The sequence below is a fragment of the Tiliqua scincoides genome, chromosome 4 (assembly GCF_035046505.1).
Source record: "Tiliqua scincoides isolate rTilSci1 chromosome 4, rTilSci1.hap2, whole genome shotgun sequence".
Classification (NCBI taxonomy): Eukaryota; Metazoa; Chordata; class Lepidosauria; order Squamata; family Scincidae; genus Tiliqua; species Tiliqua scincoides.
In genome coordinates this window covers 153,569,279-154,107,475 of record NC_089824.1, presented here as the reverse complement: position 1 = coordinate 154,107,475, position 538,197 = coordinate 153,569,279, and the positions used below count along the sequence as shown (strand labels likewise).

The window sequence follows — 538,197 nt, the reverse complement described above, 5'->3', positions numbered from 1 at the left end:
TTTAAAGTGCCTAAGCAGTTTACTGCTTTACACACACTTTTAAAAGTGCCTAAGCAGGTGAACCCCCCTTCCCCTCTTGGGTTCTTTACTTAGACAGGGACAGGAATGTATAACCCACACACATAACTACAACTGGGAGATCCACCCAGTGTTATCATAGGGAGAATTTTTCTATAATACTGTGTTTGTCTGCAGACAGATGCTGCTCCTGTAGTTATATTTGGGAGCACATTTGCTGGGGCTTTCTAGTGTATTCTTGCTACCCCTACCACCACACAAAGATTATACACTTGATTGTAATATTTGCACATGTCTTATGTCTAGCTTGTAAGATCTGACCAAATACTATCTTTTAACAATTGTGTAGAACTTGACAACACATATAAGAAAGATGGACTGTAACAGACAATTTCCTGTCTGGGCTGTCAGGAGCAGGGCATTATGACAACAGAAGAGTCTTCTGCTATCTTTTATTGGCTGCTGACTGAGGGCCCTATCCTATCCAATTTTCCATTGGCAGCTGTGCCAATGAAGCATGCACTGCATCTTGTGGTGGGGCAGCAGTCACAGAGGCTTCCTTAAAGTATGGGAACATTTGTTCCTTTACCTTGGGGCTGCATTGCGACTGCACTGGTACTGGAAAATTGGATAGGATTGGGCCCAGAGTGCGCAGTGCTCCATCAGTGGCCATTTTGGGAGCTCGGTTGCAAGAGGTGGCAGCATTTCTTGGCCATTGTTGAACCTTGCTATGCCTGCTGGAGAAGGTAAGGAGCTCCACTGCAGAGCAGGAAAATACAGAGAGGTAAGGGGAAATAATTCCTCTTTCCACTCTGAAGCCTTCCAATCCACTGGTGAGAATGCATGAGGTGGGATGGGATTTTGTATAACCTGTGAATGTTAATCCTGTTCCAACTGGGAGATTAGATACAGGCTCAGGAGGGGTCACCTGAGCTACTTGAATTTTCCACTTCTGAGATTCAGGTGGCTTTGCAACCCAATGCACTGGCTCAAAACCAGGTCTTTTTTTTTTTTAATGTCAGTGAGGAAGAAGAAGATTCTCAGACAATAAACAACAGCAAAAGAACAATGATGCATCTGGATGCTGAGGCATCACAAGGGCCTCTGAGGAGTTAGAAAGGTCCAAAATAGATGAAAAAAATTGGTAGAAACCAGGGAAAACCTGAGATTCTCACCACGGTGCACCATGATGATGACATTGCATAATAGGCTTAGGGCGCAAGCCTAACCAGGTCTACTCAGAAGTAAGTCCTATTTTGCTCAATGGGGCTTACTCTTAGGAAAGTGTGGCTAGGGTTGCAGCCTTAGATAGTCATAATTTTAAATGTAAAGTATTTGTGTTGATATATTCAGAATCTAGGGGATAATGCTCACTTTACATTAGACTTGCAGTTTCTTGATGCTGAATTTAAGGTCATATTCCTCATGATGGAACCAGAACATTGTGGGCAAATTATGTTTCTTTTTCAGGGGAAACTCATTTTCCTGCCACCAAACTTGGATATGGGGCATTAACCAGTGTTTCCAACCTGAATGTGTGATATGAATGACAGAAATCTCAGGAAAGCAAGTGATATTAACATATCCTGCACCCAGGGAATTGATTCTCAAAAAATATCAAAAAGTGTTTAGAAAAAAAAGTGGTGATATAGGAAAACTCAAAAATTAATGTATTAAAAAAATAACAAGCAATAGGAGTGATTGCTATTGGACCAAATTTACAGGTGATGTTCTAGATTTGTAGGTTGGTATGCGGGGGGGGGGGGGGGGAAACCACCTAGGTGAGACTACCTTCCAAGCTCTGGCTTTCATGACAGGATAAGAATGCATGTTTACAAGGCCAGTTGAAGCATCTTGGCTTTTGCATGGTGAAACATTCATGCGCAACAGTTCACCAAGAAGACTGGACAGGTTTCTCCATATTGCTACAGATTTTGGAGAGGGGAGCATCTTCTGTGATGATTCCCGTCCCTGCGCTGTGAGCTGCTACACACAAATGGCAAGCAATGTGCTGACAATTGCCACGTGGAGCAATTTCATCCTCAATGTGGCTGGAATGTGTAAACCAGCCCCAAGTCAACATTCCTTCTGCACTCTGACCCCTGGTGCAAGATTGTCTTTTAAAATGCCATCCCTTTCCTCTTTACCAGCAGTGAGCCTGAGAAGGGACAGCTATCATCTTTCATCATACCACCGGTGCTTTCTGTTATAAATCTTCCCATACAAATAGCTCTCCGAAAGCATAAATACAAAGTAAGATATGGAAACAGACATTTCCCTAGAGCAAGAGAGCTTTGCTTTTATTGCAAGGTAGCAGAGATCCATATTTTTTTTCCTCCCAAATAGTATTTCAAAAAGTGTTCGTGTAGGTTGAATGTCAGTGATGGATATGGAAGATCCAGTCATGTTCTCAAATATCTACGATGCTCACTGGGTGCAAATCACCTTCAACTTTCTCTCTCTATCACATACCCCCCCCCCGCCCCTTTTATCATCCTAAGGGTAAACAAGTTAAGAATTATAAAGCACTTGTGTGTTGAAAAGTGCTTTAGAAATGATGGTCTTAATCTACTCACCCCAGCTATAGTGAGCTGTTTTTCAGAACCCAATGAACCCACCACTTTCCTTGGACAGGGCTGATATTATCGACAAAAATCTCTTCCCAACTAATAGTTTAGAACCAATGGACTGTGAATCATGCATTTCTGAGAATTGATTTTTACTAATCCTTGGCACAATCCCACTTGTGCTAAGGAAAGATGGGCAGAACCCATGCATTCCAGCATCACTCAAGCTATACAAATTCTTCATTATCAGAATTGCCACCGGGTTATTAAACAGCAAAATCCACCAAAGCAATTCTGGTTGTTGTTTTTTAAATTGGTCATCTGGTTACTCAGGACTGATACAGATACAATACAGAACCAGAACAATTTAGTTTTGAAATCTGCTTCCTTTTAAAAAGGAAGCTATTTTTAATTGCTATTATTTCAGTGCAGCAATTACATACAGGTGGCATAAATATACTTGATATCATTTGACTATGTTTGATAAGGAGAAAATGTGCAGGTGAGAGGAGAGCCACTGCACTTGCAACAGGGAGTTTTGTGGAAAAAGAACAAAACATGACCACTTTTGCTATGCCTGGCCTAGGCTCAGATTGTTCAAATCATGAGTTTATGACCTGTAGCCATTTCTGTTAACCTATGAAAATAGCATCTGACTTGTCTGTAGTCAGTGCATCGCTAGGAAGGTGCAGGTGGTGTGGGCTGCACTGAGTGATGCACACTGGGGGGGGGGGGGTGATGTGCACTGGGGGTGACGTGCTCTAGGGTGGGTGACACAATAAAATTGCGGTGGTTAAGAGTAATACCGTCAAGTTATATAGTACCATTGAATGCAGAATTTCCAGCTGAATGCAATTCAAAATAACCAGAGTGAAACATCTCCTTTCAATCAAAAGTTATGGCCAAAAAACTGGAGAACAAAAAATGCATGGAGCCCTATGCAAAGTGAAACTGAGCTGTATCGCGCATTTACTCATGAGTAGGTGACCTTGCCTTAGTCCGTCAGAAAGAGCAGGACAAGAGGAATCCAACGATACCAGAACGGTCCTGATGTAATGAATGCAACTGCCAAAAACACCTGAGAAAGATGTTCCTCCCTCCAAGCAGATGAATGTATTGAGCCCTATGGAAAGCGAAACTAAATCTCACGTCGCGTTTACTCGCGAGTAAGTAAACGTGCCTTGGCTGGTGGTCAGGCCAGGCAAAGGGGAATCTGAAGCCACCAGAATGGTCCTGATCTGATGGAACTGGAGCTCAACAAATGCTCCAGAAGGCAGCTTTGCCCCCCCCCCACTAAAAAGGATCAAAACAGGGGCTTCAGCTAAGGCGAACCTTTTTGAGACTTGCAAAGCCAGGTGGATCCTGACAGTGATCTCGTTTAAGCAGAAGTTCTTAAATTAAACTAGGCACTGGGTAGGGCTGAAAACCTTACTGATTTTGGGAAGGGGGGTGTTATTGCAGGCAGGCTACTGAGGAAATTGACTTGGTGGATCAGGGCTGGCTTCTGCTTATTTATTTGTTTTACTTTATTTATACTTATTTATTTTAATTTCCCTCATAATGTCACTTCCACCATGACATCACTTCTGGAGGGTCTTGGATAGATTGTCATTCTTAAAAGTGGGTCCCAGTGCTAAAAGTTTGAGAACTGCTGCAGTAAGGTGTTAGTAAGTTGACACCCTGGGAGGGGGTGTGACACCACTAGTGACCAAAATCACTAAAATCACAATTTGGAATCAATGTGTAATTTCATGCAGAATGTGTTCTATCTTTGTTCTATCAAAAGGTACAGCCAAAAAACCAGTGGGGATGGAGTGATGGTACTTCACCACACCTACCAGCTGGGGTGTTGCCCCACCCACTGCATGGGGGGTCATGCACTGGCATCCTGCACCGGGTGACATGAACCCTAGAGACGCCACTGTCTGTAGTTTTGCTATTTCAGATGTGCAAAAATACAGGTTGCAGATCCAGAGATGGCATATTGCTACCTTTGTATTATGTGCAGGCAGAGTAACACCATCAAATAATTCCCACACTTTCAGAAATTCTACATCTGCAGCCTACAAGTAAACCCAATTATCTGCTGCTTCTGCCTTTGTCCTTGGTTTTAATACTGTTCTGGTAGTTGTTTTATTGTTTTAATTGATAGTGTGTTTCATAAACTGCCCTGAGCATTTTGAATAGGTGCACATTTAAAACTAAAATAAACTAAATTCAGGGTTGTCAATTGAGTGCTATTTGCTAAAAACACTGGTCACCCCCAACATGGGAGGTGGAGCAAGAGTCATTGTGTCCACAGTTCAAGAGATGACTTATAATTTGACATGAAAAGGGTATTGCACTTTGCTTTTATTATCTTCAGCACAACGTAGCACATTTTGCAAGACATATTTATGCATATTCTTTGGGTCACTGGAGTAAACATAGCAACCTCTGGTGTTAAATAATTATACGCATCAGCATCAGATAAGCAATCGTTCCTTGTTTGGGAGAAATGTATGTTGATTAGGGAATGAATGTTCATGCCAAACCAGTTTCGGAACTTGCCAAGTTGACACAAACTACAACCACGTTTTGAAATGAGCTTCTGTGTATGTGCAGTTCCTGACCCTACTGCCAGGTTCTTTCTGCATCATTCAGAGAATAGCATATTAACAGTGAGGAGGAATAAACCTATGACAGAGGCAGTCAATGACTGACAGCCCAATCCTGAGTTCCCAGGGTGCACGGCTGTGGCGGCACCAAAAACGGCTGCCATTGCATCGTGCGCACACATGGCAGCCACAGGTGGTACCTCGGAAGAAGGGGACTTTTGTGTCCTTCCCCCAGGTAAAGGGAGTAGCCTCGCAATGGGTCACCGAAGGTCGGCAGTGAGGTAAAAGCCTTTGAGTCAGGAGCCAAGCCTGACGCGAAGACTCAGGATCCAGTGGAGCGTCATTCCACCAGTCCCGCCTCCCTCCCTCCCCACTCCTGCCCCCCTGGCATACCTCTCCCTGCCTCCTGCCTCCCAGTCACGCCTCCTTCCCACCCTCGGTCCACCTCCCCCCACCCTGGAATAGTGCCCGCCCGGCGCTACAGCTCACAAACATGCCTTATGGCACATTTGCTACAGTGCACACCAGCGGTAAAACGGTGTGTCAAGCTCAGGATTGGGCTCTAGGGCCCCGATCCTATCCCCTACCACCAACACTGATGCAGCCATGCCAAAAAAGGTGTGCGCTGCATTCAGGAGTGTGGGGGAGGGGAGAGAGCAACCCAAGAGCAATGGGAGATAAGTAAAAATGATTTTTACTTACCTCCACATAAGCCTTGGGGCCGCCTATGGGTCTTCTCTGACATTCACCACCTCTTTTGGTGGCTTATGCCCAAGAAAAGAAAAGGGGCTGGATGGTTTAAAACAGAGGGTATAAGATCTGAGGTGCCCCATTGCCACTGGATCCATCCCCTCTTGCCTGCTCCACCCCCTCAATTGCTCCCCCTCCCTGCCCTCACCCCATCCCCACCACTGCCAGGAGCTCCAGGTGGGCTGCTGTCACACAGCTGGTACCCCTTGCTATTTTCAGCAGCGGCCCAGTTGTGCTCTTCATGGCTTTTCATTTTGCCACTCCCTAGGTCAGGCTGTGCTGATGGAACATTAGGTCCAGCAGTATTGGGCTGTCAGATCCCCTTAACAAGTGGGAATTCGGATTTGTCTTCTTTGAACAGCAGATTCCTGTGCCATACCGCAAACTGCTTTGGAGGGTCAATCTATGCGTTATGTTAATTCTGGGTGACATCAGAGGTCAGCCAGACAGAGCACCGGAGGAGGACCTATACCAATCTGAGAATGAATCAGCTTGACCACTGAAGCCCCAGTATCTAGTAACAGTGGTGGCCATGGGAATGGGGCAAGTCCAGGGTTGGGCTTTGCCCTAGAGCCCACAGCCAACATCGATGTTACCAAAGCCCTTCATCAAGATGTGGCTTAACAGTGGAGGTGGATCAGAAGTACCCTTTTTAAAAAAAAGAAGGGGGCATTTTGGCTCCAGATTGCAGTTTGTGGGGAAAAGGGGGGGGGGAGAAGAGTAAGCTTTCCTTGTGCTGTTTCCCAATCAAAATTCCTGCTATGTGACCCTGAATTGCCTGTTGATGATGATTTTTTTTTTTTTTAGATTGTGAGCCCTTTTGGGACAGGGAGCCATTTAGTTATTTGATTTTTCTCTGTATATCCGCTTTGTGAACTTTTAGTTGAAAAGCGGTATATAAATACTGTTAATAATAATAATAATAATAATAAATATTTATATGCTACTTTTCAACAAACAGTAGTTCTCTGTGCTGCAGATAGCTGCTTTGGTAACAAAAAGCAGCTAAGGGAAGAGGAGAATATAGTGTGACTGTTTTGCAGTGTTGTATCAATGTGCACACACACTGCTAAATTACGATGAACAGGCAAAATTGAAAGCAGTGGCAAACTGCACCCACAAAATACTTTTTAAAATAACATTTGGAAATTTAGAATTGGGCTAACAGCATAATCCTATTCATGTTTACGCAGGAGTCCCACTGTGTCCCAGAAAAGACTGGAAAGGTAGCTCTTGATTAACACACGTCCTAATTGCAGGTTTTTGAAATAGCATGATTTGCAAATTAATAGCAGAAGTCTAAAAATTTTCAGATTAACGTGGTCAATTTGCTACTATTACTTGCTAATGAGAAAACTCCCTTAGACTCTGGAAAGACATTTATAGTGCAAATGAGCATTCTGGACAATGTTTACACTCTCATTACAAAGTTGGTTGAAGGGAGAGCCATTTTTTGGTTTTTCCTGTGAAAATATTGCAGCTGGATGCTTTTTACTTGGAAGAAAGTTCCAGAGACCTCAGCAGGACTCACTTTCCAAGAGCACACAAGATTGTAGCCTTGGGGCACAATCCAGAAGAGCACTTGGACCAGCCCAGGAGTGTTGCAAGCATGCTGTAAAGCATGTTTATGCCTCCATGAACTGGCTGAGCCAGTGCATAGACATAGAGGCCAAATTCAAGTCCCGAGTCACCCAGACCTGGTAAGTTTACACTGGCCAAAGGTGGCCGACATGTGTGTGGGGGGGGAGGCTTGAGAAGCTGGTGGGGGTGTGGAACGGGGCATTTTCGGGTGGGAGGAAGGCAGGAGGAGGGCAGACCAGGCCCAAGAAGGAGGTGGGGCCAGCCTGGGCAACTTAGTCAAGATCATAACCCCCCTCCTGGCCAACCAAGTGTTTTTGCTGGTTGATCAGAGTAGCCCCATGGGGTAAGGAGTAGCCCCATGGGGTAAGGAGACAGTTATCTCTTTACTCCAAGTTGCATGGCTGCCACCTCCTAACCTGCACTGGATATGGTCTATTCCAGTGCAGGTTAGGATTGGGCTGCCTGTCCCTGATGTCTCCAACAGCTACTGCTTGCAGCTTAATCAGCTTTTCATAAAGCATCTGTCTAGGTTTGATATGGCTTGTCATTATTGAATTGCTGTTTTTGAAATGAGATAGACATGCAAAGAGGGGGTTTGTGGCAATTGTCCACTAGAGGGCAAGCTAAGCTAGCTTTATCTGCATCAGGCTCTTTTGACATATTTCCCCAGCTTTTGGGGAGGAAAAAAGGTGTTTGCAGCATTTATTGATCCTTAAGTTAAACACAGACAAGGTGGATAATGACACCTCTTACTGGATCAACTTATAAATTATTTGCCAGGCCAATAAAATGTATTGCACATCTATTATGTTTTCCCCTCAGTAATTTTTAAGGGAGCTCTTACCAAACAGGACAATGAAAAATTTGAATGGAAAAGGGCTCACTAGGCTGTCACTTGCTTCAGGTTTGTCCTCTCCCTGACCAAATGCTTTTAATATACTACCTGCTACATCTATCTGTCTGTGGATTGGGATGCCTTTGACCATGTTTAAACGATTTGACCATGTTTAGCTGGGACAATTGCACTTGGCTTGTGCCATCCCACAACCCAGGAAGGTAGTAGGAGTGATACTTGTGGTGTCTGCTGTCTATATACTGTTGTGCAGAGTATGAGAAACTACAGGTGGAAGGATTCAGGTAGCAGTTTAGCTTGGACTGCCTCTGAAAGAATGTGTACAGCTGCATAGAAATCCAATAAGCTGAGTTTGGAAGTCTGGGAGAAAGTGTACATGTAAGAACCAAAGAAGAGAGGACAAAAGCCCCAATTCTACTGGGGCCTTGCGCTTCTGGAATTAGCGTTCCCTTACAGTGGCACAAAAGCCCAACCATGTCATCTTGGAATTCTGAGTACTGAGGAAAAATAAAACTAAGGATAATCCAATGTGCACCTTGGATTTAAGGAAAGCTGATTTCCTGAATCAGCTTTCAGGAAAGTTGGCTCACAGACAAATTTAATTGTATCCCATGCCTAGTACTTCTAAAAGAGAAACCAGTCCAAGCAGGGGTGGATTCAAATTTGCAGATGACACAAAATTGGAGAGAGACGGGGATGACAGAATCAGGGTTCAAAATGATCTTGACAGGCTTGAAATTGGGCCATAGCACCAACAAAATGAAGTTCAACAGAGACAGAGGCAAAGTCCTGTACACAGGTACAAAAAAATCAGACACACACATAGATGGTAGGGAGACCTGGTTTGGAAGCAGCACATGTGAAAAGGATTTAGGTGCCTTAGGCCCAAATCCTAATCAACTTTCCAGCACTGACACAGCTGTGCCAATGAGACGTGTGCTGCATCCTGCAGTTGGGGGGCTCTTACTGACACCTCCTCAAAGTCAGGGAATGTTTGTTTCCTTACCTAGGAGCTGCATTGCCTTTATGTCAGGGCTGGAAAGTAGATTAGGATTGTGCCCTTAAACTGCAATTCTATACCCATCTACCTAGGAGTATATCCCACTGAACTCAGTGAAACTTATTTCTGAATAGACGTGCATAGGATTAGAGACTATCAAGCTGAACATGAACCAGCAGTGTGATGTACTTGCCAAAAAGCCATTGCAATCAGCTGCATTAATAGAGCCAAAGAGTCCAGATCATGAAAGGCAAGAGTTCCACTCTATTCTGCACCAATCAGACTTCACCTGAAATTGTACATCCAGATTTGGACACTTTACCTCTGCTCCCCCCATTCTCTGGACTGGAGGATGGAGCAGAAGAGAAAGTGTGGAAAAGAGTGGTGGAATATACCATCAGAGGCACTCCACTCTCTATCTCTACCTTATTTCCTTCTGCTCTACCTCCTCTTTCCTTTGCACTGCAAAGGAATGGGTGAAGTAGCACTTCTGGTTTAGCGGAAGTGGAGCACAATTGCTCCACTTTCACTTCTAAAGCATCGGGGAGCCCTGCAGATGCTCGTGCAGAGCTCCTCACACCACCGGAAAGCTTCAGGAGGCTCTGGTAAGTGCACCCAAGCCCCTGCAGCACCCTGAGCAACGCAATCCTGGGGATCGTGCCGCTGCCTCCTCCCTGCCTCCTCGCTACCCCTGCCCCTTAAGGGGGCAGAGGCCAGGGCCCACAGGCTGGGGTGTCATGATGCCCCAGTTTGAAAAGCCCTGGCCTATATAGATTCCCAAGCTGGTTCACTGGGTATGCTGGCTTTTCTGTGTGTACACAAAAAGTGCACACATGCAAGTGTATGCATGCAGACACATGGTTGTGTGTTTCATATTGCTTATTCTTCCCCTTTCCTCATCGTTGTCCCTTCCCCTGGTGTTTCTCTGTGTCTCTTTTTATATGGTTGTCAGCTCCTTGGAATGGGGAACTGTCTTGTTCTTTTGTAATGCGAAACACTTTGAGAGATATTTGGTTGAAAGTGGTATATAAATGTATAAATGATTACATTCATGGGGCCCCATGGATTTTTAATACCTGCTCTCACTGAAATCATTTGCTTTCAATGGACAGTGCCCCTTATTCACTGTCCCAATACTGCAGTCAGGGGCTTGCCACATTTGTTTGTTTTTAACTGAGCATCATTAGCATCTACCACTGAATCCACATCTGCTTCTTTGATTGAACCTATTCATAGGATTCATTCCAATATTGGCCTGGTTTTACAATATGTCATTTCATGTGGTGTTCTCTGGCCTTTCCCAGATTGTCTTTCTTTCTCTTTTGTACTTGATGTGGTCTCCACTGCTGCCAAACCTGTCCCCCTCCTAGACCCACCTGCCCACCCCTCACACCATTACCCCCATTCTGCCCTTCCCACACTTGTCCCGACTTTCCCCATCAACCTGCCTGTCTCAGTCAGTCCAGGAGGATCTGCCAGTGCATGTGGTAAGGCTCTGTGCAGTGCAGGACTGTTCTTTACAACTACAGTAAGGCAGTCAGTGTTGGTGGAATGCTTGTTCTGCCACTGGAGCAATCCAGCAGGAGTGGGCTATAACTGCATTAGACATGAAACTATAACTTTCTGCTATCATTTTCAACATGTAAAATTTTGCATCAAGGGACTTGTGTAATTTTCTCTGCTGCTTGAATCCCTCTAGCCTTCTCCTATCTGTCGCACCAAAATGACCCACCCATCTCTCTGAAATTGGAGATGTGCTTGATTGCACAAGATCCTATGCAGCCTCATTGTGTGAGGAAGATCCACAAATAACTTTAATCATAGATGGTATGACTCCAATGCTGCTATCAGGGGGCTGAAAATAGATATAATGCTCTAATATTACCTGCAAATGTGGAGAAAGCAGGCATTTGTCTGGGCAAAGCGGTCATTTGTATTAGAGGTTGGTCAGACTTTGGACTTGAGTTATCCTTGATGGCTGGTTTCACGCAGCATACAGAATTAAAAGAAAATTTCATATTTTAACTTGCCTCTTTCTCCTCTCAAATTGCATTGGAAAACAAAGATTTAGATCCTGGTGATGTAGTGACTGAGTAGGCAAACATGACAGCCGTTATGAGCTAAGCAATAACTCACTGTGCCTTCAGTGCCGGAAACTATTTTATTGAGACAGGCAGTGGGGAAAAATGAATTGCCATTTCCTTTAGGGCCCAGTACTGTGTACATTTTGTTATTCCTAAGTGAATTCATCAGTAAGATTCAGTGCGCCATTTTGCAAAGCTTTTCCATGTCACAATCCCTGAATTGCTACCTCTGTTGTCACTATGAGTGATTTTGCATAGGCCAAACTGGGCCCAGTTTCATTTTGTGTCAGCTCCTGCAATTGCACTTCATATGTTTGTGGTGTGTGATTACCCATACCCAACTTCAACCAACTGGCATGTAAACATGTTTTAGGTTTAATTTGACACACTCCATTGTGGCTCAATCCTGGAACCTATTTTGATTGTCACAGTTCAATCCTGGAATATTGCAAATAATAAGTAATAATAAACAGATGACCTCTGGCGATTGAATTATTACAATGCACTTCCAATTCCTCTGAGGTTAAACTGGGCAGGGTGTCTACTTTAGATGGCATACTTTCAGTGTGGTGGAGCCCAGGCATCTTTCTTTCTAGAAATTAACCATTGGATACCCTACTGATACTGGATAGTGACTTCCATTGTAATAGCAGTCAGTTGTTTATCAAGTGACAACTTCACAGTGTTCCTGTAACTCCTTGGTGAACTACTACCTGTGTTATTCTATCATGTGCAGAGGCATTATACCATGCATCAGAGCCCAGGCATCTTTCTTTCTAGAAATTAACCATTGGATACCCTACTGATACTGGATAGTGACTTCCATTGTAATAGCAGTCAGTTGTTTATCAAGTGACAACTTCACAGTGTTCCTGTAACTCCTTGGTGAACTACTACCTGTGTTATTCTATCATGTGCAGAGGCATTATACCATGCATCAGATGTAGATGAATGACAAAATTCTCATCTTTCTCCATCCTGCTTAGGGCCAAATAAGTTGTGTGAAAGTACCTCTTGCCTTTGCACAACACCAAACTAGGCAGCAACCTAAACTGGAACTTGGCTTCCCAACCATTAAAAAATACAGAATCAAGTGGTGACCTGTAGTAATTTTTCTCAACAGGTGTCTTCAAGGTTGTCTACACTGCAGTAGACATTGATTGTGTCCAAAGGTACTTCTGACTTTAGGGGAAGCAGTGCTGATGAAGACTCTGGTAGATTTTATGGATAAGGATAATAGATTCCAAGGGCCCAATTGTAGTCAAATATCTAGTGCTGGTGCAGTCATACCAATGGGGTGTGTGCTGCATTCTAGGTGGTGGGCAATCCTGGAGGCCTGCTCAAGGTAAGGGAACATTTATCCCCTGGAGGTGGGGAAGTAGGAGGCAGGACTGGGATCTGTTGTGTCACAGCTCCTCCCCACTGGGTATCATGCCCGCTTTAGGCTGGTTAGTTTCCCTTTGTTAACTCACCAGGGCAGTAAGCACACGTCAGAGTCAGGTCCCAATCCAATAAATGCAGATTGCCAAATCACAGTCCAAAGTCAATATGCCAGGTCACAGTCCAAAGTCAAAGTCCAGGTAAGCCAGTAGTCAATGCAAGGTGCCAAATCAGAGTCCAGAAACAATATGCCAGGTCACAGTCCAAGGTCAGCTGCCAGTTAGTTAGGTCTGGTCCAAACATTCACTCCTCCTACAACCCACCCCACTAGTTCTTCCAGGTGCTGTTTATATGCTCCCAGGTTCACTTTAGCCTCTAGTGGCTGCAGCTGTGCAGTACACCTCCAGCTACCACCTGGGCTTTAATCCTGCATTTACTTAGAGCAAGGGGCACTGTGGACACCACACCCTATCTCCTCGGTAATATCTTCTGCGATGTTACTACAGGATCCAGCAGTTATGCTGGATTCCAACCCTCGTTCCCAGGGAGAACGGAGCAGCTTCAAGCTGCTCCACTCTCCTCGGACTTGCGCCACCTCAAGAGGTGGTGCAAGTCTGAGGAGACCCATAGGGGCCAGCAGCCCTTACCCAGAGGTAAGGAGAAAATTTTCCCCTTACCTCTGGCTGAGCTGTTTTTGGCCACTATCCTGCTCTGGATTCAGCGCAAGTCTTCTGGCTTGCCTGTTCCAGCACAGGATAGGATTGTGCCCTGAATGTCATAATACTCCCCAAACATACGTATACGTATAACATACGTATAACATACGTAATACTCCCCAAACATACGTATATATGCATATGTACACACACACATTTGGTGGGCCGATGTGAGATACAGGAAGCTGGACTAGATGGGCCTATGGCCTGATCCAGTGGGGCTGTTCTTATGTTCTCTAAACAACTTTCTAGACGACTCAAAGTGGTTACCAGTAGTTAAATATGTCCCATATCTCTGGAAATGTCCCACCTCTTAACACTAGAAAAAGAAGCAAAATAATGAGTTTGCATTTGTTGTTTCAGGATATGGAAGACAGTGATATTGCTTGGCTTTTCTTTGAATAATTCTCTGTTTAGCCGTTTGGTAACTCAACACATACACAGTAACAAGCCGCAATAGGTGTTAACAAAATATGTCTGAGTTTTTGGCATTTACTGTCATTTCTTTACCACAGAAGTTGATACTATGTAATCGGTGTTTTATTCATTCAGTTGTGTCCTATTACTATGTAATAGGTAGTACATACGATGGTTTTAGGTTTGTTTGTTTCAATGAGGAGTTGTTTTCTGAAAGGAAAAAAAAACGCTTGAAGCCGAATAACATCTACTCGGAGTTTCCATTCTGTTCCATTGATAACATTTGGTTGAATTTAGCATGGAAAAAATAACTTGTTTAAAGATGTCCCTTCGCCCAATACTTGGGAAACTATTTCCCAAAAAGTGGCAACCTTTGGATCACAGTCCTGGACTTTTGTCAATGATTCACAGTACAGTGGAGCATTCCAGGCCCAATATACTTTCTCTGCCCATGAGTCATTCCCCAAAACAAGTACCAGAAAGTTTCCAAACCTAAAGAGGAAATCATTTGTTTTCTTCAAAAGAAAATGTGGTTGCATCCGAGTAAGATTTTCTCTCCTATGATTCTCTTGATAGCTTATCTACTATCATGTCAGGATACAGCTGCAGCACGCAGTAAGCTAACAGGATTGCCTTCCCAGAGGTAAGTCTATCTCCATGTAATTTACAATACTGCCTTACATATAGAAATTGCTGTCTGTCTGGTCAGTGCATCAATTCAGACGGAGAACGAGGCATGTGGGTACTATTACCTTTAAGCAGCTAGCAGAAAACAATTTATACAATAGCCCCATCGCAATATAGTGATAGGGCCGCAGCACAAACCATTTTTGCAGCTTTATAATTATTTCTTTTCAAGATATTTCCTGCTGCAACACAATTTTTTTTCTTCTATTTTGATTCTTCAATTCTCATTTTTCATGTATTATAATTTGATATTTTAGCTTCAACCATGGTGTTTAAAAAGACAATAAGCCAATATTTCATTTTATTTCTGTGATCATGAAATCATTTTAGACAAAAACAAAAATGTTAAGGCATTGTTTCTATTTCTTTGTGCAGTTTTGATTTTCAATATCATACTGGCAAAAAGAACATGGATAATAAATAAGATTTTAAAAAGAATACATTTTAAAATGAAAGCATTGGGCTTCTCTCCAACTGCTAATTATACACTTATTCCAAAGGAATAGAATGTAGAAAGATCAAAAAGTGGTATCAGTAATAATTGGAATACGGAGACAGAGAGCAGGCAGAGAGGAGAAAAGATACATTTAATTATGGAGGCTTCTTCTAGTAATCCTTACTGAAACCAAATAAAGAACAGATTTTTGATGTTTGACGAAGTTATCAAACAAAGCAGGATAATGAAGAGGCAAATTTAAGATGTCGGTGAAGGTGAATGCCTTGAATACTTTACAAAAAGTTGAAGGATAGTGGTGCCACATCTTTCTGTCACTGAGAAGAACAAAAAAGATTTTTTGGGGACCTCTTTTTGACTGCTGGACTCTGATGTTTGTCCACAGAGACCATGTTGTTTGATCTAGCACATACTGGTATGTATCCACAGGCTCATCTCCTGAGCATTTGCTGCTTTCCTTTAGACTTCTTTCTTCTACAGCTTCTGATGAATCCATCCCTCATCTAATTATCAGTGATGGATTTTTCCCCTATGTCTCTCCCATCTCTTAAGAAAAACAAAATGCTTGTCAACTGACAAAATGGTTGCCTATGAAAACTCATTGCCACAATAAATGTGATGGTCTTTAAAGTGACACAGGAGTCTTTGTTATATTACGCTTGAAAGTCAATAATTAATAGATAACCGATAATGATGAGACGCCTGTTAAGAAATGTATGCAACAGAAAAAAGGATTTCTGAGGCTGCCTCCTCCCCTTTGCCACCAACGAATAATCAAATGAGACTAGCCTTATTATGAAATATGTAGGTCACAACTCCTCTCACAGTGGGAAAATACATATTTTATTACATTCCTCTTATGTTCCTTTTAGAAAATTATGCAGCAGACACTCCAAAGGAATACATCCTCACCCTCATGCTGCTTGTGGGAACTTGCTAGTCACTAAAAAATTTCACCTCAGAAAACACAAAGGCCGCGGCCCAGATAACTACTTCAGGTGTGCCTAGCGAGACCCTGGCAATCTTTTCATTCGTGAAGCAACAAGCTGCTATATGATAAAGTGGTTTTGAAGTTTTGCTGAGGTACAAACATCATTTCCCATGGAACCCTAGAGAAGGCTGTTATTCTAGCTTAAGGAATACAAGGTCAGACTCCTCCAGGGCACAGAAGTTCTAGTTGCATTGTTTGTTAACTATTGTCTATTTTTACAGTAGTCTATTTTTAATAGTCCAATTGTCTATTTTTACAGTAGTAAAGATGTTCTTTTTTTCTTTTCTTTTTTCAACCTGCTGAAATAGATAGGCAACCATCCTCAGTCTGGGCTATCTCATAGTTACAGATTTTCAAATATTTGCGAGAGCACCTCACTGTGAAAACGCTGAATAGATTTTCGAGGTTTGAACAAGATCTGACAAAGCCATTGAATCCTGTTTGTGCGCAGCTGTAGAAGCTGAAGCAACCATTACAAAATTATCCATTGGCTCCAAATGCTAACTGAGAAATGAGCAGTAGGCTTAGAATGTCAACAAACAGCAACTTATGTAGTTTATTGGATATCGGCTCCATGAGGTTTGCTTGCCATTAGTACAGTTTCCTGAGTGAGAAACAATGACTTGTCTCAGAACATTCACAGGCCATGGCATTCTGGCAAATTCTCAAGTGCAGGAGCTTTTAATGAGATCACCCACACTATAGCCATGTCCCATTAGAAGACTATGTATTAAAACAAACAAACAAAAACAAAATATCAACTTTAAATTTCTTCATTAGAGTGTTTTCTTCTCCTGCCACATTTTCTACTATAAAACTTTGTATACTTCATTTAAAGATCTAGCTCATTTCATACCAAACTCTTGGAGTGAATTGCAAGAGTACCTTTAAAACAAAGGTACAAACCTTGAAAAATTGGTTTAAAAATATTCTACGTCAACATAAAAGTGCAATCCTATGCCTGTTTTCTCATCAGCAACTACTGTTGCGTTTAATGGGGCTTACAACCCAATCCTATATCCTATGCTGCCAGGTCTGAGGAGAGGGGAGGTAGGGGGCAAAATCCCAGGCTTCCAGGGGGTCTGGACCATTACAAAGCAAATGCATTACAAAATAAATAAACATTTGGGCAGGGAATCAGGCATCTTGCCCCATTGTACAATAGCCCATCAGGCTATCATATTGCAGTGCTCATGCACTTGAAATATCTTTCTCTTGGCAGTTTAAGGTTGAGGTGCTACAAGAGAAACGAACAAAGAAAAAGCTCCTTGGTTTAATGGCAACCTGCTGGTATTTGGCAACTGGTTTTTTGACAACAGGCCCAATGCCAGCTTTCAGTGGCCCTGCCCACGGTTGCAGCCACTACCAGCACCCCCCCAAAAAAAATTGGGTTTGATGCATCCAGCAGGGGGTGAGCCAGGAGGTTTCGAAGGTGAAAGAGAATTTAAATGCCCTTACATCTCTGTAAGCCTCTCACCCTGCAATGGGTCTCCTTGGACCTGCACTAGCAATTGTGCTAGTACAAATCTGAGGAGAGAAATGAAGCAGGGAGGCAGCAGAAAAGGGGAATAGGATCCAGTACACACCATCACCATCAGATCTGCCCTTCCCGCAGCCTCCCTCCCCCCCTTTACACCGACCATCTCCTATAGCAGCCAGCATGCCCCCTCTGTCTCCTTGGAGTTATGCCAGCAAAATAGCTGGCGCAGGACTGAGGAGACCCTCCCAAGCCTTCCAATTGCCCCCCCACCCAGAATGCAGTGCAGCCTGTTTTGATGCAGCTGCATACTAAGGCAGGGAATAGTATAGAACTGGGCCCAAAGACATTCATGCATGCAGCACTTTACATGCAAACAAATGTAGCAGCATCTCATGCGCAAACACATGCAGGTACACACCGAACCACATCACATGCAAACAAGCCATGCAGAAGTCACAGCCCAGTAGCACACACAGATGCAATAACTGCTATTTCCTCATTTACTGGTTTCCAAAGCTCTGGCTTGCTTACATAAGTAAAGGCCATTTTCCCTTTGAAAAGCAGACTCCATCTGGAAGGGTCAGTCTGGCAAGGAACATGTGCTGAATAACATCCCTTTAGTTAAATGACTGATTCAAGTGTGACTTTGAAATCTCATAGCTTTAGAAACACAGAACGGATTTTCACTGAACCGCCAAAACGGAGACCCCTGCAATATCTGTGAACATATTTGATGTAATGGAAACTGCTAAAAAGAGAGAATCCAGTTACTTTTTTGGTGACCTTTGATGGCCCAATCCAATCCAATTTTCCAGTCCCAGTGCAACTGTGCCAATGGCACATGCACTGCATTCTGTGGTGGAAGGACAATCACAGAAGACTCCTCAAGATGTGGGAACATTTGTTCCCTCACCTCGGGGCTGCATTGCGGCTGTGCCAGTGCTGGAAAGTTGGATAGGATTGGGCCCTGAGTGGACAAATAACAGCAGGAAATATGGGGTACCTTGGCCTGAAAATAAAACATTGGAACTGCACTCATTGTTCAGCAGAATTTATGCACCTCATAATATAGATTTTCCATGCATATTTTCAGATCAACAGAATTAATCACAATCATACTTTTTTAAAAATCATGAATAGAAAGTTCAGGCTTTCTAATGCTAGGTTGCTGAAATGGCCAGCTGTCTTAAGGACAGAGCTGTTCCTGTAGCTGCAGAATCTCACCTCTCCAAAATGAACCAAAGTAGTGATGACCCTTACTTTAGAACAGAGGTATCTAAACTTTTAGGCCAGAGGGCCACATCAAATAACTGGCATGGTGTCGAGGGCTGGGAAAAAATAAATTTTAAATATAAAATTTAAATAAATCTATTAGAAAGCCTCAGAAAGCCTAAGGCCTTTAGATGACTCAAAAATGTCACTTCTGGTTTTTCAGGAAAACCAGGAAGTGATGTTTTTAGGCCTTTAGAAGGCATTCTGAGGGGAGGCACACGGCCTCCCCGGCCCTCAGAACACCCTCCAGACATAACTGGAGCACAGCTCTGGTCACATTCGGTTGAGCAGGCCAGAGGCTTGCAGGGGGCCAGGGGCTTGTCGCGGGCTGGATAGAGGCTTGTCTCAGGTTGCATCTGGCTCCCAGGCTAGGGTTTGGAGACCCCTGCTTGAGACTACAAGAACATAACAAGTAACCAGCTGCACATGGTGCAAACACTGATTCCAAAAGAGAAAGCTAAAGGTGGCCTCATGGTGAACAGTCTTACAAATAACATCTCATGCAAGACCCCCCCCCCCAGCATTTGCCCAGTTACACTGATGGAGAATGCAATGGAGCTGCATAGGAACTCCAGCTGCATTCAGGCGAGAGAAAAGGCAGTCTGTCACTGCGATAGTTAAAATATAAAATGGGTTCAGATGGTTGATTTCACCTACATGGCCTGAAGCATTTTCCCAATCAAAATTAATGCAGCCTAATTCTATTTGGCTATTGTAATGCAGTGCTCATGCACTTGAAATGTCTTTATCTTGGCAATTTAAGGTTGAGGTGCTACAAGAGAAACAAACAAAAAAGAAAGAAACTCCTTGGTTTGATTGTAACCTGCTGGTCTTTGGCAACTTACCATAGCTTCAGGTCGTTTTCCTGGTCTTTCCATCATGCCATATTGAGTCTTTTTGTCCTCTTATCCTGTGCTGCCTTCACAGTAACATCACAATTTCTTAAGGAACTTAGTAGGGCCTCAAAATGCTGAAGGGCAGCTTGCAAGCAGGAACATGTTTGTGCTTGGGGATCTATGTTGCTGAATTTGCAAGTGGCTACACTTGCAGAGCTGGGTTATCCTGCACCCTAAAGCTCATTGCTGCAACTCGGTGGTACAGTATAGGATGTCCTAAGTTCGTTCATTCGCTGGTGTTCCTGATTTCAGGTTTCTAGGAAAACAGAAAGCTCCACCCTTTACTTTCCACCCCCATTCCCATTATAACAGAACCATAATCAAAATGATATTTATTACAAAGAGTTTCCTTTCCCTGAGAAAGCCTCTGCTACTTTTTCACTAAGGCGACACTCCTGTATAAATGCACCTCATCCTGTATAAATGTTCCTGGGAGTAAGCCCCACTGAATACAATGGAACTGACTTCTGAGCAGTGACTTCACTAGTGTGTGTGTGTGTGTGTGTGTGGGCCACACTGAGTGACGTGCACGGGGGGAGGGAAGGGTGTGTGACACCACTACTGGCCAAAATTTTTAAAATCTTGGTATTTACAAATAAGACCATCATGTTATATATCATTCAATGTGTATTTTCATGCCAAATGCAATGGAACAAACCCTGCTGACATATTTCTGTTCTATCGAAAGTTATGACCAAAAAACCAGCAGGGGTGTGCGATGGTGCATCAACATGCCCACCACTCAGGGCATTGCCCTGCCTGCTGCATAGGAGACAGTCCATCATGAAAGTGATGCATTGGTCTCCCGTACCTGGTGGTGCAAATCCAAGTGATGCCACTGCTTCTGAGTAGTCTTGCATAGGCTGGTGCTCTAATTTTATCGGAACACACAGCTTGAATATCAGACATATTTCTTACTCCAGTCACAGCCCCCACTCTTTCAGCAGCATTTGGATATACTGTATGTTATTATCAAGAAGCTTTTCCCGACCTACCGTATTTTTAGCTCCATAAGACGCACTTTTTCCCCCCCAAATACTGCAAAAAAGAGTGCACGTTGGGGACCTTAATGAAGGGGGGATCTTCATGCCAGTTTATGATCCCATTCACCCTAATAAAGGGAGGGATCTTCATGCCAGTTTATGATCCCATTCACCCTAATAAAGGGAGGGATCTTCATGCCAGTTTATGATCCCATTCACCCTAATAAAGGGAGGGATCTTCATGCCAGTTTATGATCCCATTCACCCTAAGAAGGGGGGATGGTTCAAATGTTATTCTGTTATAGTTTATTAAATATTTTATTACACTATTTGGTTCAGAATTTTTTTTTCCTGTTTTCCCCCTCTAAAAAATAGGTGCGTCTTATGGTCAGGTGCGTCTTATGGTGCGAAAAATATGGTATTTAACACATTCCCACTGAAAGGTATATGGACTGGCATTACAGCTAAAACAGCTGTAATGCCTGACTTTGGGCTCCCTTTTTTCCTTTTTGATAATGTCAGATATGGTGGGGTTGATTTCCATCATGCTTCATACATCAGGATTCCAGCGCTAGATTTTGATGCTGTCTAGTGAAATGCAGCTCATCACATGCTAGGAAACCCATGGAATCCAGTGGAACCAAGAACTGCAAAGCTACATTTTAATCTTATATCAGACATGTGAAAGCAAGTCACAAAGGGAAGAAGGAAGTCGAACTAAGGGGCACACCTCCTACAGGTATTCTAGAGAGCAGGCAAAGAGTCTTAGGTGCCTGGGCACTACACTGTCCCCTCCCCCATGTCCTGGAGATAGCATTACACCCAAATTTCAACAGTAGGCTGCTGGCAGATGTGGGTATTCTGGTGAAACGTTTACTGCAGGGAACATGTTGCAAGGGATCTTTCAGCATCTAGCCACTCACTTTTGCTCTCTTTGAAAGATCAAGAAGACAAACTGGCACACCTGCTCCAGTCGACTGTCGCTTAGGCCCATGGTCAGGGTGGACTGAGTGTTTTTCTTGTGAAGGAAAAAAGGTAAGGCTTCACTTTAATATATTCAAGTATTCTTGATATCTGTCTTCAGTGAAAGTGAGCACACAACTCAGTACAGCACCGATCATTGTATCCTCAATCCAAAACAGAGCAAGTTTCATCAACTTGGTGTACATAGTTCTGAGCAATACTGCAGCCTGTACAGTTCCAGCTCCATGCCTTGAGGCAAATTCCATCAGCAGGCAATGGGCAATGGTGGTAGCAGGTGGGGGACCCTTCCACCCTCCACATCGGTTAAAGGGGGGAACCTGAAATGGTTGGCCAGAACTGCAGAGTTCTTAGGGGATCAGCCTGGCCAGGATCTCTTGCTCCTGATGGGTATGGCTCCTTGACCACCTCCGAACCCTTGCGATGCAAGCTAAGAAAATAAGAAAAACTTGCTGGATATGAACATTAGAATAATGTTCTTGCTAGATTGGAAGCAGCTTTGGACATGCAATGCAATGCACACACAGCACTGTCCCATCGGTGCAGTGAGCAGGGAAAACCCTGGCACACATAAGTGGTCTGTATGCTGGGCCTCCCAGTTATGTAAAATTCCCCTGGACAGGATTGATGCTCATTCACCAAATACATTTACCCTCCCTTTTAATACATGGGAATGATTTGAATGACTTGAAACATTTCCATGCCCTTGCCTCCTGTGAAATCAGACTTTTGGCCCATTCTATCCAAATCCCCATGTGGTGATACAGTGGCGCTGGGGCAGTTTCCACTGCATCCTGTGGGAGAGGGGGAATTTTGGTTGCTGGAGAACTCCGCAAGGTAAGAGAACATTTGTCTCCTTGTCCTGGGATAAATCCCAGACACTACAATTGGTCAATTTGGACCTGTGTCAGCTGAATTGCTGGCACAAGTCTGAGTTGATTTGTGCAAGCAGATCAGGCCTGGGAAGGGGGTCAGGATTTGGCATGCGTTGTTGCAGCCAGTCCCACCCCCCAACTAGGCCTGATCTACCCTGCTCCGTGCCCCTGACACGTCCCCATTCTGCCCATCCCCTTCCCTGCTCCACCACCCCTGGCCCATTCAGCCCCCTCCCCACCTCCATCCAACCCCCTGCATGGGAGTACCTGCCCTGGAGGGTCTCCATAGATCCGCCAACATGCGCAGGGAGGCTCTGGTTTTCCTGCTGGTGCTCTGGCAGCATTTGCTGCTGGAGTGCACTTTACAGCAGCCAGCTCCAGTACCGCACACTGCCAGAGTGCATTTTATGGCTGCTTTACATCAGCTGGCCCTGGCAGAATGCATGTTCTGCTGGCATAGCAGCCTGATAGGATTGGGCTGTTTGCCACTGCTGGTGAAGATGTTGTCAAATGTCAGCACTCTGCACGTCAAGCTGTACTTTTAAGTAATTTTTACTTTTGGCAGGAGTAGCTGTGCTGATAAAGTCTTAATTTGTTTTACATTTTTAAATGCCTAAATAATTGATGCTTCCTCTTACTAGGTTAAACTATTGTATAGATCTGTTTTTATTGCCTTTTAATGTTTAATTGAAACTGTATCATTTTGGATATATAATTCATGAGAGGTAGAAAGCAATTTTTTTTCTTTTTTTTTAAATTTTTTGAATATTCCATAGCACAGATACAGAACTTTGCTACAGCCAGCCAAGTTCGGTGGGAATATATGCATTGGCCATCTTTGGGATGAATCAGCCTGCCAGCCAACAGGAACATGTGCTGTGAGCCAAAACTGTGGAGCTGATTTCCGATGTGAGGAGACTGGTGAGTACAATTCATTCCCAGACATTTATCCCAATATAGCAATCCAATTCCACAAACCCTCAACCCCTTTCAGGAACCTGTGGAAAATGTTCAGAACTACCGTACTGCTTTCCATGCCTTAAACCTCAAATGGGACAAGACAGGATGCAGGCAGTGAAGGTGTCCCTTGCAAATGTAGTGCTGGAGGCAAAAGAGGAACACATGTAGAAATAGGCAGAGTGTGGATACGGAGTCTGACATCCTAAGGTGATTTGCACCTTTTTCCCATTTCACAACTGTCGTCATATCCAAAGCCACACTTTGGTGATGGAGGTCACATGCACCTCTATCAGATGCACTCTACAGATGCACTCCACACCACTGAGGTTTCAGCCCCCAGTGGTATCTGATTGTCCTTAAAACTAAAATGGTCCTCATGAATTGTATATCCACATAGTGAATACCACATACACTTCTCAGGACTGATGTACCAGTCTTTTTCAAGAATACTTTCTGCACCATTAACCAAAGCACCAATCTGAGAAGGCTGGAAGTCTTTAAGTGTTCATTCCTTAGAAATAATTATTGCAACAAATTTCTCAAACACCTTCTGGAACTTCACTGTGCAAAAATGTTCACTAACCTGACAGAGTTCATTTTCTGAAAGTAGCAGTGGAAACTTTTAGGCGTGTAGCTGCTTTTAAAGGCCATAAGCAGGGATCACAGACTCATTTTGGGGAGCTTTGACAAAGTGAACCTGACACAAAGATGTGCACAGTGGATTCATAATCCATTATTTAAAGCTGAAAAGGTGCCTCGTGAAAGCTTTCTTCTCAGCTAAAAGGAAAAGTTTCCAAATTCTTGCAACTAGCTGTGTGAACTTTCATTCATTTGTGGGAAGGGAGATCTCTAATGTCTGGAAAATGTAAAAGGGAACTATAAAACACCAGGAGTTTCAAACTGGGGACTTTGGCAATGAGATCCTTTCTGGCCCAATCTCCCAGTTCACACAAAGCAGCTGATGTTTATGCTACAGGTAGGGGGCTGCACACATGCACTCTCATCCCTCCCAAGGGGACATTCAATCTGGGTCCCCAAGCTCTGTCCAGTGGGGACAGACAGTGACTGGAGAATCTGGTCTTGAAGAGGCCTGAGAATCATCTGATTTTCCAGCTGCCAGAGAACAGGAAAAGGAAGAGGCAGTAGAGTAGGGGTGTTCTTGGTGCCCCCATAATATCCTTTCTTCCAGATATCTGGAAAATCAGAGAATTCTTGGGTCTCTTTCATCTCCTGAACTGTATGATGTGTGAGCTGCTGCCACCAGCTCTTGCCATTGTGTCCCCAAGATGCCTGTGCAGGAACAGATGGTGGGTAGAGAATAGGGCTTTTTGGCTTTTCAAGCCAAAAGAGGCTCATGAGCCAGGAAATTCTAGCCATGACTGCCCTTGCATGGGCCCCCAGCACCTGGGCACTGAGTTGGAACAGGCACCAGCAATCACTCTCGGTTGTCTGACTCTCAGATGAACTGTGAATGACTGTTTCCTGAACTGACAGCCATCACCCTCAGAATAAAGCAGGTGAGTAGTGTTACAGACACCCTCTTTCCAGATGACAGGCAGATGAAATGAGCCCACAGAGCATCCCTTCCAAGCCCACCACCTCTTTCCAGCCTGAAAATTGAAGGGACCCCCCACCCCAATTCATTGATGGGCCAGCCCCATGACCAAGATCCTTACTCCTTCTGTCACAATGGAAACAAAGGGAACCATTGGTCTGATGTGCAGATGGTCAGAGTGTGGTACTACACCCCAGGAATCAGGTGATACAATGAGCCAATAGGATCCCACCAGAACCTAGAAAGCCTCTGTGCTGTGGTCTTAACCCTCAGTTTCAACAGTTTCTTGCTCAAGTACATATTATCAATCAGCTCAATATGCTGAACCATCCCCTAGTCCCTGAGCCACTAACCCTGACAGGAACTAGAAACTTGCTGCAAAACAAGGTATGTTACATTCAGTTTCTTATTTCTAGTTGCTTTTCACTGCAAAGAGAAGTTTGAGTAAAAATAGAAACGGTACATTCCTTTGAATGTGTACATCTTTTCATTGGGGGTAACTCTACATAGCAAGAGAGCCCCTCCATCCCATCACAGCCTCCCTTCTGTCTCCTCAGAATATTCTTTGCAAACTCCTCCACCACAGTTTAAAGATTATAACCTGAGCAAAGACATGCAAGAACTGTTCCAAATAATCTTTATCGATTTGTGTCAGTGACTATTAAATCCAGCCTTATCTTGTTACGCCAAACATGGATTCTGGTAATGGATAGCAGAAAAAAATAATAAATAAAAATCCATATCTGCACTGCAGGCCGCTGCATTCAACGCCACCTCGTATGCAATGGAGAGCCAGACTGCAGAGACCAATCTGATGAGGCCAACTGTGAGGATGTCGAACGTTACTGCGATGATCTAGATCCAGTTCCAGGGATTGAAAAAGCAGCACAGGGGTGAGCTGTGATTCTTTACATTGTAGTTCTTTCTTGCCTGCTGAAGAATCGGAAACATTGTTCACTTGGAGCTGAAAATGTGAACGTGCCTGAAGATTGTACTTTTCTGCGCTGTGCAATGCAGGTAAAAGCTGGGCGTCCATAAATGCTACAGGAGTAGATTTAGGGCTCTTGCCTTCATCCTCACAATACAAATGAGCATATAAACTGCTTTGTGTGGCATAAGGTCTAAGATCTAGAAGGCAACGCTTAGAGATTGAGAAACGGACCAAACTTCTATGGGTGTATACAAATGGATCAAGTATAACATTCACAGTGCATTTCAAATGACCGAGACTTCTTTTCTGGTCCTAATTCTTTTCTTCTTTTCACATCATAATTTGTTAAGACCACTTGAGATAACAGAACAGTACGCAAATATTCCAAAGGTCAGAGGCAGTTCTGAAGAAATGCTGGAGTTAATTTTTTTCAACAAAAGAACAGGCATTGCTTCTTCACCCTCAGTGCTTCGCTTGGTGCAGCCTGAGACCTTTTGCACTTGGCACCCAAACAAATTGCAACAATTGGAAGTTTAATCCAACCAGGTGGAGCTCCTCTTGGTTAGTAGGAGAACTGAACTTAGAGAAGAAGTTAAATCTATTCTTGATGGGGTAGTACTCCCTTTGAAAGAGGAGTTGTAAAACTTGGTAGTACTCCTGGATCCAGCTGTGCTTCTGGAGGGATAAGATGTGGAATTAACCAGGAGCATTTTCCCCACCTTCATCAGGTGTCCGATTGATTGAGAATTTTTTATCCCACCTTTTCCGTGCCAAAACAAATGCCCAAGTTTGCTTACAAAACTCCATAGTAGAGTACAAATGAGTTTTTACAATAACTGTTCTATGGACAGCTCTTAGAACCCTTCTCTTCCAGATCGAATCTGTCATGGCGTGGACATCACATTTGGCATCTAGGTATGCCTTCCAAGCTTCTAGCAGGAGCAGGTTCAGGTTGGCCAAGCTATAAACAGTGACTCCTCCTAGCTCTGTTGTCTCAACTCAGCTTTATCAGCTTTCAGTCTCCCATTCAAAATTCAACCAGGACCACTCCTGTTTAGCATTCTTTGGACAGCCTTCTACTCAACCACCAGACCACGTCTGCTGCCACCGGTCCTGAAGAAAGAAGATTGGATCACAACAATCCATGCCTTGGCCATTCAGACTATTGCAACATGCCCTACTTGAGTGTGCCCCAAAAGAGTATCAAGAAACTACAAGTGGTGCATATTGCTATGGACAGATTGGCAAAAGGAGGCAAGTGGGTGGATGGAATGGTGGCAGGAGCAGGGAGAATAACTCATCAGTTCCTGGAGGGCGTTGGGATTGGTGGCAGTGGTGCACACCATATCCCAAGCCCCTTCCTAGGCCTGATCTATCTTTATGGAACAACATGGACTTGCATAAGCAATTGAGCTGGATTAGGTCTGAGAGTTGTCCCATTGCAGCTGCTTGTGCTTACTGCAGTGCAAAAGGATGAATCCTAACTTAATCCCTTCACAACACTGCAGTGATGCTGGTGTGGCTTCCGCTGCATTCCACAGGGGATTTTTGGTTGCTGAAGGTCTCCTTGGTGTAAGGGCAGCTGGTTTGGAACAACTTGTAGCTGCACCAGCTAAACTGCATTGCTCCATCATATTGCTCCATGCAGGTGGATCAAGCCCAGGAAGGGGACTCAGAAATCAGCACCCATTAATTCCACAGTCTCCTCCAACACTGCTTTCTCTAGAACTATGTAGAATTGTTGTCTTCTGTCTCTCGCATCTGACATCTGCTTGCAGAAAAGAGTTTCAGTCAATCTGAAAAGCTAAATGTGATGTTATTCTTTTGAACAGAACAAGTACTGTTAACTGTACTTACACATTTGCTTATGCCTGTCTCTGACAGATACAATATCCTCACACGAGAAGGAGCACAGATAGTGTATGATCCTACCTACTATGGAGGCCAGTGTGAATCCGTTTACAATGGGGAATGGCGAGAACTGAAGTACGATGCTGCGTGTGAACGTTTGTACTATGGGGATGATGAGAAATATTACCGAAAGCCTTACAATGTCCACTTCTATCAGTTTCTTGTAAGTATTTGTAGAACATAATTAAATTTAAAAACCTTACTGCAGTGTTATGTGACCATTACTCTGTATAGAGAATGTTCCAGATCTGTTTTGGGATCTGGTTTCCTTTAACATCCTACACAGTAAAGAGAACTTCCTGGTCACTCTTCTCTTCTTGCCCCACTCACTAGATCAGGGGTCTCCAAACTTCGGCATGACAGCTGCATAATATATCTGACATGGTGTCGAGGGCTGGAAAATCAATTAATAATTAATAATAAATACATTGAAAACTGACGTGCTGAGTGTTTGATAGAATACAGTAAGTGGGCGGGGTAGAAGAAGGAGGAGAGCAGACAGCAAAAATGACTTGCACAGGAAGAGGGGAGAATGGATTTTGAAAAAGCAACTTATGTTGCAAATCATAAATGTGTTTTGTCTTAGTTTCTGCTTGATATAAGTTTAACATAGGCATTAACTTTATTTTTATATTCCAGGTCTCCAAGCATATCATTCAGCCATATCATTCAGCCACTAGAGGTGCTAAATGTAATTCAATGTAATGAATTTCTTTACATTCAGCCACTCTAGTGGCTAAATGCAGTATATACCTAGAAGTGCATCTTTGGAGCTATTTTTAGCCCAGTGAGGCTAAAATCATCCAGATGCCCGAATGTGACTTGCAGTTTGGGGTATGGAAACCCCTACACTAGATAATCAGTAGGAGGGATGATGTAGAAGGGACCTCTACACTTTCTTCCTCCTCCAAACTGGATGAAAGACACCATAGCTCCATATATATGGCAGGGTTATGTGCTGCACTCTCTAGCTTGGGCATAGGCAGGGCCTAGGAGAGGGGGGTTAAGGGGGTAATTTGTACCTGGGCCCAGGGTCAAAAAGGGAGCCCCGGAGCCAAAGGAGGGAGCCCAGAATGTTCCTGGGATCTGACATTTTCCTATCTACTCAGACTTGTCCACGCAGGATGCTGGAGACACTACCACAAGCGCTGCAGCTACTGGCAAGCCATATATGCTGGGCCAAGGAATTCATACATGACACTTCTTAACACAGTGTCAAATCTGGGAGGAAACTGGCCTGCTACAGTAGCTCTTTGGCTTGTGGATCTCCTTGGCATGAAGGAGTGTTTAGGAACTCAGGGACACAGCTATGGGGCTACAGTTGCTACAGAAACAAGTTTCGGTATGCACAGGAAACTTTGAATTCTTGTGTGAGCCTAAATATGATGATGCTAATTTTCTGCATGTTTTTCTATATTTAAAAGATTTTCGAGAGAGGAGTGGTTTTCTGCATTTCTGTATCTAGTTGCCAATGCCACATGGGTGGGTAGACCAAGGCTCCAAAGACTTTTCCAGCTGTCCCTCCCTTCCCCTCCACCCTGTTTTGCCCTTCCCTTCCCCCATTCTGCTCACCTGTCACTGCTCAGCTGTCCCTCTCCTCCACCGCTCTTTCACCCCTCCCCCCTTTACAAAGGAGCCCAAAAGAAATTTTGTACCCCCTGATAAAATTCCTCTCAGGGGCCCTGGGCATAGCAGTGTGTTGGAGGTAGGATGTGGGAATCTTCACCACCACACAGTATTTTGTTGCACTCATGGAGGGGTTACTGTGCATGCGTTACTGCTTGCAAAATCCCATGCATGTGGGGATCTCTTTGCAGAGATAATGTCATATTTAATGAGTTCATTTACTTAAATGGCATTTAAGTGAATTTTAAGAAAGCATACATCCACTGGCTGGCAGCCCAGGGGAGGTCTTCTATATGCAAATGACACCAACACATCAATCTGGTAATATAAAAACCATACAAAATGCAAGGACAAAATACAACAGCACTTACAGATTAGCAGTGTTTCTGAAAAATGCCCTGGCTTGGGTTTTTGTTGGAGTCTCCAGGGGAAAGGAGAATCAGGCCACATTAAGCATCTATGGTAATCTAAAATATCTCCATCTAACTCATACACTTCCTCTTTTATTTCAGGCTCATGCTGATTCTGGCCTTTCTTCAGAATATTATGATAATTCCAAGGACTTATTGAATGCCCTCAAAAAAGATTCCTCCTGGGGCAGGGGCTTTACATTTGGTATAGGTCCGGCGGCATATCCACTGCCGGTGACAGTGGATATCGGCTTCCACTTATCAAAGGGCAAGGGGACTCTGAAGAATTTTACTCAGTATGAAGACAAGGTAACTTATACTCTTGCTTTCTCATCCCTATTTTGCTGCCCTGTCCAATTGCTGTGTATCTGATGTTTATTTCCTTCTCCAAAATTTTTCCCCCTCAAAACACTAATTTGTTCATTTGTAATTGCATGTATGTGATCATTAGCCATTCTGTTTGCTTCCCGCTTTACATGGAAGCAAACAGAAGCATTCCAATGGAAATTAAATTGAATTGCAAAGTCAAACAACACATGTCATCTCACCCCACATCTTGTTTCATGGTGACTTTAAATATATAAATGAGAAAGTGCTTCACATGGTGGGGAACATAAAGATTGGTCCATTAGCAACAGTTGTCTTTGGCAGCACAAGTGCCAGTCAAAAACCTGCCTTACTTAAAGGATAGCAGTGCAGGGGTCCATTTATTGTATGGTCTAAAAAAATCTCAGAAACCCAGAAATGTAGCACATGCCTGATCTTGTCTGATCTTGGAAGCTAAGCAGGGTCAGGCCTGGTTAGTACTTGGATGGGATACTGCCTTGGAATACTGGGTACTGTATGCTTATGCCATAGTCTTTCGAGACTGAAGGTTGCCAACCAAGCACTTGTGATTTTTTTAAAACTTTTTGTGTGCAAACCTGCATAACAGATGACTATTCATCGCGACCTGTAAAAAAATGGCCTGATGTGGAAGAAAGACAAACTGAATTGTGGGGTGAGGAGGACTGTATTTTAAATCTTTACCACCCCTTGCAGTTCTTTTGGTGGAGAAGGAGAAAGCCCTCTGGGATGGTAAAAGCTCTCTGGGGAAGCAGATCTCTGTATGAGGAGTCTTTCAGGGCGAGTTCAGCTGAGAGGTGGATTGAGGCAAATACTTCACCCAGTGGCTTTGCCTCATACTCAGCTTCTCCTCTTGCTTGTTGAGAGTGAGTGAGAGGAGGCTTGGGGCAAGAAACTTGTTCTCTTCCTCCAGTGCTGCTGCCACAAGCAATTGCCACAAGCAATCGAAGTGGCAGCAGGGGAGAAAAAAGAAGAAGGCTGCATGGTGATCCTGTTCTGATCACTCTCCTTTCATGACAGTGATCAAAACAGGATCACTCCACCTCCTTCTTGCCACCTGACTGCAGCCAAGTGGGCAAGAAGGAGATTAGGAATACTTCTCCCAAATCCCTTACCTCTTCATTCCCACTTGGCTGTCTTTTGAAACAAACAGACCAGACAGAACATTTTGAGAATTCTGCTCCCAGAAGAGAATTCTGCTCCCAGAATACTCTACCCAGCAGGTTCATTTGAATGTGGTGGGCTGAGAACAAGTGGGAGGAAGCAGGGGTAAAAGTGAGGAGGCAGCAGTGGCAGTAGGGCTGCTTTGGGATCAGTGGTCTGGGATCAAAGCTGTGTCTTTAAACAACTGGGTGGGTCAGGAGGAAGATGCAATGATGGCAGCAGCAGGGCCCAAAATAGCAAGGGATGAAAATTAGGACACTGAAACCAGTTGGTTTGGGGGAGGTGCATGCTGGTTGATCCATGCTGTTTCAGGTGGTTTCTTCACTTGGAGACTTGAAGGATCTGACTGGGGAGCAGGGAAGAATTTATACTTTAGCTTTCTTTAAGGCTCAGCCAACAACTTTGGCTGCTGCAAAGGGATACTGATCTGTTGGAAGAACTTGAAAAGTAGTGGTGGTGATGGTGGTGGTGGGGTGGGATGGTGGTGATACACACTGCTGTAACAAGTCAGACTTCTGGCCCTTCTAGCTCAGTGTTGTTTACACCAAATAACAGCACGTCACCAGGGGATCCTTCTCATTCCTACCTGGAGATGCTAGGGATTGAATCTGGAACCTTCTGCAGGCAAAGCAAGTGGTCTTCTACTGAGCTATGACTTCTCCCCATCTAAGAAAATGCCCACACTCCATTGCTATAGTAAGAGATTGATACAGATGATCATACCTTTGTACAGGTTCCTTGAGCTGCGCCTGCATTCTATCCACTGGCTTTTCAAGGCATCCAGTCTCTGGGTTGACCTTGAAAATGAATCCAGGTACTGGCATTCACAAAGAAATATGTATCTATAATAGACTGCTGTGGCTACGTACAGGCATTCTGTACCAAAGTGCAGTAGAATACGTGAACAGTCCTAAAGTCCAGCTAGAGAAAGGAAAGTATCACATTTAGCAACTGGGAACTGAAGCCACCTATCTGCTATTTCTAAACCCACTGAAATGACACCAAACTTGCCAACCAACATTGCATCATGTATAGTTTGCTGAAATGAACCTGGATTGTATGGGAACACAGCTGGCTGCTTTGACCCATGATGAGCTGCTTGCTTTGTACTACAGCAGCACACATTTCAGGCAGAGCATATAACTTCTTCCAGAAGTAAGAAAATCTCTTGTGCCATGTTTTATCTACAGAATGTAGGATTTATCCGAGCTGTGACCAAAATACAAACAGCCCGTTTCAAGATGAGAAGAAATGATATTGTCCTGCATGAAGACATGCTCCAGTCTCTGATGGAACTTGGTGATCAGTACAACTATGGGTTGTACGCCCGGTTTATTAATGAGTATGGCACCCATTTTGTGACATCTGGGACCATGGGTGGCATCTTTGAATACATCCTTGTGGTTAACAAAGATGAAATGAGGAAAAGAGGTGAGCAGATTTCATTTTTTCTACCTATTCTGTGTACAGCAGGCTGGTCCAAATTAAACTCTTTTTTACACATAAAGCACATGGGCCAGCAGGAGGTTACAATCTGTTGCACTGACCCAATAACTCTAGGGCATTTGTTCAACACATCATTTTTTGTACTCAACAGGGTAATGAGCTTTAATTCCCAGTCATGCCTCTTGAAGTTAATACATGCATTTTCTTACAGGTATAGCAATAATACCAACAGTGATAACCCCAGGAATTTCTTCTCTGCTAGATAAAGCTGTAGCCTTGAAACTTGCCAGAGTTCAAAGCACACCAGACGGCATCCTACCGACAGACTTAGATAAATGCAAAGCCGTTTATTTACTTAGAATATCTAAGCAAAGTGTTCTATACATGGTGTTGCATCTGCCATACTCAGGATGGCTTTTAAACTGCAGACTGGCAGGGTTCTGCTGGTGTCGGTTTTCAGAAAATAAAATCACACAGGATGGCACAGTTCTGTCTGCAAATCATGTTACCTGTAAGGTATCCTCTGGGTTGCTTGCATGCACTATAGGATCTGGATGGTTGAAGCATAAAGCCTTCAAATCATGAATGGGGCATTTAGTACTATACAACCCTCTGATACACTAATCAGATTGTTTGCTTTTGGAAAGCCATCTATGGTGTTATAAATACAAAAAACCCTGTGCCTTCTCTAGTAACTAGTCATTCACACCACCTTCCAAAATCTCTGGTGTGCTAACTCCATGGTATGCATAACGCTGGTATGCTTCTCCACTTGACACTGTGATATTCATAACATCAGGTGCAACCTTCAGGCTCAGCTGGATATCTCTAACTTTAGGGGGGCTGTTTAGGCATTTCTGGTGTCCACAGTACAGACATGCAGAGCACTGCAATTCACATCATTCTGTATGGCTGCCAGGGACTGCTGCGTAGTATGTTTATATGTCATTGACTTCTTGAGCTTCCGGAGGGAATATTCAATTTCTATTCAGATTACTTCCTTGATGCTGTGAAGGTCACTTCAACATAATCAAAGCGAGCGAATCGCTCTTACATCTCACACTTGGGACTTTACCTGGGGGCTTAGCTTTGGTCAGACCAGTGCTTCTCAAACTGTGGGTCGGGACCCACTAAGTAGGTTGTAAGCCAATTTCAGGTGGTTCCCCATTCATTTCAACGTGTATTTTATTTTTAATATGTTAGACTTGATGCTACCATGATACGTGATTGCATTTGGAGAAATGTTACAGATTTGTACTTTGGAAAGGCTTTGAAAATGTACGTGCTTTTAACAATGATAGTCAATGGGGCTTACTCCCGGGTAAGTGTGGACAGGATTGCAGCCTTTGGAATGTGGGGGAATTTTTTTAAAAACAGATCAGCAGTTACTTGAGAGGTTTAGGAGGGTTCTTTATTTTAAATAAATTTTTAAACTTATACTTACTGTAAACTTTTAATTGACTTACTTAATTAGATTTGATTTGGCAGGTGTTCAAAATTTTCCTTCTAGATGATATCACTTCTGGTCATGACATCACTTCCAGGTTAATGACATCACTTCTGGTGGATCCCAACAGATTATCATTCTAAAAAGTGGGTCCCAGTGCTAAAAGGTTTGGAAACCACTAGGTTAGACTATGCCCATGGTTTCTGTTAAAAGAGTGAATTTAGGGCCCAATTCAGAAGAAAGTGCTCTGGCTCACTGCCGGTGTGCACTATCACAAACATGCCATAAGGCATGTTGGCAGCAGTTAGCGCTGGCCCAGCTCTGGCCCAGCAGTTAGTGCAGGCTCAGCACTGTGTGGGGTTGGGGAAGGGCGGGGAGAAGATGTGGGGTGAAGGAGATGGGGTGGGAGGGGTACAGGACAGGCAGAGCTCAGCTCTGCTGAATCCAAAGCCTCGCGTCTGGCCTCTCAGCCCAATGCAGGGCTGCTTTACTCTGTGCCATTTAAATAGCCAGCATAGTGTCAAGTAGTCCCATTGCAAGGCTGCTTCATTAGGGGAAGGGGACAAATGTCCCCTTCCCCCAAGGAGGCATCGGAAGCCACCTGTGGCTGCCCAAGTGCCCATAGAATGCAGCAGCTGTCATTTTGCTACTGCTGCAGACTTGCACACCAGGCAGCTCAGGATTGGGCTGTTATACACTTCCAGGAAAAACTAGTATGGATGAACATATGAAACTGCCTTCTGCACACACACACATGCATACTCAGAAGCTGGCATGCAAAATGTGCACTCCTTTTAAATAAGGTGCATAAAACAATACAAGTACTCTGCTTCAGGTTAGCATTTTACTACGCATAACATTTGCCTATGAGCATTTATTTCACAAACACAGGTTGGCCAAAGGTTTTGCACCTCCAACTATGTCTAATATGTTCAAGATGCACCAGGACATTTGCAGTGGTCGTTTGTTGATTCATCAGTGGAATATCCTGGGTGTTTTACTGGTCTGACATCACAAGTCGTGCAATTCTAACAGTTCAAGCATCCTCTGTACCTGCACATTTCCCTCTTTTGCCTTGCTGTGGAGACCATAGGATCAAGCCATTAATGCATTTGTCCTAGCTTACTCTTGCGAAAATGCCTTTCCTGGACTCAAAGACTGAGCAATAAAGAGGGAACTATGAACTTGCCAAGCATGGCTTCAAGGAGCAGGCTGCCAAATAAAGAGGCAGAATGAATTAGCGGCATATTCGAGACAGAGCCATTATTCTATTTTATATTTTGCTTACTGTATCTCAGGAAGGCTGTGATTTATCACAGCAAGGTGGCCCTTCTGTAAGGACGAGAATAGTTGAAGTTCTAAAAATGTGTCCCCGAAGTAACATAATTCTCACTTTTATGTAGGATACTTGTATAATTTTCATCTGTAGTGCATACCATAAAAAAGAGGTCACATTTATCAAGCTACTACTATCGTTAAGTATTATGTTGACTAAGTAGAAGGGAAACGGTGGTTCAGTGAATGTCAGCCCCTGGGTTCAGCTGTACCAGTGTCTGAAAGCAACTGCTCTCTCTAGAATTATAGGTTTGTTTCTCTCCTATAAAAAAGCTTGAGTTGGGTGCAGCTGGTACCCAACACGGATGGCCTGATGAAATGCGGCCGAAAAGGCAATCTCAGGGTCTTGGTGGCTGAGGTTTGCCTTCACAGTCAGAGTCTGGTTGCCACATTAGGAGTCAGGAGGGAGTCTTTTACCTCAGGTCAACTTGCCTAGTGCTTAAACAACTATAATTGCAGTCAGAGATGGGGAAGCACTAAGTACATTTTTTGTATTGTACAACATTGAGCTGGCCACGAGAGCTTCCACATCACAGTCTGGAAAACTTCCCAGCCCCTTTAACCACAGGTGAAGGAAGATGCACCTGCTTCTTCTCCTATTCCGTTTCTTCCTTGGTCTTTCAGGCAAGGATGGAAGGCTAGCGACAGGACTGTGGTGGATGCTTCAGCATCAAAGCTAATGGTCTGGAGGAAAGCAAGCAGATGGGGTGGGCAGTACCAGCCAGTTGCCCAGACTAAAACACCACAGCAGAGTCAGTAACTTCAAAGCATGGGTGCACCCATCCTGGCTCTTTGTGCCATCTCACCCCAGGTGATTTGTTAGGTGCATTTTTCATTGAAATTTTTTTCAAATGAAAGCTGATATTCTCAAGTTTCAGAATCCTGTGCCCGTAACAAATTCTGCTCTTAAGCTGGACTAATGCAGAATGGCGAACTGCATATTATCCTGACTTTTGAGTCAGGATAGTGATTACTTTTGTGATCACTAATCATTTTGTAATCACTAATTACTTTTGTCGACATGAATCCTGCAAAATGTTGCCACTAAAAAGAATGAAAGTAATTGCCCTATACTGTGACAAAGAAGAGAGTTTGTCAGTCTGCAACTCTGCAATGCAATGCCAAGTTTAAATGAATAAAGATATCATAATCCATGTGAGCAACACCAATGTTAACTTGTACTCCTTCTCGCAAATCATTTTTGCTTTATGACTTCTCTGAAAAATAATGCAATTTATTTGTGATTTATAATTACACCAAAGGAGACTTTTACACGTTGTGATTAATTCAAAAATTAAAAGCACAAATTAATCTAATGCTTGGACCGTAGTTAGCTGCTTGAAATTATATTGGATTAGAAGCAATCTTGTTTTGCTTCTTTCTTCAATTGCCAATATTGTGTATGAATGATTATCATTTTGCTGCTTCCACCACTTTCCATTGATCAAGGTTGGAGCTACCCCCTTGTGGCAAACAATAACAAATTGTATTGACAGACCCGTGCTGAAAATAATTGCTCAACAGGAGCAATAATATATCAATTAATCAGAGTGTAATTCAACTTTAATTTTATGGCACTTGAACAGTGAGGGAAAAGTAATGGTTCCTGTTGCTTACAGCAAATAAATTTCACCCCATTGCGTTGTTAACAGTTGTGGAATAGTTAAGTACAAGAAATTGAATACTATGGATTTATTAATGCATGGTCCAGCGAATGAATATAAATTCATTCCGCAACTGGTAGAGTTCATTCTCTTCTATTAGTGGTGGAAAAGTTTAGAATAGACCACATTATAACAGCCTGTTCACTGTGGAACTAGAGTCTCTCACATCTGCAAGGTACACAGATTATATGTCTGTGTAGTGGCAGACATGGTGTCTCCAGATTTTTTGTTTATCTGTTTTTTAAGATTATGAGCCGCTTGGGCAGCGGTTTTCAAACTCTCTGGGAGAGTTTGCACAGATGTCAGTCCTTGTGGGGGCAGGGAGGAGGCAGTGGGGCGGGGGAGACGGCAGCTACGCAATCCCCAGGATCACGCCGCTCAGGAGGGCTGCAGGGACTGGGTTGCACTCAGCAGTCCCTGCAGCAGTCTGTCGGAGGTGTGGGGAGCCTTGCGCGATCGTCTGCAGGGCTCCCCAGCTGGTTAGAAGTGAAAGTGGAGCGATCGCGCTCCACTTCCAGTTTTGCAGAAGTGGAGTACCATCGCTCCACTTTCACTTCTGATGACCTGGGAAGCCCTACAGATGCTTGCGCAAGGCTCCCCACACCTCCAACAGGCTGCTGCAGGGGCTGATGAGTGCAACCCAGTCCCTGCAGCCCTCCTGAGTGGTGCATTCCAGGGGATCACGTCACTACCTCCTCCCTGCCTCCCCCCTGCCCCCACCCCTTAAGGGGAAAGAGGCCAGGGCCCTCACGCTGGGGCCTTGCGACGCCCCAGTCTGAAAGCCACTTTGGGGATAGGGAATCAGAGATGGACCGTGACTCGGATGACTTGGGCTCAAGTCATGAAAATATGCATTTTTCGTGATTCAAATCACACGTGTCAGAAACTTGGGAACTGGCTTGCGACTTGGGGACTTAAACCTAAAATGAAATATTCGAATAGACTCTTCGAGATTTTGTGTGTGCTTGTGACTCTGTTTTGTGTGTATGCTTGCTTGCTTGTTTTTCCCACCATTTCTACAGCTTGACCTGCTTTTCAAAAAGACTTGGACTTGAGTCAACTCAAAAAATGCCTCTAGACGAGTAGTGGCAGCCACCGTTATGACTAGTGAGTGACTCGTGTCAAGAGCGCAGAGACTTGGCTCCAGCATATCCCTGTAGAGAGAAGGAGAAGAAGAAGAAATTCAAACCCTATGAATTTGACATGCAATCCCATTCAATCACTCAGTTTGCAAAGCCACTGATACGTACATCAGTGCATGTGCGTATATATCACATATATATTCTTACACATTTCTTTTCAAAGATTTCTGGCCTCTTTGGCTTTACAGAGCGGTAACTGTTGAATAAGATTTAGATTGTTTTCAGAAAGCAGAATTGTGCTTACTGCTTTATTGATGATAGCTTTCAAAGCTCAACATATTGACTTTTTTTCTTTCATTCTTGGGCAGTGACTAATGAAAAGTCTCCTAAATGAACCTGTACATTTTCTAGTTCATGTCTGCATACCTGTATTGAATGATGCCTTAGCACATGATTACCCATGGTATTTTTAGCCATAAAACTGATATTGACATTCTTTTTTCCTCCCTCCCCCCTCCAGATGTTACAAGCGAAACGCTAAGCAAGTGTTTTGGTGCATCAATAGGCCTCAGCTATAGTCATCCAGAGGCAGATGTAACAATAGGTGGCCAGGCATCCTACGAGAAATGCTCAAAGACTGGAGACCAAGCTACAGGTAGGAATCAAATGCACATTTTCAAAGTACTTCTTCCTTTGAATATTGGCAATGGATAGGTTCATCCTCCTATTTACAGAGCAAAACTGACAAAAAGCATTATAAAATACATTTTCTTATATTTTCAAGAACAATGTACATGACACCACAGGAGGTTAAATCCCTCCTCCAGAAGGTTTCGACCAACAAAGACAAATAATGGCATTTTTCATTTTGGTTTGGAACCTGTTCTACATGCAAGGGTCAGATCAGAAAACAGCATATCCTAACAACTTAAAGGTACAGGTAGATTATCCCTTATCCGAACATCCAAAATCCAGACTATTCCAAAATCCAGGCATTTTTGTCCAATTTTTTTTCTTTCTTTCTATAGACTGAACATTAGAAGGTCCCGTATTCATTCCCACATTCAGTGCAGGTACAGGCTGTAAGTTCTATTCACTGCTATATGGTGTATACTTCTACAGACGTTATTGAAAAATGTCAGAGGCCAGCAGACACCCATATAAGTAACAGTGAAAAGAGCAAAAGGAAGCATTTCTCATTATACTGTTGCAATTATTGCAAAATCCAGACAAATCCGTAATCATGACACCTTCCTGTTCCAAGCAGTCAGGATAAGAGATACTCCAACTGTATCAAATTTAAAAATAAAAACAATTGCAAATTAGATAGTCAAGGCTAAGCAGTTTAGGCACTATCTTATGCTATATGAACGAATGGCGCTGAGATGTTCTCTTGTACATCCTCCACTGAAATGAAAGGAGGATGTGGAAGAGGATCATTGTGCTTTTGTGCTGCTTAGATTCCTTCCAATCCATGGAGCCCACTACCATGTTGTGCGTTTTGGGGTATTTAATCATGACCACACTTCACATTTATATGTATTGATTTATTTGATTATTCAGTCATTCAGCACATAAGTGCTCTCAGCAATCAAACTACCAAGCAATAAAAGGAGCCTTAAGGGCTAAAGAGCAACAGTATAAACAGAATTGAAGAGGAGGGTTGCTTAAAAGCACAGCGGAGAAAACCAGATCTGGGAGAAATAAACAAGTCCACTTAGCACTGTGATGACATTAGAGAAGGTGCCAGGCCAGGCTCTCTGGGGAGAGTATTCCATAGATGGGACATCCAAACCAGGCAAAACCCCTCTACCCAATCACCACTTGCTTTGCCTCAAAAGGGAGAGGGCACCCAGAAGAAATTCTCCAACTCTGACCACAGTGTGCAAGGATGCTGACTGGGGGGAGGAATGTCCATCAGGCACTCTGTCCTGGGCCATGCAGTGCTTTGAATTTTGCTTAGAAAAGGACCGCGAGCCAATGGAGTGGTTTCAAAATGCTTCATATACCTAATCGCCCCAATCCAGATAAAAATTATACATATTCAGAAGCTGATTTCCACCAAAAATTTCCCGTGTGATGAACTACATGTGCACACATCTGCTACTGAAGCAGTGTGCATGTAGCCTGATTAGAAATTTGGCAATACAGTCGCTCTAATCAACAATACAGAAGGGGCTGAGTGACCGGACTTAAGTCTCTCCTTGTACACATATCCAGTGACTGATTGTGACCGTTTGCCAGGGCTGACAGGAAGCTGCACACAGCCCTAGCTGCTCTGTGCATTCTCATGTACATTGTAATCCTTACAACAACTCTGTAAGGTAGATATTATTCCCATATTGCAAATAGGAATAATGTCCCATCTATTTTTTTTTTTTAAAGAAAACGTCTGATACAGATAATTTAATAAAGACACTTTATTTTATAAAACACTTTAGCACCTAGAGCTGAAAAGTGCTGTGCATGTGATGGCATTAATAATATCATTATAACCCTCATCTTCCTATGTGGACTCAAGAACACAACGTGGTAGTAAAGCTCTCTTTCCTGTCTTTCATCTTTTTAGTCTCCAAGGTTATAGCCATGGAATAGCTAGTTGCTAGCAAATGTCCTCTATAGAGTCACCTTGATGAACCAATTTTATCAGTACTTGTGCATACATAGACATGAACATTAAATATATTCTCCTGCCCATCTTTCCAGTGAGTGGCATGCACAAGTCATTCATAGAGGATATTATTCCCCGGGTTCAAGGTGGAGACACAGCATCAGTTGCCAGGTTCATGGAAAACTGGGATGCCGTTGCAAGCCGCTACTGGGGGAGGTCATTAAAACTTAATCCCACCGTTATTGATTTGGAGGTAAGCCTTTTCTTTCAGTTGCAGAAGCTCCACATCTCTAAAGGATTGAAAGTGTACTAGACCAGATCATTTCATATTTTTATTGTGATTCTCATCTTAGAACAGGATTAAATGTAATGGGCCACTGATCTGCTGACCTTCTCCCTATTTCACAATGAGAGGATGCATTATTTTTTTCTTTTAAGCAGTGCCTTCTAAAGGTGAGAGAGATAAGAAGCAAAGCCGGACTCTGGTAGTCAAGTTTGAGTTCATCAGACATCATGGTCCCAGCTAACTAACTCGTCAAGGAAAAGCTTGAAATGGATACATTGATCCACACTGCATTTTTCTTTTCTTTCTTTTGGAAAGGTGTTCTATAATTTTCTTTTAAAAAGTGCAGCTATAAAAAGTTTCTTCACGAGGATTCGTAGACATGAACAGGAGCTGTGGAAGTGAAGCAGGAGGTGTGTGAATGACATGCCTGTATAATAAGTACTATTGTGAGTGTGTCCTTAACCATGATCTTTTGGTGGAAAGCAGATATGCAAAGAGTTGGGTACAGAGATCTTTGGTCCCACACATCCTTCTTCCATGCTCTTCCAGTTCAGATAGACATTTGGGTGAGGGGGAAAGAGGGGGTAGAAACCATAACAGGCTCTGTACAGGTCTCTCCTCCAGGATGATGGGTCACTGGACAGATAGTAAAGTATCAAAGTAGCTGGACACCTTACATAGTATTGGCAGAAAATAAAAAAATAGGTATGAATGTACCAGTATGCTCACAAAGAAACCAACACAAACCAAAGCATTAGATATTGATTAAAGGGTGGGATCATTATTTGCAAACTTGTCACTTTTTAAAGCACAAAAATAGCACAAAATATTTTTACTTATCTTGCCACAGGCTACCTGGCTGTCATGCTAGCTATTTTGCTGGTGTAAGTCCAAGGAGAGGCGGGTATGTTAGGCTGGAAAATGGGGATAGGATCCAGATGTGCACTGCTGCTGCTGAGATTCACCCCTCCCCTCCCCTCTCTGCTCCTTCTGCAAACTGCCTTCCATGGCCACCTTACCTCCACTGATACATCGTCTGGGAGCTGCTGCTGAGTGCATGGGGTCTCTGATCATTTGTGCTGGTGGCCCCTCAGTGCACCATTTACAGTGCTGTAAGGGAGCTTATGGTAGTGGATCAGGAGACCCGCCATTGTATGCCCTCCATAAGATTGGGCTGCCCATTACATTATCCTGAGGTAGGGAATAAGAATACACCAAGATTCCCAAACACAGCCTACGCAACAGCAGTCATTTATATTGTGGTCTAGGGATTTGTATAATTCATACCCTATGTCAAGAATTCTAATTCCTTATTTTGCACTAGTTTTTAAAGTGCCAGAATCCACAGCTATCCCAGTCCAGATTTTAGTTATTTTTCAGTCTCTCCAGAGCCTGGTGGACCAAGTTGTGACTCTGCCTTTGTAGCAACATTGTTTAGAGTAAAACAAGTCTGTTGGCAGCGCACTGAAAACATGTCTTGTTTACACTTTCCTGTGCCCTTGCAGTAACCTACAAGTATCATTTTTCACTGATAGCAGTTCTTATGGTAGAGCCAACAGATATCACCAGCATCAGCTCACTTAATGTGGGCCAGACATTGACTGTTATAGACCACTGAGCTGCTCTCAGTGCAGTTCTGATCTATAGGCTTAGGAAAAATAGGCCCAACAAAATTAAACCTTTGCAACTGAATAGCAAAGATCCTGTGCTATTATTAAGCAAATCAGTTGATGTCAATTAAGCTGTGTTGTACACCTGCTCAGGGGCATGTCTGGATGATTGCTTGCTTGTTTGAAAATACTGGATTTCACAAAGTTACAATGCAATGGGCTGGTATTAAGCAATCTTTTCTTCCCTCTAGGGCAGGGGTGCCCAAACCCCGGCCCAGGGGCCATTTGCGGCCCTCGGGGGCTCTCAATCCGGCCCACGGGGAGCCCCCAGTCTTTAATGAGCCTCTGGCCCTCCAGAGACTTGCTGGAGCCCATGCTGGCCCAACACAACTGCTCCCAGCATGAGGATGACTGTTCGACCTCTCACCTGAGCTGTGGGATGAGGGCTCCCACCACTACTTGCTCTTTCATATCTGTGATGCAGCAGTGGCAGCGAAGAAAAGGCTGGCCTTGCTTTGTACAAGGCCTTTTATAGGCCTTGAACTATTGCAAGACCTTCATTCATTCATATAAGTTCCATCTCTAATACATTCATTTATGTAAATTTATTCAAATTTGAAATGTAAATTAATTCTTTTTTCCCCCGGCCCCCAACACAGTGTGAGAGAGATGATGTGATCCTCCTGCCAAAAACCTTGGACACCCCCTGCTCTAGGGCAGCAGTTCCCAAACTTACTGTGGCCACAGTAACTTTCTTTCGCAGTGGCATCTTCCCAGCTCTCCTGGGCAGGGCCTCTGAGAGAATTTGTTAGGGGGTACAAAGTCACTTTTGGATGCCTTCCTAACCAGGGCAGGGAGAATAGGGCAGGGGGATGATGGTGGAGCCCAACTGTACTGGGCTTCCCCATGCAGAGCCCAGGTCTACCCATTCATGTAGCATCAGCAACTAGATACAGAAAACCAAACACACCCCTAAGTCTCTCTTTCAAATATCGAAAATCATTGCCAAAAATTAGCATCGTATTTAGGCTCACTAGAATGGAAGGTGTCCTGTGTGGACCAAAACAGCTGTAGCCCCTGTAGTTTCTGAGATCCTATACATTAAGCTTCATGGTAAGCTGATCCACAAGCCAAAGAGCTACTGCAGCAGCTCTTTGTACTGTAGTTTCCTCCCAGATTTCGCACTATATTAAGGAGTGTCATGTATGCATTCCTGGGCCTGGCGCTTATGGCTTGTGGCAGTAGCCACTGCCGCATGCCCCCAGCATCCCATGTGGGCAGCGAGTCCAGTGAGATAGGAAAATGTAACATCCCAGGAAATTTTTTAGTCCCCTTCTTAGGTTTCTGGGCCCCCTTTTTAACTCTGGGCCCTGGCACAAATTACCCCCTTTACTCTCTCTCATGGGCCCTGCTCCTGGGAACTGCCATCTTGGATCACACAAGATCTCATGTAATCCAAAATGGCGGCACCTGGGAGAGCGGGGAAGGCCACTGGGGACATCCCACAGCACCCCTCTGAATTCATTGCTGCGTACTCAGGTGCCATGGTGCACAGTTTGGGAACCACTGATCTAGGGTTTTATCTACTATTACATAAATATGTTAAATTAGTACCTCTTATTCACAGACACTATCACACTATCTAAAGCTCTGGATAGCAGCTACTTTTTCAGGAGCACCCCTTTGAAGAACACACAAGTGATGAACAAAGGTTCCTCACACTGCCTAAAGCAGACTGCCAATAACGTCTGTTGTCATTCCTACAACTCCCTCCAGGTCCCACCTTTGCCATTTGATTTAACCAGTGGACTAGCTGATGGTACGTAAGGACACATAGGGCTTCCAGTCACTGATCCCTAAACAAAGGGGATAATTCAGTATCCCTTTTGGGATACTGGCTTTTTCAGCCACACTAGATGCTGTTCCAGACCCACCATTCAGAGCGCGATACCATAGTCTTTCGAGACTGAAGGTTGCCTACATAATTCAGTATCCTATCCCCTTATTTCAGACCCTTCCACTGTCATCTCTGAGCAAACACTGTATTGCCACAGTCCCCCTTTCCAGCTTGAAGGTACAGCGCTTCTAGGTACCAGTTAAAAAACTTCAACTAGAACCCCTCAAACTCAGTGCAATAAAATAGAGCTTTGTTCCTTTCTTTCTGATCAATAAAGTTCCCAAATTGGAAAAAAAGGAGTAGAAAAGCAAGGGATTGAGGAGGACAGACTAATTCCCAGAGGTCATACTTTGGTGCTTTTATGCCATGCCACAATGCATTGCTGCCTTTTACAAAAGATTGTTTTGGGGACATATCGACACCAGTCTGCTTGCTTCAATAGAAGGGGAGGGAGTGGAAGAGGAGGTATTTCTGTCTGAAGGTCAAGGTTGAATTTTTTTTTAAAAAAAGTGCGATGGTCATCCACAAGGTCTTGCAATTGCCAACTTTGCTAGCACTGCACCTATGCAAGGAAATGAAGCTCTTCCTAGTGATTTTGAAAGTTGATGGGCATACTATTTCATCTGCCTTCTCTCTCATATAACAAAAACGTTGTCAGCTTCTTAACTGCAACTGCAGAAGGTAAGGAAATATCAGTTGGAAGCAACTATTATCTATGTGATTAGCAGATGGAGGACAAGCAGAAGTTTGTTTAGGGATATATCTGTGACCTTTTTTTTTTTTAAACGAAGAAAAAGTTCTAATGGGAAAATATTCTCAGTCGTTCCTAGGATCTCTAGCAATAACTCTGGATGAAGCTTACTACTGTCTGCCTGTAGCCATCTCTGTAACCTTTAAATGGCTGCTTCAGGAACTCTGCCAATGTGTATGGTTTTGGAGTGGATTCAAGCACCCAATAATTACTTATGTCCACTTGAATGTCCTCTTATCTGTGACTCATGGTTGTTTGCTAAAGTGTCTTGTACAAATATTGTTTCAAAGCATCATTTTTCAAGGCTGTGTAGGAACTCTGGTAAGGCAATACCCCTCACCTTAGTGAACCGCAGGAAGCAAAACCTCTGCAAACAGTCTGCCTTGTGTAGTGTGAGTTTGGTTATGATAGCTTAATGCACTGTTCATGTGTTTCTCATCTCAGGGCTCACTGTCGCCCTTTTTGCTCCCAGACTAGACAAGACTGGTGGTAGCAATGTTAATGATTTGACTGGTGGCCATATTTGGAATTGAGAGAAAAATTTTCCCCCAGATCAGATTGGCAGTAACTCTCTCTCTCTGCCCCTCCCCTGCATGTTTTGCTGTTTTCTTCTACATTGTTCCCAGATCACTGCAAGGGGCCCATTTGAAGGCAGCCAACATAAAACCCATGAGTGATATTTGGTCTCCCAAGGCTTTTCTCAGACCCCATGCAGCATGATGCTGCCATCATAAGATATAGGTCAGGTAGTCTATAGAAAAACTGTTTCTTGAGGGATAAGCCCTGTAAGGTCAGGAGCAGCTTTATACACTATTTAATGTATTCCTGTCTAGGTAACCTACCCAAATGTTTTTTTTCCAAGCCTTTGTTTAAGATTAGTTGCTCTGTTCTTTCTGGGCTAATTACTACACTTTGCCATTACTCTGTCCTCTAAAGACCACTTCTAAGAAGCCAACATACCATTTCTTCTTCTGTGTGCAGTTACAGCCCATAGATGAACTGCTGCGTAGGACCACGCTTGCCAATATTGAAACAAAAAGGAAGAATCTGAAAAGGGCTTTGGATGAATATTTGATGGAGTTCAATACTTGCCGTTGTGGTCCATGCCAGAACAATGGCGAACCGGTGCTGATAGGTTCCTCTTGTGTTTGTAAGTGCCAGACAGGTTCGAAGGGTACAGCGTGTGAGAACACTAGGCGAACAGGTAAGATGAACTGACTGGAGAAAAACAACTACAGGATATATCACTCTGACCCATGCTAATTGATACCACTCTCGAAGCCTGGCCATCCATCAGCACCTCCCTCCAATGCTTTTGATCACCCTGCATGCCAGGCAGCCTAAGGGGTCTTACAAAGGAATAAAATTAACAGCTCTACTGATTATTATAAGTAAGTCGGGTTAAGCAAAGAAGGTTTTAGAAGGAGTAAACGTGCAGTGCTATAAATCATGCCAGAGCCGAATCAAAGAACGTCACCGACTGAATATTAATGTTCAAGACTTGCATCCCAATTCTGTGTAGAATTAAGTATGCCTAAACCTATTTATTTCCATGTGCTTAAACACACGCAACCCTGCTAGGGATCAGGCTGTTGTCTGGCCCTGTTGGTCAATCTCCATGTTGATTTTCTAGATACCTTGTGCTCTTCTAGATACATTGTGCTCTTGTAACAGTTAATGTCATTCCTTGCAAAATCAGTGCAGATTGTGCACTCCAAAGGCCACCTTAAAATATGGAGTGGAGCCCAAATAAACAATATGTGTCCCCTGCTAAAACAGATGTGGTACCAATCAGTGTAGATTGAGCAAACAAGCATGCAGCAGCTGTTCTTCATCCTCCTCCTCCTCATCACTGAGCCTGATCACTCACTCTCTCACTCACTATCCCAGGGTGAGGGCAGGGACAACTGACTTCATGGTGGAGGATGCTGTTCTATTTCCTTGCTGTTGCTTGCTCAGTCTCTGCCTTGATGAGGGAAAGGATGGACAGGCAAGCTAGCAGGTGATGGTGGTGGTGGTGGTGAGGAGAAGCAGCAGCAGCTACCAAATCTGCTGTCATGAGGAAGAGAACAGATGAACAAGTGGGCAGTAGTGAAGAGGGGCAGTAGCAGGATCTTGTTCATGGTGGGTTCCAGCAGGTGCCCAGCAATGCCAGTCTTGAGCAAAGTTCCTATCCTTAGAATGAGCAAAATATATACGGAGGAAACAAGTGCACGTCCCAATATTGCCTTGAAGATTTGTGCCTCTTTGTGTGCTCTCATGACTGTGCAGAGGAGCTCAGTGAAGTCCCTGCAGGATTCTCAGTAGAGAGAAGGTTATGACCCCCCACGGCAACATTGTCCCCAAGTGCAACAGTTAAGTTTCCTGTTGAGGAATGCAGAGCGACTGTTCACTTACGTAGTAGAAAGAAAATTCACAAATAAAATTTTGTCTGAAGGTTTCTAATTGAAAAGCACTGTGTCACAGGTCATCCGATAGAAGGGGTTTGGAGTTGCTGGACGCCGTGGACTTTGTGTCAATCTGGAACAAGGAGGCGTTCAAGACAATGTGACAACCCAGCACCTCAAAATGGTGGAGCAGCATGTGCAGGCAGGAGCGTTCACACGGAAACATGCTAACAGCTGGCAAGACAGGGTGACTGGGTCGTGCTGCCGAACAAGAAATGTATGACTGGGTTCCAGTTCAGTACTGGGCTAGAAATACCAACAATGACATCACCGGAGGCATCTAAAACTATCGTTCTGGATGACTAGCCGTGTAAGGATGTGACATGCCAGCCTCAGATATAGGGCTGGGTTTGGACTATACCACCCAAATGGCCCTTCCAATCCCTTATGTTTCATGCTTGCTCAAAATGCAAACACATCTCCTTGTGCAGCTTTTCCAAGATGATTAGAACCTTTTTAGGTCTTCAGACATCAGAAAGTAGCAGTTGTTTTGGAACAATACTTTTGATGGAACCCATGGAGTCACGCAACCCAAGGACCAAAATTAAACATGATTAGTTTGGCAGTCAACTCAAAGCACAACTGTTAAGATTCAGATTCGGTCCAGAAATTTTGGCAGCAGAGATACCTTAAGAAAACATTTGACTTGTAACAAAATAAAGTTTTTTTAAAAAACAGCATTGACTGTGCCAGAATGGATCATATTTTATTCAAAAGGTAGATAAGACAGTAGCATTTATGCTACAATGGCGGGTGTATCATATGTACGGGACACAAATCATGCTTCCTGCAAGTCTTGCTCTTTGTGATCTTTATGATCGTAGCCCTTTCCCCATCTTGCCTCAAAAACCATTTTGGTTTTTTGAATGTTCCCTTGGAATTAAAAAAAAAAAAAATACTTGAGGAGTATTTTGAACTTTGAAAAGGAAGAGTTGAAAAATCCAAGTCACTTTTAATAATAATAATAATAATAATAATAATAATAATAATAATAATAAAACTTTATTTTTATCCCACCCTTCTCCCTAACGGGACCCAGGGCGGCTAACAACATATTAAAAAAACAAATTTTAAAAACATTAATACAAGCAGATAAAAACATTTAAAAACACACTACAGAGGCCATAAAAACAGTAGTCAGATTAAAAGAGTAAAAGAGCAGATCACCGAGGAATCAAGCCTGTAAAACTAAAAGATGTATAAAAAAGTTAAGAAGGCCAGAAATCAGAAGGCTTGTTTAAACAACCATGTTTTCAGGCCTCGCCGAAAACTCTCAAGAGAGGGAGCCATTCTCAAGTCAAGGGGAAGGGAGTTCCATAATGTTGGTGCCACTACCGAGAAGGCCTATTCCTTGCAGCCGCCCCCCCGGACCTCCTTGGGTGGCGGCACTTGCAAAAAGGCCTTCTCTGATGACCTGAGAGGACGAGCCGGATTGTACGGGAGTAGGCGGTCTCTAAGATATCCTGGCCCAGAGCAGTATAGGGCTTTATAGTCAAAACCAGCACCTTGAATTGGGCCCGGAAACGAATGGGCAGCCAATGTAGCCCCCAGAGAAGCGGGCTGACAGAGTCAAACCGCCTGGCTCCGGTGACCACACGGGCCGCCGCATTCTGTACTAATTGTAGTTTCCGAACCGTCTTCAGGGGCAGCCCCACATAGAGCGCGTTACAGTAATCTAACCTCGATGTCACCGTGGCATGGATCACCGTGGCCAGGTCTGCACGATCCAAGTATGGTCGCAGCTGGCGCACCAGCCGAAGCTGAGCAAAGGCCCCCCTAGCCACAGCTGCCACCTGGGAATCCAGGAGCAGCTGCGAGTCCAGGAGGACCCCCAAGCTGCGAACCTGCTCCTTCAGAGGGAGTGCAACCCCATTCAGAGCAAGTCGATAATCCAGCACCTGCATCGAGGATTTCCGAACCAGGACAGCCTCTGTCTTATCCGGGTTTAATTTCAGCTTGTTAGCCCCCATCCAGATCCTCACTGCTTCCAGACAGCGCTCCAGGCCCTCAACCGCCACCCTGGAGTCTGGAGGAAAGGAGAGATAGAGCTGGGTGTCATCAGCATATTGATGACACCTCACTCCAAACTCCCGGATGACCTCTCCCAGCGGTTCCATGTAGATATTAAATAGCAGGGGGACAGAATTGAACCCTGCGGCACCTCAAGGGCCAGGGTGTCGAACAGGCATCCTCCAGCACCACCATCTGGGACTGACCCTCCAAGTAGGAGCGGAACCACCGCAAAACAGTGCCTCCAACTCCCAACTCAGCCAATCGGCCCAGAAGGATACCATGGTCAATGGTATCGAAAGCCGCCGAGAGGTCCAGCAGGACCAACAGGGACGCACTCTCCCTGTCCAGTCCCCGGCGTAGATCATCCACCAAGGCGACCAAGGCAGTTTCTGTCCCAAAGCCCGGCCTGAAACCAGATTGAAAAGGATCCAGATAATCCGCTTCATCCAAGACCCTCTGGAGTTGGGCCGCCACCACCCGCTCAATTACCTTGCCCAGAAACGGGATGTTGGAGACTGGCCGATAGTTATTCAACACAGTGGAATCCAGGGAGGGCTTCTTCAGGAAGGGGCGAACCACCACCCGCTTCAAGGCGAGCGGCAACGTCCCCTCCATCAAAGAAGAGTTGGCCACCCTCCCCGTCCACTCAGCCAGTCCCCCCCCCCCGGGCCGCTCTAATCAGCCAAGCTGGGCAAGGGTCAAACAGGCAGGCAGACGGCCTCACACTCCAAAGGAGTCTGTCCACATCCTCAGGCTGCACAAGCTGAAAAGAATCCCACAATACTGGACAAGCAGTTGCCAAGGGGACATCATCAGACATTGTCAATGTGGCATCCAAGTCGCGACGAATACGATCGATTTTATCTTTCTTTTGCACACTGTGCACTTATCTTTCTGTGCACTTTTGCACAGCCTACCCATTCCATTAAGTGTGCATAGGGCTTGGGCACTATACACACTATGAGGATTCCCTGTCATAGATTTCCTGGCAGCTTGGTTACTTGTGCATGCAGGTGAAAAAAGATCCTGGCCACTATTGAATAAATTTATTCAAAAGGATCATTTGCAAATTACATAGATTCTTTTTTAAAGTGCTTCTGATCCACCTAGCCTGGGCTGGATTCGAGGAAGCCTAATGACATTTAGGGCGCAATCCTTTCCAGCAATGACATAAGGGCAATGCAGCTCTGAGGTAAGGAACAAACATTCCCTTACCTTGAGGAGGCCTCCGTGAATGACATCCAACTGCAGGATGCAGCACATGTAACATTGGCTAGAAAGCACTGACATAAGGGGTTAGGATTGGGCCCTTAGATATTGTTTCAAGTGGATACAGTGTCAAGCTCAAACATTCTAAAATGTGAAATAAAAAATAAATAAATTCAACCATTACATATTTTTTTAATATAAACTGATGGTGAATAAAATCATAGCCACACGCAGCCCTTGCACTGAGGACACTGCTGCACAAATGAGGCTATTTTCTCTTTAACTCTGGCCATGAATCATCTATTAGAACACCAGCATTTTATCCCCAAGGTTACTAGAGCTGGAGATGTTCACAGTTTGGTTGATTTAAGAGCCCCTGTTCAATGCAAGACATAAATCTTACTGCAGTAATATGCACCACATTGAACTGAGTCCAAAGCCTGTGGTAAGAATCCACAGCAACATGCTTCTGAAGAACGATGGCAAGAAACAAGTACAGACAAACAGATGCACACAGAGAATGTCAATGGAATCGCAGTTGATGGTGGCCGTGCATTTATTTATTTATTTATTTATTTTATTACAAAGGGAAAGAACCACAACAACAGTGAATTGGATGCCAATAAAGGAATAAAGGACTTAATGGCAAAAAATCAAGTAGTACAGAATCACCATCATCTTCTAATGCAATCCATGCATAGAACCAGGCTTTTGGCATAGCTCTCTTCTCTTTTCCCCTCAAACAAGCAATTTGCTCTATCACATTTGACAGCACGATCAGCTTGACAGGCAGTACCAACAGGCTGCAATCCTATGCATGTTTACCTGGAAGTAATCTCACTTAATACAATGGGACTAACTTCTAAATAAACATACATAATAATAATAATAACAGGTATTTATATACCGCCTTTCTTGGTCTTTATTCAAGACTTTATTCAAGGCGGTTTACATAGGCAGGCTTTATTTAAATCCCTTATTAAATAGGGATTTTTACAATTTGAAAGAAGGTTCTTTCTTTCAAGAACCACTACATTCAGGTGTTTCATTCCGATCTGGCTTCACATTCTGGCCTCCATCCTCCCACGCTCAGAGCAGATGGAATAGATCGGCTTCAGCTTGTCAGCTGCTTCAAGGTCGCACGGTGCTGGTGGCCTCGAACTGGCGACCTTGTGGATGTTATCTTCAGGCAGACAGAAGCTCTACCCTCTAGACCAGACATAGGATTGCACTGCAAGTGAACCTGCCGTAGCCTGGAAGGGTGATGTAGAAAGATTGCTCAGTAATGAAACAGTTACTTGAGGCAGTGGTTAATTTCTATAGAAGTGTCAGAACATCACTCTGTTTCAAAGGCACATCCTATGGCTTGGAAGTATAACTCCTAAAACCTGATGCATGGGAGATAGCCAGGGCCAACTTAGACCGATTGCACCAATTCAGCACAATGGGCTCCATTCATGGGGGGGCCCTGCACTGCAGCAGAGAGCAGGTTGCCTGCATTCACAGCCAGCATGCATGGAAATAAGTCTCTGTGCAGAGTTTAGAGTGCTGAGCAGAGCTCTCATGCAGCCTGCCTGCTTCTGAGTCTGATTAATCAAAATCAGCCCTCCAGAAGCAGTTGGCAGTGATGTCATCACATCACTGTCATCTACTGCTAGATGCCACACTTTGCATGGCGTGCGCTATTGCCGATTGTCGTGGTGAGTGGAAGGACATGGGGGTGGTACTCCTGCAAAAAATGTTCAGCATTGGGCCCCACAGCTCCTAATGCAGGCCCTGGAACTGGCTGAGGTTGCTTGCTGCAGATAGGAATGGCACATGACCAGCCAGCCCCCCCCCTTTCACTACTGTAGCTCTGAACCCAATGAATGAACTTTTCCATAGAAGAAGCACTACATACTTTCAGTGCAGAATGGAAGAGATACTTTTTCCTTACTTATATGGAGTACCTGTTCTTTTTGGCATTTGAAGGAAGTTGGATGGGCCTTCCTGTTTCAGCTTATTCAGGGAATTGCCCACAGACAGACAGACAGAGGGAAGAGGTTGTCCTATCCCAATTTTCCCTATCCTGCTGACTATGCCAATTTGTCCTAACCCAATTTTCCCTATCCTGCTGACTATGCCAATTTGTCCCATCCAAATATTCCAACTCCCTTCTAATGCCCACTTTTTGGCTAATTAACACCGTCCTTTTCCAAGAACAACAGCTGTGGTGTGCAAAGAAATGACCAGAACTCCTTATCATCGAGCAATTAACAAGAATTTATTGCTACAAACACAGACACTCCCTGCAAGTTCTCTTGTCCAGAGGCTTTCCCTCCCCAAAACTCCACTTAACTCAGTGGGTAAAGGTCCAAAGCCTCCAGTCCAAGTCCAATCCAATCTCCAAAGCACAGTCCAGTCTTCTGAAGCAGAGTCCCTCCTCTCCAGCAGGGTCCTGGCAGTCCCCTTCTCCTGTAAGTATGGGTCAGGTAGCATCTCCCTCTGGGTCACAGTACCTCTGTCTCGGTAGCTTTGCTCCTTCTGAAGCTGCCCTTTATCCTTGTATGTCCCATTAAGTGCAAATGCAGCTCAGCTGTGAGCTACTTCCTTAGCTCCTTGTTCAGTCCAAATTAGGCTCAGGTGAGCCATCTCTTCAGTCCATGTCAATTCAAGGTCCCATCAAAGTCAAATGAAGCTCAGATGTCCATCAGTCTCCACTGGCCTTGATTGATTACAGCTGTGGAGCCAGCTCTTCCCTTCCCAGAGCTGTCAAACAGCCGTCAAAACATGAGCTCACTGTCAACACCACATCATCCACCTGATGATCTTCTGATCTTCCATTACAGAGGTATGGGCAATTTTCACAATGGAGAGAGGTGAAAAGTGGTGTGCCCCAAGGATCTGTCCTGGGACCGGTGCTTTTCAACCTCTTCATAAATGACCTGGAGACAGGGTTGAGCAGTGAAGCGGCTAAGTTTGCAGACGACACCGAACTTTTCAGAGTGGTGAAGACCAGAAGTGATTGTGAGGAGCTCCAGAAGGATCAGGACACATAGACGAACAGGCCTTGCTGAGGGAGAGTCAGCATGGCTTCTGTAAGGGTAAGTCTTGCCTCACAAACCTTATAGAATTCTTTGAAAAGGTCAACAGGCATGTGGATGCGGGAGAACCTGTGGACATTATATATCTGGACTTTCAGAAGGCGTTTGACACGGTCCCTCACCAAAGGCTACTGAAAAAACTCCACAATCAGGGAATTAGAGGACAGGTCCTCTCCTGGATTGAGAACTGGTTGGAGGCCAGGAAGCAGAGAGTGGGTGTCAATGGGCAATTTTCACAATGGAGAGAGGTCAAAAGCGGTGTGCCCCAAGGATCTGTCCTGGGACCAGTGCTTTTCAACCTCTTCATAAATGACCTGAAGACAGGGTTGAGCAGTGAAGCGGCTAAGTTTGCAGACGACACCAAACTTTTCCGAGTGGTAAAGACCAGAAGTGATTGTGAGGAGCTCCAGAAGGATCTCTCCAGACTGGCAGAATGGGCAGCAAAATGGCAGATGCGCTTCAATGTCAGTAAGTGTAAAGTCATGCACATTGGGGCAAAAAATCAAAACTTTAGATATAGGCTGATGGGTTCTGAGCTGTCTGTGACAGATCAGGAGAGAGATCTTGGGGTGGTGGTGGACAGGTCGATGAAAGTGTCGACCCAATGTGCGGCGGCAGTGAAGAAGGCCAATTCTATGCTTGGGATCATTAGGAAGGGTATTGGGAACAAAACGGCTAGTATTATAATGCAGTTGTACAAATCTATGGTAAGGCCACACCTGGAGTATTGTGTCCAGTTCTGGTCGCCGCATCTCAAAAAAGACATAGTGGAAATGGAAAAGGTGCAAAAGAGAGCGACTAAGATGATTACGGGGCTGGGGCACCTTCCTTATGAGGAAAGGCTACTGCATTTGGGCCTCTTCAGCCTAGAAAAGAGACGCTTGAGGGGGGACATGATTGAGACATACAAAATTATGCAGCGGATGGACAGAGTGGATAGGGAGATGCTCTTTACACTCTCACATAATACCAGAACCAGGGGACATCCACTAAAATTGAGTGTTGGGTGGGTTAGGACAGACAAAAGAAAATATTTCTTTACTCAGCGTGTGGTCGGTCTGTGGAACTCCTTGCCACAGGATGTGGTGCTGGCGTCTAGCCTAGATGCCTTTAAAAGGGGATTGGACAAGTTTCTGGAGGAAAAATCCATTATGGGGTACAAGCCATGATGTGTATGCGCAACCTCCTGATTTTAGAAATGGGTTAAGTCAGAATGCCAGATGTAGGGGAGGGCACCAGGATGAGGTCTCTTGTTATCTGGTGTGCTCCCTGGGGCATTTGGTGGGCCGCTGTGAGATACAGGAAGCTGGACTAGATGGGCCTATGGCCTGATCCAGTGGGGCTATTCTTATGTTCTTATGATCTCTCCAAACTGGCAGAATGGGCAGCAAACTGGCAGATGCGTTTCAATGTAAGTAAGTGTAAAGCCATGCACATTGGGGCAAAAAATCAAAACTTCACATATAGGCTAATGGGTTCTGAGCTGTCTGTGACAGATCAGATCTTGGGGTGGTGGTGGACAGGTCGATGAAAGTGTTGACCCAATGTGCGGCAGCAGTAAAGAAGGCCAATTCTATGCTTGGGATCATTAGGAAGGGTATTGGGAACAAAACGGCTAGTATTATAATGCCGTTGTACAAATCGATGGTAAGGCCACACCTGAAGTATTGTGTCCAGTTCTGGTCGCCACATCTCAAAAAGGATATAATGGAAATAGAAAAGGTGCAAAAGAGACCAACTAAGATGATTACTGGGCTGGGGCACCTTCCTTATGAGGAAAGACTATAGCGTTTGGGCCTCTTCAGCCTAGAAAAGAGACACATGAGGGGCACATGATTGAGACATACAAAATTATGCAGGGGAAGGATAGAGAGATGCTCTGGTATTATGTACTCTCACATAACACCAGAACCAGGGGACATCCACTAAAATTGAGTGTTGGGAGGGTTAGGACAGACAAAAGAAAATATTTCTTTACTCAGCGTGTGGTCAGTCTGTGGAACTCCTTGCCGCAGGATGTGGTGATGGCATCTGGCCTGGATGCCTTTAAAAGGGGATTGGACAAGTTTCTGGAGGAAAAATCCATTATGGGTTACAAGCCATGATGTGTATGTGCAACCTCCTGATTTTAGAAATGGGCTATGTCAGATGCAAGGGAAGGCACCAGGATGCAGGTCTCTTGTTATCAGGTGTGCTCCCTGGGGCATTTGGTGGAGCTGCTGTGAGATATGGGAAGCTGAACTAGATGGGCCTATGGCCTGATCCAGTGGGACCGTTCTTATTTTCTTCAGGGGTATTATTTTCCATGTCTTGGTGATCCTGCACCTGAGTCTGGCACAGTTCAGGCTGCTTGGCTATTCAGAGCGCACAAGCTCTCACTTTCTATTGTTTTATTATTACCACATGGACATGAAAAGCACTTTCCAAGTTGGGATACATTTAGAAGGAACAAATGAAGAGTTCACAGAGGTGCTCTTGAAAAATTACATCCACCTGGATACCACAATTTGGACAGAAAGATTCATCTCGTTCTAGCAGCAAAGCCAAGGAATACAAGAAGCAAAACAGCTTTCCACACTTAAGCGAGGTGGAATGATTGAATGAAGAGTCAGAGGCGTCTCATCCATGAGGATGACAGAGGTTGTTGCCTCTGGGAATGAGCAGGCAGGGGGAGGGTGCCTGCTCCCACCTGCCCACTTCCTCTGCTTCTCTCCTTCTTGCCCCCGGATTCAAAAAGGAAGCAGGAAATAGAGCAGAAGAGGAAGTGTGATGGAGAATTGTGGCCATAGAGTGTTTAAGAGATACTATCCTCCCCAAAACATTTTCTCTTCCCTGTCCCTGTCTTTCTTTTGAATACAGACCATGGAAGGAGGAGCTGTATCTGGTGCGTTAGCAGGGAGGGAGGTATTTGGTGCACTGCCTCCAATGTTGGGAGGTCTTAGGCCAGCTCTGGGCTTATTCCTCTGCTCAGCAAAATAGAGCCACCTTTTAATAACAGCAGTGGTCTTAAGATGCATGTTTTCCAACCCTACAATGATGGGCATTTAGAGTTTATTGATGCATCACTAACTTGACTGCTTTACACCCGGGAGGATCAAGCCAATGCTTCATGTGACCTTTCCAGAAGGTAAAAATATTTTGCTCTCTTTCTCTTTTTAATGTTGTGTTTGTTGCTCTTGTAAAAATGAAAGCAATTTTCTTTTGTTAGAAGGGCTTGACCATGCTGTTTCAAACACCAAGATTTTATTTTTTTTTCTGGGGAAACAGAAAACTGGCTGTGTAATACTTGCAAATGGATAATAAATCATGGTTCTGAACTGATGGCAAAATACTACCATATCTTTATAGCAAAAGAATCTCTATTTTCAGAGAGATTGGAAACCACATACATTAACTCCAGTAACGCTTTAAGATTTTGATCTCACTCTAGGCATAAAGAAATAGCCCCCATTGGTGTTTTACTTCTGTGGAGCGTCGCTCAGCCAAGTCTGTGCAAAGGAAACTGGCTATCTGATCATTTATAACAAATGTGCAGTATTGTTAGATTGAAAATGGAGAGACTAGAGCCTGGTTCAGTCATTATGCAATGGTGGAAGGAATGTTTGTGAAGCGGGGGGGGGGGGGAGAAGAGCACATCAGCACACCCCATTCCTATTCCTACACATTTGTCTGCCACAACAAATGGGACCGTTTCACAGTGTGATTACCATCATGGAACACACCAGAAAAAAAAAACCCTTGTAGTGTGAATGTACTGGTTTGGGAATTGTCTTAATTCTCTATTATTAAGAATATTTATGCAATGCTTTTAAATAACAACAACAAAAGGTTCACAAAGTGGTTTGGTTGGCAACCTTCAGTCTCGAAAGACTATGGTATAAACCTACAGCACCCGGTATTCCCAGGCGGTCTCCCATCCAAGTACTAACCAGGCCTGACCCTGCTTAGCTTCCAAGATCAGACAAGATTGGGCATGTGCAGAGATGTTCCTTTAACTTGAAGCCCAGGAAAGCTACCTGTATGTATTTTGTGCCACAGTTTGACTGCCTAACTAGAGATTATGAGCCATTTATACTTTGGAATTTGGTGTGCGGGCTGCAAAAGGTAGAAAATATGTGCACCAAATAAAACCCTACCTAGGGCTCTGTGGATTTTGCAAGGCTGCAATCACAGAAAAGCTTGCAGAAATTTTTTTTAAAATGTGTATTACGGTTATAACATACATTTTTAAAAATGTATATTATCGTTCCCAAAGATTGGTTCCCAAAGTGAATTATGTTTAAAATGGTCAGTTAAAATTCTGAAGGATGATGTATATGGAGCAAAGTCTCCTGGTCCCTGGCAGTTGGTGATACAGTCAACCCAGGCTTTTGTCTCCAAAGAAAGCAGCAAAAAGAACTGCAAATGGATTTGGGAGTGAAGATTCCAGCCCACAGAAGTAGCTCCTTAGTTGCTCTGTCCTGCAAACTTAAACCATTTTGTCACTGAAATGTTAAAAATTGCAGAATTATTTATATTTTTATTTATGTATTGGATTTTCAGCTTTGAACCTTTGAAACAAAGTCCTCTTACCTCCTGAAAAGGGGCAGCTGCCCAGTGCTCACTACTTTCAGGGACCCACCTGGCTTGGAAAAGGCTATAGGCTATTGAAAGTGATGGCCTGGCTGCCTGGAAATGCCTCCTGCGTGTGCATTTGCCTCCTAGCCTAGTAGGCTGTGAATTGGACAGGTAATTCCTTGTGGTGAGAAGGTCTCACAAGCAGACGCTTCACAGGTGGTGTGCTCACTGGTAAAATGGTGGCTTCAGTCCATTGTTTTTAATTGCCTTTAGCTATTTGGAAGGGTTCACATAGTGAACTTCTCTGCCCCATGTGTTTGGCCCTTGGGAGGCTTTCAGTGTTTGGTTGTTAGAAAATGAGATCACAGGCATCTCTGATTATTTGACAGGTTAGCCATTTCCAACCACTGTGCCGTGGCACGAATGGTTCCCAGGTGTGCCATGGCAATTTGGGAGAGGGTCATTTATCAATAGGACCATTGGGGGATGTGAGCCCCCATTGACAGCGCAGTGTGCCTTGTCAATTGTCAAAAAGCTGACGGTGTGCCTTGACCATTTTAGTGCCTTGCCGGTGTGCCACAAGATGAAAAAGGTTGAAAATCACTGGGTTTGTGAGTAAAGCAGTGACCAAAACCAGATATTGTTGAAATGTGAAACCCATTCTTTTTTTACCTTGTAAATGCATTTTGGATGCCAAAAAACACAAATAATGCTCTTTATGTCATTTGCAAATGTGTGCAAAAGCTAAATTGTACAAATATGAGACACAGTGTGCACAATTTCTAAGAGATACACTATTAATAACTTCTATACAGGGTACACAGACTGAACAAAAAAGATGAAATGGAGTTGATTGAGAGAACAAGCACCGTGTGGGTGCAGAAGGTCATGAATGGTCATGGAAATATGACAAAACAGGTCAAAAGAGCTGACTACGCATCAAATGTATGGGTTCTGGTTGTAATTGAAATGAGTTGAAAGAGCGATTTGTCTAAAAGCAGACCATCAAAAAGCAAGGGATGCCTGTACTTGGTTATTATAGGATGGGCCTTTTCTTATGCCTGTGCTTGGAATTACAGCCATTTTTTTCCTATCTTAAACAAATACCCACCTGGTAGGAAAACCCCACTTGGAGGACATTGACTCTGTATTTGTTGGGCCTCACTGGCTCTCAGATAATTTTAATACTGCTGTGACATTTTAGATGAGGTGCTTAATTTAATAATGCCTAACAAATTTGCAAGAATGCAGAAGGAGGTGCCAAGAGACATACATTTGGGGAAAGGGAGAAGAACTGAATGGGAAGGAGGGAGGAATAATGAAAATCAACTGGAATGGAAAATGAAGGAAGAGGAATGAAATTAATTTGGCTAGGGAAGAAGGGAATGAATTCAAGCCGCCCTGGGTCCCTTTGGGGAGAAGGGCGGGATAGAAATAAAGTTTTATTATTTTATTATTATTATTATTCAAGGAAACAAACAGAAACCAATTACTGTACAGCAGGAAGTGAGGAAAAGAATAAACGGAAAGAGAAAGTGTGTGGAATAGTAGGTAACGCTGATATGATCCGAGAACATATGATTTCACAGACAGTAGCAGCAGAGAAGAAGCCTGTAAGCTACAAGTTTACTAAGAAGTTCTCTTCAGTTTGCATGAGCTGCACTGTTGGAGCTTCCCCTCAGCTAAGGTCCTCAGGTGAGCCAAAGCTGAATTCTGGTAGGTAAAAAGTTGGGTCCTTATTGGTCACAGAGATGTGCCAGAGTTACTTGTTTGAGTCTCAAGTCAAGACCCGGGTCTCCACCCCCCGTGACTTGAGTTGCCCACGAGTCATAACGGCAACTATCACGACTTGTCCAAAGCCATTTTCAAGTCAGTTTGACTTGAATCAAGTCTTTTTCAAAAAACAAGTCAAGCAAGCAAGGAAGCACACACACAAAACAGAGTTGTGAGCACACACAAAAGTGAGTCTTGAGTCTATTCAAGACTTCATTTTTAGGGTAAAACCACCAAGTCTCGAGTCAGTGCCAAGTTTTTGACAAGCGATACTCAAGTCCATAGGAGTCACAAAAAAGTGTGTTTTTGTGACTCGAGGCCTAGTCATCCGAGTCACAGGTATGACCATCCCTGATGGGTCATCCCATAGATTTGTAATAACTAAACTCACAGATCCTTCCCAGCTTCTTTGTAAGTCTTTTTTTCTTCCCTGGGAACATTCCTATTATTTTGCTTCTTCTTTGGTGTAGTAGAACTGCCTGCAGAATACAGTTTAGAAATCCAGAATTTGGACACAGGCTATGACTGGTCAGCTTGTTCTCTCTCTCTCTCTCCCCTTCCCATGGCAGTAGCAAGACAGAAGGTCATGCTCTTTACAATGGAGGTCTTGTTTAATTTTTTAATGATATTTTTTTTTTGTTTCATTATTAAACATTTAAAAGTGCAACATGCCTGCATGCAGATCAGTGGAGCACCAGGCTACAGTTAATTCCAAAAATCTTACTCCAGCTGCCTTCCAGACTAGGAAAGTCTTTGCAAGCCGTTCATTGGAAAGAAACAAGAAACAAGGCGGCCCAATGGGCTTCCTGGAAAAACAGACTTCAAAAACTGGGTGCAATGGCTAAAAAGTCCCTGTCACTACTTACTTATCCTCCTTGCCTCAGATTGTGAGGAATTGCAGGGTGATCTCAACTGAAAGAAAAAACTGCATGCCAGATTGACCTGTTCATTAAGCTGGCGGCCACCACCCCAAGATCTCTCTCCTGCTCCATCACAGACAGCTCAGAATCCATTAGTGTATATCTGAACTCTGGATTTCTTGCTCCAATATACATTACTTTACACTTACTTCCATTGAAGCACACCTGCCATTTTGCTGCCTATTCTCCCAGTTTGGAGAAATCCTTCTGGATCTCTTCATAAGCCCTTCTAGTCTTCACCACCTGGAAAAGTTTAGTGTTATCTGCAAACTTGGCCAACTCACTTCTTATACAGGTAATTTATGAACAAGTTGAAAAGCATCAGTCCCAAAACAGATACTTGGGGGACACCATTTTTCACCTCTCTCCATTGTGAAAATTGTCCACTGACACGTACTCACTGTTGCCTTGTCTTCAACCAATTCCCAATACATGAGTGCTTTGTATGAGTGAGTGTGTGTGAATCTAATTGTGTTAATGCAATGGTTCTCAAACTTTTGACTCAGGGCCCACCTTTTAGAATGACAGTCTGTTGGGATGCATCTGAAGTGATGTCATTAACCTGGAAGTGATGTCATGGCCAGAAGTGACATGATCAAGCAGTTTAATTTTTTTTCATAATCCTAGGCTGCAATCCTATCCATGCTTACCCAGGAGGAAGCCCAACTGACTATCATTGTTAAAAGAATAGTACATTATAGCTTGTTAAAAGTACAGATCTCCCCAAATGCAGTCACATACCATGTTGATATCAAGTCAAATATACTAAAAATAAAATATCGAAATGAATGGGGACCCACCTGAAATTGTCTCGCATCCCACCTGGTAGATCCTGACCCACAGTTTGAGAAACAGTGCCTCAGTGGAACTGGAAAAGGTGCAGAAGAGAGCAACCAAAATGAGTGACCAAACTGGGCTGGGGCACCTCCCTTATGGGGAAAGGCTACAGTGTTTGGGCTTCTTCAGTCTAAGAAAGGCACCTAAGGGGAGACATGATTGAGACATATACAATTATGCAGGGGATGATTAGTTAAAATGAATAGAGGGATGTTCTTTTCCCTCACACGAGAGGGAAATACTAGAACCAGGGGATGTCCATTAAAACTGATTGTCAGGAGAGTTAGAACAGACAAAAGAAAATATTTTGTTACACTGTGAGTAATTAAACTGAGGAACTCCTTGCCACAGGATGTGATAATGGCATCTGGCCTAAATGCCTTTAAAAGGGGATTGGACAGCTTTCTGGAAGAAAAGTTCAGTACAGGTTACAAGCCATGATGGGTGTGTACAGCCTCTGGGTTTTAAAAGTAGGCTACCTCAGAATGCCAGGTGCAGTAGAGTGGCAACAGGTTGTCTTGTTGTGCTATGTGCTCCCTGAGGCATCTGGTGGGTCACTGTGTGATATAGGAAACTGGACTAGATGGGCCTTTGGCCTGATCCAGCAGGACTCTACTTATGTTCTCTTTGGATTTCCCCTCCTTCTTAATGTTAAATTATCCCAACAATAGAAGTTTGTTGCACCTTTCATCTTTGCCTCCTTCTTCATTCCCTGCAGAACCATTGAGCTGAGCCATTGGCCCCTACTCCGGATTCCAGCACACGAGAGAGAGTTTTCCCCTGTGTGTTCATGTCAATGCATGCTTAGCAGCACACTCTGTTACAACGAGTCTCCAGGGAGAGGGGCTACAGAGGGAACGCAGTGGATGCACAGAGGTCTCCATTCAAACACCCTCCACTATACTTCTTTAATTGCTTCTAAAAGAAGAACCACCAAACAATGAAATGCATAGTTGGCCAACAGCAACAACTCTCTGGCTGCAGTGCTTAATTCAGTCAACAGACTCGAACCCCAGTTTCCTTTATCCTCTGTGAAGAGCAGAATATGTTTGAGCACCAGCATTAAGACAAGGAATTGTACGGACAAGCCTGTGCACTGCTAGCCACATAACAAATGGCTGCTTTTGAGGCTCTCTTCAAATGTCAAAGAGAAATCTCGTCAAGCCCCAGGCTTCCCTACTTCATCCGAAGCTCACAAATCCTCAACAATGAAAAAAAATGGAGTTTTGTGCAATGAAGCTGAAGTGCAGAGAAAAGGATAACCTGCCTGCCAGGCCTGTAAAAGATTATGAGCAATTACACATTTACAGTGCTAGTCAAAGAAACTAATATAAGCGGTGCTGAAGGGCCCAGCATGTGAGCTATACCAGATGAGATAAGGCCGAGCCATTTTCTGGCCTAAATTAAAAGCTCATAATGGAAGTTTAAAAAATACGACGGTTGCTCTCTGCTTGTAATGAAGGAATTCGCTCCCTATACACACTGACAAACATCTGAGGCAGCTGTTCGCGCGACATATTTTGCAATAGCGTCTCCAAGGAGACCTTCTCTCTGCGTCTTCTGCTTGCCTGATGGATGGGGGGCTCTTTGGAGGATTGGAATCAGATCCTTTTGTGGATATGAACAAACAGGTCTAGTAACAAGAGGAAGCATTTGAGTTCTACAGCCTAAAATAATAAATGAAGGGTGACAAAGCACATTAGCTTTCTTAAGATAGGGAGTCAAAATGTCTGGGAAACCAGGGTGCTGTAAAAACGGAGAAAGGAGGCTTCTCTCTATCTTGAAGTCAGTGTTCCATCCTGCTTCTGACTGACTTTCTAATCTCCTGAAAGGCAAGAATTTACTTTTACCACAGTCAAAAAATTCAAAAGCCTTTACTGGAAAATGTGGCCCACTCTGCCTGGGGCATTCACAGCATATCAGACAATATAGCTGGAGAGAGTAAGGTCTTTGTGGTTGTCTTCTTGTTTTATGGTCCACATGCCCAGTTGAGCATCCAATTTTCCATTTCCAGATGCTGCCTGACCCCAGGCTCTTCTGGAGCACAAACCACATTTCCACAACACAGGCTGGAAAATGGGGTCCTGACAAGCAAACCTCAGGTTCTGTAGACTTCTCAGATTGGAACTTTGCAAGTCTTTTTCCCTTGAAAAATCAGCATCAGGGGAGCCCAATCCTGATCAGGGCCGTGGGGCAGGCTTAACCCTTTGCAAAAAATCAAAACAGGTATAACTCAAGAACACAGAGATGAAAAAGAACAGGTGCTGGGACTGGTATGCCTCTTTTAATGATGTTCTCAGTGTATTTCAAATACCCCCCTCCCACCCTAGAATATTAAGGCTGCCTAAACACACTTACCAGAATGAACTCCCCATTGAACACAGTGGGACTGCTGATAGCATTGCACTGTAAAATTAATTATAGACCAGTTAAGTGGCAAACCTCTAACAAATTGATTAAAGGCGCAATCATAGCTAATTTTCTAGCAGTGATGCAGCTGTGCCAATGGGGCATATGCTGCAGTGGAGGGGGGGACAGTCACAGAGGGCCCCTTACCCTGTTTATTCCCTTACCCTGGGGCTGCAGTTGGCACTAGAAAGTTGGATAGGATTTGGTCCCAACTTGACATCATCCCCATCCCCATATCAGAGCTGGATAGGGGCATTTTTAGCCAACAGGTCACAGGTGGGTATGAGTGACTTCCTGATCTCTCCCCCTCAACAATACATACACCACTTTAGTGTGCTTTGACACATCATGGGCTTATTTTATTCATGTAAAAATACACAAAAATCAAAATGTTGCAGGTGGGGGAAAAGAAAATACTTTGATTCAGATCAACTGGAGGGTTTAAATAAAATTGGGTAATTTTATTTTTAACTTTGGGTAAAATTGCCTTTCTTCCCCCCACCCCACCCCACCCCTCTGCTGTCACGAGTCCTGATTTATTTTAACTCAGCAAGGCATTCAGCATTATGATGCAGAGTGTGTTTGTAACAGCAGATGCAAGTGATAGATGCAGAGTGAATGTTCAGCCTCTCAGCAGCATTGGTTTGCATTTATGATCCAGGGAGATGGTGAAATTTACATAAGAGAATTTACTCCTGTCCAGCAAAAAGCTCAGTCAAATTCAATTCTTTTGCTGGTTTGAAAAATGAGAATTTCTAAAATAAGATCAAGTTGGTAGGAGAGTGTGGGCAGAAACAGTGTGAAAATAATTCAAAACGAGAAAATCCAAGGCTGTTCCTACAATGAAAGGAGGCAAAGCAGACGTTTGAGGCACCAGATACCAGAGAGGGTGCCATTTTTGCTACCTCTTTCTTATGCCTCTTTGTGCCTCGGGCTGTATGCACTCTGCTTCAGGTGTAAATATTGCTAAAGGTAACACCAGCTGAAATGGGAAACACTGTTTGTCTTTTGTTTTGACGGACGCCGTCAACATTCACCAAATCTGTCTTGGACATAAATTGGGGAACCCTGAATGCCACCATTTCTGAGACGCTGTCTGCCCATAATGGAATTCTGGACATACAAGCTTTTCCTTGGCTGGTGCATCCATAGATTATTTATGTAAAGGATTTTTATGCTGCTTTTCCATGGCTCAAAGCCTCATACCAGATAATAAAACACAATTTAAAATACTAAAAGCTATATAAAATGCAATCCATAACAATAATAATAGCACATATTAAATGCTCCAAGCACTTTTGTTTTGCTATATAATAATAATAATAATAATAATACAGGTATTTATATACCGCCTTTCTTGGTCGTCAGATTTCTCCTCAGACTTTATTCAAGGCGGTTTACATAGGCAGGCTGATTAAATCCCCGTAGGGATTTTTACAATTGAAAGAAGGTTCTATCTTTCAAGAACCACAACAATTCAGATGTTTCACTCTGATCTGGTCACACATTCTGGCCTCCATCCTCCCACGCTCAGAGCAGATGGAATAGCTCAGCTCAGCTTGTCAGCTGCTTCAAGGTCACACGGTGCCGGTGGCCTTGAACTGGCGACCTGTGGATGTTATCTTCAGGCAAATAGAGGCTCTACCCTCTAGACCAGACCTCCTGCCTCCATAACATACTATATGTGCAGTATGTTATGTGATGTATATGCGCAGTATTGTATGGCCTGGTACTTCAAGATTGTTTTGGAGGTCAAGCAAATGATGTGACACACACACATGTTTATTTACAGGGAGAAGGTTTTATAAGGTAACTTACATCGCCCAAGTTCACCAATAAAGTGGAACGGATATACAGCTCTCCCCAAGTCCCACACAATTAAACAAAGTTACACACTTGTATACTTTAAAGTTGTTTACTACCAAAGCTGCATCTGGGTTTCATTATGAAGCACTAATATTAATTAATTAGCATGAAAACAGGTGAGAACTACACTAACAATGTGTTCTCATCATTCAGACTTGAGCACAACTGGGTCATCTTACTGATCAGAATAAGGTTGATTTATGTACTTTACAGAAGTTATCTCTATATTAGCTGGAATGTGGACTCATTCATTCATAAGCAAAAACAATCAAATTGCACATGGCTTTTGGCCCATTTTACTTTTAGTGAGGCAAGTTCCTGCTCAAAGACACATAGGCCAGGGAAAAGATAGAGGAACCCTCACACCTGGGGCAGTTCAAGTATATTGCACAGTCACCATCAGCTACTTCCACAATTCCTGCAAGAAACTCTAGTTCTTCAGCTGTGGACTTGACAGATGGAGACACTGTGAAGCAGCACTTACGACACTGTTCCTCAAGCTCTTTGGACCAATAGACTATGGTTAATCTTTTGTCTTACTCACTGTCCTGTGGTTCTGAAAGTGTGGCATAGTGTCCATGGGAGGGGAGGAAGGGCGTAAAGAGCCAGTCAGGCCTAGCTCCAGGTTTGAGAGGATCTGTGGCAAAGTGGACTCCCTCCCATGTGGATAAATGTCCCTAACGTGTGAGGGTGCTTACCATGTTGGCTGCAGTAACCAAATCAGCATTTATGCTGATGGTCACCACTTTTTTTTTTACCCATAATGCCCTTGACGCAGCACCCATTTGCACAGAGACAGAAGCACTGTTGGTGAAAAAGACAAAGGAAGCATTGTCATCAAAAAGAGTGCCACTAATTTCACTTAAGCCCTTCGTGACTTTTCCATTGTTAGGATTGAGTTGCCTACAAACCCAAAACGATGACAGTCATCTATTTTCTGCTCACTTCCACAATGAAAACAAACACAAAGGACAGAAGTGAAAGATGGAGGCTGCCAATTTGAATCAGCCTGAGAATGTAAATGCTGAGCAGGGTCTGCTTAGCATTCATTATACAAGGTTAACATCAGATGATGCAGACAATTCTTATGTTGCTGGATGGATTTGATAGCACAATTCCCCAGGCTGATTTGTTGGCATTATGGAAAATCAGTGGTCTTCTTTATTTGTGTCAGAAGCACCTACAGAAATGAAATTCTATACATATAAAATAGCAATATACATAAAAAGGTTAAAACTAGATATCGTTTGCCTAATACCGAGCCACTTGCCAACATAAGATCTTCCTCCATATATATTGAAGGGTACCATATATACTGTCACATATGTAAAGTGGTTTGTTCTTCTCCACATTCACACAGAGTGTCTTCTAAGGGGAAACCCCATTTCCTCAAATTATCCTTTGATCTTCCTGCCCCAGCATGTGTTTTGCAGATTCTTGTTCCAAGGTTCACTTAGATAACTTAGGCCCACTTTAGTTCCCCTTCGTTCCCCAGCAATGGCCTGCATTCTGCACTGCAGCACTGCTGAACCCCATCAGCAGGGTAGCTCGCCTGTTCAACCTGCAGAGGTCCTCCTTCTTCTCCTCTCCTGCCAGCAGCTTCTCCAGCCATCACAGCAACACCTTGGTCCTCAGCAGGTCTTGGGCATGGCAGCCACACACTAATCTCCAGTGTCTCCTGCAGAAGTCCATTCATTAATTGGTCCATTAGTCAGTTAGTCCATCAGCAGGTCCTGCAGTCCATCAGCCATTAGTTCCTCAGTCCATTAATCCATCCATCTATCAGTCCTACTACCCACCCCACTCTCCCTTCAACAGGTGCTGCTTTTATCCCTTAATGACCTGGTTGCCTCTAGTGACTGAAGCTGTGCAGCACACGCACTGCAATCTAAGGCCCTAGTGCTTGCCTGCCAGAGCAAGGGGCCACTGTTGACACCACACCCTATCTCCTTGAGGGATCCGGTGCATTCCGTTACAGCACACAATCTGTAAAGATTTCCATATAGGCCAAGGTTGTTCTTGGCCAGATGGTGGGCAGCCATATGTTTGTGCCCATTCACTTGGCAGTTCCTTACTTGCTTTCCATAATTCCATAACAGTCTGTGGTAGCTGGTTGTTGGGAGGGGGGGGCTGCAGTCCGAAGGAAACTATTCCTCCATCTCAATCTTGACCATGGAAGTTGATGGCCATATACAGGATGTGTTTCTAAGGATGTCACTTTAACCAGTCTTTCTGTGCCACACTTTCCCTACGAAAAGCAGGGGGAAAGCCTGCTAGATAATACACTTTTTGTATTTTGGTAGGATATCCCATAATCAATCTTGCTGTTTCATTTAAAGTCATCAGTGGTGTAAGGAATTTAGTTTTGGCCCACAGAAGCTCAGAAGCACTGCTGTGTTGCAAATCAGAGCACTCTGAAAAGAAAGGCATTGGATGACACTTGTTATAACCCACTGTTAGATCAGGTTGTCCTTATATTAGCAACAGATTTTCCTGTTCTTAGGGCTGTCACAAAGAACTAGTCAGTAACTAAGAACTAAAACCAAATGCATGTTCCATTGTTTAAATGTCAGTGAGCATGAGTACCCTTTAAAAAAACCCGACAAGCGTTATGTAATGATGACTGAATGGATTAGAAAGAGCCTACTGAGGATCTCTGCTGACCATCTTGATCACTGAAAAGCCCTGTACAGCTAACAATTTCTTGTCCTCTTAAACATTAAAAACTCACAAGTTCTAAGGGCTGGTTCACACATTAGCCTCTTTCCAGCATTTATACACATGAGCAATTTCTACATGTTCTCCGCGGAACACTAGGAAGAGGCTTTACAGTAGATTCCCATATCTAGCCACTGTTTAGGTTGGTTGCTTGTGGCTAATAAACTATAAACCTACCCTTCCACAAGTATTTTATTGTAGCTTCATGAAAAGTTCCAAGAATCCCAGCTTTTAACAAAAAACAGGCAACCCAACCTTATCAAAGGATTATGGCAGTAGGTCTTACAATCTACCACCGTAAGTCCTCTTACAGTGTTGTGCTGTTGCGCACTATAGGACCACCAGCACAAATGGCCAGAGCAGCACCCGGACATGGTGCTGGAGCAGGTAAGATTGGTGGTTCGTGGATGGGTGTTGGGGGTTCATGGACTGGAGGGGGAGAATTGAAGGAGGAACAGGGCAGGGAGTGAGGTGAACAGAGTGCATTTCAACGGTGAGAGGTGGTGGATCTCAGTGGCACTAGCACATGCTAGATCCTATCCCCATTTTCGCTGCTCAACATGCCCATTGACTGGAAAGCAAATGTTCATGACACAAAAAGAACAGATGCAGATATCCAATACTGGGATGCGTTTGATCGGGACACAGTTGTCTAGGATGCAGTGGTCCCAACACTGATTTTTTTTCCTTACCACTCCTTGGCCTTCTGCTTTTCCTATTCCACCATAGCATGCCACTTACGCTCTGGCAGTGTGGCTGCATCATGTAGGGTGGCGGGGGATAGAATAGGGGCATGAATCTCACAATGATGCATAATTAATGGCAATTATTTTTGATATTGCTTGTAGTTCTGAATAAAATGCTTGTAGTTCTGAATTATGTTGGAGGAAGAACTACAGCTAACATGTAAATACCCCAGTGACCTCTTAGGACAGCAACTAGAGGGAAAATGTAAGTAACATAATCCTGGATCTCCAATGCATATAAAAAGTGCACATGACCCTATGTTATTTTGTGTGTCAGGAAATACATCATGAATGCAATGGAAAATTCCTGCGCACAACTTAAACTTTTGTAGGCATCATTTAAGGAAATAGGTATGTGCTTGAGCAGAGTCCAAATCACAAACCTGTGAAACTTGGTGAAGTTCCATGAAAAATCTGGACCTGCAAGTATGCCCTCTTTTATTCAAAGTTCATAATAGAAACCACATTCTCCATGGCAGCTTCTCATCCTGAAACATTGCCTGTTTTCCATGTACGACCATTGCACTCCACCTCACAGATAATTGCTCAAGAACTATAGGAATTAAATTTATTTTATTTCATTTTTTATATTAAGTTTCAAGATGCTTGAGAGTGCATTTCTTTGACAGAGTAATATGCAGGGGAAAATCATCCAATGAATAAGCATATCATTATTACACAGCTTTGAAATTGCTGGATGTCACGAGCATATTCTTGAATTGAAATTCTTCCCAATTCAGATTTCCCCCTTCAAGGCAAGATCCAATTGGTTAAACCATTTTTGTTCAATGCAATAAATGGGAACCTGGGCATACCACCACATTGGTTTTGAGTTTCATATTTTATGAAGCTGTTCTGACTGAGATTTAAGGTTTCATTTGTCCCATGCATCTCAGCAGGGTGAGGCACCCTCCAGTGTCTATTAGAAAAAGTACAGTTTCAGACATTCACAGAAAACAGCACATTAACATTCAGCAACTTCACAGAACAGCCCAATAATAAACTGGATTTTGCTTTAACTGTCTTGAAAAAGTAGACATTTCCTAACATTAGAGTGGCAGAGGAGCACCTTTAATATCACACGTGCGTCTGTAAGTATGCCGAATAGTATCAGTGACAGATATTTAAATTTATATTTGTTATACTGAATTTATATACTACCTGTGTCATACTTTCTATTAAATCTGCATTCTTATCCAAAGGGTAGTGTTCAGTCAGATGCACCCATAGTGTTCTTGCATAGAGTAGTGGTTCCCAAACTGGTGGGGCGCAACCCACCAGGGGAACCAGAAGCAGGGCATTCCCCTTTAGGGTGAGTGGCCCTGCTCCAATGGGAGGCAGGGAGCAATGGAGCTGCAGAGATAGCAGCACTGCGGCGAACAAGGGACTTATTTCTTACCTAGGGAGCAGAGCTGACCTCCTGTAGGGTCCTGCAAGCTTGCAGCCTCCTCCGATGTCCTCTCAGGTTAGCTGCTGATTGGAGACAAGGTTTGTTTACAGAAGCCTCAGAGGACATCCGAGGAGGCTGCAAACCACCAGGACCCTGCAGGAGGTCAGCCCAAGGTTAAAAAAAAAAAAAAAAAAAAAAGCCCCTTGGCAGCAGCAGCACTGTAATCACTGTGGCGCTTTTGCTCCCCACTTCCCTCCCTGACCACACAAATACTTACGTAGTTCCCAACTCCCCTGTAGGAGTTTGGGAGCCACTGGCATAGAGGGAAGAGCAGCAGCAACATTCATGCAAAGTGATGCAAGAGGGAACTTAATCCCTTCCATCCATTTGAACAGAACAGGAAAAGTGGAAGAGCTCCATACTTATATCACAGCCTCCATGCCTGAGACAGGTTTCTGGATCAGATCATAGCAATGGATAATCATCTCAACAGCTTTGGGAAATTGGTTTAAGAATTAGTGAGCAAAATTCTACGACTGGTAAAATATAATTCTGAAAACGTCCATATACAGTACCTCTTGCAAAAAGTTTTTCAAAATGTTTTGCTAAACGGTTTCAGTATTTAGCCCTAAACATGGCTGGCCACCGTTTTGGGGACTGGGATTGTTACATTCCCGCCTTCTTGTCTGTTGTCCTCCAGAATGAGCAGACCAGCTGGTCCAGCAACTCCACTTCCCATCTATGGCAACATCTAGAATTATGAGAAATAAAACCAAGATTACCAGAAATAATACGAATGAACCTTAACAGATTATCAGTGGCCCAATAATGACCCGAATGGCCCGAATTCTAGTCGATATGACCTCCATTAGTTCTCCTGTACCTCTTTCCTCATTCTTACATGAGTTCCACCCAAGTGACCTTCATAACTGAATGTGTGCCAAACATTGAAGGTTGATAACTAAACCAGAGTCTAAAAGGCATTTCATTAACATGGCAAATAGGGCAGATTCCCTCAACTTTTTGAAGGTCTTAAAACTTGTTTCAGGATGGGGCAACTGAGAGGCTACTGTGTAAAAGTGCCTTCTCAAAGTCATTCCATCACATGAAAGTGGACTATAGAAATTACACAAGACTAAGAAATTGCAGGCCTGTGTAATTCAAAATTTATGGTGGTTTTATATGAATTTGGGGTGCTGATTCAAAAAAAAGCATCCGTTTTGCCCTATCATGTCTAGTTTTAGAGATATGGCATATCCTCATTACTGAATCATTCTAGCAGCTTCTTCCTCATAAGGAAACTGCTTGAACTATTCACTATGCTGTATCTCTGAAACTAGATGTAATAGAGCAAAACTGATGCCTTTTTTTGAATCAGCACCCAGGAATAGGTCTCACTTGCAAAATGTGTGTTAGCCTGGGTTATGTCATGGTGATTTCAGTTCACTTCAAAAAATGATTCTGTGAATAGAGCCTTAATAAATCAGGTCCAAAAAAAAGGACTTAATTTGATTTAGAAGTGCCTCTGGACTTAACTATAACCTTCATTTTCAAGACTGTCACCTTTGTTTCTGTAACATGGTGTTCCACAATGCTTTAAGCAATGTATTTTGATCTCAACAGATCTGCCTCTCTTTTCACTTTTTCACTATTTCACTGTAGGATACAATCAACACCAAAAAAAAACCCACCAGCCCCTCCCCCCCAACACAAGTGCATGTTGTAGAATTTGCTTTGACAGAGCTTTTGAGATGTAGAACAGAGGAAGATTGGATTAACTGCAGGCTTTCTGAGGTCATTTTCTCTGGGTTGTGTTTCCTTTTTTAAAATAAAGTATTTTTCTAATCACTCTCACCTGTTCTTAGGGTGATCTCACAGGCAGTGCCCCGATGTCCAAGGGGACATAAACATTCACAGCGAGTCCCTGGAAAGCACAGGGGGTGGTAGAGTCAGCAGTAGCTCTGAACCCATTTTAAACATGTACAAACCATAAGACATAGCTGAATATATATTTCAGGATTCTTGAAGAAAGCAGAATGCCCTCCTGTCGTGGGACAGAAAGCAATTCCAGCTCTATAAATGCTGTCCACAGCTCAAAAAGGACGTTGGGCAGCAGAGCTGGGAAAGGATCTCTATCTGAGACCTTGAGTTGCTGCTGATACCAACAGTAAATAATAATACCAAGCGTGGCAAACTAACGGCCTGAGCATGTCAATGGCATCATCCTATGCTCGAACTACACATTTGAGTGCATTTACAGATTATTTTTTTTTCCTATTCATGGGCCTTGAAAATGAGAGCAGCCCAAAAGGGGAACAGGAGAACGTGTCCAATGCAGAATCTCTGGTGATGATAATGATAACAATCTTTAGCAGCTGCAGATGGTATTTCATCTTCCAAGAGCTGGGAGAAACACTAATTAATGGCCAGAGAGCTAGTCTGCTCACTAAGCCCGGCAAAGCTATTTCCGAAAGAGATTTTAAGCAGATTGCAACTTTGTGTTTTATGCATAATTGAGTTGGGAAAGCCTTCTTAAATGTAAATGATTAAGATTACATTCTGCTTGCCAAAGTGGTGTAGTCCCTTATCTTGCCGCACTGCCCACGAAACAATAGTGACATTTAAATGAAGATATCATCTTGCTATTTTCTTTTTCTTCATAATTTAATACAAATAATAGGAAAAACTAATGAAGAAAATTAGGGTAAAATTCACAGTCTCCTGATCACAGATGCAATGCAAGATTATTATTATTATATAATACTTAAACACAACCTCCTCTTCCTCTTCTTATTTATCTCACCCTTCCTCCAAATTGCTCAGAGTGAATTGTGGATCATCACATTCTTGTGGGGTGAGAAAGTGATTGGCTCAAGGCAAGGGCATTTAGGGCTCAATCCTAACTTGAACTGGAGTAGGAAGGCCAACTGACCTCCATTGAATCTAGCCAATTTCGTGAGTGCAAATCGAGAGACCCATGAAATGCTGCTCAGGCTGGAGATGGTGGTTAGGATCTGGCCTGCGCTGCTGTGGACAGTCCTACCTCCTCCCAGTTCCAATCCACCTCCTGGGTCTCCCTCCCCCTGCCCTAAACCCTCCTTCCCGCCTCTGAACCATCCTCCCACCATCCTCTCCAGCCCCCTGTGCAAAAACTTACCCTCTCTCAGTGCAGGCCCAGCTCTGCTAAGCCAGTGCACATCCTTGCATTGGCCTAGTCTTCTCCTGAGTAGCCATGAACATGCTTTACAGCATGCTCGTGACTTGGGAAACAGCGCAATGGACTTGCGTCAGCTTGGGGGTGGTGATGGATTGCTCTGCCCATGGTGAGAGACTGACTGGTCCAAGGCAAGGGCATTTAATAACCTTCAAGGCTAAGTAAGGATGGTCTCCCTGGTCCTAGATCAACACTGGAACCACCGTACCACACTGGCTCTGATCAGATCTTACCCTTCAAAAAGGGAGTTCCATTGCCCTGGCACGGGGCACAATGGCAAGTACTTGTTTCCCCTTGAAATTCTTCCAAGGCACGCCTCATGTTCTCTTTCAATGTATTTGCATTTGCAAAGGTGGTTGTAGTCACTAATTCATAAAGGGGCTCTACCTACAGCAGGAAGGAAAAGAGAATACTGTGTAACCTACAGTACTCCATACAAAACTACACCAATATCTCTCAGTCAGGACTGGTCAGACCATATGCTTGTGGTTAGTATTTATGTTTTGGAGCAAGGGGCATTGTCTTCATAGGTTTCCATGCTTCCTACTTCAGAATTTCATCACAAATCTGGAAATGTAGGAAGCATCTCCACCCCAAAGAATGGTGACGGAAATGATATTATGGTAGATTGGTGGGAAGCAGAAGCTTTCTCTAGGCAACAGTGATGGAAATAACATAATTTTGATGGGTGGTAGATGGAGAGTTGGTTTCTATGATAAGGTCAGTGGAAATAGAATAATTATTCATACAAACAAGCTATATTGGAACAGCACACATTGTCTCATCTTCTCTTTCCTACACAACCCTGACACAAAAAAAACTAGCAAAAAAGAAAAAAAAATGGCATGTCAGTCACCATATTGGATATGACTCTCAATATCTGGTGAAGCCATGACCTTGATGATTTCCTTTTGTGTATGGCGTCTGTTTATGTACAGAGTATCCATAGCAAAGTGGTGAGAGTGCAACTCATTCCCTCCTTGAATCTGAAACATTGGATGAATCAGGAAAGTCAAGCTACATTTTCATTACTTGATTTCTTGGGTGTGGATAGATACTTTTTCAAGGTGACTTTATGATCTCAGTTGTTTGTCTCATGAGAGACAAAACCTGTGAAGCCCTTTGGTTTCCTTGTTCTCTTCTTCTAAGAGGCTAAGTTGTGTTGCCAAGCAGTTAGAGTTGGGACAGCTGTTTCTGCCTAGGCAAAAGAACTCTTGCTAGACACTGACTATTGAGTGACATGATTCCTTGGGAACTGCATTACTTTCTAAAAGTCTTCCCCACTTTGCCCCAACTAGGAATATTCCCATATTGGGAAGATGCAAATATCCACAATTGCCTCTGCCTACGTTCTCCAATTGCACAAACATGGAGCAAATTAAGTCGCATGGCCTTCGTGGCCTCCCCATGGAATGTTGTAACATCCTTGGGATGCAGCATACTGACAAAACATAAATAATTTGATGGAAAGCTAGTTTATAATGGTCATGTTTCAAATGCCATCAAATATATTTCTAGCATCATGGATGGGTTAAGTGCTTTGAGTTTCACATAATGAAAATTTGAATAATGTGAATTACCGATGGTACAACCCACTTACACATAGAGTTCTGCTAAATAAAAATGATCTAAAATTGCTTCCTTAAAAAGAAAAGGAAAAAAAGTTCATTCCTTTTTATTTGTTAATAGGCACCAATGAAAACTGTACTGTTCAACCATGACATTTAATGCAATCATCAAAAGGTGCATTCATTTGAAATGCACCTGGTGACCTGGCTTATTTCAACAAATTTTAAAGTGAGGTTTATAATGATATTCAAGGCAGGAGGTTCACCTTCATAAATGGGGGCTAATTTGGGGCTAATCCTTGAAGAACTAATGTTGAAACAACTGGTGACAGATTTAACATATTGTATCTTCTGGATTTCATTCAGTAATCAAGGAACTATTCTTTCATCTTGATTTCATCAAAGTTTTATATCCAAATCTAATCTAAAAATTTTGAAATCCATTTTCAGAAATGTATGCAATTCACCAGCTTTATGTACAAAACTACAATTGCATTGCACTGATACAACTTTGTACAAAGTCGTCACTTTATACAACCTTCATTCGGATGATTTCAGGGTTGTACTGAACAGCATCTCCCCACTCTTGCATCAGTTCCGCAGTTGGCAGATCTTTGTAAGCAAGGGTTGTAATATGTTCACTTGCACCTCCACGAACCATGGCTACAAAGTCCTCCACAAATTTCTTGTTAGATGTGGTATCTATGAAGAGATTACCAAGACATCAATTTAGACTTTCTATGTCTTTGTTCAGGTTCACATTTACCCTTTGATGATGTAAAACAATGACTTGCATGAATGGATGGACCCCCACAGTCCAAACACAACCGACCAACAGAACCAACGTTCATATAATCTCAAATGCAATGTTTTTCAGACTGGGAGTGAGTCCCATAGAAAACAATGAGACTTACTACTCAGAATTCTGTACATGTCTACTCTTCTGAGTAGACATGCATAGGATTGCACCCTCCATGAAGTCAGTTTATGTATTCAGCTGCACGTCTTGGAGGAATAATTCAAAAACCCTGTGCAGCAGTTATTGTTGTATGTGTGAGGAAATCATAAATGGCCTGACCCCATCAGCACAGTCAGTTGCCATGTACTAGATGTCATACTTGCAAATGAGCCTATGCACATTGACCCCATTGTGCAAAGGCTCAGAACATGCAATTTGTAGAATGAGTAATTGGAATATATAGCTTGTGTAATTTGAGCCTAAACATGTAAAGCCCCTATAGAAATATAATGTTCAATACACAGCTTTTAAGTGCGCTCAGGTGGTGGTGTATTCCCAACCACTACGTTAATCATTGTATCCTCAGACACATACACAGAATTGTAGTAACTGCCCAGGGACACGAATGGATATGGATCCCTTGATTTGCTATGTTTAATTACTGTACAAGGGATGACTGGCAGAATGTGTAAACTGACTCCAATGAAAAGCATTGTATTTGAGTGCTGGGAAGCAATATTAACATTTCTCTGTGGTGTTATATCATAATGTGTGATAGCCAAGGTATGCTTGCAGGTTCTCAATTGATTCTGCAGTTATCAAATGAGCCCATATGTGTATGAACCCATTGTTAGTGAATCAGTAACAAATTCCAAAGTGGTAGCAATGGCTGCATTATTTTCTCTTAAGTCATGGTTGTATTGATTGATTTTAACAAATCTTATTTGCCTTGAAAGATGTCCAATGCAAAGGCATGATATACCGGTAAGAGTTTTCGTAATAAATATTAGTACTCTTATAGCCCAATTCTATGCATGTCTACTCAGAAGTCTTATTACAGTCAATAGTCCCAGGTAAGTGCAGACAGAATTGTAGCCTTAATGTTACTACTTTTAGTATATGCTTATTTAATACTGAGGTTGCAATCCTAACCCCTTATGTCAGTGCTTTCCAGCACTGGCATAGCAGTGCCAATGGGCTGTGTGCTGCATCCTGCAGTTGGGTGTCACTCACGGAGGCCTTCTCAAAGTAAGGGAATGTTTGTTCCCTTCCCTCATAGCTGCATTGCCCTTATGCCAGTGCTGGAAAACACTGACATAAGGGGTTAGGATTGTGTCCTGAGGTGCTGTAAAGAACAGAGAAGGTCCCACTTGCCCAGCAAAAAGGAGGAACCTTTTGACTGTGTTATTTTTAGAATCACTTCATAAAGGAAGATCTACCCCCCCCACCGTCACTTACAGAATAATGAAATAATAGATCCCTTCTCAGTGAACCTTGTCATTACTCTGATTGTGTGAAACCAGAGACATATGACAAGATAATTGTTAATAGATCCCTTCTAAAAATTATAAGATTCAGAAAACATAAAACTGTGTAGAACCACAAAAATCTGTGCAGTGCTTCTTGATATGCATTGAGCAGCACTGGAAAAGAGTTAACTTCCTGCAGGTTTCCCTGCATATCAACATCAACAAAAATGACAACAATGATGATGACCATCGGTGCAATTCCAAAACACTTTGAAGAGTGTCTGAACAGCATAGGGGCCACAGAAATCAATCAACTACAAGAAAGGAGTTTTACTGGGAACAGCTTACATCTTGTGATGATATTCATAACAGTAAAACAGGATAAAATCAGGCATGCCACGTCCTCAATGTCTGGATAAAACAAACCAGTTGATAACACCTGTCTGATTGTGCGAAATATCATTATCATTTGATATATTTCCTGCTTTTCTCTCAAATGGGCACCCAAAGAGACTTACAAAATATGAAAACGAAGGTTAAATTGGTGTCGTTCAAAATCACATTACATTGCCCACAACTACAATCTCCAAAGTCAATATTTTATTGACAATTTACTTTCTCTAATGTTTAAATCAACTTTAGTGAAGGTTCCAAACTGGTGTTTTGTCTATGTATGAAACAAATCCATGCGTGAGTATTGTATGCCTACCTCCAATTTCTTTTAAGATGGCATCGCAATCTGAAGTTGTCATTCCTGCCTTCAGATAAACAAAATAAATATTTGCACCAACTTTAACTCCTTTATCTGTACAGGATCTCACATCTTCTAAGGAGTAACCTTTAAAAAGAAAACAAAATATTTATTAAAGGAGAATATAGACTTGGATTCAAGTTTCCACTGGTTGAGCAGAAGGCACGACTACTTGTATGGCGGATGCCGATTTTCCTACCTGTAGTTTCCCCCACCCCTCACCAAGACTGTTCTGGAGTGTCGCATGATCCTATAGAGCCAGTTTGTGATGGCTGCAAGTCAGAAAGAAAATCAGCAACTCTCCTGAATTGACAGAAGCAGGGTGACCAGGTACAATGGAGGACAAAGAGCCTATACTTTTAATCAATGTATAGAAGAGGGGGTTTTGGCAGGCGTAGCTTTTTAAACCCTTCCATGTTGAACTGCACCTGCCAAAATGTCCTCTTCTCAACAGTGGTTAAAGGTATAGGCACTCTGTTCTCCATTGTATCTGGTCGCGCTGGACAGAAGAGTTTTCTGTTCAAGTAGAACCTCTTCTGATTCATGCCCTGATGTTCAAGTCATTTACAGCCCAATCCTATGGTGACCTTATGCTGACAGCTCTCACAATCTGTCAGAATAAGGCCTTGACCACCTTCATGCAAGCTGCTCCAACAGCAAGTGGCTTGCTAATGATGGTGTGTGGGAAGCCTTGTGGAAGCAGTGGCAGGCTGATGAACCCATGCCCTGGCCCACACTAATTATGCCAAATGCAGAAAAACCCAAGTGCACTCTGGGGTGGGTGAAAAAAAACTGCCTGTTAAGGGCCAATAAACCAGAAAGCAAAAAGAACTATCCAGCTCTGAAGGCAACCAGCTTGTTCCAGACTGTGCAAAGGAGGAAAACATGGAGTCAAAAGCCTTGCAGTCCACAAAACCAACTCTCATTCTGCCAGGCTCCACACCTAAAATAGCAGGCACTAACCAAATGCCTTGAACTCAGCAGGAGGTCTGCTCAAATGCCTTGAACTGGGCAGTTCAAATGCCTTGAACTGGGCAGGAGGTCTGGTCTAGAGGGTAGAGCCTCCATTTGCCTGAAGATTAACATCCACAAGGTCGCCAGTTCGAGGCCACCGGCACCGTGCGACCTTGAAGCAGCTGGCAAGCTGCAGCTGAGCTGTTCCATCTGCTCGGAGCGTGGGAGGATGGAGGCCAGAATGTTAAACCAGATCGGAGTGTAACATCTTGAATGTGGTGGTTCTTGAAAGAGAGAACCTTCTTTCAATTTGTAAAAATCCCTGCGTGGATTTAATAAGCCTGCCTGTGTAAACCGCCTTGAATAAAGTCTTGAATAAAGACCAAGAAAGGCGGTATATAAATACTGTATATTATTATTATTATTATAACTCGGGCCCAAATCTTGCAAGATGGCAAGGACTGGGCAAGATCGACCCACATGTGACTAGAGACACGCAGATAGGGATACACATTAAGTTGCAACATGACTGTTTTTCACTTTGAGCAAGTATAATCATTTATTCCTAGAGTGCAGGTCGAGCCTCATAATTTGCGAGGGTTCTGTTCCCAGAACTCACGTGGATGGCAAAAAAACACACTAAAGCAAATCAATTTAGAAAACAAAGTCCCTTTGCTCTGGTGATTTAAAAACAGCCTTGCTGACCTTTTGAAATGCATACAGAGGCAATCAGTCTCTCTCCAAGTGGTTAGACTTCACTAGGAGGCAGCAATCCCTCCCTTCACCATGAGCTGTAGTGAGGGGAAAAGAATGGAAGAGGTGATAATCACTACCATTTAGCCTTCTTTCACATGATCAGGGGGAAGGGAGGAGTGAAGCTTGGAAAGAGAATGATTGATGGATTGTCAGCTGGCTGCCCTCTCTTCTTTAACAAGATTATTGTTAAATGACTGTTTTCCTTTAATTTAAAAGGTATTTCTCATCGAGATAGAAAAATCTATGGATTTTTCCCCTGGGTGAAAAATCCGTGGATAATTAGGTTATACCTGTAATCACTTGCATGACTGTATCTCTACAACAGGAAAAAGCAGTTTTTTAAATTTAAAGGGATGGATTTTTCCCCCTTCTCCAGGGATCAGCACATTCCTCCTCATTTGTCGTGGCCATTCATGTTGAGTCAAATCCATGTATAAAAAATCCATGCATAACAAGGTTGGACCTGAATATAGCAATACTGTAGCAATCATGTGGAGTACATGATAGCATGCATATCCAATCGAGCTGTGATCCTTTACTGAGCTTCTGCTGTTTGCCTAATTAGTGAACACATATGTGGCAAATAGCAGCTTGGGATCCCACATTCATTTAAGCAAAATTGTGCTGGGTGAAAGGATTATACTCTTGGTCCAATACCCTCCCCCATGCAAGTTTACTTCTACAAGAAATTAAAATGTACAGGAAATTAGTAATTGGATCTCCAATAGCTTGCCTAGTTTGGCCCTAATTTGTGTTGACTACATGTTCTTTGATAGGAGGATAATCACTTCAGCTATGTATCCACAACCATATTTGTGAACTTTAATAACACTTCAGTATTGCTCCTAAATCAGTGGCAAAGCTAAAGGGATTCAGGGGATAGCAATTGCACCAGGCAACAAGCTTTATGGGGCAATCAGCTGAGCTTGACACTAGTTGACACTGGCCAAAATTGTGAAAACTTTGGTATTTTTGAATAATACTATCATATGCCATTCAATTCAATGTAGAATATAATGTAACAAAACATACAGCAACAAAATATCTCTAGTCTATCAAAAGTTATAGCCAAATAACCAGAAAATAAAAAACAACTGCATTGTGTAACAAAAATGGGATTTTCTTCCTCAAAACTGAACAATGAGACTGATCGTTCCAAAAGACAGTTAGGTGTTATTATGATACAGCAGGGAACCAATAAAGTATTAATATACTTTAATATATAGGGCAGGAGGTCTGGTCTAGAGGGTAGAGCCTCCATTTGCCTGAAGATAACATCTACAAGGTCGCCAGTTCGAGGCCACCGGCACCGTGCAACCTTGAAGCAGCTGACAAGCTGAGCCGAGCTATTCCATCTGCTCTGAGCGTGGGAGGATGGAGGCCAGGATGTGAAACCAGATCAGAAAGAAACACCTGAATGTTGTGGTTCTTGAAAGATAGAACCTTCTTTCAATTGTAAAAATCCCTATGGGGATTTAAATAGCCTGCCTATGTAAACCGCCTTGAATAAAGTCTTGAATAAAGACCAAGAAAGGCGGTATAGAAATACCTTGATGATGATGATGATGATGATGATTATTATTATTATTATTATGGGGGGAGCCTGGGGGAGGTGGTAGAGCAAGTGGATGGTGAGCTGCTGGGGGGAAGAGACGGACTTTTCCTCATTTTCACTTTTTTAAAAGCCCAGGTGTGACATCACTTCTGGGGCAACATTTTGAACTCAGTGCCGAGCTATACAATCATTAACTACGCCACTGTCCTAAATAGGACAACTGGGCATGGTCTGCCAAAGTTAATTCCTTTGAAAATTCCTTTGGTTTCAACTGGAGAGATATACTTAACGCACACATTGAAATAAAGTTGACTGACGGCCCAATCCTATGGGTCTGACATGAAAGTGGATCTTCTGATCCACTGTTGTAAAAGGTCTAGCAATAGTACAAACATTATGTGCAATGGAGCTGCTGGAGGAAACAGGCAGTGGTTTGCTGAGTGTGCCAAAATTGGCAGGATGCTGCAATGGAGCAGGTAGGTCAGTAGTGTGGATAGTTCACGGGCAGTTTGGAGGAGGTTCGGGGTGGGGAGGATCCCAGTAGCAGCAACCTGCATGGGATATGATCTCTTTTCCTCCCTGACATGCCAGTTTCCTCTCCTCAGACTTAGGCCAGCTATGTAGGTTGTGTGGATCCAAGGAGACCCATTGAAGGCCAGGCAGCCTACTGAGAAGTAAGTAAAAAAGTTTTTCACTTACCTCTCTTGGGCCGTCTGGTCCCGTCCCCCTAATAGCATGCAGCATGTACACCATTGGCTCAGCTGTATGCTATGTAGTGGTGGAGAATAGGATTGGGCTGTTAGGTTGGAATTCTATACATACTTTCCTGGAAATAAATCCCATTGAACACAATGGGACTCATATCTGACATGCCTAGGATTGCTCTGTTAAAAGTGATACATTTTGGTTGGATCATCTTCATCTTTATTATTTCTAAAATATTTTCAAAACAAAGCACAGAACAAAAATATTATACATTCCTTATACCCGTTAATTATAGCTGTTGCAAGGATATACTGCATGACTTATGAAACTACACTTGGATTTAATTCTATGCATTGCGTCATCCCAGAAAATAGCTAGAAGCATCCTTTTTCTTTCTCAGAGAAAGACTTTAGGAATACCAGTATTGTTTTTCTAATGGAATAATAATGTCTCACTAATACTGGTAATGTAATTTATATGAACACTAGAACAAATGAGCAATTAATATGGGTAGAATACTATCCATAGTTATTTACCCACTCCTCTCTAAGGATTCAAAAGACGCTATTCTGTCTTGGCTTACAAAAATGAATACAGATTGAGGTGAGATGAAATGATTTCTCAAACATTCCTGAATGATAGTTTAAAAATCCAGAATTTAAAATGTTTTCCTTAAACTTCTAAACAAACATGCCTTATCTTCATGGTCTAAATCAGGGGTCTCCAAACCCCGGCCCAGAGGCCAGATGTGGCCCACAGCAAGCCTGTTTCCGGCCTGCGGCCAGTCTCTTGTCTCCTGAAAGCCTCTGGCACATTCTACTGAACATGACCAGAACTGTGCTCTGATTGTGTCTGGAGGGTCTTCTGATGGCCAGAGAGGTTGAATAAATGAGCCCATTCATTCATTTATTCACTCATCTATGTTCCATCTCTTATTTATTTATTTAAATTTTATATTTAAAAATTTTTTCTGGCCCTCCACACCACTCCAGATATTAGATGTGGCCCTCTGGCCAAAATGTTTCGAGACCCCTGGTCTAAATGAACAAGAAACCAAATACTGTGCATTGTGTTCTGTGCATATACAGAAGCTTTTCAGCTCCCTACCAAACATCAGCTCCCGTACACTCTGAAAAATCTTGACAAAGGTTGGGGACCCTCCAAAGCAAAACCTCATGACAAAAAATAAATAAATTCAGTCACCCCATAATGGAGCACAGTTGGAATCACTTTGTACATGAGAGCTCAGAAGCATCTCCCTCTGTGTGTTGAACAGAGGAGTCCAGTAAGAACTTCTGCAGACAGTTGCCAATGGGTAAACAAGAGACTGAATCTATTGATTAACAGCCCAGAGCTCTCTTTGTTTTACACAACAAACACCCGCCTTTGTGAAAGCACCATCCATCAAACCATAAGAGCAATGTCACATAGGGGAGTCACCCCAGTAAATTATTTACCGCTGCTTAGAGTCCTGAATGCTTACAAAAAGGAAATGGATGCAGTGCTAGAACCCACAGGAGAACCCACAGTTGGCTTCAGAGTTTCTCAACTAATTTAACCACTTAGGGTGCAATCCTAACCCCTTATGTCAGTGCTTTCCAGCAATGGCATAGCAGTGCCAATGGAACGTGTGCTGCATCCTGCAGTTGGGTGTCACTTACGGAGGCCTCCTCAAAGTCAGGGAATGTTTGTCCCCTTACCTCAGAGCTGCATTGCCCTTATGTCAGTGCTGGAAAGCACTGACATAATGGGTTAGGAATGCGCCCTTAATTGTTCAAGGGAAGTACTTATAAGTTATTTTACATCATTGTAAAATACTCTAAATCAGGGGTGTCAAACTCATTTCATACAGAGGGCCGAAGTTAGCATTCATGGTGCCTGCTGAGGGCTGAAAGTGACATCATTAAGAAGGAAGTGATGTCATTAAGCAGATGATGGCCAGAAATAAGCACTTTGTTCTCACATAGAAACTCATTAGCTGCAAATGACAGAAAAGGAAATGCAAATCATATTTTTAAGATATGAGAGAGCTCAATTATTATGCTGAGAGGGTCCAATTATAGGGGCCAGATAAATAGCTTCCAGGAACCGGATTTGGCCCCTCTGGCCTTATATTTGACACCCCTGCTCTAAAAGGTCATAATCTTCAGAGATGCACACAAGCATTATGTATCACACATAACCAATAAATAAAAAAGAACAAATATTCCATATGATGCATTAAGCAAACAAATGACGTGGTACCATGATATAATCCTATATCACACTGAATTTCTCCACAACCAAATTTGAATGTATTTGTTATTACAAATGACTTACATTTATATATGCCGAGTTTTTTTAACTGTTCCCCAAAGTGTCTTACATTAGTCTAAATAAAACAATAAACCAATAATCATACAATAAATTGTATAAAAGTAACAGTTGGAGGAGATATATCAGCCAGAGATAAAAAATAATTCAAAGTCCTTCCAAAACAAATTGTTTTCTTTGACCCCTTTAAAAGGCCTGAAGGCTAAATCTGACAGGTCTCTCTTGAGAGAAATTCCATGAGAGAAATCTGGGGCCATTCACCAAGAGACCACTTATAGGTGACAATCCGAGTTGCTACTCTTGAAACTAAGATTCATAACAAGTCCTCATTACCTGCTCTCAAGTCACAAGCTTGCATGGCAGAAGATTCCCTCAAGAACACTTTCTTTGCCCCTTATGGTATTAATGATTAATGAGATTGGTGGAATTTAGCCCACTTGATCCCCAATAATTAAATCCTAGCCTATCGCTTCCATGCAAGTTGATACAGTATTGAGATGTACAAGCCAAATTATTAGGCTAGGTGTTACAGAATCAGGTGTTACTAAATCTAATTAATAATAGTCCACTTACTTATCCTTCCCCTCCTCTGGTGCACTGTATGCAACAGGGGGCGGGCAAATTGGGACGTTTCAGCAGGGAAAGGAGATTTAAATCCCCTTATCCCTGCACAAGCCTCCTGCTCCGCAATGGCTTGCCTTGAAAAGGGGAATAGGATCCTGTGCGTGCCATTACTACCCAATCCACCCCCTCCTAGAGCCTCCCCACTCCCATTACTCTCTCCTCACATAGTTTTGCCCCCCCCCCCGCCTCTGTTCTGCCCTCCCTTCACTCCCTCCAGCCTTCCCCACCAGCTTACCTTCTGTGGCAGGCCTATGCTGGCCCGGTGATGTATCTGAGAAGGCCCAGACCAGAGCCCCAGCCACATGCTACTCAGGGCACTGCTGGAAGGTGCTTTATAACCATTTTTGGGCAACAAGCCCCTGACAGAACACGTATTCCACCGGTGCTCACAGGGCATAGGACTGGGCTGTTACACTGGTTGTCCCTCTTGCACTTTTTTCAAAATAACTTTTCTGTTAAGTTAAAGAAATCAAAGGCTACAAGCATCAATGTACAATAGTAATGGGAATGCTCTGACTACACCACTTGTTAAAGTCTTGGAAATAACAAAACACGAACAAAACTAAGTATGATCAATTGGCACAAATATTGTATGATGCTATGTACTTCTACAGACAAGACCTAAGAGAAAACATTGGCCACCTCTACATAAAATTGCCTGGTCCATCTGCAGCCACATGTGTCCACATACCTGCCTTCTGCAGCTCTACACTATTCATGATCAAAGTATATTCATAAGTGCCCCCAAGGGTTGCTTCTGTGACATAATGTGTTCCGTAATCTCGGTACAGCTCTCGATACTCTCCATAGCTGTACTCTGAAGGCAAATGAAGAAGTCTCTGGAAGAACTCATAGTGAAGCATCAAATTTCGAGCCTTTAGTCTGTACTGAGCCACTTCCAACTCTGCACGTGCATGGATAAACTTGCTAGACTGCAAGAAAAACAAAGCTATTAAATGAGACGTCTTTGAAAATGCTCTACCATAGCACTGCACATCTTATGCATGCACATGTACGTATCTACAGATTTGAGCTACTGCTTCAGTGAAATATATTCTGAAAACACACTAGAAATGTGTATGTAAAATATATCATAAGACACCTTATTGAAAGTGAATTAAACCTACAGGAGAGGGGTCTTGTAAGTATTTCTAGTAAATAAATAAAAACCCAAAGGGCATTACTAGAGAAATACAACATTTTATATCTGTACATGCTGATGAATCATAAGAGCAAAACCATTCCTCAAGGCAAAGGCCTATAGACCTTGCTCTGGAGATATTCACTCATGTTCATTTCTGCTAAAAAGGATAAGAAAATCGAACTGCCGAGATACCTTCATAAAGCTCAGCTAGGTCAATATATAAATTAGACTGGGAACAAATGGGTACAGGCAGATACATGAATTCACTTGATTCATTCATAGAAGTTAATTTTTGGGTTTGATTCAGAAATTTGAAAAGCTGTATTCATTTCGGCTCAGAAGCAAAATTGAACTACTTATTGCCCTTGGGGAAAACATTAATTGTGTTGCCTACCTATTCAAACCTTATTATGATGATGGTCTCTTTTTTTAACTTTAATTTTCTTTGACAGTGATTGTAAAATATGTGCAGTTCATTTTGATCATATAATTTGGGAGCTAAGGCATCTGAAGATGTTTAATGTAGCAATCTAATCCCAGTTTTCAAGTACTAAATGGACTGAGTGGAAAAAATGCTACATTTATATACACCCACCTATATGAGCAGCCCTACTGCAGCAGTACTACAGTACTTGTGTTTTGTGCAGTGTACACCCTCTCCTGAACTAAAGAATTCCGAAGATGCTTCAACTCTCCCAAGGTGAAATGGTTTGCTTCAGACTATAATTAAACTATGGAAGGCCTGCAAGCTGTTTTCATTATGTATTACTGTCATGACTGCCCTGCAGTGGAATAGCTTGGTTTCTTCGCTTCTATTGCCATTTTCTGAACTGACAGCACCTGTCTTGTTTCACCAGTCTAACATTAGCATGGCCTTTTATGCGCAAGCTGACATCTTCCTGGAAATTCCAAGGACAGGAAGGCAGATATTGAAGATAATTCTTTTGGAAAAGCAAATTGCAAAGGAACAGCAGATGATGGAATACAGAAGCTTTATTTATTTGTCACAGTATTTATATCCCACCTTTCTCACAGACTCAAGGCGATTTACACAGGCAGACTGAACGTAAACCCCATTTTTCAATGAGGTTTTTTCCAGATATGATTCTTTGAGAAAATCTCACAGAACCCTCCATTTCTCCAGATGTTTCCCTTCATAGAGCAGTCATCATCCTGGCTACCGCCTCTTGAGCCCTCCAAGCTCTTGCCAGGCAGCTGCAAATCAAGCTTCATGTCACTTCTCAAGATGTTATCCTTTTTTTTTTTTTTTTGCCAGCTGATTCCTCCACACTCCTCTGCTGAGATCTGCCAGTGGCTTCTCACAGTCTCTCATACAGTCTCTTGGCCACCCTTCCGAGAAGCTGATCCTAGTTAGCTTTTTCAGACAAGGCAACAGCTCAGCCTACAGACCACACCACCTGCCCTGCTGCTTCAAGCCCAGTTTTTGTGCAAATTTCTGCCACATAACCTGTGTGTATCCTCAAATCCCTTCAAGGGTCAACTCTCCCACAAAGTGTGGCTGTTGCTTCAAGTGGTGGATTATCAGGATGACAAAATACGCCACTGTGCCACTCTGCCTGCCTCCTGAAGGGCCGTGGCAGAACTGATCAGCAGCCTGAAAACTGCCACCCCACCCCACCTCCATTCTCCACTGCAGAGCCAACCTGCAGAAAAACTCTGCTGGCAGCAGACTGAACATACGTGGTACTTCTTGGCAGCCGCATGCAGCGGGCAAAGGTGAATCTAAATTATCTCTGCTGCTAGTGACTCTGCGCACTGCTGCTCCTGCTCTTCATCTCTCTTGGTCTCTCTGCCCCTCCCCAGATCCTGCTCACAGCATGCACAATTTTTCCCATCCAACATCCATCTAATTCTGTGGGGGAGCAGCTCTCCTTGATCATGTTCATGTGGCTCATTCATTTCCTTTTGACATCAATCCACTGCACTAACTAGTCCCTCAGCCTCTCTGTTGCTTCCCCTTTCCCTCCCCCATGTTTGTCTGTTCTGGGCATGGCTCTCTTCCTGTCCATCTCCCTCTTGCCTGTCCAACAAGCTACCACACAATCCTATGAATGTCAACTCAGAGGGAGGTCCCACTAATTTCATCAGGTTGGGACGGCAGCCTTAATCTTTCTCCCTCTCCCTCCGTTTCCAAACTGTGCCTGGCAGTACCGGCCATTAGCTAAAGGTACTGTCCTGCCAAGGCACTTGGTGATACTGCAAAATCTGTTCAAGCATCGAGTTCAGGCTTCAGCTCATCAGTTGAGCAACAGACCCAGAGCCAGAGCAACAGCATTGCCCTACTTCCTACCCTTGTCATGAGCAAAGGTTTTGTTTTTTTCCTGTGGCTGAAGCCAGTCAGAATCAAAATGCTGTGTACACTTTGTACAATTTCCCTTCAGCAAATTATTTAAGTTTTTTAAAAAGTGGGAAGGGTGGTGTGGCTTGAAATTCCTTCCCAAATGGTTAACAGGAAAGAGAAAGAGTTGGGCAGGGAATCTACAGACAACCCCTGGCCTGTTTCAACTGGTCTGGGATTGCAGAGTCTAGAGATGAAGAGGTGGGAACTGGAATGGTCAGGGAGGTGAGTTGTGAAGTTGATACTACATGCGGCGGCCACATTTGTGAATGTTGGTCTTCTTACACGTGCAGGCTTTTCTAGAAAGCCACCTGTTTTTCTAGTTTCAAAGCCATTTTCTTGTCTCTAGTCTGCCTTTATCCTCAATTTCCTTTTTACTCTTCAAGATAATTTTATCTTTTATCTAGCCGCCTTTTATCCACTGCCTCTCTGTTCTTTCGTCCTCCTTCATATGTTATGTTCATATAATTATATAATAAATAATTCATATATTATTATATGTTATAATAAACATGAGGGGCAAAATAGCAGGCAGTCAACTGTTGTCTATTGGAGCAGAGCTGAGACAACCATTAGCTGCCGTCCTAAGGCTTTTTCCTTAGTCTGGCTCTGGTTTTTGGGTCCAATCCAGAGCACTTTGTGCTGGCTCACTGCCAGCGTGCACTGTCACAAATGTGCTGTAAGGCACATCTGTGACTGTTACCGTTGGCTTAGTGCCAGAGCTGGCCCAGCACAAGTGCATGCTGGGCCAGCAACGGTCGGAGGCCAGTGCTCCATTACCGGGTGTTTGCCTGGAGCTCTGGGCATTGGAGAGGTAGTGGTGGGGCGTTCTGGGGTGGAGGGAGGGTGGGGAGACAGTGTGGCGAGGGAGGGAGCAGGACAGGAGGGAGGCGGGACCAGCAGAGCTCCGCCAGATCCAGAGCCCAGTGTCGAGTCTCGCAGCCCAACATGAGGCATCTCAGCGTGTGGTCGGTCTGTGGAACTCCTTGCCACAGGATGTGGTGCTGGCGTCTAACCTAGACGCCTTTAAAAGGGGATTGGACAAGTTTCTGTAGGAAAAATCCATTACAGGTTACAAGCCATGATGTGAATGTGCAACCTCCTGATTTTAGAAATGGGCTATGTCAGAATGCCAGATGCAGGGGAGGGCACCAGGATGCAGGTCTCTTGTTATCTGGTGTGCTCCCTGGGGCATTTGGTGGGCCGCTGTGAGATACAGGAAGCTAAACTAGATGGGCCTATGGCCTGATCCAGCAGGGCTGTTCTTATGTTCTTATGTTCTTATCTTGCCTCTGAGATGGCTTTATTCTTTTTGATCACTTTGACAGGTTTCATGCAGGCCAGGCAGGCAGGGTTAGGGATTTCAACCTGCACTCTGAGGTAAACATAACTTGGTACCGTTCCTCAGAGGCTTCCTGGATTGCAGACACTGTCTGGTGAGTCCTCTGGCTTTCTGGCTTAGCCCTTCAACAGAACAAACCCCCGACATCATTTTTACTTCAACACTGCAGGGTGTTCAACAAACTAATTCAAATGTGATCATCTCAAAATGTGTACACATCGCATTTTCAGTCTAAAATGATTGTGGATCTGAGCAGAAGAATATTTACCGTTGATGAAAACCTTTTCGTCCTCTGCACAAATTTCTTGTACCTGTTGTCGTTCTGACTGTAACCAAATTCAAATATGCTTGGTATTTTTATTCCAATGCTGAAGCTTTTTTGTTTCGATACTGCCTTGGAGACAGTCTGCTCAAAGTCTGAGTATGATTCATATTCACTCAATGCAAATTCATATTTGCCTTTGGTCTAAAAAAAGCAAGAAAAAAAATTTCATGTTTCGTATCCTAATTTCACACCTGGAGTTTAGGAGGGAACAGGCATGAGTTTGAATCCTGTTTACACTTTGAAGATGAAAAGTACAGTGTAATTGGCTAAATGCTGTTATTATTACCAAAGTACTATGCATCAAAGAGAAGTAAACAATTTTTAAAAGGAACACGATTCCCGTTCTCAAAAGCATATTTAGGCATGGGTGAAACGTGCTGAAATTCTACTTCCAGGTTGACTTTGGAATGGATTCTTGTGGCATGCCAGTTTATTCAAGATCAGCCATTCCTCTCTTTAGGTAAAGGCCTCCAATGTTTTTATATGCCTGTGAGGGTCATTGACAGATACACTGCATCATGGATTTTGTAGTTCTATGACTGCATAAATAATTGTTCTCATGTATTCATAGTTCACTCAGGCCTCAAGTTTTCACAAGTTACTTAGACTAGATCAGTGTAAAATGTCTTTTTGTTTTGTTTACATTCATATTTTGCAAGGTTCCAAAAGTCTGAAAATCTTTTCTTACAAAGAAACACTAAAATGTCAAATTTTGTCTGTGAACAGGTCTTTTAGGTTATCGCTAAAATTTACATGGAGTAATTAAGAATTCCATACTTATTTGGAATTCATATAAGAGTGCCTAGCCACAATTCTCACATTCAGAAGGGATATGATGTACCAAGAATGCCATGAAGTTAATCAGCTCAACCAAATGTTTATTCTTACCTGTGGCAAATAGCTTTCTACATTGTATGGTTTTCGAAATCTGGTATCCATGATATATTGTGGAGAACATGCTCCAGCATAATATTTATGGTCAAGAACCAATCCTTCCAGATCATTTGTGAAAATATTCAATCTGGGGAGAAGGGACATAGATAAAATCAAGTGTACATGACAGTCACTAACGTCACATAAAACAAGTTATACTTTTTTGTTACAAATGTATTCGATTTGCGTTCTGCTATCAGGGAATTCTATCTACGACATACAAAGAGGAGGATCAGAATTTTAGTTTCCTCAAGGCTATTGCTCCACACAGTTTTACGGAGCAGGTTTGCGAGGAAAGGCAAATGTTTAATTTCCTGTGAAAATGATTCCTTCAAAACACATGGCAACACAAATTCTTGCACCTGTATTTTATATGTGCAATTCTATCCTCTACCCTAGCTAACAAAACAGTGTCTGGATAAAACAATGGATTGGGAAGTTATGCTTTGATAAATACTATAGTAACAGAAAACTGCAATACAGTGAATATTAAACCTTTCCAAATAGTGTCTGTCATCATTCCTTTCTTCCCATCACCCAATACTGAGAAGGGATAGAAAACTCATTATTGATTGCTTGACCACAGATTTGTAAAGTTTGTCAAATGTACTTATAGGCCAAACTCATGGATTGCATCAGAAGGGTTGGGACAGATCTCTCTGATGCCAGAATACAGAGAATTGGGCAGGTGGAATGCAACCTTCATAGCCATAATGCTTCCCTAGACTTTTACTCCGTGACTAGTTCTCTTCCCATCCAATAAAAACAACAGTAAAGTATGCGAAGCACAAAGCTCATGGTTGGCAGTCAGACAAGACGGTATGAGTATCTCCATCAAAGGTCAGAAGGCCCTAGTGCTCGGGTGGATGAGACGTGGGCCTGTCTGGGTAAGTCTGGCTTTCTTAGGCCCCAGATGACTTGAGCCTGTGAACCCCAATGAGTTCACCCTGAAGGTGAGCCTGGCAATTGTGCTGTGAGATTCTGAGTCCACATCCTTGCTTAAGCTGATAGGAAGAAAAGTACTGTGTGGTAAGAGACAAATCTCTAACTGTGACTAAGGGCCCAATCCTATCCAATGTTCCAGTGCCAATGCAGCTTCAGTGCAGCCCTGAGCTAAGGGAATAACATTCCTTTACACTGAGGAGGCTTCCCTTACTGTCCCCCACCACAGAATGAAGCATGGGGTGGGGTAGAATTCCCTAAGGAGCAGCTCTGTTTATTGGGCTTCTTCCTGCCCCCCCCCCCATCAGACTGCAAACTCTTTGGATTCTAAGAATGTCAGTGTTTACTTTCAAAGTTACATTTAAATTCCTCAAATAAAAATCATTTTTATGCCTTTTGCCTTATTATGAACAAACAGAACCCTCTGTCACTACTGATATGACATTGGGTGAGATGGGGGGGGGGCGAGAGAATAAACTTTTCAGATTGACCTGCAGTCAATCTGTAGTCATATTCTGATCACTTAACAGAAACAGAATGGATCCACCTGGCCACTCTGCCTGTGGATATAGGAAGGTGTCCATTAACTATGCACCATGCTGGAGGACAGGTGGGTCCCTATTCTTGCCAGTGACTAGACAGGGATTGAGGACATATTTGAAAGAGAGTTTACATTAGTTCATGCAGATCCTAGTATTGTACGGCAAAAAGGAAGGAAGGATTATTTGTTTATTCCTCCCTTGACTGCAGTGCTGAGGGGAAAGTTTGAAATGGTTAGTTATGTGCTATTCACTGCATAGTTTTCCTCTGACCAAACTTATGACAATGTGTTTTAAATCCAAATTGGGGCATTAGTTAATAACCTTTGATCCCAGGGCCAGCCCAACCATGAGGCCAACTGAAGTGGTTCCCTCCAGCATCAGGCTGCTGGTGTGTGTGTGTGTGTGTGCATTTGGCATGGCTCCTCAATTGTCAGGAGATCTTGGGCCAGCCCTGTTTGATCTAACACAACTACAGTTGTGCTTGAAATTCTGCTTGAGAAAAGGATGGAGGTGCTTACCCACTTGCTAGCATTTGGATTCCCCAGAAATCTTCTGTCTTCTGGTTGCATTTTTTGTACACTTTTTTACAGTTTCTTTCATCTGACTGATCCCCACAGTCATCATCTCCATTGCAAAGCAGCCTCCGATTAATGCACCTTCCTACAGCACAGAAAGGGATCCGCCTAATTAGTCGTCAATCTGGTATAACCTTTTATTTTAATAAAGGCCATGTTGAGCCCCTCCCCCCAACTTTGCAAACAGTATTATTAATTTCAACTTTCACCTGAGAGCTCTTTCTTACCTGTTCTTCTCTTTAATCATGTTTAATAACTAAACACGGTTAAATGCTTTGGGTAAGTCTGCTGAGGCTCACGTATTTGCAATACTCTTTCAAACCTGAATCAGATTTACAATAAGAATTCAACTATCCCACATTGCTTAGAAAAGGTCAAGAGAATATTGTATGACTCCAATGGCCGCATGAGGCAAACATCTCACCATCTAGTTGGAATCTAGAAGTCAATTCTGAATATTGAAGATCATGGCCATTATTTTACAAGGATGTTTCAAAATCTTGGGATTGAGCTGGAATACTTGAAAACATGTTTAGGCTGCCTGCAAAGACTGAGAAACCCAAAGAGTCTGATGTGCTTTTAGTGCTCAGGGAGAGCACTTTTGTTCTCCCTATCATACCAGATGGTCCTTCAAATGAATCTTGAACCTAGATAATTGGAAACTCCATCTCAGCACAATGGAACAGCTTATCTAATGACCTTTGGTTTATCTCTCTGTTCTTTGGTTGTTAAAACCAGAATAGTATGGTTGACTTACTAGTGGTTGTTCTGGACATAAAAATGGCAAGGACTCCTTGTCTATGCAGCCGTTCTAAGTTCCAGCAAGATGCTAGTGTGCATCCTCTTGGTATCTTTCACACAGCGTTTTTCAAAACTTACTTTCTACCTGCCTTTAAGATCCAAGAAATGTGACATGATGGACATACACAGCTATGTCTGTTGAATCCATTTTTGTTATAGATTTTATGAATATTTTTTTAAAAAAGAAATGTCGCCATGCAAATAATATAAGATGGAAAAGATTCAGTTTTGACAAACCAAACTATGTGGCCTTCTACACTATAGTTTGAAAGCCTAACATTTTTGCATTCACTCTATTTAGGTCAGCTCCACTGGATGTGAGTTTGTTCGAACTTAGGAAAGCCACCTGTAAGTCACAAACCTGTGTCACATACAAAGCCTTCACATCTAACAGTATTCCTGCAAGGTCTGTTTATAACGCAGTCTTCAGTTTCTTTGTCAGAGTAATCACATGGGTCACCGCTGAACTGAGAAGGCCGTTCCACCCGGGCAAATCTGTACTGTAACAGAATAGATATTAGAAAGTTCAGGACTACTAAATTTTTTTTAAAAATATCTCTGTTGGTAACAGCTTCCAATAACGTGCATAGCTTATTCCGCCTAGTTTTTATGCTTATTCCGCCTAGTTTTTAAGAATATATAATTCTTGAAAACTATATTTCTATATCAGCTATATTGCTGATAGTGTTCACCATGTTCAGCACAAAATATTTTTATTATGGCTTATTCTAGGTCAGAATACAATTCTTACCAGCATTGAGTTAGCAAAAAGGTACAGTACTGAGTAAACCTCTAACTAATAGCAATACTGCTGCATACTTACCTGCCTATGTGATCTTGTACTGGATTGGAATGTGCCTGGTTGTAAGCCAGTTGACCTGCCAACTCCAGAGTAAAGGACAACTTGTATGTGTGGGGTGGGGGTGGGAGACGTGTGCATCAAGTGGGCTGACAAGCCATAGAAACTCTTTGGCAGATAGGGCAAGTTGTTTCAGGCAAGGAGAGAACGGGGACATACCTGGGCCCAGGGATAGGAACTGGCGTGCATGACTGCTGCTGAGATCCTCTCCTTCCTGCCCCCGAACTACCCTCCAGTTTGCCCCACTCCCTTCCCTAGATAGCCCACAAACTGCCCCCTGCACCACCATACCTGAACTGGTGGAGCATTTGGGAGGTTCTGGCATGTGTGCAGAGCCTTTGGCCATTTCCACCTGCGGCTCAGTCACTCATGATGGTGGTGCTACGTTAGCACCATTGCTGGGTCACTTTTGACAGTGGATCACAAGATCTGCTGTTGGGCTAATAACCTCCCACATCACAAACAAGGCTATTGAAGGCACCCCACACAAATGGACCCCACATCAGAAGCATTCTAACACAACTAGTAATGAACAATGGCTCCCCAGTCATTTTTCAGAGGAGAAAAGGTGATGCAGAAGTTGCTTCTGCATTTCTTAGCCAAAGGATGGTTCCTTTGAAATCAGCAGCAGTTAATTGTACTGTGGGATTGAAGTTCAAAGAGGTCCATCAGAGGCTCAAATATTTGCCTTCCACTGCTGAGGGGCATATAAGTCCCTAGAGACAAGTGTAGTTTTGTGGGAAAGGCTCAAACTGGAACGAGATCTTGAGAGATATGGAAGCTAATGAGAAATTTAAAAAATACTAAAGGTCAGGTTGTGGAAGGCAAAAGACTGAGAAAGAGAAACTTGAAGATGGAAGGGGTGTTGGCTTGAAGGATAGGGCAGAGGAGACAGAGAATTCAGGTAAGAAGTCAAGGGACTTGAAGATGTCTCATGCTACTTAAAGTTAGTGGAGCCTTGCATGCTTTGGTGTATGAAGTGTGGGTGCACATGAAAATGTATGCGTGCATGCATACAAACAGTGATAAGAGTGCAAGTACAAGTGTCAACAGAACTCTGCCCAAGGGCCAGCTCTGAAATCTCAGTACCAGCGGCAATACAGAAAGGAAGCCAGGAGGGCACCGTGGGTAGTCCAATGCAGGGGTTTTCCCCACGTGCAAGTCAGCACTGAGTGAGAGGCAGACTGGCCAAGAGTTAGGATGGAGGACAATGTAGACAGAAATCTGAACATGGACCCAGGGGACAGAACTTTGCCTTATCCTGTACAGAAGTCTTCACATGGGAAAGTCCCTACTCCGTCCTCCTCACAGCAATCTCTTGCAGACCTCCCCCACCCACTCCTGATGTACACAGAACCAGTGTGGAGCAATATTGGATGCTGCTGAGGAAGGTGAAAATCCCCCTCCCCCATGCAAATGCCTTCCATATATGCAGATCAAGGTTGCGGATATCAATCTTAGACATGCCTAATAAACTCACCCTTTTCTTCTGGCAAGGTTCACAAGTGGTCCATGATGACCAGCTGGAAAGGATGCAGTCTATGGGAAGTGGCGAGTTGTTTGGAGATCGGCGCCACCTGGCTTTGGACATGTTGACATCAACTCCATTTAGGTGAAGGGAAAGTTCCTTTTCTCCACTGTATGTTAATAGGGGGAAAAAAGTTCTTCTCCATCAAGGCAACTGGCATTCTATTTCTTATCAACACCACTGATTTGAACACTATTTAGAGCACTTCCCTTTTACAGAGATATACATAAGGTGGCAAAACACATAACAATTTGGCTACTCTGCTTGCAAATGAGGTTGATGTTGGACCAACATCCTCAACATGGCAGCCATCAACAACCACATACTGAAACACTTCTGCAACTACCAATCATACATGCAAATCTCTGCCTGGACTGGCTTTCTAGCTACCACTGGGAGAATTGGGCTTCCACTTGCAGAATTGGGCTGAAAATTGATCTGTAGAGAGAGCAAACTGCTCTCTACAACAGTCACACAATCCCCTCAACAGTGTACAGTGGTTGCCATGCCAAAGGTGGTGAAGCGTCACACATTGACAGAAAGTCACTGAAAGGAGAGGAGAAAATCTGGAATAAATTTAGGGTGGGGTGTTAATCTGAAAGCTCTTCCTGGCCATTGGATTTGCTGCTGTGATGTCACAGAAGCTTGAAGCTCTGGCAGGATTGTGTGTGTGACTCCCAAGCATACTCATGTGATGCAAAATTATGACCAGCCATATCCCTAAATCACCATCTTTAGAAGAGTAAGAATACAGATTAGGATTAGGATTAGGACAGACAGACAGACAGATAGGGCCTCTTCCTTGGAGGAGGAACCTCACTAGTTTTAGTTGTCACTTCTGCTCTTTTAACATACAACAAACCTTTATTAGGCATATATTCTGCTCTTTTACTTATTTTAACTATAAATGAATCCACTTGTTGTTTTAAACTTGTATACCACGTTAGTTAAGAAAGAAAAAACTGAGACATTTCTGAACAAATAACTATCAGATTTAAAAAAAACAAAGTAAACTTTGAGAGTGTCCAAGTGAGAAAAGAAGGCATGCTGACACAGTAAGGAGGCACAAACTGTTTTGGTCAGAACCAAGTGATACAGAAAGCCTGAAGAAAGCCTGGGAGGGACGTGAGGAGGATGGAAAGTCCTCAAGGCCATTCTTCATGGTAAGAACGTTCTGCATAATCCATCACTGTGCATGGATTAAGGGTGACTGGAAGAAGCAGGAAGTCTGCCTGGTAATTGTATGTCAGAAGAGCCCAGCTGGGGATTTTGTTTGCTTGTTTTCATAACTGACGGTATTCCAATAATTTTTCTTGCGTAGCTAGATACATTCATAAACAACGGAACCAGTTCATCTGTTCTTCTCTCCCTCACCATCAGTTTTTAAATCCATCAGCACAAGACTGTATCCGATCAGTATAATTCATTCTTATTGTATTGCTGAAAAAATATCCATCATGATGATGGGTTTGTATTTTGCAAGGATCAGTGTCAAAGGGAAAAGGGCTTCTCCCCACAACATTGTTCCCCAGTGTAAAGCCGTTAGCTTTCCCCCACAAGAAGGGGCTTTTTATATGGGATAGAGTAAAAGGGTGTCATCAGACTAAACCTCCTCCTTCTCCCTGTTGATCCTAGTGACTGACAGCCCAATCCTAACTAGCACCGGAGCAGCATGGCCACTTGGGTCACACTGTATCCAGCTCTCGGAAGGAGCAGGCTGGAGATCTCCTCAAGGTGAGGAGACATTTGTCCCTTACTCTGGGCAAACCCACAGCCTGCACAATCTGTGCCTGCCAAATGGCTGGCACAAGTCCGAGAAGCCTTATGTCAGGCTTTCAAGCAGGGGAGTGGGAATAGGATATGGCATATGCTGTCGCCACCAATAGCACCCCTCTTCCGGGTCTGATCCACCCCCTTTCTGCCTTCCCCCACCAGTTATACCCCTCCCTCCCGGCAGTTCTGCTCTCCTGCCCCACCCAATGGGAGTTCACCTGCTTTGTTGGGTGCTCTGTTTGGATCCAGCACCTGTGGAGCAGCACAGGCCTTCCCTCCAGCACTCTTATAGGGTGCCGCAAAGTGCTTTACAGCACTTTTGCAGCACCCTAGGCCAGTGAAGCAGGTGCAGCACTGGTGTAAGTGCTGGTAAGGATTGCGCCGCCAGAATCAAACCTGCTTCAACCTGCATAGTTCCATCCTGGTTTCTGATTGGGACAGGATGTGGAAATAGGGGTGTGTGAGTGGGTCTGTGGAACAATGTTGTTTGTGAGTCTAAGGGCATAATCTTAAGCAGGTCTACTCAGAAGTAAGTCCTATTGTGTTCAATGGGACTCACTCCCAGGAAAGTGAGGTTAGGATTGCAGCCTCAGTCTTGACTGCCAAAGGAAAAGAAGAGGGGATAGTCAAGGAGAGACCACCCTTGAACTCTCTCCCCCATGAAACACCAGTGTGACTCTTCTATGTTTGGGAGAGGGTTGTGAGATTTGGCAGGTTTCCGCCTGCATGTACTAATGAGTGGTGTTAAACAGTATCAAAGAAACCCATTCATTTTCCTCCACTAATATGATGTCTGATACCAATCTCTTTCAGGTGTTATACCTGTCTCTTAATGGTTTCCCCCAGCATAGAAAGAGCCCATAATTTTTCAGGCTGACATTTTGAAGATCAGTATGTCGCCTTCATGTAAAACATCACTAGTCAAATGTATAGCTCTCTTTTTCTCAGGCAAGGCTATTAATAAAATGTTGATGGTTGAGTGTGTGGCGGGGGGGGGGATAATTCTATAATTGCATATATTTCAATAATACCAGAAGGGCTTCCAGTGCATTAGTAGGAAGAAATCTATGTCCTGTGCATTTCCCGAGGCAGGTGCAAAGAGTGTTCTGGAAAAAAGATGCTACATTTTAACGCAGATCTATATAACTTGCAGTCCACCAAACCAAATACAATCTGTCTTGGTAAGTCAGTTTTATTGTTGTCTGCTAACAACTGGGGGGAGAAAAGCACATGGTAGAAGGACACAGCAATCGGCTGTAGGTTGTGTGTGCCCGGCTTGGGGCCCACAAATTGTGTAGGTCTATTTTAATGAGATCCCACAGGACTGAAGTAGGACGATGTGCCAATTTTAAAGGAGCCTTCAAGTAAACCTTCTTGTACTTATTTATGAATACAAAAGATATATATATATCTTTTCACCAGCAGTTAATAAACATTTCATCTACTTGGACAATGGTTAGAAGACACACACTACACAGGGAGTAGACACACTACTCTGCCACTGACTGTCTCAATTCTCTTACCAACTCCAGATCTCTGAGATGTAAGTGGAATCAGGCCCATAAGAAGTAGATTTCCATTACAATGAAATATACAGGGAAGTTTACCTTTTCTGTTCCTACTAAAGATATCAACTTCCTGCCTAGCTGTGAAGATAATGATTTATGTTTTTCTTTCCTGTACTGCTTGTAACTCAATCAGACCTTGAAGGGTCTGGTATGAAATGATTTTAGATACACCTACCTGTGATCTGCCTGTTTGTTGTTGGCAGAACAGTTTAATAGTTATTTAATTCCTATAAAATATATCGGGAGGTGGGAGAGGAAATGTTGCCATTTTCTTTCCCTTGCTCCTGACTCCTTCACCTGTTGCTATCTAGCAGTAAAGAGCTCAGGGTCAAGGCTGGAAGAGTGTTTGATGTCTATATAGCAGGGGAAGTGGAGAAAGGAAAAACATTTCCTTTTTCCTTTCCTTCCTTCTGAAACACCTCTATATATTGCAGGACATTTTTCACTGCATCTCATTCCATGCCTCTTACCCTTCCCCCTGCAGGACAACTTATTAAACATTGTTAGGGGCTTTACTGACTCCCTTCCCCCTCCTGATTTTCTTTTTTCATTTTCAATTAACACCCTAATACTTAATGGTTCAATTGCTCTCAGTATTTCTTAGTTGCTTGAAGTTCAGTGGTCCTTATCAGGCCACTTGTCTTAATGTATTTATTGCATTTTGACTTTAAAAACCCACATATAACAAAGTATTCTATAATATTTTTGTATAGAGTTATAAAAAATTACTTAATTGCATAGAACTATATCATATAAAGTGGGGTTTTTAAAGCCTAAGGTCTTAAAATTAAAGAAAAGGCTACAGCACAGCAGGGTTGATCAGTTATTGGACATAGAGCTGCTTATTATCTATCCATGAGAAACCATTTGTTTTCCAAACGAATACGTTTCTACCTACCCAGGATGTCTTAATTCTGGGCAGCCCTGTGCAATTCAGAGCTGAAGGTTCAGATTCAGCTGGGCTGGTGGCCAGCTCTGAGCCTGAGTGCTTGATTGTTACATAGTGTGTGTGTGTGTGGGGGGGGGGGGTTTGAGGGGGGAGAATGTGGAACATGGAGAGGAGAGTGTTTTTACTTCACAGCTTGTATTCCCTCAACTCTAATGCTCATCTTCAGGATACTAAAAGCTGTTAGGGGCTCAAGCAGCCCAATTACCTCTCTCTCGCTTTCTGCTGTTGTTTTCAAACTGGCACCTTCAACAAGCCATGGCTCAGCGGCTGTCAACCATGGATTTAATGACTAGACTTGTACCGTCTGCCTGACACTCAGTTCTCCTCTTTTCTGCACTTCCTAGGATGCTCATCAAAAAGAGGCTCATAGAAACTGGGTCCTGGACGTTCACAGGGCCATGTGGGGGGATTAAAAAAAATTATTAAAAACAAAATAATAAAAACAAATGTTTCTAGTTCTGCACACTTAGGGTTTCTTCCAGGAGGTGGAAACCACTGCCTCATTTTGGAGTGGTTCCATTTCACTTGCAAACTCAAAGGCCCTCAACCACCTAGGAAGCTAGTGTTTGTATCTGCTATATTCTTCCCTCCATACATACAGTCATACTGTTAAAATACTGCTATTGGCTGAGATGATACCAAAAGATTGCATGCACATTGCTGGCTTATCCTTCACCCACGAGGTTCTGCTGGCAGTGATTGTGAGCCCTCCATAAAGCGAATAACTTATTGAATAGTGAAGCATGTTTAACTATGAAGAGTCCATTATAGAATGATTTGATTGTAAAGTGAATCCATTGTAAAGTGGGGGGGGGGTCCACTGTACATATGAGGGGTTTGCATCAAAATGTTACTGTGTCTCCTCAGCCCCTAAAAGGCCTGTGTCCATTCAGAGTTCCAGCAAAGAGGTTGGAACTGGAGCCTCATGTTGATGATCAGGCTTTAGGAATAAGGGAAAGTGTCCTTTATCCCCTTTTTATTCCTTTGTGTGTGTCACCTGTTGTGCCATACAGTCCTAAAGAGTCAGTTTGTGAAGTGGCTACCTGCCTTGAACCTCAGCTTTTTATTGCTTTGTAGTAGTTCTGGAGAATTGGAAAAGGTATGCTTTTTCCTTGACTTTCCTCTTTTACATACAGATATAACCTGTATCCACAGATTTTTTACCTGCGGTTTTATCTTAAAGCTATGAGAAGGACCCTTGAAATTAAGTTTAACAATAGCCTCATTAATATGGGAGAAGGCAGCCAGCAGACAATCCATCAATCAATCTCTCTCCAAGAGCTTAGAACAGTTTCACTGCAAGCGACCCCTCCCTTCCCCGAGCACATGAAAGAATGCTAAGTGGAAGTGATTATCACCTCCTCCATTCTTTCCCCATGCTGTGGCTCCTGGTGAAGGAAGGGGTCGCTGCCTGGGAGTTTGTTTAACCTCATGGCATGCAGTGTTCCCTCTATTATGCTTACTATATCGTGTTAAAAATGTGAGGGCAATCACCTGTTTTCCCCACCCTGTGCCGTATTAACCCATGGTTGGGCCACTAGGCTTTCAGGTATTTTGGGTCCCCTCTGAAACGTCAATCTTTCACCCTACTATAGCTGACAGTATATATGACAGGACAGCCATGCATCACGTAACAACCTTCCATTTAACGATGGACCGCATATATGTCGAAGCACAACAAAGAGGCTCTTAATGAGGCAGTCAGGACTCCTATAGCCTGCAGTAGAGTGTCTGTTTACACAACAAAGACACTAGATTGGCTGAATGTTCGCTTAACAACCTAATCATATAACAACAGGGATAAGAGAATGTATGATATATACAGATAAATATATATGTAAATGTATTGCTATATATGTAAATGTATTGCTATAGCAGAAAGTGCTTTTAACCATTGGAACCCAAGGCGCAGGTAACAGTGGCTTAGCAAAACAAAAAATGATGGGCCCTTAGTCCCTGAGAATGATGGGCCCTAGCCTTCAGCCTCGTCAGCCTTATGAATAATACGGCCCTGCCCCAACTTCCCTTTATGCAGTAACATTTACAGGATGCTTTGGTACTGAAAATCTGAATTGAGTAGCTCCTATTATATGTTGGAGCACATCCATCTTTAAAAACAGAGTATAGAAAACTGTATACATTATTTATTTATATTTCCCTTTTTCATGCCTAATTTGAACTAATCTTCGCAAGATCACCAGGACGAAATTTAACAGAATATGAACCAAACACTATTTCACATACTTTGGGATCTCCAGGTTATCAGACTTATTAAAATGCATTCAGTGCAACATGTACATTTCAACAAGGTACTCTTCTTACCAATCCAGAAATAGTTCCAAAAAGCATCTTTCATCTACCGGACAATTTTTTGTTTAAAGGTTACCATTAAACATCATTTTTTATCATGTCACAACACTGGTATTTGTTTTAAAACATCCACTTACCTGGAGCAATGCAAATTGAGGATGCTTAGGATTGCACAAAGAAGGAAGGCTCTGGCTGAGCAAACAAGAAATGACACAGATGCTGCACTCATGGTTTTAAAGGACTACTGGCAATCTCTAGTCGCATTCTCGTACAGTTTGCTGCTGTGTTTGAAAGCAGGCGAGAAGGCACCTGTAGATCTTGGGCTCACTTTTTCACCAAGCAAACAGAAGATAAACTATGACAAACTTAACAAACACATTTTGCTGGTAGCACAGAGCCTTCTACTGGGCTGCCAGGAAAACTGCTGGAGGAAGTCAGATAAATGATGGACAGAGCAGAAACGGTTGTTACTTGTCTTAGATGGGTTTGGATTCACAAATGGAAGACTGAAATCCAACAGTTGGCAGCAAGTGCAAGCACCTAAGGTTACAAGCCTATTCACAATTATCTGGGGGGGGGGGCGGGGGAATACTACTGAATTCACGGGGGTGTACGTGAATTCAGGAAAGCTGCACAGGATCAAGCTTTTGGTCCTACTTATTTCCATACCTAGCTAGTCAAGCACCACAGGCCAAAAGTTTTCATGAGCGAAGTGTTTAAAAACTTAAACCAGAAAGCATTTAAACTGGAAGTTCTCTATGCTGTAGGAGTCCAGTTACTTCCTTTATTCTTACAGTTCTGAAAAAAAAATTCAATACAATTAGTTAAAACACAACAATAATTTCGTGGAAATACAAGAAAAACTAGATTGATAATAGGATGGAAGATCCTGCACATAGGTAAATATGTGCATCCTCAGAACTGGGCATTTATTTTACTTTTCAACCCTTTTCATCTCAAGTCACACTGACAAGGCACTAAAATTGTCAAGGCTCACCATCAGTTTTTTGACAATTGACAAGGCACACCGCACTGCCAGCTGGGGGCTCACATCCCCCATTGTAATAAATGACCCTCTCACAATGGCTCACATGGCCATCATAATAAATGACTCTCTCCCAAACTCCTATGGAACATCTGCAGACCATTTGCGGCAAACCAATGGTTGAAAATCACTGAGTTAGAGGATGCTAAATGCAGGTCAAACATATGGAATCCAGAGGAAGTTAGGCTTGGTGAGCTCCACAGAAATCAGTCAGCGCTCTTTTTGTATTATTGATAATATACCAGTGTTCATCATCATCATCATCATCATCAATAACCCAATCTGCAAATCAATTCACAAAACGAAAGGAATAGGAAGATGGTTCTATGTCCGAAACAGGCTCACAATCTAAAAAGAAGCACAAGGAAGACATGAGCAACAGCCACTGGGAGGGATGTGATATTAACATGAGTAGGGGCAGTTGCTCTCCCCTTGATAATACAAGAGACTCACTATTCTAAAATGCACCTCTCTTCCCTTTTAGCACTGGGCTACCAGGCAGTCTAACCTTCTCTGGACTGTGGTTATCAGGATGCCAAGTTGTAAAGCAGACGTTGATAAATTAATGGTGTTTAAAATATATAAAAAGCATTCCAGGGGAGTAAAATACATATAAAGCATTCATTTGCCCACCCGACTCACTTGCTGGGCCAGGATTGTTCAAAAGCTTTCCTGCCATGATATAAGGCTAAAATCATCCTAAACAGAAAGTGACTTTTCAGAATGTGAGCTCACTTGGAATTCTAGAAAACTGGTTCTCTTTGGAGTTTTCCATGTACTGTATAAATGTTCTGTTCTCCCAATTGTTCATTCCAGTTCTATGTTCTTTTGGGAGACTGGGGAAGAAAATCATGTTGGTGTCCATAGTCATGCTAACATATGCTAACATGCCAACAATAATAAGAGCAATAGGAAAATAAATACCACTGTAAATTGAATAGTATATAAATGACAGCTGTCTTGTGCCAAAAACAGTATGGATTCATATGCAAATATATGGCTGGAAGGAAAACTAGAGTATGGGGAGGTGAGAGCCAAATTGCTGGAATATGTTCCTTAGGGTTATTCTATTCCACAGCACTCAGCCTAAATCGTCCCATTCAGCTGCAAAATAAGTCAGTACCTATGGCTCCCTTGCAACAGCAAGCAACTTAGCACCACTGACAATTTAGCAGCGAGAACATGTGCCATGTCAGCCAACTCATTATGGGAAGAGCTCAGGAGGAATTCCCGAGTTCTGCCAACCAGCTTCTCAGCTGATGGCCCCGCCGATAACCTTTTCTCTTCAGCTCTATTCAAGGAAGACTAACAATTAAAAAAGATGGCTTAGGCTGTCCAAAGGTTTTATCTGTTTCGAGTCCCATTGGTCCCATGTCTAACAGAGATGTTTCTGTCTGCGGCTTGACCTTTGATGTGATCGATTTTGCTGTTAATCATTAGTGCCCAGATGAACGTCACTTACAGGAAACTATGTGACTCACTGTTTGCACACAGGAAAGAAAGAGCAGCCAAGTTTATAGATACAGAAAAAATGTGGTATATTTTGATGGTAAAACAGACAAGCATAGAGTTTGATGACTTAGCATGTGTAGATTGGGGGGGGGGGAATCCCATTCTGTTGCTAATCAGGAAAGCATTTACAAATTTCTGTATCCCCAAAATATTTTATTTGTATTGAGTTGCATTGTCAAACAGGCTGACATCACAATTTGGAAAAAAACTGTTGTTGTGCTGGCTTCATCCTGAAACCAACATGCTGCAAGACACTTTGGATGCCACTGATGTAAATATTTAGCTATGTACAGCTAAATAGATTATTACGGATTATACTTTTTTGATTTTTCACAGAGGTGCCCAGAATTGAAGACGAAAAGGTTGCACTTGGAGCACATTGCAATAGTATTGCTGTAGCTTTCTAAAGTCCTCTGGTCATAAATCACTGTGCCCTTCTTTATTGAAAGGCAAAATATAAATAAAACAAAGGGTTTGTTGCTCCAAGAACTGATGGCCCAAGCCTATACTTACCAGCCAACCTACCATTGCCTCTTCTGCCAGCACTGATTGCCATAAAGCAATCAGAGCCAGTTGTAAAAGTCAGCGCAGGAGGTGGGATGGAGATGTGGAGTGGAAGGAATAGGGGCAGAGATGGGGCAGGAAGGATCAAGGTTGGAAAAGAGTTGGTATCAACAGCAGTGGTGTCACCAATATCCCATCACCCTTCCCAGCCTCAGTCTGCTTTCCCAAGTTCAGTCAGAATATCACCAGTTATATAGACTTAGTGAGACAGTGAAGGCTTTCCCCAGGACAAGGGGACACATATTCTCCTACGCTGAGGAGGCCTTTGCAGCCTGAAACTCTCCTGTTGGCACTGCTACGTCGCCGTGTGGGAAGTTACGTTGAATTGGGCTGTTTACTAATACGCTGGTCCAAGACCACCCAGCACATCCACAATTGATGTAGGACTTGCAGAAATTAATCTGTTACTGTATAATACTTAATTGCTATGGTTTGTATCTTAACTCTCTGCCATGAACAGAACACAAGGAATAGGGACACACACACAAATTAATTGCTGCTCGCCTTGTAGCCCTTCTGATGTTATCAACCTAGAGAGGCAGGGATAGCTCCTTCTGTATGCACCCTTCCCTACATGCCCCTTAGAATACAACCCTATGGAGATAACAAATTAGGTAGGAACATTGCTCTTCCTCTGTGGTCTTTTTTTTTTTGGTCTTTTTAACCAAACTTTTTAACTTTTTAACTTTTTTTGGTTTTTTTAACTGATGACTTAATATTCAGCTTTCGAAACACAAATGCAATGACATGCCGTGTGGCCTAAGAGACCGATGAAATGGGACTATAAAGATAACAACTAATGGGAGCTGTGTTTTTGGTTGTTGCTTTAAACACACACACATACCCTCTTCCCTGCCAAATGCCTCAATCAGACATTGCTTTTGATTCTAGCATCACTTTTTTTTGTGCTTGATAGATGGGCTGAAAGACAAATATTTCCACTGAGATGCGGCTATTTGGAACTGAAAAAAAGGTTCATAGCTGGATTGTCGATTTCATTAGTGAACCTGATGTCTCTGTCCTCCAGTAGGATAATTTTCAAAGGAGATAGGTAATGTTTCTGCTGATCAGGAAATGGCAAAATAATGTTTTGCATTATTTCTCACTTCCTCACATCTATCCAAGATGAGATGGAGAAGTCATATGATAGAAATCAGTTTCTACAAAATTCTGTTCACAACCAAGGAGGAGCAAATTGTTTCTTACCAAATATATTTTCCTTATTATTATTATTATTATTATTATTATTATTAACAGTATTTATATACCGCTTTTCAACTAAAAGTTCACAAAGCGGTTTACAGAGAAAAATCAAATAACTAAATGGCTAACTTACTTAAACTAAGGGCCAAATTCCATGCTTCCCTAGCACCCAGTGGTGCAGTGACACCAAAATGGCCACCACTGTATCCTATGGGGCCAGGGAAGCAGCCAGAAGTCTCCTCAGGGTAAGGAAACTTTGGCTCCCTTACCTTGTATAAAGCACCAGTGGCCCCTATGGGTCTACTATTTAGCGTGTGTGCAGAACTCAGGAGACCCGTGTCGGTCTCCGCTGTTTGGGAGGGGCATAGGACTTGGCGGCAGAGTCTGCTGCCATCCCTGCCCCCCCAAGCCCAATTCTCGCCTCCCCTGCCCAGTTCCACCCTCCCAAATAGCTTCACTGCTGGCTGGAGGCCAAACTTGCTGCCAGAGCTCCCACAGCATGTCTTCCTAGTGCAGAGGCCCAGTGCCGACTGGCGCGAGCCTCTTCACCGACACTGCAGACATGATAACATGTCTGCCTGACGCCTTATTTGCAACAGCCATTGCTAGAGTAGTGCGCTGGCTGCAGGCACTGCCCCAGCTTAGAACTGGGTTTTACGTTCCACGGAGACAAGACACTCAGAATTACCTAATAATTGATCTTAACTTTTGAAGCATTGAGAAGCAATTATTAAAATAATACTTGTCACTGAGTCCAAATCATGCCCCCTGTATTGCTTGCATTGTATTGTAGATACTCCTTATTTAGTTTCTATCTACATCTGGCACCAGTGTTTTACTGTGGACCTAGGGCAGTAGTAAACATTTACTTAAATTTTTTTGAAATCTTTAGAAAAGATACTATGAAAACAATGTAACTTGTGTGAACAGTATATTGTCAGTTCTATAGGCCAGTGGTTTTCAAACTATCCAGGAGAGTTCAAGCCGCTGTAAGTTCTTGCGGGGGTGGGGGAAGGCAGAGGGGGTGGGTGGAAGGCAGCAGCGCAATCCCCAGGATCAGCAGTGAATGTAAAAGTGGAGCGACTGCACCCCGCCTCCGCTAAAGCGGAAGTGGAGCGCGATCGCTCCACTTTCACTGCTGCGGGAAGCCCTAACAAAGGTTCGCACCGGGCTCCCTGCACTCTGGGGAGACTGAAGGAGGCTTGGGTAAGTGCTCCCAAGCCCATGCAGCCCCCTGAGCAGCTGCCTCCTCCCTGCATCCAGGCTGCCCCCGCCCCTTAAGGGACAGAGGCCAGGGCCCACAGGCTGGGGCATTGCGATGCCCCAGTTTGAAAAGCCCTGCTATAGGCAGTCATTCCCGACTTTTCATGGAATGTTCTACTAACATAATACTTGCACATTCAACTGCTTCCCCCCCAAACAAAAAAAATTCTAGGTGGCAGGATGCTGTACTTGCCCACAAGCTCCAGATGCTGCCATGTTGCGTTACTGCAATATAGTTAAGGATGTAGGTACTTTTGCAGTCCTATGCACAAGAATGACATAATACCTATGATTTTAAATGATTTTATTTGTAACAGTATTACATGGTGTCTTACAGAAATTAATGGAAAATTTCTAAAAATTTGTTGTTTTTTCTGCTGAATGTCTTATACATAAAGTTTAAAAAAAAAAGATGTTCAACAGATGTTAACACATGGATTTCCTCTGAGGTAAAGTTAAAGTAGATCTAGAAATGTACTGCAAAACAGTCCTTTTTATCTTTCTTTTTATTTATTAAAAAAATATGTGTCAGAATGCAGAAATCATAATGAATCAAAGTAAACATCTTTGTAAAGAAGGTGCCCAGTACATTATTCAATCATAGGTTTCATCAGACAATTGGATGACTACGATCTATCAAAATATTTTTATGACATGAGAGGGATCAAGAAACTACTAGAGACAGTACAGGATGGTGGGTGGGATTCCCTGGTTTAAAATTTAAAGTGACAAATTTAGTGCTAGTGAAGAATGGGGTGGGAAAGGTTTGATGGCTCCCCTGAACCTATTACTTCTCTATAATAATGGTACAGTGTAGGCTTCTGTATTCTGTTGCTCCTACATTATGGCAAAACGAACACTCTAATAGTGGGGGATGGTAGCTGCGAAGTATCTTTAAAAAAGAGCCAATGTTTACATGGAGCAAACTGTGAATTATGATTTTGAAATCCCAACTTTATTCCTTTTTATAGCTATAAGGTAGTACTGTTACATTGGCCTGTTCTCATCCTGGGCAAGTCCATCAGAGTTCAAGAAGCACAGACATTTTAAATGACCCTATTCAACTATGATGTAAATAGAAAAGCTAGTGATTACATAAGACCCCCAACGTTTATGAATGAAGAACTGAAATTCTGTGTTCTTATTGTCCAAAACAAGAGTTTTGCTAAGGAAGAACATATCATCTCTCTTTAAAAATTAACATTTGAGAAATACTTTAAAAAGCAATGCTCTATGGAACGTTTACATTTTAAAGACAAATTGTACAATTCCCCAAATTTAAATCCTATGGGGAAGATATTTGCATCTTTTGCTATGAGTTTGCCCTCGAGATTGTGACAAAGTATTGGAAGGGTTCATTATATCTCGTGTCTGCATTGTTATTAGAAACTATTCATATCTAGGATAGCATTCACACAGTTTTAAACACACATTTTTCTCTATTCCCTAATTCAGAATAACTGGCTGGAATTATGAAATTTGGTTGTAAAAATTCACCAAATCATCATCTCATTACAGCTATCAGCTACTTCTGAAATTGCTGTCATCTCAACCATTCAAACATACAGAAGTATACAACTCCAGGCCTACATAAATCAATCGAAAATACACAGAAGTCTTGGTATTTCAATTTTAAAACAAAATCTGCATAACTCTAAAAACAATTTGCCATTTGAGTTCATTTACCTTTTAATTTTTATTTTTAGTGCTAAACCACTCAAATTCAATAAATTGTAATCTGCATAGGAAAACCAGGAAAACACATTTGACCTGTATATCAGTTCTCTGTAGGGCAAAAATATATTGATTCTTTATGCAAATCATGTGCTAAAGAGAAGAACCAAACACTGTACTTTTCTTACATAAATGTAAAAAAAAAGGACAAAGTTTGTAAAAAGTTGTTTCTGTATTGTGTGTAAACAGTTTAGTTGGTTTTTCAGTTATGAAATGGCTATGAAATGTGATAGTTTTCTGTAAAAAAAATGGAGCGCATGTATATTTTTGTGGGAAAAGAAAGATCATAAAATCATGTGTTTCCATCTATTTTTCCAGCTGCTGACAAGCTCACTGCTGCTGGCAAATGCACTGAGGCCTTTGCATGTAACCGTATGCATGTGAAAAAACATGCTGATGCAGGAACAACAAGTGGAGTTTCCACGCTTCCAAAGTACCGCCGTCTGCTACCTTCTCTACAGTGTCATGGCATTATTAAAAGAATTCTCGTAACATTTATATTTACAAAAAAACCCTGGCAAATTTCATTCAAACTCCTTAAAGCCATTTCCCTTAAACATTTAAAGAGTTTAACGGTAAGATTTTTTTTTTTTTTAATTTCAAGTTATAAAATAAAAATCCCATTTGACTTTTTTCCTGATGTACAAAAAGTGATAAAGATGAACAATTTGATCACAGAATCAGTTCATTATTTCAAAATTCATGCCATCTTCATCCGGTTAAGAAAGTCCGTTCCAATCAGATCCAGAAATATACTGGAAGCATTTTGCAAATGGTTTTTTTTTTCCTTGTCAAAAAATGGCACACAGAAAAAAACACTTGTCTGCATAGCATTTCAGCAGCAAGATATCAAAGAAATAAAAAATATTCCTTTACTGGTCTTTGTTTTAAGAGTTCCCTAGGAAATAACACACTGTTTGTCCTTTTTTTCATCAAAAGGTTTGATGTCCTTTTCTACCCACAGCAGGAGTATTCAAAACAGAAAAGCAGCATTTCATCTCTTTGATGTACTGGTGTTTAAAAGGTCCATTTGGCAACATTTTTCAGTCAAGATAAATGATCAGCAGAATGGCATTCCATGGTTTCAAGTTAAAAATTGTTTTCATTGGAGGTGTTTTGCTGCTAGAGTCTATCACCAGTTTTTTTAAAAAAAGAAAGAAAAAAAAACACTCAAGTACTATCCCCCCTTTCGAATATGCTATTATGGAATGGTAGAAGAGGAAAAAAATAGGGCAGGAGAAGTCTGGTATGTCGATAAAAAAGTCACCCAATCAAAACATGCGCAGCGCATAGCTCACTAGCTGTTGACTTCATGACTTGTTTGCTTTCTGTGTATTCTCTATAATGTTAAACAATTACTTGTATTTAACAGATTGAAATGGCCTACTTGCACCATGTGGTGCTCTAGAGAGAGCAAAAATTGACCAGGAGAAAAATAATTTTTTTGGATTGCTGAAACTAGCATGGATGGTGGTAGATCATTTTGTTTGGAAATTGGGAATTTTTAAAAAAGTAGTGTTCTGCCATAGAGATTCGCCACAGGTTACAAAAAAGAAAAAATCTTGCTGAACTAATCCATTCAGTGAAGTGATGATTTTCCTTGATTGGGTGGGATCAACTGAAAGAAAACATGGGAGCCAAAGGCCTGTCTCTTTCGAGTCTTGAAGCACCACGAGCGTGGGTCAACGCTATTTCTTAGGTCTGTTGATCTGCGCATAGAGAGGTTCTCTTTCCTGGGGGCAATGGAAAAAAAAAATGAATTTGCATGCTCCAGCCATTTGTACACCTGGTTGAGAACAGCAGTAAAACTAGTTGTCACTAAAGAAATACCACTTATATTCTTCCTGTTTGGAATTATTACAGTTTCCCAGATGACAATTTTAAGAAAAGCAATTCAGTAATTCAATGTGCATTACAGATGTTTGTTAAAAACACATATGCTAATCTTACTTGAAATGGTAAAAATGAAATAATAGAGAATTCATTGTATCTCAAACCACAAGCCAAAGAGGAAGAAGATCTCACGTTTGCAGTTGTTGATTTAAATTGGTGGAGCACCTTTAGCTAAGAAAAAACATAGTCTGAATGGACAGAAATACTGCAATGCAAAATTGTTTATCTGCAATAAAGACAGTATTTCCCCTATGCTGTACACTTTTCTGCTGACATCCTCTACCTTCAAGAGGGAGCAACACTCCATTCAATCTGAATTATGTCTAAAAGAGCCAAAGATGACTGGCAAGCCATCACAAAGACCATTCCATGGCAAGATACAAATTCAAATCCAAGTAAACAAGCATGCCAAACTTATCTTCTGAACCCCTGTGGAATAAACATATTACGAGTACTGGCAAATTCAATCATACAAATGCCAAGCAATGTGAGAAATTGAAGATAGCACCTTCTAAATTATATAAACATTTATCAAAATTGTTCCAGAAGACTGAAATTAGGATCTTCTGGCACTACAAAATATTTGGATAAGATATCGGCTTTGAATGGATGGTGTCCTCGCCACCAAAATCAGGTAATTTATCACAAAAATATAGCACTTGCAGAAATTATGTTCTCTTTACCTATTCTCCTTCCTTTTCTGTTTACCTGCTCTCCTCCTTTTTCTTCTGGAAATCTCTACTAATGGCAATGCAAGATTTCTTATGGTCCAGTCCTATCCCTTTCTGCACCGGCGGAGCGTGCACTCCACTGGCACAAGCTGTCACAAACATGCTACAAAGCATACTGTGACAGCACAGGAGTTAGTAGCGCCAATGGGAAGGCCTGTGCTGTCCTGCCGACCCCAGTGCAGGTCTTGATGTGAACCAGAGCAGGAAAGCAGGGCAGTGGATGGTATGGGTAGCCTTGGGGAGGGGTGTAACAGGGCAGAGGGAAGGTAAGAAGCAGTGCAGAGTTTGGGTGAATCAGATCTGTGAGGGGATGGGTTGGTGGTAGTGGTGCTTGCTGTATCCGGTCCCTCTTCCCAGGCCTGATATGCTGACACAAGGCAACAGACTTGTATCAGTGATTTAGCAGGCACAGTCCCATTGCAATAAATGGGTTTTACCCCAGGACAAGGGGTCAAATGTCCCCTGACCTAAAGGAGCCCGCCAACATTGCAACTTCCCCCTTGGTTGCAGCAGAGCCCACACTGGCACCATTGTCATCAGTGAGGGGAAGGTTGGTCAAAATTGGGCTGTCAATCTTGAGTGGACTATAAAGTCATAGCTAGAATGACTTTCAGTATTATGATGTTTTGCCTTCTGGGTTAGGTCCCAGTAGTTACTAATGCCTGTAAGAACATGATGCTTTACTTTCCATTTCATCATGTATACATATCTTGAAGGAGAAGAAAAGATAATCATCTCACTGTGTAAAAAAATTCAATTTTGATTTGTCTGAATATTTTGATGATTATTTAAATTAAATAAACACAAAATTTAAGATAACTAAACATGTTTGAGGATACAAAAAACTAAGATTACACTTGGAATCAGCACCTCTGAGTTGTATAAGAAACACAATATAAGTATCATATAAGTATAATTGTATAAAAAAATTCAATATAAACAATTTTTGCGTTACACAGTATAAGCTTCTCATAGCCAATCTCTATAAATTTAGTCATTTAGGAAGAGGGAAATGGAATCTCAGCATCTCAAAACTCACTGCATAGCACAGTGGAGTGAATGTTATGTGTGTCAGACAGTGACTCCCATGATGGACACAGGAATTCAAACTCTACTGCATGTGGGGACACTTTGAAGTCCCCCCTTCAGGTCCTTCTGCACAGATCATAGGTGGTCTCAATTTTAGCTAATTTACAAATCATTAAAAAGACTAAGGGCACAATCCTATCCTGTGCTGGAACAGGCAAGCCAAGACGCTTGCGCTGAATCCAGTGCAGGATAGGTGCCCGAAGCGCACCTCTTGAGGTGGCGCAAGTCCGAGGAGAGCAGAGCGGCTTGAAACTGCTATGAACTCCCTGGAAAGGGTGTTGGGATTCGGCATAACTGCCAGATTCCAGCCCCACCTCCCATTCCCCACCTGCCCACCCCGCGGCCACCCACTGCCTCTCCACCCTGGAACGCCTCCCTCCCACTTCCTTCCCACCCATGTCAGAGTCTTGCGCCAGCCAAGCTCGGCTGATGCAAGACTTGGGGGCTCTGCCGGCGTGGAGGCTTATGCCAGCCTAGCAAACTCATGAGGAGGCACATGAGCAAACTCATGAGGCCAATGCAAGTCCCTCAGAATTGCACTGGACATAGATTTAAAAGGAAGAGGACTCACAGCCCAATCCTAAAATCCTGAACCACTGCAAGGAACAGTGATGCTGAAATGGCTGCTGCTGTATCCTGCAGGGCCCAGACCAGCTGCAGGAGTCTTCTTGGGGGAAGGAAACAAATGCTCCTTTACCTGGGTAATGCCACTGCAGCCCCAATAGGTCACCTTGGAGGTGCACCAGGTATTTTGCTGGCACAGTACCAAGGAGGCCTGTGTAAGGCTCTGTGGCCTGGTGGGGGGGGGGGGTTAGGATTTGACAGCAGTCTCCAGCGTCATCCTTGCCCCCCTCCCAGGCCCAATCCTTCCTCTGGCCTGCCCGTCCCTGCCCAGTTCCCTCCCCTCTCTCCCCACTCTCTCCCTGCCCCGAAAAGCTGCTCTGCCGGCTTGTAGAGAAACTCACTGCCAGTTACTCCTGGTAGATGTCTTCTGGTGCTGAGGTTCAGCACCGACTGATGCTGGCCTCATCGCAGGTGCTGCGAGTTTAGCACTGGAGGTACGAGCATACTGCTATGAGCATACTACTGGTGCTAGAGCCCTTAGGATTGTGCTTTCTGTCTTTAAACTTCATTAATCTTGAGGTGATGCTCTGCTCTGGGTTAGCATTAATTTTATCTTTAACTTGCTCCATGCAAACATCATATCTTTACAAACAACTAGAAGAGCAGCAGGGTGGGGGCAGAATGCAATGAAATAAACCACATTGAAATATCTATCCAAAGCAGATGCAGGGCTATCCAGTGTTCTGCATCGAGTGCCACATGTATGATTATATGCCTCTGGGGCATAAGTCATGGGTGTGTCCTCAGTGCAAGGAGCTCCAGGCTCTCAGGGAACGCGTCCGCTCCCTTGAAGCCTTGGTGGCCGACCTGGAGAAGCGCAGGCAGGCAGAGGAGGACCGTGGGGAGACTTCTGGAGACGATCAGGCTTCGTCCCAACCTCAGGCGTGCAGCTCCTCGGCTGCCCGGGTGGGAAGTCTCGGGACTGGAGGACGTCATCCTGGAGAGGAGGGAAACAATCCCCTAGGGGGGACCCCTTCTCCAGGGGATGGGCCCGTATCCGAACGCACTCGGGATACTCCTCGGCGGGAGGGGGGTCGGGGGCTTCTTGTAGTGGGGGATTCGATTATTAGAAACATAGAGAGGGGGGTTTGCGACGGATGTGAGGACCGCATGGTGACTTGCCTGCCTGGTGCGAAGGTTGCGGACATCACTTCTCGTCTAAACAGGCTAGTAGACAGTGCTGGGGGAGAGGTAGCGGCTGTGGTGCATGTCGGCACCAACGACGTGGGCAAGTGTAGCTGGGAGGTCCTGGAGGCCAAATTTAGGCTTTTAGGCAGGAAGCTGAAAGCCAGGACCTCAAAGGTAGCATTCTCTGAAGTGCTACCTGTTCCACGCGCAGGGCCAGCTAGGCAGGCGGAGATCAGGGGTCTCAATGCGTGGATGAGACGGTGGTGTAGGGAGGAGGGGTTTAGATTCGTTAGGCACTGGGGAACTTTTTGGGACAAGCGGGGCCTGTACAAGAGGGATGGGCTCCACTTGAACCAGAATGGAACCAGACTGCTGGCGCATAACATTAAAAAGGTGGCAGAGCAGCTTTTAAACTGATCCCTGGGGGAAGGCCGACAGGAGCCGAGGGGCATCCGGTTCGGGACTCCTCATCCCTATGGGATGAGGATGGGGAGGTTAAAGAACAACAAGACAAAGGCAGAGTAGGAGAAGAAATTGGGAAAGGTAGCGTGATGGCATGTGATAGACGGTTTGGCACAATGAGAGGATGTGGGGACAAAGGAGCAAATAAGCAGCGCATCCTGGGGCATTCCGTGTACAAATGCTTTTATGCGAATGCCCGAAGTCTACGAGCAAAGGTGGGAGAACTGGAATGTCTGGTGACAAGGGAAAATATTGACATAGTGGGCATAACGGAAACCTGGTGGAATGTGGAGAATCAGTGGGATACCGCAATCCCGGGCTATAAACTCTACAGGAGGGACAGGCAGGGGCGTGTTGGAGGTGGGGTGGCTGTTTATGTTAAGGAAGGGATAGAATCCAGCAAAGTAGAGATTGAAGGTGGGTCCAACTCCACCGTAGAATCTCTGTGGGTTAAATTACCAGGCTTGTGCAGCGATGTAATACTGGGGGCGTGCTATCGTCCTCCAGACCAGAAATCGGATGGGGACCTTGAAATGAGGAAACAGATCAGGGAGGTGTCAAGGAGGGACAGGGTTGTAATCATGGGGGACTTCAATTATCCTCATATTGACTGGGTCAATTTGTGTTCTGGTCACGATAAGGAAACCGGATTTCTTGACGTGCTAAATGACTGTGGCTTAGATCAGCTAGTCATGGAGCCCACCAGAGGACAGGTGACTCTGGATTTAATATTATGCGGTACGCAGGACCTGGTTAGAGATGTAAACGTTACTGAGCCATTGGGGAACAGTGATCATGCTGTGATCCATTTTGACGTGCACGTTGGGGGAAGAATACCAGGCAAATCTCTAACAAAAACCCTTGACTTCCGACGGGCGGACTTCCCTCAAATGAGGAGGCTGGTTAGAAGGAGGTTGAAAGGGAGGGTAAAAAGAGTCCAATCTCTCCAGAGTGCATGGAGGCTGCTTAAAACAACAGTAATAGAGGCCCAGCAGAGGTGTATACCGCAAAGAAAGAAGGTTCCACTAAATCCAGGAGGGTGCCCGCATGGCTAACCAGCCAAGTTAGAGAGGCTGTGAAGGGCAAGGAAGCTTCCTTCCGTAAATGGAAGTCTTGCCCTACTGAGGAGAATAAAAAGGAACATAAACTGTGGCAAAAGAAATGTAAGAAGGTGATACGGGAGGCCAAGCGAGACTATGAGGAACGCATGGCCAGCAACATTAAGGGGAATAATAAAAGCTTCTTCAAATATGTTAGAAGCAGGAAACCCGCCAGAGAAGCGGTTGGCCCTCTGGATGGTGAGGGAGGGAAAGGGGAGATAAAAGGAGACTTAGAGATGGCAGAGAAATTAAATGAGTTCTTTGCATCTGTCTTCACGGCAGAAGACCTCGGGCAGATACCGCTGCCCAAACGGCCCCTCCTGACCGAGGAGTTAAGTCAGATAGAGGTTAAAAGAGAAGATGTTTCAGACCTCATTGATAAATTAAAGATCAATAAGTCACCGGGCCCTGATGGCATCCACCCTAGAGTTATTAAGGAATTGAAGAATGAAGTTGCAGATCTCTTGACTAAGGTATGCAACTTGTCCCTCAAAACGGCCACGGTGCCAGAAGATTGGAGGATAGCAAATGTCACGCCTATTTTTAAAAAGGGAAAGAGGGGGGACCCTGGAAACTATAGGCCGGTCAGCCTAACATCCATACCGGGTAAGATGGTGGAATGCCTCATCAAAGATAGGATCTCACAACACATAGACAAACAGGCCTTGCTGAGGGAGAGTCAGCATGGCTTCTGTAAGGGTAAGTCTTGCCTCACAAACCTTATAGAATTCTTTGAAAAGGTCAACAGGCATGTGGATGCGGGAGAATCCGTGGACATTATATATCTGGACTTTCAGAAGGCGTTTGACACGGTCCCTCACCGAAGGCTACTGAAAAAACTCCACAATCAGGGAATTAGAGGACAGGTCCTCTCGTGGATTGAGAACTGGTTGGAGGCCAGGAAGCAGAGAGTGGGTGTCAATGGGCAATTTTCACAATGGAGAGAGGTGAAAAGCGGTATGTCCCAAGGATCTGTCCTGGGACCGGTGCTTTTCAACCTCTTCATAAATGACCTGGAGACAGGGTTGAGCAGTGAAGTGGCTAAGTTTGCAGACGACACCAAACTTTTCCGAGTGGTAAAGACCAGAAGTGATTGTGAGGAGCTCCAGAAGGATCTCCCCAGACTGGCAGAATGGGCAGCAAAATGGCAGATGCACTTCAATGTCAGTAAGTGTAAAGTATGCACATTGGGGCAAAAAATCAAAACTTTAGATATAGGCTGATGGGTTCTGAGCTGTCTGTGACAGATCAGGAGAGAGATCTTGGGGTGGTGGTAGACAGGTCGATGAAAGTGTCAACCCAATGTGCGGCAGCAGTGAAGAAGGCCAATTCTATGCTTGGGATCATTAGGAAGGGTATTGGGAACAAAACGGCTAGTATTATAATGCCGTTGTACAAATCGATGGTAAGGCCACACCTGGAGTATTGTGTCCAGTTCTGGTCGCCGCATCTCAAAAAAGACATAGTGGAAATGGAAAAGGTGCAAAAGAGAGTGACTAAGATGATTACGGGGCTGGGGCACCTTCCTTATGAGGAAAGGCTACAGCGTTTGGGCCTCTTCAGCCTAGAAAAGAGAAGCCTGAGGGGGGACATGATTGAGACATACAAAATTATGCAGGGGATGGACAGAGTGGATAGGGAGATGCTCTTTACACTCTCACATAATATCAGAAGCAGAGGACATCCACTAAAATTGAGTGTTGGGCGGGTTAGGACAGACAAAAGAAAATATTTCTTTACTCAGCGTGTGGTTGGTCTGTGGAACTCCTTGCCACAGGATGTGGTGCTGGCGTCTAGCCTAGACGCCTTTAAAAGGGGATTGGACAAGTTTCTGGAGGAAAAATCCATTACGGGGTACAAGCCATGATGTGCATGTACAACCTCCTGATGTTAGAAATGGGTTATGTCAGAATGCCAGATGCAAGGGAGGGCACCAGGATGATGTCTCTTGTTATCTGGTGTGCTCCCTGGGGCAATTGGTGGGCTGCTGTGAGATACAGGAAGCTGGACTAGATGGGCCTATGGCCTGATCCAGCAGGGCTGTTCTTATGTTCTTATGATATGCTCCAAACTGCTGTTCATGGCAGAAGAAAGGAAATGAAAAAAGCTTGTTATCACCTGAGGATAGAGTAAATCAGTGCCTAGAAGAAGATGCAAATAATATCAGCAAAGAGGACCCTTTCCTGGATCAACTGTCATGAAGTCTAAACCAAAAGAGTATTAGGTTAACTTACGGAAAGAAAATCAAGAACAACATTGCAGCTTTTAGCACTAAATGTGGTTACCCTATGTATGAAAATAAATAATGAAAGAAAGGATTCAGTCTTTTTTCAATAATGATAGTTATTTTAAAAATCCATAAGAAGTAAAGGCCATTCAAATATTGACCAATTCGGCTGCATGTCACAATAAATGGACACTGAGTAAGTAACTGGAGAGAAAATCTTAGAAAATGTATTGACCCTTCTGAGCTACTTCACAGGATGAACTAGATCTTGTGTGTACATTAAATAATACTGTACTCACGATAGCCACTGCAAGAAATGCACTTCCTAACCAGTTCTCTCCATCTTGCATCACCATCATTGCATCTAGCAATGGCTATTTTCAGCATACACACAAAAGCATCTCACAAAACTTTTCCTGATCTCCAAAAACTGTTCCTAGGGCAGCAGTGTACTAATGATCATAGAATAGTATTTTTCCGGCTTGCAATGAGATTGTTTGCTGCCATTGTTGTTATTTAAGAGAAATTAAATAATTTGCACTACTCCTCAACCAAATGTATGATCAGTCATATGACATTCATTGTTCTTGTACCAGCATCTTCCATTAACTTAAAAGAGATGAATTCCCATCTGTTACAGAATCTGTACAGGCAAGACTGGGCTGAATTCTTCTAACTGATGCATCCAAGGCTAGCATAAAAGATGCATTATGATCTTAAAGTTGCAATTCTCCCAAGGCTTTTTTGACCTCTTTGCTCTTATGCAGATTTTTAGCAGAGTGTTCGCCTTCTGGTTGGCTGAACAGAAAGCAGAATTTCAGCTGATACCTTTCAGAAAATAAGTCTTCTGCTTTCTGATTATTCAGCCATTAGGAAAGTCCTGGACTGAGACTCCTCGGCAGAGAAAGAAGGTCAAGGAAACCCAAGGGAACAGCTCAGTCAATCTGGATTGTAATGTATCTTTTTTACTGAAAGCCATGCTTCTGTAAAGAATCTGATTCAATAAAGCAGGGGCTGAGAGGGTTGATAGTACTTTTTTGAACCCTCGTGGCAAAGCAATTTTGTTCACACTCTCATCACTGAAGTTTTATGGGTTTGTTTCTAGAGAGCTCCTTTACACTGGACTTAATGCTGAATGGCAAATACCTGATACTGCCCTGCTTAGATATTCCTCTTCCACAATTACCTTGTCCATATCCACCAAATATTGTAGAGTATGGTAAAGTATTCCCAAACGATAAGCGGTTTTCTACATGGCCTATTTAGATTATGGTTACTTACATGTAGTAAAACCAACATGACTCTTGTAGCTACATATGCAGAAAACTTCAAATATTGGATGGTCTTGGTAGCCAGGCAAACACTGTGCTAACCATTCGTCCTGACCTTCCCCTGAGGTGCAAGATCCAGCTTGGGACATCACATGGGAGTTTCAGAGTGACAAGAGTAGCATGAATACCTTGGCAATTCCTTTTCCACAGCTCTGAGATGACTTAAGGCAGTCCCCTCTAAATGCCAGCCTGAGGATCTGGGGTTTGGGCAAATTCTTCCCCCTTGTGACTGGTGCTTAACATTCCAGTGTGTTGCAGAACTTCATGTCCACAGATTGGGACGACATGACGCTCCAGACAGTCACGTCTGCCTAGAAATCTGGGCACAATGCCTGCTGGGGCACTGCACCATAGATGGGATTGGCCAGAGTGTTATGTTGTCCCAATCTGGAGACATGAAGTCCTGTGGCACGCTGGAATGGTAAGTACTGGTGGGCTGGGGAAGGCATTCCCAGCATGCAGCAGTCTCCGATTTGGATACCGCTGGCTTAAGGGAATGGGTTTTGTTTCTGTCGCCTGAATCTTGGAGAGATTCCGCATGAGTTAGGAAGATTCTTACCCTTCACCCATTTGAAAAGAAGCAGTGGGACCTCCCAGAATTTGTACTGATTTTGGGATGGTTTGGAATGCTCTAACATACTTCGGTGCTTTCTGACCTGAGATCCTCTTCCCTCTTCCAGGCCCAAGAGAAGGGGAAGGCATATTGTCAGAGCAACAGCAAAAACAAAACAAAACACAACCTGGCATTTTTATGTATTATTGTTGTTGTTGTTTTAAATTGTGCTAACCACTCTAAGAGGCTGTGTCCTGATAGAGCTGGGTATAAATCTTTAATGTACGTAAATAAAATACATTTATGTGCCCCTGTGCATTCTTGGCATTTAGATTAGGCCATATGAATTTATGACCCTCTCAACAACATGCAGCCCTCCACCCACATAATAATTTATAACAATATAATAATATATAATAATTTATATAGCAATAATTTAAGTTGAGCTCTGCTTTTTCTCTTGATCTTTCATAGCAACTATATGGGTGAAGTCATTTTTCCAGTTAATCTTTTTCTGTTCATTCTCACAACTCTACAGAAATATGTGGCTTTTACTCCAGTTTAGTCAATTTATCCCAGCATCGAATGCAGAGAAGAATCAACATGCCACAGTGTCAATGTGCTTTGTAAGAATGGTTTGTTTTTATTTTATTTTTTAAAATCAAGATGCGTTACTCTGGGGCTTTGAGATGATGAAACACATCATATGTGCGCTGGCAGGAGGCCTTCTCATTAGTGCTGGTGGACCTGCAAACTCCTGCTGGAGCAGGTAAGCCTGCCTAGGGGGTGGAATGGGGTGGAGGGGGGGAGAGGAATAGAGGAGGAAACGGGTGGGATCGGTTGGTGATAGGGCAGGGAGGAGGGTGGATCAGGCCTGGGAGAGGGTAGGTTTAGCAGTGGCACATTCCAAATCCTGACCCACTTCCCAGGCTTGATCAGCCTTCACAGATCAACTTGGGTTTGCACTGGTTATTCAACAAGGGAACCCTAGGGCAAGGGAATAAATGTCCCCTTACCCCGAGGAGAACTCTTGAAGCCAACACCCTCCCATGGGATATGTGGAGACTGTACTGCTGCTGCAGCATCACTGCAAAGGGAGTTAGGATTGGATTGAAAGTGCTCTCACCTGCTGGCATAATTTCTGGCCTCTGATATCATGTAGGGTTTGTGTTTTGCTTCTGTGATTCATCATACTGAGACATTTAGAAATGGACTTCACCAGGACAGCAAAGTCTGTTCAGGTTGTTGTATAATATCTATGCCGTGTTCATAGTTCTATGTCTTGTGAAAACAAACCATTGTCTACAGGAAAATTGGTAGCTCTTCGAAGAGGTTCAAGTACTGGTACAAGTAGATGAAGAGCCCAACCCTTTCCTTTCCTCCACCATAGCATGCAGATGTGCTAAAATGTTCAACACTGTATGCTGTGATGGAGGAAGGTAGATCAGAAGACTTGGGAAAGGAAATGGAAGATATTTTTCCTTACCGCCTATGAGTTTCCTGATTGTCAATGAGTTTCCTTGGACTGCACCAGCTCTTTAGCTGGCACAAGTTCGAAGAAACCAAGGGGGCATGTTGTAAGGTTAGAAAGGGGACAGCATTACACACAAGTCAGATGTGCTGGGTGACACCTTGTCCTGCCTCCAACATGCCTTCCACCAACCCTTTTCCACCATCACCACCCTCCCTGCTACCTGAACTGGTGGCCTTCCTTGCTTCACCACCATGCACATGGCTGCTGCAGCCTCTCTGGTGGCATTCCAGAAGTGTGTGGTTTCACACACTGCCAAAGTACTATTTGTGACAGCTGGCATAGGTCCAAGGAGAACCACCGGCAGCCTGTTGGCTTTCAAGGAGGTAAGTAAAAATGATTACTACTTACCTCTCCTGGGCCGTCAGATCCCCCCCCCCAATATAGCATGCAGCTTATGACAGCACCATTGCATCACACAGGCTGGTGGGGGATAGGCTGTAAGGCTCCAAACCTACCCATACTTTTCTGAGAGTACACCTTATTAAACACAATGGAACTTACGTCTGAGTACACATGCATAGGATTGTGCTGTAAGGATATTAGACAGGAGAGTATACATGATTATGCAGAGAGAGCATAAATTGGAGCATAATATTTGCTTGTTATTGGATATGAAAAGAACAAGGAGCAGGTAGCTGTCAAAGCCATTACTGTGTACTTCAGAATGCTTTGTTCATTCCCTCCTTGCTTCTCATGGTCTCTCTATACTGGGAAACTCTACCACAGGTTTTTTTTTTCTTTTTTCTTTTCACTAAAAGATATTTTTCATCAATGAAACTAAATACCCTGGGCCTTGAGAAATGCAGTTTTAACTGCTGATCTGAGACTTGCTTGATAACTTGGATCGTTTTCACAAGAAATAATGCTGCAGTATTAAGGAATAAGAAGAGATATATCCCAAACATCATTTGGATACATCTGAACATCATTTCATCATACTTTCACATCATTTCATTATACTGCTTTCCTTCAACTAGAGACATTTATGAATTCTGATCAGATCCCAATCTGATCAATCAGCTCAGGGTAGATTCACTCGTGGAACAATAATACGATAGAACAGGAGACATCTGCTCATCCCTATCTTTAACTTGTCCTAATGCCCAAATAACATAGGAAATTATGAAAAGATTCAAGAGCAAGGGACAACACGATTAGTAGGGCTCAAAATAATGGGAAAAGTGAGGGTACAAGGCAGTTCAAAGGAGAGGCAAATTAGTAATCCAAGTCCCTGCTGAGATTCACAACAAAACAAAGACAAAACAAAACCTTCAACATTATTATTTATAATGCCCCTCCCCCTCCCAAATCTAGTCCCAGGATTAGAGATGGGGAAGGGACATTTCACATGTGGTATTTTCTTTTGGAGTGCTGAGGACCTAATAATGATGACTGGGTAGGATAAGGAGATATCTGGAGGTACACATTCTCACAGATTTCAGTACACTAGTGGACAGACAATTTAGGGACATTAGCTTTGGGATGATGGAGAGAAAGGGCAGTGGGCTTACTAAGAACGTGTACTTGAACTATTTCAGTTTGGGGGTCTACCTAAAGGGCGAAGGGAGGTGACTGGCTGATGGCTTCCGTACTGGCTGGGCAGAAGATGCATAGGTTTTAGGGATTTCAACTAGCTACAGTAATGTTTAGAGTCTTATGGGAACCAGAGTTATGAGAAGGGGAGAGGTGGCAGACACATCCGCGACATGTGGGTTGATGGGCTGCTCAGAATTATTTACCAAAGGGTGCACAATCTTCAAATCTGGACACCCATGGTAGTGTGTGTTAGGTACTAAAAATAAATTCACTTCTTATTAATGTGCCTCAGATGTTTCGTGTACAGAGAGAGGAGCAATAAATCACATAATATTCAAACTATTTCCAATCACAACACAGTGTAACAAAGGAAACATTTTTCATGTGGCAGCATTAGAATACACTGAGATGGAATGGCAAATGTAGAACGTTCACAAGCACTGTAGCATCACGTCCCTTCTGACAAAACACATATGCCAGCACAAAAATAGCCACAGTCACCTACATGAAGCATCTATCAACACCCACAACATGCACATGCATCGTTAACGATTAAAGCAATTGTGTTGCCTTAAATTCTGGTAATGGAAAAATATATATATTTTAAATGGTAGGAGTATGTTTGCTGTTTGAATTAACAATTCATACATAGGGCAGTTTAACATGGAGGTGAAAGGTACTCATTGATATGAATGATGACGGCAGGCAATGGTGACAGTGAATAGCTCAAATGCGTGAGAGAGAAAAGGACAGATACCTACCCCAACCTGCGCTATCTAGCTATCGCCCTGTGGATTTACAGTATCACCAATGGACTCGCCAAATGGATCACTGTTGGAGGAGGCCTGAGATCCATCAGGCTAGAATACAAGAACACAACACCTTTTTGTTCTCAACAACAGAAAGCAAAACAAAGTCAGAGGTTATTTTCATGCTATGGATCACTGTATTATGAATGCCCTTTGTGGATGATGATAATAATAATAAAAAAGAGGCAAATACGATTGCTGGTGGTTTTTAGCACTATCACTAGTGGGCCAAAAATCTTAGTGGTCCAACACATTGTGGAAAGGCTAATTGGTAGTCCCAGAGACAGTCACCTGAGGCATATTGCCAAAACTGGTCATTCTTTTAGGCTTGGGTGTAAGGCAGATGAACCATTGCCTTTAAGCTTCATCTAGTGTCGAGCCATTCATGTGATGCAGTTGCCATGGGCAGTTCTAACGATTTGCTCTATGGCACAGACCATCTAAAGGTGAGTTTGCAGCAATGTGTGAAGCAGTCTGGATCTGTGTAGTATACTATGAATGGCTTGCCACAAGTTCGAAGCTACAGTACAAGGGCATGTAGAGTGGCCATCAGAAATCCAGGGTTCATGTGCATTAGGTACAGCGGTTCCTTCTCTCACATTACCAAATTCTGGGTTACAAATCTCACTTTATCATCACTTTTTTTGTTTTACTTTGTCCCATCAAGTCTTTTGGAATTGCCACAGAACCTAACAGAAAAGTGAAAAAATGCTTCTTGTAGACACCTTTTCCCTGCTCTTTCAAGCCAAGAGACAATTGCTATAGGGGATCCACACTGGATTTGAGCTGCTGTTGTGATACCTCCAAACATCAGGATACCGCGATCATTTGTGAGGTCATGCTGCTGTTCTCCTCTGGCAAGTGAGGCAGGCATAGAGTCATGCTCGGCTATGTGTTCACCTCTTGTGCCATTCAATTGAAGCCAAGCCATATGATCAGGCTGACCTGTCCAACTCAGTTTCTACCATTTCCCCCAGTGAAACCACTATTCAATGGTTGTTATTTTTGCCATTATCCTGCAGTTAGATTCATTTTCAAATGTCACTGATTTCACCTGAATTGTATTTGTTTGTCAGTATTATGCTCTGTAAAATTGCCTATAAAAATGTGCAAGATCCTTCATCCCTGGGTCACCCAGAAACCATTTTGGTTTTCAAAGTATTGCTGTAGATTGCCTGCAAAATCTCAAAGGCTTTGTCAAGCAAAGATGTTCATAAAGTCCTAACAAGTGAAGAACTGCACTCCCCTTTCCCTGTCAGCCCCTCTCTCTGTCTTTCCCTCACTGTGGAGAGTGCAGTAAAAAAAATATTAGGTAGTGATGCATGATTAGGTAGGCATGACAGTTCTTCTCCCTGCTTGTTAGAATCTTCTCCTTTGCCAAGGTAAGTCTCTTTTTTGCTTGGAGAAGAAGTAAGGGGGCTGGCAGGCTAGCAGGCATTGCTGTAGAGGCAGTGTGCAACTCTTATTTCAGGTCAAGTCCACCTTGAAGGGGACTTAAAACTGCATCAAATATTTTGAAGAGGAGGCGTTTGCTTTTCACCTCACCCCTGTTAACACCATATTTGATGGTCTCTAATATTCTGTTTTTCTTTCAGGTAGAGCTACAATTTTAAAATAACTACTATGGTTTCATCATGGGATCCTTCCATTTCAACTATTCCTGGTTTTTGCAATCTACTCACTTCACAGCTGCTCTCTTGATTCCAGCCTCTTGTATGAGGTGGAAGCTAGAGGTACAGAGAGCCATAATAGACAAAGGCGGAGCAATTAAGCAGAAATGTATGATAAGCAGACACACTCAAATAGAAGCTATGTGTGGATCGCAATGTTGAGCTAATGTGTAAAGTCTGCCATTATACTCTTGTTCCTGTAGCATACAAATAATTTGAAACTAGGTGTTTCAAATATCAACACACTTTAGTGTTGCTTGGAAAACTGTGGGGTGGCAGCAGTAGAGTTAATAAACATCTTATCTAAAAGTCATAGTAGTTATGTGTAGCCAGGAGAAACCAATAGGGCTTAGGGGATGGGAAAGAGTGGTAGGTAATTTAGTCCACCTTCCATTCTGTGGAAACCACACTCCTGCACTGCGATGGCTATAGAAGTTTGATGGAGAAAAGTGAGGAGAGAAATGAGTTTGAAACCTGAATCATATATGCACCGGGACAACCAGCGATGCGAGAAAGACTTCATTTTTCCCCAAACCAAATGTAAGCGGCTATATGATGGCTAAGGAAGTCTTTCCTTCTACATCTCTTGACAGCTTGACCCTGCTGATTAGTACTTCTAAACTGTACTTCAGAAAATATTCTAGTAATTGTTGCATAGGCATTAACATTTCTTTTGAAAAGCCTGGTAGGAATATTGCGAAAAGTGACTGGGAATATTGGAAGTTGTACAACGTACCGCTTCTTGTTCTTCGCTTTTGCTGGGACTTTCAAAGCCCTCTTCAAAGAGGTCATCAGCAGCCGGGTCACTGGTATGGGATGCTGAGGATTTGGATGGAGAGCTTTGTCTAGGAGCAGGAGTGGGAGCTAAACGGAAACGACAGCAAGTTTTGCATTAAGTGAATGATACTGAGTCCTAAATATTCCAGAGCCACATGTGAGCCACGGTGGAAGCACTCTCGATAGATTCTGAGGCTGGTGCTGTTGCGTTATGAAGGGTTTGCAAGATTAATGGCATGTCGGTCTGGCAAGTAGGTATCAAACAAAAGCAAAACTCCCCCTTGCAAATCATTTGAGGGCCGCTGAGTGAGATAGCACATTCAAAATCAGATCATCCCTTTCCTGTCGTTTTGTTTGCCCTTTCCACAATCCACCACCCCACCATCTTTTTGTGAACATCGACAAAACATGTGCCAGGTTTTCTTAAAATTTTCATTGCAGGGCCAATGCATTTATCTTTATACCTTTAATATAAGGTGAATATTAACGTCATCTTGACAGGTTTCTGCAGTTCTTCTAGATAGAAATAAAGTCTGAAGTTGAAGTTATTGACACCCACAGAGATAGTGACACCCTCATCGACAAAAGTTACTGACACCTTCTGAGATATTTCTATTAATAACACCGTGAATCTATGAACAAAGGAACTCCCAAGTTAGTAACAGTACACTGAAAGGCTCTTGTATGGCAACTGCTGTACTACCGTCTGAAAAACACATTAAAGTTGAATTTTATCAGTGCACCGATGACCCAGCACTAATTATAGTATCTGATTAAATACAGCCCCTTCCCCCAAAAGAAAATGCCATTCTCTTACAAAAAAATTCTTTCTTCAGAGGTTCTTAATTTGGGGCTGATTCACACAAAATGTTTTTGCAACCATGTAATCAGGAGCAAGGCTGATAACTATGAATCCAAAATCAGTAAGCCACCATAGCATCAAGTATAGCTTCCTGGGGGGGTGGGGGGTAGGGAACCTCACTGTATTTTTGAGTTCCTCTAGGACACTGGGTTAATGAGTAGTTCTCCAACTTTGTAGAAAACCTACAAAGCAAATTGTGCATGTCAGTATTCTTGCTTTAACAAAGATGTGACACTGCCTTCCAAAATTAAATTCCGTAACCACATATTTCCAAGGATTCTGATGTGGTTATCCATAATTTCATGTTCCCCCAATGTCAAAGTCACCCAGTTTATTTACTTGTTAAAGGTGAGGATAACTCAGGCTCTGCCTTTGCATGAATTGGCTCTAACTTGCAACAGGGAGACATTTTTGCGGAAGGTTGCAAGAGAAAAACGGGGGGTACTCACGTGAGTTCGTCGATGGTGTTGTAGAAGTCACAGGAGTCAAATTTAACTGAGAGATGTCAAAGTCATCACAATCATCTGGTTCCTGTGCCATCCCAACTTTGTTAAAGAAACTGGAGAAGGCCTCTGAGGTACAACTGAGGGAAGGCTGATCTGGTTTTCGTGATGGCACTGGTGGAGGCTGAGCCATCTGGAAATCTTTAAACATTTCTTTTCCTGCTTGTTGCCTAGGCCTATCTGTCTGTGGACTTGATCTGGTGGAATCGCTTGTAGGTGGAACGGTAGCAATGGGAGCAACGGTACCTTGAAACATGGCTGCTTGTAAAGGCAAAACAGTTTGTGTTGGCATGAAGGCAGCAGGCTGAAATTGACCAGCTACAGATGGCCATGGTTGCTGGGTGGGAGAAAACATCCCAGGCTGTCCCCATGCAATTGACTGTCCTCCCTGCATCACCTGAGCAACTGGAGGCTGAGCACCCATGGCCAGTTGTTGTTGAACAAGTGGTTGTTGTCCCCAGAAGGAGGGCAGGACAGCTCCCATTGCAACATAACCTTCGGGGGAAAGAGAGCGGGGATAAATTTCAGAACAGGAATAGGGAAAAAAAAAAACACCAAAAAAATAAAAACAAAAACAGGGCGGCCGAGGAAGAAAAAGATGATCAGATATACAAATAAAAGAATCACAGGGCTTTTTAGTGACAACCTGTACTTCAGCTTCCCTGATGGTATGCACTACCAGATCCATGAGAGGCATAATTGGACTGATGGCAAAAATTACAAAGCCACAGGGCAGGTTTAGACATTAGGATTATTGAACCACATGCAGACTATGTCTACCTTAATGGGCTGTATTCTCTGGTCAATAATACTAAAGTGAGATGGTTCCCAGAACCTGAATTCTTTTGTTTGGAGTGTTTGATAAGTGAACAGCCCAATTCGAACTAAATTCCCATGTGGTGATGCAGTGGCATTGGTGTGGGCTACGCTATATCCCATGGGGAAATTTTGGCTCCTGGAGGTCTCCTCAGGATACCAGAACATTTGTCCCCTTGCTCCTAGTTAAGCTCCACCAGCAGCTATGGGTCAACACAGATCTGTGTCAGTGATATCACAAGTCCAAGTTGATTCTTGCCTGTGAATCAGGTCAGGAAGGGGAATAGCATAAGGCACGTGCTGGCACCGCCAATCCCGCCCCCTCTGACATCATCATTTCCTACGATGCAGGCTCCAATTTTTCTCTGTCCTCTTCTAGTCAAACAGGCGTTAGAGATTTTAAAGCATTATATAACTTGTAAAATCTGCTTGATTCAAGAAGAAAGCAAGGCAGGAAAATGAGTGCATGTCTCATACAAAATAATGGTCCACGTTCAGCTTTTTGAGAAAAAAACAACCGCCTTGCCTGTGTCTACCCTCAGTGAAGCACACAGGTGTAATTGGCAGCATGAACCCAAATTAAAAGCAAACAGCAGCCAGGTGTGCTCAATCTTCAGAATTAAACTTGAATTTGGCACCAATGCCAACATTGTGAATGATTGTGGTGAAGGCAACATTCCCAAGGAAACATCGTTTTTCTTAGAAGTTTTCTTAAAACAGCCAAAAGATCCATTAGCTTGCAAAAACATTTTGTATGAAGCCCTAGTTTCAATGTTATATAAACATTTCTTTTCAACTTCTGTCCTTCAGCCTTTCTTTTTGATCATCCAGTACACCTTAAGATGGAGATTTTGTCAAGTTTACAAGTAGCAAATTTTTTTCCTAAAAATTATGCCAAGCTGTAAAAGTATATTTAAGTAGCATCAATATTTTAAAATGTTTTCCCTCTTTTTTGTTTAGTGGGTATCTATAGATTTTGATGTGTTTTTGTTTTGTTTTTTTGCTACCCAAAGATCAGATTGGACTATAGTTCTACACACTTCTCTGGGACTAAGCTCCATTGAATACAATGGGATTTTACTTCTGAGTTAACATGACCAGGACTGCGCTGTGAGTTAAACAGGTTTCACTGATATCATGAGGTATATACAAAACAACAAAGTTCATAACTATATATTATAGAAACATTTCTTTGGCTGTGGAAAGATACCATTTTCTTGCCTCATTTTATTAAGGCAGTTTCAATATTTCTATAGGTCTGAACTCCTAAAGCCCGGGAGGTGCCAGAGTGATTCAGAATTCGTCTATTAGAGTCTCCTTTTACTTACTAGGTGGTTCTGTTTTCATTGCTGAGCAAATTTGTAAAAGCATGTGTAAGGTAACAGAATAAAGACAAAACACAATTGGTCTCAGACTGATATAGCTAAAATAGCATGCACAAAAAGAAATAGGATTCTGCAATTCCTTAAGATTTTGACTACATCCATAACCTGATAGTTATGAGAAAGTCTGAGAAAAGGGTTGGTTGTATTACTCTGTCTGTAGATTCCAATGGTGAAGAATACAGAATGCTTCTAGCAGCTTCAATCTAACCCTTATTTTTACACAAATAAACTTGCAAACATGTAAGTAGTGCCTCCTAAAATCTCAAAAACCAACCAGAAGTACAGACATCTTAATAGTTAGTGGATATGCTTCAGACCTCTGCAACCTCCCAATTCCTTTGCCATTCCTAGCAGAATCAAATGCTACATGCATCTTTTAGATATGTACTTATTTTACATTACTTAGTCAAATCACAAAATTGAATTTACCTGGAAACAGAATTTGAAATGTTTTGGGAAACACACTGTTCTGAATAAAACACACATGCTTAATACTGTAGTGGAACTCTAATAATCTTTTTTAAAGGTTGTATATTGAGATATTTCTTCCATACAGAAAAGTGACATTAGGAAGAGAGTCTGAATATGCTACTGAACTATTCAGAAGCAATGGGGAACAAATAAAATGGAGTATTCCAAGCTTTTAAAGGGAGACAAAGCAACTGTTAAATGGCTTAATATTTAATAGCGTGATGTAAATAACTAACCTGAGGGTACAGCAGCAGTGCTGTAAGGTACAGAGCTAAACACGTCTGCACCAGCAGGAAGTGACTGGGATGAAGATGGGATAAAGGCATCACCTGGAGTTGCAGGGGTCTGCAAAATAAGGCAACTTTAGAATGCACTGGTAACCACAGATGGGTGACAGTACCGCTTTTTCCTTCAAGAACTAGCTTCACATTCCTCTTTCCTTATTATGAGAACAAGGGATGCAAAAGCACAGCAGGTAGAAACAGGACAAGTAAACCTCATACAAGTCCTAATGTACTGAATAAATTGAAAGAGTTCTTTCCACACTGCTAAGACGCATGCGAATTCCTATAGCACCTGTTCCTTCATATTAAAAAAGAAGAAGAAAGATCTAAGGTTGTATGATTTTAATAGCTTCACAGGGGATCAGTATAAGCAATTAGTGCTGGAAAAGCAGGAAGGTAATGAGCAATTTCACAGAGGAAAAAATTCAAACTGGGTAAAATGATTGCAAACCTTTTTGAAAGCTTTTCAATTTCAGTATGGGGCATTGTTTCTCATGAATACCTAAATGTGTTATACCACAACAATAAACCCAGAGAAAGTGGCATGTGAGCAAGAGACAAGACATTTCACACCAGTACTTACAGGGGGAGAGGTTATATCAGGCGGAGTGGACATGTCCCCAAACAGCTCTAGTTGGGTAACAGCCTGCAAAGAATGTCAAAAATTAAGAGTCAGGTGTATCTTGTCTCTTATCCTTTGAGCAACAGAGAAGATGGTCTTGTAGTGAAAAGCAAATGTCACAACTTCAAACGCAGGGAAATATCCTGCAGACTATAAAATAACAATACATGAAAACGTACATAGCACTCTCAAATATTGAAAGAACTTCACATAAATTGTCTTAGCAACAATCCTTTAGGTAGGGCTTTACTTTAGTGCTGAGGTGTGGAATGAATTTGGCTTGCCAAAGGACATCTAGTAAATTCATGATAGAGGTGAGATTTGACCTGGAGAAGTCTAGATTCACAGCTCAGCTCCTTGGCCACTAGACTATATGAATTCAGCAGATAACATCACGCGGCCCTTGTAACAGAGACCAATCTGCAATATTTTATCAGACAAAATCCAACTTGAAGGATTGCAAGTATTTGAGAAAATGAAGCTGTTCTGATTCTATGAGCTGAATACAGCTCCGCAGTCGTCAATCTATCAACAGACTTACCTTTAAAATCATTTAGGATGCACTGCCTTCTTATCTTATTCTTGGACCTCTCTGCCCTTTATAAGTCCATACATTCAAATAAACATTCAAAAAAACAACAATAAAGCTTTAAAAATTTGGAACTCGGATTCTTTCTGGGTTGAGTCCAGGGAAAGTTTCTTAATTACTTGTGCATAAAGTAACTTCAACAGGAGGCCCACAAAGCTAAAAATGAATGAGGTCCTTTTCATTTAAAGAAAAGAAAGAAACTCAACACCTGCACTGTCTTAATTTGTAGGGGAAATGACTAGTTATTACACTTGTAAATGTCAGATAAGAACAGCAAGAAAGATTTTCAGATGTTTGTTTTGAAAGATAGCATTAGGTCCTACCGAATTCTTCGTGTAATGAAATGTCACCTGTTTTAAAGGTTGCATCCCTCATATCACAAAGAGGTGTAACAAATTCACTTTATAAAAGGACATGACAAAGAAGACGTTTCTTTCCTGATTATCATGGGAAGAGACTAATTGTCAGCCTCTAAAAGCCAAGGATGCTCTGATGAAGCTGTATTTCTTGTTAATTTTTTATTCTTGGAAGGCTCAGCAGCTAGAAAATGATTCCCTCTGTCTCTTTCTCACACACACAGCTCTTACAATCACCTCGGTGTTCATAACAATAATAACCTCAATGTTACTAGATACAGAGTACAGCAGGACTGCAGCATATATACAGTATTCACCTGAAAATCGTTACAAAAACAGCCAGCAATAATTTTGAAAGCGAAGTAAATATGGAGAAGTGAAGTTTCTTGTGTATCTTTCTGATTTATTGATGCCATGCTATAGTCTCTAGTGTCCTAGCAAATTCAGCTTTCAACTGGATTACAAATGTGGTACACCTAGACAAATTGTAATTGCAACTGCATAATAACTTATTGGACATTTATGGTATGTTGTGGAAAAACATGATGAGATGATGAACTGATGAGCAATTTGAAGAGCTGCATTAGCATGCACATAATGACATTGATCAAAATTAAATTGACTAATATAAATAAATGGTCTTTTTTGAAGCTAATATTTTCTTTCCAAGAGCATATTTCTTTTGGAGTAAATGTTCATTAAAATATTGCCTGCTTCTCTTTAATGGAAAATATTAACAACTGTCTAATGAGAAATGTAAAATAAATCTCATTCTACCATTGTTAGTACAGGAAGGTGTCATTTAAAGTGAAATGATGTTATAGGCCATCCCCTTTAATGGAAGAGCCTGTCCATCTTTCCCATAGTATCGTGCTCTGGGTGCAGTTGTGAGAGCCCTTACATAACATAACATAACATAACATAACATAACATAACATAAGGGGGCAACATAAAGGGGCAAAAATACAGTGTGAGCTCAGTCAGGAGACCTGGGTCTCCAAGGTTTCTGGAGTTTCTGTAGATAGGAATGTCAGGGCCACAGACAACTCCAAGGGGGCAATGCAGAACAGACTGGGCCAAACACAGGATTCAAGGCTGTGATGTTGTGCAGATGTTGTTCCAGCAAAGATGTGAGATTGACTGAGGGTTTATGTAATTGCTGAAAGGCAGCCAGCTCTGCATTTTTTTCTCAGAAACCTACCATAGCTGAAAGGAAAGGGCTGCTTGATTTCTCAAATGTTGCCTCCTATGACACAGGAAACTGAGGCTCCCTTGCAGCTTCCTCGAAGAATTCCTCAGTATCTGCAGAGATGGGCAGGCACTTTTCCCTTGAACCTGTATGGCTGCGCAGCTCAAAGCCCTGGTAAGCTGAGCTCCACACATCTGTGCCCTTGTCATTCCCGGAAGTCTGATGATGATGTATAATGCCTGGAAATGCCACAGGGCTCTGACTCAGCAGCCAAAGGGGCAGTGTGGACCCCTTAGAGGGATTATTGGGGATAGGGCTGTAACCACCTGGAAGTGTGAAGAGCTGCTGACAAATCAAGGACCCCATGGAAGCAAGTTTGCATGAATTTGTGAATCTAGGTGGGGAGCATCCTGAAATGTGGGAGTGCAGCATTTTGTAAAAGTGCTACTGCAAATGGGAAATGGACAGCAATGGATAAATTAGCCATGTTAGAAGCATGGCTTCATATACATGGAAGAATATTACTTATGATCTTAGGGGTAGGATGTTTCTGTATAAGAAAAACTCCTAACTGTACTCCAGTTGGGGAATAAGAGTTCAAATGCAATTCATGTAAATATTTCCCTTCTTTTGGTGAGTTTCCCATTTTGACTCTGAATTCATCAAAGCAAAGTGTGACTGTTTACATCCTGGCTGTACAATCTAAACATGTGCATTAACAATGGTTGAGATATCAGATTCTAGCAGCCCAATCCTAACCAACTTTCCAGTTCCAATGCAGTAGTGACAATGGGGTGTGCACTGCATTCTGTGGTGGGTGGGGGAGTCATGGTGGCCTCTTCAAGGTAAGGGAATGCTTTTTCCCTTACTTTGGGACGGCACTGTGGCTGCGTCATAGCTGGACAGTTGGTTAGGAATGGGCTGAAAGTCTCCTTAAACTGCACTAACTTCTGTTACCCCAAACCACTTATCCCAAATTTTAACTCTGAATCTTTCTGAATGTAATTCATGCAGGACAATTAGTTTATATCCTATATCTTATAAATTTAAATATTTAATATATACAAGACACCATTGAGAAAGGTCTGGGGCTGGCAAGAATTTATGGGGCATTTCACTAATCCTGTCAGCCTAGCTTTTGATGGTTTCAGCGCACCTTTGATTTTTGATTGTGATGCACATGTTTCCCCATTTATGTTAGGAAATGTGCTGTCACTAATCATGATGTATTCTCGAACTACAGGCTAGAAGCCAGCAGCTTCTGGGTTTCTTAACTATCCACCTGTAATTCCTTGTGAAAAGTAGTTTAAGTGGTGAGTACTTTACGACTACATATAATCTGGACTATAACCAGAGTTCATCTCCATTTAGCTAGTTTACAGATTTAACTACTTTGGTGATTTCATTTTGACAGAGAATTTTCTTACCTGAGTCACTTTATCAAGATTTTCATCTATGTCCAACAACAGGTTTCCATTCTCCAGCTGCAATGCATGATTGATGAAAATGAAAGTGAATGATTTATGAAAATGGCATGTACTGCTGAGCACAACAATGATGACGTCACCAATTATTGATTTCACTTCTGAAACAAGAGCTATTCTGTATTCTCTTAGTTAGATGCTTTTGCTTAGCTCAGTGATAATTTATCACATGGGAACATGTGGGCTTGCTTGTCCTGTAGCTCATTAATGTATATATAATCAGTTTCCAGGGTTCTGAGATACCAACAAATATAAATGAAGGTGGGAAGATGAAAGCCAGGGGTCTCTCAGAGAGGGAACTGCACTGTTTGCAGTGTCTTCCATTGAACTAGCAGAGCAGGGCAAATAAACTACAACCTTGAACACATTTGAGAGGAGGAGAACTTGACAATCACCCCAAATACTGTGCACAATAGAGGGAAGTTTAGCTCTAACTCTGAACATATTCCCAAGTGTGCCTCATATCTTTTCCCCATTTATGTTAGTCAAGGTATGATATGAATCACTCATACAAGATCAATAAATCACCTCAGCTTGGGACCTCACTGTGGTGGAAGATCCCACTCACCACTCAGACAGTAGACAGTCAGGTTTCCACTAAAATTGAACCTATAGGGGTACGTTTCTGTGGAGCTCAGAGGAATACATTCCACAGTCCAGTTATTTATGCTATGTATAATTTATGCTACGCATTTATGCTCCCTCCATACATTTCGCTTCTCTCAATGATCAGCATTTCATTGGCATTTAATAAAGAATGTCACTCTGAGTCTTGATCAGTGGTGTCACTAGGGTCCATGTCACCCAGTGTGGGAGGCCAGTGCATCATGCCCATGCAGTGGGTGGGGCAACGCCCCTGGTAGTGGATGTGGTGATGTACAATTGCCCCGCCTCCCAATGGTTTTTTGGCTATACCTTTTGATAGAACAAAGATATTTCCACACAGTTTGTTGCATTGCATTCTGCATAAAATTACACGTTGATTGATATATAAGAAGATGGTATTATTCCTATAAACTCTGATTTTTGTGATTTTGGTCACTAGTAGTGTCACACCCCCCCCCCCCCAGGTGTCAACTTATTTAACACCGGATCCACTTTTTAGAATAAGAATCTGTCCAGGACAACCAGAAGTGATGTCATGGCCAGAAGTGACATCATCAAGCAAATTAAAATAAATAATTATAAATAATTAAAGTAAACCAAATAATTAAATAAGGGGAAACCAGCCCTGTTCCACCAAGTGAATTTTCTCTGTAGCCTGCCTGCAATACCCCCCCACCCCCAAAAAATATTAGTAAGTTTTTCAGCCCTACCCAGTGCCCAGTTCAATTTAACTTCTTCTGTTTAAACCATATTACTGTCAGGATTCACCTGGCTGTGCAAGTCTAAAAAATAAAAAAGTTCACCTTATTAGCTGAAGCCACTGTTTTTATTCTTTTTAGTGGAATGGAGGCTGTCTTCTGAAGCATTTGTTGAGCTCCACGCTTATCAGATCAGGACCATTCTGGTGACTTTGCTTTCCCCTTTGCCTGACCTGACCACAAGCCAAGGCATGTTTGCTTGCTCATAAGTAAACACGACTGTGTAGCTTAGTTTTGCTTTTCATAGGGCTCAATACATTTGCCAGCTTGGAGGAACGGACCTCCTTCTTGGATGTTTTTTTGGGACTGTGTTCATTGGATCAGGAACATTCTGGTGTCGTTGGATTCCTCTCAGCCTGTCCTTTCCGAAGGACTAAGGCAAGTTTACCTACTTGCAGGTAAATGTGCGAGAAGGCTCAGTTTCACTTTCCACAGGGATCCATGCACTTTTATGGAAAATGGAGATATTTCACTCCGGTTTTTTTCATTGCATTCTGCTGTAAATTCCGCATCGACATGATGTTATTATTCCTAACCACCGCAATTTTCGTGTGTCACCCCCCCATTGTGGATCACCCAGTGTGGCCTGCAACCCCCGCACCTCCCTAGTGATGCCACTGGTCTTGACACAGTTGGCCAAGTAAACATTGTTTCATATTACTCATAATATTTGATCACAAATACTATTGACTGTTTAGTGTGGTGGGCTTCATTACTTGGTCTGTTACGGTAAACACAACCTCTGCTCCACTCTACTTTGCATATTTTATCCGTCTTTCTTGCAGGTCATCTATTTAAAGATGTCACAGATTTACCTTGTCCAGTCTCCTTCAAACAGGACAAGGTTGCAACACGCAAAATTTCCCTAATTGTTCACAATGCTGTAGTAACTCATAAAAATTAAATTTGTTTCCAAAACGCAAGAATTTCAAAGACAGTATTTTTAATTATTACTTCAGCAGTAAAGGAACAAAAAACAATACCTGTAAGAACTCACTGGATATATTGGAAGACTTTCTCAAAGCAAACAACTTCTGCCTTTCCAACAAAGAGACATTATAATTCAGTGTGATCAATGTGCTTCTTCTCTAGTGGCCCGCCAAGTGCATACATGTCAGCATATGGGCAAATCTTTTTCTCCTTGTGCTACCCTGTTCTCACCAGCCACGATAACAACATTGGTTACTGATAACCAATCATTTCTCCATACTCACTATGTGAAAATCATTTTTGCCCTGCTCCATTGGTAATAACAAAGCATAACCATTAAAATAAAAGCAAGAAGCAGAATATGTTTTAAAGCAGGGCTATCTAAGGGATGAAAGAGTTCCTATTTTGGAGAAGTGTGAGACTAGTCAGACACTGATAAATTACTTTGCTGCAAGTTGTGAACATTTTCAACATACAAAATCAGGAATTATTCATATATATTGTCTATATTATTTTGAACATCAATCCAGCTGGTCTATCAATTCTTCATCACTGTCATGCTGAGTCACAGTCTGCCCCCAGCTGTCTTGCTGAAACAACACTGATAGCTCTTAGGAAGCTTTCTAGAGGAACAGCAATAGTACAACATGGGAGAAACATGCGTGCAGCATTCAACAGAAGATTAGCAATAACCTGACTGTGCTATGGCAGGACCCCCCGGAAAATGGTTGCCTGGCATGTCACTGCATGTCCCAAGTGTCCAATTATCATGTAGCACTTGGACTGTATCCTCCATCACTTCTTGTTCTGCATCACTTGCTGCTGAGAAGATGCTTCCTAAGGGTAAGCCATTAGTGTCTATTAGACCGTGGAAAAGCCTTCAGTAGAGACTTCACAGGGCTACACTACTCTAACTGGGGGCAAATATTTGGCCCTGCATGTCTGTCCTTGCTTAGCCATTTCAGTACAAAAGGTTTCTCCAATTAGAGCAAACAATCCTTTTCCCTCCCCCTTCCTTCTCCCTTGTGTGCTGACTGAAACAACTGCAAGTTTGGGAAGATATGAGGTTACTTGGTTCTACTGTGGAACAGCAAATTTATTTGTGTGGAATCAAACTGGCTGCTTTTAATTACATGAAAACCTGTCTCATCTTAGATCAAAATATCCCCCACCTTTCTCAGCCTAGTCAGTGGCAAATACACAAGTTAGTAGCAATTACTGTCTGGAGGGAGAAGTAGGAGAAGGGATATTACCCTTTCCATCAGTAAGGTGTAAAGTCTTGAAATAAACATTATTTCTCCCCATGTCAGCAGACAAGAGATAGCTGACAAACCTTTAACAAAGCAGAATACTTAAACCCAGCAATATTTGAATAAAAGTGAACCATGCAGCTTTCTTAAGCCTTTCCCTTCCCATGGCATTTCTCTCTTGGTAGGACCTGCTATGCATTCAGTATTTGTCTGCAAGGGGCGTAGCTGAACTTACTTAGGTTTGCGACACATCGGAGCCCTGACTGGCCAGCTCTGCCTGTGGCAGTCATAGAGGCACAGTCACTAACAGCGCAATCCTATGCTGGTCTTTGCCAGTGAAATAAGCATGCATATTGTCTCAAATGTGCCTAAGCGCAGATGATTGTGGGGTTGATAGAAAGGTCTGTCCTGGCCTGATGGCGCCAGTCAGAGGCCCATGCCTGCTACAGGCCACTGGGGGAAGGGTGAAACTGGGACAGAGAAGGGCTGTAATGGGGAAGGCGGAGGGCGAGGAGGGGGCAAGTCAAGCCTAGGAGGAGGACAGGAATGGCAGCAGTGGCTACTGCTGTATCCTATCCTTCTGATTTCTTGACACGAGGCTGCTCAGACTTTCGCCAACACTGTTACTAGTACAAGCCCGAGTAGCCCCACAGTGGTGGCTGAGGCTTACTGCAGAGCAAAGGGGAGGGATGTCCCCTTACATCAGGGGGACCTCAAGCTGCCTCTCTTTCTGTTCCTGGATACAGTGGAGGCTGTTTTGGCATCGTTGCATCACAACACAGAAAATTAGTTGCGATTAGGCTGTAGTATGTGCATGTGTGGGGGAATATGATCCCATTCCACTCTCATACATTCACTGAACATGGGGCAGAGAGGAAAGGCAGGAAACGCATATTTTTTTGAGAAACAAAAGAAAATAAATGTTGTCTGAGCAGGGCTTTAAAAAAAACAACACAATCCAGGAATCTATTATTTGAGCCTTTGAAGTTTAAATATCTTCCATGCAATGCTCTGAATATCCTTCATGCTACTACAATTAATATTAACAATCACTCTGTGTGAGGCCTCCAAGCCTTAGAATGGTTTATTAAGCAATTAATGAAGTTTTTTAATTCTTAAAGCCTTTGCAGCAGGAAACATTTGAAGAAATCATAAAAATATCAATGCCTTGACCTAATGGATAGAGACACAGCTTCAAAAATCTAATAAAGTAGTTAATTGCTTTGTCTCAACTCAATAATGCATTATTAAAAAGCCTTTTCAAAACTGACACATCTCAAAAATGCAAACTCTGGAAGTCGAGATGAAGGTTGTCTAGTCTCTATTAAAATCCTTTCAAAGCTTCATAAGCTTTTAGGAACCTCATATTGGGGTTTGAGTTTGATCCAAAATGCTGCCCTCTCTCGACAATGGAATAGTTGCTCTAATGTTCTAATATGTATGACAACCTTGGAGAATGGTAGGTCTTACATTATTATTGTTATTATTAGGGATATTACTGCAATGTTGTAGAAAGATACAATTCAATCATTTATGAATGGGCTGAATTCTCTTGTTTTATTAATTTCCTTCCCTGTCCCTCAGAATTTTATCATTCATCACTTCCAGAGGAATGTTCAGGTCAGATCACTTAACTATTGGCAATGATTTCTGAATGGTGGCTAAATGTATTTGTGAACAACAATTCTTTTATGTGGAACACAAGCTTTTCAGGGAAGTATTAAACATTCTAGCATACTTGTTGATTGGCTTCAAAAGGCGTTCCTCAGAAAATCAAAATGTGTATTGATCCATTTAGGTTTATTCCACTAAACATGATTTGTAGGCAGGTTAATTTTAAGCTTCCCCAATGCTGTGGCTGCACACTTTTAAACAGGAATTGCATTAACAAGTGTCAACTTGGATATGGCTGTAGACAACATAGCAGACAGTTCAGGAAATCATTATAAAGAAAACCACCCCTCATCTGAAATGTTAATGCCTCCTTATTCTTTTCAGGTGCTTTGGCTAATTAAGAGCCCAATCCTATTCTCCCCTTCCTACCGCTAATGTACTGTTGTATTCTGCACGGGGTGCAGTTGCAGATGTTTCTTCTGGGTAAAGAATCATTCCCTCACCTGATGGTAAGCCTCTGCGATATGGGTGGTTGTTTCTACTCAGATGTGTGCTAGATAAATAGCTAGCAAAGGTCTGCATGGACCTAGGCTGTGGGATTGGGTTCAGGAAAGGGGGTTAGGATTGAGCAGTTGGCACCAACCTTCCCCCAATTCGCCTATCCCTTGCCTATTTCACCACTCTGTTCCACCCTTCCCTACCCAGTCACCACGTTGTTTCGCCATCCTCCACCCCCATTCTGCCTTTCCCATCCCTCCCACCACCCCACCTTGGTGGCTCTAAGTCTGCTGGTGCTGGGTGGAAAGCTCTGGCCTTTCTGCCAGTGCTCCCAGCAGACCACTACTGAGCGGACTGCCAGAGTGCCTTTTATGACTGGCACTGACTCTTTTACAGCAGTCAGTGCCAGGGGAAGAGGCGCACTGACATCAACTGGCCCAGACAGGATTGGGTTGTAAGATGTTTAGGTGCCTCTGATTAGAAGCCAGGCAGTCACGTCTGCCCAGACATCCTGTTGCATGGCCTTCTGGATGCTGGACAATAGACGTGACTGCTCAGAGCGTCCCTGTATCAGGATCTGTTTGAAAGAAACGCTGAACGGTAAGCTCTGCTCAGGAGGAGGGTGTTTTTTTATGAGTTTGGAGACAGCTGCTCTAAGGGATACTCCAATCAGCTGTAAGGAGGGTGGAAGGAACTGCTATAATGCTGCAGATACACTGGCAGTACGATTAGGAGGCATGGCAGTCCAAAGCACCCAGTGTAGGGTTCTGCCCCAAGGCCTTCAGCAAAGCAGTGCCAACACCGATAAACACAAATGCAAGTTCATAGAATCATAAAGGTGGAAGAGACCTAAAAGGTCATCTAGTCCAACCTCCTGCTGTAGCAGAAAATCCTCCTAGAGTATCTCCAGCAGGTGCTTGTCAAACTTCTTCTTGAAGATCCACCACCTTCTTCAGCTGTCCACAGTTTGACAGCTTGTTCCACTGTCAAACTGCGCTTACTGTGAGGAATTTTGTCCTGATCTCCAATCGGAATCTCGTCTCTTGCGGTTTCTACCCATTGGATCTCAGATGCAGTTGAGAACAAATTTGCCCCTTCTTCCATTTGACAGCCCTTCAGGTATTTGAAGGACGCTATCATATCCCCTCTCAGTCTTCTCCTCTCCAGGCTGAACATACCAAGTTCCCTCAACCTTCCTTTGCAGGGCTTGTACTGCAGCCCTCTGACCATCATCCTTGCTCTCCTCTGAATCCACTGCAGTTTGGCTGCATCTCGGTGCCCAGATGCAGGTGCCTAGAACTGGACACAGTACTCCAGGTAAGGTCTAACCAATGCAGAGTAAAGCAGAACCACAACTTCTTATACTTGGAAACTAGGGTTCTTCTAATGCAGGCTAAATTGCATTCATCTTCCTTGCAGCCACATCACACTGCTGACTCATGTTCATCTTGTGATCCACTGCAACTCCAAGATCCCTCGCACATGTTGTGCTGCCAAGCCAGGTATCTCCCATTTTATACCTGCATTTTGGGTTATTTTTGCCTTTGTGAGGAACCTTGCATTTGTCCCTGCTGAACTTCATCTCATTCGTTTCAGCCCAGTATTCCATTTTGTCTAAGTTTTCCTGAAGACTTCTACTGTTTTCTATTGTGTTTGCAACTCCTCCCAGCTTGGCGTCACCTACAAATTTGATGAGACCCCATTGTATCCCTTCATCCAAGTCACTGATGAAGATGTTAAAGGGAACCTGTCCCAAGACAGAGCCCTGGGGCACCCCACTCAAAACTGTCTTGCAGATTGATGCCAAGCCATTGTCTTGTCACAGCTCCTCCCCACTGAGCCTTGTGCCCGCTTAAGGCTGATTAGTTTTCCTTGGTTGACTCACCAGTACAGCACGCAAAAGTCAGAGTCCAGAGTCAGTAAGCCAAGTAACAGTCCAAGGTCAGTTTGTCTGTCAGTCAGTCAGTCCAATCAGTCAAAGGTGCCAAGTCAGAGTCCAAAGTCAGTAAGCCAAGTCAGTCAGTCCAAGGTCAGTTTGTCAGTCAGTCAGTCCAATCAGTTAGTTAGCCTCTCCTCTCCACATTCACTCCTCCTACAACCCACAATCCTTTCTATCTCAGGTGCTCCTTATATCCTGAGGGATCTCCTTTAGCCTCTAGTGGCTGCAGCTGTGCAGCACACCTCCAGCTACCACCTGGGCCTTAATCCTGCATTCACTTAGAGCAAGGGGCACTGTGGACACCACACCCTATCTCCTCGGTAATATCTTCCGCGATGTCACTACAGCCATTGAGAAATACCCTTGGTGTATGGTTGTTCAACCAGTTGTGAATCCATCTAACAACTGTATCATCTAGCCCATATTTTACCAACTTGCTGATCAGGATGTCATGTGGAACCTTGTCAAATGCTTTTCTGAAGTCAAGATAGATTACATCCACAGCCCTCTTCCGGTCTAGCAGCACCTCCACCATCCTCCAGGATTTCTTAAAGAGAATTGACAGAGGCTCTGCAAGTACATCTGTAAGTTCTGTTAGTACTCTGGGATGCAGTTCATTGGCTCCAAATGACTTGCATTCATTTAGGCCAGTTAAGTGGTTTCTAACTAGTTCCTTGTCAATCAGAATCTGTAGTCCTAGGTTTTCATTACCTCTTGAGGATGTAAGCACATCCCCCCCCCATTAGCCAAGGATCCATTTGCACAATCCTCCATCTGATTGATGATGGACGCAAAGTAGGAATTGAGCAGCTCTGCCTTTTCTTTGTCTCTAGACACCAAATGACCATCCTTATCCAGGAGCAATCCCACCCTCTCATTTCTTTTCCTATTCTTTTGGGCATAACTAAAAAAGCCCTGTTTGTTGCTCTTCACAACCCTGGCCAGCCTCAGCTCATACTTTTAGCATTCCTGACCCTCACCCTACAAGACCGGGCTACATCTGGTGATCAGTCCCATCTTCTGAAACAGAAGTTATTTCCATTAAGAATATTTCCATAAAGAATATTTCTTTCCATTAAGAATTATACTGCTTTACAACAAAAAGTTCTCAAAGTGATTCACATAGCAAAGGAAACTGAAAACAGTTCCTTGTTCCAGAAGGACAGACGATCTAGAAACTGGAGTAACTTGGTTCAACTATTTTTGTACATCAGTGCTATCTATCTTCATCTGTGCTGTTTCCAGAACTGCAAGGGCTGATGAATTATTTTTTTTAAGTGCATCAAAACAAATGGAAGACTTTTCACGCTAACAAAGTCACAGATGCTAAAAAAGATGCTCTAGTTATTATGAAGGGTATCAGATCAAGCATAGAAGTGCTTGTATACCTTCTTTTGTGACCTGCTGTCATTGAGCAGGGACAAGGGAAGGAAAGAGATAGTGGGAATTTTGGTCTTGCTCAGGCTTGACGGGGGAGGGTTCAACTTGATGTGCAATGGGATTTCTTTTTAACCTTTCCATTTAAAACAATGAAGCATAAACACATAAATATGTGGAGACTGACTTACAAAACAGACTGAAAACCCTTTACACCCCTTTTGTTTAGTGCCAGGTGGTGCACTGATGCACACACATACTTGTGGTTCCTGCTTCAGAGCAGCAGATTGGGGGCCCCCTTTCAATAATATATTTCTGCGCAACTCTTTACAATGCGCATTATACAAAAATGATTAATTCAAATCCCAAACTAAATTACACTTCTTGCTGTGAATTTTCACAGTTATGTGCTATTTTTAATTTTCTATTTAGAGCTCTCAACTACAGAGGCTTGTTTCTTCCTCCTGGAAACAGTTCACTGGTTAATGAGAATGAGTGGTCACACTGCAAATACATACATATACATTTGCAAGCGCCTGCATGTCTTTTATAAAGCTGAGCCACATTACTCATGCCCGTGAGACCCAGCACAGCCTGCTTGCCAATGTAATTTATATTTAATATGCACTAATAGACCCTGAGATGTATGCTACAAAGAAATGAGTACATTCTCTCTCTTTAAGGATTGTACCAACAATACCATTAAACTTGCCCTTCTCTGGCAATGCTGCTGGGAAACATTGCAGGCTCTTTCTGCATGTGAGCAGATACCAGGGAGAAAGGAGAGGAGACAGTTAAGAAGGCAGAGGGAACCCTGCACCAGGTTAGGTGTTGTGAGGGGCAAAATGTGTGCTATGGCACCTGGCCTAGATGCCTTTAAAAGATGATGGGACAAATTTATGAGGTGAAGTCCATCACAGGTTACAAGCCACGATGACTGGGTTTTAGAGATAGTCTCTCTGAATGACAGATGCAAGGGAAGGGCAACGGGTTGCAGGCATCTCTCTGAGGCATCTGGTGGGCCACTGTGAAATACAGGAACTACATGGGCCTTTGACCTGATCCAGTAGGTGTCTTCTTATGTTCTTATATTGATGTATAAGCAAGAAGAATTTATAATGTGACAGCTGTCCTCCTTCCACGGACTTTGTTGAAGTGAAATGGCTTATGGTGCTGCTGTGAAAGAAGATGGTGGAGATATAGGAGAATATACAAGTAATGATGGGGGAACTGGCTTAAGTGTGGAATTGGCATTGGCAAGTTGTGTTATATTCCCCCAAACCAGAAAACGTATCATGTTTTCCAAGCCGAATTCTGAACATTGGACTCTGTCATGTCTTTGGCAGCATGACTTGATCTGAATGCTTTCTCTCTCCAACCGGATTGTAAGCCTCTTAATTCTAGACTTCCATCCCCCCTCCCCATTTATCTTACCCCAGTGGCAGTAGCAGGAAACCCTCACTGCGGGATTCTTGGCAGGATCTCCCAACCTGGTAGGTTGAAAACCGCAAGGGCAGCATCCAAGGCACCAGGGAGAAATATGATTTTCCAAGGGTATGATCCTCGACACCTACGATGTGGCAGTTGCAGTGTTCAAAAGAGATAAGTGCATGTGCTTGCTTTTCCATCTGAGCTGGAGAAATTTTTTTTGCACTGCGGGAGGGGGGGCAGGTGTGCCACTTGCTTCATATTGTAGCTCAGCCCAATAAGCAAAACATTTCATATTTCAAGACAAGGAATTACAAACTACAGTGACATCACTAATGCTTAGATAGTCCCCCCCTCCCCACATAAATGTTCTTTAAAAATAGAAAATACTGAGGTAAGGAAAAAAAAATTCTGCATTAATAATCTGATAACAATGCTTCACAAGCAGACTCGCTGCCCTGCCTGCTTTTTGTATTGTGTTTTGCACCCAATTGTCTGAGGGCACAATCCTAACCAGGTTTACTCAGAAGTAAGTCCTATTTTGCTCAATGGGGCTTACTCTCAGGAAAGTGTGGTTAGGATTGCAGCCTGAGTCAGCTTGATTGCCCATTTACTTCTGTGAGCAAGGAGCAAGGACTCAAGGATGCTTCTAGCCATAACTAAAGAAATTTAAATATTGAACATAATTATAGCATTAGTAATATTAATACCTTCAACTGTTTCTGTGCTCCTGATATTTATGGCACAATTCATAGAAAAAGTCAATATTTTGAACTCTTAGGAACAAGAAGGCAACTGGGATAGGGTCTACAAGTGGGGGATCTGCCAAAATTTGGCATACATACCTTGCATAAGCAGAGTTCTCACTAGGTCAAGGTGCCTTTGCCCAATTTCACATCCCATTCCCTATCATTATTATTATATGTTACTACATAAACATAAGAACATAAGAACAGCCCCACTGGATCAGGCCATAGGCCCATCTAGTCCAGCTTCCTGTATCTCACGGCGGCCCACCAAATGCCCCAGGGAGCACACCAGATAACAAGAGACCTCATCCTGGTGCTCTCCCCTACATCTGGCATTCTGACTTAACCCATTTCTAAAATCAGGAGGTTGCGCATACACATCATGGCTTGTACCCCATAATGGATTTTTCCTCCAGAAACTTGTCCAATCCCCTTTTAAAGGCGTCTAGGCTAGACACCAGCATCACATCCTGTGGCAAGGAGTTCCACAGACCGACCACACGCTGAGTAAAGAAATATTTTCTTTTGTCTGTCCTAACCCGCCCAACACTCAATTTTAGTGGATGTCCCCTGGTTCTGGTATTATGTGAGAGTGTAAAGAGCATCTCCCTATCCACTCTGTCCATCCCCTGCATAATTTTGTATGTCTCAATCATGTCCCCCTTCAGGCTTCTCTTTTCTAGGCTGAAGAGGCCCAAACGCCATAGCCTTTCCTCATAAGGAAGGTGCCCCAGCCCCGTAATCATCTTAGTCGCTCTCTTTTGAACCTTTTCCATTTCCACTATGTCTTTTTTGAGATGCGGCGACCAGAACTGGACACAATACTCCAGGTGTGGCCTTACCATAGATTTGTACAACGGCATTATAATACTAGCCGTTTTGTTCTCAATACCCTTCCTAATGATCCCAAGCATAGAATTGGCCTTCTTCACTGCCGCCGCACATTGGGTCGACACTTTCATCAACCTGTCCACCACCACCCCAAGATCTCTCTCCTGATCTGTCACAGACAGCTCAGAACCCATCAGCCTATATCTAAAGTTTTGATTTTTTGCCCCAATGTGCATGACTTTACACTTACTGACATTGAAGTGCATCTGCCATTTTGCTGCCCATTCTGCCAGTCTGGAGAGATCCTTCTGGAGCTCCTCACACTCACTTCTGGTCTTTACCACTTGGAAAAGTTTGGTGTCGTCTGCAAACTTAGCCACTTCACTGCTCAACCCTGTCTCCAGGTCATTTATGAAGAGGTTGAAAAGCACCGGTCCCAGGACAGATCCTTGGGGCACACCGCTTTTCACCTCTCTCCATTGTGAAAATTGCCCATTGACACCCACTCTCTGCTTCCTGGCCTCCAACCAGTTCTCAATCCACGAGAGGACCTGTCCTCTAATTTCCTGATTGTGGAGTTTTTTCAGTAGCCTTTGGTGAGGGTCCGTGTCAAACGCCTTCTGAAAGTCCAGATATATAATGTCCACGGGTTCTCCCGCATCCACATGCCTGTTGACCTTTTCAAAGAATTCCATAAGGTTCGTGAGGCAAGACTTACCCTTACAGAAGCCATGCTGACTCTCCCTCAGCAAGGCCTGTTCGTCTATGTGTTTTGAGATCCTATCTTTGATGAGGCATTCCACCATCTTACCTGGTATGGATGTTAGGCTGACCGGCCTATAGTTTCCCGGGTCCCCCCTCTTTCCCTTTTTAAAAATAGGCGTGACATTTGCTATCCTCCAATCTTCTGGCACCGTGGCCATTTTGAGGGACAAGTTGCATACCTTAGTCAAGAGATCTGCAACTTCATTCTTCAATTCCTTAATAACCCTTGGGTGGATGCCATCAGGGCCCGGTGACTTATTGATCTTTAATTTATCAATGAGGTCTGAAACATCTTCTCTTTTAACCTCTATCTGACTTAACTCCTCGGTTAGGAGGGACCGTTCAGGCAGCGGTATCTGCCCGAGGTCTTCTGCCGTGAAGACAGATGCAAAGAACTCATTTAATTTCTCTGCCATCTCTAAGTCTCCTTTTACCTCCCCTTTCCCTCCCTCACCATCCAGAGGGCCAACCGCTTCTCTGGCAGGTTTCCTGCTTCTATTTGAAGAAGCTTTTATTATTCCCCTTAATGTTGCTGGCCATGCGTTCCTCATAGTCTCTCTTGGCCTCCCATATCACCTTCTTACATTTCTTTTGCCACAGTTTATGTTCCTTTTTATTCTCCTCATTAGGACAAGACTTCCATTTACGGAAGGAAGCTTCCTTGCCCTTCACAGCCTCTCTAACTTGGCTGGTTAGCCATGCGGGCACCCTCCTGGATTTAGTGGAACCCTTCTTTCTTTGCGGTATACACCTCTGCTGGGCCTCTATTACTGTTGTTTTAAGCAGCCTCCATGCACTCTGGAGAGATTGGACTCTTTTTACCCTCCCTTTCAACCTCCTTCTAACCAGCCTCCTCATTTGAGGGAAGTCCGCCCGTCGGAAGTCAAGGGTTTTTGTTAGAGATTTGCCTGGTATTCTTCCCCCAACGTGCACGTCAAAACGGATCGCAGCATGATCACTGTTCCCCAATGGCTCAGTAACGTTTACATCTCTAACCAGGTCCTGCGTACCGCACAATATTAAATCCAGAGTCACCTGTCCTCTGGTGGGCTCCGTGACTAGCTGCTCTAAGCCACAGTCATTTAGCACGTCAAGAAATCCGGTTTCCTTATCGTGACCAGAACACAAATTGACCCAGTCAATATGAGGATAATTGAAGTCCCCCATGATTACAACCCTGTCCCTCCTTGACACCTCCCTGATCTGTTTCCTCATTTCAAGGTCCCCATCCAATTTCTGGTCTGGAGGACGACAGCACGCCCCCAGTATTACATCGCTGCACAAGCCTGGTAGTTTAACCCACAGAGATTCTACGGTGGAGTCGGACCCACCTTCAATCTCTACTTTGCTGGATTCTATCCCTTCCTTAACATAAATGGCCACCCCACCTCCAACATGCCCCTGCCTGTCCCTCCTGTAGAGTTTATAGCCCGGGATTGCGGTATCCCACTGATTCTCCGCATTCCACCAGGTTTCCGTTATGCCCACTATGTCAATATTTTCCCTTGTCACCAGACATTCCAGTTCTCCCACCTTTGCTCGTAGACTTCGGGCATTCGCATAAAAGCATTTATACACGGAATGCCCCAGGATGGGCTGCTTATTTGCTCCTTTGTCCCCGCATCCTCTCATTGTGCCAAACCATCTATCACATCCCATCACGCTACCTTTCCCAATTTCTTCTCTTACCCTGCCTTTGTCTTGTTGTTCTCTAACCTCCCCATCCTCATCCCATAGGGATGAAGAGTTCCGAACCGGATGCCCCTCGGCTCCTGTCGGCCTTCCCCCAGGGATCAGTTTAAAAGCTGCTCTGCCACCTTTTTAATGTTATGTGCCAGCAGTCTGGTTCCATTCTGGTTCAAGTGGAGCCCGTCCCTCTTGTACAGGCCCCGCTTGTCCCAAAAAGTTCCCCAGTGCCTAACGAATCTAAACCCCTCCTCCCTACACCACCGTCTCATCCACGCATTGAGACCTCTGATCTCCGCCTGCCTAGCTGGCCCTGCGCGTGGAACAGGTAGCACTTCAGAGAACGCTACCTTTGAGGTCCTGGCTTTCAGCTTCCTGCCTAAAAGCCTAAATTTGGCCTCCAGGACCTCCCAGCTACACTTGCCCACGTCGTTGGTGCCGACATGCACCACAGCTGCTACCTCTCCCCAGCACTGTCTACTAGCCTGTCTAGACGAGAAGTGATGTCCGCAACTTTCGCACCAGGCAGGCAAGTCACCATGCGGTCCTCACATCCGTCGCAAACCCCCCTCTCTATGTTTCTAATAATCGAATGCCCCACTACAAGAAGCCCCTGACCCCCCTCCCGCCGAGGAGTATCCCGAGTGCGCTTGGATACGGGCCCATCCCCTGGAGAAGGGGTCCCCCCTAGGGGATTGTTTCCCTCCTCTCCAGGATGATGTCCTCCAGTCCCGAGACTTCCCACCCGGGCAGCCGAGGAGCTGCACGCCTGAGGTTGGGACGAAGCCTGATCGTCCCCTGAAGTCTCCCCACGGTCCTCCTCTGTCTGCCTGCACTTCTCCAGGTCGGCCACCAAGGCTTCAAGGGAGCGGACGCGTTCCCTGAGACCCTGGAGCTCCTTGCACCGAGGGCACACCCATGACTTATGCCCCAGAGGCATATAATCATACATGTGGCACTCGATGCAGAACACTGGATAGCCCCCACCCTGCTGCTGGCTGCCTGACTGCATAGCTTTTTTGTTGTTGTTGTTGTTGTTTTATTTAGGGGTCCTTTTAAAAACCGTACACTAGTTAGCAGCCCTCTTCTCAAGGGAAGAGGAAGGGCAGTTTCTGGGGCCCTTGCCTCCTCGCCCTGCTGCTGAACTCGCCCAGATGCTAAAGTCTCGTCCCTTACCTGGCACTTAGTTCCTGAGGCACTTGGTTCCCAGAGGCCACACGCGTATGCAGAGAGCTTCACGCGATGGCCCGCCTAGCTTTATACTCCTGGCTGGCTCCTCCTCCCTCCTCCCTTCCTGATTGAAAGGGGGCTGGCCTTCCCAGGTGAGTTTACAAAAGCTCAGGAAGGCAGATGGCTGCTGATGGGCGTGACCTACTCTGCAGGCTCCTGAATGAACTGCTTGGATTAGCCTAATGGGGCTCTTAATGGGTTGGGAATTGGCCCTTCCTAGGTTCTAGGAATTCATGTTATCTGTTAATTAGCTGTCTAAGGTCTTATTCATATAGCCATGTCTCTATTGTGATAATTCTAATTTACCATAGGTACAGTCCATTGGGAACTTCTCCTGCTCAAGTTCCAGTGAACAGGAGCTGTTCAAGACCATGACAATTGCTCTCATTTCAAGAGAGTTTGCTCAGGAGAGATTCCTAGTGGACTATCAGCCCAATCCTGGGCTGCCGCAGCACCAAATATGGCTACTGGGGCATCCAGTGCACTCTGCCGCCTCCTTGGGAGAAGGGAACTTTTGTCCCCTTCCCTTGAGTAAAATAAGTAACTGTGCAATAGGGCTACTCGTTTCTACAGCAGCTCTGGAGCTGCCACAGTACCAAGGAGTTCTGTGTCGGGTCACATGGCCCAACATGGAGCTCAGGATCTGATCTCAGGAACACTCCTGTTTCTACAATAAAGCCTTCCTCCGCCCCGCTCCCCCCCGGAATGCCTCCTCCCCACTCTCCCTCCACCCCAGAATGCCTCCTCCCCACCTCTCCATGCCCTCACATACCTCTCCGCTGCCTGGCAGTCTGACTGACCGTGGAATGGTGGAGCACCAGCTTTCCACCAGTGCTAGCCCAGCACTGACTAGCACTGGGCTAGCTCCAGTGCTGGGCCAGCGCTAAGCCTCGCAAACCTTCCTTACGACACACTTGTGACAGTGCACACAGGTGGTAAGCTGGTGTACAGAACTCAGGATTCGGCTCTATACTCAGGAACACTCCTGTTTCTACACTAAAGCCCAATGATAGGACATACAATACAACTGTTATTCTGCTGCATTCATATATATTCATATCTAACACTCTAATTTATTTTTTAGAAGGCTATTAAAAATTTCATGTGTAGCAAATTAGCATTATGTATGCATAAACTAGGAGCTTGTAGGTTTTTTCCCTCTCATTTGTAGAAAAAGAGAACTTCTAAGAAGCTGGAGTCAATGCAAGTGAAATACCATTTTATGGTTTCGAAATGTGCCATATTCAAATTGAGAGGATGTATAGCATTTTACAAAATCTTGACATTATAATTTTCTCACATTTAAGATTTTGCCAACCCTTATTATCTTATTCCTGTCAAGATAAAATGAAAAGGAACTATGTATTCAATTCCTTAGATTTTTCTTAATGAGTATGCTTTTCACCGTATATTTACAGTCCAATTCTAATGGGTAGCCAAACTGGTGGGATGTGTATTCTGTCAGCACCATCAGCTGCAAAGCAAAGCACGCTGCTGCAGTAGCACTGGTGGGAAGGCTGGAAGCTTCCTGATGGCACCAGCAGATACAAAATAACCCCCAAAGCAGGTAATCCCACAGAGGGGGTGGAATGCATGGTGAGGCCGTGAAATGGGCAGGGTGGTGATGGGGTGGGGAGGAGGGTGGTATCAGCAGGGGCAGTAACAACAGCAGCAAGCATGAACTTGCGCCAGCAATTGAGCTGCTCCATATATGCACCATATGGTACAGCTCAATTGCTGGCGCAAGTCCACATTGACTCAGGAAGGTGGCCCAGACCCAGGAAGGGGGGTCAGGACTCAGCTTGCTGATACCGCCCCCTCCTTGGCAAAAACCACCCTCTTCCCCACCCCATCACTGCCCCATTCTGCCCACCCCTACCCCGTTCCACAGTCTCCCCATGGGATGCAGCAGAAACAGCACTGATGGTGCTGCATCACCGTGCAGGGAGTTAAGGTAGGATTGGGCTGTAAGCCAATTGTTTTCAAGGTGGCAGAAAGGACAAAACTCCTGTAATGTCAATATCTAAACTCCATTTAAAATGTTTGAAATGACAATACGAGAAAGGGGCACTGTTTTCTCTTGACAGAGCTGAAGATATAAAATCACTGAGTGGACACATTTGGTAACTAAGGGAGAGTCATAAGAATTAGAACCGAATCTATTCATTCAAGATTAAGCACAAGTTCTTCCACAAAATATAACACTAACAGCCCAATCCTAACTTGTGCTGGAAACAGAAAGGCTGGTGTGCCTGCGCTGTATCCAGTGGAAGTTTGGGGTCAAAAGCAGCACAGTTCAAGGAAAGGGGAATAACTTCCCCTTACCCCATGTCGCTCTGCAGCGGCCCCAATGCGTCTACTCAGATCCGCGCCACCTCAACAGGTGGGCGCAGATCTGAGCAGAACAAAGCAGCCAGAGGCTGTTCTGCACCACCTGGAAACAGGGTAAGGATCCGGTATAACTGCGGAGGTCCTGACCCCGCCTCCCACTCCCTGCCTGCTTGCCCACCCTGGGAATGCCTGCCATCTACCCTCGCCCCGCCCTGGAATGCCTCCCTCTGACCTCCTTCCCACTCTCCCCACACCCTCCCAGATACCTGCGCTGGCTGAATTTGGCCTGCACAACTCACCCATGCTCCGGGGCCCACAGTGGTGCAGCGTGGCCAGTGCACATCTGTATGCCAGCCTAACTCCTTTCAGAGTGGCGCAAAAGTGCTTCATGGCACTTTTGTGACACTCTTGGGCTGGAGCCAGGGACTCTCACTGGCCCAACTCCCCTTTGGATTGCGCTCTTTTTTGACAGTACACCTGTGAGCTGGAAAATACAAAAGATACAAAAGTAAATTCCGCTTGTGCAGTACTGGCATGGTAAATGCACTGTTTTGTGAAATCCTTCACAGAAGGAGCATCCTCTGTCTGCCAGTGATTTTTCAAGCTGCAGAAAAACGGGGCAAAAAAATGTTTGCCTAATTTTGTTCAAGGAGGTGATGGGATCTGCTTTGCAATGGCCAAGGCAGGCAAGCAGATTGTTCTGTCAACTGCCTTCTACAAAACACTTCCAAGGGGGTGATGTACACCACAGTCCCTCCTTCTCTTTGCAAAGTGAGAGGGAGGGATCATGCTGTGCTCTGTTAGACATGAAAAGGGTTTGGAATTAAAAATAAAACCTCACAAAAATCCACTGTAGCACTAATGTCTGTATCAGGGATCAAATGCAAAAGGAGTATTACACTTTGTTTAAATTTTGTTTACTGAGCTGTTTTTGGAGATTCAAGTCAAAACCCAACTCAGTCTTAATTAATCTAATGGGGGTTTTACTGTTGACTTCAGGATGACAGCTGTATCACGCTAAGCGCCTGTCTTCATCTATCACAAGCTTTAAGGTCATCAAACACATGCTCTTGAATATGCCTTCTCTGTGTCAATCCTGTATTATGGGAGAAGTATTTGGGATCATTATTCTAAATTGTGGAACTTCTTTCTCTTCATGCAACAAAGAACATGAAGTGAAGAATATTGAACTTCTTTCAGAATCATTGCAAGTCATTGATATTTTGACAAGTTTTTATCAACCAGGATTAACAAGTATCGAATTGATTTTTAAGGTTTTAAAGATCGTGTTTCAATTGTTAAGGGTTTTAGGGTATATGCTGCCATGGCATGAGCCATACGTATAAGGGGGGGGGGGAGATCCTCTTAATACATTCAGGGCAATATACCACCTATCTTTGCCTCTCTACTCATGCTACTTAAGTGGCCCAGGGCACAATACAAATGCACCCTTGAGCCAACACAATCCCTTGCGCTGGCCCAGGAGGGTTGCAAACATGCATAAGGCATGTTTGCACCTCCTTGAGAGGAAGCCAGGCCGGCACTCCGAGAAGCGCCAGCCTGCGGAGGCTGACATAAGCCTCTGCGCTGGCTTCCTCCTCAACACTTGCATTGGCCTGGCTGGGCCAAAGCAAGGACAAAAGGTAGGTGGGAAGGAGGGAGGGCAGTGGGCGGCCCCAGGGGCGAGCGGGTGGGGAGCGGGAGGCAGGGCTGGGATCCTGCAGTTATGGAGGTGGCACAAGTTCGAGGAGACACTCAGGAGGTGGTGCAAGTCCAAGGAGACCCATAGGGGCCAGCAGCCTTTACCCAGGGGTAAGGGGAAACTTTTCCCCTTGCCTATAGCTGAGTTGCTTATGGCCACAATCCTGCGCTGGATACAGCACAAGCCTCTTGGCTTGTCTGTTCCAGCGCAGGATAGAATTGTACCCCCAGTCTTTTCTGATGACAAATGTTCTTCAGTTTGGACATGGGCAGAGACTGGTACCAAGTTGTGCTAGGGCACTGAATGTCTTTGAGCCAAGAGTGTGAACTCATAGGGATTTCGCATGGCTTCCCCATTCATCCTCTTCTTCCTCTCTACAACTTCCCACTTCTCTCCCTTTCCCCAAGAGACTCTCTGCTTTTCTCCCTGCCACCCATGCAGCTTCACCAGTCCTTCCCCATTCTCTGTTGCACAGTTCCCACCCCTGCCTTCCTGCTTACCAGGTCAGTATCAGTAGTATGAAAGAGGAGGACTGCACCTTTCACTGGCTCCCTCACTAGTTACCAGGGATGCTCTGCTCACACAGCATTCCCAGAAGGAAGTTGAACAGCAGGGGTAATGAAGAGGAAAAAGTGCCCATGTGAGACTCACATGATTTGCACATAGAGTTAAGTAAATCTAGAGTTACCACATGGCTCTAGGTTTTTTTGGATTGATTGTTCCTGCCACAGGGCCAAATCCTATCCAATTTTCCAGTGCCGGTGCAGCCACGCCAATGGGGCGTGCACTGCATCCTGTAGTGGAGAGCCAGTCACAGAGGCCTCCTAAAAGTCAGGGAATGCCTTACCCCAGGGCTGCATTGCAGCTGCACCGGTGCAGGAAAGTTGGATAGGATTGCATCCACAGTCCCCTAATGCTGTGATCCCTTCTAATGTGCCAGGAAGGTCTGCCCCTCCAATGCTACCACTGACATGGGCATCCACAGAACACATAACAGAATTATATATGTTGAAGCAGGAAAGGAAGAAGTGCAAGATGCTCAATACAATGTATGTAACCTTTATGGTTACAATGTGTATCCCTCATACTTTCTCATTGACTTGAGAACTATACAAGAATCACATAACATGAAAGAGGAGAACAGAATGCTTCCAAAAGGACCTTTCCAAAAGTTGCAACTTTTCCTCATTTCACTTTGCCTTTGGAAAAAAACCATTATATGAGAGATGTTTATATTCAATACAAGGCACAAGGCCACTTACTCTATCAGTTAAAAGCACGATAGGCAATTTGGGAACAACATGAAGTTTTTAGAAGCTTATGCTACAGGAACAGCTATAAATTTCAGAAAATGACAGCAAGTGTCTTGATGACGGAGTGTGCTTATTTAAACTTGCACCTTGAATTCTGATGACGGACAAAGTGGGCCCTACGCATGCTGCTAATATCATATGTGAGATGAGAGCCCCTGTGTGATCACAAAAATTGAGACAGCCCCAAATCACTTAATATTTACCCTTAATTTAGTTTATCTACAAAACACTTACAAATATATATTTAAAACTATCTATTATTTTTCATTTACCAGATTTGCTTTGACTCCTTCAATCATCCTTGAATGAAATGAGGGAATTACCTTGCAGTATTGGTGATAGTTGCTTAAAGAAAAGAAAAACCACAGAGTATGTATTTTTGCCTGTCAATCCGACAAGATCTCTTCCTGCATAGATCCTGCACTATGGTCCCAGATCAGGAAAATTAAATCGTTGGTGGTTCCACAGTCAGCTTCCCTATGGAAGCTTTAGCAAGTTAAAGATAGCAGCATAACTGGGAAATATGCCAGATCATAACAGGGGATTGATCTGAGATGGACGAAGGATTTATTGCACAAGGGCAGAGGTGTGATGAGAGCTATTATTGCTGTACTTGTACAAAAGGGGCATTTGAGGTTGGATGATAATACTGATAGTAGAAACAAATCCCTCTTTTTTTCCTTGTAAAAGAAGTCTGGGACATGTCAAAGAGTGACCTGGTGCTGTAGCCTTTTGAAGCTGAGGCACAGAAGTATTTAAAGACTTGGTGCCTGGAAACCAAAGGCTGATTTGCTGTTTCTAGGAAAAATAATGAGACAAAGTCCATTTCCTAGTTTCCTTTGAGCAGATAACAGCAAGAAAGAAGGAATTCTTCTAAAGCAGGCAGTAGCCACTGTACTTATTGGGGGTAAAGTTATGCAGAAGGATAGGAGAGGTAAATGTACAGGTCCAAACTACACATGATATTACATTAATGACACAATTGGCTCTGGTGTGTTCAATTCTTCTCCTGTAAAACGTTGGGGGCATGATCTGGATCAGGACCATGATATGAAGCAATTGACTTTAACCATTGCTCCTGTCCTGATTCAGACTGTTTGTTTGCCCTGTCATGGAAGCTCTCACTGGTGCTAAGGTGGGACTGATCTGGATGGGAATTAAGGTTGGTATACTGCTAAGGGTTAAACACACATATGGACATGGTGTAAGGGCATGGAGTAAGCATTGCCTTTAAAAGAATCAAACTGTAAGGCACAAATTAATTTTTGGGTCCTTGAAATCAACTGGAAGAATGAACACATGTTTTAAAAATATTAGTGTTTTCTGTGTCATTTACATAATTGGAAAGGGTGTCATTCACAAAGACATCTGCATTTCACAATAGCCATCCAGCAACCGCTGTATATACTCCGAGGAAATATAGTGCCTTACTAATGGAATGATAAAACATCCAGGTGGAACACGGAATAGGTTTCCTGCTTTGCTTAAGCAAGCTGTAGACATTGCTGGAGGGTAATGCACACAGATGCTTCCCAGAATGCCATCTGGATGCTACTTTTGGATCCAAGGTACAAAAAAACAAACCAAGGTAGACAAAAGATGAGAGAGGGCCATGTGATTTACCAAATGCAAGTGACATAAAGCAAGATTGTACATTGTTAGAGATCACTCAGCAGCATTCCATGCAAACCTATACAGCATGATACAAGGCTGGAAGCAGTGCTCAGAATACTGACGGCTTATAAATATTCCAGTTACAATGGTGCTGTTTTAATAATAGTCTTTTGCTACACTCTGAACAGAACCATTTTAGCCAAGTGACAAGTCACTCTCACCTTTCCTGCAGCTTTGCCATTAAAATCATGAGGGATTCCCTAACAAACCCCATTGTGTTACCCATTCTGTGATACCGGTCACACAAAGGCATCAGTGTAACAAGATCTTTTCAGTATGTTTTTCCTGGGGGAATCACCTGCCCACTACACCAATTTTCTTTAAAAACAAAAATTAAAGTCAAAAAAGAGTGACTCCTTTTTATTTTGTTCAACCAGGTTCACTCATGAAAGCACAGACATTATTCTAGCTACAACCTGATTAGCATACAAGTTATGTTCTTGATGTGGGCATGCCCACTTTTCCCCACAAAATGTTGGCATTTAATTGCAGACATGGTGTGCATGCTCAAGTCTGCCTTTCATTTGAAAATGTGGACCTTGCAGTTAAACACTTAGCTGACACAAATGTCTTGAACAGGACAGTACTGAATAGGTGTTCTCAGGATTGTGCTGTGAATCTAAACTGGACTGACTGAGCCTGTTTACACTTATGTTTGAAAACTCTACAGCTGAAAGCTTTCTTGGGAAGCCCCACTGATTCAGGGCTCAATCCTAACCAGTGTGTGCCAGCTCACCACTGGTGCACATTGTTGCAAATGTGCCATAAGGCACATTTGCGGGCCCTAGCCTAGCACTGGTCAGCACTGGGCTAGTGCCGGTGCTTGACTGCAGCTCTGCTGCTCGGTGGTCGCATGGACTGCTGGACACCTGACTGGCAGGTGGGGAAATGGGGGGGAAGGAGGGATGAGGCGTTCTGGGGTGAGGGAAGGCCAAGGGAGGGTGGGGAGAGTGCAGGGAGGAGGCATTCCGGGGGGAGGGAGTAGGGTGGGAGGGAGGCGGGACTGGTGGAGCTTTGCTCTACTGGATCCTGAGTCTCTGTGTTGGGCTGTCTGCCTGACACAGAGGCTCTGAATTCTACACCAACCCTCGGATTTTCATAGAATCGAGTAGCCCCGTTGTGGGGGTTACTTCTTTATCCAGGGAAGGGGATGAAAGTCCCCTTCTCCTGAGGAGGCGGTGGTGACTGCCTGAGGTGTGCTGGATGTAGCAGCAGCCAGTTTTGGCACCACTGCAACCCCACATGCTGGGCAGCTCAGGATTGGGCTGTCATTCATTTATATGGGTTTATGCAGGGAAGCTTTCTGTTGGATTTTGCCCTAAACTCAAGACGCATTGTTAATACTTATTTCATCTATTACAAAGCGAATGCAAGGTTAAATGGAATATGTTTTGAATGCCTATGGAAAGAAGATGCAATCCTGAATAAATCCTTTGTAAATGATCTCATATTTAAGACTAAAATGTCAGGTGCACAACATTTAAGCATGACACCTGTCATTCTCTGTTTCTACAGAGCACCGAATATTATAAGTACTATGATTCTGTATGCTTTTCCTGGGTACCAGAAACAACATTGCCCAATACTCTAAAAATAGTGCTTTCCAAACTCCTACAAGGGAGTTGGAAGCATCGTAAGTGTGTGCGTGGGAGTGGCTATGGCAATAACGCCATCCCCAGGTTCATGCTGCTGCTGGGGGAAAGGGGGTTTTTAAACTTACCTAAGGAAACATCTGGGATGGGGGTGCACAGAGCCCCACAGATGCCTCTGCAGGGTTCCCCAAACCTCCAAAACAGTAAAAAAAAAAAAAGCAATTGAAAATCACTTCCTGTTTTTGATCGAAAACCAGAAGCAGGTTTTGATCATTATTAATACAGTTTTAGAGGCTGGAGAACTCTGCGGAGGTGCCTGCAGGGCTTCCCACACCCCCTGGAAGCTAGCACTTTCTTAGGTAGGTTTAAATCCCCCTACTCCCCAGCAGTAGCACTATTCTGGGGGTCGTGTTGCTGCCTTCCCCCCTTCCCTTCCCTTGAAGGGGCAGGAACAAGTGCTTCCTTGGCTGGTGAGTTACAACCCACCAGTTTGGGAACCACTGCTCTCATAGCCCAATCCTAACTAAATTTCCACAGGGTGATGCATCCGCTTCTGGTACAGCTCCTGCTGCATCCTGCAGAGGAATTTCAGCTGCAGGAGATCTCGTTGGGGTAAGCGGACATTTGTCCCCATGGCCTTATTAGGACCTAGCAGCTGCAACGGATCAACTGGGACCTGTGCCAGTGAAGATCGCAGATGCTAGACTGATTTGTCCTGGTGGATCAGGCCTGGGAAGGGGGATAGGATACAGTGCAAACTAATGCTGCTGATCCCACTCCCCTCCTGGGCTCAATCTGCCCAGGACCTTGTCCCATCGCTACCATTCCCCGCATTGAACTTACTGGTCTGACAGGTCTCCAGACATCCACTGGCACCAGTGGGAAGGCTCTGGCCTTCCTGCTGGCACTGCTAGGAGTAGCACAAAAAACTTTATAGTGCTTTTGCAACAGCATGCGCTGGGAGAACATGCACTCCCCTGATGCTCCTATTCAACAGGATTAAGCCATCATATTCACAAGTTCTCATCTGATTCCCACGAACTACGTGATTGAATTGCTGACTTGCTGAGTATAGTGGCTTTGCCTCCATGATCCTGAGTATCCAAACTGGGTTTGTTATGTATATCCCTATAGCCTTAGCAGTTGAATTACTAGGGCCCAAATCCTAACCCACTTTCAAGCACTGACATAGTTGTGCCAATGGGCTGTGTGCTGCATCCTGCACTTGGGTGTCAGTCACAGATGCCTCCTCAAAGTATGGGAATGCTTGTTTCCTTACCTAGGAGCTGCATTGCCCTTATGTCAGTGCTGGAAAGTGGGTTAGGATTGCGGCCTAGGTCATTTTTGTGACTTCCAGCTCTACATTCTTGTAACCCCATATCCATATAAATATGCTTTGCATATGCTAAATAAATGCATAATATGCTTTGCATATGCTAAATAAATGCATAATATTAATTACTATTATTAATGAAGTATAAGAACTATAGGGAGCCACCTTAGCTGGCATAAAATTTTCAGAGAACCAATACCTATTCAAATCACAATCGGTTTGGATGGAGTCCTAATATACTGATTTGCAAACAGATGACACTTACTCTGCCCAGGGATACATGACTAATCAATTGCAGGCAGTGGGGAATTGTTGGGGGAAGGGGAGGGATACATCTTTATATAGCAGTGTGATAAGTTGTTTGAAAGCCTTCATAAAATTGTAAACAGATACTTTGGACACGATGATGGGAAGATTAGGTTTTATTGTGACTTGAGTGACAGGCTTAGTGAAGGGTATTTACGGTTTGCCTCCTGTTGCTAAAAAACACTATGACAAGCAGAACCTGACATGTGTGTATAATAGAAAGGCTTCTGGAGAAAAAAAAATAACAAAAACAGCTCATTAAGAAGCCTGCATTTAGACAAGGTTTAATTTCACATAGTGAGCAAACTGCAATATTTAAGAGGCACACCAGACACTTAAGATGCACCATTAGGACAAAGCCTGCTTTGTTTATGAGTTCACTCACGTATTCCAAATAGACCTGTAGCTAGCAGTTTCATTTGGAATCGGTGGTCAAAGGGCCAGGGAGGGCTGGTCATCACCACCATAGGAAGGATGTGGAAAAGGCATAATATCAAGATTTAGTATAGATTCCAAATTAATTTTGTAGAAGACACATGTTTGTGGTTGGTGTACACAATTTATTTTCACTCCCCAATTCTTATACTATCTAGAAGATTAAATAGGACATCCATATACTGCAGCAGGACAGGAAAATAGCTTTGCCAATGCTGACCTCCCCAAAATGATAATGAGTGCTGTTTTAAATCAGCTGCAGGTTCGGTACAGTGAATCGAAAAGAGAGGCGAATGCTTCTCTGTTGTTTAAGCCATTTAGACAAAGTCATTTAGACATTCAAGTGAGCGAGGTCTACTATTAATAAAGTGTCCTTGGATATCTAAATCAGATAGAGGAAACTGGGTAATTTGGCCACAAATTGAATTTTAGACAGTTATCTAATAGAGAAAGCAATAAATTGGACAAAATGAAGGGAAGTGTGTAGGAGACAAAGAGACCTGGGTGTAAGGAAAAAGAGTAATAAAACCAAAAGAGGAATCTAATATTCTATAGACTTTAATATGTGCCTCATTTCCATATTTTTAATTTTGTAGAAAAACAGCAAACCAGTTTGACTGTATGATTCATATTTAGAACTTACATTGTCCAAGGTTTAATTACCTTTGATTTAGAGACAATGTATTTCTCTCTCCCAGTTTAAATAGAAGAATGTATAGTAAATATGTATAGTTGGATAACTAGCACTCACCGGTGACTGAAATCAAGTCTGCATTCTGAGATATAGCTCATTTCTCAGATTTTTATCCCAACAGTTAGGATATGGACCATAATGTCCAAAAAGCACAGCCTGGCTGGCACCAGAAGTACCAAGTGACCTGGTTGACCCAACAGTGGACCACAGAGACCCACTGCCTCAGGTAAGGAGGTGCAGGGGGCAGGAAGGAGGAAAGGAGATGGTGGGGGTGAGTGGAATAGAATGATGATGGGGAGCAGGGAGGAGGGTAGATCAGGCCCAGAAAGGGGGTGGGTTCAGCTGCAGTGGTGCCCACCAAATCCTGATCCCTTTCCTAGGCCTGATCAGCCTTTGTGGGTCACCACAGACTTGCACTAGTGATACAGCAGGTGCAAGTCCAAGTAGTCCTGTCAGGCTGTCATGAGCCTTCTCTGGGGCAAGGGAACAAATGTTCCCTTACCCCAAGAAATTCTCAACATGCCAAAACTCCTCTGCAGGATACAGAGGTCACAATGCTGGTGCCACTGCATCTCTGCGCAGGGAGTTATGGTAGGTTGGACTGTTAATAAATTATCATGAATTACCTATGAAGTAGTCAGGAAAGATAGTGAATGATTGTGTGCATGCAAAAATAAATAGTATCTGCATTTTGTTTTTCTCACTAGTGTACATGCCAAAGCAAGGAAGCAATCTGGATATGTTCAAAAAAATCTCCTATGTTTAATTACTAATATGCAAAACTATGTTAATCAAACCTGTGGGTTGAAGAACTCATGGAAACGTCTTACCCCTGCTACTTATCCTATATACTTACACTTACAGGTTGACTTTTTGGCACATCATAAACACCTTCCTTCTTTTGGCTAGTAGGGACCTGTGGAGGCAAATAAAAAAATGTAATTAGAATTCAGGTGAAACAACAGGAAAAAAAGGAGTTGTATTGGGCAGTCTGAGGGGCTATTCACCTATCAAAGGGCTTGTGCAAAAGCTACGCCCTTTTGGAGCAAATGCCCCCTTACTGAAAGAAGCAGCATTCAGGTCCCAGGTACACATTTCTGGCCCACTCCACCACATTTCAGAGGTGGCAGCTCTGAATTCTCCCTGCAGGGCCAGCTGTTCGCTTAGATTCCAGTCTTTCCAACTGACATTCCTGCAAATTCCCCTTTGAAATTAATCAAACAAATAAAAAGTCTTTCTCACAAATAAGCCATAACTTTTCCATGCAGGTGATATGAACTAGCAAGATGATTATTCAACTTTTTGAACATTTTAGTGGTTTACATATCCACTTCAGCCTGCCTGACACAGAGGCTTTTAATTCTACGCCTACCCTCAGGTCGCTGTAGAATTGAGCAGCCCCACTGCAGAGCTACTCGCTTTACCCGGGAGAAGGGGACAAAAGTTCTCTTCTCTGGAGGAGGCGGCAGCAGCTACCTGGGGTGCACTGGATGCTGCAGCAGGCCATTTTTGGCGCCACTGCAGCCCCGCATGCCAGGCAGGATTGTGACTTGCCTACCAGTCAGTCTCATATCAACACCACTTTTCTTAAGAACATAAGAACATAAGAACAGCCCCACTGGATCAGGCCATAGGCCCATCTAGTCCAGCTTCCTGTATCTCACAGCGGCCCACCAAATGCCCCAGGGAGCACACCAGATAACAAGAGACCTCATCCTGGTGCCCTCCCCTACATCTGGCATTCTGACTTAACCCATTTCTAAAATCAGGAGGTTGCGCATACACATCATGGCTTGTACCCCGTAATGGAGTTTTCCTCCAGAAACTTGTCCAATCCCCTTTTAAAGGCGTCTAGGCTAGACACCAGCATCACATCCTGTGGCAAGGAGTTCCACAGACCGACCACACGCTGAGTAAAGAAATATTTTCTTTTGTCTGTCCTAACCCGCCCAACACTCAATTTTAGTGGATGTCCCCTGGTTCTGGTATTATGTGAGAGTGTAAAGAGCATCTCCCTATCCACTCTGTCCATCCCCTGCATAATTTTGTATGTCTCAATCATGTCCCCCCTCAAGCGTCTCTTTTCTAGGCTGAAGAGGCCCAAACGCCGTAGCCTTTCCTCATAAGGAAGGTGCCCCAGCCCCGTAATCAGCTTAGTCGCTCTCTTTTGCACCTTTTCCATTTCCACTATGTCTTTTTTGAGATGCGGCGACCAGAACTGGACACAATACTCCAGGTGTGGCCTTACCATCGATTTGTACAACGGCATTATAATATTAGCCGTTTTGTTCTCAATACCCTTCCTAATGATCCCAAGCATAGAATTGGCCTTCTTCACTGCCGCCGCACATTGGGTCGACACTTTCATCGACCTGTCCACCACCACCCCAAGATCTCTCTCCTGATCTGTCACAGACAGCTCAGAACCCATCAGCCTATATCTAAAGTTTTGATTTTTTGCCCCAATGTGCATGACTTTACACTTACTGACATTGAAGCGCATCTGCCATTTTGCTGCCCATTCTGCCAGTCTGGAGAGATCCTTCTGGAGCTCCTCACAATCACTTCTGGTCTTTACCACTCGGAAAAGTTTGGTGTCGTCTGCAAACTTAGCCACTTCACTGCTCAACCCTGTCTCCAGGTCATTTATGAAGAGGTTGAAAAGCACCGGTCCCAGGACAGATCCTTGGGGCACACCGCTTTTCACCTCTCTCCATTGTGAAAATTGCCCATTGACACCCACTCTCTGCTTCCTGGCCTCCAACCAGTTCTCAATCCACGAGAGGACCTGTCCTCTAATTCCCTGACTGTGGAGTTTTTTCAGTAGCCTTTGGTGAGGGACCGTGTCAAATGCCTTCTGAAAGTCCAGATATATAATGTCCACGGGTTCTCCCGCATCCACATGCCTGTTGACCTTTTCAAAGAATTCTATAAGGTTCGTGAGGCAAGACTTACCCTTACAGAAGCCATGCTGACTCTCCCTCAGCAAGGCCTGTTCGTCTATGTGTTTTGAGATCCTATCTTTGATGAGGCATTCCACCATCTTACCCGGTATGGATGTTAGGCTGACCGGCCTATAGTTTCCCGGGTCCCCCCTCTTTCCCTTTTTAAAAATAGGCGTGACATTTGCTATCCTCCAATCTTCTGGTACCGTGGCTGTTTTGAGGGACAAGTTGCATACCTTAGTCAAGAGATCTGCAACTTCATTCTTCAATTCCTTAATAACCCTTGGGTGTATGCCATCAGGGCCCGGTGACTTATTGATCTTTAATTTATCAATGAGGTCTGAAACATCTTCTCTTTTAACCTCTATCTGACTTAACTCCTCGGTTAGGAGGGGCCGTTCGGGCAGCGGTATCTGCCCGAGGTCTTCTGCCGTGAAGACAGATGCAAAGAACTCATTTAATTTCTCTGCCATCTCTAAGTCTCCTTTTATCTCCCCTTTCCCTCCCTCACCATCCAGAGGGCCAACCGCTTCTCTGGCGGGTTTCCTGCTTCTAACATATTTGAAGAAGCTTTTATTATTCCCCTTAATGTTGCTGGCCATGCGTTCCTCATAGTCTCGCTTGGCCTCCCCTATCACCTTCTTACATTTCTTTTGCCACAGTTTATGTTCCTTTTTATTCTCTTCATTAGGGCAAGACTTCCATTTATGGAAGGAAGCTTCCTTGCCCTTCACAGCCTCTCTAACTTGGCTGGTTAGCCATGCGGGCACTCTCCTGGATTTAGTGGAACCCTTCTTTCTTTGCGGTATACACCTCTGCTGGGCCTCTATTACTGTTGTTTTAAGCAGCCTCCATGCACTCTGGAGAGACTGGACTCTTTTTACCCTCCCTTTCAACCTCCTTCTAACCAGCCTCCTCATTTGAGGGAAGTCCGCCCATCGGAAGTCAAGGGTTTTTGTTAGAGATTTGCTTGATATTCTTCCCCCAACGTGCACATCAAAACGGATCGCAGCATGATCACTGTTCCCCAATGGCTCAGTAACGTTTACATCTCTAACCAGGTCCTGCGTACCGCACAAAATTAAATCCAGAGTCACCTGTCCTCTGGTGGGCTCCTTGACTAGCTGATCTAAGCCACAGTCATTCAGCACGTCAAGAAATCCGGTTTCCTTATCGTGACCAGAACACAAATTGACCCAGTCAATATGAGGATAATTGAAGTCCCCCATGATTACAACCCTGTCCTTCCTTGTCACCTCCCTGATCTGTTTCCTCATTTCAAGGTCCCCATCAGATTTCTGGTCTGGAGGACGATAGCACACCCCCAGTATTACATTGCTGCACAAGCCTGGTAATTTAACCCACAGAGATTCTACGGTGGAGTCGGACCCACCTTCAATCTCTACTTTGCTGGATTCTATCCCTTCCTTAACATAAAGGGCCACCCCACCTCCAACACGCCCCTGCCTGTCCCTCCTGTAGAGTTTATAGCCCGGGATTGCGGTATCCCACTGATTCTCCGCATTCCACCAGGTTTCCGTTATGCCCACTATGTCAATATTTTCCCTTGTCACCAGACATTCCAGTTCTCCCACCTTTGCTCGTAGACTTCGGGCATTCGCATAAAAGCATTTATACACGGAATGCCCCAGGATGGGCTGCTTATTCGCTCCTTTGTCCCCGCATCCTCTCATTGTGCCAAACCGTCTATCACATCCCATCACCCTACCTTTCCCAATTTCTTCTCCTATCCTGCCTTTGTCTTGTTGTTCTCTAACCTCCCCATCCTCATCCCATAGGGATGAGGAGTCCCGAACCGGATGCCCCTCGGCTCCTGTCGGCCTTCCCCCAGGGATCAGTTTAAAAGCTGCTCTGCCACCTTTTTAATGTTATGCGCCAGCAGTCTGGTTCCATTCTGGTTCAAATGGAGCCCGTCCCTCTTGTACAGGCCCCGCTTGTCCCAAAACATTCCCCAGTGCCTAACGAATTTAAACCCCTCCTCCCTACACCACCGTCTCATCCACGCATTGAGACCCCTGATCTCCGCCTGCCTAGCTGGCCCTGCGCGTGGAACAGGTAGCACTTCAGAGAACGCTACCTTTGAGGTCCTGGCTTTCAGCTTCCTGCCTAAAAGCCTAAATTTGGCCTCCAGGACCTCCCAGCTACACTTGCCCACGTCGTTGGTGCCGACATGCACCACAGCCGCTACCTCTCCCCCAGCACTGTCTACTAGCCTGTCTAGACGAGAAGTGATGTCCGCAACCTTCGCACCAGGCAGGCAAGTCACCATGCGGTCCTCACATCCGTCGCAAACCCCCCTCTCTATGTTTCTAATAATCGAATCCCCCACTGCAAGAAGCCCCCGACCCCCCTCCCGCCGAGGAGTATCTCGAGTGCGCTCGGATACGGGCCCATCCCCTGGAGAAGGGATCCCCCCTAGGGGATTGTTTCCCTCCTCTCCAGGATGACGTCCTCCAGTCCCGAGACTTCCCACCCGGGCAGCCGAGGAGCTGCACGCCTGAGGTTGGGACGAAGCCTGATCGTCCCCGGAAGTCTCCCCACGGTCCTCCTCTGGCTGCCTGCGCTTCTCCAGGTCGGCCACCAAGGCTTCAAGGGAGCGGACGCGTTCCCTGAGAGCCTGGAGCTCCTTGCACCGAGGACACACCCATGACTTATGCCCCAGAGGCATATAATCATACATGTGGCACTCGATGCAGAACACTGGATAGCCCCCACCCTGCTGCTGGTTGTCTGACTGCATAGCTTTTTTGTTGTTGTTGTTGTTGTTTTATTTATGGGTCCTTTTAAAAACCGTACACTGGATAGCAGCCCTCTTCTCAAGGGAAGAGGAAGGGCAGTGTATGGGGCCCTGGCCTCCTCGCCCTGCTGCTGAACTCGCCCAGATGCTAAACTCTTGTGCCTTACCTGGCACTTAGTTCCCAGAGGCACTGGGTTCCCAGAGGCCACACGCGTCTGCAGAGGGTTCCCAGAGGCCACACGCGTCTGATTTCTTGCTTATCTTCCATTTGCTTACTCCAGCTTCTTCCTTCATTTGTAGAAATGGTCCTTTCCTTACTAACCCACTGTCAAAGCTCCCTGTTATTTCTTTGTCCTTTTTATAATTATGACCTTCCTTTCTGATTTCCATTCAGCACATTCAGTTATCTTCCAAGGCACTTGCAAGTGACATCATTGCCAGGTGCCATGGAGGAACTGGGAGTGGAAGGCAGCCAAAGCAGTTGAATTGAAGGGAGTGGACCTGGTAGAGGTGGTTCTTTAAAAACTGCTGGAATAGGAATGGAGGGGCAGAAAATGGAAGGCCAGGAGGAGACAAAGGAGGTGAGTGGTAGTGAAATGAACAAGGAGCAGAAGAGAAGGAGATCAGGGAGAGAGGTAACAGCAGGAGAAGAGGGGGAAAGGGAAACCAGAGGGACTGAAGATGCAGAAGGCTGGGGTGGGGGCTGGAGAAAAGGAAAGTTTAAGACTGAAGAAAGGGCAGGAAAAGGAGCTGGATGCCAAAAAGACAGGACAAGGGCAGGCAAAGCCCCATGTAATAGGGTCCCTCCTGGGGTTCAAGAGCAAAGGATCCAGCCCAGGATGCAAAAATGATCAATAGCCTAAGTCTGGGGGTGGGTGGGTGGGTGGGTGGGTGTGTGTGTGTCAAAACAGCATTCATAGTACCTGCTGAGCTCCAGAAGTGACACCATTAAGCAGGAATTTACATCACTAATAGTGATAATGGTCACTTTGTTTTCATGCAGAAACTCATTAATTGCAAACAACAGAAGGGAATATATGCATATTTTGAAACTATTTTCAAGGTATGGAAGAGCCCGATTATCAGATGGGTTACTCTTTTAGTAGCACCACTTCTGCCGAGGAGTCACTTTGTGGGTTAGGAGATGAGAGGTGCTCTGTGAAGTGAAAACTTGGCAGAAGTAATGCCACTGAAATGGTGACCCACTTCCCAGCGCCTATGCAGTGTCTCCCTCTTTTAGCCTTGTTGGTTTGCATCTTCCCCATAGCATTCCTTGTCTTCTGAAGCCTCCTTTCTCATAGAACCTCAACACAAGCGGCTGTGCTAAAAGGCAGTGCTGTGAGAGCCAATTATCACACGGGCTAGATCAGGGGTCTCCAAACACCGGCCTGGGGCCAGATGCGGCCTGCGGCAAGCCTCTATCTGGCCCGCAGCCAGCCTCTGATGCCCTGAGAGCCTCTGGCCCAGTTGACCAAACACAACCAGAGTTGTGACTGTGGGACAGGCATCTATTTAAGTGTGTGCTTTATTTCTTGGACTTGCTTGGAGAAGTCCTAGACATTTAAGCCCATTCATTTATTCATTCATCTAAGTTCCATCTCTAATGGATTTATTTAAATTTTAGATTTAATTTTTTTTCTGGCACTCTGAAAACTCAGAACACTGTGCCAGATATTTGATGGGGCCCTTCGGCTGAAAAGTTTAGAGACCCCTGGACTAGATAAAAAGCTTCCATTGGCCAGATTTGGCCTGCATGTCTTATGTTTGGCATCCCTGCTTTAGGTTCTCTAGTCAAAAAGCTTATTATACACAGTGACTTGGACTTTGTATTTTTTTTAAACAGATATCCCCATTCTTAGTATCCATAATAATTATATAAAAGTTGTTTACACACATTGCTAAATTGGATGTTGAACTACTGAACTTTATAAAATACCAGAAATAAGCACTAAAACACATGGTTTTTCTTACTGGCCTGATCTGAGTTTCCATTTTCCTGAATATGCTATTTTACACTACTCAGAAATACCATCTTCTCCAACAGGAAGGAATATCAGTTAAATTGAAAAGCATGCAAAAGATCGCATGGCCAGTTGTCAATAATGTTCCCAATGAAAATTAAATTAAGCGCTCTATGTATGTTATATGCACTAGTATTTAGAATCTATCCAAGTTAAATAATCAATACTGATCAATTCAAACAGGGCTAAATAAGGAACATACTGATAGGGAAATGATACTGTGCAAAATATACTGGTAACTTGAATGAGTATGAAATGGATGGCATGTCTTTTAAATAAATGAAAATGCATAAAAGGAACATTTTTCTATGGAATGGGCTTGACGGACGGCTGGGGGCAATGAGAACACAGATGTAGCAATTATATACCTGATAAATGTTTTCTTCTGTTTCAGGCTCACGGATAGGCTCGTGTCCAGCCTCAAACACAATGTACTATTACATCATCAGCCAAAGAGGAAAGGTCAGAGATGAAACAGAAAGGAGAAAAAGGCAATTTGGAACTTCAGAAGAAATAACCAGAGACAAGCAGTAAAGAAACAGGTTCAAAGTACAAGTTGGCAAAGAAGCAATTGGCTTTAGCCGAAAGGCATGTAAAGTGACTTCCTTGTATGAAAGAGAAATAAAGGACTTTGTTTTGTCACTGGTCGAGTTTCCTGCTGATTTCTCAACAGAGGTACAACCAAAGTTCAATGGTGTTCCCACTGAAGCTACTGGGAATTTTTACTTTTACTTTAATTTTATGGGATGATCAAGAAGCCTCGAGGCTTCATGTGGTACTCTTAACCTGTTTGAAAAGAAGCCGGGAGATGGGCAGATGAAATAAGTTAGCTTTCAGTTTACAGTTTATAATAAGGGCCTCCTTTCATGTTATTTTTGAAAATGTATCATACGCAACCATTTTTGAGGAACTCGCATACAGTTAAACTCTGGAAATGGGGACAAAGGTTGCACATCTTTGAAGGGTGTGTGTCCTGACTTTTCAAAATGACATTTTCAAGCACATCTCTCTTCTTCTTTCATGGAGTTCCTACGAGTCTCTCACTTTTGAAAATGTGGCATAATTGTAATGGATTTGAATTTTGTTAGTCAAAAATAAAATCTTGCAGCCTTGAAGCTTTGGATAGAACTGGTGCAAACGTCATGCAGCTGCTTTCTTAACCATGGCTAAGAAACAGTTAATAGGCTAAAGCAACAATTTTCAACCTTTTTCATCTCATGGCATACTGACAAGGCACTAAAATTGTCAAGGCGCATAAACAATTTTTGGACAATGGACAAGGCACACCGCACTGCTGGTGGTGGGGCTCATACTCCTCAGTGGCCCTACTAATAAAAGACCCTCCCCCAAACTCTCACAGCCCACCTGCAGACAATTTGCAGCACACCAATGTGCCATGGCACACTAGCTGAAAAATACTGGATAAAGGGCTACCACACTTCCACTTCCTTCCTCCTCCTAGTTTTCTCCCTTTTTTCCTGTCCTTTGGTTTACTTTTAAATGTGTATTGATACGAGCCACAGTTAACGCTAACCAGTTCTCTTAACCAAGGTTTGCAAGCTGGTTTGCATTTTAAATCATGATAGGAATTCTAGTTATCTTTAGTGCCAGTGTATACATAGTGGTAAATCACAATAAGGCTAGGAAGTTAAGGGAATTCAGGTAGGTCAGGAGAAGAGGATGAGGCATACAAGCCTATGACCTGTTCCCTAGCTCTGGTTAAGATTGTTACCAATGTTATATCTGCCCCAGGTTTCAGTGTTTTTAAGTTAGATCTGGGAGCCTATAACAGGTTCAGCTTTACCATCTTTCAACTTATCCATCCTATCAAATACATTGGCATTATACATTGGCAAAATTTCTAAAATGTCAGAAAGTGCTTGATTTGATTTTGCAAACCATTGCCTGTCTCTTAAAACACAGTTCACACAATATCACAGGGTTATATCTTCAATGAAATATGGTGTTAGAATATGTAGTTGTAGTATTTCATGCCTTTTAAATAACTGTTAAAAACAGCTATTGCACGTACGTAATAGAATATTTCTAAATTTTTCCTCCTTTGTCTCAAGGTGAAAGATTTCTTAGCCTGCTGGATAGCTACAACTCTCAAACTAATTTCCAAAATCAGTGAAATGGATTCAGAGTAAGCGTTTATCTTTAAAGATAGTGCTAGTCTGCAATAAAGTTGATTATAGTTCTCAGCTCTCTGTATGGAAATGAGTAGTCACAAATCTAAAAAATATAAATATCTTCGCAGAAAATCTTTTTTCAGTCTTCTATTATTCAAGACATGCTTAATATACTACTTTTAGAGTTATGTTTAGTATTAAGAATACTGCTCAGAAATCAATGTTCTGCAGATATTTTACTTTTTTTCACAGCTGCCTTGTTTGGTACCTACATAAACTATTTTATCACTGCAGAGCAACTGAACAGCCAAATAAAATATTCGTTTCTATTTCTGAAACTCTGTTTTTGCTCAGCTTCAGAAATTACCTGATAAACAGGATCTTCTACATCTTCTTCCAAAATTGTCTACCACAAAGGAAGTAGAGAACAAGAGAGAAAAGGGAAAGAAAATAAGCAGCAGATGTACAAGAATTGTATTTTTGTATTAAAGGGAAACAATGAAAATGCACATTGTCATAGACTTTGAGTAGAGATAGTTGCATGATTGCATAAGTTTTCTACACATACCTGTACTGTTTGAGGGCATAAGTTCAGACGCAACACACACCTGTTCTGAAAATCTCCCTGTCTTAATTCTCATAAACTGTACATTTAAACGAACAAAGGAAATGTAACCACTTCAAATGGCTAATGTTCTCATCTTAGCCAATGTTGCTGTTTTTTAACCACTGCCAAATCCTATCAGGGCAACAGTAATAGCAGTCATCTTCACACACAGAAACTCATCTTATAAACTGATTATCTTTCTACCCCATTTAAGCCATTAAGTGTTATCGATGCTTTGCATTTTAAAATTCATTCATTTTATCAATATTACAGGTTTTAGACACCACTTTGCATAACTTAAACTGCTTGCTTTTTGGAACCGGGAGTAGCCACTATGCTTTCTTTCTTGACTGTTTTACATAAGAACAGCTCTGCTGGATCAGGCCATAGGCCCATCTAGTCCAGCTTCTTGTATCTCACAGCGGCCCACCAAATGCCCCAGGGAACACACCAGATAACAAGAGACCTGTATCCTGGTGCCCTCCCCACTGTTTTAATACAGTGCGCCCCCCATTCTTATTTTGCTGTGTATATACCATTGTATAGTTCTGCCACTTTTAGGTACCTGATATACTGCTTGTTCACACTGCTTATCTTTTTGTGCCTTTTTCTCCAGCTCTTCCCTTTGTTTCAATTCATAAATGAGCTGAAAGAGGTCTCGCAAATCCAGAATTACAGGTTCCGCCTACATGAAAAACAAGAGAAATGAGTAATGTGGGAAATTATAATGTGGGAAAGAAGACCTAGATAACAGAATATATTCTTTCCTAATGAGACAGAAGGTCTATACAGCAATAATCAAATCACTTATTTGACAACAGGTGCACTGAAATCATTAAACTTATTTACTAATGTGTAATGTTTTGCTTTATTATGAATTTGGTACCATTTCTCTTAGAAGTTCTTCTCCAGTTTGAATGACATTCTGTGCATGTGCAGTTGAGGTCAGCAGACCACTCCAAAAGACCAGATGATTTGTAGACATGTGCACTGAAATTTGTTAATGTTAGTCTTTATTCTCAGCGAAGCCTTTGTTGACTGATGTGAAAGTACATCTCCTACAAACCCAGCTGCTTTGCAGGCACATGCCTGGAAGTTCTCTAATTATCATCCTTTACTTTGTGAAAGTTTATTTATTTATTTATTTAAAAAATTTTTATCCCACCTTTCCTCTGTCAGAGTAGATGCCCAAGACGGCTTAAAATTTATAGAAAAAAAAGAAAATTAAAAATTAAATAAATACAATTTATAAAAATAATTTAAATTTTATACTGAGAATTGCTGTGCCTTCAAACTGCAAGTAAAAACTGAGGACGGACTGCACAATGGCACTTTATATATTACCTGAGCCTGTAATCAATGTGACTAAATCCACACCTGTACAAGTACTCTAGCTTAACACAGCTTGTAAATGGGGTTCTTAGGACTGGCAGCCTGAGGCATCTTAAAAAGACAAAAAAAACCAAAAGCCTTTCACACTGAACTAATTTGTATCTTGTTTATATTGGTCTAGCTGCAGATTTTAACTAGGCGAAGGTTCATTTCTATATAAGCTAATTATATTTGCAGATTAATGGTAATTATAATTATGAGCATAAAAGGCATTGCTTATATTTATTAGTGGTTTCTAATACAATGAAATGAGAGTAGACTATGCAAAGTAGCTATTTGTTTTCCATCATTTTCTATCTAAATGAGTCTAGGAGCCTAAGTAAACTTATTTGTATTCACCTAGTGTATCCAGTTTAATTAGAAAGGAAAATAATTACTAATTAGAAGGAATACTTGGAGAAAGAAATGGAGAAGGGTGAATAGTATTCCTTTCTTTCCAAGACTGGTATTGCTAAACTGCCATCTCGGAACATTTATGCAGGCACTTCTGACAATATTATATACTGCATAAGCAATGCTTGCAGGCTGGCCTTTCAAAACAGCAGTGTTCTAGACAGAGCTATCAAATTGAGTTAAACTACAGAAAATGACAATAATCTTGATACTTACTGCCTGGGCTGTTTTTATTGCCACAAATCTATGATTCCCTTCTTTCCCGCACACATAACCAAAGGCCCGATGATCTGTGATATCCTTTGCGATGTATGAAATTTCATGAACTGCATGATGGTGCTGTAACAGCTGTTCAAAAACAAAAAGCACAAGAAGCACAGAGCACTTTTAATCAAATTCCACACTTCGATTGAAGCACATAGCTTTACCTCTATGAGGGCACACCTGAATGGCAATTGGGCAGGGGTGGGGTGGTTCGTTACAATGAAGATCAATGTTTCCAGTGCAGTCTTCAAATGCCTAATCCTAATGGGCATTTATGGCAGCATACCTTGCAATCCATTGCCATAAGTGCTGCTATGGCATCACAAAAGTTGCAACACCACTTTTCAGGGTCATAAAACTTTTCAGGTTTGTGCTTCAGGGTCACTGGCACAAACACCTGTGCATGTGCCAGTGGCTCCCAGATGCTGCACAGGTGCAGATGAGTTTGTAATGCAAGGTGGTTTGAGAGTGGGAGGGGAGGATTGGGGTGGGCAGAAGCATTTCAAGGGTGAGAGGAGTGGATCTCAGCATACTAATTACGCTGGATGTTATTCCCATTTTCTTAGCCCAACACTTCCTCTTCCTGTCCTTGGACTTAAATCGGCAAAAGAGCTGGTGTAGGTCTGAAGAGACCCACTGATGTCCAGGCAGTTACTTACCTCCACAGAGGTAAGTAACAAAAAATTTCTTATTCTCACAGACCACTTGGTCGTGCCCCCCATCCCCACCATTGGATGCAGCGCCTGGAGGATAGGATTGGGCCAAAAGACTATTTCCAATTCTACGGTTTCCGTACAGAGTCTTCACCTACCAAATGTTTATGCCTAATAAAGGTTGACTTGACTTGACTTGACTATTTCCAATTTATTTCACCACATAAATTGTTTTTATGTTCTCAGCATTTCATCTGGTACTTTATTTTCATTTGGACAGCGTGCAGCACAATCCTATCTCAAGCTGTTGCTCTTGGGGTGTGAGCCGGCAGCCTCCTTCATCTGTTACCAAAAGCTCCCTGAGTACTTCACATTTGGAGCCTCTGAGTGATGGCTTGATTTTTCTTGCATGTCAAGAAAATATCTGGGTATCTTGGAAGGGCTACCTGTGAAATAATAGATCTGCCAGCATTCTTTACCTCCTTATAGAATTTCAACTGGGGTACAATAAATGTACGTGGAAGGAGGAACAGAATCATGGCAGCTGGCTCCACCTCCACCCTTTGCATCTTTTTCTGAACTTTGGAAAAGAGAAAACACTGTAAAAAGTATGTGATATACACAAACAGGCTCTATTTAAATGTCTGTAATGTGGCTATCAGTCAGGGATGCTATGGTTGCCTGAACTGAACAGGAGGTTGAACTAGATGTCCACTAAAGTCCCTTCCAACTCTTCTTTTCCATGTTTCTATGAGCATGCCTGTGTCAGGGGAGAACCTGCTATTGTGATGACACGCCTCTCTCCACATGTTCACTGTACCAATGCAAAAAGCCCACATGGAAAAAACCCACACAAGAACTGCCCAGAAAAAAACAAAAATGGCCTAACCCTTACCCTAACCCATGTGGGCCATGTTTCTATGGGCTTTTTTCCAAGTGGGCTTTTTTCCAGTTATCCCAGCTGAATATCTGTAAGGTGTATTTGAGGGACTCCAGAGCTGAAGAACTGTGGCAGAATTACCACTTCAAAATAGTTGAGGTTTCACATCATAATAGTAACATCTGCTGTACAAAAAAAAACTATATTTATGATTTATTTATTCTTTTTACATGTGTACCTCATGGTTTCCCCTCCCACTGGGAGGTGGTTAAGACAACTTTCAGCAGAAAAAATAAAATACAGTAAAATAATTAAATCTTATCAAATCAAAAAGTGATACAAAATCAATTACAATAACGGAACAAGAGTGTGGCACCAGAACAAAACCAATTTCAGCTAATCCAGCAGTGCATCATAACTGAAAAATCAAGTGACACAAAGAAGTATTTTGTCAGCATCAAAACAGTAACATGGATGGCATCGATCTTATCTCCTGGTGGAGGGTGCCACCACAGAACATTAATTGTTGTTTAATTAGCATCATTTAATTAGCATCTGATTAGCATTTTGGGATCACAATTTCTTTCAACTTTTTTTTGCAGGTATTATACATTATCTATTTGCACGCGAAAAGACGAAAATGCTTCGCTTTCACAACTGGCATGAGCATCAGGTATTTGAACATAATGTTGTAAACATTTCATGAAGCTCTACAGCATGAAGTAAAAATATCCCAGCAACAAACAGCATCCTTAGAAAATCCTCCTGCATCATTAATGGCCTAAGGCCTGCGCCGGCAGAATGCATGTTCTGCAAATGCAGGCTGCTGCAAAAGTGCCGTAAAGCGCTTTGCGGCAGTCAGCATGCCAGCGGGAAGGCCGGAGCTTTCCTGCGCATGCTTGTGAAGCGATGGAGGCCGACTGTTGCATGTAAGCAGGGGCAGAATGAAGTGGCAGAGAGTGGGAAGCAGATTGAACGGGCCGAATGGAGGGTAGAACGGGAAGAAGATGGGGTGGGCGATGGGGACATTGGGCCTGGGAGGGGACAGGTTCGGTGGCAGTGGCGTGCACTGAATCCAAACCAATTTCTGAGTCTGAAGAGCTGGCATGAAACTACCTGCACTTGTGCCAGCGATATAGCTGGTGCAGGTCTGAGTTGCCCCATTGTGGCTGCTGGGGCATAAATGGAGCAAGGGCATAAATTTTCTCTTACTTTGAGGAGACCTCCAGCAGCCAAAAATGCCCCACAAGATGCAATGTAGCCCATAGCTGCACCACTATATGGTCATGAGGAAATTAAGTTAGGATTGAGTTGTAAATTGTGTACCCTAACATAAAACTCAACTGATAGAACTTCAGCTCCCATCCAATGCAGTCTTAGGGCGATTCAGACAAAAATGCAAACAAAACGTCATCTTCCATCAGTCTTAATCCCATCACCTTTTTACTTAAAAAAGCAGAATGAAATTTAAAAGCCAAAACTTCAGCAGACATTAAGGCAATGCAGTAAACAATCTACCTGATGTTAAGACTGTTTTTAAATAAAGGATTACAGTTTTGGCAGTACGCTGCATGCTCCTTTGAAACTAAGGAAAATGTATGAAGTGGCTTGCTCAAAATGTTGGAGATATAATCAGCTGATGCAGACTTTGAACATATTTCATGATCCTATAGTTATACATAAGGTTGTTTTGGAATACTACCACTCTGACAGTTATGGATATTATAGATTAGGAATTGCCTCAGGATCCTAAAATAGAGCTGCCAGGGTATCTTAGCTGAACTGTAAAGAAAGATTATTAGTCAGTGAATAATCCATTGACTGCAGCACACATGTAGGTTGTTCAACACTGGAAAAAATGAACCTTTCCAACAAAAGAAGGTGGTGTAGGGAAGGTTTGGCAAAATTTAATAATAAATGAATACACTATAAGAGATGTTGGGATAATAAGTATTCAAAAATGGTGGAATAATGGAATTCATTTCTTAGTTATGGGAACAGAATCAAGATGAAAATACTAAGTATACTTTTTTACTCTGAGCTTTCTCTGGCAAATACAGTGAGTCCTCCTTATTTATTGGTTCAGCATCCGCAGATTTCAATCTCCATGGATGCTGAGCCCGCAACTGGAGGGCCTCGGAGGACCTCCTGTATGTGACCGGAAGTGGCTTCCAGTTGCATTTGGGAGATGTTCTGCAGCATGGGGAGGCTGCGCGCAGCCTCCTGCACCTCAGAAGGCCTCCTCGATGCAACTGGAAGGCACTTCCAGTTTGCCCGTCCAGGCCCAGCCACAGATTTCATTATCTGTGGAAATCTGCATCCCTGGGTGTAAATGACTAGAATGGATCTCCTGCAGATAACAAGGGCCCACTATTTTTTTCCTTTTATAGATTTCAGTTGTTTATATTGTCAAGTGTGTTTGTGTGCACACGCATGTGCATGTATAGCTGTGATTGTTTCTCTAAGCCAGTGGTTCTCACTTGGTGGGTCACGATCCGATTTCTGGTGGATTGTGAGAAGATGGTGGCAGCCATCTTGGAAGATGGCAAAAGACCTAGGCGGCGCCATTTTGGAAGTGGGCAAAGCCTGGGCATCCCAGCATGGAGATGTAACTAAGAGCGGCTTGTACATGTGCAAAGAAAGCAGCGTGCTGCTTTTCCCCAGAAAGCGTGCTGCAGCCTTCCAGCTGAACCTCCCTTTGCACTTGCAGGCTTCCCTCAAGGGGGCCAATTGCGGAGTGCAGGCTTGGATTGCAGGCAAAGAAGGACCGGGAGAGACGCAGACGAGCCAGCCAGGCTTCTCCCCACCAACCTTTGTCAGCTTGGCTGCCTTGATGGGATGGGCTGTCTCTCTCCTGTTTGCACTGCTTCTGATACATACTGATACATACTGTGCTTCTGCTTGCCCTGGCCAGAACAGAAGCCTTGCCCACATTGCTCCTATTCAATCTGCTGGAATCTGTAACTATACTTGTTTGCTGAAATTTCAAGCTCTAGCTGTATCACCAAACACAGAGCAGTGGCTTAAGGAGACAGAAGTGAATAAAAGTGATGGTGGCAGACACACCTCCACCACCATATTTATTTGGGAGAGGAAGGAGAAACAAGATGAGAGTTGGGAAAGGGAGAAAGGAGCTGGAAGAGAAAGGAAAGGGAAAGAAAGGGAAAGAAAGCAGCAGGAGCGTATGTGTATCTGTGTGTGTGAATAAGACAGCGTGAGGGAGGCAGATGGTGTGGTAAAAATGTGCATGGGATGCTTTGCATGCAGGGAACAGCAGGTAGCTTGGGCTGCCTGGTCCTTTGAGTACTTCTTTACAATAAAATCTTATGTTACCATCAGCCCAGTTTTAAACAAAGCCCTATTTCAAAAGACTAAGAAATGCAAACTAATGAATGAACAACCATCACCCTCAGCTCAATCTGGAATTGGGTTTGGCAAATTTATTTTCCATAATAGTTTTTTCCAAATTTTGTTTTTTCCCTATGCCCAATTCAGGCTTTGTTGTATTACTAATGAGGGAGGAAGCAGGATGGGATCCAAATGACTCTCATCAAACCCCACCTGCAACCATCCAACCCCTACCATGAACTTTACTCACCTACAAGTAGTAGTGAAGTGTTACTGGAGGTCTCTATGTGACATCTCCCTTCCTTTGTCACCTCTGGCATGCCAGATCCCCTCTGGCAGGAGCTTCCCCACCCCCTTTCTCTTCTTGAACTTGCACCAGTGAGTCCCCCGCCCCACTAGATTCAGTGCATGCCTCTTCAGTGCAGCTGTACCAGTGGAGAGGGGGGAAGGATAGGGCTGTTAGTCCATAAAGAGCTGTAGGACTTGCTGGAAATGCGCATTCAATAGGAAGGGAAATGAAGGCACTCTAACTCAGATTCACGATAAACTGGAGAATTCCGAGAGTAGGGTTTGCTCACTACATAATTTGACGATGAATTGAAAAAGCATTGTCAAGTTTTTCTGTATTAAGCTTGCCTTACAAAATAGCTAATTTCCATCTTGTGCAGCGTCAGTAGGCTGTGGTAGAGGAATAAGTAGTAGTAAGAAGTACCACAGTAAGATGTGGTAGAGGAGTCACTTCACTGTCTCCAAATGCTATTTATCCTTAACATACTAAATCAAAGGATTTGAGATACAAACAACTTCTATCAGTCTGATTTCTGAAATTGCTGGAGAAACACTCTTTTCACAGTTTCTGGCATATATTACAAGCCACAAACTTTCTCATCTCTTCAAACCCAACAGGGGAATCATAGCATGTACAGTTGTACAATATGTGCATAAGTACTGTTCCAGAATAGTACGTATTTTAGTTGAATATGAGTAGGTGGGGACAATATAGACAGTCCCAATCCCTCTTCCACGTGCATTCATTGCAAACTGATTACAAGTCTGAAAACGACCGTTTGCATAAAATTGAGACTGCATGTGTATTCATGCATGCACACTGGGAAGCCTCTCTAATAATAAATTAGAAACTATAGTACAAAGAGACTGTGCAGTGCATAGTCTTTTTGAGTCCTTCTGGCATGTTCTCCAAGAATTCATTTATAATGCATAACAGACAAGACAGTGAAACAGCCATTATAAATATTCCTGTAGAATGCCTAAAAGGCAAAATATGATAGACAGCAACTGCATAATTGTTGTTCTAGGTTGCTTGCTAAGAACTAAGCAGTAAGAACATAAACATATCAATATGAATTGTATATGAGCCACTGAGATCACAAAAAAATCTCCTTTATGTGAGCCTCTATGCTAAACCTACACACTTCCTGATCCCATTACTGTAAACAACTATTACCAAAACTTCTGACTGGGACTGAAGTACTGTTCTTGCAAGAAATCTGAAGGTATTGAAGGTCCAAAATTTGTCTTCTCATTCTATAGTTTGTAATCCAATGCATAATTGGATCCTAAATCCACAGTAGTTCTGTTCCAGAACCCATAAAGGATAGCTGAACCCATGGATATAAGGGATTCTACCTCTAGAGCAGCCATTTTCAACCACTGTGCCGTGGCACACTGGTGTGCCGCGAGTGGCCCACAGGTATGCCACTGGAATTTGGAGGAAGGTCATTTATTAGTAGGGCCAATGGGGATGTGAGCCCCCCACTGGCAGCATGGTGTGCCTTGTCAATTGTAAAAAAATCTAATGGTGTGCCTTGACAATTTTAGCGGCCTTGTCAGTGTGCCATGAGATGAAAAGGGTTGAAAATTGCTGCTCTAGAGAGTGTTCTGAGCCCAGCAGAAGCCATGCATAATTGCCCTTTGACTCTGTGGGTCTTAGAATGACTCTTGGAGTGAAAAAACATGATGCAGTAGCTTCCCCAGGCCTCCGAATTCCTTATAAGGCATTAAACATGTCACTTCTGCTTTTTCATAAAACTAAAAGTCGCTTTCTTCACTCTAAGAGTCATTCTGAGGCCTGCAGAGGCCACGGGTGGATGTGCACGGCCTCTGCAGGGCTCAGAACACCCTCATGAAGGTGAGGGGAACAGAGCCAATCTCACCCATGGGGGGCGCAAGGGGGCATGCGCAGACCTGATCTGCAGAGAAGTGAAACCACAGATATGGGTTCCATGGATATGACCCCCCCATATCACATTACCCATAGAACCACACTTGTATCCATCTACTTGCGTGTGTGTGTCTGTGTCTCTGTGTGTTATGTCATATTGCCAATAGCCTCGGTTAGAGTAAGTTAATTTTAGAGTGTGGGATAACCATTCATCAGGAGAACTGCATGTCTGCCAGTGAATTAATGATGTGATCTTATTTACATAATATAATTGTATTGATTTATTAGATTTCTTTCCCCTGTATTTGAGTCACATGCTTTCCTTCTAATCGTGAAATTAAATATCCTCCTTCCCCAACTGTGCATGATGAAAAACGTGCATGATGAGTCCTACTAAATCAAAGCTCTTTGACATTATTTTATTGATTGCCAAGCAATGTTTGCACAGAAATTAAACTATGATCAGACTCCTTACTTGTGGAATTAGACATAAAGATTATTCTGCCATGGAAAAATATCACCTACAATGCAAGGCAGCAGATGGAAACATTTTAATCTATTTGGGAACCCTCATTAACTGTTAGAAAATCATTACATCTCTAATGTCTGATGATGCCAAAGTATTACCTTGCAAACTGTACCAGGCTATTAAGAAGTAAGCTAAGCATGCCTACAGTCATAGACGTGTCTGTGTTTAATTGTACAGCATGTTTAGAGAGAGTTTGAGCGAGAAGAATTTATGCAATGTTGTAATTTTTGTCTTGGTGCATTAGGTACGAAATGTGATATTGCATGCAGTGAATGTCTTAGAATGCGGATTCGAATCATCGCACTGTAAAACATCAATTAGTCTGGAGGATAATCTTTGCCAATGTACATATTCAAGTTAAGCAATGACAAATACAGAACATGTACCTTTCTTTATATGCTCTTAAATCTGTAGTTATTCCACTTCAGTTAAAAGTTTCTAAAAAGAACTGGAAAGCTGAACTGACTCTAATTTCATATAAGAAAAATTCACTAACAAGGCTCACTAAATTCACTAATTTCACGAGGCTGGTTAGACAGAAGTAAATTAGCTTTGCAGTACTGAATAATGGTGGAGGTAGGAGAAGGAACCAAAGGCTGAACTCTGGTGTAGTTGTGTAGATCTCATTATTGAGATCTCAGGTGATAGTGTTTTATGTACAATGAATTTCTTTCTCGCCAACTTCCATTGTTTAAGGCCTGCTGTGCCAGTATTAAGAAGATGTAGCCTAGGAGGCCTCCAACATATCCTAACCTTCCGGGGCCTGGCAGCTCTACATGAATTTGCACTACTGATTTAGCTGGTGCGGATCGGAGTAGCTCCACTGGGCAGACTGAAGCATTACATGGGGTAAAGGGGAAAAGATTCACTTACCTGGAGGAGATTTCCAGTCTGCTCTTAACCTGTGCTGGATACAGCGTAGGCCAATTGGACCAGCTATGCCAGAACAGGGTAAGATTGGGCTGCCTGTGAGGCAAATCTTACCATGTCTTCTTTGCTAATCAGAAACATGAAGTTCATGAAGAATGATTAAAATTTGCCTCAGTCAGTGTACTGTATAGCAGCACTAACCTTTGTTTGTAATAGCCACCAGAGTGCAGTAACTCATTTAATGATACAAAGGAAAGCATGGTTGGTCTCTGCTTTCAGAATAAGTGATGCTGAATTCTGTGTGTGTGTGTGTGTGTGTGTGTGTGTGTGTGTGTGTTCCAATTATTAGTGCAGTTTAGTGTAAACTGGCTTGAGGACTCTTTAGTTGAAATAGAGTATATATCCTCTAAAAACACAAACCACCAATATCCGATCTGATTCATGAAGATTTATATAATATGCAGTGCCTCAAGTATTGTACACCCCACTCACATACATTGTATTCTGCAGCAACCAAAACTTTACAATGCATTTTCTGAAAGTCATAAATATGCCTATGTTTATGACTACAAAATGGTTCATTAATTTCAACGCTTTCATTATACAACCAACCTTATAACTTCCTTGTACTTGGCATTTAAAAGGCTACCATGAAATTCCAAACTGGTTAAAAAGAAAACGATTCCCTTTGCTTACCTTGAAACACAATTTGAAGGTCCAATCCTATCCAACTTTCCAGTGCTGGTGCAGCTCCAGCGAATATTGCCAACTGCAACTCCGAGGTAAGGGAACAAACATTCCTTTACCTTGCGGAGGTTTCTAAGACTGCCCACCACCATCACAGGACGCTGCACACACTCTGTTGGCATGGCTGCATTGGGGCTGGAAAGGTAGACAGGACTAAGCCCTGAGGGTCAGTCATTGAGCTCAAATAGTCATTTACAGGGCTATTATTCTATTTTAGTAAATGAACAAAGACTTGAATCTCGTCCTACTAATGCATGACTGCAAGGGATCCTCTGCCATTTCTTTCACACTGCACCCTCTCTAAGCACCCTTACAAACCACTACTGCCGGTAAGGAACAGTATGCGATGTAGTGTGGAGGGCTGCAAGGGTAGGGCAATTCCCAGAAACTGGATGCAAGTACCTCCCTTACCTAACCAGGTCTACTCAGACATAAGTCCTATTTTGTTCAATGGGGCTTACTCTCATGAAAGTGTGGTTAGGATTGCAGCCATAATCAAGGAACGGAAAACAAATCAAAGAGCAATCAACTAAATAAAAAATACCTTTTAAAAAACAAAAAACCAACTAAAACCATAAAATGAAAACTGTGCAAAGTACAAAGTCAGAGATGGGAGACACACCATCACCCAAGATCAAACACGTGGCAAAACCAAAAAATCTTTATCATTCATCAACAGTTTGATAGGGAGAGGATCAAATGGGTCTAACAACAGGAAACTGCCCATGCGATGTGACATTCTGCGATGCGAGTGCTGAAGCTGAAAGGTCCCTGTCTTGTGTCCCTACCAGCTAGGCTTCCAACAGCAAGGGATCACAGAGCAGGGCCTCTGCTGGTTAAAAATTGGGGAAGCCAATTCATGAGGGGAAAGGCAGTTCCCCAAGTAATCTGGTCTCGACGCGTTTTAGCAACTACTTATTATTTAAAGTATTTTTTATCCAGTGTTTCCATTTCATACAAGAAGTGTCCAAGGTAGTTTACAGTCAATTTAAATAAAGTAACATAAAATACACAAAACATTCAGACAATAATACAAAAACATTTTCTCCAGTTTTACAAAGATACAATGGTTGTATAGTGAACACATAACTGAGAGTCCCAAAAAATATTAAAAAAAAAACCCAAGCCCTCCTCACCAGAATTAAGCAAACTCAAAAATGAATTTGAGTTCATTGAGTCCCAAAAGGTGGATTTTTGACTGCCCTTGGAAAGATGGGAGAGAGGGAGCCATTTTGATCACTACTGTTAGAGCATTCCACTGGTGAGGCAGAGAGAACACCCTCTCACCAACACCATCACGGAGAACAGCCTCTCCCTTGCCACCGTGAGCCAAATTACAACCAGTAGTAAAACGTGAAGAAAAACTTCTCCAGAAGACTTCAAGGCAAGGGCAGTTTCCTATGTGAGGAGGCAGTCCTTTCTGTACCTTGGTAATGTATGTAGGGCATCAAAGATAATGATTTCTTATGACCCAGCGAACAAACTGCAACTCTAAATCCTTCAGGGAGTTTATAGGCTTTTACTAGAATATAAACATAAAAAAGTGTTCAAATGGAAGCCTGTGTTCCATCTAAGGAGCCATTGAGACAGCAAAGAATGATGAAAAAAAACAAATTATGAATACTAGTGCACATAATGTTGCAGTAGAGCTTGGAAATTCTCAGTTATAAATGAACTTTCTTTTTTCTCATTCAATCTGAAATTATTTCCTTGCATTACTACTCTCCACCGTCCCCAGAGTCTTGACTCAGCCGACACAAGGCTATCAGTCAAGGTCGGCATGGAGGCTGCATTTAGCCTCTGCAGGCCGGCGTGCGCTGGCCCAATTGACTCCTGAGGAGGCAACAATGTGCTTCATGACATGTTTGCGACAATCCTGGGCCAGTGCAAGGGATATGCACCAGCCCAAGGGCGCCTTAGGATTGCGCCCTTTCTTACTGACTTACGACCCCATCCTATTCAATTTTCCATTGCAATGCAGACGCAATGCAGTCCCGAGGTAAGGAAACAAATGTTCTTATACCTTGAGGAGGCCTCTTTGACTGTCTCCCCAACACAGGAAGTAGTGCATATCTCATTGGCACAGCAGCACCGGCACTGGAATATTGGATAGGATTGGGCCCTTACTTACTTTTCACATTTTTATACCACCCTTCCTCTAAGGAGCTCAGGGTGGTGTACATGGTTTCTTCCCTCTTTTTGTCCTCACAACAACCCTGTGAGGTAGGTTAGGCTGAGAGATAGAGACTGGCCTACTTTCTTTAACAATGGATCCACCATGGCCTTAATCAGGGCACCTGGAGCTACATTTTTTCTCAAGGAAGCACTGAAAATATCCAGCGGCAGACCTAGCACAGGGCAAATGGGGCAAATGCCCTGGTCACTGAGCCCGCGCGACTCCAGGACTGCGCGGGAAGCCTTACCGATGCTACCAATGCAATGGGAAACAGTACTTCTAGTTTTCTGGAAGTACTGTTTAAGATCACAGGGAAGCCTCAGAGCGCTTCTACAGTCAATCCTAGAGTCGCACAAAACTCCGTTTCATTGGTTCATTCATTCATTCATTCATTCATTCATTTCAACCCCTGCTAACTGGGTAAGAGGCACTTTTTAATTGGGTGCTCTTTTATTTAGCAAGGTGAAAGTAACTGGCCCTTCTCACCCAGCACTGTCTTTTCTAGTGGCTGTCTGCTGGTGTTCTTTTGCATCCTTTTAGATTGTGAACCCTTTTAGGACCGGGAGCCATTAGTTGTTTGTTTGATTTTCTCTGTAAACCGCTTAGTAAACTTTCTGTTGAAAAGCGGTATGTAAATACTGTTAACAACAACAACAACAATAATAATAATATACCAATTTCCATCTAGAGATCCATTTAGCCCTTAATTATGTTTCCAGCATCCACCCACAGCTGTCCTGCAGAGAAAACTGAATGGACTTAACTAGTTTCAAAGATTTCTTGATTTTCTCTTTTCTTTCAAACTACTAGGAGTCTGTCATAAAGTCATTCTTGCCTAATCCTCACTCTCTTTTTTTTTGGCCTCCGGTCCAAGTGAAATCAATCAAATCGATCAATTAAGCACTTAGAAGGGCAGCAATCACTCCAATAATAGGGTTAGCTTCTGTGACAAAGTCACAGCAATACCACTGCTACCCTATTCTTAATGGAAGAATTAATTTATTGAAGGCTAGAGCACAGTATTACAGTTGCACAGTATTTTGGTCACAGTGAGGGTGAAAAGAAACCTACTGAAACAGCCAAACTCTTCTTAAAATGATGCAAATGCTGCCATAACAAAATCAAAGAGAACACATACAGTAACTGCTTAGGTAGAAGAAGAATCTACAGGGAATCAAGATGCAGAAAGCTTTATGTTAATTTACCTTCAGCACTTGACATTAGTCAAGTATTTTTTTGCTCAGATTTATGAATCATTGTTACTACTTTCTTTCTCTCAGTACTTTAAAACTGACATACTATCTAATCGGCAACACTGAGGCTTACAGTCTGATCCTACCCTGAACAAGTGCCAGTCTCCTGTGTGCTGCCCAGGAGATGGCCATTGCAAAAGTGCTGTAAGGCACTTTGCGGTGGCCAGAACAATAGAGGTGCCAGCAGGAAGACCAGCGCGGCCTACGCAACAGTCTTCGGAGCCCAGGGCGCCATCAGCAATAAGTATCCCGCCAAGCAGTGGGGAGATGTTCTAGGGTGGAGGAGGGTGAAGGGAAGACGGCAAGGGTGGGGTGGGGGGTTTTGGCCCGAGAGGTCAGGACAGCAAAGGAGGCTGTCACCAGGTTGTATCTCCCCTCCTTCTCCTGGAAGCCCTACATGGGTCTACTTGGACCTGAACCAGTGATTGAGCTGGTCTAGATTCAACTAGATCCATAGTGGCTGCCAGGGCTCGACATGGGGCTCTAAATGGATTGTTAATGTTTAAATCAGGGTGTCAAACTCGTTTTTATATAGTGGGCCAAACAGCATTCATGGCACCTGCTGAGGGCCGGAAGTGACATCACTCAGCAGGAAGTGATGTGCTTAAGCAGATGATGGCCAGAAATAAGCACTTTGTTCTCACATAGAAACTCATTAGCTGCAAATGCTAATGTGCAAATCTGACCATATTTTCAAGATATGAGAGAGCCCAATTATCATGCCACCCGCTCTTTCAGCAGCTACTGCTACTGCTGCAGCATCTCTTCATAGCTCTGCAGCTGAGAGGTGATCAGCAAAGCAATACCTTGAAAGCAGCACTGCTGAAAAAGAACATTTAAACCAGATTTGTCAAACATAAGGCCCGTGGACTAGATGCGGCCCCTGGAAGCTCTTTACCAGGCCACCGTTATAGCTGGGCTCTCCCGGAGCTTCCCTTTCAGCGGCACTGCTTCTGCCAAGGCTCTGGGAGTGAGAGTCAGAAGAAGGTCTCAGAGGCAAGGAATGCTGGGGGGACGGACCAAGAGGAGTGAGATGCTGTAGAGGTGCTGGGAGAGCCCAGTTATCATACAGGCCACCATTTCTATCAACATTGTCTTCTGCCTGCAACATCTTGGGATGAAAGGGGATCTATCTAGCAATATGGCACAACTGTCCTTTGGTTATAGCAAAAGTTAAATAGAGTAGCTTGGAGACCAACGAGCCGTGATGGGAAGATAGACCTGCCCCGGCTCCCTTTTCCTCAGTTCTTCACAAGCTCATACGAGACTGGTTTCAAACCAGGCTCATCACTGCCAGTCACCTGTGACTTACCTTCTGTTCCTTATGTATGCTCTGGCCCTTCAGCAAGCTAAGTAGGTTCGGCATCCATAGAGCAAGGGCACCCTGTAGTACTGAACTGAGATAATGGGGCTTGGATGGGGTCAACGGACCCCCTGGCCCAGTGATGACACATCAGGCCATATAAAAACCTTGCTTCCAAGCCAGCACAGCAGTCTCAACAATTCATCTTGCCTCATATAGTCCTGTCATGCCTCTTTTTTCCTTCCTCCTGTACCCAGCCACAAGCATGGTTCTGACAGCATTGTTTGTCCCTGACCCTGTTTCACCTGGCTTACCTCCTACTTGTCCCATTCCCAATCACATGTCCTTCCTCTGGCCCTTCACTCCAGCCTCTGCTCTTGGATGCCTTGATCTCGTAGCCAGTCTTAGCCTGTTCATTGCATTGTCTCTGACCCTCAGCTCCTCATTCGTCTGTACCCACACAGGACCACTCCAATGAGGCCTGTCTCAGTGCTCAGCCAAGCCGTGGTGCCCTGTCACCTCTCTTTATGTGCATCCCTGTGACACTTGTGAAAGAGGTGAGGCTGCTGGAAAGACATTTGTCTAACTCTTCACCCTTCAGTGAAGCTGTAGCCATCCCTCAGAAGAGAAGAAAGAGGAAAGCAGACAAGGCTGCTCCTGTATGTTATGTGCTCACAAACATGCATGCACAGACAGTCCTTGCCATGCAAATCACCATTTAAATCACTTCTTATAATCTTTGAAACTATTGCTTTGCTCATCCTTACAAAAAATAAATAAATGTGATAGCTCATTGTTCTCACATTGCAAGTGACCAACTGAAGGTAGTAATACATTTCCAAATAAATTCAGCTGGCCAAGTATTAGAATCCAGAGCTTCACAGCCACTTTCAAAAGAGTTGCCCAACTAACACTGAAGATCAGCATAATGAGAGCCAAGACATAAATATTTTCAATAAATAAATATCATTATGAAGCCAGTGGGGCATTTTACCCTTTAAACACATGGTTGCATGTACACACACACACACACACACACAAAACATCCCCCCTTCAAATCAACATGAAAGCCATTTCTGAATCGTGGAGAGGTTTCAAAAGAAATTACGATTAGTGTGTTGAGGGATCCAAAGTGAAATGAGTGAATACAAACGTTCAATGAAATGAGGGATACGAAGTGAAATGAGGGATACGAACGTTCAAAGGAGTGAACGTTCAAAGTCAAAAGTCCTGCTGGGCATGTCCAAGCCCCAGGGTACACTCTTAAAAGACTTGTCCGGATACAGCTGAGGTTTATGCCCGAAATTCTTGCCATTGTATGACACTGATAATTGCATATGTGCCCCAAAGAAAAGCCTGTGCATTTGTGGTAGAAGTCAGACAATGTTTAAAAAAAAAATCCAGGAAGAAAAATGTAATGTCAAACCAGTCCTCAGGCATACCTACAGGCACCATCTAGCCATTTCAATGTCACTGTATGCAAGATATTGTCAAACGAACTTTAGCTGTTAGAGACTCAGAAACAAATGCCCCCTGGCTTTCAGAGTCATTGAAATAGCTTATATAGCACTTTTAATATATTTTTCTGCCTATGACTGTGATCCCGCTTGTGCATGCAGATAGTGCTCTTATGTTGTGGGTTGCAGCAGGGAGAACACGTTGAGCAAGGCCAAGCAGCTTTTTCTTCCGCAGCGCTAGCAACAGGAACCCCAATAGATGTGGGGCTGTAATTTGGCCTTTCTCTTCCTGCACATCCTTACCATATACTGTAGGTTCCATCTATATGGTAGATAGAATCTTTCATCTTTATGGTAGATTTCATTTTACAAGAAGGAAACTGAGGATAAGACACTTGCCCGAGGTGACTTTCCTAAGTTAAATAAATAAAATTGATAAATGAAGTAAATAAGCTATGGTTAAACAAGAAGCAGCTTAACTTTTATAAGGTGGGGAGGGTTCACAGTTTAATACCGTGCTATTAAATAAGTAAATAAATAAATACTATATTAAACTTTATGGCATATGAGTCACTGTGGAACATCGTGTTAATATAGCATGGGAAAAACAATTTTAAAGTATATTTTCCACTCAAGCCCATGTGGTTACTATAGGGACAATGTGCTATTGCATGGGATTGCTCTTCTGAACAACCTTAGGGAATGAAATGAAAGAGTCGGAGAAGTCGGAGAGTCGGAAAAGTCCTGCCAGTTCTTTAGCTAGAGAAGAGGCTTTGATACTGATTCATGCTGCTATGGCATAGAGAAATCATTCCCTACTTCCATGCCCTTAACAGCCAAGACAAATCGTAACCTCCTAGATTTTCAAGACTTAAATAGAGCAGCAGCAGTTGGGATCATCCTGTTTTTGAAGCAAAAATTGCTTCAACTGTAGATTTCAAATACCAAAGATACCCCTAAGACTGCAGGTTCAAAACCAAGATAGGTCAAATAACATCCTTCAAAAGCAATGAAATTTCAGCCCATGAAGTTTACTTCAAAAGAGGCAATTGTCTTATCTGTCCAGTGTAGACATGATAGATATCATACCCTGAGGTTTACGTGATCTCCTAAAAGGTATTACACGGACATACAGTATCTCCAGGTAATTTATTTTATTGGAATAACTTTTTCCCAGTTTCTCTTTATACCACTCCCTACAGCAACACACTTCTACTATCATATGAACATTATGTTACACCGAGTCAGATCATTGGTTCATCCAAATCAGGATTGTCTACACCAGCGGTTTTCAAACTCTCCAGAAGTTTGAGGGGGCAGGGGAGGAAGCAGCAGGGGAAAGGAAGCAGTGCGATCACCAGGATTGCACCACTCAGGGGGCAGCAGGGGCTTGAGTGCACTTACCTGAGCCTCCTGCAGCCCCCCAGGGTGTGGGGAGCCCTGCGTGACCCTCTGCAGGGCTCCCCGCAGCTTTGAAAGTTAAAGTGGAGTGATCGTGCCTCCTCCCTGCCTCCTGGCTGCCCACGCCCCTTAAGGAGGCAGAGACCAGGGCCCACAAGCTGAGTCGTCGCAACGCCCCTGTCTGAAAAGCCCTGTTTTACACTGAGTAGCAGTGCCTCCATAGTCCCTACCACCAAATGATACTGGCCCAGCAGATCCCACACTGTTCCTATAACGCATGAATTAGGAAACAGATTTTCTTCTGAATCTTGGTCAAAATAAAATTTCGGATTGTTTATATGTTACAAAAGAAGTGAGTATGAAGGGAAAGGAACACAGAAAGCTGCCTTATACTGAATTAGACTGCAGTTGAAGGTGTGTCTACTCAGAAGTAAGTCCCACTGTGTTCAGTGGGGCTTCCTCCCATGAAAGTGTGTATAGAATTGTAGCCTTAGATTGGGGTTGCCAAACCGTGCGTCACAATGCCCTGGGACATCACAAGGCACTCTGCCAGGGTGTCGCAGGCCACAAGCTGGCCAGCAGCAACATGCATGACAGAGCTTCAAATGGTGGGAAGAGGCTTAGCTCAGTGAGCTGAGTTATAGCACATGGTTTTCACATACTTTGAAAAGCCTACCTGCCCGCCCTGAGCCTCTTACTGCTGTTTGAAGTTCTATTGTGCGTCTCTAAACCTGGAAGTAACAGGTGATAACAACATCGCTGGTCACTTCTGGGAGCTGCACACTGCATTTGCAGCATAGAGAACATCACAGGCCAAAGAAGATTGGGAAGCGTTGCTTTATACCCTTGCTCCTTCCAGCACAGTATTGCCCATATGGATTGGAAGGCACTTTAGGTAGAGGTCTTTGTCCAGCTGTTCTTGGAGACAATGGAGATTGAACCTGGGACTTTCTGCTAGCAAAATATGCATTCTGCCTTCAGTTCATGACCAATTGAATAGGGGTGAAGTCAAGATTGCAAAATATCCTGCAAAATACTAGTATCCTACACAGTCCTTCTCCCAACTTAACAAATCAGGTCAGATCAAAAAGCTCACCTATGAGGGCACACAGGAAGCTAATGCGCACAATATTATACATTACATGATGCTTGCTTATCTGCTACAGAAATTTTCATTAATCATTAATTTTTTTCCCTTGTTTAGAGTCTATGAATTTAGAGGGGTCACAGAGTAGTTTCCAACCATATAATGCTCCATATTTAAAAGATGAATAATAATGGGAAAGCTATAGTAAAAAAAAATGTCTAAATATACATTGGTCCTATAAGAAATGGATGTCTTAACAGAAAACTTCTATTTTCAAAATGCATAAAAGTCCAAACTCATACAGGCTGCTAGACAGAACCAATACAGTAAAATGCTGTAAATAACTCAGGTCCAAATCCTAACCAACTTTCCAGAACTGGCATAGAGGTGCCAGTGGGGCATGTGTTACATCCTGCAGTTGGGTAACACTCATGGAGGTCTCTTCAAAGTAAGGGAATATTTGTTCCCTTACCTCAGAGCTGCATTGCCCTTATGTCAGTGCTGGAAACTGGGTTAGGATTGTGCCCTCAGTCTGGTTCCTCAGAAAGAAAATGTTTTGGGTTTTGTTGTTGTTTGAGGTATTTTTTTTTGTTGTTGTTGTTTTTTGCATGGGGAGGTATTACAATACAGACCATACTAAAAATACGTGCAGAGGAAATATCAGATTTAGTTCATCTTTTCCTAATGCCACATCTACCAGTTAAGCCCCTAGCATCTGTCTCACCAACAGAAAAGAGCCATCTGGTCTATCTGAGAGTATTTTGCTGGCCTAACAGCTATTACCAAAATGTGCAGGAAAATACAAAATTCTCAAAGGATGAGTTATGTGAGCAAGAGGAGGCTTCACTGGACATTTTAAACCAGTTTTGAAAACATGTCCAGAAAACCTACTAGCCTACAGGCATCTTTACTAGCCAGCTAGCATACAAATACTATTTGTTATATTTTATTATCAAAAGTAACAACAACAACAAACCTCTCTCCTCTTTTCCCTTGGTGATCTTTTTATTTGCCACAAGTAATGTGACCATAAACAGGTCAGTGTTTTAAACCATTTTCTTGACATATATTTCCTCTTATCCCTGAATTGTCAAGACAGACTGAACTCTGGTGAAAATATCATTTCTGTCTTCTCAGAATTCAGAACAAGTTCTCTCTTTCCAATTCTTAAATAAAAGGCTGTAATGAATTTTTGCATTTACAAAATGTGAAAACACGTTTTTGCTGCTTGCATTTGAAAACACATGTGCAAGACAACTGAGCCAGGTCTCAGGACGCTGAAACGGGAATGGTTTAATCCAAACTTCCTGTGCTAAGGCAAAATCCTATAAAGGAGTGATTATGAAAGGTTCTACTTTGAAGAAACACGTTGCACATCCTCTCCTGACAAATCCTTCAGAAAACCCCAGCTCTGAACCAACAGTTCTCCTTGGAGAATTTTTGATTCAAAAAAGGGATGGGGTGGGAGGCATCCAAACTGGTGTAACTCACCTTTTTAAACTTCCAAAACCAGTTTTCACAATGGTGCTTATCCTGCTGTAGGCAATCATCATTTTTTTTTGCCCTAGAGGTTATCTTGGAACAGTGCTCCATGACGTGGCAGCATCACTTGCAGGGAATTTCTGGTTAAAAATGTGCTTTTCTCAACAGCAGGGCTGGCCCTAGAAGCTGCGGAGCCCAATACAGAACATGTCTGTGGGAAGCCCAACCCCCATGTTACTCACTCACCAGAACAAGCTGCAGCAGGGAGCCCAGGGCTGATGCCGCCCTGTGCAAAACACGTACCTGAAAGTACATGGTGACGTGATGCCATCACCACCAACTGCTTCCAGGGGGGCCAATTTCGAGCCAATTGGACTCAGGGGCAGGCAGGAGGGCCATCCACCAGCAACTCTCCACTTGCTTTGCTCTCCTTGCAATGCCTTGGTATGAAAGATGCCATGATGGAACAGCAGCTACTCAGTTGGCTGTAAATATGGGCGCTCTGCTTGTTGTTCCAGTGTGGGGCCCTTTCAGGCGCAGGGCCCAATTTAGCTAAACTGGTCAAATCACCCTAAGGCCAGCCTTGGCTCTGGGGCCAGGCAAGACACATGTGCTTTGCAAACTTTGCACGTGTTCTCTCGATCCAGGCAACATCTCATCTGCTGGCTTGGAGCAGCACCACCTGGAAGTGATTCCTCAGTTGCAGGCAAGTGCCATGATCTGCTGGCTTAGCATAGGGTTCCCTTTGGAGCTGGACCCAATTTGGCCAAATTGGTCAAATTGGCCTGAAGTTGGCCCTGGACAACAGCCAGACAGAAGAGAGATGTCATTTCTGGTACAGTCCCTATATGGAGGAAGAAGAACGCCAGAGAACGCCATCGGAACTGGCAGATAAGAGCCCACCTGCTAAAAACAAAACAAGACAGCTTTGTTTGGCTGAGCCCCCGGACTGGGCAAACAGTGAGTCAACTACTGAGGAAATCTTTGGGCTTTCTATTAATTATAACAGCCTTAATACAAACTGTGCCCAAGATAGTAACTCTTTAGTTACTTGTCGCATGACGGCATATGATAGATATGATAGAGATATGATAGAGAACTCACCATATTCTGCCAAATATTTGAAGGTTCTGGCAGAACACTGCATTCTGACCGGATGGTCCTTATTGGCAATATTCCAAGAACGTCAAAGCATTGTTTATTTTGTGGAGAAGGAGCAAGAAGGGCAATGCAGGCCTCCAGCAGCTGTTTCAAATCATCAAAACACTGACCGTTCAGCAACAATATCCCAGGCAGTCTCCCCAGTAGCTTCTGGTACCTTCAATAAGATGCAGACCAAGGGCGGCACTAGACAGTGTTTACAGAATGATCAGATTATAATAACAGTACAGGGTCAGCTGCCGAATCGGGGCCATTGGTACAACAAATTTAGAGCCCGGAGATCACTGGCGGAGCTCCTGAGAATTGATCTGGGGCAGGTGGATCTCTTATCTCTAGACAGATTGCCATGCCAGCAGTTTGAAGTGAGAGTCCATCTGAAGTTCAATAGCTGTGTAATTCCTATGATGCTTTTCAGAATGCAAAGGTTGCTGGGCAGTTTTTGTATAACAGCCAAGAGAGTCTTTGCTGATATAGATATCAACCCTTTGTCTCTGGCAAGTAAATCCCCTCCTCCGCCCCTGCGACCGGTCTACGTTGCAAGGTCACGGCAGTCAGGCATGCCACCAACAGATAGAACAGCTACTGCTGGTCCAGACCAGAATGTCTCTGGCAGTCTGGATGGGATGCAACCCTGTCTAAAGGCAAATTTGAATGGTGCCCAGATGGGCAAGGTCCTTGAGGACCTTTTTGGATTGTGAGCCCTTTTGGGACAGGGAGCCATTTAGTTATTTGATTTTTCTTTGTAAATCGCTTTGTGAACTTTTAGTTGAAAAGCGGTATATAAATACTGTTAATAATAATTAATAATAAATAGCAGACAGAACTCATTTTCTTCAGAAAATATTGCAAGAGCGCAACAAGGGAGGCCCAGAGCTGACTGAAAGTCGTGATTTAACTCCTATGGAATTGGAAGTTACTGCTGAGCCTGGGGATGAATATGCTCAACCTTCATGTGATCTGCAGCAGGTAGTGTCTCCGTCTGTTAGACTATGTCATTCTCTACAGTCCCAGCAACCGATAGGAGACCTCTCAAGGCAAGACTCTTCCTTTTCAACCAAAGAAGCAATACTGTCTCAAGTTCTGAATAGCATTATAGAGGCTCCCTGGGAAAAAGCATTGGGAAAAGATGCAACTGTGATTCAGGAAGCTAATATCAACAGGACTCATGATTATCCTGAGATGACACATCTACCACAGTCGAAAACCTCCGTCACTAGAATGTTAACAAAAGCGGTAACGCTCCCAGGCTTGCCAACAGCTGCGGATCTGGCTGATTGTGACCCACTGCTTCAGCTTGATATTCTAGATCAAGATCTTGTGCAAGAGGCACTGATGGCATTCAAAGATTTGCCTAATCAAGACCAGAATATCACCGGCAACTTAGATGCAGTCCAAAAGTAATTATTACAAGCTATTGAAGAAGATCGCATACGGGTTTGTCCTGCTTCCCAATGTGGTTTGCCTAACACTGTCTGTGTAGAAGCACTTGTGCACTGCTAAGATGTGACTGCAATCCAACAAACAGCCAGCAGTGATGTTATAGATCTCACGACTTCCGGCATTGGGCTGAAAGGCGGACTGATGGACAAGGAGAGGAGAGGGAGGGAAGCGATCAGGACGCAAGTAGAATCTCAGTGGCTCCCCAATGACATGTAAGCAACTAGCATAAAAATAAAATTGAACTTATAACATGGAATGTGCATGGCTGGTGTGGCCTTCATTGGGACCCCACTTTAAGGAAATTCCAAAATAGTGACGACATAATAATGGTACAAGAGACTTGGACATCTGGAAATTTACAGTTAAATGGATATCAGGAATACTCTATGGAAGCAAGCTTGGGGAGTGGAAAGTGGTCATCGGAAAGGTGGTTTGCGTGTGTTGATTGCCACCTCAATGTGCGTTGATGCACGTCTGCTTACATTATTTAAACAACATGCAATATCAGTCTTGGTTCAACTTCCCCAGTTTGAGTTACTATTAATCAATGCTTATTTACCCCCCCCCCATCAAGGAAGTCGCAAACTAAGGAGTTATGGGTGGCCTTTGAGGAGTATGTAGGGACACTGCTCAGCCACCATCCTAGGGCCCATGTGGTGCTTGCTGGAGACCTTAATGCGAGGCTGGCTCGAGATGATGAGACTCTTTGTGTGCAACAAGGATTCTACCTGCCCTCGTCTGAAGGACCTGGCCGACTATACAAACACTGTTCTAAGGATCAAAAGTCAAACTATGCAGGTCTCCTTCTGAAACAACTTACTTTAAGACTCAATTTGCATATTTTGAGTGGGGCCTTTGGAAAAGACCATCCAGCTGACGATACCTATTTTGCAGGGCCTAAAATGAGTCAAAATGATTATTTCATTATCTCTCCTAACTTGTTTCCTGTTTTAGATGAGCTGGAGGTAATACCTAAGTTTGATAGTGACCATTTCCTGGTGGCTTTGACCCTAAAATTCCCTAACCAACAATTGAGAAGTGTGAGCCATTACAAATTTACGCTATCTGCAGAAGGAGGAATATATCGCCGCCGAAGATGGAGCCATGTATTGATCAGGAGATAAAAGTATTGCTTGCTTCTGAGCCCCTGAAACACATCCAGGTGTTAAGTAATAGTGATAGCACTACTAAGGTTGTGGACACTTACCATGAACTAGTGCATAAGTTGAAACAGGTGCTCTCTGGTAGGACATCTGACCTGCCTCACTGTTATCAGAGTGACCGTCCCCTCTAAATAGTGGTTTGACAAGGAATGTATAACTGCCAAAAAGGCGTTATACAACGTGTACCAAACTTTCAAATCTGAGGGGGGATTGGGTGCTGCTCAGAAGCTTCTGTGGCTTAAAAAGTAATATAAAAGGCTGGTGACCTACAAAAAGAAAGTAGCTGTGAGAAAAGTAGGAATTTCTTACCTGAGAATTCCAGTTCTGGGAAAGGTAGGATGGCATTCCGCCCGCCGCTTCTCTAGCTCGGGGGGTTTACTGCTACCTCAGGCCTCCCCACGGGGGGCAGAAAACCCTAGCGGGATTTCTTTGTGCGGTTGTTGGGGTTTTTGGTTGTTGTTTGTTTGTAGGTACTCATACAATTGGCTAGATATCGCTGTACTCAACCCTTGCGGTGGACACACCACAAATCAAGGGCTAGGCCACTACTGAGGAGCAAGGGGGCATCAGGTTTTTTCCTGCTTGTCGAGTTCGAACTGGGGAACACCATGGGACGCCCCCAACGTGGGAGGAGCATCCGTTCAGTGAGGTTCCAATCCTACCTTCCAGCAGGAGGGGCATCCCAGCAGTAGAAATGCCAGCCCTTCCTTCCCAGATAACGAGTGAGCAGGATTGATACAGGCCGCCAGAGCAAAGGATTTGGGTCGGTTTTGGAGATTGATAAAGAACTTACCTAATTATGGGCCAACTTTATCTGATTGCTGTATACAGCCAGGCATCTGGGAGAAGCACTTCCATGAATTATATAATGATGCAGACTTTGTCCCTAGTGAGACTCCAAGTGATCCGAAGGAGACTGCTCCTTGGCCTCCAGTCGCTGTATCAGAGATACATGCACATACCCGATCTCGTCTGATCTCGGAAGCTAAACAGGGTCAGGCCTGATTAGTACTTGGATGGGAGACCGCCTGGGAATACCGGGTGCTGTAAGCTGATACCATAGTCTTTCAAGACTGAAGGTTGCCAACCAGTTTGGTCACTCAGTTGAAGGATGGAAAGGCTCCCGGAGAAGACCTTACTCCCCCGGAGTTAATTAAAAACAATCTAGACTGGTGGGCACCAGTACTAGCTTCGCTATTTTCTTATATTGATAAAACTTATATTGATAAAAACATACCAACAGACTGGGGGATGGCAATTATTGTCCCTATTTTCAGAAAGGGGAAGAAAAATGACCCCTCCAATTTCAGGCCAATAGGTTTACTCAATATTATCAGCAAACTGTATGCAAAGCATTTGCAGGAGAAGTTCAAGGCCTGGTTAAATAAGAGAACATAATAGCAGAGGAGCAGGCAGGTTTCAGGGAGGGTCAATCCACAACAGACCAGTGTATGGTACTTCAACATTTAGTAGAGAAATATATGTCCTCTAGAACTATCTCCCTCTATGCGCCTTTATAGATCTAAAGGCTGCCTTCGACTCCATCTCAAGAACTAAACTATGAGAGAAGTTGAAGGCTACTAATATTGATCAGTGCTTGCTTTTTCTTATACAGTCCTTGTAAAGAGATACTGCACTAAAAGTGAAATGCAGTCTGCAAGGTCATCTCACTAAAGTGGTACCAACTCAAAAGGGGCTGAAGCAGGGCTGTATTCTGGTCCCACTTCTTTTCAATTTCTATATTAATTCGATGGTTGGCCATCTACAAAATCCTAACTTCCAACCCCCTAAATTAGCTGGGAGGCCTACTGCCATCTTACTTTATGCAGACGATGCAGTTGTTCTTTCTAGAATACCTACTGGCCTTAAAAGAGCTCTGAACTCTCTGAATGTGTAGTGCAAGGAAAATCAACTGGTGATAAATTATAGTAAAACTAAGATCTTGGCCTTCTCCAGGAAACTAAAAATTCGGTGCTAGAAGATCGATGGCCATAAAATAGAGCAGGTGTCCCACTTTAAATATTTGGGGGTGGTATTCCATATAAATGGTTCTAGGAAAGCGCATGGAGAATATGTAGTGTTAAGTGGTCAGCAAACTTCTTCTGCTATTCTCCAATTTATGCAAAGTAAAGAAGCCCAGTATCTGCCAGCAGCACTTAAATTGTTTAAGGCAAAGGTGATGGCCCAATTAGTGTATGGAGCGCAGTTGGGATCTTTTCCCAACATCACGATAATGGAGCGTGTCCAGTCTAAGTTTATTAGGGCCGCCTTTAGTGTATCCAGTTCTGTCTCGAACACTTTTTTACATCTGAAATCAGGCTTGATTAGGATAGAGGCCCGTGTCTGGATAGCCATTTGCTCTTACTGGTTAGGACTGCACCTATACCCATTAGGGATTGCTCCCCTAGTCCTCCAAGTAGAGTATAAATCCAGGTGAATTAAAGGGCTGGAACAAAAACTGTCCTCTCTGGAATTTTCCATACCATTTTTGTTTGACATGGGACTGGCTCAGGTGGGGGTTAGGATTAAACAAAGGATCTTTGACATAGAGCACCAGGAAGACCTTAACAATGTCAGAAAATTTTATATCAAGGAGGAACTCCGATATATAGCCGCCCCAGCTCCCTACCTTTTCCAGCTGGAAATCCCAAGCCACAGAAGGGCGTTTACATTGGTGCGGTGTGATAGTTTGCCCTCAGCTGTAGTGGAAGGATGCTATCGGAAGGTCCCATTTTTGGAGTGACTGCGTCCTTGTGGGGCAAACCAACCAGAAACCACCAGTCATGTTTTGCTGGATTGTGTTTTTTATAGGGATATTTTATACGGTTATATTTTATACAGTTATCCCTTATCTCCCCACTGTTAGAAGAGCTCACCAAATGCCCAGGTCAAGATCATAGTCATTCTCTTCTATCAGATGCAAATCCAGAGGTTACACAAAGGGTGGCTAAATTCTTAGCCGCTGCAGTTAGCATCAGGAGGAAGAGAGTGGATTGTGGCCTTTTAGGCTGCTCATAGAGGAGTATTTATATTCTGAATAAGTTTTTAATTCAATATGGACTAGAAGACTTTCAGAAGCACCTTCCTCAGTTACTGTACTCAATTTAATCCATAATAACTAGACCAAACTTAGTCTTACCTAGACTTAGATCTATTAATCATTAGTATTTTATGTTGTCAAGAGCCTATGTTCGGATGCTGTGATGGGTCGTATGCATGTTCAGTTGTATACTATGAATGTATTGTTATTTTTATGCTGGTCGGTGACCGTAATAAAACTGAACTGATAGTCCCTATATTTTGCTCCTCTTTGTGTCCCCCAATTGCTGAAATTGGAACCCCGGTTTTACTCCTTGTAAATGGAGGGGGACACAGGAGGGTGTCAGCCCTAAAAGATAATGGCCAAAACTGTTGAGTCTCACTATTGCCCTCCTGACCTGAGAGTGCAACTTAGATTACACCCAAAACTCCCTGGCGGATTCAGATTTCAGTGAAAATTTGTTGGTGGTGAGGGTAAAGCGTCTTTTGGAACAACCTGTCCACTATTACTGATTTTCCCATTCAGGAATTCCTGTTAAGCTTCCAAGGAATCCCAGGTCTTCCCAGAACACAATCTAAAAACTTTTGCTCTGAAGTCAAACATTTATAGTAAAACAGCTCCAGTAACCTACATGCACAGCATTTTATAGTACATATTATTATGTAAGGAAAATGGGAGGGAACACCGGTGGACTATGCCAGATAACTATAGCATAATGTATAGTTTGTAATAAGAATAAAGCTAGGTTTCTCAACTACATGTTTTTTGGTGTTGCCCACAGGTCATATGAATCTGTTGACATGTACTGGAATAATTTCAGAACATCTAAAGCTGATTAAAACACCCCAGCTAATTACATCTCAGCAGTTTTTTCTATGTCTATGAAATAAAACAAAGGATGATATTTATTCAGAATATTAATGGCAGCCCCCTCTGGCGTGAAAGAGGCAAAGCCTGCAGAAAGAACGCAGATCAACAAAACATAATGTCAGGGATACGGAATAGATCCCAGCTCAAAACAGAGAGCAGTACTAATCCTACCTTGAAGAGTAGAAACTGTGACACTAAAGAAAATAATCCAAAATAAACTAGCTGTACATCACAGTGTGCTATCTAGGAATATGTAGTTTTATCTAGTTAGATACTCACAGCATATAATTCTCAAAAGCGTCAACCACCTAAATTTACAAAACGCACTTTTAACATATCAGGTACAAAAAGGTACAATACGCCTGCTTATTAAACCCAATATTCATGCCATTTATATATATTGGCAACCTTCAGTCTCGAAAGACTATGGTATCGCGCTCTGAAAGGTGGTTCTGGCACAGCGTCTAGTGTGGCTGAAAAGGCCAATCCGGGAGTGACAATCCCTTCCACACCGGGAGCAAGTGCAGTCTGTCCCTGGTCTGTCTCCCTGGCTATGGGCCTTCCTTCTTTGCCTCTTTGCCTCAGACTGTTGGCCAAGTGTCTCTTCAAACTGGGAAAGGCCATGCTGCACAGCCTGCCTCCAAGCAGGCCGCTCAGAGGCCAGGGTTTCCCACTTGTTGAGGTCCATTCCTAAGGCCTTCAGATCCCTCTTGCAGATGTCCTTGTATCGCAGCTGTGGTCTACCTGTAGGGTGCTTTCCTTGCACGAGTTCTCCATAGAGGACATCCTTTGGGATCCGCCCATCATCCATTCTCACGACATGACCGAGCCAACGCAGGTATTCAACATATTCATGCCATACATACATAGGAATGGATGATGACACAGGTATTGGGCAGCCCAATCCTGAGCTGCTCAGTGCCCAGAAGAGCAGCGGCGCCAAAATGGTTGTATCCATTTGTTTGCAAGGGGGCTACTTACGTCTGCTGCTATTTAGCCAGCACAGAGTATAGCAGCCCTGTGTTGGACCGGGAGGCCTGATGTGGAATTCTGGATCTGGTGGAGCAGAGCATGTATGTGTGTGTGTTTATGTGAATTTTTCTGCAGAGGGGATCCATAGCTTTCATTCGATTCTCAAAGCGGTTTGTGACCCAAAGACCCACTGCTCTACATGCCTAGCCCTTGTGATCTGTGCGGTAAAATTTACCAGTAACATAAGAGTAACAGTGAGGAACCTGCACTATTTCCAAGGTGTTTACAGAGCAAAAAGTAATTGAAACATAGATAAAATAAGCAACTCATACCATGGAGGTAGTTTTTTTTTTTTTTTTCCTGCTTAAGACTTGGGAAGAAATGTTGCACTTTGTGCAACAATAAAACAATTTCCCTTGACCCAAATGATAGGTCTTATTGAGGCTTAAACACTGTATCTGCATAACATTCCTGTTGCTAACCACAAAACACAATGTTTTATCACATCACCAGTTATAGAAGTTTGCAATATACATGGTGGTGAAATATCATTGAACACCCATGCAATGCGTAAAAAAGAAAGTCTGAAGCCCCTTGATTCTGAAGAAAATAACTGGCTTGAATCAATGGCTAAATGTGCTGTTGTACATGTTCTATTAATTCTTTGACTTACTATACTTGTCTCGGATACTGAAAACTATTTGATTTTAATCTCAGATTAATGGCGTACAATCTATTGACACCAGTGTGAATTCTATTGGCATTTCTGTATACTTTTTAAAGTGATTAAACATATCAAACACAAATACCTAACTGCTATCTAAAATATATGTAGTTAAAATGCTTCTATACTTCTGTAATGCTCATCGTTATCTTGACTATCATCTTGACCAGGGGTCTCCAAACTTTTTGGCCAGAGGACCACATCAAATATCTGGCGTGGTGTGGAGGGCCGGGAAAAATTTTTAAATATAAAATTTAAATAAATAAATTAGAGATGGAACTTAGATGAGTGAATAAATGAATGAATGGGCTCATTCATTCCACCTCTCTGGCCCTCAGAACACCCTCCAGGCACCATCAGCGCACAGTTCTGGTCATGCTCAGTTGAGTGGGCCAGAGGCTTTCAGGGGACAAGAGGTTGGCCGCGGGCCGAAAAGAGGCTTGCTGCGGGTCGCATCTGGCACCCGGGCCGGGGTTTGAAGACCCCTGATCTTGACTATAGGCAGGAACAATACTATACACACACACACACACACACACACACACACACACACACAGAGTGTATATACACTGTATGTGTGTGTGTGTGTGTGTGTGTATATATATATATATATATATATATATATATATATATATATATATATATATATATATAGGCTATTAGTCAATATAGGCTATAAACAATTGACTATAGGCAGGAACAAATGCAAATGTCTTTTGAAACATTGGTAGATCTTTCAAAAGAGGTGTTGCTGTAATGCAGCCTTAAGAGGAAAAGACCCTGTAGTTTAAAAGTGAAAAGCAATGCTACCTTGGAGCTTCTTTCATGCCAAGGAATGCAGCAGTTTATTATTTTAGACACAGACTCTGACTGAGACTACACAACGGCAAGGCTCATGAGCAAATAAAAGAGAACAAATTGAACCTGATAACATGGAGAGAGAAAGAAAAGTGAACAAAGAGCAGGATGCCAATTTGTGGTTTGATGGAGGAATGGGAGCACAAAATGGGCCGGGAAGCAGGACTTCTGAGTGCGAACATGATTGAACTCTTCCCTGAGAAAGGGCTGTTTATTCTCCTGAATATTAGCAAAGCACTATGCGGCTGAAAATGAATGGTCAACCATTGAAACTGCGTGACCTGGAGCCATTCATTCTGTTGTTGCTCACAACAGGCAGCAGAAATTCTCACTCCTGGCAGACAAGTCCAGAAGAGAAAAGAAGTTGTAACCTTGGAGTATTCTCCAAATATGAATAGGTTTCTCTTCAGATGACTGGCTTTTTAAACATGGCTTAACGATAAATGGAAAATAAATCTTTAATCCCTTTGCATCTTCCATCACGACTGACTCTACTGACAATAACCCAAGGAAATGTTTTTTGTGAGACCTTCCACAAGGAAATTTGCTAGATCATTTTCTTAAGCCCAGGAACATACTGAAAGTGACACAGCCACAAATTACATGCAAATTAAGTGATTTGTTTACATTCCATAAATAACCACATAAATTGATTTGACATCCTCATAGTTAAAAGTCAAAGACGACAATTCTGTACACACTTACCTAGGAAGAAGTCTCATTGAACTCTCTGGGACTTACTTCAGAGAAGATATGCATAGGATTGTGCTGTAAATGTGTTCTCTAGAAATTAACAAGGATGTTTAAAGTAAAGTGTTGTGTACTTTTGACATCTTATACATGTAGAAATGTAGTTTTTAAACTCAAGGGTAAGCATTTCTTATTGCACATATTCTCAGTTTTTTAGACATAAAAAACATTATTGCATACTTAAAGGAGAATGGGATTTGTATTAATCTAGTGCAGCGGTTCCAAAACTGGTGGGTCATGACTCACCAGTCAGGGAAGCACTTACCCCTGTCCTTTTAAGGAGTGGGAAAGGGGAGAAGGCAACAATGAGATCCTCTAGGATCGCACTGCTGCCAGGGATGGGAGGGTTGTTTTTTTTTCTTACCTCCAGCCAGCGCTGGAGTCCTGGGAGGTCTGAGGGATCTGGGGAGCCCTCTGCAATGCTTCTCAAGCCTCTGTAATTGTGAAAAAACAGGCACTTCCAGTTTCATGATGAAAACGCAGCAGTCGGGAGGAAAGAGGGCAGGAAGGGTGTAATGTGGGGGGAGGGTAGTGAGGGGGTGGATTAGGCCCAGAAGGGGGAGGGATTGGTGGCAGTGGCATGCACCGTATTCTATCCCCCTTCCCAGATCAGATACACCACTCAGACTTGCACAGGTGAATTAGCAGGTGCAGGTCTGACTAGACCTGTTGCCATGGCAGGGTCTTTCCCTGGGGCAAGGGGAATATAATAATAATAACTTTATTTTTACCCCGCCTTTCTCCCCAAAGGGACTCAAGGCCCCCCTAACCACAGCTGCCACCTGGGAATCCAGCAGCAGCTGCAAGTCCAGGTGGACCCCCAAGCTACGGACCTGCTCCTCATTCAGTGCAACCTCATTCAGCGCAAGCCAGTAGTCCAGCACCTGCATCGAAGATTTCCAAACCAGGAGAGCCTCTGTCCTGTCCGGATTTAATTTCAGCTTGTTAGCCCCCATCCAGATCCTCACTGCCTGCAGAGAGCGCTGCAGGCCCTCAACCGCCAGCCTGGAGGAAAGGAGAGATAGAGCTGGGTGTCATCGGCATATTGATGGCACCCCACTCCAAACTGCCAGATGACCTCTCCCAGCGGTTTCATGTAGATGTTAAATAGCATGGAGGACAGAATTGAACCCTGTGGCACCCTGCACCTCAAGGGCTAGGGTGTCGAACAGGCATCCCCCAGCACCACCATCTGGGACCGATCCTCCAAGTAGGAGCGGAACCACCGCAAAACAGTGCCTCCAACTCCCAACTCAGCCAATCAGCCCAGAAGGATACCATGGTCGATGGTATCGAAAGCCGCTGAGAGGTCCAGCAGGACCAACAGGGATGCACTCCCCCTGTCCAGTCCCCGGCGTAGGTCATCCACCAAGGCAACCAAGGTGGTTTCCGTCCCCTTACCTAAGGACTGCTCAATTCCACTGCAGGATACAGCGCATGATGTGCCGGCATTGATGCATTGGTGCAGGGGAATTTCCATAGGACTGGGCTGTCCGTGACAAAAATAGAACAAATATATTCTAACATTCATTCATTCAGTTCAGGAGTTTCTCACCTGCTCCAAACCAGGGAAGGGTATTCAAATGCAGAAACAGGCTTGCTGGAACAGGGGCCACACATGCACATTGGATGTGCTAATCAATGTGTATCCTCACGGCATTCCTTTCAATTGCAGTGGGGTTGTAGCTCAGTAGAAGAATCATAAACTATTTATGCATAACTACATGTGATTAGAGCTGGATCAGGTGTGTGTTATAAATGAAAATAGCCACTATGGAGGGGATCGAGAATGTGGCAAGGCGGAGGATTTTTTTAACCCACATACAGAAGGTGACTCCAGGAGTCCCTCCACCACACCCCATCCACTGCTATGAATGCCCTGATCTTCAGTAGATGGGGGGGGGGGGCTGGGATACAGGTGCTGCTGTAGGATGAGACAAGAGAGTTCCATTGTTGGAAATTCCTTCCTGTATAAGAGACATCGGATCCAACGTTGTATTTGTAATTTTGGCTTCATAAGACTTCAGATAGTCCTGCACCTTTCCCCAGAGCCCGTTGTGGTTTCTTTCCTGGCTAAGCCCACAAAGTCTCATCAAAATGCATCTGCATGACAAAATAATGTGATGAGTTTGTGTGGGCTTTGCTTCCATTCTGGAATTAAAGAAAAACACGTATTTGAAAGGACACCTCAGAGAGGCTGTGAGAGAGAATAAAGAGCTTGGATATGCCTTTTAAAAGTCATTTCAATATTATCCAGAGGTGGCCATTTCCACAGAATCACACACTGGGAGCTTGTCACATTGGGTTATAGTAACTCTTTATTTCAATTAAAGCATGATGGCACATTGGAAACCTCTGCTGGGGCAGCAGTCTCATGGCATACAGATCCAAGGACTGCATGGGCAGAACTTAACGCAAGCGCTGGTTTTGGCTCCGTCTGGTTTTCATCTAGGTTTAACATGCAGTTTCATTCCTTTTCCTCTAATCTGAATCTCAAAGCCAAAATTAAAATTAAATACTCAGTACACCAACTTAGTTCAAAACAAGCAGAACTCGTTTGAGTTGCTTTCACATCCCTTTCTTTGACTTTCCGCTGAAAAAGCAGTGGGTAAACCTTTGAACATCTCTCTAGCGGTGCGCTTCCCTCACCTTGTAGTTAAATACAAGCAGAGGCTCTTTCATGGCTTTTAGGTACCACTGCTTGCTTCCTGGGTTTATTTATATGGTGAGGGCGATACACTATTTTGTTCCATTTTACAAATTCTGTGCACAGCATGCTTTCCTTTTTTTTTTGTTCTCTTAATCGAAACCTGTATTTAATTCATTCAGTTGCTGCACGGTTCTCTTGATAACTGTGCTATATTCTTTGGACTTTTTAGTGCTTTCAGAACATTGGCTGTAGACAAGAGTGACAGCACAGTCCTATAGCAGTAGTTCCTAAACTTACTTTTGCCACAGCACACTTCTTCCATGGCCACTCTCATGGCCACGGTGCACGACACTCTCCCGAGATCTTGCAAGAATAGAGCGATCTTGGCCTGTTCAAGGTGGCAATGCCTGGGGGATCCAGGAACAAGTGGACACAAGGGACATCTGTGATGTCCCAGGACACCGCAGTGCATAGTTTGTTAACTACTGCTATACAGGTTTACTCATAAATAAGCCCCATTGTGTTAAATTAGATTTACTCTCAGGAAAGTGTGCATAGGATTGCTGCCTGAGTGTGGGTCACACAAAGAATATCCAAATTATACAGCACAGAAACCCAATCTATCTGATCAGAATAAATTCTTACAGGCATGCCCTGTTCTGGAACACCTCTTCACCCCCCCCCAACGGGGATGTCCCTCAGCTCCAGAAGCTTTTTTTGAGCCTCACAGAGGCAGCATGCATCTTCTCACGGCCCGAACGAGGTTCAGAATGGCTGTTTTGGTCTAAAACTGCAACTTCCTGTTTCCATAGGGAAACCGGAAGTGACATTTCTATGCCTTATAAGGCATTCTGAGGCCCAGGATATGCCTTATATGAAACAATCCACAGAAACAATCTGTGGATATGATTTGCTGTTAAGTGAAACTGTGCATACAGGATCCACAGATACAAGCTCTCCCCGTATATCAAAACGTTGAGTAGAAAGAAACTGCAGAGCATGCTGGAAGAGGACAGAATGAATGACCATGAATATGGTCCATGAACCAAAGGGCCTAAAATAAATTGATGCTCAGAAATTATTGATATCTTAGCAGTACCATCCCAGCCACTGCAGCTATGTTTTATCTGGAGGCAAAATGTACACAAATGAGCAACACAAATAGTGCTATCTCTTTGCAGACAGTTTCTGTTTTATTAAATAACATGCTGCCCCTGCAACTATTGCTATTAAAAACAAAACCTGGGTTCAAACTCACTTATTTTGAGCATGGTCCTCCCCTGTCAAGAAAACAAATAGCCACCTTCTTACCTGCATGTACTTAGGACAAAATAAAGACAGATGATCTGTGGTCTTGGTAAGTCATTTTGTACTCCTCCTTTTGGCTCAATGTGGGTAGGAAATTAACCTGCCTAACCTGGCAACTGTTTACACCTCCTCAAGGAGGTGCACCTTACAGCTTGAAAAGCACCTGGCAATATAAACTATAAACAGCAACTGAGGTCTTGTAATAAAGAGTGAAAGGGAAGAGAGAGGAGAAGTCATAAAATTCCCCCACTTCCCATGTGGTGGGCACTAGGAAGGACTGCTTTCTGCCTCACTCCTTACCATATTTCCAAGGACAGTCTCTCTGAATTTCTCTCCTCCTCTCTTGTGATATATGCAGAAGGAAGCCCCCACAATGGCTTTGCTTCTGAAGATATCCATCCCAGAACAGTGTGGGGAGGGGCTTGGCTTAGGCTTGTAGGAAGGATATGGCATGGTAAGTCAAATTCTTATTCTCAGCCACACTAACTAGAGCTGTCTGTCCTTCCCTGAAGCAACAACGGCTGTAAGTTCAGGTTCAGAGAAATGGCATGGCAAAAAAACAGCACAATTAATTCTAGATAATTATTCAAAAAAAAAGCAGCCAACTGCACCAGATTCTGCTTTCCAAAGCAACCCACCTCTTTCTGACCTCTCTGTGATTTGCAGCTATAGCCGAAGGCAAAGTTAAACTTGCTGATATTATGGTGGCGTTTCTTACATTTCTATTAATATATGCAAAAATTTGGAGGGTGTGTGTAATTGGTTCAAAGTGCACTGTAGATCATATGATTTGACATACTTGCTTACAACGCAAACTGCTGCTGTTAGAAAAGCTGATTAAAGCTACCAATTTAAAATGTTTCAACAAAATAGCAAATAGTACAGCTTTGAGACGAACAGATAAAGTCGCATCAACATATAACGTCAGTTTTTTTTTTATCTTTTTACCTTATCTTTCAAATATTCCAAATTTGTTTCATGACCAAGTTTGGGTCTTTGTGTATGAAATAAAGCAAATGTGTCTGAACTGCTTCAGCTTTTAAAAGCAGAATGTACAATTCTATAGTATAGCTATTGAAGAACTACAGCTACCACATTCTCAGGCATCATTCCACAATAAGCACAGGAGGCAGGTATTGGATTTAAAACTGAGCCACAGTTGTTGCATCAAAAGCCAATTCCAGACAGAACGCAAACTCTGCAGTGCGTCCTATCTTTCATCACTCCTCTCCCCATTGGTGTGGGCACCTGCCTTGGAGGAGACAGCACGCTACTGTCTATGCCTCCTCGAGTATTCCCACCCTGACTCAGAGCTGCACTGTCTGCAGGCAATCTACTCTTCCCTATGCCAACCCCAATGGGGTTCTGATTCCCCCTCTTGCTTGCACTTGTTGCATACCAATTCCCATTCCCCGTTCTACACTACACCTGCCTGATGTGACCAATCTGACCAAGACAAAAACGGCCATGCCTATAGCAGTCTGGAATAGGCAAAAAAAAAAAAAAAAAAACCCACAGCCAACCAGGTGCAAAGCAAAAATACTACCTGCCCCTAATGCTAGCCTCAGACAGGCTACTGGACAGGTAGTCAGGGCTGCCAGCCAACTGAGATGCTGGGAGCAAGGCAAGGCAAATGGCTGCCCCAGGTTCTACACCCAAGCATTCTACATCCAATACAGTGTTTAATCAATGCACGGGACTTGTGCCGAGGGTGGGGCAAGGCAAAGATGCCTCTCTAACCATGTAGTAGTGGGGCAGTAGTCTTTCAATCACATCACCTAGTGTCAGAGACTACTGGGGACTTTTCTTCATTTTGTAAAAAAAGAGAAAGAAATGGGTGTTTTTTTGCATCTGACAAGCCAGCACAACATACTAGGCACACCTGTCTTACTGGACTACATCAGAAGCGCTGCTATCAACACAGCAAACAGAAAAACACAAAGTAGTCTCTAGTATATAATATACCAAGAGGAAAATTTCAGGTAGATGCAGGAGTAGCTTTGCAAACATGAAGAAGATTTCACAACGACATCGACGCAAGGCTTCAGACAGGTGCATCACTCTTTGCTGTGGCATTTCCCACACTTGGGAAAAAATGTTTGGCTCTGAGTCAGACTTCTTTATTATTATGTCAACAGTCCTGTTGTCAGTATCCTTCTCTCAGCAGACAGGAACACAGCTGTCAACATTCTATTGATGCTAGAACAGGTTTGCCTGTATATGAATGCCCAATCTGACCTGAACGGGACAATTAGCTTCTCTCTACAACCCTCTCTCCTCCGTATCACCCACCTTTGCTCTGCCCATTCTACTTCTAAGGAGTTCCTCTTTCCTCATTTAACCATGTTCCCCTGTGCTCCATTGTGCATGAATGTTAACCTTTTGGTTTTTGTGCACCACAGTAAATTCGATCACTTATTCACCACTTTGTGAACTTTTTGTTGAAAAGCGGTATATAAATACTGGTTGTTGTTGGTTGTTGTTGTTATTCACCAACATCTCCATTCTCCTTTCCTTACCAAATTATACAGCTTTATCACTGGCCACTACAAAGGATTCCTGCATCTATATGTGAAGGTTACATGTGTTTTAAAAAGCACTACCAGCAATATGCTGCAGAAACCAGCAAAGGGGGTTTGGGGGCATAGTTGGTGGACAAATTTAGGCCCAGATTGCTCTGAAAATGTCATGGCGATGCATAGGTTTAATCCAAGAGATGCAAAAAGCAGGGTCCCTGATAGTATGCACATACAGAGTCTCCGTGTGTATATTATTATTATTATTATTATTATTATTATTATTATTATTATTATTATTATTATTATTATTATTTTAATTTATACCCCGCCTTTTTGCCCAGCGGGCACACAAGGCGGCTTACAAACACCTTAAAAATACATTAAAAAACAATTTACAATAATTAAAAAAATACTAAAAACAAACAAACCCTGTGGATTTTCATATAAAAAGCAAGAACGCCAGCCAGCCTGTCAACAACTAAAAGCTTTTTGAAATAAAAAGGTCTTCAGTCCATGCCGAAACGTTAGCAACGAGGGAGCAGTTCTCAGTTCTATGGGGAGGGTATTCCACAGTTTGGGGGGCCACCACCGAGAAGGCCCTCTTCCTGGCTGCCGCCCCTCTCTTAGTGGTGGCACAGTCAAAAGGGCCCCCCCAGATGATCTAAGAGCACAGGCAGGATTGTAGGGAAGGAGGCGGTCCCTCAAATACCCCGGACCCGAGCCGTAAAGGGCTTTAAAAGTCAGAACTAGCACCTTGAATTGGGCCCGGAACAGAACCAGCAACCAGTGTAGCCGCCGGAGCAACGGCTCGACAGAGTCAAACCAACGTGCCCCAGCAACCACGTATATACGAGAATGTATATGTTATACATTCTTAGGATCTTAGGATACATTCTAGGATCTTAGGATCTTAGGAGACGAGCATATACGAGAATGTATATGCTATACATTCTTAGGATCTTTTCAGGAGTCATGCTACACGTGTACAAGTTGGCACAAACCCACTCTTTCCAAACACATGTGCAGCACAATACTATCTTGCACTGGAACAGGCAGGCCAGGAGGCCTGCACTGTATCCAGCACAAGATAGGGCTTCAAACTGGCTCAGCAGAATTTAAGAGTAAACTCTTCCCCTTACCCCAGGTAAGCCACTGCAGCCCCATGGGTCTCCTCGGACTTGTGCCACCTCTTTGCTTGAAGTCGTTCTGCTCTGCTCAGGAACGGGGGGTTGGGATCTGACATAACTGCTGGGTTCTAGCCCCGCCTCCCATTCTCCGCCAGCCTGCCCCGAGTACCATCCTCCACCTGCTTCCCCCCCGCCCTGGAATGCCTGCCACCTCCTCCCCGCCCTCCTGTCTCCTCCCCGCCCACTTCAGAGCCTTGCGTTGGCCGAGCTCAGCCGAAGCAACGTTCCCTTCCCATGTCAGCGCAGAGACTGGATTCAGTGTCCATGTGCCAGCACAGCCAACTCTCAAGCGCTGGCCCAGGATGCTGTTAGGATTGCGCCTTTAGGCTGCAATCCTATGCACACTTTCCTGGGAGTAAGCCCCACTGAACACAATGGAACTTACTATTGAATTGACATGCATAGGATTGTCTTCCCCACTGTATATCTGCATAGCTCTTAGGAAAAAATCAACATAAGGAGGCCTTTATAATTAGAGTACCTGTTCTCTACCTGTAGGTCAATGTGGCTTTCTGTGCAGAGAAAGCCCAGGTAAAGCTTTCCCTTTTCTGTGTTTCGGCTCAGGTAAAGCTAAGGTTAGCTATGACGAAGCCCCAACAAAATCAATGGAACATGTTAGCTGTGACTAAATGATATTTAAACACAACCAATTTTGACTGGATTGGGCAACAGATCTCCAGTTACTCCGTTTATGCTGAATGTAGATTTTCTTAAATCACTTATATTAATCAACTGTCTAAGAAAGGAATTTGAAACTAAAAATTGAAGTCTATTCTGAGCAGTTTCTGTCCATGAAGAGAATTTTAAAGCCCTTATTAAATTTAAAATAGCCATATATTACTGTGTGAATGTTAGAATTCCATGTAAGATATTATGGTTGTGTGCATAATATCATGCTGGTATAGTCTGAAGTTGTTTAATCTAAAAGCAAGACTCTAATTCTGATTGAAAGGCTCACCTTGAATTAACAGCAGTGACCATGATATAACAGCATCTAGTAGTTAAGACCACTACTGGACAGGAAAAGCAAAATTTGATTGCTATGATTGGAGGTATATCCATACAATGTTATAGTAACCCAAGATGAGGTTTGAACCTCAGCATCTCTATACTCCAAGTTAAACCCGTTAAACGTGTCCTGAAACATTCTTGATTCATCTATGTATCTCTTAACTGGTAATATTTTCTTCTTGCTGAAGCCTGTTTCCTGAGGGCATTTTATTACATTATACTTTAGATTTTTCATATTTGTTGGAAAAAAGGTTCCTTTAAAAATCATCTACTCTGAGTTTGCAGTAAGATACAATCAGCAATATTTTAGTTTGACAACCGTAAAAATACAAATTATTCCCATTCCTCCCTCGTTCTGTTGACCTTCCATTCCAAATGCACTAGAGAGGAAAAGGGAAGATAGCTTCATGCCTTAAATAACATTTTCAGAAATCACACATCCAAAATCTACAAGCTTCTGTAGATTATATTAAGTTGCCAAAGAATAAATGACTCCTCAGAGAGTCTTTTAAAAAATGGCTGTTCATATTTCTCCCTGCACATGTATTCCCCAGTCCACACCTATCTGTCAGCAGCATTCCACAGGGCTTTTTTGTCCAAAGCAATCCCACTACTTCTCAATTGCCAGAATAACCTGAGGTCTGCCCAGTGTAGGCCTTTATTAGCACCAGATGAATCCACCACCAGCCTGCTAAATTGGCAAGCGTAACTGCCCCATGGAGTCGGTATACACTCCAATTCGAGAGCTAGGTGAATCTATGCCACCAGAACTTCCACATCAAAAAAATGCATACTTATCACCACTTTCATTTTCCTTGCCATTAAAATGAAAGAGAAACTCATGTGGCCTTCAGTAATAGAGAACTGAGAAGAAATCATTGTAATCCACAACATTAATTTCATAATTCCCAATTTATTCCATGAAAACCCTGCTGTAACAGGAATGACTTCCTATCAGCCATGTTGACTTTTAAAATGGTTCAAAATTAAGATACACTCTATGATTTTGCACAACTGAAAAGTCCTAATAGTGTGTTAGTGACTTTGTGTGTCACTTTTATTTTCAAGGATGTATCTACTGTCTTATGATATTTTCATCATTAGCAAAAGTTGTAAATAAAATTAAAGACATGTTTACCCACTACTGAAGATACAGGATTTCAAAATGCACCCCAAACTCTGTTATTCACAATGGGTAGGAGATGGCATACACAAAGCTGCAACTACCAAAAGCTTGTTGGTTTCCTTTGTTTTCAGGAATAGGGGTATTGGAATTTCCACCTTCAAGCTACCTGTGCTTTTTAAGACAAACTAGCAAAGTGTCCATCACCGTAATGGGAAATTGAAAGGCTTCTACACTGCAAACACCCTGGGGTGTGTCTATAGTGCACCACTGCATGCTTTGCAAACACAGACTGCAAGCCCAATAATATTGTTTCCCACTCCTTGTCAATGCAGAATCGCCAAAATAGTTACCACTGCATCCTGCAGAAGGGCAGTTGTGGAGGTATCCTCTGGATAAGGGAACAATCATTCCCATACCTATAAGCCTCCACAGCAGGGGTGGGGGGAGGTTCTACTCAGACCTATGTTAGATAAATACATTCAGTTCTCTTTATATGTGAATTTGCTATCCGCGAATTTGCTTATCTGCAAGGGGCAGAATTGCCAGCTGCTTTCTTATCTGTGACTCTGTTCTCATTATTTGCTAATACTGTCTAGAACCGATCAATTTTCTGGATCAAATGGGCATTGGTATTGGCCTGTGGAGAATTATCAAACCCAAATGCATCAGCTTCCAGAGTTGCCCCATCATCCTGGAGACTCCAGCTGAACCTTCACAACTCTGAGGTCTCCGGAAGGCTACCTGAGGGCTGCTCTAGGGTTGGGGCAAACCAAAGGAAGGAAAAAAGAGACATGTGGAGAAGGAGGACAGGTGAAGCAGCAGCCCTATACAATGTATAGGATTGTAGCCCTAATACAGAGCTGTGGTCAATGGCCCATTAGGTCACAGGACCAACCAGTCAAAAAAGTTTGGGAACCACTGGTGTAACCCTATCCTGCAGTTCTGTTTTCTTTGTTATGTTAAAATGTGATTGAATGCTGGGATGTGGCATAGAATGAGGGCACAATCCTATCCAACTTTTCAGCTCCAGTGTAGCCACAATGCAGCCCCATGTTAAGGGAACATGTGTTCCCATACCTTAAAAGGGGCCCAGTCACTGTCTCTCCACCACAGGATGCAGTGCATACCCCACTGGCACAACTGCACCAGCACTGGAGAACTGGATAGGATTGAACCCTGAGTAATTTTTGAAGCTCTTGTAGTATGCTGCGATTAGTGAGAGAGGCCTTGCAACATCTTTCCACTTAATGAGAAGTGAAGAGTGGGGAATGTGACCATGCCTTCTTTATAGCAGCACCCAGACTCTTAGATAGTGAATGAAAATTGTGCTTGTTGCTGGTCTTTGGTTGACAACGATTTCATTTTTAGTGTTGATGCTGTTCTATTGCTTAAACATTTATCTATGTACTTATAATATTTATATTTTGCTGTTCATCATTCAAAAGAGCCATTGAAGGTGGTGTACAGTTGAAACAACAGGAATTACAAAAATGTAAGAAGAATAATCAAATAATTGAAAGCAAGCCACAGACCAGTCAAAAAACTAACAAGACTGACACAGCAGAAGGAAGATCAAACAAGACCACAGAAAGCAAAGAGAAAAAGAAAGGTTTTCAAGTGCTACCAGAACACACGTACAGAGAGGGCCAACCTGATCTCTATGGGGAAAGAATTCCTTTCCCAGGCTGCTGCCAAATGAACTTCTGAAAGTGGAAGCTGACCTATGAGGGCAGACCTATGGGGTGGGAGACAGGCGTCCTACATGGTCCCAAGTCATGTAGGGCTTTAAAATTAAATCACCAGCACCTGGAATTGCATTTAGAAACAGTCCAGTGGCCTGTGAAGCAGGTAAAAAAAAGTGGCATCATAACATAACATTGAGAATGTTCTTTGTAGAGTATTTTATTCATCCTGATTGTTGTAAGCCACTCTGGCTGTCCTACTGGAGGCAGGAATAAATTAATGTAGAAAGTCTGCTATTATTTCAATACAGCAAATATCTGCATATATCCCACTCTCCTTCCATCACAACACACAAAGTGATGATGACAATAATAGTCTAATTATGAACTGTGTCAAAGAAAGTGGGTTGGGTTATGTGGGCTTTATTAGGTCTTGACTCAGTATAGTAACTATTGTGTTCATGTGTGACAGTTTGTATCCAGTGTTTTGAACAGATACATACCAGAGTGGTTGGTGTATCCCCAATACATACTCCTAATACATATCCCAATAGTTTAACGGGGTCCAGATTTTTCCTGGATTTTTAAAAAATGTATCCATGTTTTATGTGATAAATCCACTTAATCAGGAAGTCAATTCACGGAGTTTGGAGTCTCGGTGTAATTCTGAAAATGCTATAAATCTATAGGCTGTCCCCGAGTTATAAATTCTACATGTTGATCTCAGCAATATCATTTTGAGGAGACTCAGGGGGGCTAATTATGCCAGGAAGTGAGTGAATAGAATAAATAGTACTTGGCGTATTTGCCTGAGATATATGTGGTTTAGATGTCAGAATAAAAAGGAAAAAAGAAAATCCTCCCCTGGTTGGTCAAATGTTGCTCTGCTTTGAGGGATTCTCACATACACATTGCACACAAGTTTTTGGCCCACATCTGGGAGGTTGCTGGAATCCAAATATGGAAGTGATTTTGGCACATTTGTAAGTACTGCAAACTAGTTAATGAACTTGCTTAGTCCATTATGATGAAATTCATTCATTAGCTATAATGACACATCTTGAGCCATGGTTACAACTATTCTGAATGGCTACAACTAATCAGAGTATTATCTTGAGCATTCAGTCTTTCCTCTACAGTTTGCCGTAGCTGGACTATGTGGTAGAGAAAGCTGATGTAATATATTGGCAGAGTGTGAGTTTTGAGCTGGGTTTGAGCAGTTCAAATTTTACCTGAGCAATAAAGGAAAGTGGCAAGACAATTTAGGGTATGGAATACAATTCAGTTTTTTCCTTTAGCAACAACAAAACAATTATTTATACATTTCCACAAATATTGCATTTGGAACACACAGCCTACCATAAAAGCTAAGTGGAAAGTCACAAGCAAGGTATCTGAAAGTAACCCAAATGCATTCTTCTCATTTCTAATTATGGGGCAGTTTCTCTAAATTCATCTATATAAAGTCAGTTCTGCCAATTCCAATTTTTAGAGATTTTGCTTGTTCGGGGCTACAAATTGATTATTTTTTATTGTGATAAATTAAAATCCAATATCAGTCGACAAGAAACAAAGCACAAAAATGTCAACATTTGTTTCTTTTAAATTAGGTCAGTTGTATGGTGAGTAAGAAAGAAGAACAAATAAAAAAATACTAGACACGAACAACTGGAGATATAAGTAATATTTTGATCCATGAACAAACTAGCCTTTCTTCTGTTATTGACTAGAGTGGGATGACAAAGAACAATGGAGAGGTGCCTCACTGCTGAAAAGGTGTGGTGGGGGACAAATTAACATTTGAAAAGGTGTGGGGGGCATTTAACAATTCTTGCTCGATAGGGGGTATACTGTGCCATAAGTAGTTTGCAGGTAGGGATCCCAGCTGTGGAATTGGTGATAACAAAGAGTGATGGAGAGCTGTGAGAATACTGTGGGTGCTGTTTAATTTTAGGAGCAACCAAAGCTAATTTATCTACATTCTGCAGCACAACTGGAATGATGGGAAAGGGCATCGGAAAATAAGAAGGAACAACCAAGGCCCATAGGAATCACAGTCATCAAGCTGTCACCGGTCTTATTGACCCTACCGTTGATGTTCTCTTGCACTAGTCATCACCTGGGAATGGTAATGCTTGTCTTCTACCAAATACCAGTCACCTGTTACCATACAAACTATTGTGTTTGGGGTCTAGTAATGAGACTTGTGATGATCTTTCAGGTACGTTGACTGGGGCAGTCAGTTTAAAAGTTGTCTTTACCAGACTGCAAGGTCCTTTATGAATATCATCTATTTCCTCCAGTGACTCATAATGAAATCTGTACCTCCCTGGAAGTTATGGGGACTCGCATTCCAAACAATCTTTGCCTTTAATATCTTCTATGGGTCTGCTGGATAAGGACATGTTTGGTTAACAGGGTGACCCAACCATACAACTCTTGTTCAGCATCACTTGTAAATCTTACACATGACTTCCTGTTCTTGCAGGAAACAGAACAAAACACTTACAAAAGGTTTCAGACTCATATCATACTTTCAACATATATCATGCACAATGCTAAGTCTAATAACTCTTTATAATTGGCACTACATTATTTACTTGTAAGTTTAATGATAGTGGTTAACCAATAACACAATATTAATTAGCAAAGCTAATTCTATCTGCTTATCAGTCTGGCTTTATTTCTGGCATCATGCTAAATTGCTAATTTATATAAAAATTTAATTGAGACCATTTTAAAATTCAAGAGAGGACATAAGCCACTGTGGAGATAATTATGGTAAAGATTAAAGCTGTTTGCCAGTGTGTTCTGGTTTTATTTACTATTTGCCTTAGGTCCCTGCTAACATAAAGTGAAAATAACTTAATGTGATGGAAATATTATGACTTGGCTATGAGATACTTATGAACAATTCCTTAGCCTCTGCTCTGTGAGATCTCCAAAGAATCTTTGTAAATTAAACTGAACAACAATGACCCTTTTGATACATAGTTCCATTACAGTCTATATAAAAACAACACTCTTCTGTTCACAATCACATTCAGCTGTTTTCCTTATCAAATATGATTATTTATGCTATTAACGAAGCTAATCCTCATTGCAGCCATATTCAACAGAAAACAGCCCTTAAACGGAAAACATTTTTAGCAATTTAATAGGAATTAGCTCATTTTACAAATGCAAATGTTTATCACTGGAGTCCTAGGAACTTCCAGAAGCCTTGGTAGCCAGCCAACAGTTGTACTTAACACAGACTTTGCCTGTTACCTAGACTGAGAAGGAAAAGCTCTCATTGCTGATGGATTTTACACCGACCTCTGCTGGAAAGCGGCAAGACTTCTGGTTGTCTTTCAGGCAGAGAGTGACAGTGCGGACAACATCCACACTTCCATCACACTAAAAGAATGGCAGGAGTCTGTGCTGACTGCATGGGGTGTTTCAGAACCATTTTTCACTGACAGTTTTGTACTATCCAAAGGAATGGTGCATCTGATTTTAAAACTTCAATACTTTTGTTCTAATTTTATTCTCTCCTTTGTTTCTGCTGTTATTTATTGTTACAGAGAACCAAAAAAAATTAAGAAACTACTGATGATGTATTGAGATTGCAGTTAATCCAGACTGGTTGCTCCATTTTATAATTTTAGAAGAGAGTTTTAACTAAGTATAGACTTGATAGTACACTATAATCAAGTAGTTCATCATAGTTATGGCAAAAAATAGAAGTAACAGCAGCTGATTATGTAGGACCCAAGCTTAATGTATGGCTGATTGGGAAAGTAACAGGCTTGTGTGTGTGTGTGTTTGTCTGTCTGTCTGTCTGTCACTGGTACTACCTTGTGAGAAACCACAGGATGAAAACTTACAGTTTCTCTATGCTAGATGCTAAGTGAAATATAAAATTTGTTTCTTGCTTTCCTTGTTAATGAACTGGTGGCTTAGGGTTTCCAAGAAGAAACCAAAGTGATAATTTCTACAAAGCAAAGTATGGCTTTTATAATGTATGAAAATGTTCTCAGCATGGCTTCATTAGCCACAGGTTCGAACTTCTCATATTAATCAATAGGTGAAGAAAAGAGTTCCTTCATAGGAGCTTGAGTAACTACAACCAGTCATGACATGTCAAAAATCATGGATTCCAAATCAGAGAGACTAACTACCAAGGAAGACTAAGCTATGGCACCTCCAGTTTTACGTTAGTACCAGTTCAGAGGTTCACTCTCATCAATTCTTCAAACAATATGAAGACTTTAATATCTTACATGAGTTGGCTTCTCCACTCATTGCCTCCACTCATTTGCCAACTTGAATAATATCACACTAGTTCTAAAATTATTCAGAAATTGCTCACACTGTATTAAATCAAAAGCAAGTACAGTACATTATACCTTAGTCAGCTGAAGCCTTTGCTTTGATAACATTAGTAGTTTATGGCACTTGTAATCTCTATCAGTTACGGCACTTGTTATCTCTATGTCAGTCAAATGCAACTGCCCATCCAGGATAATTTTAGGGATACATTCACCATGAGGTTCAATTCTGCTGTGTCATACATTAATTTACTTACTCCTGTCTTTTCATCAAAAATTTTGATTCCTCCAAATGAGACAGTTAGAAATATTTTCTGCTTGTGTTCCCCTTTTGAACGAGCTGCAGCAACAATTCCCTGTTGGAGAAAAAACAAGAATGGTTCAGATTCAAAGTCATTTGGTTTTTGGTTTCTTTCATATTCCTTACACATTGGTGAGCATTGTTCTCAAAAGGAGGGCTTTCTGTAAAATACACTACAGTACTGCACAATTTAAGGATTGCAAGCCTCTCTACACTTATTTGGAAGTACCACCCCCTGAACGTAGTGGGATACTTCCAAAAACACATGCAGAGGATTGTGCTGCATAACATTGGCTTCCATATGCAAACCAATTTTAAACATCAATTTTGGAAAAGGTTCTCCTGCTCTGAGTGATGTGATTTGAGTTTCAGCTTGAAACCATGTAGTTTTGCAGCAATCAAAACACATTGCAGGGATGGCCTGACAATTTGCAGCAAAACCCTCTTTCTGCTACTGATGCACTTTCTGCCCTGAAACACAGCAGGAACAAAGTTTCAATGCCAGGTAGGTGTGAAATGGGTGAAATTTCCACCTGTTCGAGGAGGCAGCAAATCGACAAGCACCATATTGTCAGTTTCTCTCTTCTGAGGTTTTTCCTAGTACATGCTTAGTTACAGGGGAGTGACTGAGACAGTCTCCTTAGGTAGCAAACTGGGAGAGGGCACCCATTTCCGTCCACATTCTCGGACCTTTGGTTGCTCCTCTCACTTCCTGAATGGGAAAAGGAAGGTGTCCATTGCTCTAGCCCACCACTGCCCTCTCCTCCACAGTTCCTGTTCTGCTCCATCCCCCTCTTACAATCCAGAGAGCGAGAAGAGCAGAGACCAGCACATCACCACTTCAGGCACCAGGAGGTCTTTAGCTAAACAAGCTGCTGTCAGTGCAAAAATGGCAATCTGGTGTGGTCTGAGTAGACATGCAGAGAACTGCAATGCAACGAAACGAACTAGCCCAGTTTCCTCTCTGGCACAAAACTAGTGACAAAGTCTTGCACTGAGACCACTAGACCAGGCTATCTCTAACAGATGTATATTAATATTAAAGAGAAATAACATCCTTATAGAAAATGGTAAAAGATCCTGCAGAGCAGGATCATACAACAGCATGAATTTGTGACACCACCTGTTTCTGGTCACTTCCAAATAGCACACAGGCAAGTCTTTCAATTATGATGACAGGCATCAAACATCTTGGAGGAGTTATGAAAATTGAGGCCCTCTGGGAGAAAGGGAGCCAGGCTAGCCTTGTTAACAGTCAGTCTCCCAAACTACTTGTAGGCAGATGGAACAAAGGAATGAATGAAAAAAGAGACTATATGCAGACCAATCTTATAGCTCTCATGGCATGTGCTACTAGAGATATTAAGATACTGCCTTTTAAAAGGAAGATTCTTCTTTCATCACTAAATACTTTTCAAAATATTTTCAGGGCAAGAAAAAAATACTGCTGAAGCACAATATGTGTGTATTCCACTGTGTTGCACATTTAGGTTGCAGCCCAATAAATCTATCACTCACATAGAAAATTAGGTCAGGGATATCAAGATAATACATGGAATACACCTAAACTTATCACAGGGATTATGACTGAACATTGTTTTAAAACAAAATATGTGCCTACAAATGGACACAGAAGTTTCAATCCAAATTCCAAAAGCTACTCATTACTCTGCCTTTTTGCCCAAGATATTGTTTGCAGTCTGGCCTCAATACCTAAAGTATGTTATGCTTGTGACAAAAAAGTGAACATCAATGACCAGGTAACATCTGAACTAGCAGAGTCTCTGCCTGTAGCCATGTTGATAGGCCTAAGTGTAAGGCTCCAGCTGTAACCAACTCCAATTAGTGCATACCAGGCCTGGGAGAACTGTGGAGGAGGCCGCTTCACAAGGCCCTCAGATATCGTACCAAGCTACTATGTGAGCTTCAAGGACAACATGATTAACAGCAGGGTTCAGCTGTGAACTTCTCAGGTTGGGAGGGGGGATTCCACCATGAGTAAGAAGGCTTGTGGCACGTCAACCCCTAGAATGTTTGGTTAGAACAGAGTTCTGATTGGTGGACGGAGCAGGGGACCTATAAAGGTGAGGGAGAAGAGTGTCCTTTGTTCTCATTTTGTCTCTGGCTGAGGGGCCTGAGATCCTGGACCATCCTGGCAAGAGTGACCCAACGTGACTGCAGCAATATGGGTTAGATTGGACTTTGAAAAGCTAAGACTTTGGTGAGTGATAGTTAGACCTAGGAGTTAGTCGTTATTGTTTTATTAGTGCTGGGTGTTGTATTGTATTGGTGTGCTCTTCTCTAAATTCCTAAACTTTGACTGATGCAGTGCTGTCTGTATAACTATGCTTTAAACATTTATTCAATAAATCCTACTTATTACAACTGACTGGATTATTGGGATTGGAGAACTCACAAGGACTGGTTGTGGGAGACAATCCAGTGTGTCTGGGGTAGACCCTGGAGACCCCGTAACGGGAGCCTACTCCTCTTTTCAAGCTGAGCCCAAGGGGGTGTAAGCTGGAGTACGACTCAAGGGGAGGGTACCCCTAATTTATCCTGGTTACCAGGAGTGGAAGCTCTGTGGTTTAAGAGCTATTTGGCAACCGGTCTTGGAGAGACCTGCAGCTGCCAAGTGACCATAGGGATTTATGGCCACTTGATCACCCTGAGAGCAATCAAAAGATTACCTGTCCATTAAGGAGGGTGGTCTGGTTTTCCTTCACAATGCTGAGCCCTCTATATAAACAAGGCATCTTATACAAAGATCCTTCTCATTACTAGTCAGCTTCTAGAGGAATAAAAATATTTCCCACATGAGAATATCCTCCCTCCTTCTTCTTGACAAATTTCCCCGACTCCACCATCTTCTGCTTTTAGAGAAATTATTGTCCAAGTTTTAATTTCCCAGTTCAACTGGCCTGTTTCCAAAGGGAGAAATGGGTGCTTATGTTGCCAGAGTTTCCTTAAAGTTCTTCTCCCTCAACCCAATACACTCAGCGTCAGTTCACACGTAACACCAAAGCATGAATGAACCCTGTGTTTGTGTGCTCCATTCTTCCCCCCTTCTCCCCTCTCATGCTCCAATTTAATAAGTTACAGTACTTCTGCTTTTGAAAAAAAATTATAGCTTGCCATTACCTCTGAACCAGTTAACTCTTATTTGCATGAGCCCTTCAAAACTGGATTGCAAACCAAGATTGAACCATTATAGTGCCACACAGTTCAAAAGTAATGGCAAACTATGTGCATGAGCACAGGATTTGTTCATGTAATGCTGTGGCATTGCATGTCACTTGATCATTAGACATCTCCCATCAACTGATAAGGTTATTACAAAAGCAGAAATCACCAGGGAAAGGTGGGGGGAAGCATTGGTCATTTCATATAGGACTCAAAACAGCTTGTAAGAACCAACACAGGCGCAACATGAATAAGAATGTGGGAAAGGAAATCATTAAATTTAACAATTCTCTGAGATAACCAATTTTGCATGGTGCATTGTTCAGTTATTTTTCAACTCCGCTTGCAAACATTTTAATTGGCTCTGCTCTTTTAATAGCAATCTGACATACAGACACTCAACAGGTGAACTTTTCCCATTATTTTATCTCCATGCCAGGACACGCTTCACCTGCCAAATTTTGGCATGTCAGGTTGCTGTGAAAGCAGATGAGGCAGGCTGCTAAAAACATTTTTTTAAAAAAAGTTTGCAATTCTATTGCAAGTACAGAATGCAAGACACAATGGCAGCAATCCTATCATATATATGTGGGGTCCATCAGGCGCACATACAGTTCTCTGTATGTATGTATGTATGTATGTCATGACCAAGTTGGGTGTGCAGCAAAATTCCAGTTTTCCCCAGCCTCCTCATTGTAATATCTAATAGATACGTATTTCCACATAGGCTACACATTTGGAGTATAATAAGGCTCAGAGCTTAAAGGCCTGGGCATCTCAATGAACCACTGGGAAAAATGGAAGGGTTTTATCAGGGAAAATCATTGATTTTCTTCTTTTCTATTTCAGAAGGAGGCTGAACACCACCCTCCACCCCACGAATACACATTTTGGCCAGTTTTCCCTTATGAGCCTTTTTACAGTCCTGAGCAGTTCCAACGTCAGTGCCCCCATTTCAATCACCCTTCTTCCTAATAATACTGACATAATGTGACTGCTCAGATTGCAAAAGAAACTATTTTAGGACAATTCCTATTCAGAAAGTATTGCGCTCACTCTGAATTAGTTTCTTTCGACCCCCCATGGTGTAGCAACTGACTACAACACCACTCTTCCTAGAAAGAATTGTGATTTTGACAGCAGTCAATTTTGGGCTACAAACACCAGTGAAGAAGTGTGAAAAATGGATGCTGAGGGGTTAGGTAACTTTTTAGTCGTCCTTCAATTTCCGTTTTAATGTTTGCTACATGAAAGTTTGCAATTCAGTTCAGACTGAATAAATAATAATCTGATCCAATGTCATTTAAAAAAAAAATTGAAGTCCTTTCTCTTTAGCTCCAGTAACCTTTAAATTTAAAAATTTCACAGCACCTTTAATTTCATCATGGAATCTTGGCATAACTTGTCGCCTCGTGCTGCAGAAACCTCATCTATCCCAATCAGTTTTGCTTTGTACCGGACACCGTCGCCTTTAAACCTTTTTATTAAAGTGGCTTCGCTGCGATCCTGACCTGTAAAGACAAAGGTAGAAATTTGAAATTCACACAGTTGTGCAAAAGTATCAAAAAGCTGAATGCTTATGGTCAAGTTTAACATCAACTGTATAATGGTGCTCTGCTTTTATTTTAAATAAAAATTCACGTTCGATTTATTAGGGACTTCAGAGTACAGCAGAAAACAATCTTTTTTTTTTTTTTACAGTTTAACTAGAATTTCAGCAGAATCCTAATGCATGTCTACCTAGAAGGCCATGGCATTTAATGATACACAGGGTTGTAGCTACAATCATTTACATTTCATTAAGTTCAGTCTCAGTGAATATTCATCAATCAATAAAATAATTTTATAATCCATGTTGTGGATGCTTTCATCCCAAGAAGTCTTCAATCAGAGAGAAAATTGTGCAGACACATCCCTCTTGGAGTGCTCTAGTAACAGTTCCAAGATAGTGGCTTGGTGGTAGAGTGGGCTGAGTTTGGTGCTGGTCGCATTATGGAGTTCCAATGAGCAGAAGAGAGATGCAGCCCCTTCACTACTTATTCAGTGGACTGCATAAAGAAAAACAATATACCTTCCATGATCTCAACATTTTTGGAGTATCACTACACTTGACAACCTCCAACAACACAAAAGGTTTATATTTTACTATATTAGTAAAATGGCAAAGCCTGGTTTCTCATTATGCTTCCACCATGTCTTGCAATCAACATAAACTAAAAGGTATGCACCCAACAGCTCTAGAGGACTCTGGGGCTTCACTTGGGTGGGTAGGGGGAGGTTTCCATCCTAGAAAGTAGTAAGCTGTAATTTTCAAAGCATATTCTTGGATGAATTGCTTCATTATAAGGCATATGAAGAAACTTTGCTCCTGAAGATCTTTGGTCAAAATGAGTTGGGTGAACTTCACATAATAAATAACTACTTTTTAAGCACTACCTTGGAGCTTGCATCTTCCTTTGTACTTCTGGCTTTTTGGTGCTGCCGTTCTATTGTCTCTGTCTATACTAAAAACAGCACAAGAGCTACCTTAACTAGCACCCTAAGCAAGCAGAGCTGTAGATGGATATTGGAAGCTGACATGATTTTGGCTCCAGCTGCTCAGTATATCTTTGGTCATAACCTTGAGAAGTTAAACCATGCACCATAGCCACAGTTTAAGACTTATGGAAAGCTCTGTGTGACTGGCTAGTAAATGTTTGATATTCTCGTCCCACATGCATCAGACACCCTGAAGTCAAACTAAGAACACAATCATTGTTCCATAGTTTTGACTTCTGAAATCTGTGAATATACCATGGAACCATCATTCAACTTCTAAAAGGAAAGGATTCTGTCCTCCCCCTCCCTCACCACCTTGTCACCACACACTGTTGTGAAAATACAAAAAACACCAAGATCTCCATTACCTTTTCCTTCTCAGAAACATAAGCATATGTAAAAAATATCTATGGTTAACTTATAAGCAACCTGAAATGTAAAGAATCTCTACCAACAAGCCCTAAGTTTGCCACTCACTCCATCTCTATACTACATTGGGTTCTCCCCTGAATTCCCAACAGGATTTATCAAATGGTTGAGTCCTCATACTTTTAAACAACATTTTGTAAAAAGACTAATGGCACATGGACGATGAGTCAGAAAGTGTAAGTAATATTTAAATTATGCTGGAGGGAAATGGTGAGGCAGATGTTACTACTGAGCACTGAGAGCAAAGGAGTAACATGTGCAACATTAAAGCTCGGAGGAAAAAAAATCACATCTGGATGCGTAACCATGTTTAACTTTATCATCAGGCTATTCCACATTTTGTTCATCTGTGTAAACATTCATGTCTCAATTATGTTTATTTTGCAAACTCTTCATGTTGACAGTTTCCAATTTTCCATTTTGATTATTTCTGACAACAAGATAGGCACTACCAAAATGTGTTCTTACGTGTGCTTTTGTAATGCCACAATGGCTGCTTCTCACTTGGGATTGGGATATTGACATTCAAGTCAGTCTCTGATCATCTAGTCACAGCCTAGCCTGTTTACCAGCTTCAGTGGCCATGTAGCATTTTATGGAAGTGGGGGGGGGGGAGATATAATGGAGAACACAGTGCTTTGATACTAAATTGTGGAGCTGGTACACACAGAAATACGTAACTATAGCACAAATGAACACTAAAAACAACTGGATTAAAGAAGCCCTGGAAAACATGAATAAGAGCATTAAAGTGTTGCCATCTCTTTAGTTAATAATTTGCCTTGGTTTTAATCCATTAATCAACTGAGGGCACAATCCTAACCATCTTTCCAGCACTGACCTAGCCGCAATGCAGCCCCAAGGTAAGGTAACAAGCATGCCCTTACCTTGAGGAGGCCCCCTTGACTGCCTCTCCACTGCCAGATGCAGTGCACACACTATGCATTGGCTATGTCAGTGCTGGAAAGTTGGTTAGGATTGCACCCTGATTGAAAAAAGCATCACCATGTCTCAATTTAAGTATAATTGTAATTATGTATCTCTTCGCATTGGACCAGTTCCATTGGTTTACCAGTTCCACATTTGGTCACTGGACTTTTTCAGGGTGGGGATGTTGCACCTGCAAAGCATTCTAATTCAGTATCCGAAGGGTTGCTTGAGTGGTCTTTCAAAGCTGCACCAGCAGATACAAATACTAAATATATGTGTAGTGCTTTCTGTAGTGCTTCACATAAGTCATCCTATTGTGATCCCTACAACTCTGTAAGATAAGTACTATAGATCAAATATTATGTAGAAAGGCCACAGGAAATGGGGGGAGAGGAAATACAGAGGACATTTGTAATGGAAGGTACTAGAGACCGAAACAGACAGGCTTGCACTGCTTGTTCAGTTTGTTTGGCTCTGTTGCAGCACATACCTCTGTGTGCAGGACAATAAAGTAGAATATGGTTGAGATGCCCATCCACTCAGTGGCATCACTAGGGGGTCTCAGGGGGAGCGGACCGCACTGGGTGAGGTGCACAGGGGGGTGACACGCACTGGAGACCAAAATCACTAAAATTGCAGTTTTTAGGAATAATACCATCATGTCATATGCCATTCGGTGTGAAATTTACAGACACGCACTGGAGACCAAAATCACTAAAATTGCAGTTTTTAGGAATAATACCATCATGTCATATGCCATTCGGTGTGAAATTTACAGAAGAATGAAATGAAAAAAATCTGAGTGAAATATCTCCATTCCAAAACACCAGAAAACAAAAATGCATGGAGCCTTACGAAACTGAGCCATATTGCACACTTACTCGCAAGTAGGTGAACTTGCCTTAGTCCATCTGAAAGGGAAGGCTGAGAGGAATCCAATGACACCAGAATGGTCCCAATCTGATGAACACAGCTCCCAAAAAACACCCATGAAGGAAGTCCCTCCCTCCAAGCTGATGAATGCACTGAGTCCTATGGAAAGCAAAACAAAGCCACACGGTCACGTTTACTGGCGAGTAAGCAAACGTGCCTTGGCTCATAGTCAGATAAGGCAAAAGGGAATGCGAGGCTACTAGAATGATCCCGATCTGATGAACGTGGATCTCAACAAATGCTCCAGAAGACAGCCCCACCTCATAAAAAGAATAAAACAGGTTTCAGCTGGTAAGGTGAATTTTTTCTTTTTTAGATTTGCAAAGCCAGGTGGATCCTGACAGTGATCTGGTTTAAACATAAGAATTTAAATTGAACTGGGTAGGGCTGAAAATCTCACTGATTTTTGGGGAGAGTACTGCAGGCAGGCTACAGAAAGAATTCACTTTGGAGGAGGGCTGGTTTCCCCTTATTGAATTATTTGTTTTACTTTAATTTAATTATTTATAATTATTTATTTTAATTTGCTTGATGATGTCACTTCTGGTCATGACATCACTTCCAGTGGGTCCTGGACAGATTGTCATTCTAAATAGTGGGTCCCAGTGCTAAAAGTTTGAGAACTGCTGCAATAAGTTGTTAGTAAGGTGACACTCTTGGGGAGGTTGATACCACTAGTGACCAAAATCACTAGAGTTCAGAAATGGGAAAACCCAACGTGACTTGACTCGAGTCGAGTCACCAAGTCACCACCCTCCAGGACTTGACTCGAAAAAGAGTCATAACAAGGACACTTTCCGAGTCACCCTTTAGTGACTCTAACGGACTCAAGTCAAGTCGTCCCCTCTTTAAAAAGTGGAAAAACTGGGGCTGCTGCTGAGAGAGAGAGAGAGAGAGAGAGAGAGTCGGAACTCTCTTTTTGAACACTCTCCTGCTGTCACTGCCCATCTGTAAAGGGCAGGAGGGGTGGGAGGGACTGAGTGAGAGCCGGAACAAATGTGGCAAGAGGGAGGAGGGTTATGAGCAGCAGCTGCGAGGCTTACCAGATCCTTGCACCTCTGTTCAGTAGCCCCTCTACAGCCGCACATTCAATGAGGATCCCCCTCCCAAGTAACAACAGAGTCATGCCTGCAAAGCATGATTGCTCCCCTGCCTTCTTTCTCTCCCTGGGCTGAGTTGCCCCCTTTAAAAAGCCAGACGTGGGAAAAACAGGGCTGCTGCCATGTCTGTCTGTCTGGGAGTTCTCTTTACTCAGTCCCCTGCTGCCCCCTTCCATTTGGAACGGGGTGGGAGGGACTGAGTGAGAGCTGCGACAGAAGCAGCAAAAGGGAGCAGAGTCACAAGCACCAGCTGGCAGGCTTACCAGGATGACCTGATCCTTGGCAGTCCTACTCACAAGTACTCCCATTTGCGCTGGCCATTCAATGAGGGTTGCCCCTCCTCTGCTCCTCCTCCTGCCCTCCATCAGCCAATAGAAATATGAGAATGCTCATCCTTTGTCCAATCCGTTCCTTCCTTCCTTCCAATCAGAGACGGTAAAAGAGAGCCCAGTCCTACCTCTCCCTCTTGCTTGCATTAACCCTTTCCTTCCTCCCTGCTGGAACTCCCTACTGCTTGCCCAATTGGAAAGTTGGTCCCGTGAGGTTTTCCACATGGTGAAAACAGTAAGCAGGCACCCCCAGACACAGGCAGACTGGAGTCAGCATGCACGGGGAAGAGTGCTGAGTCGGGGGGGGCTTGACTTTAGTCTTTTTCAGTCTTCCACACGTGCAACTCACGAGTTGCCAAGTCACCCAAAATCACACATATTCTCTCGAGTCGAGAGACTCGACTTGCAACTCGAGTCCAAGTCACTGACTTGAGTTCCCAATACTGGTATAGAACCAGAACTATAACAAGGGATCTTAGAGAAGCTCTACATTTTAATTGGAAAAAAAATCCCTGCATATTTAAGGGCAGCCACTGTAAGTGCAACTCTTTACAAGTACAGAAACTTGCAAATGCCATCAGAGAACAGTTTTTGTGTAAGAGACATGAAAACTTTGAGACTAACATTTAATTTGCAGAAGTGTTCTATTTCACAACATACTTGTGCCATATGGAACAATTTCTCTGCTGTCACTGGAAATGATGTAGCTTGCTGTTGAATTAGAACATCACACCTGGATGTCTTTACCCTTTGCAGTCACCCAGTAAATCATCAGAGCTCTTCAACAGTATCTGCATTTTTGAACTTGCAACTCAAGAGAAGGCAGCCCTGTTATCATTGACTGCTTTACGTAGCTCCAAAAAACCAACAATGATGTAACAGTGAAAGAACAATGATAATTACACAAATACAGTCAATTCAGCATTCAATGTACTGACTGTGTAGGCGAAATCTAAAACATTTCGAGGCTACTCAGCTTATGAACTTTCCATACTTGTGTTATCATTCTACCATCTAAGAATGGAGCAAAAATCTAAGATAACTTGCAGTTTACAGTGATGTGAACTGAATGCTTAAGCCAGGGGCAGCCCAGCGATTTTCAGAACTAAAATTGTATCAGGTTTCAACAGGACTCATCCTTGGAAACTGTCTTCAGTGCCAGGGCTGAGTTCTGGAATATGCAAAGGAATTATTCAAAGCTAAATTAAAACATATTAGAACATTCACAGCACGCTTTGCCCTCTGGAGGAACAAAAATGTACAAAACACTTCCGGTTTTGCGGAGGCGGAGCACGATCGCTCTGCTTTCACTTTCTAAGCTTTGGGGAGCCCTGTGAACAGTTGTGCAGGGCTCCCCGCACCCCTGGGAGGCTGCAGAAGGCTCTGGTAAGTCCAGCCAAACACGTGCACCCCTCCAAAACCACACAATCCTGGCAATCGTGTTGCTGCCTCCCCCCTCCCCCTGCAAGGACTTACTGCAGAACACCAACTCCTTTGGAGTTTGAGAACCGCTGACATTCATGATTAAGAAACCAGGCTTTTAAGAAATGATGTAAACATTTATGCTGTGAGTTACTCTCTTGACACTGTCCTGTAAGGTATTATTATACTCATATTGCAGTTAGGGAACTGCGGCTGAGAGGAAGTGGCTTGCTTAAGAACATGGTGAAAATTCATGGTAAAGGCAACACCAAACAAGGTCTGATTCCCAGTTCAGCTACTATACTATATCAGTTGTCTGCCATGGTGCTAAAGGCAGGGTGGATCAAGAAGGAGAGACTGAGTCAAAATTCAATGACAAGAGCAACTGCAGATTTATAAGCAGTGGAATTTAGAGTCTAGGGATCCTGTGGACCGTGGAGCCATTCAGGCCCAAGGCTGCCAGATTCAGGAAAGGATTCTGTAAACTGCAAAATTAATGTTAAGAAATATCACATTACTATTTATGACGGACTTTGAATAATATGATGTAAAGCTAAATCATTTACGTTCTCTTTGGACATTGTAGGACTTAGCTTAAAATCTGCTGGAAAGCCATACTACCAAACCAGGTAGAGAGCCAGGGTGGTGTAGTGGTTTGGGAGGTGGACTTAGACCTGGAAGATCCAGGTTCAAATCCCCCCTTAGCCACAAAGCTTCCTGGGTGACCTTGGGCCAGTCACTTTCTCTCAGCCTCACCTACCTCACAGGGTTGTTGTGAGGACAAAAGGAGGGGAGCAGCTGTGTACACCGCCCCGAGCTCTTTGGAGAAAGGGCGGTATAAAAATGTGAAAAACAAATAAATATAAATAAATAAATAAACGTCGTGTACAGTTTCCTTGACACTGAAAAGATATATGGCTAGGAGCATAATTCTGAGTGCAATTATGAGTCTGACCCCTTTCCATCTTATTTAAAGGTATTCACATTCACATTAAAAAAGGACATTTACCACTGATATGAAAAACCCAGACAACACGCAACAAAGATGTTTCTTTAAAAGATAAGGCACAAAATTTCCGACCACCTGGAAAAGTGATCCTATAAATTACAATATTCTTTCATCTAAATCAGTGGTCTCCAAACCCCTGCCTGGGGGCCAGATGCGGCCTGCAGCAAGCCTCTTTCTGCCCCGCGGCCAACCTCTTGTCCCCTGAAAGCCTCTGGCCCACTCAACTGAACATGACCAGAACCATTATCTGATTGTGTGTTCTGAGGGCCAGAGAAGTTGAATGAATGAGCCCATTCATTCATTTATTCACTCATCTATGTTCCATCTCTAATTTATTTAAATTTTATATTTAAATAATTTTTTTTTTTTTACCGGCCCTCCACACCACGCCAGATATTTGATGTGGCCCTCTGGCCAAAACGTTTGGAGATCCCTGATCTAAATGAGTGTCCCTCAGGGCACAGTGTGAATTGCCCAATTGGAAAGCTGTTAAATGTATAATGATATCAGCAAAGTCAATAATATCTCTGAAGTAGCCAGGGCTCTACAATATGACACAACCCTGATTTTTATACTCAAACTGCCCAAGTGCCTTCTATCATACATTCAAAGTAAAAATTTGTGATGATTTGTTTTTTTCAGACCTCAAAGGGATGTGATCCATATATAGTCAAGCTGTAAATAATCTGCATTTTCATACTGTATGCTTAATCTACATAAGCATAGTGTAAAATCTATTCCATATTCACTATGTATGTAGTAGTGCAGTGATGTACCTAGAGAACAGAACCTAAGTGGTGGGCTATAGCATCTCTCCTCTACCCTTCCTCTTCCACTACTTCATCATCTTCCTTGTACAATCCAGGAAGTGGGAGGATAGAACATCATGAGGGAAGGGGGGGGGTGAAGCATACAGTATGCTGCCTCAGGTGCCAGGACATCTTGGGCCAGTTCTGACTGCATTTAACATGTTCAGTCTTAAAGTCAATAACATATTACAACACTTTTGTATGCACCACAGGATACAATCTACTGCTAGAGATTTATCCAGCATAACTGTTGCTCTCTAAAGAAAGATATGCTTTTAGATGAACAATTTTAATATAAATTCTGCAAGAGAAGGGTAATTCCTACCAACTGGAAAGAACTAATTAAAATGCAATGAAGTGTAATCTAGGTCCCCAAAGATGGAAATAAGAAGTTCTGAAGAAAAGAAATCTATAATAGGAGTAATAAATAACAATATTAATTAAAACTAAGTTTTCTCCCTCTTCACCTCCCCCTTCCTCTCCAAACTGCAAAAATGAGAACAATCTGGACCCACTTTTTACACACCATGGATGATTATACACCCTGCTAATGGTCCACTGAGCCCAAATGCCATTTGTAAATGTCACCTGAATCTGCTGCATGACTATTCAGAAGTAAGACCCACAGGGGTCAGTGGGACCTGCTCTCATGGAAACATGTAGAGGATTTGAACCCAAGGAATGAGAAACCAAATGGTAGAACTGATAGGGAAATGCATGCAAATAGCTATACAATCTGCGAGTCAAACAGAACATTACCGTCAAGTTCACATTTCCTAAAAGAGTTGTTCAGGAGAAAATATTTAGGACAGGACTTAAGAATTCAGTCCTTGGTCTTATCAGAAATGTGTGTAGTTGGACAATACTCCTGCTTTCCTCCCCACCATGACCACCACCACCACTCCAGATAATTTATCAAGTGCTATAGAAAGCACATGCTGTAGTGTCAAAAGTCACTTGGTTAATTAACAGATCTTTCATTATCTTAGGCAGTGGAGAGATTTTCACATCTAGTTAAAGTCCCTTGGCCGTCATAACTGACTTCTTCAAAGCCCTCGAGCTTGTCCAGCAATGTAGCCTCTCTGCTTGTTTCAGAAGCTGCTTGACACCTGCTTCAGATTGCAGGTGAACTCTAAGCAGCCCTTCCTGTCTTCACATGTCAACAGCAATCAACTTGATACTCCCAGCAGAATTCTTCTAACACCTGCTTACCAGAACAGTTGGAAATTCCTTTCTACCGAGGTGTGTATATTTTTTTTGTTTTGAAAGAAGACATCACAGTGGACTTCATTCCCATATACAAAAAAATGCCAGACTCCCACTGACTGCAAGAAGATAAGGCTTTGTACCCAAAAATACTATTTTCTAAAATTATTGAAAAGCTTAGCTGAGTTTCCATTAAGGATGCATTTGAAGAAAAAAATAATAATTTGAAGTGTGAATACAATGATACCTTAACTGTAGCATCAATGTGTTTAGATTATGATCTCAGCAGTGGTTTCATTTTGTTTAGCATTGTCATTCATGGTCAACTCCAGTTGAGAGCTTTTTAAAGGACTTTGCATGATTAACACTTGAACAGCAGTAGTATATTCAAATGCACCTGTACATCTCAAGTCCTAGCGTCAAGGGTATAATAAAGTAGTATTTCCTGTGTTTATTTGCAATCTGCCATTTTATTACAAGCCTCCCACAATACCAGACATGACTCTCAAAAAGAAGCCATTTGCATATATCAGCGTAGATATATTTGCTGGGTGTGTTTTAATTCTTTTCTTCTTCTAAAGCAAATATCAGTACAAATTCAAGTTGTACTCTTCATCATTCTTGTGAGTTAGACTAATGGATAATTAAATTATTTCTTAATAGCGCAAAGGAGAATTTGTGATTAAGACAAGAGGGCAAAATTACTGGGATGACCTCTGTATAAATTATATTTGATTAAACTTTTAGATAAATCTCAATGAGAGAATGTTTAGTAGAAGGCTACTGGAGGAGACACTGACCGAGTACATGTTTTCCACAGTAATGAAAGCAAAGAAACATGATAAATTTCACACTCTAGCTTTAAAGAGCTGACTGATCAATTTTAATTTGAAGATAGGACTTCAAGATGAAGGAATAATACAGTTATTCCAAAAACACCGAACAGCCAGAAGCAATTATATTTCAATTCTGTTTCTTCTACAATGTTTGTTAATTTTAGACTCAGGAAATCATCAGTCCGTCTGTAGCACAGATGGGCACTTGTAGTACAGAAACAAACCTAGTTTCAGAAACTATCTATGTGAAAAACCACGGCAAATGGAGCTTGATTCAATGGTCGGAAATAAATCCTACCCTGTTCAGTGGGGCTTAGCCCTATATAAGTGGGCACAGGATTGCTATCATGCAGCCTGATCCTACCCATCAATTTAGTTAGAAGCAGAGTCCCACAGAGTTCAACAGGACTGACTCCCAACTAAGTGTGTATAAGGTTGTATATAGTGAATGTTTGCACAATGCAGTGCAGCTCATGAAGCCATAAGAGGGGATTAAGAAGGGAACACAATAGTTGTCAAGTAAACATGAAGGAGATCAAATACCACTGAAAGAACAGAATGAGGAAATCAATTCATGTTGTTGTTGGCAGAATGCTGTGGTTAAATTCTAAAATGAAAGCTCTAAGAGCAGTTTGACCTGTAAGCCCTACCTCCAAATACCAGATAGCTTGGACAGACAGTGGCTTATCAGTGGAGAAGAACATAAGACCTACACATTATTAGGACTGACTGTTCTTTACTGTAACTCCACATGTCTGAGAACTCAGTGTTGAAAAACAGGTTCAGTGGCTAAGTCCAGGAGAGCCTTGGCAAAACTTAGGGGAAAATAATAATTACTGAGAGTTCCATGTCTCTTTCTTCTGACCTTTTTAATTTTTTTTCTTTTGAGAAAAAAGAAACTGAAGGCTGCAATCACGAATAAAACAGTGGTAAAGGGGGTACTTAACCCTTTTCCTTCTTGTCACTTTTACAGTCAAAATTGCACCCACTCATGAAGTGAACATCAGCTTGGGATCAATGATTTTTGAGCTGCAAATGATCAGAGTAGGAAGGGTTAAGACATGTCTTCCTGCCCTTCTTTTCTTTCCATCATTCTGAAAACCTGACCAGCCCTGCTTTCAATTTAAACAAAAACAAATACCCAAGGCAAATGGAACTTCAGTATGTATAACACCTAATTTGACAATAAAGTCTGGTTGAACACCAGGATGCAGGGGAAACTGAAGTTGTAAAAGCAGATAAACAATGGAACAAGTTAATTGTTCCTAAAACAGAATCTTCTGTGAGTTGTCCCGTCCCCATCCCCCCCCCGTTGCATAAACACCTTTGCAAAAAGAGTTTATCACACTGGTCTTTTAATGGAATTTTGTTGTTCTTGGCTTTTCATTTGGAAGCAGAAAGAGCCTATACAAATGCAGGTGTGCAGGAGTCTGCTTCAGGGATCCCCTGAGCCTGCCTAAGAGAATCAGCATTGCAAGGGAAATACAGGAGTCTCAAACTCATATTTCCTTCAACAACTATGCAAAGGAAACTTACAAAGGAGGATTAGCAGAGATGGGTGGGGCTCTTAATCTCTCTCCTAAATGCCCATTTTCATCTGAAAATGTTCCCTTTCCTCTCACAGCTTTTATTCTGCTTCCCAGGCTGGGCCTTGAAGACATAAGTCTAGCACAGTGGCTCCCCAAACTGTGGGTCATGATCTAATGTTTGGTGAGTCACACAGCACTGAGCAGAGTCTCCAATGCAAATACAGATGATGGCAAGATCAGTTGACTAATAGCCTCAATCCTTTAAATATCAGATAGCTGCTAATTGCCCTGCAAAGAGTCAGTTCCCTAATATAGTAATAAAAAAAAATATAATGAAATGTAAATAAATAAAAATATTATTTCTTTCTAGATCTCCTTTTTTAATGTCTCGTAAACCTAGGTGGGTTCTGATAGTGTGTTGTTTTAAAAAGTGGGTCCCAGTGCGAAAAGGTTTGGGAACCACTGATCTAGCAAGCATAGCAAGACAGCGTAGGGGAGTTTCTGATGGGAGGAGGTATGTACAGATTCTCCCTTCCACATGCACTTGCACCATCTTTCTCCCCTTCCAATCCACAGCTCCCATAGTTCCATTTCCTAAGCAAACAGAAAGGTATGCATCTGCGGAAACATCCAGTTCTATCTACTCTGAAACGTGGAGAGCCACTGTAGTCAATGTAGACAATTGGTACAGTGTAGATGTACCAATGGCCAAAGGCAGCTTCACATGCTAAACATGTTACAGAGCTGTTCTGGCTGCATGTGCAGCTCCTGATATCACCACATCAGGTACAGTTTGCCACTTATGTGCTCATCTGGGTATAATTGTTTCTTGCCCCAGGCAAGCAGCAAATTGCAAGTTTGTATTATACCAAAGTGAACTGAATGTTTATAACCTATCAATGTGTAATAATATCTAGATAGCCTCAAGTGATAAAATTTAGTTCCCCCGTCTGCCCCCAGCAACCAGGTACGAATAGTACTAATAAAAAACAATTTGTGCAATCACAGATAGTAAGGAACTAGGAGTATTTAGAAGAAAAATGAATTGGGTTAATAAACCGATCCTCAAGCAAAGGCTAAAAGCCTTTTATTTGCCAATGGGAAAGCAGAGAAGTCCGAGTACTTGTCCCTGTGGCAAGCAAAAATCACTGCTTTCCTTTGCAATCCAATGTTCAAATGAGAAATTATTTTCATGTTGGCCTCCCACTGCTTCCTCAACATCACAGAATGTCTTTCCCTGCTGGAGAAGCCATAGGAGGCCAAGAGGAAAGCTGCATTTTCCCTGCAACTTTGGGCTAAAAAAATGCTGTCAATTTCAAAATTACAACAGTGGCAAAGTGCTTCTTTGAATTGGTTGCTTTCATTTTTGCTCCCTACTGTCATTCCTATTGTCAAAGTGGCAGCAGGAGACAGTTAAACAAAAAAAGAAAAGGGGAGGAGAAGGACTGTCACCACTCACCCTAGGACAGAACAAGGAAAGAAAAACCCCAGTATGTTATACTGCATTCCCAAGGTTGAAAGAGGGGTGCTATGCAATGCTGTAATGCTACAATCCTATGCGCATTTTCCTGGCAGTAAGCCCTACTGAACACAATGGAACTTACTTCTGAGTAGATATGCCTAGGACGGTGCTGTAAGTATGAATTACTTACTGATACTTTTGTTTTAAATGTTTATAACAGTGCCTTATGTATGGCACATTCAGGGAGCAAAAGATCCACTAAAATAAAATGAACAGAATCAAAATTAAAGGTTTCTACAAACAGTAGGTCTTCTTGTAAGATAGGATTTGAAAACGAAGTCTTCTTAGTTTCTCACAAAGAATTATTCAATAACAGAATTACTCCGTTGTTGTCTACAGAGATGCAGAAACTGGGTGCATTATTAGATAAACGGACTAGGTGGATGTCATGGGATTAAATTTAGAAATCAAGGACTAAACAATGTATGGGAACAACTGATTATTTAAGCCACAAGTTGATCAAATAGTGTTCATGCTAGCAACTCTCAAATATAGGTTCAAAAGAAGAAACTTAATTTGGGACTTTGGGAATTATCATTATCAACCACATCGGATATTAGAATTTGAGCATTATTTATTATTGCTACAGAGCCAAATACAGTTCTAGGCACTTTACAAAAGCAAAATAAATCAATGTCTCTGCTTAAAGTGCTTATAATATGAACAAACAAACAAACAAACAAAAAGCAAAATGAACAGAAGGGCGAGCATCGGGAAGAAAAGACACTTCATTATAAAACAATATTATATTCACATTTAAAATGATATGTTAAAAACTGTCCACAGTTTGCAGTCCTAATTGGGTGTAAATTCCTGCCTGCTGAGAATCTAGAATGGGCAGCACAATCCTAACTTGCTCTGGAACAGGCAGGCCTGAGCTGTATCCAGTGCAAGTTTGGGGCTGCCTCTGGCTCAGCCAGGGGCAAGGGGAAACTTTTCCCCTTACCTTGGGGAGAGCCACAGTGGCCCCAATGGGTCTACTCAGATCTGTGCCACCTTACGAGGTGGCACAAAGCCAAGTAGAATGGAGCTATCTGGAGCCGCTCTGTGCTGCCCCGGGAGCAGGGTTAGGATCCGGCATAACTGCCATGTCCTGGTCCAACCTCTTGCTCCCCACCGCCACTTGGAATAACCACCTCCTGCTCCTGCCCTGAAACATCTCCCTCCCACCTCCTCCCCGCCCCCCCCAACCCCTGCTTTAGCCGAGCTCAGCCGACGCATAATCACCCACTGCTGCCACCGTGGGGGTTGAATCTGGTCTCTGTGGGCCAGTGCACCTCCATGCACTGGTGCAGCTTACTCGCACAGAGGCACAAACATGCTTTATGGCATGTTTGTGACCCTCCTGGGCTGGCACAAGAGATTTGCACCGGCCCAGGGCACAATTAGGATTGCGCCCTAACGGAATGAATGGAAGTGTAGGAAACGATGAGGGAGCATTCCTATTCAAGCCTTGCCACAAAGTGCCAATCATGTTTGGGCATTCTATCTGTGCCGATCTGCAGAGTAGATTTGTAAATGAATAGGATGAGCATTCAAGATAAGACTGGTAAAAGTCAAGGCCAAAGGTGGATGGGCATCACTGAGCTGCGATGATCCCTGATGCTGATCCCCAAGACTGATCCCTGAGACTACTCCTGTGCCAATAACCTTTGTGAGGTGATGGCAGTGTGACTTTCTCCAGTCAGGTAGGCCTCCTGAAACCTGCAGCCAGTCCTGCTATGAGCATTTGAGATACAGAAATTCAAAAGGATGTCCCTCCCTCTTGAATAGTGTTTCCAATTTGACACTTTAAAGTGTCAGATTTGTGCCCCATTTTGTGGTGCTGGCTGTAAACCTTATTGCCCACCTTCCCAAAGACCATTGTGACAGGGGAAGGAGCAACAGGGAAGGGGAAGTGGTTACTGCAGCATTCCTTCTCACTCCTGAAAAGCCCCTGAAGATTGTTCAGGTGGAACACTCAAGCAGCCCAATTAATTTGGGACACACACACACACACACACATCAGAGGATCTTTTACATAGGTGTGCCTTTTATGCAGCTATAACTTTATTTGTTATGGCTGCCATACGAAAACAATCATGAAGTATCTCTTTAGTGGCCTTGTGCAATTCACATGATGTGCAGCGATCCTTAGACATTCACCAAAGCTTAAGCATCTTTTAGAAGCTCAGAGCTAAGGTAGTAACAAGTTAGTGTATCTTTGTATGAGATTTAATTCATAGTTCATCTTTTGCATTTTACACGACTCAGAGTCTTAGAATGGAACAGAATTAGACATGTTCATAAATAAATAAAATGAACTCAGACTGGAACAAAAGAAGCAAAAAGGCACTGAATGGTACTGTAGTGCACCTAAATCCCAAGGTTACTGCCCATGTTAACAATTTCTATTCATGTAGTACTCCTGCAACAGATTTCTGTGAGCCAAAATCACAACCTGGGATAAATTTATACAGATGTTTGACTACCTAGCTATGCGCTGGGTGTACAATGGGACTGCCTTGCACTTGGTATCACTTGGGCACATGAATTGGCCAAGAATTGGCAGCCAAGATGAATGCTCAGTATTTCAGCTGAAAAGAAGTCAGCTGCACACTCCTGCAGAGTACATGAATACAGTCAAGGTTCCAGCATTATGTGTATGGGTGCAATCAGGCATAGCCCAAGCCAAAGGGCTGCTCGAGGAAGATCGCAAATGTCACCCCTCTGCCACAAGCCACCCTGCTTCCTCACTGATCCTTCCCTCAAACAAAGTGAGAGAAAAAAAGGGAAGTTTCTTTCCCTTCCTCTTAGGACAGTGGCAGCCCTCTTCCTCCTCCAGTGATACTGGAAGAAGAAAGAGAAGAAGGTGCCTCAGGTGTTGCTGTGACCACCTCCATGCTCTACTTGCCCAGTGTAATGGAAGATCAGAAGACCATCAGGTAGATGATGTGGTGTTGACAGCGATTCCATGTTTTGACAGCTGTTTGACAGCTCTGGGAAGGGCAGGGCTGGCTCCACAGCTGTAATCAATCAAGGCCAATGGAGACTGATGGACACCTGAGCTTCATCTGACCTTGATGGGACTTTGGACATGGACTGAAGAGATGGCTCACCTGAGCCTAATTTGGACTTAACAAGGGACTAACTAGGTAGCTCACAGCTGACCTGCATTTTGGATAATAGGACATCCAAGGATAAAAGGCAGCTTGAGAAGGAGCCCAGAGCTGCCTGACCCAGACCTACGGCACCGACACCTACGGGACACCCCAGACCTACAGGATGGACACACCGGGAGAAGGGGACTGCCAGGACCCTGCTGGAGGACTCTGACACAGAGGAAGGGACTCTGCTGCAGTGGACTGCTATGGGAAGGATTGGACTGCAGAGGACTGGACTGGACTGTGCTTTGAAGACTGGATTGGACTGGAGGCTTTGAACCTTTACCCACTGAGTTAAGTGGAGTTTTGGGGAGGGAAAGCCTCAGGACAAGAGGGATTGCAGGGAACAATAAATAATAAATAGCAATAAATTTGGCTAATTGCTGTAGATAAGGAGTTCTGTGTTCATTCTTTTGCACACCACAGCTGTTGTTTCTAGAGATAAGAGGGGGTGTTAATTAGCCAAAAAGTGGGCACTGGGAGACAGAATAATTTTTGGGACAGGACACCCAGTCCGGCACAGCTGCAAGGAGAAGTAAGAAAAGATTATTCTGCACTTTAACTCCTCTCCTGTGGCATAATAATACTAATACTAATAATACAGGTATTTCTATACCGCCTTTCTTGGTCCTCAGATTTCTCCTTAGACTTTATTCAAGGCGGTTTACATAGGCAGGCAAATTAAATCCCTGTAGGGATTTTTACAATTTGAAAGAAGGTTTCTATCTTTCAAGAACCACAACATTCAGATGTTTCTTTCTGATCTGGTTTCACATTCTGGCCTCCATCCTCCCACACTCAGAGCAGATGGAATAGCTCAGCTCAGCTTGACAGCTGTTTCAAGGTCGCACGGTGCCAGTGGCCTCGAACTGGCGACCTTCGGTTGTTATCTTCAGGCAAATGGAGGCTCAACCCTCTAGCCCAGACCTCCTGCCCATCTCCTGTCTCGTCACTGCTCGTCATTTTTACGAAATGAGCAGGACTGGAGCATGCTGGGTTTTTCCTGTTCATTTTAAAGAAGACCTGTGTGGAAGATGAGCAAAGAGATGGCACAGAAGGGAACTTAAGGGGCAGAATCGCTATGTCCCACTTCTCCCGGCCCACTGAGCCACAGCCAAATGGGCAAAGAGTGTGAGGAGGCAGTGACAGCAGCAGCAGGACCACTTTACTTTTCCCCCCTCTCCTTCCACGTCACACCTCTTCTCAGTGAGAACCTACCAGAGGGACTCCATTGGTGGCATGCTGGAGGATGGTGGTGATGGTAGGGAGCTTCATCAATTTATCAACTCCCCCCCCCCCCAAGGAAGTACTTGATGCACCACATTCATGTTAGCCACATTAGCCAGCCCTTGGTATAATCCTCTCCCTTTTGTATCTAGTGCCAAATAGTGCATGTCTGCAGAATGGTTCTGGAGTGGGGTTCTTGCTTTTGCCTGCAATTTGAGATCTTTATAGGATGCATCATTCTCTAGGTGACCACTGAAGCACTCGCTCAGTAGCGGGTGCAGAAGTGAGAAGGTCCATTAAGGCCACCTGGATCTTGCATGGGGTAAGGAAACATATGTTTCTTTACCCCGAGGAGACATGGCAGTGCTTCCCTGGCCTCAATGGATGCAGCGGTCGCTATTTTGGCAGCACTGCATTCCTGGACACTAAAGAAGCTTTGGTCAGGCTGTGAATCCAAAATTCCTTCCATCTCTTAAAGTCGAAGCAAAATCTTCCTCCTCACCACAAAATCCTTCGAAAAGGTCAACTTATGAAGACATGAGCAGAAAGTTGAAATGAGATAAAATAAAATAATAAATAAGAAAGGTCAGAGCTTCCCACACCACTGCTGCTTATATTGTGCTAACATAAAATAAACAAAAAATGAAAAACTTCATCACGCCACTTGCAGAAAAATCTGGCCAGATGTATGCAGAACAGCACAAGTCATATTTGTGTCAGTGTGCATGAGCTTGTTTCATATCAAGATTTTGCTGAGCTTCAAAAGAGGAAGAAATTGTGTACTTCACAGGCTATTTCACAATACCCTTGCCGATGTGCTTTTTCATGCTCTCCCTTAATGAAATGTGCATTCACTTCCAACACTATTTATAGGAACAACACTGCAGCTTTTGATATACTGACAAAACGATGGCACAATTTTCTTCCTGGGAGCCCCACCTGAGCCATCAACAGCAGATTCATCTCATTGTTGGCTTTTTCCACATGCCTACCTCCCATCGTTTTTGAATAAAATTGACCACATCAAATCTTTTGTAAGAAAACAGCCTAATAATTTAACATTTGCATGCAGATTAGTGCACTGCAAGATAAAGCATCGCATGCTAGGTTAGCATGCTATTAGCTAGGGGATTCACAGGCAGACTGCATGCTAAGTAGGTCAATTTCTAGTCACATAATTCTGATTATGTCAGAGTATTTATTCATGAGTTTCCTAATTCAACATTTTTCAAATAAGTCAAATTTATGTTTTAAAAGTTACATCTCAATTATTGTTTCCTTATGCGCAGATCCCACATTTGCTCTTGTCACTGACCCTAACACGATTAACAATGTTTTGCCTTAATGATATCATTGGTTATAAAAGTATTAAACTTCTTTTCTTGTTTTGTAAGAGGAAGAAGAAAAGAAAGAACTATCTTTACATTACCAAACTGAGAGTTAACATTGCCAAAAGAAAAGACATTACCAAATTGAGAATTAAGGAACCTGGAAGAATTAGTATTTTACACTGATGTATCTATGCTGTAGATGTGCAAAGTATTTGAGGATTTGCTGTGTGAGTGTTTTGTTGACCAATACAGGGCATCTTGAGCAACAACCACCCTACCCCACAGAAAACCTTTTACAGATGACAAAGGGCCCAATCCTATCCAATTTTCCAGTACTGGTGCAGCTGCAGTGCAGACCTGAGGCAAGGGAACAAACATTCCCTTACCTTGAGGTTTCTCCCTATTACAGGATGCAGCGCACAGCCCATGGGTATGGCTGCATCAGTGCTAGAAAGTTGGATAGGATTGGACCCTATCCTGCAGAGATGTATGACTTTTTCAGTGTGGAAATAAGACACCTAAAAGTCTTCTGTTCAAAACACTAAATACTGATGTCACCACACTTTACAACTACAGTCATAATCCCCACAATTACTTCTTTACCGTTGATTTGGTAGGTGCTCTTCATCCCAGCATGATTGACAGCTATTCTTCAGCCTTGCACAATGATACAGCCATACAGGCAGGAGGTCTGGTCTAGAGCCTCCGTTTGCCTGAAGATAACATCCGCATGTCGCCAGTTCGAGGCCACCGGCACCGTGAATAGTGAGACCTTGAAGCAGCTGACAAGCCGAGCCAAGTTATTCCACCTGCTCTTTGGTGTGAGCGAAGAAGTGTCTTGGCTGCCCTCCATGTGGGAGATGAAGGAGCTGCTTGTCAGCTTGCGTAGGAGGAAACGGGAGGCCAGAATGTAATACCAGATCAGAAAGATCCATCTGAAATGTTGTGGTTCTTGAAAGACAGAAACTTTCTTCAATTGTAAAAATCCCTACGGGGATTTAGAACAGCCTGCCTTTGTAAACCGCCTTGAATAAAGTCTGAGGGGAAATCTGACGACCAAGAAAGGTGGTATATAAATACCTGTATTATTTTTGGGTGGAAATTATTAGTTGTATTAAGTGTGTATTACAGCAACCATTGTTGACAACACAACCACCCCTTGCCTCAGAACACCTCCTGGACGCAACAAGAGGGCATTTCCGGTTGTGTCCAGGTGGTCATTTAGGCCCTCCCTACAGATTCCATTATTCACAGATGTTGGTATCCACAGAAGGTCCAGGAATGGATCCCCATGGATACCAAAGGCCAACTGTATGTGTCTAAATCCTAAATGCAAGTAAAGTCCCATAATGCAGGGTCCATTTTCAAACAGACAGAGTGTCCTGCTGCACTCCAGTCACAACTTTCCCAGGCTTACCTGTTCCAGTTATATAACTCATCCCCTTTTTGGTTCTGTCCATTCAATATCCCTTAATTCTGCCAAGTCATGGTCTGCACCTCTGTTACCACAGCACATAGCCTCTAATTCCCATGTATCTGCCCAGGCTCCAAACTGACAGCACCTAGTCTCTCCTTGCAGCCTGTTCTCATCAGATAATGGGTCACCTGGCAGGTTACTCTCCCTTGGTTCCCAGAGCAGCAACTCTCCGTGCTGGCACCAAAAACTGTCCGCTTTACGTCACTGGCAGGACAGCACTCTATTTACTTCAAGCAGTTTCACAATTCTCAACAACCTGTATCTTACAGGAAGGATATTTCTACTTCATGACAACCCAGATCATACAGAAAGGGCATCTTCACTTCAAAGTACAGCATCTTCAGCATTCTTCCCACATTTCCCCACTCACCCCTCTGAGAGGATGCAAGGGGGGGGGGGAATAGATGTCAACCTATTCTGTGGACATTATCTGTAGACAATGGAAATGGACTCTTTGCACCCTAACTGTAGTTAAATAACTTATATTGAAATGTTGATTTCTTTTATTCATTGTGCACAGACTTGAGCTTTCTGGAATGGTGGTATATTAAATAAATAAGTCACAACTGTCTCCATTACCATAACTCCAGAGAACAGTCATGATAATGACAATTATGAGACTGCCTTGATCAAGGATTATGGGTGTAAAGTCCAAACTTGTATTGTTCTTTGTGAGTGTGATAATGCGAACTGGCCTTTAGTAAATAAACAGCTAAGTACAGTCTTAACCCTTGTGAGAAACTGAGCTACAATACATTGCCCTTAATGTGACAGCTTGACTCTGTTTCATATCAACAGGAACTGCTCAGAGTCAATGAGAGGACTTTAAGCAACAGCTCCCCATTTGCTCCAGTTGCCTTGAACATAAAATGAATGCAATACATTGGTTTGCCAGTGACCTTTTTAATCAACAAAAAATAGAGACTGAAGTTATTTTTAAATACTTTAAATTACCAGGGTCCTAATGTGAACTTTCTAAGTGCTCTTTCTGCTGTACTAATCAGACTGCAATCATTATCCCTTTTTGTCTAGTTAGTTCTCTTTCTATGATTTAAATGGTATGTTTTGCTTCATTTTTAATCATTTTTCTGAGACCTTTTTGCTAGTGTCTGTAGGCGTTCAATGGAATCTAATTGTTGATTATATACATAGTCATTATTTAACTGCCTAATGTAATGGTTAGTAAAACATATATACCATTCACAGCGGTCCCTAATAAGGGCAGTGTCAAAATCAATATTGAAGTAAATATTTTTAAAACTAGTTGTCAATCTTTTCACCAATGGTACATTTTTATGATGATTTAAAAATTATCCAGTATTAATTATCTATTGTAATTTTACAGAAATATCTGAATGCTTTAATTATGCTTACTCCATAATATTTGTGCTAATAAGAATTTATGTAGAATAAACTTAATTATATTGGAACTTAACAACTCAAATTACCTAAGGAAAAACAGGGCAGATAGCCTTGGTCAAAGTAGGTTGACTTTCAGAGTCATATGATATCAAAGTAGCACAGTGATAGACAATGCATAGTATTGTTGGTTTTCTGTGGTTGACTTCTCTACGTTTAGTAAATGGCCTGGTTTTAAAAAAAAACAACTCTAAACCCTTAGCATTTGTGCTCAATCACCCTTCAATCTCTGATAGAGATGTGTTTATAACAGGAGCTACAGAAACCCTGCCCCTACAAAGGGATGCCGGTTTTCCTGTTGGAACTTGGTTTGGTTGTTCCATTTCGCTGTGGATGTGAAGTTGCGAGGGTGCAATTCTTCCCCACAATCATCTTCTGCTCATTATATCAGCCTTCTAAATTTCAGAATTATAAAACTGCAGTGTGGGAAGAGGCCTTCAAGACCATCTAGTCCAATTGCATGCCTGAAGCAGGAAAATCCTCTCTAAAGCATGTCCCAAAAGCACCTGTCAAGCCTCTGCCTGAAGACCTCAAGCAAGGGAGAACCCACCAATTCCCTTGGTAATTTCCTGTTCCATCACCAAACTGTTTTTACAGTTAAGACATTTCTCTTGATATTCATCAAAATCTCTCCTACTGCAGCTTAAGCCTATTAGATCTAGTTCTACTTCCTACGGCAGAAGAAAACAAATCTTTACCCTCTTGCATATGACAGCCTTTCATGTATTTGAAGAGTGCTATCACGTTCCTCCCCACACCTTCTCTCCTCCCGGTTAAACATACAAGTTCTGACAATATTTCCTCATAGGACTTGAGTTCATAGGACCATCTTCACTGTCTTCTTTTCTCCAGCTTGGCTACATTCTTTACAAAGTTTGGTGCCCAGAATTTGACATAGTACACTAGGTGAGGCATGACCAGTGTGGAGTAAAATGGAACCGCTACTTCTTACAACTTGGAAGTTACTGTAAATTGTAGTTCTACTACTACAACCTAAACTTGCATTAGCCTTATTTGCAGCCCCATCAAACAGTGGACTCATGTTGACCTTGTTATTCACTGCAACTCCAAGATTCCTTTTGTATATTGTACTCAGACCAGATATCACTCATTCTATACTTATGCCTTTGTTTTTTCTCTCTCTAAGTTCAGAACCTTACATTTGTTTCTGCTGAACTTCATTTTTTTAGTTTCAGCCCAGGATTCCATTCTATCAAGGCCACCTGATAGTGTAAACTTCAAATTTGCTAAGGATTCCCTTTAATCTTTCATCTAAGTCATTGATAAAGATGTTGAACACCCCAGGATACTATACCAGGTCAGCCAATATGTGCTAGAAACTTCATTGCTATCACCACAAAAATCTTTTAATGCCTTGAAAAATAGGTTTTGACCTTTTCACCAATCCTCCCCCCGACAATGCCTCCATTACGAGGTACTAAAACATCCTTTATAATTGTTTGTTGTTATCCTGATGTACCAGGTAGCAAAATAAAATTTTATTTATTAGATATCTGTTCTTTTCCAATGTGCATCAAATTTTGTCAATTTTCAGGAGACAGAGGAGAAAAAATGGGAATATGTATAGTAATGGCTGAACTGTGATTAAATATTTAATCCATAATTCAATAGCCAGGTTCTGCTGACATCATCAGTACTGAGAGGTTTATGAAAATGCTTATGAACACCAGAAGCAATCTTGGTCTGTACTCCCAAAGTCTAATTCACCACTGCAGCATATCTATCATTTACTATATGGACTAACGTGTCCCTGATTTGCACCTTAAGAAATATTCTAAGGTTTATGCTTATTTTATTTATTATGTTTGTATGTCCCTTTTTACTTCAAGCCTCAGAGCAGTTTACAATATCAACAACATAAACACTATATGTGTTTATGTATATGGCCTCTTCAAGATTCTCCCCAAGATTGGATGTCCACCCAGGCTCCTCAGCATCATCAGATCCTTCCACAAGGACATGAAGGGCACTGTTGTCTTCAATGGCTCCACATCAGACCCCTTTGACATCCGAAGCGGCGTGAAGCAGGGCTGTGTTCTTGCACCAACCTTGTTTGGGATCTTCTTCGCTGTCCTGCTGAAGCATGCCTTTGGAACTGCAACAGAAGGCATCTATCTCCAGACCAGATCAGACGGAAAGCTCTTCAACCTCTCCAGACTGAGAGCAAAGTCCAAAGTCCAGCTGAAATGTCTGCATGACTTCCTCTTTGCCAACAATGCAGCTGTCACTACCCACTCTGCCAAAGATCTCCAGCAGCTCATGGATTGTTTTAGCAAGGCCTGCCAAGATTTTGGACTGACGATCAGCCTTAAGAAAACACAGGTCATGGTTCAGGATGTGGACTCACCTCCCTGCATTACAATCTCTGCACATGAACTGGAGGTTGTCCATGACTTTGTGTACCTTGGCTCAACAATCTCTGACACTCTTTCTCTCGATACCAAGCTAAACAAACGCATCGGTAAAGCAGCTACCACGTTTTCCAGACTCACAAAGAGAGTCTGGTCCAACAAGAAGCTGACGGAACATACCAAGATCCAGGTCTACAGAGCTTGCGTCCTGAGTACACTTCTGTACTGCAGCGAGTCATGGACTCTTCGCTCACAACAGCAGATGAAACTGAACGCTGTCCACATACGCATGGGCAGGAGGTCTGGTCTAGAGGGTAGAGCCTCCGCTAGCCCGAAGATAACAACAGAAGGTTGCCAGTTCGAGGATACCGGCAGCTCCCTGAACGGCTGAGAATGGAACCTTGAAGCAGCTGACAAGCCAAGCTGAGTGATTCCACCTGCTCTTGGTGTGAGCAAGAAATGTCTTGCCCTCCATGTGAGAGATGGAGCTGCTTGCCAGCCTGCGTGGGAGAACTGGAGGCCAGAAGTGAGACCAAACCAGGAAGATCCATTCTGAAATGTTGTTGGTTCTTGAGAGAACCTCTATGATTGTAAAAATCCCCTTGAGGGATTTAGAAACGCCTGCCTATGTAAACCGCCATGAATAAAGTCAGAGGAGTAATCCAATGACCAGAAAGGCAGTATATAAATACCGAGTTGTTATTATTATTATTTGTTCAGTTACCCCTAGCCTGCTCAATGGGGCTACTCAGATTACACTTGCGCAGAATTGAGTAGCCCCATGTAGGGCTTTCAAGCTTGGGACAGGGTTAGGATATGGCAGAGGCCTCATCTTCTGTCCCTGCGCCTTCCCAGGCCTGAACTGCCCCCTTCCTGCCCTTCCCTACCCCAAACACACCCTTTCCACCTCCGTTCCACCCTCCCCTGACCCTCCATCACCTAGCGCATCACTTACCTGCCCTGGTGGCAATTAGGTGGGATGTGGCACCCGTGGATGGTGCTGTTGCCCTGTCCTGTGGTGGGGGATGAGTTTGGCAGCCTATGTTTGGCAGCCTAGTGCCTGAAGTCTAGCTTGCATATGGGAACGAGCCACATTAATCCCCACACCTCTCAACATGCTCTTTGGCTCGCTGCTTCAATTCCAGGTGTGGGTGAATCAGAGCTCTCCACTGAGCTCTTAAAGGGGGAAATGTCAGCTTGGAAAAAATGCACTCCAAGTAAGGAGCCAGGCAACCAACCCAGATATCCTACCCAAAGGAAAGGTCCGGGGAAGTTCACTTACTTGCCAATCCAGTTTACACCCAGAGATTGCCACCTTTTACCAGGGATCCCCATACTACAGGCGCTTAAACATCAGACCCACTAAGGCTGCAGTCCTAACCACACTTTCCTGAGAGTAAGCCCCATTGATCAGAATAGGACTTACTTCTGAGTAGACCTGGTTAGGATTGTGCCCTAAGACATTCTGACCAGCGCACTGAGCCCAGTGACATTACGATTTGCTACACCTTCTCAATCTTTCCTTCCCCCTATTACTGCCCACTGCCATGCCCCTTATTCTTTCTGCTGACTGAAGTGACTGTTGGGGGGGGCGTGTCAGTCTCTCAGAGACAAAGAAGCACCAAACAGCCCTGCCACTGCAAACAATTTGCAAACAGGATCACCATGAGAGCAAGACTGAACGTTGTAGCCCCTGCAGTTGAATGTTTGGAGGCACCATTAGATGGTGGAATTGAGACAGGAGAACATAAGAACATAAGAACAGCCCCACTGGATCAGGCCATAGGCCCATCTAGTCCAGCTTCCTGTATCTCACAGCAGCCCACCAAATGCCCCAGGGAGCACACCAGATAACAAGAGACCTCATCCTGGTGCCCTCCCTTGCATCTGGCATTCTGACATAGCCCATTTCTAAAATCAGGAGGTTGCACGTACACATCATGGCTTGTACCCCATAATGGATTTTTCCTCCAGAAACTTGTCCAATCCCCTTTTAAAGGCATCTAGGCTAGACGCCAGCACCACATCCTGTGGCAGAGAGTTCCACAGACCGACCACACGCTGAGTAAAGAAATATTTTCTTTTGTCTGTCCTAACCCGCCCAACACTCAATTTTAGTGGATGTCCTCTGGTTCTGGTATTATGTGAGAGTGTAAAGAACATCTCCCTATCCACTCTGTCCATCCCCTGCATTATTTTGTATGTCTCAATCATGTCCCCCCTCAAGCGTCTCTTTTCTAGGCTGAAGAGGCCCAAACGTCGTAGCCTTTCCTCATAAGGAAGGTGTCCCAGCCCCGTAATCATCTTAGTCGCTCTCTTTTGCACCTTTTCCATTTCTACTATGTCTTTTTTGAGATGAGGCGACCAGAACTGGACACAATACTCCAGGTGTGACCTTACCATAGATTTGTACAACAGCATTATAATACTAGCCATTTTGTTCTCAATACCCTTCCTAATGATCCCAAGCATAGAATTGGCCTTCTTCACTGCCGCCGCACATTGGGTCGACACTTTCATCGACCTGTCCACCACCACTCCAAGATCTCTCTCCTGATCTGTCACAGACAGCTCAGAACCCATCAGCCTATATCTAAAGTTTTGATTTTTTGCCCCAATGTGCATGACTTTACACTTACTGACATTGAAGCGCATCTGCCATTTTGCTGCCCATTCTGCCAGTCTGGAGAGATCCTTCTGGAGCTCCTCACAATCACTTCTGGTCTTCACCACTCGGAAAAGTTTGGTGTCGTCTGCAAACTTAGCCACTTCACTGCTCAACCCTGTCTCCAGGTCATTTATGAAGAGGTTGAAAAGCACCGGTCCCAGGACAGATCCTTGGGGCACACCGCTTTTCACCTCTCTCCAGGTGAAAGGTAGGTAGGATGCTCTCCAGGAGCATCCTACCTGTTCCCTTTTTTGGCTTCCTGGCTGGTTGGATGCTCCTACCTCAGCACTGGCAGAGTACTTAGATAGTAGCAACTGGAGTCTGCTGCTCTTTACCTTCCTATATGGATTGGAAGGTGTGAGGCAACAGTCCTTCCCCATTCCCTCCCACACTGAGGAAGGAGACATCCACTAAAAATGAGTGTTGGGAGAGTTAGAACAGACAAAAGATAATATTTATCTACCCAGCTCGGAAGTGGAAAGTCTGGAGTTTCTTGCCACAGGATGTGGTGATAACGTCTGACCTAGATGCCTTTAAAAGGGGATTGGAAAAATTTCTAGAAGAAAAGTCCACCACAAGTTACAAACCATGATGGATATGTGCAACCTCCTGGTTTTAGAAGTAGGCTACTTCAGAATGCCAGGTGCAAGGGAGTGGCAACACCGTGCAGGTATCTTGCAGTCTTCTGTACTCCCAGAGGGATCTGGTGGGCCACTGTGAGATACAGGAAGCTGGACTAGATAGGCCATTGGCCTGATAGGCCATGGGCTCTTCTTATGAGGAAGGAGCACCCAGGCAGGCAACAGAGAAAAGAACTAATGATGAAAAGAATTGCTCTGTCCTCATCGCTCCTGCCCTCCTCAAATGGAGGTTCCTGTTTCATCATATAGGCCTCTGAGAAAGCCTGTGAACAAGAAGGGCGGGGAAAAAGTTGCTCTAGTACACCTGAATATCTACTGTCACACTGAATTGGAATATGACCAAGGCATGGATGATAGTGACTAGATCTATGTTTCCCAGAAAAGGTTGCAGTTGGAATGCCAAATGTTGCGGTGCAAATAGGACCACAACTACCACCAAGACCTGCAGGAGAAAAGTTGAATCCAAGAGTACCTCCAAAACCTGCTTGTTCTGAGGAAGTGCTACTATCCCACTCAGTTAAGGACTATACTCGTATGTACAGAGTTCACAATTGGGCATATATTCAGGGGATTTACTTTATGGGGTATAAACTCTCACCTTGGTCAGCTCAGATTCACTTCAGAAGCTTACACAATATTTGTAAGGGCGTATGACTTCCAGTTATAGGAAGCTGCTAATTTACTCTTTCTTCCATTTTCTATCTGATGTGCTTTATTCTCAAAATTATAGTTATAAGGTTTAATGGAACTGAATGCTTTTGTTATGGTGAAGAAAGTTTATTATTTAGCAAATCTAATTGGGAAAGGGATTTTTGAACCACACAGATAAGTATAATATCCTTGTAATATGCATGTAGCAGTTTGCCAGAAGATACTTTTTTCCCCATAGGAAGCATTAGCTAATTTCAAGAGTCTCGCAGGACACACCAAATACTTTCAAAGGGGAATGAAAGCTCTTCTAGGTCATTAGTCCATTGTCTTTGTTATTCAGTAATTCATAATATTATTATAAATAACCACAAAAGGGAGCACATCACAGAGGGAACTTTTCTTGTACTTGACTATTCTATGCTCCATCTTCCAAAAATTAAAAATCTACATAGGATGTCTCCAGGTGCTGTGCCACTGTGACATCACAGAGGATAAAATGTCAAAATTGGACTTGGGAGAAACTGAATCAGTGGTCAGCCAGGCAGCTCACTGGGTGACCTGGAGTGCTGCTTTTAGAGCTTGGAATGCTTTTAGACTGGAGCAGGGGTCTCTAAACTTTTTGGCCGAAAGGCCATATCAAATATCTGGCACAGTGTCGAGGGCCAGAAAAAAAATTAAATATAAAACTTAAATAAATACATGAGTGATGGAACTTAGATGAATGACTGGAATGAATGAATGGGCTCAAATGTCTAGAATTTCTTCAAGCACCAACGCAGCCCAAGAAATAAAGCACACACAGTAAAATGGAGCCCTATTCCTCCACTTCACAAGCACAACTCTGGTTGTGTTTGGTCAACTGGGCCAGAGGCTCTCAGGGGATCAGAGGCTGGCCACGGGCCGGATAGAGGGTCTCCGCGGGCTACATCTGGTCCCCGGGTCGGGGTTTAGAGACCCCTGGACTAGAGCATTCCGGCACTAGAGCAAGACCTGAAGACTTTTTTTTATTTCAGAAAGCCTTTGATGCCTGATAGAGGGTATGATGGTTGCTTTTATAACAATTGTTTTATACTGCTGGTCTTGTTGCTTTATTATCTATTTTATTGTTTATTGTATTTTTATAATTTTATGTATTGTACGTATTTTAAGTGTTGTTGGCCGCCTGCCCTTCGGGGAGAAAGGTGGGTTATGAATCAAATAAATAAATAAATAAATAAATAAATAAAGACACATTCTCCTTATCCATGGATTTGGAACCCACAGATTTAACACACCATAGGTTCCGAACCTGAAGTGGAGGACTGGACCTGATCTCCTGGATGTAACCAGAGGTGTTCTGTTAAGATGCTATCAAGAGGTATCTACAGACCTCGGAAATACCTCTGGACGTGACTGCAGAACATCTTAAGCCACATCTGGAGGTCCTATGGCCGGGACCCATGGTTTCGCTTTTCTGCAGGTTTTGATATCTGCAGAGGGCCTAGGAATGAATCCCCTGTGGATACTGAGGTCTGACTGTAGTTCTTCAACATTTCAATGTGACTGCATACATAAATTCCAACTATATTTAATAAACAATGAAGACCATAAATATGTTTTCTTCAGACCAAATTAGGGGCTTGTTTTTAGCATAAAACAGCATCTGTGGTGGAAGGGCACAATCCACATTAGGACTGCTAGTCCAAAAGGAGATGGTATAACCTTTTGCCTCTATGCCATTTTCCAACCCCAAATTCCCTCTACACGTCTAATGAAGGTTCCATTTTCCAGAAATACATCTTCAGTGAACCATAGCAGCTTTGAAGGAGATTTCTGGCAAAGCCCATCCTTCAGCTTCTTGGAGGAAAGGTGAAATGTATAATGGCATAAATAAAATAAAATACATAAAAACTGATCCTGAGAAAGAAACATAAAAATAGATGAAGGGCATAAGTTTTGCACTGCATATATAAATATATACACATACAATAGTAATGGTAATCCTCACAAAACTGAATGGAGCACCATTCCCCCAAGACTTCCACTTTGTTATCCCACTAAAATAGCACCCTAACTAATGAATGGTGTCATCTTCTCCTTCTCTTAGTACTATACATGGCTTAAGTGAGAAAAAGAGAGATGATGTCAGTTCCCCTAATGGGTAAATTTCATCATTTATTCATCAGTCTGCTTATTAATTATTTGCACTGATATTACATTTTCTTACAGTGTAGGCCTGCATATGGTGCTTTCCAAAAAAGGAAGAGAAGAATGCTGAAGGGAACTCAAATGACAAGAATACATTTAACACAACGTTTGATTTCAGTTCTTTCCTCTCCCAAACCAGAATTACTGACCTAGAAAAAAAAAAACACCTATCTCCAGAAATAAATCAAAATCCTGTCTACATTAATCTAATTGCACCAGTGGCAGCTAAGTAGTCCCTTAAGTAATTTAAGCTTCCTTCTTTGGGAGGGGGAAATAAACCTCATCAACATCCCTTTGGGAACGGAAGTTGGAGAACAAGTCAGTTATGATCTATTTCTTTGTTTGCTGTAATAAGAGCTTTCCTCCATCTCATAAAGAATAGGTGTCAGTTCCCCACCATTTTAAAAATCAAGCTTTCACTAAGAGTAAATAAGCCAACTGCAGCTAAGTGACCTCGCCAAGCTTCATCTTTCTTCATGAATTTTTTAACAAAATAACCAGCGTAAGATCCAAAACCATCATACTGGTGAAACAACAGACTTGGGCAAATGCTGTTATTACAGTTTAAGTGAGCAAATCATGATCCCTGCCCCTCAATCACCACACCATGTATTTGCTAAGCTGTCTTAAATCATGTTGCAATGTTTACAAAGGAGTGAGAATGGTGGTTCTTTTATATTCACAGAAGGAAAGCAACTGTCCTTATTCCATGCAGCATAGGAGCCCTCCAAGTGGCCTGTGTCTTTATTATTATGAGCAAAATAGCTTTTTCAGTTACTTTCTAATACAGAAAAGTCTTCTGGATTTTAGTTCTGCAAACACCACAGGTAAAGCTGTTATATTATTAGTTTAATTTCACAGCCCAATTCTAACCCGCGCTGGCACAGCCGGACTGCATGGCTTGTGCTGTATCTAGAGTAGGTTAGGAGACAGCTAGATGTCTCCTCAAGGTCAGGGGATATATTTCCCCTTACCCTCAGTAATGCCCCAGCCTGTCCTATGCAGCTCCTTGGATCCATGCCAGCTATGTAGCTGGCAAATCCAGGAAGCCCAGTATAGTGCCAGGAGCCACAGGATGTGGGTTAGGAGGTATCCACCATTCTCTCTCCTGGGTCTGTCTCACCTCTGTTCTGCCTCTCCCACCCTGAAATACCCCTTCATCTCCCCCAGAATGCCCTCCCACTGCCATCTCCCAGGCCTGTGCTGCTCAGCGCCTTATCTGGTCTAGAGGGTAGGAGGTCTGGTCTAGAGGGTAGAGCCTCCGTTAGCCCGAAGATAACATCAGAAGGTCGCCAGTTCGAGGACACCAGCAGCTCCCTGAATGGCTGAGAATGGTGAGAACTTGAAGCAGCTGACAAGCCGAGCTGAGTGATTCCACCTGCTCTTGATGTGAGCAAGAAATGTCTTGGCTGCCCTCCATATGAGAGATGGAGCTGCCTGCCAGCCTGCGTGGGAGAACTGGAGGCCAGAAGTGAGACCAAACCAGGAAGATCCATTCTGAAATGTTGGTTCTTGAAAGAGAGAACCTCTATGATTGTAAAAACCCTTGAGGGATTTAGAAACGCCTGCCTATGTAAACCGCCTTGAATAAAGTCAGAGGAGTAATCCTATCATCATCATCATCATCTGCCTGCACCAGCGGCCCAGGGCGTGAATGCAGCCCTGGAGGCCTGGTGCAGGCCATTCTGCCAGCAAGCTTGTTGGCTTGCACCAGTACAGTGACTGTTGCACCAGCACAGCACAAGAAAAAGATTATGTTGGCACTTAGGTTGCAGTTCTGTGCAGTTTCCTGGACAAAAGCTCCACTGAAGAGAATAGGACCTAGTTCTGAGTAATCATGAATAGCACTTCACCATTATCTGGAACTCTTCCATGCATGGAAACCCTTTTTCATAACTTAAAAACATTAACTTAAGGAAAGTTAAGAAACAATTATTGAATGCCTATTTTAAAACAAAATCAGTTAAACAATTTTTGGAAGAAGCTAATTCTTGTGCTCCTATTGTATGCAGCTTAATGCAATAAAAACAAACCATTTGGACTAGCTCTAACACCCTTACACACTTTTGTCTGACTTGAACGAAGCAATCATGTATTCTATGAATGGCCAATTTCTGTGGACTGATAAGGCGATAGCATATAATAATGGCACATAACATATAGCTTTGTGTGTGATTGCACATGATATTCAACTGCAAATTTAGGGGAAAATTGGATTAAAATGGGGTGAACTCCAAGAACAAATAGTATGAATAGGGTTGTTTTTTTAAAAATTTTAGCGTGCCCCTATGTATTTTGCATATTCTCAGTGGATACATTTCAATATTTGTTTATTTGAAGATGCATAATCCTGAGCTAACCTGAGATAATACATGTGAACAATATTTTTAAATAACCATATTTATGAATTGTAAGAAACAGCAAAAATAGCTCTGAATAACGCTAGTTTGTTTCAAGTAAAGAATAAACTGTGTGCAGGTTAAATTCAGTCACTGCAAACAACCTGTATTGAATGGAGTTGGTAACTGAATAGAACACAGAAGAATAATGCAACTATCAGTCTATTCTATTGTTGTATATTGTATTGCAGATGTGCAGGTATATCTGTAGTCATACTGTTCTCCTAGTTTCAGTGCCCCAAATCTAAACATGCCCTCATTAATAAACCCTTGCACCCTCATACTAGATGGAACAAAACAGAGGCACATATTGGCTGTTATCCAAAAGATTTGTGGCTCTGATCCAAAGGTCTGTCATATTCCAATGCATATACAGAGCTGAACTATTTAAAAAAACACACACAAAAAAAACAGGCACAACTGGTGATATTCACTTCTCTGTAACTAAATTGGCTTTAGTGAGACTATATAGGTAATTAACCAGTGGTCGGAATTTCAAGGGTCGGTAGTGGTATCAGGAGCTGGCCAAGGTGCCAATGTGTCTGGACCTCTATCCTTCAACCTTTACATTTCAGCTTCAGAACACAATTTGATTTATAACTGTAATGAATAGACCAATGGTCCTCTTTCAGAAATATTTTATATTATTTGGATCTTAAGTCTGGCCTTCACAATTAGGTTAGCACATGCTCTTGAGTGGTGTCTTGTCCCTGTAGCCTGCCTGATGTACAGAAGAGGTGGCCAAATGTGCTTACTATAAGAACCACATATGGATAAGAATGGAAGATGAGATAGTTAAAGATGCAATGGTGCGTCGGGCAAAATTTTTTGGATATAATATATCGATGGATGACTGGAATCAAATTTGGAATACCAATATTAAGATAACTAAAGCAGTGTCTTTTAAAGAGAATTTATATAAAATGTTTTATAGATGGTATTTAACGCCAGAGAAATTAGCAAAAATGTACTCTGGGTGATCAAACAAGTGTTGGAAATGTAATAAGGTAGAAGGAACTTTTTATCATGTGGTGGACATGTGAAAAAGCAAAGAAATACTGGAAAATGATTGCAAGAGATATTGCATTGTGTATTACCATTCAAACCAGAAATATTGCTCCTAAATGTGACATCAGAAATTAAAGACCAATCTAAGAAACACCTTATTGTACATATTGTGACAGTGGCAAGAATACTGTTTGCGCAAAAATGGAAATCTATAATGTGCCATCTAGAGAAAATTTAATAGACAAAATTTATGAAGTAGCAGAAATGGAAGTCTTAACAGAAAGAATGAAAGAGAGAGATTTAGATAGAGTAAGAAAATACTGGAAGTTGTTTTACAATTGGGTAGACAAATTTAGTTAGACAAGACTGAGTGTTTCGTAAAAGTCAATTTTTTATATTGATAAAGATGATAGCCTTTGTACTGATAATTATTGTGTTTTTTGTTTGTTTGTTAACTGAATGATGTGTGTTGGAATCTGGGGCCAAACCTTGTGTGTAACCTGTGTTGTACCCACCCTAATTTAAACCTATTTCATAAGAACATAAGAACATAAGAACAGCCCCACTGGATCAGGCCATAGGCCCATCTAGTCCAGCTTCCTGTATCTCACAGCGGCCCACCAAATGCCCCAGGGAGCACACCAGATAACAAGAGACCTCATCCTGGTGCCCTCCCTTGCATCTGGCATTCTGACATAGCCCATTTCTAAAATCAGTAGGTTGCGCATACACATCATGGCTTGTACCCCATAATGGATTTTTCCTCCAGAAACTTGTCCAATCCCCTTTTAAAGGCGTCTAGGCTAGACGCCAGCACCACATCCTGTGGCAAGGAGTTCCACAGACCGACCACACGCTGAGTAAAGAAATATTTTCTTTTGTCTGTCCTAACCCGCCCAACACTCAATTTTAGTGGATGTCCCCTGGTTCTGGTATTATGTGAGAGTGTAAAGAGCATCTCCCTATCCACTCTGTCCATTCCCTGCATAATTTTGTATGTCTCAATCATGTCCCCCCTCAGGCGTCTCTTTTCTAAGCTGAAGAGGCCCAAACGCCTTTCCTCATAAGGAAGGTGCCCCAGCCCCGTAATCATCTTAGTCGCTCTCTTTTGCACCTTTTCCATTTCCACTATGTCTTTTTTGAGATGCGGCGACCAAAGCTGGACACAATACTCCAGGTGTGGCCTTACCATAGTTTGTACAACGGCATTATAATACTAGCCGTTTTGTTCTCAATACCCTTCCTAATTTCCTTTCCTGTACGTGTAATAAATAAATAAATAAAATAGAACCACATGTGATAAACTTCAGATGTTTGAGAGCCGCAATATTTAAGAAGTATTTTAATTCTTAAAATGTTCATGTTCATCATGAACATTAAACTTACATTTAAATCTAGTGGACTCTCGTTTATACCCAGTAAATAATTATAAAGTTTGCAAATTTTATTTCCTTTTTTATATTAGTGATAAAAAAGGAGTTCAGTCAGCATATTTCTGTGAGCCGGTACAATATATGTCAAAGAACCACATGTATCCCACGAGCTGTGGTTTGGCCACCCCTGATGTATAGGGTTGTCACAATATTATACTTCCATGTCAAACAGCAGCCATTCTACTGGACCAGCACTACACATTAATGTCTGAGGCTACTGCCGGCATGGACCATCTCCATATGTCAGTACAACATAGTACTACTTCCAGTGTTATGCCTCTAGCATGTGATCACGCAGACACCTTAGAGACTATACCATCTCAGTCGTTTTTCATTCTGATGGAGGTGACAGGCATACAGTCAAAGTAAATATTTACCTCCAGAAATGGTAGCTGTACTGCTGTGCCTTCCCAATGTAGATTTTTATCAAAATATATTAGTCAAGGTATAGGTAAATGTTTCTCTTAATCAAGTTTGATTAAACTGCCATCAGATGCCTCTGCTCCCTCGGGCGCATCACAACCTTGTTATCATCTCAAATTCTCTTCCGAGAGAGAGTTTTTATTAGCCTTCTTAATCCCCAAATAATTACTCAATACAAGGACTATTTGTAGAGACAATTTTGTCTAAGGAAAAAGGATTCACAGGATATTGTGAGCTCCATAAAATTCTTTAGAGTTGTTAGGGTACAGCTTCTTGCCAAGCGACCTTCACCTTATTATGTGCTAATATAGCAGGAATGTTAGCTACTGCATGAGGTGGGTATAGTGTTTGCTGGTAAAGCACATGCTTTGCATGCTTAAGGTTGCAAATTCAGACCCTGACATCTCTAGTTTAAAGAAGACTCTCTGGTAATAGGAGTGCAAAAAACATCTGCTTGACACCTTTGCTGATCAGAGCCAGGGCAGGATTGATCTATGATTGATCTAAGCCTGACTCAACTTCATATATTCAGTGGCAAGATAAGTAAACTAACCAACCTTCCTCTATGTTGACTTAACATAGTGTGAGTCTAAAGAATTATTGGATAATGTTAATAACAACAGGTCCTTCCACTGTTCTGTGCCCTTGTTCAACAAGTTATTATTGTGTACAAAGTCTTTTTTGTACATTACAGTGAAGTAGAGGGGGCATTAAGGCAGCTTCACTCAACGTAAAATTCCACATAGGAAATTATTTGAATCCCGTCTGTAGTTTGTCACGGTATTTTACTTCTTACACCAGGGGTATCAAACTCATTTCAGACAGTGGGCCAAAGTTAGCATTCATGGTGCCTGCTGAGTGTTGGAAGTGATGTCATTAAGCAGGAAGTGATATCAATAAAAAGGGTATGAGGTCATTAAGCAGGTGATGACCAGAAATATGCACTTTGTTCTCACCTAGGAACTCGTTAGCTGTAAATGACAAAAGAGAAAATGCAAATCTTGATCATATTATCAAGATATGGGAGACCCCAGTTAATGACCTGAGCAGTATAATGACCACTGTCATCTTAAAATGGGCAATGGCCAATCTGATCTTTCAGGTATAAGTGGGGTACTACTCATGCATCACAACTCATGCGGTCAGGTGGAATGTTTACCTAGAACTGTCATACACAACATACAATATTTCATGACCATGATAAGCATGGGCTCCAGCAAGCCTCCAGTGGGCCAGAGGCTCATTGGATAGGGGGCTCCCATGGGCTGCAAATGGCCCCCAGGTCAGGGTTTGGGCACACCTGCTTTACTACTATGCAATTCCTAGATCATTATTTCTGAACCAGTTTTAATTTTACGTTTAAATTTAAAGTGGCTTCATTCTTTTTTTATACGTTAAGTAATAAATGTTTTCTCTTTGATCTTACACACTTTTTTTGTTCTTTAGAATAGGGAATACAGAACTGTTGATACTTCTCAGTCTATGAAAACAGGAAGAAAATAAAGTTTGAGTAGCATATAATTATTATTGACCTAAATTCAGGCTGCCCTCTTTTATCTAGAAATTCCATCAGCAAGTGCATTCCGTATTAATGCTTGAAAAGGAATAAGCAAAAAAATGAGCAATTTGGCCTTCTTTTCCACTCCCTCTGATATAGAATTTGCTCAGTACTTTTCAGGAAGTTCTCAGTATCTTATTGCAGAATAAGGAAGTTCATTTTAAACAACAAAGGAAAAGGAAACCTCTTCAGGGAGTATATTCTCTCCTGTTATCAACAGAAGAATGAATTTTAAAAGTTGGTATGTCATTTTTATTAGATTATATTAGTGGTTCCCAAACTGGTGGGTAGTGACCCACCAGGGGAACTGGATGAGGGCCATTCCCCCTTAAGGGGAATGGTCCAGAAATGAGCGCCCCAATGGCGCAGCAACATTCTATCACCAATAGCTTGACCGGAGCTATTTGCAGCAGCGGGGAGGCCCACAGAGGGAGCTCTGAGCCTCCTGCATCCTGCCAGAGGCCAAGGTCAATAAACAAGTCTCTTGCAACATCATCACCGCTCCTCCCCTCTGCCGCCACCCCCCCTCCCCCACAAAATTCTACCTGGTTCCCAACTATCTTGCAGGAGTTTCAATTATATCTTTTATCTGGAAATATGCAAACAAGTTACAGCTACAAGCAAATATGATTTGATGATCTTCTGTATCAGCAAGATGAATATTTGCAGTTTGAATTCACCATTTTATGACATTTAGGAAAGGGGTTGTTACCATGACTGCTCTGAGATACATGTATTAACATGCATATATGCACCCCAAAACAACTGTTAAGGGTCCTTCTGGCATGGTGCATACAGCTCCCTACCAGAAGTATCAGAAAAAAGAAAGTCAAGCCTGACACAGAAACAAATGCACGGCTAATTGAGAAAGTTATTTACAAAGACAGAGAGAGACAGTACCCATAACAGAAACTGACTAAGAAAACTGGAGCTGGTTTTCCCAGGACTCCAGGAGCTATTTGGAAATATCAGAGCCTAGTTGAGCAAAAGAGGAAACCTGTGGAAAGACACAGAAATAGAAAGGAGAACTGGAGAGTCATGGCACATGCACAGCAGGATAGCTGTGATATAGAGAGGAGGAGAGGGTTACTTCTGACCATTTGGACTTCCTGCTTAAGATGCAAATCTTTGGGAATGGGGTTTAGAAATTGCAGAGATAACATTCAGACTATAGACCTGATGGAAGAATGTCTGGACCTTGATGGTTTGGTCAAGACCAAACTCAGGGGAAAGGAGAAACTGCTGAAAAGTGATCTTCTGTGAGGTTAATGATTATGGTTAGTAAAAAAGACAAAGAACTTTGGAAGGGCGGTATACTTCAAACAGGGTCCCAGGAAAGTGATATCAGACTGAATCGTCTAGGAAGAAAGGGCCAGAGAACTACTGGCACTAAGGGAGGCCCAGCAGCAAGCAGCAATCTAAAGGAAGGGCACTTAGATCTGAACCAAGTAGACATTCTAGGAAAGAGTCAAAAAGGAGAAAAAGCACATGTGGTGGGCTCCATGCATGGTGGGTGCACTGAGCTCCTGTCGCAAGCACTTCAAGTGCCTGAACTGAACTGAACTGTCTTGTGGTTTGGGATAACTTTAGTGATTTCAGCCTCTGATGGCAATGCATTTAGCTTCACTGGATGTAAATGTAGGTTCAAGTTATAGTAACAAATTGGGTTATATAATATTCAGCTTCTTTAAAGAGCCTTCTCAATGAGACAGCCTGGGATAGTTGGTGCATTTTCAAATTATCAGTGCAACACAAACCTACCACAGGAGTAATTCAAAGACCTTAGATTTCCGGAAACACTCCTCACTTAACTGTCAAATATCATTGCATCTTTGTACAGTATCTTACACTTATGAGGAACAAATCTTTGATATGCAAAACAGAAATCAAATTCATCTCTCTCTCTCTCTCTCTCTCTCTCTCTCACACACACACACACACACACACAAAATTCTTAAGATTCTGGGACTACCAATTGCTAAATAGGGGTTTAACGGAAAACAGATTTACAAAAATGCTCTGAAGTTTGACTCTATTCCCCTAGTGTAGGCAAACCACAAAATTTAATACTACACCTTTCTTTGGCAGGCATGTTGTCTCATTGTATCATTTCAGAAACGGTCAAGCAAATTTTAAGAAGACAGGAGTTAGCATTATGCTTATAGCCTGCAATTGACTAGTCCAAGCTGACTAGTCATTCAAAACCTATAGAAGAGTAGAAACTTGGGCCTTTGTGGCCTAAGCCCTGTTCCTAACACTGAGTACCAAGTCATGGGTCTTGATTAAATTCTGAAAAAAAGAACTAGGTTTCAAATAACTAGCTTGTCAAACCTTGTGAGATAATCACAGTTTCATTCAAAAGAAAGAATATGCACAACCCTTGGAAGGGCAGTAGAAATAAAGACTGATCATAAATTTATATTAGCCATTTTGAAATACATTTGCCCATGAGTTAGTCTATATATTAATATACTTGCCTTATAGGAGCTTGTTAAAATGATGAGTGACGCTAAGCTAAATGTCATGAGAAAATTTTTAATGCATTTCCCCAATGAATTTCTAAGGCTCTCAAGTTTCTTTTTTTCTTTCCTATAAGGTCTTATCATGTACCAGATGTTGGAAATATCAATGGACCCTTTCAGCTTCAGCTTCTCTATCATTCATTGTACCTCACACTTTTTCCTCAATTAAGAAGAAAGATGAATAGCTGCCTCTATCATCAGTTTCTATTCTGCTCCATAGATCAGATGATAAAAAGGGCCACAGCGTGGTATAATTTATACTTTCAGTCAGGTTGCTGAGTGCATCTGACATGTGAGGAAATGGGGTGGGGACCTGGTTTTTTTTTGGGGGGGGGGGAATCTGTATTGCATTTCTTGCTGCAGTTTTCTATGATTGTAATCAGTTCTTGAATTTAGCCTTGTAGACTGCAGTGCAGTAAAATGGGGAAATACCCTGAAGTTATAAATACAATAAATCCAACACATTCAGGAATTGGCCATTACAAACAAACAGAAAAGATCAATCAGTCATGCACAACACACTGGGTCAAAAAAGCTGTGGAGTAATGATGCAAAGATTAATCTGTGACTTTAAAGGGCATAGTAATCAAGGAAGTATTTTAACTGTTTTGCACTATAATCCTCATCATTAAAGAAATCAGCAAATTTTAGTTGTGTCACCTCCTCAGCAATTTGCTAACGTAAAGGGTTGCTGTTGTATATGATGAAAAACATGTTAACACTTTTTATTTAATGGATCATGTAGCTCAGCTGAAGCATGTTTAAAGAGAAAAAAAAATAACAGCTTCAACCTAATAGCTACTAATAGCCTGATATGATACTGATAAAAAAGAACAAGAAGTCAAATTTTTACACTTCAGTGCATTTCATTTCGTGTCCTCCTCAGTGACAGAATTCAATATGGTCTAGCTTAGAGTGACAGCATCATGCAGGAACTGTCACCTAAGGGGGCTTATACATCTTGAAATTTTTTGCAGAAATGAAACTGAGTGACAGCAAAATAAAATGATGCTTTTAACTCAAGTTGGTAGATCAGAACAGTCAATGAAAACATTCAGAGTTAGCTTAGGCCCTTTGGTGATGGATCTATCCAGGAGAACAGCTGAAGCTTCTCAGCAACTGAAGTATTTTAAACAGGCAACACAACATATCAAAAAAGAGTGCAATATCTCCACTGAGGATAAAATAGTTCACCAGCAATTCAGACTCTGTTGGTATCACTTAATAAAGCTACATGACACTTTTTTCCTTGGACTTATGCTTCTGTAACATTGATATAGTATATCTACTCTTGTTTCACTTACACATCAATATATGGAACCGGAAAGCATATAATCAATGGAAACTACCTAGAGAGATTCTTGTCAGGGTAAACTCATCTAAACTGACTTATTTCCTTTCTTTAGAAGCCAGGAGGTTGTTTACGCACCTCTCTCTCTCACACACACACACCCTGAATCTGATTCTGCTTCTCTAATGTCATAGAATGTAAGTTTCAACAATTTGTCACAGTCAAAATAAAAAAATGCAATGCCTTTCAATAAAAACATTTAAAGCAAAAACAAATTCTGTGCATTGTTATTTTCTTGCTTTCTTTTCTTCAGTACCAACACCCTGGCAAATTACAAATGGAGAAGACTAATTATCTGCTATGTCCAAGATACATCATCACATTTTATCAATCCCTGGTGTGCCATCAACAGTATGTCAATCTCCTTCTGTGCTCACGCTCCCGATAAATTTTGTTAGGATTCCCTCTCATCATTACATGAATCCCTGATTGGACGTGCATAGTATTCTTATTGATTTATAAGGATGGTATAGAAACTGAATAAATAAGTAAATAAAATTAGCCTTTTATTCTTTTTAACCATTTTGTTCTTGACATCCTTCATCTTTCACTATCAGTACCTTTTGTTCCTAGAAAGCGTACAGCTTGTATAAATGATCCTGATATATAGCACAACTCCTGTACCTTGTACAGAATAATTTATATACTAGTCTTTTGGTCTTATATTTCTGTTGCCAAGTATCTCTAAAGGACCGTTAGCACTTTTAGCGCTAACGGAGATTACCAAGCCCCCACCCTGATGCTGACAGGCTGGGGGCTTGCTGCTATTGGCCCGCCCGTTATGCAGGGCGGGACCAAGAGGCTGGAGTTGGGCGGTGCCCAACCCAGCCTTCAGTCCGGGAGCAAGTGGTGACCCCGCCCTCCCGCCCGTTCGGCAGTCTGAGATTAGCTGGCCGCCTTGTGGGGCCGGGTAGGAATTTTTTGCTGACATCCTGATTGGCGTTTGGCTGTCAGTTTTTTCGCCTACCCCGAACTGTCGTGGCTAGGGTTCATCGTTAGAAGTATTTGGTCGCTTTGCGTGGTGCGTGTGGGGTCAGGGTAGGTAGACACACCCCGGTGTCCGTCTAAGACAGCAAGGTCAAGGGGTGAGCCAGGACCGCTCACATGATGCTTTCCCGGCTCAAAGAGGCTGGCTGGCAAGCCCCTTTGACTGGACTGGCACGCCTGGCAGGCTTGACCTGCGGGCCTCCAGTCCTGCTGTTTTATCCATTTGGGCAACATTGACAGGCTGTCCTAGGCCGTTGGTCTGGTGACAGCCTCGAGTCGGAAGGTTTCGCCCTTTGACCTTGGGGGAGGTAGACGACTAGGTTCGTTTACCCCTATTAGCGACCCCGCACGACTTAGGACTGGGTGTCTTTAGTCAACCACCCCAGTTACCCTGCTGTAATGTTAAAGATCAATAAAGTGGCCCAGTTTTAAACCCAAGCCCAAGTCTGGTGCATTTATTTGGGGGGGGGGGGTTTGTCGGTAATGTGAGAACAAAGAAAACAAACAGAATGTATTTATCCAACCCATTCTTAAAATTTATGATATAAGGTGATTCTATCAACTGAAATGGAACCTTGTACATGCCAGGGGCAGATACTGAAAGTTTTTCTGGTCTAGCTACCACGTAGCTAATTTGAAACTGACCACCCTAAACAATACCCCTGTGGGATGTACCTTTCCATTGTTCATTCATAGACTTGCATTATATAGAGAATGAGTGGTTTTTGTTATATTCAGTAAATACTTATAGTATTTTCTTGGGCGATATAGTATTTGCATCATTCATTTCTGTAAAAAGAAAAACTGGCTAAATGTATGCTGGAAGTAAAATCACGATTTATTGTGTTCATCCTAAGAAGCATGAATCTAAAGAAGTTTCTGCAAGTGAACATCTCTACTCAATTCTCCCCACAGCAGCACTCTGAAAAATGGCTCCTGATAGTTTGGAAACTCTTAGCAACAGAGTGAGATTGGGCACTAGGGCTGAAGAAAGAAGGAGGAATTTCTAGTGAAGGTACCGTACCTTTCACTTACACAAGAAGAAAATTTTCAAGAGGTGCAGGGAACTAATGTGGGGAAAGGGGGGGCAGGCAAGTGGGAGCTTCCTTCTGCATGCATTTCTTAGGATCCAACCCACCCTGTGATTGTTGTATTGCGCTGGTGTGAATGAACAAAACATAGTACAGGAAAAGCAGTATTCAAATATGCAGAAACCAAGAGTGTCAAATCTCCAAGCACACACAAATTGACAAAAGAACAGCAAATACTAAAAGCCCAAACACTTAAACTAGGAGAACAAGAAAAAGATGAGAAGTACCTAAAAGCGGGTGTAACAAAAACCATCTTTTATCATGAAGTGAGAAATAATGTTTTAGGTTGCAAATGTATGCATACCAACTTGGAACAAATGCCAGTGAATCTAGCACAACCCTCTATTAGAGCACAGAGGCAAAGTAGAGAAAATTGTTTTATTAAAAATGGGCAAAGTACAAAAAAGGGGCAATACTAGATTTGTGGTAAGAGGCAATAAATAAATCAGAAGCAATTTCTAATATGTACCCCACACTAGGAAATCCACATACACAAGATGAAACATGAAATCTCCTACATCATAAGAGGGATACGTCATGTTGAGGCAGTTGACTCTGCCCTCTAAGATTGCAAATGTGCCACATTCATCTAATCCTTCTCTTTGCTAAGGTGTATCTGGATTTTGGATTTCAGCTTTTCTTATTGTCTAGTCCTGAGGAGGGAAAAACTAGTTCAATCTCTGGAATGTCTCCACCTCATGGTCAAGTGGGAGGATTCTGTTAATGGGCAGAAACTAGTGACAGAAACTTGCAGGATGCAGACTAGAACATTTCTTGCCAGTCGTAAGGGCTAGCTTGGAATGAGCTTCCTCACACGTGTTCCAAATGAGCCATCTAAAAACTTACCAGGCTCTCTAGCTTGCACAGAGAAACATAAGGGGTAAAGAGTTCATAACACAGGACTTGAGTCAGCAAAGGTAAAGCTATTTAAAATGATGATTTTTAAGAAGGTGCACACCTCTTTGACTGCTTTTCTCCTCAGTGAAGTTTCAATAATGAAAATGTGCTCAGCTGAGAGAAATACAGATGAACTCTCATCATCCGCGAGGGTTCCGCACTGGACCCCCAAAGGGGAACCAAATTCCATGTGATTATCAAATCATACAGATTTTGGAGCTCTGAATGCGACTAGAGCCTTGCTTTTTTGGCCAAAACTGGGGGTGCCCTTCCAGGACCTCCAGAGGCCATTCTGAGGCCTCAGAAGAGCCTCCAAAAGTGACTGAAGCACAGCTCCAGTTGCCTCCAGAGGCTTCAGACTAGACTGAATGTGGTTCATGGGGGTCTGGAAGACCCCACATTATGCCAAATCTGCAGATCAAAAACTTCAACCTGCATGTTTGGGGAGATGGGCTCTAAGTAGCCATGGACAGATGAGGCATCTGGCAGTCTTCACCCACAGTCTCATTTTGCTCTGAAAATTGAGGCCAAACTGAAAAACATGCTAAGTACATCACCTGTCCTGGAGCATTTTGGGTTGTTTTTTTTCCCAAAGCAGTAGTCACTATTCCCTTCCACACTCCTTTCAGCGTGGAAGGGATTGTCACTCCCGAATCAGCCTTTTCAGCCACACTAGACACTGTTCCAGAACCACCATTCAGAGCGCAATACCATAGTCTCCCAAGACTGAAGGATGCCAACAAGTCACGATTGCAGCTTCCGTTCTAGGGCAAATAGCAGCAGTATGGGTGCACAGAGGGTGATCCTGATAAGGACCATACTGGGACGAAAGGATCAAATCTCTACAGTGTGGTTAGATTAAGCTGTTCTGTCCCTACACAGCACATCTCTTGGTTTTATAGTTTTCTAATATTCACAAAGAATAGGTGAGTGAAGAAAAAGATGCCCTTTTACCAGAACCGAGATGGGTTCTGGTAAGGAAATATCTATCAATACTGCTACCTTGGCACACCAGTCTATTGAAAATAGTGGAAAATGCTTAAAAAGTCATGTAAGCACATACCTACAAAACAATACAGTTTAGAAAAGGTGAAGCTACTAAATATCCTTGAAATGCTTCAACAACATTTGTAAATAGTTCAGATTCATAACAGAAATTCCAGAACATCTAGCACGACTAATTTAAATTCAGTATGACAGTGTTTTTTCCCCCTCCTCTGGGAAATCAAACAGTACATGATACTAGTTTTTTTAAAACCCAAAAGCATCATATAACTCCAGTCTACCAAAGCTCCACACATTCAAAGCACTCCTTGGGAATGGAGGCTACTTAGCTGACTGATATCTTAAACAGTAGCCTGTTATTATATATGATTTGTTGGACTTTGTAAAATTATGTTGTCCTGTGGTGCCCATTTTAATACATCTACTTGTATATGGGCAAGTCCTCATAGTTACAGAGGAATCTATTCTCCCAGATGTGGTGGTGAATTTTCATTAAAAAAAAAACACAGAAAAAATAGAGAATGTTTGGGTCATGTCTCTTCTTAGATCAGCCTTGCCATTAAGGTCCCCAAATCTATCTGTCTATGGAAATTCTTGGTCACCTGCTTTTGTGTTTATATGTGATGGCTATGGGCTTATTCTTGTTGCTGGTGGCAATAAGGCTTTTTTCCCTTTTGCTGCCCCTCTGCAAGCAGCAGCAGATTCATAAGCACTTCGTGTGCCAGTAGCATTCCTGGTGAGCAGCTTCTGATAGTTACCAATTTTTTTCTTTAGAATATGCCATGAAATTACCCCACATGTCATATGATCAAGAAAGGCGCTAGCCACTAGGGCACCAAGCACCAGGGAATTCAGCTGCCTGCAGAGTTCTGGTGAAAAATTTTTTTTTTAAATTATGAAGTTTCACAGCAGCCATTTGCCCACACAAAATTCAAGGTCACCAATGGTTAAAATAAGACAGCCTGACAGTACAATCCTATACTCAGAAGAAAGTCCCACTGTGTTCAATGTAGATTACTCCCAGGAAAAGCATGTATAGCATTGCAGCCTTAAATTATTACACAGGGTGTCTTAAAAAAAGTGTATTCACATTTTAATGTGCTCTAATTCATACATACTTCATTGAAGAAAACCTGCAACACTTAAACATCCACAGTATGCAGAGCAATTGAAGAGACATGCAGAACCATTCCCAGCATACATGTTCGTGGGTGTCTGCAAATCCCTCGATCAACAATGTCAGCGGCATATAGATGCCAATGGGAAACATTTTGAGTACCTAATCTAGTTCAATAACTAAACTAACTAACTAAGGGCGCAATCCTAACCCCTTATGTCAGTGCTTTCCAGCACTGACATAAGGGCAATGTAGCTCTGAGGTAAGGGTACAAACAATCCCTTACTTTGAGGAGGCCTCTGTGAGTGACACCCAACTGCAGGATGCAGCACATGTCCCATTGGCACCGCTATGCCAGTTCTAGAAAGCACTGACATAAGGGGTTAGGATTGCACCCTAACTGGGTCAAGCAACTGGGTGTGTATGCCATATGCAGTTTATGTCTGAATGAGGCTGCAATCCTAACCACACTTTTCTGAGAGTAAGTCCCATTGAACAAAATAGGACTTACTTCTGAGTAGACCTGGTTAGGATTGTGCCCATATAGCATTATAGCACAAGTGTGATTGATAGCATAATAAATTTGACACTATAAGTGTGTGTATGTACATTTTCTTAAGATACCCTATAAATCGCATTTAGGTGCTCTTGTTGAGTGAACTGCTGGGTGCTGAGGGATCCTAGTTTACTGTGGTGGGTAACTTCCTTAAATTGGTGTCCCTTGTCAAAACCATTCTGGTCTTAGACAAATTATTTTGAGTGCATGATGAACTGATATGTCTTACGAGCCACAGAAAGACACAAATTACCCAAACTGTAATTTAAACAGCAATATCTATAAAATCATGCATTTATATAGCTCCAACATATTCATTTAAGAAATGCTTGTGTTTACACATACAGTGATAATTTATATGCCAAGGAACATCAGCGAGATCTGTGGAACTTTAGTCTAGCCAATCTTTTGATGTGTTACATCCAAGGAGCAGTACAACCATGGGCTTATTAATAATTGGGCAAGACAGCTCAGAGTGTGATTTAACTACATCCAGTCTGACCTGCCATGATAAGAATAAAGCTAAACAAGAAATCTTTACCCTTTTCACTCTAGCTGCACACAGACAGAGGTCAAGAGTGAGGATGCTTGCAATTCACTTGGGCTTTACTTAGGAAACCCCCTTACCGCTTTGCCATCTTGCTAAATGTTTGCAATTTGCAGGTTACGTTTTCATTTACAGCAAAACAAATGGAACCTGTCAAGAACAACTTTCAGAACAATGTGTCAATGTGTTTCTCCCAAATGACCTATGTTATTATATTAGTAACTTTCATTCCTCAGAGAAAAATGTTATCTAGTAGTGCATGTATTTAAAAGTACCAGTAAAACTTCAAATTGCTCTTCCATTGGTACTGTGTCACTATGGGGAGTCAATTCACGAAGAACTTCCACTTTTAATTATGATGGCCTCAGATGGTGTGGATGACCAGAGTTTTAGCAAAGGAGATAGAAGGAGATAATGGTATATAGAGGTAATATTCCAAAATGAAAAGAGCTGGTAGCAGGAAGATTCATGGACTCTTCAAGTCCATGAATGACGAACTTTTTGGGAAGTATATCAAAATGGTTTTGAAAACTTCATGATTTTCTAGCCTAAAACTTTAATCCCCTTGCTCTTTCAGGGCACAGCTGCAAGCATGGTTTGCCCATGCAAGGAATCGGATTAACTTCTATTGTAAAAATGCCATTTTTGAACTCCACAAGGAAGACATTAATTGAAATGCACTAAAAACCACAGGTCGTGCCGCATTATTCACTGGGGTTCTGTTCCCCAGATAAAAAATTCAATGGACACCAAATCAGTGGAAAAAGTGGCTTTAAAGACCTACTTACATGTTTCTTGCTCCTCCACTGTCATCCCAGAATGCACTGGTATAGATGCTATGTGGCATTCAGCCACTAGATGGGGAAATAATGGAATCTAATGGAATGAAATTATAATTATTTAACCCGGAATCAGCGGTGAGTCAAAGCAGTGGATAACAAGGTCCCACCTGCACTTACATTTTACACAACACATTATTTAAACCTCAATCACTATTCCCCCCTCCCACATACTACTACTCTATCCTTCAGTTCATGAGCCTTTACTTTTGCCACTTCTTAAAAAGAAAAATATAAAAGATGATAGGAACAAGATGCACTTGCAGCTGCTGCTCAAGAAAACCAAGCACAGACTCCAAGTGTGACTTCACATGGATCTCCTTATACGCAGACTTGTTTACAGATGGAAGAACATATAGAAGTGCAACATTTTTCTAAAGCTCAGACACCTGTGCGCAAGAGTTGCAAAGAACAATGGTGAAAGGAGTTTGAAAGCTTCACAGATTCATCTCTACAGTGAAGGGATTTTTACAGACTTGTTACATGCATGGATGGAAAGCTTGTCTTTCACCACTGGAGTTTTCAGCCTTTAGCATGGCTAAAAACGCTCAATTTTAGCATTTATAATGATAGCAATGAGCAACCAGCTATATTACACATAGATGTGTGCTTATAAAATGCCGATACGCATCCATTGGCTTCAGCTACAATGTGGACATTACACACACCCTAGTCTTTTTGATTTTTCTAAAAATAGCATGCATTGCAATTGTACAGAAGATCAAAGATCCTTCCATACATACTGTCCATGCATATAAAATAACTGTCCATGCATATAAAATAACACAGTACAGAAACTGAAAAGACTGTGGAAATAAAAGATTTGGCTTTGCACTTCCCTACCTGAACTGTCCTGTCTTGTTCACTCTCTCATTTCTCTTCTTCTCTCAGAACTAGATAAATTGAAAATCTGATATCCAACCAGCATGAGACAGTGCTAATAACGTTCTAATTTAGATAATAAATCAAGCAGAGAACACAAAAGGTTACCTACCCATGACTGACTAACGCTGTGTCCAGATTCACACTTTTGATACATACGAATAAGACAACATACGCATTTGATCATAATAATCCTTTAAGATACTTTTCTATTTTTTCCACTTTCATTCCATCTTCAGAACCATGAGCTGTAATATAAAAGGTTAGCATTCTTTTTGAAGGTGATACTGTTCCATGGCTCCTTTGGTGATGTCTATCACCAAATGGGCCATCAGTCCATTCGAAACTTGCCCAATACCTCACCTCTTTCATTATTGGAGCCTTTTTACAAGGATTTAAAGGTGAAACTAGTAGTTGGAACTAGACCTATTTCAAGAGTATTTGATTATGTTTTTTCCAAGTATCATATGCACTAAAGGCTCAGGCAGTAGTGAGGAGGGAATGAGAACACTAAGCACACTGCGCTGGAATTCTGCAATCCTTATGCAGCCGAGAAACATCAGGTCCTCTTGATCACCTTACTCCCTGGTTAGAAGAACTTGCTACAAAACTGTTTGCTGGCTTCAAATGACAGGACCCTTTCCTGACCAGCTGTCCTGGCACAGTGAAAAATGACTCACTAATAGAGATCCCAGACTGAGACTTGAGCTACTCATGCTGAAAGCATGCTGCAGAGAACTGCATTTGGCCAAAGCTTCTTGCAGTGTGTTTGTGAACAAGAAACACATGCAGCAACTTCACAAGCCAGTGCTACCACAAGAAACACAGTAAGCTCCATATAGCACATTCATTTTTTTTTTTGTCATGTGTGCAGTACCTGTTAATATTCTCAAAGCCAGTTTGAAAACCTGCCTGCAACATGGAAGAAAAGGTAGGCACATGTTCCATACACTCTGAAGCTAAACTTTTTGGCAAAGTCTGCTTTATAAGATAATTATAGTTTCACTTCATAAAGATAATGAAAGAGCAGTCCACACCATGACTGTGCTTAATTATAAGATTATATTCTCAGTAAAAAGTATGAAGGTATATAAATGCCACTACCATTAACATTAAACAACTCTTATGTAACACATTGTTTCACCTGGGGAAGTATACAGCGGTTCATGCTACTATAATTATAGTACGTTCAACTGAAAGACAATGACAAGTTTCAGAAATTCAGCTAAAATAGAAAATAAATGAGGCAACTGTTCATCTCCATACACCCCAGGGACCTGGAAATGTCAAAAACATTTCTAGAAGCACTGACATAGCAAAGGCATGTATTAGACAGGCCAATGCTGTGATCCTATCATTTATAGAGGTTTCACAGAGATATATCACTATTTGATTTTTCCCCCTTATATCCAATGACATGACAATAAGAAGAAAACAAAATAATTCCTATGGGCACTGCAGCTTGATTAAGGCACAAGCCTAACCAGGTCTACTCAGAAGTAAGTCCTATTGTGCTCAATGGGACTTACTCCCAAGAAAGTGAGGTTAGCAATGCAGCCATAGTGAAACAATTGCATAAGATTTCATCTACTGCAATGGGGTTCTAGTGTTAAACCTTGCTACAATGTGATGAAAATGCAGCCCTGCAATGCATATTGATCATTTCAAAATTAGATATATCTAACAGACATATCACAAAGCTGACATTTTTATTCTAACATGGAAGGACTTCAATGCAATATAATGCTCATGCTTCATGAGATACCTTTCTGAATCAACAAGTGCAATGCTTCTTGGAATGTCCCTTGTATTATCTTCTAAGAACCAAGAGCACATTACATGTAATGCAAATTCCAAAAGACCTCTTCTGCATCAAACTCCACTTTAGGACTTTGAAATCCTAGGGCTTGTTCCTACATTAAAAACAAGATGCCTCATACTACTTTATTATTTATTACAGTTATCCCTCATAACAAAAGCAATCACTTTACAAGGTGTCACCATAACAAGGTGCACAAATTCATACCTATAAATTCACTATATGAACATAATTTTAATTATATGAGATTTCTACTGGTGAAGCCCTGGTGGGAACTCACAATGGCACTCATATCTTTTCAAGTGCCAGCCCATACTGTACATACCAGTATGTACAGCACATCTTCCCCCACTGCACCATGTGTTGTTAGTGCTTTTTGCTTGTCTCAGTGAACCTGTATCTTATTGGCAGGTGACGAAAGTTTTGACTGCTTGGCAAGTGTTAATTAGTGGGTACGTTGTGCACAAATAGTTGAATAGGAATTGTATTGTTTTCATAATTGGGTACCATAACTGAATTGAGCACTGAATTATGAAAACATAATTATGTTTCCCCATTTGGTCAATTTTGTTAATTTGGGAGGTTCAGGAACCAATGGGAAATTATGACCTGGTATCCTATGTGAAAAAGTTTTTGCTATACAGTTTTTACCTTGCAAGCAGTTTCCTTGGAATGAATTGCGCTCGTATAAGAAGGAATTACTGTATGATTGTGCCTCAGACAGACACTATACAACAAGCAGCCAAATTCTAGCCAGTTTTTTATGAACACTGTCGTAATTTTTATGTTCTCTAAAGAACAGAAAATAAGCAGTGTTGGATCAGACTAAAGGCTCATCTAGTCCAACATTCTGTCTCCAATAGCAGCCAGCTAGAAGTTTCTATGAGGTCCATAAACAGGGCATAAAAGCAGCACGGCTTTTCTTTTATTCTTTTGCCATAGTAATAAAATATGCAAACTCTCAGCAACTGAAGAGTTACCTTGAGACCTAAGCAACAAATGAACTGTGCATTTACTGCACATGCACACACGAGAAAAATCAACCATCCAAAATAGAAAGATTTGCTATAAAAGTGACTTCTAATGAATTTTTTTAATGAGGGTAGTGTTTGCCATACAGCCCTAATATATTCATTACTGAAAAAGGAACCAGTATGGATAGAATCCAAAAAGAAGACAAGATAAGCCTGTTCCTTCCTCTCCACTCCCCAACTCTTGCTTGTTCTCAAACAATGGAGAATTGATTGGTGTCTTGTACATGTCTACTCTGATGTAAGCCCCATTCAGTTCAATTGAACTTACTCCCATATAAGTGTATATAGCATTGCAACCTTTATTTAGTTTGCTAAGGGCCAAATCCTATCCAACTTTCCAGCCCTGGTGAAGCTATGCCAATGGGGTGTGTGCTGCAACCTGTAGTGGGAGGGTAGTTATGGAGGCCTCCAGAAGGTATTTGTTCCCTAGCCTCAGGGCTGCATTGCAGCTACACCAGCCCTGGAAAGTTGGATAGGTTTGGACCCTAAAGCTCCTATTTCTAATTTATTTATAATCTATCACGCCTTTATGACATGCATTTATATTAATTATACATGTTGTGAAAGGGGTGGATGATATTTTAGAGGGTGATTAGAATTATAAGGGAGTATCTAAAGTTATAATAAGGTGATGGATATATGTAACTGAGGGATGAGTACTTTAAATACCAATGGGTTGTAAAAGGACATGGGAAAGGAAGTGAATGTCTTTTGAAGTTGGGCTATATAGCTAGGCAGAGTGATGGAGTGGTGAAGGTGTTAACTAATAGGAAGGGACTTTGAAGTAGAGAGTTAGAAGAACTCCAGAAGGCCAGATGGCCTTGGTAACAAGTATGAGAGTACCAGAGCCAAGAGATAACACACAGGCGCAAAAGATGAGATCATGCCACAGGCAAGGGATACATGCAAGAGTACTGACAGGTCCAATATTATGAGCTGACCGAGCATGACTCAGTAGAATTAAGGGATTAAGATTGGCGGATCTTTCTATAAAATTGAAAGTCTCCTTGGGGTTGGCGTATGTCAAGAAGAAACTCTGTTGCTCTGGACATCAAGATGAGAACAATGTAATCTGTATATAGGCATGTAAGTAATGTAGACCTAGCTAGCTTCCTTGTTTTTTGTGTAGCAATGTATGTACTGACATTTCCTTACTTGCCCTTGAGAAGCCCATGATGATGGGTGGCAACTTCTGATGTATTAACCTCAGTTACTAATAAGTAACTTATTACTAACTCTGACTTTTGGAGTAGTGTGTGCTCAGGGTGAGGTTGGAAAGACTCAATAGGACCCAAAGGCTTGCGAGGGCAAGCGCAGATGGATTTGGGGTGGCCCAGATCCCTTCACACATGTGACATATGTCCTTGAGGCACCATGCTCTGGGATCCAGTGTCAGTTTTTCAATGCACTCTGGAGATCAGAGACTCACCTCATTTATGTTTTTTGTGGTCTGCAAAGGAGATAGTAGCTCAAGGTTCCACCATCATAGGATTGCAGTGCCTCTGATTATAATTGTGCTTCTCTTCTCTGCTTGAGCACAGGAAGTTCCAGTCAGTTCCAGTCAGAACTTGTAAAAACTTTATCTCTCCTTGAGGATCGAGCAATTCACTCTTCAGAATGTTGTTTGTTCTGATTTTCAATTTTTTTTCAAATTTCTTGATCGCAGAACCCATCCCAGCAGTGTTTCCCAAACTGTGGGTCAGGACCTGTTAAGGGATCATCCCCGGGACTGCTAGGTAATTTACAGTCTGAATAGGAGCAGGCCCTGAAGCCTTGGCCTGACTGAGGCAGCACGGCATCTTGGGAGCTGATGATGATACAACGTCTGGTGATTCAGACCAGGTGACTGTCATCTGTGTGTCACCCCATGAAATGTCAGAGTGACTGTGCAGTTTTTACCTCACTCTGATTGGCTGTCACTCATATAAATTCCAGCAGGCGCAAGCTGGGTTGTGGGAGATGCAGAGTGGAGTTTGTGCCGAAGGCTACATCAGTGTGATCCGTGATTTGTGTGCTATCTGAACTGTTGTATATACTGTATATAGTAAAGCGGCATTTGGTGGAGGACTTCTGCCTTGTGTCGTCTTTGTTCCCGGGAGTGCCTACGCTCTGCCCTTGGAAGATAGGCAAGCCGTGCAGCCGGACAGTGGCTAGTTTTGTGAACCGTTCATCCCGCTCGCAACAGGACCCCCCAGTCTGGACCTGATTGTTGGTAGGTTATTACACTGAAATTAACAAGGAAAATGCATTGAACCCTATGGAAAGTGAAAGGGAGCTGAATGTGTGTGTTTATTTATGAGTAGGTCATCATGCAGTTTAACTGCGCAAAGGTAGAAAATGGAATTTTGGCACCTTTTTTCCTTGTTACAAGGTATTTAAAAGTGGATCCCAGATTTTGGTATCCACATTATCATCTGTACTCCCTACATCCCCGCTCAAGGGCCCTGGTGAGATAGGAAAATGTAAGATTCCTGGAAGTTTTCAGGCCCCCTCCTTTGGCTCCTGGGTTCCCTTTTTGACTCTAGGCACAGATATATCCTGCATTCTCCTCTCATGGCCCTGGTCTTGGTCTCCAGCCAAAAATAAATTAAAACATTACCATTAATTTTATTTCATTTGTATGTATAAAAATCAGGGGCATACCTAAACCAAAACAATATGTAAGCACAAATCCAAAATTCAGGAACAAATTGATGGGAGCGCCAAACACACTCGCCCTTGAATCCTTGATTTTACTGTGTAGGTCAGCAGTTCCCAAACTGTGGGTCCTTGGCCTACCAGTGGGTGGCAACTCAACTTTTTGGTGGGTTGTGAAACTGATAAGGCAGATTTAGGCTTTGTGCATCAAGGGTTAAACAACCTGCTTCTTGGGCAGAGTACTGCTCCCCAATCACCACTGGGCCTGAGCGGCTGGTAAAGTGAAACTATTTTTTTTATGGGTCCTGATGATAAAAAAATTTGGGAAGCACTTAGGCCTGCTTGCTTAGTAACATTAAACACATGACCTATGGGCAGTGCTAAAAAATTTCTTGCCTCCCGAGATAAAATTTCCTAAACGTATATCAGACACACGTAAAAGCTACTGCAACTATCCTTGAAAGTTATGCTAACATTGTTGAAGCCTCCACTGTAGATACCACCCCTTCCACCCCTGTTCTGCCCTCCCCTCACCCACAAGCACCTCTCCCTGCCCTCCCCCACCTCTGCACTGCATGGAGCAGCTCTTACCTGCTCCAGCGACTGTAGCTCAGGATTCAGTGTGGCAGCATACTGCAAGTCTTCCCAGCGGTGCTGCTAACCTTCCAGATGTCAAAAAGTGCTTTATGGCACTTTTACAACACTCAGAGCTGCTGCTGACCCAGCACTGCGAATGAATTTCGCCGTAGAAAGGATTAAGAGTGATCTACAATCAACAGTGTCCCAAGATTGATGGTCTGATCTAAGAATGCTCTGCATAGAAAATGGTAAGCTGTGACTTACTGATTTTAATGATATAATTAATAAGTTTGCATCCAAAAAGCTCAAAAGAAACTGTTCTGTATATAATCAGTGTAATAACATAGCTATGATTCCCTTATGAATGTTCTGTGTGAACATCTTCATTAACTCCGTACTTTTGTAAACTTATTAGAGGTTATAAATTTATAAACAGTCTTTTTATCCATCGTAAAATTTCAATTTTAATTGAGTAGATAAAGAAGAGAATGAGGTTTTGTTTCTTATGATCAGATGTTATTAAGTTTGAGCCTCCCAAAGTCTCCTCGCCCAGGGACTCGAGTTGCTTTAATCTGAAACTACATGCAGCACATAAATGTGGGTAAAAATGGGGGGCATCCCCAGCGTGACAACCTCGCTAACAAATCTGAAGTGTCCCACTAAGTCCCGAAGCCACTTCAGGCTATCTGTTTAGAAATTACAATGTTGCCTAGCTGACTCCTCTGGTAAGGTGCATAGGCAGACCCCTAGTTTAACCACAGCCAATGGCTTACTTAGCTCTCATTTATGAATAAAGTCATGTTAGGACCTGTTGCAAAAGCCAGACCTCTTCTATCCATAATAAAGGCACCGAGGCAATGTGTTAATGGTGTCCAAACCCCCTCCTATATCTAAGGGCCCATTCCAGTGAAAAACAGTTCAGAGGATGCAACACTATTGCATCTGTTGCAACACTAAGTTGGGCACAAACCAGCTACAGTAGTTAACAACCCCCAAAAAGTGGTCAAAGTTGAGACACATCCAGGACTGCATTATGAAATTATTTACATAAGCCATTGAAGCCACAGAGGCCTTGAAGACAACTGCAGGCCCAATCTAGCAAATAGGTAGTCTGTGCGAGGACTGGCCCCATTGAACCAGGGGAGAAGGAAGACTTAAGATTGGGACAAAAATGCAAAAAATAAAAAGGGAGCACTCGTACAGCCCAAACTCCCAAACCAGGAAACCACTTTGCTGCTGAGACATGGGACCTATAAGCTCTTACGGTCCATTGCATTCACTACTTATCAAACATACAGTCTATTAAAATTCTTCACATTAAAGAAAAACAAAAGAATACAATGAACAGAACCTCCACAAAACACCACACTGCAAAATGTCCCTCACTGCTCCCAAAAGTAACTCTGACAACACATCCGAGATCTCCACAGATTCAGCCAATTGGATCCTTGGAGAAGCCAACACAGCCATGCCTGCTCAGTCTCCCTTCTCCACTCACTCAACAGGTGCTAAGATTTCTCTCCATGTCTAATACACAGATGCCCCACCTTCAATTTAGGTGGCAGAGGAGTGGAAATCTCACCAGCTTGCAAGATCTGAGCACTGTGCAGAGGGGCACAAAATATAAGTTTTTGTAAACATTCTCAAGTAAAATCTGCATTTTTTCCTTATTATAATAGTCTTGCAACATAGCCTGGGTCTTTCTGGAGTCTTGAGACATGGAAAAGCATAACTAATTCTTACAGTAAAGCCATACTCTTCTCTCTTATTTGGACTTTTACTTTTTCCATATTATATTTGCACGCATCAGAAGACAAAGCTTATCAAAACTATCCACAAAGTAACATCATATTTGGCTAATGAAGGAATTCCCACATCCCAGAGAACAGCAGTATATAATAGGGTAGCTTAAATAATCATTTTAATGCTGACGAAAAGGTACCCAACAAAGAAATATCCTCTGGACAAGTTGCTTTGGTTATGCCATGTTAAGTATGTTTAATTTTATTTCACTATGAAGGTTTAATAGCATAAGAGTTTGTCACAGAAGCTATTATCTTAAATGAGGACTACTGACACTATAGAATTCATTATGCTCTATTGACATCATTGCCACCTAAAAGTATGTGAAAAAAGTATGAAATATTAAGAACATAGAGAATATCTGTGACGGAGATTCCCAGTTTCACCTTTCAGATAGCTCCCTTCTTAGAAACTCTGACTTTTTAAAAACCTTTTGGACTGTCAATCTTGAATAATTTTGCAGCAAAAGGATGCATTTAAAGGGTTTCAAGTTTAATGCAGGGCAATAACCTTGAATATTTTAAAGCAGTGAGAAAGAAGCTTAACCATATTTCTGAGTAGTCTAAAGAGACATAATTTGAACAGCGCTTATAAGCGGTGCCTCTTTTTTTCAGATTTCAGGCTTTTAGAACCTATGGTTTAAACCTAAGGGGGAATTTTCCCACTTTGAACAAAATTACTTGAAATGGAAATTTCATTACTGACCTTGGACAATCTCTTAAATATAAAATACTTTGAAAAATTCACCCTTCTTTGAATATAGTTAGCCTTCTGACAGAAAAAGTAACAAAATGTGTTCCACAGTAGGAAGACAGCAGTTTAGAAAAAAGATTAAACCATTATATATTAAGTACCATCAAGGGAAGCAACACGGTGTACAAGAATAATCTTACAATGTGTAATCCTGCCCAAATCAACTTGTAGGGTTGCTTCACAGTTAGAACCCTCATATGAACAATCTCATCTTACAAATATTTCTGTGGCCTCTATAATCACTTCTGGAAACAGCATGCCAAGTGAGCTGCCTCTAGTGCCTTTGCTTCTCCTTTACTCCTTAAGAATTTTTATGTACATGCACCATGTTACAAGATCGAAGCGTAAACTCTGTTCCTGTTATAGGTAAGACAATTCCACTAAATCCAAGCAGTGCACAGAAATGCACTCACTGCTTCCCATTTATAAGTAATTTTCAAGAATTCTATACAGCGTGATAAAGAAGCAAAAGTCCCTCCAAGTCCCGCCATGTGAGGCATAAGGTTACAATCATTACTAGACATGACTGGGCTCTACCTGAAAGTCTTTTGCACTGAGTTACAAGAAGGAATAGAGGAGCAGCCTAAGAGAAGTTAAGGATGAAGGCCTAGAGAAATTAAGAGTAAAATAATTGCCTTGAGAAATGCATAATATGTACCAACTAGATGTGATACTGGAAATCAGCTATTAGATCTCTTGACATCCTTTTCTTTGGTTAAAAACTGCTGTGAGGAAGTTTTTACTTCACTCCATTTCCATGCGTGTGGCTCCAGTCCTGATCCCTGCCACAGGGCAATTTGACAAATCTGAACAAAGTAAGTAAAAATGTTTTACTTAACCCCCAGTAGGCTGCTCCAGTGCATATGGCCTTCCTTTGTCATATGCCAGCTGTTTTGGTGGTATATTCTTGAAGAAATAAAAGGGTACGGAGATTTCAAAAAGAGGGAATAAGATGTGGCGTACGTAACTGCTGCTGGATCCACTCCCTCCTTCCCCTGACACACCCCAGTTCCTCCCCCAACATACCCTTCTACTCCTCCTCCCTGCCCATGTACTGCCCCCACGCTGGCTTACTTGCTTCAGTGCAGGCAGCAGGTCACAGGATAATGATGCTGCTGCTGCTTTGTGGCAGCGGCTAAGAAATGGCATCCTTGGCAGCCAATTTATGACAACAGGACAGTGTCCCACTGCCATAAATTCAAGGACAGAATTGGGCAACTAATTGGAATGTTGGGGAGGGCAATTAATTGCCCAGTTCACCAAAGATATGATACTGTGAGTTGTTCAAAACACAAAAGCCTTCTGTAATTAGTAAACATACTAAGATTTATATGTTAAATATGATTTAAATATGTTACATTTACATCAAATCAATTTAATTGGATGTTGGTGCTAAGAAGGGAATTAGACATGCCAGGAGACATATAATTGCTGCTCAACTCTGCAGTCCAGTACCTTGTCCTAAACATCGAATGCAGGGGTTTCCAAACTTTTCAGTACAAGGGCCACATTGTATATTTTACACATTTTCACAAGCCGGAAAAAAAATCAGTTCAATAAATGAATGAATGAAATTTAAATGAATGAATACTTTTTACTTATTTTTAATCAGCATGATATGATTCAGAACAAAAGAGAAATGTGACAATTACAAAGAAACAATGCCATGCTTAAACTGAGAAAGGATATATAATGAGTAAAAATGTCAATCATTAGCATATGCTCTGAGAAAAAAAAAAAAGTTGCTGTGGGCCAGATGTGCCCCCCCACCCCGGCTGTAGTTTGGAGAAACCTGATTTAATGTAAGATGTTGATTATCATACTGTTTCTCCACTTGTGCTTCACTTCCTTGGCTGACTTGCAGGAGCAAAGAAATTTGAAGCACAGTGCTATCATGTCACACATTTCGTTGTACAAGATGCTACAGGGGAAAGGAGGAGTAGGATACCAGGAGCTGCTGTTTACAGCAACAGTCAAGCGTGCCTTGTCACATCTTGTTCTAGCCTAAAATCAGGTTCTAAAGTCTTCCTGCAAAAATTACACTCTTCCCAAATTTGCTTCACTGCAACATTAACTTTGTAAAATGGTTTCCAGCACTTAAGAACCATCACATCAAATCTGACTAGATCTCATCAGTTGCAGCTTCATATTTGTCTCTATTCCAGCTGATTGACAGTTTCCAATTACCTATTTTTTTTTTCCCCATGGGGGATTGTGTTATTGTTGCTGCATTTCCCCCTCTCTTACTAGTTCCACTGAATCACCTTAAAATTCCTAACTGGCCTTATAGACATTGCTCACCTTCTTCAGCTCATCACCAGATTCTCTCTGAAAAGGCTTTACACAATAATAAGGCTTTGGTACAATAAAGATAAATGATTTCCCAGCTATCTTTGGATATATTCAATCTCTTTAGAGATTTTTAGTCACAAATGATGATGCAAAAATGTCTTTGCGACAGTTATAATCTCCTTAGTATGTTGACAGTCAATGCACTGAATATCATATGAGGCATTATTTAATTTTGAAATGTACATACATATTTTCCTATTTTTCTCCAATATATGTAGGATTCGGATCGTCTTTATTTGCTGAAGCATCCATGCTCAGGAAAGCCACTGTGGGATTATTTGAGGAGAACATAATGAAATCACTGCCTATTACTGAAATTCTATTGTTCTCATGATACCCTTGTGCAGAATAAAGACAACATAAATGCCATCTTTGAGTTAGATAATACAACTTTTACAGTGCAATGGATGGATATTTTCAATCTGATACAGAAGTTGAAGGATATTTTCAATTTGGTATTGAGAACTGATGCCCTCTAAATCCTTACCTATGTCCCTATCTACATATACTATCCCTTTCTCCATGTAGGACTTGCTCTGGTCAAGACCAAACAGTAAGCAGGAGAGGGCTGCATTCTCAATTTGTATGAAGTACATACAGGTAGTCCTCAACTTAAGGACATCCAAGTTACAGATGTCCCAACCTAACAACAAGTTACAGATGTCCCTGACAACAGCTGTGTCAGGCTTTTGCACAGGCTTGGTCCATCCACTCTGATGTTTTTTGCGCAGGTGAAATAGTACTGGAGATGAAAAGAGATGCTGGTTTATGACGAGTGGTTTATTAAACCACACAGTGGTTTATTGGGGGGTGGGGGAGATGTTTAGGAGACGCAGAAGCGGTGAATAAATAAAGCTGGTGCAATACTTAGCCAAATTGTACATGTGTTAATCTCCAACTAATACAAATGCACATTGTAACTTGTCGTAAAATGTAAAATGCAACTGAGAGCTGATATAAATGCAACCCCCACCCCCATCTAAAGTGCTCTATGGCCCATTTTGTAGTGGCATAGCTAGGTCATCTGACACCCCGGGCCCAAAAATTTTTGTCACCCTCATGTAACATAATTAAGGGCGCAATCCTAACACCTTATGTCAGTGCTTTCCAGCACTGGCATAGCGGCGCCAATAGGACATATGCTGCATCCTGCAGTTGGGTGTCACTCACAGAGGCACCCTCAAGGTAAGGGTTCCCTTACCTCAGAGCTGCAGTGCCCTTATGTCAGTGCTGGAAAGCACTGACATAAGGGGTTAGGATTGCGCCCTAATTTTCACATTTTTATATCACCCTTCCTCTAAGGAGCTCAGAGTGGTGTGCATCGTTCCTCCCCTTATTATGTCTTCACAACAACCCTGTGAGGTAGGTGAGACTTAGAGATAGTAATAGTCATGATATGAAATGAATAACAATAACGGCCAGAAAATAATGCAGTGAATATTTCCCCACAACCAATGGAATTCTGCATCAAATTGTATATAACATGATGGTATTATTCCTAAAAGCCTCTATTTCCACAATTTTGGTCACAAGGGTATCCCAAGGATGTCTCATTGGTCCATTTTGAGTTAAGGCAGTGGTCCTCATCCCCTGGGGGCTGGGGCTAAGAATAGGCCCTCAGTTTGGCTGTACTTGTCGTAAGAGGCGACTAAACAGCCACCGGGTAGATGGGACTCGTCAGCCTAGGAAGGCAGCTCATCTAAGAGAAGGAAACTCTGACCTCAAACCTCCACTGCCTTGTGGCTACATCCAGTTCTGGAAAAGGCTTCAGGAGTCAACCTCGAGGCAAAATCAGGAGCCGGAGTCCCTTAGGCAGTTCATGGCTGAACACAGTCACGTTCTGGCAACTCCTGCGACGCCGCTGGAACCAACCGTATTGGCTTCTGCCTTTCCATTGGACCATTCCAGCGACGTGGAGAGGGGGGATTTGCTGCATGGGTAACAGCCTATCCTCCATACCTTCTTTACCCAGGCTTCGCGCACTGGAGAGGACACTCCAACTTCGCCATACGGCGTCGGCACAACACGGGAAGCAGCAGTTTACCGGTTATAAGTCTTTGCTCGATTGGCGTAGAGCATGACGCCAGGGGCTGCTTCCGACGGTGGGAGAGATCATTGCATCTCATTGGGCAGCTACCGCCCGCCTTAAGCTGGGCAGTCCCCAGCCAGTAAGGTGTTGCCTCGCCACGGTCCGTTAACCTCATGGGGTGCGTGGGGTTTAGGGTGAAAACCGACAAGCGGATCGACAACTCTGCACCATGCAACAGAAAACAGAAAACTACTGCCCTAAAGCTGGGCACCTGGAACGTTAGGACAATGACACCTGGCTTCTCTGATGACCTGCAAGAAATAGACGACGCACGCAAAACAGCTGTCATCGACATGGAGCTGAGCAGACTGCAGATGGACATCGTCGCCCTTCAAGAGACGAGGCTGCCAGATTCCGGATCTGTCAAGGAGAGAAATTTCTCATTTTTCTGGCAGGGAAAACCACCAAACGAAACCAGGGAACATGGCGTTGGCTTTGCGGTCAGAAATACCCTGCTGAAATCCATCATCCCACCTACTGTGGGAAGTGAAAGAATTTTGTCCCTGCAGCTCCAGTCATCAGCAGGACCTATCACTCTCATCAGTGCTTATGCACCGACTCTGTCGTCTCCAGCAGAAGCCAAAGACAAATTCTATGATGACCTGGCCACCACTGTCAAGAAAATCCCTGTAAAAGAGCCATTGTTCATCCTCGGCGATTTCAATGCTAGAGTTGGTGCTGATAACAGTTCATGGCCCACTTGCTTAGGTCAGTTTGGCACTGGGAGGATGAACGAAAATGGCCAACGCCTGCTAGAGTTTTGCTGTCATCACGGTCTCTGTGTCAGCAACACATTCTTCAACACAAAGCCCCAACATAGAGTCTCTTGGAGACATCCAAGATCAAAGCACTGGCACCAGCTCGACCTGATCCTCACCAGACGCTCCAGCCTTCCCAGCATCAAGATCACACGCAGTTATCATGGTGCTGCCTGCGACACTGACCACTCCCTGGTGAGCAGCAGAGTGAAACTGCAAACAAAGCGACTGTATCACACGAAAAAGGAAGGAAGACCTCGCATTGATACCAGCAAGACCCGGGATCAGAGAAAAGTGGAGGAATTTGCACAAGCGCTTGAGGAATCTCTTCCAGGCCCGGCCGACGCAAACGCATCCAACAGATGGGAACATTTCAAGAATACCGTTTACAACACCGCCTTGTCCATATTCGGCAAGAAGACCAACAAGGCGGCAGACTGGTTTGAAGCCCACTCTGAGGAGTTGACACCAGTCATTGAGGAAAAGAGGAGAGCTCAAGCAGCATACAAGGTCTGTCCCAGTGAGCGCAACCTGCAGGTCCTCCGAACTGCTCGCAGCAAAGTCCAACAGACTGCCAGGAGATGTGCTAACGACTACTGGCTCCAGCTCTGTTCCGAGATACAGATAGCAGCTGACACGGGCAACATCAAGGGGATGTATGATGGTATCAAGCAGGCCCTAGGTCCAACACAGAAGAAAATTGCCCCTCTGAAGTCTGCCACAGGCGAGGTCATCCAGGATCGGGCGCAGCAGATGGAACGCTGGGTGCAGCACTACTCTGAGCTATATTCCAGAGAAAATGTAGTCACCGAAGAAGCGCTGAACAACACTGAGTGCCTGCCTGTGCTGGAAGAGCTTGACAGTGAACCAACCCTAGAAGAACTTCACGTGGCCCTGGACTCCCTTGCCTTTGGCAAGGCACCTGGAAAAGACAGCATCCCTGCTGAAGTCCTAAAATGCTGCAAAGAGATCATCGTCACTGAGCTGCATGAAATCCTCTGTCTCTGCTGGAGAGAAGGTGGAGTACCTCAAGACATGAGGGATGCAAACATCATCACGCTGTACAAGAACAAAGGTGACAGGGGTGACTGCAACAACTACCGCGGCATCTCTCTCCTTAGCGTTGTAGGAAAGCTGTTTGCCCGAGTTGTACTAAAGAGGCTCCAGGTACTTGCAGAGAGCGTCTATCCAGAATCGCAGTGTGGATTCCGAGCCAACAGGTCCACCACTGATATGGTATTCTCCCTTAGACAACTGCAGGAGAAATGCAGGGAACAACGACAGCCACTCTTTATAGCCTTCATAGATCTCACAAAGGCTTTCGACCTGGTCAGCAGAGACGGCCTCTTCAAGATTCTCCCCAAGATTGGATGTCCACCCAGGCTCCTCAGCATCATCAAATCCTTCCACAAGGACATGAAGGGCACTGTTGTCTTCGATGGCTCCACATCAGACCCTTTTGACATCCGAAGCGGAGTGAAGCAGGGCTGTGTTCTTGCACCAACCTTGTTTGGGATTTTCTTCGCTGTCCTGCTGAAGCAGGCCTTTGGAACTGCAACAGAAGGCATCTATCTCCGGACCAGATCAGACGGAAAGCTCTTCAACCTCTCCAGACTGAGAGCAAAATCCAAGGTCCAGCTGAAATGTCTGCGTGACTTCCTCTTTGCCGACGATGCAGCTGTCACTACCCACTCTGCCAAAGATCTCCAGCAGCTCATGCATCGTTTTAGCAAGGCCTGCCAAGATTTTGGACTGACAATCAGCCTGAAGAAAACACAGGTCATGGTTCAGGATGTGGACTCACCTCCCTGCATTACAATCTCTGAGCATGAACTGGAGGTTGTCCATGACTTTGTGTACCTTGGCTCAACGATCTCCGACACTCATTCTCTCGATGCCGAGCTAAACAGGCGCATCGGTAAAGCAGCTACCACGTTTTCCAGACTCACAAAGAGAGTCTGGTCCAACAAGAAGCTGACGGAACATACCAAGATCCAGGTCTACAGAGCTTGCGTCCTGAGTACACTTCTGTACTGCAGCGAGTCATGGACTCTTCGCCCACAACAGGAGAGGAAACTGAGCGCTTTCCACATGCGCTGCCTCCGACGCATCCTCAGCATCACCTGGCAGGACAAAGTTCCAAACAACACAGTCCTGGAACGTGCTGGAATCCCTAGCATGTATTCACTGCTGAAACAGAGACGCCTGCGTTGGCTTGGTCATGTCGTGAGAATGGATGATGGCCGGATCCCAAAGGATCTCCTCTATGGAGAACTCGTGCAAGGAAAGCGCCCTACAGGTAGACCACAGCTGCGATACAAGGACATCTGCAAGAGGGATCTGAAGGCCTTAGGGATGGACCTCAACAAGTGGGAAACCCTGGCCTCTGAGCGGCCCGCTTGGAGGCAGGCTGTGCAGCATGGCCTTTCCCAGTTTGAAGAGACACTTTGCCAACAGTCTGAGGCTAAGAGGCAAAGAAGGAAGGCCCATAGCCAGGGAGACAGACCAGGGACAGACTGCACTTGCTCCCGGTGTGGAAGGGATTGTCACTCCCGGATTGGCCTTTTCAGCCACACTAGACGCTGTGCCAGAACCACCTTTCAGAGCGCGATACCATAGTCTTTCGAGACTGAAGGTTGCCAATACATAGTGGTTCTCAAACTTTTAGCACCGGGACCCACTTTTTAGAATGACTATCTGTCTGTAACCCACCAGAAGTTATGTCATGGCTGGAAGTGACATAATCAAGCAAATTAAAATAATATATTAATAATTAAAATTAAATTAAAATAAAATAATTATAAATGATTAAATTAAAGAAAAACAAATAATTAAATAAGGGGAAGTCAGCCCTGTTCCACTAAGTGAATTTTCTCTATAGCTCTCTGCCATAACACCCCCTCACAAATAAATCAGTGAGATTTTCAGCCCTACCCAGTGCCCAGTTCAATTTAAGTTCTTATATTTACACCATATCACTATCAGAACCCACCTAACCTAACTCTACAAGTCAAAAAAAGAAAAAAAAATTCACCTTACCTGCTGAAGCTGGTATTCTTTTTATTGGGGGGGGGGGGCGGCTGCCTTCTAGAGTTTATGCTGAGCTCCACTATCAAGAGATGGGGACCATTCTGGTGGCCTCACATTCATCTTTGCCTGGCCTGACCACGAGCCAAGCCACGTTTGCTTACTTACAAGTAAATGTGACCATGTGGTTTAGTTTTGCTTTACAGAGGGCTCAATACATTTGCCAGCCTGGAGGGAGGGACTTCCTTCTTGGGTTTTTTGTTTTTTTGTTTTTTTTTGGGGGGGGGGGCTTTGTTCATCAGATCAGGACCATTCTGGTGTCACCGAATTCCTTTCAGCCTGCCCTTTCAGATGGAGTAAGGCAAGTTCGCCTTAAAGCAAGTAAGTAAAGTAAAGCAAGCAAGTAAAGCACGATATGGCTCAGTTACACTTTCCATAGGGCTCCATGCATTTTTGTTTTCTGGTTTTTTGGCCATAACTTTTGATAGCATGGAGATATTTCACTCCAGTTTTTATCACTGCATTCTGCTATAAATTCACATCAAATTCCACAAGGTATATGACATGATGGTATTATTCCTAAAACCAGGATTTTAACTATTGTGGTCACTTGTGGTGTCACCTCCCCCCCCAAGGCTCGTACCTAGGGCGGACTGCCCCCCTATCCCTTGCTAGCTATGTCACTGCCATTTTGTACATTACACAACAAAAAAAGCAGCGTTTCCACAGAGTTAACACACATCCCCATGTCACATGATTTTGTGCTAACACCTGGCCTAAATGCCTTTAAAAGGGAATGGGACAGATTTATGGATGAAAAATTATTCATCACAGGTTACAGCCATAACTATATGCAGCCTATGCGTTTTAGAAGTACCCTGTCTCAGAATGCCAGATGCAAGGAAGTGGCAAAAGGATAAGGGTGTCTTGTTATCTTATGTGCTTTCAGTGGCATCTGGTGGACCATTGTGAGATACAGGAAGTTGGACTAGATGGGCCTTTGGCCTGATCTAGAGGGGCTCTTCTTATATTCTTATATGTACATTCACTAGGAAGTAAATGATTATAAGAACATAAGAACATAAGAACAGCCCCACTGGATCAGGCCATAGGCCCATCTAGTCCAGCTTCCTGTATCTCACAGCGGCCCACCAAATGCCCCAGGGAGCACACCAGATAACAAGAGACCTAATCCTGGTGCCCTCCCTTGCATCTGGCATTCTGACTTAACCCATTTCTAAAATCAGGAGGTTGCGCATACACATCATGGCTTGTACCCCATAATGGATTTTTCCTCCAGAAACTTGTCCAATCCCCTTTTAAAGGCGTCTAGGCTAGACGCCAGCACCACATCCTGTGGCAAGGAGTTCCACACACCGACCACACACTGAGTAAAGAAATATTTTCTTTTGTCTGTCCTAACCCGCCCAACACTCAATTTTAGTGGATGTCCCCTGGTTCTGGTATTATGTGAGAGTGTAAAGAGCATCTCCCTATCCACTCTGTCCATTCCCTGCATAATTTTGTATGTCTCAATCATTTCCCCCCTCAAGCGTCTCTTTTCTAAGCTGAAGAGGCCCAAACGCCGTAGCCTTTCCTCATAAGGAAGGTGCCCCAGCCCCGTAATCATCTTAGTCGCTCTCTTTTGCACCTTTTCCATTTCCACTATGTCTTTTTTGAGATGCGGCGACCAGAACTGGACACAATACTCCAGGTGTGGCCTTACCATCGATTTGTACAACGGCATTATAATACTAGGCGTTTTGTTCTCAATATCCTTCCTAATGATCCTAAGCATAGAATTGACCTTCTTCACTGCCGCCGCACATTGGGTCGACACTTTCATCGACCTGTCCACCACCACCCCAAGATCTCTCTCCTGATCTGTCACAGACAGCTCAGAACCCATCAGCCTATATGGGAAGTTTTGATTTTTTGCCCCAATGTGCATGACTTTACACTTACTGACATTGAAGCGCATCTGCCATTTTGCTGCCCATTCTGCCAGTCTGGAGAGATCCTTCTGGAGCTCCTCACAATCACTTCTGGTCTTTACCACTCGGAAAAGTTTGGTGTCATCTGCAAACTTAGCCACTTCACTGCTCAACCCTGTCTCCAGGTCATTTATGAAGAGGTTGAAAAGCACTGGTCCCAGGACAGATCCTTGGGGCACACCGCTTTTCACCTCTCTCCATTGTGAAAATTGCCCATTGACACCCACTCTCTGCTTCCTGGCCTCCAACCAGTTCTCAATCCACGAGAGGACCTGTCCTCTAATTCCCTGACTGTGGAGTTTTTTCAGTAGCCTTTGGTGAGGGACCGTGTCAAACGCCTTCTGAAAGTCCAGATATATAATGTCCACGGGTTCTCCCGCATCCACATGCCTGTTGACCTTTTCAAAGAATTCTATAAGGTTCGTGAGGCAAGACTTACCCTTACAGAAGCCATGCTGACTCTGCCTCAGCAAGGCCTGTTCGTCTATGTGTTTTGAGATCCTATCTTTGATGAGGCATTCCACCATCTTACCCGGTATGGATGTTAGGCTGACCGGCATATAGTTTCCCGGGTCCCCCCTCTTTCCCTTTTTAAAAATAGGCGTGACATTTGCTATCCTCCAATCTTCTGGCACCGTGGCCATTTTGAGGGACAAGTTGCATACCTTAGTCAAGAGATCTGCAACTTCATTCTTCAATTCCTTAATAACCCTTGGGTGGATGCCATCAGGGCCCGGTGACTTATTGATCTTTAATTTATCAATGAGGTCTGAAACATCTTCTCTTTTAACCTCTATCTGACTTAACTCCTCGGTTAGGAGGGGCCGTTCGGGCAGCGGTATCTGCCCGAGGTCTTCTGCTGTGAAGACAGATGCAAAGAACTCATTTAATTTCTCTGCCATCTCTAAGTCTCCTTTTATCTCCCCTTTCCCTCCCTCACCATCCAGAGGGCCAACCGCTTCTCTGGCGGGTTTCCTGCTTCTAACATATTTGAAGAAGCTTTTATTATTCCCCTTAATGTTGCTGGCCATGCGTTCCTCATAGTCTCGCTTGGCCTCCCATATCACCTTCTTACATTTCTTTTGCCACAGTTTATGTTCCTTTTTATTCTCCTCATTAGGGCAAGACTTCCATTTACGGAAGGGAGCTTCCTTGCCCTTCACAGCCTCTCTAACTTGGCTGGTTAGCCATGCTGGCACCCTCCTGGATTTAGTGGAACCCTTCTTTCTTTGCGATATACACCTCTGCTGGGCCTCTATTACTGTTGTTTTAAGCAGCCTCCATGCACTCTGGAGAGATTGGACTCTTTTTACCCTCCCTTTCAACCTCCTTCTAACCAGCCTCCTCATTTGAGGGAAGTCCGCCCGTCGGAAGTCAAGGGTTTTTGTTAGAGATTTGCCTGGTATTCTTCCCCCAACGTGCACGTCAAAACGGATCGCAGCATGATCACTGTTCCCCAATGGCTCAGTAACGTTTACATCTCTAACCAGGTCCTGCGTACCGCACAATATTAAATCCAGAGTCACCTGTCCTCTGGTGGGCTCCGTGACTAGCTGATCTAAGCCACAGTCATTTAGCACGTCAAGAAATCCGGTTTCCTTATCGTGACCAGAACACAAATTGACCCAGTCAATATGAGGATAATTGAAGTCCCCCATGATTACAACCCTGTCCCTCCTTGTCACCTCCCTGATCTGTTTCCTCATTTCAAGGTCCCCATCAGATTTTACAGCATTATCTATTTTACAGATTATTTACAGAAATAAATATTTCTGTACTGTTTTCCAAGCACTATAGAAAGTTATTTACAGTGTTGCTTATATTGAATGAATGAATGAGTGCTTCAACTAAATAAGTTTCTCAAACTGTGGGTTGCAACCCACTTGAAGGGTCATGACCTGATTGTTGGTGGGTCACAAAATGAAACTGATTAGCAGATAGCTGAGAAGGAAAATGCATGGAGTCCTATGAAAAGTGAAACTGAGCCACATCATAAATAGGCAGTTGTGCCTTGGTCCACTGCAAACGGCAGGCAGAGAGGAATCCAGAATGGTCCCAATCTGATGGATGCAGGCCGCCCCCCCCCCCAAAAAAAAAACATTTAAGAAGGCAGCCCTTTCCTCCAAGCTGACGAATGCATTGAACCCTACAGGAAGCGAAACTAAGCTACACGGTTATGTTTACTCACAAGTAAGCAACCATGCCTTGGGACCTGTTGAAGGTCAGGCAAGGCCAGCAGAATGATCCCGATCTGATGAAAGTGAAGCTCAACAAATGATCCAGAAGGCAGCCCCTCCCACACACACACTATAAAGGATAAAAACAGCGGCTTGACCTGGTAAGGTGATTTCTTTTTTAAGAATTGTAAAACTAGGTGAGTCCTGATATTGATATGGTTTAAATATAAGAACATTGAACTGGGCACTCAATAGGGCTGAAAATCTTGCTGATTTGGGGGGGGGGGGTTAAGGTTTCTGAAGACTGGAACAGGTTTTCACTTAGTGGAACAGAGTTGGCTTCCCCATCTCATCTCCCCTTATTAAATTAAGAACATAAGAACAGCCCCACTGGATCAGGCCATAGGCCCATCTAGTCCAGCTTCCTGTATCTCACAGTGGCCCACCAAATGCCCCAGGGAGCACACCAGATAACAAGAGACCTCATCCTGGTGCCCTCCCTTGCATCTGAAACAAATTATTTGTTTTACTTTAATTTATATTTATTTATAATATATATTTTTAATTTGCTTGATGATATCACTTCCAGCCACGACATCATTTCCCATGGGCCCAGGGCAGATCATCATTCTAAAAAGTGGGTCCTGGGGCTAAAAAGTTCAAGAACCACTGGACTAAAGTACTGTTATGTTTAACCTTAAGAACATACCCCAGAAACTAATGTGTATTTAAGTAGTGGATTACCTGCACTGGAAATGGAGGCCTATCTCTAGCGATCCCCATCTGGGTACAAATGAAGAGAGCCCCTGAACAAGCTCACCAATTCCTGAAGTGCGCCTCATAGCGGATAGAAATTAGATGGTTTTTATCACTCTGATTAGTGGAAGAAATGACTGACATTTTGCTTTAGAGCCATTGAAATAAATGGGTTTATGTATACCTAATGTATTCCTAACTAACAAACAAACCATGATTTCAGATTGAAAGTGTCTTCAAGCAACTGGATTTAAGGAGCCATTCAGATTGGCTATTTGAATTCATCAACTGTTTAAGTGAATTTCTAGGTCCAGCTTTTTTTGCCTTTCAAGTGTCCGAATCCAATTCTGATGTCTTGGATTGTTCCAGCTCCATCCATATAATATGGATGTAAATATGTATAACATATTTTACACTTTCTACTTAATCTGAAATTTTCAAACCAACTCAGAGTCTACATAAGCTGTCATAAAAATACAAAATAATAAAGGCCGGATTGAGACACAGCAATATTGTGCACTGCCTCCTGTATATGCCCTAGTTAAGGGTAATGATGGGGAAAGATGCAGGAGAGACAGAGATGAAGGAAGTTCTTCATGTATTTTCATGTTTGATCTTCAGTGCACTCTTACAATTTCATCTTTTTGACATTTTCAATTATTCAAGGGCTATAACCCTAAATATTTTCCACATAGGAAGATACCACTTCAAGAAGCGAAAAGGAAGCACATTAAAAACTGCACCGATTTATCTAAAGAAGAAATATTGAAAACAATGTCTCCAGCAGAATAACTTTTTAACTTCTGACAGAAAAACGTTTAGGGCACAGTCCTAACCCCTTATGGCAGTGCTTCCTAGCACTGGCATAGCGGTGCCATTGGGGCATGTGCTGCATCCTACAGTTAGGTGTCACTCACACAGGCCTCCTCAAAGTAAGGGAATGTTTGTTCCCTTACCTCAGAGCTGCATTGCCCTTATGTCGGTGCTGGAAAGCACCGACATAAAAGGTTAGGATTGCGCCCTTTATTGAATAACTTTTTAATGTCTTTCAAATATTCATATATATTAAACTTATATCAGTGGAGTGGATTTTGATACATTCAAATGCAGTGTATACATTTACAGTCAGTTCACATACACATGTTCATCATTTGCTGACTACAGTAGCTAACAATGACATTCATGAGCAAATAAACCAAATCCTACATACATACATACAAACACTACATACAGAACTTCCATATTGTCCCATATGATATTAGCATGAAGCTACTCCACAATGCACTTCACACATTTCCCCAGGACAAATATGCAAAAACGCACATGGGGATAAACACTTTTCTCAGTGGTACCACACACTTGGATGCAAAACCTTCATAAGCCCAAGTACCTTTTACACTTCTTAATCAATGAGTTCAGAATCTTCTACATGAGATTTGAACATATGTTTGGAAAACACACATGGTTGTCCAATCGATATTAATGGGTTTACATGATACCATGAGTGCTCAGAAGATGTGAAATGGCATCCTAGACTGTATCTGGTGGGGGGGGGGGAGGTTTTGCAGGAGAAATGTACTGCCCCACTGGGTGAACCCACTAAGGCAGGGCTTCTCAAACTAGGGCATTGCAAAGCCCCAGCCTGAGGGCCCTTGACTGTTTCTGCTTAAGGGGCGGGGGCAGGGGGAGGCAGCAACACAATTCCCAGGATCGTGTTACTAAGGGGGCTGCAGGGCTCCCCAGCCTTCAGAATGTGAAAGTGGAATGATCGCACTCCACTTCCAGTTTTGCGGAGGCCGGGCGCAATTGCTCTACTTTCACTCTTTGAAGGTTGGGGAGCCCTGTGGAGGGTCGTGTAGGGCTCCCTGCACCCCCAGGAGGCTGCTGCAGGGACTAAGTATGTAACTGTCAGTCCCTGCAGCCCCCTTAGTGTGATCCCCAGGATCGCGTCACTGCCTTCCCTCTGCGCCCATTGCCTTCCCCAATCCCACCCAAGGACTTACTGCAGTCCTCAAACTGCCTGAGAGGCAAGTTTGGTAGGCAAGTGTTTTTATTATTATTCCCTTTCAGTCTTTTCCAGCCACCAACTTTCAAAGAGGTTTTTGGTGATATAAGCAAGGCCAGGCTTGCCACATCTTCCATCAACACTGGCCCGACGCAACTGCTCTCAGCGTGAGGGCGACTGTTTGACCTCTTGTATGAGCAGTGGGATGAGGGCTCCCTCCACTGCTTGCTGTTTCACGTCTGTGATGCAGCAGCAGCAGCAGCAGCAAAGGAAAGGCCAGCCTTGCTTTGTGCAAGGCTTTTTATAGGCCTTGAGCTACTGTCAGACCTTCATTCATTCAGGTAAGTTCCATCTCCAATATATTCATTTATGTAAATTTATTCAAATTTAAAATGCAAATTAATTCTTTTTTCCCCCTGCCCCCAACACAGTGTCAGAGAGATGATGTGGCCCTCCTGCCAAAAACTTTGGACACCCCTGCTCTAGAATGATGATGGGAACTCTTAACTTATCTAGTTTCAAGAATAGTATCACTGTATTTCTTTTGGATGCCATTACCCTCTTAATGAAAAGCTGAAAACGCATTAGCCTTTTTTGCAAAATCTCACATTTCTACCTCACACCCAGTTTTTGCTATCCTATAATCATCACTGGGTAAGGTCTTGCTAAGTGAAGTTTTTTCCCAAGATTACTCTGTCATGTTTCTTGCCAGCAAATTTTTCTTCACCTGAACTCTATTTTACCTCTTGTCATTCGACTTTACTTTTGCAATTAATCTCTACTACAGAACCATGAAAAACAGGTGCATGGTGAAACTCAAACCCAGCCAGGGTGCTTCCTTTATCTATTTGGGCAGCAATAGCTTCAAAGAATTGCAGTAGACTAACAAAGCATGTGCCATCCTTTCTGGCACCTGGCACAAATGAGCCCTCTACAATAATTATACCAATATTTCAGGGTATGGTGACATCAACCCTACACCAGTATCATGGCTGCTGTAGCCTATACAAGTGAGGAATGGGATGCTCAGTCCCATTCTTTTCATCCCTTTTTCAGGAATTTGAGATTCTAAATTACCTGATTTTGCTTGAAGAACAGCATAAATATATTAGCAATCTCTTTTTTTAATTTATGGACTTTATTCTATGTTGACCACATGCGCTTTTGCTGCAGTTTTTTGTTCATACTTTTTTTCTTTCTTTACCTGTTACCAATGTGCATGAGTGCATATGCACACTGTTTAAAAAAAGATGTCATCTAGATTCCTGTGCACTAATTAAATGATAGTGCAAAACAGAAAATCTAATGTGACTGGGGCAAGAACTGAACACTGTAGCATACTGGTGCATGCATTAATTCTGAAATTATCCTTGTTAAACTGGAAGGATGACTGGAATATGGAGCGGAGTCTACCCATAAAACAGGAATGAAATGGATGACATTTGCTCACCCCTATGTATAAGTAGCCAACAGCACAATCCTATGCATTGAAGTAAAGTAAATTGTAAGTAAGCAACTGTGCTCAGAAATAAGTCCCACTGTGTTCAATGAGACTCCCAGGAAAGTGTGTATAGGATTGCAGCCCAATTATCCCAAGTGGATAGGAAAATACCAAATACTAGCCTTTGAGGGAGAGAGAGCCATTTTCATCACAGAGGCTCGATGCCAAACACACTGCTGACCCTTTTTAATGTCAAAGAGTAGTTCAGGTTTTCTAGTGTGTACTTTAAATTGACTGCATGGTATGGCTTGTTCAATAGCTAGACATCTGAATGCTAGTAAAAAATCAGCAAGGTATTAAGGGATAGGCACTTAAGAACACACCCCAAAAAAACCCCAAAAATTATCAGCAGAATCATATGGTGCAGCCCTTAAACTGCATGGTTAAGTGTTCTTCCACATAAAACTGTCCTTTGTCCATAAAAAAATATACAGGTTGAGTATTGTTATTTGTAAGGGTTCCATTCCCAGAACCCAGGTGGATGGCAAAAATTGAATTAAAGCAAGTCAATTTAAAAAAACAATGTCCCTCTGCTAGGCAATTTAAAAACAGCCTTACTGACCTTTGTGATGTAAAGACAGAGTCATTAAGCAGACAATTCAACAATCAGTCTCTCTCCAGGCACTTGGAAAGACTTCACTCCAAGCCATCAATCCTTTACCCAGAGCAAAGTAATTATCTTTATTTCACATGCTCAGGGGGAAGGGAGGAGTTGCTTGCCTTGAAGTGAAGCAGTTCTAAGTGCCTGGAGAGAGAATGATTGATGGATTGTCAGTCAGCTGCCCTCTTTTGCATTAACAACTTAAAAACAACTTTTTCCCTTTAATTTAAAGGGCCCTTCTCATCAAGTTGAGATAAAACTGCAGGTGAAAAATCCATGGATAATTAGGTTAATTAGGATAATTAGATCTCCTTTCTAGCCCAACATGATATATATTGGGAGGTTGGGCTAGAAATTCTTTCCCTGAAATGCTTGTTCTCTACAGGCATATAGTTTTTGATGGCATAACATTTACTAGGTGTCAAGTGTGCCATCCAACAATGTTGGACTATGTGATTCTGCTAATTAAGTATCCTAATTCTTAGCCTACTTCTGTCATCTAGAAAAGGAAAACAACAAAGGATTTTACCTTTTCAAGTCAGCTTCTATTTATCATTCTTCTCTGTTCTATACTAAGGCTATCCAATGGATTTTTATTTATTATATATGTATTTTGCACTCCCCTATATGATTTTGTTATTATACCAGTTTCCGTATGTCAGAAAAACCTTGGCCTGCAATCAATACCAGTGCCTGAAATATTGCTCCCGTATATCTCCATGGAGACAGAAGTAAATTCACTGTTGTTGCAATGTGTTAGGACTGCATTTATCAATATGTAGGTCATGCACATAACCCGCAAGGAGATCACCAAAGCTATTTATTTAAAAGGTTAATGTGCTGACTGTCTCCATATCCATAAGAACTCCAGTAAACCCTCTTAGCCCTGTGTCAATACCCTCTTGAAGTGCTAATAGCTTGACTCAAAATGTGAATTTCATTGTGGCATCAAAAAAAAGCCCAAAGATGAGCCTTATGTCCTAGAGTGCCTCTGCATTCCATTAATCTGTAATAAAAGCTGTTGTCTTCATGTGACAGAGGAGATCCTAGCAATGCAGGGTGAGACACTTCTGAAAAAGGAGACAAGCTGCAGCACTTCATCATAACCCTTATGATCTTATGGGGGGGGGGGGAATCTGAACTGGTGAGGAAAGGGAAGCATGAGCCAAGAATATACAGCCCCCAAGACAAATTAAGGCAAAAGCTGAATCCACACACTTCCGACATGGATCAGCCAATGATGTCTGATGGGGATTTGCAGGTCTGAAAGCACATGGTAAACACATGGTAGCTCCAGGGACTGAACACTGAGATAGATCCCAGGGGACCCGCTTCATGTTCTTTTACCACCTGAAGCATGCAGGTAAATGTAAGAGACAATGTATTTCTGTCATGGTGTCAAGGCCAAGGGCAGAGTCTGCCTTTCCCATCTTTCCTAGCCGTCCAGCAGGCAGTAATACCTTCCCACTGGAAATAATACAATTTTTATTTCAAACAAACATTTCATTTTTCGGTATGCGTGGGGGATCCGTTCTTGGACCCTCCCCCCCCATGGATACCAAAAACCACAGATTACAAACTTCAGCCCCTTTAAACTCTCTGAAGGTGACCAGAGGTGTGCTCCAATCACCTCCAGACGCAGAAGTGTTAAACACTGATTTAATGTTAGTTTGCTGGACTCTGTATTAATAATTGAGGTCATGCAGTTTCTGAACAGAGAGCATTAGATGGCCAGAATGATGAGATGGGGAAGTTGGGGGAGGAAAATGGAAGGGAGGAGGAAATCAAGGTTTGGAACAGCAACTTAGGGCACAATCCTAACCCCTTATGTTGGTGCTTTTCAGCACCGACATAAGGACAATGCAGTAAGGGAACAAACATTCACCTCCATGAGTGACACCCAACTGCAGGATGCAGCACATGTCCCATTGGCACTGATATGCCAGTGGTGGAAAGCACTGACATAAGGGGTTAGGATTGTGCCATTAGTGTTTCTGCTTTCTGCTTATTTAGAGGTTTTGCTTCTTGTCTCTCACACCCGCTGTACTAGAGGGGAGTTTTTATTATGGCATAAAATTGGAGTATTGCTTTCAATGTTTTCAGTCAGCTTCTCCCTTCGAGAGGCAAATATGATGGAAGATATTTTCTAGTTAGAAAAAAAATACATGAGCCACACTGTGTTATTAGTAAAGATATGTTACTCCCAGAAGTACAACTTATCAGAAAATGTAAATATTTCCAGGGCTTAATGGTAACACCCCTCACTCAGTTATAAGAGAGAGAGAAATACTTGATTTATGGCCTCATTGTTTGCTGAAGCAGGCAGCAGATTTTAAACAATTGTTGATGTTGTCGTGCCTATTTATAGCGCTGTCAGCTCCATGAACCACTTACTCATTGTTCATGCTTCCACACTCATTGGCTGAGCACTGGATGCTCATTTTTCAACAGCTTGTGGGGGCATTCCCCAGCAACCCACATCAACAAGTGCGCGCACTAGAAAAGACGAGCTATGAGGAGCTGTCTTCTCTTTTCCATTTCATCATTTTCTCTGAAAGACGCAGCCCGCATATGTGCATGTGTGCGCCTTGGAGAATGTGCACATCTGCTGGTATCACTGTGGCAGAGAAACTATACATGCCATGAATATGAGTCACACTGACTTATGAGTCCCCCTCCCTTCTCCCAGGACATGCAGAATTTGTGAACTTTCTTATAAGGGGAAGGGGGGGTTTTAAGAATCATAGTAGCTCAGCCAATGCCTAGTGTGGATTCACAGACAAGGCAACAGGCTTGTTTATTTATTAAGTTACAACAATGAACTTACTAATTAATCTGCCAGTTTATGCACCCTTCAGCCCAGTTTTAGCTGCAAGCTCTCAAGAACAAAATGCTTACTTCAGGAGAACGACCAAGTGATTATGATAACCTACATCTGTGTGGGAAATATGGAGTACCTATTTCTGTTTAGTCCATCTAAGCACACTTCAGTCTAAAGCAGTTGCCTTGAAAAGGTGTCAAAGGGTGATGCTAAAGGATATTGCCTGGTTTGTGTCCATTTGGTGCCTGCTTGGTATCTGTACATTGTTTTACACATAAAAAGATAGGGAAACCAAAGAGCATCATAACCCTTTGCAAATATTCCCTTCATGAGCAGAGTACAGGTATGAAAGAGGAAGCAAGACTGGACCCACTACTCCTGCCCTCAGTGCTGCTGATTCCCACTGGGTCTACTGCTAATCTCCATACATTAACCATACAGTAACCATGGACATCAATATGGATACAGGTACATGCTCATAGGAATTCCATGCAATTGAGAGCCCTGATTTCAGATCATGTGACTCCGTCTTCAGACCTTCTAGCAAATGTGCGGAGCTAACATGCAGTGTGGTGTTAGTAGGCATGGTCCTACTTCCTCCTACATGCATTTAGTTTAATCTGCCAAGCACACAGATGTACACATTTGATCCCTGTTGCATATATGCAACAATGGGCAGAAATGACTTAAACATGGAGGGAACATTGGTAAAGGGCTCATGTCAGAGTTGCTTATGGAAGAGGATTAAGTTTGGTGTTGGAGAAAAAAAAAACAAACTAGGATAATTCAAGCCATCAAAGTAATTCCAGACTTTTTTGTTTTCTTTTGTGTAGCGAAGCCTATCATCTGCAATGCTGCACCAAGTTAAATTGCTTAAATACCACTGAAATCAATGGGATCCAAGCAGCCTAGCTGTGCACAAAATTGCAAAGGTTATCTAGCTAGGGTGACTCTACAGCTCTTTGAAGTCTTATCAGAAACTACCTGAAATCTATTGAAAAAACTGGAATACAACAAAAATACAGTACCAAAAGGAGGGCACAGTATGATGATGCTTAGCCAGTTTTGGTTGTATTTTAGTTTTCTTGATTTCTCTCAAAAGTTTCTTGTAACTAGAAATCTTTTTTAAAAATCTCACAAATACTAAAAATCTTTAAAAGTGAACATTATCGTTATTTTTTAAACCCTCCTCATAAACTGGAGTCCTAGTTTGAAAAGAAAAGGAACTAGGCAAACATACATCTTATATAACAATTTGCACTGTTAACAAATGAATATTTTCAGAATTTTATCTAACCAACAAATAGTGGCACACAAACACAGCGGCTGAACAACAAGGTTTAGCTAACACCAGAGAACATTCTGTGAGAGCAGCCCAGCGCTGACTTGAATATACAAAATCAAAAATAATTAAAGAGACTACTACAGAAGATAAGCTGCCTCCTCAAAGAAAGCAGCAGCCGTTTGGAGTCTGATCTGGATTGGGAGTGTGGAGAGGGCAAAGCGCTGAAGCTACCTTCTCCCACCATGGTCCTAATCTGAACTGGAGCTCTACAGAGCTCCTATTAAGTTACTGGTTTATTTCAAAGAAACATGCAGGTCACATATACTGTGCTAAATTTGTCACCTAGACTGGTTTATAGCATGTCTCCATCCATGCTTGTAAACTCTACAAGGGCTAGAATGACAGCCAGATTACATACTGTATTAGCAAACACTCTTAAACATGTGCCTGTTCTTGCATGCAAATCACATCCTTGGCCATTTTTCCTCAATAATCAGTTCTAGATAGGAAATCTCTCTCTCTCACACACACACACACACGCACGCACGCACGCACGCACGCATGCATCATGGATATTTACAAGGAACAATCAGGGTGGGATATGGTTAAACATAAGCACCTGTCAATCTCCCAATTGTCCCCTGTAAGTTCCCCTCCAACTACACATCTTACATTTTTCCTCTCTCATCTGGTTGTGCCCTGTGACGCTGGCTGCTTTTGTAGGAAGTTAACTGCCCTAAAAGTCTATTCTAATCATGAAACTCTTACTGGCCCCACTCTAGACAGATGATCCAAGACCTGTTACAACTTTTAATGATTAAGTCCTTCGAATGATTAAGATCTAAGAGAATTTAGCCTTCTGCACATTCAATTAGTTTTACAAACAAAGCAATAGTAAGTATTTGACAGGCATCACTCTTCAATGGAATGCTGGAATGGGAAAATGAATGACTTCCCCACTGTGATTCATTTGGAAAACATTTTCGTTTGCTCAAAATGTCTCCAATTTATGCTGTCAGTACCTGTTTTAAACAGAAGGTTTGGTTTGAACTCAATCAATTAATTAGGACTGCATATGGATCTGTGAATTATTGAAACAGCCACATAGCTGTTACGAGAAGGCATTAAGTATGCCAACTACCCATCAGCAAAAACAGTGAACCCCTCCAAAACATCTTAATTTATTTTGCCACTTGTCAGTAGGCACCAGTCTTAAGTGAAACAGAAACACTGGCAGAGCAACCCTATGCATGCATATTCAGAAGAGAGCCAGACTGAATTCAGTGGAAGTTACGCCCAGATAACACAGGCCAACACACATTTTGCTTCCTTAAACGTTACACCAATTCCTGGGTATATTCGGGGTGTCGATTCCACAAATGGCATCCGTTTTGCCCTAACATGTCTAGTTTTGGAGATATAGTATAGCTTCATTAGTGAATGGTTCAAGCAGCTTCCTCATGAGGAAGCCATGGTGTAGGCTTCCTCATGAGGAAGCTGCTTGAACCATTCATGAATGAGGCTATACTATATCTCCAAAACTAGATGTGATAGGGCAAAATGGATGCCATTTTTGGAATCGGCACCCCAAATTCATATTAAACCACCATAAAGTTTGGGAAAAACTTTTCTGACCCTCAATTTTGTAGGCCTGTGTAATTGGAAATGGGAAAATACAAACTTCTCTATCACTACCTCCTCATCTTCCCTCCTTTAGTTAAATGCCCCACCCCAGCCAGATGCCTGAAGCAGCAAAACCTTTGGATTGTCGGAGAGGAATCATTGTAAATCTGATCCTCTCACATTGAATAGCAGTCTGTTCCAGTCTCATGAAGGTGTGTGTGTGGCAGCTGAAGCAGATAAGAAAAATAGCCAGGTCAGCACGCAGGAAGGAGGAAGACTGATATGGGTCTGCCCACCCAGTGAGCCCTTTCAGTGAAGTTCTCTTGTGCCGCTCTCTGTTCTGAGAGTACTTCTCTTTTCTGCCTTATTTCCCCACAGTTTCACTGTCCAACTGAGACTGCAATCCTAAACTCACTTTCCTAGGAGTAAGTCCCATTGAACACAATAGAACTTACTTCTGAGTAGACCTGGTTAGGATTGTGTCCTGAATGGCTTACAGTCTAATCCTAACTAACTTTCCAGCACTGATGCAGTTGTGCCAACAGGATGTATGCTACATGCATGGGGGGGGGGGGCAGTGACGAGGGCCTCCTCAAGGTAAGGGAATGTTTGTTCCCTTACCTTGGGGCTGCACTGGTGCTGGAAAGATGGTTAGGACTGGTCTTTCAGTGTGTATGTATTAAATGGAAAGCAAACTAATAACTGTCTGTGCATGTGTATGCCCATTTTGTGCCAGTGTCCCACTAGTACTTGTGCAGGCAGGCACACACCTCTCCAAATGGACAATGAATCCTCTTCAAATCCAAATACATGTCAATCTTTAAAACAAAAAGTGGGCTGTCAACTAGAAAAAGAGGACAGATGGCCAGCCTTCTGCATACTATTAGCATTCCTCTTTACCCAGTATAGTCAGTCTCAAAAGAAATTTGGAAATCATTTTTAATTTCAAGAGACCAAAGTAAATATTTAATATTTGATTTGTAACCCATAAATATTTACACACATCGACCTTCTTCGTGTATTACAAGCTCACCAGAGGTTACATGTTTTTAGGAAGCATGGCTAATAAAACCTTACAATTCCCTTTCCCAAGGCTACTATCAGCCAATGCTTTAGACACTCTCCACAGACCAAAAGCTGCAAGTAGACATGTAGCTAAACTCATGAGTCAGATTCATTAATAATTTGTCACACCCTTGCGATAGGTTGTCCAATTTGTGGGGGAATGGCCAAAAAAGAAAGAAACTAATTAAGTCCCTAGGAGGATTCTTCAAATCCCTTTTGTGCTCTCTTCTTTGCTATGGATAATAATTATTTTAGGAAAGGGTAGAATATGAACAGACACACATCAAGCCTTGGAATTACAGGTAATTTGCTTTTAATCAGTGATGCCATATATCTTTGGGGATGTCTTTTCATATTTCAGCAAGGCCTCTCAAGGTGTTTGCAACACACCATTTGCTTAGCATACAGTTAATAACTAAGAGGAAGCAAGCATCAGATTGGAATTATGGCCAAAAATGGAGGACAGCACAGAAGTAATCTTTTCTACCACCATATGGTGCACTGGCACGACACATGACAGTCTAGGATCAAAGGAGGGTGGTTATTGAGGTTAAGCTGAAAAAGGTCTGCCTAACAGCAAACATAAAAAATATGCTGCCAAACAAGTTGAGAAGTTCTTTGCTCGTTGCTGGAAAGTCCTTTATATAGTAAGGCTTCAGAGGCATGATCAGCTCCTGGCAATAGTTTAAATTACAGTACACAGTAGTTACTGGGGTAGTTGTGAAGCACTGGATAAATATCCATAACCAATGAGGCTCACATACCATGCATGGTAGGGGAATGATACCACATCCGCAACCATTGATGTTAATACCTCAGCCATATGTAGTTACCATTGGTACAATACCATAGCAGATGCTATGAAAACTACTCTGCAAGCTTTTTTGTGGTTGTTGAAACATGGTATATAAATATAAAATAAAAATAAATCTTTGGAAAGGGGTTGACCACCATCATTGCTAGGTCAGCTCAATGCTACCCAAATCCCCCTCCTCCCTCCAATGCAGCTTCACCAGTAGAGGTAAACTGTTTCCGCCCTGCTGGGTCTACTGGGATCTGCACTAGCTACTTTGCTAGCACAAATCCAAGCGGATGCAGGGTACTGGATCAAGGGTGGTAAGGAGGACAGGATATCAGTGACTCCACTGTTGCAATGCCAGTCCCTTCCCAGCTTTGATCTCCCCTCCTCCCTGTCCCATTTCTGGTTTTTCAGACACTACTTTTCAGACAGGTTTATAGATTCTCATCACTGCCACAAGAAGGATCTATCCAAAGAAATATTCGTTTTGCTGAGATGAACTTATTCTAAGCCTGGGCTAGAAAGATAACCTTCCTTCCCTGTTTGCACTGGCCCAGCACCCATCATGCAAATAATACCAACACAATAAAAGAATAATGGCATTGTGTTGTATGGAATCTTTATTGGCATAAAAACTATAACAACAACCTAACCAGTAATATGTACAGAGGCAGAAACATTCAGCAGCTTTAGGAATGATACAATAAAAGATAGTTGGATCAGTCATATAAACATTCTTAGGCTATTCAGCCACAGTGCATTCAGCAGAATTATAATGGCTGATGGGTTAGCTAGGGAAAGCAAAACTTCGAGCAAATATCCACTACAGGTTTCAAAATAAATCTGAAGGATGCTGCTGAATCCTTCCTCTGTGTAGTTAGGGATGAACAGCAGCAGCAAACTTGGTTTCAAAAAAGGAAATAAGGCAATAGATTATAGCTCAGGATATTGGGCCCCTGCTATTTTAGAAGCTTACACACACACACACACACACACACACACACACACACACGCACGAAAGCACACATTAATTATTCATAGAGTCCCTCACATAGGCCAGACATTTAGTAGCATAAATACCATTAAGACCTTGAATGCCTCCATAGAGCAAAGGGGTAAGCACATTTGGACAGACTGAACAATGAAAACTCTAGCAGGTGGAAGCCCTTGATAAAGATTTAAGGGCAAACACTCCCCTGAGAGTGCACTACTCTCACATAGTTATATGCCCCTGTCTTATATATCCCTAACCCCTTTTATCTTGGATTGCCTTACTCCACGCAAAACACAAAACAACCAAGCATTTAACCTTAACCTGGCTGCCTGAATGGCATAAGGCTAGGTTAAGCTAGGAACCCAAAAACTGCACTTGACTTCACTGGTATTCCTGGAAGGGGGGGGGGGGCAAAATGCTAAGATTTTCAGGTGCCTGAATGCTGGTGAAAAGCAGCCCCTCCCCCTTGCCTACAGAGCTATTCAGAGCAGCTATTGTCTGCTTTGCTCTAGCTACTCTGAGTGGCTCTGCAGGTTAAGGACTGCTCTACACCAGCGTTCTCATTGGCATCCTTCAGTCTCAGGAGACTATGGTATCGCACTCTGAAAAGTGGTTCTGGAACAAGTTTTTTGTCTTCTACACTCAAAAGGCCACAGATCAGATCAGTCACTGCACTCACCTCACACCAGCGTTGATGGAGATTTTAAAGGGTTAACCTAACTTCTCTCAGATGAGGAACATTAGAGCAAAAAAACACAACTAGTGTTTCTGTTAAAAACAGGATAGTCATTATGTCAAGTAGACCTGCAGAGAAAAAACATGTGTGTCATAGCTTTCCCAAAAGGAAATTCCAGGGTCTTGTGTAACCAAAGTTGTGAGACGTAAACTTTGCCTTAGATGGGTAAAAGACTTCCACTTAGGAAGTCTTGTACTACAGTGTCATAGTATGCCAAATGAGGAAAGGGAAATGACATACAGAACCACATGGCAATATCACATGAGTAGTTGTTTGATACACCCTATAACTGAGAAGTTCTGGGTGTGGTTTTCTGAGAAACAAAGGAACCACCAAGGGGGTAAAACTTCTGTATCCAACCTGTATCCAACCTTTCTGAATCTGTACATAGCTGTAAATAAAAGCCTCTCTAAGCTTTTAAAAGAGCTTGTGTCCTGTTTAGCATTGACTCAGAGAACAAATCCATAAATATTTCCATCAGCGTTAAGGCACCTGAAAAACTTAGCATCCCCCACCTTCTGGAACACTGGTACTTGACTTCTCCTTCGCAGGCTTGATATAAGCAGTTGGTTTTAGACATCTGTCAGGGAAAGGGACTCTTAGGAGAAGGCCAGCTGGCTAAGGAGAGATGCTCCTAGCGATTAGCACAAACACACCCCTTCTTGTTCTCCACTTTCCCTTTACTTGACCATCAGCTGAATCAAACCCACAGTGCCATTTGCAGACAAAGAGACATGACAATCCAAGGGTCAAAGTGTAAACTACTTATTAAAAGTACAGAAGGAAAGTGAATTAAACAAAATGGGGGTGGGTGGGTAGGTAGTCAAAGCACAAGCAGGCTGATAGAAAATGCTTGAGCTTATCTGGAATCAACAAAGATAAGTTTTCATCAAATGGATGCAGTATCAACTAATCCGCAACTGATGTAGCTGGGATGCTACTCAAAACTCTCAGCCCACATACCCCTGCCCAAAGCATTGCTGCAGAACAACACATGATAGCTCCAGGGACTGAACACTGAGATAGACCCCAGGGGCCTGCTTCATGCTCATTCCTCACAGCACCCAATTTCCACTGCAACAATGGAGCAGCATAGGAGATGCAGAGACAGCCACAGTTTTCCCTTGCTTTAGTTTCTGGGGTGAGCAAGGGCTTGCTGTGTTCAAGTGTAGTTGGCAGAAGGATGATGCCTAATTAAAAGAGGGAAGGAGCAAGAAGAATTCCATCAAAAACCCTTTCTAGCTCTTTCTCTCCTATTACCCAATTCCACAGTGATCTTCCTAGGAAGTCTTTAAAGTGAGAAGAGGGACATACATAGATTACAGTCAACCATAGTGAGACTGGCTTTAGATTAGAGGGTTACAGAGCACACTTTGCTAGCCCCAAAAGTTTTTTGTCTTCTACACTCAAAAAGGCCCCAGATCAGATCAGTCACTGCACTCACCTCACACCAGGAATCTGAGAACAAAAAGTGGCCTTTCATCACAGAAGTCTCTCATTTCTCCACTTCTAATAGTTAAAAGTAAGCAGCTGAAATGGGATGTATCATGATTTCAGGCAATATCTGGGTTACATTTTCCAACAACGAGGGAAGTACACACGTACAACCTAATCCACTATAATCAATTTGACTGTTACTCTTCGTGCTGAATATGCTTCCAGTCCATCTACTCAATTTGCTAGAGAGCTGAAACCTCTGTGTCTCTGAATCAAAGGCCTTATTTCTTGGGAATAAAAATTTCTATTGGATAACAAACTAGGTGATTACTAACATAACTTCAGGTGCCTCACTGGATAGATCACACTGATGGCAGCTAATGAACCTGAAAAACACATTTTTCCAAAATGTCCATCATTTCACACTACACTAGGTTAGGGTCATTTGTTGATATATACATGGTGTGACCCAATCCAATGAAAACTAAATGAAGAAAAAAGAATCAACTCTCTTTTCACTTCCACTGCACAGCACATGAATAGTAAATACTGCACCAGAATTTTATATGTAGCCTGGTTCAAGAAACGCATTCTGCTGTGACCCACGCTGCCTGTCTGAATTTGATTCAAAGCACTGAGACTTACACATTCAGGAAAGGAGCATGATTAATTCTGGATATATTCTACTGCCACATACGGTGACTGATGCATTTCATTTTCCAGCACTTTCTCATGGCAGAAAGAGAAGCACTAATAGGAACCAAAGTGGCGAGTGGGTGGTATTTAGAGGGAACCAGTTCGGAAGAACACCAGTAGAGAACTGGCACCAAGACCAACAACCACTGTAATGTCATTTTGTTGTAGTAAGAGTTGCACAGTAATAGGAAAATATGTTAAGTATGTTTGCTGTGGCATCACTTTATAAAGTTTATAACAAAAGACGTCAGCCAAGTCAGGTACTACTTTCCTCTTAGGCCAACCCCGACAACCCACCTAACCAACCCCCAAAGCTCCTGTACCCACTTGGAGCTCTGGTGATATGAATGCAGATAGAAGAGAGTTCTCTTTCATACCATGAATGCTGCTTCCCCCTTCCTTCACTCCCCCATATCTTACTGGGCAATGAGGAAGGGAAAGAGCACAGCCACACAGCCCCTGCACCTTGTGCAGGCACATTTAAAATGTCCAGATGCCCTGCCCACAATGCTACACTGGAGGCAGGGTATCTGGATATTTTAAAATGAAGCCAACACAAGGAGAAAAGACAACTGTGACTGCTGCTCTTCCTTCTCCTCATAATCACTACACTACAGGCTTACTGAGTGATGTGGGACAGGGGGTGGGGCAGTAAAGCACCTAAGAACATAAGAACAGCCCCACTGGATCAGGCCATAGGCCCATCTAGTCCAGCTTCCTGTATCTCACAGCGACCCACCAAATGCCCTAAGGGGCACACCAGATAACAAGAGACCTGCATCCTGGTGCCCTCCCTTGCATCTGGCATTCTGACATAACCCATTTCTAAAATCAGGACGTTGCGCATACACATCATGGCTTGTACCCCATAATGGATTCTTTCTCCAGAAACTTATCCAATCCCCTTTTAAAGGCATCCAGGCCAGTCGCCATCACCACATCCTGTGGCAAAGAGTTCCACAGACTGACCACACGCTGAGTAAAGAAATATTTTCTTTTGTCTGTTCTAACTCTCCCAACACTCAATTTTAGTGGATGTCCCCTGATTCTGGTGTTATGTGAGAGTGTAAAGAGCATCTCCCTATCCACTCTGTCCATCCCCTGCATAATTTTGCATGTCTCAATCATGTCCCACCTTAGGCGTCTCTTTTCTAGGCTGAAGAGGCCCAAACGTCATAGCCTTTCCTCATAAGGAAGGTGCCCCAGCCCCGTAATCATCTTAGTCGCTCTCTTTTGCACCTTTTCCATTTCCACTATGTCTTTTTTGAGATGCGGTGACCAGAACTGGACATAATACTCCAGGTGTGGCCTTACCATCAATTTGTACAACGGCATTATAATATTAGCCGTTTTGTTCTCAATACCTTTCCTAATGATCCCAAGCCTGCAGCAGATGGAGCTTTGGAGGGCAGAGCTTGCTGGTTCTCTGACAACCGCTAGCAAGTTTTTTGGCAGAAGATGGAGCTAATGGTGTGTGGGTGGGTGAGACCTCAAAGGTCTGTGCCTAAAGGCCTTTGCTTACCCTGCACCACCAATGACATTGAGCGCAATCCTGAGAATTACTTGGGCCAGTGCAAGCCCAGGAGAGTTCCCAGGGAGCTCAGAGCAGCTTCAAGCCACTCCGCTCTCCTCGGACTTGCGCCACCTCAGCTCAGGAAGTGACACAAGTCCAAGAAGACCCATTGGGGCCAGGGTGCCTGACCCAGGGGTAAGGGGAAAAGTTTTCTCTTGCCTCTAGCTGAGCCGCTTTGGGCCCCTATCCTGCGCTGGATACAGCGCAAGCCTCTTGGCTTGCCTGTTCCAGTGCAGGATAGGATTGCACCCATTGTCACATATGTTCTGACTCTCTGAGCGTGTGAGTTAATATTTTTTCAGAATTCAGACATCTTACTGTGCTTTGTTTCCCAATTCATAAGTAAATTATCAGCCTAAAGACCCACACTTGCTGAAGTGTTCTATGACTGGAAACGTTTGGAATGCATACTGTATGGGTAAGTCTTCTGCACATGCACAGCTCCATCTGCAGAGTGTCACTACTGAACCATGAACCAAATCCCCATTTTGCAATAAGCACAGAATACAGAAAACCACTCCAGTTTATATTTCCACAAAGTTGTTAATAATTCATGTGGTTTATTATACAATAGCAATAGTTTTTTGTTACATGTAATAAATTCATTGCCAACCACAGTAATATATTAAGGGGCATATTTTATTAAGCAGTCATAGAAAAGTAAAAATCAATCTTAATTTCAGAATACCCAAACCCAAAAGAAGAACGGAAACTTGTTGTCCCACTTTTTAAAAACATAGTTTTGGCAATCATTGACCTAACGTGCTCTGTTAGGCACTGGAAACAGTGCCTAGAATATTTCAAGATGCTGCCCTCCTGCCCATCATTATTAGTTTGCACACTCTGGTTTTGAAGTCAACCAGGTTAAACTGGCCACTCTGTTGGGCTGGGCAAAAAGAAAAAAAAATGATGTTAAAATTGTCAGGGACCAATGGTGGAGAGGGGAGTATATGAACAGCTGAAGGGGACAGTAGTGTTTCTGCTGTGCCAGCCCTGTATATCCAGTTTCATGACCTGCCAAATACGTGGCCTAAACCTGCCTAGGATTCAGTCCTCTACACTTGTAGAGAAGTTTGAAGGTCACTTAGCAGAATCACATGTAACCTTCCAAAACAGAACCAAAGGTGAGAACAAACTATGTAACACATCATTAAAAATATGGAACCACAAATCTCTTATTAAATAGTAACTTGCAACAGATTTCTCAAGGACTGAGAAAGTTTACCTCTCACACTTCCTCTCTCTCTTAAGTCCATACTATTTGAATACTGTACAAAAATTTCAAGGGGCCAAATTGAAGGTGAAAGTGAAGCTAGGCTTTGACTTCAGTGCAGTATAAGAAATACTGGGTTGCAATGCTACACAAATAAGGGAATAGTATTATGTCAACCAGCAATCCTTAAATGCATTACTCACCTCCTGGGAGCAGTCAGGAGTGAGCAAAGCCTTTGCTATAACCTAAGGTACACCAGTGCATTTATTTAAACAGCCTCATGGGTCTGAAATAACTACTCATACTCTGCATGACTAAAATAAAGCCCTCTCTTCTACTTCAATTATTCTAGGAACATGCTGTTGCATTCTTGAATTCCAGGATTTTGCAGCACCTTCAGTTGATTCACACCAAAAATTTGGATCAAATTGATCCTAAATTACTGTCAATCATTTTCCAAAAAATGCTGTTTCACTCTTCGTACAACAGCATCCGTTGCTTACTGTGCAGTCCACTAACAAGAGTTGCTTGAGTCTTTCTATCTGCTGCTTTGTTTGTGACTAACTCCTAGTCAGCAGCACAGTTGTAGATGCAAATATGATCTCACCTTTTCTCTGAATTTTCTTGTAGTGCATTGTGGGGGCCTATAATTTATTATTTTATTATCTGCAGTATTTATATCCCACTTTACTTATTGCTAACGGGTAACTCAAAGCTCCTTTCAGCAATCTGAGTTTCTCCAGGTTTTTCAGATAGAACATTGTGTGTTTTGTATGGCAAGTGTGCAGGCAGCGGGGGAGGGGCACCCTTTGCCTCAGGCAGCAAAATGTCTTGGGCCAGCCCTGGATAAAATGGAGGAACAAGAAGAATAAAGCCATACTATGGGCTGGTAGTTCATTTTCTAAATTTTTGAAGGATCTAGCTTCAAGGAGAAGATACATCACGAGTAAAGCAGGAGAAAGTCCTACCTTTCTTCTTAGAGTCCTTCCTTGTGCTGGTTTTAACAGCCACTTGAAGTTCTGTCTCAGTTGACATCCTATTATATCCTTAGTCCTCTTCACACAGATCCAGTATCTCGGTCAGTCTCATTTAGAACAGTTCTCCAAGAGAATAACTTAGCTTTTCAGATGCTAGACTCCCGATAGCTCATTTCAATCACCCTTTTGGAATGCTGCAAAAAGAAACAGTGAAGAATCATCTGTAGGACAAGAATAATGGCATCCAAGAAACATGAAAACACAAGGCAAACTACCCCTGCACAGTTGAATTATTAAGGTTGAGTTGAAATTATGGATCACTTCCAAGTTCATTTTCACAAGGGTCGAGAAGTGTCTCCTTCAATTTTTTACTCTTGTCAATGCTTTCAGCATTTTAGTGCTATTCAGTACCATTTTCTGCTTTTGATTTCTGCTTCTGTTTAACATCAGCTTCCTTTTCCTCTCTGCTCCCTACATTCAGGCAGCAATCCTATGCACACTTTCTTGGGAGTAAATCCCATTGAATTAAATGAGACATACTTTTGAGTAAACATGCCTAAATTGTGCTTCAAGTCTCATTTGTCTTCACTGCCATGTGGTTTTGTTTGCTACCAACATCCTCAGATGTAATACTGCACATGATCAACAAAAATCACACAGTCACAGTCTTTGGATTAAGATCATTAAGTAAAAGTGAAGGACACTAGAACAGAGGGAGAAGGGGAAAGACAAGAAAAGTTAGGAAAGCAAGAGAGCAAGAGAACAGGAATTAAACAACATGAATGCGGGAATACATTTTTTCAATCAATTAATTTGGCAGTGTTAAATACGCTAATTTTGAAGAAAATAGTGAAATGAGATAATAGTCAATGCAGGCCTACTTAATCTTTGATTTGTTTAACCACCTCCTCTTTGATTTTATTTTTTCTCCATGTTTGTCATGCCTATTTACCACCCCAAAGTCATAAAAAAAAATGTCCAGTTTTTGCTATCCTTACACAAACTAGATTGTGCCTCCAGAGGAAACATAAGTAGTAATGAAATAATGTGCCGCCTAATTTGAATAAGGCATTCAGAACACATTCTCATTGTGTGCTAATTCTAAATTACATTCCCTGGTGATCATAACTACATTAGAAAGTTCATTTTATGAACTCATTTCATAGAATTGTAGGAATGCTATGAATTATATAATGAGCATTATCCACTTCTTCAACCCTCAACACCACCACCATCCTGCACACACTCCTTACTGATGAGGCTAGCCTGATTGAAAAAGTAATCCAAGTAGTTGTCTGCTTCAAAATATTTTTAGAGTTCCAATAAATCAGTGTGTGATCTCAGAACTGTGATTCAGGATCTCCAGCAAAGGTGCACAATGTATGAGAACACAACTCTTAGATGGCATGCAGCCATGCATAATCAAACATTCACACTCCAGCATACTTTGCAAATGACATGGAATTTCAGAGTATACAATTTTCAATCATGGATGCAGCTTCTTGTGGCAGCAGAATGTTTGGATCAGTCCTACTCATCTCTGCTTCTAGCACATTAGCCCATAGCAACTAGAAAAGCCTCGAGAGTCGGAATTATTAAGAAGCATCACTGGTATGAGTCTGCATTAATCCATGCAGGTGGATCAGGTCTGGGAAGAGCCTCAGGATTTGGTACATGCCAGCACTGATGATCCTACCCCCTCCAGGTTTGAAGACGCTGGTTGTGAGAGCGTTCATATCTGCTCCTGCCATTCGCTTAGAACAGGGGTGTTCAAAGTTTTTGGCAAGAGGGCCACTTCATCTCTCTGACCTGTGTCAGGGGCTGGGGAAAAAATAATTAATTTACATTTAAAATTTGAATAAATTTACATAAGTTTACGTAAATGAATATATTAAAGATGAACTTATATGAATAAATGAAGGTCTTGCAATAGCTCAAGGCCTATAAAAGGCCTTGCACAAAGCAACGCTGGCCTTTCCTTTGCTGCCGTTACTGCATCACAGATGTGAAACAGCAAACAGTGGAGGAAGCCCTCATTCCATAGCTCACGCAAGAGGTCAAACAGTCACCCTCATGCTGAGAGCAGTTGCGTTGGGCCGGTGAGGGCTCCAGCAAGTCTCCAGAGGGCCAGAGGCTCATTGGGGACTGGGGAGTCCCTGAGGGCCGCACTAGGAGTCCTCGAGGGCCACAAGTGGCCCCAGGGCTGGGGTTTGGGCACCCCTGGTTTAGAAAATCAGCACCTTTACATCATTTTTTTTCTTGTTCTGCTCTCTATTCCTGTTTCCGGCATTCCTGCTTGATCCAGGCCTTCTGAGTACTCTCTCTCTCTCTGAATCTTTGCATCTTCAACAGACTCCTTTATTCCTTCATCCTGATCCTCACCGTCTCCAGACACTTTTTTTCTGAGAAGACTTTGCCTTGTCTGATTTTTGTGGATGAATTACCCACAACCTTGTGGCACCAATGACTTCATCAGCAAGCTCCACTCTTTCCAAGGTATTGCTACTTGTGTGTCCCCAAACACACTAAAAGGAATATCCTGCGAAAGAATTCTGATGAGATTCCCCACAGCTCAGTTGCTGACAATGATTTAGGAAACCCAGTTCTGTATAATTTAGGAAATTAAAGCTGCTCAACACTAGAGGATGAATTGACAATTTAAATCACTTATTGGAGCTAAGTCTGTAAAACCACTCGCCCTTTTCAAATTCAGGCTCTTTCAACATTTTGAAATGCTTCAATAACACTACATGGCTATGAACAATTTGAATTGATTTAATATTCTTTTAGTGTGTCAGGGTCTGTGTATGGTTCCATCTTAATGAGCTCTTCAGATCTGTATGTGAATTATGCAACTTTCAAGGACAGATCTTCAAAGTCGGTTCAATCGATTTAAAAAGTGTAAAGTTTCAGCCTCTCTTCAAGAAACCCAAATAAATAAATCAAACTTTCACAACATATAAACAACCCAAAATTAAACCCATTGCCATTCCAGATGGGCTGGAAATTACCTTGATTAACAGAAAGCAAGTAAGGTTTTAGCTGACGTAGAAAGCTTTACTAGAACTGTATTTTTAATTAGCCAAAACTATGTATGCATGATAAACAAAATTTGAGCCATGGGTAGCATAAAACTTCTAGACATAACTTTGTGTGGGTGGGTTAAGGAGAAGACTGAAATGCGACATTCAGTGGAGAAAGGACAAAGAAAAGAAGCACTCATCTAAGCCATAGGAAAAAAATGGTTGATCTAGCAAACATACACTGGGGAATATCTCTCAACATTTTAAAATGCCATAAGATGTATATTTAAGCATTTGTGCCTGTACTAAAGTCCTTGCCTCATTACACCAACCATCCCCTGATATCCACCCTTCCCAAAGGCTATTATAAGAATGATCCCCCACCCCCACAAAAGACCACTTTTGACTAGCCTGATATTTGCATTTATTCCAGTTAAAAAAACAGCACTAAAAATAAAAGTCATTGAAATACCACATATCTAAGGTTTCTGTGAGTTTATTTTTAAAGATTTAAAAAGTCATTTCTGTCACCAGGTTGCTGACAACCCGAGGCAAAGCCCAGGACACCCCCACTCAAAGGCAGGTGCAGCTTTCTCCCCATCAGCCAATGGGAAGCAGCACAATGATGCAAGGCCCTCTAGATTCTCTCATTGGCAGATGGGGATGCCTGGTTCTGCAGTGGCATGTGCCCCTCCATTGACTCATGCCACCAACCATGGTGGGCCCAGGAAATTGGCCTGACCATGTGAGCCTTCTAATGGGTGTGGACCCTTGTGTTCAGTGTTCAGCCTGACTGATCTCCAGATAATGCTTTACAAGGGCAGTATCAACTTAATGGGCTCACACTGCAACTCTTGCAAAGCTTCTCATACCTCCTGAATTCCAATTTAACTATTAAAAAATTCTTTAAATTATTCTGGGATTGAACCATGCGGTTTGCTGCAGCTTTCAGTTTCTTTATTTGCATCTTCTGTCTCTGCATTATCAACATACACTTGTATCTTGATAAAGATAAAGATAAGAGATGCATGATAAAACACTGCAAATTACACCTTGGTAAGTGTGCATTGGATTGCAACCTCAAGTCTCTCAGCCTCCATGCTCTCATCTGCAGACTGGTTGTTAATAGTTACCTGCCTAATAAATTAGATATGAGCATTAACACAATCAAGACTGAAAAGCACAGTGCAAATTAAGAATATATATATATAAATGATTAGTACTAGCAGATAGACAGAAAAGGTCAGTCCCTTTACTGAAAATTTTTTTATTATTATTACTGGTTTTCTAAAGGGAAAGTCACAGTAACAACTGTAGTTTATCTTGAGCTTGAATAGAAGAGGCCCCTTTCCTTTTGATTAAGCACTCTCTGGTAGACCATGCTTTATTAAGCTGTACAACAGGATTGACAAGGCAAAGGATGCTTTCAACAGTCCTCCCAGCCTGGATCCAGTGTTTTGTCTTTCAAGTCCTTTCAACAGAAGCGGAAGGAAGCTTTCCCCCTTTAATTATCACGGCATATTATTTCTTTTTAAGGAGCTGTCAGCTACACAGCATTCACTTAACGGGTCTCTCATTCAGATAATGACAATGGAACTGTTTCACAGGAGTGCCTGTTTAAGCACAATATAAATAACCTCAATTTCCAGGAAAAAAAGAAAGGTTGATTAAAACAAAAACATACTGATCAAGATTACTTTAGAAAACACCACATACAGTACCAGCCTAGAGCAGAAATGCTTTCAGAAACGGGGAGTGGGGGAGAACAGCTACTAAAATACCACTGAAATCCAATGTAATAAGTAATGCAATATAACTATGCTGCTTTGACATTGTTTGTCATTTTAGATTGTACAGATTTATCTTGAGTATTAAAATGTGCTTATGAAACCTTAGAACACAGCTACATGAGACTCTCATGAGTAGCAACAAGTACAAGCCCCACTGAGGCGAACAGGTCCAGAGCAAGAGCACATACGTGCTTTTTTACATATCCCATCTATTTCAATTAGCTACGAAACCAAGATTCATATTAACCTAGCTCAGAACAGAGACCTGCCCAGCTTGTAATGTTTGTCTGTAATACAAAACAACTTGGAATTGAGACTAAGCACCTCCATCTCTCCTTGGTATCTTAGGTGCTGGAACAGCAGCATCCCAGTTACTGGGAAATATTATTCCCAGGACACCTGATTTAGGGCGCAATCCTAACCCACTTTCCAGAACTAACATAAGGGCAATGCAGCTCCGAGGTAAGGGAACAAACATTTCCTTAGTTTGAGGAGGCCTCCATGAGTGCCACCCAACTGCAGGGTGCAGCACATGTTCCATTAGCACCACTATGCCAGTGCTGGAAAGTTAGGATTTTGGCCTTATTAGTAAAGACATGGAAACAACATGTCCCAGCACTCCTTGTGCCTAGGATACTGAGCATAGTCCGCAAAATACCAGGAACTAGAAGCCCTGGAACATGAAGTTTCCAGGGTTCCTGACAACTACACGAGGGCTTCTCAAACTAGCTGAAATAGAAGACCAGTAATTTTTTTCCCTCCAACATGCCAGGGAGAGATACCATATCTGTGCGGTATTATTACTATTTTTTTTTCCTGGAAATTCACCGAGGACCTACAGCCAATTGCTTGCAGACCACCACTTTAAGTAGCACTAATCTACACTAAGAACTCATGCTCTGGAAAAATACACTTTGCAAGGCAGGAGGGAAGGAGAAATGGAGGCACCCTCAAAAGACCTCCGTGAGACCTCCCTATCACTGCCACCATCACCAAATAAGTAAAAAGGGGAAGGGTTTACAGGACAGGGTATATGGGGCTTGAGAAAGTGCTGGATTGTGTCACCTGAACTATAATGTGTTCCCAATATTGTTATCAGAATTGCTACATGATTTCATTTCAAAATTTGGTTCAGAGAAAAATAGACCTGCGAGGGGAGGGAATATAATTCTGTATCAAGATGAGGGGAGCTCACTTGTCACTAATATCAAAGAATCTTGGAGAGGCAAAGCTCCCATCAATTGTCACTACTGATCCTATGGATGTATCCACTCAGAGTGATATTAAAAAGCTACTTTCATGCCCTATTGTCCTCTTAAGAGCACAAACTAAAGCAGGACCTTGATATCTGTAAATTAAAAGAAGAAACTGGGGTTCAAAGTAAGTTCATTCTGAAATGCTGTCTCCATCAAACTGTAGGTCTTTGTATGGACCATGCTGGTAAACTAGTATATTGTCTGCATTTTATCTCTTTGCATGTCCAAATCAGCATGGCAAAGCAAGCTGCTAATTGCAGCAACAGCTTTCATTGTCTCAACCAATCTAGGTCATCGTTTGTAAGGAAAGAAAGAAAGGAGCAGAATATGTTTTATCAATGAGATCCAATTTTTGCCCCATTATATCCTCACTGTAGTTTAAGAGTCACTATTCCACGGTACTTTCCTAAACATGGATTCTTTTCCAAAGTATTTTACCAATAGTTAAACAGTGACTGCATGACTTAGATTTTCCTGCAGATGGTATGTAACCTCATTTCTTTCACAAAGCACAGGAGGATTACTCTTTTCTTACTGAGTGCACGAAGGAGTAATGCAAACAATTTCTGAATTAATTGGCTTTTAATTCTAGGGGAAGTACAGAGCTTATACCCTGAATACTTCTTATGATGATATAATACCTAGGAATTAATGAAGTAAACATTCCAAAACTCTATTAAATACAGTTAAAAGAGCAGAAGCAGTTGTCTTATTATTTATTTTGCACAACTGATTAAATGCCTCAGGTTTATTTTTCCACCTTCTGGAAGTTAAAAAAAAGTCAGTCTATATTTGCACAAAACAAGCATTTTACAGATATCACAGTTTAGGCTTCAAGACAAACTATTGATTTTAATGGATCAGCTCCAAAGCAGAGTAGTCTGGATAATATGCTTTGATTGCTTTCAGTGTGTTGAGCATTAATGAGCTCAGCTAAGCTAACTCATTGCGATGGTCTGGGTTAAGCAGGCTTAGCAGAATAGACAAGGGTTTATTTTTCCTGTCCAAAATGGACCACTAGTGATCCGTTCACCACCATGTCTCCTGACTGAAAAACAACTCCCCCCCCCAATATTTATATGCCCCATTGCACACATACAATAGGACTTCTCTACAATTAAAGTTGCTCTAGGCAGAATTAGTTAACAAACTCCACATGTGATGATAAGATTTTAATATGAAAAACTCTACACATATATTCACTGAGATTGAGAAGGAAGCGTAAATAGAAAAATCAATTAGAAGAGGCCACTCTAGAAGCAAAATTGGTATGAGAGGATTAAATCTAGGATGCTGGCAAAATTCTCAGAAATGAATTACAGAACTTGTTATCAATTGTCTCCAAGGAGAGGCAAACTTTAGAACCTCCTGAATTCTCCTGTGCTGAGATTAAAACTACCTTTCTTAATGGGCTGGAGCACCATGGCTCCATTAGATTAAATAAGGGACAGCCCTTTTATTTTTTATTTTTTTTAAAGTCTCACAGCCAAAATGGGTCAAAGAGCCCTCTGAGAGGTATTGTGTTTTTTCATTGCTTAATCCAGGGGCCCTACAATAAAGACTCTTTGGCTAAGTAAGTGGGCTCGGATGAGGAACTATTTCCAGTGATCAGGGAAATTACTCTGAAATTTCCAGGCCTGTCTTAGGCAGGTCTCAAGCAGTTTGTTTGTCTCTAGTAAAATCCAAGTGCTGAAGTTCCCCACAGTCGTCAGCAAGAATGAAACCAATCTCCTACATTTTTTCCCTTTGTGCATCAACAGTTTTTATTTCTGTACTGTGGGAATCAATTGAGAACACTGATAGACACTCTACAAACAACCTATTGCAGAGATTTTCCATGTACTACTTCAAAATAAACAGTTTATAAAAAGACAATGAAACAATCATCTCCAGAAAACTGAAGTCAAAACCCTCATCATTAATGCTGATGCCTTGGTTTGCTTTTACATTGTGTGTGATTTTGGGGGGGGGGGGGGTGGAGAGAACATAAGGCATGCCAAGAAAGAGAGGGAGACTAAATATATATAAAGTGCCAAAAATAAATCACCCACACCTGTTCTATATAATTCTATCACAAATCCTGTCTTCAATGTGCTTTTTTCATATCTCTCTCAATCAAATTTCATCAGGCAATGGGATGCAGAATAGGTCTTCTGAGGACAAATAAAGTGAATGGGCAAGTTCATGTGGAAGAAGGCAGTCCTTCAAGTTCTAAGCTTTGTGGGACTTTAAAGGTAAACCACCAGTTTGAATCATAATGGGAACAAGTGCAGATGGATAGGTGCTGGCATACAGTAGACAGTTCAATGTGTTCCAAAAAGAACTCTGGAAGCCACATTTCTTTCCAAGCTGAAATTACTGAATTGCCTTCAAGGGCAGTCCAATGTGGAGAGCATTACAGTAATCCAAATGCAATGTTGTCAGTAGCTAGACTGTGACCTGATCTGCCTCCTCCAGCAAAAGGGCATGCATGGCACAGAACTAGCTTTAAGGACCAAATCTATCTCCCACCTGCTCACAGCACTGCTGATGGAGCACATGTTGCATGCTATGGTACCAGGTGATGAGGAGAGGTAAGTAAAAATATTTACTTTTTTTTTTTTTTATTACCTCCCCAAGGCTACCTGGCCTTCAATGGACCTCCTTGGACCTCACCAACCGTTTAACTGACATAAGTTCAAGGAGACTCGGGGGTGGTTCAGGATGGGGAAAGGCGGATCAGATATCGGTATGTGCAGCAATTTTCTATCAAAAATGTGTTGCTTCATTAAAATGGGTAACATATGTGCCTACATGGAAGTGCAATTATTAGTCTCATTTCTTTCTAAACCAATGTAACAATATGATCCTAAGACCACAGCATCAGCAAATAAGTGTTTAGAATTGTTGTAACTCAACATGCTGTATGGGCATTGTGAATTGACCCACAATATTATGCAGACCTAGCAGGGTGAATTAACATCACTGTAACAGGAAAAAACAACAACACATCACTGCCTGCAGATATCTTTTCAACATCATGATGTTACATAGAAACCAAATGAGTGGTGACAAAGTATTGCAGAAAATGATTCATGCACTAAAGGTATTCAAGCCATCAATAAAAACCCTAAAGTGGTGAAATATTCACAGTCAATAGTAGTAAGTTGCTGAACAGGTACCAGTTCTGAAATGGAATATTTGATCTATACTCACCAAGTATTGAGTGTTTCATATTTTTAATTCCTAATTCAGCACTTTGACCCATGTGCAAAGCCCCGATTGTTGACTGTTAGAGGTGTTCTTAAATTATTATTTTATTTGCAGATTTCATTTATAAATTATAATTATAATTATAATCGCTTAAAAAGGTAGGTGATACAGGTGGTACAGTGTCAGCAGATGCAGCCACAGTAATTACCCATGCAAACCCCAGTCTAGGCCATTTTTTTTTCACAGATTTCCCAGTTTTTTAGTTCTTTGTTTTTTTGTTGTTGTTTTTTTTACAAAAATGAGAAATGCAGAAAGTGCTGTTATTACCAAAACATCACACTTCCATTGACTGTGGTCATCCAAGTCATGAGATACACAGTCACAGCAGCTTGTTGTGCATGTGGATCCAAGACAAAAGTTCAAATGTGGGCTGCCCTTACTAGACTGGTATAATGCACAAAACTATTATGGAACACAGAAATGAGAAGAGAGGGTAGTTGAGAAAGGAGTTGGCAACAATGAATGGTTCATCTTAGTGACAGTACCTAAGACATGATACTATCCCATTCTCAATATATTTATTTGTTTAATGGACAGGCCCATAGTTCAAAAGCAGAGAACAACTTTTCGATTTAGAATGACCCAAGTTCAAACCTGGTATCTCTATACTGGGCTGGGAAAAGCAGCTTCATAAATGGGATTGCAACCGACAAGCAGCACATATGATGCAATTCACGCTGCCTCTATACCATTACAGCTTTAGGACTGGAGTCCCAGACTTTATAATGGTTCCTGTTTTTCTTTCACTTATTTTCATTCAAGAAAGTTTACAATCTCCTTCCATTTCCAGAGCTCATATAGCATAATGAGTACAATAGTGAGGCATAATTTGGAACTTCCTCACTTCAAATCATGCCTCTGCCATGAATTCACTAGAGGCTCAATACTATCCTTCATCAGTACACGTGATGCAGGGCAGCCAATACAGCCTCCATTACATCCTGTGCGCCAACTGGCAGCCAGCCCAGTCCAGGAGAGGTAAGAGAAGAAAAACCTTACTTGTCTCTCTGGCTGCTTCCTGGTCCCTGATGTGACTCCTCAGTTCTATGCCAACTCTTTCGCTGGCTTCTGAAGAGCTGCAGGGGATGTGATGGGCCTGGGATGGGAGCTCAGAATATGGTCAATGCCTGTGCCACAATGTTCTGCTCCCAATATGACCCATCACCAGCACAAACCCACCAGCAGCCAACCTGTGGGGTGTTGCTAGTGGCACATGACTTTCTGGCTTTTGCACTAGGAGCAGTGCTCTGCTGACTGCTGGCAGTGCTCCACAGACTGCCAGAGTGGTTGCCGCCACAGTGGACCTTGTGGTGCATTGGTATGTATACCTAACAGGGCCTAGGAGAGGGGGGTAAAGGGGGTAATTTGTACCCAGGCCCAGGATCAAAAGGGGGCCCAGGAGTCAAAGGAGAGGGCCCAGAAATATCCTGGGATCTGACATTTTCCTATCTACTCAGACTTGTTGCCCATACGGGGTGCTGGACACACTACCATGACTGAGGATGCTGGGGACACTACCAATGCCACATGGGTGGGTAGACCTGGGCTCCAAAGACTTATCCAGCTGTCTCTAGCCCCCCACCCTGCTTTGCTCCTCCCTGCCCCTATTCTGCTGGGCCGTCACCATCCTCCCCCACTCTTTCACCCCTCCCCTTTTGCAAAGGGGCCCAAAAGAAGCTTTGTACCCCCTGATAAAATTCCTCTCAGAGGCCCTGATACCTAATGGTATGCTGGTGTACCATAAGGATGGCGTTGAGCCATAGAGACCCTTAGAAAGTCACTTTCTCTCAATCTCAGCTTCCTGTTGTTATAATACTTTCCTTACAGAACTGTAGTAAAGGTAAAATCAACATAATGTATGCAAAGCACTCTGCACACTCGCAAAGCACTACACAAATGTTAGCTGGTATTACTGAAATATATTCATGTTTTTTGTGATCAGTTTCTTCACAGATGGACCATTTTAGTCTCCCAAACCATTGAATAACTCTTAGCAATCAACAAACAATAAAAAAAAAAATTCACTTCCAAAGTCCTCTTGGGATTCTGTGTACTTTAGACACATCTGCTATGTATTTCTTTCCTTCTATGTAGAAAACGGTCGTCTGACCTAATCTCTGGGAATATGCATAGTTATTCAATTTTTTTAAAAAAAGAAAAACAATTAAACGAAGATGACAGCAGACTCCACTAAGAGAATCTGACCTATTTATTTTAATTTGTAAGGTCATGAGCATCTTAATTCCACACAGATTGTCAGTCATGTAACCAAGATCTGCAGACAGCCTCAACTAGCCATACTATGCAATCAGAGAGAGAAATACTACTACTAATAATTTTGATTGCACTTTTCATTGCACAAGTGCTTATAATTCTTATTTCACTTGAGCCGGTGAAATAGGTTAGGTTTAGAGATATCTCAAAGGGCTCTCCCATAGGAAAAAAGATGAAAATTTTCATATTTGAAAAGCATTTTTGAAATAGAAGAGTCTGGCCGCGACTTTCCCACTCAAAATCTGAAATCTATGATAAAGTTGTCTTGTGAGCTGTGGCCACCACTGTGTCAGTATCTCTTTCAATTTTTTTTTTTTAATCAAAACCGTGTTATCCATGCCACTTCCTCTACATCATATGCTGTCTGTTCACCTGTTGAAACTTAAGATTTAAGCTCAACTTTAAGGGCCCAATCCTATTCAACTTTCCAGTGCTATGCAGCCCTGCCAATGGGGCATGTACTGCAACCTGCAATGGGGAGGAAGTCACATGAGGCCTCCTCAAGATAAGGGAATGTTTGTTCCCCTATCTCAGAACTGCACTGCGGCTGCATCAGAGCTGGAAAGTTGGACAGGACTGGACCCCTAATCATCTTATTTATAAATTTTCCTTCCTGGTTTTGGACCTTCATCTCCTACTGGTTTGAGGCCTTCATTTCCCTCCCCCTTTGAAACTTCTCGATTGCCTACCAATTCTAACCTTCCATATGTTAAAGAAAGCATAAAACAATCAAACGTGTACATTACCAAAGCTATGCTGCTGGAATCTATTGTGACAAGCTGAAGTTATTTTCCCTTTTGGATAGCTCTTGATACTAGTAAAAAAAAAGTGGAATAAAGACTAAGGTACAAAAGAGGACAAAGTACATATACGAGATCAAAGTATGTAGCAATTACTGCTGTTAAACGTCTACTAAAGTGAAACTGTGCTGAAGGAAAGTGAAAATTACTCAGCTGAAAAAAAATCACCTCCTGGGAAAAGGGAAGGGGGGGCGCTGTTCTGCACTTACTTAAACATTCTCAAAGTCAGAGCTTTCCAATTGGTTGATGGCTTAAAAATGCATTCTCATTATGCCACTGAGTGGCCTTGACATACACAAAAAGGACATAACATGCTGCAGAGCTCCGCACTTTCTCCCTTCCTCCATGTCACACGACGCTGATGTAGGCTTTTAAAAAAACAATCTTTTTCAACCTTCTCATACTTTAGCTGAGCCACTGAAAAGATCTCTAAAGTTCTATACAAAGACCACTGTTCTGAAGCAGCAGCAGCTGCTGCTGAAGGGGTGGAGAAGAAAAGGATTTCCTCTGTCTTTCACTGTTGTATGAGGCTGGGGTTGTAGTTCACTGGTGCCGAACAAACCTTGTGCGCAGGAAGTCTGAGACTCAATGCCCAGCATCTTCAGGTAGGGCTGAGAAAAGATCAGTGCCTAAAACCATGTACTACTACTGCTAGTAGTTGGTGTTAACAATGCACCAACAGGCAGGTTAGCGCAGGGCTGGTCTAAAACTTCCCCACTGGAGACAGTCTAGCCCACAATTGTTTTATCTTCCTCTTCTACTCTTGTCTCCCTCTTCCTTTTTCAATACAGGGAATAGGAGGAGAATAAGTGGAGGTGAATAGGCAGGCAGAGATAGGCACCCCTTACCAATCTGTTGCCACTATGGTTGGCCTCATGAATGGACTGGCTCTACTGAGCAGGGTAGGCCAGCAATCTGGCTCTGTAGGAGATAGCTTATTATGTTCGTCAAGACTGACCCTTCCCCTTTTTTATTCCATTTAAAATGGCCAATGGATATCAGCCATCTCTCTGTATAACTCTGCCATCATCCATCCAGCTTCACATTACTTAATTCCATCCCACCATATGCAAAAATGTCTTCCAGACAGAACTTGGATTTGAACACAATCGCCAAACTCAAATGTATCATGTCAAGAGATATTCCCGCAAAGAGCATCATGCACATGGAGCAGGCAGGGTCTACCACTGCAATCACAATTCCCTCCCTTTTCACCATATGCACACACACACACACACCACATGTACAAAATCACAACCATCTGTACACAGCTAAAATTATCAATAGAAACCATCACAGTGGAAAAAGTGCTAGATGGGTCAGACAGCGTAAAATTTTATGCAAGCTGATAGACTGCCACAAAAAGATGCATACGTTTTCAGGTCACCCAAGTAGTTTACACTGAGAAGCCATTCACCTTCTCCTGTCATGGTATAGTTTATTTTTTTCCTGGAAAGCAATTACAGGACAAATGCCAAGCTACAATATTTTTTTTTTCCTTCAACAGCATCAGCATCTGGTCTCTTGGCAGCCTCTACGGGCAATTTTATTGGCAGTTTAAGAACTGCCTTTGGGTCAGTCACAGAGATATTGTTTGTGAGCTGTCTAGCAACAGCTACTTCCTAGATGCCATCACCCTTTTGATTTACTTTCAAGGAATTAGAATGTTTTATCTGTTTCAGGAAGTACTGACCTGAAAGACCTTTGAGGAACATCTAAAGAAACATGGCAAGAAAAAAAGATTACAACCAACAACACTCTCAAACAGACTATCAAATGCACAGTATATTTGATACGTTCTGAGATGATTCATTAGATGAGAGTAAGGTTGTTCCCCATGTCAACAATGTTCAGAACTCAGCTCTACAAAGACTTGCTATGACTTGAGGACCAGCTCTTTTCAATGCACACATGCTCCACTGGTTTAAAAATCAAATCAATGAGTTGCCATATTCTAGTTCACCAAATCTGGGTAGTCTGTTAATACTGAGTGGCTGAGGAACTAAGTATCACTGCTACATCTCTATTCCAAGTAGCCCTAATTCTGCTTTGCAGCAAGGCAGCATTAGACTTTTTTCTTTCTTTTATTGCATACTGGAGCATGCAAGATATATGTATGCATGTATGACATGTCTATATTTTTGTCATAAAACATCAAGGCCATTTACAACAGTTCCAAGAAGAAGTGAGATCTTAAGTACTTCCAGGTTTAGAATGCCCCTCCCAATTCTTGGCTCCCTACCTGGAGAGCAAAGTGATCTTCAAGGGGCAGCACTTTTTCCTTCATTCAATTGTACTCCTCCTGGCCCATTCCCCATGCCAAGGTGTAGGCTCACAGGAGTCTGAGGTTCAGGGTGTCTTGGCTCTAAAGTCTTCCATTCTGGGACCCTGAATTTCTGTGTCTAGCTCAGAGGCTCCTCTTGGATGGATTTTGGGCTAGTAATTGCCTGCTGTTCTGCAGCAACTGTTACCCTGCACATGCCTGATCTTGGAAGCTAAGCAGGGTCAGGGTACTTGGATGGGAGACCGCCTGGGAATACCGGGTGCTGTAGGCTTATACCATAGTCTTTCGAGACTGAAGGTTGCCAACCATTCTCAGGTTCAGATTCTGAGTTCAGGGCAGGGATTAAGCCACAGAGAAACTGTATTGGAAAGAAGCTTCCTTCCCAGGGCAAACAGCTGCTGGGGATATAATTTTCATGGGAACATCATGTAGGGTGAAAGGATGAAACCACTCCCCCATGCTGCAATCCCAATTTGGATTGCCCTTCCCCACAACTTTTTTTAAAAATACACATACACCTCAGATTAAGCAAACTGAACAAACTTTGAATAGTTCTTAGCTATAAGTATGAATTCACATTTCATTTTAAAAATCAGTCTCTCTTCATTGCCAAATCTGATTTTCCCAACACTTGGGCCCCAACCCTATCCAATTTTCCAGCACCAATGCAGCCCCAAGGTAAGAGAACATTCTCTTACCTTGAGGTGGCCTCTGTGACTGCCCTCCCACTGCAGAATGCAGTGTATGCTCCCATTGGCATGGCTGCATCAGGACTGGAAAGTTGATAGGATTGGAACCCTGATTAGTCAAATGAGGGACATCATCTCCCATAATAAAGGGTCACTAGAGATGTGGCTGGTTTGTAAGGCTCAGGTAATACACAGTCCTATAAAAAAAAAAATTAAAGCACACTAGCCTAGTCTTCACTAGGGGAATAAAGTCACTGAACCCAAAAAGTAAGCCCTTTAGGGCCCAATCCTATCCAACTTTCTAGCGCCTATGCAGCTGCAACAAAGTCCTGAAATGAGGGAACAAATGTTCTCTTAACTTGAGAAGGCCTCTGTGACTCCCCTCCCACTGCAGAATGCAGTGTATGACCCATTGGCATAGTTGCATCAGTGCTGGAAAGTTGGATAGGATTGGGCCTTGAGACAGCAACCCTATACACACTAGGTGCCTACTCCTAGGACCCACTGAACATAATAGCACTTGCTTCTGAATAAACATATATAGCAGTGGTTCTCACACATTTACAACCAGGACCCACTTTTTAGAATGAGAATCTGTCAGGACCCACCAGGAGCGATGTCATGACCAGAAGAGACATAATCAAGCAGCAACATTTTTAACACTCCTAGGCTGCAACCCAACCCACACTTACCCAGGAGTAAGTCCCATTTATTATCATTGTTTTAAAAAAATACAGAGTAGCTTGTTGAAAATACAGGTCTGTAACATTTCCCCAAATGCAGTCACATACCATGGTAGCATCAAGTCTAATATATTAAAAATAAAATATTGAAATGAATGGGGACCTATCTGAAATTGGCTCGCGACCCACTTAGTGGGTCCCAACCCACAGTTTGAGAAACACTACATTAAATAGGATTGTGTTGTAAGTTTCTTAAGCAGTAGCTGCTGTTTTATTTGTTCTGCTCTGAATACATGGACATTCCAAAATTATGCCCCCCTCCCCCCCAAAAAAAAACCTGAATCAGTTTCACATCATGTTAAGGAAAATGTTCATTTTGCTGGAGGTACTACGGAGAATATACTGCATGTCCAGAAGAAAACAAGAAAGGTTTCCCTTTTGGAGAAAGTGAGTCAATATCTAGAGCTATCAAGCATAAGACCTAGAAATATGCCCTTTGGTCCACTACATTTCATTCTGATAGAATCATGGTAGTAACAATGTAGTGCAACTCACTCATCTTATTCCAAGCACCGTGAACTATATCTGTTCAGGCCAGTGTAAAAGTCAATATCCAATAAAAGCTATGATAGATTTCATTGATGGGATCACACCAGCACCCCCAGGATTTACCCAATCTCTTTTACAGGTTGTTAGGCAACATTGTAAAAAAAAAAAAAATGGAAAGGAATACCCAAACATAAGTAAAATAAATGGAAAATTACACTGAAAACAAAATTAATTACATGTGGTAGGGTGCAATTCTCCTATCTGTTCCACTGACCAACTGAATTATTAAGCAGAGGGATTCAGTCTTAGGTTTGAACTTGGATGAGTGTGCTTAAACACCCCAGAATTTATTAGAAAGCCACAACAAAATTGTTCAAGATCTCAAGTTTTATTTCTTTCTTACATATTTTCTATAGTTTAATAAACACTGCCAATCTCAGAATTAAATATTAATTAATGGGCTCTTAAATATTGTTCCCATTCTGTTTCCATTCCTCTGTTGTTCCCATTCTAAATATTGTCTCATTCTATTGTTCTAAGATTTCAGATATCTGAAGACAGTTACTATAACTGTCACTGACTGATTTTAGCTAGTCTTCTGGGGCATGTTGTGACCAATACAGAGGAGGAGTGTGAATGGCAAGTGTGGATATAATAAGAGTTGTTAAACTATGGCAGCTCCAAATTATTTCTGTTTGATTGATGCCTTTCAGATATTTCTAGTACAAGCAAGAATGTTGGCTCAAGGACCAATTTATACTTGGTTTCTATATTTTTTTTTAGCTCATGTGTGTTTAAAACCTCCCAATCCGATCTACAGTAGATCAAATTGCCCAGTTCAATACAAGATGGAACTTCAGAGAGACTCTCAAACAGTTGTGGAGTGCTAAATTTTGAAGCACAAGCTTCAAGCACAATTCATGACATCCCCATAGCCAAACCAACGAAGGGCGCAATCCTAACCCCTTGTGTCAGTGCTTTCCAGCACTGACATAAGGGCAGTGCAGCTCTGAGGTAAGGGGACAAACATTCCCTTACTTTGAGGAGGCCTCTGTGAGTGACATCCAACTGCAGGATGCAGCACACATCCCATGGCACCACTATGCCAGTGCTGGAAAGCACTGACATAAGGGGTTAGGATTGTGCCCTAAGGCTGCAAGTCTATCCATACTTTCCTGGGAGTAAGCCCCATTGACTATAATGGGATTTACTTCTGAGTAGACATGCACAGGATTGGATTCTTAAGATTATTCAACAAAAAAAAACCCCTAAACTTTAAAGTTCTTCATTAAAATGTTTATTCTCCTGCTACTTATTTTTACTTTGAAGCTGGTACGATGACACTTAAGGGGCGGGGGTGCCAGGATTGCAACATTCAAGGGCGCTGTAGGGGCTTGGGTACACTTACCTGAGTAAGTACACTTACCCGCAGCTTTGAAAGCAAAAGTGGAGCGATCGCACCCCGCCTCACTAAAGCAGAAATGGAGTACGATCCCTCCACTTTCACTTCTAAAGCTGCGGGGAGCTCTGCAGAAGGTCGCGCAGGGCTCCCTGCACCACCAAGAGGCTGCAGGAGGCTCAGGTAAGTGTACCCAAGCCCCTGCAGCCCACCTGAGATGCCGCTGCCTTCCCCCCATCCCCACTGCCTCTCCCCGCCCCTCGCAAGAACTTAGAGTGGCTCAAACTCTCCCTGAGAGATTGCAAACACTGCCTTCGACCAAATTAGATGAGATGTTGGAGACGTTTAAGGGCGCAATCCTGACCCTGGATCCCTTGCACCATCCCTTGCACCATCCCAAGAGGGTCACTAACATGTCGTGAAGCATGTTTATGCTTCTTGTGAGTCAGCTGGGACAGCACACAGACGTGCGCTGACCCGTGGAGGCTGAATCCAGCCTCCACGCTGACATGGGGAGGGAGCCTCGTGTCGGTCAAGCTCGGCCAATGCAAGGCTCTGGGGTGGGTGGGGAGAAGGTAGGAAGGAGATGTCCTGGGACAGGGGGAAGGCAGGAAGAGGGCAGACCCGTGTGCAGACAGGCAGGCAAGGAACAGGAGGTGGGGCTGGAACCCGGTGGAATGGGAACCCCCATTCCCGAGCAGCATGGAGCAGCTTCACAGCATGGAGCAGCTTCAAGCCGCTCCATTCTCCTCAGACTTATGCCACCTCAGGAGGTGGCGTGGGTCCAAAGAGACCCATTAGGGCTGCAGTGGCTTACCTGGGAGTCAGGGGAAGAGTTTCCCCTTACCTCCAGCTGAGCCACTTTAGAACCCTATCTTGTGCTGGATACAGTGCAGGCCTCCTGGCCTGCCTGTTCCAGTGCAAGATAGGATTGCGCTGTAAATGTCTTTCAAAAGCACTTATGGGAGAGGATTACTTTGCTTGGGAGAGGTTGCCAGGGAGGTGGTTTTTGTCATTTTACCAATGTTAATTGCCCCCACCCTACTCCAGCTACAACTACAAGTGCATATTTTCCCTAGCAGGGCGTATAGTAGAGGAGCAATGTACATCAAGTAAATGTGCAGGGAAAATATGCAGTTTAACCCCTCTTGCCTCCATGAACCTTCTGCACTGATTCAATGTGGAGGAAGAATTTGAACAGAGATCTAAAGTTTGCCATTCCAAGAGCCCATAAAGTAGATACATAATCTGACTTTACTGGGGATAAATCTTGGTTATTCTGTATTATTTCACACTTACAGTATGATGGAGCTCTTGTTTTATTGCTTATTACTCATTTTTTACATTAGTCTTCTACTTCTGCATATTTATTCTGCCTATTCAGATATGCTTATTGCTTTTTGCATAATTAAATAGTAACTAATTATCCCTAGTTTGATTATCCTCTCCTAAAACCTTTGCAGAGCATCATCAGCTGTTCTGCTCTACATTATATTTAGATATAAGAAAATTGATATGAACCACATTCATTAATTCCAAGATGTTCTTCAATATTTCACTTTGTGAAACACATCTCTATTCAGTTTGCATTTCCTGACTCACTATTAAGAAAATGTAGATGATATATTTGCTTGAGGGCTGCCAAATCTTGATAAAGAACGTCGGATAAGATGACGATGTGTGCAGTGCATTTCAAGCAATAAAAGAATTTCCAAATAGATGGCTTTATACTACCTTAAAACATAAGAGATGGTGTTCATTATCTTATATAAATTGCATTTTTTAATTTTTTTAAAGCTTTTTAAAAATGGAAAATTTATGGCTTTATACCTGTATATAAAGAGAAGGAAGTAAAAAGTATTCATGTTTCCATTTCAGCAGCATATACAAACTTAGACTGCAAAGAATGAACACTCCCATATTGTAGAGTAGTACTACTGTAACCAATGGAGTAGTTAGTATAGGTAAAAGATTAACAGATCAGTCCCACTGGGCTTCACTGCTACCAGAACTAGCATCCCCTACCTTAACTACAGTCACAAAAACCACTTTGGCAACTCACAAAGCTTTGCGCCTCTGGAATGTTGGCAAAGAGTGTGTGACAGTGAGTCAAGGAAGGCCCACCAAATCAGGTAGGTTGGTGGGGGGGACACAGTGTGGCGGAACAGTGGAAGGACTGGAGGTGAGGAAACGGGATTGCACTCAGAGTGGGTGACTTGCACCAAATGCTATCCCCTCCAATAGCAGTTCATTCACCTCCTTTGTCTCCTCAGACACATGCCAGCTAAAGAGCTGGTGCAATTCAGAGGATACCCATAGGAGATTATGACACAACAGAAGAGGGTAAGTAGAACTTTGTCCCACTTCCTTCTCCCATCATTTCATGGCATACACACACACGCAAGATACAGCCAATAGTGTAGCTACAGGGGGGGCATAGCACTAGGTTTTGCAGGGCACCTCAATGCACCATGCAAGCTGCCCCTCCCCCATGACATCTAAGCCATTCCCAGTGGCAGAGCAAGATGGAGGAGATGCTTCCACTTTGCTTCTGGTGCTGGGAATAGCTCCAATGGTGAGGATGAGGGGTAGCTTGCACAACGCGTTGAGGCAATCTACAAAACTTAGTGCTATTTGTCCCCCTCCACCATTGCTATGCTACTGGATATAGCACAAGCCTCCTTAGTGCAGCAACACTGGCTTTGGGGGGGGGGGAGACAAAAGGATAGGATTGGCCCTAAGATATTTCAGGAAAGGCTTCATTTAAACAAAGTTATGTGAGGGTGAATCTTGAAGGAAGAGAGAATAAAGCTTTGGGGGGGGGGGTGAGAGTGTGTGTGAGAGAGAGCTATTCTAAGCAAAAGCAGTTGGCAGCAGGAAACAAAGGGATTAAATCATCAGAGGAGCTTGATCCTGCAGAATCCACCCTTATGCTCAAGTTCTCAGAAGCTGGAGGTTGGCTGAAATGTCTGGCACTTGACTGAAAAGTGCCCTAGCAACCTAGGTATGGATCATATTTTATGATCCAACACAGTCGTCGAATATGAAATGAGTTACAGAATTCAGTTTCGTGAAAGTCTCAGCTTCTTTTTTTTGTTTTTTTAAAACTGTTTCCTGTCCTTATGCCACCTAAAATATGCTTGAAAATCTGGGAGTAATGCCTAGCAAAATCTCAGGAGCCAGAGTAATGGCTGAATAAGATCCCAAGTGGTTATGGAGCAGATTTTAGTTCTGTTCATAGTTCCCTTCTCCTCCCAGAGCTTAGCAAAAGCAGAATAAATTATGCAAAATAAGCAAATATAAGCCTAGAGGCAGGATCTGTCTCCTATTTTTGTTTTGTAATTTAGCCAGATCATTACAGAGCCTTGATTAATAAATAATTTACACAGGTTGCAGCATTAGACTTTTCTCCCTTTTTTGGGCGCAGAATTAGACTTGCCAACATATAAGTAGGATTTATTTAGTGCCCTGCCACTAGTTCATTATCTTATGAGTTTGAACATGCATAGCACTTGAACTTCAACAGCAGTCATGAAGGCTGACACATCATGCCATTGGGACATATCTCACTTCAGGTAACCCGTTTCCGAAACAGCAAGATTCCAGTAAAGCCTACATCATTGTCCTTAGATACAGTCCGTCACTGGTTTACTGTACAGTAGTTGTACAGTAGTTGAAACACTTTACCTCTGTGTTGGTAGTGTTGGTGTTGTCATTAGAAGGCCTGAGAGGCCTCTTCCTGGATGTGCTGGGTCTCCAGGAGCCTCAGAAGGGCCCACAGAAGTCTCTGGAAGTGACTTCTGGTTTTTGGAAAGCTACTTCTGACTCTAAAACATAATTTAATATGTTGCTTGAGTCTTCAAACCATGGTTTAAAACACATTATAGGATCTAGTCTACTTCTGATTTGCTTCCAAAAACTGGAAGTAACTTCTGCAGACCATTCTGAAGCCTTTGGATGACCAGCGTTACCTAAAAGAGGCCTCTGATGCCTCCTAATGACAACACCACAAACACAATTTTTTTCACACAATGACAAAATTGCTTAATGATGCTTTTCAAAAAATGCATCCCTTTAGTTAAGTGACACATACCTGTACTTGCATACTTGCATTAATGGTGGAGCACTGGGCTTGACTGAGGCAAAGAGGCAAAGAAGGAAGGCCCACAGCCAGGGAGACAGACCAGGGACAGACTGCACTTGCTCCCAGTGTGGAAGGGATTGTCACTCCCGAATCGGCCTTTTCAGCCACACTAGACGCTGTTCCAGAACCACCTTTCAGAGCGCAATACCATAGACTTTTGAGACTGAAGGTTGCCAACAAAAAAAACAACAACAAAAAACTGGGCTTGATGGACTTCTGTAACACTGACTTGAATAAACCCATTTCTAGGTCCTTGGAGGTATTCTGGAAACACTTGTCAAAGCAAGGCCAGGGTCATAGGCAGTCTTTCCCATTTCCCAGGCTAAGTAACACAATTTGAGCCACTAAACTCAGTCCAACTCAGGACTACTCCAGATGATGAAAATACACGAGGGAGAATCATGCTTGTTAGGAAACAGTGGACACATGGTATAGGTTGTAGCCACAATCACAATCCTGAGTCTGAGAAGAACAGGAACGAGGCAGCTGAGACAACTGAGCAAAGAAAGAGATGCTGGTGAAAAGGAAGACAAACATCAAGGAAGAGCTGGAGCCCTTAAGCAAACACCATGGAACCCTATAAAGAAGCCAAGAGAGCAGTACATTTACCGTGCTCTATCGACCAAGGAAGGGACAAAGGCCAAATACCTGGCCTGGCCAGTCTGGAAGCTTTTCACTGTCTGATTTCCAAGGGTATAGATACAGGTCCAACCTTGTTATACACGGATTTGACTCAACACAAATGACAACTGAAAATGAGAAGCAATGTGCTGATCCCTGGAAAAGGGGAAAATGCACCCCTTTAAAATGCTTTTCTTACTGTTTGTAATTTGTAGAGATTTTTATCTCAACATGATGAGAAATTAAAGGAAAACAGTCCTTTACAATAGTTAGAGGGCAGCCAGCTGACAATTCATCAATCATTCTCTCTCCAAGCTACCCCCTCCCTTCCCCCTGAACACATGAAAAAAAGATAATTCTTTCTAAGGGCCTGAAGAGAGATGGGATTGCCATCTTAATAACTCTATCTTAACATCACAAAGGTCAGCAAGGCTGTTTTTAAATCACCTGAGCAAAGGGACTTGGTCTTTTAAATTGATTTGCTATAGTGTGATTTTTGCCATTCAGGTGAGTTCTGGGAACGGAATTATGAGACTCACCCTGTATCAGGAATTTCTATGTCCTGCTGGCCTAAAGACAGTACAGAGTTCTGAACTTATATAGTTTTAGATTATTCATCCATCTAGGTTGAGGTTTCTGACCTTGGTTCTAGCCCCTCATTGTCTGACACTTTATAGGTGATGATGATTTGCTATACTTCTGTAACTTTTACCAAACAGAAAGGAGAGGTTTTTAAGTGCATTGGTGGCAGTACTGGTAATCACATTACGAGTGGCCAGAAGGCTTCTAGAGACCTGCCCTGAAAAACTTGAAAAGGGGGTTCAGACCAGCCATTTTCAACCTTTTTCACCTCATGGCACACTGATAAGGCAATAAAATTGTCAAGGCATCTGTTTTTTTTTTTACAACTGACAAGGCACACTGCATTGCCAGTAGGGGCCTCACATCCCTCACTGACCCTGTTAATAAATGACCCTCCCCCAAACTCCTGCAGCACACCTACAGCACACCTACAGATCATTCATGGCACACCAGTGTGCCACAGCACACTGGTTGAAAATCACTGGTTCAGATACTTCCTTTAGCAGAACATTGATAACTGCTGGGGAGGGGGGAACAGTATATCATCTGGATTCAAAGTCAAATAGTCCTTGGGATTTAAATTCTAAAGAATGATAAAGCAGCAAGTACCAGGATGCTTCTAACTGTGCAGTCTGAAAGGACTGAACTTGCAGTCAGAGATACAGGGACTAAAGAATAAAAGATAAAGGAACCATTTCTGGACGCAACAAAGCCTTGGAACTCTCTAGTAAACATATAATTTGAACTGAACTTGCTATGAACTTTTTTTTATAACATGAGAAGCAAAGAGCAACGTCTGCAATCCTAAATAGAACTTACTTCTGAGTAAATGCACATAGTATTGCATGCACACACACAAGCAAATACAGGTGAATTACAAAATGGCACAAAGATTAAGTGCTATTTTAATAATTATTAACATTTGACTGTGTCTCTCTAAACTAGGACATGTTCAGGGGTTTTATAATTCATATTCAGCACCACACTGCTACTTGTGACTTCCATTGCTTTTGATGGGGCCCTTAACCTAATGAATGGAGGGTGTGCATAAGCTGCACTTGGTAGATTATACTTAAAATACTAATTCAAATGCTCTACACACAAAACCCTCTTTACTCAGTATGACTCAGTTGTAAACTTTGTTCTTTAATTAAAGCATCTGTGGGAGTTAGGAAATCAACAACTTCAACATAATGCTGCATGTGCTATAAGCACCATGATTTCTTAAGTGAACAAGATGTTGAGGCATGCAAAGAAGAAAGGAAAGGTCCTAAGTTTATTTTCTAAACATTTCCCAGACATAAAATGACTTAAGCCCAACAGTCTTGCTAGCTGGTACCTATTGTAATGTCCTGGTACCTATTTCCCTACTCTCAGTTCTGCCTCTCAAAATCTGTACTGGAGGTGGCTTTGTGCCTCATTCTTGTGCTGACCAATTACTGGAGGCCAACTGGAGTGATATTTGATAGTTAATTCACATAATAATACTATGCATGTCTACTCTAAAGCAGGTCCCATTGTGTTCCAGGGGGTCTGCTTTCAGGAAGGAGTGTATAGGACTGCAGCCTCATTCTTGTTTGATCTCAGTCACAACTGGGGTTCCTCTTTTGGTGAAAAATAACATTCCAGTTTTGAGGACTGCACAAAACATTCTCATTTATTCCACACTTATTTTGTAGCTTCCTTATTATTTTGAAGTTATTTTGTAGCTTTCTTATCTAGGGGGATCCAGAATACTGAATTTATTTATTTATTTTTAATCTGGTGGTACTTAAATAAGTCCATCTTTCCATGTAAACATAAAGCAAAAGTTACTACAGAAATGAATATTTTCAGTATCATGCCAGTCCAGAAACCCAATAACCTCATTAACCTGGGGGAAGCCACCTATTGCTTGTACTTTGAGGTATGCCCAACATTTCTGTTTAGTCTTGTGTGTGATGTGTTTGTCTTTCTGCACGCTGTGCCTCTCTATGCCCTTACTTTGTTTTTATCTATTGCTTTACTGGTATTTATATTGTGGCATTTGTTTACTGTTTTGCTTTTGTTAAAGTCTAAAATTGTAAGCTACTTTGGGCATCTGTGGGATATGCATGCATGTATAAATAAATAAATCTCTTTAACAGCTCACCAGAGAACAAAAAACTATAGATAAGCAGCCCAATCCACCACCAGCATTGTTGCAGCTGCACAAATGTGGCGTTTCCAGCTGTGAACGCCTCCTCAAGGTAAGGAAACATTTGTTCCCTTGCCACATGGTAAGCCTCTGATGCCTCACTGGGTCTACTTGGACCTGCGCTATCTAAGAAGGGGGGAAAGGACACATTTTCCTTTCCCCCATTTTCGAAACCCTTTCTTCCTTTGTAGTTAGCAGGAAAGGGCAAATATGCTGAAGCTCAGAGCTAGGTGAGCACAAAGTGAGCCATTTAGCTTAAGGGTGCCAAACATAAGGCCCAGAGCCCAGATACAGCCCCCAAAAGCTTTTTATCCAGGCCTCAGGCTCTCAGCTGCTGAGGTTTTAACCCTGAAATGGCAGCCCACGTGAAAATTGGGCTTTCCCAAATCTTGAAATACGTTCAAGATTTGTGTACTTTCTCTTCTGTCATTTGAGGTTAATGAGTTTCTATATGAGAACAAGGTCTGATTTCTGGCCATTAGCTGCTTAATGATGTCACTTTCTGCTTAATAACAGCACTTCCGGCCCTCAGGAGGAGCCCTGAATGCTAACTTCGGCCCTCTGTATGAAACATGCTTGAAACCCCCGATTTAGCCCATGGGATCAGGAGTCTTGAACTAGGGAAGAATTTTTTTCTATTGTTTGTCCCCCTCCTATGTGATTCCTCATGGGCCCCCAACCTGTTAGAGTGAAACCTCTGTGTGAATGGGACTTCTCAGAACCTGGTTGCAAGAAGTTAAACTTATGATTTGTTCTCTCAATTACCAGTAATTCTCTCTTTACTAGGTTACAAGTGGAACTTTTCAATTTGTAATGTTTCGGGTTTGTTTTTTTTCCAAACCATTGTCTGCATTCATTTTATAGTGTCATAAATTGAAGTGGCATAGTTGGAAAGCTTTTGAATTCAATGTTGTAAGCAAAATAATTCGGCAGTTATGCTAATCCTCTGGACTGACGCCTGTAGATATTACAGTTCAGAAATAATTCTCATTAACTTGAGCAAAGCGTGAGCACACAGCACCATGTTAGCCCTAAATAAAACTGTACTACTAGGCTGTAACTCCATTGACAACTGCACTGTGAGGAGAAGAACTACATGTAAAACTAGCAAACAGGCATTTTCCCCAATCATGTTTGCAAGTAACTGTAATGTAAGGGGGGGGGGTTACATCTGCCAGGAAAAAATGGGGAGAAACCCATCCAGCAATTATAACCTATAACCGTTTCCAAGGCCATTTTCCCACTTGCTATGCTTATTTCTAGTCTCAAGTTTAGCTTTATGTGCCTTGTAATGTGTAATGTCCCCAAACTGTACAATTGGGATCCCACTGTTAATCAAACCCCTGGGGGCTGGGGGATAAGAATAGGCCCTCAGTTTGGCTGTACTTGTCGTAAGCAGCGACTAAACAGCCACTGGGTAGATGGGACTCGTGAGCTGAGAAGGCAGCTCATCTGAGAGAAGGAAAACTCTGATCCCAAACCTCCACTGCCTTGTGGCTACATCCAGTTATGGAAAAGGCTTCAGGAGTCAACCTCGAGGCTAAATCCGGAGCTGGAGTCCCTGAGGCAGTTCATGGCTGAACACAGTCACGTTCTGGCAACTCCTGCAACGCCGCTGGAACCAACCGTATTGGCTTCTGCCTTTCCATTGGACCATTTCAGCGATGTGGAGAGGGGGGGATTTGCTGCATGGGAAAAGTCTATCCTCCATATCTACTTTACCCAGGCTTCGCGCACTGGAGAGGACACTGTTCCACTATTCAGAGAGCGATACCATAGTCTTTCGAGACTGAAGGATGCCAACAATGTTAATCAAATGCTTAGAAAACATGTGCAGCACAATTCTATCTTGCACTGGAACAGGTAGGCCAGGAGGCCTGCATGTTATCCAGCAAAACATAGGGCCCCAAAGTGGCTCAGCCGGAGGCAAGGAGAAAGTCTTCCCCATACCCCTGGATAAGACTCTGCAGCCTCAATGGGTCTCCTCAGACTTGCACCACTTCCAGAGGTGGCATAAATTCGAGGAGAGTGGAGGGGCTTGAAGCTGCTCCAAGCTGCTCGAGAACAGGGGCTAGGATTCCCAGCCCTGCCTCCTGCTCCCCACCCATCCCTGAGACCGCCCTCCGCTTGCCCTCCCCTGCCCTGGAACGCATCCCTCCCGCCCACCCCAGAGCCTTGTGTCGACCAAGCTTGGCCAACACAAGGCTCCATTCCTGAGTCAGCGTGGAGGCTGGCTTCAGCCTCTGTGGGCTGACACACATTCGCTTTATGGCACATAAGCTTTACGACATGTTTGCAACCCTTCTGGGTTGGTACAAGGGACTTGTGCCAGCCCAAGGGTGACTCTGGACTGCGCCCTTAGGCTATTAACTTTTTAAAAAAAGATATACCAGAAGTGCCCACTTACCTACCGACCTTCTCTCCTGCCTCTCCCACACACAATTTAGCTACGACAGAGGGGTACAGTCCCATATAAAATATCTGCACCCTGTTCTTTAATCTCAGGGTTAGAAAAATGTTTACAATTCCTAAATCTGAGGACCAAATGTTTAAGGAATGACAGTGCAATCCTAACATTGGTCTGAGCCAGCATAGCTGTTACTGCGCCAGCTCAGAGTGTTGCAAACATGCTGTAAAGTGGTGTGAGCCGGCACTGCAGGCTCAAAGACTTGCGCCAGCCTGACGGAGCAGCACTGGCTGGAGCAGGTAGGCTCACACTAGGCAGCGTAGAGGCAGGGGAGGGAGGCGAAGAGGCGTGTTTCTGGACAGCGGAGGGCAAAATGGGGTCGATCAGGTCAAGAAGGGGGTTGGATTGGTAGAAGCCTCTTTTGCTTTTACCCTCTTCTCAGTCCTCCCAGCGTTACACTGGGCTTCCTCGATTTGTGCCAGCTAAATAGTTGATGCGGATCCAAAAAGCCCCATCAGGCAGGCTGAAGAGACCTCCAGCTGCCTCCTAACCTGTGTTGGATACAATGCAGGCCACACGGCCTGGCCGTACCAGCACAGCTTAGGATTGGGCTGCCAGACAATTGGATGCCTGGAATTGTTCTAGCCCTATTTATAAATATATCTGGAAAAGAAATAAATGTGGGAATCATATGAAAGAAATGGCTATAGAAGAGGCATGACTGGGCAACAAGAAGGCTGGGCCTCTGCTCTCTAAATTATTCATACTGGATATATTCTTACTTCCCTTTCCCATTCCTTCATTTTTCTTCCTTGTGCGGTCCAGAGATTGAGCTGCCTAAAGCTAAGCAGACTTAGCCAAATTTTGTGCCTAGAAAGGAGATGACCAGAAGTCACCGATAAAGCTGATATGACCCTTGGTGAGAGAGAGGAGCCGCTGTTGCGTGCCCTGGTGAGAGGACGGACTGGAGTGTTGGAATGCTGAGAATGTCAGTGACAAAAGCAATAAAAACTGGAAGGTCCTTGGCTTTTGGCGCGATTGGTGTGAGTGTCTGTGGAATATATATAAGGTCTAGTACAAGCCTGCCTATGCAAACCACCTTGAATATTCCTAAAGAGAAATCTGAAGATGAGAAAAGCAGTATATAAATACAGAAATAAATAAAGTTGATTTGGTTTTAAAGGTCAACCATACAGTATACCGTAGACTGCATCTTTGTAGTGTCTTTAATACTCTCTCTCTCAACCTTTGTGTTAGTTTATCAGAGCAATCATTAAGCTATAGCATTTTGAGGCTGATGAGTATTACCTAAGAGCACTCTTTGGAGCTAATCGTGTACAATTTAACATTATCAAAGCACTGACATTCCTCATTCAAGTCAAGTGTGAAACTTTTTAAATTAGCTTTCACAGTTTGATTCACAGACAGCAAATGTAAACTGGCACTGGATTAATTTTTTCTCCCCTACGACACTCTGCAACAGAATAGCCCAAAGGCTATTGCAGGCCATTTACCTTCACTGTTACCGAAGAAACACAGTGCAAGCTGTGTTCCAACTGGGACTGAAATTCTAGGAGAGATGCAAAGCTTAATATTACCTTCATTAAGCAAACCACTGTGTGTTTTGAAGACCGTTCTTTCATTTTGTCACCTGCAAGTTCTCTTGATCACTTTTTCAGTTTAAGAAAAATATCCAAGGATGGAATTATACATCACAAGCAACATGGAGCTTCTGCCACTCTGTGATTCTTTCCTCACTTTTTCTCAGAATGAATAATAAGACACAATGCTTTCTGGAATGTAATCACTGTGACAGAAAAGACCTCTTTTGGTTATATTTTGATAAACAAGTATCCATTCCTAAAACTAATGTTTTGAGGCCATTCAAAGTGCTTCACAAAAATTATTTCAGTAAACTTTACAAAGTTTGTAAAGTTGCTCAGCATTATTATCCCAAAATTGCAGATGGCAGGACTGAGACTGAGCAATTATTTGTGTACAAGGTGAGATTTGAATCAAGGACTTCTCAGTACTAGTACTTATATGTTCCTCAGTACAGTAATACTCAGTGGCTAAGGAGGTGTGGGGCTTGCAGGCTGCACTGGGTGACACCACTGCTAGCCAAAATTTTTAAAATCTTGGTATTTTTGAATAATACCATCATGTTATAAATGTGATGCATAATTTCATGTGGAATAGAATTAAACAAATCACATTGAAATATCTATCTTCTAGCAAAAGTTACAGCCAAAACACCACTGGGGTCAGGGCAAGGGTTTGGCACCACCACCACCACCTGGGGCATCGTTCTGCCCACTGCATGGGAAGAGGTCCATTCATGGGTGTGACGCACTGGCCTGCCATACTGGGTGACGCAACCCCTAGTGACACCACTGGTAATACTACTAATAATGTGGGAGATACATTCCTGGAAAACCAGGTTCTTAAGCACTGAAGCAATGCTATAAGAGACAACACTGATGATAAGCCAGGAAACTGGTACTGACTGGTCAGAATACACTGCTCCCATTAGCTGGAATTGCTGTCAAACAACACATGACAAAGAGCATTGTAATGAAACAGTGCTAAAAGAACAGCAATATCAGAGGTATTGCTATATTAATATTAAAAGATGTTTTTGATTTAAAATCCTATGCTTTTAACTTCCACAAGCAGAGCTACTGAAGTGAACAGAACGACATCATGACATTGCACAGCCAGTCCAATTTGACTATGTGATCATGTCAAGGGAAGAAGAGAACAAAACCAGTTCTGACCAAGGGCAATTCTTTCTAAATTGGCAAATGCCTTTGATCCATTTTGCAGCTGTCATTGAAAAACCATCAATGGGGGGTGGGTGGGAAACACTTTTCAACACTACCAAACATGTTGATAAAATGTGCCTTCCCTATGTCAGCAGATCTCTAATTGCAACTCTCATCCTGAGCCCACCAAATACAGTGGCCATAACATTTAAAAGCACTTTATAACATGTAACTGGAGTGACCTATGTTGTAAGGCATTATCAAATATTTTGTGTACTGCACGGAATGTCATTATACAGAAGCAGATACCTCCAACATGAAGGCAGTTACACTTAAGTAAAGGTGAGCAGCCACTGAAGGAAGAAAGGGGACATAGTGAAGTTGTTTGGAGGACAAAAGTTGTTGAAGATATATGGGAGAGTGCCGAGATCACAGATTGCAAGAATTATAGAGGTATATGCAGAAGTGTATGTGTGTGTGTGTGTTAATGCGCATGAGAATAAGGGCGCAATCCTAACCAACTTTCCAGCACTGGCATAGCTGTGCCAGTAGGGCATGTGCTGTATCCTGCAGTAGGGTGGCACTCTCAGAGGCCTCCTCAGCATAGGGCAATGTTTGTTCCCTTACCTCGGAGCTGCATTGCCCTTATGTCACTGCTGGAAAATTGGTTAGGATTGCAGCCTAAGTGATTGAAGATTGGTTATTATATGTCACTGAGTAACTGAACTGTGCAATCATTTACAGTCTTGACTGTGCTGAGCAGTCAGCAACAAGGACTCTAAACAACCATAGATGAAGACACAGATGTCACTTCAGGGGTTGATGCTCTTCAGTCAACAAGTAGAGCTCATGAGGATCAGATGGGCTGAGACATCACTGTACCTAACTAGTAGCTGGAAGTTATAATTCTTAAGTCTGTTGCAAATATTCCCCCCAGCTCTAATTCTTCATACACAAATCTATGAGTCCCACTTCAACTTGTGGGCTTGGCCTACAATCAACTCTGTATGGATGTGTTGCATCAATGTGCCCTTATCTATTATGCATGCAGCAATAATTAGGCACAGTGGGCTGACACAAGTATGTAAGAACCATCTAATTGCTAGATGGTGTTATTTATTTAGCAGTTCTTGCCACCGTTCTATGTTTTGTGGACTGACAACCAGATATTTATTATAATATTCTTGGCTACTAAATGCATAGTATCACTAGCTTTAGGAATATATTGCAAAATATTAGCTTTTTCAGCCCAATCCTATTCTCCTCTGTCCCGCTGATGCAGTGATGCCAAAATGGGTACCACTGCATCCATGGGGGGGGGCAGTTGCAGAGGTCTGGGAGCATTTGTACCCATATCTGGGGTAAGCTTCCACAGCGTGGAGCTACTCAGACCTGTACTAGCAAATTCACTGACACAGGTCTGCATGAACCCATGCCATGGAATGGGGTGTGGGAAAGGGGCTAGGATTTTGCCACCTCTGCTGCTGCTAAAACTGTGCCCTTCCTGGACCCAATATCCATCTCCCACCCCGCTGCCTCTCCATTCCACTCTCCCTTGCCCCGTTGCACCTTCTCCACTTCCTCTGCCAATTTACCTGCTTTGATGGATCTGCTGGTACAAGTTGGAAGATTCTGGCCTTCCCGATGGCACTCTGGCAGTGCACACTTCTGTGTAATGTTGGCGTGCATGTTACAACTGCAGTATGGCAGTTAGCACTGCAGCCCAAAAGGTCTATTAATATGTTCACTTTTAACATGAATCACATGTTCCACATTGCTTATTTATTTATTTAAACCATTTATACCCCTCCTTTCTAAAAGCTCAAGGTGGCTTACAATACTTGACCCACAATATTCCTCAATATAACCTAGATGCCTATGCACAATGGACCAAACATAATAATGTCATGAATACTAATCAGAATTGTTAATAAGTAGCATTGTAGGTGCAAGGGATAGCATTTAATTTCTAGTAAGCATAAAGCCCCGGACAATAATACCATTTAGAACATAAACATCAGTTTACAACTGCTTTGCAATATGCTTCAAAACTACTGGCTTAAGCCTTGTCACATAAGTTTAAAAAAAAAAATCTAAGAGTGATTTCTAAGTGAAAAATATTCATATAAATATTTATATGAAAACCTAGAAAGGTCTCAAGAGTTAAAGCCTGAGGATAAGTATACAAATAAAGCTTTAAAATATGCAGTATATGGCTGGGAGCATGCACACTGTTTAAGTCCTATTGAAGCCAAACAAATACTTGAATCATTTGTCATCTCTGTCTTGACATGGCAATGTCAGAATTTGTTGCATATTGCTTAGAGAAGTGTTTAGAAATGTTACACAATGCACACTAGAAGACCATATCAAAGTACATGCTTATACATATATCATTGCACATTTTACAGGAAGCTGTGACCTTCCACTTTGGAAATATTATACTGTATGCATTCCTACTTTTTATCATAATGATACTGTTCATTAACCAACTGCACTGGACTAACAATCAAGGGTAAAAATGAAAGCACCGATTTTGATGAAAATGAGTGGTCAGGCAATTTATAATGAGATCCAGAACCTTTCACCCTGGGTCACCCATTGCAATCCCTCCAGAGTAAAAGTCACTCAGAAGTTCTGACCACCTAAGAACCATTCAATGTCTGTAACGTGTCAGCAATCTCATTTCCATTTGTAATGTGCCAATGTCCACTTGAACCAAATTAATTTGAGGCCAAGTATTGAACTAGGAAAGGAGGCTGAGAGAGGCCGTAAGTATCCTGTTCCTAAAAGAAGTACTACACAGAGGAATAAAAAGAGCAGAGTATCTCAAATAAGAGGCAAACAATAGGAAAGAGAAGGCTATGGCCTTCCCCATGGAATGAATTACAATCTGCTCTTTACCTTTAGAATATACAATTTTAATATAGTAGTTATTTTTTTCTTTTTAGCAGTTGCAGACCTAACATGATAGTTAGTATATGGGGCAAATTCCCCCAGCGTGAGGCTGGGTACCCTCATGGATTTTTACCCTGGTGTGCGGGACTGAGGAGGTCCACAGTTGCTTTTTAGCAGTACAAAAACTTTTAATATGCGAAGCAGAAGGTGGCACAATAATTAATGAAATAATATAGTGCACATCTGGTGTGTATAAAGTACAAAAATACTTTTTTTCACCAAGTGGAACACATATGTCTGTTCCTCAACAGATATTTGGGGTCCACTATTTGCCTGACAACTATTTCCTTGCAATATCTATAAACTGAATCAAACAACTGGATGTTTCATCCTGCATTCTTCACTGCTTTTGCTGTATGACATGTGAGTTCCACGACATAATGGAAAGTATCCTGTTTGGGTATTATTAATGATATTTGTCCAAAGTGTTTTTTTTTTTTAACATGGTTCAGATTATACCAGTATAGCAATCTGACATCAAAAAGCATATGAAGCTGATCACACATATGGCTCTTCTAAATATATTAGGCCATTCATTTCAGTCATCAGAACTGACAGAGCCAATTCTAATGTGCAGAAATAGCATATGGCACTATTCTAAAAAAGCTGAACTGCTTTAGACAGCAGAGAGAGAAATTACATGACTAAATTCCTCCTCCCCATGTTTAAAAATAATAATAAAAGAGTCCTAGACTGAAATCTGGCATGCCAGAAGAAAGATAGGAAGTTCACCTTCTGAATGTTCAGATATTCTTTGTAAGAAAAAATTCAGATATTTTTGGTAGGAAAAAAAAATCACAAGAAAGATATTTTGGAAGGGGAAAAAAAAAAAAAAACCACAAGAAAGATACATTTCCTTACCATCTTTTATTGTACCCCCACATCCTGAAACACATTATTTGCCAGAACAAATAAATTGTAATCTTACTGTTTCCTTGAGCCAAAAAAATCGCCAAAAGAATTGTGGGAAGAATCACCTTGAGACCTTCCCCATAAAAACCACCAAGAAGGTCAGGTTGCTGCTTGTATCACTGATCATGACTCCATATATTTTATATTATGTGTTTATTTGGAGAATTCTTACCCCAGCCTTCAGCAATGCTATTCTCAGGACAGTTTAGCATAAAGCCATGTTATGGAGAAATGAAAAGACATTTTCCTGGCACTAGAAGACTTAAGAGTTGGCACCAGTCAATTCTCCCTGTGGAGGGTATATCCCAGCTGAGAAATCACAACAGGGAAGGCCTCTGCCTAACCTCTTAAAGCAAGAACATTCATAGATGACCAAATAAAATAGGGAGAAGACAATCCTTCAGATACCCCGTTCATTTTAAGTTTTAAATGTAGGAATCAGTACAAATGTAAGCAGTATTTCCCATGTTCCATTTCACCCCTCCCTGCTCCCAATACTATTTTTTTCCCAAAAATCTATCTGCAGGATTAATTTATTGTTGGTCCGTGTGTTCCCTCATATTTCAAAGTTATATAGTATAGCACTTAAGCATCACGGATAAGTAATGAGTTTATCTGACCAATTTTATTAAGCCCAATATAAATGAAAAACATCACTGCACTTTTAACTAGTGATAAATCAATACATTCAGCATCTTCAGTCTCCAAACCTTATCTGAAAACCACATCACTGGAATTTACTCCAAATTGCAAGAAAATTATTCCTATTTATATTGTTTTATTTTCAATAGGTGACATACCTTGAGCTACTGACTGGAATATTGCATCCTGTTAGTTAGTTGCAGTTAGTTGCAGATAAAAGTCAGATAAAAGTTGCAGATAAAGGTTATTTGCAGTTAGTTGCAGATAAAAGTCAGTGTTTAAGAAGAAGAGATTCATGTGCGTGCATATATTTGAATGTATATGTCTAGTCTCATCCACTACAGAACAACAACAAACGCAAAGCATAAGAGGACAATAACGGTAGTTTTACCCTGCCAAAGATGATGAACATTCATATAAGGGGCAGACCAGACACCTCAGTTCTACAAGGGGTGCAGCTCTACAAGCTCTACAAGGAGCTACAACAGGGTGCAGACCACACTGGTGACACCCTGAGAGAGGAATGAAACCATGAGTGGCCAAAAGTTTGGAAACCTTTAGGAAAATCTCTATTGAAGAATAATACCATCAAGTTATGCAGCACTGGAAAGGTAACTTCATACAGGATATAATGAAACAAACCATGTTGAATTATCTGTATTCTATCAAATGTTTGGACAATTATCATGTCGTGAGAATGGATGATGGCCAGATCCCAAAGGATCTCCTCTATGGAGAACTCGTGCAAGGAAAGCGCCCTACAGGTAGACCACAGCTGCGATACAAGGACATCTGCAAGAGGGATCTGAAGGCCTTAGGAGTGGACCTCAACAAGTGGGAAACCCTGGCCTCTGAGCGGCCCGCTTGGAGGCAGGCTGTGCAACACGGCCTTTCCCAGTTTGAAGAGACACTTGGCCAACAGTCTGAGGCTAAGAGGCAAAGAAGGAAGGCCCATAGCCAGGGAGACAGGCCAGGGACAGACTGCACTTGCTCCCGGTGTGGAAGGGATTGTCACTCCCGAATCGGCCTTTTCAGCCACACTAGACGCTGTTCCAGAACCACCTTTCAGAGCGCGATACCATAGTCTTTCGAGACTGAAGGTTGCCAACTATATAACCAGAAAAAGAAAACACATTGTTCGTCTTATCTGGTTGCTCCAAGAACCAATGAGGTGTTATTATGACATAGCAAGGAACCAATAAAGTGTCAGTATGCGTCAGCTCTCATTTCCATGTATCAGAGCTAATACTTAAACTCTTATTCAGTGTGAGTGTCATCAAGTTGGTCCCTGGTTTTTTGTCGGTAACTGATTTGTTGGGTGACCCGTGCTGTTGTGTGTTGGCAACCTTCAGTCTTTAAAGACTATGGTATCACGCTCTGAATGGTGGTTCTGGACTGTTATATATTTAAATAAAATAAATAAATAAATAAATAAATAAATAAATAAATAAATAAAATTAATGGGGGTTACACCAACTTTAGTTATGCCACTTTTAGGCTGTGCATATGGTATTGTAATTTATTCTTAATGGTCTGGTATGGGAGGAGGTCCATCACAGGGGTAATGCAGTTAGTTCTCTTACCAGGTGACATAAACCCTAATGACACCTCTGCCATCCATTCTGCTTTTGAATCCGCTAAACCTAAAACTTCCGCAGGATGATCTGGTAAAATATCAAGGAAGAAGAAAAGGAGAAAGAAGGTAGGTTTTTTTTACCTATTTACACATCCCCAGGCAACATCTCATTTAGAAGTTTCCAGTCGGCACTGTGATACTCTCAGGTGGGAATAGGTACCTGTACTATTTCCAAGTTCAAGAAAACTTGAAGCCTAATCCTGAGCTCTTCAGCACAGGCAGTACAAGCATACCGCCACTCTGGATGTTGTAAACATGCCGTAAAGTATGTTTACAGCACCCTGGGAGTAGGGAATGCTGGTGCCGGGCCAGCACCAGTTGGTGTCGAGCTCCAGTGCGGCAGGGATGGCTGGCTGGAGCTCCTGCAGCGCCAGCTGGAGGTAAGGCCTTTTGGGTCAGGGGGTGGAAGGGAGTGGGTAGAACAGGGTGGAGGAAGGGAAGGATAGAGTTCATGAAAGAGGTGGGACTGGCAGAGGAGCCTGCTGGGTGTGCGCCCTTACTCAGGAGAAGGGGATGAATGTCCCCTTCCCCTAAAGAGACCTCCAGCGGCTGCCGTGGGGACCACAGGATGCAGTGGTAGCCATTTTGGCGCCTCTGCTCCTCTGGGTGCCAGGTAGTTTAGGACTGGGCTGCCCAGCAGAAAAATGTACATGAACCCAGCAGAAAAATGTGCATGCCCACTGCCATATGGGCAATTATATGGGCACTTAACCTGTACATTTCTGTTTGGCATCTATTTGAAGACCCAATGTAAGACGGCAGGGAAGAATAGCTAGTGGAAAGTCTACCTTTCCACCCATAGTTGGGACACCTCACTGCTCTTCTGCCAACCCTCTGGAGGAGCAAGAGGGGAACAGTAACAGAGATTCAATTTGAGTTATGCGATATGAGAATGCACACTAGTTGCACTGTCATAGGCTGGGGCATATTCTGATTTTGTGCTAGGCTGCCAGCTAGGCCTGCTCTCTGAAATTTCCAGGAAATTCTAAGTAAGGTTGCAGGGCTGTACTCACTTTCCTGGGAGTAAGCCCCATTGAACATAATTTAGACTTACTTATGAGTAGACATGCATCAGATTGCAATCTAAGAGTTTAATCATTAATTAATCATTAATCATTGCGCTAAAGCAACATCAGTGTTTTCCAGGTGACCAATTTAAAAAGGAAAACAAATCACCATGATATAAACCAAAGAGATGAAACTTTCGTCATATTTGCATAGCCTTTTCTTTATTATTAAGTAACAGCAAAGTCTCTGCGGGAATAGCCATGTCCGTGATTTTGCTCTGCTGTTTTGAAATGTTAACAAGGAAAGACAGTCCCAACACTATTTCCTTTCCACTGCCACACATGGCTTCCTATCTCTCTTCCTTTTAACTTTCTGTTAATACTTTTTTTTCTTACTGCATTTTTAAAAAGACTTCAGAATGAATCATGCTAAACTTTAAAAAGTGTTATTTCAAATTTCTGTCAATTCAGTAGCACAAAATTCATTTATTACAGGGTGCTGTGATGCAGGCAAGTTCTGCAGCATCTTTGAACATGACACATATTTCACTTTGTTTTGATTCAACATTTGAAAATTGTGCCTATTGATCTTCCATCTCAGCTCAAATGCATCTGCTTTTGTCATCAAGATATGACACACCAGCTAGAAACTATATTAAAAAAAAAAGCCACCTGCGAATGGTTCCCCATCTCCCAAAGGCACAAGATACTCACCCTGGTGCAATGACAAACTGAAAAGATCAAACCCAATTAACACTAATCCCTTTGGTCCTTAAGACTGTCCTGAAAGTCAAAAGGCTTCAATGTATTGCATGCAGTTGGGAGGAAATTGTTTACTGTTTGGATTTTGAAAGGACATTACCTTCTTAATACATTTGCCAGAAGTGGTTTTGCACATTCATTGTGAGCAATGATTTTCTGCTCTGGTTGCTCGTGAGGGAAGGATAGGCCATATAGTTACATTCCCCACAATGCATCAATTTTTCCCCCAACACTCTCTCTCTCTCTCTCTCTCTCTCTCTCTCTCTCTCTCTCTCTCTCTCGCTCTCGCTCTCAAAACAGTAGCTGCGAGCAGGCATAGCCAATACAATATTACTTTCTTCTCTCATTCATGACGATGTCACACAGAGGCTCTGCGTTTCTGAAAAAAGAAGCATTTCCCAGGTTCTGAGGAAAGAGGTACCCCAACCAATCCATCATGCTTTGTGTGCTAATGATAGATTCATGCATAAGAGACACCATAAGCAGTGCAAGGCAGCAGGCATGAAAAGGAGTGAATCAACTGTCAACGGTTGTGATCTGAAGGACTGCAAGGCTGTGATTAGAATTTTCAATCAGAGCTTCCGCAATTTATCATGTTACTGAGGAATGAAGGGCTCCCCCCACATTTTTTTTAAAACAGGAATGCTCCTTCTTCAGTTTATTCTAGTATGAAGTTTCTAGGGAAGAATAAAAGAAACACGGAGCTTACTAGTCTAAATTTAAAGCATGAATTTGCAGCAAAAGGGAGAGAATGGAAGAAACAGAAGGGAAGTGTAGCCATTGGTTCTTGTTAGCCAGCACACAAATCCTGTGATAAGATGCTCTTTGAGCACAGTGATGCATTTCAGATGGAGTTAAGAAGTAACAGCAATTTCCTGCTCTTCTCTGCAGACATGCTCTTAGGCAGCTCTGTGCCACATACATGTTATGCTCCAATCCAGTGTCCTGTGAGGTCAGCACAGGATAAACAGAGCTCAGAACTTCTTTCCAGCTCTCTCAAGGAATACTACGGTTAATTGCAATGGTAGAACACCATAACAAAGTGGTTCTCGAACTTTTAGCAATGGGACCCGCTTTTTAAAATAACAATCTATCAAGGACCCACCCGAAGTGATGTCATTAACCTGAAAGTGATGTCATGGCCAGAAGTGACATCATCAGGCAAGAAGTGATTTCCTAAGAATGCAGCAAGCACTGAAATTCTGCATGGCAAGCACTAAAATTGTGCCATTTTCCCTAGATGGGCGGGCTACAAATAATTGGGGCATTTGGTGGGCCGCTGTGAGATACAGGAAGCTGGACTAGATGGGCCTATGGCCTGATCCAGTGGGGCTGTTCTTATGTTCTTATGTTCTTAATTAAATAAATTAAAATGAATAATTATAAAGTAAAACAAATAATTAAATAAGAGATGAGATGGGGAAGCCAGCCCTGTTCCACCAAGTGAATTCTCTCTGTTGCCTGCCTGCAAAACCTCAAACCCACCCACCAGCTCCAAAACAACGTCTAAGATTTGCAGTCCTACCCAATGCCCAATTCAATTTAAGTTCTTATATTTAAGCCAGTTCAGTGTGATTTGGGACAAAATCAGTTTAAAATACAACATGTTTTTTGTTTAGTCTGGATTGAGATTCAAACTTCCCTCTAAACAGTACTGAAACCCCAGAGTGACAAGGAGAGGAAATGAGGCTCAACAGGGGAGGGGGAAGACACCTTCCCAATAAGCAGAAGTTCCCAAACCTTTTAGCATGGGAACCCACTTTTTAAAATTACATGACATCAGGACCACCTAGCTTTACAAAACTAAAAAAGAAAAAAGTTTTACCAGCACAAGCCTCTTTATTGTACTATGGTGGGGGGAAGGCTGCCTTCTGAAGCACTTGATGATCTCCATGTTCATCAGATTTGGACCATTCTGGTAGTGCTGCATTCCCCCTTTGCCTGACCTTCAACAGGAGCCAAGGCACAGTTGCTTACTCATGAGTAAATGCAACCATGTAGCTTAGTTTCACTTTCCATAGGGCTCAATACATTCGTCAGCTTGGTGGAAGGGATTTCTTCTCAGGTGTTTTTTTTTTGGGGGGGGGGGCTGTGTTCCTCAGATCAGGATCATTCTGGTGGTGTTGGATTGCTCTCAGCCTGCCCTTTGCAACGGACCCAGGCACAGTAATCTACTCATGAGTGAACATGTGGTATGGCTCAGTTTCACTTTCCATAGGGTTCAATGCATTTTGCTCTTCTGCTATCAGCTTGTCAGTTGCAGCTTCGCAACCCACCAACAATCAGGTTGTAACTCACCAAGTGGGTCGCGGCGCACAGTTTTAGAAACCCTGCCATAACATATACTGCACAGCCTTAAAACAAAGTTACACATAATGTTTATAGCTGACCTAATTTATACAAGAGGAGCATAATTTCCAGGCTTTCAAAAGGCCTGTATATCATGAATGTTTAACATGGCTCTATATTATGCAGTTATAGTAACCTCAGCTTTGAGCATGATGCCATTCCACCACTCAACACTGAAACCAGTTTTTGGCACAATTTCAGAGAAATGCTATCCTCAACTCATATCAGCTGGACAAGCATAGAATACCAAGCACCTTTGTGTTGGCAGAGTCTGAAGATATGCTAGCATCAGGGATCAATGTCTGTGCAAGCACCAGGGTTACAAAGATGTAACTGTGCTAGCACAACAGCCAAAAACATAGGTGAAAGTAATATGATTTAGCAGTATGATCCTATTGGGCATTTATGATGGCAAAATTTGCATTCTGCTGTCCTAAATGCTGCTGTGGCACCATAAATGGTGCACTGCTGCCAAGCACATAGGAGCGACTAGCACAAACAGCTGGCAGCTCCTTACGCTCACCACTAATGGACCTGGCCCACATCAGAGCAGATAGTGTGGCAGTGCGGCCAGTTGTGGGAGGTTTGGGGGAAGATCAGGGTGGGAAGGGGGAAGAGCAAGGGCAGATCTCGGCAACAGGAGGATTTGGGCTGCCCAATTGCAAACAACTCCTAGAAATAACTTGGTCCTACCAGCTGTGCTTTGCTTGTTTTGCTTTAAGATCAGTTGTTAGAAAAACAAAAGGAAGGGCTATTCCTATCTGTACACTTGCAACATACAAAGTCTCTTACAGTGGTAAGAGAAAAATATAGGTCTGCAAAGCAATTAAAGTATCTCCCATCAATTAACTGCATCTTGTAAATGGCTAATCAATTAATTACCCTTTTTTTTCAATAACTCAATATGGATGGTACTTCGACGATATTAACTCTATTCTTTTACTAAATCGTACAAACAATTTATCCTTTGTAATACTGTATGCCAACCAAACTGTGAAGCTGTGGGCAGTGGTCATCTGAAACCCTTTGTGGAATTGCTTTTATTGAGTCAGGTCACTGGTTCATCTCGTTCAGTAACATCAACTCTGCCAGGGAGATCTCTCCCAGTCCTGGGACCTTCTGCATGCAAAGCATGTGCTCTATCACTGAACCACAGCCTATTCCCTTCAGGGATTAGATCTGATTAAAACCCACTTTTTAAACTTTATGAACGACTTAATCATACTGATTAAGCACTTAATGTTTTGTACCCTCAAAAAGTCATGAACTACACAAGGTCTAATTTAAGGATCTTGTGTAGTACTTATGGGCAGCATAGCTGCCTATGGCATGCTGCTTTCCCTATCGTGTGCTTACTTATGCAGCCTTCAGCATTCACATACTGATAAGATATTATAGGAAACTAAGCATGCAGTAAAATGTTAGATATAAATGCTGAGATAAATCCAAGTCCTTCATCAAGTTAAGATACAAGACTAGTGCTATCTCATTACATGAAATCTTGCACTTTGCCCCCATGCCCAGGAAAGACACAAGACAATAAATTGGACTGGAATGGGCTACATCTATTGAAGGTTATAATCGCAGCATGATTTATCCTATATTAAACTTCTCTGCCAAAAGTGGTACTGGCATGAAAGTATTCAGGGGGACACTGCCATCTCTTTGCCCCTTACTCCAGGTAAATTTGCCTTTGGCCAGAGTGGTGAGCTGGTCCCATTCCTCTCTTGTCTTTGGATGAGAAAGCCTTATCTTTATTTCACCTCACCCAGTTGAACAGTCTTTGAGGATGTGAATGCTGATGTAGCCCAGAGGACCCTACCACTCTCCTTAGGTTATACACCCCCCCCCCAAGGGCTGTTATCAAGTTCTTTCTCCTGAATACCTCCCTTATCATCAATCATCATCAATCCTTCTTTACTCCTTCCAGACCACACTGCTCCTGCCAACTGTGACCAAATAGCCAGGTCCCTAAACAACCCATTAGTTTCACATTATGAAGCAGGTAAACAAACTAAAATCACCACAGTCATAAGAACATAAGAGGAGCCTAGCTGGATCAGGCCAAAGGCCCATCTAGTCCAGCTTCCTGTATCTCACAGTGGCCCACCACATGATTCAGGGAACACACAAGACAACAAGACACAACCTGCATCCTGGTGCCCTCCCCTGCATCTGAGGTAGCTTACCTCTAAAACCAGGAACTTGCACGTACCTATCATGACTTGTAACCCATGATTACAAGGGACCCAGGACCCAAAGGGACCCAGGGCGGCTAACAACATATAAAACAGATTAAAACATAATTTCACAAACAGATAAAAACATATTAAAAAACACATTAGCAGAACCCATAAAAACAGCAGTCAGATAAAAGTCAGAATAAAAGAGCATAAAACAGCAGTTCTTAGAGGAATCCAGCCTGTAAAAAAGCAACTAAAAGATGTATAAAAGATGTTTAAAAGGCCATGAAGTCAGAAGGCTTGGTTAAACAGCAAGGTCTTCAGGCCTCGCCGAAAAGTCTCAAGAGAGGGAGCCATTCTCAAGTCAAGGGGAAGGGAGTTCCATAACGTTGGTGCCACTACTGAGAAGGCCCTATTTCTTGCTGCCGCCCCACGTACCTCCTTAGGCGGCGGCACTTGTAAAAAGGCCTTCTCTGATGACCTGAGAGGACGAGTCGGATTGTACGGGAGTAGGTGATCTCTAAGATATCCTGGCCCAGAGCAGTATAGGGCTTTAAAGGTCAAAACCAGCACCTTGAATTGGGCCCAAAACGAATGGGCAGCCAATGTAGCCCCCGGAGAAGCGGGCTGACGGAGTCAAACCGCCTAGCTCCAGTGACCACACGGGCCGCCGCATTCTGCACTAATTGCAGTTTCTGAACCGTCTTCAGGGGCAGCCCCACATAAAGTGCGTTACAATAATCTAACCTCGATGTCACCGTAGCATGGATCACCATGGCCAGGTCTGCACGATCCAAGTACACGATCCAAATTTGTCCAATTCCCTCTTAAAGGCATCTAGGCAAGATGCCATCACTACTTCCTGAGGCAAGGAGTTCCACAGACATATGATGGGTAAAAAAATATTTTCTTTTGTCTGTCCTAAGTCTCCCAACACTCAATTTTAGTGGATGTCCCCTGGTTCTTGTGTTATTTGAGAGGGAAAAGAGCGTCTCTCTATCCACTGTATCCATCCCCTGCATAATTTTGCATGTCTCAATCATGTCCCCCCTCAGGTGCCTCTTTTCTCGATGGCTGGAAGGACAGAACAAATCCTACTTGGCTCTGAGGTGACCAGCTAATACTGTACTACAAATACCAGGAGATGAGTGTTTCCCACAATGGAACAGCCAGGCAGAGCAGCATGTTATATAGCTCCCCCTGCAACCAATTCCAATGAGCTCTAGTCAGCTCAAACCTGAACAAAGGCCTTGTGAAAAGTCTTTTGCCTTTCTTAGCAGTGTGGGGGAAAAGCACAGTCCCCCATCAACAAGTTTGGGTGGGAATGCCTTTCTGAGAGCAACTCAGAAGCAAAGAAAGGACAGAGTTCTGTTGTGTTGGTCCACTGATACAACTTGGAACTTCTAGATAAGAAAGCAGACTTTCATGTAAGCAGCTTAGATGTGACGCTCATCCAAGCCCCACTTTAACTGGATAGTCAGAACCTGAGGTTACTAGTTGTTGCACATTAGCACAACAGAACTAGGGCTTGGGATTCAGTTTCAGTCCAGCAGATAGCAGCTATGACAGGCAATCCATCTATACAATCACAACAACTTAAGGATGTGTAGGCAAAATGTACTACAGACATACTATTCACTGTCAACAAAGAGACTAAATAAAACCTAGTTGAAATAAAACGGTTGAAAAGTAACAGAAATCCCGAAGTCCAATATTTCTAAGCATATAATTACTGGGGGTCAATCAAATGCTCCTTCACACAGTTCAGTTGCCTGGAGACCAACCACTGTGCCTCCACAGAGAGCGGAACACAAGGGGCATTGTCTGTGTTTTTTATAAAACAAGAAGATAGCAGAATGGTACATTAACATGTGATGGGATGCTGTCAGAGCTGCCCATCAGATGTCAAATCCATACTCACAAGTAGGAAGACAAAAAAAGGAGCTGCCACAGATACAAGGTCCCTACATTTCTGTTTGGCCAAACTTGACTAGAAGTAACTCTTAGCCTGGGCAGAGAAATACAGGGGAATCTAGGCTGTGTCCTTGCCACATGGTGGACAGACCTTTTGCAGGTGACATGAGGTAGAGAACAATACTGAAATGGTCTTGGAAAAACATGCACTTGATCTAAAGTCCACTACGGACATAGCTGAGTGGCACAAGAGAACATAGTAACTAGTGCAACCAGTGGTGTGGCTAAGAATACCAGTTTCAGGAGAGCAACTGTGGGAGAGGGGTATGCTCTCATCTTCAGCTCATGGGCTTCCCAAAGGCAATTGTTAAGCCATTTTGAGAAACAGGATACTGGACTAGATGGACCTTTGACCTGATCTGACATAGCTATTCTTATGTTTTGGGGCATCCCTAGTTACTTCTCTTCTCACCCTGTACAGCTGGTCTAGAGCAGTGGTTCCCAAACTCCTACCACAGAGTTGGGGACCAGGTCTTTGCAGGGGAAGGGAGGGGGCGGTGATGGTGCCACAATGATCACAGTGGCGCTGGGAACAAGGGGCTTCTAAACCTGCCTGGAGGGCAGCACTGGCCTTCTGCAAGGTCCGAAGGGCTCACAGCCCACTTTGCGGGCCTCTGCGCTGCTGTAAACAGTATTTTAACTCTGATCAGAAGCCACTTCCAGTTTTTGCGCAAATGGAATGGCCCTCTTCCTGTTCCCCTGATGAGTCATAACCCACCAGTTTGGGAACCACTTGGCTAGAGCCCAAGAACCTACAATCTTCAGGCAAACACTAAATGTTTGTTCTTAATCTTCTTGGCCTATGTATCTGCTCTTCCTCTTGAAGAAGTAGCATGTGATAAAACTAAGAATACAAATTATTCCACATATGCATGCATGTGTGCATGGAAAGACTGGCACACAGGTGCATAAGTACAAACAGCAAATGTGGGGGGGGGGTAAAGAGACTGTAGGCAGTCTCAGCAGATCATACTAAAGACAGACAGAATGAGAGTTTTACTTACAGCAATAATGTTGGCAAGCATGCATCTTTACTGACATGGCATCTCTGCAGTTAACAATTCAATGCAGAGCACATGGGCTACAAGTTTAGATCCTTGAAACAACAATCCCTGATATTAGTTTGGGATGCAGCTGCTGCTGAAACTTCACAAGCATATTACAGAATATTGCCAAGAAACATTTCAACCCATTCTCCTCCTGCAAATCTGTGTGCAAAAATGGCCTAAAAACAGAATATCTATTTCTGCTCCCCGGGAAATATCACTTGCAGGGAAAGCATACGATAGATACGCAAATCCTTCAAATAATCCTTCAGTTTAATCTTCCAGGGACCTATTTTGATCTTTCCTTTGGCAGGCAACATCTCTCAGCATTTGTTAACTGTTCCAGATCTTTTGAGCAAGAGGTCAATGGTAATTGTGACAGTTAGCTCATGTGGATAAGTACAAAGGGGATGCATATTAACATAGTTTAACCCAGATTGACAGGTGAGGTGCTGAAACTATCATTTGACTGATGTACCATGGGCCAAGAAGCTAATGAGGCCTATGATTCATGGACATCGGAGTGATAGACAGCTGTGTTTCATGGAGGCAAAGTCCATTCATTGTGGTGCTTCTGCACAGGCATGACAGAGCTGGACTAGCAAGAGAGTCTAGTATGTCCAGAACAAAAACAGTACATATGTTGGGGTCTTAATGTACTTGACAGGCCACAGAAGCTTGTCCATAGATCTCAAAAGAGCACTCAGGGCAACAGTAGTCAATCTGGAGAAGGAGCACTAAAATCAGTCATTAATTTTCTATGAAAGAAACATTTATTGGCTTGAATTCAAATGCAAACATTCTAAGAGATGTAGAAGTTTTAGCTTTGGAAGAAGGGGGCGATGGTGCAAAAAATTGTTTTCGCACCTTAGAAAATAATGTCAAAGAAAATATTGGTCACACCAGGCTTCTTATTCTTTTGTGTTAAGCTTTAATCATAGCATGCTTTTTTCTGTGTAGAAAATAATTTTGTTTTCTCTATCTCAATAAAAAAAATGAGTGGAATATTTATTTTCCTGATCCTTGAGAACAAATGGATCGGTTTTTGTATTTCAATTAAGACTTGTCTGCACCTCAAAGTATAGTAATCCCATTGAACAGTGAGAATTAACTTCTGAGTATCATGTATTTATATTTTTATATAGCACCACCAATTCACATGACACTTTACATACTGAATTCATGACATGTAAATTGTCATGAATTCACATGACACTTTACATACTGAGAGAAAAGACAGGTCTCTGCTCCAAGGTGCTTACAGTCAAGATATTGCTGCGAGAAAGACAAGGGGAGGGGGATGAAGGCATATGTTAAACAAGGGAAGAATATGTAATTGATTTCATTACCTCTAGTTACAGAATGGGGACTAAGATATGGTACCAAAGGCTTTATGGAAAAAAGAGGATTTGAAGGAAGTGAGCAAAGAAGCATTCCACTGGTGATCTGGGAGTCCCCCGTCCCCCCCAAAAAAGCCTGCTGAACTTTTAGGTATAGATTCATTGTGGCCAACTCCTATGCTGGCCTTGCACTGGCAAATCTCATGAACTGCCATTGTGAAGCTGGGACCACAGACACCACAGCTGCTTCATAATTCTGTGGCTCACTACTGATAGTGCAGGAGCTGTAAGCCCTATGCCAGCAGGAGAACTCCACCGAAGCCTCCATTGGAGCATGTAGGTAAGCAGTGGGCATGGTTCAAGGGAAGAGCAAGGACAGTTCAGGGCAGAGGGAGGGGTGGGCAAGAGGTGGGCCAGGGGCAGGAGTGACCCTATTCCCCCTTTCCAGTCCATCCCCACTCCAGGAGTCTCCTTTGACTTATGCCATAAGTGTAGGTCCAAGGAGACCACTGGAGACTATTTAGTAGACTGCAGCCTACTAAAAGGTAAATAAAAAAAGATTTCTACTTAGCTCTCCTGGGCTGTCTGCTCCCCCCAGCCCATAGCAAGCAACGTGTGCTCCGTCAACAGTGCTACAAAGTCTGGGCTGGAGCGGGATAGGATTGGACTCTTATATTAAGAAATGTAACAGTGATGTAGCTAAATTACAAGACCAGGGAGTGATTTTTTTTTTCTGATCCTGTATTTGATGGGGTAGATATACCGGAGGAATGGAAGATACTGTACCAAGAAGGATACTGCCCGAACATTTGCCTCCTCAGAAGACTTTGCACTACAAAGTAAGTTGCTCACTGAATACAGCATTCCCAAATGCTGTTACTGTCAATTCCAGTATCTGCTGCATTGTCTGAAAAGAGCTTCAGCAAATTGAAACTGATTTATATGAAGGACTGACTTAGTCAGACCTTAGTCAGACTATTTCTGAAGTCAGAAATGACCCAAGACAAACTGAGTACCTTACTGGGTTTGTAAACTCAGCTTCAGGATGCAGAAAATACGGATTTTGACTTGTCACTGAGCAGCTGAAAATTCTGCTCCAAATACTGTTCACAAGGCAGAAAGTGTTTTAATTGGATGCACCTTTGCTTAGATTGACATTATGGGATTTGGCTTTTTGCCAGCTCTCATAGTGGTGGTGGTGGGGAGTGATTAATTCACCCTAGCTGATTGGCTTTGACACACAGCTGTTTTGCAGTTTGGAGATTTCATCTTTTAAATTAAATATATCCATAAATAAATTCTTCAGCACTTCATAATGTGTATCAAACAGATATGCACACAAAACTCCAGAGAGCATAGGGCCAGTTAAACTAGAGGGCAACAAAGTTGAAAAAAAAAAAATGTTATGGCATATTTGTTCATATCCACAATACATCATTTTTTAAAATTTTCTTTTAAAAAGGAGCAAAAGCAGACTTTGAAAGCTAAAATTGTGTGACTGTTTTTCTTTAACTGGACAAACTCATTGAGTTTTTCCATTTCTGTGATATTACGTATTTTGTCATTATTCTTCAAAATCTAAGTTTCTTAGAGAGCACCATTTACAGGCAACTCACATTTTTCCTGCAGTTAAGGGACTGCAAAAGGAGAGTTTAATGCTATTTTTTTGATAGGTTTCTAGGGAACATTTTTTTTCCAAAGTTCTAGCAAATTGTAATTTGAGTAATATTGGAGAAGGGATTGCATCCTAAGGACCAAACGAGATTTTCCCCTTAACACGTGCTGCACAGCTGTGCTTCTACAAGACGGTACATCTTTTCATCAAAACTGAAGGCAACTGCCTGGGATGTGCTGGAAGGGAAAAGTTTATTCTTTTCCCCTGCATTTTTCAGCTGAAAATTGAAGTGGCAGTTTGTCCTTGAGGCAGAAGTTTCCTCAGGTTCTCATCTCAGCAGCAAATCACCCCTGCAAGGGACAATTTTTGGCTGGAAAACAGTGCACTGGGAAAAAGCAAACCTCTTCCTTCCTGTGCAGCCCAGTCCTGAGTAGGTCTCTCCCCCAACCCCACCCCAAAAATGTGGCTATTATTGAGTAAAATGACACACTTCCACTTATTTTTACTGAAAAACCGGAAGTGACATTTTAAGGCCTTAGGAGGGCCTTTTAAGGTCTTAAAACATCACTTCTGGTTTTTCTGTAAAACTGGAAGTGAGGCCTTAGAAGGTGGTCTGAGAGCCAGGGAGGCCACCTGTGGCCCTTGGAACACCTCCCCAGCCCTCAGAACACCCTCTGTAGGCGAGGCGAGCACAGCCCTCCTCGCCTCCAGAGGGTCCATATGGGTGTGACCTGTGGGTTTGGGAACCTGTGGATAATGCAATCCGCAGGTCCTGAATCTGTGCATACAGAGGGATCTGTGGATCTGTATGTTTCTGCAGCACACATTTGCATGCACTTCTAGTGCAGACAAGTTTAAATAGCTTAGATTTTATTTCAAAGGATTTAGTGATGACCTTTAGTCATGATTAGTCATTCGGTTGTTTGATTTTCTCTATAAACCGCTTTGTGAACTTTCTGTTGAAAAGCGGTATATAAATACTGTTAATAATAATAATAATAATAATAATAATAATAATAATAATAAACAGCCCAATCTTATGTAGCATTATCGCCACCAGAACGAATGTTCCAAAAGCAGAAGGTGATGTATGGCATCACAAATGCCAATTGAGAAGCACACCTAGCCACATGCTTTTGGATTCCTGCCACAGACGCCAGGGAGAAGAAGACCCACCAACCTTGGAAAGATGGCAGGGTGGGCATAACGGGGGTGTGGGTTGGGCATAATGGAGGAGGGCCAGAGGCATGTCAGAAGTAAGAAAGGGTGGCACCTGATACAGGCGTCTTGCACCAGATGTTATCCCTCTGGAGGGAGCCAACACACCCCATTTGTCTCCTCAGACTTGCATTACCTGAAGAACTGGTGCAGGTCTGAAGAGACCCACTGGTAGTCAAGGGGCTTTGAGAAGAGTAAGGGAAAATAGTATACTTTTCTTTTCTCCCCCCAAGCCTTCTAATCACCCCCACCACCACTACAGCATGTAACAAGCCTGTTCTGGCATAGCTGCATACTATGGTGGGGAACAGCATTGGACTGGGTCCTAAATAAGCCTAGGATACAGCCCAGTTTGTTCTATTTTAAAGGGGTGGAGTAAAACAAAGCAGGGGATACAAAAGAGGAAGGTGTCATCAAAAGAGTGAAGGGTGGTACTAATGGGGCAGGGCAAAAAGGGCCCCAGTAACACTGTGTTATCCAAGGACTCACAAAACGCTGAAGCTGGTTCTATATACAGTGTGAAATATAAATTCTGAAAGGCACATTTCCGGGGGAAAAAAATTAAAAACTAAAAAATTCTGTCCTGAATCTGGCCAATCACATAGGTCTCAGGCCTTGCTCAGTTTTCTGGGATTCCTCTTTCCTACTCCTCTAAATTCAGAAGAAGGGCTGATCATTTGGTTGAGAGACCACAGATGCTAAAAAGCATTGTTATACAGACAGAGAGTAGATAAGCTGGCACAAGCTAACCACCATTGATGCAAAATCAGCAACACTGACAGCCATATTAATCAGCCCTGATGCTTGGCATTTAGGAGTACACCTAAGCAGTATTGTACGTTCTAGATTTTACTCAGGGAGACATTAATAAAGTATTTCTTTATTAAAAGTTGGTCACACTCCTGACCAAGAAATCATTTTTTTCCCTTTATGGGAACATATGGTTCCCAATCACTGCTGGCAGAATCCTGGCAACTCACCAAATGGTTTCATTTTTAAACTGTTCCCCAGCACAACACACAAATGTAACAGTAACAATAGCATCATCTATTGACTTCTAATACTTAATGCACCAAGTGAATACAAAAAGTTGCTAGATGTCTTTGGAAGGAAAAAAATATATATAAGAATTGCTCTGCATGCTCTATCTTCGCACAGAGCTATAAGAGACTCAGTACTGTGGCTTGAAATGACTGCAGTGTGTGAAAACAGCACATTTTAGACTGTTATTATCCATGATTGTGATGTACAGCTATGACCTTTCTGGCTAATATGGTGACTGTTCTCAGCAGCTTACCTGAAAGAAAACAGCCAAACTCATTTCCCTCAGGTCCCTCCTTAAACAAATAAATCAGCATGTTCACTGATTGAAATATTTCACTACCCATCAAGTTTACTTTCTCCTTCTGTTCTCCCATACCAGCCTTGCTGACCTCAGTGTCAGAGAGCAGTGATTAAATTCTAACGACATATAGCACCTAGTGTGCCAAGCCTAAATGAACAGTTATGCACAAATAGTGTAGTTTTGTATAAAACTCAGCTAAATGGCTGGTTTGACTTTGCATATATTTTTAGTACAGCCAAAGTACATTTTCCCTACCCACCACTGTCACCTTTCTACGTATTATTTTAAACACCTAATTGAACACGTTCGTTCTTAGTATCAGGAGACACAGGAGAGAAGTGTACAACCTACAGGGGGGTGTCGTGGACCCAATTTGCGGATATGTGAATTTGGATTCACAGATACGGGGGCCTTCTGTACATTTTTATCTTTCTCATGAATTACGTATGCAGTTCTTTTATTATATGAGATTCTCTGTTTTCATTTCTGCAAATTAGATCCTGAATCTATTGCTTCAAATCAAAGAAATGAAACTGGAATAATGGGCAACAAAGGTTCAGATATTTCAAAAACTCAAGTATTAGATCTACATAAAACAAAAAGCTTGGAAAGACACGTGAATTAATACGACAATGAAGCAATTCTGAAGTAAGGATTAATGGTGAGTTTTGTGACATTATAGATTTTACTTCAGAAATCACCAGGATGGCATAAACTATCTGAGCTTATACACCTAATTCAAATGAAATAAAATTAAATACAAATATAGGCAAGTAACCCCTCAGCTGTCTCATCTCCAAAATTAAATCTTCCTTCCACTCTTTAGCAAATCTAGTTGGATAAATACATTTCATAGAAAAAGTTATCTGTGCTGGATCAAAACTCTGTTGCAAGGAGGGAACCTGTGGTTCCACACCTGGAGTATTGCGTCAAATTCTGGTCACCACATCTCAAAAAGGACATAGTGGAAATGGAAAAAGTGCAAAAGAGAGCGACTAAGATGATTACTGGGCTGGGGCACCTTCCTTATGAGGAAAGGCTATGGCGTTTGGACCTCTTCAGCCTAGAAAAGAGACGCCTGAGGGGGAACATGATTGAGACATGCAAAATTATGCATGGGAAGGATAAAGTGGATAGAGAGATGCTCTTTACACACTCACATAACACCGGAACCAGGGGACATCCACTAAAATTGAGTGTTGGGAGAGTTAAGACAAAAGAAAATATTTCTTTACTCAGCGTGTGGTTGGTCTGTGGAACTCCTTGCCACAGGATGTGGCTATGGCATCTGGCCTAGATGCCTTTAAAAGGGTATTGGAAAATTTTCTGGAGGAAAAATCCATGATGGGTTACCAGCCATGATGTGTATGTGCAACCTCCTGATTTTAGAAATGGGTTATGTCAGTTGCAAGGGAGGGCACCAGGATGCAGGTCTCTTGTTATCTGGTGTGCTTCCTGGGGCATTTGGTGGGCTGCTGTGAGATACAGGAAGCTGGACTAGATGGGCCTATGGCCTGATCCAGTGGGGCTGTTCTTATGTTCTTCGTAGATTGAAAAGTATGGCTGACACAGAGTTGAATTAGTGGTATGAATACTAGGGGCCCCAATATCCACAATCCCATATCCACGGATTGGGTCTGGAGCTCCCCCCCCCCCCTGCGGCACACATTCCCACATGATCTCCTGAAGGGTTTCCCTGGGCCTCCTAATGCCTTATAAGACATTAAAAATGTCACTTCCAGTTTCTCCATGAAACAGGAAGTCACGTGTTTTTAGCTTCAGAGCTCAGTCTGAAGATATTCCCAGCCTCTGATGAGCTCAGAGGCCCCTCCAGAGGCAAGGGAAGTACGTCCATGGGATACCCATATCCACAGTTTCAACTACCCACGAGGGGTTCCAGAACAGAATCTCTGCAGATAAGGGGGCACACCTGTACTGCCTGATAGTCCCCACCACACACTGAATTGAAGCTTGCTTTTTACAAGGCACTACAACCATTTTTTGAGTGACTCACACAAAGTTCAAAATCTGATCCTAGCGTAGCTCAACACATGGAGGATGATTTTTGAATGACTGCTTACCCCTTTCTTTAAAAAAAAAGTAAAGATGTTTTTCTTCAAACAGAAAGACAGTTGCTATCTGGCAAGTTTTCAGAAGTTTTCAAATTTTCAGAAGAGTCACTTGAGTAAAACACTTTGCAATACAAAGTGGGTACGATGAAAATTTTCTCCATCTCTAAATTTCTAATGGAAGGTAAGACTTCCTTGGGAGAGAGAGAGGAAGGGATATTTTCAAATGCAGAAGCAATACCTTCTGAAGTATAAAGCACTAAACAACAATGTAATTAAAAGCTTTGTTGCAATGGAACATAAAGGTACTTTATAAAAGCTTTGTAACATGCCACTCAGTTAATAGCCTGGGGGAAAGTAACTCTTCTGATGCCAAAATAAACATTATTCTTTTATCATCTACCAGGACAGAAAATGAGAATGAAGGGTCAGGAGAACTAAAGAGCATTCTTTTTTTAGCTGGGAATATGTTGTTACAAGAGTTTTGCCCAATTACATTAAAAAAAAAAATCATCAGTACTAAGCTATCACACATGAGCAGCACCAGGGAAAGTTTCACCTGATGGGCAGCCCAATCCTAAGGGTAGTCCTGTGCTGTGATCCAGTGGGGCTGGTGCAGCCTCCATTGTATCCAGCTCAGGAACAGAGACAGCTGAAGGTCTCTCTGGGGGAAGGAGTTATTTGTCCCCTTACCACAGGTAAAGCCCCAGCAGCCTCTATGGGGCTACAGGGATTCAAACCAGCAAAATTGCTAGAGCAAATCTAAGTCACCCCATGTTGGGCTTTCAGGCCCAAGGGGGATAGTACATGGTGGCAACTGCAGCCACTCTCCTCACCCCTTCCTGGGCCAGAATCATTGTTATCAGGTCTGCTGATAAGCAATTAGGGAACTGTCAATCATGGCTGAATTGAGGGTACCTGATGATGATATCGCCAGACATAACCACAGCTATTCAGGACTCTCTTTGCTTTCTCAAAACTTGCACTGTGCTGCACCAGACAAAGGTGCCTCACAAAGACATACTATTAAAACGCAAAACACTGAAATTCCTTTGGAAGTTAAGTAAACCACTGGCAAGACTTTAGGAATTTCTACTGTTAACATTTTAAATAATTTGTCCAGTTGAATCAGCCAATTAGCAGACTGTTAAAAACATTTTCATATATTCTAGATTACAAACACAGTGTGTGCACTTGAATATACAGATGAATATGTAGTGCAACTTTGTTTATCCATATGGCCTGGAAAATACAAAAAAAAGAAAATTTTCGGATAGTTGTTTAACAAATAAATTATTTCTTTAGTAATAAGTGGGAATACATTCTCTATTTGAATTACCATGCTTATATGGGTTGTATGGGTAAGACACTGTGGATTTAAACAGTCTAGGTTTGCAGATACCAGAAGTTGCGTCTGATATCTCCTCCTTTCACTGCACTGCAAAAACAAAATAAAATGTTAATATCCAACCATATAGATGGTGAATATAATTTTACACTTGTCATTTTCTGATACTGTAGGCTGTTTTTCTTCTTTCTAGATTTTCTGTGTTGTGCTTTTTGAAATACACTGTGACATGCTTCACACTGTAGTCTTGATAGATAAAAATGATAAGAAATGGAAAGATGAAATAGGCTCCATTTACCTTAAATAGGTAATTTTCTCTTGTGCAAACTTTCCAGGATACCAAAATGATTTTTATTTTTTTTTGTAAATGTGGTATTTTGCTAAGAAACCATAAAACAGATTTCCACACACAAGTCTGTTCCTAGGCAAAAATCTAAAGCTATACACTCCTGAAACTAGATAAGAGACAGGTTCTGGCAGAAGAGTTATGCACTATTCCCTAAAGACTTGTTTCCACCTTGTTCAGGAACAATCAAGTCTGATGTCAATACATGTGAGGATTTATTCCATGCTGAAATTTAATATGACTCCTCTTCCATTCAAATCTACCACCTTTAACTCATTTTTTACAAATTAATTTTAAAAAGATGAACTAATTCCATAGAAATGCTTTAGAAACTTAACAGAATGCATTGCAATTTATACAAACATCAGTGAGGTACCCAGAGGTGCACCTATACCAACAGTGCAGAAGCAGCAGTACCATGTCTGTATGAGAAGTATTTAAGTCTCAGGCTTAGCACTAAGAACTAAGGGCCCAATCCTGAACTCAGCCGGCGCTGGTGCTGACCCCTAGCACCAGCACTGGATGCCATAAATGTGCTGTAAAATATGCTTATAGCACCCAGCAAGTAGAGAACACAGGCGCTGAGCCTGAGCCAGTCAGGCACCAGGCCAAGCACCAGCAGGAAGAGGATGCACCACCTCCAGGGGTAAGTGTAACCACCTGGGAGGGCTGGGTGAGGAGAAGAATTTTGGGGCTTGGGGCTTCATCCCAAGGAGACCTCCAGTGGCTCCCTGGCGCCCACTGGATACAGAGGTAGCCACTTCGATGCTGCTGTTCCAGCAGGTGCCAAGAAACTCAGGATTGGTTTGTAAATCTAAAGAAGCTCACAAAAAAACAGCTAGGATGCAGCACAGGAAAGCTCAGAGCCAAGTAAAGTGAGAAGGGGCTGGGGCAGCAGCTAGGCAGAGCATCAGGCAGTCAGGCAGTATCTCCTTCCACTCAGCCATCTCCTCTACCCCACTGCCTCTTGGGAAATCTAATCATGGTGTGAACTCCACGCACCATAAGAACATAAGAACAGCGCCACTGGATCATGCCATAGGCCCATCTAGTCCAGCTTCCTGTATCTCACAGCGGCCCACCAAATGCCCCAGGGAGCACACCAGATAACAAGAGACCTCATCCTGGTGCCCTCCCTTGCATCTGGCATTCTGACATAACCCATTTCTAAAATCAGGAGGGTGCGCATACACATCATGGCTTGTACCCCGTAATGGGTACCCCATACCCTCTAGAAATTTGTCCAATCCCCTTTTAAAGGCGACTAGGCTAGACACCAGCACCACATCCGGTGGCAAGGAGTTCCACAGACCGACCACACGCTGAGTAAAGTCACCATGTGACTTTCAGGGATTAGTAATACTGAAGAAGGAGCTCTGATATATTCAAAAGTGCCCTGTGTAGGTCAACTGAAATGTGAAAGAAATAAAAAACCCATATCCCAAATTTCTAGAAACTGAAGGAATTGGTCAATATCCCTCTCAATCAGATTTTTAAAAAATTGTAAGACAAGTCCTTGGCACCAGTATATACAGGTGGCACCTCAGTATCCATGAGGAATCTGTTCTTAGACCCCCCACAGATACAGAAAACCACAGAGAACCGTTTCGGTGCCTTTAAACCCTTCGAAGGGTTGTTCTGATCACCTCCAGGGGGCTTTCTGAAGCCTGTTGGTAAAAAAAAAATGCAACTTCCAGTTTCCATTGTGAAACCAGAAGTGATGTTTTAATGCCATTGAAGGCATTTTGAGGTCCGCAGAAGCCCTCCCAGGCGTCAGAATACCTTAAAACGTCACTTCTGGGTTTCCAAGGGAAACTGGAAGTTGCATTTCTTTGCCTATAAGGGTCATTCCAAAGAGGATGCATGAGGCTTCTGCGGGCTTCAGAAAGCACTCCAGAGGGGACCAAAGCACAGCTCTGGTCACCTTCAGAGGGTTAAGGTTGAGCCAAGTCTCAATGCGAAAGACCAGTGTTGAGCCAGATCTGCAGATATAATACCTGTTGATAAACAGGTTTAACCTGTACACAAACCTGGTGGTGCCAACAGAGAAAGAACCTACATCACCCACCACTTACTCCTGGTTCTTGTGTACACAGGCAATACTAGCATGAGTTGCCACCTGACTACATGAAAATAGCAATCATGCCACAAGGCAAGAGTAATATATGCTTTGGGTCTTAGATAATGCAGCAGAAGCGGAGTTAGAGAGGGCAGAGTGGTCAGTACGGCACACTCTGCAAAATGCCATGTAAATGACCTTCCCCCTTGGCATCAGAGCCATTTGGGAGCAGCGATGGCAAAATACCATCTCCGTCCAGAATGGCTGCCAGGCCAGAGCGGCACTTACACAGCGTGCTGTGTGCCATCCTTACCACTCCACCCTCCCCTTTAGCTCCACTTCTGCAAGGCAGGAAAAAAAGTTTCCTCAGATTAGAGGAAATTAGAGTAGAGCAGCCATTTTCAACCACTGTGCCGTGGCACACTGGTATGTCACGAATGGTCTGCAGGTGTGCCATGGAAGTTTGTGGGAGGGCCATTTATTAGTAGGGTCACTGGGGGATGTGAGCCCCCCACCAACAGTATGGTGCGGCTTGTCAATTGTCAAAAAACCGATGGTGTGCCTTGACAATTTTAGTACCTTGTCAGTGTGCCATAAGATGAAAAGGGTTGAAAATCACTGGAGTAGAGATTACTCTGTATTTTAATATTTTTGGAACAAGGTTGTTTGTACCGCAGTACTTAAGTAATTCAACTGAGCTATATTTGTTTTTATTTAAAATATTTATATTCTGCTTTCCACTTTTCAGTATCCACAGTGGCATATAGATACTGTAACTGAAATTAACAATAGTGATTCAATATACATCACACAAAATGTAGTAAAATTGGGATTGAAAGAGAAGCAGAAATTGTATAATAAAGCAATCAAAGGCTCAGGAAAGTTAGGGTGCAATCCTAACCAACTTTCCAGCACTGGCATAGCTGTGCTTAGTGGGGCATGTGCTGCATCCTGCAGTTGGGGGGCAGTCATGAAGGCCTCCACAAGGTATGGTAATGTTTGTTCCCTTACCTGGAAGTTAAATTACCCTTATGTCAGTGCTGGAAAGTGGGTTAAGATTGCATCCTTAAATACTTAACCTGATAGCTAAAAGACTTGGCATTAAATGGGGAACCACCCCAGAGAAGTACACATGGCACAATCTAAATGAGGTTGTCACTCACCTACTCTCAAAGAGCAGAGTGAGACCTTAAGAGTGAGACCTCAAGGGATGACTTACAGATAGGTTCACTGGATGGAAGATGGTCCCAATATCCTTCTTCCTTGTTTATACGTGCCTACTGTATCTTTTTTTCTTCAAAGTTTATTTATTACAGATACAGGTACAGAAAATGGGTTAAACTTAGGGCTGGGACTACATAGGTTACACATGAGGATATTGGCCATAGATTACAACATGTCTTAATCCAAAACAGAAATCAACAATGACTGGAAAAAAAAAAATCATTGATACAAAAATTATCCTATTTGTCATTATACTAATTAATGATTTAACTAAACAATCACTATTGTTTAACTAAAATTATTTATCCAATCATAAAAAGGCGTCAAATTTTGCACATAGAATATTCTTGCTGCTATACTGATATGTACAATAAAATGTTTCTTATATTGGTCTTCAATTTCTGATATCACATTTAAAAGGAATATTTCCGGTTTGAATGGTACTCTTGCCTACTGTAGCTTAAATGCTATCAGATCATATTACTCCTTTGTGTCATTTTCTTGACTGGTTTCCAATCTCTTCGTTCTTCTTTTAAGTGTCTCCATGATCTTGATCCTCCTTTGGACACACCTGTTCATCCTCGCTTTTCTTGACTGAGCCTCCTTACATTTTCTTTTCCTTTCCCTCCTCCCTAATGTGTCTTGCATGTACCTTCAGAATGTAAGCCTATGGATGCCTATTTCTTTGTTCATGCACAGTGTCAACAGATTTAAGTATTTTATAAATACACACATCTTCTAGAGGTTATTGGAATGCAAGAGTAGATTGGAACCACAAAGAGTAGTAGATGAAAGCACCCAAGGGAGAAATGTATGTTAACAGGCCTACTTCAATAAAGAAGTCTTAAATTGTCAAAGATATAAAGAGTAAAGTGCATCTTCTCTTTCTGGATTGCACCAGGTGTACTCTTTGTAACCAAGCTGCTGTATCATAGACTTGCTTCGATAACAAGACGGTGAACTTTTGAACCATGGCACTGTGGTTTACTTACATCAAAGCTAGTGTAAGGGTAAAATGCCCCTTTTCTTCAAAGACTGTCAAACAAACTCACTATATGTAATTGCTTCACATTCCTCATGGCATGAATAGCAAGGAATCTGGTAGATGGTAATGCTCTATCAGTTTCTTATTACACAATCATTCAAACATTGGAATTCAGCAATGAGAGCTTATCATCAGGATTCAATCTGAAATATATATTGAAAATTGACTTTTTTGTGTAACCGATAGACGTTAGGGGAACTAGCAGACATGGAAACAGACGTTATTGGAGGCAGAGCTGCACTTTTAATAAAACTGAAGTCTCGCTGATACATCCAGTTTCCCTTTAACAATAACTGTCACTCCTTGTGGTACTTCTGAAAAACATAGAAATCAGTGTTTAAATATCTGTCAAAATGTGCTACTTGAACTATAGCCTCCTCTATTTTCCATGGCTATAAAAAAAATCTGATTGTTACATTGTCTTAGATCTTAATCTGATTTTTAAAGCTAGCTATCATTACCATTTGGTTTCCTCTGATTTTTATAGCCTTCTCCCTGAAACCATTTCTAGTGGCTACTGGAAAGACTTTAAAACTATCCTATCCTGTCAGGATTTGGTGGTTCCAGTATTAGGAAGATGAGGAGCAGGACAGGGCATGTAGAAGACAGATTTTTAGTTAATCCAAGCTATCACTAATTTTCCAGTTTACATGGAGTTTTGAAGAAACTCACAGAGGTATTGCTAAGGAATTTCTCCAACAAACAAAAAGAATTCCCCTGGAAACAGAGTTTGTATCGTTAACACTGTATTTGCATGAAATTTTGATCCAACTTAAAGTATGCATTTTCTCTGGGAAGGATGGGACACCTGTTCTCATCACAGGCCTGCTGGGATTAGCACAAAAGAACCTTTCTTGCTTCCTGCTTTCCCTTTACTAAATCAGCAGCTTTTTAACCACTGCCATCATCCCAGGATAGAGTCCAGGCAGAAAGCCCACCCACCCAGGAAAGCACTAAACTTTAACTACATGTTTATTAAAAAACCAAAGGTAGAAGAATTAAAAAGAATGGAGAAGGGAGCAGAAAATGTAAACACAGCCTGATGGCAAATGCCTGACTTGGCTAGATGGGCACAAAGCATAGTATGATCAAAGCAGTCATCACTAATGCCCAGCTGATGGAGCTGGAGCTGGGATTCTACTCAAGAACAAAATCCGCACAAACCTACAGCCCAATCCTACCTAAATCCCTGTGGCCACTGCTATATCCCACAGAACAGTGTTTCTCAAACTGTGGGCTGGGACCCACTATGTGGTTCATGAGCCAATTTAGGATGAATCCCCATTCATTTCAATATTTAATTTTTAATCTATGGCACTTGATGCTACCATGTATGTGACTGCATTTGGGGAAATGTTATAAATCTGTACTTTTAACAAGCTACTATGTATCTTCTTTTAACAATGACAGTAAATGGGACTTACTCCTTGGTAAATGTGGGTAGGTCTACAACCTAGGTTTGTTAAAAATCTTCCTGCTTGATGATGTCACTTCCGGTCATGATATCACTTCTGGTGGGTCCTGACAGATTCTCATTCTAAAAAGTGGGCCCCGGTGCTAAACGTGTGAGAACCACTGCCACAGAGGGTTTTTGGCTGCTGGCGGTCTCCTCGATGTAAGGTTGGCCAGATTGGGGCAGGTTTGGCTGCCCAATGGCAGATGCCTGCCAATCCTGGAGAAGGGGCAGCTATTCGAAAACAAAAAGAAGGACCTATTCTACAAAAACATGTGCTTGTTTAGCAGTGGTGTTTCAAACAGACAAAAGAGCTGCTTGCAGAACGATGCCCCAGACTGTTGAACCTGCACAGAAACTTCAGGTTGGAGGGTAGAAGTGTCCAAAAACAAGGAAAAATAGGCCCAAAATGGGTAAGGGCATTCATCACAGCACCTCTTTGTAAAAAGGTGCAGTATCTTTGGAAGAGAATGAGCACTGGGAAAAATGGAACTTGTTTCATTTGCCAAAACCTGACCAAATCAGCCACATGTGTACATGGACGATATGAGGACAGATGACATTCAAGTCCACACACACATACCCAAAGGAACAAATGCCTCTTGTAAAATGATGCCTGCTGCAATATGTATGTGCAACATCTAACAAACAAATAGTTTCTGTTCCTTGAAAACCTTCCTTTTATGCATACATACATAAACACAGATTTAATCAAATAATTTATTAAAAAAGGACAAATAGACATAATATTACTTTAATCTGGGACAGCTTGACTCAAAACACTGCCCAGTGTCTTGAGTCTACTACTGCCACCTCTGCTACAAAGACAAAGCACACTACCAAACTCCCTGCACAATTTTTGCAAACCCAGAAGTGCAGAAATTCCAGTTTTATTTAAAGGAACTGCACAAGTGAAAGAGCGCCCTCTTCATGTAATCAACTGTAAATAAATGAGGAAGTCTCACACTTCTAGGTTTGAGGAAACTGCAGGAGGAGTCTGGTAAGAAGGCAGATGATCAACTTTCTGCTCACTTTGAGAAGGCAGAAAGTAGATCAATGAGGCTGGCATGCACTGTGGGCAGGAGGGAGGCAGTGGTGGCAGCAGACCCAGAAAGCACACTAAATCCACTGCCTTTTCAATCTCCCTGCAATCTGATCCTAATAACAGTCTGCATCACCCTGCCTCATGGATAAGCTGACCTGAATTTAATAAAAAAAAGGAAATACTATTGGATTACCAGTAATGTGGTATAATTAACTATTTAAAGTGTTTGGAAAAGGGCTAATTGTCTTCAACATTTCTCTGTGTTTTGTAAAAATCTGGTACTTAGCATAATATCTGGATGTAGGAGAATCTCACTTTTTCTTTTTTAAAGAAATTTCTGGCCCTCATGTTTAGGAGATTCACAAAAGAAGATAGTATAGTAAAAATATCCTACCCTATGGATATACTATGCTGCCAGAACTCACATGCCAGAACAGTATGCTCTATGTGGTTGCAAAAAGCAAATGCCATTCTGTCCAGCTGGGTCACCACTACATGTGGTTGACCAGCCACAGGCCAGCAGCCCCAGGAAAAGCCCCGGTGCCAGTAAGTTGGTGCAGGGGCAGGTAGGAAATGAGCAGAATGGGGCATGAGGGGAACAGGAAGGAGACTCACAGCCCAATCCTATCCACACTTTCCTGGGAGTAAGCCCCATTGACTCTAATGGAACTTACTTCTGAGTAGACCTGCATAGGATTGGGCTCTATGGCAGGGATGAGGTGTATCAAGGCTGGGAAGGGGGTGGTATCAGTGGCAGCAGCACTGCTAATATACTATCCATCTTCTAGGCCAGTGATTTTCAACCTTTTTCATCTCATGGCAAACTGATAAGGCACTAAAATGGTCAAGGCACACCAACAGGTTTTTGTCAATTGACAAGGCACACCATGCTGCCAGTGGGGGCTCACATCTCCCATTGGCCCTATTAATAAATGACCTTCCCCCAAATTCCTGTGGCACACCTGTGGACCACTCACGGCACACCAGTGTGCCACGGCACAGCGGTTGAAAATGGTTGTTCTAGGCCTTGATCAACCTTCCCAGATCCACTTGGACTTGCACCGGCAAAATTACTAGCATGGGTCCAAGTCAGTGGTGTCACTAGAGGATGTGGGGCTGTGGACCACACTAGGTGACATTCTTGGTGGGGTGACTGCTGGCCAAAATGTTAAAAATCTTGGTATTTTCAAATAATACCACAATGTTACATATCATTACCTGCATAGAAATATCTGTATTCTTTCAAAAGTTACAGCCAAATAACCTGAAAAGGAAAACACAACTGCCTTATGTAACAAAACACAGATTTACTTAACTCAAAACGGACAATGAGTCTAATTGTTTCAAGAGCCAATGAGGTGTTATGACACAGCAGCGTATCAACAAGGTGTCAGTATGAGCCAGCTCTCATTTCCATGTAACAGAGCTAATTGTACAACTCTTATTCAGTTGTGTGAGTGTCATCAAGCTGGTCACTGGTTTTTGTTGATTACTGATTTATTGGGTGACCTGCTCTATTATATCTTTAAATAAATAAAAAAATGATATATAAATATAAAGGGGGTGACACCAGTCCTAGTGATGCCACTGCATTTAGGCTGTGCATATGCTATTGTAATTTATTCTACATGGTCTAGTACAGGAGAAGGTCCATCATAGGGGTGATACAATGAGCTCTCACACCATGTGACACAAACCCTAGTATCACCTCAGTTCCATGTAGACTCATATGTAAAAGAAACATCAAGAAGAACACAGAAAGGTAGAAAGGTATGCAGTGTATCCATGTAGGCGTGGAAGTAATCAGGTTTCTGCTAGATAAAATGGTGAGACACTATTTACTTTCTGAAGATGGACTAATATACTTAAAGCACACTGGTTTTGCAGTCCATGCCTAGCACCACATCTTGACTTACTGTTTGGCATGTGCTTGTCTGAATTTTGTTTTGTGACATGTGGCAACACTTTATCAGGAATAAAGCTTTGCATTGTCGCTATAAGTAATAAAGCAATCCCTTTAAAATATTATTTTATGCAAATGCTCTGCAAGTTTACTACATACTGAGTGAAGCATTGCCTTGATCGTTCCAAATTTATCAGGCACTAATTAGGGTTTAATAAAAAGAAAAAATGCAGGCAGCAATTAATTCCCAGGTGCACTAACAAGGTATAGAAAAGCAGAATTCTTGCATGACATTGCCAGTGTCATTGTAAAACAGGAACTGACTAGCTGAAAATCCACCAGTAAATGGGGTGACACTCACAGGAAGAAAAGTCATCCATACTGTATTTTGCACAACGAAAAAAAGGCAAAATATTGCCTGGAAAGGTCCCTAATTTCATGGTTTGGCAGATGCATAGTTAGGACACAAGATGAAGTCATGCCTATCAGGTGAATCTCATTCTATAGTGAAGTATTAATCTGCTGCTGATACACTTTATACCTCACAGTTTGAAGGAGAGTAATGGCATATAGGGAAGGTAGTAGGGGCATTAGTCCCATCTAAACACTTGAGCAAGGACAGGAGGAAAGAAACAATTTAACTGCATATTTTATTTTGCAAGGGTGAACTGAAAATTGAAATATTAATAAAATATTTGCCACAATGGCTGTTGATGAACTCAACCGCAGTTTGCTTTTATGAAGATAAGCTAGATCACATTAAAGTTTAAAAAGAACTGTGTGTTTTACTGTAATTATCCTGGTACTAGATTTAATTCAGGACACAGCTGAATAGAAAGGAATGAAAGAAGTTGCCCCACAGGATCTCAGCTTGAAACTGGCATAGCCAATTGTCAAGGATGGCAATTGGTGTGAAAGTTGAGAAAATGAAGGAAACATTTTGCTCTACTTATGTTACACACAGTGTTAGTTGTAGCATAGTGGTTAACAAACTGACAGTGTAAACCTGATCTCTTTGGCTGACGCAGCTGCCACTGTGCCAGCTTAGAGTGTCACAAACATGCTGAAAAGCACATTTGCAACTACTCTAGAGCAAGCAGTGCCAGGGGGAAGGCCTACACCATCCCACCAGAACTGTATCCAAAAGAAGGGCCACCAGTGGAGGTGAGTACTCCACTGAGTGGTGCAGGGGCGAAGGGAGGAGCAGGAGGGCAGAATGGAGGTGGGGTGGGGGTGTGACAGGACAGTGGGAGAGCAGTGGGTCAGACAAGCCCAGGAGGGGGCAGGATTGGCAGAGAAGGCCTGTCAGTCCTAATTCCCTTCCCAAGCATGGCAGTTTTACGTGAAACTGCTCTGATTTGCGCTAGCAATTTAGCTGGTGCAAATCCGAGTAGCCTCATTGGGCAGACTGCTACATTATGCATGCTAAGGGAAAAAATTAGCCCAAGGAAACCTCCAGCCTGCTCCTAACCTGCACTAGATATGGCGCAAGTCACTCAGCCCAGCTACGTCAGCGCAGGCTAGGATTGGGTGAACTAGATGGTCTGAGCAAAATCTTTCAATCCTATGAGGAATCAGGAGGATGCAAAACGAGAGAAGAGCCACTCTCAAGCCAAGGATGAGCATTCAAGGGCCATCCAGCCATGCAAGAATGGTCTTTGATGAGCTTATCCCCCCAAAGGCTTATTCCTTCCTATGAGAAGATACAAAAAGCAAGGTCACAGGGGCAGCCTTCACCCAAAACAGGTATCAGATCGCTCTCTCCCTTTTAATAACCTATCTCCCTGCTTGCCCTGTTGAGTGCAACCAAGCTCCTGCTCCAGTGCCTGCTGATCAGCCACATTTTGTGAACTGTCTTGCAATGTACCCCTTCCCCTGGGAAAGCAGTCACAGTTCTGTTGCCTTGCTTCCTTCCTTGGAAGTGAAGCACGCATAAGATGTGAGCCAACTGTATTGTATATTAGGTATATTTGTAACCTGATGTTTTACTACATATATTGTTACTAAGCAACAATGTGAAATCTGCCTGAGAGAGCAATTTGAGAGGCACAATACAAGCCTATTTATGTCTACAAAGAAGTGAGCTTCATTTAGTTCATTGGGACTTACTCCCAGGTAACTGTGCATAGAATTGCAGCCTTGGAAAATTATAATTTCATTCACTACTGAGGGGTTACGTAAGCTCACTGTGCAGTTTTATTTGGATTGCTCGAAATGTAACTGTCAGTATTACTGTACAAATATGAGACAAAATGATAAGCAATAAAAAGTTTCTTCCTCATACCCAGCTCATAGTAAAACCAAAACATTAATAGAAATCTGGTAAGATTTGTGCATGCTCAAGCTCAAGATCAAGTAATGCTATGAAGTTTACAAACTTCAGTCATATAAAAGGGATTATGACTTTAAACAACCCCAGTCAAATCTACAGTTTGTTTGATACGTTTAAGAATCCTATGCCTTTACGGTTCTCCCACCCCTGCTCACACAGACACTAATGAAGGTAAACCAATCCCTACCTTAAAAGAAAGACATCAAAAGGTTGCAACTTCTCTCCTAAAAAAACAAAAACCTTATTCCACTGGGGTATGATAGTCCGGGGTTGGGATGATGAAAACCTTAGTTCCATCAAGACTGCTTTTAGGACTCTTGGGCAGCACAATCTTAATGGTGGCTCTGGGTACAATGGTGCCAAAATGGTGACCACTGTATCCAGTGACCCTGCTGGGACTGCTGGAAGCCTCCTTGGGGAAGGGGATTTTCATCCCTTTCCTCCGAGTAAGGGTGCAGGGGTCGCAATGGGACTCCTCCAGTCTGCGCCAGCTATTTTGCTGGCGCAGACTAGAGAGCTCCATATTTTTCAGCTCAACATGGAGAACAGGATTCGGCAGAGCCCTGCTCTGTCGGTTTCACTCCCCTCCTGCCCCAGTTCCTCTCCCTCCCAGAAACTCCCCCCACCCAGAAACCCCACTCCTCCTTGTGGCACTCCCTTGGTGTTGGCCTCCCGGTGCTGGGCCCAGCACCAGTGCTCTTTGTTCTCCCTGTGTCATAAACATGCTTTAAGGCATGTTTATGGCACCCAGCGCCAGTGCTGGAGCTCAGTGCCGGAGCTGAGAGAGGATAGGACTGGGCCCTAAGTCATCATCACAGACGCGTGTGGCCTCTGGGAACCAAGTGCCTCTGGGAACTAAGTGCCAGGTAAGGCACGAGAGTTTAGCATCTGGGCGAGGAGAAGGCAAGGAGACCTCTGAGTTTTGGAGAAGGAGAGGAGGAGGAGCAGGAGGAGGAGGTAAGTGTACTCATTCTAACGCTTTGTCTTTCTAACTCCCTGTCTTCTAACCTTAACCTTACCTTTAAAGCAACCTTAAATCAAAATTGAAAGTTAGCACCTAAGGGAGGTACATAGGGCTACTCGTGAGTAGGAGCAGAGGGCTACTCGTGAGTAGGAGCAGAGTCCTACTCGTGAGTAAGTGCCCAAGGGTCAGGCATTTAAATCAAAATTGAAAGTTAGCTGCACCTAAGGTAGCACTTAATCGAAGAAAGGGAGGAGGATAAAGTGAAAAGCAGGTTTTCTACTTGCTTAAATTAAACCTATACTTAACCCAGGTTAAACCTAATCTAAGTTAGAACATAACCTAAACAGGTCAGTAAATTGGGACACAGGATCTAGAGAGCAATAAATAATTAAACAAACCCAAATAAAAACTAGCTTGAGGTTACAAAAACAGTCCAGCCTAAGAGAGCAGAACTAGGAGGGAAAGGACCTAGGAAGGGCCAATTCCCAACCCATTAAGAGCCCCAAGCAGTCCATTCAGGAGCCTGCAGAGTAGGTCACGCCCATCAGCAGCCATTTGACTTCCTGAGCTTTTGTAAACACACCTGGGAAGGCCAGCCCCCTTTCAATCAGGAAGGAAGGAGGGGGGAGGAGCCAGCCAGGAGTATAAAGCTAGGCAGGCCATCGCGTGAGGCTCTCTGCAGACGCGTGTGGCCTCTGGGAACCAAGTGCCAGGTAAGGCATGAGAGTTTAGCATCTGGGCGAGTTCAGCAGCAGGGCGAGGAGGCCAGGGCCCCAGACACTGCCCTTCCTCTTCCCTAGAGAAAAGGGCTGCTATCCAGTGTACGGTTTTTAAAAGGACCCCTAAATAAAACAACAACAACAACAAAAAAAAAGCTATGCAGTCAGACAGCCAGTAGCAGAGTGGGGGCTATCCAGTGTTCTGCATCGAGTGCCACATGTATGATTATATGCCTCTGGGGTATAAGTCATGGGTGTGTCCTCGGTGCAAGGAGCTCCAGGCTCTCAGGGAATGCGTCCGCTCCCTTGAAGCCTTGGTGGCCGACCTGGAGAAGCGCAGGCAGCCAGAGGAGGACCGTGGGGAGACTTCTGGGGACGATCAGGTTTCGTCCCAACCTCAGGCGTGCAGCTCCTCGGCTGCCCGGGTGGGAAGTCTCGGGACTGGAGGACGTCATCCTGGAGAGGAGGGAAACAATCCCCTAGGGGGGATCCCTTCTCCAGGGGATGGGCCCGTATCCGAGCGCACTCGGGATACTCCTCGGCGGGAGGGGGGTCGGGGGCTTCTTGTAGTGGGGGATTCGATTATTAGAAACATAGAGAGGGGGGTTTGCGACGGATGTGAGGACCGCATGGTGACTTGCCTGCCTGGTGCGAAGGTTGCGGACATCACTTCTCGTCTAGACAGGCTAGTAGACAGTGCTGGGGGAGAGGTAGCGGCTGTGGTGCATGTCGGCACCAACGACGTGGGCAAGTGTAGCTGGGAGGTCCTGGAGGCCAAATTTAGGCTTTTAGGCAGGAAGCTGAAAGCCAGGACCTCAAAGGTAGCGTTCTCTGAAGTGCTACCTGTTCCACGCGCAGGGCCAGCTAGGCAGGCGGAGATCAGGGGTCTCAATGCGTGGATGAGACAGTGGTGTAGGGAGGAGGGGTTTAGATTCGTTAGGCACTGGGGAACGTTTTGGGACAAGCGGGGCCTGTACAAGAGGGACGGGCTCCATTTGAACCAGAATGGAACCAGACTGCTGGCGCATAACATTAAAAAGGTGGCAGAGCAGCTTTTAAACTGATCCCTGGGGGAAGGCCGACAGGAGCCGAGGGGCATCCGGTTCGGGACTCCTCATCCCTATGGGATGAGGATGGGGAGGTTAGAGAACAACAAGACAAAGGCAGGGTAGGGGAAGAAATTGGGAAAGGTAGGGAGATGGGATGTGATAGACGGTTTGGCACAATGAGAGGATGCGGGGACAAAGGAGCGAATAAGCAGCCCATCCTGGGGCATTCCGTGTATAAATGCTTTTATGCGAATGCCCGAAGTCTACGAGCAAAGGTGGGAGAACTGGAATGTCTGGTGACAAGGGAAAATATTGACATAGTGGGCATAACGGAAACCTGGTGGAATGCGGAGAATCAGTGGGATACCGCAATCCCGGGCTATAAACTCTACAGGAGGGACAGGCAGGGGCGTGTTGGAGGTGGGGTGGCCCTTTATGTTAAGGAAGGGATAGAATCCAGCAAAGTAGAGATTGAAGGTGGGTCCGACTCCACCGTAGAATCTCTGTGGGTTAAATTACCAGGCTTGTGCAGCAATGTAATACTGGGGGTGTGCTATCATCCTCCAGACCAGAAATCTGATGGGGACCTTGAAATGAGGAAACAGATCAGGGAGGTGACAAGGAAGGACAGGGTTGTAATCATGGGGGACTTCAATTATCCTCATATTGACTGGGTCAATTTGTGTTCTGGTCACGATAAGGAAACCGGATTTCTTGACGTGCTAAATGACTGTGGCTTAGATCAGCTAGTCACGGAGCCCACCAGAGGACAGGTGACTCTGGATTTAATTTTGTGCGGTACGCAGGACCTGGTTAGAGATGTAAATGTTACTGAGCCATTGGGGAACAGTGATCATGCTGCGATCCATTTTGATGTGCACGTTGGGGGAAGAATACAAGGCAAATCTCTAACAAAAACCCTTGACTTCCGACGGGCGGACTTCCCTCAAATGAGGAGGCTGGTTAGAAGGAGGTTGAAAGAGAGGGTAAAAAGAGTCCAGTCTCTCCAGAGTGCATGGAGGCTGCTTAAAACAACAGTAATAGAGGCCCAGCAGAGGTGTATACCGCAAAGAAAGAAGGGTTCCACTAAATCCAGGAGAGTGCCCGCATGGCTAACCAGCCAAGTTAGAGAGGCTGTGAAGGGCAAGGAAGCTTCCTTCCGTAAATGAAAGTCTTGCCCTAATGAAGAGAATAAAAAGGAACATAAACTGTGGCAAAAGAAATGTAAGAAGGTGATAGGGGAGGCCAAGCGAGACTATGAGGAACACATGGCCAGCAACATTAAGGGGAATAATAAAAGCTTCTTCAAATATGTTAGAAGCAGGAAACCCGCCAGAGAAGCGGTTGGCCCTCTGGATGGTGAGGGAGGGAAAGGGGAGATAAAAGGAGACTTAGAGATGGCAGAGAAATTAAATGAGTTATTTGCATCTGTCTTCATGGCAGAAGACCTCGGGCAGATACCGCTGCCCGAACGGCCCCTCCTGACCGAGGAGTTAAGTCAGATAGAGGTTAAAAGAGAAGATGTTTCAGACCTCATTGATAAATTAAAGATCAATAAGTCACCGGGCCCTGATGGCATACACCCAAGGGTTATTAAGGAATTGAAGAATGAAGTTGCAGATCTCTTGACTAAGGTATGCAACTTGTCCCTCAAAACGGCCACGGTGCCAGAAGATTGGAGGATAGCAAATGTCACGCCTATTTTTAAAAAGGGAAAGAGGGGGGACCCGGGAAACTATAGGCCGGTCAGCCTAACATCTATACCGGGTAAGATGGTGGAATGCCTCATCAAAGATAGGATCTCAAAACACATAGACGAACAGGCCTTGCTGAGGGAGAGTCAGCATGGCTTCTGTAAGGCTTCTGCCTCACCAACCTTATAGAATTCTTTGAAAAGGTCAACAGGCATGTGGATGCGGGAGAACCCGTGGACATTATATATCTGGACTTTCAGAAGGCGTTTGACACGGTCCCTCACCAAAGGCTACTGAAAAAACTCCACAGTCAGGGAATTAGAGGACAGGTCCTCTCATGGATTGAGAACTGGTTGGAGGCCAGGAAGCAGAGAGTGGGTGTCAATGGGCAATTTTCACAATGGAGAGAGGTGAAAAGCGGTGTGCCCCAAGGATCTGTCCTGGGACCGGTGCTTTTCAACCTCTTCATAAATGACCTGGAGACAGGGTTGAGCAGTGAAGTGGCTAAGTTTGCAGACGACACCAAACTTTTCCGAGTGGTAAAGACCAGAAGTGATTGTGAGGAGCTCCAGAAGGATCTCTCCAGACTGGCAGAATGGGCAGCAAAATGGCAGATGCGCTTCAATGTCAGTAAGTGTAAAGTCATGCACATTGGGGCAAAAAATCAAAACTTTAGATATAGGCTGATGGGTTCTGAACTGTCTGTGACAGATCAGGAGAGAGATCTTGGGGTGGTGGTGGACAGGTCAATGAAAGTGTCGACCCAATGTGCGGCGGCAGTGAAGAAGGCCAATTCTATGCTTGGGATCATTAGGAAGGGTATTGAGAACAAAACGGTTAGTATTATAATGCCGTTGTACAAATCGATGGTAAGGCCACACCTGGAGTATTGTGTCCAGTTCTGGTCGCCGCATCTCAAAAAAGACATAGTGGAAATGGAAAAGGTGCAAAAGAGAGCGACTAAGATGATTACGGGGCTGGGGCACCTTCCTTATGAGGAAAGGCTACGGCGTTTGGGCCTCTTCAGCCTAGAAAAGAGACGCTTGAGGGGGGACATGATTGAGACATACAAAATTATGCAGGGGATGGACAGAGTGGATAGGGAGATGCTCTTTACACTCTCACATAATACCAGAACCAGGGGACATCCACTAAAATTGAGTGTTGGGCGGGTTAGGACAGACAAAAGAAAATATTTCTTTACTCAGCGCGTGGTTGGTCTGTGGAATTCCTTGCCACAGGATGTGGTGCTGGCGTCTAGCCTAGACGCCTTTAAAAGGGGATTGGATGAGTTTCTGGAGGAAAAATCCATTATGGGGTACAAGCCATGATGTGTATGCGCAACCTCCTGATTTTAGGAATGGGTTAAGTCAGAATGCCAGATGTAGGGGAGAGCACCAGGATGAGGTCTCTTGTTATCTGGTGTGCTCCCTGGGGCATTTGGTGGGCCACTGTGAGATACAGGAAGCTGGACTAGATGGGCCTATGGCCTGATCCAGTGGGGCTGTTCTTATGTTCTTATGTTCTTATCACAGATTCAGTTTCAAGTAAACACATTATAAGAATCTGAAGGAATCTTCCCTCACAGTTAGGTCCTGGCCTACCACTCCTTCCCAAAAGCTTAGCCAAGAAATCCAGTTCACTGAGGATGGAGTCATAGCTTGGGGGTAAGGCTATAGTACAGTGGCAGAGAACATGTTGTACATGCAAAAGATCCTAGGTGCAATTTGGTGTATCTCCAGGAAAGCTGAGAGACTTCTCTGAGATCCTAGAGATCCACAGACACATACAGAGACAGACTGCATACAGTAGAACAAGAAAAGAAGGAATTGGACTACAGTTTTCTGGAAGAGCATATGTCTTGCAAGCAAAAGGTTCTAAGGTGCAATTCCTGGCACTTTTCCCAGATAGACGGGGATAGACTGGTCCCTGAGACCGTGGTGCAGGCAACAGCTAGATGAACCAGAAATTTAAAGCAGCTCCTTACATTCACTTCAGATTCAACCTTATTTTTTAAAAATTCTCATAAACCTCTTTTCTACCATTTGAATGCTCTGCCTAGTATTCCAGCCATGAAAAACTGCACCAACAATAGGTGACAACCTTTACCAGACTGGGTCTGGTAGATGTGCTTGGTTCAGAAAGTGAGAATGACATATTTCAGTGTATTTGTGTTGTGATGGAAACCAAGAACAGGAGTTGGGGAAGCATCCCATTTAGAGAGGAACAGTTGTTCCTCCACTCTGCAACTTTTGGGCCATCTGGCACTAAAGATACAAGGAATACAACAATGAGCTATAGCATACAGAGACATAAATGATTTACTTGTAAGGGAGGAAAACTGAACAAGTTAAGACCATTAAGTGTTTGGGGGTGAATTTTCATTACAATCTCACATGGTCTGCCCATCAGAAGTTGTCAACCAACTTAGCCCACTAAGGGCCCAATCCTATCCAATTCCCTAGTGCTGGTGCTGCTGTGCCAATGAGGGATGCACTGCTTCCTGTGGTGGGGAGGCAAACACAGAGGCCTCCTCAAGGTCTGGGGACATTTGTTCCCTTACCTCAAGGCTGCATTGCAGCTGCACCAGTGCTGGAAAGTTGGATAGGATTGGGCCCTATACCATTCAATCTATCACTCAATTCTTCTTTAGGCAAGGTAATTGTCATATTCCATCTTTTCTTAAAGTCTATAATGCCAAAGTAATACTGCGGCTCCTGTATGGTTCTCCAGTATGGCTAAGCTCGATTAACCATTCGTTCAAGCGTCTTCAGGCTAAGTTCTTTAGGGGTATACTGGGTCTCCCTAGATGTGCAGCTTATGCAGCCATTTGTTTAGAACTGGGGCAATCATTACTTGAGACTAGGGTGTGGCAGCTAACATTTAAGTACAGTTTGTGTGTCCTTTTCCACACTAGCCAGGATAGTCTGCTATACCTCATGATTTATGAACTCATGGTGAACCCTGTATGGCTCACTAGAGCCTGGAAGAAAACAGAACCTATGGGTCTTCTTTTCAACCATCTGGTCCTGTCTTCGGAAACAGAACTCCTTTCAAAAGTTAAACAGAGGCTTGTGGACATTGAATTTCAAATCCTCCTTAGGCAGGCCACACGGACTTGTTCCCCCTTAACTTCTACATTCCGTTAGCCCACAATCAGATGGCTCCTTATCTGACTCTTTTGATTAATCCTAAGGAATGTTGTGTAATCACACAAGCTAGATTTAATATTGTTCCTTTGGCAGTAACCTCAGGAAGATCTCATAAGTTCCCTTTTCTTGACCAGCGCTACCCTTGTTCTTTGCTGATCTGTAAATGCTAGCAACTTTCAGTTCCCTGCTCCTCAAAGAACTTCTTCTTTCTTACATTCCACTGCAAGGCTACAGATCAACTGCTTGGTAACCGTGTCTCAGAAGTCCCTTCTCCTAATTCATCCAATTTCAAAATTATATGCCTTTTAGAGGTACTCTATAATCTTCCTGAGCTTGCTAACAGATTGAACACGGGGCAATTTTAATTTTTTATATACGTAATTTAGCATTTCATATATTACTTTTCATATAGAAAGTAAGATATTCACTGCAATTTCTAATTACAGGTGGGGCCTTGGTATCTGCAGGGAATCTGCTCTCAGACACCCCCCCCCCATGGATAATGAAAATCATGGCTAAGCAAAACTGCAATTTTGGTCCCTTAGGCCCTCTGAAGGGGACTAGAGTTGCACTTTGGTTTCCTCTGGAGGGCTTTCTGAAGGCTGCAGAGGCCATTCGCATCCACCTGTGGCTTCTGCAAGCTTCATAATGGTCGTTTCAGGTCAAAAAATGTGACTTCTGGTTTCCCAAGGGAAACCGGAAGTGATGATTTTGCCTTATAAGAGCCCAATCCTGTGCTCGACACTCCGACACTGTTGCAAATGTGCCATAAGGCACATTTACGAGGCCTAATGCCGGGCCAGCACCCGTGCTAGCCCCACGCTGGCCAGCGCTGGGCAAGCGCCAGGTGGGTGCCCGACCTCTGCCGCTTGGCGGTCGCATGCACCACTGAGCCACAGTAAGGAAAGTGGGGGTGTGGGGGTAGGCAGGGAGGAGGCGTTCCAGGGAAGGAAGAGGCGTGATGGGGAGAGGGTGGGCAGAGGAAGCCAGCAGGGAGGGAATTGGGTCTGGTGGAGCTCATTCATTGGGAGCTCAGCACCCTATACAAAAACCTTTACCTCACCACCGACCTTTTGGTTGGAGGTGAATTGAGTAGCCCTATTGCGGGGCTACTTCCCTTACCCGGGAGGAGGAGACTAAAGTGCCGCCTTTGGTAGCCTGTGGCGTGCAGGATCCGGAAGCAGCCGTTTTCAGTGCCGGCAACGCTGTGTGCCACGGGAGCTCAGGATTGAGCTGTAAGGCATACTGAAGCCCAGGGAAGCCCTCAGAGGGTTCAGATGGGGCCTGAGTATGGCTCAATGTGGGTCTGGGGGAACACTTGTTGAGCCAGATCCAGATCCATGGATATAAAATCCACAGATAAACAGGCTCCACTGAATGTGTGGGCGTGCACTGTAAGCCAGTCACTACTTTAAAGGAGTATATTCTGATGAATGGCTAAGGAAAGACTATTCAGTGAGTACCAACTTACATTCTGAAAAGTTCTGACTCTTGTTCTTTCTCAGTTCTACCTGCTCATGACAAAGCCTTGTAAACCCATTCAAGCACACTTACTGCCTCAAGAACATCTACTCATGCTGTTGCTCTTACTCATGATATCATATAGCATCTATCTCAAGATGATAATCTCTGCTTTTACTATCACTTCATCATACGGGGTCACAGGTCAAGGGGCACCCACTGGATCTTTCACCAGCTGAGATAAAAAAGAAAAATCAATTTCAATCACCATAAGATGAAGCCACTGGTGTGTATATGCACAGTAGTAGCAAAGATAGATCCTGCTAGGAAACAAGAGGACAGCTTCCTCCTTCCTCACTGTCCTGAAATGGACTTGAAGCACATATGACACCAACAAAAATTATACAGCCCACTGCTAACATTTCTCCAGTAACATTATATGGTTTGCCTTGAGCCCATGCATGAAGATGATATAAATGCAGTCAGGAACCAAAATAATCATTCCTTTAAGCGCAAATAACATTGCATAAGAGGAACTAGGGTGTGAGAATTAGACACCAATTTCACCTACAGTTTGGCTTCAGAAGTCTGTAATGATTCCAATTAGCTGCATTTTACTTTTTTTTTTTTAAAAAAAGGAAAGTATTTGTTCCATTTAGAGCACTACCCTAAAACCATTTATTAAACACTGATATTAAATAATATATACCACAGATAGAAGTTCAGGATATTTATCAAAATAATTAGCAATAACTTCCTCTGCTAAGATTTTCCTTTCAGTGAATAGAGCAACAGAAAACAGATAGATATTGGTACTGCTGGGCTTTTTTTAATCAACTCCCCCACATATTCCTCTGCAGCTTTCCATTCTGTATCCAGCAATGGAAACATACTGTGAAACAGCTTGCGAGATGAGCTTCATCAACAATAAGTTTTTTTTTTATTCTGTTTGAGTGGTTGAAAACAATGAAGGTGATTAAGAGCTGTAGACATACAGTCAGAATTTAGGAAACTGGAAAAATAATTTTAGTAATAAAAACAGTTCCTTTTGAAATAAAGGTTCAGTTTGGGAGCTATTTTGTAGGAAAGGATGGGTTTGCCTAATTTTACTGATAGATGTTGGGAAATGGCAAACACACCACCAGACTTGTAGATATTTTTATAGATGGGCTATTCATATATCCTTCTTCTCTCCAAAGAATACCCTTTTGCATTCACAAAATCAGAAAACTCAGCCATACACGTCCATGGCGTTTAATTTTGACATTCCATGATCTAAAACATGATCTCACACATTTAGCACCAGGACCATCTTTTTAGGATGAGAATCTGTCAGGACCCTCTGGAAGTGATATCATGGCCAAAAGCGACATCATCAAGCAGGAACATTTTTAACAATCCTAGGCTGCAATCCTACCCACACTTACCCAGCAGTAAGTCCCATTTACTATCACTGTTAGAAGAATATACATCAGGGGTGCTCACACTTTTTTTGGCTCGAGAGCTACTTTGAAACCCAGCAAGGCCCGGAGATCTACCAGGGGGGAAGGAAGCGTCTGACAGACACCCCCTTTAATGTATGGAGCCCCTGCTGGATTCTAGTCAGTTTCGTCAGTTTTGTTGCTGCATGCCTGAAGAGCAGCTAAAGTGTCAGTTTCAGTTTAGTGTCAGCTAAATATGTCAGTTTCGTCTAGTCACTAGACGAAACTGACATATTAACAGTTTGGAGAGACAGGGCTCCGTGATCTACTCATTTTGCCTCGCGATCTACCGGTAGATCGCGATCCACCTATTGAGCACCCCTGATATACATAGTAGCTTGTTAAAAGTACAGATTTGTAACATTTCCCCAAATGCAGTCACATACCATGGTAACATCAAGTCTACAATATTAAAAATAAAGTATTGAATTGAATGGGGACCCACCTGAACTTGGCTCATGACCCACCTAGTGGGTCCCGACCCACAGTTTGAGAAACACTGGTCTAAAGTGTTATTAAGACTTTGCAGCAAGAACCCATGCCTAAAACTCAGAAATACAAGCTGTGCTCTCCATTTTTGCAGGATATAGATCGCACATTGAGGGTGCAGGCACACCAATCCCTGTGCAGTTTGCAATCAATATTCAGAGGTCAGAGGTGGCACCAGCAGGTACAACTCAAATCCCTCCACCTGCATATATATTTTTACCAGAATGACCATCTGCACATGGATATTAGTTACTATAGTTGAAATATATTTTGAAATCCTTTCAGTCAAGAGTCACCAAAGATGCCTCCATATCCAATAAATATGGCTTGTTGATTAGATTTAACAAGATTTTTATATGCTCCTCTCCTTTATGGGACAAAGCTTCAATCCAAAGAAACAACTTCAGTATTGAATCTGTACTAAAACAGACTGCCCAATTCTATGCTGTCCTGGCACCTAGCAGTACAGCAATGCCAAAATGGCTGAGGTTCCAGGGTGACCAGATACAATGGAGGACAGAGTGCCCATACTTTAACCATTCTATAGAAGAGGGAATTTTGGTAGGTGCAGCTTTTTAAACCTTTCCATGTTGAGCTGCACCTGCTAAATTCTCTCTTCTGTACAATAGTTAATAGGCACTCTGTCGTCCATTGTATCTGGTCACCCTGTGAGGTTCCCTTTCCCCATGTAGAACTCTGCTCTGTGGCAGACTTCCCATCCCTGCAACCCAGGCAGAGGTCTGCAATAGTGCCCCCATGAGATGCTGTCACTTCCCTCTGTGCAAATTCCCCCCCCCCCCATACTCACTGCAATGAAATGGAGCCTAGCATGACTCCAGGATGAACCAGGAAAGCCGTATGAGGCTTCCCAGCAGTCTTAAACTGTGCTTCTGGAAAACTGTTTCTAACTGCATTGGGAACCTCAGTAAGGCTTCCATGTGGCCCTAGAGGCTCACAGGGCTCCACAGTCGGGACATTTGCCCCTTTCAGTTAATGGCAGGTCCGCTACTGACTCTGCTGACCCCAATGGGTTCTTCAGATCTGCTCCTGAGCTGGCGCAGAACCAAGGAGACCCATGCTGGGTTCTGTGTCTCAGGAGGGGGGGGGACAGGGTTCTGTGGCAAACTCTGATGCTGTCCCCACCCCCCTCCTGGGCCTGATAGCTTGGCACCAACAACATCATCATTCTCCCATAACAATACAGGCAATATCATCTACCTATACCAGCCATTTTCAGCCACTGGGCCATGGCACACTGGTGTGCTGCGAATGGTCCCCAGGTGTGCCGTGGGAATTTGGGAGAGAGTAATTTTTTAGTAGGGCCATTGGGCGATGTGAGCCCCCCATTGATAGCACAGTGTGCCCTGTCAATTGTCAAAAAACTGATGGTGTGCCTTGATCATTTTAGTGTCGTGCCAGTGTGCCATGAAATGAAAAATGTTGAAAATCACTGACCTATACATTTGATTTGATTATTAACTAGTTTTACAACAACTATGGTTGAAAAGTAGTATACAAATATTGTTACATGCAGTGGCATAGCTAAGGGGGTGCAAGGGGTAGCAGTTGTACCAGGCATCAAGCTTTAGGGGGGCAACAAGCTGAGCTTGACACTAGTGACCAAAATTGTGAAAATCTTGGTATGTATGAATAATACCATTATGTTATATATCACTGGAAAGGTAATTTAATGCCGAACGCAATGCAACAAACTGCACCGGAATATCTGTATTCTATCAAAAGATATGGCCAATTAACCAGAAAATGAAAACACAACTGCCTTTTGGAACAAAAAGTGGATTTGCTCAACTCCAAACTGACCTATGAGACTGATTGTTCTGATTGCCAATGAGATGTTATTATGATGCAGCATGGAACCAATAACTTTTTATTTATTTACTTAATCAGATTTGATTTTGTCATGCAGGGGAGGCTACAAAATCTTCTTTGACCCCAGGTAGCAGATATATGCCTTAGCTATGCCACTGACTGGGGTAGGCAGCAGAGCAAGTGGGTGGTGAGCTGCTGGGGGGAGGCAATTCTCCCTAAATCCTAACTCCCATACTGGGCCTGAAAGCCCTACCTGGGGGTGCTCAGATTTGTCCCAGTGATTTAGCGGGCACAGATCCGAGGAGCCCCATTGAGCAGGCTGCATTCCAATAAGGGGTAAGGGGAAAAATATTCCCTTACCCAAGGAGACCTCCAGTCTGCTCCTAACCTGTGCTGGATTCAGTGTAAGCCACTCACTCCAACTGTGCCAGTGCAGTTTAGGATTGGACTGTCTACTATGTTTCCCTGTTGCTCAGACCAGCAACAGAGAGAAGCAGAAGCAGCACTTCTGCAATGATTGTGGAACTTGCCTCTTGAAAAGACATGATTCTTCTTCAAGTTACAAGATGACAAGTCCAGTTTTGACAATTTTGTGTTATTTTCTACCACATGCTTTCTTTACAGAAGGAGGAGTACACAAACTTCTAATGTGTCTTCCAAAAGCAAAAACAAATCCAGAGATGAGTAGGACTTTTAAAAATATGACCCACAGCTGTCATACTCCTTTTTTTTAATGGACAGTAGAGAGCAGCACAATGATGTTCAGGACATGCATTATAAAAAAGACAGATTGCAAACCGAGAGCCTCCCTAAGTATATATCAGTTTAGACACAAATCAAAACTGAGCACAGTTGCAAACAATAAAGGCCTTTTTCCCTCCGATTTGTACTTGAGATCCCTTCTATGTAAAAGCCATTGAAATCAGAAAGATTACTTGACTATCTGATGTGCAATTACCTTATGAACAGCCCCAGGGAACTACCAAAGCATCTGCAACATAACTGTGTGTAGCAGTAAACACTGAAGAAAAAGAGGCATATTTTTTCCTGGGCTGTCACAATAACATGACATTGTGTATAGCCATAATGGAAAGATGGGGATTACTCCGTCACACAACAAACTCTGTTTCCATCAGGCACTTGGCGTTCCAGTCAGAACCCTGGATCCTGAACACTTTGTTTTTAATCACGCAGACCCGTCTTTTTGCTGCTTCCACTCTCCCATGCCTTTTTTTTTTTTAAGTTGGGACTGGAGTGGGAGTGGGGGTAATTACAGAGCCCAGGCTGAACTTCACAAGGGTTGAGAAGAAAGCACAGCGGAATAAGGAATCTGTCTGATAGCGAATACAATCAGAATACATGTCACAAATCTTGAAGGAAGCTCCCACTGTTGGGTTTAAAGAGATAAGCAGAACTTCATCTCTCTCTTTCTCTCTCTCTCTCTCCCCCCCCCCCCCCAAATCATCAGGAGAGAATGCTGAGAGAGCGCAAAACAAGTTGAGGCTGAGCATGGGATGAACACTGCTGTCAATGCCTGGAGAATCTCTGCCTTGTAATGAAGTGGGAAAATAATGAGGGGCTTGAAGCGTTTTTCCTCACCAGAGCAATTACAGGGCGCACCCCCATCACGCTTTTGCTCAAGCAACCAGCCGTCCAAGGAGGCAGCAACTGAACAATCACCACCAGCTCTTCCCCAGTTGCAACATCAGGACAGAGACGGGGGGGGGGGGCATATTCCAGGGGCTTCTTGGCAGTTTTGCAGGACAACCCGCCCCTAAACCCCACCCTCCCCGTACATGCCTGTCGTCCAGAAAGCCTGCCCCGCCACTACTGTGGGCTGCATGCGGAGGGGCCCCTGCGCCCACCTCTCCAAACACAAAGCCAAGTGCGCAAGGGGAGGAAGGGGACGCGACAAGCACGGGGCGGGGGTTAGGAGCTTCATTCCTCTTTCACCCAGAGTCGTCGGGGAGAGGACGACCCGCCACTTGCTCCTACACTCAGCTGGGTCTTGTCCCACCACATCTTAGCCCACTCCACTGAGAGGAGCGTTCGCGGTGCACGCCACGCAAGTGTTGTACACGTGTCCACTTTGTTGTCCTACGAGGCCGGCAAAGGGAAGAAAGAACAAGTCCTCGTGTGTGTCCAAGGCGCGCGTCTCACTCCCCCCTCTCAGCTCAGGCTTCCAAGAAGCGACTGACAGCCCAATCCTACCACACTTTCCTGGGAGTAAGCCCCACTAACTCTATGGAACTTACTTCTGAGTAGACATGCATAGGATTGGGCTCCGAGGCTGCAATCCTATCTACATTTACCTGAGAGTAAGCCCCACTGCGGGACTTACTTCTGAGTAGACACGAATAGGCTTCGGCTCCCAATCCTATGCGTGTCTACTCAGAAGTAAGTCCCATGGTGCTCAATGGGACTTACTCCCAGGTAAGTGTGGCTAGGATTGCAGAGCCAAACTGCAATCCGATGCATGTCTTACTCAGAAGTAAACCCCCTTATGTTCAATGGGGCTTACTCCCAGGAAAGTATAGCTAGGAGTGGAGTCTAAGGCAGGGTGCGGGTAGGTGTTTGTAGAGAAGCTGCTATCCCAGCTCCACAGCACACTTTCCTGGGAGTAAGCCCCACAGAGCACAATGGGACTTACTTCTGAGTAGACACGCACAGGCTTGCACTCAGTCACACTTTCCCGGGAGTAAGTCCCATTGACTATAGTGGGACTTACTTCTGAGTAGACATGCCCTAAGAGCCTTGTGGTGGAGGGAAGAAGCAGAGTCGCGGGGGGAGGGACGCGGGTCACGGCCGGACAATGGACGCCCCACTTGCCTTCCTTCGCCGGCGGTGCCCGGTGGTGGCGTCTCCCCGGGCGGAGGGGGAGCGCCTGGCCGCCGCGCCTGCAGGGAGCCTCCCGCGCCGCCAAGCCCCCCACCCGCGGCGCCCCCAGCCCGCTGACTCACCTCGCCCGGCCAAGCCCTCCCTCCTGCCGCCCATGGCGCTGCGCTCGGCGACCGAGGCGGCTGCTCCCTCGCCCCGCTTCCTGCGCGTCTCCCTCTCGCGCGCCCGCTCGTCCGCGCGCCGCTCCGCCGGCTCCCGCACCTCGGTGCATCCGCCCCTGCGCCTTTGCCCTCTCAGGCCCCGACGACGACGCTCAGCCCAGGCCAGCCGGCGAGCGGGGAAGCGGTCGCTGCTGGTTGCGCCGCGCCTCCTCCCCCAGGGAGGCTCACGCGGGCACCGAGCGCCTTTCCAATTTCTGAGACGCTGCGAGGATGTCCCCGGCGCGTCCAGGGGAGGGGGCGGCAGGGACGCCGCGCCGGGAAGGTTCCCCTTCCTCGACTCCCACGCAGCCTCTCCAGCCGGGAAAGGGCATTCCCCGGCAGGCACACCGAGCGCCTCCTCGCCTTCGGCTTCCCCACACTTTTCCTCGCTCCGTGCGCACCCAGGCCAGCCAGACCCCCACAGAAGTGCAGGCGAAACTTTGCAGGAATGTGCTTCTCTGTACGACACACACACACACAGAGGCACAACAACACACAGAGACACACACACAAGAGACAGAGAGAGCAATAAACACATGGGGAGAGAGAGACACAAACACACGCACTGATAGAGAGAGAGAGAAAAACACACAGGGGGGGGAGAGAGAGACAGAGACCAGCTAGAGGGGGGACAGAAGAAGGGGAGGCCAAGAACTGGTAGCCTGCCTCAGAAGCCTTATAGCACAAGCTCATGTTTGTCTACTCAGAAGTAAGTCCCATTGTCTTCAACAGCACTTACTCCCAGGAAAGCGTGCATAGGATTGCAGTCTTAAATTGCTGTCCCCTCCCTCCAGGCAAAAGCATTTCCACATGCATTTCTTTATTTTATCTTGCCAGTCATAAGAGTCATCAAGATAAGAGTCATTAAGAAGACAATCCATCAATCAGTCCTCCTCCAAGAGCTTACAAAGAGCTGAGAGCTTACACAAAGTGATCACCTTTGTTTCACCTGCTCAGGGGGAAGGGAGGGGTCACCTGGAGAGAGAAGGATTGATGGATTGTCAGCCAGCTGCCCCCCCCCTCTCTCTCTCATTAAGGAGGCTATTGTTACTGTTCAGTTTTTTAAACTGATTTTAAAGGGGTGCATTTTTCCCCTTCTCCAGGGATCAGCACATTCTCTCCTTTGCAGTGGCCATTCGTGTTGAGTCAAATCCATGTATAAATAGGCTGGACATGTATACAGAAAGAAACAGCAGAATGCTGTAAATTCATAATTCCCCTGCAATTGGATTACTCACATTATATAGCTACACACACACACACAGAGAGAGAGAGAGAGCTCTCAAAAAATGTATTTGATAGGGAATGGCATCAGATCCCTGACCATGATACACAACAATGCTGTATTTATACCTCATTCCATGCTCTTCCCGCGCTCCCCTGCTTCTTTAATAGCACGTCAGCCATTTTCATTTATAAGTCATCTTAAGGAAGGGTAAATCTCCAGTGGAATTGGGCAGGAGGCTACTGAAAACAAGCAGTTTCTTGGAAAGTGGATTGTTGCTGTGGTTTGTGTGCAGGTTGTTTGCATTTTATTTTCCTCTCTCACATCCATCATCATCATCATCACCACCACCAATAATGTGATGGGGATTTTTCCCCCCATTATGTGGCATCTCTCAGTCACCCATGACAATTTAATGAGGCATTCAGGGCTGCTACCTTTGGAGTCAATGAGCTGAGCATATGTAGTCTAATGCACTTGCTACGGAGGCAATAGGTCTACTGCAAGCAGATCAGAAGTCACAGAGACACTCTCCTTTCAATACAAAATTCACGATCCATTAAATCTATTCTGGGATAGCAACTTCTCTGCAAATACACCTTTCCACCTCTTCTAAAATAAAGACACAGGCATTGGCATTGTTTGCTGAAAGAATTTGCATTAAAACTAAAAAAGTATGAGAATTCATGTAAGAGTTTTGTTTCATGGATACATCAAGAGCATATCAATGCCCATATACCAAGCACCTTGCATTTAGAGGTGCTTCGTAGCCAAGGATTTGACCCTTCTTCTACTGAGTTATAGGATGTTTTTCAACAGGACTTCAGACAGCTTCAGGTGCTCCTTTTTTCCCAAATGGAAATTGCTTCTGTGTAAGAAATAATGTTTGTGTACTTTGTCCTCACACTGGAAAGACACAATTGGATTTAGTCTCCAGCTCATATCTATGCAGTAAAATTCATGAATCAGAATGACAAGAACCACTTCTGCCCATATGAATCTGACAGAAACTTTAGCCATTCCTGCTCTCTGTCCCATCTCACCACCAACTGAGTTGTGGTTGTTTGGCAAATGAGGGTCAGGGCTTTCTTGGTCAGGGCTTCTTCATATGTGACCTGGATAGCCTTATCCCCATATACTTTCTGATGTCTGCTAAAAACTTTTTTTTAAGTTTACAAAACACCTTCCAGTCCCATACTCTTGCTTTGTAGCTGTTCGCGATGACTGCTGATTTTATAAAACTGACTGATTTGTTTTATTGATTATTTTATCAGAATTGTGAGTCACCTTGGAAATTCTATAATTGACTAGAGGACTGCATCAGTCCATATGAACCTGCCCAGGATATAATGTTTTAATTAACAAATAATAAAATATGTATGATGATTCGTGAGTAATTTGGCAGGCATGGTTTTTTTCTTCTTGTGGAAATGTTTTAATATAGGGGTGAAATGCAATATTTACACATAAAAATGTCTTATACAGTGTCAAGTGGCTGGTCCATCTATTCAGTGCTGTCCATAGTGGCTGGCAGCAGCTATCCAGGATTTCAGGTAGAGGTATTTTCCATAGTCTGCTATCTAACTAGCAATGCCAGGGATTGAACCTGGAATGCCCATATATAAGGCATCTATCTATCTATCACTGAGCTATAACCCCTCCAGAGTCCCCTCAGGTATGTCTGCACAAGACTTGTTTGTTCAGCTGATTTCTAAAAACTGCATGTAGTCTATGAAACAGTCTACACACTATCCATGATGGACCTTGGAACAGAACAGAAGAATGAGGAAAGACCAATAAGATGGCATAATCAGCTTTCACATCAATCAACCACAAGTGCAGCAATAACAGGCTCTTACCCCTGTAGCAAGCTCTTCCCCTAAAGTAAGTCTCTTCATTATAGTTAGGACCAGGGACAGCCCATGCCTCCCCCTCTTAGTTAGCTACTAAAACAGAATTGCTCTCATGCTGCACAAAGGAACAACCATTTCATTGCTGTACAGAACTGGTCTTCTATCTTTTTCATGCCTCAATCCAAATAAATAAATAAATAAATTGGGAACCTGCTGCCAATCCCTCCCCCCTCCTGGGGCCCAATCTGCCCATTCCCTGCCCTTGTTGCCATCTACCTCATTCCCCCTACTTCTTTTGTCTTCACAATAGCCCTGTGAGGTAGCAGCCTGAGCAGGTCTGGCCTTAGGAGCTAAGGCAGTGTTTCTCAAACTATGGGTCAGGACCCACTAGGTGTGTCGTGAACCAATTTCAGGTGGGTCCCATTCATTTCAATATTTAATTTTTAATATATTAGACTTGATGCTACCATGGTATGTGACTGCATCTGGGGAAATGTTACAGACCTGTAACTTTTAACAAGGTACTATGTATGTTACGTATTTTAACAATGATAGTAAATGGGACTTACTCCTGGGTAAATGTGGGAAGGATTGCAGCCTAGGATTGTTAAAACTTTTCCTGCTTGATGACGTCCAGTCCAGTCATGACATCACTTCCGGTGGGTCCTGACAGATTCTGAGAGATAAAAAGTGGGTCCCTGTACTAAATGTGTGAGAACCACTGAGCTAAGGGGCAAGATGGCAAGACGTTGCTGTGCAGGATTATATCAAAACTCAGTACCATTGTTTGATTGGATCCAAGCCCTTTCTTGTACAGCCTTTGAAAGGTTGTCATGACCCCCCAAATGAGGCTTTACAACCCCATTGGGATCATGATCATGGTGTTCTTTACCATGACATGTAAAGAACACTGCTTTACAGAAATAATCACTTGTTCACATCCTGTGTTGTTCAGGAGGCAGACTGCAGGATAATATGCACCAGGCTATTTGGCTGCGTCATGATAATCACTTTCCTTTTTCTTATGCTGAAGAATAGCTCACCCATGCTACTTCTTCAGTAGAGTAGAAGATTTGCAGCCTTACAAGTTCATAGATACACACCTACACCCCCCCCCCCCAATCGGGTAGTCTATATGTGATACATGGACCACATCTGTCATAGCTAGGTACATTTAAGCATGTTGATGTTGTGTCCCAAACACTGTGCACATGAAGTATTTTTTTTTCCTTTTTCCAAGGAACCATAATAGTTTTAAGCAAACTTCCAAGTTAGATCCAAAGTTGTGACCTTTGTGTAGGAAACAGCCTTTTACAATGTTGTCATACTCAAGAAAGGTTCTAGACTTTCATCATTAATAAGAATTTAAAACTTTGAATGGGAGCAGTACATTCCATGTTCTTTGCTAGAATTTATTGATTCAAGTCACACATTTAAAATAATTTTTTTAAATATAAAAGAGCAAAATTGCTCATGAGACTTCAATATGAATGCAAATGAACATGCTGTAATTATACTGTGCAATTTTCTATTAAAAAAAAATTGAACAGACCTGAAAAGTAATTTGAATTGCAATTCTTCATTGTACCCTTTCATTATGCAAGAGTTACCATAAGCAATCTGTTCCAATGTAATGCGAAATATTTTTAGTTCATAACTTTACGTTGAAAGTAATTGAATGAGGACATTTAAATGCTTACGGATCTCTTCTCTCCAAGTGGGCAAAGTCAAACAGGCACTACTCCTGCATAAATCCCATGTGTTTCAGTGGTGCTTTCGTAGAAAAAGCACATGGTGGATTGTGCTGCAAGTGAACAATGTACACAGATGATTTTTTTAAGTACATAAGAAATTCAGTTGATTAGTTTGTATTTGTCTATGGATTTAAATTAAGCTTTTATGAGAAACAATCTGATCAAATAATTCTCACACAATGAAAAAGCATTCATCACAATGTTTAGTTCTTTTTGTTCTGCAGTCATTGTGCAAGACTGCAGTGCCTCCTTTCTGCCTTGCTCTCGATTGCTACGGAAATCTCTTCATTCCAGCATCACAATCCTTCTTTTTCTTTTTGTTTATCTCCAACTCATTTGTGTTTGGCTTTTCTGCATGGGTTGTTCTGCCCTGAAGCACCACAATCTATGCCGATAAGTACTGGGGTCCAGCCACTCATGCTGTCTTTATCCCTTCACTCAAGACTCCTACTGAAGCTACCTGAGTAGAAAATGCTGCAGCAGCATTAATCCAGTCATTCTGTGCTGGTAATTCTCTGGTAATGTCAGAATTCCAGGGCATTGGAGATGACCCAGCAATGAGGCTCCTTCCAACACCAGAAGTGTTCAACACCAGAATTGCCCCTCCTGAAATACAATGCAATGTTGGCATGGGAAAGAGCTGCATTGCTGGCTCTTCTCATGTGACTTGGAGTCACATCATAATGGGCTGGAACAGGAAAGATAAACTCCTCAGTAGCTGCTGTAGTGTCATTGGAATCCTTAGTCCACCTCCCCATTTGAACCTTTAATTGGACATCCTTTACCTGGATGTTCTCTCTTATGCATAAGAACATATGAACATAAGAAAAGCCCTGGTGGATCAGGCCAAAAGCCCATCTAGTCCAGCCTCCTGTACCTCACAGTGGCCCACCAGATGCCTCTGGGAGCACACAGGACAACAGGAGACCTGCGTCCTGGTGCCCTCCCTCACATCTGGCATTCTGAGGTAACTACAAGCCTAGAACCTTCATAATTTAGGGAAGTCGTTAGGATGCGTTTGCCACTTGGAAATACTCATCCTGTGCGAGTTCCAATTATGACAATGCATGCTCAGGGGATTTCTTGTATTTTCCTTTTTAACACAGGACCACAAACAGCTGAGTATATCTGGTTGCAGTTTTGTGCTAAATGCCATAACTCAGAATGTGCTGGCAGCAGTCAGATTATCTCCTCAGCATGTGCTGCCAGGTTAAGAATGGAGCATAGATAATCATGTGCTTAGGGGACTACTGAGATTGGGCCCTCAGAACCGAATCCTGAGGTCCGCGGCACGGCTCCACGCCGCGGACCTCAGTCGCAAACGTGCCATAAGGCACGTTCGCGGAGCTCACTGCTGGGCTCCCCCTGGAGCTAGCCCAGCACCAGCTGGCGCTGGACTAGCACCCGGCAGGAGCCCAGGTTCCGCAGCTCCACGGTCTCCCAGACTGTGGAACGGCAGGTGGGGGCGTGGCCGGGGGCATGGGGGAGGCATTCCAGGGGGAGGCATGGCTGGGGGCGTGGGGGAGGCATGTCAGGGAGAGGGGGAGAGGCGGATCCGCAGAGCTGAGCTCCGCAGGATCCAAGGCGCTCGTGCAGGGCTGCTTGCCCTACACGAGCGCCTTTACTTTAGCGCTGACCTCTTGGTAGCCGCTAAAGTGAGTAGCCCCATTGCAGAGCTGCTTCCCTTACTTGGGGGAAGGGGACGAATGTCCCCTTCTCTCAAGGAGCCTCCCGCGGTAGCGCGGGAGGTTCAGGACCCGGCAGCAGCCCTCCGTGGAGCCGCCAGGTCTGGGAGCTCCAGGCAGCTCAGGATTGGACTGTTAATCTTGCAAATGTTATATGTGATCATTCACTAGAAAGCAGCCTTAGGTTATTCAGTGTAAAAGGAACAGACAGGAAATACAGATGCCAAGAAAGGGCTGTTCAGTTGTGCAATGACTCAGCATCAATCACAGCCCTGCAGCCATATACCTAAGGCACAGAATCACTCATGCAACTCATTTTAGGTTGCAACATGGATCTCCAATGGCCCAGATCTAACCAGGTTTATACAATAATCATTTCTCAAAGAGGTTTGGTGCTTTCAGTCACTACGTGATAGGCAAAAATGTGGTAGATGCAACCTTCTATCTAGGCCACAGGGATGCGGTAATGAAAACGTTAAATCTGATGAATTCCTACCTCCCACGCATTTACTAAAGACACAGAGGCTGCAATCTTATCCTCATTTATCTAGCTCATTGACTATAATGGAACTTACTTCTTAGAAGACATGCATAGGATTGGGTTGTCTCTTACAGCGAAAAAAATTGTAATTTAAGTCACCATTTAAAGCTGCAGAACTGCATGGGTCCCTTGGTATGATGTTTCATCTCAGACTACGCACGCTATTCCTGCAACCAATTTTTAAAAGGGACCATATTTTGAACTTAGCAAAGGTTAGAGGACCATCAATATCAGCGATGCCTGTTGATTCATTCCCAGCCAAGCTTGAGACATCACAAAGACTGTTTTATGGCCCAATCCTATCCCCTTCTCCCACTGGCTTAACTAGGTTTGCTTTGGCAGAAGCTGCTTTACAGCAGTTGCAACGCAGCCTCAGCCAAGCGATTGCAGCAAGCTTTCTGGTGGCAATGCTGGCCTCCTAAATGCTGGCAGGCCCATGAAGACTTGCTGGAGCAGGTAAGCTGGGGCAGGGAGTTGGAGGAAGGCAGTAAGGGTATTGAATGGGGTGGAAGGAACTGAAAGCGTTGGGTGGGTCGGTGGGGCAGAGAGGAAGTGCTGGGTGGGTGGGTTGGTGGGGCAGAGAGGAAGGCATATCAGGTCCAGGAGGGGGTGGGATCAGCACTGGTGATGCCAAAACTCCTCCATGGCATACAGCGGTAGCCGTGCCAGGGCCACTGTGTTTCCGCGCAGAGATTTAGGACTGGGCTGCCCACCTCTCCCAGAATGAGAAGCAACAGATGCTTTCACTTTAGGTACCTCAGTTGCATTTGTCAGTGCGATAAACTTACAAATGAGAGCAGGGAGGTCAAATGTATGAGAGAACTATCATAAGAACTCTCTGTTCACTGAGAGAGGCAAAGTTGGAGTTCTCCCTCTCCATTTGACTGTGAAACATTACTTAAGCGATATTGGCCTAGGTGCACAATAGTGTGTGTGTGTGTGTGTGTGTGTGTGTGTGTGTGTGTGTGTGTAAGGTTGGGATTCAGAGTTTGTTGAATAGCAGATGGCAAATCTTTCCCCACAGGCCTCCACATGCCAATCCCTACTGTATTTACAGGTCATTTTTATTTCAGCAAGCATTAGATTTTTTTTCTGATCGAATCTGTGTATTGTTCTTGTATTGAGTTTTCATTAAGAATTGTTTTGCAGTTTGATTTGTTGTAATTTGGGAGTTTAATGCTTTGAACAATCTTGATTTCAATTTTAATGAAAGTAGGGGTAAAAATTTATTAAATATATGACCCACCCATCCATCCCCCAAAAACCACCATCCAAACATAAAAACACCAGGAAAAGTGGTTGTGTAGACTGCCTAAGAGAGATAATTCTTTAAAAAAAACCAAAAAAAACCTATTCTATTGTGTTTGACACACACATGTGCTAAGAAAAATACAATAGAGCTATTAGTAGCTTCAGGATTCTCTGTCTTGTCTTTCAAGCCAACAGTTCCAATTTATCTCCACTCAGAAAGGAGCCTAGCATTTTTCTCAGGCTGTATGTCAACTTGGCTCAGCTGTCGCAGATTCATTGAGGTGTAAACGGAAGCTCAGGATCTCCCTAGTGATGATAGGCCAGGCACCTGGAAATTCTGACGGTAGACGCTATCGTCTTAAACGTGCAAACTTAAGCAGACTGACTTCAAAATAAGTTCTATTTAAAACAGTGGACTCACTTCCAATTAAGCATGCTTCAGTTTTAATTCTCATATACTTTCAAGGAGATAGTGCCTGGTAATCAGAGTCTATACCAGTCATCACAATATCCCATGGAAACCAATTCCATAAACTGAAAATGGCCACTGTCTGGCTGAGTAGGTTGATACTTGGAAGATACCTTCTTTGAATATATGCTGCAGCAGAACAGCAGCATATTCAACTATTTGGTCCATGGCAGGGGCTTCATGTGGTTGCTATAATGCAGGGGTGTCCAAAGTTTTTGGCAGGAGGGCCATATCATCTCTCTGACACTGTTGGGGGCCAGGGGAAAAAACGAATTAATTTACATTTAAAATTTGAATAAGTTTACCTAAATGAATATATTAAAGATGAACTTATATGAATGAATGAAGGTCTTGCAATAGCTCAAGACCTATAAAAGGCCTTGCACAAAGCAAGGCCAGCCTTTCTTTTGCTGCCGCTACTGCATCACAGATGTGAAACAGCAAGCAGTGGAGGAAGCCCTCATCCCACAGCTCAAGCAAGAGGTCAAACAGTCGCCCTCACACTGAGAGCCGTTGCATCAGGCCAGTGTGGGCTCCAACAAATCTCCAGAGGACCAGAGGCTCATTGGAGACTGGGGGCTCCCTGAGGGCTGCATTGAGAGGCCATGAGGGTTGCAAGTGGCCCCAGGGCCAGGGTTTGGGCACCCCTGCAATCTATACCATAACCTGGTTATTTCTGGGTTTCAGCAACATCTTTAATATATGGGAAGTGGATGAGGTTAATTATAGTTTTATTTAAAACTTATTGATATTCCACCTTCTAACCTTTTTAACTGACCACAAGGGTGGCTGATATAAATAATGGGCAGCCCAATCCTAAGCTGCCCGGTGCTCAGAGGAGCAGCAGTGCCAAAATGGCTGCCGCTGCATCCAAAGGATGCCAGGCTGCTGCCAGCGGCTCCTCAGAAGAAGGCCCAAGCCCCGCAATGGGGCTACTTGACTGTGCGCCAGCTATTTAGACAATGTGGAGTAAAGTGGCCCGGTGTCATGCCGGGAGGCCTGACGCAGGTGTCTGGATGCAGTGGAGCAAAGCTCTGCCAGTCCCGCCTGCTCCCACCCCACTCGCTCCCCCTGGTTCACCTTCTCCCCGCCCTCCCCCCACCCTGGAATGCCTTCCCCGCCCCCACTCACCACTCTGCTGCCAGGAACAAGGAATGAGCTCTGGGTGGTGTGCAACAGGCCTCTGGCCAGCGTTGGCTCAGTGCAGACTGGCGCTGAGCCTGTACCTGCACTGAGCCAGTAGCGAGTTTCACAGGCATGCCTTATGGCATGTTTTCAATACTCAGCGATGACAGAGGGCTGGCACTGGCCTGATGGGATTGGGCCCTAAGTGTGCTCATGTGGGCTGAGGTGACAGGAGTACAATTCAAGGGTTTGGGAATGGTAGAGGGCTCCCTTGGGAAAAGGGTGGGAGAGGAATGGGTGGGATGGATTAATATTTATAATAGATCCAACCCATGCAAAGCAATAGCTTCATGGTTTGGCAAGCCTTCGAACCAGGGTTGCCAAGTGAACAGAAAAAGACACAGGGACAGATCAGATTGCAGTTAACAGCAACTTACTGTTCAGAAATCATCAGTGCAGTATGGAGATTAGTATTGTTATCTGCTAATAACTGCAGTTGGAGCTGTTAAAGGCACAGGAGAGACTAGTTAAAAAGTTGGCAGCTCAACTTGGATATAAGAGTTGACTGGAGAGGGTAGAATATCTTATTTAGATTTGGTCTTTTGACTTGGAATATTAATAGTTAAAAAGGTGGCAGATCAACTTGGATGTAAGAGTTGACTGGAGAGGGTGGAATATCTTATTTGATTTTGGTCTTTCCACTTGGAGTATAAATGTCTTTAAACCTTTCACTGTAACATGTTTAAAATTATAAACACTATGTGTTTACTTCATGAGTTCTAACCAAAATTTGTATGTTGTAACTCCTCCTAACTCTTGGGATTTGGGAAAGAAGAAATCCAATGAGGATGCTGACATGGTTCACGATGATGTAAGTAAGATGCTTTGGCCACAGGTTTTAAAAAAGATAATCAAGTTACATAACAAGAGATGCTAGTCATATGAATAGCAACCCTCTGTCCTATGCCTGCCAAAGACACGGCCATTCAAACACAGACAAAAATCGTCCTCCCTTAGCAATATATTGGCTCCAGTTTCCACTTGTGTCATATTCAATTTCCCCTCTTCATATTTTGCCTTTAAATATTTAGACAGAGTAGCGAGTTTTAAATGTGTCATTGACACAAATAAATGTTTAAGTAGCCATTCTACCTTGGGCTCTGCTCTTGTCAGATCTCATAAGCTAACCATGGTTGGATCTGGTCAGTAATTGGATTGGAGACCTCCAAGGAAAACTGAAAAGCTATAGAAGGTTTTCTTGGTTATTCAGTAGGTGGCATTTTAACCTCAGAGTAAGATCTGCATCCCTATAGGGATGGTGGCAGAGATGTCGTGCCTCCAGTGGTGCCAGCTTTCATACAGTGCTGTCTTAAGCTAGTGCTGTCCTCTCAGTTGGGCATTAAAGGGCACTCCTTTCGGTACAACATTCCAGTTAAAAAAGAAGATATAAAGCTAGAGTAATCTTAGGTATTAGACTGCATACAGTCTCAAATACAAAAGTTAGAGCACTAGGCTGTAAGCCAGGAAGCCTGAAGTCAAAACCCAGCCTGGGAGCCAACTGGGTAGTCTCAGGTAAGTCACTAGGAGCCTAATCCTATGCATGTCCACTCAGGCCAATGGGGCTTTCTCCCAGGTAAGTGTAAATAGGATTGTGGCCTAACTCTCTGCCTACGCTACCCGCACTGAGTTGCTGTGAAGTTACTGCTCTAAGCAGCACCAAGGAAAGGATAAATAGAATATGACCATAATTATAATTGAAATAAAATATAATTGAGAGATGTGAAGATAGTAACCTGACACTCTCTAGTATTTTGGCCATACTGTAATTCATGTATCGAGTCGAAGAGACTGCTCCGGAATAGTTGGATAAGTGCTGATTGCACATTGTATTGATTATTCTTTGTATTAAAAACAGCCCAGATTTACAGCTGGTTTCTGGTGCCAAAGACCAGCAGAGAAGCCAAAAAGTTCCACCTAGGAAAAGCAAAATTAAATGGGCAATGTGAACAAAAATGAAAAATACCTATTTTGTTGACAAGAGACAAACATGCTTAGGCTTGTGTTTCCTACTCTCTATCCCTTCCAGTATTTCCTTTTGTTTTAACTCTATGTCCTGCCAGTTGGTACCCTAGCTCTGCAAGGCTTGTAGTGTCCATGCATAAGTACTTGGGGTATACTAACAGCAGTCGGACTACTGAAAGGCACCCTGAATCTGCCACTCCCCCACTGCCCCACTATCCATGGTCAATGAAAGCACATCATCTGAGATGGTCCTATGCCAGATGTCACAATCTACTCGTGCCCCTTCTCATCCAGGCACCAAGTAATTGATCCATTACACAGGCCAACACATTTTGCTTCCTTATATGTTACACCAATTCCTGGGTATATTTGGGGTGCTGATTCCAAAAATGGCATCCGTTTTGCCCTATCATGTCTAGTTTTGGAGACACAGCATAGCCTCTTTAGTGAATGGTCCAAGCAGCTTCCTCGTGAGGAAGCCTACACCATGGCTTCCTCATGAGGAAGCTGCTTGAACCATTCACTAATGAGGCTATACCATATCTCCAAAATGAGATGTGATAGGGCAACACGGATGCCATTTTTGGAATCAGCACCCCAAATTCATATCAAACCACCATAAAGTTTGGGAAAAACTTTTCTGACCCTCAGTTTTGTAGGCCTGTGTTATTCCCTGCTTGGTAGCCGAAAAGTAACCAAACTGGATGCAGATGAACCCAAATTGTTTTATTTCAGAGATAGAACTGGTTACAGAAGGTCCACAACGCAGCTGAAAAAATCTGCCAAACTCAGACCTCTCACCTCTACACCTGAACTAGGAAGGTTCACCTGCCGAAGATTCCAAAGGTCAAGCTGGCCTTTCAAAAACAATTTTCTTTCACAAGCCCCCCATTCATGAATCCTGCACATGCCCAATCTCGTCTGATCTTGGAAGCTAAGCAGGGTCAGGCCTGGTTAGTACTTGGATGGGAGACCGCCTGGGAATACTGGGTGCTGTAGGCTTATACCATAGTCTTTCGAGACTGAAGGATGCCAACCATTCATGAAGAGGGGTAGAGTCACACACCTTCAACTACTCTGAACTATCTCCATAAGGGCGCAATCCTAACCCCTTATGTCAGTGTTTTCCAGCACTGACATAAGGGCAATGCAGCTCCGAGGTAAGGGAACAAACATTCCCTTACTTTGAGGAGGCCTCTGTGGGTGACACCCAACTGCAAGATGTAGCACATGTCCCATTGGCACCACTAAGCCAGTGCTGGAAAGCACTGACATAAGGGGTTAGGATTGCACCCTAAGGCTCACAGAAGGTCTAGAGAGCCCTGAGGGATGGTAACACTTAAAAAGAAATCTTACTGTACTATTCAAATCTGTGACCAATTAGTGGTGAGCACTTTGAACACACAACACACTGGCCTCAAGTCTTTCAAAGCACTTTTTGAGTCTATTACAGTGTAAACCAAAGGGCCTCTCTGACTTTTGATCATCTTGAATCAAATAACTGTTGTTATTAAGGGTCTTCACCACCCAATAGCCAGATTCTCATTTAGGAATCAATTTGTGCTTTTCATGAGGTACTAAAATGCAAACTTTAGAGCCAACTTCAAAGGAAACAGGATGCATTCTGTGACCATATTGCTATTTTTTAATCTCCTGAGCCCTCTGGATATTTTTTGCTGCAAAGTCTCTCATACTTTCCAGAGTCTGTTGTGGCTGGTTGACATAGTCCTGGACTGGTAAAGACTGAAAGCCCAATCCTATTCAACTTTCCAGCACCGGTGCAGCCACAATGCAGCCCGGAGGTAAGGAAACAAATGTTCCCATACCTTGAGGAGGCTTCTGTGACTGCCTCCCCAACACAGGAGGGAGTGGCATGGCTGCACTGGCACTGGGAAATTGGATAGAATTGGGCCCTCAGTCTCCAGTTGGCCTTCAAATCCTTCATGAATCAGGAGATCTTAGGTGTTTTTTTTTTCAAAAATCAATTGATGTGGAGAAAACTGAAGCCACTCACTAGGAGTATCATTAATGGCAAATGGCATCATTAATGGCAAAGTATTCAGAAACGGGCAAAAATTTGTCCCAATTATTAGGATGTTCTAAGACAAATTTCTTAATAAGCTGCTCCAGAGTTTGACTGACACCTTCTCCAAGACCATGTGACTGTGGGTGATACATAGTAGACAACGCTTGTTCAAGGTATCATTGTTCTATTCCATAATTTGGACAGTTGCAAAACTCCAAATGGCAACAATACTTTCTCTAGTGGGCTGGGGCAGGGTCAGCTTGGGGGAGAAACTGGTTGGCTGGAAGACATTGTTGGTTACCCAGAGGACATGGTTGGTTTTCCAGAGGATGCTATCAGTTTCTCAGAGGATGTTTGCACTTATCTGCTCCCTTTCTTTTGTGTTCTGCAGGGGTTTGTACGGTACCTGTGCCTTCTCTTTGATCCCACCGCTACCACCAAGTTACAATCTACTCATGCCCCATGCCATCCAAGCACTGAGTAATTCATCCATTATTCCTTGCTTGATAGCCAACGAGTAACCATACTGGATTTAGATGAACCCAAACTGTTTTATTTCAGAGATATAACTGGTTACATAGCTCACAGAAGTCTCACAACTCAACTGAAAAAAACACTAAACCCAGACCCTGTTCCCTCTCCCCCAATGGATATTTTCTTTTAAAAGGCTTCTTCCCAGCCAATGGAAAGGTTTGTCTGAAAAAGGCACCAAAGTTCTAGCTGGTCTTTAAAAAAAAAATTTTTTTTCTTGCACATTAGGCATCTTTGAAAAATTGAGCTAACATTTTGCATAATATAAGGCTTAATTATGAAGTGAACACTACTCAAAGCACTTTTTACCAAAGTAATCTAACCCTAGGAATACTCTCAAGCAAGAGTTTTCAGCAGTAGGTAGGAATACATGAAACTTCAGCCACAAGTGGCTTGTCCAAGGTCACAGAAAGTAAGAATCTGAACTACAAACCACTACTACATTGTCTCTTAAATATGGGACTTGGTTGGCTTTTGACAGTTTCCACAATAAAACCATTACAAATGATTACTTATTAAGACTGGTTTCAAAGTTCTCCTGGATTTTGGCATGAGACTCTATATTATTTGTGCATGATATATTGCCATCAAAGCAGTTTTCAAGATTGATTGCCTTGGTCCAGGTTTCCACTAGTCATTCGGATTTTTTTTTTTAAAATAAGACTTTTTGTTTATTTTTCAAAGTCCTGATGAAGTGGTAAATAAGTTTAAAAAATGATGACATATTATCTAGACTGAATTCTATGGCTAGATTTTAATCTTGGCCACACAGCACATCATATTGTACTTTCAAAAGGATCACAGCTATGCACATTATACATCTGTGATTATGATCTGGACATTTAGTATCTATTGAAAATGGACAATGACAGCAGTGATGCCAGAGCCGAAAGAAAAGGTTACTGGAAGTCAAAGTTATTCACTTTGAACAAAGAAAATATCAACTGCACAAACCGGAAGCTGAAAACACATGTGCCAGGTCAAATGTGTTTGTCTCTGTAGCCATTGTGTGTCTTTTGCATATCCCAAACAGTCAGAGGCTGGGCTTGTCTCCTCTTATCTCTTCTTAGAGTTTACTCTGAAAAAGAAAGGACTCCCTACTGGGAGATAACAGAATGGCCTGGTTCACATCACCCTCTTCCTAACTAGAGTTGAATCCATCAACACCTGTAGGTCTCAGACAGAGACCCATTGAGTCCCAAAGGGTCCTGGCAGCACAGGGGAACAGGAATGCTTGGTTGGCAAGGCAGAGCAAATGATCCACTGGGTTTTCCAAAGCTGGCATACTTTGTTGATGGGGTGCACTCTTGTGATAGGCTCTTCCCCCCTAGCCTGACTGTGCCCCTTCTCATAGCAGTAGGAAGCCTGCCAGAGCCCCCAGACAGTAGCCACTCTTTTTCCCTGTCCCAAATCTGTGGCGCCATCCTATGACTCCTTTTCTGCTCCTCCTCCAGGTTTCCTCTCAGGGGCCTTTATAGTGCCCCTTCTACAGGTGCAGCCTATTTATCCACAGATTTTTTTATCTGCGGATATGTTACAACATGTATGGGGTGGGGGAACCAAAAGTCACACACACCTTTGCCTTGCGCTGGCGTCTCACTCCATTTCCAGGCAGCCCAAAACACTGCAAAAAGGCTCTGCCTCACCCAGGAAGGGAAATAGCCCTGGAGCCCTGGAAGAGGCTCCCCTTGCAAAGAAGCAGTAACAGTCCTGGAGCCCCTGAGCCAGCAAAGAGCCTGAAGAGGAGAAGGGAGGGCTGAAAATCTCTGTAGCCAGAACATGTGCAGCAAGGTGGAGCCCCCACAAGGGGGTCCCCCTCGGAAAGGCTGGGTGGGCCCTCCCCTCCCCTCCCCCACAGGGAGGCCTCACACAAGTATTAAATTTAATGGTCCAGATCCAGAGATGCACACAAAGGTGAACTGTGTACACATACTTTGCGCTCCTACTTGCCAAACAAATAACAGAAGTATTTGATGCTTTGACAGGGCCAATTACCTATCCTATATGGAGGGGGCCTGGATTTTGTTGCCCCACTCTCCAAGCAGGAGACTGATACAGTCCTGGTCCAGCAACTGGATCCAGCCATGGAGTCCTGTACATGACCCATTTTTGTATACCTGGTTCTTGATCCAGCCAAGCGTGGATGTGTAGTGTAGCTGGCAGATCACACTTGCTGAACTGGGGCAACTGTCTTTAGTAAACAGCAGTTACAACAGGATAAGATTGAGAGACCATTACCTAAAAAACTCACAGTCCAGTCCTAACCAACTTTCCAGCACTGATGCAGCATGCCAAAAGGGTACACGCTGCATTCTGCAGAGGGGCAGTCATGGAGGCCCCCTAAGGGAATGGGAACATTTGTTCCCTTACCTCAGGGCTACATTGGCACATGTTGGTTAGGATTAGGCTATCAGTGTGTCTATTTAGAACTCAGTGGTTCCCAAACTGGGGGTCAGGACCCACTGATGGGTTGCGACCTGATTTTTTGTGGGTTGCCAATGGGTGATAGAAAGATCAGATAACTACTTGCCTCGAGCCCTGAGGTTATTCAGAAATCAGGTACTATAGCTGCTAATTACCCTACAAAGAGCTGAGTTCCTGCAGTTTGAAAGTATGTGTAAATACAGAGAGATAAATGTCAGGCAGCACAATCCTAACTTCCACTGGAACAGGGAGGCTGGCAAGCCTGCCTCGTATCCAGCACAAATTTTGGGCTGCAAGCAGCTCAGCCTGAGACAAGGGGAAATGCTTCCCCTTACACCAGGGAGAGCGGCAGCAGCCCTAATAGGTCTACCCAGATCTGTGCCACCTGAAAAGATGGCACAAATCCAAGCAGCCCGGAAATATGCTGCGCTGCCAAGGAATGGGGTCAGGATCCGGCACAAGTGCCAGGTCCTAGCCCCACCCTCTGCTCTTTCGCCACTTGCCCATAGGCCCGCCTGTTGCCCACCCTCCCCCTGCCCTGAAATGCCTCCTCCCCACTATGCCCATGCCTCCTCAGACCCCCACGCTGGCTGAGCTTGACCGGTATGAACTTATCTGGTTTTGACACTGCAGAGGCTGGATGCAGCTTCCACAGGCTGGCGTACGTCCTTGCGCTGGTCCAGCTGACTCTAGAGTAATCTAGAGTAATCTAATCTAATCTAGTCTAGTCTAGAGTAATCTAGAGTAATCTAATGCCAGATGCAAGGGAGGGCACCAGGATGAGGTCTCTTGTTATCTGGTGTGCTCTCTGGGGCATTTGGTGGGCCGCTGTGAGATACAGGAAGCTGGACTAGATGGGCCTATGGCCTGATCCAGTGGGGCTGTTCTTATGTTCTTATGTTCTCTCACTCTCACTCTCTCTCTCTCACACACACACACACAGGGGCAGGTGTGGTAGCAACAGAGAGGATTGCTTTAAAAGACCCCAGGGAGTGTTTGCCGAATCCCCCCCCCATGGTGCAGACAATCACCGACACAAGCAACTCCCCCCATGGTGCAAGCAAGCCTTCCCATCAAGCAAAGCATGAGATTTAGCCTACAATCCTCTCCACACTTTCCTGGGAGTAAGCCCCATTGACTGGAATGGGGCTTACTTCTGAGTAGAAATGCATAGGGCTGGACTCTTAAAAGATCAGCATCCCAACTGTGAAAGAAGCTGGGCAGCTGGCAACGGGAGGACTGAGTATGGAGCGGAGGGGAGGGGATTGAGAACAGCTGCCTTAGTTTCCTTCCATTCGGAAGTGTCCGTCTGCAGCATATTTGCGTAACTCTATGGAATTTAGCACAATGCGTTTTTTGTTAATCTCGCCGAGTCACGGAATGGAACTAATGCAGATAAATAGGCTCCACCTATACTTCCTCCTCCTTCCTCCTTCCTCTTCACTTTGCTTTCAACTCTTCTTCAAATGGAAGTCACTTTCTTTTGCCTCTGGGAGGCATTCTGAAGCCCGCAATGCACAGCCTCTGCAAGTTTCAGAAAGCCTTCTGGAAGTGACCAAAGCAGAACTCCAGTTGCCTTCAGAGGGTTCAGGTTGAGCCATGTCTGGCTCAATGCGTGTTCGGGGAACCCATGTTGTGTCATATCTGTGAATGAAAATCCATGCATAAGTAGGCTTAACCTGTATATCAGCTCTCAAGCTTCATAATGTAATTGCCTTACATACTTTACTGTTTTATACTATGAGTTTAATTCCTGAGTTTTTTACTGCCTTCCTGCCTGTATAACAGAAAGCATTATGATGATGGAAGTCCGTCGGTGCATTTAATCAATTTCTTTGCTAATTCTGCCATAAATATGCAAGGAATTTTATGCATCTTTTATATCTTCTGAAATTTACATTCATATTTTGGAAAACAAATCCTTGTTGCATTTAACTTTGTATTTTCTTTCCAGATTCCATTAGTCACAAATGTATGATTTAAAATTTTTGTAGTTATACATTCAAATCAAGACAGAAACTCCTTTTTCATGAGGGTGGATCTGTAAGGGAACATTTGTTCCCTTGTCAAGGGATAAGCCTCTGCTGCCCGAATGGGTCTACTTGGACATGCACCAGTGATTTTGCTTGTGCAAGTACGAGTGGACCTAAGAAGGCAGACTGAGGCCAAGAAGGGGTATAGGATATTGGTTGTGCTGCCATCAAGCTTTAAATTAGATTTTACTCCAATTTTACCAAATAAATTTGGGGGGGAGGGGATAGGATTTTTATGATTATTTGGATTCTTTGATGTTTCTGTTTTTAATCTTTTTACCACTGCCCTCTCTGCTTTTAATGTTGGTGTATGACAGTCTTGATGCTATTGTTTAATAGGATAGTTTTGCTTCTTGTTGTTGACCATTCTGAACATGTTTATGCTGAGAATGCATTAATTATATGCTGGGTACAAATTTTAAAAGTGCAGAACTAAAAATAGCATAAATACAATCCCCCCCCCCCCAGTATAGTGCTTTCTGAACATCCAGTATGGAGGAAAAGCAGAAAACCAGGGGCATGCAATGCTCCCCTGAGGACAAGCCCTAAAAACACTTATAATAGTGCTGTATTGCTAAGGTTGTTGAGGCCATGTGTGTGCAATGACATTCATGTACAAATGTTTTGTACATTTGCTCAGGTACTGTTGTGGTTTTCATGCATCTGCTCCTCCTAATTTGGCTTGCTCTGGTAACAGCGATCCCAGTGATCATCTAAACCTCATTTGGAGCACCTGTGAACAATTCGTTATATTAATATAACAGCCGGGGAGGAGTAGAGCAACTAATAAATAGCTTGTTGAGCAACTTTGCCTGCCAAGGTTGCTTTATGTGGGAAGTGAGATGTCCCTTCCACCCCCCCAAACCGTACTCACTGGGGAGCCACTCAGAGAACTGTTGTAGAGCAACCTGTCAGTGCTCACATCTGCTGTGAGATAAGCACATAAATTAATTGTCCCTTCCAAACAGTAGTTTGGATTTGTGTTCGGTACATCTGAGAGACTCAAGCATGATTTGAGACAATTTGTTCTTGGTTAAAATAGAATGAATGTGCTTCTGTTAGAGATGGCTTTGAAAGGCATTCCGTAACGATTTGTACCAGCTGGGCCTCTCATTATTCAAACTAGATTTGTATAAATCGGCACATGAAAATAAAGCAATTGGTCAATGCCTTTTCTTGTGGTTGTACGTGATGGAGTTCCAGCTAACTCTCCATCTTTTATCTTGCATTTTTAGACAATATGGATTTTGTCTATGGGGGGGGGGGGAGACAATGCTGAATGTTACTTTGATGTATCCTATTTCTATTAAGTTGTATTTTATTCAGTCACACTTTGCAAATGTCAATGGATATGGTTCAATTAAATAAAAGTGGCACTTAGCTGATCAAAGTGATTACACAATGCAATTTTGTGCAGGTGGCTACAGTACAGACCACATAGACAACTTGTATTCTCACATATTTGTATTCAGTAAAAGCCTCTACTGTTGCGACATAGATATTTAGTACATGAAATATTTTGAAACATTAGCTGTGTCACATTACCTGCAATGGCTGTGATCCTGAACACATGTTCCACTAATTTTCATAGAACTTATGGGCAAAAATTTTTGCAGGACTACTGTACATAAAGGCAACCACCCAACTGAAATAGAGACAAGATTACAGGTATAACCTAATTATCCATGGATTTTTAACCCGTGGTTTTATCTCAATGAGAAGTGTCCTTTAAATTAAAGGAATAGATGTATAACAATAGCCTCATTAATGCAAGAGAAGGCAGCTGGCTGACAACTCATTAATTATTCTCTCTCCAGGCACTTAGAACAGCTTCACTCTAAGGCAAGCTACCCCTCCCTTCCCCCTGAGCAGGTGAAAGAATAATTATCAGTTTGCATTGGTGAAGGGAGGGGTTGTTGGCTTGGAGTGAAGCCTTTCTAAGTGCCTGGAGAGAGACTGATTGATGAATTGTCTGCCTAATGACACTGTCTTACATCACAAATGTCAGCAAGGCTGTTTTTAAATTGCCTAGCAAAGGGACATTGTTTTTTTAACAGATTTGCTTTAATGCAATTTTTGCCATCCATGAAAATGGAACCCTTGTGAATAAGAAGACTCAACCTGTATTTTATATACTATATGTGGTAATCCTTCATGCTATGAAAGATTATCATAGTACTGTATAGATATGAGTGGTTATGCTTAAAATTCAAAGACCTTGGGTGCAAGCCTAACCAGGTCTACTCAGAAGTAAGTCCTATGTTGTTCAATGGGGCTTATTTTCAGGAAAGTGTGGTTAGGATTGCAGCCCTTGTCTTCTTAGTGCAGGCCTCATCTTCTAAGTGCAGATACATTTACAGGGTTGATTTCCTGATTTTGCATGTCTCATGAGTGCTCTTTTACATCAATTTTCTTTTTAAGATGCTTTCTTTTTAAGATGCTGTGGGCACTGGCTTGTTCGTTAACAAGGTTGACTGACCAACTACAAGCACAAGACAAAATTTCTTCTCATAGATCTTTCCGGGGGGAGGGGGGGCGCATTCATAGTGTGATGGGACGTTTTCAAATGAGTATTCTTCCACAGAATAGAAACATTATGTAAGAAGCAAGCATTCATTACCCAGAGCACAAGGCTGTCTTTGCTAGGTACAAAATGGTTTAAAAATGGGTCTATCTTTACCCTGATTCACAAAGAGATACCTGTGTCTCCCAGTATAAACAGATGTCCACAAACTCCAGGCATAGTTTGAACAGGTTAATAATGAACTTAAACTGAGGTTTTGTACACGATGTAGTGAAAAACAATTCCAAAGCATGGAGAGGAGATTTTTCTATACTGCCTTCCTTACTGTGGTCTAATTCAATTGCTGCAGCTGCTTGGAAATGAGAAAATAATTAGCAAATCAGGAAAAACACAACTTGCTCCAATAGTTCACTTTCTTAAGCAGATTCGAAACAAGCACTGTGATACAGTGCTCTTGTGTCTGAAAAGGGAAAACTCTGAATGCTTTCTTTATTTTTTTTTCCCCCCTAACATATTTTCTGAGTGCTACATTTTTGTTTTCTTTTCCGGTGGGCAAGGACTGAAGGAATCTCACGAATATGCTGTGGGGTGGACTGGGAATAATCTTTCTTCTCATCTGCTGTCTCTGTATCATTTTTTACAGCAGGCTTCATGATGTCCGATGTGTGTTGTATTATGTGAGCCAATTTTACAGTCAGCCTCTCCCTCCTACCCAACAAGCCCCCTCATCTCCCAGTCCTGTCCCAGCTTCCACTTCAATTACACTTACCTATATGGGGTAACATTGACAGTACTGTGGCTGCAGTAAGAGAGAAGGAGAGATCTCAACTTCTTCTTTCCACCCCTTTCTGGCCTGCTAATACCATGCTTGAAAGACAAGCATCAGTGGCTCTTGAGAGATGGAGTGTTTCCAAGGGCTACCATAGGTGATAATTCTCATCACTTCACAGTGATTTGCATCATTCCATTCCTCAGACGGGCCACAGGGACTTTTCTTCCTGGTATACTAACAGCATGCTGGAGCAGGGAGGGTGACAGAGATCAGATTATCCTCCTTCCCTCTTGCCATGGCTAAAGTTCCACCACCTTTGCTGTGCCAGATGGACCAATGTTATTGAAAGAGAACAGGGGGGAATTTACAGGTGATGTGGGAGAGGGGGGTGGTTGGGGACTGTTGAGGCTGTGATTTCTTCATATTTTAACCTGAGCCAGAGTAGTATTCAGTAGCTGGCAATACTGGTTTCTTCTTAAGGCAAGTATTACATAATTTATGTACCCCCTGCAGTTTTTTTTTCCTGGGCATTCACTAAGTGAACATTGTTGGCACCTCGAACTGGAATATACTCTCAGTTTAGATGGAGGATGCCCTTGTCTCACCATGCCTAAGGCAGCAAAAGACACTTGAGCTGACTCTGAATGGTGCTCCTTGAGCATGATGGGGTTGATGAAAATCCTGTCTTAAAAGTTTGATCATTCAATCTGTATTACCCTTATCTTCTTGCAATATAAGTAGGAATTTGCAAAGGTGGAGAGTCAGGATACATATTTTTCAAATATCTTCTGCCTGAAAAAATGATGAGAGCTCTTCACCCAAATTAGATTTTGTGCAAAAAGATTTGATGAATTACGGGAAAGTTCCATGCTGCTGGAAAAACAACATGTGATTCTACTGGTTTTAAACTAAATGCTATACTATACAGTGCCCACTTTTGGAACGTGCCTGTTTTAATTTTCACACATCGATCAATGAATGACACTATAAAGACTCTGTTTGTTACAATATTAATAGAATTACTAGGCACCAGAAGTGGGGAGGGGGAATCAGAGGGTGGTTTTATCTTTTCTGACACAGGAAGAAGGTAATCTTTTCCCCTCTCACCCCCTCAAAATGTTTCAGCTTTCAGAGAGGCATTGTAGGTTACCTACAAGGAATTCACAGTTCACATGAAAGTGCAATGATGAAAAATGCAGGTGATGTGAAACATTTATAAAGCAAGAGTCCAAAGAAACATGTAGTCCAGAATCTGAAATGACATTTTGGTATGGAACAGATCTCCCACAGGGCAGTTTTGAAACCTCTAAAAATTCTTAAAATGACATCTTTCAAAATGAAGCATCATCAAATTCACCCAAGTCATTACCTCAAAGTGCCTTCCTGATAAGACAGATGGAGGAACATGCTAAAAATAAGTTACCTACAGCCCAATTCTATCGAGGACCTGAGCCCCTTACCCCTGAGGATGTCTCCAGGAACCAAAATTCCCCTGTGGGATGCAAAATAGCCCACACCAGCACCACTGATTCGCTGCACTGAAATTTAGGCTGCCCATTATAATTCTGCAACTTTATTCATGGACAGATATTTGTTGTGCGTTTGTTGGTCACCTCACAGACAATTCTTGCTGAAGTTCTTATGAGTGAAGACTTTTGGGAGTACATGTGATGGCAGAAAAAATATCATTTAAAAATTTGACAGATTTTTACATTAACAAAACATTACTCTTTGCTAGTTGTGGTTAAATGACTCTTCACCCTTCCAATGATCTCTATAAATGTCTTCAGTCATTTGTGAAAATTCTTAATTTCCACCTCACTTCTCACTGGCATTTGGTACAGCACAGTGGTGTCACTAGGATTCGCCTCACCTGGTGTGGGAGGCCTGCACGTCACCCCATGTAGTGGGTGGGGCGACGCCCCAAGTGGGCGTGGTGATGTGCCATCACCCCGCCCCACCAGTTTTTTGGCTGTACCTTTTGTTATAACACAGATATTTCAATGTGGTTTGCTTCATTGCATTCTGCAGGAAATTACGCATTGATTGATATATAACATGATGGGATTATTCCTCCAAATTCTGATTTTAGTGATTTTGAAAACTTGTAGAGTCTCTCTCTCTCTCTCTCTCTCTCTCTCTCTCTCACACACACACACACACACACACACACACACCCGTGTCAACTTACTAACACCTTATTGCAGCAGTTCTCAAACTTTTAGCAGTGGGACCCACTTTTTAGAATGACAATCTGTCCAGAACCCTTTGGAAGTGATGTCATGGCCAGAAGTGACATCATCAAGCAAATTAAACTAAATAATTATAAATAATTAAATTAAAATAAAAGAAATAATTAAATAAGGGGGAGCCAGTCCTGTTCCACCAAGTGAATCTACTCTGAAGTAAGTCCTATTGTGGGCAATGGGGCTTACTCTCAGGAAAGTGTGGGTAGGATTGCAGCCTGTGAGCCCAGTCCTATGCATGTCTACTCTGAAGTAAGTCCCATAGTGGTCAATGGGGCTTACTCTCAGGAAAGTGTGGGTAGAATTGCAGCCTGTGAGCCCAATCCTATGCATGTCTACTCTGAAGTAAGTCCCATAGTGGTCAATGGAGCTTACTCTGTAGCCTGCCTGCAATAACAACCCCCTAAAAGAATCAGTGAGATCTTCAGCCCTCCTCAGTGCCCAGTTTAAAGTTCTTCTACAAGTATTTCAGGCATATCCATATAAAGACCCACCTGGCTTTGCAAGTGCAAAATAGAAAACTTACCTCTTACCAAAAAAGAAGTCTCTTTTTTGTTCTTTTTAGAGGGGGGGGGCTGCCTTCTGGATCATTTGTTCCACTCCAGCTCCATCGAATCGGGACCATTCTGGTGTCCTCACATTCCCCTTTGCCTGGCCTGACCACCAGCCAAGGCACATCTGCCTACTCATAAGTAAACGCCACATGAGGCTGGTCACTTTCCATAGAGCTCCATAGACTCGCAGCTGGGAGGGGGACCCCCTTCTCTATGTTTTTGGGGGCTGCATTCATTGGATCAGGACCATTCTGACATCCTTGGAGCCTCTCAGTCTGCCTTGACTAAGGCAAGTCTGCCTACTTGTGAGTAAACGCAGCCAAGTGGCTTCGTTTTGGGCTTAGACTTGCCTCTGGGAGGGGGGAACTTCTTGGGTGTTTTTGGGGGGCTGAATTCACTGGATCGGGACCATTCTGGTGTCACTGGATTCCTCTCAGCCTGCCCTTTCCAACGGACTATGGTAAGTACGCCTACTCACAAGTAAACGCCCGATACGGCTCACTGTCACTTTCTATAGGGCTCCATGCATTTTTTCCTTCTGGTTTTTTGGCCATAACTTTTGAAAAAAAGGAGCTATTTCGATTCTGTTTTTTGCATTGCACTCCGCTGGCCATTCCGCATTCAACGGTGTATGGTATGACACGGTAGCTCCTAATGCCACGATTTTAGCATGTCCTCCCCCAGGGCGCGTCACCCCCCCGGCGTGTCACCCGGTGCGGCTCGCACCTCCCTATCGATGCCAGTGGTACAGCAGGTTAGTTCTGTGTTAATCTGTTGCTGTTGTCCTGTTTTTCTAAAGTGTAATTTGCAAGTTGGATTTTAAGTCTTTGTACACCACTTGACTGAGCCTAGAAAAGGCAGCACATAAATTATGTTAACCACTGCATAATATGACAGATGTAAGGGAGGGCACCAGGTCTGTTGTTGTGTTGCTTCTAAAAGGACAACCACTAGTTATGCCAGCAGGGGAGGAGGATAGAATTGGGGCAAAAGTTAGCCTGCCTCTCAGGCTAGAAAGGAAACTATTTAAAATGTAAACTCCTTTCCCCAATATTGATATACAATGGCTGAGAGCCATTTCTGCTGTAAGCAGAACCAGAAGAAAAAAGACTCAAAATTTTACAGTAAAAATTACAATTCAGAAGAAATGTTCAATGTTATACACGGATTTTTCATACACGGATTTGACTCAACACAAATGACCACTGCAAATGAGAAGGAATGTGCTGGTCCCTGGAGAGCAGAAAAAATCCATCCCTTTAAAATCACAGTTTAAAAAAACTGCTTTTCTTACTGTTGTAGAGAGACTGTCATACAAGCAATCATTCCATTCTTCAGCTGAGCCAGGCAAAGGCAAGGGGTCCTTTGCATTTCTAATTGCTGACTGCCTCTTTTCAACAGTAAGAAAAACTGTTTCTAAACCACAATTGTAAAGGGACACACTTTTTAATTTTTTTAAACTGCTTTTTTAAAACACATTTTATGGTATCAGCAGGGAGTCCCAGAATCAAACCCCTGTGGATGCTGAGCTGTGCACAACCTTATTCCATTAGGATCAACGGAGGGGCAAGAAACCTGGAAGTGGGTCTTTAAATCTATTTTTCCACTGATTTTTAATCCACTGATTTTTTTTATCCACTAGGGGTTCTGGAACGGAATCCCAGTGGATAACAAGGGACAACCTGTACTGGCTTTGCTGTAGATGTGGGGCAGGGTCTGACAAGGTAATGCAAGGTGAAGGTCACCATCTTTACAGATGCTCCCTAACTAGTTTTTTTTGTTGGGAACTTTGTCAAGAAAGAGAGAAGGACAAGTCTTGCCACAATCGAATTTTTTGCAACAAATACAATTGCAACAAATGCAGTTCAAATAGGAATGAGTTTGGGTCCTCATTCCTAGACAAAGAATGCAACACTGTCGTTAGCTCAAGCATAAACAGCTCATATAGGTTGGGGTTCTTGATTATGCCAGAACTGGATCGAAGTCGGACCTGCAATAATACATTGCAATGCATCCTCCACCTGAAAGTGTGTTTGGATTTTGGGTTCCAGCCAGCCTGAAACAGGCACTGCATGTCTTGAGGGATGGTGTTTCGGGAGACAGGATGGGGGAAAAAAACACATCTCTTTTTCTTTCCCACTCCCTCAAGGACTCCCCTGTTGTAGCACTAAACAGTCAGTTTGGGGATTGGCTGCCAGCTCTGAACTTGAGCATTTTATTACTATAAGCCGAACCCACAGCATGTTGCTATGTGTTTCAATGCACGTTTTTAGCCAATGATTTCTTGGCTCTATTTTCATTTTCTTCCCATATTTGTCTTGTTCATTTGTTCTTGCCTTTTCTATGAAAGATATTTTTGGTGTGGTGTTCTGCCAGTGTTTCCTTTTTGTTGTTCGTTATTGTAGTTCTGTTATGGTAGTGGTTTTCCAGTAATAATTGGAACTCTTCTGAACCTTGGATTTCTTTGTGCAGTTTAAATGCATGCCAATCCTTTTGCATTTGGTTACTGAAGATGCTACTGTCTGATATCCACACAGGCCAGATTTCTGTTACTTGCTCTGAGCATGTGTGGAAATGTTGACATTTGCACACTTGTCCCTAACAGCAATTGTCCATTTTCTTGCTCCTGTAAGAGTTCTGATCCATGAAATTTGCTACATGTAGTTTATTATCTTGTGTTTTTTTCCCTATCTATGTAGATATGTTATTGCCCCCACCCTCCCATTTATTGCAGAGTCCCTAGCTCAGTGTTTTGAAGGTGGTAAACTGGGTGCCAATGTCTAATTTTTATCTGTTGAATCCTGTGTCTCTGTGTTATTGTTTCCCCTCCATTAGTGTTTCCTCAACTTTCAGAATGGAGAAGTGGGTGAACTGGGGTCAAATTCTTTACTTTTGGCTAAGGAAGCAGTCTTCTTGGCATAGTAATCTGTTCTGAAAAGTTGGAAATAGGAAAAACTGGGTTGGAATAACACAGCCCAAACCTCAGCTAAATGTGAAGGCTTAGCTTTCAAGCCCACTCAGTCCATTGGAAGGGTGGAGAAAGTTAGTTCAACTGTGCAGTTTTTTCTGCTTCTGCTTCTATTTTATTCTCACTAGCAGTCTTGTGAGGGTTGATGGGTTGTTTCAGGGGAAAAAAAGGTCTTGTGCTTTACAACTCTGCTTAAAATAGACACCTAGAACCCTTTTTCCATCATGGTGAAAGTTTTGCAACTTTGCGAACTTCTGTCTCATGATTCGCATTCAGGCGCCACCTATTTATTTGTGGTTGGTCATGTTCAGATTCTTGTTCACCTAAGCATGAACTGGACCTATTTCAAATCAACAGTATTTGCATCTTTTCTGGATTAAATTTCAGTCCGCCTCTCTCTGCATGGGTGGCATGGTGTCAACGCTGGAATGGAAGAGACTATTAATATATGTAACAGATGTACAAAACAGAAGGATGTGTTAGAGTATGGTTCAACAAGAGGCCCTTGAGCTGCATGTGGCCTTCAAGGCCCTTTTGGCTGCCCCTAAAAGCCCAGCCATAGTCCACTACCTTCTCCTGCTTCAGAAGCTTTTCGGTCTCCCTGACATGCTGTTCCAGCTTCTCCTTTAGAGAAAAAGAAGTCAGAATGTTGCAGCAGGGAGATCAAAAAGTCCCACTGCAACCACCTCTGCCTCTGCTGTTTGTGTTCTGAATCTGCCAAATGATTTCTGCAGGCTCAGAATGCAGAAGTAATTGGCAGTTATGTCATCACGTGATCCTGTCCCTTCTCATAAAAACTGTCTGTTGTCCAGATTGAGTGTTTGAGTATGGAATTTGGGGCCATCTGTGGTCTCATTTTATCACTCCCACCTAATGTATTGGAGTATGTGAATCTTGCTTTGGTACCTGAAGACCAGTGATTCAAAGTTGCGGTTTGTTGAAAACAAGTTTTGAGTGAGAAGGTTCTGCATGGGGTGGCATTTTGAAAATATTGTTCTCATGTGTCTCTAATATATGCCACTGTGTTTAGCATGATAATGGATTAGAAAATGTCCATTTGGCTCATTCTGTGTTCCTGATGGGTTTCGGCCAGCAAGGGGTGAACAAAAGCATGCTATGGAAAAAACTTGAGTTCTAAAATCCTGCATTGTTCTCAAGTGTCTCTAACACACTGTGCTGTGTTTTTTGTTTGTTTGGGTTTTTGCATCCATTGCATATATGAATGACGTGCTCTGGTCTGTTCCATTCCAGTTTTTGCACTGTCCCTGGCTCTCCTCATCCCTCCTATAACTGACTCTAGTCACCAGGTTAGGGCCTCCACTGCTCCCCTAGGAATTGGTTTCATTTAGTGCTGCTACACTGTGCAGAATTACACTGTAGTGCTTTATTTTTAGATATAAAAGTGTCCCTGATAGATGAAAATTAGCACACTGTAGTAATCAGCCCAGGGAGCATGGCTCACAATGAGATAGTGAAAAGGGACACAAGTGAGCCACTTCTAGGCTTGTCTTTCACCATGATCTTCGGGGTTTGTGACACATTAACTTCAAAAAGATCAGAGTTTTAGATACTCCACAATGGAAACAATCCATCACTACCCATTTTCTATTCAGCTCAGCCTGACATGTTCAAGAAATGAGTGAATTACACCCAATAGCTCACGTAGCCCGCCTTATATCATGCATACTGGCCCTCAAATTATCACAGTGGCTAAACTAGCTGCACCCCTGCATACATGTGAGACTTCATTCAAAGTACAGTAGCTAGTACTAAAGCTAATCTGCATAATAAGATACATACTTTTCTTTTTCTCAGTATATTTAATGGGTTATATCGTCTTCTTTTCTTAACACATGTACTCAAGATGAAGGAACACACCATTAAAAAGATGTGTCCCTAATTCTCCAGTGGAAGGTTATGTTCAGGACTATATTTTGAAACTGGCCCAGCTTCATTGACTTTCTTGGACTTCCTATAAGCATAGATCTCTTGCGGGTTTTAAACATTCTAGTTGCTTTCGTAGCCTGCATTTGAGTACAAAAGCAGACACTGCACATAAAACCATTTTGCAGTATTTCTTTGGGTTACCACTTCCAGATCCTTTTTATGCCCCTTTATAATGGCACCATTAAAACTTTGGATGATTTAACTAGTCTTGTTCAGTTTTTTCCCCCCACTTCATGCATGCATAGACCTAAAGGCCACTAATGTGGATATTATAACAATTATTTTATATCTGAATATACTATTGATGGTGTACTGTTCAATTTCTCCCCCTCTTTTTATTTTAGACACAAATTTCTTTGACATAAAAGCCATTAACAACCCCAGGAAAACCTGCTAAGACCTCACTAATATGTATCTGAAATCAACAGTAGTATTTTTAAATCTTTAGATTTATAAGTTGTGTTAAGGCCATGGAATTCAGTTCAAAGATGACAGTTCTCTTCTTTCTCACAGACACATGACATCCTTTAAAGGCATACAGGCTTAGACTTCTTCCTCAATGTAAACAGAAAGATGTTTTCAAAAGAAATGGGCAGCGCAATCTGGTATCTGTCACTGAGCAGGCTGGAGGCCTCCTCAGAGTAAGGCAACATTTGTTCCCTTACCCCGTGTAACACTCCATACTGTCCAATGGGTCTATTTGAATCTGCCAGTAAAATCGCTGGCGCAAGTTCGAAAAGCCCCATGTAGGGCTTCCAGCCTGAGAAGGGGGTTAGGTTAGGGCAGAGGCCTCCTCCACTTACGCTGCCCCCTTCTGAGACTGAACTGCCCCCTCCCTGCCCTCCCCTGCCCCAAAACACTCTCTCGCTTCCGTTCTGTCCTCCCCCCCATGCTGCTTGGCGCTGAACTTAGGAGCACTGGTGGGCTGGATTCAGCACCAGCAGGACAGTGCAGGCCTTCCTGCTGGCGCTTCCTACTTGCAAGTAGTTGAAAACATGCTTTACGGCATGTTTGTGATGACTGGCATCAGCGTAGTGACAGCTGTGCTGGAGCTGCAGAAGAATAGGGTTGGGTTGTCAACGATGAAGAGAAGATTCTTTAGTTGTTTGCAGATTTGGTTGTGTGTAAACATGCTCACCTGGGAATAAGTTCTATTAAACAAATGGCCCAATCCTATGGGCCATTTACAACAGCAGATCTCATGATGGTGCAAATGTTGTGCTGTCATTGCACGTTACAGAGCTGCCAGTGGAAAAAGGTAGAGGTTCTGTGCATATACCAGAACCACCTGCACACTCTGCCAGTCCAGATAAGGTGGTGGAAGGGTGGTTCAGGGAAGGATTGGGGTGTGGTTTTGACCAGGCCTAGGGCATGTCAAGGGTGGACCAGGGGTGGAGCTAGGTAGGAGCCGTGGTGCCGATATCCTATGTTCCCAGTCCAGGCCCAGCATCCCCTCTTGGACCTACTTGGATTTATGCCAGCAAATGAGCTGGTGCCAATCTGAGGAGGCCCAATGGAGACCAAACAGCAGCAGAATAGGTATATATAAAATATCCTCTCCCCTGGTGCCTGGCCAGCCCATAAGAATGCAGTGAAGGCTGCATCAGCACCACTGTACACACTGGGCCAGCCCTGAACAGGATTGAGCCGTTACTGGAGCTTACTACTGACATGCATAGATTGCACAGTTAATATCATACTAGAACTATATCCAAGACAATATATGTAGAATAGATTTTTTTTCTTGGGCTCGGCATTGTTCTGGCAGTACAAGTCTGCACTTGTACATTCTTATCACTTTCACCACCATCTTTACTGCCAAAGCCATACTTGGTGAGAGGTAAACAATGCTGGGCCATGTGGGCAAACACCTCTTCTAATTTGGGTCTATTTATAGGTCAGCTATTTTAGTTTGAGGCACAAGAGATTTACTAGGGAAATTCATTATTGCCACTCACGCTCATTTTCTTTCTTAACGTAATTAAGCTTTGCTAATTGTCTATCATGATTAAAATCATGCCAATAACAACCTTGTTTCCTCTTTTGGCTGGCCTCCAAACTCGTAATAGCTTCTTGTCTGAGAGAAGTCCATGCTGCAAATTGTGTCATTTGTGAGATCTTTCCTAGCTACATATAGTACAGCACTTGGATTCTGAAATGAGGAACCCCCAAAACAAAACAGGTTACTGAGTGATTTGGGCCTGTTGTGCAGAAGAATTGAGCTTTTCTTCAGGAACTACATTTTGGTATCAATCTGAAGTGAAACTTTTTGGTTCTGGGTTCTATGCTATCCTTACTGATTCTCTAGTCCAGCATTTTTCATCCTTTTTCATCTCACGGCACACTGACAAGACACTAAAATTGTCAACGCACACCATCAGGATTTTAACAATTGACAAGGCACACTATGCTGCTTGTGGGGAGGGGGGAGTTCTTGTGGACCCCTCATGGCAACCACTATGCCACGACACACTGGTTGAAAATCACTGCTCTAGTCCTATCTCATTGGTGGGTCCTATAACCTTCCTTTTCATATTCAAGATACCTGTATGGGAACCACAGAAGATCTGGCGAGGAGATAGAGTGTGGTGTCCGCAGTGGCCCCTTTAAGGGTTAAGGGTCTCTTGCCTTTCTGCAAGAGATGTGCTGCACAGCTGCAGCCACTAGAGGCAAGGAGATCCCTCAGGATATAAGGAGCACCTGAGATAGAAAGGATTGTGAGTTGTGGGAGGAGTGAATGTTTGAAGGAGAGGAAACTAACTAACTGGCATCTGACCTTGGACTGTGACCTAGCATATCATTTCTGGACTCTGATTTGGCACCTTGCATTGGCTAACTGGTTTACCTGGAATTTGACCTTGGACTGTGCCCAGGCATATTGACTTTGGACTGTGATTTGGCAATCTGCATTTATTGGACTGGGACCTGACTCTGACATGTGCTTACTGCCCTGGTGAGTTAACAAAGGGAAACTAACCAGCCTTAAGCCGGCACGATACCCAGTGGGGAGGAGCTGTGACACAACAATACCCTAGTTCAGGGGTTCCCAAAGTCTGTGTTGTGATATTTTACGGTGTTGTGGCTCACTCACAAGGGCACCATGGAATGTCCCTGGTGGCCTCTCCTACCTGTTCTCCTGGGCACTGCGAGATTGCAAGATCCAAGAAGTTGGGGTCCGGCTGAGCTAGTCTGCGGGGGCATCGTGATCCAGGAAAGTTTGGGAACCACTACCCTAGTTTAATCTAGTGCTTTTACAAATAGATGGAGCCCAATCTTATCCCCACCCCCACCAATGCAGCTGCTTCAAAAAGGCACACTCTATCCACAGGGCTTTGGAGGAATTATTTCCCCTTATCGCTCATAAGCCTGTCATTCGCCAATGGGTCTCCTCAGACCTGCATCAGCTCTTTAGCTAGTACAAGTTCAAGAAGAAAGGTGTGGAGAGTTTTTAAAAAAGGGTATAGGATTTGGCATGTGCCATCGCCCCCTCCCATGGTCTCTCTGCCTTCCCTCCCCACCTAGTTTCACTCCCTCCCCAAGTGAAAACACTTGGTCCTCTCCAGCTTCTTTTCATTTCCTAGCTTTACATTCCTTGTCTCCTTTTCCTGGTACTGCACAAACCCTGGTTACCTATTTCCTGGCCCTTGTGAGTAATCACTCTTACTTCCCTGAGAAACACATATCTCGCCATTCACATCTTGTTTCCAATTTCCTCTTTATCTCCTTCCTCCATTTTGCACGTTTATGTATTCCAGAGATGTCCCCTTTATCCTAATCTGTCTAGCAACCACTACCATTTAGGGCTTAGCTCTGTGATTTGTATTGTGCATTCCCCCTTCTTATTATTGTATATTCACCCTCCCCCATAAAGTGTATTGTGCTGCACATATATTCTTACCCTTATTTCATGACAATCTATTAAACTGTGTCATGAGCCACTGCACCAAGGTCCTAGCACATGCAGTCAAAATTCCTCATGAGTGCATGTTACATGTGTCTCAGAGAATAGTGAATTATCCTAGTGAATGATCATGGGAGTGTATGAGGCTGCAGCATTTCTGAAGCCTAGGAAGTATGAACTTGATCAACCCCATGGATAGTAGACCATTGGAAATACCATATAAGATTAGGATTCAAGTGTAATAATTAAAAAAAAATTCCCAAGTGGAGTTAATAGAGATCTAATATAAGGAACTACTAAATTAGTCACTTGCACTTATTGTTATCACCCCCTGACAGGGAACCATATTTTTTTTCCAGCAAAACTCATTATTATGAGAGAGAGATGACACACATGAGAATTCCTGACCAGCTTCCACATCAAATTAATTTTCAGTAGACCCACTAACATCTCAAAATTCATTCAACCTGATAGAAAAAGAAAACAGTCCACTAATCTTGAAGCCTCAATGCAGATGTCAGAATAACTGAAAATAAAATCAGTGGAGAAAACAAGAAATGCATCATAGCAAAATTTTTATTTCTTCCACCCCACTGAATAAAAGACTGAGAATGTCAGCTTGAGGTTTTTTGCAATCTGGGAAGAAGTTATTATTCTTAGTCTGTCTTATTGCCATAACATGTGATTATTATCTCCAAATGGATAGATTGTTTGACCCTGGCAATCCAAAAGACTTTTTCCCTTGACAAGGGAGATCAATTGGAAAAAATCCATGTTTGCAGTCCTTAAAATTAACACCAGAGCTGTATATGACTAAAGGACTGGATTTCCTTTTTGGAATCCCTTAGGATAACCGTGCTAAAAATTATACTCCTTCTGCTCCTGAGGTCTTGATCAGCAAGGTGTGCATAGAATGGGATGGAATAAAGGATGGTGTTCCTTGCCTATGCCCCTGCTGAGGTAAGGCACCCCTTTACAATGGTGGCTGTCATGTATTTAGATGGGGAGAGCATCTGTTCCTATTCAACTCAGCATAATGTCTTTTCCAGAGGTGTTTTGTCCTCTGGGACAGGGAAACATTTTTTAAAATGTCTTTTCCCACTTGAAGTGCAATCCCGGCTCTCACTTTGGCCAGCACAGGTCCCCCGAGTCGGCCCAGGGGTGTCACTAATGTGCCATAAAGCACATTTGCATCTCCTTTCAAGCAGGCTTTGCTGGTGCAGAGGCCAGTGCCAGCCCACGAACACCGGATCTGCAGCTAGAGCAGATGGGTTCATACCAGCAAAGGGAGACCGGCGGCATAGATGGGTGGGAGGGCAAAATGGAGGCAGGCAGGGAGAGGGGGAAGGTGGAATGGTAGGCCCGGGAGGCAGGTAGGACTGGCATGGCACCACAGGCTGGATCCTAACTTCCCTCCTTGCCATCCCAGCGTCATACCAGGCTGCTCGGATTTGCACCAGCAATTTCACTAACTCTGATCAGAGTAGAGATGACTCTAACCCCATAGAGATGACTGGGGCACAACACGGGGTAAGAGGAAAAATATCCCTTTACAATGAGTTGCCCTCCAGCTGGCCACTCAGCCTGGTTGTTCCCGTTTGTAAAGTTTTTTTGATTGGAAAACAGTATGCAAATTTTTAAAATGACAACAACAAACATTTAAATTTGCTGTGTGTTATAGTTACAGTGATATTGCTGGCTACTGGTGGCAAAAATGACAGCAGTGAACAGGACTGGAACCTGATGGTTAAGGTAAGACTGGACCCCATCATCAATTCTTCCTAGAGCCTACTCCTGCCACATTAGGTTCAATTTCTTCTTTGGAGTTGGTGCCATTTGAAAGTTCTGGGTATGCATGCACGGCCTATTTCAAATGGCAGTAACAGAAAAACCATGGTGGAAAGTAAGGACTAGAGTGCAACACTATGTTTATTTTGCTGGTTATCCAGAAGACATCAGGTCACTACAGCTGATGAAAGATCCAACTGGAAACCACTTTTTAAAGGAATTAGGATCTGAGGCCTGACTCAGTTCAAGATCTATTCACATCTCGACTGCTACTAGGTGCACTGTTTTGTTGTTTAGAATGGCACAGCACACAATAGCTTATCTAGTTGTCTGCTCCTTCCTATACTAAAAGCAGCTTATGTGTTTTCATACTTTGTGCTAGTCTGGCACAACTGAGTCTGAGTCTAAGTATGTCAGTACATCGCCTACGTTCTTTTTATTGTCTCCTTTTAGGAAAAAAAAATTATAATTGAAAATGTGCAGTTGTCATTATCTGAGACAATGTAATGACTGAGCCTCTTTTCAAATAATGTTACGTACTCATGCCTCACTTCCCAAAGTGCTGAAAAGTTTCAGAGGTGCAGTACTATCCTTGCTAAGAGGGTAGAGGGGGCAGGAAATGTAGGAAATACATTTTAACAATAAAATTATATTAAAGGAAGTGATTTGCACAGCAAAAGACATTTAAATATGGTTGCCTGTCCCAGAGGGCTCAAAAGCTAAAAAGGATACAAAAGAAACAGCCAACGACCAACGGAAAAGCTGTTGGCTGAATAAGTGCAGTTGCAACCCCCCCAAATGTAAAATAAAAAAAAGATGCCTCTTAGCAGGGGCACTGGAGGCTTACAGCGTCATTGTGATATTTGCTTTTTTACAAATATACAGGTCAAGCATTGGATGGAGGCATACAGCAGAACTTTCCTGCAAGCAATATCAGACTACATGTGTCTTGGAGGCACCTCTGTCTCCCTAGACCCTTAGTCCCTTGGATGGTTCTCTCCCCTACCTTTCTTTCTCTAAAAATTTTGCAGAGAAAATCTTTCTCTGCAGTTTCTTTCTCTGCAAAATTTTAGTCTCTCTATTCTTCAGCTTGGAAACACCTAGAAACACTTGTCTTTTCTACCATGGATGGCACCAGAGGTTGGGCACTGGCCAAAGGCTTACTTCAAAAGGCCCATCCAAACAGGCTGAATCTGTACCATCAGGGGACAGGTCATAGGGGGCGGTAGTGGTAGGCAATTGAGTGACACTCCCTTCTTTCCCATGTTGTACTGCAGACCATGTATGGCATTGGGAGACAGAGGTTGCTTCACAGACTATATTGTCTGTAGCCCTTCCAGAAGTCTTTCCCTTCTTCCTATCTCTCTGGCACAATGGCCACAGCCTACTTATATTTGGGATCCCCTCAGAACATTGGTAAAATGGGGGTCCACCTTCACCACCAATGAATAAAGCTGCAAAGTTAGGGTTGATTTTCATCTCAGCCCTCAGCTTTTCACAAACAATTTTGAAAGACAGCAAAATGGCAGTGGACATTCGCTCCTTTTTCCAAGAGTCCGGCATTGAATGGCTCTTCTGTATTTAGCTTCTTTTTCCCCAATGGAATTTCTCTGTTCTATGTTTCCAGTGAGACAGAGCACTGCTCTTTCTCTTCTGTTGTGCTCAGACTTAAAAGACTTGGCCATTCCTCATTGCAAGCTGAATTGCTGATGTCAGCAATGTTTCTCCCAATCAAACAGGCAAAAAACTACGACATCCATCCAGCAAAATTATGGGGAGAGATACTGGGAAGTAAAAAAAAATATGATAAAACCTATAATATAGAAAGAATTTTTCTGTGAATACGTGCTGTCATAGCATTGCTGGCTGGGCATTGTTTCCATTTGACAATTTATATGAGACAATGAACAGTGAGCATTTCAGTGTTCATTTCCTCCACTAGCTGTAGCTCTCCTGGAAGTTTAAAAAAGGAAGCCTTTCTTTTAATGTCTAAAAGTGAGTATGTTTGCTGTCACCACTTCACACATGTTAGAGAACAGAATGAAATCGTATAGCTTTACATTTTTCTCCCAGCTCCACTGTGTGATTTGTGCTTCATTGTATTGTTTGATTTCAGGTTGTTTTTTCCTTAAGTGTATACAGAATAAGCAGGCTACAAAGGCATGTTAAGACAAAGCAATATTTTCCAACAGAAAGAAAGCGGATCATGTTTTGAGAGGACAGTAGTAATCTCGACTTCCTGCGAACAGCCGCTGACAGCGTGCCAAAAGAGAAAGGATTGCACTGAACTACAACCATGTTCTAACTGTTCCTAAAACAAATCAAAAGGGAGATGCTTCGTGCATCTTATTTATCGTACAAAACACTGACTTCCTATCCCTCTTGTATACTTTAAAAATAACAATTCTTTCAGTGCTACCTGCACTGAAGACCTCCGATGCTGTCTGCAAATCTCTCTCTCTCTCTCTCTCTCCTCCACACACCCATGCGTGAGTAGAACCAATTGCAATAAATTAAATATTGATACTCATGTGGTGTAGTAATGCTTAGCATGTCTGTGTCAATAAATCTATAGGGCCAAGTGACACTAGAGAGAGCCTTTCATTTTCAAAGGCTCCCATGAATGGGCAATGGTGTTTTATGGTGGCACCATTTTATTACTTAGCTTACACATTTCAGAATGCAGACCATAAGTAACCTCAGGGAATTCATTAGAAGAAATTACTAGAGATAGGTGGAAACGGTTTTATTTTTTAATGGATTTTGGTGTTTTCCAAAGTTATAGAAATGCAGAAAGCAGTGTTATGTGTTTTTATTCCAAGGGTTCATTTTTATAAATTAGAATTATAAATTATAATCACTTTAAAAGTGTACTAGATAGCTGATATAGGTGGTCATCAGATGCATGTAGAGGTGTTAGAGAATGGTTTTATTTTTTCAAAGATTTTAGATTTTTTTTATAGGATGTATGTGTAGTATAGTGGTGGTGTGGTGGTGATGGTGGGGTGAGTGTGGGGACGGTCATACTAACCAACAAACACCTCTATCAGTGCCACAAGTGCTATTTGCTTGAGAGAATACCTTCCAAATGTTCTCACTGTCCCTCCTGATTGTCTGATTTATAAAGAAAAGTTTTAAATCACTCTTCAGCACAAGGCTAGTAAACTATCAAAACAGCACAATGAAAAAGTCAATAAAAGGAATTCAGGGGGCAATGATCTCACAACCAGTGAGACCAAGCAGGACTCTAAAATAAGAGTTAAAGCCAGATGGTGGAATGCCTTGGTGAATAAAAAGTCTCTGATGCTAGAGATACATCAAAGGGAAGCTTTCCAGAGAAGGCATTCCTGATGTAGGTTTCCACAACTGAGAAAGTCAGTCTTCCGGTCACCACCTGTCAAATCTGGAGAAGTGCAGTGAGGAGCTAGAATGATGATGTCACAGTCATCATCAAACATACTTTTTTAAGGGCTGTTTTGCACAATGCACAGTTATATATGAGGTTTGCCACTGAGGTTACATTAAACCAAGAGTTTCAGTATATTTACTGAAGTATATTTAAAATATACTTGTATTTAAAACGCTTTTTAACCACCTTTTCCCCTGGCATATAGAAGTGGATCACAACAATCACAATAAAAACCAAAATGACAACTACAAAAATAAAGCTAGCTTCAAACAGTAAAAGCATTCTAGATAAAGCAGTTGCAGAAACAAGACTCACTTGGCAAAAGGCCTGATGAAAGAGGTAGGCTCTGCACATGACCAGCCCATCCATGAGGAGAGTGATGTAGCTCACATTGAGTGGTGTCTGGTGGAGAGTGGCAGATTTAGGATGCTTTTGATCCTGAAGATGCCACCTCTTCCCTCCAGCCAACCATGGGTGAAGCTGCTCCAATCCACTTCCCTGCCCACTCATTTCATTCCTTCCTTGCATGGTCCCTTTAAACAAAGAAGGAAGTGTGGAGCATGCTGGCAGCACCTGCATCACTGGGTTAGGTTGAGATATTATGATTGGCCCAAGAATCACACATCGAGCTTCATGGCTTACTGAGGATTTCATGAGTTAATGGGGATTTTAAAGCCAGTCTCCCCAACCTTGTCTGACATACCACTTCCAAGGTTCAGTCCTTGGCAATCTGAGTCATAGGATTTCAATAGCTAGGTGGGAAAGACTTCTGTCTGAGATTATCTACCGCCACTCAGAAAGCAAACATACCAGGCTAGATACTGTACATTAAGGCTGCAATCCTAACTACACTTTCCTGAGAGTAAGCCCCATTGAACAAAATAGGACTTACTTTTGAGTAGACCTGGTTAGGATTGTGCCCTAAGTAGATTAGTCTACACAAAAAGCAGCTTCTTCTTCTAAAAGAAAAACAAACTATTTCTTCCAGAAAGGAACATGCCATGGTTTGGCATACATTGGCTTCCCCATTCCACAGGTTTCTTGCTGCTTACGGTCCATGAAATTTTTGCGATTTTTCAAACTATTATTCATATTGTTTTGGATGCTCCCCTCTGCAGGACATTAAGAAAAAATTCTAGTGTACTATGCATGCTTTCTTTGGCAAAGTGCTTAGAGAGTTATGACTCTATAAAAGTCCAATAGATGACATTGATTTGGTGGCAGAGGGGACTGAAAAGACCAAAGCATCATATTTTGTGCAAAAACAAAGCAACATTAGAAAAGAGATTGATTCAGAGTTTAACATAAGGTATAATAAAATAGTCTAGCAAAATTCTAGAGTCAAAAAGTAAAGCAGAATGGTAATATATTTGTATGTATTTTGTTCTCCTTGATGTGATTTGTTTTTTCTAAAGGACAAGATAAACTGCAGCTTGATTAGCAAGTAGCTACTGTGTCAAGGATTTGAAGGAGCTAATATATATTGAGCTTGCTACAAAATGGTGGAAAATAACGGAATCTTATCTATTTTCTTGACATATACTTGAGATAAGCATTCTGCCAACACCAGTGTATCCCAAGTACTTTTATCAGGTGCCAAAAAAGCTAACTGGCTACTCTGCGATCTCTGGAAAAATATCAGCTGTTATTTTGTCTCCCCTTGTTAACACTATTGATTTTTAACAGCAAGAAAGATAAGCAAATTAGCAACATACCAGAATAAGGAGGCTTATTAGTTAGCTCCTTTGCTTGTTGATTTCTGTCTTACCCATTCTCAGAAATACTCAACAGATTTACAGGGAGTACATTGTTGTTATTCTGTGAATAGTATAAGGCAGTTTCTCAAAGTGTGGGTCGGGACCCACTAGATGGGTCTTGAGCCAATTTCACGTGGGTCCCCATTCATATCAATATTTTATTTTTTAATATATTAGACTGGTTTATGACTGCATTTGGGGAACTGTTACAGATCTGACTTTTAACAGGCTATTGTGTATATGCTTTTAACAATGATAGTCAGTGCGACTTACTCCTGGGTAAGTGCGGGTAGGATTGCAGCCTAGGATTGTTAAAAATGTTTCTGCTTGATGATGTCACTTCCAGTCATGACATCACTTCTGGTGGGTCCTGATAGATTACCTTCTAAAAAGTGGATCCCCAAATTCTAAAAGTTTGAGAACCACTGGATCCTTATACTATAAGGGAAATAAGGTGTCTGACTTGCAGGCATCCACACATACCACACAATATCTCTATGAGATAAATACTGGCACAATGCGCGCACACTACATCACATTTGCTGGTGGCCACCAATGCCCTGACATGCAGAGCAGGCCTGGTTGATTCTTGGGGGCTTCCTGGAGCAGCCTAAAATTGCCATCTGGCCTGGATGCCTTTAAAAGGGGATTGGACATGTTTCTGCAGGAAAAATCCTTTATGGGTTACAAGCCATGATGTGTATGTACAACCTCCTGATTTTAGAAATGGGCTATGTCAGAATGCCAGATGCAGGGGAGGGCACCAGGATGCAGGTCTCTTGTTATCTGGTGTGCTCCCAGGGGCATTTGGTGGGGCCGCTGTGAGATACAAGAAGCTGGACTAGTTGGGCCTATGGCCTGATCCAGTGGGGCTGTTCTTATGTTCATCTCCCTCCCAGACAAACAGCTCATGCTGGGCTGCCAGCATGCTCTGCTTCTGTTCATTTGACTCAGGTATGGAAGGAAGAAGGCTGCACTGAGAGCAGTCAAAAGGACTGGACGGGAAGGAAAGGGAAGGGGTTCTGCCTCTTGCACAGCACCGGAGGATAAAGGGAGGTATTGCTGGTCAGATATTCTTACCATTTGCTTTCAGTGAGCAGGAAGCAGGCTAGAGAGCTGAGTACAGCAGCTCCATCAACAGCAGTCCAGTTTTTTTTTTTTTTGCTAGAGTGTTTCTCATCTTTCTAGTCCATTTGAAAACCCAGGATGGAATACTATAATTACTTGGGATTCTTTGGAATATTGAGTAGGAACTGGGAATGGAGTCATCATTCAGCTACTTCATTAGAGTTCTTCAGGCTCAGGTTTCTTATTATCTGAAGCCATTTAATTGAAATCTTCCTTGGGGTTTTTTGTTGCTCTTGTTTAAACCACAGAGCACTTTCTTCTCCCAGGAGAGAGTTGCTGTTCTGCGTAATCTCATTTACTTGAATGGCCTGGGGCATCCCAAAAAGTTTGGATAATGATAATTTTAGATAAACAGAATAGCTAGTTGCACATGTACATAGACAGGAAACTGAATATTGCACTTGGAGAAGCAAGAGCTTTAGAATGGAGAACGCACAGGTGTGTTTGTTTTTTTCTGTTGCGGCCCCTAAAAGTACCAAGAGAGGCCCACCAGAGCCCACTCTGCAGAACTTCAGGACACACTGCCAAGTATTCCTTTCTTTAGCAAGGAATTTAGATATGTTTAAAACTGCACAGTTATTTTAAAGTGGCCTTGTTAATGTTGTTCTTAAACACAATTGTGTCACTGTAATTCTGTAGTCAAGCTTACCAAATGATTTTTAAGTGGCAGGGGGTTTCAAGAGAACAGTCCAAGTCAGGGGCTCCAGCCTCACTAACCCAACAGAAGCTGCTGCCTGATGCCACCCGACTCACCACTGCCACTGCTGATACTGCCCCCCCCCCCAAAGAAAATCCCTGAGAGAAAAAAGGCAGCTGTACTCTGCTCCTTCTTGCACGGTCCTTTTTGAGAAATGGGTAGGTAATGCTGGAAACTCCCAGAATGTCCCACACTTTCTGTTTCATTTAAAGAGATCACAAGGCAGGTAGCTGTTTCCTTACTGACTCACCTTATGCCTTCCTTACAGTCTTTTTAAATTTAAAGGGGCCACATGTTGTTGGCAACCTTCAGTCTCGAAATATTATGGTATCGCGCTCTGAAAGGTGGTTTTGGAACATCGTCTAGTGTGGCTGAAAAGGCCAATTCGGGAGTGACAATCCCTTCCACACTGGGAGCAAGTACAGTCTGTCCCTGGTCTGTCTCCCTGGCTGTGGGCCTTCCTTCTTTGCCTCACTCTGTTGGCCAAGTGTCTCTTCAAACTGGGAAAGGCCATGCTGCACAGCCTGCCTCCAAGCAGGCCGCTCAGAGGCCAGGGTTTCCCACTTGTTGAGGTCCACTCCTAAGGCCTTCAGATCCCTCTTGCAGATGTCCTTGTATCGCAGCTGTGGTCTACCTGTAGGGCGCTTTCCTTGCACGAGTTCTCCATAGAGGAGATCCTTTGGGATCCGGCCATCATCCATTCTCACGACATGACCGAGCCAACGCAGGCGTCTCTGTTTCAGCAGTGCATACATGCTAGGGATTCCAGCACGTTCCAGGACTGTGTTGTTTGGAACTTTGTCCTGCCAGGTGATGCCGAGAATGCGCCGGAGGCAGCGCATGTGGAAAGCGTTCAGTTTCTTCTCCTGATGTGAGCAAAGAGTCCATGACTCGCTGCAGTACAGAAGTGTACTCAGGACGCAAGCTCTGTAGACCTGGATCTTGGTATGTTCCGTCAGCTTCTTGTTGGACCAGACTCTCTGTGAGTCTGGAAAACGTGGTAGCTGCTTTACCGATGTGTTTGTTTAGTTCATTTAGGGGCCACATGAGGAAGGAGCAAAGTGAGTGGATGAAACTTTCAGTGAGCAGGAATTGGATTCATATGGCTCTGTCCACAGTGAACTGAAGGGCATAAGAGTCCCCACCAATGTTGATAAGCAGGGGCAGGGAGAGAGTAGGTACAGGGGCATTTGGGGGCAGGGAGGGAGGAGGGCAGAGACTTGGGTGGAGGGGATGGGTCTTAGCAGCAAAAGCACATGCCAGGCGCTTTCCTTGACTTTTCAGCAGGTGTATGAGCCTCTGATTGAAGATCTCCAGTGAAGAAGAATCCACCACCTCCCTTGGCAATCTGTTCCACTGCCAAACCACACTTACTGTTAGAAATTTTTTTCCTGATGTCCAAACGTCTGAATCTCATCTCTTGCAGTTTGTACCCAATGGATCTATTTCTGCTCTCAAGATGCAGAGAGTATTTGAGATACATACAGCCATATGGTATTTGAAGAGCCCTATCATATCCCCTCTCAACCTTCTCTTCTCCAGGCTAAATATACCAAGTTCCCTTAACCTTTCCTCATAAGGTTTGTTCTCCAACCCTCTGATCATCCTTGTCGCTTTCCTCTGAACCCGCTCCAGTTTGGCTACATCTTTCTTAAAATGAGGTGCCCAGAACTGGACACAGTACTCCAAATGAGGACTGACCAATGCAGAGTAAAGTGGAACCCCAACTTCTCATGACTTGGAAGCTACGGTTCTATTAATGCAGAATAAAATTGTATTCACCTTCTTTGCAGGCACATCACACTGCTGACTCATGTTCATCTTGTGATCCACTACAACTCCAAGATCCCTCGCACATGTTGTGAGAGGTCTCAATTTGGTCTTAAATGCCAAGCCAGGCAGTTTCCATTCTATACATACATTTGTGGTTATTTTTGCCTTAGTCCCTGCTGAATTTCATCTTACTCATTTCAGCCCAGTATTCCACTTTGTCTAGGTCTTCCTGAATGCCTCTACTGTTTTCTGTTGTGTTTGCTACTCCCAGCTTGGTGTCATCTACAAATTGGATGAGGCTCCTTTGTATCCCTTCAGCCAAGTCACTGATGAAGACGTTAAAGAGAGCTGGGCTCAAAACAGAGCTCTGGGGCACCCCACTAGAAACTCTCCTCCAGGTTGGCACAAAGCCATTGACAAACACCCTTTGTGTACCGCAATCCAACCAGTTCTGAATCCACCTAACGATTGTATCATCTAGCCCATGTTTTACCAACTTGCTGATTAAGATGTCATGTGGAACCTTGTCAAATGCTTTACTGAAGTCAAGATAAATTGCATCCACAGCATACCCACCATCCATTAATCTAGTAACCTGATCAAAAAAGGCAATGAGATTTGTCTGGCAAGATTTACTTTTGACAAATCTATGCTGGGTTCTATTAATCACTGAGTTATTGTCTAGATACGTACAGGCTGTTTGTTTTATAATTTGTTCTAAGATTTTCCCTGGTATTGAAGTCAGACTGATGTGCCTGTAATTTCCCAGGTCTCCTTCCCCCCCCCCCCCTTTTAAAGACTGGGAGCTTATTAGCCCACTTCCAGTCTAGCAGCACCTCCGCCATTCTCCAGGATTTCTCAAAGATAAAGGCTCTGCAAGTGCATCTGCAAGTTCTGTTCCTATTCTAGGATGCAGTTCATTTGATCCAAATGACTTGAATTCATTTAGGCCAGTTAAGGGGTTTCTAACTAGCTCCCTGTCAATCCTAATCTGCAGACCTGTGCCTCCAGGTTTTCATTACCTCTATGGGGATGTAAGCACATCCCCCCAATAGCCAAGGATCCAGCATCCACATTTGCACAATCCTCCATCTGGGAGAAGACAGGCGCAAAGTAGGAATTGAGCAACTCTGTGTTCTCTTTGTCTCTAGACACCAAATGACTATCCTTATCAAGGAACAATCTCACCCTCTCATTTCTCTCTCTCTCTTCTTTTGGGCATACCTACAAAAAAAACAAAAGCTTTTTTTGTTGTTCTTGACATCCTGGGCCACCCTTAGCTTGTACTGAGCTTCAGCATTCCTGACCCTTGTCCTTCAAGACCGGGCTACCTGTCTATACTCCTCCCTGGTGATCAATCCCATTTTCCTCCCCTTGGACATATGCCAGCTACAAATGGAGACTAAAAGCACTGTGCTTTCTAAGCAGCTGGGCAGCAGCTGGCCAACATCACAACTCATTGTGACACTGCCTCCAGACATTCAGCGATCTTGTTATCATTGAACTGGATTGCTGACCTCCACACTGCAGAGCTTGGCTGAGAGGTGTGCAGCCTTAGAGGGAATGCTACCCAGAGATTTTTTACTTACCTCTGGGTGACCTTCTGGTCAACCCCTCTCCCCAGTATTGGATGTGTTACACACTGCATCAGGTTGGCTGCATCTTTGTTAATAGTGGGGGATAGGATTGGTCAGTATGTTTGCAATCCTGTACACACTTGGGAATACATCTTTTGAATTCAGTGGGATTTACTTCTGAGTAGATCTCAGGACTGCACTGTAGGAGACTGAGGCCCAATCCTATCCGATTTTCCAGCACCAGTGCAGCCGCAGTGCAGTCACAAGGTAAGGGAACATATGTTCCCATACCCTGAGGAGGCCTCTGTGATTGACTCCCCACATAGGATGCAGTGCAAATTCCATTGGCATGGCTGCACCTGCATTGTAAAATTGGATAGGATTGAGCCCTAAGCTGTGAATGAGGCCTGTCCTGAATTTGTTTAGGCAAGTCATGTCCTCTTTGCCTCAACTTCCCTATCTGTATCATGGGAAGAACAGTGTTTACCTTGCAGGGTTGTTGTGAAGATTATTGCCAAATAATAATTTGAAGTGCTTTTCACACTGAGAATGCACTATAGTGTACAAGTGCTATGTATTATTATCACTGTCAGCAGGCAGGCTGTCATAAACTCAAGGTCTGTCCTCGCTGTGCCAAGCCATGTTGTAAGCCAGTGATTTTCAACCTTTTTCATCTGAGGGCGCACTGACAAGGCAGTAAAGTTGTCAAGGCACACCATCAGTTTTTTGACAAATGACAAGGCACACCACACTGACAGCAGTATCCTCCAGTGGCCCTTCTAACAAATGATTCTCCAGCACACCTGCAGACCACCCACGTCACAGTGGATGAAAATGGCTTTTGTAAGCTATGGCAGTAAAGTTGTGACCATTTGAACCTAGTCAGACATTGGTCGCACCCTTCCTTTCCTCACTGTGCTTGATTTCCACAGTGGTCATATTTCTATTGCTAAGTTGGATAGATTGATTTTTCTTTTTCTGATGGTTTGTATTTGGATATCATGCCTGTTTTGTGAGCCATTTTAAGCACCTCTAGATAAAACAGGATAGAATGTCATAAAATAAATCTGAAGTAAGCGAAACATTTTCTACTGTCTCCAGGCATGATACTTCTTTGTAACAACATCTTGTTATAATGTCTGCCTAGTGCAAACATTTGAAGTTCAGTTATCTACATCTCACTTGGGTGATAGTCTAAAGGAAATGTGTCCTTTTAATGAAAAAGTTGATCAACCCCATAAATACTTTTACGCTGCGGTGAGCAAGCGTTTTTTTTTGTTTTTTGTTTTGCATTTCTTTTGGAAGTGAGAGATGCAGGGGAAGAGCAAAAATGAAATGAGGTGAGTGACCAGCAAAGTTGTCCCAAGATTAAAAAAAGACTCTATCATGTGTTCAGCGAGCCACAAATACATATTCATGATCATAATACGAGGATACAACTCACAGGTTATTTTACATTTTCCTGCCTTTACACTGAAAATGTGTTCAGGGAAGTGATAAAAAAATAAGACAGGAGTTTAAAATGTGTAAGCAGGAGCCAAAAAGAAAAGGTACTGAAGTAATCGTTCTTACATTTATTTTGGGAAGCCTCCAGCTACGCGAGCTTGAGCGTCCAAAGTGGACTTGACAGGACAATCTATACCCTATTTTTTTACCCCCAGTCCCAGTGTGGATGTCATTTTAGGGCATTTATTGTGCAATCATTTAAAAAAATGCTTGTAAGGCAGCACGTGTGAGAGGTCTTTCTTCAGAAGTCATATTAAAGTGTATTATGCATTTCTGCCTTTTGACAAAGGGCATAGAGGCCAAGCTAAACTCACACTTGAACTGTAGAGCATTCTTCTGAAGGTGCACACCAACTTTCACTCTCATGCCTCAGTCTTCAAGTTAGACATTATGGTGTATTTTACATCTTTCTCAAATCCCTTGAGAACAGATCAGGGTGTAGAGCTGGGATTTGTCCCAATACAGCATGTTGTCTTGAGTGTGCCTATCAACTTCTATTTACTGATTGATACAGTATATTTTTACTTACTTTTAATTATTTAAATATTTATAAACTGCCTTTCTTCTCCATTTAAGGCAATTGATAATCTCTCACAAAACGAACATGCAGTTAAAGTATCAAATAAGCAACTGTTACCCTGCACATGCCTGATCTTGTCTGATCTTAGAAGCTAAGCAGGGTCAGGCCTGGTTAGTACTTGGATGGGAGACTGCCTGGGAATACCAGGTGCTGTAGGCTTATACCATAGTCTTTCGAGACTGAAGGTTGCCAACCAACCAACCAGTTCATGCAACAGATGAAATAACTACCAGGTCCTTTGGAAGGAACTTTATCAGGGGGTACAAAGTTTCTTTTGGGCCCCTTCTCAAAGAGGTAGCGGGTGGAACAGAGTGGGGAGGTGGCAATGGGGTGGGCAGAATGGGGCAAAACAGGCAGGGAGAAAGTAGCAACTGCCGGAATAGTCTTTGGAGCTCAGGTCAAACTGTCTTCCCAATGCAGAGCTCAGGTCTACCTGCCTGCCCAGCACTGGTAGCTAGATACAGTAATACAGAGAACCAAACACACCCCTAAGGGCGCAATCCTAACCCCTTATGTCAGTGCTTTCCAGCACTGGCATAGCGGTGCCAATGGGATGTGTGCTGCATCCTGCAGTTGGGTGTCACTCACGGAGGCCTCCTCAAAGTCAGGGAATGTTTGTCCCCTTACCTCAGAGCTGCATTGCCCTTATGTCAGTGCTGGAAAGCACTGACATAAGGGCTTAGGATTACGCCCTAAGTCTCTCTAAAATCTTTCAAATATACAAAATATTTGCAGGAGATTAGTATCATTGTATTTAGGCTCACACTAGAATGGAAAATGTATTCCTGGGCCTGGTGTGTATGGCTTGCGGCAGTAGTTGCCGCAATGTGCCCATGGTAATGCCCCCAGCATCCCATGTGGGCAGTGAGTCTTGGTGAGATTGGAAAATAAGATCCCAGGAAATTTCCGAGCCCCTTTCTTTGACTCCTGGGCCCCCTTTCTGTCCCTGGACCCAATTACAAATTACCCCCTTTACCCCTGTCTCCTAGGCCCTGATAACTATAGATACATCTTAGGAAACAGTCAAACAGAACAATTTTTGTTTTCATTGCCTGCTTTAAATAGGCTAGCTGGGCTCACAGGGGCATGGGTTCTAAAACTGGAGATCTGTCACCAAAAAGGCTCTGTCCCAGATCCTCACCAACTGCAATTTCTTGGGTAGTGAAACACAAAGCAGAGCCCCAGATGACAAATGTAGTGTGCAGTAAGGTTCATGCAGAGGGAAAGAGCCTTCATTTACCCTGAAGGCTTTATAGATCATAACCAGTACCTTGACTTGTGCCTGGAAACAAACTGAAAGCCAGTGCAGATCATGGAGCACGAGTGTTATGTGCTCAGACCAACAAGCACCAGTAAGCACACAAGTTGTCACATTCTGTACTGGCTGAAATTTCTGGATAGTCTTCAAGGGCAGACTTGACTGCATTACAACAGTCCAATTCACTGTATTCAGAAATGTAATCTTCAGGAAAAATCAGATGGTGCAGCAGCAGAAGCTCATCAAAATCACTCCTGACCACAGCTGCCATCTAACCCTCAGGTTTCAAGGCCAGGACCACTTCGGGTTCAAAGCCAGGCCCAGGGCATCTCTGTACTATGAACCTGCTGCCTCAAGGTAACTGCAGTCTCAAAGGGAACAGGTTATAAAGCCAAGCCAGAATCAGTCCTCCTACTAACGGCTTATCTGTTTTGTCTGGATTACATTTCAATGTATTAGCTTACATCCAAAACCACTGAGAGGACCAGCAGGATTCAACAGGAATGCACTGTTCTATCTCCTGATGAACAGGGTGACCAAAGCTGGTTCATTCCTAAAACTAAGTATCTTCCAATTCACTCAGTCTCTCTGCTGACCATCTCCTCTGAATGGCAGCTGATGGCTCCCATTGTAACCTCACTTTGGCAAAAAAAATCTCCAGGGTGTTCTTCAGTAAACTGGAGTCAAGTCTCCTTACTGAGATTTTCCTGACACAAAGAATGACTTTTCTGCAACCCCTTAGCCAGAAATGTTGTAGTGAGGACAGCTAACTGGGCTGGGAATCATTGCAGAATAATGAGAACATAAACAGAACCTCATATGTTTACAGTGTTTGAACTGTATTACATATGTATGCAATGTAATTTAACATTTGAAAGCAAACTAAAACATCAGGACTTCACGTTTATCTATTGTTCCTGCGCCTTTTTGGCCAGAACACTGGTCACAGGTGTGCTTCTTGGTGAGCATTAGGGTAGAAGACTGTCTGCATGCTTTGTCTTGTATCTCCACAAGTAAAAAGAACTAGAGATGTACTTGTCAATTAAAGCAGAATATTCAGGAAGTAGGCCTTGAATACCCCTGGGAATTTCAGGCCCCCACAGGCCTCCTGTGTCTCTGCTTCTGTGCAAGCATGAAATGCATGCATTTATAAAACTCTGCCAGGCTCTTTTAAAACCTAGAGTGGCTGAGTGACAATTAGCTGAAGAGGCATTCTGGTCAGGAACTGAGCCTCATATGCATTAAAAAGGGGGGAAATGCCTAATAGTGGCAGGCAATTTGGCTCTCATTAGATCAGATCTGGAAGGAGCCCTCTGAACTATGTAACACATGCAACACAGACCTCATTCAATATAGAGGAGCTACTTCAAGCACAGTGTGCCATCAATGGACATGCCCATGGTGGTATCCAGAAGTTCAGAGACTGTTTAAAGAGGTGGTGCCTGGTTTTGTAAACAGCCTCCCAGATTAAAATTCAGCAAAGCAAACCTAAAGTAAGTTAAATATGAATCTGATGTAACCTTTTCTGACACAATGTGCTAACAACATAACAGCCCAATCCTAACGGGCAGCCCAATCCTGAGCTGCCCGGGGTGCCCCCGCTTGGCGGCACCACGAGGGCTGCCGCCAAATCCAGTACCTTCCGCGCTACTGCAGGAGGCACCTTGGGAGTAGGGGACGTTCGTTTCCTTCCCCTGGGTAAGGGAGGTAGCCCCACAATGGGGCTACTCTCTTTAGCGGCGCCCTAAGGGTGCCACAAAAGTAAAGGCACCCGTGTAAGGCACGCAGCCTCCATGAACACCTAGGATCCTGTGGAGTGGAGCTCCGCAGATCCTCCTCCCGCCCACCCCCCAGGCAAGCCTCTGGCATGCCCCCCTCCCCGCATCACGCCGGCCTCCCCACCCCCCCGCATCACGCTGGCCTCCCCCCTTCCCAGAATCCCCCCGTCCCCGCCCCGTTTGCCATTCCGCAGCCCGGCGGTCGCAGGTACTGCCAAGCTGCGGAATGTGGGCGCCCACCAGGTGGTGGCTCAGCGCCGGCCATAAGGCACATTTGTGACTGTGGTCCGCACCACAGAGGTGTGGTGCGGACCATACGATTGGGCCGTAACACAACACCACCTTTAAAAGATGCTCTCAATCCTCTTCTTGCTTATTCCAGCCATAGTTGAGAATAAACTGCTTCAAAATAATACATGATCTGATTCCATCTCAGGTTCAGATCTTACTTTGAAAGGTGTGGATAGAATAAGCCAGAACCAACTGGTTCAGATATAACAGCCAATCAACTTTCCTTATAGGTCTAGTCACACTTGCCTCTCAGGTTCCTGTTCACTGACTTTAGGCCTTAAGACTTTGTCCTAGTCATGGTTTTGGTTCCGATTGTACCCTTCAACACGCTATTTTAAACAGAAAAAAACTTTCCTAGGGACATTCAATGACCAGGTCCTAAATCCTACAGAAGTTAAATTTCCATACCATGTAGCATTCTCAAGGCTACAGAACTTTGCATGAAGCCAGGGTTAAATGTTGGCTTTGCATAGCATCTGAATCCACCCCTTATCACAGTTAAGTAATTGCATTCCTACTGCAGAATTAGAACTAGAGAACCACAGTATACTTCTGAAAATGTTAGTCATTATGTAAAGACATTTTTACAAAGGACACACTTAAACCACAGGGGCAAATGGAACAGGTTTTCCATGCGCTGTGACACTTTGGCAGATGAGGTGCTGCAGCCCCAACAGATAAAAACAAAACAAAGATATGGACGGACCTATGACAGATAGAAGGATCAGGCAAAAGATTCCAGCAGAAGCTGGGATGATGTCACAGATCATGTCTGGGGGGACAGATGACTTCATTGGATATAATGAGGAAGGTGAAAACATAGGTGGAAATGTACCATTAACTTAACCTGGAAGAGAAGATGAATCGACAACATGGCAAGCAGCACTGCATTTCTGGTGTGGCCATGAGAATGACAGAAACAGAGAAAGTACAGATAGAAGCAACAAAACAAAAGGCAGCCTCTGAGGGGGCTGTTGGGTTAAAGAGCTTTGATATATATTGATTTGCACTAATTTTAATTGTCATTAAACCTTGCCTACAGTTCATTAGGTTTAATCTAGAGCAGTGGTTCTCAAACTTTTTAGCCCAGGACCCACTTTTTAGAATGACAATCTGTCAGCACCCACCAGAAGTGATGCCATTAATCTGGAAGTGATGTCATGGCTTGAAGTGACATCATCAAGCAGGAAATTTTTTTTCAGCAAACCTAGGCTGCAATCCTATCCACACTTACCCAGGAGTAAGCCCTATTGTTAAAAGCATATACGTTGTAGACTGTTAAAAGTACAGATCTCTCAAATGCAGTCACATACCATGTTGGCATCAAGTCTAATACACTAAAAATAAAATATTGAAATGAATGGGGACCCACCTGAAATTGGCTTGCAACTCACCTATTGGGTCCTGACCCACAGTTTGAGAAACAGTGATCTAGAGTTTTCCAAGGACACTAGAAATTACTGTACTGCCTTGGTAAGAGGGTAAAACTGCCTGCAAGAAAGGTTTACGGGTTTTTGTACTAGTTTCTTTCTCTCTTTTTTTAAATTATGAGCATTTAAACCCTTACACATCCTACACATGGCAACATGCAATTCAAGTTAGAGAGATGAAAGGAGCAGCTCTTTCTGAATTCAAGAAAAACACTAAAAAGAATTTACACTTTGAAGTGTAAATAGATAAAGATAATCAAATTCAAACGAGATTAAAATTAACAGCCTATCAACCAAGTGACACTATTAATAAATGTCCACAACAAACAGGGACAGAGGAGACTCTGGGAAAAAAAAGGAATTTAATTTAATTAAACAAAGGGGAACATAGGAAGGCAACCATAGCAGGTCGTTGCACAAAGACAGAATTGAACAAGGATTTTGACAATAATTGAGTTTGTATTACTCATTGTATAAAGTGATCCATATCAGATTTGCTTTCTATTGATTCAGAAGGAAACAGTCTAGGTATACGGGTTGGATTTTTAATTGCTATCGCTTATGATTGAAAGTTTGGGAAATGATGTGGTGTGTAATTTCCTCCTTAATACTGATAATTATTATTTTATTATTGTTGGGCAGAGAACATTTAAAGAGAAAAATATACATTGAGAAAATTCAAATAAGGTTGAGAGAATATCTTCAGGCAAGCTTTCAAAACTGTCCAACATAAGGGGTGAGTATCCATCATAAAGGGTGAGAGAAAGAAAGTTCAAATAAATCCAGGCTGGAACACGGACCTCAACAGGGGTGGTACATTCATTAGGCCAACTGAGAGCCCAGTCCTATGCATGTCTACTCAGAAATAAGTCCCATTAGAGTCAATGGGGCTTACTCCCAGGAAAAGTGGATAGGATTGGGCTGTGAGGCTGTGTTGCTTCAGGAGACGGATTGGTGGGTAGGAGTACCCACCTCAGTTGCCTGCCTACCCTAGACTTCCCAGGGGCAAGTGCCCCAGGTGCCGGCTGCTAGGACCCTGCGGAAGCCTCTCTGAGGCTCCCAATGGGAGCGGAAACTGTATATAGCACTGGGGAAATTATAGCGCTGGGGAACCTCACAGAGGTTTCTCTGGCATGGGCTGTGGTCGCATGTGGCTCCATGAGCCTCTGGTGAGTAAGGGGGGTTGGATATCTGTGCAGGGGGGTGATGATAGCCTGTGGGTGGGGGGGTGCCATTGCGGAACTTTGCCCCGGGCGCAGGGCTGCAGAGGTCTGCGACTGGCCCACCTCCTGTATCTGCTGTGCCCTGCTGTTTCTCCTCCAGCTCCCTGGATTCAAGAAGGAAAAGGTGAACAGAGGACCTTCAGAGGAGAGAAGAGTGTGTTTGTATAGGGGGGGGGGGACATATTATAGTCCGTCAATTTCCTCCTTCTTCTGTTTCATTCCCCCTACTTTTTCAGATCCAGGGAGGGGAGTGTGATATCTGGTGTAGCAAGACATCATACAGTGGGGGGCAGCATCTGACATGCTACCTCAGGTACTTGGACTGGCCCTGGGCCTCAATCCATGATGAAGTTAAAAAAAAAATGGACTTACACAGAATTACTCCATACAAGACTTTAGCCATATTCTTGTGTGCAATTGCATTAAGGGTACAATCCTAATTGCATTAGGTTTCAGTGGGGAAGGAATCATTGACATCAATGCACTTTACCTGCAACAAAAGCAATTCAGAAAGACTGCTAGAGACTTGCTGCATGTGAAATGGACAGAGCAAAGCTTCAGGAAAACGGCAGAGCTTGGTGGAGGGGCTGTGAAGGTACGACAGGGTTAAGTCGCAGCAGAAATGCAGAATTTTTTTTCCCCCCAGAATAACTGAAAAAGCAAGATCCAATGGGGTCTGGATTTACCTTGATATTTGTTAATCCTCTATTTTACTCTATGTTCATCTCTTCATTTCAATAGGTCTTGTCTATAAAGATAAAAGGAAATATGCTTCTGGTCTTGACCATTTTCTTTTGGTTATCGGGACTAACATCTGTTCTCATTGGAAAAGGAAAGTTCCCATTCAGCTACTGTATGACTAGACTTTGCCACAGAATGACTAGTGAGTGCCACAGTCAATGGTAACTGTTGTTTGAACTTGTGTTTCTTACACATTTCTTGTGGCCATACAAGAGACCCATGCAATTTATCATTAGAAATCCTTGCTGATATGGAAAGGGGAGGAGGGTGTTAATTAAAGGCACATGGTGTCTTCCCCAATGACTAGAACACCCCTGAATTGACAGTCACATACCTAGGGCAATAGCTGCACTTGCTGGGGGAGGGAGAATACATTTTCCCTAGCAGTATTTTCCCTGCTTACAACAGACCTGCTGAGGTTGGGGATAAGACATCTTGAGTTTAACAGGGGCTGATTTAACAACTGCACTCATAGACTTCCAGAAGCTCAAAGTGCATACAAAACAAATATGGGAGAGAGCAGAAGCATAGTAACCAGGGATGGGCCATGACTCAGACAACTTGGACTCGGGTTGTGAAAACATGCATTTTTTGCAACTCATACAGACTTGAGCTACATGTGCCTTTGCATTGCATGAAGAAGGCTGCCCATTTGGACTCATTTGTGTTAGGAGTCAAGGGAGTGGAGACTCAGGACTCGGGGGTGTGTGTAACTCTGCCTTGAACTCTGGCCAATAGACCATGCACAATCCCTGTGCACAATCCCTGCACACCCAATCCTAACCAACTTTCCAGTGCTGATACAGCCATGTGAAGAGGGTGTACACTACATTCTTTGGTGGGGGAGGCCATCATGGAGGCCTCCTCAAGGCAAGGGAACATTTGCGCCCTCACCTCAGGGTTGCATTGAGACTGCATCAGCACTGGAAAGTCAGTTAGGACTGGGCTGTTATAAACTATATGAGCTTAACTTGATACACGTGGTCAAGAACATGGCATAAAATATGGTGTTCGGCTGTTCAAAGGAACCTAGGTTTGTTCATATGTAGGGACTTGTGCATCTGTGACCATGTCCAGCCCCTCCCCCCGGGGTCCCAAATGGGATTGATGGGAAATCCTTGAGACTGAGGACTTACTCTACCTCGTGAAGGATGACCAGGAGCATTGACTGGCTTGGCAAAGCCAATTTATTCAGGTGAGATTTTTAACACTCATCAGGTCTCCCAGTTACACCCCTGGGACCTGTGATCTCAGGGCAGTCTCCCTGGTGCATATAGAGTCTGTATAGCATCCACCAGGTTGGGTAAGTAAGAGTCTCCAAGCTGTGTTGCCAAGTTCCTCGGATGTCCCATCAACTGGACCTGCGGTGCTGTCATAATGGGCACCCCTGGGGGGTGTTGCTGGGGCTTCGATCCCACGTGCAGGCCAGGGGGTTGCCTCCCTAGTCCCCAGGCCCAGTCCCCTTTTGGCTCCTCCAGAGGATACAGTATCTGCCAGACTCCCTCGCTCTTACTCCAAGAGTCAGGCAAGTGAAAGGCAAGGGGTCTGCCCAAGCAGTCCCAGTCTGTCCTCCAGGAGCTGGAGCCCCAGGGGGAGCATCCTCCCTTTCTGGCTGCTGGCTTCTTATGGACTCAGTAGCTAGAGTCCCCCTGCCTCCACCCCTTCTGGTCATGTGATCTACTTCAGATCTCCACGGTTCCCAGTCCTTCCTCTAAGGGTGACCCTTTGCCTGGGGGCTGGATTAAGGCTGTACTTGGCCCCTACTCCCGAGGAGTCCCGAGAAGCTTCTTACTCCCAAGTGCACTGGCACTGCTGGGGCCAGTCCCTGGTGACAGGACTATATATGCCATCTAGTACACACATGTAGGTTGGGGGCAAGGCTTTTCATAGTTCTCAAGCCCTCTTCCCTAGTATTCCTGGTATGCACTTCCATTATCTAATGAGGGCTAAGACTTAATAACTGCAAATAGCTGGAGTGGTATTACATTTTCCCTTCCTTGCAACAAAATATCCTTTTTTGAAAGATGAACAAATATAATTTCTGTTCAACAAATATTTTAGCTGAGGGTGAGTCCAGACATTTTCAGACAACCAAATAACAATTTATGGTACAACAGAACAATAGTCTGAAGTATGCCCTAAGTAACCATACAAATGATGCTTATTTCTCTATGGAGCTAATTAAAGAGAATCTTGCACAGAAGTCTTTGGATGAGCTTTGCAGGTGCTACACAGATTCTGGCTGGCAAAGAGAGATGACGTTCTCGAGAAATCAGAGGAGAGAAATCTAATCAGGGTTTCAGTGGCAAGAATAAATCCTTAATTAAATGATAATTAAGCATATGACCCATTTTGTGTAACATACCAAAGGAAATGTTCTGCATGTTTATCTTTCTAAGATGGGAGGCCTGAGTATCAATAGCAGGAATGCTGAAGAAATCATGGGGAACAAACCTATGCTTGTCTATTCAGAGGTAAATTCCACTGTGTTCAATAGGGTGGGCCAACACAGCCTTCCAAAGTCATTGCAGATCTGCCCCTGTACTTTTAATATCTCTTTTTCTCATATCTATGTATCTGTGCATCATTTTCCACTCTTTACCTACAAGGGGAATGGGGCAGGTGGAGGGTGGAACGGGGAGGAGGTGGGCAGGGGTGGGTGAATTGGGCCAGCAGCAGTGGCAGTGCATGCCAAATCCTGAGCCCCTAACTGGGCTTGATCCACCTTAACGGCAGATTTGTCCAATGAGAGGTTTCCAGGAATAATTCCATATTATATGTTAAAAAATAAACTTTTGTAAAGGTCTAGCATGAATTTAAATTGCTTACTTTCATCCATTAGCGCAGTGGTTCCCAAACTTTTTCAACTGGCAGCTCCCTTGACCTACTGGGTCATTGACCACGGCTCCCCATTAGGTCTACAATCCTATACATTATATAGGGCAGCAGGTTTTTTGTGAAGATTCCACGGCTCCCCTGGCTGGGTTCCATAGCTCCCCAAGGAGCCATGGCTCAAAATTTGGGAGCCACTGCAGTAGCCCTTTGTTCTGTGTATAACACTTTGCATATTTCATGAAATTAGTCCCAAAACTCTCAATGAAACTGACCAAGAGCCCAATCCTATCCAATTTTCCAGGGCTGGTGAGGCTATATCAATGGGGAGTGCAGTAACTGTGGTAGGGGGACAGTCACATAGGTCTCCTAAAGGTATGGGAGCATTTGTTCCCTTACCTTGGGGTTGCATTGTGGCTGCACTGGAGCTGGAAAGTTGGATAGGACTGGGCCCCAAGTGAGGATTTTTGACATGTTAAAAAGATTCTCTGCATTCCTGTGTGACTTATGGCCCAATCCTATGGGGGCGTTATAGTGGCAGATCCCATATCTGACACTGTAAGGCCTGGGACACTGACACAAAAGCTGTGCTGCTGCTGTGTGCTTCAGGGCCACTGTGCAATAGCTGCTCCCAGGTGCCCCACAGCAGCAGGTTTGGGGTGGGAGACAGGGGTTGGGGGAGTAGAAGGAAGGATCTTGGCAGCTGTTCCACATGCCGAGATCCTTCCCCCCCTTTCCTGACCCATAATACCACCTTGGACATATGTCAGCAAAAATAGTTGGTGTAGGTCTGAGGAGACTCATTGGTGGTCAGGCAGCCTAAGGGAAGGTAAGAAAATTTTTATTTACCTCTCTGGGGGCCCCCACAGAACACAGCACACACTCCAGCAGCAGCACTGTGTGCTATGGGCTAGTAGGGGATAGAATTCAGCTGTAAAGCTACATCTCATCTTAGGACTTCTTGGCTCTATGACAACATCATGTCTGCTTTCTAAACGGACATGAATCAAGAGCCAAATTTTGTTGTTTGCGCTAACCCAATACAACATTGGCTGATGTTCAAATCGTAGCTGATAAAGTAATGTAAAGCATTCCTAGAAAGAGAAATCTCTCTTTAGTTAGCTATAGTTTTAAAAACATTATTACAAAAATAATACTTGTATTAATACAATTCTTAATATACTGCATTTATATAAATACTAATATAAAAACACTATTGAAAACTTGTTCAGCTGGCTACCACTTTCTACAATGTTGCAAATATTACTTCGAGTAGAAGTGTATAGGATGTAATTCATCTTTGTTGAATAATACAGTCAAAGTGAGTACCCATTAGTGAGACAGATTACGCACCAGAGCACCTCATTAAATCTTTGATTCTCTGGCATCCATCTAATCAAGACAATTGTGCATCATTGTAATGCTTTTCAACTATGACACCACCAGCCGAACTTGGAGGAGGTCAAACTATGCAAATCTCCAAAGGTGCTGATCTCAGAGTAACTCGGTTTTGAAGAAGAGAGGCATGATCCCCGTCATTAAATTTCTTCAAAGAAGGATGGCTTTTTTAAATAAACAAAATAGCACAACAATTACAGCACGCCTTTTTGAAGGACAAAACCACATATGACTTTCTGAGAAAGAACAGAGCCTATGAGAACTCGATTCCCTCCACATATATTCAACTAACGCATTAATCTTGGTGTGTTTCATGAATACAGCGTAACAGGTCTTTTGAGAATTAAAAGTAAGAATTCCTGTAAATGAGTGTACTGTTTTTTAGTTTTCCCATTAAATAAAGAGGCATTTAACCTACAGGGACAGCTAGTATCTTTGGACACTGCAAAATTTATTTGCACAAGGTTTAGAACTCCTCAAAGAACAAAGCAATGGAGAAGAAAATTTTTAATCTGGAATTTTTGCAGATGACAATTACATGTATTTATTTAAACATTTCACCTTTTTTGATTTCTTAAGAAACAAACAAAAACACCAAACCAAGGGGGCTTAACAGAGCCAGCTCAAAACCTCCTGGTGCTTGAGGTAGCATGTCAAATACTGCTGTCCCTTAGCTGGTGTGCGCCACCTTCTTCTCCTCTGACACTGTAGCTCATTTCTTTCCTCTGTCCTCATCTTCCTTTTCCAATCCAGGGAGTGGAAGGAAGGAAAGAGGAGCAGCAGCAGCAGGGAAAGTAAGTGGGTGGACAGAAGTGGGCACCCCTACCAATCAGAGGTGACCACTTTAGTTGGCCTCATAACTGGACCAGCCTTGTGGCTTACAATGAAACAATAAAGGCTTCTATCCTTGTGGTATGCAAGCATACCACAGGGTCTGCGGTGTACTGCAAGGTTCACCATTGTGGCAACTGCTCCTCCTATCTGTGGAATATTGCCACTAGTGCAAAGGTACAAACCAACCACTGCAGGTTCAGCTGGTAGAGGAGCTGGTATGAAGAGGATAGGATGTGGGACAAAGTGTATCAATACAGCACTGGCACCCAACATATCTAAGGCCCTGGCTCAGCCTGGACACCCCTGCCCCACCACAAGTCTACTTAGAACTTGTGGCATACTTAGAACTATGACAGTAAAAGAACTGGCATAGCTTTGAGGAGTCCCACAGGGGACCAGGCAATGGCCAAGGACAGAAGTTAATTTTTCTGTACTTACCTCTCCCAGCCAGCCTGGTCTCCTGCTGGCACACAGGGTGCAGTGAACATTGCATAGGTGGCCCTGTATGGTGAGTGCCAGAGTGGGATAATTTTGGGCCATAAGTAACATTAAAACAGTTTAGAAAATTAAGCAGTGTTAAAATAATTAAATCTGCAAATAGCAGCATCAGAATGGAAGATTTTAAAAGACATGAATAAATAGAGAGGTTTTAGTCTAAATGTCGTTAAATCTGGTGCCAAACAAGCTTCCCTGTGAAGAACAATTTCATAAGAACATAAGAACAGCCCCACTGGATCAGGCCATAGGCCCATCTAGTCCAGCTTCCTGTATCTCACAGCGGCCCACCAAATGCCCCAGGGAGCACACCAGATAACAAGAGACCTCATCCTGGTGCTCTCCCCTACATCTGGCATTCTGACTTAAGTGAATGAAAAGACCCCCTTCCTGTTTCACATGCCTAACCTCTGGCAGCTGGGGCAATTAATGCACTGGGATATCATCCAATGATGATCTTCACAATTAAGCAGGTGAATGTGGAATAGGTTCTTCAGACACTCAAAGACATATACGGCTTTAAAATTAAAAATTAAAACTAGCATTGTGAATTGTGGTTGAACACGGACGGGGAGCAAGTAAAGCGGCTTTAGAAGATGAGGGAGTTATCATTTATTACAACTACATATACATAAATAAGAACATGAAAGAAGATATCTTACTTTAAAGGATGGCGTAATATTCAAAGCAAACATCAAATGTGTTAAATGTTATGAATTCATAACTCCACTGAAAATTCACAGTTGGTCCTTCTCAGATCAGTGAAGTTTATAAGCATACAAAATGTGGGAGATATACTTTATTTCAATACATTATTTCCACAATTTGCAATTCATAATTAGCCACTTGTGCCTTCTCCTTATGTGTTTTGGTACTTCACAAAATTTCAAATTATCACATTTACACTTTAATCTGTTTCTGCAAATTCATGATATTTCACTGTTTTGGTGGATAGATAAATGTGCAAAATGATGCAAAAACACATTAATAAAGAGGAGACATTTAATTATGCATAGTTTTATACTTTGTTTATTTGGAATTTCATGTTCCAGAAACTTAGCAAGTTAATGAAAGGTTTTCATTGAAGAATCCTCTGGTTGCAAAATGGCATGCACTGTATCCAGTTGTGGATGTGGAGGGGAAGGGTGGAGTGGCAGGCTTCAGAAGGGAAAGGGGATTTAAATCCTTTCCCCCTATATAAGCATCCTGCCCTGCAATGGGTTTCCTGGAAACACGCATTGAAGCCTTGGTGGTCAACCTGGAGAAGCAGAGGCAGGCAGAGAAGGACGATGGGGAGACTTGGATGATCAGGCTTTTAGGCTGCCAGTTGTTGTGGACTGAATTGCATGGGAGGCTTTTGATAAACAGGCTGTATGTGATTTTCTAGCATTATTGTTAATCCTCAAGATAAATGTAGTTTGTTTTTAAAAGAATAAGATCCTATTGAAACACTATTTTAAGAAAAGACTGGGTTTTTGCATTTTTAACCTAACCCTCTGCAGAATATGATTAATCAATCATAGTGTATCATTGAAACAACAGCTGTGCTTTAAAATAATATACATGTGGGTGTGCACAGCAGGATCAGGATTAATCAACATTCTTATATAGATCTCACTATCTGCTCCATTAAAGCAAGCTTTAAATTCAAAGCAATTGGATTTTAACCAATTGAATGGCACTAGATTGGACAACTATGCAATGAAAATCATGTTAATTTCATACTGACTTCTGATGTGCCAGCTTTTTAAGGCATTACATGATTTAAATCAGATGCTTTAAATATGATTATTTTATATTCGTAACTGGTGGGAAATCAACAATGAGGTATTGAAAACATAGCATGTCAAGCCTGGAGTTCACAGTGTTTGTGTCATGTTCAAATCATTTGAAACAACAACAAACCGGGGTCATTGTCTGGTTTTTGATGGGAGGATGTTGGGTAGCAGGGCTTGAAGTGGTCTGTGACCTTTTCTGAATTGGGACCTTTTCTGAATTGTATCCTGTGGCTATGCAAGAAAGAATAAGATGCCACTAGTGCAATTCTTTCCATAAACATATCAACCTGCTTGCAAAAACTGTGTGTGTGAAACTGTATGAAACAGATCAGGGGTGTCCACAAAGTTTTTGGCAGGAGGGCCACATCATCTCTCTGACACTGTGTCAGGGGCCGGGGGAAAAAAAGAATTAATTTACATTTAAAATTTGAATAAATTTACATAAGTTTACATAAATGAATATATTAAAGATGAACTTATATGAAAGAATGAAGGTCTTGCAACAGCTCAATGCCTATAAAAGGCCTTGCACAAAGCAAGGCTGGCCTTTCCTTTGCTGCCACTGCTGCAACACAGATGTGAAAGAGCAAGCAGTGGAGGGAACTCTCATCCCGCAGCTCACATGAGAGGTCAAACAGTCGCCCTTACGCTGAGAGAAGTTGCGCTGGGCCAGTGCGGGCTTCAACAAATCTCTGGAGGGTCAGAGGCTCATTGGAGATTGGGGGCTCCCTGAGGGCTGCATTGAGAGGCCTCAAGGGCCGCAAGTGGCCCCCGGGCTGGGGTTTGGGCACCCCTGGGTTAGACAGAAAACTAATTTTTATCACAAAAGGTTCTTCAGTGAAGATGCTCGTTCTTGGGGTAGGTTTTCTGGCTAATGTTTTATTACCATATAAAATAGTGTGTTGCAGCATAAAACCAAATTATATATATTTTTATGTTATTTAAAATATTTAATACTCCACCCTTCAGTTTTCAAAAAGTTCCAAAAGGTAGTTTGCAATCAAAATATTAAAATAGCAAAGAAAGAAAAATACAAAACAAAGAGCAATACAAAATAGCAGACCAGCAACAAACTACAGGACCATAAAAAGCTAAGCTGAGAAGATGTTAATGGTCTGGATAAACACCAGCACCCAAAAAGCATGTGCCAAGTGAGCATCTCTGGGAAAAACATTCCAAAGGTGAAAACCAAAAAGTAGCAGTGCCTGTGACAGCAACTGTTACCCTGCACATGCTGGATCTTGGAAGCTAAGCAGGGTCAAGCCTGGTTAGTACTTGGATGGGAGACCACCTGGGAATACTGGGTGCTGTAGGCTTATACCATAGTCTTTCGAGACTGAAGGTTGCCAACCACTGCACCAGTCACCACCACCTAACCTGTGAAGGGAACACCTTTGAAAAAGAGTCCTAGAAGATGACTGATCAGAGCGTTCAGGCAGCTTCATGGGAGAGTAGCTCACACTTATACTTTATTTTTACAAGCATTGAAATTATAATGAATATAATAATATATCCTCTTCTTGTAATAAAATTAGGTTGCTACGTTTACAGACATGAAAGCAACAGTGAATGTTACTTTAACAAAGAAATGTCATTAACTGGGAGCATAAGAGGGCTTTTAAACACCTATTCTTACATCCTTCTTTGGATTGTTAAATTATTTCATGACAGACCTCTACAAAACAATCTCTGTCTCTTGGATCAATCCTCTGTAAAAATATGAACAATTTCTTATTGCCTTGAAAGGTACACAGCAGGGATGGTGCAAAAGTTTCAGGAAGACAATAAGCTGCCATATGGTCCAAAATAAAATTAGAAGACAAATCTATATCTGAGTTTCCTCACAGAAGGGTGTTTGGTTGGTTTCATAACACATAATTGAATGCCAGTCATATGAGGTGCAGAAGTTTAATCCATTTTCTATAATAAAGTACTAAGGAAAAAATCTTTTTAACAATGTGAGGTTGATTCATTACTCAGGTCATAGAATGACAACACTATGTACTATCTGAGAAGAAAGCAGAACCACAAAGAACCTGCAATACAATCCCCATCATCCAGACCTGTTTGGATGTTTACCCCAACTTTTATTTGCTTGTTCACTGGTTCCTCAGTGTTGGCCTGTGTCAAATTGACGTGAAAGCAGCCTGGATAGCTATCTCCTTATCTCCATGTTTTGGTTGTTTATCGGTTCTTTGGGACAAGTGAAACCATACAATGCCATGTAATTAATGGCTAGGTATATTAAATCAGCAGGACTGTTCATGGCCAATGTTCTGGCTTATAAAAATGGAATTTTTTTTAAAAGCAAAACATGAATATTAGAATTATGTTGAGGAAAATTTCCTTGTCTGTGGAAGTAGATGATCAACAGTGGCCACACAGGCAAGTGGTATCACTACACATCCTAGGTAAAGTCTACCCTTGGTATGTGCAACAAAGTGCTGGCAGAATGGCAAAGGTGACAGGCTGATTCCACTATGCCAGCATATGAATTTACCTAGATTGGGTGGTCATTTAGGAGAGGTCAGCTGTTTGCCACGTTCCCCATAAATTAAGATGTCCCCAACAATGAAAAGTCATATGGTTACAACATACAAATGGTTACAGAATGAAATGTGGATCCAAGCTGGTTTTGACAGTAGGTGATATCAATGACCACTTTGCATTTGGTGGTTGCTGTAAAGGCCAGCAGTTCTGGCCTTAGAGGGTGACTGCCTTCTTATTACACCAGCAACTGATGTACATGCTGACAGGTGAAAATAGCTCTCAGCTCCAGTCAAAAAGTGCTCTGAGCATTCTCTTGCTGCTCAGAAATCCAGGGTTGCATGAGACTGGAACCTAAGGACCACTGTTCAGATCAGGGGTTCTCAAACTGATTGGTCAGGACCCACCAGCCTGGGAAGCCCTATCTCTTCCCTCTTATGTGGCGGGGAGAGGCAAAGGCAGCGACGTGATCCCCAGGACTGCACCGCTGCCAGGGAGAAAGAGTTTTTTGTAACACTTACCTAAGCCAGCCTCTGAGGGGCACGGGAAGCCCCAGAGCCCACTGCAGGGCTCCCCAAGCCTTTGAGATTGAAAACCGGAGGTTGATTCCAATTGCTATTTTGGGACATTTGGAAGCTTGGGGAGCCTTGCAGAAGATTCTGTGGGGCTCTGCACATCTCCTGGAGGCTGGCTCTGGCTTTAGATAAGTGAAAACCCCCCTTGTCCCTGGCAGCAGCACAATCCTGGGAATTGCGTCACTGACTTCATCCCTCCCTCACAACTTACCTTTGTTCTCAAGTTTGAGAACCACTGCTTTAGATTGGTCATATTACTTTTTAAAGCACCTACCACATAATATTGTATATCTCTACATTCAATGCCATCTAATGTACTGTCTTCAGCTGTTGTCTCAGACATCTTTATACATACACTGAGTGAAGCGGTTGCTGTGAGCTGAAGCCCATGTAAAGGCCTCCACTCATGTTCCTCCTGTGGCATATACAGCACAGTATGCTAGCAATTCATACCATACACTGTTATACGCTGACAAGTGTATCACGAGCTTGACATGCTAAACATGTGGGTGAAGTCTTTACGTAGTTCCAGACTCATCAGGGAGGAATCATGGAAGTTGCAGCAATTATGCAGGTTGAGATATGCGTAAAAGGGGCTTTAGTAATCACAAGGTACCACTGTGTCTGATTTGTAATAGTATGCCAAGAGTAGTGGCTGTGAAAGCCTCCTTTTCTGCGTTTGAATATCAGCATTTATTTTCTAGCAGACTTGTGACTGCCAAACCCAATAATGGAAAATTGAAAGTCAAATAACCCATATTAGCCTGTCAAAGGTTGATGGAACCAGTGTTCCATTTTCCTGCTGTAAAAAAAGCTTGCTCCCAGATCTGCGTAACAGCTTCACAGGGAAATCTCCGCAGACTTCTTGCAGAAGCCATTTATAGTGACCTATGATAATGCTGTACTGTAACACACATCATTTATGATCTCCATGAGATCATGGCAGACCATTTTATATAACAAAGAGACATTGTAGAAATATAATATTGAAGGGAGTATGCGCAAAGCCTAGCAGATACAATCTTGATTATCTTTTCCCCCCAAGAAGCTTGAAATTCATATATCGTATAGCATCAACAATATGCTGTTGAAAGTGTGAGTTGAATTGTTCATAAGTGCTACAAATGCAGCTTCCCTCATGTTCTTATCAGCAGTCTTTCATGCCACGTAAATGCAAGTGATAACAGGATACTCTGGGGCCCTGTGAATGAGCGAGGCAAACCGACTTCTTGGAGCAACGTGAAATTAAAGGCCCACATTGCACACGTAATGTATATAAACATACTACGTGATATGTTTAACTAGTATGATGCTTCAGAGTGCTCAAAACACTGCATATTCATTATCTCACTAGTATATCAAACCTGTAAGGTGGGCCAGTACTATAGAGCAGCTGTGGGCTGTGGACAAAAAATGCCTTGTCTAAGGTCACTGAAGAAGTTTACAGCAATGGGAAGAGTAACCAAGGACTTCCTTGAGCACACCTCAGTTTTTTGGGGCACAATCCAAACTGTGCCCTAGGTTGGTGCAAATCCTTTGCGCCAGCCTCTGGGTGTCGCAAAAGTGCCATAAGGCACTTCTGTGACAACTCAGGAGCAGGCTGCATCAGCAAAAGGATGTGTGCCAGCCTGCTCCCACCAGATCAAACCAAGGACCCGGTAAGTAAGCACCGGCCTGGGAAGGCCAGTGTGAGAGTTTGGGAGAGCAGGGGGAGTGTGTTTTGGGGGTGTTCCGGGGGAGGGGGAGGGCAGGCAGCAAATGGGCCGGTGGGAAGCCCAGACCCAGGAGGGGGTTGGTGCCAGGATCTGGCACTTAGGCCAGATCCCAATCCCTGTCCCGAGCGGCCCAGCCTTACACCAGGCTGCGTCACCTCTTTAGGTGGCAAAGATCTGAATAGCCCCATAGGGCAGCTGCCCTATGACATGGAGTAAGGGGAATGAGATCTTCTTACTCCAAGTTGTGCTGCAACCTGGCCCAGCCCTGCTCTGGATGCAGCGCAGGCCAGCTAGACTGCCTGCTCCAAGGAATGTTACGATTGGGCTGCCTGTCACTTTGCTAATACTACTAGCCAGTGTTTCCTCTAAGCCCGTGTTTCTCAACCAGTGGTATTTGTACCATTTGGGGTACTTGAGGTGGTGACTGGTGGTACCCACAGGAACCCCAGACTCAACCACCTCACAGCAGAACCAGCAATGCAACATGACAAGTAGCAGTAAGAGGCTCAGCTTGGTGGACAGGGCTCCAGCGTGTGCTTTTCACATGCTCAAAGAGCCCTTCCATCTGCCCCGAGCCTCTTACCAGAGTTTGTCATGTTGTGTCTAGCCTCCTGTCTGGAAGTAATTGATGATGACATCATTGCCAGCAATTTCTGGTGGTACAAGTGGGGCCTTCGTATCAGGGGGTGATTCGTACCTGGACTGCCCGTGAATACCAAAAATCACAGATCAAACTGCAGTTTTCTTCCCCGCTGGGCTCTGAACATGCCCAGAGCCCTTCTGAGCCTTGGAGAGCCCACGCACGGACTCTCTGAGACTCAGAATGCTGCCCTCAGCCTTTATGATTTCCGGTTTTCAGTGAAACCAGAAGTTACGATAAAATGGTTCCAGGTGGCATTTTAAGCCTTGGAGAGGCTGTGTGTGGTGGTGCACGGCCTCTCCGATGCTCAGAAGGGCTCCCAGACACAGCTGGAACAAGGTTCTAGTCACATCTGAAAGATCTGTGGGGTGGATCCGTGGGTCCAGCATCTGTGGAAAGGCAAATCCTCCGTGGATAAAGAGGTCCCACCTGTACTTCCAATTGTGGTATGCAAAGTGGTATAGAGGGGGTTAAACATTAAGAAACTTTGCTCTAAGATGTGTGGTTGCACAATATTGCAGATGTAGCTGCAGTTCTCTTGCTTACCTCCAGGGGCCAAAGGAGCAGGCCGCAATGTACAGGAAACCTTTGCAAGTGCTAGAACAAAATGTACCTGGTTTAAACTAGCTAGCTCCTCTTACAGGGTTTCTTTTCTTTTTGAGGGGGGCAATCAAGATTCTACTATCCTGATTAGATATTCCAAGTTGGGAAGCCCTCATTCAGCTTCCTGGATTTTCCCTCTGCCAAGGTCAGGTGGATGGATTTGACCAATGAACAGGGGCTATCAACACTCATCAGGATTGCTGAAGTTTTCCTCCTGGTCCTTTGTTCAGCTAGGGTCAGGTGCCAACCCTCTGGTACTTTCAATATATATCCAAGTCAAGGCATTTCTGTGGAAATGCAGGCTCTTAGGGACAAAATGGAGAAGCTGATTCATCCAAGCCAGCAACAGGTTGCACACCCACAAGAGCTCTGAAATAGGATGAAGGGATCCTGTTCACCCCAAGGGGGGAAAAAGGAACCTTGTCAACTGCATGGAGAAACAAAACATGGGTAAAAATTTACATGTGAAAAAACAATTAAAAAAACAAACAACAGAAATGATGTAAGGGAGCCTTCCCAGTGAGCTTTGTGGAATTGTGGAGAGGTCCCTTTGGCTATGGTGCCAAAAAGGTTCACCTGGCACGTACTGTCATTTTGGAACCAGGCAAACCCCCTTCCCCTTTTCCTCCAGGTCCTTCTTTAGCTGATTGTTTGAGGTTGCTGTATGGGTGACAAATCTGGGTGGGTGACAAATCTGATCAGGGGTGACAAATCTGTTTCATATAGTGGGGCGAACAGCACTGATGACACCTGCTGAGGGCTGGAAGTGACATCATTAAGCAGGAATTGACACCATTAAGCAAACTGTGGCCTGAAATAAGCACTTTGTTCTCAAGTAGGAACATATCAGCAGCAAATGACATAAGAGAAAATATGCAAACCTTGATCATATTTTCAAGATATGAGAAAGCCCAAGTACCACAGCGCAGTTTCTGCCGAGGTGTCACTATGTAGTTCAGCAGCTGAGAAGTGCTCCATGAGTTATAATGGGTGGTGGATAAATAGCTTCCAGGGGGCTACATCTGGCCTTTGGGCCTTATGTTTGACACCCCTGGTTTAGACTGTGAGCCTTTTGTGGACAGAGAACTATCTACATAAACTGCTTTGTAAACTTTTTTTGTTGCTGAAAAGCAGTATATAAGTTCTCTTAGGGCGCAATCTTAACCCCTTGTGTCAGTGCTTTCCAGACATTCCCTTACTTTGAGGAGGCCTCTGTGACTGGCTCCCAACTGCAGGATGCAGCACATGTCCCATTGGACCTGCTGGAAAGCACTGACATAAGGGGTTAGGATTGCACCCTTATTATTAGTAATAATATTTTTATTCTGATGCTACTGCTGTTCTGATATATTGTGGTTGTTTTGATTGAACTGTTTTGTTACATCAGTTTTTTTTTCTGTTTTGAATTGCCATCCTGGGAGCATTCTTTACTGAAAATGTGAGATATATATGGTATTAATCAATTCATTAATTCTTTATTCACAGTGAAAAATAAGCCTATGCCATTTTCACTTACAGCATTGCCAAGATCAAGCTATCTATACAATGATTCCTATTAAACCTTTTAAAAAAAATTAGGACATAGAACACAAAACAGTTCTAAAAAATGTGTAGCATGTTTCATTTCAAAGCCTACTGAATGTTCCATGGATCAGACTCTTATTGTTGAAATATGATAGCTATTAAGCTGGACTGTACGTTCATAAAAGAATTTCCTGTAGCACTGGGCTTTCTCCACCAATGCTGCCTTGAGATCCTCCACTAACTAATTTTACAGGTTACTGTTCCCTTGGAAAGCAGTCACTGTTGTTAATCACAGAAAGGCTGCAGCTTGAAAATCAGTTACTCAAGACTGGTCACAGTGAAGTCAACTGTCGCCCAATCAATCTAAAAGTGCTAAGGGGCAGCATAAGCTTTTTTCCATTGGAAGCTGTAGAAAGCATAAACCAATATTTGTTTAATCTGAAGCTATTTACTATTTGCTGATGTGAAGCTGGTGGATTCTGAAAAGTACAGGTACACAGTTCTGAGACTTTCTCTTGTATTTTGCTTGGCTGAATTAACTGGCTATTACCCTGTTAACTCAGTAGTGATTGGAGATTTTCAAACCCCAATATATTTAAGCTTAAAAGAATGAAATTTTGAATCATATGGATTTAAAAGTAAAATTTAAAAATCCTTAGAACCAGGATTTTAATAACAATTAAAGCAAAATGATGTGCTGATTTAGGGCCCAATCCTATCCAATTTTCCAGAGCCAGTGCAGCTGTGCCAGTGGGATGTGCACTGCACCCTGTGGTGGGGGGATAGCCACAGAGGCCTCCTCAAGGCATGGGAATATTTGTTCCCTTACCTAGGGGCTACATTGTGGCTGCACTGGTGCTGGAAAGTTGCATAGGACTGGGCCCTTAGATTCTTATTGATTAGGACAATAGACTTCCATTTTTCATAGTCAGGTTAAAATGCAAAGAGATAATTTTACATCTCCGATGAACATAATGAGATGACCGCTGATATCTTTTTTGTTTGTTTGGTTGGTTAGGTAAGGTTTCTGCATTCTGCATTCTACATGTATTCTGTAAACACTTTGATGTAGATTTGATGATGATGCATGATTTTAACATGCAAACTTGTATTTGATTAAAGGAATACAAACTATTTGGTTGAAGGACTTGCTAATTTAAAAAAAAAAACATTAGCCACCTACTAGGCAATAAAATAGAGGAGAAGCAAACTGTAATAAAAATTCAGATTCACTGAAATAATGAAGATACAATGCTTACATAATGAGTATTTTAATGATAGCCTTTTGATAGCTGTGAATTTATGTGGGTTTTCATAGGAGAGAATCCATGTAGGCTGAAATGAATAGGTCACCTGTAGGGAGCCTCATTAACTACAGAGTTTCCTTCCATGCTGCTCTGATGACAGAACTGCAGTTTGATCTGATGCCCAGTGAAGTCAATGGGAACTTAGCCCAAGCAGATTCTTCCTCAAAGCACTGTGCAGGCACAAGGCCTGTTGAATTGGCTAGAGCCTGCTCTGGCAAAGTGCTTTTGGGATCGGGCTGACGGTTGGCAAGATATAAAATATCAGATGCAGATTAGACCATGTCTAATTAATTATGAAAGCATTCTGTTTTGTTCAGCAACGACATTCACTGGGAGGTCTTCTTTTTATCCACTTCCTGCAAACACTAAAGAAGGAATTCTTCAAGAACTGAGAGTATCCAGTATACTTGCAGAGAACTGAATGGTGAGGAATATGGCTGGATCTTACTTGGCTCTACAATAGCCATTTTCAACCACATGACACATTGTTGTGCTGTGCGTGGTCCACAGGTGTGCCACAGGAATTTGGGGGAAGGTAATTTATTAGTAGGGCCAATGGGGGATGTGAGCCCCCCACTGGCAGCATGGCGTGCCTTGTCAATTGTCAAAAACCTGATAGTGTGCGTTGACAATTTTAGTCCCTTGTCAGTGTATTGTGAAATGAAAAAGATGGAAAATCTCTTCTCTACAATGACGCCCCAAACGTAGTGCCCAAAAATGGGCAAGGAAGAAGAGGGAAGAAGAAAATGTGTGTGACACAACTCAGGCTTCAACTGGCACATCAGTGGGCATAAACCTGGTCTTTTAGTAGTCCCCAGTTTCCCTGTGCCTTTCCCATACTTGCAAACTAACTCCTGGGTTCCACAGAGATTTCTGGGGACTGTGGCTGTAATGGCTGGGCCCGAGAGTGCTAAACCAGCTACTCTGGCTGGGATCAGCTACATTGTTGGGATCATTGTGGCTCTCACCTGCTGCTACTCCTTAAGGTTTCTCCAAACCCAACTGCCTCCTTCTCGTGGGAGTTCAGGCAAGGGTCGCCTAGCCATAAGGCCGGCTAAAGCACTCACTTTGAGCAGCAGGTTAGGGGAGATGGAAACCTGGGGGGGGGGGTTCTCTGCACCTTGCACTCACCTGCCGTTTCCCCGGCCCCTCTACCCAGACACTGCACCATTGCCTTCTCGTGCAAAGGAGATACAATAACATGAGCTCAGGGAGATGTGTCTGGATGGCAGAATTAGCTTTCTTTTCTGGCAGCAGATTGGCCTGTGCCACCCCTGAATTCAGGCTTATGAATGCTCTCGTAGCATACACCAGGCTGTCAGCATACTGACAGCCCATCGCTTCTGGCTTGGCTTTCTTTGCTTCTCATTGCCCCGAGAACCGCAAGTGAGGCAACCATCATTGCAGCTATGAATAAGTGTCACACAACAAGCATCATAAGGTTTTAGGTTAACCTCATTCAGAGAAAAACCAACAACATGAATGACACTGACAACAAAGCAGGCCACAGTGCTGCCAGCAGCAGCCGCACACACAGAGAACCTACATCATGGTCTAATAGCCAGGAGGTTATCTCTGGAGAATTGGGTGGCAATTGGTTGACAACCCCTGGGGGCTGGGGGATAAGAATAGTCCTCAGTTTGGCTGTACTTGTTGTGAGAGGCGACTAAACAGCCACTGGGTAGATGGGACTCGTCAGCCTGGGAAGGCAGCTCATCTGAGAGAAGGAAAACTCTGATGCCAAACCTCCACTGCCTTGTGGCTACATCCAGTTATGGGAAAGGCTTCAGGAGTCAACCTCGAGGCAAAATCCGGAGCCGGAGTCCCTGAGGCAGTTCGTGGCTGAACACAGTCACATTCTGGCAACTCCTGCGACGCCGCTGGAACCAACTGTATTGGCTTCTGCCTTTCCATTTGACCATTTCAGCGATGTTTAGGGGGGGATTTGCTGCATGGGTAACAGTCTATCCTCCATATCTACTTTACCCAGGCTTTGCACACTGGAGAGAACACTCTGTTCCATAACCACCATTCAGAGTGCGATACCATAGTCTTCCGAGACTGAAGGATGCCAACTATCTCTTGAGACTGCTTTTCAGATCAACCATTTTATTATAACACAATGGTCCATCAACCACAAAGCAGAAGCTACAATCTTGTACTTGGTGCCTGAAGAAAGAAGGATGCAGAGCTGCTCCCAGACCCATAGTGGTCTAGCTTAGCTCTGCCCTCCCCTAACAAGCTGATGCTGTGCTGCGTAGGCCACCGATATGCAAGGAGTGCTGAGGGATGTGAGCAGACAACTAACCCAGGAGCATCTGGCACTTCATTTTCCTCTAGGCATCCATGAACAAGCTACTTTCAGAAAAGCAGGAGTGAAGTTATATAAAAGTGGCTTCTAGTTGAGACCTAGGAAAGCTTCTTCTTGACCAGAATTTCCTGATGGTGTTAAAATTAGAGTTACAGAGCATACAGGGAAATGGGAGTTTAGCAGAGGAGGGCAGGGCTTGATTGGATCAGATCTTTATGGAAGTTGTTCTGTAGTTGGCCCTTCATACGTGCAGGAAGAAGGTGAGCAGTTAAGCCATTTTTGCCCCAACGTTGCATATACACAACAGGGACCAAATGTGTACACCTGCCAAAAATGGGTTAAATCAGAGTCAGTACAGCCCAGTGGATAGACCTGGACCTAGACCAGAGACACCTTGGTAACAGGACTTCCTGATGGCCCTGCTAGGAGCCAGTAGTAAGTAGGTGCAAGGAGGTGTGAATGTAGCCATACTGAATGGCCTCAGATTATAATAACCCAATTGCAATATTTTAAAAAAATAAAAAACCACTGTTATATGGGATATTCACTTCATGTTAAGGATGTGGGTGAACTGTGATGCAGTGGTTTTCTCTAAAGCTGTTAAGAGACTTGAACTTGGAACTTACTGGCTCTAAGTATATGCTTTTAACTACGACATTACTAAGCGAATGTTTCTGTGCCAGGTCAAATGCCAAAAGAGTCTGCTGAAGGAAAAAGAAGACAAGGCCAGAGTGACCAAACAGCTATGGACTTCAGTTCAATTCCATTTTCCAAAACTATGACAGGTTTAGTAATCATATCCAGAAAAGACAGTTACAGTTACTTAGAAATGTTGACCAGTTTATCTGTTTTGTCATATATTATGACATTCACTCAACAAGAACAGGTCTGACTTTAAAGCAGCAGAAAAAGCACAGAGAGTTATATTTGGAATATAAAAGGTTATACAGAAAATTATCATTGAAGATATTTGCTCCTACTCAGTGCTGCAGGATTTTGTCACCTCTAAGATAGCTCATTAAATGTCAACGTCTGGTCTATTACTTTAGTTTATGCTTTTGCACTGAGCCTATAAATGTGTCACGGGAAGATGTGAATGGCTAGTTTGTTGTTTTAATAATAAAAAGCGAGGCAATAAGCTTATATTGGATATTTGCGAAGGAGGGAAGTTGTATTTCCTTTTGCAGTCTCAGGAGATTAACCCACACAGGAGCTGTGTCACACAGTACAATTTCATGGTATGGAAATGCAAAGGGGAGATAAAATTCCAGACACAAATTACCACCACTGCCAATATGCTATTTATCGGCTCACATTGAGCACTTATGCTCAGATGGCTTCCATTGTGCTATGAGTTGCAGTTCAATTAATTCATTATGAGTAGTGATAGTTTGGATTATATTCAGTATCCAAGGAATGCATAGTCTTATCAAGCGAATTTCATTTTTCGTTAGCTCACTTCCAGGTGGAAATAGTCAGGTTTCAAAACTATAGCTTGGTTGATGTTCAAAAACCATCTTTACAAAAGCTCAGACATCTACAAGGCAGACAAAAGATATGTGCAGGATTTGATTAGAATAATTTGGTTAGCATCTAAATCCACTCACTTATTCCACATTCAGGTATTTAGCCATGCCTCTTGTTTCCCACCACTATATTTCACTGCCTTTCCCTTCCACATACTTTCATCCCTAACCTCATTCTCACTTTTACAAGGTCACCAACTGTGTGTAGTTTCCCCCTGCCGGAGGTTGGAGTATGGCCAGCAGGCACAACCCTGCTGCCCCCCCCACACACACACACATGCAGAAAATGTGGTTATGATTGTTATATGTATAGGACTCATACTGGCTGGGGAAAAAAAAAAACTGGACTCTTTCAATTCTGCTGTTTGTGCCTCCCAATATTAAGTAAAATTCGTTATTTCATTACAATGGGGCTGACTACAAAGCATCAAAGTGGTCGGCATTTTGTCCCACTCGTATACAGGTCCGACAAGCTGAGAACAGACAGCTCATTGGACCCACCAGGGCAACAGAGGGAATCCCATGGATTGTAGGGTCAACCTCAAAGTTTTAATGGCTTGGGGAGGGTGGTTCAATTCAGGTCGTCCTCACGCAAAAGGAGTTGATGATGATAACCTGCGATTGTCATTAATGAACATTTGCTTGGAGTCAGAAAAGAACACCCATTTGGGGAATTTCTGTCCCGTCCCCCCCATTGAAGGGAACCTGCACTAAAGAAGGGTGGAGTTCTAGTTAGGACCATTGCAAGTCTTTGTATTGTAAAGTTAATTCAGGTTTTATACTTGTGCTTATCATAGTTGGATTTTTAAAATATTATTTACATAGCTATTGCAGTATTGACTCTTTGGGTGGTAAAGAGTAGGTTGGGTCAAATTTGACCCTTAGGGTTAAATTCTTAGGTCATGCAAGGGTTCTTGATGTTGCCCTCTTCTGTTTTTCTTCACACTCCTTTAAAACTTCCTGGTTATTCTCTACAGATTTATAGACAGGATCACTGGACAAGATGGATTTTCATGGCTGAATCTGGTAATTTTTATATCTCTTCACTTGCACTGAATAGCTACCTATAATTTAACTCTATGAAGTGGTACGTATTGATGATTTAGTTATGACTGCTCTTGTCACTGAAGGTCACAAGGAGAAGAAAAAAAAATCACCAGAAGATAGTCCCTATATGGCCATAGAGGCTATCAAGGACACACTTTCAGAGTCTGATAAATCAAGTTAAAGAGCACCTAAAAATGTTCAGCTAGTTTCATCACTTGAATGGCTAAATAGTTTTATATATCTCTTGAGAAAAGGTATTGGCTTGTTCAATGAAACGGCTAATGGGCTATTTGGTGGAAACTGCTAAGACTTTATGTTTGGAGCCCATCTCTTTCAATGTCTTCGTAAGCTCATTTGCATGGATGTTTATTTTTTTTTAAGGATTTCCTTTTTTTAAAAAAAGGTTTCAGGAAGCAATGCTTAACCATGACAAAAGGTGTTTGACTCATACAGGAACAAAACTCAAAGTTGAGATGAGACCAGCTTTTGAGTTAACTACTATGGCTTCATTGACTGCACAGTGATGCATTTATTAGCAACCAAGTTACATACAACTAAAATTATACAGATACACACACACGCATTGCATTTCAGTTATTTCGCTGGGGTATTGATTGATAATAATGCATGTATTTCTGCCCCATATTGTATAGGTCAACATGTTAAAACTGCTAGAGATCTCTGAAAGAAATCCCTATATTGCAAAATCTGGATTTCCTGAACAGCACATAAAACTATTTCTTTTAATCCATAGATGTAATATTACATCCTGGGATTTACCCTACAGATACAAAGCTGTTTTTCAAATCCTCCCTTCAGAACGATGGACTGTCTGGAATCTCTCCATATGTACAAGCGTTGAAAAAGGTCCATCACCTTACAATATATCCTCTCGCTGAAATGAGATGACCCTAGTTTAAAAAGACCAAACTGAAATATGATAGTCATCTGTCTGAGCTGTGCAGCAGTGGACTTTGTTTTGAAAAAACATGTGCTCCAAGAGACCTTTAAAAAGAGGATCACTTGTAAGGCATGACTGGCTGCCTTGGAGTTCTGCTATTTTGGAGGTCATGTGGTGTTTTGCTACATGTGTGCTTGTTAGCTACCTGCTCAACCTGTACAGACATAAATATACAGGTTTAAACAAAAGCAATTTAAATTGCTAGTTTTTACTCCGGCTCCCAAGACCTGTAATAGGATGCCCTGAGCACCCCACTGCTTGGAGGAAAGGAAGATTGGAATGAGACCATGGATTTCATGTGGTTTCTAGTAGATTGTTTCTACCATTAGTGCAGCAGCATGATCAAAAGCTTCCCATATAAGAAAACTTCTCATAAGGCAACATAGATTGACCAGCACAGCTTTTTTTCCCCTGCCAAACAAGAAATGCAGTGATCTTTTTGGAGTCATCTCATAGTAAACACCCACATGTTTTCCAGACTTGTTTTAATGTAATGCACTTTCAGACTGCTGGCCAAACAAAACTGGACCAGCAATCTGAACAAATCTTTAATCATTCAGGACAGAAATCATGTGAAAGTCTTACCACTGTAGTTACTGCAAATGTCATGTCACCAGGCAGCCCAAGAGTGAGGCAATGTTGTGGCTCACATCAAGCAGTGAGCTGAGGAGAGCTTAAAGTGAGCAGGGTGAGTCAGAAGGCTGTGAGCCTACCTCCTACTTCTTTACCTTTATTCTTCTTTGCAAAGCCCACTTAATCAAAACAAGAAGTGTGGGGCATGCTGGAACTGCTTCCAGCAGGATCTGCATTTCTTGTTTTGTTTATGGGGACTGCAGAAAGAAAGACTGTTAGCGCTGTGCGCACTATTGGCCATTGCCCCGCTCCAACCCGTGCGGGCAGGCTGAGGGGGCAGGCTCCCATTGGGCTACACAGTTTGGCGTGGTGCGGGCTGAGCTCACGTGGGCAATTCCCGGCCGCAGGAGGTCAGTCCGGGGAGCAGCAGCAAGCCCACCCACCCTCCCTTTGCACAGTCTGAGATTAGCTGGACGCTCTTGCAGGGCTGGGTAGGAATTTTTTGCTGGCACCTTGATTGGCCATAGGTGTCAGTTTTTTCGCCTACACCTGACTGCTACATTGGGAGGTGTGGTTCTGATAGGTTCTCATTCCTTCGGTCACTTGGCGTGATGCGTGTGGGGCGGGGTAGGTAGGGCAACTCGGTGTCCATCCAGGGCAGCAAGGTCAAGGGGGGGCGAGCCAGAACCACCCACATGATGCCTAGCCGGCTCGAAGAGGTAGGCTGGCAAACCCCGCTGACTGGTCTGGCTACGCTTGCATGGTTTGCCCAGCGAGCCAGCTGGCCAGCTCCCCTGCCCCCTTTGGGGGTGACGTAGACAGGCTGTACCCTGTCGATCGACTGGTGGCAGCCCGAGTCAGTTGGTTCGCCCTTGAGCCCCGGGGGAGGTAGATGGCTAGGTTTGTTTCCCCCAATTTTAGGCCCCCACACGCCGGGGGGGTAGCCCCCTGGCCCCATCTAGCCCTGCAGCTGTTTGTGCTGTTGTTGTTAATAAAGTGGCCCTAGTTCAACCCAAAAAACCTCAGCCTGGCATTTGGGGGGTCGGGGTAAAGGGAAAGATAAGGGATAGAAGATTGGTTTGCTGCCATCTGCACAGTGGGGTGGGAAGGTATGCAGTGGAGGTGGCATTGGCTAGTGGATCACCTGCATTTCACAACAGAAGAATAATCTCCTATGTATTCACTGTGTCTGCTAATTTTCCGATATGGTCCTTTCTTAATAGGAAATTGCAGTCATTGTTTGTGAAACTTATGCTGCAAATCCTGTACACACTTACCTGAGAGTAATCCCATTGAACTCAATGGGACTAACTTCTGAATAGGCATACATAAGATTGCATTGATAGTTATGTGCTAAACATGGGCCATGTACGTAAAATCTTCCCAGCCATAATCTTCACATTCTGGCTGTTGTTTTTTTTTTTCTTCAGTAGCTGTATGCGAGGGTATCAACATTAGAGATGAATCTTTTCTGATAGGGCATAAGTCACTTGTATAACATCAGTCACCAAGAAGAAAAATCATCAACTTGAAAAGGTGTAAATAATATATACCCAGATTACTAACCAACGTTGTTTTCATTTCTTGCCCGGCAGTCATCATTAGTAAAAATTAAACATGCATAAATCAGTCACTCTCAAACAGCTGAATGTCATCAAAAGTCACCTTGCTGTAATGAAACATTTTAAAAGCTGATCTTTTAAAAAAATAAATTCAGAAATACAGTACTATATATGCACAGTTCACCTAACCAGCAAACCATTTGGGAAGGGGCTCAAGAGACTGATCATCTAGTGTTAAACTTCTGCTCTGAGATGGTGTTCTGGGTAAAACAGTCCTCATCAAATGTCTGTATTTGCAGCAAACTAATCATCAAAGGGCCAGGAAGCCAACTAAGGTGACCAAGTCTTGGCTCATAGAAGCTTTGTTATGCAAGCGATATGAGGTAGTCTTCAGAAATTATGACTTGCGTAGAAACATATACTGATGTGCACTGAAAGGGCCCCTTTTCTGTTAACACAAATTTCCTAACCTGTACACAAATTCACGGAGGACATATCTGGTGAACAGTCTGGGAGCTATGTTTTAATCCCTTGTCAGCATTATTTTTTTCTTCTTCTCAGTGAGCAACACACAAAAGGAACAAATTTTCCTTTCTGGCAAATGTTGCCTCTAGCAGTTGCAAAAGGAACACTTTCCCTCTGCTTAAGTTGCTGACCTCAAAGACTGAGGATATGAAGTTGTTTTTTTTAAACTGCTCAGATAAAAAAACAGACTTGAGAATGGGGTTTTACAGCATTTTCTCCTCCAAAGCAAAAAGCACTGGACAGCACAAATTGAGAATGTCAGGGACACTCCACAGAAGACAAATGTCCTACGTGGGTATCGTGTCAGTGTTGAAATTCTTTCTGCAGGCATGTCTATAAGCAAGTCAAAAAAGCACAAACATTCATGTCTATTTTCCTGTGTATGTTTTCAGCAAGTGATATGGGGGCAGAGGAATGAAGAACTAGGCACGTAGCAGAGGGGGGGAAATAGCTTAAAAAAAGATGAAGTCAATGAAGGAACTGACCTTTAATTCTGACCCCTGTGAGGACTTGTCACAGTTAAGGCCAGCCCATCCATGACACAGACTGACAGTGCAATCCCATGCATGTTTACTCAGAGGATAGCAATGTACATATAAACATATACATATTATGTTTCTAGTTCCTTGAGCTCAGTGGAAGTAGGTCAGTCTCACACACCTTGGGAATGCACTCACAAATGTGACACTGTTACATAGTCATTTAAGGCCAGCCCATCCATGACACAGACTGACAGTGCAATCCCATGCATATTTACTCAAAGGTATGTCCCATTTTGTCCAGTGGAGCTTACTCCCAGGTAAGCGTGCATTGGATTGCACTGTGGGACAATTACCTCAGGCAGCAGGACTGGTGGTTAGCACCCACCTCTGTCTACTCACTCCCAATTTTTCACAAGAGGCCAATCCTTTATAAACCCAAGACTAATTTCCTGCAGAGATATCACCCTGGGAAGGAAACTGTATAAGCTGCATTTATACTATTACACCATATGTATGTGCTGTTCATTCCCGTAAGCCCCACATGTTCTGGCATACCTTACTCTCTACTCATCATCTGCTTTGTCCAACTCATCCTCTTCATCTGAAGCACTACTTGGTTTCTCTCTTGTTGGGATTTCCATTAGAGTTCGATTTTAGCAACATGGCCTAGTACTTTTCCACTGTACTTATTCTATCCTCCCGCAGTGCCTGCAGAATGCCCCAGTAAACCAACTGCGTCAGTTCTTTACAAGATGAAATCTGTGCTTCTCAGGAAGCTACAGACACCCAACTCTGGCTGTGATCTCCTAAAACAGAGGGGAAATAATAGGGGAGAGCAGTTACTACTACTACTGCTGCTGCTGCTGCTGCCGCCACCATCACTACCTTTGGCTTAATCCTATCCATCTTTCCACTGACGGAACTCATGTTCTATCAGTGAAAGGCCTGGGCCACTGGTGTGGCAGCTGCTCTGAACAGGATCGCCTCTTTGAATAGCTGGCAATTGCACATATGCTCCACTGCTGTGCCCAGCCACTGTTGGTATTGATATGTAGGTGGCAGGGATGGACCGGGGGGGGGAGGGGAAGGATCAGGGCATGGATTGGGGCTGACTGGGAGCATGTAGGGAAAGGTAAGGGCAGATAGTAACAACAGTAGTGCCACTGATATCCTATGCTCCCTTCCTCAATGCACCCTCTTGGTTCCTAGCTGCCTCATTGTGTCCCCTTGGGCCTACTTGGACTTGTGCCTGCCAAAGGGCAGGTGCAGATTCAAGTATGCCCATTGGACACCATGGTGAAACAGAATAGGTAAGTTAAAAAAAATTATGATCCCCAGTCAATTCATAGCATGCAGTGGAGCCCACACTGGTCCCACTACACACTACAGATATGTCAAGGATAGGTTTGGGGCCTTAGTTGTCCAGGGGTGTTATTTATGGTTAACCAAATTGCAAGCAAACAACTTTAGAAACTGACTTTGAGCAGTTCAGAATTCCATCCTTAATTATTTTGTTGTAGCCTTTTAAAAGACCTCTGAGAAAAAGAAATCATGTCTCTTTACTGCATTTCTGCAGAGCTTATTATTTTATCTGAAAGCTGGAATTTATGTTCAGCTCTTTGAAGCCCGCAAATATTAATCTCAGTCTTTTCCTTTCAATCCAAATCACCTTGGAATGCTATTGCCCATTTGCACACACCTCTTTTGTGTATTCCCATTTTTTTCCACAGGCATTTACATATCAGAAGAGCCTAATCAGAACCTTCTTGATCTCTACATCAGACGCCTACTATGGATATTTGAGTAATCAGCAAGGCATACATGAAATCAAAATGTATTTGTTTCCTTACATGAATTTATTGTAACAATACAATTGTTAAAGAAAAAAATGGGTTTGCATCCACATTGACATGCACACACCAGGAGTGGTTGAAACTGAAATGATTTATTTTATAATCTTCTAAGGCATGGCACATAATCATTGGTGCTGTAATCTGCATAAATAATTGACAGCTCATTAGGAATGAAAAAGTTGATAAAAACAAATGGAAGAATCCTTGAGGGATTTTGGTTTCAACATGGACCTTGGGGAAGTGACTGATGTTGGGAAATATTGCAAGAAACAGCCACGGAAAAGTCCTGTTTTGGCTAAATCCAAGGGACAGCAAATTAATTTTGCTTTCATTTGTGCTCACTGATTTCAGCTGTTGAATTAGGTTTGCCTCTGCTCAGGAGGCATCTATAAAACCCAATTTCCAAGCACACAACATCCTTAAAGGCACAGCAGAATGGAATTAAAATATCCACTTTGGCACATGGGTAACTAGCCTTTCTCCCTTCGGACTCAGTCACTACGGAAAGAGGTTTCTGTTGTATTCAGGGGTTTTTTTTTTTAATGCTCAGCTTTCAATGGAAAATTCCTATTCTGAATCACATGCAATTCTTATCACTCAATTCACAAGTGTGGAAAATTTAAATAGTATTTGGGTACAGAGCCTTAGACCAGTGGTTCTTAAAGTGGTGTGTTGTGACCCATCATTGGAACCAAAACAGGTCACTTTCCCCTTAATGAGAGTGACCCATAAATGGATGTCCCGACAGCAATTGTGGTGCTGTGAACACCCAGGCGCATTTACACATACCCGAGGGGTCTGTGGAGCCCTCCAGAAGGTCCTGAAGGCTCAGCCCCCTCCACTGCAGTGGGCTCCAATTTGCAGTCAGAGCCCACTTCTGGTTTCCAAAACTCTGCGCCCTGGAGCTCCGACCGCAAACCCAAAGTGGGATCCGACTGCATAACAGAGCCCACTGCAGCGAACCTTCAGGACCCTCGGGGGGGGGGCTGCACAGTCCCCCCAGGTATGTGTAAAAGGTATGTGCCCCAGGGCTCTGGCACCATTGGGATATCCTCCCCATCTCAGTCCCTGCTCCCACAATCACCAGATTACCCCAGATTATCACTTTTAAAATCTGAGGGCCCGGGGTCAGGTTCCTGTCCCGATTCCTCTATCTTGCCATGCAGATGCAGCTGGAAGCCCTGTCTTCCTTCTTTCCTTCTCAGATTGCACCCGAAGTCTGTTAAATTGAGGTCCATTAAATTGAAGTTCACTGTACTTCAATACCACACTTTCCCTATGCAGAAAATCAAACAGTCCAAAAGTTGTTTCTCAAACAGCAAAACATGTTTTCTAACAAGACCTATTCTAGTGAACATTGGTGTGCTACAGCCAAATCAGCTCAAAGAACATCTGTCATTGCTAGTGGTGTGAAACACCTGTTCTGTAGCCTGAGCTCCATGCCAGCGTAACAGCATCATAATGACAAGAGGTCTGTGTTGGCATGGCTGTCATCTTCATTATTTGAAGCAAAATGCACAATGCAGTTCAGCACAATGTAAGTGGTCCTGTTAACATGTTTAAATGTTAAGATATTAAATAAAAACACACAGTCGCTCAATTCAATGTTTGGGTAGCCTTCCCTCAGGGCCACAATCCAATGGTGTTTTGGAGCAGCATTTCTTGTACAGTCATGCTTGGGATTGGACTGTACAGTATGAAAACTCTTGCCTTTCTAGGCTATGACAACCTTATTGCTTTATCCTTTAGGATTCTGCAGCTTAACTGTGAATGTTTATTCCTGAGGGATAGCGTGTTTCAGAACGACAGTTGTGCTGTTGCTTCCTCTAAAAACAAACTTTAAAAATAAAAGCCTCATTCAGTGGGGTTTCAGTGAAAAGAATGGCCAAGATGCTCCCTGGGTTTCAAACGCTCGCCTTTGTACAGCTCAATATACTTGGTATAAGTGAGAGCCTATTATATGCTCGGCTCACACTGGGGAGCTCTATGTCTGCAATTGCAAGGAGAGAGAGCTAGAGAGAGAGGCAGTCAAAAAGATGCTCTCTCTATCCAGACATGGCTTGCACTGTGGGAAAGGTTGAACCCCGCAGCTGTGGCTTGCAGGAGCTGGGAGATTTTACTTTCAAATTGTGTCTCTCTAAATGCAAGGCCTGCATTTCAGAAGAATACGGAGAGGCATATCCATGACCAGTGTGGTATGTAGTGTGAAGTTAGCTGCACCTATTTCTAGTTCCTATTTCAACCCCCTGCTGCCCACTATGGAATAAGCATCCCTTGCCGTCTGTGCTGCTGCATATTCTATGGCAATAAACGTGGCGACCCACAACCAATCCTAGATTATCGGCACATGTATCTTTTTAATACGCACATTTGCAAACATGCATTTCTTGCATACATATTTTACTTCTACATGTCACTTGTACAAACCATTATAAGCCCAGCAATGCTTAAATACCATTTTCTAACTACAGATATGTGAAATTTCAGATAACGTTTGAGGGCTATCAGTAAGAGTTTTGATGGAATAAGGAATGTGAACTCTCCTTTTTTCCTCTCCTTACAGCTCAAGTCAGCATTCACTGTGCTTACAGCACTAAAAAATCCCTGGCAGGCTGGCTGGCTCCTGCTAGCATGAATTGATCCTAGTAGGAACTGGGAAATTGATTGTTAATTCATTTCTGTGATTGGTGGATCACATCAGAGCAAAGCACATTGAATTGTTTTGCTTTACTGGGCAAGTGGGGTTGCAAAGGCTGTCACCAATAATGACCTCTATGTGCTGAGTGATCTGGCTAATGTGTGAAGCAGCTCATGGGGATCGTTTTGGAACGGCTTCTAACATTACTGATTTTAGACCCAAACATGATAAATGCAAATAGAATGTGGGCTTCCAGTTTGACAGAGTGTGTGCGCCACATACCCAGACACATGCATCACACCTGCTACTGTGTTCCTGAGCAAAAAACACTTCAGGTGTGTCTGTCACTTCCTCACACCAACAGCGAGAAAGCTTTGCTGTGCTGCTAATATCCGCTCCAGGCTGGGAGGGGCACAAACATCACTTTGCTCTGTCTATAAACCATTCACACAACCAGAGTGTTGGAAAGAAGTGGTGGGAAACAATAAAATATAGAAAGGGTTACATGTGAACATGCATACACACAGACGCCCATTTGCTAGAGGAATGGATTCTCTGGAACAGATTCTGGCGTTCTGCTAAAGTCTCTTCTGTGGATTACTAAATTAGTGGCCTAATCCTATCCTTTTCCCTTCTGTAGCCTGCAGCTACAACAAAACAGGCTGCGTTGTATGCTATGGTGAGAGGGTCAGTGGCGTCACTAGGGTTCATGTCACCCAGTGCGGGAGGCCAGCATGTCACACCCATGGTGAACCTCCTCCCATGCAGTGCTCGGGGCAATGCCCCACATGGTGGGCGTGGTGATGCACCACTGTCCTGCCCCACTGGATTTTTTGGCTATAACCTTTGATAGAATAGAGCAGGATTTCTCAAACTGTGCGTCACAACCCACTTGGTGGGTCGCAACCTAATTGTGGGTGGGTCACAAAGCTGCCACTGACAAGCTGATAGCAGATGAGCAAAATGCATAGAACTCTATGGAAAATGAAACTGAGTGATATCATGTGTTTACTCGTGAGTAGACAGCCGTGCCTCGGTCCATTGTGAAAGGCAGGCCAAGAGAAATCTGATGGCATCAGAATGATTCCAATCAGATGAACACAACCACTTAAAAACACCCTAGAGGGAAGTCCCTCCCTCCAAACTGACAAATGTATTGAGCCCTATAGAAAACGAAAGTAAACCACACGTTCACGTTTACTCGCAAGCAAGCAAACATGCTTTGGCTCATGTGGAAGGTCAGGCGAAGGGAAGTGCAAGGCTACCGGAATGGTCCTCAGCCTATGCACGTGGAGCTCACAAGTACTCCTGAAGGCAGCCCCCCCCTCCATTGTACAGCAAAAAGAGGCTGGTAAGACTTCTTTAATTTTTAGTCTTGTAAAACTAGGTGGGTTCTGATGGTGTGTAATTTTAAAAAGTGAGCTCCCTTGCTAATAGGTTTGGAAACAATGCTTGATTGGAGAGAGCTGCTTGTCTGTGACAGATTCCTCTCCCCCCCCCCACTCCGCCCGCAGTGGAGTCTCCTCTCCTCATCATTCTGGGTTTTTAATGCTGTTTAAAATTGATTTTGTCCCAAATCACACTGAGGTGCCTTATATATAAGAACTTAAATTGAAATGGGCATTGGACAGGGCTGAAAGATATTACAACTTATTGGGGGGGGGGGGCTGAGGTTTTTGCTAGGCAGGCTACAGAGAGAATTTACTTGGTGGAACAGGGCTGGCTTCCCCATCTCATCTCCCCTTATTTAATTATTTTACTTTAATTATTTCTAATTATTCATTTTAATTTAATTATTTAAAGCCTGCCTATCTAAGGAAAAATGGCACAATTTCTGTGCTTGCCATGGGTAATTTCAGTGTTTGCTACATTCTCAGGAAAGCACTTCCTGCCTGATGATGTCACTTCTAGCAATGACATCATTTCCAGACTAATGACATCACTTCCAGTAGGTCCCGGACAGATTGTCATTCTAAAAAGTGAGTCTTGGTGCTAAAAGTTCGAGAACCACTGGGCAGAGATATTTCAGTGCGGTTTGTTTCATTGAATTCTGAAATTATGCACTGAATGGTATAAAACATGTAGGTATTATTCAAAAACACCAAGATTTTAAAAATTTTGGTCAGTAGTAGTGTCACCCCCCCCCCATGAGCATCACCTGGTGTGGCCCACACCCCCAACACACCCAGCAACACCACTGGGGAGGATCAATAGGAAGCCTTGGGAGGGGAAAGGAAAATATATTCCCTTACTCCTCTGTAAGCTCCTCAACCACCAAAAGGTCTCTTCAGACCTGTGAGAGCTTCTAAGCTAGTGCAAGTCTTACAAGACAAAGGGAGCATGTAGGCTCCATCTGGAGGCGATAGCATCTGGCAGAAGCCACCTGTGGTGGGTGCCACCCTCTCCTGCCTTCAACATGCCCCAGGCCCCCCCCCCGTTTTGTCCTATTCTGCTCTCCTAAACCATTTTGACCATCCTGTCGACATATCGACATCAGTAGGGCTCCTTTTCACCACTGCTGCATGTGGGGTTCTCCCTGCCACCTGTCATGGCAGCCCAGAAGCATGCAGCTCTGTGCGCTTCCAGAAGGCTTTTTACAATGCCATGACATGTCAGCTGCCACCAAAACTAGCGTCCAGGCAACAGTACGGCCCAATAAGACCGGCTCGAAATTCTTCATCAGAAATTAGATACTTGTGTTATTCGTTTTCCAGTTATGTTTTTGAATACATATTATGGACAGAGCACAACACCAAAACTAGGGCATCACTGATTCTGATTTTCAGCTACCCCTGAGTTGCTTGGACCAACCTATTTCTCCTGTTAAATAAAATTTGTGCTAAGGGTCAAACGAGGCAAAGTCTGCAGGAAATCAGTAATTGGAGATCCCACCGGTTTTACAGTGGCAGCTGCAGCTGCAGAAAGTGCCTATTTGCTTTGGAATGGCTGTGCTGGGGGAAATTCAGGAAAACCAGCCATTTTTCTAGTTGAGATCCCTGCCCCAGCTGCTGTTTGCTCCACGGGACAACACATACAGGCACCATTCCGGTGCCTACTCAAGGATCCACCCCACTTTTGTTGACTCAGGGTCTTGTAACAAGCACCACCTTCATTAGAGGCTCACTGTACTGCGGATACTTTGCATTCTTCTCCGAGAGTGCAAAAGGGGCTTTGATTTATTCATAGAAATGAATCCCACTGAAAATCTCTTCCACCTGGACTGCCAGTGTTATAAAATGCTTTTTACTGTAAATAAAACCTGAGTCCTTAACTAAGGCAATATTCACGTAACTCAGAAAAAAGTTTTCCACTTAAATATCATTCTGCTGATAACATCTTTCTGAATGCTCTTCTATCTGGCTGCATTTTTATTTTAAAAAACTGCCTCGGTCATTCCCGCTAAAATAAAAATCTTTGCTGCTCAGGAATCTCTCTTTCCCTGCTGCGTTTCACTCACTTGAAGGTCACAATGCACGCTTTGTGAAATCACAATTATCTCTCCTTTTCAGGTAATCATGATGTCACAAATGGAGGATTAGGGTGGCTTCAAGGAAAGGGGAAGCAGCAGGAGCTGATGAACTTGGAAGCAACCACGGGCTGCAAAGTTTCCTGCAAAGAGACATCCAGGAGAGAGAAAACAGAAATGTAAAATTATGTCCAAGTAGACTACTTTATCAGTGATTCTGCCAGGAATGCAGACTTCATTGTAGCCAGTTAATAAGTACACATTTTCCACACAATTTCAGCACCTAGCACAATTTCTGTTGAATATTACAACACAATCTTGCCAGCCAGTGTGCAAATGTTAAAGAGAAATAAGTGAGTTTGGCATGATTTATTGGGAAGTTATCTTGTACAGGTCCGATGGAAATGAACGGGCTGATTGCTGGGGACTGATTCTGCTGATGAAGCTGTGCCCTGGGGTAGAATATTCAAGAATAAGTGGTGCTGTAAAGAGTCCCAATTCGGTAAAGAGTCCCAATTCACTCCCAAAGGATTGAAATCATTGGACAATGCCCGGTTCATTAGGATCTGTAAGATTCAAGAATACTGTACACCTTCTGGAGGATTACATCAGATTCTCATATTTGATCATGTAAACATTTTGAAAATGCACCCTAGGGAACACATAATGTAGTTGTTTCTCCATCCTCTGCCCCAGCAGGGTTTCCACAAGAGGGGTGCACTCCATGTGGTGTCTGAAATCCTTCCTGCCCCAGGGAAAGAGGGGTAAAAAGGGCGTGTTGCTGGTCCAACAACTGGGATCTTCCATCCAGACCTCAGAGTTCAGCAGTGGGGAGGGGGTTGCTTCACTCTTCTTCCTCCTCCATCTGTCTTCTGGTTCCATCCATGGCCTTGCCCCAGTTTCAGGGGCACAGACACAGAGCAGTCCTCAGGTAGCCTGTCCGGAGCCCTCTCCTTACTGGCCCCTGAGTGCTTCTCTTTCCTGGCTGACTCCCACCCCCACCATCAGCTCCTGCAAGGAGCTGCATCCTACAAGAAGCAGCCAACCCTGTGCCTTCATTGCCCAGGGGACAGTGGGAGGCCCAGATGTACAGTCATGCATTGGCCATATGTTGTCATCGGTTGCTTCTCTGCCGGGGCTGTGATAAGACAGCTGGAGTCCCTGAGGTTTTGAGGAAAGTCCAGAAGTGGACAATAGTATATTAAAAAATGTCAGGGATGGGCAGCTCAACTTGAAGGACTCATACTCAAGTCGCCAAACACTTGTTTTCCCTCACTCATTTGGACTCTTTGTGTTGTTTTGGAACTGGAAGTGACTCAGGACTTGGTTGTTTTTCTCAGGAACAAGTGGAGAACAGACTTGAAAATTCAAGTCTTTCAGGCTGCCATTCCGCTTGGTGCCTCTCTGGACCTGTGTGTGCTTGTTTACTTTTTCACGGCTTCCACATTGTCCCAAAAGACCTCAGGGTGATCCCGGAAGCCACATTCAAACCAGCATGCATGAGCAAGAGAAAGAAGTGTAAGTTGGCTCCAGGAGGCGGGGGTAGGGGTGGGGGCTTAAGTTTTGTTTTCGGGGCTGCATGAGGCTGAGATATGAGCAGAAATGAGAAGCAGCTGGGATGGATGTGCTCCCTTGTCCATCTCAGAAGGAACAGACCATCCACTGGCCAAACAGATGCCCATATGTTTTTCTATGGATGAGGAAGGGGAGAAAGACGAGTTCAATGGAGGGGAGGAGGTTCTTTCTGCTGGGATACAAGGAACTGATTGGTGCTTTCTGCACTACTGCAGTCACTCGAAGAACAGCAGAGCTTTTGTTTACAGATGGGATGGGGACATCGGAGGCGTGTTTAGTGAGAACTCTGACACACATATCCTGCCAGCAGCTCTGTTTTTTCAGCAGAGCCACACCTGACTTTTTTTGCCAAAAAGTCTCTGACTCAAGTCAAATGAAGTCCCCAAAAAGCTCTGGATGAGTCCCAATGGCCACCCCTTAAGACTTGTGCACAAGTCGAGTCACAGGTGGGGGCAGGGCTAGATTAGAGTCTAGCCACGGTGAATTGGCACATCCCTGGAGAATGTTAGATATTTTTTTAAAACTCCCATTTTAATGAAGGTATGAATCAGCCTTACAGAGACAAAGTGATAGCATACTCTAAGAAACAGAAAATAAAATTATGAAATTGTATGTAGTTATGTACTCCATTTTTTTGACTTCACTTGCCATTTCAGATATATTTTAGTCAGCAACCAAACAGTCATCAGCACACTGCGGGTTAATCTACTGTGTGAGGAGAGGGAAAATTTAATGCAAAAAACGAGAACTCAAACTTCAGACTGGTAATGTTCTCTGCCGCCTGACACAGCCACCTTTACAAGATCAAATAATTCAGAGTGCAACAGGTGAGAGTAATTTCATTCCCATCCAAAGGCTGTATTTTTGAAACTGTATCATAGGAACCACAGCCGAAATTGTCCTGGCTGCCAACAGCAGCAACCGAGAGGAAAATGAAGCAGAGAATAAAGGCATAACAGCTGCACTGCCACAGGCACCTGGCCCCGGAAATGTGCTGGGAGAGTGACAGACACACCCACCAGCCTAAGTCATTAGGCACAACATATGGCAGGCTGTTGTTGATGTTGTCCTGCTGTGACGGGATACTTTTCACCATAGGTATAACTAAATTAAGACAGAGAGTCAGTTTGTAGACATGTACCAGTCATCACAAAACACAGAACTATGCTGAGCGGAAAGGCCATGTGGGTTTCTTGATGAGAAGCATTTAAAAGAACCCAGCCCTCTCTCTTGGCCCTCCCTTTGTGTTTTTTTTCCTTGAGTCTCAGCACATGCACAAGGGACTGCTTGCACAGAGAGGAGATACCTTGAGTCAGTAACACGTATGCAATCCAAGAGCCATTGTAATGGAATGCTGCAATAAGTATGCTACCAAAAGAGCAGTGCTCTAATTATTCAAAGGGAAAGGTGGAATACATATCACTTAAGTAAATAAGGGCACAATCCTAAATGGCACATAGGCTGGCATAAGTCCCCCGGGAGGGTCGCAAACGTGCCTTAAAGCATGTTTGCACCTCTGTGGGAGGAAGCCGCGTCGGCACTCTGCGGCGGCTTCCTTGCTGCAGTTTGTGTCAGCGCACCCGCGCCAACACAAGTGGCAATGGTAGGCATGGGGGGATGGGGAGATGGGAGGGGGCGTTTCTGGGCGGGGGAGGAAGGGCGATGGCTGGCCCTGGGGGTAGGCAAGCAGGGAGCTGGGGGTGGGGCTGGGACCCGGCAGTTATGCCAGATCCCAAACCCTGTCCCCACAGAGAACGGAGTGGCTTCAAGCCACTCCACTCTCCTTGGACTTGCGCCACCTCCAGAGGTGGCACAGGTCGGAGGAGACCCATTGGGGTGAGCAGCCCTTCCCCAGGGGTAAGGGGAAGAGCTTCTCCTTGCCTCTGGCTGAGCCGCTGCAGCCAACGAACCTGCGTTGGATGCAGCGCAAGCTTCCTGGCTTGCCTGCTCCAGCGCAGGTTTGGATTGCACCCTCAATGAAGCAGAGATATATCACCATATATAATAAAAGACAGGGCTTCTATCCCTTTAAAAGCTCTGAGGCAAGGTAAGGTGTAATAGGAGCATCCCCCCCCCCCAATGATTGCAACCCCAGGGGAAATCTGTAACTGTAAACTCTGTTTTCCTCAAAGGAAAAGCATTGTGTCCTTCTGCAAGTAGAGTGACTCAAGCGTTGAGGGAACACTTCTAACCCCATTGTTCATTACAGGTTCCAGCTCTAGCTGCTACAATTTTGAGATATTCTGATATTACAGTCCCTTTAATCCCTAGTAGCTACAGCAGTGTATGAGAGCCTAAGATACAATACCTGGATTCATGATTAACTGTATGGCAGAGGTTGAATTCGGATAGCAAATAAGGAGGGTACAGACAAATTCAGGGCACAATCCTAACCAGGAGTGCCTTAAAGCACTTCTGCACCACCCTGGAGGCTGTTAGGCTGGTGCAAGGAACTTGCACCCGTCTAACTCACAGTCACTGGCCCTGGGGATGGTGAGTTTGTACTAGCCGAGCTCAGCTGGCACAGGGGTCTGGGGAGGGCAGGGGGGAGGTAGGGGGGAGCCGGCATTTCAAGGTGGGGGAGGTCTGAGGAGACCCATTTAGATTGTGGTGGCTTACCCAGGAGTAGGGGAAGAGTTTCTTCTTGCCTCTGGCTGAGCCACTTCTGGCCCCAATCTTGCACTGGAAACAGCACAGATCTCCTGGCCTGTCTGTTTCCAGCACAAGTTAGGATTGTGCTGTCAGTTTTATAAGAATGATGGTTGAAATGTATATTAAAAATGGATTCTGAAAAGGGGATTGGATACTTGAGTAGCTTCTGTTGGAATTATGTTAAATAACAACTACTCACTTACAAAAGCTCTTGAAAACACTTTGTAGAGTTGACATGATACATACCTACTGTTATGCAGGACCGAAAGAGACCACTGAAACCAACGTAACTTTAAGGCTTTTATTGTGAGGAATGGAACCTGACCCAACAACACCCTTGTTCCAAATTCCCTGATTGAGTGAGGACCTGAGGCAGGCACTAGGCAGGCAGGAGGCAGCAGGACTTGAGGCAAAGGCTGGCTGGCTGGTTGCTCCCTGGCTCTCAGTGGCTCTCCCAGGGGCTCCTTGCTGCAGCTCTCTCTCCTCAGTGCCTCCTTTGACTTGGTCTCCTCAGCTCTCAGGTTTCAGCTCCGCCCTGCAGCTCCTTCTCTCCCAGCTCACCTGGTGATCTTTCTTCCTCTGCAGAGCTTGCTCTCCAAGGCTCCTCACAGCAGCTTTTCCCTGGTGGTCTATCCCGCTTCTTCCTTGTGCAGCCCCTTTTATAGGCCTCTGCACACAGCAGCCTCTACCTTCCCTCTGCTGGTGCTGCAGCCTCCTCTCCTGCAGCAGTTTTCCCTCTGGTCCTCCTCAGACTGAGACCATGTTTTACACATAACACTACTAAAGAGAAATGCAATCCCACCACCACCAAAACGTGGATGATACACTATATTCGCATTCATTCCAATCTTAACATTTTCAGAACTGACATGAGCAAGTATCTTGAAATGTAGACGGGACTGAAGACATCACCAAAGCAGACTTGTCACTCAGTTGACTAAGGAATGACGACAGAGTTGGTGTCACGACTGCAAAGTTAACCTTTGCCACCTGTGTATTTAGAGATGACTGAATGTCTTCCTTAATGAAGCAGTATGATTTATGTTGGGCTCATCTGCCTTCACAGAACATTTATTAAGTGATTATCTCTTCCCAACCCTCTCCAAACCTGCAGCTTGAATCACAGCAACTGGTGTTTAATCCAGTTCTGGCAAATCATCCTGAGTTCAAATAATGTTAGATACTCTCTGTCATCCTATTAAACAAAGAAGGGTTGTCAGCACTGAGGGTGAATGGAGGTGTCAGAGGAGAGAATATATTTCTGAACATAAGGCAATAAGTGCCTCGTGCCATTCAAAAGACAATACAAAATGGCCTATCAAAATGTTTGATAGGCCCAACCGGAAGACAAAGAGTGTGTGTGTGTGTGTGTGTGTGTGTGTGTAGGTAGGTAAAGGTCTCCCTGCACAGTTATGTCCAACTCTAGGGAGTGGTGCTCATTTCCATCTCCAAGCCGAGGGAGCCAGCATTGTCCAAAGACATCTTCCGTGGCCATGTGGCCAGCATGACTAAATGCCGAAGCACACGGAACACTATTACCTTCCCTCCAAAGTGACACCTATTTATCTAATTGCATCTACATGCTTTCAAACTGCTAGATCAGCAGGAGCTGACGCAAGTAACAGGAGCTCACTCTGTTCCTCAGCACCAGAGTCTTGAACTCCTGGGCTGCTGACCTTCCAGCCTACAGTCCAGTGTCTTTAACCACTCAGCCGCCTCCTCTATATAAAATATGTATAAATATATAAAATATATAAAATAAGAGCAATAATAAAATGCAAAAGGGGGGAAATAATCATGTCTGTAACTACAACTACATCTGAAGTGACTTCGAAACTTAGCACTCATTAGCCATCAAAATGGATTTGGAGTGGATTTACCACTCCAATCAACTCAACAACACTCATAGTTCCTTAAGTGCCACTTAACTTTCTGAAGATTGTGGAGATTTATTTAGGCTATTACTTGGGGTATGTCTTCACTGGCTCATTTTTCATTGTACCTGAACATACCATAAATAGTTTGTTCAATATCTCATTCATTCTGTGTCCTAGCTTCATTCATGAGTTTGCAACATTAAAGTTAGTACCTTGTTAAATAGGTGCTGCAGCAGGTACACAGTAATGGCACTTGTGTTTCTTTAGACAAGCCTCTTCTAGTGTTTCTTATCTCAAGAAATCAATTTGCATTCACAAATGCAAATGTCATTCATTTTTTTTCTTAAGTGCATGTGTTCCTTTCATATCTCAAATGAAGCTATTAAAATCTGTTATGATGCACAGTTGTCTGTGAACACACATTTGTACGTACACACATTGAGAACAAAATGGCTAATATTATAATGCCATTGTACAAATCAATGGGAAGGCTAAACCTGGAGTATTGTGTCCAGTTCTGGTCACCACATCTCAAAAACGACATAGTGGAAATGGAAAAGGTGCAAAAGAGAGCGACTAAGATGATTACTGGGCTGGGGCACCTTCCTTATGAGGAAAGGCTACGGCGTTTGGGCCTCTTCAGCCTAGAAAAGAGATGCTTGAGGGGGGACATGATTGAGACATACAAAATTATGCATGGGAAGGATAAAGTGGATAGGGAGATGCTCTTTACGCCCTCATATAACACCAGAACCAGGGGACATCCACTAAAATTGAGGGTTGGGAGGGTTAGGACAGACAAAAGAAAATACTTCTTTACTCAGCGTGTGGTTGGTCTGTGGAACTCCTTGCCACAGGATGTGGTGACGGCATCTGGCCTGGATGCCTTTAAAAGGGGATTGGACAAGTTTCTGGAGGAAAAATCCATGATGGGTTACAAGCCATGATGTGTATGTGCAACCTCCTGATTTTAGAAATGGGCTATGTCAGAATGCCAGATGCAAGGGAGGGCACCAGGATGCAGGTCTCTTGTTATCTGGTGTGCTCCCTGGGGCATTTGGTGGGCCACTGTGAGATACAGGAAACTGGACTAGATGGGCCTATGGCCTGATCCAGTGGGGCTGTTCTTATGTTCTTACCCCCCCAATGATAATAAAACACTCGACCAAAAGAACAGTCTATAATACTGACAATAGAAAGTCTGTCAACTATCTATGGAAACACTAGTGCATGAAGGGACAAGTCAAATCGCAACACAATCTTCCACAGGAGGGTGCACAAATTCAGATTTCCTTTGCAGGGTGTCAAACTTGTTTCATACAGTGGGCCGAATAGCATTCATGGCACTTGCTGACGGCTGGAAGTGATGTCATTAAGCAAGAACTGACATCATTAACCAGGTGATGACCAGAAATAAGTACTTTTTTCCTCAGGAACTGAAGCTAAGCAGGGTCAGGCCTGGTTAGTACTTGGATGGGAGACCACTTGGGAATACCAGGTGCTGTAGGCTTATACCATAGTCTTTCGAGACTGAAGGTTGCCAACCAACGATAGAAGAGAAAAGGGAGAGCCCAATTATCATGCAGGCCACTCCTTCAGTAGTGCTGCTTCTATTGATGCATCACTTTGGAGCTCAGCAGCTGAGAGCAGCTGATGGTGGTCCTCAGAGAGCCCAATTATCACACAGGGGGCAGATAAAAAGCTTCCCAAGGCCATATTCAGCACATGGGCCATATGTTTGACACGCCTGTTTTGGACCTCGAATAGTCAACTTTTCCTATTGGTGCCTATTGTTTCCCATTCTTTGCAAGTTGTGCATTTTGTTCGTAAGTGTAAAATGTCTTCTATTGCCTTCCACATAACACTAACCATGACAAACAGTGGTTAAGCCACCTAGAAAAACATCCATCATAGACAGAATAGCTTCAACATACATTTCTTGAATTTTTACAAGCAGAAGTCTTTATGCCGTGAGCCATGTTGACATGTTTCCAGGCTACAGCTTGATCAAAAGGACCAACCCGATAGCTAGCAGGAATGAGATCTTCCCTTTCTGAGCTGCTTGGGGACAAAGCAGTATAGGCAACATATGTCAGTGCCAAGAGTCTTAACAGTGGATTTTGTTCAAAGAAGCTTTGTTGCAATAAAGACTTTTCTCAATCAATAAACACCTTTATGCATGTGTTGTTTTTTTGTCATTCTTGTGGCCATTTAGGGATGGCATACAGATACCACCCAGAGTGACTGAGAGCTGCTGCTTTTTTTTTTTTTTAAATCTTGCTTTTCTACAGATTTGAAAACATGCAAAAGACTACTAGCAGGTGTAATCTTAACCACTGACTGTTTTGTAAATGTACAAGCACATTATTAATCAGGAAATCTTTCCTTTCCCCTTCAGCAATCTTGGAGTGCCTGAGGAGGAGGAATTGTCTTAGGGCCCAATCCTATCCAACTTTCCAGCACTGATGCAGCTGCAATGCAGCCCCAAGGTAAGGGAACAAATGTTCCCATACCTTGAGGAGGCTTCTGTGACTACTCCCACATCACAGGATGCAGTGCACACCCCATTGGCATGGCTGCACCGGCACTGGAAAATTGGATAGGATTGGGCCCTTAGTTCTCAGAATAGAGGAGGGACAGCCCTCATTCTTCAGCGGAGTTGAGGAGCTCTCAGGCCTCGGACCAATCAACAGTGGTGAAGCAGTTCTATTTAAGGTGACTCCATCCATCACTGGCTTTTGCTTCTAGCTTGGAGACAGACTGTATTTGCCAAGCTTATAAGGTGTTTGTATGCCTTGTGTCTTGAGTGTTTGCAAGTCTCATTGCCTGGATATCCTTCTTATTTGCAGCCTGAGTGCTTGTAGACATCAAGGCTTGTATCAACATTGGCCTCGTAGCTGGCCAATTGTAGGCCTTGCAGCCTGTGAGTAACTGTTGGCTTTGCAGCCTCTGAGATGGTGGCTTCACAGCTGGTGGGAGGGTGCTTACTCTTGCAACTCAGAGGTTTAGGGTCAGTGTCTATCCCCAGATGACTACTGGAAACAACCATGGAGATTTTAACAAGACTATGGGGCAGGGTGCTCAGACTTCCATTTTACGTGCTTGGCTCTTAGTCTAATCACCCTACTTTTCGTATGGACAACAAAGCTAGCAAAGCAAAACCCTGGTCCAATATATTGTATTTGGGAACACTGGCTTAGTGCTTGTAGACATAGCAAGACTGTGAGGATGTGCATTTTTTAGAAGTTGGTTTGTGGGGTGGTTTTAGGATCCCTACCCAGGTCTGTCATTGGAATGGGGCACATTGTTAGGGTCCAAACTGGAAAACGTGGAGGGTGGGACTGGCGGAGGCCTCCTCCGCTAGATCTTGTGCCCCATGTTGGGGTCCGAAGCCTGACACAAGGCTTCTTAAGACTTCACCAGGGATTTAGTTGGCCCAGACTTGAGAAGCCCAATTATGGAGGCTGGGGCTTTACTTGGGGTAAGGGGACGAATTCCCCCAAGGTGTCAGGAAGCATAGGATTGGGTTGCCCATTAGGAATGGATTGTTAATGAAGTAGAAGCCTGAACTTAACCCAATTTAGGTGCCTCAACTCTTATTTCCAAGTGTTGACACAAATCATGCTCTGAAACATGGCCATTTGCCTGATCATCATCTGCATTTCCACCTTTCTTACATTTCCAACTACAATAAAAAAAGGGCAGAATGAAGAGCATGGCCCTTATGGAGCAATCAATATATCAACTTGCTGACAGAGAGTCAGCACAGCCTCTTCAGGGGCAAGTCTTGCCTCACAAACCTTTCAGAATTCTTTGAAAAGGTCAACAGGCATGTAAATGCGGGAGAACATGTGGTTACTATATATCTGGATTTTCAGAAGGCGTTTGACATGGTCCCTCACCAAAGGCTGCTGAGAAAACTTCACAGTCAGGGAATTAGAGGGAAGGTTCTCTTATGGATTAAGAATTGGTTGAGGTTCAGGAAACAGAGAGTGGGTGTCAATAGGTGGTTTTCACAATGGAGCGAGGTGAAAAGCAGTGTGCCCCAGGGACCTGTCCTGGGACCAGTGCTTTTCAACTTGTTCAAAGATGACTAGGAGATAGGGATAAGCAGTGAGGTGGCCAGGTTTGCAGATGGCATTAAACTTTTATGAGTGGTAAAGACCAGAAGGGATTATGAAGAGCTCCAGAAGGATCTCTCCAAACTGGGAGAATGGGCAGCAAAATGGCAGATGTGTTTCAATGTAAGTAAGTGTAAAATAATGCACATTGGGGCAAAAAAATCAAAAAACGTGTCAACCCAATGCGTGGCGGCAGTGAAGAAGGCCAATTCCATGTCAGGGATCATTCAAAAGGGGATTGAGAATACAACAGCTAATATGCCATTGTACAAATCAAAGGTACGGCCAAACCTAGAGTATTGTCTCCAGTTCTGGTCCCCACATCTTAAAAAGGACATAGATAAACTAGAAAAGGTGCAGAAGAGAGCTATCAAAATGATTACTGGGCTGGAGCACCTCCCTTAGGAGGAAAGGCTGCAGAACGTGAGGCTCTAGAAATGATGCGCCTGAGGGTAGAAATGACTGATCCATACAAATTATGCAGGGGATCAATAGAGTGAATAGAGTGGTGCTCTTTTCCCTCTCACACAACACCAGAACCAGGAGACATCCACTACAATTGAGTGTCAGGAGAGTTAAAACAAACAAAAAAATATTTCTTTACCCAGCATGCAATTAGTCTGTGGAACTCCTTGCCACAGGATGTGGTGATGGCATACGGCCTAGATCCCTTTAAAACAGGATTGGACAGATTTCTGGAGGAAAACTCCATTACAGGTTATAAGCCATGATGGGTATGATTCCTAGCTTCAAGATCCTGTACTACTGAAATATGAGGAAGCATGTAACATGCTGGCCATCCAGGTTAAAGCCCTAGAGCAACCTGTCATTTCCATTCCTATCTTCTGTACAAACTTAAGCAACTATAATGAAAATGGAATCATTAGCAAGTCAACACAACCTTTTAAAAAGGTGCCAATTAGGACATAAACACAAAGAGGACCATTTTCTTTTTAGAAAGCAGATGAACTGTTGTGTGTGTGTGTGTGTGTGTGGGGGGGGGGAACCTGAATTATACTCTGCAATCCATCTTGAGTATAATGCTACAGTCTGGTTTACCTTCCCAGTCTATATTACTTATTTAAAGCCTTCTGCTCTTGAAAGAACTTCTTAATTGCTGGCTTTATTCCCAAGTTCTGCAATCCAATTTGTCTCTTTTTGCAGTCAGAAGTGCCCCTGTAGCCTTATTTTGTCTTTGCTTTAGAGATCGCAGTGTGAGTCTCAACAGGTGCAATGACATCAAGAAGGTATTATTTTTACCCGTTCTTTCAGTACCACCATATGGGCATGATGAACCAACAGTGAACGTGTAATTCCCACTCAGGAAAGTTGGAACAACTATTTCCTTGGGGCTTTTTTGGATAAATATTATGCCTCATTATTAATACAATGCTTACTGATCAATCCTAACTAACTTTCTGGTGCCGATGCAATCATGCCAACAGGGGTGCAGTCAGAGAGACCTCCACAAGGTAAAGGAACGTTTGGCTTGGGGCTGCATTGCAGCTGCATTGGTGCTGGAAAGCTGGTTAGAATTAGGCTGTGTATGTATTCACTTTTAGAATAGAGAAGTAATCATTGGTAACAAACACTCGGTCCTGGATAACTTCATTGAGCTGAAGGAAATGGGCACATGTAGTTTCTTATAGGCAGTAGATCTACTCTGGGGTAGACAGCCTGAGAAACAGGAATCTTACAAACTTCTGGTTTCTTTGAATTCAACAGTGTGTGCTTGAAATATACAGTATAAAGCAAGCGTTTCCTTTCCCACTCTGCCTTCTGTGAGAAACTAGGCTTTGAATGAAGGGATCGGGATGATGTTGAAATGCACCCCAATTTCTTCATTACAGAAAAATAAGCCTCACAACATTACTCCCCATAGCGATCAGTTTGAAAGCTTGGTTTTCACTAGGAATGAATATTCCTAGTGTTCTGTTCTTTTCCTTTCAATCCCCCTGCAATTCACTCCTCCTCAATTCTGGTTTACCTAGCACAATTTCTAAAATTAACTCTGCAACTGGGGCATGCACAATTTGACAGCTTTCAGTTCTTTCATCTTTTTTCTCCCCATACATTATTGACATAGATGTGCATTTTGAAAACAGCAGTGACAACACAGCAAAAACCCTACGATCATACAAATAATTTTGAATGTTTCTTTTTGTGCTGTTTTTTTTTTTTTTGATACATTCAGGTTGCTCAGGCAAAACAAAGGATTCTTGATGAAGGTTCTTGATTATTCTGTATGAACAAGCATACCAGGATTGCTTTCTTGAAGTGTTTCACCAATACTTTGTGAGGGTACAAACACATGAATGGAAGCCATAGCAAACTCTGCATGCAGAATACTCACTATAAATTGTGGAAATAAAAACTAGCATTATTGAAAAACCCTAATGCATCAGTTCCAACTTGGAAATGAGAGAATTTACAGCCATGTGGTTCCAGACTGCTGTTGGAGCTGGAGAGACCACAGAGGCCCCTCATGAGGCAGTGGGAAGACACAATCCTGATGGTGGAGAGTTGGCAGAATGAGGGCACAGTCCTAACCCCTTATGTCAGTGCTTTCCAGCACTGACATAAGGGCAGTGTAGCTCTGAGGTAAGGGAAAAAACATTCCCTTATTTTGAGGAGGCCTCCGGGAGTGACACCCAACTGCAGGATGCAGCACATGTCCCATTGGCACTGCTACGCCAGTGCTGGAATGCACTGACATAAGGGGTTAGGATTGTGCCCTGAGTGTAACAAGGTGTACGGTGTGTAGAATGGGTCAGAATGGGGAGGGCTTGGAGTGAGTCAGAGGTGGGCGGGGATGGCACCCACACAGGTAACTTGTGCTGGATGCTGTCCCCTCAAGAGCAAGTCAACATGCCCCCTTTTGTCTCATTGGACCGCAACAGCTAAAGAGCTGGTACAGATCCAAGGAAGCCCATTGGCAGTCAAACTCCTTTTCTACAAACAGCAGGTTAAAAACCTACATGGTTTTGTTCCCTTAAACCTGTACTGTCACCCACTTAGCCACTCCAGGGCATTTTCCAGACTCCAGTTCTCCCCCTCTGAAACCTTCTCCAGCAATGTAAACTGCAATTTCATTAAACTACTATATTTTCTTTGTCATCAGCAGTAACTTATTCACAGCTTCTCTGTGCTACTCCTGTTTCCTCCATTTCTATCAACACTCAGTTTCCTGTTTTCAGTAATACTGCTTGCTCGGCTACCAGGAGATACTACTTAAATACAGTGGAAGGTCTTCATAGTGTACCCAGAAATAACAGAAAGCTCTTTTATAGCAATTATATCTCTGTCATTCCAAGATGATGAAATCACAGTTTCCTGCCCAGTTCTAGGGTGTTCTTGGCTCGTTAATTCTTGTCTTTCCCAGTTCATCAAAATACATAACACTTTGCCAATTAAAGTGTCTTGTTCTTTGCTGCCCTAATCATCCATCTCTCACAGTTTCTTTCCGCCCTTGGAACTAACCTCCTGGTTGTCCAATATTTTCTATATCTGAGGACAGCTTCCATATATTCTAAAGGCCATAAGACAATGGAGCTTATTGGCCTAATATCTGTGCATCTTAGTACTTCACAGGCATACAAGTGCTGTCAGTATCCTACATAAGAAGATAGGAAGCTGCCTTATACTGAGTCAAACAATTGGTCCAGCTATGTCAGTTGACAGATAGCAGGGTTTCAGACAGGTACCTTACCCAATCCTAGCTGGAGATGCTGGGGACAGAACCTGGGACCTTCTGCATGCAAAACAGGTGTTCTACCATTGAGCTTGGGCCTGTTCTTAAGAAAGAGGCAAACCTCACACCTGCACTTGCAAGGCAGGAGAAAAGAATCTGAAAAGGGACTTGACCCCTGGGCCCTGGGATTAACAGGATGATGTTCTACCAACAGAGATTTTCAGGATGATTGCCAATCTGCCAGCTTCATTATTCAACGCATTATGTGAATTTCCCACATCTGTAAATCGAAATAATTTACAGTCAGCTCTCCTTCCTGCAGTTCTTAAACATTATTTGGAGAAGCAGGACCACTGCAAAAAAATGTTAAGACCAATGCTGATTTATTTAGTAACAGCCAGGCAAATTAAACTATCTTCTTTTCTATCCAAGCTGTCAGGTCCCATTGTTGCCAACACTGCTCATTCACACACAAGTGTGTGTTCCTACATATGTCACACATGCACACATACAAAATAACTCTAATTGAACCAAGTAGGGGAAATTAGCACTACTTCTAGAGAGAGAGGTCAAATTCATCATTGTCTGAAAATTTTGGGATCGTTGACGTGGGTGAGTGTTGGTGAACATCCTCAATGTGCCTTAAAATTAGGCTACCAGTTACCAAAAGACTGAGCTTTTTCAAAAGAAGATAGTTTAATAAACTATCAAGGAACAAGAAAAAGGCACATTTCAGTTATTTTGCTTAAGAGACCTGTTACAGAGCTTTAAATGGTTGCAAGTGAAAGAAATAGTTGTGTGTCTGTGTGTGTGACAGAGAGAGAGAGAGAGAGAGAGAGAGAGAGAGAGAGAGAGAGAGAGAGAGAGAGAGAGAACTCTCTCAAAGGTTAGGAGTACAGTCCATCTAAGCAGCAAGGGCAAGCTGCAAGATTCCAGGTTTCAGGGGAGAAAAAATATAGCAAGAAGGTACTCCTTTGAGCCCGAAAGGTAGATCCTGTGAGGATGAAGGTAGCTATCAGAGCAAGATGGCTCTTTTCCTGACCTTAGGACAAGCAAATATGTGGAGGCTTTCAGCAAGGAGGAAAGCACCACCAAAAATGGAGGTTTCTAAACCTCAAAAACACACAGCAAGGACATTTGTAATTTGCCATTTGCCCAACTCTTCTGTTTATATGTTTAAAAATTATATTTTTTAATATAGGCATCCAGCATAAAAAGTTATCTGTGGAGAAAATCACCTGGCTCAGAAGTACAACATCTCTCTCTCTCCCTACATAGAAAGGCAGGCAGGCAGGCAGGCGGACAGACAGACAGACAGTGACAGAAGAACATATGATGGGGTTGAGAAAGTGTATTGGTGCACTCATTGTTGCCTCTATGACATCTCTCTTTTGATCTAATAGGCATGCACTGAACACTGTGTGCCAAGTTACATATTTCAGAATACCCAGACTTCCTAGCTGCTCTATCTTCCACTATGAAGCTGTGCAGAGAAGCCAGAGATGGATTTGCACCATGGGTGCACAGTTGGAGCCAAGATAAAGATTGTGTCGCAGTTCCTAAGCCTGGACAGGTGCACATGCTACTCCATTATCTTTCATCTCTGGGGAAGCACAGGACCTCACCAAGGAAGGTGAGGAGGAGTTGGGCACATGGTTTTAGCAATATTCTACATCAGATCACAGGTATGGTTAGGTACCAATTAAAGATCACACAGCATGAAGCAACTCAGTAGTGGTTGCCATTTAAAGCCCTAATTGAAGGTCTCCTAGCCACAGATTTTTGTAGAAGTTTCAACGTGATCGTTAACAATGCTGGTCAATACAACAAATAGAATATTAAAATTATTACAATATATTAATATATATAAACTTTCTCTCTTTCTCTCCACACACACACACACACACACATCCTCTAGATAGATATAAACTCTATCTCATTCCTGTAAATTCAGTTCATTTCAAGTCTATGAAGATGTAACATAGTCTATCAAATAGCATGAAGGTGACTATGCTATAAATGTTCCCACCACTCAAAAGGGAAAAATGCCACCAGTCATATTTTATTGCTCTTGGCAGTATGTGCTCATGAATCTGATGACTAATGAATCTTGATAGAGACTCATGTATACTCTCCCTTCCATTGTGTGGTACATGAAAGGAACAATTTGAGACTAGAAAGCAGAGCAAATAGCTCACAAAAGAACACAGTTCACATTTCTGCCTTGCCCCCAAGTCAAGAACTCACCAGGCTAGAGTGGCTCTTGGGTGTAATTGACATGCAATTCCCAGTATTTGTGCCTGATAAATCTATATGGTGCAGATCAACCTTAACGACACACCTTGCTGAATTCCACAGATACCTGCAATCCTGTTTTCCTGATTCTATCTCTCTGGAATGATAGGGCTTGAACACTATGTAAAATCTGTTTCTACTGAAATGCTTTTGAACATTATTCTAGAGGAAGGAAGCTGGGCATCCATATAGATTTTTTTCAGTTTGAATCAATGTATTCAATACTAGGTTCCTGCCAAGATCTACTAGAAAAACATACAAGGAAGAGATAACAAGAGTGAAAGTGTATAAGTATTCACAAGAGTCATTAAAACCCAGACACTTCCCATGGAGACAGTTTCATCAGAAAATAGGCAGGGAGATTGAAATGCTATTTAGCAAAGTAGCATTCTATAGTTCTACTGGGGAAATCTCTGAAGAATTGAATGTAGCCAGGACAACAACCACTGGTTTTGTTCCTGCAGTGAACCTAGTGTGTATGAGTTTGCAAGAGAAATAGCAAGATCAAGGAGGACAAAATGGAGGATTTCATCTCCTGTGAATAAGCTGTATGTCATTTCCCTAGAAACATCCAACTAAACTACTATAACCTTTATCTTTAGAACCCAAATGTTTCTTTGACATTTCTATCGTGTTAGCCATTATTGTTTTCTCCAAAGAAAGTCTCCCCAATCTTCAGAGCTTTAGCAAAAGACAGTGTTCCATTTGCTTTCTATACAACAGGAGCAGCAGAAGATAAATAATTTACCAAGAATTCTAAATCTAGCATTGTATGTTTGTTACAGCCTAAAGGACATCACTTGGAAGAGAATGAGGCATATACCACCATTATATACAACACAGAACAGAAAAGCCAGGCAATTTTCAGAAAGCGAATAAGATTAGGGAAGTCATATATATGGTTAGACATGTACCTGTTCAAAGGGCTTACAAGGTTTATATTGTCAATGTGAGTGCCATCTCAAAGCAACACAAACACCTAGCAGGTAAAGGGTTTGACACTAATATTCACATGAAACTTCTTCTTCAACCTGTCTTTATATAGCAGTCAAAGAATTTTCTGTTTAATATGGCTGGATGACTAAGGTCCAAATCCTAACCAACTTTCCAGCACTGCCATATCTGTGCCAATGGGACGTGTGCTGCATCCTGTAGTTGGTGGGCCCTCATGGAGCCCTCCTCAAAGTAAGGGAATGTTTGTTTCCTTACCTAGGAGCTGCATGGCCCTTATGTCGGAGCTGGAAAGTGAGTTAGGACTGTGCCCTGAATTACTGTTTTTATGGCAATAATATTTCTTGCACTGTAGTGTGTCTTTTTGCCTTATTTTTTTACTTTTAATTATAATGGTCCAATCCTAAGGTGCCAGTCTGCGGGTGGAACTAGAGTTCTGCCTGCGACGACTGCCTTATGGCAGTCACAAAACAGGTCTCTGGCAGTGTGCAAATCCATGCCCTGCTGGAGCACTGGTGGGGAAGCTGCAGTGGCTGTGCACAGGGTAATGGCTTGGGACTGGTACACTGACCCAGGTAAGTCAGTGGGGGAAGCAGAAAGGGGAAGAGGAGGGCAGAACAGGGTTGTGACAGGGTGAGGAGGAGGGTAGATCGGTTCCAGGTAGGGAGTGGGTTCAGCGGTATTGAACCCAAACCCCATCACTGGACCTGATCCTGCAGCCTGGGACTATGCGGACCTGCACCACCGATTTTGCATAGTAAGGCAACAAATGTTTCCTTACCCTGAGGTAAGCGCAGGTCCAAGTAGACTTCGCCGCACCTCAAAAGCTTACCCCTGGGCATGTGAATGAATGCTTCCTTACCCAAAGGAGATATCTGGGACTGCCCCCCTCAGGATACAGCACAAGCCTTTTTGGCACATCTGCATTGGCGGAAGGAGCATAGAATTGGGCTGTAAGTCACTTTGAGGATCTAGGCTGTGTAAAGTAGGATAAAATTTCAAATGAATAGGTAAATACAGGCATATCTCAATTTATGTGGTCTTGTTTTTGAAATAGTGAAATCTGCAAATTAATATCAAAAGTCAATTTTATGTGGGCAATTTTTGAAATAACGTGGCCAATCCTTCCCTTGTAAAGATACAAAGACACTTTGTTATATTTGCCAACTTTGAAATGCAGTTAATTAGCAACAAACAGTCTAATCCTATCTAGGCTAGCCACTGGGGAAATGCGTATTGCGCCAGCAGTGACTACTTTATGGCTGTTTGAAAGCAGCTATCAATGGTGCACACTCCCTGGCCACCAGTGGGAAGGCCAGAGTGGCTTTCCACAAACCAACAGATGGCCAAAGATCTGTCAACCAATGTGGGCCAATGGGGGAGGCAGGATGGGGTGTGGGGAAGGTTGGGGGAGGGCAGATTGGGGAGGGGTGAGTGGAACTGGGAAGAGATGGGGTGGGGAGGAGGGCAGACTGGACCCAGGAAGGAGACAAGTTTGGCCGCAGCCATCTTCTTGAAAGAAAAGTTCAACCAGCTATGATTGAAATGGGCATGGAAGATAATAAAGAAACTCCAAAATTAATTCATTCTTCCGACTGTGCTTTACATGCAACTTTATCTACCTATACAAGACCTTCCCCCACCTTCCTTCAACTCCTTTACCATATTATCAATCACTTTATTGGCATATTATCAATCATTTTATTGTGCTGTATGCATTAAGTTCTCTCTCAGGACACATTCATCATTATTTATGCTTGCTAGCACTATCAAGCTGCAATATGAAGATCTGTGCATCATGTATCATTTTCTCATGCAGAACAACCTTTTTTGGTAAGGATCTCAAATGCCTTTATGGGAAATAACATTAATTTAGGACTACATCTATTAATCGTGAGTTGTGTTTTGCAATTAAAAGGAATTGGGCATTATCTTGAAACTTACACTGAAATTCTTTAATGATTATGTGTACGATGGTACTGCATTACTTCTGTGTAGGAAATTGAGTAAATCCCTGTGTATGTGATGAATACACGAGGTTATGAGAACACATGACAAAATAGACACATGCGGTTTCATAAAAGAAATAACATGAGAGATTCATGCATTTTCATTTTTCCTAGAAAACAGAACATAGTTTCATTGAACACCAACACGCACATGGATGTGAGCTGGCTCAGCCTGCTTGAAAGGAGGCACAAACATGCTTTATGGCACGATCCTGACACTCCTGGGAAGGCGCAAGGGACTTGCGCTGACCCATCTCTCTTTCTGGGTTCTGTCCTGAAGTTGAAAAATTGGAAGGATAAGTGCTTCCCTACTATTAGTAAATGGATTGAACACCTTTTGACCCTGTCAACTTCTGAACAAATGGCTTACAGAAGACAGCTGTAAACTGATATTTGTTGATATTTGGAAGCCTTTTGTAGATGTATACATATAGCATGTGAATATGCAATAATAATGGTTGCTTAAATATTCTTATATTCTCATTCCCCCCCCCTTTTCTAATGAGATGCATCTTAGCTTCTCTTTTTAGTGGTCTTGAAAACAGACATATCTCAGTTTCTGTTTGGAATTGATTGTTTTGTTTGCATTCGTATTGTGTTCTTAAACGTTATTTTTTCCCCTCACAAAAAATGACTAGAAAAAAAACCTTTGTGATAGTTGTTTCATGCAATGAAGCCATCACAGGATAAGAAATGTCATCCCATCAGGCCTCCTGATAAACCGATATGCTTCTTTTTGTCTGAATTTGAAAAACAGTTGTTATACCTCATGTCTACAGCTGGAGACATTAAGAAAGCCTTTACTGTCAGCCAGTACTAATTAAAAATAAAATACAATCTCCCCCCTGCTCTAGGTTTCCTACTGTTATGGAGTCATGTTGGACAGTTAAAACAAACACAGCTACTGCAAAAAGCAATTGCAATACCTCTGTGCTTCAGGAAAAGCAACTCTGCTTCTGGTCATGAAGACTAGATCCACCTTGAAGTCACCATCTCTTGATCACTGTTCAAAAGAAACAGATACTAATTAGAGACCTGCATGTACAAATTGACTTCTTTGAAGAATTGTTTGGATGTGTTTTATTAAACAGAAATGCCATACAGAGGCATACGTTATAAGACAGAGAAACTCACTCTAAGATCACTCTAAGAAGGAGAACAAAATCCTGAACGAATGAAAAGATGTCATTGAAGCAGCAGGAAACAATGGCAGACCTATTTAGAAGAAAATACTGTAGGTCCTCAGGATCTGCGGGGGGAAGGGAGGTCTGTTCCTGGACTCCCCATGGATACCAAAATCCACAGATAAAGAAATCTGTGGTCAGACCTCTAGATGCAACTGCAAGTACCTTCTGATTGCCACGCGTGACATTCCCACACCTCAGAAGATCTCCTGAATGCGATCATGTCCAGGATCATGTCCTCTGAGGTCCTCCAATGCAGGCTTGCAATCTTGGTTGAATCAAATCTGCTGATTGCAAACCCACAGATTATGATTATCCATCTGTACTTTGGTCTGCACTCAAGTACTGCTTTGAATCTGAAACCAAAATGGGCAAACATATGGAGCATCCTCAGAGTCATGCAGTCTCTTCCCCTCGCTCATTTCCCCATTCCTGTGACCTCTTCACTGGAAGCACAATTCTCCCCCCCACCACCACCAAATGACCCGCCAGGCCATTGACTGTTGATGACCAGAGGGACAAGCATGTGTAAAAATCTCCATTGATATCTGCCTGTATTGTACATGCTGTTCCCCATTCTCCAGGAAAAGCCATCCATTTTTTTTTAAGTTTAGCACTTTAGCTTTGACAGGACGTTTTCATCCCCTGCATGCAAAGGTGCATGAAGGCTTTTTAAAAAAAAAATTAGTGTAAAGCTGAGGAGCTACAGGCGATGACAAAGGTCTTTATGTTTCTGTCCCCCACTTTAAATTCTGCCTATCCAGAGTTACAAGCTGGCTGAGTTTTACTCAAAGTTGTGACCCTTTGAATAGCAGCTGCTGCATGCTTCTATTTAATGGCATAGATCTACATATAAAGCCTTGAGGCTTGGGATGCAGATACCTCATACATTCCCTTTATGGGAAATAACATTAATTTAGGACTACTTCTATTAATCGTGAGTTGTGTTTTGCAATTAGAAGGAATTGGGCATTATCTTGAAAGAGCACATCTTGCTGCTATGCCTTGGTTTTCAAAGTCTTGGCTTCAATTAACATGGTACTAAAATTGTTTCTCACACTCACACCACCTTTCCATTGACCCTGACTTTTCTTGACAATGTTTAAAAGCCTTCTTAAAAACTCAGTACAAGCTTTTATTGTTGTCCGCAAATTCTCTGGAATGTTGACAGAATGATGGGGATTGAAAAAACACTTATTTCTGTAGTTGTGGGGGGGGGGGGGGCGAGAGTACATGGTGGGTCAAATGTCTTGAAATTGAGAAAAGCAAACTGGTTTCATTCTTCAGGTGTGAAGAATACAGGGAGAAGCAGCAGAATGTTGTATGGAGAAATCAGATTCCAACAAACGGCCACATTACACAGAGGCTATGAAAGGTGAATGTCTCTCCACAGACATTTTCTCTTCTCCACACTCAAGGCTGCACTTCTGCTGTGATACCATAGAAAGCCAGAATGAGTGCTGAAAATGGTGTTGGATATAGAATTCTGCTTCCAAAATTTCAATGTGTATTTATTTATTTAATTAAAAGACACATTTGCTAAATGTAGCATAATGGCTAGCACAGTACTAAGATGGGGGGCAGGGCTTCTGGTTAAAATCACCTCGGCTCACTGGGTGACCATGGATTTAGTTACTCTAAGAGCCCAATCCTGAGGTCCACGCCATGCCTCCGCGGTGCGGATCACAGTCACAAACGTGCTGTAAGGCATGTTTGCGGGGTTTACCGCTGGGCTCCCGCCGGAGCTAGCCCAGCTCCAGCCGGCGCTGAGCCAGCGTGCGGCAGGCGCCCGGGTTCTGCGCTGCAGAACGGGAGATGGGGCGTGTCCAGGGGTGTGGGAGGAGGTGTTCTGGGAAGGGGGGAGGCGTGGCCAGGGGCGTGGGGGAAGTGTGTTAGGGGCGGGGGAGAGGCGGATCCGCGGAGCTGAGCTCCGCAGGATCCAAGGCACTCGGGCAGGGCTGCTCGCCCTACACGAGCGTCTTCACTTTAGCGGTAACCAGACAGTCGCAGCTAAAGTTAGTAGCCCCATTGCGGGGCTGCTCCCCTTACTCAGGGGAAGGGGATGAATGTCCCCTTCTCCGAAGGAGCCTCCCGCAGTAGCAGGGGAGGTGTTGGATCCAGCAGGAGCCCTCTGTGGAGCCGCCGGGTCCCACAGCTCCGGGCAGCTCAGGACTGGGCTGTAATTCAGCCCAACTTTGTGAGGATAAAAGGGGAGCAGGCACTATGTACACTCACCCTGAGTTCTTTGGATAGAAGTGTAACAAGAAGAACAAATGCCATATGGTTCTGAAGTTTGTTACATGGTCTATACTTTATAGTCTGTTACAAGGTGCAGGGCCAGCCCATAAGTGAGGCCAACTGAAACGACTGCCTCAGGCAGCTGGTTGTGAAGTCTGTTACATGGTCTATGCTTTATATTCTATCTATTACAAGGTGCCAGAAGCGACTGCCTCAGGCAGCTGATTGGCTGGGGGCTCCTACCTCTGCCTATTTGCCTATTTGTCTTCATTGATCTGTCTTCTCTTTCCACTCTCAGTATTGGAAAAAGGAGGGGGGACATCAAGCATTCCAAAAACAAGGACAATCTCCATTGACAGTTGTGATCTTGTTTAAGATGCTTGGGGCATTAACAGCCCAATCCTATCCTTCTCTGCCCTCCCATAGCAGCTGCACCAAAAATGGGTACTCTCTATCCAGCCCGGGGGGGGGGGTGCAGATTGGGAGGCTTTGGAGAGAAAGGGGGATTTAAATCTCCATACCCCCGTGGAAGCCTTCCACTCTGCAATAATTCTCCTCACACCTACAGTAGCAATTTTGCCAGCACATGTCTGAGGACAGAAAGGGGATGAGGAGGCTACTGCCAGAGGGAATAGGAACTAGTGTGTGCCACTACTGCAAGATCTACCTCCTCTCGCAGCCTCCCCACTCTTCTCAGTTGCCATTTCTTCTTACTCTTTTTCCTGTACAAGCCCATTTGGATGAGATGAGCAAATGTGTTATGTCCCGATTCGGTGCAAGAGCTAACACTTGGAACAGCAAACTTTAGCATGCAGCCTTTCTCCTGACACATGCATGCACACATAGTCCCCCTGTTATGGTTTTTGTGTCTATGCAGCAGCCATAATGCACTCCAGACAACCTATTTCAGGGGGATTACACTGCTCATCCCAGGCAGTTAAAGTCACTGAGCATTTTGACCTTGTGTCCCCTGCAGTCCTAACCAGTCAAGAATGCACCACTTGTCATGTGTGTCTTATCATTGAAATAAAAAGGTCAGCCATCCAGCAACCTGATCTGCAGCATCAGGTTTGTTTGGTGTATGTTATGATCAGGAAATAACATAAAATTAATAAGCTACACTGTTAATTAGTGTATTGTCTCACTGGGGAAATGAGAGACATAAATAAAATTAAGGATGATTAAAGGGGGGAGGCAGTGGAGGCAGAGAAGTCAAACTAGAATAAAAGGCATTTCTCAGGTCATTGGCTTAAATGCAGATATTTCATGCTAGGATAATAAATCTACGAATCCTAGACATCTAGAGACACTCAAGCTCATTTCAGTCAATGGGCTACTGATTTGCAGTTGCCAAATGAAAACTAGGGTCTTTATATTAGGGGATTTAAATCCCCTTTTGCTTCTGAAGCCTCCCGATTCCTCCCCCCCCCCCCCGCTATATACAGCACACCCATTTTTGGCCCAACTGCATCAGCGGGGAAAAATTGATAGGATTGAGCTCTCAAGCACACAAGAGAATGCTTAATTATTATAAAACTGGAAAACAAAATAAATGTATTTCAGAGATTTTAGGCTTGTTATTTTCAAACTTGCCTCTGCAATAGGGGTTACAAATTTATCTTGAAATAATCTTATTTTTAGAAAGCAGAGATTCTTCCAGGATTCCAAAAGGATGTTTTAGGCCACCTGGAACATCTCAGGAATCAATTATGATTCATTAACTGCATGTTGCCACTCATGCTTTAGGGGAAGACCAGAAGGTAGTATTCCCTGTCTCCGATTCACAGATTTTGGTACACTCCAAATACTTTTAAAATATCTAGGCAATCTATATTGTCCATCATCTCATCACATAACCCTATTACTTTTATTGATACTGAGCTGTAAGAAAACACTATTCCCTTTTGCCATTTTAAACCTGCTCAGATCACACATTTCATTAACTGCCTTTAGTTGTATTATCACAGGAAATGGCAAATAAACATCCCTTGTTCCCTGAATGATGTTGTCAATGTAATGAAAATTAGGAGAAGTGAAATAAAAATAAGACAATAAAGACCACTTTTTAACAACTCTATAAATGCTACATCAGTGCTTTGGAACTCTATATAGAAAAAACCAAGAGTGCACAAATTCCTACACAAGAGGCTCTAGGGACAGAGAGAGAGAGAGAGAGAGAGAGAGAGAGAGAGAGAGAGAGAGACAGACAGACAGACAGACAGACAGACAGACAGACAGACATTTGTAATGTTCATCTTTAACTTGTGTGATTTAACACAGATCTCTGCTCTTTACCTTCTGGAGAAATTTCCCATCAGAATTATTGTGCAGATTCAGTAATCCAACCCCATTTACAACCTCGCCCTACATTAGTATTTAAGTATCCAAGAAACAAGCATTCCTTTCCATTGCATTTATTACAATAATCTTCCTCATTATATTTGGAAGATTGCTGCTGCATCACTACATTAGAGAAAAAAGTGAGGTACAGTTAAGTTCCATAACTAAATAATGCATTTTATATTTGGCTTCCCCTACAACTCATATTAATAAGACATAACAGTCAATTAAAAGCTTTCCCTCCTTAATTCTGGGAGAAACTTTGTTTAGAAAGAGACCTCTAGTGGTTTTGGCCTGAAGTGGTGGTATGATACTACTGAGTAAGAATTGCAGACAAGCTTTCATATGCCGCAAGTCATGAATAAATTCAAAGACTACCAGGAAAAATACTCAGCCACAATTACAAAGTCCGGAAAGGGGAAAAAATTTGGAAATCAAAGGGAAATAAGTACTGCCTTAGTTTGATTTCAGTTGTTTTGAGCACACAGTTGTTTTGTTTCACAATCAAAAACAAGTGTTTCAGTTGTTCTGAGCACCACAAATACAGTATGAAAGAAAAGGAGAGGAGCCATAAAGCACAGTAGTTCAAACTGTGTTTGCGAGTGTGTGAATGTGTTCCCCCAGAATGATCAGAAGGTCCAGGGTGCACACCAACTGATGAAGCTAAGCGGGTCTGACTGTGTGTGCTGACTGGAGTTTCATTACTGGTAGTTGCTAGGGTTCTTAATTTGGGTTCGGGCTATGACACATGAAGTGGAGGAAGGTCCTCCATGAATCTGTCTAATCAATCCTTTAAATCAATCTAAGTCAGTGGCCATCAACACATCTTGTGGCAACAAATTCCATAGTTTAGTTATGCACGGTGCAAAGAAGGACTTCCTTTCATCCATTCTGAACCTCTCACTAATCCATTTCATTGGATGATCCCTGAATCTAATGTGGTGAGAAAGAGGGAAAAACTTCTTTCTCCACTCTCTCTACACTATTCTGTCTCAATACAGGTCCAACCTATTTATACATGGATTTTTTCTACACAGATTTGACTCAACACGAACGGCCCCTGCAAATGAGAAGGAATGTGCTGATCCCTGCAGCCGCGGACCTCTGTAGCCCCGCATCCGGGGCAAAGTTCCACAATTGTGCCCCCCAGCAGGCTATTGCCACCCCCCCCATGCAGAAATCTGCCCCCCCTACTCACCAGAAGCTCACAGAGCCTTACACTACCTCCTACCATGCCAAGGAAACCTCTGTGAGGTTCCCCGGCGCTATAAACTGTGCTTCCAGCCAACTGGAAGCACAGTTTCTGCCCCCGTCATGAGCCTCAGAGAGAGTTCTGCGGAGTCCTAGCGGCCAGCACCTGGGGCATTTGCCCCAGGGAGGTCTATGGCAGGCATGCAACTGGATCCCTGGAGAAGGGGAAAAATGCATCCCTTTAAAAACAGTTTAAAAAACTGAACAGTCCTTTAACAATAGCCTCCTTAATGAGAGAGAGAGAGAGAGAGAGAGAGAGAGAGAGAGAGGGGGGGGCAGCTGGCTGACAATTCATCAATCCTTCTCTCTCCAGCAGACCCCTCCCTTCCCCCTGAGCACATGAAAGAAAGGTGAAGTGAGGGGCTGAGTGAAGCACCTTTCTAAGCTCTTGGAGGATGACTGATGGATGGATTATCTTCTTAATGACTCTTATCTTACATCACAAAGGTCATTGAGGCTGTTTTTAAATCACTGGAGCAAATAAACTTTGTTTTTTAAATTGATTTGCTATAGTGTGTTTTTTGCCATCCACGTGAGTGCTTGGAACGGAACCCATGCAAATAATTAGTCTCAACCTGTAAGTGCTCTCAATAGGCCTTTCTACCAAGTTAAAATGCTCCAAATGTTGTAGTCTTGTCCTCTGACCATTTTGGTTGTCCTTTTTCGTACCTTTTCTTGCTTTACAATTTCTTGCTTTTGTAATAATAACAACAACAACAACAACAACAACAACAACAACTTTATTTTTACCCCACCTTTCTCCCCGAAGGGACTCAAGGCGGCTTACAACATATTAAAAACATAATTTAAAAACAAATAAAAACATATTAACATCATAAAAAACAGCAGTCAGAATAAAAACTACGTAAAAAGAACATAGAGCAGCAGCAAGTCATAAAAGAATCAGGCCTGTAAAAATATTAAAAGATGTTAAAAAGATGTTAAAAGGCCAAGAACTCAGAAGGCTTGTTTAAACAGAAGGGTCTTCAGGCCTCGCCGAAAGGTCTCAAGAGAGGGAGCCATTCTTAAGTCAAGGGGAAGGGAATTCCATAGCGTTGGTGCCACTACTGAGAAGGCCCTATTTCTTGCAGCCGCCCCACATACCTCCCTAGGCGGCGGCACTTGTAAAAAGGCCTTCTCTGATGACCTAAGATGACGAGCCGGATTGTACGGGAGTAGGCAATTTGTACCTTGCTTTCTTGTTCTTAAGGTGAGGCAACTAGATCTATACACAGTATTCCAAATTGGGCTGCACCCATAGATTTGTACAGAGGCTATTTAATATTAGGAATTAGCATGGAATTTGCCTTCTTCACAACTGCTGTGGATTGGGTCTAAATTTTCATTGAGCTATGCATTGCAACACAAAACTCTCTTCTCTAGTTTGCTATTGTCAGCCCAGACCTCATCAGTATACAGTATATGTGAAGTTAGAATTTCTTCACTGTAATGTGCATCACATTACACTCATTGGCATTTGCAATTTGGTGGGCCACTCAAGCAGTTTGGAGAAGTCCTTTAGCAGCTCTTTGCACTCTACTTTGATTTTTACTATCCTGGATAGTTTGATGTTGCCTGCAAATGTGGCCACCTTGCTGCTTATCCCCAGGTCTAGGTTATTTACGAATAAATTTAAAAAACACTGCTCCCAATACAGATTCTTGACCACACTTTTTGGGAGGAGAAAGAGGCTTTATCTGGCTTGTGCTTTGTTTCCAGATCTATTCAGCAGATTTTCATGTAGTTCTGATGCTTGATTTGTTTACATGTAAACTTTTCAAATCAATATTGTTGTTTTCACATTGGTCTGATTGGTGTCTTAGCTGCCCTGATTCTCAAGGATCTCTGAACCCATGCTTGGTGGGGCTATAATCTTAAATTGACAAGTATACTAACATTAGTATTTATGATGCAGTACATCCAATTTTGTTTAGTTTAGCAACATGCATTGCATATTCAAATGAGATTTGTGTTCTGCTTCTGAAAAATAATTTTAAATCGTTAGAAAGTGATCAAAACAGTCATTCGGGAAACATAAGTCCCTAAGAGGGAGTTACAGTAGGAAGTCCTGAAGGACACACATATTGTGATTGATGAATATACCCAACAGTAATTTAAGGACCACTACAGATGCTCCATCTACTGAATTCTCAGTGACCTCTTCAGTAAATAAGGGCCACAGGAATTAACCCTTAGGAGCACTGGGAAAATAGAATGTACTACTTTCATTAACAAACTAATAGCTCCTATTTTCTACTCTCAGCGGTTTCAAAAGAAGTATTACTGTGTGCAGTGTTAACACTTAGGAAATTAACTTCCTCTCAGTCCTTAAAAGTATGGGAAAATTGTACGAAATACTTTAAACAGTCTAGTTTCTGAATGCACAACAGGAAAAAAACAAATAATGAGTGACTGAATAAATGCCAGTGGTCTTGCAGGAGTGAAAGGACAACAGCGGTCCTTGATTCAATTTGTGTCCAAGGGATAGAATATATCACTGGAACGATGTATGTTCCCCCAAACAGGCATGAACTACTTTGGAGAGTGTACCCCCCCCCCCCCAAAAAAAAAATACTTGGACATAGAAATGAATAGTAAGGGTATGAATTTTCCTATACCTTATTAGTAAGGAATAATGAAGCAAGGCTGCAATCTTTTACACACTTACCTGAGAGTAAGCCCTATTGAACATAGTGGAACTAACTTCTAGATAACATGTATGTGATAGCCCTACTGGAGACATTTGAAATTAATGATAATATTTAAAATGAAACATTTCTTTCACTTGAAAAAATAGAGGATTGCAAAGGCATGCTCCAGTCAAAGCTAAACATTGTTGAGTTTGACTCATTTCAGTAGGAGAGATTTAAACTTTTACCTTAACCGCTGAAATCAATTTAACTAAAAAATGCTGAAATTGGGCTGAATAATAATCAATATTTCTAATTTTACTTTGAACAGGACTGAAGAGTTCTAATTTAAATCTATAGCAAGCAAAATCCTGTCTTTGCAATCCTAACTGATTCACATCAGCTTGGATTCCTCAATGACAAAACTGTCTTTTCCATCCTGGTTTCTGGGTCAAAAACAACTTCCTTTGGTAGAAAAATACTGGAAATATGATCACACTGTTTACTCTAGACCAGGGGTCTCCAAACCCCAGCCCAGGGGCCAGATGCGGCCTGCAGCAAGCCTCTATCTGGCCCGTGGCCAGCCTCTTGTCCCCTGAAGGCCTCTGGCCCACTCGACTGAACATGACCAGAGCTGTGCTCTGATTGCATCTGGAGGGTCTTCTGAGGGCCAGAGAGGCTGAGTGAATGAGCCCACTCACTCATTTATTCATTCATCTAAGTTCCATCTCTAATTTATTTATTTAAATATATTTAAAAAATTTTCTGGCCCTCAGCACTGTGCCAGACATTTAATGTGGCCCTCTGGCCAAAAAGTTTGGAGACCCCTGCTCTAGACTATGACTCAATGACATTTTAGAGTGGTTCCTGAAGACTTCTCTTCAGCCTAACACTGACAATAATACCAACTTTACCATTATCAACTGCTTTAGGGTTAAAACTAGCCATTTTGTTGACCCTGGAATCCCAACAGGGAAGGTGACATTTTACAGGCAGAAGAGCTAAATAAATATCATAAAATACTTTACACATTCAAAGTGCCATATAAATAATTAATCAAAATATAATAAAATCTTATTTGTTATTCATGATCTCGTTTGGCACTGAAGGCACAGACATCTGAGCTGAACTAATAAGAATAGTTTTGGAGAGGAAGATTTAGAAATATCTTAATTGCTTTCCATAACTAGGTACTAGTCTCTTGTTAGTTTGATCCTGGTTTCCGATCCTGGTTAAGGGAGCAAGAGTGACCCTCACTTTGAGGTTGGGTCCAGGAATGCAACTTTTCTTGTGGAGAAATGAGAGAGATTAGATTCCCACAGGTGTGCCAGGGGAAGGTTGTGCCCTGGCCCTAAGTACATTCAGTGGCATCGCTGGGAAGATGCGGTCCGCAACAGGTGACGCGCACTGGGGGGATGACATCACTAGTGATCAAAATGGCTAAAATTGTGGTTTGTAGGAATAATACCATCATGTAATGTACCATTTGATGCATAATTTACAGCAGAATGCATTAAAAAAACCCAGAGTGAAATATCTCCATTTTATCAAAAATTATGGCCAAAAAACAAAAAATGCAACTGTCTTATGTAACAAAAATGAATTTTTCTTAATTCAGAACAGACCACTGAGACTGATTGTTTGAAGAGCCAATGAGATGTTATTATGTCACAGAATGGAACCAATAAGGTGTTAGTAAGTTGACACCCTGGGGGGGGGGATGATACCACTAGTGACCAAAATAGCTAAAATCAGTTTTTAGGAAGATACCATCATGTTATGTACCATTCAATGTGTACTTTACAGCAGAATGCAATGAAACAAACCACTTTGAAATATCGTCTTTCTATTGAAAGGTACCTATCAAAAACACATTGGGGCGGGGCAATAGTACATCAACCACCACCCAGGTTGTTGCCCTCCCATTGCATGGGAGGAGGTCCATCATGGGGGTGACACACTCTCCTCCCACACTGGGTGGTGCAAACTGAGTACATTTATTTGGTAAGTTCTGCTGACTTTCTGTTTCAACCAACTGCCTTTAGAATTGCAACAGAGACCCTCTTTGGATGTTGTTTTGTTCGCATTTTCCCTTTGAGCCTTTTTGTGCAAGTACACAGCCAAAGAAACCCTAGAGCTTTCATGATCTCTACCACTAACCGAAATATTTTTAGAAAGTGTCCTGTGTATGTCATGACTTCAAGGGACCAGGCAAGGAATCAATATTTCTCAATCAAAAAAACCTGACATCTCTTCCTTTTTTCACAGATTGCTCTGTGACCTTAAGGAAGAATTCTGGAGCCTCCTATTTGTTAAGTGCTCACAAATGATCCATAGACATTATACAGGGAATGTTACCGAAGTGCAAAGTATCCTTCCTGATATCACTCACTGAGCTGCATTTGCACTCTTTCGGGAAGCCGCATGGCATGCACCTTCATTTCTCACGAAAAGTTATGGTGTGTACTGAGCTTCAAGGGTGACAAGCAAGAATGTTGCTATTATTAGAAGATAATTCACTTCCATTAGCACACGGAGTTCTGGAAAGGGCATGCTCTAAGTTTCCATCGGGTGGGGAAAAAGCCGCAAAAGCCCAGTTTTTACCCCTTTCATTCCTTAGGTTTTTTGAAACTGGTTGTTTCAGAAAAAAAAGTTACTTGTAACTTGCACTCAAAAAGGTTTCCATCCTGGCTGACATACAATATAAACAAAACCAAGAAAATATTATAATTTTCAAGTAGTTTACAGTACAATCCTGGGCATGTGTACTCAGAAGTAAGTCCCATTATGTTCAATGGAGCTTACTTCCTGGAAATTGTGCATAGAATTGCAGCTTTAGTTTGATAAATCTTTCAATGAAACATGGAAGGCTCCTGATTTTTTTCTCATTAGCATACATGAGATATATCTTCTCTGAGGTTATGAAGGATGTGCTAAATAATCATGGAAAAGTCTTTATGAAGCATTTTATTTTAATATGTGTGTAAAGGCATAGGGCAGCGGTTTTCAAACTCTTGAAGAGAGTTTGCACCACTGTAAGTCCTTGCGGGGATGGGGGGAAGCAGCGGGAGCCGGAGGGACGGCAGCAACGCGATTCCCAGGATCGTGCTGCTCAGGAGGGCTCACCAGTCCCTGCAGTAGCCTGTCAGAGGTGTGGGGAGCCTTGCGTGAGCATCTGCAGGGCTCCCCAGCTAGTTAGAAGTGAAAGTGGAGCGACTGCACTCCAGTTCCAGTTTTGAGGAAGTGGAGCGTGATCGCTCCACTTTCACTTCTGATGACCTGGGGAGCCCTGCAGATGCTCGTGCAGGACTCCCCGCACCCCCGAGAGGCTGCTGCAGGGACTGGTGAGTGCATCCCAGTCCCTGCAGCCCTCCTGAGCGGCACGATCCTGGGGAGCACGTCAGTGCCTCCTCCCTGCCTCCCTCCTGCCCCTCCCCTTTAAGGGGAAAGAGGCCAGGGCCCTCAGGCTGGGGCATCGTGATGCTCCAGGCTGAAAACCACTGGCATAGGGTGATGGAAAACTATACTGTTTATAAACACTCATGGTTCCCTCAGCCCAAGAGTTCACAATCTAAAATGGACAGTGTGTTGCACAGCAAAGGAGTTTTTGCCTTGATCTGTGGCGACTTTAATCCAAATATCTGATGACTTTAATCCAAACATCTGCACAATAATTCATTTCATGGTCATAGCTGTGCACATAACAAAGTTTGGTTGCAATCCTAACCACACTTTCCTGAGAGTAAGCCCCAATGAACAAAATAGGACTTACTTCTGAGTAGACCTGGTTAGGATTGTGTCCTTTGTCTTAGCACGCAATCCAGACATGCTCTTTGACTGGCGCAAGTCCCTTGCACTGTCCTGCGAGCATCACAAACATGTGTATTTGCAGAAGTGTAACGATGTGTGCCGGTCCGCAGAGGCCAAATCCAGCCTCTGAACCGCCCTTGGGAGGCCAGTGCAGGGGTTTGGGGAGGGCAGGGAGGGTGGAACCGGGACATTTTGGGGAGGCGGGAAGGGAGGGTGATGGGTGGGCCGGTTGGCATACCAGGCCCAGGATGGGGGTGGGACTGGCCTCCAGCACGTAGGCCAGATCCTAACCCCCTTTCCAAGGAAGCTGGGGATTCAGCTGACCAAAATCCAAGTATACTCACTCAGGTGGCTGGGGCATTACTGGGAGAAGGGGGAACATGTTCCCTTACTCTAATTTGCACCATAGCCACTTCCTAACCTGTGCTGGATATGGCACAGGCCAATTGGCCTGCCTATGCCAGTGCAGGTTAGGATTGGGCTGTTGGAGGCTTATTCATTTTCAGGGCTCCCATTAGGGGAAATTTTGAGCCCATTCAAGGTTCTGCACTTAAGGTTTCAACACTCTCTGATTTATTTAAAACAAACAAACAAACAAACAAAACACCATTCATTTAATTTTAAACTTCCAAAAACAAACAAACAAAATTTAATTTTTTTTTAATTTTTCACTACCTCCTTCACCTTGGTAGGAGCTCCAATGGACTTATGTTAAGGAAAGGGATGTAGGGCAGAACATGAGTAGTATCTAGCACTCGCTGCTTTCCCTACACCCATTGTGTTGGGAGATTAAGACTTCCTGGGAAAACTGTAGTCTTTTTGCTGCTGTCTTTTTGCTGTGTTTATTTTGGCAAAGGCTTTGTCCAAAGTTAAAAGAGACCTCTCAAATTCAGAGGTATGTGTATCTTCTTGTTAAACTAGCCAGTAGTGACAATCTGGCAGGTGTGCAATTTATTTATTTATTAGATTTGTATTCCGAAGGGCACCCAAGTCGGCTAACAATCAAATTTAAAATACAAAAAAAGTAAAACCTGCTCCCTCCCAAGTGAACTTAGACCAGACATTTAAGGTGCAGTCATAAACTGCGTAATGTGTTTTGTAAACACCTTCCATGGAAACACAGGTCTACCCTATGGCAAGCAGAAGAATCTGGACTTGCTGGGTGAATGTCTGTAGGATTGGATCTTCACCAAGTGAAAATGGCAAGATCATTGCTCATGGTGCAAAGTTTCTATAGTTCCACTTGGGCTAAATCCTACATGGTGCTTTAAATGACTTGTGAAGCAGGTTTTGTAGAATTCTCAACTACCCAAGTGCAAATACATCTTATATGATTGCACTTGGAAAGTGATGAAAGACTGAACCCTGGCTAATCATACACTTGAATTATTTCTAATGTTTGTTATTTTATATTGGCATTTCTGGAGAGCAAATATTTTTATATTCATTTCATTTTAACTTTGAGTGACAATAACTTTGAATGACAGCAGTAACAATTACTCTATAATTTAAGCACAATGGTTCCTTTGAAGAAAAGGAAACCCTGAATATAAAAATCATATATTCTATTTCTGTGTATACTACTGTGATTGCAAAGTATAAACCTACTCTCAACCTGATACTCACAGCCAATCCTATCCTTTTCTCTATCATAGCCAAAACAGGCTGTGCTGCATAGTGGACGGGGGGCTGATTGGGAGGCTTGGAAGGGGAAAGGAAAAATATTTTCCTTCACCCTTCCTTAAGTCCCTTAACCATCAATGGGTCTCTGTCAACCTGAGCCTGCTCCTTAGCTGGTGCAAGTCCAAGGAGACAAATAGGGTGTGTTGCAATACCCTCCAGGGCTTCCCTGGGCCTCCTAATGTCTTATATCACCTATGGAGGGGGCACAAACAGGGGAGCCAAGACCCAATCTGTGGATAAGTGAATCTGTGGCTACAGGATCAGCTGATATAGGGGTCCCCTGTATTTTCAAATAATACCACCATAATATATATCAATTAATGTGTAATGTCATGAAGAATGCAATGAAATAAATCATATTGAAATATCTCTATTCTATCAAAAAAAACCAGCAGCGTAGGGCGAAGTATATTATCATGCCCACTGCCTAGGGTGTTGCCCGGTCTACCGCATGGGAGGAAGTTCATCATAGGGGTGATGCACTTGTCTCCCGCACTGGGTGATGCAAACCCTAGTGACGCCAGTGTGTACTTGTGGTAACATTTGCAGGTGATGCTTTGCACACCCCTTTGAGGAGGTGCTCATCCCAAAATGTCTTGTTTTGCCCTAGTGTAAAAAAAATGCAAACACTTTATCTCCTTTTGCATCTTGGCACTGAATACATTAGCTGAATGTAACTGCAACTATGGGCACAATCCTAATCCCTTATGTCAGTGCTTTCCAGCACTGGCATAGCGGTGCCAGTGGGACGTGTGCTGCATCCTGCAGTTGGCTGTCACTCACGGAGGCCTCCTCCAAATCAGGGAATGCTTGTTCCCTTACCTCAGAGCTGCATTGCCCTTATGTCAGTGCTGGAAGGTGCTTAGGATTGCACCCTATGTTATTTTTATATGGTACAAACAGTGCGCTGGAGTGAGTTCAGGAAGCACAGCATTGACTCAATTGTTGCTGTGTAAGTGAACCATTATCTCTCTCTCTCTCTCTCTCTCTCTCTCTCTCTCTCTCTCTCTCTCTCTCATTTCTTCTTTCAGTGGAATTATTTACTTAATTCACCAGGATGCCCATTGTAAGCCTTATTTGTGCCTATCATTTGAAAAATAAAAGCATTACATTATTACAGGGCTAAGTGCTCTTATTAGTGTGTACTTTGATATTTTTGAAAATACATTCTTCCCCTGCCGTTTTATTCCTGTGACATCTGTAACTGGCTTTCCGTGTGGCTTCATACCCCTGCTAGAAAATAAACATCAAAATAATGAGCTTTCTTTATTGAATTCACCAAATTGGCACAATAAGCTAATGTTCAAACAAAAAAAAAGTAAAAGGGGAACTTGCCACTGTGCCAGAACAGCAGTACGATCAATTTTAATTAGCATTGCTCATTGTGGGAAATGATAAGGTATCAGTCATAGTAATTGGTGGTGTTGACAATTAGTCAAAGTCATTAACATTGCAAAATCCAGAACAAAAAAGGGCTTGCAGAAATCACACAAATCCAAAAAGAAAAGACTTATAATAGAATGCCTTAATTTTTACATATTTGGGGGCACAAAACTTGGAGATACCATATCATTTTTTACATCAAAAGAAGCAGGTGGAATGTTGGCTAGTAGAATAGCATAGCAATTTGCTTGTATGTCAAGCCAGATAAGAAAGTATGGTCACTGAAAGATTGGGATTGAATAGGTGGGCAGGCTTTTGCCTGGAATGCAAGACGGGAACTCCAGCTTGCCTGGAAGTCTCCACCATAACATTTCCCCCCCCCCCCTTCACTGAAACTTACTTCTAAGTAAACCCACGTATAGTTGCAAGATGAGGTACTCTCTGCTGCCACTAATTCCTGCTCCATCCTGCATGTACAGGATTAATGCGCATGTTTGCAAGCATTCACCTGTTCTGAATGTGCTTTAAAATTGTACATTAAAAATACTATGTTCGAAGTAGCCTTTTAGGTTGGGGTCTCATGTTCAAAAAGAGAGGTTAATACCAACTCAGTGTAAGCATCACCTGATCATTTCTACAGCCCGCACCCTGCCCAGTGGCAAAAGAACAGAATGCAAGGCCAAGTATGCTGCCTACATTTGCACTGAGAGCCACTATCTGCAAAATGACCACAGCTGAGTGTACATTCAAGGTGTTCCAGACGAGGGAGATACTGACTTCTTAGCAGGAAGGAGGAAGGCCTAGGAAGGGAGAGTGTGTGTGGCACAGATTCCAAACAGCAATGGGGAATAATGGGAGTCAAGTTTCATTTTTATTGAGCACCACACTGTAAAATCGTAACATGAAATATGGGAAATAAGGGAGCATACCATGAATATGCACTACCATATAATATAGTATGACTAGTTACCCAGTAGACAATTACTACTCAAAGAAACACCACTGCCCAGGGCTTAATTTTAGCCAGGAATCACCAGAGTTTAGTTCTAAAGAACTGTTTTTAATGCTAGGTCTCAATTTTAAAACATGTAACATAATCATCAAAAAAGAGAGTGCTTTTGAGTATGGTCAAAAGATCTTTCCCTTTGTGCTCAGTAACAAGATTTGGGATTAAGGGAAAGGGAATTTGATGTCAGAGACTTTTAAAGCAAGCTGGGGTCTAGGCCCTCTGTATCAGAAACTAGGCACAGACTCTTCCACTTATTAAATCCTACTATTAGAGTTACCATGGTTTCTTATCTGGCTTGGTATCCAGGCAAATTGCTGTGCGATTACTACTAGCCAAGAGATATTCAGCCTGCCTGACCTGTTCTGAGTCACTCATGGGGCAACTGTTTATTTCACCATAAAAGCAGTTTCTTACAGAGCTGAAGGGATAGAGTTGATTTATTTAATAAACTTTTATTCTTCCCTTTTGCCCCCAAAAGAGCCACTGCAACAGCTATGAAACAATTTTTAAAATAGAGAACCAAATCATTCATACAACAATTCCAGATCTGTCCTCACACTCAGGTCACCCCAATCAACCCCCCCCCCCCACTGAAGAGCCCAAATCCAGACTCCAAAGTACCGACTGGCAGAACTGGGCAGTTGTTCCTACAAAAGGCCTCTCAGGCAAGGGAGCAAGGCTGAACAGGTGGAACTCACTCTGCCTGTGATGGAGAAAGATTTCTCTTGCTGGTAGTGGACTCCTGCTGAGAGCCACTTAGGCAAGGCAGTGGAACTGAAGAAGTGGCATTCACCCCCACTCCATCCCCGTGTTCCTTCTAATCTGCTCATGTGCAATGTAGGCATATGTTATATGAAGTAAACAGCAGCAAAAATTACTCCATATCATTAACAAAAATCTGCATACAAAGCAGGCTTAATGCATTGTTCCAGACAGGACACATGGGGAAGGTCTTCCACATTTATAGGCACTATAATATCCATCACCTCTGGCCTGTCTCCACATTTAATCCCTCATCACTCTTGTCTCCATTCACTGTTTACTGGACTCTTTTCCAGACCACGCCTGATCTGTTTATGCACTTGCTGGCCTGAGTGGATCAGGAACGGCTCCCAGCTGAAAGAAATGCATTCGGTTAGTGAGCTGGAACAAGTCCAAATCCAATCTGCTTCCCTACTGGAAAATCAGCTCTTATGTGCACAGACCTTGAGGTGGAAGTCATCCGTGTAACTGAATGAGCATCAGTAACTACAGTACTCAGTTATGGCCTGGGCTACTTCTTTTCATGGCTGACACTGGCAATCCCTCCTGATTATAGAAAGCTCTGATGCAATTCAAAGCGGAGTGATAACTCACCAGCCAAACAGAAAGATTAGACATATTTTCTTTTATGTTTCTCACCAGAACCCGATCGAATTTATGACAACAGAAACCAACCAGTTGCACTTGCTGTGTTAGGCAGCTGACTTCACAAAGGGACTGATGGTGCTGAGAAAGAAAAAGTGGCACTGAACTCTACTTTCTGCCTGCTCACATAGCCGCCATAAGCACTTGTGGCTAATTTGCAGGTGGCTGATTATGTGCATTGCACACACATACAAAATATCTGTCAGCAGTGTTAAGATGGCAAATGGAAGGCAGAATAGAGGAATGCAAAAGTACAAAGTGAGCATCTTCTCGCTCTCACACCTAGCAAGTATCTTCACAACTGTTTGTTATGTACATGGCAAATACCCACAGTATGCACCATATCCTTTATGGTTTAACTAATGCAGTGTCTGGCAAAAACCGATAGCTGTTTGTCACAGGTACCAATGACAATGGCTATTATTATACGTGCCCACCTGTTATGCACTACAAAAGTTACGAAGTGTACAATGCAGACGACTATTCCCTTTTAGCAGGCTAGGAGACTCTAGGTACATGGCAGAAGGAATAAAAGGAAGTAAAAGATTTTTTTCTAATCTACTACAATGTGCAGTAACTATAATATCCACCATCTGTGAAGAACTCTGACCCACTAATAGGCTACTGCACATTAGATTCAGCTAACGTAAGTGTCATACTGATTCTGACAATGACATGCCTTCGAATTAGATTAATCAAGCTGTAATTTGCAGTAGAAGGACATGCTAAATTAAGGGATGTTCCAGTCAACTAATCTGTATGGCTCAGAAATGTAAGGGTATTAGAATCAATTCTAAATGCTAAGTTTGAGAAAATCCAGTTATGCTTAACTTTAACTAACTAAAATTAAGTTCTAGTTAAGTCAAATTTACTTCTGGGGCAGAGAACAATTTAAAAACAGAGCACAACTAGCATCACCTTCAAAACAAAACACACAAACACACCAGAAAACAATGTACAATATAAAAAACTTCATATTAAAAAAAGCCACAATAATCAATATTACTGCCATAGGTGACAGTCCAAAGAAAAATTTCTACTGCACTTTTGGCTTACATTCAACAATCTCTCTAAAGAAGACATCTCCAGTTCGGGTAGTCACTAGCAGTACATTATGGTTTTGTATGTTAAAACCAACTCCTTGTGTTATGCCCAGAAAAAAAAAAAAATCAAAGTCAGTGAAGATAATAAAGTTCAGATGTAAGGTGTTCATGAAGACTCATCACTGCCAAGAGCTGTGGTGCCACATTCTGAACAAATCAAAGTTCCCAGCCAGTCATCAAAGTCAGCCTCATAATCTCACCACAATTTCACTCAAGGTAGACCCCTTCAGCAGACTAACCTTGTACAGTCTAGTCTGCGTGGCAGCAATCTTTTAGGACCTTGGACAGAGCCTAGACTGGCTACCATGACTGAACTCAAGACCTTGCCAGTTTTTCACCTATCCTGGGGGAAGAGAGGAGACAAATGTTCTGTCTCGCTGGCCCAAATCAGCTAGTGGTGATAACTGAAAATTATGATATAGTCCTCTTTTGAGTTATAGAATCATTTCAAAATATTTTTAAATATGACTTCAAATATGGAACCATGAATGTTAAAAATGTCCTTTTTAATAATTAAACCTTTTGGTATCATATATGAGAATGTGTAAAGTGTCAATTCTGCGGTTAAGGATATAGTCCTACGCATTCTTACTTAGGAGTAGTACCACTGAACTTAGTGGTACTTAGTTTCAAATTAACATGCATAGGATTGGGTTTCATGTCTGCTCCAACTACATGAGGTAAAATGAAAACTTGTGCTGAGCAGAGTTAAGGCACACTTTGTTAGGAAAAGTTTTCTTACAATTTAAAAACAATGCCTTTACTGCAAAAGAGTTTGGTTAACTTTGACAAGACATTACCATTTTGACCTCTTCTCCATATGAACCTATTTATTTTCTGCCTGGTCCAATTCTTCCAGCATGTTTTGCTTGTCTTGCACAAGTAGTCACATTTATTTCCATGTCAAAGAACAAGTCCTTGAAAGAAACCCCCAGGACAACCACCTCAGATTCCACACAATGCAACTCTGACTTCAATCTTTACCTCAAACCACTGCCTGGGGCTAAATCTTAAACAAGTCAGAAAGACTTGGAGGTGTTTGTCAGAGATCAACACATTTTCAAGGTCAATTTCTCAAGACCGCGGCTTTCATTGCTCATCACTTTCTGCCCAATTTCATGTGTTATCATTATGCATTGATTTATTCTTTCCTTTTATATGCCATTACTTTTCACTTCATTTGAAAGTGGGAGGATAAAGGGAGGGGGTGTCACACACAGCCATTAAAAGGAGAAGATGAGGCTCAGCTGGGGTTCAATTGACTAGATTGAGTATTCAACAAACAGTATGTCAGGAACTAAATCCAATCAAGAAGTCCCTCACATAACATTTTTCCTTTCCTCAGTCACTATTAGTAATACTGTATTTGGTGCATGTCTGTGCTTTTGTAGCCTGAAGTTAATTAGTTTGTTTTTAATGGTCTGTTTAAACCATTTCTATTTTTTTTATAAAAAAACAAAACAGAAGTTGCATTTTATACACTACTTTTCAGAGACTGGCAATTGTTCCCACACGTTCGTTTGCAGATCAGATTAAAGCTGACAGAGATGAAACTCTGCTGGCCCACATCCTTGAGATTGCTCCAGGGCCTCGAATCTGCATTTCATCATGATGTGAGCACATGTTCCCATCACAGCTACATCCATCTGCATCACTCTGAATGTTAATTACATGCATCCTTCATGCATCTACTACTTACTGTTCATTAAAGTTCACCAGACCTGACAAGGGCCCCAAATAAGCATCACATCGTCACATAGTTCTTAGCTGCATGGCATCTCAAATTTCAGAGCATGGGCCTCGGGGTCTTAAATATGTAGATCATAATCCTACATGGTATGCATCAGAGATGTCTGAAGATCGCTGTTTCAGTATAGAAAGAAAATGCATACAATATGTATTCTTTATTTCTCTTAGAATACCTGATCAGCAAATTTGATTCTATCCATGTGCAACTATTCAAGTTTTTGCTTCAGTGAGCTGACAAACTATATATGCTGCAGAAACACTCTTATGCGCAAAACCTACTTCATTTCTCATCGTGCTGTCGAGAAGTACAAAACTCTTACTCATTTAGATGATATACTGTAGATACAGAACTCAGAATATCAGATTTAGGAGAAATGCATAAAAGCAAGAGGATAATTCAGACAGGATTTTCTTTGCCTGTGTGTGAGAAGGGAGGGGCTCTGTATAAATACTGTATATATTTTAGTTAAGAGTGCAGCAAAGTCAAAACTTTTCTGTTTGTGAGGAACATGATCAGCAGTGATGAAGAACTGCTCTTGTTAAGTACTTTTCTGCACTTCCTATGAAAAATGTGTGCGATTTCTATAAATTAGGGCCACTTGAACCCTGACCAGGAGGCCAAATATGGGGTTAGGGCAGATCCATCTGCCTGGTGAGTGAACCTTTCGGTTCTACTCGGGCACTGCACAAAGTCCTCCTTGTTCGGAGTACAGGGACGCTCTGGGCAGTCGCATCTGCCCTGACATTCTTCTGTGTTGCCTTCTGGGAAGCTGGGCAGCACACACGACTGCCCAGAGCATCCCTGTCCTCTTAACAAGGTGGACTTTGCACATTGTCCGGGCAGAACACTCGAACACAGCGACGTTGAATGAGGTTAGGAGAAATACGTTTATTTAGTGATAAATTTATTCAATAAACTCCATCATTTGGAGTTTTCAGCACAGAAATCTAATGTCCCTAGTACAGCCATTTTCAACCACTGTGCCGTGGCACACTGGTGTGCTGCAAATGGTCTGCAGGTGTGCCGCGAGAGTTTGGGGGAGGGACATTTGTTAACAGGGCCAATGGGGTTGTAAGCTTCCCATCAACAATGCCTTTTCAATTGTCAAAAAAACTAATGGTGTGCCTTGACAATTTTAGTACTTTGTCAGTGTGCTGTGAGACAAAAAAGATTGAAAATCACTGCCCTAGTAAAATAAAACGATATATCTAAATGTTTTTGGATCAAGTTGCTGGCTAAGGAAAAATTAGGGTGGTATGATCACACATGCCCGAACTCGTCTGATCTCGGAAGCTAAGCAGGGTCAGGCCTGGTTAGTACTTGGACGGGAGACCGCCTGGGAATACCGGGTGCTGTAGGCTTATACCATAGTCTTTCAAGACTGAAGGTTGCCAATCATCATCAGAAAGAAATGAGGGCACATTGAGGTTCTGTTATTAGGGTGTCTTGCATGTCCCATGATGTTATGTGAGCTTCAAGAGGAAGTGTCCACAATTTACCATGAAAGACATCTGGCAACCATCACTATATTCCAGAACCCTTTGCAAGGTTCTGCTTGCAAAGTTTTCTACTGTCTAGAAAGACTTCAGGGAAGTAAACACTTGCCAGGACCCAGCAGAGTACTTAAGCAAATTTTTCTCTGTGTTGAGTTCACAAGCAGCCCCAGAGGAGGCAACAGAACTACTCATGTGCTTAAATGTAAGTACCTGATTATCAGTTGTTCAATCACAGCATAAATACAGTTCCAGTTCATTTTGTCACGTTAGAAGGAAGCAGTCTAATTTTTTCCCCCCATCAATGGATAAAACATTCATGCCTACATTTCTAATGAACTCTGTGCATTTTTAATCCTTCTGAATTTTTCCCAGCTGCCCTAAAAAGTGTTTTCAACATTCATAGCTACAACCATCTGATGTCCCCAGCATAATATGTTAACAGCTTACAACTTTCCTAAATACAGTATCTGATGATTGAAACTCTAGTGTCAGGAAAAAAAAATGTCTTGGGGAGGGGGTGGGAGGGGTGTTTCATAATTATAAAATAATTTTACTGAATATCTTCAAGAAAGTAAAAGGGGGAAAAAAACCTCTTCCCAAAAACAGGATTATTCCCACATACCAGGATATGATACCTGTTGGCAGCTGAATGCTAATCTGAAGTCGCTTCTGGGCTGAAAATTATGCATCAAGAAAACTATAAATATCTATTCTTCACAGCTGTCTACAAGGGAAAGAAATCTGTTAAGAAGAGAAATTACAGATGTCTATTATCCATTATTCAAATGGATTCATGCTGAAATTACAGATTTGCTTTCTTCAAAAATATTAATTTGCATTTTGGAGCCGATGGATAAATAATACAAGAAGGAAAGCACTTTTTATGACTTGTGGACCACAGTCCTATGATGCACAGGCATTGCAGCACTGAGGATGAGATGTGCTCTTCCAAAGAGGTCTTGTAGTAGCAACAACACAACAGTACTGTGCTTGACCTAGCTCTAACATCAGACTGCCAGGTAAGGGCACTTGAGGAACACTGGAGGTAGGGACAGGGTAGGAAGAGGCGATAATATGAAGGACGGTATCCCTTTCTGTATTTCTGGCATAGCTGATTTGTTCTGTCCTAGAAGTTACAGAGTCTACAAGTACATGGAGTCAGAGCCTGCCCTCACATGCACTCAGAAACATGAGATCTACTCACCTGTGTCATAGTATTCTGGGTACACTGATCAGGTGAGAAAATCTCAAATTATTGTTCCACAGTGGCATTTATAACACTTCACTGCATCTTGGGATAGCACCACAGTGGAGAGACTTCCATGCTATTCTGTGTGTGTGTGGGGGGGGGGGGGGCTGAAAATAAGGATCCAGAGAGAAAATGCTACATAATGGGAGTCAGAACAAATACTTCATTTTCTTTCATATTTGTATACCACCCTTCCACCAGGAAGCTCAGGGAAGTGTACATGTTACCTTCCTTCCTTTTTGTCTTCATAACAACCCTTTGAGGTAGTTTCAGCTGAGAGATAGTGACTGGTCCAATGTCTCTCAAGGAGCTTCATGGCTGAGCAGGCTTTGAACCTAGATCTTCCATAAGTCCAACTCCTGAACCACTATACCAGGGGTGCCCAAACCCCGGCCCTGGGGCCACTTGTGGCCCTCGAGGTCTCTCAATGCGGCCCTCAGGGAGACCCCAGTCTCCAATGAGCCTCTGGAGATTTGTTGGAGCCCACACTGGCCCAATGCAACTGCTCTCAGCTTGAGGGAGACTGTTTGACCTCTTGCGTGAGCTATGGGATGAGGGCTCCCTCCACTGCTTGTTGTTTCATGTCTGTGATGCAGTAGCGGCAGCAGAGGAAAGGCCAGCCTTGCTTTGTGCAAGGCCTTTTATAGACCTTGAGGTATTGCAAGACCTTCATTCATTCATATAAGTTCATCTTTAATATATTCATTTATGTAAACGTATGTAAATTTATTCAAATTTTAAATGTAAATTAATTCTTTTTTTCCCCGGCCCCTGACACAGTGTCTGAGAGACTACGTGGCCCTCCTGCCAAAAACTTTGGACACCCCTGCACTACACCATCCTGCCTATCTGACTTTTGCTACTTTTGACAGTTAGTGCAGCACAGGCCATTGCTTGCACTGCTGCAGATACCATGTCTTACAACCTAATCCTACCAACCCCTCCCTCCGCTGATGCAGCAGCATCACTGGAGCACATACTGCTTCCTGTGGGAGGTAGCAGTCCTGAATTTATCCTCTAGGTAAGGGAACATTTACCTTACTCAACACTGCAATTCAATGCAGGTACTTGGGACTGATCCACTGGACTCAGTGGGACTGGAATTCAAGTAAAATGTGCAGAGTAGCAGGAACAGATTGTGCTGAGTTTGCTAAATCAAAGCACAAAAGAGATAATCTCCAGTGCATACTTTGCAGCTTGTTTACATACTAATTAAAATATCTGTATTAATGAGCTGCTAAATTGCTCAGATAAAAAAAAGCTTGTAAACAGACCATGCGAACCTTTGGATCTGAGCTACCTAGCTCATATAGTTTAGCAAAGTTTCTTAATTAATTCTCAGTTAGCTTCTTTGTCACCACTGACTGAATGGAAGATGCAGTTAAATAGACTTTTTGACAAACACAATAGCATAGTGCTCTAACCTATTTTTGAACATCAAAGGATAGCACTATGAAGTGTCCAAGGTAACAAGTTGTATTCTATGCTTAGACAGAAGACAGTTCCATCACTGGAAACTCCTGGTTCTAGAAGACGTCCTTCCTAAATGGAGGGGGTTCTTGTGCGAATACAACACACCTGTGAGTGAAACTGTGCACTGTTCAGACTTAGGATATAAACCAGGGGTGTCCAAAGTTTTTAGCAGGAAGGCCACATCTTCTCTCTGACACTGTGTTGGGGGCCAGGGGAAAAAAGAATTAATTTACATTTAAAATTTGAATAAATTTACATACGTTTACATAAATGAATATATTAAAGATGAACTTATATGAATGAATGAAGGCCTTGCACAAAGCAAGGCTGGCCTTTCCTTTGCTGCTGCTACTGCACCAGAGACATGAAACAGCAAGCCGTGAAGGGAGCACTCATCCCACAGCTCACAAGAGTGGTCAAACAGTCGCCCTCATGCTGAGATCAGTTGCATCAGGCCAGTGTGGGCTCAAACAAATCTCTGGAGGCTCACTGGAGACTGGAGGCTCCCTGAGGGCTGCATTGAGAGGCCTCAAGGGCCGCAAGTGGCCCCAGGGCCGGGGTTTGGGCACCCCTGATATAAACCATTGGGTTTTCTAACACAACATTTGGGAATATGATCTGAATTAGTGACAACTGGTTCTGATTTTCTTACCATTAATTTGAGACTGCTGAATGCTTACCTACAAATACTTTTTAATCCAAGAAGAGGCTAGGAAAAGGGGCCTGAACTGTTTCCTAAAAATCTGCTTTTGTTTTACTATCTGCAGCATCTCTGTTCCCCACCCCCCATATTCCCCTCCCCTCCCTCAGCTGCTCTTCTTCCTCAAGTGATCCAGTTATCATGTAATAAATATATTGGCTATTTGACAGCATAATGGAGTCAGTTCAGAGTGAGGGTAGTGCTTCATGACTTCAGTCTGAATGGGCAAACATGTTCACCCTTTTTGCAACTCATCTACCAAAAATGAAAAGAAGAAAAGAAGAGTGGAAGTATTTCTAAAAAAGTCATGTACCCTATTTTGGCTTATCCAACCTTGCATTAAGGATGCAACAGCTGGGTATTCAAAGATAGGTACTCATTGGCAAAATCCACTGGGATGTTTTCCCAGGGAGTCCTGTGGGAGTCTGCAACTCCCACTCATGGGAAAACTTGTGCAAAAGAACTGCCCAGTGGATTGGTATGGGGAGGACGACAAGAATTTTCTGAAGTTGGCAGAAATTCCAATTTTCCCTGAGGTGAATGAATATCACAGAATTTATGCACAAGGGAAAATGATTTTCTTTGAAGAAGAGAAAAGGAAAATCCAGTGACCGAGGTTTCACTCTGTAATAACATTTGCCACTTAGGGAATGAAGAAAATCTCTCAATTAATAAGATTCAACTTGAGAAAGCATTTTTCCCTGGAAGCGTTCTCATTGCTTGCAAGACAAATCCCAAGGCTTAACTCAACGAGTCAATACAAAAGCAGTTCATTTTGTGTTAGCTTTGCCTACTGGGATGTCTCTCACATTGTTTAAGGGTTGTCCTAACAATACAGTGGATAATACATTTGACAAGTTTGGCTTTGACTGTATTGTTCCCAGTGCTGTTTCAGAGAACATTGTCAACCATGACATTTTCTCAATCAGATCTCTACTACTATAAGAATGCATTAAAATAAGTATGAATCTCATAACTACGATGAGACTACCAATAGTACTACCATCATACTCTTACATTACACTTTTATTTATATCTACTGACAAGGCAGACACTCAGAATGAGGATGACACTTCAGAGAGTTCACAAAGTCCATCACTTACACTGTATCAGTGATATAGTATTATCACCCAGTCCTCACTAAAGGATACACCAATCTTGCATTTATCTTGCAGGGAGCCATTAGTTATTTGATTTTTTCCTGTAAACCGCTTTGTGAACTTTTGTTGAAAAGCGATATATAAATAGATAATAATAATAATAATATTCTGAAATGGTAACATATCTCTGCACCCCTGCAAACGCTCACAAAAGAGCTCATAATACTGAGCAGATTTTGAACTGACCCAATCACTGTTCTAGAGCATCTTTGTCTGATACTTCCAATGATCTGTCCTGTGTGCTTTGCCTTCATCCACCATCTCTTTGCTCTTGCTCTTTGCACTGTTTTCCTGGCTGACCATTCTACTTATTATGCAAAGCTGAGCGTATGGAACATAAGAACAGCCCCACTGGATCAGGCCATAGGCCCATCTAGTCCAGCTTCCTGTATCTCACAGCGGCCCACCAAATGCCCCAGGGAGCACACCAGATAACAAGAGACCGCATCCTGGTGCCCTCCCCTACATCTGGCATTCTGACTTAACCCATTCCTAAAATCAGGAGGTTGCGCATACACATCATGGCTTGTACCCCATAATGGATTTTTCCTCCAGAAACTCGTCCAATCCCCTTTTAAAGGCGTCTAGGCTAGACGCCAGCACCACATCCTGTGGCAAGGAGTTCCACAGACCGACCACACGCTGAGTAAAAAAAAAATTTCTTTTGTCTGTTCTAACTCTCCCAACACTCAATTTTAGTGGATGTCCCCTGGTTCTGGTGTTATGTGAGAGTGTAAAGAGCATCTCTCTATCCACTCTGTCCATCCCCTGCATAATTTTGTATGTCTCAATCATATCCCCCCTCAGGCGCCTCTTTTCTAGGCTGAAGAGGCCCAAACGCCATAGCCTTTCCTCATAAGGAGGGTGCCCCAGCCCCGTAATCATCTTGGTCGCTCTCTTTTGCACCTTTTCCGTTTCCACTATGTCTTTTTTAAGATGCGGAGACCAGAACTTGACACAATACTCCAGGTTTGGCCTTACCATCAATTTGTACAATATTATAGTATAATAATTATAATTATAATATTATAATATTAGCCGTTCTGTTCTCAATACCATTTCTAATGATCCCAAGCATAGAATTGGCCTTCTTCACTGCTGCTGCACATTGGGTTGACACCTTCATTGACCTGTCCACCACCACCCCAAGATCTCTCTCCTGATCTGTCACAGACAGCTCAGAACCCATCAGCCTATATCTAAAGTTTTGATTTTTTCCCCCAATGTGCATGACTTTACACTTACTGACATTGAAGCGCATCTGCCATTTTGCTGCCCATTCTGCCAGTCTGGAGACATCCTTCTGGAGCTCCTCACAATCACTTCTGGTCTTCACCACTCGGAAAAGTTTGGTGTCGTCTGCAAACTTAGCCACCTCACTGCTCAACCCTGTCTCCAGGTCGTTTATGAAGAGGTTGAAAAGGACAGGTCCCAGGACAGATCCCTGGGGCACACCGCTTTTCACTTCTCTCCATGGTGAAAATTGCCCATTGACACCCACTCTCTGTTTCCTGGTCTTCAATCAGTACTCAATCCATGAGAGGACCTGCCCTCTAATTCCCTGAATCCTCTAATTCCCTGAACAATATCATATGACTAGTTTGGTGCATATTCAGTGCTTACTATGTGCTCCTTCTCTCACCTGCTAGAAAAGATCACATGAATTACCTTCAACTTTGTTCACTGTGGTTGATTAACACTTTTCCCCAGCACTAATTAACCATTTTTACAGCAATTTGTAAAGGCAAAACACTATATACAGGTTTAACATTATTATCGTGCAAATTAGATTTACCATGCTCCATAATACGGTAGATTAGATACAACTACAACCTAAATCCTTGGATGCTGCGAAGGAAAATGAGTAATTGTGCTGGATTCCACACAGATATTTTGATCATGAAGCCTCTCTACACTGTCAGTTTAAGTTCTTTAACAAATATTACCTTCTGAGAGATTACCGAAACATCTGGAGCATCGGGGGAACCAACAAATGGATTGCAAAATAAACAAAGCTCCAGCAAGGGGGAAAAAAAATCAGCTCCCACTGTTGAGCTTTTCTTAGCTGAGAAATTTGTCTGGGGTCACATATGCAGACTAGTAAGAATGAAGTCCATTAAGGAGGCAAATTAAATATTGAATGCAAACAGAAATGAAGCAGAACTAGTCAAACACTTAAGTTCCTTTAATGTCAATCAGAGAGTTAAGCAGGTTCCCACTGGAATCAATGGGTGCCACAATCTAGGTACTGGGACCTAAAAACTGGGTCTGGTCAGTGGGTTTTATAGAGGACAAGAATGCTGCTTTCTACTCCTAGGACTCGTCTTTTCAAATTTCCACTCAGTATCTTCCCCCTTTCCTTTTCCATCCATTTTGGTCACTTCTCTTATTGACACCTTAGCATGGTCTCTGTTCTTATTTGCTCCTTTGTCACCCCAATAGTTTTCACTGGAATCAAAGTTCATTTTAATCAGAGCTTCCCAGGGCAGAGGTCTAGGACCTCTTTCTGTGCTGGGGCTCAGCTCTGTAAGATATGAAGTGGTAATAATAGGAACAGTAAGCAGTTGCGGAGTGCCTTCCCTTAACTGCTGGGTAATCATTATAGTCAGCCAGAAGGGGTCCCAAGTCAGAGGCTACTGTTTCTTCAGGTAGACAGAGCCCTGGCAATTGAGTAGTGTCTGCCTTACTGAGGGAAGAAACTAACCCATAGTTTCTTTCTGAATTCACC

The 538,197-nt window shown here is 43.0% G+C and overlaps 3 protein-coding genes across 6 annotated transcripts; 1 reads left to right on the top strand and 2 right to left on the bottom strand.

Annotated features, from left to right (window-relative positions):
- Positions 1-14,490: 14,490 nt before the first annotated feature.
- Positions 14,491-48,257, top strand: C8A (complement C8 alpha chain). The gene is made up of 11 exons (XM_066626166.1): positions 14,491-14,606; positions 21,668-21,761; positions 23,359-23,503; positions 25,852-25,990; positions 27,913-28,102; positions 30,078-30,284; positions 32,675-32,915; positions 38,979-39,113; positions 41,165-41,322; positions 46,595-46,817; positions 48,080-48,257. Exons 1-11 carry the CDS (start codon positions 14,491-14,493, stop codon positions 48,229-48,231), a joined length of 1,800 nt encoding a protein of 599 aa, XP_066482263.1. The 3' UTR covers positions 48,232-48,257.
- Positions 48,258-72,186: 23,929 nt separating this feature from the next.
- On the bottom strand, positions 72,187-114,226 carry C8B (complement C8 beta chain). Its single transcript, XM_066624602.1, has 15 exons — positions 114,102-114,226; positions 106,348-106,515; positions 104,974-104,977; positions 104,317-104,420; positions 97,532-97,688; positions 95,554-95,692; positions 94,335-94,476; positions 92,288-92,420; positions 91,343-91,540; positions 86,921-87,161; positions 79,281-79,409; positions 76,902-77,065; positions 75,029-75,182; positions 73,437-73,505; positions 72,187-72,332 (listed from the first exon to the last, which is right to left on the bottom strand). The coding sequence occupies exons 1-15, from the start codon at positions 114,224-114,226 to the stop codon at positions 72,187-72,189; spliced, it is 2,073 nt and encodes a 690-aa protein (XP_066480699.1).
- DAB1 (DAB adaptor protein 1) lies at positions 110,100-508,609 on the bottom strand. 4 transcript variants are annotated; one of them, XM_066623379.1, is made up of 16 exons: positions 508,530-508,609; positions 318,123-318,325; positions 228,076-228,215; positions 223,478-223,576; positions 177,031-177,162; positions 175,595-175,714; positions 174,790-174,828; positions 172,659-172,724; positions 165,423-165,482; positions 137,469-137,525; positions 133,869-133,931; positions 133,238-133,346; positions 130,276-130,824; positions 128,924-129,051; positions 126,470-126,568; positions 110,100-113,233 (listed from the first exon to the last, which is right to left on the bottom strand). In XM_066623379.1, the coding sequence occupies exons 2-15, from the start codon at positions 318,187-318,189 to the stop codon at positions 126,485-126,487; spliced, it is 1,713 nt and encodes a 570-aa protein (XP_066479476.1). In that variant the 5' UTR covers positions 318,190-318,325; positions 508,530-508,609; the 3' UTR covers positions 110,100-113,233; positions 126,470-126,484. The 4 variants fall into 4 exon arrangements, with proteins under 4 accessions (XP_066479476.1, XP_066479475.1, XP_066479479.1 ...); XM_066623378.1 differs by lacking the exon at positions 508,530-508,609 and adding an exon at positions 400,436-400,534; XM_066623382.1 differs by lacking the exons at positions 130,276-130,824; positions 508,530-508,609 and adding an exon at positions 400,436-400,534.
- Positions 508,610-538,197: the final 29,588 nt, after the last annotated feature.

What these genes read in the sequence shown, in the direction of transcription:
- C8A (XM_066626166.1), top strand. Translation starts at nt 14,491, where the DNA reads ATGTGGTTGCATCCGAGTAAGATTTTCTCTCCTATGATTCTCTTGATA. An exon ending in TTTCTTGTGAAGGAAAAAAG is followed by an intron (nt 21,762 to 23,358) that starts GTAAGGCTTCAC and finishes AATATTCCATAG; the next exon opens with CACAGATACAGAACTTTGCT. An exon ending in CCACCGTTATTGATTTGGAG is followed by an intron (nt 41,323 to 46,594) that starts GTAAGCCTTTTC and finishes TTCTGTGTGCAG; the next exon opens with TTACAGCCCATAGATGAACT.
- C8B (XM_066624602.1), bottom strand. Translation starts at nt 114,226, where the DNA reads ATGTTTGTGACAGCTTGTGCCAGTGGAGTGCACGCTCCGCCGGTGCAG. An exon ending in CGAAAAGGTTTTCATCAACG is followed by an intron (nt 87,162 to 91,342) that starts GTAAATATTCTT and finishes TTTTTCTTGCAG; the next exon opens with TCTAGCAAGTTTATCCATGC. An exon ending in TGGAACTCCCTTTTTGAAGG is followed by an intron (nt 73,506 to 75,028) that starts GTAAGATCTGAT and finishes TGTGCTTTCCAG; the next exon opens with GGACTCGCTGTGAATGTTTA.
- DAB1 (XM_066623379.1), bottom strand. Translation starts at nt 318,189, where the DNA reads ATGTCAACTGAGACAGAACTTCAAGTGGCTGTTAAAACCAGCACAAGG. An exon ending in GTGAACAAGCAGTATATCAG is followed by an intron (nt 174,829 to 175,594) that starts GTACCTAAAAGT and finishes CCTTTGTGGTAG; the next exon opens with ACAATTTTGGAAGAAGATGT. An exon ending in CAAAAAGTCAACCTGTAAGT is followed by an intron (nt 137,526 to 165,422) that starts GTAAGTATATAG and finishes CATGCATTGCAG; the next exon opens with CTGGAGAATGGAAACCTGTT.